This window comes from Mustela nivalis (genome assembly GCF_964662115.1).
Source record: "Mustela nivalis genome assembly, chromosome: 12".
NCBI classification, from domain to species: Eukaryota; Metazoa; Chordata; class Mammalia; order Carnivora; family Mustelidae; genus Mustela; species Mustela nivalis.
Window position 1 is genome coordinate 5029843 of NC_139031.1, and position 497448 is coordinate 5527290.

At 51.6% G+C, this 497448-nt stretch overlaps 5 protein-coding genes and 2 long non-coding RNA genes across 24 annotated transcripts; 5 read left to right on the plus strand and 2 right to left on the minus strand.

Annotated features, from left to right (window-relative positions):
- Positions 1–36926: 36926 nt before the first annotated feature.
- Positions 36927–37839, minus strand: LOC309845451. The gene is made up of 2 exons (XR_014301304.1): positions 37763–37839; positions 36927–37518 (listed from the first exon to the last, which is right to left on the minus strand). It is a non-coding gene; the product is annotated as an uncharacterized lncRNA (long non-coding RNA).
- Positions 37840–38578: 739 nt separating this feature from the next.
- PRKAG2 (protein kinase AMP-activated non-catalytic subunit gamma 2) lies at positions 38579–283817 on the plus strand. 11 transcript variants are annotated; one of them, XM_082693440.1, is made up of 16 exons: positions 38579–39509; positions 112785–112856; positions 118426–118731; positions 192700–192917; positions 229398–229467; positions 246002–246108; positions 258957–259038; positions 260125–260183; positions 267091–267136; positions 268692–268746; positions 269750–269876; positions 272963–273128; positions 273479–273516; positions 274431–274577; positions 277578–277671; positions 282691–283817. In XM_082693440.1, the coding sequence occupies exons 5-16, from the start codon at positions 229437–229439 to the stop codon at positions 282720–282722; spliced, it is 984 nt and encodes a 327-aa protein (XP_082549566.1). In that variant the 5' UTR covers positions 38579–39509; positions 112785–112856; positions 118426–118731; positions 192700–192917; positions 229398–229436; the 3' UTR covers positions 282723–283817. The 11 variants fall into 11 exon arrangements, with proteins under 11 accessions (XP_082549566.1, XP_082549560.1, XP_082549563.1 ...); XM_082693434.1 differs by having other exon boundaries at positions 38584–39509; positions 118426–118705; XM_082693437.1 differs by having other exon boundaries at positions 38584–39509; positions 118426–118705; positions 246005–246108.
- Positions 283818–324934: 41117 nt separating this feature from the next.
- On the plus strand, positions 324935–368993 carry RHEB (Ras homolog, mTORC1 binding). The gene is made up of 8 exons (XM_082693492.1): positions 324935–325376; positions 348869–348940; positions 354947–355014; positions 361714–361796; positions 362472–362528; positions 362644–362691; positions 363437–363518; positions 368474–368993. The coding sequence occupies exons 1-8, from the start codon at positions 325325–325327 to the stop codon at positions 368564–368566; spliced, it is 555 nt and encodes a 184-aa protein (XP_082549618.1). The 5' UTR covers positions 324935–325324; the 3' UTR covers positions 368567–368993.
- A 16161-nt stretch (positions 368994–385154) lies between these two features.
- On the plus strand, positions 385155–391907 carry CRYGN (crystallin gamma N). Its single transcript, XM_082693493.1, has 4 exons — positions 385155–385371; positions 387243–387491; positions 389192–389337; positions 391675–391907. Exons 1-4 carry the CDS (start codon positions 385351–385353, stop codon positions 391808–391810), a joined length of 552 nt encoding a protein of 183 aa, XP_082549619.1. The 5' UTR covers positions 385155–385350; the 3' UTR covers positions 391811–391907.
- A 12925-nt stretch (positions 391908–404832) lies between these two features.
- WDR86 (WD repeat domain 86) lies at positions 404833–432836 on the plus strand. 7 transcript variants are annotated; one of them, XM_082693476.1, is made up of 7 exons: positions 404833–404918; positions 405916–406180; positions 415098–415239; positions 416959–417373; positions 420204–420339; positions 423239–423342; positions 425980–427063. In XM_082693476.1, exons 2-7 carry the CDS (start codon positions 405958–405960, stop codon positions 426310–426312), a joined length of 1353 nt encoding a protein of 450 aa, XP_082549602.1. In that variant the 5' UTR covers positions 404833–404918; positions 405916–405957; the 3' UTR covers positions 426313–427063. The 7 variants fall into 7 exon arrangements, with proteins under 7 accessions (XP_082549602.1, XP_082549601.1, XP_082549604.1 ...); XM_082693475.1 differs by lacking the exon at positions 404833–404918 and adding an exon at positions 405514–405721; XM_082693478.1 differs by lacking the exons at positions 404833–404918; positions 425980–427063 and adding exons at positions 405527–405721; positions 423549–423667 and having other exon boundaries at positions 423239–423444.
- Positions 427232–455569, minus strand: NUB1 (negative regulator of ubiquitin like proteins 1). Of its 2 annotated transcripts, none has more exons than XM_082693464.1 (15): positions 455441–455569; positions 452112–452229; positions 449280–449447; positions 447078–447136; positions 446008–446078; positions 443156–443338; positions 442883–442974; positions 440400–440506; positions 434640–434826; positions 433832–433939; positions 432750–432902; positions 430688–430834; positions 429132–429227; positions 428316–428493; positions 427232–428144 (listed from the first exon to the last, which is right to left on the minus strand). In XM_082693464.1, exons 1-15 carry the CDS (start codon positions 455509–455511, stop codon positions 427966–427968), a joined length of 1917 nt encoding a protein of 638 aa, XP_082549590.1. In that variant the 5' UTR covers positions 455512–455569; the 3' UTR covers positions 427232–427965. The 2 variants fall into 2 exon arrangements, with proteins under 2 accessions (XP_082549590.1, XP_082549591.1); XM_082693465.1 differs by having other exon boundaries at positions 455249–455450.
- On the plus strand, positions 434833–439078 carry LOC309845469. Its single transcript, XR_014301307.1, has 2 exons — positions 434833–436581; positions 436796–439078. It is a non-coding gene; the product is annotated as an uncharacterized lncRNA (long non-coding RNA).
- Positions 455570–497448: the final 41879 nt, after the last annotated feature.

The window sequence follows — 497448 nt, forward strand, 5'->3', positions numbered from 1 at the left end:
GACGCAGACACCCCTGTTCTCTCCTCTCTCAGTCCAATGTCGGGACCCCAAAGTCCTATCCTCAGCAGCAGCCTTCTTGCCCATCTACACTCTTTTTTGAGGTAACTGCAGTGGGTAGAGTGGTGTTTCCACAGGTCTAGAACCAGGGACCCTGACCTTATTTGGAAATAGGGTCTTCGCAGATGCAATCATGTTAAGATGAAGTCATACGAAAGTAAGGTGGGCCCCAATCCAACATCTGGGGTCCACGGAAGGAGGGTGGACTGGGACACAGCCACGAGAAGAACGCCATCTGGTGGCAGTTGGAGATGACCAGTGGTAACGCAGCTGGCTGCAAGCCAAGGATGCCAGGGACACCGAAATTGGCCAGAAGCTGGAAGAGGCCAGGAAGGATTCTGCAGAGGCACTTTCGGAGGAAGCACAGCGCTGCTGACACCTCGAGTCAGACTTCTGGCCTGTGGAATGGTAAGGGAATAAGTTTCCATCGTCTGAACCTCTCCAGTTTGTGGTCATTTCGTTTCTGCAACTCTAGGAAACGAACACCGCAATCCTAGCCAGCCCCAGGGCTTCATCTACCATCTCTGCCCAAATGATTCTGAGCTACCCAACCTCAGTCCTAGCCTGACCGCTGAGTCCCACGCAGCACCATCCGACCATCCACCTGGAGTCACCTCTCGGATGTTAAAACGTGTCAAATGGAACACGGCTGAGAGAGGGCTACCGGATGCCCCCAGATGGGCTCCTCACAAGTCTTCTCCCTACTCAGTAAATGAAACCTATGCAGTTTTTCAGCCAGAACCTACCAAGTTCACGCATATCTTAGCTCTACCCCCTTTGATGCTAAAACTTGAATCCAGGTTTGCGATAATTATCCCTCACATGAACCGTCTCCTTCACGTTAACCATCGTCCTTTACCTGGACCGTTGGTCCTGACCTGGACCACCATCCTTCACCTGGAGCAATTCTGAGTCCCAGCTACTGCCCTTACCCTGCATCTAGAGGGCACCCACATATAGCTGCCGGGGTCATTGATTTACAGAATCTGTTCCTAATACTCTTAGGGTAAAAGGCAAACTCTTGATAAAGGATGTCAGGCTGCGTACGGCTGCTTCCTGCCTCCCCACTATCTCATGGTCTCTTGGCTGGACTCAGCTGGTTCCAACATCGTGCTGCTCTGAATGCTTCCCCGGGGTCGTTGCTGGATCCATCCTTCTCACTGGAGGCTCTACTTGAGGTCCGGGGCTGAAGCAGCCACTCTGCGCCGCATTGCTGTTTTGTCTTCCTCGTAGCCCCGGCTGCTCCTGAAATGCTCTTCTTTTCTTGTCTCCTTCCCTCACTCCCCCTCCCTCTCCTGGAATGACACTTCTTGAGGACAGACACTGAGCTTTGTTTCTGTGGCATCTTTGCTCCCTTGACCAGGGCCTGAGCTCTGTTAGCTGGAAGGTTCTCCACGTTACTGGTTCACTAAGGGACAAAGTCCGTTATGAACAGACACTATGGGACTGGACTTACTCTCTGAATATACAGTTCCATTTGAAGAACAAGAATGAAAAAAAGTCTACTTTTCCTGGACCTTGACCTTCAAAAAGAAGTGTTTCCTCTGAAAGCCTCCAACACCAACAAGATAAAATCTAGGCTCTGTATGCAGGCAAGGGCATGCCTGACACATCTGGTGGCCAGCTCTGGCCACAGCACGTCTAGCCCAACCCCTGCCCACAGAGTTAGGGACGGACATAGAATCCCTCCACAGGGTTAATTCTCACTTTGCGAATTGACTCTCTCCCCTGGTTTACGACCTAGATTTACAGGGTGCTTAATGTTTACACAGTGCTCTGTTCTATTTTACTGACGGTAGAGCAAACATACATGTGTAGATAAAAACATTGCATCAGGAAACCTTGGATTTATTCCCAGGTTTGTTTCTGGCTTATGTGATTTCTATAAAGGTCATCTGATTTTTCGACACACATAGGGTAAAACTTGCCCTTGCTTTACCAGTCAGGCAGGTCATAAAATCAGATGAGACCGTGAAATGTCTCAAGTACTCACAAACGACAGGAGGTGCTCTCGCTTCCCTGATCGTCTCACCAAAGATGTCAATATCACTAGACCACTTTATAGAAGACTGCGGCAACCATGATTTAATTTTAGCCTGGAATGCCCATGGGCACGTCATCTGGTATGTCTGGGCTTATCTTTTTTTTTTAATTTATTTTTTATTTATTTTCAGCATAACAGTATTCATTATTTTTGCACCACACCCAGTGCTCCATGCAATCCGTGCCCTCTCTAATACCCACCACCTGGTACCCCAACCTCCCGCCCACCCGCCCCTTCAAAACCCTCAAATTGTTTTTCAGAGTCCACAGTCTCTCATGGTTCACCTCCCCTTCCAATTTACCCCAACCCCCTTCTCCTCTCTAACTCCCCATGTCCTCCATGCTATTTGTTATGCTCCACAAATAAGTGAAACCATATGATAATTGACTCTCTCTGCTTGACTTATTTCACTCAGCATCATCTCTTCCAGTCCTGTCCATGTTGCTACAAAAGTTGGGTATTCGTCCTTTCTGATGGAGGCATCATACTCCATCGTGTATATCGACCACATCTTCCTTATCCATTCTTCTGTTGAAGGGCATCTTGGTTCTTTCCACAGTTTGGCAACCGAGGCCATTGCTGCTATAAACATTGGGGTACAGATGGCCCTTCTTTTCACCACATCTGTAACTTTGGGGTAAATACCCAGTAGTGCAATTGCAGGGTTGTAGGGAAGTTCTATTTTTAATTTCTTGAGGAATCTCCACACTGTTCTCCAAAGAGGCTGTATCAACTTGCATTCCCACCAACAGTGTAAGAGGGTTCCCCTTTCTCCACATCCCCTCCAACACATGCTGTTTCCTGTCTTGCTAATTTTGGCCATTCTAACTGGTGTAAGGTGGTATCTCAATGTGGTTTTAATTTGAAGCTCCCTGATGGATAGTGATGATGAAATTTTTTCATGTGTCTGATAGCCATTTGTATGTCTTCATTGGAGAAGTGTCTGTTCATATCTTCTGACCATTTTTGATATGTTTGCCTGTTTTGTGTGGGTTGAGTTTGAGGAGTTCTTTATAGATCCTGGATATCAACCTTTTGTCTGTACTGTCATTTGCAAATATCTTCTCCCATTCCGTGGGTTGCCTCTTTGTTTTCTTGACTGTTTCCTTTGCTGTGCAGAAGCTTTTGATTTTGATGAAGTTCTGGGCTTATCTTTGTGTTGATCAGCAAGGCTTGTGGGGATAAACAGGGCCTGGGGTGTCCTTAACTCTGGCAATGCATTGTCAGCTGCCCACACTCCAATACTGAGATCCTGCCTTGACACACCCCTCTTCCTAAACAAGTCCTGCTTGTTTGTTTTTCTGCACAAGTTTCCCTTCGTCCCTTCCTTTTCATTTCACACTACTATTCTCTTTGCTGCTACCTGGACCCCTGAGCTTGTCTCTTGAACACATCCCCTAACTGCCTTCTATACATTCTGCCTGTTACCAGATTAACATTCCTGAAACATCGCTTGGTGTGCCCCTCTCTTCTCCAAATCTTACTTTCTTTTTAAAATAAGTTCTTTTTAAAGATTTTATTTATTTTATGTGAGAGAGAGCACAAGAGGGGAGAAGGTCAGAGGGAGAAGCAGACTCCCCACGGAACAGGGAGCCCTATGTGGGACTTGATTCTGGGATTCTGGGATCATGACCTGAGCTGAAGGCAGTCGCTCAACCAACAGAGCCACCCAGGCGCCCTGCTCCAAAACTTTCTATGGCTCCCCATTGCTTAAAGAATGAAATCCAAACTGCTCAGGGAGGACCATAATCTGGAAATAAGATTGCCTTCCCTACTATATCATTTCTCATTTTCTCCCTTTGGACACCTTTCTACCTTTTACACACCTGTGCTCCCCACGTTACAGGATTCCTCTCCTCTCGATAGCGCTCGTCAGCTCCACCTGCACGACCCCGGTCCCATCTACACCTCAAGATCCAGCCAAAGATCAACCACCTCCAGTCTCAGTCCCTACAACTCCTTTCACATTCAGCCAGGCATGGCCTCCGGTTTTCTGTGCACACACGTGTGTATGTGGCTATGTGCGTGCAAGTGCGTGCACGTGTGTTTTCTTTCCACCAAGACTCCAGCTCCTGAAAAGGAGACACGGTGCCTCATGCATTATTTCATCAATCCTAAGACATGACTGTCTTGACACTGTAACCACTCTGAAGTTGTTGCTCTGTATCAGCGTTGGTCAGGGTGTTTCTTTCTTGGAAGTACATAAAATAATGGTGGGCCAGACAATCAGCTGGATCTTCAGTTCGACAAAAGGAGATGCTTCAGATTCCCTGCAGGTCCCAGCACAGGTTTTCGACATGGAAGGTGACTGTAGAAACTCTGAAGATTGTCCGATGAATGGGTGTGCCTCCAGAGGACCAGCACGAAGAAGGTTCTGGTTATATAAGAGCCCACACCATAGACACGGTTCTTTCCACTCTCTGCCATTCCTCCTAAAGCAAAAAGCAAAACGATTATCTGCTTAAATGAGAGAGAGGAAATGGGAAGGAAAGTGTTGCCGGTCAAATTGTGTCCCTCCTCTCCCCGTCCCCGGGAAAAAGATACGTTGGAGTCCCAATCCCTAGTGCTTCAAATGGTGACTTTATTTGGAAATAGGGTCACTGTAGAGGTAACCGGCTCAGATGAAGTTATCCTGGAGTGGGGGGGGGGCGGATCCCACCTGACTGGTGTCCTCATATAGGAAGATGGCCATAGGAAAACGGCCACACAAGGAGAACAGCACGTGAGCACAGAGGACTGGGGTAATGCATCTATGGACCAAAGGACGGCAAAGATGGTCAGCAGAGCACCGGGAGCTGGGAAGACGCAAAGAAGCATTCCTCTGTAGGATCCGAAAGAGCACAGCCCCGCTGATATGCTGAGTTTGGACCTCTAGGCCTCATAACTATGAAACAATGCATTTCCGTCATTTTTAGCCACCCAGTTCATGTGGCTTTGTTACGGACAGCAGCGCTAGGAAACATACATGGAGCTCTAGAAAAGCTTAGGTTAATGCCTTAAAATACCCTCCTCCACAAATCATGAATAAACAAATGGAAATGACTAGAGTTGCTGGTAACTGATTAGAAGGAGGACTTGATTCGGAGAGAGAAGGGATGAGTAAAAGAACAGTAATGGATCAGGGAGGGAATGGAGACAGCTTTGGGGGCAGAACAGGGGGGCATGATTTAGGAAGAGGTGGTGAGGCTGGGCAAGCAGGGTGGGGCTTGAATGCTGGGGCTCTTCAGACTGGTTGGTTTAGGTAATGGGAAACCATTAAGTCTTAAAGCTGCAAATTGTTACAGTAAGAAAGTGTTTAGACAAAATATAGTAGGGGGGGAAGAGATCTGAAATTTTAACTAGGCTCAAATGCTAGTTTTCCCACTTACTAGTTGTGTGAATTGAAGCAAATCAGTTAACCTCCCTGGGAATTCAGGCTTCTCCAGCCATAAAAAGCGGATAGTGGGAGAATTCTTAGGAGATTCACAGTAGGGGTCACAGCACCATTTCTGTATCCTCCCAATTCCCCCAAATAAAAAGAGATCAACTAGAGAGAAAAAACAAAAATTCGTGCACAACATGTACAAGAAAATCAGCTATGAGGGCATCTCCATTAACTCCAAAATAAAATCAGGGAGGACAAACCACTACAGCCACGAAACCCACATGGTACTAACATCTGTGTGGGAGAACTCGGGGGAATCACAGGGCATCTAACAGAACAACAGGTAGACCAGTTCACGGGCAATGACTGAGACAAGGAGAGCTTCGCTCATCTCAATAGAGAGAGCATATGAAGGTCTTGCAGGGAAACCTCAAAGGCTGGACCTGTCCAACCTTATAAATGCTCTGAAACTGGCCCAGCAAGGTTCCCTTCCTGGTTGAGGCCCCACACTATGGAGAAAGTACTTGGAGTAAAATCAAGATTGAGGAAAATGGGGATAACAGAAATGAAGAAAAGAGAACGTCCAGATAACTGAGAACCAAGCCAATAAATGTCATCAAGCAAGCTGCTGCATGAAAACAACAGAAGGATCTTTGTTAAGCTTGAAAAATAAAAAGCTATTAGAACCAAGCCTCCTTCTAAAAGTTCAGGAAACTAAGTTCATATAAAAATTAATAGCACAAAATATCAAGGTCAAATCTCATACAAAGTTACTATTTAGAAAAAGACTAAGAGAAGTAGAATGACATACAATCCACACAAACAATGAAAGCATCCTGGAAAGTCATGCTCATTGAACAGGGAGAAACTATAATGTACCATGTTCCTTTCCTATTGAGACATAATGAATTACAAACTTAGTAGCTTAAAAGGTATTTACTATCTTGCCGTTTCCATGGGCCAGGAGTTCAAGCACAGCTTAGCTAGGTACTCTGCTTGGAGTCTCATGAAGCTGAAATCAAGGGGTTAGCTGGGGCTGTGAGCTTACCTGAAGGTTGAGGTCCTTTTCCAAGCTCACTGGTGTTGGCCAGGTTCACTTCCTTGTGGTTGACAAACTCAGACCCTCAGCTTCTAGAGGCCATCTATTGTCCCCAGTGACCTGGCCCTTTCCAAAATAAGGCAGCTTTCATTTTCAAGGCCAATAGGAGAGTGTCTTTGCTGCTTCGAATTTCTCTGACTTTACTGTCTCTGATCTTTAGACTCTCATTTAAATAAGTCTCCTGCTTAGGTCAGGCCCACCCAGGATACTCTGGGTGTCATGCAAAAACAATGAATTCTGGGACACTGAAAATAAATAAATAAACAAAATCTTTAAATGTAGCCTAATCATGGGAATGATATCCTTTATAGTTACAGGTCCTTCCTACAATCAAGAGAAGGGGATTATGATGGATATATACTCGGTGGCTGGACTCTTGGAGGCTATCTTAGAAGGCACTTTAGAAAAAGCTAAGAGATATTAAGAAAATGACACAAGATGAAAAAGAACAATGTAAGTCAAAATCAGAAAAATCTCAGAGTTGGATTGACAGAAATAAAAAAGAACTAGAAACAGAAGGAACAAATCTTAAAAGTGAAGACTGAACTAGAAGGAACACAAGAATAAACACAACAGACAATGACAAAAGTAGAAGGGAAAGGGAAGGAAAATTTCCAGAATCCAGAAAAGATAAAGAAAACGGTAAATATATGTGAGACTATAAAAATATCGAAGATAGACAAAGAAGATCCAACACATGAGAACAGGAGTCCCAGAAGTAGAAAATCGAAAGGAAGGGATCAGACTAGTACTAACAACTATAACTCAAGAGAATATCTCCCAATCACAAAGATTTAAAACTACACGTTGAAAGAGAACACATTGTACTACCTTCTGGAATATTTATCCATGAAAATCAATGCCGAAGCACATTCTAGGAAATGTACAGGACTTTAGGGTAAAGGAGAAAATACAGCTTGAGTATCTTGATAAAAAAGGGAACGTGGCTTGTAAAGAATCTGGGGTTATCATCAGGCTTTTCAACAGCCATGCTTTATGCTACAAGAACAATGTATTTTGGGTCCTTGAGGAAAGATGGGAAGTGTGGATTTTAAAACAGTAAAATGCCTTTTGGTATAAAGTCCACACATTCTGGTGAGTGTGCAGAACTTAGGAAATAGTGTTTCCCTGAGCTCTTCCTAAGAAATCTAGTAGAGAATGAACTTCAGACAATGAAATGTCTGCAAATATCAGCACAAGGACAGCTGTTAAGCATTAAATATATAGTTACTCGTAAAACTAAGAGACGGTCTCAAAGCAGAGATTGTTGTATGTGATGACCATATGATCTAATGATATAAATCCTAACAAAATAAATTGACAAAATAAATCATAACAAAGGGAGAATGGGGATAGCATAGGCAGACTAAGTTATTAAATGTTTTCAATAATCATAATTAATGTGTTAGGACTGGTATTATTGCACTGAGACTGTAGTATGTGTAATGTGGGGCAAAGCAAATGAAAAGTTATGGGCTACTTTAATTCTATCCTTCCATGTGTCACTGAGAACTAAGAGTGTTGGTGTGAGAGAAAGAAGGTACAGATAGAATACAGAAGTGGTTAAATAAAAGTCTTGTTGTTCTCAACTTGAATTGAAAAATTCTCTATGAACTCAAGAAAGATAGGTAGATGGTGGATAGATAGATATCTCCATAAACAGACACACGATAAATATGTAAAGTTTCATACACACACACACACACACACACACACACACACACACATACATATGTACCTCATTTTGGTTGTGCTGTGATCATTTGGATGTGCTATGGATAATCATTGCATTCTGGTTGGTCATTACTTCTATATTTTTTTCTCTCTCTCTGTATATATTTTTTATACATAACCATAGCCGCTAGACTGTACTCTTAAAATATCATTCTCTATTGGGACGCCTGGGTGGCTCAGTCGGTTAATCATCCGACTCTTGATTTTAGCTCAGGTCATGATCTCAAGATTGTCAGCTTGAGCCCCATGTAAGATTCTCTCTCTCCTTCTCCCTCTGTCCCTCTGTCCCACCCTGCTCATGCTTTCACTCTTTTTTTTTTTTTAAAGATTTTATTTATTTATTTGACAGAGAGAGAGATCACAAGTAGGCAGAGAGGCAGGCAGAGAGGAGGAAGCAGGCTCCCTGCCGAGCAGAGAGCCGGGTGTAGGGCTCGATCCCAGGACCCTGGGATCATGACCTGAGCCGAAGGCAGAGGCTTTAACCCACTGAGCCACCCAGGCACCCCTCACGCTTTCACTCTTAGGAAAAAAAAAAATCATTCTTCATTAAAAAAAACCAGAGATTCTAGGGGAAATGGGTGATTTTTGGATTGGAGGCAGGAAATGTTCTAGAAGAGTCTGGAATATCTGGAGATACCAAATAGCGAAGAACTACCAAAGACTATTAAGGTCATGTCCAAATGACTCAAGAGTTCCCACTGGCTACAGGTAGGACAATTTGAGACTCAAAAAAGGAATTTCAGTGGATTAAAACATTGAATATGCTAAAGTCCATAAATTTATAATGATATTTATTTATTTATTTTTAAAGATTTTATTTATTTATTTGAGAGAGAGTGAGCATGTGTTGGGGGGGATGGAGGGAGGGGCAGAGGGAGAAGCAGACTGCACACTGTGCAAAGAACCCAATGTGGGGTTTGATCCCAGGACCCTGGGATCATGACCTGAGTTGAAGGTAGATGCTTAACTGACTGAGCCCCCCAGGCCCCCTATAATGATATTTAAATAAAAACTAACTGATCATCTTTTGAGGATGACAGGCAACCAATTCATTATCCTCAAAATTGAGTCAACAAAAGCAAAGGAAAAGCATTTACTGTCTTCCCTATATAACAATACCGCTGGACAACCAAATAGTAGACGAAGGATTGGATTGCCCTGTAAACTATTGTAGCTAATAAAAAATTTTAAACTGCAGAATTCAAATACCACCAGCTTGTAACTCCCAATGTATTGATTAATGGAGCTGAGACCTGAACATCATTTGCTGCTAAACTGAAATAGAACAAAAACCACACGCCTCCTGAAAAGAAAACCAGTCACATATAGTGTGTGCCAAAGGAATGGAATCTGAGCCTTTCCCAGCGACTCAATTCAGCTGCTGATTTGTGGCACATCCAGAAGACAGAGGTAAATGTTCAATTGTACCACTGGTACATAGTTAGCATAGTCATCCCTTAGGAAGCTTTACGGGTCAACAGGCCAGAGTTCAACAGATACATTGTAAGTAAAAGAAAGAATGGAGAATGTATTAGTCTCTGATTGCTGCTGTAACAACTTATGATAAATATAGTGGCTTAAAACAACAAGAGTTATTATCTAACGGTTCTGGAGGTTCAAAGTCTAAAATGAGTTTTGCGGGGCTAAAATCTAGATGTTGGCAGGGCTGCATGCGCTCTGGAAGCTCAAAGAGAGAATCTGTTTCCTTCTGTTCCCATCTTCTGGATCTTTCCCTGGCTCACAGTGCTTCGGTCTGCTAATGAGATGACTGGTGGCTGGGGGGTCCCTGGATGGCTTCAGGACAGGGATGGTCACCAGAAAGACCAAGGCATGAGGAGAGTGTTGGAACTTTCAGTGCCACTGCCCCCCCACCCCTCTCCTCTGGGAACAGGGAGCAGCTAGAGAGTAGATCGATCACCAACAGTCCAGGACTGACTCCATCAGGCCTATGTGATGAAAATACCATAAGAACTTTGAAGCAGGGTGATCTGGGGAGCTTCTGAGTTAGATAGTACATCGAGGGCACACCTGGAGAGGGCATGGGGGCTCCATGGCCCCCATCCCCTCATAGAGTTCGCCCTATGCACCTCTTTCATTTGCACCGATGTTGTGCCCTTACAACAAACTGCTCAGTGCATGTAGTGTGTTTTGCTGAATTCTGTGAGCTATTCTAGCAAATTCTTAAACGCAAGAAGGCGGTTTTGGGAACTTTATAGCAGGTTGGTCAGAAGAACTGAGGCAGACTGGGACTTGCGCTGGGTGTCTGAGATGGGACTGAGCCCTTGACCTGGGGGTCTGCACTAACTCTGGGCAGTTGGTGTCAGAATTGAAGTTTGAGTTGGAAGACACCCATCCGGTATCTGGGGAATTGGAGAATTGGTTGGTGTGGAAAGAACTGATACATCTGCTATCAAAAGTGTTCTGTGGGTAGAAACAGATCACGGTGTACACTTGGTTTGGAAGGCCTGACTTTTGGTCTGCAGGCCAAGCATTTGTTGCTAACATCAAGCCCCAGAATTAGGAGGATGTGGTTGTGCCCTCCCAGGCCATGCCGGACAACCATAGTCTCTCATGCAGGGTGCCTGCCCACTAGAACTTCTGGAACGAAGGCCCAGAGCAGGCAGAATGTTCCTTCTTGTCAGCGGGCTCCCACAGGGAAGGAGCCAAGCTCCTGGGTCAGGTAACCTAGCTCCTTTGTAGGAAGGAGAGGGCTAAGGCAAGAAGCCACTGTGCAGAAGGGGAATCCCTCCTCACAGAACCCAGAGGGCAGAAGTGAGCCTCACTAACGAATCACCCACATCCCAGGGCCCATGATGGTCAAATGAAAGAACATACTGAAAGTGCTTCCAATTACCTACAACAACCTTGGTGGCGATACATATTAGAAAATGTTATTTACCGAAAAAGTCTGGTGGCTCGAGGCAGAGCAGGCTTCTCTCCGCCCTGCTTCCCCTGTTCCGTCTCGTGAGCGAGGGAGGAAATGTGGGATTGGACAGGGTCTGCACAGGCACTGGCACCCTCGATTTCCTAGCATGTGGGAGACCCGAGCACCGCCCACCCTCCCATCGAGAACAGCACGAACGTCAGGCAGCTGGTGATGATACTGAGAACGAATCTTACCCTCACGGGCCTGGCTGAACTCCAAGGAACAGCACAAAATGAGCCTGTTCCCTTCTCCATTGGGTAGGTGCCCAAGCAAGAGGTAGTTCTCAGCCCTTCTCCTATCCACCACCCTGCTTTTTCTGAAGGGGTGAATTAACAATCAGACTTTTCAAAATGTGGGCTCTAAGCACTCTCGGTGGGCGGTGTTGCTAGGCAGCAGCCGCGATGCCCGGTGGCGCCGCACCTGCCCGGCTCCCTCCTCTTCCCTCCTTCGGACCCCTCTTCCTTCCACCCCGCTACAGGGAGTACTCGTAATCATCGCTAACAGTCTGAGTGTTTTCGGAGGTGGGCCCTGTTAGGACATCTGCTTCATAAATGAGACACCAGGAAACTTACCCACAGTCATGGGATTAGTTAAATGGTCGAGCTGAGATGCAAGTCCGAGCTCTGGAAGGTTTGGTTCCAAAACCTGTGCGTTTCACCACCGACTTCGGCTGCCTCTAGTGCTGGTTCGATCAAGATTCAGGGCTGGGTCTCGGAGAGGCAACACGGAGGGCTTCGTGGCCTACTTCCATCAGAAGTCTAAATAACAAGGACACGCGAATGCTTGCTGAGGTCCAGCCCAGCTAACAGAAACTCTCTGCACCTGAGTAGAGAACCGGCCAAGGTCACCATGGTAGAGCATTATTTTCCTTTATCTTGTCACTGTTCTTTGCAAGTGAATATTCCTGGGGAGTGGCTGGCCAGGGTCTGGTGCAGAACCGGCTCCCCGTGCCCTTGCCCTCACACCACCACTATATGTAACACAGACTGTCCTTTGGTATGTGGGGCCTCTGTCCGGTGCCCAGGGCTTTCTCCCTCAGGCTCAACAGCTTCTGTGCCTTCAGATACTTCGCCGTGAGGCAGCAGAGCCCCACCAGCCCAACCCAGAGCTCTGTGTAGCTGAAAGGCCAACCCTGCGGGCTCAGAAAGGTTCCTGCGTGACCTGCTCTGCTCTGGGCACCAGGCACGAGGCCTTCAGACGGCGCCTGCCTGTTTTAGGCCCCCAAGGCCTTGTCAACACAGGCTCAGCTCACAGGGGCCCAGAGCAGCCCTCAACAAGCAGTGAGTGCCATGAGGTTCTCTCTGCTTTCCAGAAGTTCCTGCAGAACCAGGTGTCCTTGCCAGTGACCTTGATAACACACCCTCAGGCCATTTTTCCTTCTCCTTCTGGGACTCCTTCCTGTTCTCTCGGGCCTGCTGTGAAAGATCAGACTCCAAATCACTCACTTGGTCATGAGTCCTTTGTCTCAAGCTCTGCTTCTGAAGGAAGCCAGAGATAGCTGGTGTCCCGACAGGCCCTCACCCTACACTTCTGCTCAGAAAGCTTCCCTACAAAATGCACTGCCTGTTCGTGGTGCAGAGAGTCAGGGCTGAGGAAGGCCTTGGCCTTGCGGGGAACAGGAGCAGCCAGTCTGGCTGGGTTAGGGGTCCTGGGGGCCTCTCACAGCCCGAATGTGGGGCTGAAAGCAAATGCCAGAAGCACCCGGAAGGAGGAGGCCTGGGCAGGTCTGCAGATGTGCCTGGCACTGGCCCTACACACGTACTGGGGGGGCTGGGTTGGGCGGGAGGGGCACCAACTTCCGCCCGAGGTTCCACCTGTCCTCCGGCCTGGATTTCGGAATTGCCGGCCCCAGCTCCACATGAGCCAGTTCTTCAAAGAAAAACCTGTATCAGTCGCTCTGGGAAACGCAGACCCACACAGGTGTGCTGATTTCTGTTAACCTACTTTCCCCTTACATGAATCTGGAGGAGAGGGTAAAGCGATTGGCACATGTGACCAGTCCGGGCCCTCCCTGGGATTTCCCTGGGACTGTTACTGGGGATTTGCGGGCCAATTCCGACAGGTCGCACTTGAATTCTTCCTCTTCAGAGCTCAGGTTTTGATACAGACTCGCCGATGTCATGACCGTGTGGTCCTTACTGGCGGAAGCTGAGATGGAAACTCGGCAGGTGGAGGCTGCCAGGAACTTGGTCCTTGGATGGCTCTGCCCTGCCTGGTCGCTGCTGCCTGGTGAACTTGCGTGATGATCCCGGGGGAGGCTGAGCTTGAAAAAACTAACACGACATCTTCACCCACCCACAGGGCTAAGGCCCAACTCCGGCGTTCGAATTCTTCTAAAGGTCTGGTTCTTGTTCCCACCGTTACTCATCATTTTACTGATGAAACGTGGTTCCTACATGGGGCCCAGCAGCTGGACAGGGACTCGCCAGCCGCCGGTCTTCCATCCATGGCTGAGGGACCAGTCACCGTGACGCTGGGGTCAGGAGGCACTCTGGCGGCACCGGGAAGGGCCAGGGACTGCGGACTGCTGGGCACAGTGACCTCGTGGTAACAAATCCTGGGAGGTGGGAGGCCAAAGTGGGGAAATGAGACACCCGTGGGGCTCCTATTTCATTTTTATTTTTACCATAATTGTACACAAATACCGCTTCAAGAGTCAAATCATTTAAAAAGGCAAATCATTCGAAGACTCAAAAATTGGACAGACTTATTAAAACAACAACAGCAACGAGGCTGTGTGCCTCCAACTTCCTCTAGAGGGCAACTACCGACATGGTTTTAAAGCGGCTTGTTGGGAGTCTGGGTCCAGATTGCACAGCCCTGTAGGCTTCTCTAGGTGAAGAGCCCCTCCGTTTTGCAACTGATTCGGTTTGTGAGGTGGGATGTTCAATGATGGTTGAAAGGCGATTATCCAAAGGATGACAGCTCGTTGCTTCAAGCTTCCGTAGTTTTCTGGAGCAGATCTGAAATGCCAAAGGCAATTTCCAGGAAATGTATTTTTTTAAGTTCTTCCTGAACATGTTGCCTCTTTGCAGACTTCTCTTGCTGCCTGTTGCAGTTTTTGTCCTGAGAGAGGGCCTATGGGATGGTCTTTGCCATCCTACAGCAACAGCAGGGTGCGTGGGGGCGGAGACCCTCCCTGCCAAGAGTTCAGTGCCCTTGAACACAGATGGCAGGTATAGGCTTGACCCTTTTAGGAGGCAGCCAGGCTGGTCTGGACTTCTGGGCTCCACCAGCTCCGAGGGGAGCAGTGATGGAGGACACAATTTGACTTATCGACTTGTTCAGGCTAGCACAGACTGGGTATTAGTACGGAGGTTTCTGCATGTCATAGATGGGCTCGTTGTCTACCACAAAGGCACAATCAGAGTGCTCCAGGGTGGCGTGGGTCGTGAGGACAGAGTCATAGGGCTCAGCTACAGCTGTGGAAACGTGGCAGGGGAGGGTAAATGGAGAGCTCCAGCTTGGACTTGTCGCCATAAGGGACAGAGAGACATTCCATCAGCAGGGACGTGAACCCGGACCTGGTTCCTCCTCCAAAGCTGAGGAAAACCAAGAAGCTCTGAAGACCTGAGCACTTGTCGCCCAGTTTCTGACTCGAGTCCCAGACAAGGTCAACGATCTCCTTGCCCGTGGCATGGTGCCCTTGGGCACGGTGACTGGCATCTTCCTTGCCTGTGATGAGCTGCTCAGGGTGGAAGGGCTGGTGGTGGGCACCGCTGTGAACTTCAGCAAGCGTGGGTTGTCAAGCATGTCACCCAGCACATGCTTGCCCGCACCTGTCTCACCGAAGACGGCGCTGAAGGAGTCATCTTCTCCCCCTGGGATCTTGTCATTTGGTGTCTGTCCATCATGTTGCCATGTTCCAGGCAACAGAGCTCCCAGCAGCCACGGCCGATCAGAACCCCAGCCTGGCCAGCATGGCTGCAAACACACGTGTGGTTGCTGCTCTGCGGCTGCCCAGCGGACGGCAGACAGGAAGGGGAGAGAGAGCTTGTCGCTTCTTCGACCATGACTCTTAGGCGGGTAGATGGAAGAGAACCTCTCTGGAGATGACTTACTTTTTTTTCCTTAAGATTATTTATTTATTTGACAGACAGAGATCACAAATAGGCAGAGAGGCAGGCAGAGAGAGAAGGGGAAGCAGGCGCCCTGCTGAGCAGAGAGCCACTTGCAGAGCTCGATCCCAGGACCCTGGGATCATGACCTGAGCTGAAGACAGAAGTTTTAACCCACTGAGCCACCCAGGAACAGCGACTTTTTTTTTTTTTTTAATTTAAACTCAGTGAGCCAACATATAGTACATCATTAATTTTTTATGTAGTTTTCAATGACTCATGAGTTGCTTATAACACCGAGAGCTTTTAATGGAAGACACGAGCATGGGTTCCTACCAGGACATCATTTCATCTTTCTGGGATCCAGAGGCTCCATGCTCTCTCCTTCCTTTGCCATCCTGTAGCCGGCTTCAGAAGGAACTGGAGAAGCCGCATTAGCCTGCGGAAGCAGTCACTAATAGCCGCCAGTGTAAGAGTGACTGCGTTATTATGTGAAATATGTAAATGATCATCCGTGATCCACTAGGCTTCCCTGACCCACGTGCCTCCTGTTGTCCCGCAACTACGTCTTTTTTAGGATTCCACTACATAATATGCACAATCAGCTGAAGAAATTCTCTCCTAACCACCCCCAACTATTAATACGTTTTCTTTTATATTTATTCTTCTGCAGGAGCTTTAAAAGTACACATCCCAAATTTTAAAACCCTGTGTGCGTGTGCGCGTGCGCGGTGGTGGTGATAGGATCTGATTCTGTTCGCTGGACATGGTATTCAGGAAGCAGGGCTGGTTCACTGCTCCGCGTCTCCCCTTCCAGGACCGTGGCCCCTCTCCCGTCGCCCCGTCGCCTTCCAGCCTCCCACCGAGGTCTGTCATGTCCCTTGTAAAGGAGCTGCATATTAATTTTTGTGAGCCACATCTTTCTTCCAATTTTCCAGCCGGCTATTGTTATTATATAAGGAAAGCATTACCCTTTGAATATTTATTTTCCAACCAGCCACTTTATAGAATTACTGTACTCATTCTAAGTGTTTTCCAGTCAAGTGTAATTTGTTTTCTAGGTTGGTGATTATATCATCAAACAAATTCTTGTTTCCTTCTCAATATTTATAATTCTTGGACCATTCAGAATTTAATGAGAATACCTCTGGTGTTCTAATAATTTTGTTAGATATTTTTCTATTATGTTAAGGAAATATAAATAACATCTGATTACTCTTTTATTATGGAATTTTAGTGTTTTTTTTTTTTTAATTCTGGGAAGAACGCTGGATTTTGCTCAGATAAAACTCTGGAGTCAGACTTTGGGGTCAGGTCCAACGGAGCAAGTGGAATGTGGGATGCTGTTGTCCGGAAGACAAATCTGATATCAGGGCAGCCCCATGTTTAAGTGTCCAGAAAGCCTCAGTAGTCACTGCGACAACAGGAATTAGATTATTCCACGTAACCCCAGACGGCTCCAGGTGGGATGCGCGGCCGGCCCCCTCCGCCGTCTCTTGCTCTACCATCTGTCCTTGACCTCCCTGATCTGGGAGGTCTACTCCGAGAGCTTTTAATGGAAGACACGAGCGTGAGTCCTGAGGGTCTACAGGACTCAGGCCCCCACAAACCCCCGTCTCTCTCCGGGCCCCACTACTGGAGTCGCTGGAAGAAAAGAAGTGGGGGAGATGAAGGCGGTCCAGAGTGTTTTCCTGCCTTCTGGGGTCTTCTTGGAAGAAGCTGCAACCCTGCCTTGGCTCCACTCCCACGACACGGCCCTCCTTTGATGGCCAAGTGACAGTCAGTTGACCCTGGTTTGGGGGTTTCTGGTAAAACCACCTCCAGCCACCTCTCCCCGGCTAAGGGCAGCAGCAGCAGCGGGGCTGGCTCCTCGGGCTTGCCAGCCCCTGGCCAGATGTGGTCTGTGCTGGGTTTGATGCTCCGTGTTAAATTCTTTCTGGCTGAGACACGTGCAGTGGACCCTGACTAACAGAGGGCCATCAGAATCACATGTGGCTACAAAGGACACTCTCGCCTTCCGGCCCGAGTCCTGATGTAGGCGTTGGGCTTTCTGGTGCACACCTCCCTGATGTGTGTGTGTGTGTGTGTGTGTGTCTGTCTGAACAGTCTTGAGTCCTAGTGCCAGGACCTCTCCTTCCCAGATCTGCCTGGAGGGTTGGAAATGGCTGCTGGGAACCTGTTCTTCCTCCTACCAGCTCTAAAAGGCCACGAGGTTGGCCCAGAGCACAGAGGGCTTTGTCAGGCCTTCCGCAAAGCACCAGGAGTAGGGGGTGAAGCCACAGGCTTTGGAGAGGGTCCATCCTTGGCCCATTCTTGCTCAAGAAGACGTGTTGATGGGCACGCCGATCACCTAAATTCTTTTCTCAGCAGCTGAACCACTACGTTGGGGGCAAAGCCAAGTCCAGCTTCTCTGTGGGTCTCAGTCAATTCTTCCACAGTCCATAACATGGCCTTACTCTCAAAGACCTTTCCTTTTCCTATTTGACCGGAGGAAGAATAAACACTGTGGTGGGTAAGAGCTTGGGTTTGAATCTGGCTCTGCCACCTACTAAGTGTGCAGTCTTGAGCCAGTTACTTAACCTCTCTGTGCCTTCGTTTTGTCATCCGTAAAATGGGATGACCAGCAGCACCAACCCTTCCACACCTTTAAATCTCTCCCTGACTCCTTGCGCCCCACCGGCCAAACTCCGAGTCTTCGGTGTGCAGCATGAGGACGCCTTCCCCGTCTGCCCACCTCTGCTGTGTTTGGAGCCGTCTGCTTCCGGGCTGGACGCGTGCACACAGCCAGCCTCGCTTAACCCTCAGCACTGATGTGCAAGGCGATCTTACTGAGCTGAGGAGAGCACAACCAGACAACGAGGGAACCTGCCCATCACCCAGGAATGGCAGAGCTGGGGTCCGTGCGGGGTCTGCGGCATGCCAGAGTCCTTCCTCCCTAACTGGCCCCTTACAGCCCCAAGTGCTTCCAGAACATTCCATGCTGTTTCATTCCTCTGTCTCCTTGCCCATACACTGTTCTCTTCCCCGGTGCATCTAGAAAATTATGAATAAGAGAATTTGGCCAAAGCAGGTGGTGCAGGTGTGAGGAAGGGAAGACAGAAAGCTGGGGGGTGCCACGGAGGGGCGCGGTGGGCAGTATTTCTGAGACTTTTGAGCAGGGGTGTGAATCCGCCCAGCACCCACCCTCCCTTTCCTGAAGGGGGAGCCGTGGCCTTCTCCGTGGGATCCCGACCCCAAACCCACGGCTTCCACATCTCAGGCCGAGATGGGAAAGTGCGCACAGCGTGTCTGCCGGGTACACCGAGGGAGACCGGCTCGGTCCTGACCCTGCAGCTGTCACGGCAACACGTAACTGTGGCAGCCACGTGCCTGGACATGGGAACCCGCGCCCGGTCACTGACCACGGACCTGCACGGCATTTGTTCCCGCGTCCACGAAGAATTTCCGCCAAGCCTGGTCCATCCCCGGGAAGCCACAGACGGGATTCCTGACCCCTCCGGGAAGTACTGCGTCGTCTTGCCGGGGTCCTGGAAGCTGCGGAGGACGCGTCGCGGTGGGGACCCGGACGGGGGTCTGGCAGCTCGCCGCGGCGCCCACACACTCCAGGAGACTGGGTTCCTGCCCCCAGGCTTGCTCTCACAGCCCACCTCCTCACCCCACCTCCGGCTGGGCTTCTCCAGGGCCGTCCCTCCCCTGAGAGCAGAGCTCCGAAGAAATCACTTCCTAGTATTTCCCGGGTCCTGTTGCTTACCCCACCTGTTATCAGTACCGTTAAAGACTGTCCTCCCTTTGAGGCTCAGCTCTAGTAAGCACCGCCAGCCTCCCAGCACCAAATGTTGGTGAGATCCCTGTGCAACCGGTCGAGGGCTTCTTCCTCCCTTCACCATCCCCCATAGCTCCTGGTCTGCATCACATTTGTCCATTCAGCAAACACTGCGGACTGTCGACCAACACAAGGCACCGTACTAGGTTACGGAGGCCTGAACAAAACAAACATCTCTGGCCTCATGGGACTTAAAACCTCCTGCGGGAGTGGACAATAAACACAACATGTAAATCAGCTATGCAGTAGGACGTATTAGGAGGTGACATGTGCCAAAGAGACAAATGAGCAAAGAAGGGACATGCCAGGAAAGAGGACTTCCGGGTTTTTTTTCAAGGGTGCTCTGGGGAGGACTCACTGAGAAGTGGCATTTGAGTGGGGAGCTGGAGGAGAGGAGAAAGTAGGCATCCAGATATCTAAAAAAAGAACGTTCCGGGCAGAGGGAGTAGCCCATGCAAAGGCCCTGAGGTAGGAGGGAATCTGGGAGGTTGGAGCAACAGCTCAGGGAGCAGCTAGCTGGCTGGAGCAGGGGTGAGGGAGGGACAAAAGGAGAGCCCATCATAAATGCCTTGTAGGTCATCGTGGGGACACGGGCTTTGACAAGAGTGAAAGGTAGAGCCTTCAGAGGGACTTTGCTAGAGGATCACTCTGTTGTTTTGAGCATGAACCAAGGGAAGTAGAAACCAGTTAGCAGGTGCGAGATGATCCAGTTGGGGCCAGACTGGCATGGAGGACGGGCGAGAAGCAAAGCTTCAGGATACACTGTCACAGGACCCCCCGGATTTGCTGACGGGATTGGAAGTAGGAAGGGGGCCAGCAATCCAAGACAACTCGGTGTTTGGCTTGAGTGACAGGAAGGTCGGCAAAGCTGTGGTGTGGAGGCTGGAAGGCAGGATCCCAGTCTGGGGTATGTCCAGGCCGAGACGTCAAAGAGACACCACGTGGAGGGTCAAGTGGGTGTCCGGATAAGTGAGTCCGGCGTGCAAGAAAACAGTCAGACCAGAGATGCAATCTCAGTGAACGATGACTCACAAAGCCTGCCGGCCGAGCGAGCGCGGGGAGGGGGTGAGTGCACCCGGGAAAGAGACTGGAACCCAGCACGGAGACCCGGGCCACCAACAGTCGATCAGGAGGAACCAGCAACAGCCAGCAAGGTGGACAGGGAGCCCCAGCGAGAGAGAGGTCAGGGAGTCAGGGAAGGAAGTGCTTCGTGGAACAGGGAGACACCAACTGCTCCGTGCTGCTGGACGGTGAGGAAGAGGGGGACTGAGGCCTGCCGGGGGTGGGGGGTGTCAGCAGCTGGAGGGGCGTGGGTGGGAGACAGCTGGCTCGTGGGCGTCCTGGGAAAGCTGGCTTTCGGCTGCGGAGGCTTGGCACGGTCGGCTTCATGTCTCCGGACGCCCGGGGAGAACTCCAGCTGCTCCGGTCGAAGTCTGCAGGAACGAGCCCCCCATTCTCTTTGTTTTAAAGCTCACGAGGTGCCTCCAAGAAGAAGAGCCGAGAAGATGAGCCACTGCAGGCACGAGAGAAACACTGGTGGAGCAGGAAAGAGGGAGCGAAGGCTCGGGGAGAGCAGGGAGGCGGGTCTAGTGAAGAGACTCAAGAGTCTGGGGGAGCCGCTGCTGGGAGGGGGCCCATGGGGGCGGGGGCCTGGCAGAAGTTCCCTTCTGAGTGTCCCTTTGCTGGAGAAGCAGGAGGAGAGGCTCCTGGCTGGGGTGAGGGGAGGGGAGAGTCTGACATGGCTGTGGAGGGGAGCCACAGAGGGAAGGTACCTCGGAGGTCTCCGGCGGCCCCAGGCAGCACAGAGGTCCCTGTGGCTCGTAGCCGGCAGCTCAGGGTGAGATCACGCGGCCTGGCCAACCCCCTTCCTGCAGCTCCGCATCTCTGGGCGTCTGCCTCTGGGGCCCCCCAGACCTGCTGGAAGTCCAGGCTGTCCAGTCCTGGTTGAAGCTCTCTGGCCCTTGCTGCTGCACCATCTTGACCAAGTTTAGTGTCCCGGGGGCTCCGTGTCTTCACCTCCTCCTTCACCGAGGGACAGGTGAGGGGTCACAGGTGGGCCAAGAGCACATAGTGCAAAGCTGCACCCTGTGGGCACGTAATAAATGTTAGCTCCTGTGACCCTTCCCCACTGGCGGGGACGGGCGACATTCCACCGAGAGGGCCCCTCTCATCGCTCTGTGCGGGGGACCTGCCCTTTCCCCCCTGTGTCCTCCAGGACGTGTGGTCCCTGCTGGCCATGTGGAAAGGACGTGGTCAGTAAATTTCTCTGGCTGAGCCATTAGCTACTTCCTGAGTGTTTGTCTGGTAGAAGCTACAAGGTCATCGAAACCAGGGAGGAGGCAAAAGCAAGGCGCCACCAGCAGCCTGTCTGCCCAGGATCTTTTCCTCCATGTTCCTTCCGCGGTTTACTAACTCCAACTCCGATTTTCACGGCAGAGCTATAAATACGACGGTGATCTGTACCTCTCCCACTTAGCAGAAAACCATCTGAGATCGTGTACAATAAAAGGCACAATGTAACAGAGCCACTAAAGTAAGGGTAAGAGACAGGACTGGACAACAAGTTGGCCAGGAGGGTGGGGAGGACCGGAGACCCTGGCACTGGAGAGAGCCGTGCGTCCTGATCTCTGGACTTCCTGGGCTTGAGGGCGGGAACCTGCCTTTCTGAAGACGGCACTGCTAAATTTACAGGTGTATGAACTGTGAAATTTTCCAACGTGTTTTGGAAAATGGCACACTTATTAGCTCTTTAAGACCCAGCTTCCGGGGCGCCTGGGTGGCTCAGTGGGTTAAGCCGCTGCCTTTGGCTCAGGTCATGATCTCAGGGTCCTGGGATCGAGTCCCGCATCAGGCTCTCTGCTCAGCAGGGAGCCTGCTTCCTCCTCTCTCTCTGCCTGCCTCTCTGCCTACTTGTCATCTCTCTCTGTCAAATAAATAAATAAAATCTTTAAAAAAAAAAAAAAAAAAGACCCAGCTTCCTCTGGACTGGGGGGAGGGGGACACTGGTTTCACCCCCTCCCCCCAAAGCCCACTAATGGTGAAAACGGCAAGGCATTTCGGTCTGTGGGCTAGTTTAAGAGTGTCCTCGTGGGAAAGGGACACCCAGCCACCCTACTACTGAAAGGCCAGAAGGTTGGGCTTTGGGGGCCTTGTCAGCAAACCTCCAGGATTACCTGGAGGGCTGTCCGTCGTGAGAAGCCTGACGACCCCGGTCTGTGTGAGGAGGCCACAGCACCGGACAGGGAGGGGATGGCCTGGAACCATTCGATCGGGGCTGTGACGTCACTGCAGAGTCTAATCAGAAGGGTCGCACGGGGCCCAGACACCCTGGAGCTGAGCCCCCTGTCTTGGTCCCATGCGGTCAGCTGCTCTGCTCCAGCTGGACGGCTCTTCTGCCTGCGGGTCTCTGAGATGCCCCTCCCAGCATGCACGACAAAGCAAAGGATGACAGTTCACAGGCCCGGGACCTACGGTGGGGACGGGCCTGCTCTGTTAGGGCTTCACGTCTTGCAAACTGTCGGTCCGCACGCCTGCTCCTTCATGCCGCAGAGTGAAGGGCCAGGTGAGGCGGACGCCGATTGTGTAGATGAGGAAACTGAGGTAAGCATGGCTGTCGGCGCTGGCATGGGATGGGGTGACAAATCCTTCCTCACTGAGGGGGAGACAGAGCAGGGGGCCTCAGAGGGTCCCGTGACCAGGTTATCGCTAGGCTCGGCTCCCACACTGCAGGTCAGAACGGGTCCTGGGGGAGGCAGTGCACAGCCGCCAGGTGCCACCAAGAACACAGCTGGTCTCCAGATGGCTGTCACGCCAAGGGCTCCCTGCAAAACCGCTCTGCGACGATGTGCCGGGTCCTGAGAATGCGCTAATTCTCTAGCCTTGATTGGAGACGAGCCACTCACTGCCTTAATTAAAATTGAAGCCTATGGGTGCTAAATGCGGTGTCGCTAAATGCGGATTTTCTTTGATTGACATTCAGAACGGGTCCTCCTGTCCCCTTTCTGCGCATTGACTTTCACGTGGCAGGAGCTGGATCTTTTATCTTTTTTCTTTTTCCTACTGAGAGCTATTAAAGGACTGCGGAGTCAGAAGCTTGGGAGGGTTCGGATATGGGGCTTGGCCCAAGTCCCCCACAGATTGCCTCTCTCGTAGTTTCTGCTGCGGTTCCCGTGCCACTAACACTGGGTAAGTCACAGAGAGTCAGAGTCTTGAAGACTGATCATAACAGAGCATCTGGAGTCCGATGCGGGGCATGGCTGACGCCTGATATCTGGGTTTTTAATGACGTCTGTATCCGTGCGAGCCAGTCCCCTCCCCCGCAGGCCCTAACCCCACGCAGGGACCCGTGTGCGCTCTCTCTCGGCTGAGGGCTGAGCTCAGACCCTACTTGGTTCCAAAACCAGTGAGGTCGGTCTTGAAAAGGACAACAGAAATTGCCTTTTAGCAAGCGACGGGAAGCAGCCGCTGCGGAAAACCCTTGTAGAGAGTGAGGTGAGAAATACAAACAAGTCACGCAGGAGGTTTGTCCTGAATGGCCAGGGTGCAGCGCTGCCCGGAGATCGGTCCAGAATGCAGCAGGGAGGGGGCCAGCGAGAGCCTGGGTGCTCCGTGGGAAACTGAGGTGCCCTGAAGGGGACAAAGGGAGCTGTGGTGAGTGGAGGAGAGGGGGAGGGGTGCTCCAGGCAGAGAGCACGCAGGGCAGAGGTCCAGAGGGGCAGCCGAGAGAGGCGTGTGCACTAGTGTCCACAGCGGCTGTCGCCAAGTGTCACGGACCGGGTGGCTTGTAACAGAAACGCATCCCGTTCCGTCCTGGGTGCTAGAAGTCAGAAATCAGGGTGTCGCTCGGGCCATCAGCAGAGACCGCGAGCCTCTTGGGGAGGACGGGCTCGGCGCCTGGCTCTCAGATTCCGGGGCTGCTGGCGATCCTTGGTGCCACACTCCGACCGGTCTCCACCCTCACGTGGCCCTCTCCGCGCGTGTGTGTCTTCACAGGGCGTTTCGCCACGTGACTGTGTCTGTGCCCCTTTCTTCTCATGAGGACCCGGTCATCTAGACTGGGCCACTTGAATGACCTTCCCCTCGTTAACTCGATGACATTGGCAATGACCCAATTTCCAGACAAGGTCATGTTCACAGGTGCCAGGTATATGGGTTTGGGGGATACAGTTCAACCCCCATAGCATGCTCGAGGCCTGCCCATCTCTTGGGGGAGATACCACTGGGTAGAACTGGGGTACAGGGCTGGGGAAGGGCTAAGGCAGGTGGGGCTGGTGGTCCGGGAGGGGGTCGATGAGCCCACGGTAGTGCTGGGGGTGTCCGCAGTGGGAGGAGATGCGGCGTGGAGGTCAAGTGCAGCTAGGGGAGAATCCCAACATGGGAACAACGGTCTGGAGCACGGCCATGCCCACTACAGCAGGGAGCTGTGCTCCTTTCAAGAAAGAGGCTCCTGGTCGAGGGGACATGACCTTGGAACACCAGCTATGCATGTACTTGAATGGTCCCCGGGGATCTAGAGCCTGTGGGATCCACCGAGTCACGAAGCTGAACGGAGGAGCAGCAGTCCATTATAAGAAGGAGTTGGAGACTCGGGTAGAGGCTGAGTGAGAAACAGGGCGTGAGAAGCTGCACGAGGGGCATCTCCGGCAGCTGCGCCCCTCAGCATGGTTCCACCAGCACCCCGTCTCCGGCCCCCTCCTCCGGCCATGTGGGGAGGGGCGTGTCCTGCATGACCCCTGTAAGCAGCAGATAAAAAATCCCCGCTTGATTGACAGATGGCCATCTTCGGGGAGGGGCTCTGAAAGTGCCTGGCAGCTGCATCCTGGGCATGCTCCAGGACAGCCCATGGTGACCCAGGAGACAGCTCTGCCCGGTGGGCACGAGCTCACCCATGTGGAAAGGCAAAAAGGCCAAGGCGCCTGGGCTGTGGCCAGTGGCCCAGCTAGCTGGTCAGGGGTCTGGAAGGAAAAGGGCTGGTGGGTCAGGGATGGAAAGGTGTGGGTAGAGGCAGGTACATGTACAAATGAGAGTGGGCACAAGGCGTACAGATGTTTGAACCCCAGGTTAGTGCCCCACCCCCCAGAGAGCACCCACCGTGCAAGAGGCACCAGACAGTCAAGTGTGCAAACGGACTCACTGGTGGATGGCAGCAGGCCTTCGTCACCAGTCACCCTGGGACCAGGGGATGGGTACGTGAACGGAGCAGCCAGTGTGGCAGAGAAGGAGTCTATGGGGCAGGGGGGCAGATGACCTCATGGACTCCCATTTATCAAGGACGATCCTGCAACTGCCCCCTCTGGGTTTCCAGCCCATCAGCCACTGAGACCCCTGACTACCCCAGCCGGGGCTATTCCTAGAGGAGACCACAGGCCCGGCAGCAAGGTGGCCACATTAAGCCCCTTCCATCTCGGAAGGGCCAGCGACTCATCTTACAAGGATAGATGCCCCTTCCAGGTGTGGATTGTGCCTTTCCTGCCCACAGAGCCTTGGCTAGCACCACTGTTTGGGGCTTACGGGACAGCTGGCCAGGCATGGACTCCACACAACAATGCGTCCCACGGAGGGCTAACTTTACAGCTAAGAAGGCATGGGGCGGGAGCGGGAGGGGGGTGTACGACCCACGACTGTGGGATGCCCTGGTCTACACAGCAGCCAGGCTCACAGAGAGCCAGGATAGTGGACTGACGGCGCCCCTGAAGCTTGGAGGGGATGCCACGCAGGCTTGGGAAGGACCACCTTGCAGATGCAGCATGTGCTTTCAATCAGAGACCTCCCCACGGCGCTGTGTGTCCCGTGAGAAGAACATGTGGACCATGGAGTCGCCCCAGTGACCTGCTGGGAGACTCTGCTTCCTGTCCCTGCAACCCCGTGCTCTAGAGAGCTAAAAGTCTGGGTCCCCAAAGGGGACACTCTCTTGCCAGGGGACACGGCCAGGGTCCTATTGAACTACAAGCTACAGCGGTCCCCAGGACACTTCTGGCTCTGCGTGGCCAGGGCCCAGTGGGTGAGGAAGGAAGTCACTCTCTTGGTTGGGTAAGTTGACCTCGATCAGAAGGAGGAGGTAGGGTGCTTTCATACAAGGGGGTGAAGGAGGAAGTCTCGTGGAAGCCAGGGACCCGTGTGGCTCCTCGCTCGTACAGCCCTGGCCCAAGGACAGTGCAATTCTAAGGGACTCTGAGCCCTCAGGGCAGGTCTGGGTGACACCCCCAGGTAGGCCATTTAGACTGGATACTGTGCAGGCTGGGGGGGGGAGTGGGTGCCCCAAGACCCCCCCGTAGCAATACTGCCTTGCAGCTAATCTCATCAGTCTTCTAAGTCTCCCCAAGGGTGGGGGGAGAGACCCAGGAAACCACAGGGAGCTGCTCCCTACATATGCACAGAGCCATGCGTCTGTGTGTTGTCGGGGATACGGTGGAGCCATGCCTTCCTCGGGCTGTCCCCAGGCAATGACACAACACGTGGGGTCCACAGTGTGTCCCTGACCTACCATTTGTGGGTGGTGACCCTCCCCCCAGGTCTAGCTGTAAACTGTGCTCAGAAAACTGTGCTGATCTGAGACTTTTTCTTCCCAGCCCCTTCTGCTGTCCTTCCACGGGTGACAGACCTGGGCTGGGGTCTGACACTCTCCCCACCTACCCCTGCATGCTCTACTCTGCACCCTGCGAACGCTGTGCCCCTGCCTTCAATCTCGTACGTATGTGCCTAATTCTGTCTTGGCCTCTACCCAGCTGACAGATATGCCAGCAAATGGGGGCCTCTGAGGTCACTGTATCTTCGTGCAATAAGGAACACAGAGAAGAACTGAGTAACCCCTGGGATCCTAGCAATTCAGCTGGAAACAGAAGTGAGTTTTCATTAATAAGGGTCACGGGGAGCAGCGTTCACTGGCTGGTGGGACGTGGATAGACACATGCCATAGGAATTTCATGACTGGGTTCTGTCTGTGCCTCATCTACACTGACGATTTGGCTAGAGGCTTACACAGTGTTCTATCAGAAGTCTATCGACATTGCTATTTTTGCCTTTTTGCTCCTCACAAGCTGGCCCCTAAATTTAAAGGTTTTTTTTTTTTCCAAAAGGAGTTCTGAAATATTTTGAGTAATCGGAAAATCATTAAAGCAAAGGCAGCTCTTCCCCACAGAAGAGGCTCTACTATGAGGCTCTCTTGTTTGTGTACCGTTCCCTTGCTCTCAACAAAAACAGAAGAGTGGCAGAACAGGGAGGCAAGGCGTGTGGCGATCTCATGTGGCCCTGTTTAGTCACTTGGTGAATCTGGATGTAAAAACACAAAGAGATACAAGGATTAAAAAAAAAAAAGAAAATGAGGATGTGGTAAGAGTAAAACAAAAGGAAGGTGGGCTGTTTTTCACTGGGTCTTGGTAATTCTCTGAACCAGAAATCTGAACATTTACATCAACCCCAAAACCCTTTCCTCCCGGCGCAGCCCGTCCTCCTCCCAGACTGGAGGTACCTGCTTACAGAGCCACGGGAGTTGAAGCAGAAATAAAAAGGGCTGAGTTCTGCCTGTCAAAGCAAATGGCCAATGTGAGCTTGACGACTGTGGGTCTTGGCTTCCATAGTCACTGTCATTTTTTTTTTTTTCTTGCTCAGGTAACTTGGAAAATTACCAATGGACCTTGTTAATCCCAGTCATTAGTAAACTTAAGCAGGCTTTCTTCAAGCACGGAGGGCAAAGATCTTTTCCTATGGGAGATTTGCGTGCTCCGATCCCATCAGGGAAACTGAGTCCTCAGAGCCACAAGAATGTTCAGTGTGTCTGGGGAGCCTCTGGAAACGGCCATAGGATCCCGCAGACACGGTGTGGAGACAGGAAGCTGCCCACACGGAGGACGCGTCTCAGGGCCTCGGACCCTTCCGTTCCCACCGACATCCAGAACAGGCTTGGGAATAAACAGCCCAGTCCTGCGGGCCCTCCAGGAGGCTGCTGGCCAGGAGGGCCAGGCTACCTGACCACAGCAAAGACCGTGGCCAAGGTGGGCGAGGGGCAGAGGGGTCAGGCTGGGACAGCCGGGTAATGGGCACTCCTGTCGGCTAGTCCTCCGCGCACACAGCCTTCCCTTTCTTCTTTGCTTCTCTCCTCCCTTCCCGCATCCCTTCGTTTCCTCCCTACCCTGTTCTAGAAAGAATAACAAAATTAAGTTAATTAAAAGTAAGACATTCGTTAGTTAAGACTCTTGTCTGGCAAGGGACAGAAATCCAACTCTATCTTAGGAAAAGATGGGAATGTTGTTGGCTCGCGGGGAAGAGGAGAGGAGGAAATGGTGTTGGGGTGATGGGAGCTAGGGCTTCCGTGTCCCCCTTCCCTTCTCTTTGTAAGAGCTATACTCTCGGGCTACTGTCCCTTGACGGGGGCAGCTGCAGGGGGAAGCCTTGCAGCCTTGAGGTGGGGAGGAAGGGGGCTTGGTCAGCTCCAGTTAGAATCCCAGGGAAGGGCTCTGATTGGCTCCCCCGGTGAAGGCGGCTGTGATTGGCTGAGCCAGTGGGCAGGGACCAGAACCCTGCCGGGAGGGGCAGCCCCTGCCAGCAGGGCAGGCAAGTTCCCCCAAAGAGGAGGATAAAGCAATGATGGACACCACATGCGTGGGTGGGTTCCAGCTTTCAGCGCTGATGCTCTGTGCTCTGGCCACCCGTGAGAAAGACACGAGGGTCCATTCCAGGGCCCATGAGGAACAAACGAACCAAGCATTCAGGAGAAAGAGGTCTGTGGTTGGTTTTAAGACCAAACAGGAATTTCTCTGGGAAGATCTTAACATATGTCTTCTTTATGTTCTAAACTATCACATCCCCATGTTGGCTACGCACATGGAGCCCAAGCCCTAAATAGAACTGAATCCTGTCTGTTGGGGTTTCAGACACGGCTCTCGTTGGAACGGTTCTAGGTAGAAACAGATTTCTCTGCTGGGTCTTGTGCCCTCCTTGGAACCCCACTCCCAAGTTACTCTATTGCCCTTCTCCCTGTGGAGTCCCAGGGCAAAGCCCACCACACTTGCTAAAATCCTATGGGATTCCTCTTAAAAATCCCTCTTTCTGCTTGGGCCTTATGTGGTAATCCATTTCCAGGCCTCTGACTCATTCCCGCTTGTAAAATGTTTGTAATGTAAGAGTCTCTAGAAAGACTTCTAAAATCAAAGACCCTACACTCACATTCGCATCCCATACAACATAATCTTTCATCAGGGGAGGTTCAGTGCAGACGACACGCCCATGACATGGGAGCGGAGGCACGTTGGCATCCGTCACATGTCCGCCCTGTTGGGACTCAGACAGACTTTCAGCTCACACAGCTGGGAGAGCTCCGGGAGAGCACAGCAGCCGGCTCCGTGGGAAGCAGCTGTGCTCTCCCGCCTGGTGACCCTGGGGGTCAGTCTCTTCTCAAGGGCACCCTCCCCAGCCACACACGCTCTGCTGGGTGACAGGCAGGCTCCGTGACTGCAACTCTCTTGGCTGGAAAGACAGAGCAAAGCGCGCAGCTGTTGTGTCTCTAGTTCCCAAAACACTTTCCAGGAGAAGGAACGGAGGAAGGGTCAGACCAGCAGGTCTCAAACTTCAAACCAGCAGGTGCACACGGCCTGCCCCAAACCGCTCCACCAGAGTGTCAGGAAGGAGCCAGCGCCCACAGGCCACTCTGCAAGAAAGGCTACTTCCACCTCCAAGGTGCCAGACTCTCAGATGCCCCAGGACTGATGGAAACCAGAACAGCCTTCTAGAACGTGAGCTCTCCTCTAGGGGTGAGTATCACCCCTGGTGGACTTCAGGGGGCCACAGGGCATAGGCCCAGGAAATTAGGGGCACTGGGATTTCCCAGAAGAATTCTGGAAAGCAAACAGCAAACATGCCATTTCCGTGTGCTCCGCTTTGGGGACTGACACTGAGGAAGAAAAATGCGTATCTCCCGAACGCAGGGGCTCACACACTCCCGGGCACGCCTGTCCTGTGTTTACCAAGTGGTTGTGCCACGTGCCTGCAGATTCACTCCTAGGGAGCGACAGAGGCAAATGTGAGTCCAGAGCCTGTGCCCAACCCACCGCCATAGAAACAAATCAATAACCCAAATGACATAAAAAGGGGGGGGAACCCTGTGTACAGAATAAAATAAGGCAAGATAAACCACGTCCAGAGACAAACAGGCCCGGAAGAAATGCTTGTGGTCCAGGGCACTGACAGGGCTAATTCTGTGAAGGTAAAAGAGGCCTTATAAGCAGGTGAGAGAAAGCGCTAGAAACAACAGGAGAAAGTGCCGAAGGCGCGGACAGACAAGTCCCAGAAAGGTGACTGAACAGGAAATACAGACCCACGAAAGCTGTTCTTCATTCCGAGCAAGAACACTGAATAGTCTAGGTACGAGATACCATTCTCACCGAAGGGATGGGCAAATATCAGGAAGTTAGACAAGCAGCTTGGCTGCCGGGCCTTGTGGGACAGGCTTGGGAGGGCAGGCCGTCCGTCGGAGCAGGACAGACGGCCTGTCCCTCGGGGTGCATGGCGTGCGAGCGTCTGAGCCCGTGTCCTTCACAACACTGCCGGCGTGTCCCCGCTTTCCAGCGTCGGGAGCAAGTGTGGGGCCCCGCAGGACGGGACCCCTTGAATAAACAAATGTGATCAATGAAATCACAACCAAGTAAGTCAGGCAGAGTTTCTACAATGAAATACGACGCGACTGTTCCCGGGAACAGGGCAGCTCTCGGCACACCGCTAGGCACACCCTCCTAGACACGCTGCTGGGTTAGCAGACGCACGCCAAGTTGTCCCCTCGGGCGGGGAAAGATCCCCATGCGTGCCCCCCCCCCCCGCTTTCCCGTCTGTCTCTCTCCTTCTCCATCACGGGGGTCACTGCTCCCTATTCCTGGCGAAACTAGAACCCCCCAGCTCCCTGCCGGGTCTCTGGGTGCCGCTCCCACCAGCCATGTGATGAGCCTCCTGTCACCCGATGGACTGTCCCCAACCCCACCCCCGGCTGGCAAACTTCACCCCTCTTGCCAACTTCTGCATTTTGTTCCTGCACTTTTCCTTTTCTGCATCACAGATTCCTTTCCTGAGCCATGACAGTGTCATGTCATTAGCACTCAAACATGCTGGAACATTCTACTCCTTAAAAACCGGCCTCTGCTGACCCACAGTCCACTCCCCACTGCCTACCTCTGCTCCTGGCAAAGCTCCCGGAACCAGCCATCAAGCAAGCGCCCCCTCCATGGTCCTGCCCCCACGAGCCCTCTCCACGAGGCCGCTGCTCCCACCCACCCGTGGCTCATCAAGGGGGCTGTGGCCAACCCCCATGGTCACCTCCAAGTGCTGGCACTCCTGGTGTGCCTTCCTGGACATGCTTCTGTCTCTTGGCCACCAGATCCGCGTTCTCCTGGTTCTCTTCAGAACGTGGAGGGTCATGGGGTGCAATCCTGACCTCTTCGCTGTCTACACTCACGCCCAAATCTCTTCCCACTTCTGGTCTGAAACGCCAGGGAGCCGATGTCTCCAGCCAGATGCCTCCCTGCTGCTCGGGTACTTCACTTAGGTCCCTACTGGCACCTCAAATGCACTCCCGCCAGAAGCAGACTCCCTGCCTCCCCAGCCTCTCCCTGAGCCTCCCCTCCTAGGAAAGAGGATCACTCCAGCTGCTCGGGCCAAGACCTTCAGAGCCATACGTCACCTGCTTCCTTCTCTCAGACCCCATGCCCAGTCTACCAGGAATTCTGGGAATTCTGTCCTCAGAATTCATCCGGAAGCAACTACTTCTCACCACCCTGGCTCTCCCTTCGAGATCTGAGCCACGGCGTCTCTTGCTTGGATGACGGGGATAGCGTCTACTTCCCAGAGCCGCCAGGCCAATCGGCGAGAACAGAAGCCAGATCATGCCATGCTGTTGTTCCCAACACCATCCCCACATGTTCTCCTGCCACCCCCAGCCACAGTGCCCTCCTCACCTGTCCTAGAATCCTCAGCTGCCCACCGGGTTCCCTCCTTCATGCCCCCCACCCCAGGTTTCCACTCAGATGTCCCCTGGGCTCTGGGGCCACAGTCAGGGCAGCCTGGCAGCCACCGAGGGAGGGCCTGGCTAGTGTGGCCGGAGCCGCAGAGGAAAAAAATGCTCCCCAAGGCAGAACAAGCCAAGATAACCCCCAGGCGCCCTCCTGCTCCCACACTCCACAGTCTCCCCCTCTATTCCCCACTCTGGTCAAACCCCGCCAGACACCAAGTGAGATTGGTTGGCTAAAGGTTCTGGGGTGGCAGTTCCGGGGGTGGGGTGGGAGGCGCGACACAGAGCAGGGAGGGACAGAGACTGGATTTAAGGGCAGAGGAAATGACCACCCCACCCCCTGCAAGAGAACAAATCTTGACAGGTTGAAAAACCAGTCTCTCAGGAGGGAGTGGTTACAATGACCCAGTTCCCTAGCTGTCTCTGCTCTTGGTGAACAAATTTTGTCAGTTTCTGAAGGCTGCAAAGACAATGAAAACCCTTGGACCCAATGACCCTACCAAGACGCAGACTCTGGTTGCAGCCCTGGCTGAAGCCGCTGCGCTCACAGCCCAGCCCCAAGACGGAATGGTTTGCTGGCCTCGGTGCTGACCGGCGTGAGCAGAGTCTCGTGAGTGCTCCGTGTTAGCAGCGAGCCCCACGCCAGAGCCTGTGCTCCCCACAAGGCCCTTCTGGTTGCCCTGAGAAACCCTGCAACCACTTCCACAAGATTCTCAGAACCCCTTGCATCGCTTTTGAATAAGCTACAAGGACAGGAAAATGTTCCTCCAGGCTGCTCGAAGAACAATGAACTCTGTCATTATGCTTCACTTTTTCACCTAGAGGGTAAAATGCTACAATGAGTAGGGATAGGGAGGAAGAACAATGAACTCTGTCATTATGCTTCACTTTTTCACCTAGAGGGTAAAATGCTACAATGAGTAGGGATAGGGAGAAAACCCCAAAAGCCAAGGTAAGTCCTTTTGCACAATGGCACACTGGGAGCTTGGGTTGCAATGATTTAAAATGAGCTTCTGCAAACCCACAGCAAGGAGTTTCTCTCTCCCCATTTTCTCCCAAGACCTCGTGCAACTCTATGCAGTTATATTTAGGAACATCTAATAAAATACCTTTTCGACCCACATGGCATGAGGAGGACTGTCAAAAAATCACCGTGTCCTTGACAGCCTCCCTGCACAGCCAGAGCCCTGGAACCGAGCCTCTCGTAGGTTCTGTCTCTGTACAAAACAGGCATTTATTGATTGCGATGTGAAGTGCTAAGGTTCAAGGACAGGGAGAGACACTGGCAAGTCTGTGCACAGGTTTTTAGCTCCAGGTGTGGCTGGGCCCTCTGGAAGGGACACCGTTTTCTCTGAGTCAGGATGGAAACTGCATCTGTGGCGAGGGTTGGATGTCAAGAGTTGAGTCTATAACACACCTGAAAATCCAGGACACACGTTGGAGCTCCGCTCTCCAAACACAGCCAGTCCTAAGGCACTGTAAATGTGCTTTTTCTGCAGTCTTGTTAAAAAAAAATGCAAGTTACATGAGCAAATGGTTAAGAGAGGTGTCGGTAAGCACCCTCTCATGCGAGTTCATGTTCACATTTGCACTGTAGTATGGCAACTTTGGGGCTAGTACAATTGCCAAAGAAATTTTCTTTGCTTGGGAAGTTGCTATCAGTAATTTGCATTATTTTATCATGCCCCAAATAGGTTGAGTGGGAGGTCAGAAATCAGCCCTGAGCCATATTCCGATAATAGTGGTATTCACAATTTCCCCCATTGGTCTGTATGCATATCGTGCATTCAACACTTGGGACTAACCAACATACACAGAACCTTTAGTCAAATTCTGCAGCCCAGGGAGTTCAAACCTGCTCCCTGGGTGAGAGGAAACATCGGTCACCAGAACAAAAGTCACATGGAACTCTGTAAAGCAGTTATGAAAGCAGCCATCGGCAGAACCCAAGACTTCATTCCCAGCTAATGCTGCTTACGTGACCACAACCCTTAGTCAAGGAAGGGGACATAATTGCTGGGATTACCTATTCTTTTATTTAGCAAACAGATGCCTCTCCGGTGCACAGTGCTGTGGGTCACACGTATCCTGCCTGCTGAATCTGTCATTCTTTAGAACTGCTGAGTGGGTGTTTCGGCACAGAGCCGGTCAAGGCACAGCTGCTCTCTAGAGAAATATGTGAACAGCAAGTCTGTCCTTTGGGAGAACATTGCCACAGAGCTTACCTTTATCTTAATTCGAAGTACTTGGGGGATTGCAGGAGCTGGACAACCCGTAGTTCACTGGCATTTTGGATGAAGTGTCATCTGTAACACAGAGAAAGGAGGCAGCTCATGTGGGTCCCCCGCAAAATCAAAAGGGACCCAGGAAAAGGTTGTCAAGAGATAGACTGCTCCAAAGCAGCCCTCCCCACTGGTCCTGGGTGCACCTATGGCTCTAACCTTGAACTGATATTAGTGGCCTCCTTTGCACCAGGGAGCAAAAGCTTTCCCAGTCTTACATAATCGGTGCCTGTGTTTAAAGGGAAATAAAATCTGAACGTGACCCTTAGCCCTGGTTTTCATGATGAGATGACAAGACCCACTTCTCTGATATCTAACACATTAGCAAAGCATTCGCAGAGTCCTCAGTTCAGACCCTGTTTCATTTTCCCAAGAGGAGCTTTCTGCACAGAACTGAGTGACCAGTTTCCTAATTATACAGACCTACTCAGCTAAGATGTTGGTGTCTCTCCAAGGTCACCCTGAAGGGATTTCCTAGATAGTATTGCTAGCCACGCCCAAAGCTTTTAAAAGCAAAGGGGGCCATGCTGTTTAGTTTCTTTCCAGAAAGCCCTGAGAATTAAAATCAACAGATAGAAGTTAAATAGACCGCAAAGCACGTTCTGACAGCTGGCCTCTGTTTCCCTCCTCTGTAAAAGTCTCTGAGAGTTCGAGGGAATTTTAATAGAAAAAATTTTGGAACAACAATTACACAAACACATGTGTGGTTTGAAATGCGGCGAAGAGCATCTCCTCCTGTAGAGGCACAAGCCTACAAACCACCCTAGCGTTGGCTCTTAGTAGGTGCTGTATATCAATAGCTTGCACAAGCGAGGCCCCGATGGAAGCATCTTCCACAAGCCTCCTTTCCCTGAGAGGCACTGTTTCGAGCCATCTGTGGTGAAGGACCAGGGGCCTTTTGTTTGCTGTTTTTAATTTTCAATTCATTGTGCAGGGGTACTTCTGAAAAGCTAAATAAAAAAGGGATTACCAGAGCAATTAAATTAACAAAGATGTACGATATATACAATGAAGAGAAAATACAAGCTCCCTGTTAAAGAGTCCTTAGAAATCTTCAGAAGATTCTCTTGCAGAAGGGAGAAAGAAGTGTGTTGCTCACAGCTCCAGAGCAGATCAATGGCAGCCCTGGGGTAGGACTCAAGTCACACTCTTGGAGCCTTCAAGGTGCTTCCCACAGCCCCCAGGGTCCTGGCCAGCCTCCACTTCTCATCCTTCCATCGGTCAAAAGGACAGGGCCACACCAGGGTGAGGCGGACGCCTCTGGGTAAAATTCTAAAGGGGGTGCCAAGAAACTCTATCATGATAAGTCATATCTCAATGTAATTATTTTTTATAGGTAAGGTGACACTGTGGTAACAAATAATTATCAGTGTCAGTGACTTTACCCACTTTGAACAAGTTGGAAGTAAGCTGCCTTCCCCTTTCTTACTGGACACCATTTGGAACATGTGGTCTCTACTGACGGCAGTGGAGGAAAAGTGAGGGAGGCATACGGACTCTGCCTAATGCAGAAATAATGCACATTAAATCTACTCACCATGTCATTGGCCAGAATTAATTACACATTCTCAGCCTAACCGCCAGGGCACTGGAAAATGGAGAGGACCACACAGATATTTGGTGACCCGAAACTTTACTCAGACCCCGCGTACTAGCTTCACTGCGTACATAGCCCGTGATACACTTACACATCATCTTCCTCTTTCATGTACAAAGTTTATGTAGATCACATATAAACCTTACAATATATAGTTATGTATATAAACTTGTTATATATATAATCTGTAGAGACTTTTATGTATACAAACTTTATGTTATGTCCCCCAAAGTCGGAATTTTTCTTAAACACAGGATCAGTAACACTGTTGTCCTGAGCAAAAGGCAAACTCAGTTAAGTTTTTCAAATTTAAAATTTTGATACTGTGTTCAGCATAGCTCGTGTTGCATTACTTTTGAGGGCCACACCAGGCAAGTTTCAGCGCCTTCAGAAACCATCAGGGGCAAGGGTCATCATAGGGACACAGTGGCTTGGCACGCCGCTGGCTGAGCTGTGTGCAGCGAGACGGGGGCGAAGATGGGGTTCAGAAGGCATCCCAAAGTAAAACCACCACAAAAACTCAATTCTAAGACTCCACTGATTAGAAGATATAGGATCAACTTATTAATATCTTTTCAGAAGGTTAAAAAAAAAGTCTGTAAGCTTCTTCTTTGGCAAGGCCTATAAAAAACACCCAGCTCTCAGAACTATTAACATATGTAACAACAACAAAAGGCTCTTAAAATGTAGGCAATACGGTAAAACTTTATTTTAAGATTTTACTTATTTATTTGATAGAGAAAGAGAGAGAGAGAGAGAGAGGACAAGCAGGCAGACTGGCAGAGGGAGAATGAAAATCAGGGAGCCCCATGGGGGTTCCATCCCATGGGATCATGACCTGAGCCCAAGGCAGACCCTTAAGCTTAACCGACTGAGCCACCCAGGCGCCCCTACAGTAAAACATTTTAATTTAGGCTCCCCAGGCACTGAAGTCTGCACTCCAGCAAAATAAACTCAGAGAACACATAAATTTTATTAATGAATGATTGGGTGCATTTACACAAAGCAACTGACAAAAGAACCTATTAGAATTTCTCACCACTGCCCATTAGCCAGGACAGGCCCCTGACAAAGCTTTTAGCCTGAGCATTAACCCAGGGCTTCCGGATTCTGAACCCACCCTCCTGGTTCTTGCTGACTTCCCTTCCTGTCTACTTGCTCCTTCCCAGCTCTCCCTCCTCCCTTCCCAAGTCAGTCCTCATCAGACGGGATGATTTCCATGCCCTGGAAAATTATTACTGTGCAGGGATTAAAATGCTGAGCTTAAAGAGATGAAATTTAAGGACAGCTGGGGAGTAATTTTGAGCAGGTAAGAGTGGGCTCCCTTGGTGGCAAGGTAAAGCCCCCCCCACCCAAGCAGTGTTTCCAGCATTTACGGGACTAATGAAGGCTCATGCCCCCTCCACCAGCCAGTCAGAAAAGGTCGAAGTGTTTAATTCCACACCTGTGGAACCAGAATGTTTACCTGGTTTTTGAACCCAGACTAGTCCCCTCCAGAGCATCTCTATCTTTGGTCAAGCAAGGAACTGCTCCCGGATTTCCCAGTCTGGCTCCATACTGGATTGGAGAGCAGGGGAGAAAGAGAAGGTCGATACACACCCCTAGGAACCAAGGCACCACCCAGACTGCAGGGGATTTCACACCAGACGACGAAGGAGGGTTGGAAGGAACCGGGAAAGATGGCTGAAACCCCTCGCTTCTGGCTGGGTGGGAGGCACCACCTAAGAGGTGTCCCCGAGGCCGGCTAATCCCTCCCTCCTGTGAGGAGGGGACTCCGCAAATCACCACACCTGGACAGGAGTTAAAGCCGGCCCGTCCCCTTCTTTCTCTGATTAGAGCGAGAGGCGGAGCTGACGTCAGCATTCAGGGCGCTCCAGGGACTTCTGGGGTCACTACGTCCTCAGGACCTAGAGCGGGAAAGGAGGCGGCTCCCGACCGAGCATTCACCCCACTTCCAGCCGGGAACCAAGGTCGCGCCATCCTGGGGCGCTCGGAAGGGGGACGCCACCCCCCCCCCCAAGTCCCCCGGGCCCGGGCTACGGCCGCGCCAGAGCGGCGACGCGGTGGCACGTGGAAGCCTCGCCGGGGGTTCCAGGGCTCTCCGCACCCCTTGCTTCCCGCAGTCCTCGGAACTCCGCGTCTTCTGCGGCGCGGGGCTGCGGACCCTGCGCCCGCACTTCCCGCTGCTCCGCTGCGCAGCCCCGGGGGAGCCCGGGGGGAGCCGGGCGTGGCGGCGGTTCGGGGCGGGCTGTGACGAGCCGCCGTCCCCCGCAGCAGCGACCGCGCTGGGGTCCGCTCGGCGCGCGGAGAGGGGCGGGGGCCGCGGCTTTCCCGGAAGCAGGCGCGGGTCAGCGCGCATCCCCACGCCAGCCGGGGCTTCCGCCGCTGCGGGGGCGGCGGGCCAGGGCGCGGGGGCGTGTTGCCGGGGGCCGGGCGTAGACGCAGACGCGGGAGCCACGAGACGCATCACAAATGGGCTCCCGGCGAGTCCCGCGTCGCCGCGGCCGCAGGGGAGGGAGGACCCCGCCCGCGGGGCAGGCGACCTCGTGCGGCGACCCGGGGCCGGCTCGGGGCGGCGTGGCGAGCGGGCGAGCGCCGTGCGCCGTGCACTTCCTGTTCAGCGCACGCGGCCTTCCACCGCCCCGCGCTCGCCGAGCCTGCGTCCCGGCCGCGCCGCCCCTCGCTGCCGGCTCCCTGGGCCCGGGACGCGGCGCGGCGGACGGACGCAGCGGGCGCGCCCTCGGGCTGGCCGGGCCCCGCGAGCCGAGCCGCCGCCGGGACTCGGGCGCGCAGCCGAGCGGGAGCCCAATTGCCTGGGCGTTCGCGTTTGCGCCTCCCCCTCCCGCCTCCCCTCTCCGGCCCGGCGGGGGGACGGGCCGGGCTCCAGACTCCGGGCCGGTTCATTCTGCGGCCGAGGATTATATTTACATACAAACTGTCTCGCTCTCGCCAGACGGCGCGCTTGGGCGCAGGCACGGAGGGTCGTTTCCCAGATCGCTGTCCTTCCGTGCACCTGCCTTGCGGATTGCCTCTGGGAACCCGTGCGAGGAGCTGAGAGGGTGGAAAATGCTGCTTCGCTTCGCAAAAGGAAGAAAACTTTGTCACCCGGCGGGGGACCTCTGCCACGCGTAAGCCGGAGAGACAGCAGAGCCTGTACGGCCTCTGGCTTTAATTTTGCATCGCTGAGCTCTACGGAGGAAGAGGACACGTGAACTCCGCGCCCACGCCGACCGCCATCCGTCGGCGGCGGCCCGAGGTACCTGCGCCACCTTCCCTCCCCGCGGAAGTCCCCACGCCGCGTCTTCGGGGGGGACGGAGGGGAATAAAGACTCGCGGCTGGAGGCCGGCAGCAGGGGCCGGGCGGGGAAGGAGAGGACCGAACTGCAGGGACGAGTCACCCGGAATTAACTTCTGGTGAAAGTTATGGGAAGCGCGGCCATGGACACCAAGAAGAAGAAAGACGTTTCCAGCCCCGGCGGGAGCGGCGGCAAAAAAATCCCCAGCCAGAAGAGGCGTTCGCTGCGAGTGCACATCCCGGTGAGTGCCCGCAGCGCGGTCCCCAGCTCCCCACCCTCGCTTCGGTCCCCAGCTTCCCCACCCGGCGCCGAAGCGGTTAACGCGGGACGCCCCGCGCGCGCCGTGCGTGCCCCTCCTGTCACTTCGGGCGCTCGGGGATGGGTGGCGGCGCAGGGTCGAGCTGGGCCGCCGCCGAGCGAGGCTCCATCTCTCTCCCCAGCGGCGCGCGGCCGGGACTAGGCGACCGACTGCGGCGGGGGCGCGGGAGGGGGCGCGGGGCGCGGCTGGCGGCGAGCTGGGCGTTGCCCCGGATCCCGCCCGGTGCGGGTGCTGGGGGCGGTGCGTAGTGTTGTTTTGTTGAAAAGGACGGTGTGGACTGCACTCGGGAGAGGTGGAGCCGCGCGGCTGCCGGGGACGCAGAGGAGGGGCGGTGGGCGGGGACAGCAGGCGGGTGTGTATGGGGGGGTGTGGGTGTGTATGGGGGGTGTGGGTGTGTGCGGCTGTCCCCCAGCCAAAGGACCTTCCTCCTCCCCGATTCCCCTCGGGGTGTGCCGGGGCCCGGTGCGGGGAGCTGCTCTGCAGCCGCTCCTTTTGCCTGCTCCCTCCCGCCACCCCTGGGGAGCACATTTCGGGCTACTGGGGACTCGGGATTCGCTAACACATGCGGAGCTGCTGCGAACTTCAGCCCCGGCCACGCCGGCAGCCGGCGTCCGAACTTTGGCGACATCGATCGGTCTGCGGCTCGACTTTGTCCATCCCGGGCAGGGAGCGCCGAGCGGGGTCTTGCGCCCACCCGAGGGGTTTGCCTACCCAGGTAGCCCTGGCCTTACCCAGCTCCCCTGTGGGCGAGTCAGGTAGCAGGACGTGCAGCGCGGCCCTTACCTGCACCCGAAAGAAGCCCCCAACTGAGTCACGCCCCTGGCCTCCACCAACCGAGTGGATGTTTGTGCAAGCACACGAACGCGCGGATGCACACGCCCAGACACTGCATACGCAAAGAGCAGACGGCTCCAGGAAGAACGTGATTTTGTTCTCCCTGTGGGGATGACTGGTCCTGGGCATAGGGAGGGAGCGCAGGGTTGAGTCCCACTCTGTTGAGTTCCACCCTCAGAGGCCTGCCGGGGACTGGGCAGGATTGGGGTGGGGCTGCTTGCCACTCACTTCCCTGGCAACCCCCTCGAGGCCCCTTCCTTATGCGTTTGTTGAAGGCAGCTCCTTTCCCTTGCCCACGCTCGGATGGAGAAGGTCTGTGGGTGGTGGAGGGAGCCAGCCCTGCCTCTGCTGCGGAAAGCTCACGGGGCAGGTAACCTGGTGCTCCGGGGCCAGCTGGGTGGTGACCCAAATATGCAGGAGTAAGCACCCCATTTTAGAATGGATTATTCTTGTTACATGGCTGACATGAGACTTTTTAGCTGTATTTGTAAATGAAAACTTAGACAAGGGTATTACCAGTCTCCCTCGAGCGCCCCTCCATCCATTCAGTGAGCCCTTTACCACTCGCTTTCTCCCATCTGTCAGAGATAATTTGCTTTGCCTACCTGAGAGCAATATTGAAATAAAATAAGTCATGGGAAAGCGCTTGCAAATTTAAAGTATTATAAACATGTATGGCTATTGTGTTGACATCAGAGCAACTGGTTTTAAAAGGAGAGGCATGGAGGGGCGTCTGGGGGTCTCAGTGGGTGAAGCCTCTGCCTTCGGCTTAGGTCATGATCTCAGGGTCCTGAGATCGAGCCCCAAGTCCGGCTCTCTGCTCAGAGGGGAGCCTGCTTCCCCCTCTCTCTGCCTGCCTCTCTGCCTGCTTGTGATCTCTGTCTGTCAAATAAATAAATAAAATATTTTTAAAAAGAGAGAGAGAGACATAGAGAAAAGAAAGGGACACTTGCCAGTGTCAGGTCGTATTGTACTGAGGCCGACTGTGTGCACGGTGTGTGCTCGGGGCCACTGGAGGGTTGCTGCTAGTGGTTTGTGTGGGCCAAAATCCAGAAGCCGGGAAAGAGCTAAGAGGCCACGCTGTGAGAGCAGAAGGGCCATGATGGAGCTGGAATATCTGACCCCCCTTCTTGCTCACTGGACATGATTTGTCTGGCATGTTACATCCCTTGCTGAAAGTGCTGTTCACTCACGTGTTCCACAGCATGCGTGTAGTGCTCTGGTTGATGGTGAGATCTAGGGGGGCAAGAGAGGGGCTCTGTCTCCCTCCTTATAGGACTTGCTTTTGCCGGTGGGTCCGGGGGTCTTGTCACTGACCACCTAGTAATGACCTGTTGATCTGTGTTGGTCTAGGTGAGAGCTGTGCTCTAGCTGGGAAAATAAGGTGTTCAGGCAAATGCTAGCACATGTCCCAAGGGCATCAGATGACCGCTGCTGGCGGCACCTGCTTTCAGAGGGGACAGCGGACTGACGTGTTCGCAGAGACATCAGACCCAGAGCCGGTAGGCAGGACAGAGACATATGTGAGAACCTGGGTCACTCCCGCCAGGGGACCAGCTTGAGCACCTCCGTGAGCTGGGGGTTGGATGACTGCTTTCAGGCACAGTGCGGAGCCCCTTCTCGGGGAGGAAAGGGTTTGAGAATCAGGGTTCTCAGAAACAGGCTGAGGCCCGATCAAAGAGGACTCTGAAGCAAGGTTGCCAGGTGTAGCAGATAAAAATACTGAACGGCCAGTTAAAGTAGGATTTTAGATAAACGATGGGTAACTTTTTGTGTGTGGATGTCCTGTGGACCCTTTGGGAAAGCGTACAGTAAAAAATCGCCCACTGTTAGCTGAGATCCCAATTGAACCAGGCGTCCTGCCTCTTACCTGGCAGGTCTACCCAGAAGGCAGCCTGAGGGAGTGAGGACTTCGTCCTAAAGGTGCCAGGAAGCTGCTGCAGACACAGCTGATGCCCTGCCCTTGCCCCTTTGGCTACCCAGTGTTCGTGGGGCCCTGCGGGACAGCTCCGCTCCACACCACCGCTGACCTCTGTGTTCTTGTCTTCAAGAGACCTCCTGGAGGGTGCCAGTTTGCTCAGCCCCAGTGCAGGCTGGCGGGAGTGTGGGATTGGGGTTATGCCCTAAGGGGCGACCCGCAACTGAGGAGGGACATGAGTGGGTGGTCCCCCTGCTTCCCCATTCCCTGGTGCCATGTGTTCCACAGGAAGCCCCAGAGGGTCCCAGCGGTGTCCAGGCAGGGCTGCCCACACTGGTGTCCATTCATTAATATGCCCTTAGTGGCTCATCTGGCTCTCCTGCCTAGGATAGACTGCTGGATCTTAAGTCATTGTCTTGCTCTCTTGGGGGGGATCCAAATTAAGAAGCAGTTAAACTTGGGGCACCCAGGTTGCTCTGTCGTGAAGTGTCTGCCTTCGGCTCAGGTCATGATCCCAGGGTCCTGGGATCAAGCCCCGCATCGGGCTTCCTGCTCAGTAGAGAACCTGCTTCTCCCTGTCTCCTCCCCCTGCTTGTGCTCTCTCTCTCTCTCTTTCTCTCTCTCTATGTCAAATAAATAAATAAAATGTTTTAAAAAGCAGTTAAATGTGATGAAAGCGACATCAGGAGAGTTAGCCTGGGAGCAGCACACGAGGGCTCGGGGGCCGGGGCCAGCTCAGTTGCCCTGGCAAATATCCAGAGATGAGGGTTTGAGGGGCTGAACGCAGGCCTGAGGGAGGAGGACGCGGACTGAGTTACCTCAGGGCTTCAGGGTGTGTGGTCTAAGGAAGCAGGGGAGAGGCGGGGAGTTCAGTCCCAGCCGAGCTGAGCCGAGCATGGCAGAGTCCTCAGCCCCAGGCCCAGCCGATCCCTGATGTCCTGAAAACATTATTTCCAAGGACATTTGGGATTCTGAGCAGTGGGTCCTGGGACACCGGCAGTCCCGTGAGTGGGCGACTTGGTGGCATTAAGTCCACTGGCAGGGAAGAGGCCTCATGAGGTCTCTAGTGTGTCCACACAGCTTGTCCATGCACTGAGCTGGATTGAGGCCCATTTGGACACGGATTGGCCTCTGTCTCTACCTCCATATCTGGTGCATTCACAGAACCATGACCTCGAGTGTTCGGGGTTGGAACCCCTGCAGACCTCCATCCCAGGCTCGGATCGTCTTAACCATCTTTACCCTCCTTGCTACCAAGAGCACCTATCGTGCCCTGAGACACCAGAAAAGAGGGGTCCATTTTAGGGGAGGCCCTTCGCCTGTGGGTTGTAACAGGTCTTGGGGACTCGGAATCACCCACTACATTAACTATGAATTGAATTTCGTTGAAGGGAGAATGGCCACTGGGCCTAACGGAGGATGAGGCCCGACTTGGTGTTAGCCTCTTTCTTAGGTAGATGGGATCACCTTTCTAGGAAAACACTCTAGAGTCTTGTCAGGGGAAAGGGAAGGTGGGAGTCAGGAGAGAAGTGGCAGGGTGAGTGTGGACTCCTTCGGGGTTGCACTGGGCCTTAAAAGGAACAGGAGTCGAGCCTTCTTTAGAACCCTGACAGCTTGGTGTCTCGTCTGCTTCTCCTCCCAGAGCCTTCATCCCGAATGTAAAGCAGGAATAACAATGAAGGTGGTGGGAATGGTTTTGGAAAAGAAGTCTGTAGAAGCCTCGCTGGGCGTGGCATTCTGCCAGAACTGGGCCAGAGGCACCCTTGTTCTTTCCCTTTTTCTTTCTCAGAAGAAATATCCTCCGTATTAATGCTGAAGTCCGTGCATTGCAGGCATGTGTTGCTTGATGACCGTCGGTTAGCATACTGTGGGTCTTTGGAACTGTTTACAAGCCAGTGATGGAGCAGGAGGCCACAGGGGAGTGGAGGGCTTCCAAGAAAGGGACCCTGCGGGAGCCTCTGGGGACACAGAGTCAGGTGCCAAGCAATGCCTCCATCTTACCACGGACAGAAGGCACTTTTCCCTGGGCCTCTCGGGAGAGGTGCTCCAGAAATCCTTCGCAGTCACTGTGGACAAACTAAAAATAGAGCCAGGAGAAGCTGGCTGGTCAGAGAAGGTTGTGGAGACACCACTTGGCTTGGACAGTCCTGTCGCCCGTGATGACTTTGACTGTGGAGTCCCCAGAGGGAAGCCTTGTGCTGCTTGAGGCCTGGACAGCCCCTCCCCCCACTGGAGGTGGGCCTGGACCAGCGTCCTCCATCACAGATCCACTCTGCGGAGAGACTCCAGAAGGGCGGGCACGGGCTGGCTGCAGGTGGGGGTGGGAGCTGTCCTGATGCCGCTTGGAGCTGGAGGACCGAATGCCGAGAGCGCTCACTACCTTTGGTCCCATCACCAAAACAGCCTGGACTGAGCCTCAGGGGAAGGAAAAAGGGGTGCCATGCAGGACAGTGTGGTATCAGTTTTGATCTTGGCCTTGACCTTGGTCGGTTTCTACCCCTTGAACAAGATTTTGCGGGGCGAGGGTTTCAAGCAGGGTCTTTCAAAGTGTGGGTCCTGGACCTGCTTAAGTCCAAGTACCCAGTGTGTGTTTGAGATCTGAAATTCCAAGTATCAGCCCAGACCTACTGAGTCAGAATCTCTGAAAGGTGGAGCCGTGGTTCCGCGTATCTGATAAGTTCCCCAGGGCATCTCACACCTACAGTGGTTTAAAAACATTTGGTTTCCAACTTCCTTGTTGTTAATGCTGCTCTGTTTCTTCTGCCCCGTGAGCTGTTCTTTCCACCTGGCTGTCTGTTTAGGTATCCATTCATCCATCTGTCCATCTGTCCACCTACTCGTGTATCTGCCTTTCTGTCTACCCATCTAGCATCACCTACCACGTGCACCGTTTGTCATTGAGAAGAGATGTCCTTGGCTACTGACCCTGAACAGACAGGATACTGCTGACTTCCAAATAAAGATGAGAGCCTGCCTCAGCCCCTGGCCCGGGCAGCCCCGTGTGGGCCAGCCTGTTAGGCCCCACTGTCACGTTTCTTGATTCAGCTCTCTGGTGCATCGTGGGTGCCCTGAGCAGGCTCGTGTAGAGCCCGGAGTATGATCTCGGGACCTTCGGGCTTCTGATGATGGAGGCCCCGGAGCTGTCCTGTGACGCCAGGGTTTATCAGTGAGGACTGGGTACATCTCGCCAGATGTGAGTACGGCGGACTAAGGAGCAGGCTTCCCAGAGTGTGGGCAGAGCACGTTGGCTGAGTGCCAGGAATGCGCAGTCCGGCCATCAGCCTCTGGAGGGAGCAGGTGGGGAGGGAATGGATTGAGAAGTCCTTTCCCTGCAGGCCGTCCCCTGCAGAGTGTGCGTGGACCTCCCCGGACCAGTTCTTGTGAAATGACCAGAGCGTGCACGAAACTCAGGGATTTGCTGAATCACTGTTCTGTGCCTCGGGGTGCCCACCTTAGCGCTGGGGTGTATCCTTCTCTTGTCCTCTTGTCCACTTTACCGTGGCCCCACTGAGAACAAGCACATGTCCCGTCCCACAGTGCGATGACGCGCCGGGAGCGAATGTGATCTTCGTTCCAGCCTGGCCCGTGCTGCCCGGGTCCCCTCTAGTACCCGTCGGGAGAGGGCTTCAAGACCTTTGCACAAAGCAGGCTCTGAATACTGCCTAGTGTCCTCAGGCCCACTACTGAGGCCGTGAACCATGATTTCTCCCAAAGGACATCTCTGGCAGTCAGGTGGCAAAGCCAGAAGCCGCCACCCGATAGAGCTCGTGTGTTCAACATTGCATCTTTCCACGTACCATGTGAGAATTCTCGTTGCAGGTTAAGTATCTCTGCCTTGCCTGGTGTTTTTTTTGGAGGGAGGGGTGCTGCCCTCCTCCGGTGAGCCCCAGCAAAGCTATACTCTACGGCTCATCTCCAGCCGGCGGTCGCACTTCTGAGTGTCCTACCACTTGCTGGACGGGAGGGGCACGGGGGCACTTGGTACTTGCAAGCACCTTTCTGCCCGCTCAGACTTCATCCCGTGACTTCTGAGTCACTCTGTACCCGCTAAAACCGTTCTGCAAACGCGTGTGCTTTTCGATGATGCGCACGGTGTTCAATGTTCCTTGACTATTTTCTTTCGCTTTTCCCGTTTTCCGTTTGGTTCAGCTCACAGCCAATGATGTTCTGTGTCTGGGCACCATTTCACTTTTACGGGGGCGACTCCGGCTACCGAGCTGGGCCGCGGACACTCTTCAGAGCTGGGCCGGGAACCCGCGCTCTTTCTTCCCGGTCTCCCCCAGCCGCCTGCCCTCGGACCCTGAACGGTGACCACGGTCCACACGAAGCACCACTCTCTCCTGCGTCTTTCAGGCCGGGGGACTGACCCGTCTTGAAATACCATGACAGCAACCAAATGTTAGATGTTATCAAGTCTCCTAAAATGTTTGACCAAGGCTGCTGAGATGCCAAGCAGGCAGGAGTTGAGGCGGAGCCCTTAATCTGCTTGGTTAGGTGACTGTGATCTTGCCCTGAGATGGACAGAGGGGCCACAAGAGTCAGGCTGTGTCCCTGAGGCTCGGCCACGGGAAACCCTTTGAGACCGCACTGCGCGGTGTGTGCATGGGAGCAGAGGAAGCTGCTGGATCTTCCCTGCTTGCCCTCTCGCCAGTGTGGCCCGCAGTGGAATGGCTAATTCCAGTCTCACTCTCTCTCTCCCACTGCCTACTTGGAAAATAATTTGATCTCTATTCTTTTCCTTCCTGTTGACAGGAAACTCCTCTCTGCCAGCTCACGGCTTGTCACAGACCAATCAGATATGATCCAGACTTTGGGGTTTCTGCCAAAGCCTTTGTGTTTTAATATACTCTGTCTGACCTGGCAGCGATGTTGCTGGTGAATGTACAAGAAAGACCAGTTTGCTCTTGGTAAACCCCTGGGGTCCAGGCCTTTTCCTATGAGGCCCAGGCTGTTGGGAGCCCTGCAGCTCTGTTACCCTCCTCCTGGGGAAGAGGGAGTCCCGAGGGGGCTGGGCCTGCTGCAGGGTGAAGCCCAGGGCAGCCCCAGAGTGGCCAGGGGTAAAGAGGTATGGGGCGGTGCACGCAGGGGAAGGGCGCAACCCGGCCAGGGGAGAATTTTAGAAAGTGGGACACCGGCTCCTCCGTTTTGAAAGAAAAGGAGGCCTGGGGAATTGCTGGGAATCATATTTTTAGTTAGGCAGGGTTAAAGCTGGCTCTGGGAAACCAGTCACCTCGTTGCGTCTGTTTTCCAAGTGAGGCTGTGACCCAAGGATACAAAGACGAACAGGGTTATGGGTTGAATTATGTCCCTTAAAAGATATGTTGAAGTCCATCGCCTGAAGTGGGAGCCTGTGAACGTGACCTTATTTGGAAATAGGGTCTACGTGCATGTAATTAGCCCAGTTAAGACGAGGCCATGAGGCTGGGCCCCGAGTCCAGGATGACTGGCGCCCTTCGAGGCAGAGGACTGTGTGGGCGCAGATGCGGAGGGAAGGCCCCGTGAGGACAGAGAGAGGGACCGGAGCAGGGCAGCCACCACCCTGGAGCCCCTGAAAACTGGAAGAGGCAAGAGCGGATCCTCCCTTAGAGGATTTGTGGGGAGCATGGCCCTGCAGACCCCTGCTCTCAGACTTCTGCCCTCCAGAAATGTGAGAGAATACAGCTCTGCTGTTTGAAGCCACCTTGCCTATGACACCGTGTTGTGGTGGCCTCAGGGACCGAACACAACAGGGTCTCTGCCTTCGAAGCATGCTGGGGCAGCAGACCCAGCACTGCCCCTCGTGTTGTGGTAATCACGCGAGCAGGCTCCTCGAGGGGCCAGGACACCCCAGCACGGCCCTGGGGTGGGTAGTCCAAGGCCCGCAAATATGTCTCACTCCCTGCTCTCCCCCTTCACTGGCTGTGTTTCCCCCAGATCCGGGTCTGCATCCTGTCCCCTCTGTGACTGCTCCCCTCTGCTGGAAAGCCTAGCAGGGTGCGTGGGGCTGGGCCGGGAACCCAGAAAACATGGGAGTAATGAGACCGGGGTGGCAGCTCCGGGATCCCGCTCGTCCAGAGCCCCTTCTCTCCGACCTAGAGTGGAGACAGCGGGAGAGGGAGCTGCTAGCCCAGCTCGGTCTCCTGCTCAGCTTCCAGAAGACTGGCCGCTCTCTGTCTGTTGGGCAGAGGGGAAGCCCTCCACCTAATTCCACACTGCCTTGCAGCACGGGCCGGGCACACAGCCTCTGGGTCACGGGCCTGAGGCCGTTGTCACCTGGCCCCATTCTGGTCTACACTCCGGCATGTGGTGTAACCAAACAGCCCAGAGGTTCCTCCTCCACATTCATTCGCTCCTCCGTGAGTGGTTTCCTTCAGAGCAGTTGACTGATCAATGTCACTGATTATCCAGTGCCATCGGGGATGGCATGGTTGTCATCAGATTTAGCTAATGATCACCGAGCACTTGCTCTGTGGCAGGCGTGTCCTTCATACAAGCCATCTTTCTGTCTCAAAAATAAGCCTGTGAAATAGCTTTACTCTTACTAGCAGTGTTCCTAGCCTCACCACAGAGAAGGAACGGAGGCTGTCCGTGGCCCACAACTGTTCCAGCTCAACTCACCTAGAAAACTCTCGGCTGTGTTTTAATTGGGTTTCTGATGTCTGTGCTTGGCTGCACCCCAGCCCTGGCTTCTGATGTCCCGTGTCCAGTCCAGGCAGTGTGAGGGCAGGAGGCAACCCACACAAAAGACAGAACCCCTGGTCTGGGCTGCTGCCTTTCAGCGGTTTGCCCTTGGGCTTGACTAGGTCTCTTCTCCTGACGTGGCTACCGCATTCTTTAATGAAGGTCATTGAAAGCAATTCTTTATCTTCTCATCTCAAAAATAAATAACTTGCCTTATATAATTTCATCGGTCTTATTCTTTAGTTCTTTCTCATTTACTCTTTAATTAACGGAATCTTAGTATGAGCACTAAACCAGGAATGGGGAAATCCTGTGCTGGGTCTTTGGCCACACAGCTGCAGAGGCTTTTCCTACAAAGTTAGCAGACCCTTCTCAAAGGCCTGCTGTGTGCCAGGCACTGTGCACGGCTCAGAGAGGACAGCTTGGACCCTCCCCTGACAAGGCTTGGAGTCTGCAGGGGAGCCTCAAACATCCGTCACCATTCAGTTCACCTTTGCTGTCAGTTACCAGAACACCCCAAAAACATAGTGACTTAAAACAATACACATTTACTCTTTCTCAAATACATACAATATGTATAATAATTGGTATTATATATAATGAATGTGTTGATTACATTGTTACATAAATATATATTAAAACTTAGGTATGGCACCTAGGTGGTCAGTGGGTTAAGCCTCTGCCTTCGGCTCGGGTCATGATCTCAGGGTCCAGTGATCGAACCCCTGCGTCTGGTTCTCTGTTCAGCAGGGAGCCTGCTTCCTCCCCTCTCTCTCTGCCTGCCACTCGGGCTACCTGTGATTTCTCTCTCTTTGTCAAATAAATGAATAAAATCTTTAAAAAAAACCATAGCTATAGATCAATGTAACCTCTAACACATTACTCAATTATAATGTGTAATAATTAATACAGTGACATCTTAAATAGGTTTATATGTGACATAGTAATGTTATTTAACGACTAATGTTATATAATTAATACATACCTATTTTGATATAACATCTAGAAATATATATAACATATACTGTATACACATAATTTTTATTTTAGAGAGAATGAGAGATGGAAAAAGATCTGGGTGCGAGGGGTGGGGAAGAGCCCAGGGAGAGGAACAAGCAGACTCCTCACTGAGCGTGGAGCCTGACACGGGGCTCGATCCCACGACCCTGAGATCATGACCTGAACCAAAACCAAGGGTCAGACGCTCAAATGACTGGACCACCCAGGGGACCCTGCCTAATTCTTATATTCTGAGATTACAGAAGACGGTCGCAGGCTGCATCTCCATGGGGCTCAGTCACCACGAGTGCAGGCAAGTGGTGCTTCCTGAGGGACGGGGGGCCTCGAGGGGCTGTGAACAAGGCAGGAGCCATGGAGCTGGGCTCCTTCCAACAGCGGGTGCTCGATGGTGCCACCCAGCCTTCTACTTCCTCACCGGGGATGGGCCAGCGTCAGAGATGCCATGTGCTCCTGGGGCGAGGCCAGCGCCAGGAGAACAGAAAAGCTCCTTTTCTTGTCACTTTTCTCTTCTTTGCTCGTTAAGTGTAGTTTGAGGTTCCGAAATGAGTGTGGGGCCCAGGTAATAGGATATTCTCAGCTCACAGAGAGGGGACGCTGGGCAGCAGTACCAAACCGGTCCAAGGGAATACTCTGCCGCGTGACTTCCCCGCCACATGCCAGAGAAGGTGGGGGCTCACTCGGGACCCCTCATCATGAGGAGGCAGCCTGGAGGGGCGAAGGGACTGGCCTAGGGTTACAGGGTTGGCCAGGGGCAAGGCAGGGAGGACAAGGGTTTTCTCCTGGAGGAACGCGGGGCAGGCAGCATCCACGGCTACAGGGGAGGGAAGGCTTCTGGGGAGCCCCGGTCCCATCTGCTCTCTGCCAGAGATGCCCACACCTCGCGTTAGAGCTGAAAACAAATCCAAAGCAGTTCTGTTCTCAGTGGCTCAAAACCAAGGCTGTGGGCGGCGGCGAGTGAGCATATAGTCCTTCCAGAGCGAGCTCCCTGGCTGCAGGCTTGCCGTCTGTCCGCTCTGCCTCCGGCTGCCTCCTGCTCTGGATGCACCAACACCCGCTTCCAGGAAAGGCTCAATGTGAAGCTCTCTAGGCTTGGCCTACTTACATAGAATTTACTACCGTAGCGAAGTAATAAACATAGTACAACTACTTCAGGTCAAATGGACCTGGTTGGTTATAGTCCTTGTTTAACGGTGGGCTCCCTCTCATGATCTTTGTCACCTTCCCCTAAAAATTAGGTCTCTGCGGATGCACTGGAACATTCTGGAACTGGGATGGCCCCTCAGCCTTGTCCCAGGTTGCAGCAAGGGTGGCTGGACTTCTGTCTCCTTCATGAGGCCGTGTGCTCCTGGAGGATAGGCTGCGTCTACACCTTTCATGTCCTTGCCCCGGGAAACCTTCCCACACACGGCGGATTCTGTTAATGATGGTGGTGAGGAAAGGCAAAAGCCCACCTCACTGGAGGAAGGAAGAAAATACAGATATTCTTTGAGAATCTAAATCCTTCGTTAACTCTGCGAACTAATTTTTTTTTTTTAAGAATTTATTTATTTATTTGACAGAGAGAGATCACAAGTAGGCAGAGAGGCAGGCAGAGAGAGAAAGGAGGAAGTAGGCTCCCCGCTGAGCAGAGAGCCCGATGCGGGACTCGATCCCAGGACCCCGGGATCATGACCCGAGCCGAAGGCAGTGGCTTAACCCACTGAGCCACCCAGGTGCCCCACTCTGCGAACTAATTTTGAAAAACCTGGATAAGCCCCCCATTGTCTACAAATCTTATGAAAAAATAATTTTCAGGCATACCATGTTTTGTTGGTTCAGTAAAAGAGCAAATTTAAGGAACATTATTATATTAGTGGTTTTTTCTTTTTTCCTGTCTCCTATGTAAGAAATTTACTTGGGCTTTTGCTTAGGCTAATGGACTAGTAGGACCATCATTAATGTGATGGGGTATTTTAGGCGGCACGATAATCGTTTGCTTAGAAACCGATCTAGCACCTTCACTGACCTCCGACATGGAGCGACAGTGGGGAGGAACAGGACGCCAGCCCCTGCAGCCATAGGAGGGGAGAGCACCCACCCACCCACCCAGAGCCGATGAGGACCCAGCTGCCATTTGTGTGAGCATCTCTAGAGCAGGGTCCCTCGCCAGAGCAGGAGGATGTGCTGGGTGTCCTGTGCTCTGCAGAAGAGTGGTCTGCTGCGGGGCTAAGTCTGGGCGTCACCGGCCAGCGTTGCTGTGTACTCGTGTCACTCTTGGCTCCGTGTCTCTGGGCAGTCTCCCGTGTTTGCTGAGCCTCAATCTCCTCACCTGTCGGAGGTGGGTAAGGATCCCCGCCGCACAGGGCTTGGGGGAGACGGAAATGAGATTGGGGGGAGCAGGAAGGTGGTGGCCTGGGAATGTTGGTTTCCACTCCCCTGTAAAGGGGCCCCTGGGAAAGATCTCCCTAAGAATGTAGCCTACCACCATCCCACTCTAGTTGAGATGATGTTGTTCTTTTCAAAGGTCGGGATTCTTAATTATAAATTAAGGTAAGAACTTTTATCCTATGCAGTGTTTTGGCTAAATACATTTACAGAACTGTTTTGCAGATTTCCTCATTTACAAGTAGATAGTCCTCAGGGCCTGAACCCAGGGCCAAAGCCATGTGAACCCCTTGTGAGTCCCGGGGCTGAGGACACAGTTAGACATGGCCTCTGGCGGGAACTGGAGGGCCGAGTCTGGGTGGGGCTGTGGAGAACCTGGGGGTGCCCCCTTCCCCCACAGCAGACCCAGGCAGGCTCCGCCTGGGAGCCAAACCCCGCACCTGCCTGCCTCTGCCTCTTTGTGCCCCAGAGCCAACAGGGCCCACAGAGTCACTCTGCACAGAGACAGGCCGGTGAGCTCTGGGGGTGTGAGCGCTCCGGTGGGTGCGGACAGTGGAGTCTCGAGGGCGATTGGTCTACTGGTGTACCTGGTGCTTGCCCTCGGCCCCGTGGGGCATTTACCATTCAGTAGGGCTTTCCTGGGGATTTTGCGTCTTGACTCCAGAGAGTGTTATGGAGCTTTTGGGGGGCACTGGGCCCCCCATGTCCTATCCCCTCTAGTCCTCGGGGGTGGGGGTGGACTGCGCTCTGCCTTGTGTCTTCCAGTCACCCCCCACCCCATGAGGGGAGACCAACACCTCCTGCCCCCCAACCCGTCCCGAGGCCCCAGGCACTGTGTGTGACTTTCGGGGACAGTCTCTGTGTTGCTTCTGTTTCTTATCTCCTGCTGGTATAGGAACAGCCCAGAACACACTCCGAGGAGCGAATGGAGGAGAGATGGTGGCAGAGCCGGGGCCGGGGTGAGAAGGCTGTGGGGAGGGAGGAACCTAGTGGACGTGCAGGCGGGGAGCCGAATGGGAGGGTCAGTGTGTGTAGCAAGCTCTGTTTATCTTTGTCACAAAGAACAAAGTCGGCAGGGCGGGGTGTGTGTGTGTGTGTGTGTGTGTGTGTGCTTGGCAACCTGTGTTTTTGCCCTCCTGGCTCCCCAAGCCTTTCTGCAAAGCTGCCGGGTGTGCGTCGCTGGGCCGGGGAGCCTCACGGCTGGTTCTTAAGGAGGAAGGATTTGATGGGGAGATAGAGCCTTGATAGGAACTGGAAGCGCCCCCCTGCCCAGGTCTAGCATTCCCCGATTTGTGATACCTGCCAAACTGCCTGCTGTGCCTCCCAGCCCGCAGCCCCAGGAGGCCGGGCCCAGGGCCACGGTGGAAGGAATGTCCGGCCACGTGGGGGAAGGAGGGTCCAACTCCAATCCCACATCCGTCTGCCGGCTCTGCTGACTTGTGCAAGTCCTGTACGTGGAGATACGGCCGATGACTTCTGTCTAAGGGGCACAGGGCTGTCATTCATCACCCATTTTGGTCCCTGACGGAGATGTGCATGAACCCCCTGGGGCGTTCGCAGATAGTTCTTGCCTGGAACAGGCGGGTCCAGTGGGGTCAGTTTGGGAGGCCGGGAGGATGCCTTCCTCCCACGGCCCCGAGCAGGCCGGCAGGGCAGACGGGAGGGGCCCCAGGGGATCCCACTGAATAAGCGAGGACGCCCTCTCCATGAGGGCTTCCAACCGGTGGGTGCCCGAGTGAGTGGGAGGGAGATGCGGGAGGGGTCACAAGCCCCTCGCCTCCGACAAAGCCAAGGGCAGCTCTGGGTGCTGGTGCCAACTACAGACCCGCTTCTGGGCGCAGAGCCTCAAGCGCGCGGGGATAGGAGGGTGACGTCCCAGCCTCCGGGCAGGTGACCCTGGAACGCCCTTCCCAGCAGCTCCGGCTGCAGGTCAAGCTTCTGTGAGCCGCGAGGGGGCCCTGCCTGTCCACCGAAGACCACGACCGGGTCCTGCCCCCGTGGCTCCTTTCTTTAGAGAATCACACATGTCTAAGGGGGCTTCTCTGTGTCACCCCCTTTTCCACACGCAGGGCTTCTGTTGAGAGCAAGGGAAGGCGGGGAGGACTGTGACTTGGTAGTGCTGCGGCCACCACCAGTCCCTGTGGGGGGCCGCTCAGGAACGGCCCGGCTGTCCCCGTCCCCCAAGTCCGTGGCCCTGGGCGGCTCAGTGACGCTGCCCACAGACCCGCTGTCCTCTCCCTGCAGAAGCCTCAGGGGCCCGCTTTTTCTGCATCTGTCCTGTGACGGATGGGAGAGGCCTGGCCTGCCTCCAGCCACTCGTCAGACGACTCTGCTACTCTCTGTGTCTGTGATCTGAGAGCTCTTGAAGATGCCCCTGGAGTGACGGAGGCCGGGGGCAGCCGGAGTCGTGCTGGGAGAGGGTGACTCTTCCCCTGCAGCTGGACGCATCAGTGGAACTAACGTTCCCTTGGTCTCTCTGGTCCCTCACGTGTCCTGGCTGGGCTCCGGGATGAGTGGACTCAGACATGGGGCTCAGCACGAAGGGAGGAGGGAGCAGATGCTTCAAAGTGGTGCAGAGTTAGTCATTCATCAGATCAGGGCTGCCCAGTGGCCTCCTCAGGCTGGACGCTCCTCACGAGGGGCAGGCAGCCGAGGGCCACCAGCCTGCGGGAACAAGCCCTTCGTTCCTGGCAGGGCCGTGGGAGGTGCATCCAGACACGGGACTGCCTCCGGGACAGCCGAAGGGCCAGACCAGCCAGCCTGTGTCTCCTCTGTCCCATTCCTTCGCATCCAGAGTGGAAGGAGCGGTCACGTCTGCCCTGTGCTGAGCCATCTGGGAGGCATTTGGCTCAAACGATTCTCACAGTCAGCCTCAGAGGAAGGAAGAGGAACAGTGGCTCAGAGAACTAGCTCGTCCTCTCTGAGCCCGCATCCCCGAGCACGCACGGGCCTCCGCTCACGTCAGCCAAGTGAGTCAGTGCTATTACTGTCCCCATTCTACAGGTGGGAAGGGAGGCACACGGAGGCCAGGCTCCAGGCCCCGGCTGGCACCTGAGCCCCACAGCCCCAGGGTCTGGGAGACAAAGTGTACCCTGTGGAGGGATGAGGGCGTTTACCTCCAACCACTGTTGTAGGCTGACTGGGTGAAGGAGTCTGAAGGCTTTCTTTAGGCCGCCGGTGGGACCCCCAGGGCACAGCTTCTCCACAGCAGGCGGCCCGCAGCGCCGAGCCCGTGTGCCTCAGTGGTCTGAAGCAGGGGGCCAGCCGCTGGCCGAGAAGACACGTCCTGAGTGCCACCTGGGCAAAGGAAGCGACCCGTCCTGTCCTCTTGTGTGCGGTGCTGTCCTTCGCCGGCCTCTCCTCTCCGCACAGGGTGGGCCCTGACTCCCCTTCGCGGCTCCGCCTCTGACCTCTCTTCGTCCTCAGCAAACACCCTTGACAGCAGTGACCACAGCCGTGACCGCTCCTTGGCTACTTGAGAATCGGCAGGTCGCAGGGTTTTCCCCAACGCTGCTTTCCACGAGTGACACAGGTTGTGTCTTGGATCCGTGCGAGGCTGCCCTTGTGAGCGCCGCTGCCGGCCCAGGCGGGCGCTCGGGCCTCGGGCTGCCCTCCGGTGGTTTCCCTTGTCGTGGGCTCCCCTCCCCCGGCTCTGCTCTATGTTCTCTCCTCCTTTGTGTTTCTTTTTCACTTTTTCATTTTCTTCCCTCTCCCGGCCCTGGATCTCTTCTCATCCTTGGTTTTGTTTCTTCGGAGCTGGGTTTCGCCAGGCTTGAAAAACCTGCCTTCTGACCCAATTCCCCTGCCTTGTGGACCACACCCGCCGAGAGGCACCGGGCAGCCAGGTTCCTGTGGGGACACGGGCCCTGGTGCCGGGGGTTTGTCTGCTAGTGCCTCTGACCGACAGGTCACCTTCGAATGAAAACGTGAGGTACGTGGTTATGCGGCTCTTTGACGGCCCCACCACGTATTTCATCACTTAACTCTTTGTCAGGTTCCTGTTACTGCCTCCACTTTCCCAACTGGGGAAGCTGAGGGTCAGAGAGACGCGATGATTCGTCCTTGAGACACAGCGGGTGAGAAACAAAGCCAGCATTTAAAGCAGGTGTGGTTACCTCCAAAATCTTTCCCTGTTGAGATTTCTTCTCAATGGGGGATGAGGGGAGGGACACAGAAGGTTCTAGAAATGCCTGCCCAGGAGCTGCAAAGATCACAGGATCAGTGTTGGCCTGTCACTTGCGCATTTTCCAAGGGCCCTTCCTTAGACTACAGGTCTTGGAAAGATCGCGATGAGGAGGAGATCTGGGGACCTGGGTTTCCCACCTGCTGTATCTCAACCTAGATGAGCCCCTTGGCACTGCTGTGTCTAAGTTGCTTCCTTTGTAAACCAGCAAGAAGAATGCCCCCCTGAGGGCTGTTTTGAGGATAAAATGACATCCCATGAATGCCTGGCAGGCAGCAAGCTTGAATCAATTATCATTATGAAAGTACCTTCTTCGTTTGTTGGTTGTGATGTTGGAGAGGCGCTGAGAGCAAATGTGTGGCTCGTATCTGCCCAGCCACGACTCACAGCTCTGAGCACGACATTGCCCAGACCTGCCCCACATGGTTGTGCTGCGGCTGCTGTAGTCCTGCTTATAAGACGCCGTGTCCTACTGCATTGCAGCATGCTTTTGGTAAGTGAAGACAGGCTATAAATAAGTATCATCGGGACTCGATAAATTTCTTTTTTCTTCTTCTTCTTTTTTTTTTTTTTGATAAATTCTAATTAAGCAAGCAAACAAACAAATCTCCATGGGGCCGTTTGCCAGGTGGGGGTGTGAGCTGGGCGCCGTCCCTGGTCCTTTTGATTTCTGCCTTCCCTCTTCTAACCACCTCCCTCCCTCCCTCCCCCTTGACGGCACATCCCACATGCACCGACCTTCCTGCTGCCTCTTTGGATGGTAGAGTGTTGACCCTGGGGTGTAGACAGTGGGGTGTGGATGGTGGGGTGCATGGACAGAGGGGGTGGGGGGTGAGGTATGTGCAGTCAGGTGGCTGGGATCCCTGTGCCCAGTCTCAGCCCAGGAAGAACAGGGCCCACAGCCACCTCTAGCTAGGCAGAAAGGCTGTCCCCTGCTGGAACTCTGTCCTTTCTTGCAGCATGCCCTGGCTTGTCCCCTGGTTCCTTGGGCTTCTGTGTGCTCATCTCTCCCTCAAGCCGGGGGACGCACACAGGTGCTCGGGAAGGGCTGCTCTCCAGACACGGGCTCTCCGGCCCCAAGCCTCACACAGCCCTGGAAGAGGTAGAGGCCCATGTCACCCTCAGCCTCGCAGCTGGCGACACGGCCACGGGCCCTTCCTGGGCACTAGACGGTTATGTGTATGCACGTGTGTGTGTGTTGTGTGTAGATAGTGGTCAAGGGAGTCATGTACATACAGACATAGGGACATAGATCAGGAGACAGAGAATGTGCAAGTTCAGTTTTCTGGAATCTGTAAGTTGAATCAAACTGCTTGGAGGTTCAGTTTATTTTATTTTATTATTTTAAGATTTTATTTATTAATTTGACAGAGACAGTGAGAGGGAGAGCACAAGCAGCAGGTAGAGGCAGAGGGAGAAGCAGGCTTCCCGCTGAGCAGGGAGCTCGATGCGGGCTCCATCCCAGAATGCTGGGATCATGACCTGAGCCGATGGCAGACGCTTAACTGACTGAGCCACCCAGGCTCCCATATTTTATTTATTTATTTATTTAAAGATTTTATTTATTTATTTGACAGAGAGAAATCACAAGTAGATGGAGAGTCAGGCAGAGAGAGAGAGAGAGGGAAGCAGGCTCCCTGCTGAGCAGAGAGCCCAATGCGGGACTCGATCCCAGGACCCTGAGATCATGACCCGAGCCGAAGGCAGCGGCTTAACCCACTGAGCCACCCAGGCGCCCCGGCTTCCATATTTTAAATATGACGTTTAGAGGAATAAATGACAGTGGCCAGAGGGACAGGAGGACTTTGTGACCGGACCTGGGCACGCATGGTGACATTGTACAAGGAAAAGGGAGCTGGGGTAAAAGAAGTGGATTTTGCCTTTGGGTTTGTGGCTGATTGTCGGCGTGTCCTCCGGTGGCTGGCTGGGCCTGGCCTCGAGGCTTCAGTTTCCGTGTCTGTGACATGAGGGGGCCTGGATTCTGTCATGGTTTTGGGGCCGGAAGGGATGCGATGGGTCCTCAGGAAGAGCCAGGACTGGGAGGGCAGTCTTGGTTTGAGTCATGTTCATCCCTTGTCGTCTTCGTGCCCCGTGTCCTCGGCAGTGAGAAGCCGTCGATTGTACGAGATTCATCCAAATTAAATATCCCATATTTGACCGTGGTTTTAACCTCAAAAATGATCATCTTCGAGTCGACCCTCATATCTGGCCCATCCATTGTATAAAATTGTTGAAACCAACATACAAAAAAGAATCTAAGAATCATTTTTAAATACAGCTAAGACTTGAAACTGCAAATTATTTTGTTGCCAACCCTGGCATTTTGCCCCCCCCCCTTTGCTTGCAACCGAGTGTTTCTCTTCCTTTTTCTGGGCTCCTGCCGCGGGGCTGAGCTGCATCCCTCCCCGCGCGTCCCCACACGGTCACATGCAGGCCTGCGAACGGGGAGCCACACGCGGCCAACCCCAACCACCTTGTCACAACCGTCACCGAATTTTTTAAAAAGTTGTCATGTCACATCTCCCGGAGGCGAGCTCTGAGAGGGATTCCCAGAACACTGACCTAGACCGGATTCCGGAGACTCGCGGGGTCGCTCAGGGCGCCGTCCCCTCTCTAGGGTGGAGTTAAGCGTGGTTCAGAGCTGGAGCGAGTGGTGTAGGCAGCCCGTGCCTTCCTGGGGTGCCGGCTGAGGGCGGGTGCCCCTCCTCCGGCTGGCGGATGCTGAGAGAAGAGGAAGAGCGAGCCCTGGCTTTCTGGGAGGGGCTGGGTGGGTGGGGGTCAAGATCTGAGTCACTTCTCTCCTGTTTCGGTGGGGGAGGGGCGCTCAAGGTGATGGCATTCCTGGGCTCTGGGATGGACCTGTCCTCTGGGGGGCAGAGCCCTTGGTCTCACAAGCTGGCCTCCAGGACCCTGATGCATCATGACAAGTGATGGACTGACCCCGAGCTCCACAGTGGGATGGTGACCGTGCAGGGTGGCAGGCTCCTGTTCTCGGCGGGGGGGCGGCGGGGCGGTGGGGAGTTTAACACCCCTAAGGCTGCACCCCCAGGGGCCAGTCCCCCACCAGTGTCTTTTTAGGCACTTACCAGTAGGCGGGCTTTGTGCGGGTGTCTGGGTTCTGAGGTACGTGTCCACTCGGGGTCAGTATTTTTGACCTTTTGCATTGAGGCAGGTATTCCAGAAACGGGGGAGGGGAGAGGCCAGGGGGTGGACAAGGCCTGACTTCCCGTCTTGGTCTTGCCCCACGTGGGGCTCACTGGAAGGCTTCTCTGTGCTGTGTCTGCAGCCCCTGGGCTTCCGCGGAGGGGAGTGGAGGGCAGCCCCTGCCCTGGGCCTCTTCACGTGTCCACCCGGGGAAGCCAAGGAGCCCGAGGAGCGAGAAAGTCTCCGAGGCGACAGGGATGAAGGTAGTTACAGAGTCAGACACTTGGACGCGAGGCATGGAGGAGGATCTGTGGAAAGTGAGGCTTTCGCGCTCCTTCCCAGAAGCACCCACCTCTGGCCACCCTGGGCCCCGAGACCTCCCAGCTTGGTCAGCAGCCCAGAGCCCCAGGAATGTGCCCCAGGCCATTTCCTTGAGGGTTCCGCGGGGTGTCAGGGGTTAATGGTTAATGGTTTGACAGTGATGATGAAACCAAAGCCTGTAATTTTTGCTGAACAGAGGAATACGGAAATTTCCACTTGTAGCCGACTCTGGAGAGAAACATCAACATCAGAAAAAAACAACTCGCCCACAACTCAACTGTTTATGATGCACGTCCCAGAGCCCGGCCAGCGACGGAGGCGGCCCCCCTCCCCAACACTGAATGGGGGAGCAGTTTCCAGAAAAGGGGAAGCCAGCTTTGGCAAAAGCAGAAGGGACTTGTTTGCAGAGGCCCCAAACTTGCCAGCCTCAAACGGGGAAAACTTGTTCTCAGCCAAGTGCCCAAGCGCATTATGTCAGCAGGAAGACACACTCCCGCTCCGGAAAGTTGTGGGTTTGGCCCTTTCACAACTGATTGTCATAACCAGGCTGAACTCTGGCCTTCGCTTTTGAGTTGGTGTGGGGTTTTTTTGTTTTTTTGTTTTGTTTTTTCCCCTTTGCTCAGTGTGTGTTTATTTTGATTTTTCCCTCTGAGGCCATTAAAAATCTGCTAGATGACGGTTGTCTTGGGACAAAGAGCGTAAGTCATTTGTTTCTTAGAATGAGGCATTCGGGCAGACAGAAGAGAATGCTTTCTGCAGGAGTCCTGGCCTTCCCTGTGGGGGAACTCGAGCCCCCGGTCTGCAGCCCCACCAAGTTCTTGGGGTGGAAGCAGGTGGGGGGGTCAATGGCCTTGGAGACTGAGAAACTGGCTCATCCAGGACTTCTGATCGGCTGTCGTCAGACGTGGCTTCCAGATTATTGTCAGCCTCTGTGGGAAGCGATGGGGGGCGGGGGGGGGGCGTCCTTTTTCTCTTGACACCGAGTGTCCTGCTGTGGTTCGCTGGCAGATAACCTGGCAAGGTGGGCAGGCAGGGGCAGGGACGGGCACTTGTCCTGGACACAGGACAGTGGCGGTGGGGGAGTGTGAAGGAGCTCGGGAAACCGGAAAAGTTTGGAATCGGAGCGCCTGCGTCCAGATCCAGGCTCGGATGCTTCCACGGGCTTGAGGCTGGGCTGGTGTATCCCAGGAGGATGATTGCTTCTCTGAGCCTCCCTTTCCCACCTCGGAAAGAGAGGGAATGGGCCGCATGTCAGGTTATTTGAGGCAGCGCATAGCACAAATCGCCTTACACCTGGTGTTCATTTCTTCCCTTTCTAAGTTGAAGTACTGGCGTGTTTTATCAGTTATTTTGCAATTTAAATAGACAAGCACATTGAATCTCTTCTTCCAGGAGTTTTCCTGCGGGCTGCCTTCCAGTTAAAGAGTCAAGAAACTCCCTAGGCAAGGGGACTGTCCCTGGTTTGTCCTGGACATGCCTGGTTTACCCCACTGGTCCAGGGTAGTTGTTCAAAGTGACGGGTGTAGACAGCAGCTTGTTTCTGTGGCATCCTCCTGCCTCATTCCGCAGCCACTGAGCCGCCTGCATGCAGGTCCCCTCGGTCTGCAACGCCAAGGGTCTCAGCTTCTCTGGCACTGCTTATGTCGGGCCTGTGGATTGCCCTCTGGGGCCCAGGGTCCCTGTGCTGGGCACCTCAGCCCGGCGGTGCCCCTTTTTGCGATCACTACACTGTTTTCTGTAAAGTGGCAGAACACTGGATTGTGACCATGGTGGGGTTCCCCAGACTGGCCACACCCAGCAGTAGCAGGTGCCGTGGGCCGAATTGCATCCCCACAAAAGATATGTCCAAGGACCTCAGATTGTGGCCTTATTTGGAACTGAGGTCATTGCGGATGGAACGGGTTGTGATGACGAGGTGGGCGCCTCACCCAGTAGGACTGTGTCCTTTTGAGAAGAGGAAACACGAACACAGAGAGGAGGGGGCAGAGACAGAGTGCTGGCCACCACCAGAGGCTGGAAGAGGCAAGGGAGGGTTGTTCCCTCCAGTTCCCAGAGGAGCTCTGCAGACCCCTGAGTTGGGCCTCTCAGCCTCCGGGACTGGGCGTGATTGCGTGTCTGTGGTTTGGAGCCCCCCTTCGCCCCCGTGTGGTCCTGGGTTGGCCGCCCAAGGACGTGGGTTCAGCACGGTTTGTGTCCCTCTTCACCCTCTATCTTTGGCTCTCCTGGCCCTCTAGGCAGAGGAGAAACTGAGGCAGGTCAAACTGCCTTGACCCTGAGCTTCCCCGGCCATCCTCTGGTGTCTGGAGATCCCTCGGACTCCAGCAGATGAGTTCCAGGAAAGCCGTGCGAGGTGGGAGAGCCCTCTGACCGCCAGAACTTTCTCCAGAGATGCTTTGTCAGGAAGTCCTTTCCCTAAGCAGCTCGCCTCTCAAGGCCCAAGAGCGCGCCAAGGCGGTGGCGTGCGCCTGTGCTCACGCCTCTCCCTTGATGCGGCTCAACTCTGCCGTTTCCATCAGGGATCACGGACAACTTCCTAAACAGTAATTAGTTCTTACTCAGGAGCAGACGCTGCTGGGAAGAGCGTCGTGGGAGCAGGCAGCCAGGCCCCGGGCCTGCCCGGGCCAGCCCCCTGCGGCCCCGCCAGCCGCCGCCCCTTCCTCACCCGAGAAGGGGTATGGAGGACACAGGACACGATGTGTGCTCACTGAGTGGGAGCTTCAAGTTGTTTATGGTGCTCAGTTTTGTTTTCACATTTTGCGATGATCCACACGCACAAGGTGTTTGTCCAGGGTTTCGTCTGGTCCGGGCTCCCAAGTCGTGTTGGGAAGCCTGGCCTTTGCAGCTTGGCTCTGCGGCCCCGGATGGCGGGGTAGGGTCCGCCCTCACAGCGTGGTCTGAGGGCCAGTGGGCTGCTGGTCAATGGTTAACACCTGGCTGAGAGGAGCCGTTGGATTTGGGGGGCTTGTTAGTGGCCTGCGGGAGTGTCACCTGCCCTAGCGGGTTCCTGCTAGTGTGACATCAGGGGGTGCACCGCCTTCTCTCCTGGCCTGCCACCGAGGGAGGAAGCCTTGTGTCTGGAAGGAAAGCTTCCTGAAAAGACTTCCCCTGTGGGGCAGGAGATGGGTCTGCTGGGGGTGGGGAGAGGGCCAGGCCAGCCCTCATGGGGCGTGCTGTTCGTCCTTTGCCATTCAGCTTAGCGGATGAGCTCCCTGTCACTTTGGAGGAGCTATGTCTTCAGAGGATGGCAGAGCCTCAGGACAGGGATGGAGTTGGCCAAGTCTGAGTCAAGGGGGTGCAGCTTGCTCAGGCTTCAAGAGCCTAAAAAAACTAGATCCTGCCCAGTGGGCAGGTGGGAGGCGCTAGGGGGCCACCGTCCCACGGTGACGATATGGCTTGAAAAAAGGAACAGAGCTGACAGTGGAGGCAAGGTCACCTCAGACCAGCTCACCTAACCCTCGTCTGCACCCTGGCGGCCCCCTGCCCCCGCCCCTACTGGCTAACCCCACCTGATCCTTGGCTGGGGGGAATCACCAGTGGCCCAGGGACTCCCCTTCCTTGCTTTGCCGAGAAGGGATATTCCTGCCTGTCCCCGGCTTCGCCGCCCAGCGCGACACCAGGGAGCCCGAGGCCCCAGCCGAGGGACCGTCTTCTGGCAAGGTCCCAGCGTTTTCCCTACGAGATTCCATAACCAGGCTTATTCCCTCACAGGCAGCCCCGCAGATCCAGGCTTGGCCCATGGGACCTCTGCCCAACGTTTTACCCCCATGCCCACTTCTGTCACCGGAGCCCTGGTGATTTTGCAAGAGAACAGTCTAGCAAGCAGGGAGGGACCCGGTATGTGTCACGGAGACACAAATTCCCTTGCAAAACAACAGGATCCCGTTCCCAGCTGCGGGCTCTGGTGGGCCTTCCCGGTCTATGATCGCATTTCACAGAACAGTCACGGAAACGTCCGCAGATCGAACTCTGGGAAAGTGCAGATATGGAAAATGCGCTAGAACATACTATTTCCTGAAACCTGTGGTGATTGCAAGAGTGGGATTCCTTTTACAAAGCTCACTGGAAGAAGGCTCACGGCTCCAGAGACACGCGTTTGTATCCACATGCACAACTACACGCACACGCAGCTGCACGTGTACACACACACGCACCAGTACAGACGGCTACGCAGACATCCACATAAATACGTGTACGCAAAGCTACACACGTCTGCTCACGGATAAACACACACACACGCTCTCCCGCCTGGGCTGTAAATACCATCTCCCTCCGGGGTCCTAAGTTCCTGACCCTGTAGGGAAACTGAGGCAGCATCGTGGGATAAGTTAGCCCCAAACTGTGGTGATTCACAGAACCTGCACAGTCTGTATCCTATCTAAGAACTACTTTTTAACTTCGATCTACTTTTCTTTTTCAAGGTTTGTTATTTGAGGGGGCGGGGCACGAGCGGGAGGGCAGAGAGAGGGAGAGAGAGGATGCGGAGTGAAGGGCCCCACCTCACGACCCTGAGATCGTGACCTCAGGCGAAACCAGGAGTCAGACCCTTGACTAACTGAGCCGCCCAGGCGCCCCTCTTAAATCTATTCTTACAAGAAACTCCCTAGAATGAGCAGAAATGGAGAGTCAGTGTGACTCCTGACAAACTGTGACGACACACCCGGGAGCGTTTGGGTAAACTGAGTCTGTCAGGGACCCGCCTAAAATCACCCCGGGGCCTCCCGGCTCCCTGCCCTCGGCTGGCCAGCCTCTCTCCAGAGACCCCTCCTGGCCCTCCGCTGGGATGACCTCCCGTCTTTGCTCTGCTGGCCGGGCCTCGGGCTCGTGGGAGAGAGCCCAGCCCCAGAAGGACGGCGGAGGGGCCCGGAGCAGCAGACGCCACCAGAGAACGGCTCCGCGTGGGGTTGAGCTTGGGAGTCCTGCCCCCGGGGGGCCGGAAGGACTCTGACCTCCTAGGTGGGTCCTTTGCCCCAACACACCGTTTTGGCAAATACCCACCCCCGGCCTCCAACTCTCGGTGTCCGGTGACCTGGCCGCCGCCTCCTTCTCCGGTGAGGCGGGTGGAGGTGGGCAAAAGCCCGAGGATGTCCCCCACCACCTTTCCTTTTACTTCTCTCTCACCTCCTGGGCACCCAACCTGCCTCGTCACGAAACGATACTGATTCATTCGTCCCAACACGTGTTTCTCGCCGTGTAGCTGGTGCCAGGCCCTGTTTGAGATGCCAGGGCTCTCAGGGAGCAGAACTGTCGGAAATCCCTCGTGCTCGGGGCCCGCAGTTTGGTGCGGGATAGACACGGGCGACAGACACACGCAAGTGTGCTTTCCCAGTGAGTTCTTGCTGTGGATTTGCTCAGACCGTGGCCTGCGGGGGAGATAAGCAGGAGACTGGCTTACACTTCCTTCGCGTGTGCTCCCGCCACTGGGATTGTCTCTACTCAGTTGTGTTTCATTTTTTAAAAGCTGGTAGGGGGTGGCCCACTTCAGAGACTTTTAGGATGTACTGGAGGGACCAGTGTTTGAAAAACACTGCTCGGGGAGGTAGCCTCGCCTGGTTGGGAAAGTCTTCCTGCCTCACCAGTCCTGCCCCCCTGTTAAGTGGTAGAGCTCTTCCCTTCTCCTCCAGGAAGCCCACTGACCTCACAGGACCACAGGACCCGAGAACTGGGCTGGGGTCAGAGATGGGAGACAGCCTAGTAGCATCTCTCCATTTTAAAGAAGAGTAAACTGAGGCCCAGAGGTCACCAGCAGACAGCAAACCTGAGTACTGGCCTCTGAGGGGAGCTGCCTTAACTGTCCCAGAGCCCCACCACACCCCTCGGCTTCCCCGTCCTACACGGTGTGGGACTGCTGGAAAGGAGCTGGGGAGGGCCAGGACGGATTTCTGCGCTTGCTTCCTGACTGACCTCCCTCCACCGGCACCCCCACCCTCCCAACCCTGACCAAGAGTGGAGGTTCAGGATGAGGCCTTGGAATCTGAAATGTCCAGAAGCTTCTCAGCCAGTCTGTCCAAGGCCGGATGTGGAGCCAGGGCCACAGATTGGAGTGCCCCTGGGGCCCATTGCCGCCCCCTTCGTGGCCTGCTCTCCATGGCCCCTGAGAGCCTCTGGAGACCAAGGCTTGTGTCTTCCTCTCAGGCTCCCCGGCCCTAGGCTAAGGGCGTCGGCACCTGAGGTCGCTGCTCCTCAGCGGATAGATGAGAATAGGGTAGATTTCCATCTACTCTTAACCAAAGAGGAGCAGCGGCACTGGTCCAGATGTCTGAATGGGGTCCAAGTCTTCCTGACCTCGAGGCTGCTGATTCCACAAATTTATCTTGTTAATTTGTTTCGTGCTAAGTGGTCTCACGCTCCAGTCGAAACTTCCTCGGGAGGCCTCACCCCACCGTGCCCGGAGACAGGCCGTGTGATCCCAGATCCCAGAACAAGAAGGACAAGCCCATTCATTCTCTTTGGAAGCACCCTAGCGAGATATCACTTTAACTTTGCTCCAGAATTTTTTTTGGAGGAGTGACATAATTTATTAAACTTTTGGGAAAACAGCAACAGGGCAACACATGTGAAAGCAACACGTGTTGCAACAGCCACAGCCGGGTCCTAGCCCAGCCTGACTTGGACGACTTGTCCTGCCTCAGTCCTTCCAAAGGGCAGGCCCGCGGGGCTGGGAAGCCATGTCTGACGCACACGAGCTTCGGAACTTAACAAAATAAAGCACAGCCCTGCTGCCCGCCCGATTCCCTTTGCTCCCAGGTGCCAGCGTCATGGTTTCTTAGAGGCTCCGGATGGGTGGCCCACCTGTTGTCCGTGGGCACGACCTGCGTGTGCATGGCCCTGCACCCAAAACACTTGGTGCCCTAGAGCACTGTGTACAGAAAATCGCATGCACATACGGAGGTGTCCATGCCTGTGTGTTTGCACACATGGGGAAGTATGTGCTCGTATGGACAGGCGTGATTTAGGCAGCTGGCCTGTGGGCTCCGAAGCCTGCACAGACCTAAGCAGACTGGTCGGTAGAGATAGAGCTGACTCCACGGCGTTGTCCGGAACTGGACGTTCAAGGGCATCCCACCGCTGACCTGCTCTCTGTCCTCTGGGTGCACCTGCCCCTGAATTCTTTTTTTTTTTTTTTCTGCCCCTGAATTCTAAGACTGATGACTCACTTAAGAAGGAACTTGGTATAGAGAGTGCTTAGAAGTGAGCTTGGGAATGTGTTCTTGGCCCTCATAGGCTGGATTTCCCCTTCTCTCCCAGCCCCCTTCGCTGCACTGTGCCCCAGGCATCGCCCCACACCCCCTGCCCTGGGGTCAGGACCCACACTCAGCTCGGACCCCAAATCTCCCAGTCCTACGTTCACTTGCATTTGTTAGACATTTTATGTTCTTTCACTTAATGTTCGCATTTGAGAGCTGAGGACCCTGAGGCTCAGAGAGGGTAGGCACCTGGCTTCCACGCGCCGTGCTGGGGGGACGTCAGGTCTCCCTCTCGTGCCCCCCTCCCCGCCCCATTTCCCAGGAGTCCTTGGGCAAGTGCCCTCGGCCTGCCCTGCCGCGTGTTCCTGGCCCCTACGGTGTCATGGGCTTGGTGCAGAGATCGCCCTGGGGTATGAGCCACTCTCCAGGCCCAGTGACATCGCAGGTGTGTGATAGACAGCTCGGGGTCCGGCACCTCGGGTCCGGACGGAGCTCTAGCCGGTCAAGCCGGGACCAGGTCTCCCATCGCCTTCCTCCCCAAGGGGGTGACCAGAGCCCCAGGCAGCGCTTCTTTCACAGCCTTATTCCCACGTCGAAGGGATAAATGGTGCAGGCGACGTGTGTGGCAAACCACAAAGCAGTGTCAGAGCATCAGACAGGAGCGAGGTGTCCCCCAGGCCTCTGGGATTGTAAACACTACTGTCCTTACACAGAATCGGCTCCAAAAATGACTTTGCTGAGTGAGAAAGAACAGAAGGAGCAGATTCATGGACCGTAATTGTCTAGGTCGGGGAAACTGAGGCCCAAAGGGCTGGGGCAGGGAGTGTGTGCACAGAGCTGCGGGCAGGGCCTTAACTGCAAACCCGGCGCGAATCCGGGTCTGATGGCTGCCTGTCCGTCGGTCGGCACTGATTTCTCCTTTCTTTGTGACTCCTCCTCCTTCCTCCTCCCTCCCTCCCTTTTTTCTGGTCAGTCTCTGTAATTGGCTCATGACTGAGAAAATTACTACTGTTTTGATTCTTGAAAAAACTGTTTTCCTATGTAGATTTTGGTCTGGGGAGCGCTGGGTGGCCGGGGGGTGGGGGCCTATGAGCAAGCACATCATGTTCCACTCCTAGACGATTAGGAAATGGCCTGGTTTGCATATCTGGCCGCTGCAAGTCTACGGACTTGGCACTGAAAGAACCCGCTCTTTTTTATGTGGACCTTGCCTCCAGTTAAGTCAAGCAGGGCATGTCCAGGAAACGTGTTTGCCCGAGACCAAGGTGACAGCCTGTGACTTCTCAGGGGACGGGCAGGGGACAGCCTGGCAGAGCTGGTGTTGCCCGGGACCAAGGGGACACCAGGCCCTCTGCAGGCTCTGGAACAGTGCCACATGATGGGACCATGCCCCGGCCCCCGCTGACCCCAGCCCGTTGTGCCCTAGAGCTCTGAGTTGGCCTCCAGGCTTCTAGAAATGGACGGGCCACCTGGAAGGGGCAGAAAGGTGGATTTCAGTTTGTAGGATTTCCTGCTCCTTACGCCCTCTTGGGTTGGCCCGTGCTCAGCCCTGGAGCCCCAAGCCTTCATGGACACTCTGATCCTGACTCTCACACCAGTCCTGCCCTCACCGAGGTCTCTTCTCCTGCCTGCTTTGCCCGGAGCAGCTGCCATTAGCACCCCACGGGGGTGCTGCAGGCGGGGCGGGGGAACACCAGGGTCCCTAACCCTAATCCTTCAGAGGGGCCTTCTGCCCAAGGAGCCGGAGGGAAGGACTAGGTCAAGGTCGTGGCTAGAAGGAGCACTTCATAGATCATTAGCACCTTAAAGGGAAGTGACCAATGTGCTAATGCTTAAAGCTCGCTGCTGGCCTAGAACCTTCTACCTCCTCTCCAACCTGTCTTGACTTCCGGATCACCCCCTTTCTCAGGACAGCTTCCAATCTCTAAAAAATATTTGTTTTAACTATTTCTATACACCTTAATTCTATATGGACTATTTCTGTATGATTATGAACCATTTTCTGCTTCTCTGGGGACACGCACTCACCTTTGGGATGGTGCCCGGGAGCACATGGTGCTGGGATGTCACCTTGTCGAGGCCACGGTCCCAGGACCCCGTTAGTTTCCTCCCAGTTGTCTTCCTGTCCACTTCTCCTGTCCCTCCCCATCACCTGTGGGCTGGGTCCAACCTGGAACTGACCACCATCCCCATCTTTGCCCCCTACTGTCCTGGGCCAGAGGAATTGTGTAACAATATGTCTTGTTAACATAGATCATGTAACGTAGGTCATAGCGATCATGTCTTCCCTGATAGAACCTTCCAGTGGCTCCCTGTTGTGTTCAGATGGGTATCGCTTCACTGTGTTTCTGACCCCACTGATTACCTCAACCCCATGGGCCACTGCTGTGTGGCGGATAGGCCTGCCTCCTCCTGCCTCCTCCTGCCTCCTCCTGCCTCTGGGCCTTTGCACTTGCACTTCTCCCTGCTGGAAACCGCTCCTGAAGGAATCCACCTGGTGAAGTACTGAGAAGACACAGTCTCTGACCTTAAGGAAAGGCAGAGCCTCTTGTGGCCTTTCCCATAATGTCAGCCCATCTTCCCAAACACCATCCCAACCCCTTCCTCCTTCAGGCTTGTCCTGGTTTCCTGTTTTTCCCTTGTTTTCTGCATGACCAAGGCTGGTCCCTGGTCCTGGTGGTCCATCTGGTCCCTCACAGCCCCCCTGGATTGGTATCCGTGACTCAGCCGAGCTAGTCTCGTGCCTGCCAGTGGCGGGTCTCCCGAGGATGCTGAGCCAAGCCCGCTGGGTGGTGTATGCCGGGGAAGGCGGGGCCTGGGCACATTCCGTGGCCCGGACGGAGACACGGATGCAGACAGGGTCCCGTGTGCTCATGTGCTCCCATGCACGCTCGTGCGCACCCATGACCTGTTGCCAGATTTCCCTGGGGGAGGGGCGTATCCATATGCATTTGCAGCAGCCACGTGTGAATGCGCCTGTGGCCTCTTCTCCCGCGGGCTGGCTGATAGAACGTTCTGTCCTGCGTCATCGTTCCCGCCGCTTGGGCCGGTGACACGCGGGTGTGAGGGTCCTTGCTGTGCCGCCGTTTTGGGGGTCTTCAACACCTTCTCTTTTTTTCAAACAGCCTTACTGAATGCAGTTGACAGAGCCACCAGGCACCCGTGTAAAGGGTCCGAATCAGTGGTTTTTTAGGCTATTCAGGATCTGTGCAGCCATCACCGTGTCCGCTCTAGAATACGTTCACCCTTTCCGAGGGAGCCCCCTGATGCCGAGGCCATCACCGACGGTTCCCTCGCCCGTCCCCACCCCCAAACAACCAGGGCAGGACTGTCTGCTGCCGCACATTTCCCTGTTCCGGGCGCCGGATAAACGGAGTCCTGTAGCGCGGTCCTCACCCCAGCTTCTTGGCTCACCATCTCTTTCCGTGCGTCACCGTGGTGCAGCCCCGGCAGCTGCCCTCCTCCTCTGGGGGCTTCGTTGGTCTGTTCATCCGTCACGGGACATCGGGGGTCGGTCCGCCTTTTCGCAGTGGGGACGAACGCTGCTGCGACCGTTCCCGTGTGGTGTCTGGGTGGACGTGTGCTCTCCTTTCCCTCGGGCTCATCCCCGGAGCAGGTGGAGTCCCTCCCTGCCCCACGTTCGCGGAGCTGCCTGACATGCCCCCAGCGGTGGCCGCGGCTCCTGGCTCCTGCCGGTCCTCACCCGTTGCCGTGTGTCTCTTCGCTGTGGCTGTCCTCGCAGGGGGGAAGGGGGTGCCTCAGGCTCTCGCTCGGCGTTTCCGTAGTGCCCAATGGAGTCGAGCAGCTTTCCCTGGCCTTTTTGGCCATTTGCAAATCTCCCTTGGAGAAATGTCTGCTCACCCCCCGTGCTTGTTTGGAATCGGGTTGTCTTTTCACTGTCGAGTTTGAGAATTCTCTAGGCATTCTGGACGCAAATCCCTTATCAGTTACATGGTTGGGGTGTGTTTTTATCCATTCTGGGGGTTGTCTTTTCCCTTTCTTTGGTGTCTGTTGAAGCATGCCACCCTTGAATTTTGATGAAGCCCAATTTCTCTCTTTTTTTGTCTTTTGTTACCTGCGCTTTTGCTGTTGTGGCCCAAACTGTGCACACCCCATCAGAGCACCTAGGAGCCCCCCAGGAGCGCACGTATTGGCGGTGTCCTGCCCATCGAGATCTCCATGAGGCTGAAGGCCCTGAAAGGGATAAGGGACATTTCCAAAACCTGCACAAATGCCTTTTTTTCTCTCACGTTTGCTTTTCCAGACTTTCTGTCCCTGTCGTCTTTGTGAGATGAGCTTTTCATCATTTGTTTCTTTTTTTCCTCCAGACATGACTCGTTCTGTCCCTCAACAAATATTTGCCGAGCACGTGCTGTTCATCGGGCCTTGCACGAGGCCCGGTGACTCCGGTGCCGGCCCTGCTCTCGAGGACAGCCGCGCCCCACCTGTGCGGTGCGTGCTGCTGTCCACCCCCACATCCTCCTCTCAGGACCACTAAAGGCCACCCTGACCCTCGGGTCCTGCCTCAAGGCTTCATGGGAAGGAGATGCAGCCGTTCCTCATGAGTGTGGACACCCACGGACAGGAATTGCACTCATTTCAGGGCTCCGGTGGGGGGGGCTGCCCCGGGCAGCAGGGCTCGTTATTCTAGAGTCCCGATCCTGTGCGAGTCACCCTCCTTCTGAGGAGCTCGGAACCCAGGCTCGTCTTGCCCTGCATCTCTCCCCTGGCCTTTTTCTGGACAGGATGAGCAGGGCGGGTAAGGTAGGGTGAGGCAGGGTTCACGGCCTCTGCTCGGGCTTCGAGGAGCATCGGGGAGAAGCAGCACAAGGCTAGGGGGCCCTGTGACACACCCCCCCCCCCGCAGGGCTGCTTTCAGGGACCTACGGGTCCTGGTGTCGGAAGCCATGCCAGGAAAGGCTACGGTAATCCAGGTTTTACTTAAAACCATCTCAAGAAATCTCTACAGAAACGTGTGTTGGGAAAAGCCCGAGCTTCTACCCAGGAACTGGTCTGTTCTCTCTTTGCGTAAGATGGGCACCTGTTTTGGTGCATCGTGGTTTTACTTTCCCTGGTCTTAACTGCCGTACATCTCAAACCTGGCTGCACATGGCGCTCACCTGAGGGGCATTTAAAACTCCCAAGTGCCCAGATGCTCCCCAGGGGAATGTAATTAGAAACTCTGATGTTGTTGTTTTTAATTCCCCAGATGATGCATGTCTGAGGCTGAGAACTAGTGGGAACCGGGCAGTTTGGAGCCAAATGTCTGAGCTGACTTGAGTGTTTTCTGCCCCTACTTCTCCTCCCCCGCTGCTTTCTCTGGCTCTCTGGCTTCCCATCCTAAGCTGTCTCTGATCCTCGTTTCTGTTGGCCGATGGGCAGTAAAGTGGTCTTCGGCTTAAACATGACCTTTCATGACTTTAGTCTCTGCCGTCATGTGGCTTTGCAGTGCTGGAAACACGCTCTGCTGGGTGAAGGGAGCCGTGAGTATAGGGATTTAAAAGCAAGAGGCAAAATGGAATTATAGTGATGTTTTGTTTATCTCTAAAGCTGCATTTTATGAAAAGCGAGCCTGTTTGGAAGAGGAAAAAGAGCTAAATAGACAACGTTACAGGAATTCCAAATCCTTCTAGACACCCTCGACATGACCAGGGACAGGAGGACACTGATACTTAGGTTTAATTTCACTTTAAAACTTTTGTTTTCGGTGACAGTAATTACTTTTTCCTGATGGACACAAGTCCCTGGCTCTCTTCTCATTCAATGACTAGGGCTAATTTTTACCAAATAAATGAAACCACGAGAGGAAGGGAAAGGTCGGGGGGGTGTTTCCTCCATTACCAAAGGGCTGAAAAGTGGCAGCGTTTGTGGAGCTGGAAGTCAGGAGAGACAGAAAGGAAGCGGGCATGGGTGTGGGAGGCCCGGCGGGTGGTGTGCACAGACGCACAGAGGTGCACACTGCCTCCTGGGAGGCGGGGGTCTGAGGGGGGCACAGGGTAACAGCCTCAGTCCCTTCTGTGGACCCGCTGTCTGGGTTCACCGGGGACTGAGGATTTCTTGGAATGTGAGACTTTCTGTTTTAAAATCTGATCAATCTTGGGCAAACCAAGAGTTAGCCGGTCACTGTCATTACTGGCCGAGGATATACTGGTTGCTCGGTTACTAATTTTTGTTTGGAGGCAATTGTGGGCAGGAAAGGGAAGGGAAGGAGTGCTGGGGTGGGGGCAGGAAGTGAGGCCTGGCTAGCAGTGGCGTGGATTTGAGGCTGCAGGGTCTCTACCCTGGGCAGACCTTCACCTAACCCATTTGTCCCAAGGAAAGGGTAATGTGCAGTGACTTCCTGAGTGAGGGCTGGGTCTGAGGAGAACCCCGAGAGAGACAGATGGCTGAGAAAATAGGCGTTTCGGCAAAAGCACCTGTCTCGAATGTCTTCTTTCCCCTGGAACTTGGACTTGCTTAAGGGGCTCAGACATGGACCATCATCTTTGTACCCCAGTCACCTGGCACACAGTGAGCGACTAGTATGCGTCTGTCGGATTAAACCCAGCCGAGAGAGAGCACGCGTGTCTGCCTTTGCTTTAAGGATTATGAGTATTTACAGAAAGATTGTCATACCACTGTCTTAAGACGTCACAGAGGACGCAAACCGTACAATGTATTAATAATCTGAGAGTAAGAGAGTAGATTTGTTGAATCGCCTTGTATCTGGGTTCAGGGCTGTCACTCAGAGGCCCCCGTGATCCAGACGTGACTCAAATGGTGTCGCGGAGGATGGGCCGGGAAAGGTGCATTTCCAACCCCAGTAAGTTTGCGAGCTGAGCTTCCGCAGGGAGAGGGAGTCTCTGAAGAAAGACAGGAGAGGCAGTGGCGGTGAGTGCCAGCTAGGGGACACAGGGCTAACCAGTGACCCCAGACCTCAGTGACCAGCAATGATGGAGGTTTGTTTCTCTTGCAGTCGGTGTGTCCTCTTGGTTCCAGGGACCCAAGCTGCAGAAGCCATCGTCCCTGAGTCCTCGAGGTCAGAGGGATGAGAGAGTGTTAGAACACAGGAGAGCTTCCAAATCTTCCCTTGGGAAGTGAGGTGCCTTCCTCCGGGGAAAAGCCAGCCATGCTGCCGGGCCTGACGTCGGGGCTGGGGGTGTGAAGCAGGGATGTCTGTCGGAGGGCGGGGCCACCCGGGCCACCGCGGTCTCAGGACAATTCAGAGAATGCGGTCTGCCCGCAGTTCCTGAGTGACCACTGTCTCCCCTGTCAGCCGTGGCCCCGGACTCCTTGCAGTCCTCTGCCACGCCCATACACGCCCGCGTGTTAGCACAGCCTGCACAAGCCCCACATCTCTCCCTTCTCCGAATTTGGATGTCAGGAGACAGGCAGAATGACACGGAGCAAAGTGCCGCCTGAACTGGGACCTTTGACCAGAGCCGGTTACGAAGGCTTCTGAGTCAGTCTACGCATTCCGGACCCAGAGCGACGGACTGCACTGCCCTTGAGAACCCAAAGTCCACACGATTGCTCTTTAGTTGGCTTTGATTCAAAACTGGATTCCTTCGGGAAGGGAAGGCTCCAGTTCCTGACTTCCTGTCTCCCTTCCCAAAGGCACCTTCCATTTTGAGGACAAATGATCGTGAACTGCCGCTTTATTTCCCTGCCTTCACCGTGAGGTGCTGGTTCTTAATTAGGGTGCATTTTGGCGCCCTGAACCACTGTTCTCAGCCCTGGAAATTCTGAGGCAGTAGCTCTACAGATGAATCTGGGTATCTAGTCTTTGATGAAACGGGGCCCCCGGGGCCTCTGATGGTCCCTCCAGGTTCAGAGCATGAGACGAAGGATTTCGCCAGGAGTGGACCTGACCTCCCTTCCAGCTCCCACCCGCTGGAGCGGCTCTGGGCCTGCCTCTGGGCCCAGCCCTGGTGGAGGACCCCAGGATCAGGCTGAGGAAGCTCGAGGAACAGACCAAGGGTGTCAATCTTGCCCCCTCCCCCACCAGCCTCTGACATGGTCGAGCTGTGAAGCTTCTGGGGCAGGGGAGGCGACCGATAGTCTGATGGTCCCAGACCCCATATCGTCCGGTTCCTGGCGGAGGGCCCTATGCTCAGCACCATGCCTGGTGCGTGGCGAGTGCTCACAGACCGAGGCCAGAGCCGCACCGGGACTCCCGCTACGGAGCGTTCCTGCAGCCGGCCTGGCTCTCCCGCCTGTCACTGCGGCTCCTGCACACCCCTCAGGTGTCCTGTGATGGCGCTCGGGCCCCCCAGGAGTTGCTCTCCTTCGCCTCATCAGCGGGGCCAGCAAGGCTGGAGGGAGGCGGTGAAGGTTCCCATCACAGAGCTTGTGGTTAGCGTCTCCCCCCACTAACTGGCAAGTGGGTGACGAGCTGGTCACAGTGCGTGGATGGCGGTCAGGCTCCTTCTGTGACAGGGTGGCAGATGAGACGTTTCCGGAAACAAGAATGTCTTTGGGGAGGCGCCTGGGGGGCTCCGTCAGGTGGGCACCTCTTGTCGACTCGGGTCATTGTCATGGGGTCCTGGGAACCCGCCCCGCGTCAGGCTCCCTGCTCAGTGGGAAATTCGCTTCTCCCTCTCCCTCCGCCTCTCCCCCTGCATGTGCACACACACTCTCTCTCTCTCTCTCAAATGAATACATAAAATCTAAAAACAAAACAAAAACAGAACACAAGACTATCTTGAGAAGCTCATAGTGGGGAGGGGACCGGAAGAATCAAGTTAAAACAGCAACGACCCACTGCGGGCAGCACCTAGCACTGGGCTACCTGGCAGAAAACTTTTTTTCATCAATTGTTAGGAAAGCTCCGCCATTTGCGGTATTCCGTGGAAGGGCCCCCGAGGCCCAACCTGCCCGGTATCCCAGTGCCGTCTCCGTCTCCGTGGTAAATGACAACTTTAAGGAAGTGGCAGTGAGTCTGCAAGACACGAGGAGGGGAGTGACACTGACAGTGGCTAGAACCAGCGCAGGCAGGCCGCATCCCCCAGCCCCGCAGCTGCAGCCCCCTGCCGATCCGGACAGGGGTGGGGGGTGGGGGGGGGCTCTGGGTCAGACAGGTGAAAAAACCCACTTAAGGGCATGGAGTGATTCAAACTCTGATCCTCAAGCTGACGGGTTTCCCCGTGAGGTGCTGACGTATGTTTGCACACCTAAGCTTATTCCGGTTAAGAAAGTTTGAGCCCACAGAGGACCCCACGGTGAATGATCCCATTTGTAGGAAACATCCAAAACGGACGAGTCCGCAGACGCAGAGAGGAGCCCAGTGGTTCGGGGAGTCGGGGAAGCACCCCGGGGAGTGGAGGTGACGGCCCACGGGCGTGGGGTTCCTTGCTGGGGTGACGAAAAAGTCTTAAAATGGGCTGTGGTGAGGGTCGCACGGCCCTGTGAATGTACTAAAAACCGTTTAGTCATGCACTTTAAATGGGTGAACTTAAAAAAATAAATAAATAAAAAACAAATGGATGAGCTTACCGTGAATATGTTTGTGAATTCTGTGTTAATAAAGTTGTTGGAACACAAAGCGGGGGGAAAAGCGCATGTGGTAGTTTCCAGGGGTGGTTGTACAGAATTTCACCCCGTGGGGGGCTCGGGGCAAGGGAAGCGGGGACGTCACAGCCTGGGGGTCGGGAGTCTGAAATGCAGGTGTGGGCAGGGCTGTGCTCCCTCCCATGGCCCTCAGGGGGCATCTGCTCCAGGCCTCTCTCCTGGGTTCCTGTCCCCAGTCGGCTGTCTTCCCCTGGCTCCTCCCCTTTCTGTGTGTCTGTGTCCTGATTTCCGCTTTCTCTGAGGCCACCAGTCCCATTGGACCAGGGCCACCCTGGTGCCCTCACTGTAACGCAATCCCCTCTGTAAAGACCTTCTTTGTAAATACGGTCACGTTCAGAGGTATCGGGTCATTAGGGTCAGGGCACAATCCGACCCACGACAGCAAGGAAGGGCGTAATGCATTCTGAGAACTTATTTTAAAACTGGGAACATGTTTAAGAAATTTTAGCCAGAGCTGTAGTGCTCATTCAGTTTTCAGAAAAGTTCACGAAGTGGAATTCCTTTGGCCGACAAACCCGGAGACGTGACCCGACCCGTTCTTCCATCTTTCCCGGGGAGGTCTGCGGGCAGGTGCTGTAGGACCACGTCTGGCCGCGTGGGGTTGGGGTGGGGGGGGACTGTCTGCACCCCCCCCCCCCGGGGACCCGGCTAAGGCCTTGGGCTCCTGCGCAGAAGTGGCGTGAGGTCAGGGAGCAGGCCGGGGGACTGAGGCACGTTCCTCCTGCTGTGTGTGTGGGAGGGGAGGGGAGACGGGAGCAGAGAACCAGGTTTCCCCGAGGTCCTCCGGACGCTTCGACGTCCACAGCGACGCCCCGTGCTTGGCAGAGGCTCGGCTTCCCCAAGGCTGATGCACGCGGGAAGGTTACTTTTCTGTTCTTGCTTTTTAAAATTTGGGCTGACATTTTTCTGTTGTGGATTCATTGTTCTCCCAGTCCCCAGTAGCTATTAATTTCTGAGAACAAAGGAAGCCTGGCTGTGTGGCTTGGTGGTTCTCCCTGTCCCCGGGGACCCCCCAGCACCGAAAGGGGCAGCGGGTCACGTCCTGCCAGCCCACTTCCTGGTTCCCGGCTCGGAGCCTTCAGCTCAAACGGACCTGTCATCCCTGAGCACACGGGACACATGTCCGTCGAGTCATCCCGTGAGCGTGTTCTGCGGCTCCATGCCTGGTTCCCACCTCAGGAATCAAAAGCTTCTCCAGGGCAGAGCCTGTGTCTGTGTCAGCAGGGGACGGCTCCTTGAACCCTGGACCATGGGTCCAGTCAAGGAGGTGGCGGGCATATCCAAGCCCGTCTCCAGGTCCTGCTGCCCCTTCCGTTGCCAGAGACTCCTGTTGGGCAACCCCAGTTCAGCTCCAGCCCCAGGCCCGCCCCAGAGGTGATCGCAGGCGTGTGTTTCTGGAACTTTCCCTTGATTACCTTTCACCACTTCCAACTTGGCCCTAACGTTCAGTCTCTGAGGCTCTGTCTCCAACGGCAATTGCTGTAGCATGAGATGCCAGGTCGGGCTCCTGTGACACCTGCGTCACACGTCATTAACATGGACCCTCCTGCCTCCCTGGCTGCTGGTTCCTGTCAGCTCCCGGGCCCTGTTCACCCCCCTCGAGACTCAGAGCCAGCACACCCTGAGCCCACGCTATGTGCCAAGCCGTGTCTCTGTATTTAGAAAACAAATGTGTGGACGCACCTACGTGTGTCTCTGTTTACCTACGTCACCTATGGCAACCCTGTGGGGCAGGTATGGTTATTATTTTTTTTTAAGATTTTATTTATTTATTTGACAGACAGAGATCACAAGTAGGCAGAGAGGCAGGCAGAGAGAGAGGAGGAAGCAGTCTCCCTGCCGAATAGAGAGCCCGATGCGGGGTTCCATCCTAGGACCCCAGGATCATGACCCAAGCCGAAGGCAGAGGCTTTAACCCACTGAGCCACCCAGGCGCCCCAGGTATGGTTATTTTAATCCCATTTTACAGAAGAGGAAATTGAGGCACAGAGAGGTTCTGAGCTTATCCAAGGTCACGGTGCTCGTCAATGGCCGAACCGGAAATGGAATCTACAGGCAAGTGGCATCTGCTTGGAAGGACGAGTGGAGACTCTTACCCTTCATGGTCCGCCCAGGAAGACGAGTCCGGCCGGAGAGAGGACACGCCTGGGGGCAAGGCTGTGGAGGGCAGTCTGGAGGAGAAAATTGCTTTATGCCCCAGTGTGATTTGTGTTGGTTCAATTAAATTGGGAAGACTGCTGCGTGCTCGGCTGCAGCCTGCCTGCTCCCACCTGGGCAGCCCAGAGCCTTCTGTCCTGTGGTGGCTTTGAGGTTGTTTTAGGTCACAGACGTTCAGAACTGGAGCACCTGCCAGACATGGCCGAGCTCAGCCCCTCGGCATTCAGCTGTGACTGCGCTGAGCCTGGCTTTGGGCTTAGAGAGACGCTCTGGTGGCCGGGAGTCTTCCATTGGCAGAGTGTCCAGGGACGGGAGAGAGAGCTTGTACTGGGGAGCCTTACAAGTGCGAGGACGCGTCCATGCCAGCTTTTCTTAACCTGCTCCTGCTTACCTCTCAAACCCTCAGCCTCAACCTTACTCTTTTCAGGAAGCTCTTCTTCCCCCCCCCCCCCACCAAAGATTTTATCTATTTATTTATTTGACAGAGAGAGAGAGAGGGAACACAAGCAGGGGGAGGGGGAGAAGCAGGTTCCCCGCCGAGCAGGCAGCCTGATGCGGGGCTCCATCCCAGGACCTTGGGATCATGACCTGAGCTGAAGGCAGACGCTTAACAACTGCGCCACCCAGGTGCCCCAGGAAGCACTTTTGCTTCCAAAGCTGTCACTGCTGGAAACTTCTACGGAGGCTGCTGTCTGTACAGTATCAACCCTAAACTTGCTTGTTCCTTGTCTCCCTGACTTTTCTCCCAGCCAGAACACAAGTCCCCGAGGTCAGGGCTCTCTGTCTTCTGTTTCTCTTGTGTTCTGTAGCTGGGGGCTCTATGAGTATTTCTCGGTAGAAGAGGGACCCCCAAGAGGTGTGGAGCAAGAGCCATGGAGGGCTGCGGGGACAGACCAAGGGAACATGGATGGGGTTAAGGGAGACGCCCATCCTATTCTTTTTGTTTTGTTTTTGTTTTTAAAGATTTTATTTATTTATTTGACAGAGATCACAAGTAGGCAGAGAGGCAGGCAGAGAGAGAGGAGGAAGCAGGCTCCCCGCTGAGCAGAGAGCCCGATGTGGGGCTTGATCCCAGAACCCTGGGATCATGACCCAAGCTTGAAGGCAGAAGCTTTAACCCACTGAACCCCCCAGGCTCCTCACGCCCATCCTGTTCTTAACGACAAAATGATAAAGGAAATCAGGCTTCCCAGGTGCCGAGGGGTTTCTGTGGAAGGCGAGGACACGGCATCTGGGTGCTGGACTCCCCCTTCTTGGATCTGAAGCGCGTTCTCCTTGGCCGGCCAGGGACCCTGGATGACACAGAGGCCGTGCAGTGTTCACACCAGTGTGTACTGCCCCAGAGCCACGGGGCGGGCCCGAGAAGCTACCGCGGTGGACGGTGGAGGAACCGGGACAGGAGACGTGGGGGAGTCTTTGTGGGGCTGGAGGTGGCCTCAGAGAAGAACCTGAGAGGAAGAGAGGTCCACACAGGCTTTGACAGGCAAATATGTTAGTGTGCGGATGTGCGTGCAAGTGTGCATGCGTGTGTCTTATTTACCTCCGGCCCACCCATGCGGCCTCCATGTGCATCACCGTTTTGGCCGCCGGCACCGATGGCCGGTCCTTCCCTGCCCACCGTCTGTTCTCCGGACCTTCCACACCTTGGACTCGTTCAGACTGAGTCTGGAGAGGTCACCATGGGGCCATGGGAACGAGCCTGGCGAGCTTTCGGGCAGGCAGGGCCAAGCCCTTCCTTGTCCATTCAGAGGTCAAGGTCCTGGCCCTCTTGGCACCCAGCTGCGTGGCCTGGGGCGCAGGTCACTTCCCAACAGGTCGCCTGGATGTAGAGCTCCTCTGCTCGCTGGCTTAGCTGGGAGCTAGGAGCTGCCCCACAACAGGCAGGTGGTGGACCCTAACGCACCCCGGTCTGCACACGGTGCTGGCTTCTGTGGGGAGGGGGCTCGGGGCCTGCCCCGCACTTAGGTCGGGGAGACGGAGGCCCGAGGGCAGATCTGCACGTGCGGCTCCATGAAGTCGTCTAAGTCTCCGCAGACCTTTGGGAGTCCAGAACTTGGCTGTGAAGGATGGAGACAGGGTTACCCTTAGGGGGACTGGGTTTGGTTCTGGTTCCTCTCCATGGAAACCAGGGCATGGGAGCACATGGGCTGCACGTGAGCTCACAGTCCAGGGGCTGCCGAGCTCCTCACCTGGTGAGGGGCGGCAGGGCACATGTGTCTGAGCCGACAGACATCCGGTGCCCTGGTGCACTGTGACGGCCTCCAGTGCTGGAGGCGAGTGAGGCCGTGTGTCCCCCTCCAGCCTTGGTACCAGGCGGTTTGTTACTATGAAAGGAAATCTCAGACCGGAGTTTGCCAAAGCGTGTGTCTTATTTACCTCCGGCCCGCCCATGCGGCCTCCATGTGCACAGATGATTTTGTTTTATTTGTTTATTTTAAAACTTATTTCTTGGGCGCCTGGGTGGCTCAGTGGGTTAAGCCGCTGCCTTCGGCTCAGGTCATGATCTCAGGGTCCTGGGATCGAGTCCCACATCGGGCTCTCTGCTCAGCAGGTAGTCTGCTTCCTCCTCTCTCTCTCTGCCTACTTGTGATTTCTCTCTGTCAAATAAATTAATTAAATCTTTAAAAAAAAATAAAACTTATTTCTTTTAATTTAAATTCAGTTAACATATAATGTATTGTTGGCTTCTGAGGTAGAGGTCAGTGATTCATCAATTGCAAGTGACACCGGTACTCATCACATCACGTGTCCCCCTCACTGCCATCCCCCAGTGACCCCCTCCCCCGACCCGCCTCCCCTCCAGCAACCCTCAGTTTGTTTCCTATGATTGAGAGTCTCTTGTGGTTTGTCTCCCTCTCTGATCCCACAGATGATTTTAGGCGGCAGGTACAACCTATTCCTGTAGCTCAAAGGAAGTCTTGCCGCCACCTTGGGTGGATTTTCTAGCTGGCTTACTCGGAGGTGCTGGTGCCCGTGCCGTCCGTACTGAGCCAGCCTGAGCTAGCATGACCTTAACCTTGAACACCACTCACCCCACCGAGAGAAAAGAGCTCTGACATTTCCTGAGCTGATACAGAAGTCTTCTGGTGTAGATTTCAGTAAGGATGTTGGATGTGCTGAGTCGTCCTCTTTGTCATCTTGATTCCTAGCTGGAATGTTCTAGGAGCTACCAGACTGCCCCCAACATACTGCAGAGCGCCAACAGATGCAGGAAGGCTGTAGGAATGGGATCCCAAAGTGACGTGCCCCACCCATCAGCATCCCTCCAGGACATCTGTTTCCAACAACGGCTAAGCCAACTCCGTGCTACCACCGTGCCATGCCCCCTCTTCCGGGCTGCCGAGCTCCCGGCTGAAATCCACATGCAGCTCGTGCAGCCAGGAGCTGGGCGCCGGGCCCGGGGAGCCCTGTGGGTTCGGTGTCCCTGGCTTCCCCACGCGTAGCTCCGGCAGCCCCAGGATTGAGCACAGGCCAGCACCCGCCACCTGCAAGAGGAAGGAGATAAGGCTTTGCTGAGCAGCTGCTGTCGGTCCGCCGGCTTCCGCGAGCAGCGTGACGCACGGACCCGGTGCCGTGGCCAGTGTGGACGTGGGGCTGGGAGTCCCTTTGCAGTTAGGGCTGGCTGCTTTCCTGCACTTGGTGCCTCATCACCGGACGAGGCTGGTGTGCGGCATTTGGCGTGTGGGCTCGCGGCTGAAGGTGGCCTGGGATCCGGCAAGGTCTGTGATGGATTCCTGGGGTTCTCAGAAGTCGAACCCAGGTCCGTTACCCATGACTGGGGCGGGCGGGGGCTGGGTGAGTGTTTCTAGCCTTCGGTGGCTCTTACACAGCTGAGGTCATGCAGGAACAATTTGGGGTTTTCCTGTCACATTTCCCATGTTACTTGTAGCCTTTGAAGGCACGGCCGTGATTCGCTGTCATTTCCTTACCCCGCGGCGCATGGCTTCATCAGAGCACACTCGACAGGAACTCCGCATCGCACATGGTGGGGGCGTCAGAGCCCTCCCCGCGGCTGCGTGCCCCACCGCTGTGCACGAACCTCCACTTGCATTTCGGATTTTCTTTGAGACAGACCCCTAAAAGGGAACTTTCCAACTTCAAGAATGAGCATATCCTCTTATTTTTATTTATTTATTTTTAAAGGTTTTATTTATTTATTTGAGAGAGAGACAGTGAGAGAGAGCATGAGAGGTGAGAAGGTCAGAGGAGAAGCAGACTCCCCGTGGAGCTGGGAGCCTGATGCGGGACTCGATCCCGGGACTCTGGGACCATGACCTGAGCCAAAGGCAGTCACTTAACCAACTGAGCCACCCAGGCGCCCCATATCCTCTTATTTTTAATCACGCGATAAATAAGCCTGTGCTGCAGATAGAAACCAGAAGATACAAATAAGCAAAAGAAATAAACACAAGGCGGTGGGGTGTGAGCCTAGTAAAACAGTGCAGAACCCAGCCTGGCTCTGGAGGGGATGCACCCGTGATTAAATCCTGGCGCTGTCCCTGCTGTGTCCTTAACCTTGGCAACTCAGCCTCTCTGAGTTACAAGTTCCTTGTTGATAATAAATAAATAAATAAATAAAATTATTACTTTACCCATTTACCTGTTGTGCAAGTTAAGAGAACCCAGCACTAGAGGACACTCTAGAAATCCGTTCTGGGAGAGATGCCGGGGAGTCACCTACGGGTGTTGGGGGGCAAAGCCCGTCAGGAGTAGAGAGGACCCACGAGGACTCTGGATGCGAAACTGTGGAATCGGTAGTGTGCGGGCGTGGGGGGCCGCGGGGCCCACGAGGACCCTGGGTGACAGGTTTGTGCAAGTGGAGCAGCTGGAAGGTGGGGTGGCCGCGGGCCAGGCCGTCGTGGGCCCGGTTTCCTTTACTGCAGAATGTGGCTTTGTTCGGCAGGCGGTGTGGAGCTAGTGTTCTGGGTTTTGCCTGAATATTGTTTTTTGCTTTGTCTTTCTGGGTCTGGTGAGGGTGCTGAGGGCAATGCTGAGAGAGCCGCGTTTAGGAAGATTCATGCGGGAGAGGTGAGTCAGAGGGGATGATGTCCCACGGGCAGGGACAGCCCCAAGACCAGAGATCGGTCGATGGAGATGGATGGTGGTCTTCAGCTGTACGAATGTCTTTGATGCCCCGGGCCTCTCCTTCAGGGGAGCATGGAGTTGGGAGTCAGTGGAAAAGCTCTGAGCCTGAGGAGGAAGCAGGGACACAGGGCACAGTGGAGATTTGGGGAGCAGGACCCATGCAGGTGAAAGCAATAAGCATTTTGGGGGTTGGAGGCTTGCAGGCTGGAGAGGGGCGGTTGATGCTCCTCAAGCTCTGATGCCAGGTGCCCGGCCCGTGGGATCGCTGGTGGTCAGAACCGCAGGAGGCCACTCACACCCCACCAGTCATCCGCAGGCACTTGTTGCCTAGTGTAGATGCCACCCAACGCTCTGCGTGGTGAAGCCCATTTCTCTGGCATCTGCAGCCATTCCAAGCAAAACTAATTAGGCTTTTTTCTCAGGCTTATTTGTATACTTTGGAATAAAGCACAAGATAAAACAAGCCTAGCTAACCCAGCAAGGAAAGTTCCAGAACCAGCGGGAGGAAATATTGTGGTTGGCTGGGTCTCTAGTGGACCACTAGTCCCAGAGCTGGGGCGGGGGGCCAAGGGGGCTCCACTCGTCACTAAGCAGCACCAGCTTTTTGCTAAGCCATGAGTTTACGCTAACTTGGCCCTCTGGTTCCAGAGTTACCCTGTACAGCCCGAGCTGCTGCTTATTTTTGTCCAGATGCTTGCTCGTCCGTTATCCCAGCAGCACCCCTGGGAGATGTGCAGGGTGAGTGTTCTCACTGAGATTATTTTCTCAGAGGAAGACCTGAGATTCAGGGAAATGGCCTGGATCTGAGCTATGGTCACAGAATGTCTGCATTTTGGTCCTTTAGGTGAGAATGTTGCTCATTCTACAGTCAGGAAAACAGTGTTCAGGTTTAGGTGACTTTCCCAGGTAGGTCCCAGGATTCCTAGTGCCCAGGAAGATCCTGGCCCCATGCCCAATGCCTCTGATCCCTCTTCAGACCTCAGAATGGACCACTGGGTTCCAGGGACCAGCCCGTACCCTCTGGGCAGAAAGGAACCTTGAGAAAGCCACAGACTTCCAACCCCGAAGTCCCAAACTCTTAGCTGTCTTTTCATGAGCCTTGGAAGCCGTGCAGCGTTCCTTTCTCCCCATGAAGCATCCTGGGTCACCCCAGAGGTCATTCACAGAGGTCACCCTTTCCTGAACCACATATCTGCCAGCTCAGATTCTTCCTGGGAGACATCACCTCGGCCTGTAGACCTGCGGCCCTGAGTTGCTCACTGTCTTTCGAAGCAATTTCTCCCCTGCTGAAAAGTCCAAGTCATTAGTGAGTTTAAAGGTGAACCTTGCTGACGTGAGGACCCTCATTTTCTCCTTTTTTTTTTTTTTAAGATTTTTAAATGTCTATAAGTAATCTCCACACCCAAAGTGGGTCTTGAACTCACAACTGTAAGATCAAGAGTCCTGCGCTCTTCCACATCAGCGTAGGAGCCAGGAGGTCCGCCCACCCCTGTTTTCTCCTAATCCATTTTCTTCCTAACCAGCTTGCGCACTCCCCAGGGACGTGTGTGACAGTGATGTAGGGAAGACGTTAGGGTTCAAAGCCGACCACAGAGAAAAAATCCTTGAGACATCTTTGGTGCAAAAAGGTGATTTTATTAAAGCACAGGGACAGGTCCCAGGGGCAGAAAGAGCGCCATGGGTCCTGAAGAGTGTCCCAATTATGTACTTTCAAGTTGGGAGGGGGTTAGGGATAGCATAATCTCTAAGGAATTTGGAAGCAAGCTTTCCAGGACCTGGAGGGGACTAGCTATGGTGGGGAAAGGTTTATTACTGTCCAGTCAAACCCGCGTTCTGACATTCTTTAGAAGGATGGTGGGTCATATGCTTGGGAGGTGATGGCCAAGACCTATCTTTGGGGGTTTAGGGATAAAGGAAATTTCCAAAGGAATTTTTATACTTTAAAGTAGATTTACAGGATCCTGGGGTTGGGCTAGGATTGCCTTTTGCCCTTAGCAAAGTATCAACCTTCGGCGGTTGAGTCCCTAGAGGAATGTCCCTCTGCCTGTTGCAAGGACTTGTCAGTGGGCTGTAGGTCGTCCGGAAATTTAATATAAATATCTCTCCTGCCTTTGTCTGCCACATCAAAGGCTACCCAGGATTCATTTTCATCAGGGACGGTAAGACACGCAGACACCCAGTGACTCTCATGAAGGAAGAACTTGACCATACTAGGTCCTAGAGACGGGGCTCCGCATGCCAGGCGGGACCAGGCAGAGAGGCACAGGTCTGGGCCAGGAGGTGTGAGGCGGGAGGGGTGGACAAGGCAGGGGCCTTTACTGTGGTCGCTGAGGTAAGGTGCGGGTGAGGCAGGGCCAGTGGGTTTGGGATTGACGGGTTTGAACCACCTGAGCCGGGAGGGAGGAGGTCAGGGTGTGTGCACTCCGGGTGATCTGGTTTGCGTCTGAAAGGCAGGCTCCTAGGTGAGCCATTCACTCTCTCCAGGGAGTGGCTGACCCAGGGCGGGCAGTCCTGCCTGGGTCAGCAAGGCGGAGGATGTCAAAGCCTCAGGATCATGGAAAACAAGCCGAGGCTGCTTGTACAGGGAGGGACCGTGTTGCCTTCCAGAAGCTGCAGGTTGTGAGGGCCGGGTGGAGGCCCGGTTTCCAAAGGGAAGTTCCCCAGCAGAGCCTGTGGGAAGGGCCTCCGCCGGGATCCTTGCCCCAGAGAAGGCTGCATTCTCCGTATTCCAAGCGCAGGACTCCCCAGGGAGTCGAGGCTGCTGCAGCCCTGGGCTGTGTCCCCTGAAGCTGTGTCATGGGGACCGAGCAGGGCCCCTGCTGCATCATCGGCCGGCCTGCCTTCATCTGTCCTGCTGCCTGTCTTTTTAAGAGCCGCGGCTCTGCCCTCCCTCCTGCTCACTTGCCTGTGTAGTAAGGAGTTGCCTCCCCAGCAGCCGCTGGCACAGGTGGTAATGACAGTTGGCTGCGGGCCCGTCACGGAGGGGATCTGCCCGCGCTCTGCCTGCGTGTTGAGCAGCCCAGCGGCTCCAGCCAACAAGACTGTCGCCTGCGCTGTCTCGGGCCAGCTCATGCTGTCTGCCGTCCGCGCGGTGTGCCGCTCGGGGGACTGGGAACACGCCCAGCCCCGGTCCCCATCTGTTGCAGACGTGCGGCGGTGGCGGCTCCGGGAGCAGCCGAGCCCTAGAACTCGGCTGTGCTGAGGGGGCTGGGAAACCCCTTCTCTCATGGGCCTCCGGAGCCGGAGCCGGCATCCGGAATTGTCGGATCCTGGAGCCCTGGGAGCGCTGGGTCTGCAGCACCGGAGTCCCGTGGGCCAGCGTCCTGCAGCCGGGCACCTGCCGTCCGCAGCCGCAGGCAGAGACCTCCAGGACCACTTGGGGCTGAGTAAGCGGACTCCCTCCCCGAGCCGATCCCCGAGTGCATGGTGACTGCGTTTCTGTGTGGATGCCTTTTCCCCCTTAGGATGCTTTTGTCTCCTCTCTTTGCCAGACCCACCCGAATTGTTGCTTTGTTCTGCGGGGGCCTCTTGTTAAATTGAACGCCCCCCGCCCCCGCCATGGAACTCAGCGTTCTTTCCCTACCTCGGAGCTGTACGTTTTCTCCTTACGTAACTTTTCCTCGGGATTTAAAGAGGCTCCTCGTGAAGGTGGTATGTGTGTGGGGGCGTGTTCGTGGCTCTTCCCTCCCTGTCTTCTGTCCCTTCCCACCCCCCCACCCCCCTACCCCCCCCTCCCCGCCCCTCCTGGGCCCGGCTCTCCGGCCACCTTGGCTTCCAGTTCCCGGCTGACATCTGAGCAGAGTTGACACCCCCGGCTTTCTGCTCCCACTGCCCCAGTCATCACTTGTTATATTCGTCCTGAACAGAAAAGATCTGTAATGATGGGGGAGCCTGGGGACACCCCCCGAGTTGTCCCTTGGAAGGCTCAGGACCACAGAGTCAACGGTCCCCTGCCTGGTGAGGGTGCGCTCTGGGAGGCATACTTGTTGCTTTTGAACTTAAGGAGAACACATGGAAGAAACAGAAGCTGGGAGGGAGTGGGGCGGGAAGGGAAGAGGGGAAGGTGGGAGAGGCGCTCGCCCAGGACTGAGCCGAGGCTTGTCCCTTCCCTGGGCGCGAGGAGAAGGGTGGGGGCTGAGAACCCGAGTTTCCAGGGGGTCGGCGCTGCAGCTGGAGAGGGCTGGATTCCGAAGCCACTGACAGGGGGCCATGCACTCCGAGCTGGCTGCTGAGTGTTTCGGTTCCCGCCGCCCCCAACACCCCCCCCCCCATAAACCAGGGCCTGAATTAGTCATCTGGGACCGAGCTTGAGCTCACAGTCTGTGGTTGGTACTTGAGTCCTGGTGATGGGGGGGTGGGTGTGGGCAGCGGGGGCAGGAAAATAGAAGAATGAGGCTTGATTCTGTGCTTCTGGACTTATAATCTAGTGGGGGCAAGAACAGAATATTAGATCAAGACTTGGGGAACAGTGGAGAGTCAAGCCTGGGATGGGGCAGACGCCAAGTGTCCAAGGCAGGGCCCGGTGGTCTGCGGGACAGCTGGGAGGGGGCAACATGGAGGGACTGGGGACAGCGGGACACAGGCTTATGTCTGAGTGCAGGGGAGACCCCAAAACATAAATGGAGGGCCTTCCCGGTGCTCTCAGGTGTGGCTAGGTAAGAGAAGTGTGGAGGCAGACGGGAGGGGTGCGAGCGGTCAGCCCAGGAAGCTTCCTAGGGAAGTGATGAACAGATTGCCTCGAGATTGGACCAGTGCCCGTGGGCCCGTCCACCTCTCAGCCAGGCTGACTCCGAGAACAGCCGGGCTCACTTCCGCTGAGAGGAGGGCAGTACAGCCTCTCAGCTCTCCTGCTTCTGTAGTTTGAGCAGGAGCTTCCAAGGGCTGGAAAACTCCAAGGTGGGGTGTTAGGTTTGTTTTTGGTTGTTTTAGCCCAAAGTGAGACCTAGGAGGCCGGGATTGACTCCTTTCTTATGCGAGAGGATGCTGAGTGTAAGATTCACTCCGCAGGGGTCTTTGAAAAATCCAGCCTTCTTGCCACACCTACAGCCACGTGGGCTGAACTGAGAAAGAAACTGGGTGGCCCAAGGCCCAGCCTGGTCTTCTCACCGTGGGGCGTGGGGAGGAGGGAGGTGAGCAGACTGTGGATGGCTGGGTAGATGTCCCCCCTTGTCATGGACTTGTGCATGGGTCCCCAGACCAGTATCCAAGTCACCCCTTTCATGGACACAAACTCTCGAGTGCCGCACGACTAGCAGGGTCCAGCCACGGTGAGCGTGATGCTTGGCCTTGTCAGTAGTACTGGCCAGCCGGGGTCCCTGAAAATGGACCTTTTAATTTTGCCTCCTGATCTCAGCTCAGCTCTTAGCTAATAGAATCCTTGGATTTTTCCAACCTCCTCACTGTTCTCTTTCAAACCATATACTTTCCTCTTCCTTTAAAAGTGTTGCAGTCTGGGGGCGCCTGGGTGGCTCAGTCATTAAGTATCTGCCTTCAGCTCAGGTCATGATCCCAGCGTTCTGGGATCGAGCCCCCATCCGGCTCCCTGCTCAGCGGGAAGCTGCTTCTCCCTCTCCTGCTCCCCCTGCTTGTGTTCCCTCTCATGCTGTGTCTCTCTCTGTCAAATAAGTAAATTTTTTTTTAAAACATCTTTAAAAAGTGTCGCCGTCTGTCCTCCCACAGGCCGCCCGCACGGACGAGTCTTGCCCTGTACCTTCTCAAAAACCCCCTTACTATTCCTTCATACACAGCCTGTGGGCTTAGATGGGCTCCTGCCTGTGCTTTTTCTGTGCTTTATTTTGTATTAAGTGGTGTTCAGTTCGTTCTAGTAGGTGGATTCATTCAATTGGTAATTCCCTATGGTCAGTTAAGGTTTTCATTTCTTACAGGGATTTGACTCTGTATCATTGCTATTAACGCTTTACGCTTTGGTAAATATTTATTGACCATGTATTAGGCACCAGGTGCCGCACATGGCATTTTCATGGGTATTAGTTATTTTCTTAGTTCTCATGATAATCCTGGGAGGTTTGCCTCATTTTATACAGGAGGAAATTGAGGCTCTGTGAACTTGAACCATTTGCCGAGATTACGTAGCTGGTGTATGACAGACTAGGGTTCAGATTCAGGTCCTCTGACTGCAAAGTAGCAGCCCCCATGCCCCCTCCCCCGCACTGCACTGTTTGAGCACATGGCAAACTTCCAACAGTGAAAACGTGTGTCTTAGCCGCCACCATGTCATGGCGACCAAGCAGGACCTCCGAGGCCCTACACTTTCCCAGCCCAAAGACCCCGAGGACTTGCTGTTCTGCCACCAGGGCTGACAGTGTGAATCCACGGGCTTTCTGTGTCTCTGGTAAACCTTTCCTCTCCCTGACAAACTTCTTTTCCATGAGCATGACTTAAGGCTAGAGCCCTAAAAGAGGTTAATGACGGAGTCCAGAGCTCTGACCTCAAGAACTAAAATTTGGGGTTTTGAGAAGGGTGTAATCATAAGCACCCGATGCTCAAGGACCTGGCAAAGCTGCCTCCTCAAACCCACAAACCCGTAGCATTGGACTTGGGAGTTGGTCTTGACCTTTAGCCTGTGTCGTGCTGGGGACCGTAGGCAAATCATTTCACCTTTCTGGGACTGTTCATTCTTCTGACACTGGAGATGGCCATACGAGCTCACAGGACTGGGGGAAACCCGCTGACAAGGGCTAGTTCCCCACCTGCAGCAGATAGATGCTCATGGTAGCCAGCCTCTTCCCACTGGGGAGCGGTCTGTTGCCCCGCACTGACCCCAGCGAAGTCCTCCCAAAGCAGGGCCTTGAAGCGATCGGTTTTCAGATAGAATTCTGCAGGTCTTATCCCTTCGGTTATTCACCAGGAAATCAAGGCCAGAGGGCTGTGGGTTCCGCCGCTTCAGGCAGGCGGCAGCCAACCTGTCCTTGGAGTTGGTCAGGCTCACCCCGTCCCTCCCGCCTCGCGCGCTGCATACGGACACAGCTGTCTGCCGGCTCAGTGTGGTTCCCTGCCGCCGCCGTCTCCTGAAGGTCACACTGGCATGTCTGCCCTGTCTTCCTCGGATCATACATTCCTTTCCTTTCTCAATCGCCTTTGGCATCTTTTTGCCCTAAGATAGAGCGATAGAGGGAAGTAGGGAGACAGTAGAAAACAAAACCAGACTCGGGTTCTTGTTTTGATTTTGCTTTGCGAGTGAGGTATGTGGTGGTATTTTATTGCTTCACGTCTGCTTTTACCGGAGTCTGCCATCTGCCTGGTAATAATGGCTTCATCTCCTTAGTCACTCGTGAGTTAGAGAGGCGCCGGCAGGTTCCAGAGAATAAGAGAACAGACACCCAGCACGTCGAAGCAGAGCCAGCCCTCCGCCCCACAGTTACCCCGCTGCTGTGTTGGGGGGCTCCCAGCATGATGAGGGACTCTAGGCGGCCCGAGGAGGGTAGAACGGAGGCTGTGGAGTCAGGGCTCCTCATTCTCTCCCAGGCTGCTCTACCTTTTCTTTTTGGTTCGGGCAGACTGCCGAGGTTTGAGAGCCCCGAGGACAGGGTTTTGCTGCTTCTTGCAGAGAGAACCAGATACAGAAACAGGAGCTGAGGAGAAGTAAGACAAAGCACCAAGAAAACTCTGTGGGGCTCTTCCTTTTCACATAACCCAAACAGCTCATGTATTTGACCTTAAATGCAGACCTTGTCCTTGCTTTGCGAGCTCCATTGGCTGAACCACATTCAGAGTCACACTTTGATGGCTGGACGTAAACTTGGGGCAGACACTTGGGGGCCTTTGGGGTTTTGGAGACTTCTAAGGTGGAAGGCTGAGCTGGAGTGGCCTGTGTTCAGGAAAAGGTCGTGAGGAGACAGGCAGAATGTTACCCTTGCATAGTGACAGGACAGCGTACGGCCTTCCCCTTAACCAGGGGCAACAGGCAGAATCTCCCATGAGCCGTATTGGGACTCCAGAAGGAAAAAAGAGGGCAGAACACAAGGTGTGAAAGGGCGCCTTCCTGGAGAGAGCATCAGGCCTGGGCCTTGCTGCCACCGTCCTGTCCTGGCCCTGCCCTTCCGTCTGGGGCTGCTGGAGGTAGAGGCCTGGCACTTCCCACAAACCGTGGCCATCTGGCTGTTAGACCCTGCCTACCTTGTGCTTCTTATCAAAGCTTTGAGATGTATGAGGACAGTTTTAGAAATATTTTCACCAGTAAGATCAGAAGGGTGGGGGCGTCTGGGTGGCTCAGTTGGTTGAACGTCCGACTCTTGATTTCAGCTTGGGTCATGCTCTCAGGGTCGTGGGATTGAACCCCACGTCAGGCTCCCGCTCAGCACAATCTGCTTGAGAGTCTCTCTCTCTCTCTCTCTCTCTCTCTGACCCTCCCCCTGCTTGTGCTTGCTCTCTCAAAATAAATAAATAAAATCTAAAAAAAAAAAAAAGATCAGAAGGGTGCTTTCTGCTCATCTGAAAAGTCAAATTAATGATAACTATGATTCTTCAAGCGCTATATTGCTGGTACCTGCTACTGCCCGATGCGGCTGTGACAGAAAGGTGAGTTTTCTGGATAACGGGACCTCCTCACCATAAGGCGTCTCTGCCAGGCCCTGAAGACAAAGGAGTCAAGACTGAGCCAGAAGGGCATCTGGGTGTGTCCTTGGAGGGGTGTCTGCATTTTAGTAGCGAGCAGGAATGCTGTGTTTTTAAGGCCTGGCAGACAAAGGAGACAGGGCAACTCCTAGCACCCAGACGCTGGGGGGAGGCCTGGCACGACACCCACATGGACCCCTCAAACACATGGGTTCTGACTTCCGACACAGGTGCCCAGGGCTTCTTGAAGACCCTGCTGCTGGTGCTGTGCTGAGCCGGGCTGGGTAGGAGGGGGCTGGACTAGGGAGTGATCCGTTTGAACAGATTTTCCGCTCAGAATCCAGAGCGCTCTATCCCCTGGTGGGATTCGCCCTTCACGTTAGGCCAAGACCCAAGCCAGGCGCTTACCCAGAACCAGCCAGGCCTGGCTCAGAGCTCACTGCAGGCATCTGTCACCACCCACTCGCTCTGAGTCATCCCACACTTATCTGCTGAAATCGCAGAGCCTGGAAATGCGCTTACCGGTTGGTCTTCCAACACAAACTCCGGGGGGACACTTGGGAAGAAGGTGGGTCTTGGTGGGGGAGGGGCGTGCTCCATCCCGGCCTGGGGTGGGCTGAGGGGCTCTGAGTGCCCCACTCAAGGACCTGGGGACCCCTCTCCTCCAGGCCCCTTGGGCCAGCGTCAGAATGTCCCTGTAGGCCTTGTTAGCGGCCACCTGGCAGCTCTCCCCAGAAGGACTTGTTCCTTCTTCTGGCTGCATAGAGGGGACATTGGGCCACGCCACCACGTACAGAATTTGTTTTTCCTCTTCTTCCCAGATCTCTACTTGGTAGATGAGAATAATCACTCACTTCCCCGCCCCGCCCCCCCCCTCCTGCCTCCCTGCTTCCACTGTCTTCTAAATGGGGAGGAAAAGCCTCTGTCCGTGGACCAGAGCGCCGAGTGTTTCTCAAAGGGTGGCTCTGGGGGCTCGTTACAGACTATGCCTTCCTGGGCCCCACCGCAGCCCACTGAATGGGGTCCTCAGGGCTTCTCAGTAGCATCTTACGTGCTCTGAGGACTGGCTTTACAGGAGACAGGAATCTGTACTTAGAGTGGATTGACTTGGACTCAGCGTTTCCCCTCCTGTTCGTCTATCTAAAAGGAAAATTCTGGGGACATCTGGGTGGTGCAGTCAGCTAAGCCTCTGCCTTCGGCTCCGGTCATGATCTCAGGATCCTGGGGTCCAGCCCTGTGTCAGGCTCTGCACTCAGCCAGAAGTCTGCTTGTTTCTCTGCCTCTCTCCCTGCTCACGTGTGCATGCGCACGCACTCTCTCTCTCAAATAAATAAAATATTTTTAAAAAAGAAGAAGAAAGAAAATTCTAGACCTTCTTGTCCAAGGTCCAACTAGACACTGAGTCTAACAGTCCCCCCCCTCCCCCACCATGCCCCAAGTCAGCTTTCTCTAGTTTCGTTCATGGAGATAGATAAGAGAGTATTGTGCAATTGCAAAAAAAAAAAAAAAAAAAAAAAAAAATCCAAAGAGTGTTTTTCAGTAATTCCAAATGCCTCAGGACTCTGGTTAATCCAAAGTTCTGCGACCTGCATCTATGTCTTGCTTGGAATGCTGTCAAAAAAGAGCTCTGTAAAATGCATTTACCAGTGAAACAAACCTGACATCACCCAGCTTCTGGTACTTTCGGGCCCTCGGTAATGGCACTTGGACAAAGTCTGGCGTGCCGGTGAGGACGGATGTCGGGTTGAGATAAACTGCCGGTGATCCACATTCTTCACCACATTTAAATATCCACCATGTTCTTGGTGCTCAGTGGTCCCTGCATTTCCTGCTTGGCTGGACAGACCGGGTAGTTAATAGAGAGGTGGTGGGGAATCGTGGCCTCAGCCCATGGGCACCTCTGGGTATCCCCCCCCCCCAAAGTGCCTCCCTAGGGTCCCCCCTCCAGTGCTCCCCAAACTGGCCTCATCCAAGAGCTGTTTCTGTCTGAACATCCCTACTGCACCTGAATTTCTCTTTTCATTCCTGGGCCGTCAGAGCCCTTTCTGAGATCAGCTAAACCGGTAATCCCCTAATTCAGAGCAGGGATTCGTGTCACGGGCTGTCTCTCATGGTCATCATTTAAATATTACCTTGATCCAAATAAAGGGCCTTGGGATAGGAAATTTAGGATTGTGACAGCTCACACTATTAGGGTTTTACCCTTGGGAGAAATTGGGTTTTTGGTGTCCAACACATCTCTCCTCCTAGATCTGTAGCCACTGTGCCTCTAGCTGGGTCCTGGAAGGTGAAGTGCAGACTTTCAGATCCCAGGAAGGGGAAGAAGGGACAACTGTGCCCCATCGGATAGGTGTAACCAGGTACTTCGTCACCAGGAGGGCGACTAAAACCAGAGCATTTTGCTGGAAATAGAGTATAGCTATCACCCACACTGCACAGCTGCTTCCTGAAAATTCTACTCCCACTGCATGAGAAAGCACATTCACTATTCCAGGATCAATAATGTAGACATCTTCCCTGTGTTCTGCAGATTGTACGTTTTTCTTTTTTCTCTCTTAAGGTATGGGGATGGGCGGTGGCTGGTGGGTCACTCTGGGCTCGGATTTATTGACCTATAGCTTACATACAGTGCCGTGCACCAAGTTGAAGTGTGCAGTTAGATTGTGATAAATGGGAGTGGGCACGCGACCACCACTCTCACGACAGAGCTCATCTCCATGACCCCGTGGGTCCCTCGGGCCCCTCTGCAGTCTCTCTCCTCCCCCAGCCCTATCCTGAGACTGGGGAGGAGCGTGGGGCTCCCCTGTGAATGCCCAGTTCCAGACACACAAGTTCCCTGACACGTGTTTCAATGAATAAAGACGTCAGTGGCTCTAACGTATTTTAAAAATTCTCCCAAGCCTCCTCTGGTTTCTCCCACTCATCCTACATTTCGGAAGACTGTCTGATAAACACTTGTTAATAAATAATTTCTGCATTTAGTCATTCCTGAGACCAGTCTCCCGATCGGCCTGAGACCATCAGCGTTACTGGAGCCCATGACATGAGAGCAGTGAAAGCAGGGGCTGGCCGTCCCATTGCCCGCGTGGTCACGGCGACATGTGCATTTCCTTCCCATCTCCTGAAAGACCGAGAAACCCGGCAGGAGCGTCCCTCCAAGACTGGAAGCCCCAGCCTACATCACCCCCCGCCTCTCTCAAAGATAACAGCATTCTGCCCCGACATAATGGCATCTTGCCTTTAAGAACCAGGGGACTAGCTCATGTTATGTATTTACATGTGTATGTATATTAACTCATGATCTGAGAGGAACTCCTATGATTCCCATTTTATGGATGAGGAAACTGAGGCACAGAGAAACTGACGTCCACAAGATCACGTAGCTTTCTGGTCATCTGTTGCTGTATCCCAAGCCACGCAGACCTTAGAAGTGTGGTTGGGGATCGTCGCAGTTCCGGGGGTTTTCTGGCTCGCGGTGGGCCCAGTTCCCATGTGATGTTCCACCAGTGTTCTTGGCCAGACAGCAGCTGAGGGCCGAGGGCTCTGAAGGTCTCTTCACCCCGTGTCAGGTGCCTGGGCTGGCAGACGGCTGCTGCAAGTGTCTCAGTGCAGCCTCTCCCCTTGGCTGGCAGGAGCTTCCCCGTGGCCGGGTGGTCTCCAGGCAGCGGGACTTTTAACAGCTGGTGTCCCCCGCGGGGCAGATTCCAGGAGATCCAGGGATAAGCCACCGGCTTCCTACCACGTGATCCTCCTGGGGCATTTCTGTTGATTATAGGGGCCCAGACTCGGGGAGGGGAGAGGAGGAGGGACTGTTCCTCTGCAGGAACGCCTGGCCTGTGCATTCAGGGACGGTGGCACTTGGTGCCTCAGACTAGCACGAAGCCCCTCCCCGGCAGCCCTCTGACTTGGACGTGAGCCCTGGCGAGGAGCTTCCCATCACCGCTGGCTTGATGGACACGCCATAAAACACACTTCTGGGGCATCATTTCTGTTCTGTTTTACTAACAAGAATGACAAAGCCGACTGGGTCTGCGCTCATGTCAGGACCCAGGTCATACCTGCAGGCGGAGAGGGACCGTCCCCCAGCTTGCTGACCCAAGGACTTGACTCTGTGCTGCACGGCACACCAGAGATGAAAGTAAACCGGTGAAACATAGGAGATACAGGTGCCGTTCCGCACCGATCCAGCAAAATCCTGAACTTCGACAGCACAGCCAGCCTGTGGGTGAGGCTCTAAGGGAAGCAGAGCCTCCTCCCCCGGAGTGAGGAGGGCAGAATGGCAGTGACGTAAGGAGGATGCGTGACAGTTTTGTCTGGAAATCACAAATTCACGGCCATTTGAGCCACAGTCATGCTTCTGGGGACATATCCTAGAAATAAGAAGAATGCACAAAGTTCTTTTGACGGCCTGGTCCTGATGGCCAAAGATTAGAGACGCAGACTGCCACAGGGGCTGGTACAACTAGAATGTTCCATCCAAAGGAGTGTGCGCTGGATACCGGAGAAATCTCTCTGTGCTGATAGTGAATGACATCCTGGATAAGCAAAGTGTGAGGCAGAAAAAGTATGAGACTAAGGGGTTCCGTATTAGCTAGGATGCTCGAGCATCAAGTCTAGTAGGACATGCAGCTGAAGATGGTTCCTTTGGGGGCACAGCATGGGTGGGGCCAAGGGTGGGACCCCAACTTTTCCATCCTACATCGTCTTGTTTTGACTTCCAGATCCCGTGAATTTAGCTCTTAACCCACATGCATGGACAGCAGAGCTGCTGCCCTCAAGAGTGCTCGCGGTCTCTGCGGAGATGAAATTTATCAATAAATCCCAGACAGAGCTTGAGGGATTTAAATTCTTAAAACTCTTTAACTCGAAACTCTTTAAATTCTTAAGCAAGTATCTGGAACTCTTGAACTGCATGAGGTTAGAGAAGGTCCCGGCTGGTCTCGTTAGGGAAAGGCGTCATGGGTCTTGAGATAGTTCTTGGGGGATGAGTAGGTCCTCTTACCTGTGCGTATGAGAAACGGGGTGGGGTGGCTAGTCCTAGCGGGGGGTGCTGTCAGCTCGCATGCCTCAGACCGATATGCAGGAGTCGTCGCGTGTCCAGCACAGATGACTGTGCTCTGGCTAGTTGAGGAAAGGTTGGAGTGAGAGCCCCAGCGTGGCCGAGGGGGACGGGTCAAGGCACCCTACACTGTGAGGAAACAACTTCCTGAATCAGAGTTTCTCAGCCCGTCTTTAGAAAGATGTGATTTCGCATTTTGCAACAGACTGTGTTTGCAGCATCCCGTGGCGCTAGACAATAGGAAAGAATTACAAAGGCTCTTCAGTTACCTGAACCTGACCTAGAAATTCCGTGACCGTTGAACAAGTGTCAAGCTCAAAATGAAATTGTAATGCATAAAAAAAAAATCTTCGTGTATCCTGACCTTTGCTGACGTGCAAGGTTCTGGCCACAGCAGGCAGGCCAGTCCCACATGGCCTGGCTGCACTGGGGTGTGGTGACTTCGTGCTCAGGCAGGAGGGACCCTAAGGTCTCGGCCAGCAGGTCTCCCATTCAGCCTGATCCTGTTCTCCAAGCTGGGCGCAGGCACAGACCAGAGAGAACTAGCCTACATGATCTTTTATTTCTGTCCTTTAACATGCAGATGGGGCCATGTGCACAGAAGGAGGGGCAGTGGGGAATGTCCCTGGCGGCTCTGGTTTCCCTCTCTGCCTCTGGGGTTTCCCTTTCTTCTCTGTGGACCTCCCCCAGATCATGCCCATCGTGGTTCTGGAAGGTCAGAGTCCATGCACTGAGCGCGCGAGGACTTGTGCTTTGCGTGCAGAGGGAGGTGTCCCCGGGGCCTCACAGATACAAAGGGTAGAGGGATGTGTGGTCCAGAGGCTTCCAGGACATACTGGTAGCGACCACAAGTGAAAATGAGGGGCTGGCCTGGCGAGGGGACAGACAGCTCCAAGGTCCTCTGTCTCTAGGAATATCCCCATAGGACCTGGTCCAGAATCCTCTGGGCGTCTTCAGCAAGAAATAAAGGTTCCAAACCACTCTAGCAAGGAGTAGATGAGACATGTGGAGGACAGGCTCAGGGACGTGTCTCATCCGAGGCCTGTCCTGGCCCACAGGAGACACGCATGGCCTGGGGACACAGGCTCCACACAGGAGACATCTCAGTGATCAGATCCTCTGAAGAGATGATGACTTTTAACCCGATTCTTAGGATGTTGGAAGCAGACATTTTTCCTCCCTTGAAAAAGCAAAGCCACAAACAAGCCCTGTGTTGTGTACCTGACTCCCTGCTGTGGCAGAGGCTGATCTAGAAGTTTCTGCTGTTCTGGTGACTTTGGCCTCATGTCCAGCATTTTTCTTCCCTCCCCTACTTACATAACAAGCCCCTCCAGAACAGAATGGGTTTGTTGGCAGCAAAACAACAACAACAACAACAACAAACAGAAAAACCTAGCAGATTTCTTGTTTGGATTCGCTAGCACTGTGGTTTGTGGCTTTGAGTACTTGACCGGGATCCGTGAGTTTCTCTCTGCCCACTCAGTCTCCAGCCTGGCGCTGGGATTTGTCCTCCCACGCCACACATCCTGAGACTGCCTGGTGACTCCGGCGAGCACCTGCTTCCATCTGGAGCATGAAGGCCCGAGCCCCACCAGTGGGTCCCCACTGGCTAGCTTGGCCTGAAAGAGGGGACCTGGGCTCTCAGAACTTCCTGGCCCTCACGCTGCCCAACCCCACTGGTCACCTTATCTCCTCACTTATCTTTTCTGCCTGGAGCCTTCGACAGGATCCCCTCTGCTCAGGACCCTGAGTCTGGGCATGTGCAGTGCACCTGCTCCTCTGTGTTCCGGAAGGCATCAGAGCCATGGACGTTGGGGGGGGAGGAGTGACCAAGCCCCAGCTCCTTCTTCAAACGGAGTGATGCATGGTTCTCTCAGAGGAGCTGCAGGCAGGCCCCTCAGCTAGACCCCAGGCTCCCTTTTGTCTCTGGATGGTAACGGCACAGGGTGGGTGCTGAGCCCTGTGGCACGGGTATTGGTTGGCCATCGGCCCTGAGGCCAGCTCTAGCCTTTTGTTGCTCTTGCCTTTTTCTTTCATTACTAGAGCAGTTCTAGATTTGCAGAACAACTGAACAGCCGTGCAGGAAAGTCCAGAGAGTTCCCACATACCGCCTCCCCTCCCCACCAGTACCTCTTGCATTCTGAGGTATGTTTGTTATAGTTGATGAACTTATACTAATACCTTATTATTATGTTAGCATATAATATATTATTTGTTTCAGGGGTACAGGTCTGTGATTTATCACTTACAATTCACAGCGCTCTCCATAACACACACCCTCCCCAGTGTCCCTCCCCTGGCCATTCCCTCCCTCCAACCCCCCCTCCCCTCCAGCAGCTCTCAGTTTGTTTCCTGAGATTAAGAGTCTCTGTGGCTTGTCTCCCTCTCTGTTTCATCTTGTTTCATTTTTCCCTCCCTTCCCCTTTGATCCTCTGTCTTGTTCTCAGATTCCTCAGATCAGTGAGATCATACAATGATTCTCTTTCTCGGATTGACTTATTCAGCTCAGCGTAATACCCTCTAGTTCCATCCACATTGTTGCAAATGGCAAGATTTCGGTTTTTGATGGCTGCGTAGTATTCCATTGTGTATTTATATACCACATCTTCTGGATCCGTTCATCTGTGGATGGACCGTTAATACCTTATTACTAACGAAAGCCTGGGGTTGACGTTGGGCTCACTCTTGGTGTGGTCCATTCTGTGGGTTTGGACACATGTACAGTGACACGTATTTACCATTTTGGTATCAGACAGCGTAGTGCGCCCTGAAAATGCCTGCTCCCCTGCCCCCATCCCGTGGTGGCTCTGCCTCACTGCTGTTTGTCCAGGTGCCTCTGGAGCCAGACCCCATGCCAGGTGGGTCAGCACAGACTCAGCCGTGTAGACAGGAGTCCTCTCGTCACAGGACTGGGGAGAGGGAGGGCCCGGAACAGAATGGGGCGGTTTGGAGGGCCTCTAGGACCTCCTACCTCAAGCAAGGGACATGAGGGCCAGACATGGGAAGTGGGTTTCCAATCGGCAGCGGTGGGTCAGGGCAGAAGTCTGTACCCAGGCCTATAGCAGCAGGGGCATAGGCCCAATTTAGCTGCCTTTTTAACCCTAGGAGCTAAATTAGGAAACAGGACCAAAAAGTGAATTTTAAAAAAGAACCAGTCATTTGGCCACTTTGAGAGTCATTAGTTTACCCTGGGGGCAACTTGGGCACAGGATGGGGTCCCTGGAAGCCTCCATGGTCACGAGCTCTGTGGGAGGGGGCTGCTTTTCTGAGAACTCTGGTTTCCCATGTGGAGCTGCCCAGTGTGAGCCTCACATGGCCCTCGGCAGGCCCAGCCCTGGAGGGAAGGGGACACGGGCAGATGCCGTCTCCTGGCCCACCGGTCTCCATGCACACCTGCTCGGGGCTCTGGCAGACAGCACCTGCGGCCCCTCTGGGGAGCGCACCCACCGGTCCTGTGGTTCCAGTAACTTCTTGGAGCAGCTGCTCACCCTGATCGCCACCACACGGATGTGGCGGATTCCGGGAATCACACATTCACACAAAGCTGGTGGTTCCAAAGAAGGGCCATTGGGAACCAGAGCTTTGTTGCTGGAGGAAGGATGTGGAAATGCCAAACTTGTATCAGAGGATGGCCTCGTGGACCGACCCCGATGGACGTTTACTGTGCGCCCAGGACAGCCAGGCCCATGTGAGGGGCTCGCATTGTGCTGTGACTGTGTAAGATCGTGGTGCTGTCCTCTTCTGCGGTAGAAACATAAGCTAGAAAGTCCACATCAGCTACAGAGAGCATCGTGTGACCGAGAGAGAACCTGGCTAGGAGTCACAATACCCGGATTTGGTTCGTGACTGTGTCGTGTGGCTTTGAGCCGCTCGGACTGATCTCTCCAGACAGCATTACTCCACCTGGCCCTGAAGGGGACTGATTGGTTTGGAAGATTTCTATTTTATTTTGTCTCATTTTATTTATTTGACAGAGAGAGCGAGAGAGAGAGAGAGAGAGAGCACGCCCAAGCACAGCAGTGGGGAGGGGCAGAGGGAAAAGCAGGCTTCCCACTGAGCAGGGAGCCTGATGCAGGGTTCGATCCCAGGACCCCAGGATCATGACCTGAGCTGAAAGCAGATGCTTAACGACTGAGCCACCCAGGTGCCCCAGATTCAGAAGATTTCTGAGACCTTTTACAACTGTCCTATATATACTGTGACTATGTTATTCCCCTAGGCTTAGGTGTCAGGAGATCCAGGGGTCTGCAGCAGGTGTGGGCCAGGTGGGCACAGGTGCTGACAGACACCACTCTGCAGGACTGGGCGGTTGCTCCAAGGGCAGATCCCAGGGCTGGCCAGGGCTGCTGGGGTTGGCGGAAGCCAGGCTGCCCCTGGTGGCTCGGGGCAGCCCTGCCCACTGCTCTCAGGGCCATGAGAGGGTAGCAGGGGGGACTCAGGGCCAGGACCAAAGGGGAGCAGGGAAGGACTTGCCCACCTCTCATGATAGTCAAGAGAGGTGGCTCTCTGTCTCTTTACTCCTTGCATATTTCTGGCCACAAAATCCAGGGAGAGGTCCGAGGGCTCCGGCACAGGACAGGAAAACAGATAGTTCTTATCTTTCTCCTCTCTCATGACATCTCGAGGGACCAAGGCTCAGCTCCTCTCTGAAATCTACCCGTACCTGCTTCCAAGCTTGCGGGGCCAACTATGGAGTCTCCTTTGTCCACAGCGCAGTAAGACGTGCATTGTCCTACGTCCGCCTGTGTGTGGGATCAAAAATACGGTGAAACAATGAAAGGCATCCTTCTTTTGTTCTCGTTCCCAGTATTTTGATGGTTGTGTGGGATCCACTAAATCGACGTGATGATCCATTGGTGGGTTTGGCCTGTTCGTTTGCAAACCGTGGCCAGATGTTTCTGGAGCAGGCAGTTCACGCAGGAAGAAACAAAGAAAACCACCTCTCTTCATCATGCGTAGTGCAGAAAGCCTTTGAATTCTTTCTGCGTCCTTGGTGTTTGCTGCTTACTCTGAACGTCTTGTACTTTTCAGCGTGTGACGTGCTGGCCCAGAGCAGGTGGGCGGCACGGCAAGAGGGGTTGGGGGAGGAATGCTCCTTTCCTGCCGAAAGTGGGACGAACCTTCTGATGCATGGTGTTACAAATAGGGACATTGGCTATTCTGGAAACCGTGAGCTGGAAAGCTTTGCGGCTATCAGCTCAGCTCCTGGGCCAAGCCCCAGAGCCGCACTGGGTAGGTGGCTGGGAGCAGAAATGCACAAGCGGAATTGCACAAGACCCTCCCGCAGAGGGGAGGGTGTGTCTCAGAACCGGCCAACAGCGCTGTGACCTTATAAAAATGTTCCCTGGGTGCCTAGTTGTACTCTAATTTGCGGTGTCCCTCCTGCAGTTTGCCTGCAAGCGTAGACCCAAATGGTCTGCTTTTCCCTGTGGGGCCAGCACTGCCTGCAGGGTGGGGGCGGGTGGGGGGCTCGGGGCTGATGCAGGGCCATTTGGATCTGTGGGACGGACCCAGCAACCCCACGGCTTTCCCTCGTGGCTGGTGTTTTTCCTTGTGAAGGGGACATTAAAGCAGGGGAGCCCCCACGGCCAGAGTCACCCAGCCAGGCAGCAGTATGTGGCCCACCTAAGGCTCCCACCGTCTTGGTTTAGTGGTTTGGTGTTTCATTTGCAAGTAAATAAACCCTGTCCAGAAACCCAGCCTTGGTCTTTTCAAGCTCTATCTTAAGATTTGTCTTAGCAAAATAGTGAAATGTCAAAGCTGAAAACAGCCCTAGAGATGAAGGGCTGTCCCTCCTCCCACAGATGGCGCGTCTGTTCAGTCTGTCCTTGCCTTCCGAAGGCTTGAGCCATCCCAGAGAGCCCTGGGCGGGCCATTCCCTGTCCTCAGATCTCGGTGAGTGCACACACCGGGCCACCGTCCGGCTCTGGCTCCTCGTTAGCACCTTCCCCAGCATCGGTTTTGTTTCACGGAAGGACAGACTCTCGTCTGAGTCCAGCCGCGAGCCTGGCACGGGGGAGGAACGAGTCGCTCAGGGGAAGGCAAGGTCCTTGCTGTGAGCCGGCTGCTGGTGTCGGAGGGGGAAGGGCTCTCGGACATAAAACAGCGTGAGCAGGTGCCCGGCGGAAACCCGTGCGTCACCCAGCCGGTGACAGAGGGGCGGCTGCTTTCCCCTCACCGCTGCGGCGTGAGGAGACGAGGCTGTCACGCAACCGTGGGCCTGTCCTACATCTGCCGCTCTCCCTTATGTGTGGCCAAGGTTCTTCCAGGACAGGAGAAACAGGCCTGCAGGGGCCAGCTCCTGCTTCGTCGCTCAGTTCCGCTGGGACAGCAGCCTTCCCTACCTGTCTGTGTCCCCTCCTCCAGGTCCTTCCCTCGGGGACTTCTTGTGGCTGTGGGCAAAGGCCCAGCTGAGGGGACAGAGGCCCCCTCCGAGCGATTGCGCCCACCCTCCTTCCCAGGGGCGCCCAAGAGCCTCTCCAGCGCTGACCCTGCTCCTCTCCCCGGGGAGGAACTGGGTTGGGAGAAGACAAGAACCGGGGTTGATTCTGGTTCCTAATCCTCAGTGGTTCACAGCGGCTGGACTCAGCCTGGTCTGGGGCACGTGCCTTTAAGGGGTTACCCCAGGGGCCTGAGCGAGGAGCGGGGTGGGGAGACCCGGCGCATGCGGACTGGGGGCCCTCAGGCCTTCCAGAGCCCCAGGCCCTGGAGGCTGTGGACAAGGCACCATCCCCTCTGTACAGCGACCTCAGCCCGTGGGGACCATCCGAGTTTCCATTGAGCTCCGGTCAAGCTGCCTACAAGGCGGGGCCAGGCCCAGCTACCTTTTCACAAGAGGCAAGCAGAGCAGCTGGCCCTTGGGCATCCCTCTTCACAAGTGCTCACCAAGTCCTCGGCCAACCTGTCCTTTGGCAAGGGGACGGGGTAAAGGCTGCTCTCTAATTATAAGGAGGAGCAGCCTAGGGTCTTTGTTTTTCGTTTTCTTTCAAAAGATTGTATTTATTTATTTATTTGAGAGAGCGCAGGAGTGGGGCCTGGGGGGAGAGAGAAGCAGGCTCCCCACTGCGCAGGGAGTCCAACACGGGGCTCGCATGACTAGAGCCGAAGGCAGAGGCTTAACCGACTGAGCCCCCAGGCGTCCCAGCAGATTTCAGACCTAGGTTGAGTCGGCCTGACAGACCACCGGGGCTTCCGAGGTGGACAGTTGACCCAGGACTCGGCGCCGTGTCCTGGTGACATCCTGTATCCTCTCCAGCCTTGGCTGGTGAGGCCGGCGTGTTCCTGGCCTTGGCCCTCACAGTCCCGACACTGCAGGATATCCGTGGTCCAGGCTGGCTTTACAGATTGAAGCCCTGAGTCTCGCGGAGGCTAAAATGATCTGCCACACCCGACAGCTGAGGGGGAGTGGAGGCCTCCTGGCCACCCCAGCCTCGGGGTTCTGTTGAGAAGAGACTCTACTGCGTGCTGCTGCCGTGGAGCTAGAGAAGCTGCTGGGTGGGAACTGGTGAGAGCAGTGGACCCAGACTTCCTCAAGGCCAGGACTGAGTACTTCCTGGGACACCAGGACCGAGTACTTTCTTGGGACCAGGACTGAGTACTTTCTTGGTGCCAGGACCAAGTACAACCTCAGCACCAGGACCAAGTACTTCCTGGAGCACCAGGTCCGAGTACTTCCTGGAGTGCTAGGACAGAGTTCTTTCTCAGTACCAGGACCGAGTACTTCTTGGAGTGCAAGGACCAAGTATAACATCAGCACCCAGGACCAAGTATTTCCCGAGAGCCAGGACCGAGTACTTCCGCGGCGCCAGGGCAGGCTCAGGCTGCTGTACTTTGACCTTTTCTGGGGTCCAGGGCTTCTTTCTTTGGAGAAGGTCCAGCCCAGCTCAGTGGCTGAAGTACTTTCCTTGGCACAAAGGCCGAGGGCAGTCGGTGGGGGAGCCCAAGCCAGCTGTGTCAATCAGTTGGGACCCCCAGGTGGAGGGCATGGGGCAGGCAGCGTAGCTGCAGGAGTGAAAAATAGGGGTTTTCTTTTCTTTTGTACATCAGGAAGTCTCGCAGACTGCAGTCTGAAACCACGATGTCCTCGGTGGAAAATAAAGAATTCTGGAACTTCTCCGAGAGTTAAGTTTAGGCTTTCCCTAATTTGGCCCCTGTCCCTCCCCTGTTGCCAAGTTCCAGCGACTTAGGGTTTGTTCCTTATTTTCCTGAGGGCAGTTATATAATGTGAGTGTTTTTCAAAGTCTGCAGTTGACCATGGCTCTGGTCACCACCCCCCACCTCGGTACCACGAACTGCGCGTTGGGCGGTTTTGAGGGATTGCGCAAACCTCGTCCATCTGGAGACGCCTCCCACAGGCCTCCCACCTGAGGGGCCTGCCAGGGCCCTCACCGCAAGAGGTGAACTTCAAGCCACAGGCCCACGGATCAGACACGGAGAAGGCTAGCCCACGTGAGCAGCCGTCCTGTGGCGTGATGGGGACTCGGAGAGCTGGGCGGACGGGCTGGGCAGGGGTGACCTCTGTGGGACCCGAGTGACTGGACACTCTTATTCTGAGGATGCTACTCCCGGCTTTCCTGGAATCGTGCCAAGCATCTGGGAGGACCCCACCTGGCATTTGAGCTGATGACCCAGGTGCATGACGGGGGGCCTTAGTACCCAACTGAGTAACCAGAAGGTTAGCACCTGGAAGCAGATGAAGGGACACATCAAGATAAACGTGTGGCTGGGTCCCCTCACCTCTGAGGTTCCGGCGGAGCACAGGACGTGCACCCAGCCCTCCAGGGGGCAGCCCATGTTCCCGCAGACTCTGCCCCCAAACCCTGAGCTTCGAAAGCCAGGGAGATTATTTGGTAGTCGGAGAGGAGAAGAAAATTATTTTTCTGAGTCATCATATGAGGTAAGAAGCGCATTTTAGTCTCAGTCCAGCGCTACTTCTCGAAAGTGCTCTCAGGATCCTGGGATGATGTTCAGTTCAGTGATGAAAACCAAGACCCAAAACTGTGGGAGCCAAAAGGCCTCTTTGGAATCTTCTAGTTAAACCCTCTCACCTGACAGATGAAAAACTGACTTCAGACACTCCCGAGACCCTCACCCCATAGTAAACAGCAGAGCTGGGGCTGGAACTCGGCCTCCTGGCTCCTTCCCTGTGCACGGGTCCTGTTCTCTCGGGCGGAGGGACGCGGGACCCGGCCGTGTCGTCCTTCCAAGTGCAGGCCGGGTCCTGATGTCCGCGGGGCTCTGTGTACTCAGGTCTGCTCGGCGGGAGCGGGAGAATGAAAACCATCCTCCATGTGTTCCTTCCCCAGTAGGAATCAACCTGTTGGCAATTGCGCTGGAATGTTCTGTCGTGACCCTGATGCAGACCACGGGCCCCTGACACTGGCAGCCTTTCTGTTTGTCCTGTATTTGTGCTTTGGTCAGGCCTCTGCCGGGGGGTGGCCCACAGCTGCGTCAACAAAGGCATTTTGCAGGACGAAGCGTCAGGAATACCGAAAGGCCAGACCGCATCTGACTGAGGCACGCTTACCTCGCACCTTCTCTCAAGGCCCAAACGTGGGTAAAACAGCCCCTGTCCGTTGGGAATCCACAAATCCATTTGGGATCCATGGGGAGTGGGGGAGCCGCCCACAAAACCCCAGACCCCACACACTGTAGACCCGCCAGCGTGCGGAGTGGTGGCATCCGGTGGTGGGACTCTGCTCTCGGCCACCGCGGCGGGAAGTACTTTTCATTAAGAGAAGGGCTTGAGAGAGACCGTCACCAGCCGCTCCGGGAGTGAGTCCCTGAGCCCCGCGGACCCGCACTCGTCCTTGTCTTCCCCTGAGGTCGCCCTGGGACAAGGCTCCTCATTAGGCAAGGAAGAGCCACTGATGCCGGCCGGTCTTCGCAGCCACTGATGCCGGCCGGTGTCTGCCGGTGGAGCGGACCCGCCGGAGGGAGGCTCTGAGCTGGGAGGGGCTGTCCTGGCTTCCACGGCCTGCGAGCTGCTGTCCGGCCGGCCGGGGCCGGGGGCTACGCCTCTCTGACTCGCAGCATCTCAGCTCTAGAGATGCTGTGGTTTTCCCCTTGTCCTTCCTACTTATATGGGCTGTTCTGAGGACCAAAGTAAGATCGAAGAAGGGCATGGTAATGGCACATCAGGACAGCTCTGTTGCTGACCCCTTTTCAGTGTTAGAATGTGGGCTTTTGCCAGAATTTCTGAAGGGGGTGGGCCTGGGGGCTTACATGGCCTGCTTTGAAGGTCAGCTCACATCTTGGGAATCTTCCCGAACTTGGGGCTTTTCTCTTTTATCCCTTTGCGTTCCTGACAGGTGACTTGAGCAGCAGCTCACATCCTGATAATTCCTTTTCCCCAAAGAGCCTGATACTCGTTTCCAGAGCCTGGAGTCAAGGTCTAAAATGGAGTGTGTGCAGCCAGCAACAAGCCCAGAGTCTCTCGGCCGCCACCAGCTCTTCCTGCATCTCCTGGTGCCTCCACGTTGCCCAGCAAAATGCCCCCCAGTGCCAGGACCGGCCTGCCTGGCTGGCAGACCCGAAGAGGAGGTTCAGGGATGGTGGGACGAAGATAAAGCTGTGAGGAAAGCACGAAGCTCTGCTGGGAGTTTAGTATTTAGAAATCACATGGCCAGGGCAGGCTCTGCGAGCCTGGGCCTTCTGGAAGGTCAGCTGAGCTAGGAGGCCAGGTCTTGATTATTCCACTGGCTTAGTCTTATGGTCACAGCTCCAGATTTCCCCATACCTGGCCTCCAAGGTGCGCACTGTTTCTCGGTGAGCCCTGAGAGATGGGAGCCGAGATTAGAATCCTGGAATGTGCGGCTGGGGCAGGGGTGGGGGGGTTGGGGGGGGGCTTCCGGCAAAGCCTGCCCCTCCCGCCCGCGGATGCTCCAGCGAGCAAGCCCAGGCCGGCAGGGGGTGCTGAGGGGGAGGCGGGCCTCCGGGGTGGGGGACACCGGAGGCTTTAAGGAGCTCGCGCGGGTCAGGAATAGCGGCGGGGACCTCGCTGGAGCCCTGCCTTCCAGAGGCCGCCCGTGAGGGGAGCCGGACCAGCATCCCGGCCTCTCCCCTTTCAAAGACTGGCTAACATGAGTCATTTCGCTGCTGGGGGCCTCGGGGCGAGAGCCTGATGGTGCTTTAAGGAACAAATAAGTATTTGTGAAAAGGCTTTCGTGTGTGGAAACTGTTGTACCGCACGAATGTTCGAGGGTAATGATTATTTGAAACCGGAGAGGAATGTACTCATTAAAATGGGAGATAAGCACCCACACCTGGCCCGTCCTTCCCAAGGAGCTGAACCGCGCAGGGCCTGCTCGCTGCTGGGCCGTCGGCTCAGACGGCGCTGCCCCGCCTCTGGCCGCCGCGGGGTCAGGGGGTGCGGGTTCAAACAGTGCGTGCCCACCGCGCGTCCCGCAGATGCGGGCAGGGAAGAGCCACGCAAACGGCCCGCCCTTGCCCCCGATGAGCTGGAAGTCTAGCCGGAGAAGCAGACTGATGAAGGAGCACAGTGTGGCCTGAGAAGTCCTGTCATCAGGGCTTGTCTTCAGTGGTGGGAACACAGAGAAGAGAAGAATTTGTTCTGCCTGAAGGCGGGTCCGCGCCGGAGATAATACGGGGACTGGGCCTTGCATGGTCTGTAGAAGTTCACCCCGTGTGACCCAGGACTGGCGGTTGGGGGTGAAGGTTAGGAAGAGCTGCGAAGCCCAGAGGCGGCCGCGAGCTTAGGGCAGGCGGAGAGCGGGGACCAGAGCTGGCCGTCCCCGCTCGGCCCTGGGCCAGGCTCTGTGCCGGAGGCCAGCCCTGTGCAGGAGGGACTCTCGCAAAGCAGGGTCTGTTCTCCCGGGATGGACAGTTGCCGGAGGGCGGCCTTGAACTGAGGTGTGCAAGGGACCGAGATGGCCTTCCCAGCGGAGTGTCCACGGATGCGCAGCCGGGCGCGGAAGAGCCGCAGCAGTTCATCCGCGCTTGCGGAAACGTGCCGGGGTGTGGAACACATCAGAAACAAGGCTGCAGAGGTTGGCAGATCCACGGGGCCTGCACTGGAGGCTGTGAGGCCTGGCCCAGAGTTCTTGACCGTGGCTCCTCCCAGCGGTCCCCTGGGAAGCCAGCTGCATGGTGGGGACGCCCGTACTGCACTGTAGGCTAACCAGCTCGCCTCTGTGGTGGGACCCGAGTCCCCAGTGTGTTCCCTTGGAACAGGTGTGGAAGCCATTGCCAAGTTCCCCAGGGCATGAGGGGAGGGGCCCATGTACTATAAGGCCCACTACTTCAGGGTTCGCTCTTGGAGCAGAGGTTTGAGATGGCCTGAAAGGGGCAAGGCTGAAAGTCTTGGAGAACAAGCCCGAGAGCTGGCGCCTTCTGGGGAAGAAATGGGGAAAAAAAATCTATCCTAAGTGGATTTGTATGGAAATACTCAAGGAACCCTGAGTAGCCAAAACAATTTTTGAAAATAATAATAATAAAAAAGAACAAAGTAAGATATTTCATAGTTCCTGATATCAAAACCTATTACAAGTTCATAGTAATTAAAACAGTGTGGTGCTGGCAGGAAGACAGACATAGAGACCAATGGAATAGAATAGAAACCCCCCAAGAAACCATCACATATGTGGCCAAATGATTTGTGAGTAGAGTGCCAAAATCATTCAGTGGGAGAAAGACAGTCTTTCCAGCGCATGGTGTTGGGGACATTATGGACCTGGAGAAGAGTGAGATTGGACCTACACCTTATACCATACAGGAAAACTAGCTGAGCACAGATCACAGACCTAAGCATGAGAGCTGAAACTAAAATAGGCTTGAAAGACAACAGAGGGGAAGAGCTCATGACATTGGATTTGGCCCTGAAGTCTTGATTATGACACCAAAAGCAGATGCAACAAAGTAAAAATAGATCAATGGGACCACCTCAAAATTAAGAACTGTGCCCCCAAAGGACACAATCCACAGAGAGAAAGACAACCTCCAGAATGGGAGAAAATATTTGCAAATCATGTATCTGATAGAAGGTTAGTGTCCAAAATACAGAAAGAACTCCTACCAACTCAATGACAAGCCACCTGGGTTAAAAAATGGTCAAAGGGCTTCTTGAACAGATATTTTTCCGAAAAAGCTGCACCAATGGCCAGAAGCTCCTGAAAAGAGGTCCCATATGAAAGATCCCATCAGAGGATCCAAACTCGGATCCAAACCATGATGAGGTACCAGCCAACACGCTTCAAGATGGCTCCTATAGAAACAAAACCAGACCCAGAAAGTAGCAAGCATTGGTGAGCATGTGGAGACGTTGGAACCTTGTGCCCTGTTGGTGGGAATGCGAAGCAGGGCCTCTGCTGTGGAGAACGGGCTGGCGGTTCCTCAAGAATATTAAAAATAGGATTCCCATGGGATCCAGAAATTCCACTTTGGGGTGTTTACCCAAAGAATTGAAAGCAGGATCTCAACGAAATATATGTATACGCATTCGTTTGCTAGAGCTGCTATGACAAAGTAGCACAGAGCTGGGTGACTTTCTGTCCTCACCATTCTGGGGGCTCGAAGTCCGAAAACAAGGAGTTGGAAGGGTTGGTGTCTTCTGAGGCCTCTTTCTGACTTGTAGATGGCCATCTTCTGTCTGTGTCTTTATATGGTCTTCCTTCTGTGTTGGTGTCCTAATAATCTCTTCCTCAAGGACAGTAGCCACACTGCATCAGGGCCCACCCGTATGACCTCATTTTAACTTAGTGGAGACCCTATCTCCAAAGACAGTCACATTCTGAGGATCTGGGAGTTACAACTTCAATCTATGACTTTGGGCGGTTATGGGGGAGACATAATTCAACACCTATCTTCACAGCAGCTCACCAGGGCTAAGAGGTCGAAGGGACCCAAGTGTCCACTGGTGGTTGAATGAGTAGGCAAGATGTGCATCGCTACAATGGAACCAAAAGGAAGGAAACTCTGACACAGGCTACGTCACAGAGGAACTCTGAAGACATTGTGCTTAAGTAGAATGAATATTCCAGTCACAAAAAAAGCCAGGGGTGCCTGGGTGGCTCAGTGGGTTAAAGCCTCTGCCTTCGGCTCAAGTCATGATTTCAGGGTTCTAGGATCGAGCCCCACATTGGGATCTCTGCTCAGTGGGGAACCTGCTTCCCGCACCATCCGCCCCCGCCTGCCTCTCTGCCTACTTGTGATCTCTGTCTGTCAAATAAATAAAATCTTAAAAAAAAAAAAAAAAAGCCAAATAGTGCATGATTCCATGTAATTGAGGCAGCACCTTGTCATGTTCATAGAGACAGAAAGCAGGATGGTGATTGCCGGGCTCTGGGCGAAGGGGATGGGGAGTTGTCTCATGGGGACAGAATTTCTGTTTTGCAAGATGAGAACATTCTGGAGGCAGATGGTGGTGATAACGGCATGGTGGGAACGTGCTTACCACTACTAAGCTGTGCACTTAACATGGTTAAGATGGAAAGCTTTATGTTACATGCATTTTACCACAATGAAAAGGGAAAAAAAGAAAGGTTAAGAACTCAGGCAAGTTCTCCTACACGCAGCTTCTTTTCAGGCTGTGCAGGAGGTCACCAGGTGAGACCAGGGGGAGGAGGAGCAGAGGGACGGGGGAAGTGACCCAAGCTGGACACACACCACTCCTCTTGGCCATGGTGTCACCCGACTTCACTGACCACTCCAGCCCAGCCACCAGCCCCGAGCTCCTCCCCACGTGGCCCTGTCATCTCTCCCGGGAAGACGCGCAGCCTGGACTGCTTCCTTGAGGCCCCACGTTCTGTGTCCTGAGATGGGGGCCTGTCCATGAGCCATTCCCAAGGCGCCGAGAAGCCTTTGCTGTCCACTCCTGCTTTCCTCCTGGGGCGCTTTCCTTCCTGCCTCCAGTCCCGACCTCTTCCCCTCGCTCCTACCTCGGTGATGGGGGGCGCAGTGTAGCCTCATGTTCTAGAAGGGATGCATGCTCAGGTTCTTTGAAGAAGCTAACATGTTGTCACCCCTCGTTTTACTCCCTTTGCATCCACACCCCTCCGTGGTGGTCGGTGCTCCTGGAGGACTCAGGAAGGGGACATGGCGCGTGCATAGAGCCAGTGCTGCCCCCGGGCAAGGCTGGATGGACACCTGAGGGCCATCCTGTTGACCATATGCTCTCTTTCCTTTCTAGGACCTGAGTTCCTTTGCCATGCCGCTCCTGGATGGAGACCTGGAGAGCTCAGAAAAGCATTCTTCTCGTAAGGTGAGGCCACATTTCTCACAGCTTCTCATGGCTCACCTGAGGTGCCACTGAGGCAAGACTCCCTCAGTGAGAGCCCAGGAAAAATGTCTACCTGCTCAGCCACCTGTGCTCTCACCTGTACATCTACCTGTGCTCCCACCTGCCCATGCACCTGTGCTCCCACCTGCCCATGCACCTGTGCTCCCACCTGCTCATCCACCTGTGCTCCCACCTGCTCATCCACCTGTGCTCCTACTTGCACTGCACCTGCTTACCAGTAGTGCACCCACCTCATGCGGCCATGCTCCTCCCACCTGCCAGCTGTCTAATCTGAGAGCCTGCCGGCCTTTGCTCCTTTCTCTTCTTCTCTGTCTGGGTTCAGCCATGGCCCCCTCAGACTCCCCAAAGAAGGCAGAGGTAACATGGAAAATCAACAATAAGCCAAGAGAAGAGGCTAAAAGGATCAGTAAATGGGCAATTTGGAGACAGCCCAAGGCTTTGGCTTGTCCCATCTTGGGCAGGAATCCCTTCCGCCTGCCACACCCCACACCCGTCCTGTACTAGGCCTTCCTTCCCTTCGGCGTCCACACCACTTTTCCTTGCCTCTCTGTAGCTCATTGCCTCCTCCCCCACTGGCCAGTCAGCCGCTCAACAAGGCTGGTGGCCATCCAGGGTCAGGCAGCCAAGAAGGAGTGTGTATCCCATGAGGGTCGTTGGACCTGGCGAGAAAGGGGAGGTCAAGGCAGCCTGCAGTCAGGACCGAGGGGGCACCCAGAGAGCTGGGTGGCAAGTCCTTCCTGGCCCCATTCCCCACGGCCCAGTGAGAGGTGGCGTGGCGAGGGGCCGGCCCCCGGGCTGCCATGAGCCTTGTCTGAGTGGAGATTCAGAACCCCACGATGCTTCAGCTCTGGGTACTGGCAGCCTGGGGCGGCGGCGAGAGCGCCCGTGCTGGGGAAGCTAGCCTGTTCCCTAAGCATTCGAATTGCCCACAATGAAGGCAACGTACTGGGTCAGGCGTGTGGGTTTCCACTGTTCCCAGCTCCCCGTCTGGGTTTCCACTGTTTCCAGCAACCCGTCCTGAGTGAGCAGGCGGCCCGATGAGCAGTCACTGTGGCCCAGCCCAAGACGGCACTCAGAGGATGCTCTCAGGAAGGAGAAGCAGACCTCCCCGCCCAGCAGGCCAGTCTGAGGCTGCAGGCCGACCTCTTTGTCCCCTCGGGCTGGCCGCGTCCAAGGGTTTGACTCTGAGATGCCCTCCTTCAAGTGAAACCTAAGGCAGGACTGGGCATGCAGTAAAGACCCACGGTGAGGACTGGGCCTCATCCAGCCCCACCAGCCCCCTTTTGGGGGCTCCCAGAGGGTTCCAGAGCCAAATCACTGTCACAAATGTGTGACTGCAGAGCGGAGAGGGACCTTGGGGGGTTTACTGTATCCTCTGAATGCTGCGGGACACTGGTGATGATGACGTGTGGGACACGGGCCTCCTGTGCCTGTGGCCTCGCAGGAGAGGAGGGCATGACCTCCCAAGAAGGCAGTGAATTGTTCCAGAGGGTCTGCGCGGTGGTGCAGGAGATGGAGGGACCTCCGTGCCCAGTCAGCTGGGAAGGCGCTTCTCCCCGACATAACTAGAGACAGGCCACTGGCTGCGAGTGGACAGGGCGCGGACGCTTGGGATTCCCACTGACCTGCTGCCCGTGGCCTTCCCGTGGCTTCCCCACGCGCACCTCTGCCCCATCCCCCTCCCTCCTCCTGACCCTTGAACCTTGGCGGTTCTCCAGTGAATCCCCGTGAGACTCCAGCGACCTGGCATTATATAGACGGAAAGCCGGCCTTTTTGAGAGGCAGAGTTTGGCCACTACCAAGAAGACTCTCCAGACCGCCTCGGGAGGGCCGCGCTCTTCCCCTGCCAGATTCCATCCTTCCTCTTCGCAACCCAGATCGCGGTGTGAACACCCCTCTGAAGGGGAACGTGGGTTAGATTCTCGGGCAGCCGGTCCTTTCTGCAGACGTGATGCGGCCGCCAAGAGGGTGGGAGGTGCCGCTAGGCTCCGCGGGCACAGATGTGTGGGAACAGGCGGGTGCTTGGCGGCCCCTCTGGGTCCCAGGAGCCCATATGAAGGGAGACAGAAGCACTCCTTCACAGGTGCTGCTGATGCCTGCAGGACACCTACCTGGCGTGCCATAATGTCTGTCCATGCGGTCCCCCAGGCCCCTCACTTCACCCCGTCTGTGCTGTCTTTCCCCCTCGAGACGGCAGCTCTTTGTCGCACACTGTGCGTCTGTGACGCGCTTCTGGTCCCCTTGACTCCACACAGCTGAAGCCTGTGGTTCCCAGGCCAGCCCCTCGGGGAAGCTCAATGCCAGGATTTCTAGATCTTTCCACACGACGGGCGTCACTCTGGGTCTGCCAGCATGGCGTGGCTTCTGGGCCGGTGGGGAGGGCGTTCTGAGCACCAGGCAGCCTGGCCTTCGCCTCAGCGGCCCTCCTGGCAGACGGCCCGACTGCCTGCCCCGCGTTTGCTCCTGCCCAGCAGCACACACCTGGGGGGTCTCTGGGCCCTTTTGTTCATCCAGACACAGGGACTCATCCAGTGACATTTACCGAAGTTCTGTTGGACAGCAGCTTGCTATAGGCACAAGCTGAGGCCCCGTCCCTGGCACCTTCCATTGATGCCCGGATCTGCATCACCCCCACCCAGTGGGCGGAGCAGACGGGGGCGTGCTGGCTCCCACTGCCCAGGAGCACGATTAGGCTCTCACGGTCCGCCCCCATGGGAGAAGGCGGAGCTGGCCATGTCTCCCATTATCTGGCCTTTTTTGGGGAAAGGTCTACTTTCCTGGGTTCCTCCTCAGTGCCTGACGCAGTTGGCCTGGAATTCTCAGTACAGAGTGGAATCCCAGGCAGGAGAACCCTAGGCTTCCCCCTGGTTTATCAAACGAGGTTCAGGCTGGCACGCAGAGCCGCCCCCCCCCCCCCATGGCAGGCTCCCCAGTGGTGTTTGGCGCCACCCATCCCTGGCGGCCCAAGAAAATGGCTGTTTGCGCTTCCCATTCTGTCTCCTCCTTCTCAGGCCCTGGGTGCTCTCCACCCATCAGCCTGTCCAAAGCCCATCAGCTTTCGGGTTTTCTCTGACTCCACCCCCTGACCCCCGTGGGACAGTGTTTCACCCTTTCTTCATGGGCCACGCCTTGCCTGCCATCCCCGTCTTGTCCCCCCGCGCCCAACCCCGAGGCCAGCACCGGCTCGGTGGTTCTGCCTTCTCCCTGCGGAGCTCCCAGCACGGTGCGGAGCGGAGCAAACACGGGGCTCCGCTGTGCGGTTGGCCTTGCAAGTAGCGCCTGAACCGGACTCCGGCCCCCGCCCTCAGACTTGACCTTGATGTCACCGCACGTCTACCAGGCTGCTCCGCCTCTCGGCTATTTCTGCCGCTCTCGGGACCGATAGGCCACGGGCCCTGAAGTCCCATGTCACCACTTAGCAGCTTTGTGACCTTCACCCTGCGTCCCACTGGCCCCTTCTCCTGGCTTCCGGCTAGTGGTGCTTGGCAAGTGACGGGGAGAGGCTAGCAGATGGTCCGCCCCGAGCAAATCTGACTGTGCCACTCCCTGGCTAAAAAGCCTCAGAGAAGAGTGAGGTTCTTAGGCCGCATGTGGTATCCTTCCATGATTCAGCCCGGCCTCCCTAACATTCCGCGCATATCAAGCAACTGTTCGTTCCTAATTCATGACGAGGCGTGTGGATCAAATATGCATAGACTTACCGTGTCCAGAAATTGTGCCAGGGCTTCCCTGTCGGCGGTCTCCTTAAGCACAGACCCAGTGAGTCGACCTAGTGTCCCCGCTGGACGGAGGAGGACCCTGAAGCTTAAGTCACTCGTCCAGGCTGCCGGATGCTGGGCCGGCTTCCAACTCCGGTTCCTGTGTCCACACTCCTTGCTTGTGCGCTGCAGGGTCGTTTCCCACGCTGTGTGCTCTTCCTCCCCCCTGCCCCCACCCCCCGTGTCGACAGCCACATCTGTTACCTGGAGAGCTTCTCCTTGGGGTTCAGAAAAACTCCAGAAAGCCTGAGTCCCGTGGGGAGGGGGAGAGTAGCAAGACCCAGAGCGCTAATGATAGGGTTGGAGGGTTAGATGTTTTCTGTATTAAATGGACAAAGAAAAACTTGGCCTCTCTAGGAGGAGAGGTGCTTGCGTGATGCATCTGTTGTGCCCGTCCTCTGGCTTGGAAACTCACCTGCCCAAGGGATTGGGAGCCAGCCGGTGCTTCCCCCACATGGCCACACGGGCCCTTGGGCATAGGGTGGAGAGTTGCAGGGAGAAGTGACTTGTGATTAAGGGTCACCGAAGGGGTCCGCACAAGGGCACAGCCTTCTGGAAGGAGCCACAAGCCCAGTTCGGGGTTCCCTCTGGTGGTGGGAGAGCTCACAGGGGCCCTGGGCCCCCCACTGGCCCCGTGTGGACAGAGCGGCCAGAGCTGCACAGAGGTTGCCTTTGGTCACATGGGCTCACCTGCCTTCATACATCTGTGGCTACCTGCCGAGTGGCCTCCCAGGGTCTCTGTGCTGGCTGCTTCCCTGCCTGGCCTGTGTGCCCCAGGAGCCGTGTGGACAAGCTGCTGTTCTTTCCTGCTGTGGGACCAGGAGGGCCCTGAGGTCCTTCCGGCTCCTTTGTCACAAGTTTGCCGAAGCCACGGCAGGAGCAGAACGTGCAGAGCCGGCTCCTGTGCTTCAGGGGTGGGCGCGACACCTGGTCTTAACAGATGAGGAAACAGGCACAGAGAGAGCCTAAGTGACTCAGGAGGGCCCAGTGAGGGGTGAGCTGGGGTCAGACCCTTCCCCTCGGGCTGCAAGTACCAGTCCCTGCGCCCCCCAGCAGGACACACCCGATGTGCCTCCAAGTCTGTGAGCTGTACGCTTGGGCTTGAAGTTACAGGAAGAGTCGGACATTTCCCAGACCGTCAAGGTTAAGTCACCCATGGAGTGCGCCCCCGAGGTATTCGGCCTTGTTCACTTGCTTCCTGAGCTGTCAGCAACCCCTGTCGTCCCATGCCACAGCAGCTCGGAGGGGACATCCATGCTTCCAGCGCCAGGTCACGTCGGACCCGAGCCCTGGGCTCACCGCGTTTCAGGTCGTAGAGATGCCTGTTTCCTCCTCCGACGAGGGCCAAGAGAACATCGCGTCGGTGTAGTCAGACCTCGAGAGGGACAGTGTCAGAGTGTCAGGAGTTGAGAAGTAAAGGCCGGAGGACAGACCCGCGGATGGGATGAAGGGGAAACCCAGGCCTCCAGCCTTTCCTGCCGCCTTTCCCGTCCCGGGAACTTCTTCCGGAGAGCTGGGGCGCAGTCAGTGGGCCTCTGGGTGGCGCGGACGAGCCCCCTTGGGTCCCGTGCTTTCCTCCAGACCATGGGGTGGCCCCCTGTGTTTGCACAAGAGCTCAGGGCTGTTTCTGGGGCTGGGGCCACGGAGGAGCAGCCTCGTGACAGAGAACGTCCAGAGGGGCAGGCACGGGAGGGACCGACTCAGTGCAGGGCTGAGGGCTGAGTGCCTGTGCTCGGAATGACCTGTCTGTCTGTCTGTCTGTCTCTCCCCAGGTGGACAGCCCCTGCAGCTCGGGCAGCCCCTCTAAAGGGTTCTTCTCCAGAGGCCCCCAACACCGGCCCTCCAGCCCCGTGTCCGCTCCCGTGAGACCCAAGACCAGCCCTGGCTCTCCCAAAACCGTGTTCCCGTTCTCCTATCAGGAGTCCCCACCCCGCTCCCCCCGCCGCATGAGCTTCAGCGGGATCTTCCGCTCCTCGTCCAAGGAGTCTTCTCCCAACTCCAACCCGTCTACCTCCCCCGGGGGCATCAGGTTCTTCTCCCGCTCCAGAAAAAGTAAGACATTGATGCTATTGATTCAGGTGGGTGCTGGGCTGCTGGGGACCTGACCTCCGAGGGCCGGTGGGGCACATGCCATTCGCAGGGGCACCCAGGCCAGCCGGGGGGGTGTCGGTGACTTGGTGCCGAGTGCATGCGTCTTGTCTGTCCCCCAAGGACAGCGCTTTCTCCAGAACACGGTTGGTTTCCACCTGCCATTTTCTGCCTACACAAAGCCGTCGGTACGGGGGCAGCGCAAACGTCCCAGTCCTCCCAGTGGGACTTGCAAGGACAGCTACATGAAACCTGGGCCCATAGGCTTCCCTGAAATCTGCACCCGCAGCAAGCTAAGCTTCGGCACATTCCCTGGGGCCAGAGGACCCAGACCTTGGTTTGCTCTGCCAGATGTGCTCCTCACTACCTGTGGCTTGGTTTTGTGGGGTTTGATTGGACCTGTTTCTGACAGATTGTGACTTTCTGTTTTGGGTGCTGGGCAGCTGGGGTTGATTTACTGGGGAAACAAGGGAAGGAAGAAAATGTGTGTTTAGGTGAGCACTCTTCACCCTCGTGAGTATCTGGGACTTAAGGACAAAATACTCCCAGTTGAGCACCGTTGATCATACCTAGGAGTGTAACGGACAAGCCGCAAAGTAGACAGAGCGGGTTTCCTCCTTCCCCGTGTCTTAGCACATCTCCCCACGCCCTCTGAGTCTCCATGATGATTAGACAGCTCCTGTTTGGGACGGCAGGAATTTGGGAACCAAACTCGCCCTTTGGTGTGCAGTCGGTCGGTCGCCTTCCTTTTTTTCCAGATCGCGTGTTACACTCAGGACCCGCAGGATAAAGCAATACTTGATTGGCACGACCAAGGCACAGAGCACAGATTCAGTGTCCGGGGCTCTCTCTTTCCTTTTCTGTGTGGTGTGGGGTATGGTTGCTGGTACCCCTGACCTCTTCCCCCTAACGACTGGCCCTAAGCGTCAATGCACAAAGGTCATGGGTCAGAGTGGCCCTCCAGCCACTGGGTGAGATGCCATTGGGAATTAAGTCCACAAACCCAGTAGGGAGAGGGGCGTGTCCAGGCACTGATGTCCTAACGCTCTCGAGAGAGTTGAGGCTTCCTTGACCGAGATCGTGAAACTCTCAAATATCCTCTAAGAGGAGGGGATGCTGGGTGGGTCGACGTCAGGACGCCTTGTTTCACTGGTGGCATCACGCCTGTGTTGGTTATAACGGAACTACCTTGTATTAGCCTCCTGGAGCTGCTGTAACAACCGAGTGGTTCGAGCAACAGAAATGTAGACTGTCACAGTTCTGGAGGCCGGAAGTCCAAATTCAAGATGCCACTCGAATGGCAGAGGTGCTTCTCCCTCTGAAGGGTCTCAGGGAGAATCTATTCCACGTCTTTCTCTTGGCTTCTGGTGGTGCCTGTAACCCGTGGTCCCCGTTGCCTTAGAGCAGCGTCACTCCAATCCCTGCCTTTCCCTCCATCTTCGAACGGCATCTTTCCTTCGTGTGTCTGTGCCGTGGGTCTCCGCTCCTCTTCTTGTGAGAGCTAAGTCTCGGATTAGCAGACCGTTCTGCTCTAGTATAGTCGCATCTTGTCTTAACGGATTACGTCTGCAGTGTTACCCATTCAAAAAGTTCACATTCTGAGGCTCCCGGAAAGGCATGAGTGGAGAGGACACTGTCTAGGCCAGTCCATGGGTCACATAGGAAAAGCCAAGATGTACGGTTCACGTCAAGGGCTGGGAATGGAGAGGATCTGTGGGTGGAGACGGGCCAGCCTGTGAAGGCCAGGGTCATTTCTGAAGGCGGAAGGGAGCCGCCAAGACACGGAGTGTGGGAGAGTGATGAGTTGGGTGGTGGTGCCGGGCTGGCCTTGCAGCTCCCTGGGAAGCAGAAGGCCATGCTGCCTTTTTCTGTTTGGCATTTTAAAGGGCTCTTCAATGTTCTTGGCCAGAAAATCCTGTTTCCAGGGTCTGTCTTCTAAGATGTTATGGAGTATCCATAACTTGTCAAGGCTCTTCTCTACCATCTGGCCAGGCAGCTGTAGACTGAGCTCGGGGAGGCTCTGGTTGGCTCCGGCCGCTCGTGAAGACAAGCATTGATCAGGTGGGGCTGGGCGCTTGGCTTCTGCACAGGAGCTCCCTGGGAGGGGAGGCTCAGACCAGAGTAGGCCGGTCCCAAGACCCATGCTCTTGACCCTGGACCACTGAGCCCAGGAACATGGGTATTCCCCAAGTGGAAGCCCATCCTGCCAGGCCCTGTCATTAATGAAGGTCGGTTTCCTGGCGGGAGGGGTGCCCTACTGGGCCGGGAGGAGGGTCACCTGGGCTCCCTGCTGCCTGGTCTGCAGATGTGCTCGCAGGGGGCGTGCTTGCAGAGTGTGCCGTCTGCTGCCTTCCCGCCTACTTGAACCAGTTCCTGGATCCAGGGCCCCAGACCGTGTGTTGCTCCCGCTGCCCCGGTACGGGTTTCACATGATGGAGCCTGAGAGTAATGCCTCTCATCAGTCTGCGTGGAGGGTCTTTATAAGAAACAGCCCGTGAGACCCACGGTGTCCCCTGGAAGAGCATCGCAAAGACGTCGTTCGTTCCCCAAGGCCCCTGGGAGACATTTCCTGTCCAGCCTTGGTGCTGAGAAGAGCTGAGCTTGCGAGCGATCGGGGTTTTTTGTCTGTGATGGACACTGACCGTGTAACAGCTCTGTTGCCTGCCGGACGTCTCAGAGCTGCCTTTGTACGAGGGGCGTAAAGCGGGCTTCTCTAGCCTCATTTCTGAATCGAATTTTGGTCCCCATCCTTCTTTCATACCACTTTTAAAAAAAAAAAAAAAAAAAAAACAAGGAAGACAACTCATTGGAAGGCTTTGGGGGTATTTATAGAATTCAAAGAAGAGCTGACTGCTGGGGGCTCGGGAAGGAAGGGGACCGGGCTGGCTGTGGGGGCCTTGGCAGCGAGAGTGCGCGGATCTTAACATGAGATCCAGAGACTTCATTGTCTCTGTGTCTCTCCTCTTGCCACGCGGAAGTCATTATAGGATACCTGATTAGCCCAGTTGGGGTCTCTGAACCGGCTGGTTGTGGGGGGAGGGGCAGATCCTGCAGCAAGACTAGAATGACCCATGACCCACCCCCCACCCCACCCCAGACATGGGCAGGAAGTTCCCAGAGAAGAGCCCAACAGGCAGCTCTCACGCTCCACTCTCCCAGTGCCCGGCATGCGGGCGTGTCCACAGCGTCCCTTTGGGGGCTCCATCCCGTCACTCTATGTACACTTGTAAGTGTGCACACCACTCCCTCCGTAGCGGCAACCCTGCGTTGTGTCCGACCAGCACAAGTAAGGATGTTTTCCAAGTCCTGCCTCTCGAGGCCAGGCCCATTTCTCCTGGAGTTCTGGCTGCAGCCTGTCTTTCTATCGGGTGACTTAGGCCCCACAGGGCGGACCTAGAATCTGAAGGTTCGGCAGCTCCCCGGGTGGCCCGGATGTGTAGTCGAGCTTGAGGAGCACCGTCATCAAGGATCGGGGCAAAGGAAGGAGGAGGAGAGAAGTCATGAGCGCGGCCCTCATCAAAGAGGACATAAAAAACGAAAAGGAGATAATTCAGTCTTCAGACGCTCTGAGAACAAGAAAGGGAATGCGGGTGGGAGCTTCGGATCCCGATGCCACACCTGGCCTTAGGACCAGCGATTCCCAGGTTGGCTGGTGTTTGTGGCCCAGGGAAGAGAACCAAATCTTGGTTCTAGAAGGATCCATCCCATGGAGGACCTGCTAGTGAGGCATGGCTGCTACCTCCCACTCGCTCTGCTCTGCTGATCCAGTGGCGTGTGGATTCGAGGCATGTCTTGGGGACTCGGGGTTTTTATCATACTCCCTCCAGCCCCACTGTAGCCCCAAACATAATTCTCATGATGGTCAAGGTCTAATCCTACCCAAAACAATCATCCACTCTTCTGCCCCGTCTTCTAATAACAGTGGTGGGCAAACCAGAGTCCGGGGACAAAATCTGACTGGCCACCTGTTGTTACAAATAAAGCTCTGTTGAAAACAGTCACGCCCGTTTGGCTCTTTGGACTGTGACTGCCGTCATGTTGCAGCCGTAGGATCTGGTCCGCAGAGTCTGAAGTGTTTGGACCGAGCTACCGTCTAGTAGTTCCAGAAGTCCAAAGCAGTCATGCGGCAGGAGAAGCTTCCAGAAGGGTGAAGCTTTATCTTCAAAGGGGTTTCTAGAACTGAATCTTGCCTTTGGAGACGAGTGAAAGAAATCCCGGTCAATATGTTCATGAACTCAAATAATAAGATTGAAGTTTTAAAAAATAATGAAATAATTTTGCACAGTCAGCAAGGACCTCAAGAGTGGCTTCGTGTCATGTCACTAAACTTCGCTTTCTAATTGTTGTCATTACAAATATTACGCCTAACAATCACAAATAACGACAAATGCTTTACCCTGTCTCCTGAGTGCGTCCTACCTGACAATTACTTTAGTCCTTGTGTAAGACTCTATAAAGTGACTTTTTACCATTTTTATCAAAATAAAAACTGAGCCACAGAGAGGGTACGTCATGGAGCGAAGGCCCACACAGCTGGTACGTGGTAGAACCAAGATTTGAACTCAGGTGGTCTGAGTTGAACTCCCCAATCTACTTTTAACCCAGAGGCGAAGACTCTGCTGGAAGAAGATTTTAGGAATCTCTAAGCCAATAGTCGGACAACAGCCAGCCATTTAGAAGAGAGGAAAAGAGAAGGGTTTCCTTGGAGATTCCTTACACCAAAATAATTTCCATCTGGAGCAAAACTTTATGTTATTCACATGTCCCCCAAAATGGAAAAATATAGTCTTGGGGTGTCAGGCCTTTCTTTTGTAAAGGGTGAAAAAATGGGTTTGTAAACGCGAGTAAACATCACACCTTTCTCACCATCGCTGGAAGTCGGTAGGTTGGATGCTCAGAGCATCCGGATGGTGGTCTGGGTAGAGAAGAGCTGGGGGGTCTGTCTGAGAGAAGGTAGGGCGCATTCAAGGGAGAAGTGCGTACGTCCGTGACGGGTGGTCCGATGAGTGAGGTCCAGGCTCCAGAAGGTGCGTCTGAGTCGGGCAGGACGTGGGAGTTCTGGTAGTGAGACCAGAGACTGCAGCCCAGTCACGGTGCTGGGTCGGACGGAAGAGAGGAAGGACACAGGTACAGGGGGTTCCCGTGTTCAGGGAAGACCACCGCACCCCCGGCTCCCACCTGCCTCTTCACGCCGCCTCTTCGGCAGGGCCTTCCTCTGGGGCCTGCACAAAATCAGCACATTCTGCACATTACATGCTTCTTCTCCACAGCGAGTGCTGTGAACGGACTGGTTCCCTTGGCTGCCTTTCCCAGAGGAATGTAAGCTCTCCGAGCGGAGGGGCTCTTCGGTCCTAGGCTCCTTTCTCAGCGTCTTGATCAGCGCCTGGCACTAGCGGGCGTCCAGCAACCCCAGTACCCTCCGTCCACCCCTGAGTCCACCCATGAGCTCAGCTCTCAGGCTCGGGCTCCTTCTGAATGTGGGGCATTGGCCGTGTTCACCGAGAAGTAAGCACGACTCTCTCGGCAACGATAAAGGACAGATAAGACGATGCACCGCGTCAGAATAAGCGCTTCAGAAACACAGACACGAACAGAAGCAGAAGCTCCCTCTCCACCAAAGGCAGGAGGTCTCCCTCTCACCTTCGCACAAAAGAGAGCTTGCCGCTAAAACCGAATTCCTGCTCCTGGCAGCCCACCAGCTGCTCCACAGGGTCGTGGACACCGACCCACCCATCGGGCCTCGCCCTCCGCCTCCCGGGAAGGTTGACATCGGATCCCAGCCCTGCCTCCGTGAGGGAGGAAGCCGCCGACCCACCAGCCTGCAGCTGCTTTCTCTGCTGCCGGTCCCGGCCAGCGGCTTCACAGAGGTGACCTTCCCACAGGCCCTGGTGAGCGGAACTTGCATCTGAAATTGCTGTTTATTAGAGTTCCTGGTGGTACGTGAATCTCCTACAGGCTCTGGACATGACCACCCGTGTTAGGAAGGCCCTGAATCCAGCAGCAAATCCACGGGCAGCAGCAGGCGTGCGGGCCAGAGAAATGGGGCTCATGTAGGAATTAAGGTCAAGTTACCAGGCAAGGGCTCGGTGGAGAATCAGATGAGATAAACCCTCTATTTTAGGTAGATTGCTAAAATAGAGGTAGATTTTTAAAATCTCTCTGTAGTGGGAGGATTATTAAAAAGTACCAGTTCATTTTAGTCCTTACAATAATTTCTGTGGGTTTATCTGTGTCCCCACAAAAGAGACAGTTTGAGGTCCTAACCCCCCCCCCCAAATCCCTGAATGTGACCTTATTGAAATAAAGCTGCTATGGATGTAACGAGTTAAGAAAAAGTCATCCTAGAGGTGGTGGGGGCCACGTCCGACATAATTCGTGTTTTGTAAGAAGAGGGGGACACGGTGGGAGGAAGGCCGAGATGGGGGAGATGTGTCTCGAGCCGAGGAGCCCCAGGGGTTGCCAGAGGCACCAGAAGCTGAAAAGCCAAGGAAAGATCCCCCCCAGGTTCAGAGGCCGTGGGGACCTGCCGGCCTTCATTTCAGACTCCTGACCCACACGCTATGATTTTCTGTGTCGCTGTGACCCTTCCAGGGGACAGCGATGCCAGTTCACAGATAGGAAACAGGTGTTCGTGTCACATTTGGCTCGTGATCTGTACATCACAGGAACACTTTTGTGTGTGTGGGGGGGGTGTTACCACAGGGCTCAGATGCCCTCTGGGGAGGAAGGAGGCCGGTCCTGAGGCCAGTTCCTTGTGGGTGATTGTCAGGAGAGCCGTTTCAGCAGCGGGGAAGGGAAGGAGAGCGTGTGACCTGGCCAAGGACCGAGTTGGAGATATCTTGTGAGTCCGAAGGGAAGGGGACATGTGAGCTGGAAGGGAAGGGGAGTGAAGGGTGGCCACGCCCGGTGCCCAGTCGTGGCGCGAGCTCCTCTGCTTCTCCCAACCCCTCCCTGAAGCTGGGTTGGGCCCACAGTGCTGGGGCCAGATCTAGGTCCTCGGTGGGGAGAGCAGCCCAGAGCCAGCTGCCTCCCCGTGGGGACTGGCGACCTGACCAAAAGAAACCTGTTTTATGTCGAACCACTGAGAACCTGGGGCTTATTTCTTGCCGTAGCCTTGCTGAGCCTATCCTGGCAAAGCAAGGTAGACTAGTAGAAATGGATGGATTGGGGCTCAAGGAAGTTTTGAGTTGGTCTGTTTACCTCAAGATAGGAGAGATGAACACATTCTCAGGCCGAGAAGCAAGCAGCTGATGGGAGGACTCCTAAACACACAGACGGGTCCTGAGGGGCGGGGACACGAGCCTGCGTCCATCTCTGGTGGTGGTTTCTGTTCTCCCTTAGACTGCTGGGTTTTTGCTCTGGGGACACCTGTTTGTCCTCATGGCCCCAACAAGGCTGCCTGCCCCGTCAGAGCTGCCATTACTCAGCGTCAGCCCTCTGGGCCTCTCTGGGTTGTTCCGGGCTTGGCACCACTAGTGTGTGGATGTCCCTTTGGCACCATGAAGGCCACACCATTCAGCAGCGCGCTTTTTGTGCAGACTCAAGTTCAGATCTACACGTGGAGCCTGCATGTGCCCCACGGCACCCCTGCAAGACAGTTGCTTATCCTGGATTCAGGGGCCCTGCACAGGGTTGCCAAGCTCAGGGGTGGCATTGGTGCATGTGAGCTGGTCGGCCCCGAACACGGTTGGGTGCTAAGCAAGGTTTGACCTGTCCCTTTCCTGAGGACACCTGGATTGTTCTCCTCAGAACCCATCAGCCCCTCTGACCTCACTGAGTTTAGTCTACCTCTCAGTGGTGGCTCCTTTGTGGGGCCCTGAGGAGCTGCCACAGTCTTCCCTCTGCCTATTTGGTCCTTAAACATACACATATATTTGAGAGCATCTGCACACATCTGTGTAAACACCGTCAGATAGCTAAGCCCCCTTCAGCCATTAGACACAGTCTTCGAAATGTTTTTCTGCCTATCGCTGAGATCATCTCCAGCTCTGGAGACACAGACAGGCGGCCATGATGCTCTTGGCTCCTGTGTGCAGCCCCTTTCTCATATATCTTTTCTGCCCACCCTCCCCACCAGTCCCTCAGTCCCTCTATCTCCTTACCAGGTGTTGGCGGACTCTGACAACCCATCTGACGAGTGCTCCCCCTTTCTTCATAACAGAGCCTGGTTTTATTCAGGATCCAGGCCAGGGCAGGACTTATCACTGGTCTAGTTCGGTTGGAATTAGCCCTTTCCCATTTGGGGAAATGTCTGGTTTCGGGATTACTGGCCTTGAGGTGAACCAGGGACCTATGTTTTGCCAACAAAATATAAGAAGAACTCTTCAAAGGATCAAAAAGTCATCTCCCCCAACAAAAAGAGATACATGAGGACTAACTCCTTGTCCTTACTTGGACTGTGGTGTGAGGATGTGGTTTCCAGAGCTATGGTGGCCATCTTGTGACCATGGCCCCCATGCAAGATGGCGGAACAGGAAGGTGGGCGTGGAATCCTCCCGGTGGTGTGCGTCACAGAGCTCAGTGTTCTAGGTAATAGACGTCCCTGTTGTTCAGTCTCTTTTAAGTTGTATTTTTCTGTTACATTTCATTAAAGGATCCCGGCTGATACACATTTCTTGACAGAGGTGAGATTCGTCCAGATTGGGCAACCAAAGGAAAGCTGGAGGGGCTAATCGGGAATATTCCAGATGGAGGGCTGGGGGAGGGAGGAGAACTGGAGCACAGACAGCCTTGGGTTTTCCTCCTGTGCTATGGAGAAAAACAGAGCAGGTTACAAGGGCCCACGGCGGGGTGGGGTGCTGTTTTGTGCAGGAAGGTGAGGGGAGAAGCAGTCCCGTAAGAGGACCGTGACGGCTTGAGACAGAGGGAAAACGCAGTGCGGACTAGCAAAAGCCTCACTATATGTGTCTGTTCCCAGCCTTTTTTCCTCCCAAAGTCGAAGTCGACGTCAGTAAGCAGGTGAGCGAGCTCATCAGGTAGACTTTAGGCAAGGTCTGATTTTTAGGTCTGAGTTCTGCCTTCTGTAAATTCATCTTCTCTGCGAGCCCCTCCTTCCACCGTTTCCTTTGAAAAGAAAAGTTTACTTTTGACAAGTTCCTCCATCACGAGGGATGCCTGCAGCGGCTCTGAAGGGCTGGCCTCCTCGCCCACAGCCCGAGTCCCAGGGCGGCTGGTCCGCCTGCCACCACAGCAGAGCAAAGTCTATCTGTATGAATCTCTCCCACATTCGAGACGAGATGGGCTTAATAGGTGCCCTCCTTTTGCCTCTGTATCCCGAATGCTCCTTTGAACCTGGTTTTCCAGAGAAAAATGTGGGGGCGGTTTCCCGGCTTTGTGGCCAAGTGACCACGAGGGGGCGATAGAGCCCCACGTGCTGAGCCTTCTGCCCCGGCAGGTGGGCCTGGAGCCAGCACTGTCGGGGCCTGGTTCTCCCGGTGGGGACGTCCACCTTCCAGTGCGCCTGATGTAACCGCGCAGACGGGTGGACCTCACACCTGACCAGCCCCGCCGGGGCTTCGAAAGTGTGGGGTGGGGGGGTCTTCTCACATTGACTTCATCTGTTCGGTCAGTGTTTAAAGACAATCTGCCGCACCCTGGGGACACAGGCAGGACGAGGGAGTTCCTGCCCTGGCGGGGGTTACCGTCTAGGGAGGAGAGAGCGGGAGCCGTATGTGTCGTGCGTCCAGCCATGTTGCATGGTACCGAGAATAACGGGGAGAGGGTGAGGGTTGGACGGTGCTGCTCTGGGCTAGACGGTGGAGGGGGGCTCTGAGCGGGTTTGGGACGGAGCCAGGTGATGAGGGGGGCGGCCGAGCCCAGCAGCGGGAGGAGCGGTGCGAATGTCCCCGGCAGGGGCAAGCGCTGTCTGGCTAGGACTGAGTGGGGAGGGAGAGGGCAGGGCGGTCAGAGAGGTGGGCGAGGCCTTGCAGGCCAGGCCCGGATCCCGGGTTTGCATGGGGTGATCCTTGCATGGGGTGATCCGCGAGCCCATCAGCACCTGTGGCTGAGGGTATGTCTTGCACTCGGGAGGACTGGGTCGGCGACTGGGCAGGGAGAGTGGGGGACCCGCTGGGGGCTGTTGGAATAGACCCGGAGATCAGTTCTGGGGACCTCCGGCCTCCCTGGAGACCTCCTGGAGCGCTGCCACCTCCAGAAAGCCTTCCCTGATTGTGCTTGCCACGAGCAGCTCCCAGAGCTCTGAAGTCTCAGTGTGGCTTTCCGTGTCTGCGCCGTCTGGGTTCCCTTGTGGTACGCGTCTGCTACCTTCTGTCTGTGGGGCGATCGTGTGTTTGATGTTTCTCGTGCTTGCCTCTTCCCCACGCGTTCCCGGCCCCCTCCCGGCTCCCATGCCACTTAGCGCCTTAAGCAACATGGCCCCTGAGGCCTCAGGTTGTCGCCCTCCCAGAGAAGAGCTCAGGCTTCTGGGCCGAGAGTGCTCCCCGGTGAGCGGGTGTGTCTGGGGAGATCATGAAGGCTGTGGCAACCTGCAGGGAAAGGGCTGCCCTCACCACTCCGTGAAGAGGCAAAGTCATCTGGGGGGACCTGGAGCTCCCTTTCCTGTCTTCTTCCTCTCGTGAGCTCCCGGCTCTGAGAGCTGCGACACCTTATCCTTTCCCCCACCCTCAGACCAAAACTAACTTTGGGAAGGGTCTGACAAAAGTGTTCAGACTAAGGTGTGCATGATAGGAGTTAAAGGTTACGTATTTCTCGGGTTGTTGACCCATTTAGCCTGTAACTGAGGGGGAATTTCTTGCACCAAAACCGGACTTTTTTGGAAGCAGTTGTCTTCCCAGAGCCCTAAGACTGTGCAGGGATGGCTCTCGGCGACTTGCATAGGGTGGCATTTTGCCAGCTGTACCCGCCTCCCCACCGAGCTAAGAAATGGTATCTTGTCCTACGTGGACAGCCGGTCACACCAAGTGACCACTACCGACAGAAGTCAGCCCTGCCAGGCACTGGAACATTATCTTGGTCCCGTTAGAAAAAAGCATTGAAAATCGCTGACCTGGACAGCCACCTACTCTGATTACACTGACGGCTACTCAAGGTCATGACCACAGTATCTGCAGGAAGGGCTAAGAGGAGAAGGTGGTGGACGGATCCTGGCACCCGGGGAGTTTGCATCAGCCTGGTGGGAGGAACTTACAGCTCGGGGACCACAACGAGGCCAGCAGCCTCATCACGGAGTGGTTTGGAATGTCTTTGACTGCAGACCCCAGCCAGAGACCCTTTTTATGCTATAACACAGCACACACGCACTTACGATAGAAAGCCGTTTCTCAGGAAACAGTACTGACCCTGGCCTGTGTGTTCTATTTCCAGGGCGAAGGCTCGGTTCTAAAAGCAAGCTCTCTCTGCCCCACACAGCTGGTCTCCTGGTGGGGCGGGGCTGCGGGGGGGCATTCTGGAAGACACCGCCGTAGATGGCCATAACCCGCAGGATGGTGCGGAATGCCTGTGCAGGGAGTCCGGCCAGGAACATTTAGGGCACGAGGATCAGTGGGGTGGAAGGAAGCGCGGGGGTTTGGCCAGAGGTGTGCAATGCTAGACGTTCGAACTTTCTGTTTCTAAGACCGGCTCACCACTGAGACCGAGGTCACAGGCACTTTGAACACCCAAAATAAATGTCGTGTTCTGTCCGTACGTAAACGCCGAAATCCCGCCACGGATGACTGTCCTGGAGCGGGTCATTTACAGCCCCCTGCTTCAGACCGGCCCCTCGTCCGCGGACCTGGATCAAAGGATGCCATGACAGCCGCTTGAAATTCACAGGAGCGTTCCAGAGAAGCTTGTTTAACTTGGAAACCTCCTGGCCCTTTCACACCATGTCTGTCTTGGATCACAGACAGCTCCTCCTTTCTCTCCCGGCAACTCGAGTTTATTTTTCAAATAAAAGTTTGTTTTCCGTAAAATGCCAGAGGTTTTGTACTGTGTGCAGAGAAATGAACTTTAATTTAGAGCCTCAAGTCTCTGATTCACATGCCAAGGGCTTCCCGGTGCCGAGAAGCTCCCTGCCCGGGCGTGCGTGCGGAGCCGGCCAGGCCCAGGCGGCCCTCCGGCCAGGCCCAGGCGGCCCTCCAGCCTGCGAGCGCCCGGGGTCTGCTGCGCCCGCACGGGGAGAGCGCCCAGACAGTGACTTGTGTCCCCCAGGCCGTGGGTCTGGACCTCGAGGTCGGTGTCTTTGCGGTACATTGGTGTCTGTTGGTGTCTGTGCTGAGCATTTTCAGGAATCTGTTGACATTACATGTCCCTCAGGGTCCCTGCGTATTTGCCATGGGGCCTTGCAGGGCTGTGTGGTTGTAAAGGTGAGTAGGAGAGGGGAGGGGAGGAGGGCAGCCCGGGGCGGGACGCGCAGGCATGACCTGTGGGAGCTGGGACTGGGGGCCCGGAGAGGATGCACCTACAGCCAGACCTGCCACCCAAGGCCCCTCCTGTGCCCTAGCTGGAAGCCAGCCAAGAGGGGACCTGGGGCCTCACGGCTGCAGGGGCAGCATGCTGTGTGCCCAGCAGATGGGGCCGGGGACCCACCAGGAGTGCGGGTGAGGACCCACAGCGAGGTGCCAGCGCTGAGGGACGGCCCGCTCTGCTGATGCATCCAGGCGCACCCCTGTAGCACTGGGGTGGTGCTATAGCAAGCTGAGAGGTTCTAAGGGGAAGCTCTGTGACGCCTCCACTGAAAGGAGTCAACTCTAGGATGCCCTTGATGTGTGGTCTAGCCGCCACTTCCCCGTGTGCAGATCCCCGAGTTTGCCGATTGCTTGCAGGGCATCCTTTGTGGGGCTGGTTTTGCACCTCGCTCTCAGAGCGGGTCCCGGGACCTGTGCGGCTGGTGTCCACGCCGCAGCAGCGAGAGGCCCAGGAGGCGGAGGGTGGCTCAGCCAGCCATCCGCACACAGCCTTTCCTAGACGCTGAGGGTACGCGGTGAGCAGGGAAATTTTGCCCTGCAACACGCTGGAAGGGGCTCTAAAACTCTCCCTTCCCAGCCACGCTCTCGGACAGACAGACACTGGCTTCTCCCCGCCCCGACCCCAACCAGACGGTTCTCACCTTTTTCACAGTCTCCCAGATTCCCGCTGCCCCTCTCACCCCTGTCTCTGGCTCCTGGGACCTGACTTCCTCTCCTTCCACACATTTTCTTCTCACACGGCAGCTCGTCCTTCAGACTCTCTGTCTGTGTGGCCCTCTTCCTGCCCGGGTTGGACGCAGGGAAGCTCCCAGAGGCCCAGGAGCACAGACAGGGCCCTCATCACGGGGTTAGGCAGGGCCCGTGTCAGGTGGAGTCTGGGCGGGCTCTTCCCGACACAGGTGGGAACACCAAGGACTGTCCCTCCGCTGCTCCAGGAACCCCCTCTGGCCCGGGAGGCCCCGACAGCCCAGGAACAACCCCTTGGCATATGGTGGGGGACATACACATATTACAATGGAAAAGGATACAAAGTGTTAAAGTTGCAGAACTGTTAAAGCGAGTGGTGTGAATGTGGGGGTGAGCCCTGGGCTGGACCTCGAGCGGCCTCGGACCCTGTGGGGGCCACCTGGCTGCTGGGGGGACGCTGGAAAGAGAGGGACTTCTCAAACTGGAGCCGGCGCATGTTTTCTGCACGAGGCCAGATGGCAAACGTTTCAGGCTTTGTGGGCACCTGGTGTGTCTTGCAGAAACTCAGCCCCAGACAGTGTAAATTGCATTCTGATAAATCTTTACTTATAAAAGCAGGTGGCCAGCAGGGTCGCGTCCCCCGTTTTTTAAAACATAAACCGGATTATCTCATCCCCTTTTCAACAGCCCCCCAACCCTCCCCACCACACTCACGTCGAAAGGTCCTCCACACCCCTGCCCTGGGCTGGCTCTGAGCCCATCTCCCTGCACATCCCCGGCCTCTGATGCTCGCGGTTTCAGTGACGGATGCCATGCTGTGCCTCCGGCTTCCCCTTCGGGAAGGAGGCACTCGGTCCCCGTGCTGCTGGCTTCGCCCACAACAGAGAGCCATCAGACACAGGGTCCGGCCCCTTCCTGAGCTGGCCCCGGGTCCCGCGATGAGAGAGGCCGTTTGAGTGAAAGAAGGCGGACGGGGAGTGGATGAACAAATGAATGGACCAGGAAAGCCAGAAGGACCGGTGGGCTCTGAGCCGGTGCCTGAGCCGGGAGAAGGCTGAGGGGGGCCGTGAGCCAGGGCCCGGCTCTCCCCGGGCTTGCTGTGCACAGACGTACCACACGCTGCCAGGATACGGAGCTCCACAGGCTTTACCCTGTGCCTGGCTGGGTGCGATCTCCCCCGGCCGCGCCCCGTCCCCAGACCTCCCCTGAGCCGCCCTGGCTCGCAGGCCGCTGCTGGAGCCTTCTGGATCGGGGCAGCTGCTGAGACTGAATCCTGGGGCCCTGCCGACTTCAGAAAAACGTGACTCATCTCGCCTACCCACAAAGAAAGGAAAAGTATGTGTGGCATCCAAGTTTCCTGAAAAGTTCAGCCAACACATTGCAGAGCTATGCGGCCGCCTGGCACGGGGTGCGGGTCCCCCGGGAGAGCGCCCTCTGCTGGCGATCATGCCGGCGTCCCCGAAAGGTGTCTTCGAGGGCGCCGGTGGGGCGGCAGGGTGTTCTCAGAACGGGCGGTGGTTATTATTTGGGAGAAGCCAAGGGGAGGTTTCCAGAAGACTCTCCTTTCCCTCAGAGAGCTGCAGAGCTCTCCCGTGCTCTAAGGGCCTGCTTGGGCGATCGTGGGACAGAGTGGAGGGAGATGCTAGTGAACTCTGCGTTCTTGCCCTGCTGCTTTATTTCTGAATTCCTTTTTAAAAATAGCCTCTCATTTTGGCAATTTCAAGCTCACAGAAATGTCGCAAAAAGAGTACAAAGAATGCTCATGTCCCCTTTGTCCCGATCCCCTGGCGTTACCATCTTCCCGAATTGGCTCCTACCCGCCCCCAAATACATAAATATGCGGGTGTTTATGTAAAATCTGAACCGTCAAGAATCAGTCGTAGCATAAGGTCCTTTTTACCCCTAAATCCTTCCACGTGTATTTCACAAAAACAAGCACGTCCTCCAAAGTCGAGTTTAATGACCAAACTCGGGAAATTAACATGAATTTGCTGAACTACAGGCTTTTCTCCCCATTCACAGATTATCTCAGTAGCATCATATTTGGGGAGAGGAAATGCCCAGTCAGGCATTGCCTGTGATTCTCGTTTCTCCCAACATGTCTTAATCCAGAGAAGCCCTCAGTCTTGTCTCTCATGAGCTCAGCATCTACCAAGACCACCCCGGACCCGTTACTGGGCAGACTTAGCCTCCTTCAGGGTTTGCCTGACGCATCCTTACAATTAGATCCGGGTTTGCTGGGTGGGCGCGACAGGGCCACACGTCTCGTGCCCCGGCTGGTGTCTCGGCGGGAAATGCGTGATGTCCCTCGGACCTACTGCCAGGGATGCCGACTGATCGCTGGGCGAAGGGAAGCCTCTGCCATGGCGAGATCCTAACAGAATTATTGTTTTCCCCTTTGGAAGCCACACTGCTTTGGGGTTCTGTAAGCATCTTCTTTCTCTTGAAATGTTCCCTTGCTAGTTCTGCAGACGCTGATTAGTCCCTGCCTCAGTTGTTGCTGTGGCCGTTGCCAGAAGGTGATTTTCCGATTTTATTGTGGATTCTATAGCGACTGGTTGGAATTCTACTAAGGAAGGAAATTTCCTTTCCTGTGAACGTATGTATGTAGGTGCTCCTGTTTTATTCAGTGGTTTGGTTTGTCGTGATCATATTTTGACATTCAGGTTGTCCTAGACTCGGCCAGCAGGAGCCCCCGGGCTGGTCCCTGTTTCCTGGGACTGTCCCTGTTGTTATGTCAGAAGCGGTGCCTTGCTTTCCGGTAAGACAGTCTTTCGGGGGTGTCCGGGGGCTCGGTCCCAGTGGATAACCTACTTCTCTCTCCCTCTGCCCCTCCTCACCTTCATGCTCTCTCGCTCATTCACTCTCGCTCTGTCTCAAATACATATATAAAATCTTCAAAAAAAAAAAAATCGAAGAACTCTTCCAGCCTCATCTTGCCCTTTCCCTGTCCTGGTCTGGAATTGGCCATTTATCCAAAGAGCCCTTGCTACTCTTAATGGCCAATAGTGTCTGGAAGTAGGATCCGGTGCTAAGTGTGCTCGTGGCTGCTGAGACATCACGGCGTTTCGGTCCTCCCAGCAGACGCGCTGGAGATACGCGTGCGTCTAGGAGAGCGGTTGGGTACAACAGAGAAGATATGTCCACACGGGAGTACCTCGCGGCTGTGACAAAATATAAAGATGGTATCTCTGAGCTAATATGGCAACAGACACCAATAGATGATTCTCAGGAAACAGAGATGGCCCCTGGACCGTAGATAAAAGCACTTAGACATCAAAAGAAAGCTTTTCCCTAAATCCAGATTGTAGAGGAATTCAGGTCTGTTTTCCTCTACTACCTGCCTGGTCTAATGTAACTCCTTTTCGTGTGGTAAAATACAACAGATCAGGGGTGCCCGGGTGGCTCAGTGGGTTAAGCCTCTGCCTTTGGCATGGGTCATGATCTCAGGGTCCTGGGATCGAGCCCAATATCGGGCTCTCTGCTCAGCAGGGAGCCTGCTTCCCTTCTCTCTCTCTGTCTGCCTCTCTGCCTACCTGTGATCTCTGACTGTCAAATGAATAAATTAAAAAATCTTAAAAAAAAAAGACTTGATAAAAAAAATACAACAGATCATTTACCATCTTAATTATTTTCTTTTATTTTGGAGGGGCAGAGGGAGAGGGATAAAGAATCCTAAGCACACCCCCTCATGAACGCAGAACCCAACATGGGGCTCCATCTCATGACCCTGAGATCATGACCTGAGCCAAAACCTAGTGTCAGAGGCTCACCAACTGAGGCCGCCTCCCCAGGGGCCCCATCTTGACCATTTTAAAGTGCACAGTCAGAGGCATTAAGTACGTTCCCATGGTGGTGCACCCTTCGTGGCCATCTGGTTTCAGAACGTTTTCATCGCCCCAAATGGAAACCTGACACCCAGCACTCCCCGTTCCCCTCCCCCCCAGCTCCTGGAGACACTGATGTATTTTCTGTGTCTTCAGAGTTGCCTCTTCTGGGCACTTCATATAAATAGAACCATACAAAGTGCAGCCTTCTGTGCCTGGCTTCTTTCACTCAGCATACTGTTTCCGGGTTCCTCCATGCTGTAACAGGTGTTAGCGTTGTGTTCCTTTTTATGGATGACTACTACTCCCTGTGTTCCGACACGCAGAGCAGGTGCCGCTTACCCACCCGTCTGCTGACAGACGTGTGGGTTGTTTCCACCCTTTGTCTGCTGTGAACAGTGCTGCTGGGAACGTCGACGTCAAGTCTATGTTTGAACACTTGTCTTCTGTTCTTTTGGGTAGATACCTAGGCGTGGAGTCTCTGGGTCTCGTGGTAATTCTGCGTTTCACTTGATGAGGAACAGCCAAGCTGTCTTCCCCAGTGGCTGCTCCATTTGGCATTGCCAGGTTTGCGTTCCAGTTCCTCCACGCCCGCTCCAACACCTGCCACTTCTCGCTTGTTTCCGTCGCCCTCCTAGGGGATGGCCAGGCGCTGGCTGTGGTTTCGACTAGCCGTTCCCTCAGGATGTCAGGCATCAGCCCATGCACTGATTGGCCATTTGTGTATCTTCTCTGGGCAAATGTCTATTCATTTTTCCATTGGGTTGTCTTTTTGTTGCTGAATTATGGAAGTTCTTGTTACATCCCAGATGCCGGGCTCTTACTAGATGTATGCATTGTGAATTTCTTCTCCCTTTCTGTGGACAGCTTTTTATCCCTCTTAATGATGTCCTTTGCAGAAAAAAAAAAAAAAAAAGAAACTTTTACTTTTCATGACAGCGGGTCTTGCTGACCAAAAATACCTTAACGTGTTGCTCCTTAGTCCTTGGCCAGTGTGGATGCTTGGAGTTGTTGAAATGAACAGGTGGGGGGTGCCAGTGACCGCAGCCCATGGACTCTGGAGATGCCAGGACAGGAGCCGAGGGATGAGGGGACTGCCTTATTGTCACCACATTGTGACGGGCCGGCTCAGGGTCCAACCATCCTCTTATAGCCCCCAGTGAGGGGAGAGCAAAGACCAGAGATTGTCTGGAGCATTGTTACTGAGTTTCATCCTTTGACCTTTTAGGAGCCCCTTGCCTGACTGCAGCAGGTCTGGTCTCTTCCCAGAGTTTCTTCTCCATGGGGAGATTGGAAGGACATGCCACGGTGGCTCTCGTGGCTCGTAAGGCTTTGGGAGGAGAACCTCTCACCTTCCTCCTCGCCCTCTGATCCTGCAGGGACCCTCTCTCCATCAGCCCCAAAGCTCCTGAAGGGCAGGAAGCCGGGCAATGCTGCTGAATTAGTGCATTCTCCTCCCTGGGGGAGGGTTGGATAACGTTCTGCTAATCTTCCAAATCTGGGCCAGAGATAAGAGATAAAAGCCGGAGATGGGCGAGATGGGAGGGCACGCCAGCTGCTGCTTTCTTTAGGCTCCGCTTTCAACAGTTTCCCAACATTTTTCTTTTCTTTTTTTTAGTCTTTGCTGAAGCAACATACTGCGAATGCACCTTGCTGAATTTTCCTGCTGTAGATACTGATCCCCATTGACGAGATTTTTTTTTTTGCTTGTGTTTTATTTTTTCTCTTCTTTACATTTTAGTTTTCGGTAAAGCAGTTCAGTTACATGATAGAAAAAAAACAAACAATTTGCCATGAGAGATATTGAAAGGCAAGAGTCCCTTACCCCACTCCACCAAAACCTAAAAGGAACTTTTTAAGATTGTGTACATAGTATTCAGCCGTTTTATGGCTTGTCAGTGATACAACGTGTACATTGTCTTATAGTCACTCCCTTACATCTTCAGTTTCTTACCTGCTTTCCTTTTTCAAATTAATCGGCTTTTTCGTCTTATCGCCCCGCCCCCCAAGAGCCTTCTTGGGCATTTGTTTCTAATCACCCCTTTGCAATTTTAGCAGGACAGATACGCCTTACATAATTTATGTGCTGTGGGTCTGTCTGCACTTTATATGTGAAAAGAGCCATCCCCCTCCCCAAGAGCCATTTTCACCCCGTTAGGTGCAGCATTGCCCCCCCCCCCGAATCCTAATGTAATTGGAAAGGAGGCGGAGGTGTGTGATATCCGTGACACAGGAACATCGGACTAGTGCGGGATAAGGTCGATATGAGTGAGCCAATGGTCTGGATTTTGGAATACCATTTTTGTATTTTGTCAACATCAAGAAGTGAACCAGCCACTCGGAAGTTAACTTCCGAGATGTTTGAAACTTCAACCATTAAGCACCAACACATGCATCTTATTTAAGTGTTCGATGCATCATACACTTTGAGGTTTTCTTCTTCAAAACGTATGAACTGTAACTTCCCATTTTACAGACGATTTAGGGTCCTTGCCGGATTTTCCTGTGATGCAGCCCAGCATATCCGGCCAGCCAGCCCTGAGATACAGGGACTAGGCTCTGCATGGCGAGGGCTTCTGACTCGCGTCCTCCCCGCCTCCCTGCTCGGGCCAGCTACGGGCTCTGCGTGCTCTGCGGCGGTGTTCTTGCCTGGTAGCACCCCCCACCGGTGTTCTTTGTTCGTGTGGTTAAAAAGAGTAAATTCTTAGTAGCAAAGTCCCTTGGTTCCTCACTGAAGAAATAAAATGCTTGGGCTGTGAGTGTTTTGGCTAATGAACAGCGTTTTGTCCGATGACTTCTGTCTTCTGGGTTGGGACTGAGAGCAGGGGTGGCCGGTGGGCTGCTCCTAGCTCAGGCCCTGGCGCCTGCCCGGCTGGCCAGGCTTAAGGATCCGACACTCTCCACCGAGATGCAGAGCCCAGGCAGCCAGCCCTGGGTCGGGGCCCGAGGAGGCGCCTCTCGGTAACCAAGGCTCTGCGGCGGCTTTCCCCTCCGTGTCCTTGAGGCGCTCGGAGTGCGAGCCCGGAAGGATCTTTCCGGGCTGCATTAAGGTTGACACGATGCTTTCCACCTACAACACTCTGCAGCTTTCAGGATATTTTTGCAGTTTTATCTCGCTTGATGATGCCCCACGGAAGACTTTGAGACCATCTAGGGAGTCATGCTTTTAGGCTTTGCCCTGGGGCACGCCAAAAATAATTACTGCCATCATTTCTCACTCTTCATAAACACTTCTGTGCTCTTAAAGATGATACCCCTGTTGTCACTGGGTTTAGATGTCCCTGGTGTGGGTTGAACTATTTAGGCTGAGGTGATTTGTCTTTGCCAAAAAAGTCACCCTCTTGTCACTCAGACTGGAGCCTCCAGACTCCAGCTCATGGGGACCTGGTGAGTAACCGTGACCGTGAGCGTGCGGCAGAGACGCGTGAGTGGGCACGGGGCCCTGAGTCAGGGTGGGGGTGCGTCCCTGTCCGGAGCCATGGCCGCATAAACAGCTCCGGGCAGGGACACGGAGGGCCCTGGTGAGGTGACACGGCGGTCTCACTCAGAGTCAAGTGCCACGGTGACCTTTAGAACTTTCCATGAAATATGACCCAGTCTTTTGCAACCAGCGGGAGAGCGCGAGCCGCTGTGTGCTACCCCACGCTGAGGCCGCCCGCTCCCCTCTTACACAACGGCATTCAGTTTGGCTCACAGGCTCTCGGGGCTCCGGGTGCTTTTCAGGTACTGTCACATGATCCTCAGAGGTTTTCAGAGTCGGCTTTCAGTCCAGATGTCTTTATTTACTCTCCCCACATCCCGACAGAGAAGAGGCAACCCGAGGTCCTAATGCCGCTGGAGGGGGGGCGCCGGCGACCCCAGGTCTGACCCCAGCCCTACCGCTGGCCTCCCCTGGCTGGGATCCTGGGCAAATCAGTTGGCTTCTCGGAAGCTCCATTTCTTTATATTAATTTAACAGAATCATAAGGGCTGGCCTCCTGCCTGCCTGCCTTCGTGGTGGGGGAACCCCAGGGAGACATCTGTATTGTCTGTTCCAGTGGGCGGCGTCCCTAACAGGGCAGGTCCCCTTGGCAGCTAGGCCCAGGCCTGCCGGCGGCTTCTGTGTGCACCTGTGCCTGCCTCATCTACAGCCCCCCAGAGGCAAGGGCGTGCTTGAGGGGTGCATGGGGCTGTGAGAACCCGTCCTCAGGGCAGGAAGTGCCTGAGTGAGGGTGGCCTGCCGGGTCTCTGATACGTGCCCTCACCCCGGCCCCGCGTGACCCTCCGGTGAACTGTTTGCATCTGCACCCGACAGGCTGCACAGGTGGCTTCCATGATCACGTTTGGGGCCTTGGAAAATTTTATTTTAATATAATTGGAAATCCAGAGTGAGGGTGGGCTTCGGGAGGGATGGCTCCCTGGACAGCCCCGCCCCACCTTCCGAGGGAGGAGGATGGGCTGGTCTGTGACCCGCGCGGCCCCGTGAGGACCCCCTCGGCGGTGGGCCCCCTGCTGCTGCACACCCGTGTGTACAGGGATGCGGTGACAAGGGGAGGTTGGCACCAACCGCGGGGGCTACCGCAGAGAGGGGACGAGTCCTGGTGGGAGCCACGGCCACGAGCCTGGAATGGGGACAAGTTTTGGGGACAACAGACGCCTTATGTCTTAGCGCTTGCCGGCGGGCTGTGGGAACAAGGCCTCCCGATCAGCAGCGTAGAACTTCCAATGACTGCCCTGGGTTGCGCGTGTTTTGGGGTCCCCGAGGTCGCCAGCGAGGTCTCACACATCAGAGCTCTATGAACGTGTAGACGCTCAGGGTGTGGAGAGGCCGCGGGCCGCACAGGGAGGGAGGCAGAGCTTTCCGTCTGCCGGCATCCTGAGGCAGGGGGAGGGAGTGCTGTCCCGCGGCCCTGTCTGCGGTCCCTGTGGTGTCCCCTCTCTTCCATATCTCCTCTCTCCAGCAATGCCACTGGCTAGACAGTCCCCGGCGCACTCTGGCTCCTTCGTGGTTTGCAGGGTTCACGTGGGCAGAGGGGCAGAGACCAGTCTGCTAGGGAAGATGCAAGCATCAGGGGAAGGGGACCCATTCCCCACAGTCATGGTGCCCCTGCCCTCAGCCCTACCCTGCGGCTGCTGCCTGAGGGTGACTGCAGACCTGCGGCGACCGAGGGCGGGGGGTGGGGGCCATCGCAAGAGCCTCGCTTAGCTCTCGGGCCTCCAGTAGAGGCAGCCGTGGGGGTCAGGTGACCTCCCCTAAGATGACTGGCAGGGCAGGGGGGCACAGAGCCCAACCTTCTCTTCCCTGGCCCACCTCCCAGCCCACTGGCTGCCCCGAAGGACTCATCATCAAGTGCTGATTCGGCTTCTCCGCTGGGGTAAGAGTCCCTGTGCCGGGAGCATGCAGCATCGCCGGGGGAGAAGCAGCCCACGGACATGCAGAACGATGGGGCGAGCTTGTGTGCGCCCCTCCTCCGCGGAGCACAGCTCTTCAGCACTCTTGTCTTGTTCTGGTTGTCAGTTGTCCGGTGTCGGCTCATAGTCGAAAGACGGGGACTCCAGTAACGACGAAAGCAAACAACATACTCTGTCCTTCCCCACACCTTGTCGAACCCCCGACGTGGCCATCAGGGAGGCTGGGTTCCCTCCGCCTGGGACAAGTGCAAGGACAGAAGGCATCTCCTGCCGCAGGGGCCTGGTCCTAGTCCAGGCTTCCAGCTATGACCCCAACAAGTGATTTGTAAAGTATGACCTAGAAAGGCCCAGACCCTTTAAAGACACATTTCAAATGACAGATCCAGCGGTGCCTGGGGGGCTCGGTCGGTGAAGCCTCTGCCTTCAGCTCAGGTCATGATCTTGGGGTCCTGGGATCGAGCCCCATATTGGGCTCCCTGCTTGGCAAGGAGCTTGCGTCTCCCTCTCCCTCTGCCCCCCCCCACCGCTGCGCTCTCTGCTTTCTCTTATGCTCTCTTTCACCCCAATACATATATAAAAATTTTTTTTAACTTAGATTTTTTTTTTTAAAAAAAAGGACAGTTCCATCTTGGGAGCCACTAGTTCCTTTTTTCCCCAATCCTTCTCTTAAAAAAGATCCCCAAGTACGGAAAGCCTTCCGTCGGAATGTCTTCCTGTGGGCTGAATCACAGCGGCGTAAAGGGCGTCTCGCCCTCTCGTCCCAGACCATCAGCTGATGGAAACAGGGAAGAAGGGAGCGAGTGATTCTCTCTCCCAGCCCCTTGGTCAACATGCTGAAGGCAGGCTCCTGGGAAGCTTCACCTGCTGTGTGAACGTGTCCCCTCCGCCAGTGCGTCAGTATTTGTCTCTAATTGTGGAACAAAAAACGTTGTCCCCATGTGAGGCACATGTGAGTCGAACAGGAAGACCCCAGTGGCAAGCGAGCCGATTGCTAAATTATCAGGAAGTTCGCAAGTCTTCCCAGGCCCCATTAGTGCCTTGAGATGGGCCAGTGCTGGAGCATTTACACCACGGAACATGGCCGAGCACGTCCAACCCCCTGCCCACTGCCTCCCAGAGATCTGCCCGTCAGCACTTTCCAGGACACCACTGCTCCTCCGTTTCTGAAATCATGTGTCGCCAACAGCCTTTTCCTCTGCTCTTGGGTAAAACCGACCATGGGAAGAACATTTCGAGGGAGGTCAAAAGTACAGGTTGGCGTAGGCGGGGTCTCTTTGGGAGTTTGTGACCATGCCAGGCTGAAAGCTGCACTTAACCTTCCATCTCAAGCTTTTGAGACTCCATCCTGCAGGACAGGGAACTATCATGGGCCAAAAGCTTTTTGCTGAATCAGACCAAGTTGACCATTTCTTTCCAGAATGTTCTATTCCCATCTCAGTAACAGAACAGTGGCGCTGAATGATCTGGGTAATACTTATCTTCTCTCTGTCCCTCTCCAAGGCCCCAGACACGCCTACTGAGTGAATTCAGACAGTGGGGAGCCCAGAGCCGAGCCACGCAGAGGGAACAACAGGGCTTCCTGAGTCTCTGTTCAGAGACCTGCACGCATCTGTAGGGGAGGTGAGCAGGTCGGCTCTGCGTTTCCAGAGCACAGCAAGTTCCTTGGCCGAGTCCGGTGGTGCAGACCCCCCACCTGCGGGCTGGACTTTCAAACGGGGTCCTTCTCTCTTTCTCCTGTCAGTCCACCAGCCTGAATATCAGAAAGGTCCAGTGAGAATAGAGACACTTCCCAAAGCACTCCAGGCCCCGCAGGCCTGTGCATCCTTTAAGATTCAGCTTTGGGCACTGCCCAGACTCTTGCCTTGCTTGTGGTGAATTTTCCTGTGCCCGTATCTGACAAATGTCGGTACTGTGTGAAGATGTCAATCTCAGAATCAGATAACGAGGGTTCAAGTCGGTGTCCTCCTAACATGTTAGCTGTGTGACCCTGGCCAAGCTACCTCTCTGATTCTGTTGTTCATCTTTTTTTTTTTTTTTAAGATTTTATTTATGAGAGAGAGAGAGAGCATGAGCAGGGGGCAGGGAGGGCCACACTCCCCGCTGAGCAGGGAGCCAGACTCAGGCTTGATCCCAGGACCCTGGGATTATGACCTGAGCTAAGGGAAGATGCTTAACCCGCTGAGCCACCTAGGCGCCCCTATTGTTCATATTTAAATAAAATGGCATTACTGATGCCTGCCCCACAGGACAGTGGGAAGATTATAGTAAGATAACTGTGGGGTGAGCAGCACTCCAATGGGCTTGGGGTAGGCACCCAACAAACAGGATTTATTATTTTACTAATTAAAGTATAGCTCTTACAAGACAAGAATGCCTTTGAATTATTCATAGCACTAATCTCCATCAGCCACCGTCCTGTACATTTGGTTTAATAACTACTTGATGAGTGAGTGACCACGGAACAAAGCACAGAAACGCCAGGCACACCAAAGTCACTGTTTATTTTCCACACAAATGTACACTCGCCCATGTTTGGCCGCCACGCTTTGAATTGTTATGTCCCGCTACCTTCTTTATCACATACAAAGAATAGTATATTGGCTTCAACAAAAACTTTTCATTTTCCTTCTAATCAAATATGCCCCTTTGTTACTGAAATATGTGTTTGGTGGCATTTTCATAAACAAGTTCTGCTTTGCTTTTATTTTTTCTAAGTGAATTTTTATTCATGATTCTCTTCTTAAGTAATCTCAGTGCCCAGTGCGGGGCTTGAACTCATGACCCTGAGATCAAGAGTCCCAGGCTCTACCGACTGATAGGCCAGGTGCTCCTGCTTTGTTTTCTTTTGTTTTTAAATCAGAAGAACATTCCAACTTCTGTTAGGACCTGAATTGGTAAGATATTAAAAAGAAAGAAAGAAAGGAAGGAAGGAAGGAAGGAAGGAAGGAAGAAAGGAAGGAAGAAAGAAAAAGAAAGAAAGAAAGAAAGAAAGAGGTGCCTGGGTGGCTCAGTGGGTTAAGCCGCTGCCTTCGCTCAGATCATGATCTCAGGGTCCTGGGATCGAGTCCCGCATCGGGCTCTCTGCTCGCCGGGGAGCCTGCTTCCCCCTCTCTCTCTCTGCCTGCCTCTCTGCCTACTTGTGGTCTCTCTCTGTCAAATAAATAAAAATCTTAAAAAAGAAAGAAAGAAAGAAATCTCAAGGGGAAAAACCTACTTATGCTGTCTTTTTCAGAGTTTAATCCTGGTAAGTGTGGGCTACCATATTTAACAACAGAGAGGATCCACTCATATTCTGGGGGACCCAGCTGGAGGTGGGTCTTGTGACTTGTTCTGGGGCCGCGCTGGCCTGGCCTGGCCTCTCTCCTTTCCTCCAGACCCTTCAACCCTCAAAGCCAGCTCAAGCGCTCCCTTCCAAGGGGGGCGGGGGACATACAATTGCCCTCTGTCCATGCGTGCTGATGCCAATCATTGCCCAGACTGGCCCCTTGCCGTTGACCCCATACAGCTTTTCTTAGGCTGTTAGTATTGCTTTACAGTTTATCCTTGTCATCTGCAAATTCCTTCAAAGCAGAACTGTTTTGTTTGTTCATTCATGCGTCCTGGCTACAAATATTTGATCACTGCTTCTGTCCATCAGTCCCAGCAGGAAAGAAAAGGCACACGAAACAGCCACTCGAAGTTCAGACTTCCGGAAGTCAACGAAATTCTAATGTGATCAAGTCTAGTCTTGATACACAGAGAGGAAACTGAGGCCCAGAAATGGGAAATAACTTTTCAGGCTCAGAAAGCCAGTCAGTAGCACATCCTGTAACGCCCCTTTAACCCAGTGAAGATATCAGAAAAAAAAAATTTTTTTTTAATTTAAAAGTTATTTTTCTATCTCATATTTTTAAACTTTGTTTTATTAGTTACAAAACATATATGAGGTTTTTGTTGTGTTTTATTAGGTCGGGGTTTGGCGTAGGAGTCAAGGAAATTAGAATTCGAGCCCTGGTTCTGCCATTAGCTACGGGACCTTGGGCAAGTCCCACCCCCTTTCTGAGCCTCAACTTCCCCATCTGTCATGGAAAGGGGTTGGACTAGATCCTTTCTAAAATCTCTGTCTAAAAGCTCTGTCATTCTAGGGGGCATCTCGGTGGCTCATTCGGTTAAGTGTCCGACTCGAGCTCGGCCCAGGCTTCATTTCAAGGTTGTGAGTTCAAGCCCCATGCTGGCCTTTCGGTGGGCATGGAGCCTAATACATAAATCAAATAATAAAATAAATAAATAAACAGAAGCAAGCAAGCTCTGGTATTCTGCAGTTCTTAAGCCCGGGGCCCAAGTCATGCATTTGCTGATGAACCTTCCAGGGAATGCCCCCCGATCCCCGTCTCATAGGTGGTCTCGCATCTTTCATCGCGAAGGAGCGTGAGCTGAAGTGGGTTCGGTGATCTCCAGCCCAGGGACCTGGGGCTCCTCCACCAAGAAGCAGCCGCAGCCTTCTGACCCCGTGGAACTCTGGAACACATGAATCAAAATAGTTGTGTGATGTCATGTCATAATGGGAATGTGCTCTGGCCCATTGGTGCCAAGAATTGTCTGTCCGGGGAGGTTTCCTTTTACAGTCTTTTTAAAGAGACATCTGCAGATCTGCACATGACCAGCGGGCCCGGGCTCCGCTTGCCTATTTAGTCTTCTCTGATTTTAAGGGGGAAAAGCCCTGGAGTGTCTGAGCGCGCAGCTGACCTCAGCTGCATAAACAAACCCACGGGCAGCTTCTGCCTGCGCTCGGGCCGCTCCTTGCCTACTTAAGGACAGCGGGGCTGCTCCCACGGCTGCGGCCGAGGTGTGGCGGGAGGACGGCCGAGCGCTCTCGCAGAGGAAAGGCTGCCGTGGGATTGCCCCCGAAAGTCCCAGGGCGTCGGCCGGCCCCGAGAGCGACCTGCCCTGTGTGGGGGTGAGGGCCCCCGGCCGGGACACCTGCACTCACGGGCCGGGTCTCTAAGCCCTTGGTGGCTGAGGCTGCCGCGTGCCCCACACCTGCGGCTGATGCTGCGCCTCTCCTGGTTCCCGGCCACCTGGTGCTGACACGGGTTCGACGGCTCTTGGTATGGTCACCTGTCGCTGCTCCTGTGGCCACGGCTCCTCATGAAGCGTTTCGGCAGCCTCAGGGGGAACAAGAAGCACAAGGACCCAAACCGGAGCACTGAGAGGCGCCAGTCGGAGCCCCACGGCCTTTTTGGTAGGACGCTGCCCCTGGCCCCGTTCTCTGCCGGTCAGTGCTGTCGGAGGGACACCCCGCGGCGTGCGTGCGTGCGTGGAGCCTCCCAGGCGGTCGCTGTGTGCACGTGTCGTTGCCAGGCAGGAGTCCAAGGACTAGGTCGGCAGGTGCCTCCTTATGGACGGCAGTGCTTATGGTGAAGCGCGCGACGCTGTTCTGACTGTCCCGTTTCACCCCACCTGGCTCAGTGAGGTTAGTGCTCAGTTGGGTAATCATTCATTTAGGCAAAACCCATGGTTTGGGAAAGAGAGAGAATGGGCTGGAGCTGTTCTTTTTGGCTGTTAAGGATGAAATGTGTGCGTGGAGAGAGAGCTAGTGTTGGGGGCCAAGGGGATGGACCCTTTGCCCCTCTGGCTAAGGAATTGGACAGATCAGGGGTTCATGTGGGAAGGAAAAGCACCTGCCTGATTGGAGTCCCCTGGGAGAGAAGTTTGCTTTGTGGTCTCCCTGGCTTCTGGGGCCTTCCACCGCCTCTCCACACACAGGGGTTGGGACCAGTGTGACCGGGACATGTGGGGAGCACTGCAATTCAGTATTTCCAGGGACCTCTGGATCGGGGGTGGGTCTCCCTCTGGCTGGCTGGTGTAGCAAAGCATTGCAAAGCATTCTCAGCCCCCCGGAGGCCTAAGTCCTGCCCACTCAAAATCAGATGCCAGACTTCTTCGTTTTAACTTCCTGGTGGCCACTGCTGTCTGACGTGACATGTTCCCTAGTACCCCGTTCTGAGTTGGAGCAAGGGGCCCCACACACGTCCCAGAGATCTCGGGGCGGGGGGAGCCAAGCAGTGCATTAAATTGTGTCCCTTGAGTGGCGTATGACGTGATATGTGGCACCAAAAAAAAAAAAAAAAGTCCTTGTGCATAGTAGGGAAATGACTTTGGCAAAACTTCTGGGCAGTACATGAGAATGAAAAGGTAGATCTAAAACTCGCTGACATGGCTTGCTAATCCAATCTAACCAGCTGCTTCCAGAAGGCCCCTGACAGCCCCATGGGAGGCTGGTGCCTCTGGAGAGGTGGCCAGAGGACACAGCAGCTCTGGAACCGGGGGGGGGGGGGTTCAACCTCGTGAAGAAACTAAGGAGGAGTATCTGATCGGATGCTCTGGGGAAATTAGGTAGGAGCCTGACGCCTGCTCCTTGCCCGAGGAAGGAATGACAGATGTCTTGGACTTGATTCATAGATGTGGTTTAAAAAGAAGGTGCTTTTTTAAATAATAAAGTAATAAACACTCGTTTACCTTAGAATTAAATCTGAACCCTGTATTGAACCGAAAGTCACATTTTGCTGACGGGGACAGAGAGGCCCGTTATTAAGAGTCTGTCATTTGCCGGACTGTGGTTTCTCCTCTTCATGTAAAACCTGGCTGTCGACATGCCTCCTACACTTCTGAGATCAAAAATAATATCTGCATGTCGACCAAGTTTTCTAAGGGCTCACATGCAAATACCAGGTCTGACCAGGGTCAGGAAGAGCTGGGCTTCCTCCAGAACCTTCCTCTGGGGTTCGGGAAGCAGGCTGAGGCCACTCAAGGTGGCCAGAGCCCAGGCATCCAGGCTTGTGGTATGTCCTGGTTTTCTTTTTGTTTAGAGTCTCTGTGTGCGAGGAGCCAAGAGCGAGGCCACGTGGCAGGTGTTGGGTGGGGAGACACCAACTGAAGAAAACAGTGTGTCCCCTGGGCTTTCCTCTCCCTCTGTGCCTCGCTAACCTTCACCCACCTCCCAGACTCAGCTTAGCCATCCCTCCCCTAAAGCCCAGTCACCTGTTCTGTGATCTCCTGGCTTCTTTGGGGCAGGGACGTGGCCCCAAGGGAGTGTTCTGTCCGCCGTTCTGACCGCATCACGTGCTCTCACTGCAGAACTACTGGTTATGAGATGCCTTGATCCTGGTTGTCAAGTAGGTATTGGTTCGGGATTCTTGTTTTCTGAACTCCACCCCTTCCTACGGTTATTCCTGTAGCAAAGAATTTTAGAAGGGGTCCCTTCTGCCCCCAAGAAGGCTTCTGTGCGGGTGGTGACAGTGTCAGTCCCGTACTTGTGCCCCATTTCCCCAACTCAAGCACGCTCAAGTAGTTGGCATGGGCTCCTCACGCCTTGGGGCTGTGCCCAGGGTCCCAGGAGCCATTCACCGTGTCCCTGCTCCAGTGGAGGGTGGAGGGTAGAGCTGAGCCTGTGGGATGGGGTGCACTTTGTCTCACGGGCTAGCATTTCTGCAGTTCCTCAGGCCAAGACATTTTCTTCATTGCGCACATGCACACACGTACAGGTGTGCACACACTTGTACCCGGCTGTCTCGGTAGCCTCCTGACCGGCCAGAGCGACCCGGAGAATCAGTCCACGGCCGATCAACGATCATGAAGCCCATTTGTATTTGCCTGGATGGCATTCTCCTTCGGAAGTGTGGGACTCTCATTGGGATTTTGAACCTTCAAGCCTTGTGCTAAAACACCCTTGAGGGTTCAGGGTCATGAAAAGCTCATCGCTTTTGGCCTTGGGGTCTTGCATCTACCCCTGCAAAGCTCCCCTGCAAAGCGAAGCAAGAGGCTCAGGTTTTCATTCTCTGTGTGATACACAAGCAATGATTTCGACTTTCCAGCCTCTCTGGTCCACAGACATCCAGACGACGTAGACAGAGAGCGGGCGGCGGTAATAGTAAGAAGGAACAAGGGCGATTAGGAAGGAGCGTGCCAGCCAGACGGACGAGAGGGCTGGCCGCAGGAACTTTTCCACCCTCTGCAGTTAGGGGGGAGCAGTTAAGAGGTGTGTGCACCTGAAGCCTTGAGAGGGCCCTTCTGAGGACCGTCCTGGAGATGGGAAGCCAAGGGGTGTGTCGGGAAGCTGGCGCTCTGTCCCCATGCCGCAGAGGTCTAAGCGACGCTGAAGACGAGAACCTCCGGTGGGTCTCTGCATCGCAGGGAGCCTCCCCTTCCTGTTAGCTGTCCTCGGGATGAACGTAAAACCACTTCTGGAACAGAACTCCAGAGTTCCTCGTGCGCCGATACATGCATCTCCCCCACACTGCCTGCCCCAGCTCTCCTATCCTCTGGGAATGCAAGCGGAGGCCACAGCCAGGCATGGTTTGGGGGTGGGGGCGTCCCCTGCTCTTTGCCTCGAGCAGCGGGCCAGGCTGGAAAGCATGTCTGTGGTCCTTCCTGCCTCGCCCAGATGTCCCTCCCTGCCTGCCTGTCCCTCACAGTCTGCTTGCGATCGGGGTTGCCTCGAAAAGTACCGGTGCTCGTTCAAATACAAGTCTTTACCTCTCTGTAGTGGACATTTTCAAATGCAGAGAGAAGCAGGGAGAACAGCCTCATGCACCCATTGTCCGGTTCAGCGACGCCCGGTGCTCTCCAGGCCCACCAGCGTCTGTGGCACCGCCGTGAGCACGACGCCCGCCGCCCTCGCGGAGGCTCACACCCGAGCTGGTGTCTGAAATCGTGGTAAAATAAGCTTTACCACCTTCCCCACTTCTAAGTGCGCAGCTGAGTGGCAATAAGAACGCTCACACTTTGTGCAGCTGTCATCATATCCATCTCTAGAACCTTCTGTCGTCCCCACCTGAAACTCCGCACCCATCAAACAACACCCCGCCAGGCGCCTGGCACCCACCTTTCAACTTCCCTTCTCTGAGTGGAGTCTCTAGGGACCTCATGCAAAAGACCGAGGGTTTGTCTTTTGTGTGTGGCCCGTTCAACAGACAGGCGAGCCTTCGTTTGTGATGCCAGGCAGTGGGGAGTGTCCTCCCCTGTGCAGCCGTCCCCAGCACTGCTCAGCGGAACCTGGACACGGGCCCCTGGCGGACAACAGGTGGATGACATGGCCCGGATGCGGGCTTCCTGGGAAAATCTCAGTTAAGCACTTCCGGATTCATGCTCTCTCTGCGGGCTCCCGGGATCGCTCGACGAGTCAGGTGGTCCGCACCCAGCAGGCGGGCGGGCAGGCGGCAGTAGGCTAGAGAGGAGCATCCTAGCAACAGGCTGAGTGACGACACAGACAGGGAAATGGGTGCTCATGGGCCCCGAGAGGTTAGGTGTGTGGTTCCACGAGTGTGGTTCAGCAGTGTGGTTCCAGGAGCTGCTGGCCTCTGGGGAGCCCTGTTCCAAACAGAGACACTTGACCCTGCACAGATGAGGCCGGCACTGTGGACATCTGAGGGAGGAGGACGAGACTGCCGCGCTGGGGGTGCGCCTAGAGAAATAAGGGAGACAGAATATTCCAGAAAGGGACTGGATTTAAACACAGCGACTCTGGACAGTGATGGACAAGCCTCTCGTAGCTCAGTGACGGCTCCGGGCTGGAATGCCTGTCTGGGACCTGTCTGGGAATGCCCTCTGGAAGGATCTGACCTGGGGTGGGTCTAAGGGCCCAGGGGCCTTGGCACCTGATGGCACTGTGTGGGCCTCCCGCTTCTGGACCAGATCCAGAGCTTGGTACATCGAAAGAGCAGAAATGAATTCTGTTCTCCAGTAGTAATTTGTCTTTAATGATTGAGAAGGAAAAAACATCCAGGGTCATGCTCTCAAGGACCAACCAGCGTGGATGTCCCTGAGGCCGTAGAAGGCTTCTGGGCCCACGGTGTCCCTTGGCACTGGTGCTGGTGCCGAGGGTAAGCCCCGTGGCGGGCGGGCGTCCCCTCCTAGTTAGGCCCCAGATCAGAGCTGTGCCCGGTCCCTGACTGTGAGAGTGGGTACACAGGTGCCCCATCTTGGGGCTCCTGCCCGAGAGCACTGCTGGGAAGGAAGGGGGAGAGGTTCAAGGTGGATTCAGAAGCCATTCTGAAATACTTAGCCGAGCCCCACGCCTGGCTGAAAGACACGACACAAATCAGCTAAGACCAGGGATTTCACCAACTCCTAGGGCCCAGCCTAACCTGTGTTCAGCCTCTCTATAGCTTTCTTTTTAAAAAGATTTTATTTATTTATTTTTATTTATCAGAGAGAGCACAAGCAGGCAGAAGCAGAGAAGCAGGATCCCCGCTGAGCAAGGAGTCCCATGCAGGACTCGATCCCAGGACCCTGGGATCATGACCTGAACCAAAGGCAGCAGCTTAACCGACTGAGCCACCCAGGCGTTCCTCTCTATAGCTTTCGTATCTATAAACCAAATCACGTGGAACCCCTTCCCCCTAGAAACTCAGCTGTGCTGGGAGGCAAGGCTGGACCGACCAGAAAACAGGACCCCTGAGTTCCCAACGTCCAGCTTGGCGCCAGTTGTCTTTCTCTGCGCGCAGTACCCTGGAGAGTGAAGACCTTGGGAAACCACTTTAGTTCGGTGCCCTTCATGGAGGGTTTCTGAGAAAGCCTCTGGTCGTTGGGCTGAATGCATGTTTCCCTGGAACGTTCCTGTTGATAGTTTCCAGTGCGCCTTGTGCATTGGGAAGCCTCGTGATCAATCTTCTGGTGCAGAGCAGAGAAGGGAGCAGGGAGATGCACAGATGATGGGGAGACGGTGTTTTATAGAGTTTTTATTACTATTCAGGTTCGCCGAGGCCGACAGACGGGTCGGGGGGCGCTGCTGTGGATGGGTGGTTCCCAGCGGGTCAGGAGGCAGAAGGTTGCCGGGGTGAGGGCAGAGGGTGGCCAGGCACCTTCATGGGGGTTTCCAGGGGTTTCCATTCCCTTCCAGGGGAAGGGCAAAGCCTGGCACGGTGGGCAGGTTTGGAATCGGCCCATTTGGGCAATTCCGGCAGACTGCGCAGTGACTGCACGGTGTCGAGCTCCTCTCGGGCTAGCTGGTCCCTGGCCCCAGGATGGTCCTTTAGGGCAGAAGGATGGTGCCTTCTGCGTGTAAGACCTGGGCAGGGGAGGGGGTTCAGAGTCTGGGCTCTGGGTTGGCTTGTTTGCATACAAAAGGCGCACTTTCTCTGAGAATTGGCTGACCTGGGAGGGGCAGTCTCTTCCCCATGGGTGAGGACCCAGATGCCAGAAAAGAAGAACATGGAGCTCATGTTAGATTTCATCCCCAGAAGTCTCAGTCTTCCTTACCTTTCAGTTCCGAGTGTTTTCAGCTTGGCGGGTGGCCCTCTGCCTTCCTTGAGAACTGAGCCTCCAGCGTGCAGGGTCGGGGTCGGGGGTGGGGGGTTGTGTCCCCACATCCAGACACCCTGGCTCCCCGGGCCTTCCATGGCTGGCTCCCCTGAGTTCCTTCCCTCTAGGGAGGTGTTTCTCCCTTTCACTGCAAGGAACCGTCTCTCATACCTGCGGACCAAGGCGAAGGATCTTCTGTCCCTGAGGGGTTATCTTCGGCCACAGAAAGTTCCATGTGAGCGTCTGTGGGCAAGTGTGGCGTGCGGCCTTCTCTCCTGTTGTTGGGGACGGGATTCCACAAAACATCCCCATGCCTCGTGGGAAATGACAAGGATGCTTTGTGTCCATTTGCTTGGCGTCTGGGCCTCGCCTGTCCGTGGCCCTAATTCCTGGAAGAAAGCGACAGGAAGGTTCTGACTCTGATGTGGGGGATGGGGAGAGGTAGGCTGCTCTGGGCAGAGATCACCGGAGATCACCAGCCGGGTCTGCTGGAGGGGGAAGGATCTGGCGGGGAGCAGAGAGAACTGGCGCCTCACAGGCCCTTGGGAGGGTTGCCCAGAGCTCAAGGGAGTGACACAGGCGTCTCAGCACCTGGGAGGTCATCCTCAGTGGCAGCCACCCCACACGGCGCCCCTCGCACACGTTCGACCCCGACCTCCTGCTCCTGGCGTTGCTGCTGAGATCAGGGTGGCCTCGCCAGAGTGGGTCCCCGGATCCACCCTAGAAAAGCAGGTTTTCTCCCAAACAAGAAGCCGTGGGTCTGCTGGGGGTTTGCACCGTGGGGCTCCGGCAGGCCCAGATCCACCCCCGCATTGTTTGGGTTGGTCCCGGGTGCTGACTGTCAGATCGCCATGGCCCCTGGGGAGTTTGCTGTCATTCCAGGCTGATCGAAAAGACAAGCAGGTCCCAAGAGCCGCTTCTCTGGGTCCCGTGGCTGACAGGGGTCCCTTCCGGCTCCGTGTTGTGTCAGAAGATAAGCTACAGAGAACGGGGCGGAGTGTATTTTTCCCCTCGCTGGATGCGCCTCCTCACCCTCCTCGTCGTCCTAGTCCAGACCCACTGCCCTCTTGGTACTTTCCCACGGTCTCTCCCAAGCGCCCCAGGACCCGCCACAATCCTGCTCCCATGGGCGCCGTGTTCGGTGGGTCTGGTTAGGCTGACTCGCCAAACTCCTCGGGTGTGGAGACTGTGTCTTGTCTCTCTGCCTGTGGCAGATCTCCAATTGTTGTCCATGTTCACGACCCACCTTCCTCAATAACAGGACCTCGGTTCTCATTCTGTGGCATGTACGGGGGCTGGGGAGGCCCTGTGACAAATTTACTCAGTGAGCTATGAAGGGGAGTGTTGTTTACACCTACGAGAGAGACTCATAGAAAATGGGAAGGGTGGGTCCCCATGGATCCTTCTTCCTTCCCCATACCTTGAATGCAGCTGTGATGACCGGAGCTCTAGCAGCCATCTTGGACCCTAAGGTGACTGCTGAGGATGAAGGCACACACTCAGGACAGTGGGATCTAGAGACAAGAGTCTGGGTTACCAGAGAGCTCTGGACTCCTTACCTGTCAGGCATCCTTTGTGTGAAAGCAGAATAAACCTCTCCCTTGCCGAAACGACTGTGATTTTGGATTTTTTTGTGGACTGAGAACAAACTGAATCCTCATGATACAGTTGAACATGGAACTTGATGCGCACAGGGCACCCCATAATGACCTGAGGACCACGCAGGGGATCTGTGAGCCTCTCCCCACGTGGCAGTGTGGCTCTTTTAGATCAAGGACACTGAGGTGCGGTGGATGGGGTGGCCCAGGCAGCAATGAGGGCCCTGTGTCTGAGGTCCAGCTGTTGACCTTGGTCCAGCTCTGTGTTCCCTAGAGCTGTGTGTGCACACTATGGCAGTAGACTCATTCTAGGAAAACTCCGATCATCTAAATTTACGTTAAAAAAATGAGACCTGTTAATGCCTTATAAAATCAGTCGTTTTCTTGAAATTACTGTATCCCTTTTTGTGGATTTAAAATAGGACTTAGTTTGGGAAGATTGCACCACAGGGAGAGATGGACTTGATGGTTCAACTGCAGGTGTGCTGGTCAATTGCAGACCAGGTGTCTTGGGCTGCACGGTGAGCCCGGAAGTAGGCTGCGTGGTCTGGACTCTGCACGAACCAGGTTTGGACACATTTCTTTTATGATGTGTTTCTGGCCACACATCACTAGAGAAGCCAGAAACCGCTAGTTAATCCGCCTGACGAATGTACGTATCACGTGTGTGTATTAGCCTGGTGCTGAAAATGCGGCGAGTGGGTGAGATGCGGCTCGTGGCTGCCTGGAGTCTGGCCGGGGGACCCCTGCCTGCAGAGGAAGCCTCCGGATAGGCTCTGGTGCCCTATGCTCTGGGCCTCGGGTGGATCTGGGCTCTGTCTGCACTGGACCCAGGAGGTGAGGCTGGACTGGCGGAGACATGGAGGTGGGTGGAGGGGCAGTCAAAGAAAAATCCAGAAAGAAAAAATGGGGCCGGGGTGCCCAGAACCAAAGATGCCAGGGTGGGGCTCTCGGAAGGGACGGGGCTAGGAGAGGGCCTGGGAGGAAGAGCCAGGGCTGGTCCTGCAGGAAGAGCTCCCTCCCTGGGCTTCCGCAGCAGCTTCCCTCAGCCTCGCCACCCTCCCCGCCACCCCATCCAAGGAGAAGGGCTGCAGGTGTTTCCAGCCCCGGGGCAGCCCCTGCCTTGCACCTCCTGCTACTTGCTTGTGGGCAGCCCTGTTGCCCGGCTCTACAGTGTTTTATGTTCAATGGCTCTGTTAAGGCCATTGGCGGCTGTGGTGCAGGGGTGTTCCCATTTTACAGATGGGAGAACCAGAGTCAGAGTGGCGAAGAGGTATGTCAGTCACATGCACAAATCTATCAAAGGAGATGAGTGTCTCCACCCTCCGCAGGCAGCCTCGACCCCAAGACCCTGGGCACCCTTTTTACAGGGCTTCCCTCTACTGAATGCCTGCGAGGTGGGCCACCGGTGCCCCTCCCCTCTACCGCAGTGACACACAAAGCCTCCCCTTTCTCTGCCACATTCTTCACCCACACTCCGGCTGCTACCCCAGGCGGTCCGTGAGTCATGGGGGATGTTGAGTCAGAAGTCCCCTGTCCTCCTTGTTGCTCAGTCCTGGGTGACTCAGCCTGGTCACTGTACAACCACAGCTGATCAGAGGAGAAACAGGAGTGGCTGTGGCCTTGGGATCACCTCTGAGCGGCGGTGGCCCTGCCTGAGCAGATGCCCAGAAGGCGCCCAGGAGCGAAGCGCTGTGTCTTCAGTCTCGCGCCTGTGGGCCGGGAACCCTCAAGGTGCACCCAGCCTGGGGGTGATGGCCGTTGCCTACCAAAGCCCATTCAAGGTCCCGCTTCCCAGGGGTCTGCTGTGACACAGCCTCCCTTCTCCCAGAGGGACCATGGCAGGGCTTCCATGCTGGTGGTAGGTCACCCAGAGTCACCCCGTCCTTATGCCTGGGTCTGGCACTTCTGCCCCTAGACTTGCTGGAACCACATGGGGCTTGGGTCCACTCATCCCGGAGGGTCCCAGCACCCATGAACAGACCTCCCTCGGGCATGACCTTGTTGAGACTGATAAACAACGCAATCGTAGCTTCTAAAACCTTGGTAATACAGATGTGACGAAAGTGGAAACAGACAGAAATAAGTACAAATCAGAGGCGGTAAATGTGCAGTTTGATCGCACGCGTGTGACCGACGAGCAGACCAAGGAACAGAGCGTCCCGAGAGCCCCCCAGAAGCCTCCCCCACACCCCTCCGGGCACTTCCCCCTTCCCCCATGATCAGCATGGTCTGCGCTGAACTTTCTATGCTGTGTCCACAAGAGATTTCTTTTCCACCCGGCCCCGTCGCCTCGCCCGGTGTGAGGTAGCGCCCCACTGAGGCTGTCGCTGCCATGTGCCCTCACCGGCTGCCGCGTCCCCTGCGTGCACCGCAGCTCCGTCCCCCTGCCCGCGTGGGCATGGCGGTGCCCGGCTGGGGCTCTGGCAGAGGGCTGCTGTGAATGTTCTCGCACGTTTGCCTGCTTCTGGTGGAGGCGGGCGACGGCTGCTGGTCGCGCCACCCCCCCACCCCCCACCCGGCCCCGCATACAGGGGCGGCCTTGGCCAATGGCTCGGCGTCAGCTGTGCCTGCAGCCCAACCCCTGGGCTGGTCTCTAAGCAGAGGCCGAGGCTGCGTTTTTCCACGCTTCCTCACCTGGTGCCCTGCCCGTCATCTGGCGCACACAGGGGTTTTTCCTCGCCTGGAGACTGAGGGGTAGCGTCAGCCCCCGGGGAGGCGGTGGAAGGCTGTGCCCAGCATCCCACGTCCCGGTCGGCTTCCCCACTGGCGAGGACTCAGGCTCAGCCTATTCACGGCAGCCGTGCGGCATAGCAGGCGGGGTCCCCGGGGGATCCGGGACGAGCTCCCGTGACTGAGGCTGCGCGCTGCCTGGGGCTCGGCACTGGGGATTTATTTATGACTGGGAACTGTAGCAGGACCTGGTCTGTAACCACCAGCGGTCGCTATGGCAACTTCTCACTTACAGCAGCCTCTACACTAAAAATAGATCACCTCATCCCTAGGATAGAAAAATCAAAGGAAATCAAAGTGGGGGAGGGCCAGGTCCCCTGTGCCGCAAGTCCCCAGACAGATTTCGAGGTGTGGCGATGCAGCTGTCCGGGCCTCTAAGCCGCCCACCTAAAAGCAGAAAGGCCTGGAGGGGGATGGCCAGTCGCCTGCAGACATTCTCGGGCTCCCAGAGGCACGGAAGCCTCCCCCTGCTTGGACCTCCTCTGTCTTCTCCTTTCCGGCCCCAACCACAGGAGTTAATACCGAATTATAAACAGTCATTCCAGGTGGGCCTTATTCCATTTCTTAATCTTAAACTGTAATTCTTCTATGGGCTTGTAAACGTTTTTCAAGGTCAGGGTCAATTTTCACCGTGATATGAGACCTGAAAATCCTGTCATATGAAAAGGAGTTGAAAGACTTGGAGATGTGGTTGGCCCAGACGGGACTGAGTATAAGGTGGGGTGAATGATTTGAAGGTGTGTCCTAACGAAGCGGGGTTACCTTGTTCTCATTCTGGAGGGAAATAGAACTCAACTTCATGGGAAAGAAATAGCCACCACTCCCACCGTGAAAATACATGTATTTTTTTTTTAAGATTTTATTTATTTGACAGAGACCACAAGTAGGCAGAGAGGCAGGCAGGGGGGGGGGGGGGAAGTAGGCTCCCCGTTGAGCAGAGAGCCCGATGCAGAGCTCGATCCCAGGACCCTGGGATCATGACCTGAGCCGAAGGCAGAAGCTTTAACCCACTGAGCCACCTAGGCACCCCTACAGGCACCCCTACATGTATTTTTTAAAGATTTTATTTATTTATTTGACAGACAGAGACCACAAGTAAGCAGAGAGTCAGGCAGAGAGGTGGGGGGAAGCAGGCTCCTGGCTGAGCGGAGAGCCCAATGTGGGACTCGATCCCAGGACCCTGAGACCACAACCCGAGCCGAAGACAGAGGCTTAACCCACTGAGCCACCCAGGCGCCTGACCTACGTATTTTTTTTAAAGTGCGGTTTTACTACATTTAAAAAATCTAAGACCTCAAATAAAACATCAAAGTGTTCAAAAGCCAGAAAAATTTCCCCACGATCCCAAGCCTCCACAGCACCCCAGTATCTCTGGGGGCCCCTAAGGAGGACAGCGTTCTGGGCGGCAGCCTCAGGAAGGGGAATGATCGCCCGGACGGGGTAGGGGTGGGGCTGGCGGCCCCCAGAGGGTGACCACCTGCCTGCACACAGTAGGCGCTCCGCAGTGTTCGTCGTCACAAGGGGTATTGCACCCAAGGGTGAGTTTTTAAACATCGGACGGGAGATTTTCCGAGACTTCTCAAGGTCCTGGCTCTGAGATTCAGGCAGAACAGAACATGGATGTGGGGAACGGTGAGAAGTAAGCTTGAAAGGGGGACTGGTTGGAGCCACAGGTCCCAGAAGTTAGCCCTCTGGGCCCAGACCAGGGGCATGGCCTGGGGGGCCCTGGGCTCCTTGGATTTGGACCTTCCCAGGAGTACCCTCTCCGCTCCCTCACTCCCCACGAGCCACCTGTGGCAGCTCTCTGTGACATGCCACTCCTTATTTTTGTTTTGTTTCATTTTGGCTTTTTTTTTTTTTTTTTTTTGCATTAGGATAAAAAACACGTAACCGTGAAATTGGCTATTTGTCTATTTTTAAGCGTACGTTTCTGTGGCCTTAATATGTTCACACTGTCATGCCAGCAGCAGGGCCGTCATCCCCAGGACTTTTCTGGGGACCCGTGAAACAGTAACGCGTCCATTCTCTGTCCCCTGTAGACCCCCCTTCTAGCTTCCTTGTCTGTGAATTTCACTATTGCGGTAACTCACGTAAGTGGAATCACACGGCCTTTGTCTCTCTGGGACAGGCGTATGTCCCTGAGCACGATGTCCCCCGAGTTATCGCTGGGGTATCGGGCCCCGTGGGAGCCCGAGGGGTGGTCACCTGCAGTGTGTTCCGAGGGACAGAGGGAACAGCCTCAGGTCCCCCACGTCCAACTTTGCAAAGGTGCAGCTGTCAGCTCGGGTGGCCTGCGTTTGGATCCTGGCCCCATCTGCTGTTCCACTACCCTTCCAACAGGCCTCTGTGTCTCTTGAAGCCCTTACAAACCACACCAATTAGCCAATCCCACAGAGCAAGGCACTGGGAATGGAAGAAGCATTGTGACTCTGGGTTGGGAGATGGGCAGGGGGCTTAGAAACTGGCCTGGTCTGGGGAGGTGGCCTGGGCCATGGGGGTCCTTAGGAAAAATGGGAGAGAAAGGCCCAGGAAGCCTGGGGGAGGGGTTTTTAGATGGGGGGGGGGTAGTGGGACATGAAAACAGGCCTGGCATTCATCCCAGGTGAGTGAGGACCAGCCCTGCCTTCTAAGGGTTCTTGCGAGATTTCCAGACCCAGGGGCCTCGGAGCAGAACAGTCCATGGGAGAGTCCCCTCTTTCCCTGGGCGTGTTGCCTGCAGGAGCAGGACTGAGCTGCCTCATCCAGGGGAGATTCTCGCTCCTGGGCTTGCCGAGAGGGTGCAGAAGGGTCCAGGGCCAGAGGGGGCTCTGCGGTTTGTTTGACTGAAACGTGGACCCAAGCGGGAGCCGACGCTATGGGATACGCTAGAGGAAGGGACCCGAACGCTTCGGGAACTCGTGGCTCCAGCCCAGAGCCTTTCCGGCTCCCCCTTGGGGGAGGGTGGGAGCCTCTCCTACCGCAGTCCCCAGCTTCCCCAGCTTCCCCAGCTTCCCCGTGCCTGCAGCAGAGACCCCAGGGAGGAGGGGAAGGGAGGCTGCGGGCTCGGACGTGGGGAGCTGCTCAGAGGACTCAGAGGCATTTGGGGAGGGAGGCGTATCCTTTAACACCACCTGTGGCGCCCGTGTCTTATCGGTTCGTGTGTGCCAGTGGCTCTGTCCATAATAAGAACATGCCGGGTGACAGGACAGCTCCCGAGCGGGGACTGGTGTTGATCTGTTGGTTGAGAGCAGGAAGGCTGGTTCCTGGCTGGTCCAGAAGCCCGTGGAGGCAGGGCTGCTGGCTCTGTGCGGCCCCCCAGAACCTCGCTGCTTTCGGGACAGAGGCGAGTCTGCTTTCTCCCTGCCGGTTAACGACTAGTGTTCCCTTATCACAGAAGAGCCCTCCTTGCCAATGGAGCATCTGGGAATACCCAGAGCCTCCTTGCCACCCTCCCCTTCTCCTGGGGAGGGAGAAGGTACAAAAGACTGAGAATAGGCTCTTTCCCCAGAGCAGGTTTTGATGCCCAAAGGAGAGGGCAGTGTGGCCTTGTGTCTAGGGGAGAAGGGTCTTCTATAGGACGTGGGACTCTGAGGCACCACTCCCCACTCACCCGGCCAGAACATTCTCAGAATCATGCTGACCCTTGGGCTCTTGGCGCCAGTCCTCCCTGCCCACCCCATGCCCGGGCTTCAGTCTGCGTCCAGCCCTGGGCTCTCCCCCCAGCCCCCCCCCTTCAGCCTGCCCCGGAAGCCAGTCTGCCTCCTGCCGCCCATCGAGCCTCCACTTGGTACCCGGGTTCTGCCAAAGAGATTCTGTCTCGTTCCCCGTACAGTCACTCTTGGGCCTGTGCACTGTTTCATCCCCACCCAGAAACTGGAGGCCTGCCCCCTACCCTGCACCTCGCTACTTCCCCTGGACGGCCTTCGCCTTTTCCTGCGACATGGCTGGGACCTTTGGGGTCACCCCGGTCAGTCTGTGTCTCGTTCTCGGAGTCTTCCCTGCTGGCTGGGCTTGCTTGCTCGCATCCACGGAAAGGCGACTCCTAGCCCAGTCCAGCTCCTGGGCTGGACTCCTGGGCACTTGCCCAAGGATGGCCGGCTTCTCTGGCAAATCGGGGTTCAGACAGACCTGGCAACCAGTCTAGGCCCAGGCCGAGCGCTGCTCACTGGAGCTGGGAGCTGCCAGTCCAAGGTGAGGGCCGTGTTCTTTCTTCTTTCCCTCTTCCAGGGACGCAGGCACAGACACGCCCCAGCTGCTGGCAGCCCTCTGTGACCAGGAGCGAAGGGAGCTGAAGTCCAGACAGACAGAGAAAACACACAGCCCCATGCTGAACTCCCTGTCCGGAGGCAAATGCTTTTGTTAAAGCCAGTTTGAATTCGATTTTGTGTCCTTAGAGCCCAAAAGCACCCTTCCCAGGAGATTCTAATATAGCGATACCATGAGAAGGAGGAGGGGGCTGGCCTACCCTCACACTGGTGAGCTAGAGCCTGTGACTCCGCTTAGGAAATTCAGAGAAGCCAACCTGGGACTCTGTGCAGAGCGGTCCTATGCGGCCTGGCATCAGAGTTCCAAATTAGCCCAGAAATTAGTTCTACCTAGTTCAAGTGGGTCCCCCCCAAAAATCATCAAAGGACACTGAGTAGCTCAGAGAATCCCCAGTGTGCAAAGAACCAAGCTGCGTGTCCCCAAGAAGTGCCCAAAGTCACTTCCAGAGCAGGAGCAGTGGGCTCCCATGCGGTACTGGGAGAGCCAGACCCCAGGCATGCCAACCCCTGTGAGCACAGTGCCCCCCAGTTCACGCAGCATCCCCTAGTTCATATGTTCAAGCCCTAACCTGCCATGTGACTGCATTCAGAAATAGGGCATTTAGGAGATAATTAAGGTCATTGAGGTCACAAGGGTGAGGACCCGCTCCGATAGGATCAGTGGCCTTATACAATGGGGAAGAGGGAGACTCTGTAGCGTGGGAGACACAGTGAGAAGGCAGCCGTCTGCAAGCCAGGAAGACAGACCTCACCAGAACTTGACCGCACTAGCACCTTGACATTGGTCTTCCCAGCCTGGAGAACTGCAGGAAAATTAATGTTCGCTCTTGAAGGCGCCCGGTGTGTACTGCTCAGTTACGGCAGCCTGAGCAGACTTCTCCAGCCAGTCGTCTCTGGAAACCAGGGGACCCTGCTTTGTACCTGCTTCCGAGAAGTTTGGCTTGGGATGTCCAGGGGTCAAGTCCGGGTCTCCTGGCGGCATGCCATTGCCACAGAAGGACCAGAAAAGTGAGTCTCAAGGGACTCCCCCCACTTCACATCCCTCTCCCCTGTCTAGAAGCCAAGCATAGGGAAGATTCAAAAGATGCTGAGGGGGCAAACACCCTTCTGACATAGGACGGTACATTCCAGGGAGGTCCCCAGCATGGTTGAGACAAGCTGCCAAGAGCCCTCTCCCACGTGGTGACATTTCTTGGTGGGTCACCAGGTCTCAGGATGGGTCATCCACTTTGTTGGCTCGAAAGCCCACTCCCTTCAGCACACCAAGAACCTACCTATTCCTCAGTTCCTAAAACCATCTGGATCTAGGAGATGGGCACATGTGGACCGGGGTGCGTGAGCGGGGTGCCACACCAGGACCCTCCTTGCCGAGAGACATGGGGAACCAGCCCGACTGCTGCTGAGGGAGCTCACGTGTGATGTAGGATGTTCTAGCAGCCGGCCACCCTTCCCTTGAACGGTGTGCGGAAAGGCATTTGGAACTTCCTGTTTCGTGCCCTTGGATAGCCATCCTTCCGCCGTTCTCTGGGCTTGGAGTTTCTCCAGAAAGTTTCTGCTTACTAAATTCGAGTAAAATATTATTTCTACCTCCCTACAGGTGACCCGGGCCACCTTGAGTGGAGTTATGGTGTTCCCGAATTCTTGTGCCATGTGATCACAGTGTCTGGGGTAACTCTCATCAGTGGCTAATTACATCTTCTTTTTATGTGCTTTTCAAATCTTAACTTTATCAGGGCAACCACTTTCCTTCCCTTGTTTCCCCAGATTCTTATGGGGCAAGTGGCTGCTCCTTTTCCTAAGAGCTTAATGTGTGAGGCCGTCCCTCCCCGCGCTCCTGCCCCCACCCCCCGCCCTGTAGATGTTTCAGTCTTCAAAAGGGTTGCCTGCCTCAGACCTCCATGCTTTCGGAAGAGCTCTGGGTTGTAGAAACTTTTCCTTAGAGGAATCCAAACCAGTAATTCCTAATTATTTTCTAAATGAATTTCTATGGAGCCATATAAAGCTTGAGTTTGTGTAAGCCTCGGTTTCCACAGTGACGTGATGGGAACCATGTCCTCCATCTGCCTTTGTGAGTCATTGTCATGGGCCTACTGTGCGCGGGGCGGGCTGAGCGCTGCGTGACAGAGACGGCAATAGGGTTTAGGACCGGACCCAGTAGAGTGGGTATAGCTCAGGGGTAGAGCATTTGACTGCAGGACCGGAGCCAGTCCTGGCTGGACGAGCGGAGTCTGCTCCGTCCAGCCCCTGCCCCTGCCAGGAATGCCCAGTCACGGAGGGGCTACGAGAACAGGCCTTATTGGTCCCACCTTCCTCGGGGGTGAACCCCACACTCCCCGTCCATGTGAATCCTCAGGGGGAATGTGTGGGGAAAGTACCAGTTCTTGGGCCCAGCCCCATAAGCTGACGAGTACTCAGTCTGGGAGGGGGCCCAGGGGTTTTTAACAAGACTTGTGGTTCCCCGGCGGGCATTGGAGGGACGTCGCTCACACAACTACGTTCGTGAATTTGTAGTTCCTGGAGCCGGGTGAGGGCAAGGTGGAGGTGCGGGATTCTGTTCTACCTTTATATGTGTTCATGTGTTTCTGTGCAAAAGCAAAAGAGCCTGCAGTACACACACGTGAAAGGTTCCAGACACCGAATCCGTGAAGAAACAGCCTGGCTGACGATCAGGGGCATGTCCACGGCCCCGGAATTAAAGAAGTCTGTCTCGGGGGCCACCGTGGGGTGGGGGTGGGGAGTGGGAGTCAGAGCGAAAGATAATCAACCCCCAATTCCCTCCATTCCCAGAATATAGTTTAGGGCATTCAGATCTACACACCAGCGGATCTGATTTCTGAGATGTCAGGCTCCAAATTCTCTTTTTTCCCTGACCCGCTGCGCTTCGGGGATTTTTGCCTTTGAGAGACGTCTTCCCTTCCGTGTGTCTGACATACTCTGTTATCCTGCCTTGATTTAATTATCCGGCCACAGAAAGGAGAAACTGGAAACTGCTTCACCTCCAAAAGGAGATGGGTGCACCAGGGCGAGGAGTGTTTGTGGACGGGGCCGAGGGAGCACCCCATCCGCTCGCGACCCCTCCTCCATGGCCTGGCCGCTCCCCCCGCACACCCCGGGCACCCCGTAAATAGGATTGGCTTTGGGTGCTGGGAGTCTGCTGAAAATATCTTGTACCCAAATGAGTGATGGAAAATGTAAATGCAACTGGGATGAATTTGCATGACTGGAACATTTTTTCTCCTCTGAATTGTCGAACTGTGCGTGAGCCTTGAGTAGGAGAAGGGCAGGATGGTCTCATCTTCCCTTGGGGAACCGGGCTGGGTGACGAAGCACGTGGCTCTTACCCAGCACTGACCCCCTTCAGTGGTAACAGGGCCCCCCTCCTACAGCAGCAGCCCCCCGCAGTGTCTCTGGGCAGGCCAGCGGGCAGCGCGTACCCCGGCCCCGAGGGGTTTGCGAGTGGACGTCAGCAACCAGAGCCGAGAAGGGTAGTTTGTCCCATCTCATCGGCGGGGGACAGGGACTCTCTCTCTCCCAGGAGACCAGAACAGAGGACCTTGTAGGGCTGTCCCTGTGGCTGCCATCTGCAGCTTTGGGGGACCTGAGAGGAGGCTCAGTTCCAAGGAGGGAGGAGGGAGACCCAACTGTGGCTGCCTCGTTTGATCCCTGCACAGAGGCCTGGGCTCGGGTGCGCGGGCCACCCCCACCCCCGCCCTTTCACGGCAGAGCTGGCAGCACGGTGGGAGGTGTGTGGGGGGGTGTGAGGGCAGAGGTCACACTCCACCTGGTCCTGTTACACCACGTGACAGGCAGGCTGTGGGAGGAGGGCTGGGTCCCAGGTGGCCGGTCACACCCTGACACTGGATCCTCCTGGCTCCTTGTCACCTGAGAGGTGGCCGCACCACGGGGGGGGGGGCAGGGGGAGGCATGTGCTGACTGCCACCCACGAAGCAGCCCCAAGGAGTCCCAAGAGGGCTGCCAGCCGGGGGCCCCCTCAGCGAATGGGGGGGCAGGGCCTCCAGGGGGGGTCACGCTCCCCTAAAACTTGGCCTGCATCCCACAGTCACTGGGTTACCGTGGGTCCAGGTGAGGAAGCGTCCTCAGGTCTGAGGGTTTCTGGAATACAGAAGAGAACCTGGGGTCTTGAATCCACAGACCAGCCGGTCACTCTCCTGAAAATCTCACCCCAGCCCCAGCAGCCTGTCAGCCTAACAAGCTGTCCTCAGCTTCTGTTTGCACGTTGCTGGAGATGGGTGACTTGTTCATTTATTCACTCAACAACGTTGATCAGACATCGGAGAGACACCTGCAACTGCCCACCCCTCCTGGGCTTCAGTGTGATGGTCCCTGTGATGGGAATGGTAGTGCCCACCCCAGAGGCTTTGCGAAGTTGGGGGGTGGGATGAATAGGCAGAGTGTTTAGACAGATTAACCCACTGAATCTGAATGCAAGTATTTCCTGAAGTGCGACACCAGTTGCCCCCGGGCCACCCTGCCCCGGCCCCTCAGAGACCCTGCTGTGCCCATCCCCCAGGGTGCAGAAAGCCGAGTCCCTGGCCCGGGGAGCCCATCGCCAGTGGGAGGAGGCCATGGGGGGTGACAGGGTAGCGTGTGTCTATTGGAGCGCTGAGTCAGGCCGCGGTCAGCGGAGTAAAGGAATCGAAGCGGGTGGCGGGAGTGTGTGCTGAGTGAGGGCCGCTGGGGGCCGGGCCCCATCCGTGACTCCCAGATTTCGTCCAGGTGCGATCGGGCCATCACAGAGCTTGAAGCCGAGGGCTGCCAGGAACTAGCCCCTGCTCTGAAAACTCGTGAGGCTTCCGTGTGAAGCAGGTGGACAGGGCACCTGGGTGGTGCCATGGGTTAAACATGGATTCTTGCTGCCGTCTCAGGTGGAGGTCTCAGGGTCCTGGGGTCGAGCCCGGTGTCCGGCTCCATGAGCAGCACAGGGTCTGCTTGTCCTTCTCCTTCTGCTCCTCCCCCCAACTCTTTCTTTCAAATAAATAAATAAGTAAAATTAAAAAAAAAAAAAAGAAAGAAAGAAAAACGGAGGGGACCTGCAGAGGCACGGGTGAGTGCCGGGAGCAAAGGAGGCTCCTGTGTGCGGGGCAGGGCCGGGAGCATGGAGAGGAGGGGTGCGGCTGGGAGGGAAAGCCCAGGCCGGGCTTGGGGGGTAGCAGGTATAGGACTAAGAGTCTTGATTTAGAATCTAGTTGGAGTTGCCTCTTGTCCTGACCCCACTTCCACAGTGGAGCTCGGGGAAGAGGCCCAGAGGCCTTGGATGGCTGCTCTCACCAGGAAATTGAGGTTAGAACATCATGTCATTTCCATTCCCCGGCCTTGGCTCAGCTTCTGGACTGCGCTTTGGGGCCCCAGTGGAAATGCTTGTTCTCCTGAAAGACCGTCTGAAACATGCGGTGGTCATAGAGTCCCCAGGATTGGGCATGTCTCTCCCACTGGGAGCCCCGTGACCCGCACCCACCGTGGGCAGCTCTCCTCTTGGGTGCTTGGTTGACTCGGAGTAGCCCAAGGCCACGGTGCCTGTCTGGGCGGCCACACTGAACCTGAATTATCTGCACGGCTGAGGGCTTCCTGTGGGTGTAGTTCTAAGCCGCCACCATCCTGAACTTGGCCGGTCACGTCTTTCGGCATTCTTGTGGTCATTGCTAGCATTTGCTGGGGCACAGTGCTGTAAAAAGAGGAAAATGCGTTCTGTGGGCCAAGGTTTTCTCACTAATGGGGGGTCTGCCGGAGCTGCTCTGGGCTGGGGCGTGCTGGCCGCTGTCACGGGCACCACACGCCCATGGCCTGGGTCATCACCTTGCTGGCTCAGGACGACGCTGACCTTGCAGACGCCCCACCTTGCCAAAACAAGAGAGGGTTGAAGAATTAACCACTTGTGCTCCTTAGAAGATGCCTACATTCTCCATTTTCTATTTCCTCCTTCCCTCGAGGGTGGGAAGGAGGATCATAGGAGGATGGAGAAGCCACAGAATGCCGCATTGAGCAGTTTTCGCTGAGGACGAGCCCCAACACGAATAGCTCCTAGAATTCTGTGCTCATTAATTCAGCCTCTCAGAGCCCAGTTAATAAAGGAGAAATAATAATAATAATACCCATAATACTTTTTCTCCATGGTATTGAGTGGGAGCTGACCACGGGGAGAGTTTCAGGACTGAAACAAGCCGGCTTTGCAGGCAGACAGTCCCGGGTTGGGGTCCAGCCTTGCGACAGGTGGTGGCCAGCATCACTACGATGGTGTATCTGGGGGACCTTGCCAGGGTCAGCGCTCTGGAGGCTGTCCCTACACACCCTTATCCCCCACCCTTTTGGGGTTTGGATGGGTTTTCTAGTAAGTGTCAACCCTGTTCCCTCCTGGGGCTCCCTGTGCCTTTGGACCAGCTCTGCCTTCAGGCACTGCTTTGCAAAGCCCCCGGTGTCCCCCTCTGTAGTTTTGTCGACCCGGGTCCGGCTCACTGACTGGCCCTATCGAACTTGGCTTTAGGTCAGGCACCGGATCCTTTGTGCATCCTGTTTTTGCCACCGCGGGGGAGCGGGGACCCCATCCGGGCCCCCCTCAGTCTCCTGTCCCAGCGCTGACCCACGGGGAGCAGGGGGGACCAGGGGCTGGCTTGCTGAGAGAACTGGATCCCCTTCTTGGCACCCCTGGCCCTCCCTCCCGGGAGAGATGGCTGCTGCCTGAGGACGGCCTTGGCCTTTGAACTCCCCTCCCCCCGCCCCTCCGAGACAGCAGCTTTAGAGACCCTGGGGCAGCTGATGAGCAGGCTTGGGGTGGGGTGAGTTGCCCAGAACAGTGCTCCATGTTTCCCTGGTTGGTGTGAGGGACCTCTGGACCTGGAGCAGCCTTGGCTATGACCCCTGCAGCCCCGCCACCCGCTGCGTGCTGTGCCCCCCAGGGGTTTGCCCCAGCAGGGTCTTCGGCTCATCGGTCAAGAGGTGACGTTCCCCTTCGTTCTCCTGCAGCAAGCAGCTGCGTAACCCAGACAGAGACACCCCGGGTTGGGGAAGCTTCTGAGAAGCTGGGGACAGCCCTTAGCGACATGACCTGGTTGTTACCCAGATGTGGAAGTTCGCCCTCTGACCAGCGGCTAAATGTTCTGGGATGAGTAGAGAACTTCTGGTCCCCCCCCCCAAGTCTCTCCCTCAGAAGCAGCAAGAATGCAGGGCTCGGTTGGATTGGGGCTCCCGGGACTCCCGGGAAGGGCGCCGCCCCATGTGCTTCGGCTGCTGAAGGCAGGCCCGGGAGGAGACGCCCTTGGGGGTGGATCGGAGCCCCGGCCAGCCTGGCTGTCTCCACCCCGGCTGGGGAGACTCGTGGAGGGGCACACTTGGAGAATCCTACTGGCCAGAGATCGGGCGGGCCGGGGCCTGACTTCCCAGTGAGTGAGGGGTGTGACTCTGGCCCCCCACTGCTAGCCAGTCACGTCCGTCTACACATGAAGCTCGGCTTGTCCGTTGGCACTGCAGGCCCAGAGACGGGCGCTGCTGGGGGCTGGGAGCCTGCACTCTGGGGCCAGACTGCAGGGGTGACTGCAGCTCTGACCCCCGCGGGCTATGCATCCCCGGGCAAGTCACATGATCTCCCTGGGCCTCCGTTTCCTCACCTGTCGTGGACCCCACAGCCTCCCTCCTGGGGTATCACATGTAATTTGTAAATCACCCCCAAATAATGCCTCGTACGGAAGAACCACTTCATAAGAGGGCTGGGGAACTCGCGTTCTCATCAGTGAGTCTTTGAAAGAACAGAAATTTACCCTTCAAGGATTCCATTCCAGTGGCATCTTTCTAGAATATTCCCCATGCACCCCTGCCTTCCCAGGCAACAAAAGACAGCACTGACTATAATTAGCCTTCTTTTATGACTTGGCACTGTCCCCGTGAATGGCTGGGCGTCCCGCAGACAGGCTCCCTCCGGTGTCCCCTGGGCCCCTCCGGATTTCTGCTTCTCATATGCTGTGGCTGAGGCTCTGGTTCCAGGAGCCCAGGTGGCAGTCTGTGGCCAGAGCAAATGTGCCACACGGTCCCCAAGGACTCCTACTGAGTCAGGCCCCCCCGTGGCTTCGTAAGCCTGCTGTTATAGCTGTGGTTACAGTAGGGACAGTGGCCTAGGGCTTGATTGCCAGAGAGACTAAGGAGTCACGGCCTGTCCCTGGCCGGCCCTGCTGGCAACCCGGGGAACTCACGGTGGTTTGTAGTCTCTGTTGGTCATGTCCCCAGGGTTGTCAAACAAGGGATCAGCACTGGGGAGGGCCTGATTCAGCTTCGAGAAATGGGGCCTCTGATAAGTCCTGGTGAGTTTGAAGCCAGTGCAAACCCCTTCAGGCTGGTTTTCCCCGGGATGAGGGTCTGCCGCTCTGGGTCAGACTGCAGCTGTACGAGCAGTCGGTATGTGACCTTTCACTCCAAGGAAGGATGCCTTCGCTTGCCGTCCCTGCCTTACACTACACGAGGCAGAGTGTCATTCTGCACCCTGAGAAGTGGGACCCAGGGATACGGGCCCCAGGCTTGAAGCCCTGCCCTCCACACCACCGCTCCTGGGGGCTGTGTGGTTATGTCAAGTCAAAAGGCAATAGGTAAAATGCCGTTGGCCAAGAAGGGCCACTTTGAGGCCAGTCCTGTCCCTGAGGCTCCCAAGGGCATGAAGCCAGCAGGAGAAAGGCAGATCCATGGCTCTTGCTTTAACTTTGGCTGGGGATCCTAGAGCCTGGGCCCTTAGGCAGAGGAATGGAAATGCACCAGGACTTTGGATGGTAAAGCCAGGAGCTTAGGGAGCTGATCTTTTGAACAAAGAGAATGATTTTCTCTCCAGGTCCTTGTGAACACTGACACCTCTTCTGTCTCAGAGATACGTCTCTGTTTCCCTTACTGGGACTCCGTTGGCCAGATATGGCCACATCCGCTGTGCCCTTACATAAGGGAACAAACATATCAGGAGCTGGCCTGACAGGGACATGTGGCTTCCAAGTCTGCCTTTCAGATCGACTGAGTGTAGCCTTCCCAGACACCTGTCCTCAAGTCCTTCCTGGGTCTAGTGACCCTGCCTCACCCAATGATAGCATGGCACAGAAAGCCACAGAACAATGTTGTGTGGTTCACAGAGTCTTATCAAGTAGCCGCGTGGGCAGACACATCCCCTCCTCTGCCTGTGTCCCCAAGGAGCATCTGTCACACGCTCCGCGCATCTGTGGCAGGAACCGTACCTGACGGTCCCAAGGCCAGCTTCGCGGGAGGGAAGGGTGTTGGCAGCCAGTTGCTGGCCCTGTGTTCAGCATCTGTGGCAGGAACCGTACCTGACGGTCCCAAGGCCAGCTTCGCGGGAGGGAAGGGTGTTGGCAGCCAGTTGCTGGCCCTGTGTTCAGCTGGCTGGGGTTTCCCTGTTTGGGGCTTAGTGGTCTCCAACCAACTCTCCCGGCAGGGTTCAATTCCAATTCGTGTGTGTGTGTATGTGTGTGTTACAGTCGGATTGAGAAAAGAGAACCCAGCCCCTAATCCTATATTCTCGGTGTTGCTCAAAAGGAAGTGGGCTTTTCTCTTATGGGCAGGAATGGCCAGGAAACTGACATCCTCAGCCAACACGGAGACCAGGGGTTTCCGAAGCAGCTGTTGGTGGCGCATTTGTCGTGCCCGTCCGATACGAGTGCCTCTGTTCGAGGCAAGGACCTTCAGACTGCATTTACCTTTTACTGAAACACTGAGAATTTCTCATGAGCCTGCTGTTCGTCAGTCATGGGGTTGGCACTTGGCCAGCACATCTAGGGACATGTCTGACAGGAGGTAGCACCTGATACTCCAGGAAACCTAGCTCAGCTCAGGTCTCTTGGTTTCCTGTGACCAAGCCTGCCAGGGTTGGGCTGTTGGATGCTAGCATTCTGGGACATGCTGTGTCCCCTAAATCACAGGTTTGGGGCTTGGGCAGAAGGGTCTAAACTCTGGTCCCCCAGCCTTCTTCCTGCTGTGCCTCCCTGAGCAGGAATGCGCGTGGCCCCTAAGCCTTGGTGGTTCCGGTGCAGCGCGGACGGGTTGGGGGCGTGGCTTCCATCAGATGAGGTTCCTTAGACCCAGCCCAGCATTGGGGCCGCCCCCTCCTCTCCTAAAACATACTTGCTCTGAATGACCAGCTCAAAGCAAAGCAAGCAGCACCCCCAAAGAAAGCGTGCGCACACCCTGGTGAGTGTGTGGACAGTACATTTGGTTGGCGGCGCCCGTCAGGATGGAGGAGCCACCCAGGGGCCAGGCAGCCAGAGATGGTAGACATACGCGGCCGTCGGTTCACACCACAGAATGTTCTGCGGTCATGTGAGTAAGCGGTCAGTGACGGGCAGCACATAGAATGAACCTCACAGACCATGGGAGCAGGAGAAGCCTGGTGTGGAGGCGTCCACACTGTCTGGTTCCATCTGTGGAACCTACGAGAACAGGCAAAACCAGACGTTAGAGTCATGCCCATGGCTGTCTCAGGAGGTGGTTAGAGGGCGGCGGAAGCAAGCTTGTCCTCCTGGCGTCGGAGAGCTGGTCACTCAGCCGCGTCCACTCTGTGCACGTTCATCAAGTGCCCACTCCTGCTCTGTGCACTTTTACGCAATGCTCCGATAAAACATTTTTGCAAACACAGGCCACCAGAAGGTGCAGGAGGAGACAAGCTGAGTTCCTCTCGTCAGTACTACAAACCCAAGAGCACCCCCAGAACTCAGGCGGAGATCAGAGAGGGCTGCCCCACTCCGCAGAACGTACGGCGGCTAGCGACACAGACTTATTCGTCCACTGGTAAAGTCAGCTGGAAACACACTAGGAGGACAGCCGGAGGAGGTCCGCAAGCAGATCTTCTGGCTTAGAGAACCTGCAGTCTCTTTGCAGAGCAGTATTCGTATGGCGGAGAGGGGCTGGTCTTAATTCTTTCGTCTTTGTCCCTGGCTCTCACTGATGAGAAAGACAAAGACCATCCGATGGCATGAAAGAGACATGAGCCATTTTCGGCAACAGACAGTGTGGGAGCCTGGGAGGAGGGCAGGGGCAGGTGGATGTCCTTCTGCCAGGCTTCCCTGTCCTCTGTGCGTGTGTGGTGTGTGTGCTGGGCTGAAGGGATTGGCCAAAGAGAGGAAATGGGTCCAGGGAGAGGCGAGTGGTGAGAGGATGTGTAGGAACAGCTAGAGGCACGTTGGCCGTTCCACGTCGGCCTTGTGGGCTTTCCTACTGTCATGGACTCGGGCGCCTCCCGGGACTCCGGTCCTCCCCGTCCTTCCCACCATCCAGCACCCCACCCCCTCCATCACCTTCGTTGTCCTGGGAGGCCTTCACGTGATGACCCATTCATGCTACCGTCTTATCGTTCAATAATTTGACCCTGTTCGCTCTCCTGAGAACATTTTCTCTTGGGATTCTTGGGCTTAAAAGGCCTCCATCCCAAGGAATAAATTATGAACACGTGAGTGTCGAACAGGCACGTCAAGCAGACGAGAGCAGACAAATCCACGTAAAAGATAAGGCGGGTAGGCCGATGGGAGCACCCCCAGCGAGCTTGCTGGACGGGCTTGTTCTGGGGCTTGGGTTCTCAGGCTCGGTGTGGCCATCCGCCCTCACCATCTGTGGTCAGCATCTAGGAAAAGTGGGCCTAAATGTCAATGTCTACTTTCTCATGTCAGGGAGGAGAGCCACTAAGAGCCCCTGGTTTCCCCCTTGACAATGACGGGCCCCCTCCCTCTGGAAGGACTGGGACAAAGGACGTGGACAATATGGAAGACGGGATTGGGCCGACCCAACAAACGTTGACTTTTTCTGAAAACCAAACTGTTCTCCTATGCTTCTTTCTCATAAAGGCGTGCCGTAAAACAACACTGTCCAACGGAACCTTCTGCAAAGATGGTTGTATCTCCTCCATCCGTGGTAGCTGCTGGTGTGGCTCTGGGGGGACAGCAGGAATAAGGACAGTGAACCCACATGAATTAGTCCCAGGCACTGGGGACAAAGCACCACAGTGGCAGACTGTGGAGAGAGAAGTAGGGTCATTCGGCATTTCTCTTTTCGTGCCACCCTTAGCCCAGTGACGGCTCCAAGCTGGTGTCACCTGCTTGGTCCTGTGAGGCTTCTCCAGGTGGCGGCCCCTGAGGCCTGGGAGGGAGGAGGGGACTCTGATGGGGCCTACATGCATTTTGTGACCTCACTGGCACAGTAAGGCTGCTCTAATCCTTCGTGGCTTTGTCAGCACAGAACACCAGGGGGACCCCGAAAGATCCTGCTCAGAGGTCCCAGGGAGGTGGTCTGGGTTCTGCAGAGGTGTTTCCTCTCCACATGGGCAGGACAGGAGCTAAGGACCATCTGAGGCTGTGGACAGAGCCAGACTTTCCCTGAATGGAGGGAACGGGTGTGGAGAGTAAGGAACCGTGGCCTGGCCATGCAGGGGAAGCTGCTGTCCTGTGTTCCCTGGGGGTGGAGCGTCCTCAGCTCCCCCAGAACCCAAGGAAGCCCTTGGAACACTAGGCTCTCAGAGCACCGGTGTCCAGCCAGCTCGCCACCCAGGAACTTAGGAACTTCTCAGAAATGTAGAGTCCCGGGGTCCACCCCAGCTACTGAACCCCAGGCTCTGGGGGTGGGGCCGGGGGGCTGTGGTCATGCCAGTCCGGCAAGGGACGATGCTCCTCGGTCAAGTCAAAACTTAACTGACTGGCACCAGCCCCTTTCCCTTCCGCCACCCTCTTCCTTTCCTAACCCTTTCTCCTCCAACTTCCTTGATTCGAATCATTCTCAAAGACCAGCCTCTTCCAAGATCAGCCCCCACCCCATGTCGACATCCCTTTGCCCTGCTGTGTACCAGGCCCTTATCTTAGCATACTTGGACGTGCTTATGAACTCCTCTTCCTTTCCCGGAGAGGACCGATGCACGCTCAGTCACATGCTTCCTTGCAGCTTAATGGGCTCGTACATTTCTTCCTGTCTCTGGGCCCGGTTCCATCGCCCCGAGCACAGGATCCGTGGCTCGTGCCTTCTTTGTACGCCTCCGCACGTGTCAGTCTGCCACGGGTGCCCAGGAAGCACCCATTGCTTCACTGATTAACTGATTTCTTCAAAGCAAAAATGCTCGGAAAGGCCCCGTCGCCATTTCTTAACCAAAAATAAACACCGGCAGCAGGACGGGGTCCTCCTTTATCTAAAGGTTGAAGAGAAGGGCTTCCCCCTCCCAGCCCCGGGGAGTCTGGGGTGCCGCTGGTCTCCCCAGCTCCTCTTCCCCAGCAGGGGCCCGAGACCTCCGGCCAGCAGGGCGGCATCTCCCTGAGGCCTCTTGGGACTCAGCCAGGAGCAGCCTCACCCCCCGGGGCGGGGAGGGTGGCCTTCGAAGGGGATCCTCAGGAGTCAGCAGCCAGGACCCCCCCCCGCAGAGTACTGATGGCTGCCGTGCGTTCAGTATAATTATTCATTTGGTTACTCAAGAGTCACTTGCTACGACATAGGTTAGCTTTCCCGACTGTGGCCAAGAGACAACGTGGTGTGCAGAGGGAGGCGGGTGGAGCCCAGAGATGGGGTGACCTGACACTTCCCCGGGGCATTAGGGACACTGCCCAGATTTTCTGGAAGGGCTGCTGACTCGCAGGTTATTTCCTTTGCTCGCTGAAACTCTGCCAGTTCAAGCTCAGCAACTGTGTACACAGGAGCGTGCCCGGACCTCCCGCGGGGGCTTCATGGGGACCCTCGCTGCGTCTCGACCTGCCTCGGCGGGCCGGAGGGCCATGCTCCGGGTGTCTGCAGGCACCCTTTTCTTCCCAGGCGTGCAAGCGGTTGAGGCCAGTGTTCATGGTGCCCATTCTCCTTCTGGGACTGTGGAATCCCTCCCAAGTGTCCTCAGAGACAAGAGCTCAGCAACAGACTGGTGTGGGTTTCTCTCAGCCTTCTCCATCCTGGTGCTCTCGAACCTCTGGGTCAAGAGGTGCAAATGTGGTGGGCGGGGCCACTTTCGTGGCTCCGTTTCTGACCCATCAGTTCTCTTCCCCGCACCTGCCCTGGCCCCGCCTACCCACCCCCCTCCACTGGGTCCGGTCCTCACTGGCCGTGTCGGCCTCAGCTCCTGCCCACCGTGGGCTCAGGTCACACTGTCCTTGGGGAGCACATCATGGCGGCACCATTGACCACCCAGCTGTCCCAGAAACCTGGGGCTTCCCTCCTCCCTTGACCCCGACGTCTGGCAGGGCCCTCCCTCCTGCATCCATCTTCTTGGATATGGGCTCCAGGGTCCTGGCGCTTCTCCACAGGTAGCCGAAGCAGCCCCTTTCAGAGGGGCTCCCTCGGCCCATTCTGTACTCTGCACTGGCGTGAAGCGTGATGGCGGGCCCTGGGCAACGGCCTTCCCGACTGCAGTCCTAGCTGTTGTCTTGGAGCAAAGCCACCTGAGGTCAAGGCCCTCCACAGGCCTACCTGGGCTTCCACAGCCAAACCCCCACTTTGTTCGGGCCCTGGAGTTCCCTATGTGCCCCTCTGGGCCCCCCCGGCTGCCATCCTCCCGCCGGGCTGTTCCCAGGCCTCCTTTGGCAATCAGCTCCGCCCGCCCACAGGCCGCACCTCCCATAGTGCCTGGACTCCCCGACCCAGACTGACCCCTGCCTCATGGCCTGTCTCCCGTCCAGCAGCTCCCTGAGGGCAGGGCCCATCTCTCTCTCTCTCTCTCTCAGAATCCGTGGCCAGGGAGCCAGAGGGAGGGGTTCAGCCTGCAGGTGGCCACCCCAGGCCCCGAGAGAAGCCTGGAGAAGAGAGAGCTGCGCGGCTCGGCGGCTCACGGCACCGCACAGAGCCTTCCAGAGCTCCGCGGAGGAACCGGCCGGCCCGAGCCCAGCCGTGGACTTGCTCCTCTGCCCGGCCCCTTCAGCTTCCCTTTCCCCCCCTGCCCTCCCGGCTGGCTTCATTCTGACCTGAAAGAACAGGGATGTTGGCCCCAGACCCACCCTCGCGGGGCTCTCAGAACTACTTTTCAGACTGGGCTGTTTAAAACCTAAGACTGCGTTTTTTGAAAGTTGATGGTGGACGGGAGGTTGAGGGGAGCCTCTGTAAGCGTCCATAACTGGGGTGATGGTTTCCCCGGGGCCGTTCGAGTCAAGGGAGGGATGACGGCGCTCGGGGCTGTGTGATGCGTGGCGGCAGGCCCGGGCCTGCAGAGCCGAAGGCCACAGCAGCCGAGGCCTGGCTTTGTACCCCGGAAGCCCCCCGCTTTCCCACTTGTCCCCGGTCATCAGAGCAGCTGCTTCGCCGCATCCATGATGAGGTCCCACGCCGGCCCGGAGCCCTATGCTGAGGCGGTCACGCGCGCCATGAGAAGGCCCCAGGGGGACGACGGTACCACTAGCCGCGGCCGTGGCAGGTCAGAGCCGCCCTCTGAAGGGTAGAGGGGAAGGGAGGGAGGAGGTATTTGGGGCCAAAATAGAAGGAAGGTCTGGGGCGTGAGGCCAAACCACCAGGAAACTCCAGCAGACCCCACTGGGCCCTGGTCCTGGCCCGGCACCCTCAGAGCCTGGAAAGGCTGGGTGGGACGTGCACAGAGGGGGTCTGCCTCCTGCTCAGATGGCCCCAGACTGTTCTCGCCGTCCCTAGTCTGGAAGATGCAGTGTCCATGGCTTCTCCCTGCAACTAAAACCCCCCGTGGGCCCTGTGGGAGGCTGTGCAGACCAGGGCTGCCCTTGACGACGGGCTAAGGGTGAAGCAGGCGCCCAGCCTGATGACGTCTCTGCAGACCACTGTGACGGGGACTGGCTTCTAACACACATTGGGGGCAGAGTTGCCTGGTGACCCAGCGGAGGTATCCCACTCGAGTTCATCTTTTTTTTTTTTTGAGAGAGAGAGTGGGGAGGAGCAGAGGGAGAGGGAGAATCTTAAGCACCGATGCGGAGCTTGATCTCACGACCCTGAGATGGTGCCCTGAACCGAAATCAGGACTGAGCTTCCCCGACTAAGTCGCCCAGCCGCCCCTCAGGAGTTCACTTTTCATTTGTCCATTTCACTGCAAGCGAAACTGAGGCCCAGGACGTACGGGGGTTGCTCTGGTTAGCGGTGGAGCTGGAGGCAGGGGCTGTGTTCCCTCACAGAACCTCTGCGGCCCCTGCGAGCCCCCCGTGAGCTCCGTGAGCCCACGGAATGACCCATCACAGGCACCCACGGGGAGGGGCTTGTCGTCCCCGGGGACCCGTCCCAGTAACCCACGCTGTGGCATTCGCGTCACCCTCCCAGGGAGACCATAGGGATTTTCTCGAACGGCTTGCTGGGGCAAAGGCAGCCGAAGAGAACCCTGGGCCGGGGTGACCGACGTTGTGAGAGGGTGGTCACGTGGGGTCAGCTGAGACGGGGGCAGTCAGGAGACTTGCTTTCATTTACACAACACCGAGTCATCGGACTGGGCCCAGCCGCCGGCTCCCTGCCCGGGGGACACACCCCCAACCCTCCCCCCTCAGGTTATGTCACAGCCGGCAGCCTCCCCAGGTGTCATGGAAATGTCACATTACCCTTGGCAGGGCTTCTCCGATAGCACATCGGAAACTTGGCTGCAGGAAGTTAAGGAATGGCTGACATCTCCCCGACTCCCTCCCACTGCGGGCCCAGTGACCCGCGCGGGGCCCCGTGACCGTGGCCCGGCATCCCCCACACACGCAGAGCCCGCAGGGAAGGGGCAGCCCAGCTAGACCGAGATTCTGACCAGGAGGGACGGTAGGGGCGTCTCCGGGGGATCTTTGGGAGCAGCGTGGGCATCGCACTCCTGACTCCTCGTTCGGGGCCTTTCGCAGCCCAGCTGAGGGGCCACCGGGTGTGGGAGCCACGGCAAGCCTGCCGCCGAAGGGGAGGGCAGTAGCACACCGGGAGGGTTTGCCGTCTCTCGAGAGAAATGAAGCAATAGCAAGACTGGAGGGAGCTTTAAAGGAAAGCACCGCGTGACGGGCGCCTGGGGGGCTGGTCGGTGAAGCTGCTGCCTCTCGGTTTTGGCTCAGGTCGTGATCTCAGGGTTGGGAGATCGAGCCCCATGTGGGGCTCCCTATTCGAGGGGAGCAGGGGAGTCTTCTTAAGATTCCCCCTCCCCCTCCTCTCTTTCTCTCTCTAAAAATAAATAAATCAATCTTAAAGAAAGAAAGAGAAGGGAGAGAGGAAGGAAGGAAGGAAAGAGAGAAAGAAAGAACTGTGTGCCTAGCCATACAATGGAGCAGTATTCAACCTTGAAAAGGAGTAAATCCTGACACGGGCTAGGACAGGGATGAACCTTGAGGACATTATGCTGAGTGAGGTAAGTTAGACACAGAAGCACGGATCCTCTGTGAGGCCCCGTGCACGAGTACCCCGGAGTGGTCAGATTCACAGACTCAGAAAGTAGAAGGGTGGGTGTGGGGTTGGGGGGGACAGGGACGGGGCACATGTTTAAAGGGGTCAGAGTTTCAGTTTGAGAAGATGAAAAGTTCTGGATGTGACGGTGCCGATGGCTGCACAACGGGGTGAATGTACTTTGTGCCCCTTAATTGTTCACTTAAGAATAACAAAGATGGGAAACGTTATGTTCTTTGCATTTTATGATTAAAAATTTTTTCCTAAGATGTTCTGACCAACAAATTAACTTATTCAGAAAGTTTTACTAACACATTTCTCAGCTATTCCTGGATTCCTGTACTTAGCCTATAGGTTTTTTAAAAATAAAGCAAAATCTTATTTATCGTACTGTTTTAAAATGGGGAAAGGTCCCTGCAGTGATGCAATTGGTGCAGAAAACTCCTAGGCCTGCATGGGGGGGCTCGCTCCCTGGGGACTTCCAGGGAGAGGGGTGAGTCTGGGAGGAAAGGAGAGCCCCATGCCCTCCCCATGCCCTCCCTGCCTCCTGAGTCTGTCCCACGGCCTTGACCTGCCAGGGCCTCACTTTGGCCTGCTTCTCTTGGCGCACTCTTCAGGGACTTTCTTCCCTTCCTCCAGCCTGACCTTTGAACGCTCCTCATCTGCTCCCCTTCCCAATGGCCTGAAGGGCACAGGCCAGCAAGCTCTGGGGCTCCTAGTGCCGAGAGCTCACTCTTTCCCCCTGCTTAGCAGTGGTCATAGTGTACTGTCTCCCAAAACAGTCTTCTGGTCAGAGGGAGGAGGGATTCTAGCTGCTGTATGTAACCGAGCAGGTCTTGGGTCACACACCAGGGCCCCACACACCAGGATGCATCCCAGCCCTACCTGTCTGTGCATCACGGCCCTACACCTGTGTGCATCCCAGCCTTACCCGCGTCTGCCTCCCAGACCCACCTGTGTCTGCATCATGACCCTACCTGTCTGTGCATCATGGCCTTCCCCATGTCTGGACCCCAGCCCTGCCTGTGTCTGCCTCCCAGCCCTACCCGCGTCTGTATTCCAGTTCCACCCAGGTCTACATGCAGCCCCTGTGAGTGTCTGCATCACTGCCCTACATGGGTCAGCATCCCAGCCCCACCCATGTCAGCATCCCAGCCCCGCCCATGTCAGCATCCCAGCCCCACCCATGTCAGCATCTTAGCCCCGCCCATGTCAGCATGCCAGCCCCGCCCATGTCAGCATGCCAGCCCCCCCATGTCTGCATCCCAGCCCCGCCCATGTCAGCATGCCAGCCCCATCTGTGTCTGCTTCACAGCCCTGCTCTACCAATCTCTCTTTCAGGACCCAGGGAAAATGATACCTGGCCCCCATTAGCCCAAGCTGCATAGACAGCTGCCCTCAAACTTGTATTAGAGGTGTCTTTTACTTTTACAGTCAGGTTTACTGACATAGAGCTTACATACAGTAAAATTCACATTTTCCAGTGTACAGTTCTGTGAGTTTTGACAAACATATGTAATTGTATAGTCACCACCACCATCGAGATATGGAACCCAAAAAATTCACTCATGCCCCTTTATAATTTTTATAACCTATAATTTTTCTGTTCCCTATAATTTTGGTTTTTCTCCCTATAATTTCTATTTAAATGGTAAAATCTAGTGTACAGTCTTCTTTTATTTAGCAAAATGCCTTTGAGATTCATCCATGATGCTGCATATCTCAATGGTCCGTTCCTTTTTGTAACTGTGGAATGTTCCGTTCTTCAGATGTACCAGCTTGTCTACTCATTCACCAGTTGAAGGACTTTGTGGGTTGTTTCCAACTCAGGGCGACTATGAATAAATCCACTGTAAACATTTGCATTCTGGTTTGTATGGATGTGAGTTTTTACTCCTTTCCTGGTGGTTTTGTGGGAATGTATTGTAAATATATGTTCAGCTGTCCAATGGTTTTCCAAACAGGCCACACCATTCTGAACATATGAGAGTTCCTGTTCCTCCATATCTCCACCAGCACTTTGTATTGTCAGTTTCAGAGAGAATTTTCGCAAGTCTCCTAGGGGTGTGATGATATCACATTCTTGTCGTGAGGTTCATAGCCCTCATGACTGATGATCAATGATGCGGGGCACCTTTCAGTGCACTTGTCATCTGTATGTGTTCTTGGCTGACCTATCTGTTTTAATCTTCTGTTCCCTTTCTTTATTGAACCATTTGTTCTCTTGTCATTGATTCCTGAGAGTTCTTTATATATTCTGGATACAAATCCTTTAACAGGTATGTTTTGCCAATATTTTCTCCCTGTCACTTATCTTTTCTCATTTTCCTAACAGTATCTTTTGAAGGGCTTAAGTTCTCTATTTTAATGAAACCCAGCTTACCCGTTTAGTTTTTCATGGTCTCTGCTGCTTGGGCATTCTTGTTGAACCCAGGTGTGCTCTGTAGGGCTTGTGTACGAGGCTAGGGCACAATGGTAAATAAAATTCACTACCAGTCATGCTTAGCAGAGGAGACAGGGTATGTAAAGGAGTAACTACAGCATACTATAATTTGTAATGTTGGAACATGCCATAAAAAGTAGAGATACGTTAACTCTAGAAGCCATTGATCTCAGGGTGCCTGGGTAGCTCAGTCAGTGAGGCATCCGACTCTTGTTTTTGGCCAGGTCATGATCTCAGGGTTGGGAGATCAAGACCCACATCAGGCTCCTCAGCAATGAGCAAGGAGCCTGCTTGAGATTCTCTCTCTCCCTCTCCCTTTGCTCCTCCCTCACTCGTACACACTCTCTCAAAAAAAAAAGAAAGAAAGAAAATACCAGTGATCTATAGAAGCCAGCTTTACAAAATGCGGGCTTAGCCAGCAAGTAGATACCGAAGCTGTGGAGTGAACGAGGAGGTAAAAGGGGGAAAATCTGCTCCCTGAAACACAGCGTTCTCATGTCATTTCTCCTGAGCCAATTCTAGAAACCCAGGGAGGGGAGCACCAGAGAGAACAGCGGACACAGCGTGTGCTAACTGGGTACAACCGAATCTGGAGCTCCTGTCCCTGTCCTTCCTCCCCTTACTTGCCTTCCCAGTGATGGCACCTCGTTGCTGCCATTTGTAGGGTAACTTTTTTTTTTTAAGATTTTATTTATTTATTTGACAGATCGCAAGTAGGCAGAGAGGCAGGCAGAGAGAGAGGAGGAAGCAGGCTTCCCACTGAGCAAAGAGCCCGATGCGGGGCTCAATCCCAGGACCCTGAGATCACGACCTGAGCCGAAGACAGAGGCCCCAACCCACTGAGCCACCCAGGCGCCCCTGTAGGGTAACTTTTATCCAGGCCAGCCTTCAGCAGCTTGGCCACGATGAACAGGAAATGCAATCCTTTAGGTAAAAACGTGGAGAAAGGGGCGGCTTGGTTACCAAAGAGACTGATGGAGTAGATGAGGTGTCTGGAAGGGGTCAAGGGACCTTCCAAACCCAGATGTCATGCGAAGAGGAGGCTGGCTTCTTCTACCCATAAAACGAGCTTGGATGATGGTGTTTAATGTAAGTCGGACACTGGAAGGTGAGGACATCTGGGCTCCCCAGAAGGCCAGTGCCTTCCCAGTTCCCTCTGGTTGGCTCATTACCACTCTACTGAAAGCACAAGGAGAAGTTCTTTGATCTTCAACTCCCAGACCTGCTGTAGGATTGCTGGATTGCTGTTGTCGTTGTCAAGGGCAGAGGCAAACCCGGGGCAGAAGGTTCTAGATCGCCTGTAAAAGGACACAGCCAGGAAATGTGTTTTTAGCATGAGCTGCTTGATTCCCTTCTGCCTGCTTGCTTCCCTTCTCCTTGCTCCCCTCTTCCTCCTTTTCGGGGAATCTACCCATTCTTCGCCAGGATCAGATAGCCAGTAGGGCCTACAGCCCCTTTCTTCGCGAGGTGAGTGAGGAGAGTGGAGAGCCCAGACCAGCACCATAGAAACCAGTGCTGTGGCAGAGGCGGCCTGGATGCCGGCCCGGCCTGAGGCCTTCCTGGCCTCACACACTCCCGTCCGGACTCACTGGCACCTCACACCCAGAGGGCCTGGTGTGCAGTGTCAGGTGATGTGTTGAGTCAACAGACCACAGGAGAGCCCTGGTCGGAGTCCCGTGGCAGCCAGCTGCAGCCGGCACCCCGAGAAGGGAATGCCCCCAGCTGGCTGCCAGCCACTGCCTGGCCTGCCTGGAGCCCCAGCGGGAGAGCGAGGGCCAGGCCCGAGCCACTCAGACTGTCTCCCCAGCGCCCAGCCTCTGGCGCCTCCTCCTGCTTTGCTGAACATGGCTTCCGGAGAAGAGGTTTGGAAACTTGTGCTCCCAGGGCGCACAGGCCCTCGTGCCTGGTAGAATCATGGGTCTTGCCCATCTGCAAATCACCCAAGACCTATCTCAGGGAGGGGAAAGTGGCTCTGAGCACCTCCTAGATCACCCACATCCCCTCGTCACTGGGATTGAGTCCAGAGGGCAGATAGAGGCGGGGGGCCTGGGGAGCACCGCCTAGGGTCAGGTTAAACAGCCCAGAAAACCTCAGGGTGGGGCATCAGACACAGCCGCAGGGTTACCCATCACTTGCAGTGGCTAGTACTGATGCAGCGGCTAATACTAGTGCAGTGGCTAATCATCAGGGGTACTGATTAGATTCAAGTAGCCCAAACTGCGGAAGGTGTAGGAAGTTCTCCCCTCGGGAACCTCCGTGGGCCAGCGTCCCGGTGAGGTGTGCTCACTTGCTTCTCTTGGTCTGGTTCTCAATACTGATGGTTTCCCTCCCCAGCTTTAGCCCCTGTGAGGGTCCCGCAGAGGGCACGCCGCTGCTGCTAGAAGTGGAAATGGTGGGGGCCTAGCCACCCTTTCAGAAGAGGAACTACGAAAATGTTGTGAGACCCCTTGGAATTCACATTCTTAAAACCAGGCCTTTGGGGAGTTAGAACCACCGTGAGGTTGTTTTGAAAAGAGAATAATTTGTGTATCTGTGCCTCCTTTATCAGCTTCCGCAGATTCTATATGGCCCCTGGGACCCACACACACTTTGGAACCCCTTCCCAGTGACTGGGGAAGTTCCCCCAGTAGCTAGAATAATAAGCGGATGGTGGCTGACTAGGGGTTCTGAGAGGGGCTGGAGACGGAGCACAGGGAGCAATGGTGTGTCCGTGTTCCCGGCACCGGGGGCAGGCCCGGTCAGAACGGGGGGTATTCCAAGCAGAAGCTCTCCCAGTGGAGACCTCTCACCAAGAGGCAAGCTTTTGGAGCCTGGGGGTGTTGACCCTCCCTGTGGTCCCATATCAGCCAAGTTGCTCACAGGCGCGCCCTCCAACCAGATCTGCTGTCTTCTATTGTGGTGATGCCTGCGTGTGCTAGGCACTGGCCTCGCCAGACTGGTTTGCCAAACGACACTGTTACAAGCAGGCATCTTGGAGAAATGAAGTTAGAAAGGTTTGTCTGAATGTCCACAGAAAGCTAGTCCTGACCTGGGAGCACATCCAAGCAGGGCAGGAGCACATCCAAGTGGGGGCAGGGGGCTCCTGCCCAGAAATCTTCCAGCCCCCACTGTGGCCAGTGCCAGACTGTCTGTCCCCTGCCCACTGGGTACCCGTTGGACTATGAAATTCCAGGGTCTCTTACTGAATCACTGTCCTTCCCTTATGGTCTCTCAGGAGATGGCGGTCGCCGTACTGACCCAGGAAGGAACCTAGAGTCCTCTCATTTCCTTCTCTCCCAAATGCAGTATGTGCTGGTCATGGCTTCCCACGACCCACTCCCTGCTGTGCAGCCCGCAGGAGCTCCGGGGGTGGCTGGCGGACCTTGGAGGGGGAGCCTGGGTCAGGCTGATGAGAGCCGAGTTCAGCAGTGTGGACCGCAGGGGTCACCTTGGTGTCCCGCCATCCCACCTCTGACACCAAGCTCCCACCGGCATCCTGTGTGAACACATGTGCCTTCCTCTCACCTGCACGGCTGGTCTCCTCCCGGACCCTCCGTGGTGGGGAAGCCAGTGTCTGGAATCTTTCTAGCACCAGACTCGGGATCTGAAGAGCCACGTCACTGCTGGGCGTGGCCCGGCCTCTGACCTAGTGTGGCCCGCAGACCTGACACTTCGCTCTGAGGGCCTGTACGTCGTCCGCTGTAAAATGAGGTCATGGGATGTTGATCTGCTAAGGCCACTCGCCGCCGCTGATTCCCCCCCACCCCCGGCTGTGATTCTTTGGTGGGGACTATCATGCTTCTGGCACATTCGGTTGAATTAGTCTATGCGGTATCAACTCCTGCTGCTTTTGTGATTCCACAAAGATCATCATCAGAAGGGACTGGCATCGCCATTTCCCCTTCTTTGGCAAATCCTCCACGAGGCGCTTTTCACAATCGTTTTGGACTGTTCTAGAATCTCTCCCTCTTACAAAGCAACCGAGGGTTTTGTTTTGTTTTTTTTTTTTTCTCCTCCTTTCCTTGAGGATTGCCCTTTAGCTTCAACATCAAAAGGCACATGTGCTCTCGTCAGGTGTCTAGGCTGACATTTTGGGTCCATGAAGCAGAACTCAGACCTTGGGGTGAGTGTGACGTGGGCACAGTTCTTCCAGAGGCTGGGGCAGACACCAGAGGCTGGGACCACCCTGTGGGGACTGATCTAGAATCAGCCCCTGCCAGATTCCCCTTTCCTTCTCTAATCCTGTCTTTGTTTCCTTTCCTTTTCCAGTTTACCACTGTAGATATCGATACGCTGAAGCCTGCGACCTAATAACTAGGTCCAGAATGCTATCCAGTATACAAATCCCTGTAAATCTTGTTTTTCCTGGACACCTTCTAGGAAAATAAGAACCTTCGAAAATGTCCTAAAAGAACTTTTGTGTTCTTTTAATAGAAAGAATTTTTCACCCACCGAATTACCATAATGCTTTGATTCCAAAATGACTCTAGATGGTCTCCAGCATGCTTTGAATCATTTCAACTGTTTAAGATTATGGAACAGATTCTTAGGATCTATAAGCAAAACTTGCAGCCTAAAATCTTACCTCAGACTGACATATAAACTGGGAGTATGCTCAAGTATGGCCAGAGCCAAAGCCATTGGTTGATAAAGATATCCAGGCCAATCCTGAGACAAGAGACCAGATACTTTACCCCTAGGAGAGGGGCCCTGCTAGGGTGGGGAGGGAAGGACCTCAGGAAAGGATCTTTTAGGAGATGAGTGATTTTGGAGCAAGGGCTCCAAGCAGCCAGCTGAGAAGGAGAAAGGCCCCAGAGAGAGCTGGCTGGTGGCTGCGTGAACACCTGGTGGCCAGGGATGAGGGCATGACCTGGGGGTCATCTGCGTGAGACTGTGGTCGACTACAAGAAGAGTGACTTCCTCAGAGACCCAGCTGGGGGCTTGGGACTCAGAAAGAAGGGAATTCACCTTCTCAGAGAAGGGAGCTATGAGAGAGAAGGCTGAGTCTTGGTTCTCCATGGCCACAATGTAGAATGGGACCTAGATTCCTTTAGAAGTTTCCTCTTTATAGAATGGAAAATCTGCATTCAGTTAATGGTTCAAAACCTGTCTGTCTGGCCACTGAACCACCTGGGGAACTTTAGCAAAACCAGATTCCCAGATTCCACCTCAGACCCACTCAACCAGAATATTTAAGACCTGGGAACATGTATTCTCCAAGCTCCCAGGTGATCCTTATGCCCAGCTGTGTTTGAGGACCTCAGTCCGGCAACATCTCAACTTGTGGCGCAGAAGCTGTTCTGAGTGTGTTGGGCTAATTCAGTAAAGCTGGAGATCAGGGACTGCCCAGACCAAAGGTTTTGAGCAAAACCTTCCCGTGGGCGATGAAGGCAGAAAGTTGTCCAAAGTGCAATAATAAAGATATGGGGATGCTTCAGGAATATTCTACACAGAGCCTTAAACCAGATCACTGGACTGGACACGTACCAGGGAAGGTCAGCCAAACCCTCCCCATTAGCAAATAAGAATGTTTGCTTATGTTTGTACACATTGCAGCCCCAGCCCACTGAGGCCAAAGAAGTCTAGTTTTACCCCACAGGTAGAGTTCATGCCCCCCAGAAAGTCCAGCTGCCACAAGACATGATTGGTTCCTTAAAACCAAGAAGAATCTGGAAGCCTACCATCAAGATTTAGACCTAGAGGCCAAGGATTCATGAGAGTCTCAGGTTTTGACCCACATATCCTGATAATGAACCTTCTTATTCCTTTAGACGCAGAGATACCACTGCCTTTGGTGTCTCCCAAGCTCCCCTAGGTTCCTCAGGGGTGGGGGGGAATGCAAGGAGAAGAGATGGGAAGGGATTTCCTGTCCTTCCTGAGGTCTCCTCCTCAGGTAGTTCTCACCTCAGGTAGTTCTCACCTCAGGTAGTTCTCACCTCGGGTAGTTCCCACCTTGGGTAGGACTCACTTCAGGTATGTGTCACCTTGGGTAGGTCTTACCTCTGGTAGTTCCCACCTCAGGTAGTTCTCACCTCGGGTAGTTTCCACCTTGGGTAGGTCTCACTTCAGGTAGGTCTCATCTTGGGTAGGTCTTACCTCAGGTAGTTCTCACCTCAGGTAGTTCCCACCTTGGGTAGGTCTCACCTCAGGTAGTTTCCACCTCGGGTAGTTCCCACCTCAGGTAGTTTCCACCTTGGGTAGTTCTCACCTCAGGTAGGTCTTACCTCAGGTAGTTCTCACCTTGGGTAAGTCCCACCTCAGGTAATTCAGAGCGAAAAATGAAGGGGGCCAGTGCAGGGAGGAGCAGAGTGTAACCAGGCCAGAGGGTAGGCCAAGAGGCAAAAGGTTAAAAATTGAAGCAGTGAATTTACTCGTGGAGAAAAGCCCTCCTAAGCAAGCGAGAAACTGACAGACTTTTTCTCATACCACACCGGACCCGATGTGTGTACACATCCATCGTGCTGCCCATATTGCTGGGGCTTACTGACCCTTTAAGTGCCCCTCTTTGTGGCACAGTTCCTGAGCAGCAGGGTCTCCTGCCTCTCCCTGCATGTGCCACTCTCCCCTCACGTCCATGACCCTCGTCACCATTCCTTCAAAGTTAGGAACAACAGCGATAAGTCCCCTCATCTTTGTAACGAGTCACTAGTTGTTTTTAAAACTGCATATAAGCAAACCTCCCACCCAGTGTAAACTGAGTATTTGCTCTTCTCATGAGACCGTGGTCAGCAAGGACGTTTAAGAGAAGGAACAGAATGAATTTCCTCCTTTTTCTTATTATTTCAGACTGTATGCATGTGCCGCCATAGGGCAGGGGGAGGGGGATCATGCGCACACCACACAGCCATCTGGTCTACCCGCTTTATTTTTATCAAGAAAGGGTTTGATTTGTTCAAGGGCCGGCCCATGGCCAGTTAGTGGTAAAACTCGGCTTAGAACTTGAGGCTTCTGAAATCCGGGCCTCCACTTTCCCACCACACTGCTGTCCTTCTGTGGGTGTGTGCTCGCTTCCTGCCAGGGCACCCCTGTGCTCCCCCCGCCCCCATCTCTCTAGATGTAGCTCATGCCAGGACGGCCTGGCCCTGTGAAGTCACCAGCTCGCGGCTCCCTGGTGTCTGGAGCCACTTGCCTGGTGTCCTGTGTGGCTGCCAGGAGCCGTTTCTGTTCACTCACTGTGCCTATTCACTTGTGCTGGCTGCTGCCCCGGGAGAATCAAAGGCATTGTTCACACTCAGAGGCCGACAGCGGCCCTAAACAAAGTCCTTAAGGAGCAGGAGGAGGAGGGAAAGCCTTCTCAGAAGAACAAAACGGGGGAACCTGTCTGCTCTGGGTACTATTGCCACAGCCCAGTCATATCTGGGCCCTTCGGAAAGTCGCCTTCACTGGGCGGTGGGGGAGGGGGGACAGATTTGTTTTGTTTTCCAAAGTGCAGGCCCAGCTCTTTCCCGATGTCTCTACCGAGGTTTCCTACCCCCTTCCCCGAGTTCCTCCTGCATTACTGTTCCGGGCATTTAATCCCCCATGCTCCCTGCATGGGCTGTGGGTGGTTTGGGTCTGGGTGTTGGTTTTGCCCCACTTTCCCCAACCAGACTGAAAGGTGGGATTCAGCGGCTCCGTCAAAACGTGCCCCCTCCTCCACGCCCGCGCCCGCTTGGCCCCTGGCAGCTGGCTGAGCGGGCCCTGGTCTTCCTGAAAGCTTTGCAGTTTGGCAGTTGGCCCCGTGATTAGGAAATAAATTGGTCTATTTCACAGTAATGGGGGATTGGGGCAGCACTGCCCCGTCCGCCTCTTTGTTTATGAATTGCAGCACCGATACTCAAAAGATGAAAAAGACTTAGGAACGTCATTCTTACCTGCCCTGCTTTTTCTCATAAGATATACCTCCTCTTCCCCAGTAAAACAGCATAAACGTGAGTAAAATTCTCCTCTGCATTGAGCACGTCTCTGCTCTTGCTGGCTGGCAAGGAAGCCCACCCCCTGGGACGAAGCCCAGCCCTGGGAGGAAGCCCACAGAGCCCCAAGCACACCCTCTCCTCCCGTCCCCTCCCCCCCCCCCACCCCTCACTTCCCTTCTGCACCCAGCGCTTTCTAAGCTCTCCCGCCCGCAGGCCTGTGAAACCCATTTTTGCACGCCCAAAATGTCATTTTAAGTCTTTATGATCTTTCTCTTGGCAAGCTCCCTGTTCGATCCTGGCCAAAGGGTTTAGGATTTGGAGTCAGAGCACAGGTTACAGGTGTGCCCTCTGCGATCATTTACTCACTAAAGGACCGGGATGAGCAGCTTCTCTGGTCCCTGGTTTCTCCCCCTACAAAGAGGGAAAGTAAAGCCACCCCCCCCCCGCCCCGGGGCATGGCTTCAGGGAGCGAATGGGGCAAGAGGTGTAGGAGCTCTTTGTGAACAGTGAGGCATTACGCAAAATACGATGTTGCTCTTCCAAGACTCTACCTCGTCTTAAAGATGGTTCAGGTATCAGTGAAAAGAGGGGGTATAATTTTGGTCCTAGGAAGGTTCTTCTCCTGTACTTTAAGCCACACATACTGCTAATCCTCTCCTCACTTTACCCGTTCCCTCCCCCATCATCCTGTTCGCCCCAGCGAGACCACCAACCCTGGGAAGGGCGCAGAGAGGAGGCAGGAAGGCCAGGTGGAAAGACAGAGGCATCTTCTGAACTTGGAAAGACTTCGCTGAGAAGAGATTTCCTGGAGGCATGGAGAACCATTCTGTTCTTCTAGAGGCCAGTTATCACACACACACACACCCCCACCAGACGGGAAGCCCACTCATCTTCTCCTCACCCCAGACAGCTCAGCAAGCTTGGGTCCAGGGCTGTGAGTGTCCTGCGCCAGCCTTCTTACGCTCCATATTGTGGGTCCGGACCATTCCAGGACTCAGGTGGGGACGGCCCACCGAGGATGAGCCGTTTGAGGGCAGCTGCTTAGTCATGTTCTCTTAAATTATTTACACTTGGGAAGGAACATTCTGTACCCAAAGAGCTTGTGCGGAGGTCCAGCTGTGAATGCCCCTTACACGATGGCAACAGGCATCATTCCTGATGAATGTCGTAAACGGGACAGCCTCTCAGAGAGAGAGACAGACAGACCAGGCCCTGCCCTGTCTTCCATCGAGAGAGACCTCGTCGAAGCTGGTGAGGGCCGCTGGGATCGGGCAAGAGGCAGGAGGTGGGTCTATACGGCATTAGCAAGCCTCCTGGCTCAGAAGCAGAACAGTGGCTGGAGGACGTGGTTTTCTGAGTCACTAAGACATCACACGCTGTGAAACCTATAAAATAGGAAAGGGCGGATGATGACAGTTGTCCCTGCCAGCTCTTCCCGTCTCCAGGCGCTGCTTCCACACCCTTCCGGAGACGCTGTCGGCACGTGCGGACAGACCCTTTTCTGACACCATGTGTGGGGTCGTTCAGTACAGGCGGCTCTGGGGTTTGCCTTTTCCCTTCCCGTGCAGTCTCAGAGGTAAGGAGAACGAGGCAGCCTGTTGTGCCCGTCAAGGAGCCATGACCGTCTGCGTGGATGCCCCGTCCCCGTGTTAGTCCCCCGTGTTAGTCCCTCCCCTGTCGGTGAGTGTCTGCATCTCCAGTCTCTGCTTTTAAAAGCACCAGGTAACGAACGACCCCACACACTCGCCCTTCAGCAGCGCCGCAGCTACATCTACGGGAGGAAACCCCAGAAGCAGGTCGCTGGGTCGGGGAGCACGTGCATCTGTAGTTTTGGTAGATGTTTCCAGAATGCCTCCACGGAAGCCCATACTTGTCCCGGCTTCTGAAAACAACTCTGGGGGTGTGTTTTGAGCCAGAGTCCGAGCTGGGTCTGGGAGTAGAGGAACAGGCAGGATGGAGGAGCCGGTTGGATTGTCCCCGTGTTTGGACAGTACGTCCGCCTTAACATGGAGAACCAAGACCCCCACAGGGACTTCGCCTGAGAGGCTCTCGCAGGTTGTCAGAACACAGTTGGTGGCCCAAACTTTGAGTCCAAATGCCCCTCACCCCGCTCTGTTTCACTGGTCTGATGAGTCTCCAGCTTTTACCCCCGGGAAGCACCCACGGGGCCTCTGTGTCCAGTGGCCGGGGCGAGCGTTGGGAGCACAGAACATGAAATTCTCTCTTCACCTATGACGTGAGAACTAGCTTGTTCTGGGCCACTCTGTGAGGAACCAGGCTAGCGGGCCAGCGGAGGACTCTCGCTGGGAGAACCGTGGAAGGATGGGCCCCCACCCCTGGGGACCTGAGGCCCACAGGGTGCCGGGCCCCACAAAAAAAGTAGGACAAGGGCTTCCCTCTTCTGCTCCACAGCAGAACCCTCTGAAAGGCCCAGCTATGCCCCCCTGAGCCTTGGTTGTCGTCCTCAGTCCTCACCGTTCTGTGGGCATCACTGGGGAGCACTGAAGCTGTGACACTGGGGAGCACTGAAGCCGTGACCCTGGGGACAGGCCCAGACGTGGGACAGGCAGCTCCTCTGTCACCTTGCCTGCCAGACGCACCCCCTCCCCCAGCAGCTGGAACCCACCAGATCTCCTGCTCTGGAGCCTCCCTCTCCTTCCTCCCCCACCCCCAAGCCCCATCTCAAAATGGGCTTTGCTTCTCAAGACTTTCGAGGGAAAACTTTTGTTTCTAAAAGAGTTGGGGGCTTTCCTGTTGGAGGCCGTTGCTATATTAAGTTCTGAGACCCACAAAACCATGGGTGATCGAGTGTTCTCTCTCCTGCTTTCACCTAGACCTGCCTCCTAGAGGTCAGCCCAGGGTTTCCCACTTGGGACGGCTTCGTGGAAAAGGGGGTTCCCTAGAGATGACCATCCTCCTCTCATTGGTTCCATCCCAAATTCCCACCAGGGGAATTCCCACCACCCCCCACACACTCTCGGGGCACAGGAGGGAGAGAAGATGCCAGTGGAGTCTGAGCCTCACACCCTTCTGGGCTCCCTTCTCTCACCTCGCCTGTTGGGTGTTGAGCATCTTCTAGGCACCTTCCACTCGCCAGGGCAGCACCGGCCACTGTGGGGACCCAAAAGGCCAACCAGAACCCCCGCCCCAAAGACAGATGGGGGATTTTGTGGGGGGGACAGGAGACTTACCAACTTCCGTATTTGGTTTTAGGGTTAAATAGCGTGTGGTGACCTCATGCAGTAGGGGTGGGATGTGCTCACGAGGGGTCACGGGGCTGGGAGTCAGGAGAAAGGGTTGGTGGAATCGACTCCCAAGGAGTAGGAGGTTCCTCTGGGGAGCGAAGTCGGGAGCAGAGAAGGGAGCACGGGGACTGCGGACTGCGGACTGTGGGGAGGGGGCTGGAATTCGGGACAGAGCAGCTCCGCTCTGCAGGCTGACGCGTCCTTGTCTGGGTCAGAGCAGCGAGTAGCAAGTAGGTAGCCCTTGGTACTGACATCTTTGCTTTGAGTCCCACGGTTTAAAATTGTTAAATACCAAATTTAAAACAAAAAGTTTACTTAGTTTTCCATAGATGTGAGACACCAGACCCAAATCCAGATTCTGCTTCTTTTCAAATCAATGTCCAATAGCTTGACTCGATGAGTTTTCTAGAGCTGCCACAACAAAGTACCTCACACCAGGTGGACTAAAACAAGGCAAGCTTGTTCTCTCCCATTTAAGAGGTTAGAGGTCTGAAGCCAAGGTGTCAGCCGGGCTGTCCTCCCTCTGAGACTCTGGAAAGTCCTTTCCTGCTGCTGGCTTCTGACTTTCTCCTTGGCCCATAGATACGTCGCTCTGTGTGACATGGCTTCTCCTCTGAGGATGGTCTAGGTGTCCATGTCTCCTCTTATAAGGACCCTGGTCTCACTGAGTTAGAGCCAGGCCGACTCCAGTGTGACTTCATTTTAACTCGATGATGTCTGCAAAGACCCTATTTCCAAATCCTCACGGGCGCTGGGTGTTAAGACTTCAACCCAGCTATTTGGGGGACGCAATGCAGGAACAGATAGAGATACAAACAGACTTGTCCCCGACATTCAGAATTTAATAACGCAGACCCTTGCCATTTGAGGAAGAGCGTTCTCGGCCTTCCTCGGCCTCGGCCAGACTTCTGACGGCGCTCTCCGCTCTCCTGCGCAGCTTCCGGCCTCTCGTCCTCTCCGTCGACGCCCACCCAGGTGGTCAAGCAGCACACCTTTCCTCTCGAGTCCTACAAGCAAGAGCCCGAGCGACTGGAAAATCGCATCTACGCCTCGTCTTCCCCTCCGGACACAGGCCAGAGGTACTGCCCGTCCTCCTTCCAGGGCACCACCAGGCCTCCAGCGGCCTCGCCGACACACCATGCCTCCCCCAGAACCGTAAGTCTGGCCTCATCCTGCGGCCCCGGGCCTCCAGGCGTCGGATGGGGGGGGGGGGACGCGGAAGACGACCCTGCAGCCCCCTGACGCGTTGGGTGTGTTTTGTCACAAGTCCCAGGCTGAGGAGGAGCCTCAGAGGGCGCCACAAGGCAAAGGGAAACCACACAGAAAGTGGTAGCGTCTGGAACCTGACCAGAAAGTGTGTCTTGCCTTGGCCTCTTTTAAGATGCCCGTCACTAAAAGCTTTATTTGCATTTTTCTGGATTGGGATCCAAGAGAACCGTGTCCCTGAAGCCCATCGATGTGGTTGGGACTGTGGGGTCCGGTGGCCGTGGTGGGTCCCTGGGGCTGCTGGAACGAGGTGGTGTGACCAGGGAGGCTTAAAAGACCCAGAAGCTACTGCCTCATAGCTCCGGAAGCTGGAGGTCTGAAGTCCTGCTTTGGGCAGGACCGAGCTCCCCGCGAAGTCTCTAGCGGGGACGATCCTTCCCTGGCTCTTCCGGCTTCTGGGAGCCCCGGTGATCCTTGGCTTGTAGCAGCCTCGCTCCGGTCTCTGCCTCTGTCCTCATGTGGTCGTGGGCCCGCGTCTGTGTGTCCACGATGTCCTCTTCTTACGAGGACAGCACTCGTGTCGGGTCAGGGCCCAGCCTGCTCCCAGGCGACCTCGTCTGCACTCGATCCCGTCCACAGACACCTTATTGCCAAACGAGATCTCGGTCACAGGCCTCAGAGGCTAAGACCTCACCATCGGACACTGTCCAACCACAGCGTTGTTATCTTTGGAGAGCGAGAAGGCGTGTTTGTCACGCAGGGGACACGTCAGCGCTGTCCTCTTTCCTTCAGCGATTCCCTTATGAGATGTGGGCTTCACAGAGTGTTGTCTGAGGTGCTGAGGGACCAGATGCAAGTGTCGCTCCTGCCTTCTGGGGCTTCCGTCTTCCTGGGAACACGGTGACACTCAGCTGGAAGAGTTAAGCCAAAGTTGGGAGGGGGCGGAGTCCGTGCTGGAGGCGTCGGGGAAGGGAAGCGCAGGGGTCCGGGGCGGGCGGTCCGGGGAGCTGGTCCTTGCGTCAGTGGTGGGGTTGGACTGAGGGGGAGGTGAAGGGAAAGGCTTCCAGAGAAGAGAAGTCGCCACGACTTGAGTGGGAATAAGAGAAGATCTAGAAAGGCTCTCCTGGGTGTTTCAAAAAGAGGCTTGGTTATACAGGTAATGGAACAAAAAAGAATCTAAAAAGGGGACAGTGAGGCGACCCAGATTGTCAAAAGCAGGAAGCGACTACTCCCCTAGGGCTGGAGGGGCCACGAGAGGTGGCGGGGTTTCCAGAGTCCGTCCGAGGGGAGTCGAACTCCATGCGTCTGCCCGGCAGGAGCTGAGGCTACAGAGGAGAAGCAGCCACTGGCCAGAGATGCCCTTTGAGGCAGATAAAAGTCCTGGTGTCTCCACCGCTTCCTCCCTCCAGCCTCGGGCCAGACCTACCCAGAAGCCTATGGACTAGGCCCTCTGGGACAGAAGGAGCCTGCGGGGGCTGGGAGCGGCGGGGACGACGGAAGAGGGAGGTGACCAGCACAGGGGCTTCCAAGGGCAAGGGAGATGTGAACGTCTCAGGATACCGGCTTCTTCTCATTGACGAGTGATACTTGGTAGGATAGGCCATTTAGGAAGAGATGCCACCTTGCGGCGAAAACCGTTCTTCGGGGTTTAGATCATGGGAAGTGATGGTGACATCAGTTGTCCGTGACGGCCGACGTTTGCTGCTGGCCTTTCCCGGTTTAAAGAACAGAGAATCCAGAGAGTGCTGTCTGTCCAAAGTCAGTTTTCCCTCTGACAACGACGACTGGGAAGTGGTGTTCTCAGCTGTTTAAACCTCCCACGACTCAGAAGCCTGAGTCCTTCCGGGATTTCTGAGGTGGTTCTGGGGCCAGAGTGCATGTGTCCTCAGCTGTGTCCCACACTCAGTGACGGACGTGCCATGGGCCCTGGTCAGGGCCTGCGATCCCACACACGCGGCCGACACTGATTGTGACATCTTGGTGACATTTCCGCGACTTTCAAGTGTCACTTTCAAGTGTCCTGAGGGAGGACCAAGGGGTGGTCATTCCATACATGGGCTCTTACTCGGGCTTAAAAAGGGAGGACATCCTGACACGTGCTGCAGTGTGGATGGCCCTTGGAGACAGTACATGGAGCGAAATAAGCCAGTCCTACAAGGCTGAATCCGGGTGATCCCATGTGTCCGAGGACCCCAGGGTGGTCAGATTCATAGACACAGAAAATAGAAGGGTGGGCGGCAGGGGCCAGACAGCATTGACTGGGGAGTCATCGTTCAGAGGGGGAAGGGTTTTGATTGGGGAAGATGAAAAAGTTCTGAAGATGTTGAGGGTGATGGCGTGAATATACCCAATATCACCGAATCGTACACTTAAAAACGGTTAAAATGGTAAATTTTATATTATGTATTTCTTTTACTATAATTTTTTTTAAAAAGTGATCCAGACAGGACTACAATGTTCATATAGTTCAGACTTCAAGAAATCAGGGTGAGAGGTGCCTGGGTGGCTCAGTGGGTTAAGCCTCTGCCTTCGGCTCAGGTCATGATCTCAGGGTCCTGGGATCAAACCCGGCATCGGGCTCTCTGCTCAGTGGGAAGCCTGCTTCCTCCTCTCTCTCTGCCTGCCTCTCTGCATACTTGTGATCTGTCAAAAAATAAATAAAATATTAAAAAAAAAATCAGGGTGAGGTTCCCCACTTACACTCTGCAGGGATACATTTCAAAATTGGAAGACAGTGTCCCCACGGGCTCCCCGACCTCAGACAGGCCTGACCCTACCAGTCAGCTTTATCACCCGAGGCGTCCCGGGGGCCCCTGTCATGGCCTCTGCAGCCATCGGGGGCTGGACTGTCCACTTTGCTGGAAGGCTGGTGGTCGTTTCAACTTCATACAAGGTGCACTTCTTTGTCATTAGACTATGCCGATCGTCTGTAAGCGATGTGCTAAGTTCCTCAAGAGCTTGGCTGATTTCATGAATTTGGCTACCAGCACAATCTTCACCAGAGAAATGTGATTCCTTGAAGACTAGAAATCGTTTCAGCTTGAAAATATTTAGATATAATTTTTCTCTGTCCTTTGGAACAAAAAGATGCTTTCTGTGAACATTGAGCCCAAAGTTCACTTTTATAAAATGTGTTCCCATGAGTCTTCTTCTAAAATCGGAATGGGAATAAGGGTAATTGGTTCATCTTTGGTCGAAAGTACTCATTTATTTACTCAGCAAAGATTCACCACTGCTATGTGTCAGAAACTGCTCAGAGAGGGTGAGCGGGTGACAACCGTGTGAGGAAGAGACAAGCTTGTCCTCGTCACTACTCTATTAATGGTGCGCGGTGCACGGGAGGGCTTAAAAAATAGCTAATGACCAGCTGAGCAGAGGGGAGGGGGTTTGTCTCTCTGGGGGAGGCAGGCAGGTTAATAACCACAACGGAGTTTGGTGAAACCTGGGTCGTTAGGATGTGAGAACACAGCCAGCCCAGTCTGGCTGAGCGAAGAGCCAGGCCCAGAGAAAGTGGACATTTTTTCCCGGTAGAGAGCGATAACCAGCTTTGCATTTTATGATGCTCTGTCTGGTTGGGTATGGAAACGAGACTGGATGTGAGTAGGGCCAGAGCTCAGACGAGACACGTGTGAAATTATCTGGGCCTGGTGGTAGCTGACGGTAGAACGGAGTAACCAGTGTAAACAAGTAAAGAGCATTTAAGAGGTTGAATTGAGAGGAATTTGGAATGCCGTGATTGATCGAGAAGAGTCAAGGCTGATTCCAGAAGTTTCGCCTCAGAAGCTATCAGGAAACTAGATGAATGGTAGTTGCATTTGCTGGGCTAGGGAATGGGGTCGAAGAAGAGCCAGTATGTGCATATATGGGTATGTGCGTGTGTGCATGTGAGCCCGTGTGGGGTGTGCGGGTGCACATAGGCACCCACACACGTCTGTGTTCAGGTGCTAGTGGTAGGTGCCTGTGGAACGTTCCAGAGGAGGTATCCAAAGCGTAGTTGGGTACGTGTGTCTGGAGCCACAAATTAAGATAGAAAATCATCAGGATATGAACAGTAATTTATGCCATGATCGTAGATGAAATCGTCCAGAAAAATATGTGTTAGTGTGAAGAGAGCCAGAAACACACGGACGTTTAGGGCACAAATGAAGGAAGAGGATTCTGGACTGCCTTGAGATTAGCTGGAAAACCAGGCAAACACAGTGGCACAGAAGCAAAAGGAACATGTTTCACGGTGTCTCGCGCATTCAGAGGGAGGGACCCGTGACGTCAGGTGCAGCAGGGTGGCCTGCAATGTAAGGACTGAGGTCGGCCCTGATAGCTTTGGCAGGAATACTATGGTCGAGTGCCGAAGCCATGGAACATGGGCTAGACGGTGGAGAGGAAAGAGGTGGGGATCTCTAGGGCAGATTGCTCGAGAACCCTGCCTTGGCAGGGAAAGGGATTGGGCTGTCGCTATTAGGTGGAGGTGATGGTTTCTTCCTATAGATGGGAACAGGTTTCAACCCTAATCAGGACAGGGTTAGTAAGAAGGAAGCAGGAAAAGACCGAAGAGAGAAGGCAAGCCTTGCATTCTGCTCTTGCCAAGGAAATGGGTAAGAGTCCTTGGGTGGTGGGAGATGTTAGTCCTAGACCAGGGGAAGAATCATCTTCTGTTGCACTCAAGACTCGACATGAAGGTGTCAGAGGGATCGGTACTTTTCCGGTTCGCTCTCCACAACAGTCATTCCCGTGCTTCTCCCCCTTCTCTTCTAGGAATTTCACTCTTGACCTACATCTTGGGTCAGAGACCTTAGAAGCAGGGTCTGGGGTGGGGTCTGGGCTGCACGTCTGTTGGCTGAGTACAGAGTGCTCCGAATAAGCCCGTGGGTGCAGGGGGAGGAAAGAAGGAAGGGGAGTGTGTGGTTTGGGATGAGATGTAGCCTCAGCCTGTGACGGGGGAGCTCTGGAGTGTAAACTGTGCCAGAGTTTGCCCTGCCTGGACGCAAGAAGGCTGGCCTTCCTCCCCTCACACCAAGCAGCCGTTAGTTTGGGGGTGCCCCAGGCTGAGGGAAATTCACCTCCCGCTGGGATGGCACCTGTCACCCAAGGACAATCCCAGAAGATGGCTGTGGGGTTGGGCCCCCAGCAGTGGCCCCATGGCTGTGGGGTTGGGTCCCCAGCAGTGGCCCCATGGCTGTGGGGTTGGGTCCCCAGCAGTGGCCCCATGGCTGTGGGGTTGGGCCCCCAGCAGTGGCCCCATGGCTGTGGGGTTGGGCCCCCAGCAGTGGCCCCATGGCTGTGGGGTTGGGCCCCCAGCAGTGGCCCCATGGCTGTGGGGTTGAGCCCCCAGCAATGGCCCCTGGGCAGGTGACAGGGAACCCAAGGCTCCGGCTGAGGCCCGGGGTCTCTCCTTCTCTGGCTTGGTCGGTTCCTATGTTGTAGCCGTGCCTCCATTGCTACATAACAAACTCCCCAAAACTTAAGAGCTTGCCATCCTGCAGGCCGTCCGCGCAGGCTGGCCGTTCTGGTCCTGGCCGTGCTCGCTCACACGTCTCTGCTCGCTTACCAGGTTACTTGGCGTCCGGTCGTCCCCGAGAGGCCTCAGCTGGAATGTCTCACCTCGGCTCCGTGTGGTCTCCCCTCCCCATGCAGAGGCCTGTCCCAGACTAGCTCTTATGACAGTGGCACCATTCCAGGAGGCACGGGGGCAAGTCTTCCTGAGGCCCAGGCTCAGAACCAGCGCCCTGACTCCTACCTGAGGTAGAATCTCTTTCCTCTCCCCTTGGAGCCGGACTGGGTTTTCTCCTTGCTTCGGCCAATGGGATGAAGCCGAAGTGACAAAGCCCCCTGCAGAGAGCCTCCTGCAGCCGAGGTGCCGGGCCTGGGCCAGTTCTGAGATCTACCACACGCCTTATCACTTGATTTCAACAGCGGGGCCTGCAGACGGACGCCACACACTGGAGTGGAGAGGTTCATTTACCCCTGCCTGAGGAGTCTTATTTAACTCTTTCGAGAATATTTCCCTGAAAAGGTGGCTGCTACAGTGTGTGTTCCCCGAGAAGCAGACTCCAGACAGAAATGAACGTGCAGGGTGTTCATTAGGAAGCCTTCTGAGGGTCAGGCCTGAGGGAGAAAGGGAGGCACATCTGAGGGAGAAGCCACCAGGCAGAGCTGTCTCGACCAAGTCCTCGGCCAACCCCCAGGGAGCACTAAAACTGGGGAGGCTCCCCAGACTTGTCCCAAGTTGGGGCGAAGGAGCCAGGCCCTTCTACCCTGGCATCAACCAGTCGTTAAGATGGCAGCTCTCCTGGAAGGGCGTTCACCGTGGCCAAGCCAGCTCTCCTCAGCCAAAGGCAGTGCTGGCTAATAGTAGAGTCCATCACTTGGCAGAGGCCCAAGAGCTGGGTGGTTGTGGGGGGGAGGAATCCTTCAGTTCTGAAAGGGGATCTGAGTGGCGCATCACAGCCTCTAACCACAGACCTGTTTACAGTCTCTTCTTTATTCTTTCAATTTACAATCCCCAAATTCTGACAGGTGAAAATAAGGGGTATCATATTCCTTCTTATGATGTACTTAAAATATAACTAAACTGAAGAAAAGAGTTCAGGAGGGCTGGTTGGGGACGCATGAAAAAGGTTTCATCAGGCCCAGGGCGAGAGAAACAAAGGCCCCGGCCAACACTGTCACCAGTCCCCAGCAGTGGGAGGGAGCCAGCACGAGCTGAATCCCAGCCCCAGCCTCGTCTTCGGATGCGACTGTAGCCCCAGCCAATACCAGAGACCCAGGAGCACCCCCTGAACGGCCCATGAATTCCTGACCCACAGAAGCCATAAGAAATAATGTATTGTTCTGCTGCAGCTACTCTAACAAAATGTCACAGACCAGGGGTCTTAACAGAAATTCATTTCTCAGAGCCCTGGGTGGCTCAGTCGATTAAGCGTCTGTCTTCGGCTCAGGTCATGATCTTGGGGTCCTGGGATCAGCCCCACATGGGGCTCCCGGCTCAGTGAGGAGTCTGCTTCTCTAATTGCCTCTACGGCACTTCCTGCTTGTGCTTGGATGCTCTCTCATAAATGAATATGAAAACATATTTATAAAAAAAAAAGAAAGAAACTTATTTCTTATAGTTCTGGGAGCCAGAAGTCCAGGATCAGGGTGTTGGCAGGATCCAGAGGCCTCCTTAGCTACAGAGGCCACCTTCCCACTGTGTCCTCATGTGGCCTTTCCTCTGTGCACACACATCCCTGGGTCTCTTCCTCCTCTTCTAAGGACACCAGTCCTATTGGATTAGGGCCCCACCCTATGACCTCACATAACCTTAGTCACTTCCTTAAAGGTCGTGTCCCCAAACACAGTCACACTGTGGGTCAAGGGCTTCAGCCTATGAATTTGGAGGTGGGGTGGTGGGGCGGGAGGACACAGTTCAGTGCATCACAGATAATAAATTACCATTACTCTCTTAAGCCACTGAGTTTTAGGGTTGTCTGTTACATCTCCAAAGATAACTAGTACCTGTTTTGTCATGTATTTGGGGAGATAATAAACTCAGAAGTTTGGGGTTCTTTTTAAAAATTGACTGTCCTGGGGGGTGGTTCAGTGGGTTAAAGCTCTGCCTTTGGCTCAGGTCATGGTCTCAGGGTCCTGGGATCGAGCCCCGCATCAGACTCTCTGCTCAGTGGGGAACCTGCTTCCCCCTCTCTCTCTGCCTCTCTGCCTACTTATGATCTCTCTGTCAAATAAGTAAATATAATATTTTAAAAAATAAATAAAAATTGACTGTCTTGTCACTGAATCAGTCCCCAAGATCCCTGCTTTTTCTAGTGTGAATATTTGGAAGGAAGTCACCAACAAGCCTTACAAGAAGGCTAGTTATTTGGAATAACTATTATTTGGAATAATTTCCAAATTATTTACTTGGAATAATTACCTTTTTTATTTTTTAAGATAGGAAAGCACTCTAAAAATCTAAAAATATTTCAAATCACTTGACATTAAAGAATAGGTAAGATTTTATAGGCACTATTTGGTTTCTTGTATTCCCGTTTGCCATTTGAAATATCAAATTACAACCTAATAAGGTCTTGGTGTTAAGGCCATCTGCCCAGAAACGGCAAACTAACAGTTCCACAGTCCATTACTCACAGCAGATTAGATACTGTAAAAATAGTTTGGGAAAAATTCACATAGGGTCGAGGAGTAGGAGCGCCAGCGAGAATTGATTCATAAGGGGATTGGTTATCACGAGACTTGTTGCTTACACAAGTGTTGCCAGTGTGTTGAAGAGGCAGTGTGTTGAAGAGGCAGGCAGGGAATAGCTACCCTCCCATCTGTCAAAAGAAGGTATTATAATTGGCATCCTTCCTGGGTCCCCACACTGGCAGGATCGTGACTCCACGAGCAGAGAGAAGGCAGAGCCCGAATAAGAGAGATGTACTTGGCTGAGCACTTGGTCTGGGTCTGTGGCATTCTTATTGATTCTGTTCCCCAGGGTAGCTGAGCTCCAGGAGAGGATGTTGAATCTTTTTACCTTGATTTTTCTTTAATTGGACAAGTGCCCTATGTCTGTCACCTCCCCCACGACCCATGAGGGAAGTGACTCATTCAATGGTTGTTTCCTAAGATGCCATCATGTGCCAGGCAGTGGGCTAGGCACTGAGTGCTTGGGGACATTTGAGAGCATTTCTGCATCAAGAGTCACAGCAAGGGCAGGTCTCATGGAGGCAGGACCCCCAGAGCTAAAGCAGCTGGCGGGGGGTGGAGGGGACCCTCCACCTCTTCCCTCATGGGCCACAGGCTAACAGATGGGGGTTATGCACTCGGCATCATTGTGATGGCGGGCGAACATGTAAATTTCCCGGAGTGAGTTATTTCGCCATCTTGGTTGATAGAGCCAAGTCTATTGGTGAAATGTGCCGTCGTGACAGGAACCGCTTGAAGATTCACTTTGAACTTGTCCACCCAAAATGAGCAACCCTGGACAAAGCAGTGGTTGAAATATTGGTGTCCCATGGAGTTGGGAGGGTCACTGGAGTTTCTCAGGGTCGTCTACAGATAGCGCCTCTGCTGGAGGAGGAATACATCGCAATTAGCTTTTCCCTTCCTGGGGCCGGTGTTGTCAAGGACACTGCCTGACCGTGCAGTGGGCCTGGACTAGGTGTATGTCTTGTGGAAGAAATCATCTTGATCACGGCTGTCTGTAAGCTCAGGGCAGAAGCCAGCCTTTCAGGGACCACAAGGTGACTGCGTGGTGACGAAGGGTAGACAGAGGCAGCTTTGTCAAGAAGTTTGGAGTGAAGAGGAGCCATGAGTAAGGGCCAGGGCTGGCAGGGAGCCAGAGGGCATTTCTCTCAAAGATGGGTGTGGCCTGATCGAGGGAGGTACACGTTTTGGAAACTTCCACCCTCTCTACCCACCCCTCCATCCTCCAAAGATGCAGGCTTTAGGTGAGGACCAACAGAGAGCATGCGTGTAAGGTTCTCAAAGCTCCATTGCTAGCAAACCCTGAAATTGAGTCTTGAACCAAGGAAATGGGGCTCCAAAGCCCGTGTCCCTGGTGTGATTTCCTACGGCCTCTGGAGAAGTCCGGGCTTCTCAGCCCACCCATGGCACGCTGACGCAGCGTCTTAGCGCACATATGCCTCATTCAAGGGCCGGCCCAGGGCCAAGCCTGGCCCATCATCTCTTTCTGTAATTCACCTTTTACGAATACACAGCCACCCACTTTCGCTTCTGCATCGTCACCTCATCAGCCGCAGAGGTGAGGCGTTGCGACAGAGACCAGATGGCCCGCAAAACGCACAGTATTTATCATCTGGCCTTTTTTCAGGAAAAAAACTTGCCAGCTCCTGACTAATCTTTGCCAGAGCCTCCTTTTCCTGCATCTCATTAATTCATAGGATGTCCCATTCAAAGCGCCAGGGTGAGCCCAGTCCCCAGGAAGGCAAGGAGGCCAGTGGGAGAGCCCCGCCCCACCAAGGGCGCAGCCCCGGTCCCACCGGAGAGCACGAGAAGTGGGTCATCAGGCGTGCCCCACCCCTCGCCCCGGCCCTGCAGGGCAGCTGCCCCTCAGGCTGGCAAACTGGCAGGCAGTCCTGGAGAGCTGAGACTGAGGCAGTCTGCCTCCTCCTTACCGTCCGAGCACTGTGACGTCATGCGGTCGGCTTTTGGATGGGATGGAGGAGATTGGGGCTCGTGTGAGTTTCAGGTGAAGGCCCTTCGTTGGGCCCGTTGTTCTCCTAGAGTGAGGAAAGGGTGCAGATTTGAGTTAAGAGCAAAGGGGCCTCGTGTGAAGTCTTCACTGCCTACCTGGGCAGCGGTTTCGAGGAATGAGTTGGTCAGCCGTGCTATTTTCCCCCCAAGGATTTTATTTATTTATTTATTTGTTTATTTGAGACAGAGAGAGAGAGAGAGAATGAGAGCGTGAGCGCACAAGCTGGGAGAGCGGTTGAGAGGGAGGGAGACAGAGAGAGAGACTCTCAGGCAGCCTCTGCACTGAGCGGGGATCCCGACACGGGGCTCGATCTCCTGACCCTCAGGTGGGGTCCTGAGCTGAAACCAAGAGCCGGACGCTTCACCAACGGAGCCACCCAGGTGCCCCACAGCCATGCGTGTTAATAGAAGGGTCACTCCAAGGACAGGCGAGAGGCCAGAGGAAGTCTCCAGAAGACCAAGGAGGCAGAGCCGTAAAGAAAGGACAACAATAGTCCAGGGAGACACAACAAAGAGCTAAATTAAGGCCACAGGAGTGAAGACTTAGGGGAAGAGGTTCGTTACAAAGCCATGCGGTGGATAAAGTCGGCTGGCCCGGGTGAGACCCAGGGACATGGCCCGTGGGAGGAGGCTCTGGCAACATCGGTTTCTGGCACGAAACGTTGACTGCAGTGTCCTTAAACTGGGAGAGGAAGTAGATCTTGGGATGAAAGTTAACTCTGTTTGCACCACACTTTCTTTGATTCTTTTGGGACATCAGATAGAGGCATCCAGGGGCCTGGATATGTAAGTCTGGAGCAGAGAAGGAGAGGTTTGGAAAATGATTCTCCTTGTCCCTTTTATGTGCCGTGCATTAAATCAAAAGAAATCGAGACTCCATACACCTCTACCTCTACCGCAGCTGGTTGCAGCGAAGAAAGCAAACCGAATTCCATCGACGGACGCTTCTTACCAGTAGAGCGGCATGAGAATGCATGGTGGGGGGGGGCGCTGAACATTAGAGGGGGAAGAATTACTGTATCTGCTCCTGCATTCTAGACAGGCTTGTCTTGATTTGCATTTAGATGAGAATTCCTTCAGCTTGGAACCAGGGTTGTGTTCTAACCCACAGCACTCGGGAAAGCATTCACTGTGGCTGGAGAAGTGTTGTTGGTAAACCGGTGACACAGACCCTAACACCGGTATTAAGAGGGTTGCTTAATGACTCTGTCGAAATTAGCTGCTGGAATGGTGGAAAAGTTTAGGACAGGCCTCCCCGCGGCAGGTGCCTGTGACTGTGAAACCTATTAATGAGTGACTACCCAGACGCCCTCCGGTGCTCGACCCGCTTCAGGAGGCCGTGTGTGGTCTTTGCTGCCGAGCGCAGAACCCTAGTCGTGTGGAGTCCTGAGTACAAAGACATCTGCTCATCATGGGCACGAGTAGAGGGGGTTCAGTAACAAGCCTCTAGGGCACGACAGAGAAAGTTCCAGCATGATCTTTACGCCTCAGCCAATATCAAAAGCAGATTAAAAGCCCATTGCTTATCTTGTGTTCATCCACAAATTGGTAAGGCTATTCAATTATCTTGGGTTAGTCTGATTATGCCAGTCCACTGGCCGTCTTTGCGTTTTATTTTTAAAATTAGGTACATCTGGAGAAGTCTTTGATTATCTCCTTTAAGAATAGCATCCCTCTGGGATGAAGGGAGTCCTAGAGACTGGTGGCAGGACAATCGTGTGCGTGTCCTGAACGCGACTGACCCATGCACTTAAAAACGATCAAGAAGGCAAATTTTGTGCTGCTTTACCACAATTTGAAAATTTTTCAATAATAACATTCCTCTGACTATAGACAGAAAAGCATAAAGGGAATAAAAACTTCACATAATTCTGCCGTCCCAAGACAGTTCAACGGTGCTGGGCCTATCTTGCTTGGCCTTTGCTGTGCCCTCATATGCAGCCGTAGCCATGGACGTGCAACAGACCTAGGCCTGAGCTCTCCGCTGATGTGATCATCAGGCCCCTGTCTTCAGTTTACAGAGTTCTCCTGTCAGGAAGATGCCGTCTTTAAAGGTCTTATTTCCATAAAATTTGGTGGTCACACAATATACTCTTCAAATTATGGTCTAAGCCAGTGAGCGATAAATAATTACCGGTAGCCTACAGAACACGTTTTACATCCCCAAGGCCCTTCGTACGCCCGGAGGGCTCAGTCAGTTAGACGTTTGCCTTTAGCCCAGGTCATGGTCCCAGAGTCCAGGGATTGAGCCCTGCATCGGGCTCCCTGCTGAACAGGGAGTCTGCTTCTCCCTCTCTCTCTGCCTGCCACTCCCCCTGCTTGTTCGATCTCTCTCTCTCTCTCTCTGTTAAATAAATGAATAAAATAAAATCTTAAAAAAGAAAAGAAAAAAGAAAGTTTCAAAAAAACATAAGCAAACAGACCCAAAGCTGTCAGACTGAGATCGTAGTGCTATCTGGATAAAACATAGTACAATTTCATGAGACTTGATCACTAGCAGTCCGATTCTTTTAAGAAACCAAGTACATAGCACTGGAGTACCGGCAGGCCTGGAAGGTTCCAGAGCCATTTGCCTGCTGGACGGGGACTCAGCTGCCACTTTGAGGAGTCAGGTGAGCAGGTGAATTGTCACGTTTCCCCATTCTTAAGATCTGTCCCTCTTCCTGGACTTGATTCTGGCTTTTCGCTTTTATCATGGCTGGCAACTGACAGTTGGTTTGGGGGGAGGGTCCCCAGATACAAATTTATGTGCTCGGTACCCATGTTTGAAGATATTAGAATTGGGCTGTAATATCAGCATAGTTTATTTTTTTCCAGAATGTGAGAATGATTACAGAAATAATTTTCCACTAGTGGAAAAAATACACTTATTTATTCAGGATTTCTCCTAGTGTGCCCCCCAGGAGGCTGTGTATAGCACTGCATGCTGAAAGAAGGAAAGAATTTCTCTTCAAAAATAGAGACCTGGTGTTAGTGGCTCAAGAAGGAGTCTGTAACCCCTCCTGCTCTCGGGACACATGTCTGTAGATGGGGCTGTGTTGTCGCTCTGCCTACCCACTTACCCAATCTGATAAATGGGAAGTTAAAGAAAACATCTGTTGCCCACTGGGCATAAACTGTAGATGGCATTTAATTTATGCACTAGATTCGCAGCCCCTGGGCAAGGGCCCCTCATATTACGGTATCTGTGTGATATGAGAGGAAAAGCCCTAAAGTCAACATAGAAACTCATCTATTGCCCGTTTATAAGAAGGTAAAAGCAAGTACAAAGGGCCCTCAGAGCCAGTAGCTCCAAGGACTTAGAGCGTTGCCAGCACGGAGCTCGTTGGCCTGACTTCCCTGGAAGGGGGTGTCCACACTCCCCTCCACAAAGCAAAGTCATTTTTTATTTTTTCTGAGAACTAGGAGGCAGAAATGGAAGCAGAGCATGGGATACGTTGCTTAGATAACACAAACACAAGTAATAAAAGAAGGTCCATTTCAAACAAAAATATAAAGAGACTGCTTTTTAAGTAAGGCACCGAGACCAAATGTGAGCAGATCGAGTTGTATTGACAAATCTGTTTTGTTGACTAGTTGAGTGCGTAGAGGAAGGTCAAATTTTATTTCCGTTCCAACAGCCCTGCCACAGGTTGGTTTGCATCGTGGCTGATCGCTGATCCCCCCCAACGCTTAGAGAGTCAAGGAGGACCTTCACGCAGCTCAGTCTGGCACCAGAAATGCTGTGACCGTCGGTAGCCCCTCGTTCTCTTCTCCAGATCAGGTTCCATTCTGAATTGACTGGAGGCCCTCCCATCCTGGGCCTTTTGGTCCTTAACACGAATGCACAGCAGGTAAAGTAATATAAACCAGCCCTTTAGTCATCTGCGCCAGAAATAACCTTGATGGAATGATGATGACACACTCTTCTAGATGCTTCGTGATACTGGTCCTAGGTTAGATAGAATCATCTTAGAACACGTTCCTCATGCGTGGGTTTGGAGTCATCCTATTTCGTAGTATTTCTGCATGTGTTCTCAGCTCATGTTCAATGAGATAAGGCACATTTGGTGGCAAATAATTTATGAAAGTGTCGTTTTCAGGGATGCCTGGGTGGCTCAGTCGGTTAAGTGTCTGCCTTCAGCTGAGGTCATGATCCCAGGGTCCTGGGATCGAGTTCTGTATCATAGGGCTCCTTGTTCAATGGGGAACCTGCTTCTCCTCCGCCTGCCACTCTGTCTGCTTGTGATCTCTCTCTCACAAATAAATACATAAATAAAATTTTTAAAGTGTTATCGTTCAGTCTTAAAAACGATCTTCAGTGGATTTGGAGAATGCATAGGACAATAAGAGGTGCTCTGGGGTCTGTCGGACAAATTTACCCACCATTCTTTGAATATAATAGTTTATTATTGCTTCTTTAAAATAATAAGCATTTGGCGCATTGATTTCTTACCGCAAATGCAGGTTCTTTGACTTCCTGTCCTCACGACACCTTACAGTCACTCTCTCCTGCCTGGTTTGCAGATTACGAAATTAGGGATGCAGTCACAACCCACTTGTTCATGCCCATTACGAGCCAGGCTTGCTGTCCCCGGCCGGGGCTCTGCCAACTCAGCAAAGGAGCTGGTATCGTCTCTCGTGTGCAGGTTAAGAATCAGGTCATGGAAACATTAAGTGATCCACTCGAGACTTGGCGACCCATAAGTAGTAGAGACACGGTGTCCCTGGAGACCTACCTTCGACGGAGCAGCAGCTCCCACATGAAGAGCGGCCGTCACTCATTGGCAACCTGCCGGAGGGGAGAAGCCCACACCGGCACGAGCCTCGGAGAGGGATGTTCTGGGCACACAGAACTTGTACCGAGGACCGCCACAGACCGAGAAGGGCGTGCGCTTTGAGGTCAAATCCACCTTCTTGCCATCCACACAACAGGCTTCTTCAGTTTTTTCCTGTTTGGGGCACCTGTTTTGACTTTGACATCAGTCTTAGAACTCTTACCCAAGAGGAGTAACATCTGATGAATAATACGCTCTGGTCACCTTTGCCCGTACGTGGTTTCTGAATTCCGCGATGTTACTTGCATCAGAGCACTTGGCCCCATATCACCAGATCACCTCCCCTTCCTTTCTTTTTTTTTTTTAATTTTTTTAAGCGGTTTCAAGCCCAGCGTGGGGCTTGAACTCATGACCCTGAGCTCAAGAGTCACCTGCTCTACCCACTGAGCCAGCCGGACACCCCCATCCCCTCCCCTTCCTAAGGCAGGAAATGACAATGAAAGAGAAGGTGGGTGCCCGCTTGATTCACACATGTTTTGCGAGACATGGCGTCCCCTCCCTCAGACCCTAAGTCACGGATCCTAGCTTTCCAGAGACTCATGCTTGGCCCAGTATGTTGCTGGACTAAGATCATCGCCTGTGGACCAAGCTGTGTCTTCTTACACGGTCGGGAGGCAGATCTGGTAGGGTCATCTGTTTTAAACTTTGAGTTATTTCCAGTTTCTCTCTTTTTTTTTTTTTTTTAATTTAATTTTTTTTTAAAGATTTTATTTATTTATTTGACAGACAGAAATCACAAGTAGGCAGAGAAGCAGGCAGAGAGAGAGAAGGGGAAACAGGCTCCTGCTGAGCAGAGAGCCCCATGCGGGGCTCGATCCCAGGATCCTGAGACCATGACCTGAGCCGAAGGCAGAGACTTAATTCACTGAGCCACCCAGGCGCCCCTCCAGTTTCTCTTGACTCATCAGACAACGTGTGTATTTCTCCATGGCCACGATAAATAAGGATGTGCTTAGTGGGTTTTTTTTAGCTTATCCACAAAAGCGAGGCCCAATATGGTGCTACTCGGGCTTCCGGGTAAGCCTGGGTTTTTGGTCATCGGACTTTATTCCCTGATAAAAGTCCCAGGGTTGAAAAAGCATAGCACCCTCCGCCAGATTGCTGTTAATCAGATTTATAAAACTGGGTTTGTCTGTCTGTCACCATAATCACAGAGAACCAGCTGGCTGGGTTTTCGCCAGATTTGGAGAGTACGTTCAAGATGGTGTGACTTAAAGTCGAGGCTCTGTGGGCGTGTGATAATAATGTCTTGAGCTCTGGCTGAATGCTGCTGTAAGTGCTTTGTAGCTCACATATCCCTCACAGCCCTATGAGGTAGGTCCTGTGTGACCCCCATTGTTCAGGTGGGGACACCGAGGCAGCCAGCTCCATGGGCGTGTGACCTCTGCAATTGCCCTGTGCTTACAAGGACCCCCTCTTGCTTTAAAGCTCTATCTATTGTCATCCTGAAATTCTTCATTTTTGAGCAAGGGGCCCTGTGTTTTCCTTTTGTTCTGGGCAAAAGGCTGGGCAGGGCACCCGGTGCTAGAGAGCCGTACCACGTCTGAGTGAGAGAGCCAGGATTAGGCCCAGGCACTCCACTCCGGAGCCCACACTCCGTCCCCGTGCTGACCTGCCGCTCAGAGAGTAAGTTCTGGGCCAAGAGGGGCCGCTCTGCTGTGAGGCCTGTGGACTTCTCCCCCAGAGAGCTGTTTTGCACACATTCTGTTCAAGGTGACTCGTGTTTAGGTGCAGCTGTGGGGAGAGTTCTCTGACAACGGCTCATGGCTCATAGGTCCTAGGAAGCATCAGCGAGGCACTAATGGGTCCTTTTTCAGAAGAAGCCAGGGAGAGCGATGCCTGGTGGTGTGCTCGTGGGCCTGGTGCTCTCCCAAACGGTGGTGTGAGGCTGCCCGGAGACCCGCACTCTAATTTCTCTTACTTGGGCCCCTTTATGAGTATAAGACTGGTCTTGCTGTTCTTTCCTGAAGACTGTCCATGGAGACAACCCAGAAGGAGAAAAATAAAAACATAACCACCAGTTCACGTATTTTTTGAGTAATATTGATAATTCAAGTGACTCTCCTCAGGTGAAATTTGGGAATAATTTCATTTTCACTAGTGAATTCACAACAACAGGACCAGACCTGGAGCTTCTTGATGCTTCTCTTCCTCCTCCCCTGCCTGTCTGCATTTCCTGCCTCCCGTATGCTCACTCGCAAACATCAGACCCAGGATGAAGTTTGGGAGAAAAATGGCAAGTCTCGGCAACCTGCCCCTTCACACTCCAGACACCGCAAGTGGCTGGCCTTCCTGCAGCTCTGGATAATTGTTCTGCTTTGAAAATCTGAACTGCCACATGCTGCCTGAGCCTCCTTGCCGCCCTGCTCTCCTGGCCGCTCCCGAGCCTGGGTGGCCTCATGTGCAAGGAGCCCTCACTACCGACCCAACAGCAGGCCCCGGGACTCCGTGACTGGTTGCTGCTGTAGGTTCCAGGAGGAATAGGAGAGGGAAGGCCCCGAGTTGCTGGGGATCACAAAGCTTTTTTAAAATAAATCTTGTAATTGATTGCTTAACAACAACAACAACAACGAAACTCTGAACGCTATTTAGGGCCATTCGAAGAAAACAATGCACATTTTCTAGTTGCATGCCCTTTCGGAGAGTTCTAAAACTGCAGAGAATACTGTGACTAAGCCACAGGTTTTAAAAGCCAGACAATAAAAATGTGCCAGCTAAGGCCTTCGATATACAAGCAGGTAACCTCAAGACGTTTTGGATATTTATAGCCACACAGTGCGGCTCTTGTGATCCTGTCGACAGTCCTTTACTGGCTTTCTTTTGCTTCCATAAAGACTTCATTGCTATATTTAAAGGCTTCTTTTGATGAATGCCTCTATTTTTAATTATTGCTCCTCTTGAAAAACTCACTTTCAAATGAAATGGGAGCGTGGGGACTCTGGCTCGAAGGCACTGGTTGTCTCTGAAGACGAGGCTGCCAGTTTGTTTGAAAGTTAATATACAGAAATCCCAGATGCTTGCCCTCACAAGAAGACTTGCTCATGGAAGATCGGTTCCAAAAATAGAGATTAAGTAAAAGCCCCTACTTGGACTAATGAGCCTCCCTGAATCCCTGCTTGGCTTCCAGAATACTCTTAGCTAGCTTTTCTCACGAGCACCCAGCCATGCAGGGAAGGAGGATTTCTCTTTAGAGAAAGGATCTGCAGACCCTGAAACCTTCAGCTTCCCACTTCCATGTCACCGCGGCGAAGCCCACCTGTCTTCGACTCCCATCTGCACGTGTAGACCTCCTAACCTAGCTTCTAAGGGCCTGCCTTTAAATAGGCAGCCAAAGAAAACCAGGCGTAGAGGAGACTCTATTAGGAAAGACAGAGATGCAAACTGAAAAAAAGAACATCCGAGAAAGCAAAAAAAGGAGGAGGGGTCTCTAAAAACTGAAAAGGGGTACTCAAAGAGCAAGGATTCTGAGAAAGTAAAACCATGCAAACGGGTACACATATATACACAAATGCACTGGACGATACAATTGAGCCCGTCTCCTGGAAAGTAAACCCAAAGGCAAAGAGGAAAATTGATGTAAGGAAGGAGGGGAGAGGAGGGAGGGGAGGGGAAGGAAGAAAAGGAAAAAAGGAAGGGCACGTGGGCATCAGTCCAGGGGGCTCAGCCTCTAGATGCTACTGAGTCCAGAGCAGAACAAGGAAGACAGAAGAAGACTTAGAGGAGAGCAGGTGAGGGGCAGGAGTTTCCAGACGCAAAACAGAACGATGGGCAGCACAGGACAAAGAGAGCAGGGTGAGGGGCAAGGAAGAGAAAAAAGACCTACACCAAGACACAGCATCATGACACTTCAAAGCATCAGGGATAAGGAAGAGAGTTCAAGGAGGCAGAAACCGTTTACTGAGAAGGAGGGAGAGACTGGGAATCAGAACGGAGCAGCCTTCAGAACAGCGGAGGCTAAAAGGCCGCGCACGGAGCAGAGCTTTCGAAATGGAGGGCAGATGATTTCGAAGTTGGGACGTCGGCAGGATGTGAAATTGAGAGCCCTTCTCAGACCTGCGAGTTCTCAAATACGGCACGCCCCTCCCTGTTCCTTTCCTGGGGACGTTCCTGGAGCATCTGGTCCCTCGCCATAAGGGTGGAAGTTAAGACCCAGGCATCGGGAAAGACGCCCAGACGGATGCGGGAGGGAGAGGCCGTGGGACCACCACGTGGCGGGTCCAGATGGCCTGTCCAGCCTCGAAAGCCTGGGACAGTGTCTCCAAGCAAAGGACAAAACCTGCAGATCACCTTCTGTGTCACATCACACTGAGGGAAGAGTTCTGGCTTCGGCTGAGTTTGGCAATGATTTCGTGATAGACACTTTGAAAATTTAACCCCCAGAAAGCAGTAAATCACACGTCAAGGAAGGTGGACATAGCACAGGACGCAGCTTGGCTCCGAGGGGCACAGTGTTTGCAGTCGTGACAGTGGGAAACCCTGAATGTTGACACAACATGACAGGCGGATGGCTGCGTGTGGACGGTTGGGGCGGGTGCAGCAGGGGGGGGCGGGGGGGCGCGGCACTGAGTGGTCACCTTGACCTGCGGCACAGGAGGCAGAGCTGATGACGCGCGAGCAGGGTCCACACCACAGCCGCTGAGCACGCCTCGCCCTGTAAACTACGGACAGTGAAAAGCATTTAGGCCGAAAGCTAATGTCTTCTATTTTTTCAACAAGCCAACTTCATAGTCGTTTGAAAAATAATCACGCGTGATGTGAGTGGGATGGAAAGGATGGGGCTCGGGGGTTCGTAGACGGGGCCGCGACTTTGCACAGTGGCCGTGCTGGGCGCTCCGGTGGTGACGGGTCAATAATCAGAGTCAGCGTCTCAGTAAAAACAGAAGGAAATGCTGCCTAACAAGCGAAGGCCTCTAACTCCCGAGAAGACGATGAAACGGGTATTATGGGCAGGGGTTATGTCTGAGCCCTAGGCTGGGCTGCCCGGGGTCAGTCTGCTGTTCTCGAACATGTGGCTGTCAAGACCCTTTCCCACGGATGAGTAGTGAGGACCCACGGGGATTTTATTTGTGTGGGTCTCATCGATTAACTTTTACCATATTAAAAATTAAAACTGAGGACGCTGGGTGGCTCAGGGTCTGCCTTCGGCTCAGGTCAGGATCCTGAGGTCCTGGAATCGAGTCCCACATGGGGCTTCCTGCTCACCCTGGAGTCTGCTTGTCCCTCTGCCTCTGCCCCTTCCCCAACTCGTGCACACTCTCTCTCAGATAAATAGATAAAATCTTTTAAAAAAAATTAAAACTGAGAAATTTGAAAATATGTATTAGTTGATCTAAAATATCAATATTAAACTCGTGACATATTACCGAGGATATATTTCATCCAAAACAAAAAACAAAAACAAAAAAACTGGAAGGCTGGCATTGCTTTACGTGATTGCAAATCTTTTTGAGGCCTGGGAGAAAGCAGAGTGGGGCTCTCCTGTAGGCTTCTGCACTCATTCTGTTGCTGTATATAGATATTGTTTGGGATGAAGTATGTGACAAAATTTCAGCCTCAAACAGCTACATGGTTGGAAAAGAGAGGAGTATTTTATTTTATTTTTTAAATAATTTTTATTTACTTATTTGAGAGAGAGCACATATAAGCAGGGGGAGGGGCAGAGGGAGAAGCAGACTCCCTGCTGAGCTGGGAGCCCAATGCAGGGCTCGATCCAGGGCCTCCAAGATCATGACCTGAGCCGAAGGCAGACGCCCAGCCGACTGAGCCACCCGGGCATACCAAGAGATGTGTATTTTAATAATAGCCTCTTCAGAAAACTGTGGATTGTCTTCTGGACAAGTAGTAGTTTCTTAAAAGGTTAGTTGCAGTGTGGAATCTGGAGCCTTGTTAATGAAGCTTCCCAGCCTCCATAACAGAATCTCTTCTATTACATTAAGATCCACCAACCTCTCCTGCACTGAGAGTGGATGTTTACTTCATGCATGATTCTGTAATATCCTCAACTGGTCCTTTGGAAAATACTGGGTCGCTGACTCATGCAGATCTTCCAAATGTCGACACATTTCGTTGCACAGTATTCAAAAAACAAAATCACCTTTATTAATAACACCACCAATCTCCTTCTGAGAAGTCTTTAAGGATTGGGAAGCTGTCAAGCTCATTATGACAGACACGGCTTTTCCAAAATTCTGGCTTTTGCTTGAAAACATTGCATTGTTGGCAACAAATATGGTCAGTTGTTTGCCTCGAAGTGACAGGCTCCCTTTGTTCATTTTGGAAAAAATGTCTGCCAAACACCCCAGTCTGAGAAACCACAGTTTATCCATTTTTCAATGTCTCATTTAAAAGGCAGCTCAGCCCCACACATACTTTTCCTCAAGAAAACCATCATTTTGCAGCTTGTAACAGGAGTACTGTAGATATGCCTGCTTGTTTCTTCACACAGGATATTAAAAGGACACGTGTTGAAGGGTTGAGATTCCATAAAATGAGTAAGAACTTTGGTTGAAGACGTGGAGAGAGGTAGGGTGGGGAGAGGCACAGAGAGAGGGAGAGAGAGAATCTGAAGCAGGCTCCGTGCCCAGCACAGGGCCCACTCGATCTCAGCACGCTGAGATCATGACCTGAGCCAGAACCAAGAGTGGGACGCTTAACTGACTGAGCCACCCTGGTCCCCCTAAAATAAATAAATTTTACTGCGCCCTCAAGGATGCTCTGAAGTGAAACTGGCTTATTTTCCCCACAGTGGAAGGTGAATGCCATTTGCCAGAGGCTCAGTGTGGGATGAGGTTCTGGAGTTTTCCAGGGCACAGACATCAATGGGGCCCAGGCAGTGTGGGGGGAACCAGCAGATAATTGCCTTCGTGTTATCGTGAGAGGTTTTGACCTTGTAGACTCCCTGGAAAGGTTGCAGGGACAACCCCGCCCCCAAGGGGTCCCCTGACCACGCCTTGGAAACCACCAGTATACCTCAGAGGCTGTTAAAAGGCATTGCTGCAGCCCCTCGGTCGCTCAGAATAGCACTGACGGAGACCAGGACTGAGGAGCCTCATGGGATTTAGGACCATATCCTTGTCCCCTGTTTGGTCCTAATCTCAACACGCAAGCCACTCCCTGGAGGGAAAGTGTTCTTAACTACCCGTGTTTCATAAGCCATTACCATTCGTCCTTAAAATTTTTCATGTTTGAAAAAAAGTAGAAATGCTGTTGCCTATATTCTTTGCCACTCCCATATGTGTGTGTGTGTGTGTGTGTGTGTGTGCACATGCGTACATGTTTCCTCTCAGATGTGTAGACTATATTGATAGGCAAGGTGCCTTTAAAATGTATATATTTTATATATATATTATGTATTATAATAATATAACATATATTTATATATATGTTTTTATATATATTATATATTATATATATATATATATATATATATGGTAAAGGTACCTTTAAAAAGGTTTTTTACCTTTAAATTTCCCTTTACCTTTAAAATTTACCTTTAGATACACCTTGAAAAAGTGCCAACTGACATGTCCAAAGAGTTTGGTTAGACTCATTTTTCACACTCATGTGCCTTAAAAATGAATGATTGGAAATCATTTTTCCCTCAGGCTGAACATAGTCCTTGTAGACACTGGCTACTCTGTGGGGAGGGGAAATTTGATCGTGTTTAGTGACAAACAACACTTCCTGTGACTCGTGTCTCACACATATGACTAAATCTTCAACCCAGGTTCATTAGGAGTTATACACCATCTTCCTTTATTATCTACTTTATGACCAAAAATTACAATAAGAAGAAATCTTCACCCACTACCCTCATGCATACCCTCGGCTTTCTTGAAACAATGATCCCCCTCAATGCCAATTGATATGTCTATAGTAGCTCCTTTATTTTTTTTAAAGATTTAATTCATTGTTTGTCAGAGGGAGAGAGTGTGTGTGCACAAACGGGGGAGCAGCAGGCAGAGGAGAAACAGACTCCCCGCTGAGCAGGGAGTCCAATGCCAGACTTGATCCCAAGACCCCAGGATCATGACCTGAGCTAGACACAGACACTTAACCAACTGAGCCATCCAGGCATCCCAATGATGCTTCGTTTTAAACCAAGCTACTCCTGACCCATTAAACTATATTCATTACCCAGGAGTGGGTCACACTCTGGTTTTTGTACCACTGGTTTAGACTAGGTTCCTTACAGGCTGGTTTCCAATATTCCATTTATAGTAGATGTGCTCGTGCTGAGTGACAAGGGGCCATCTCTTTTCAAATGCAAGTGCTCTTCTCTTTGGGTCTCTTCACTTGTCTTCTTGCTTCCTTGAGAGGACTCTGTCTCCTCATTGAAAGTCCCCCACTTTGCCCATGTGGATGCCACCCCTGGAATTCTGGCCCTCGGTGCTGACTTCTCTTGTTCTCCTAGAACAGTTTTCCCAAAGGGTAGGATGACTACCACTAGGGTACGCAAGATGATTTTAGGTGATAGAAGGAAGAACATTTTAATAGCTATATATTTGTGTATCTGGAAAAAATATATATTTAGAACACCCAAACTGACGATTTCCTGGTATTGTTGCCTAAAGATTAATTTTTTTAAATCAATTTTGAGTAAACTGTACGGGTTGCGTCGTAGTATGACAAAATGGCACCTGACTGGAATTTGGGAAGTAAAGCTGAAGAACCCAGACCTTGCTGCTCTCACCCAACATGGCACCCACTGCCCACTCCATTCATACTCACGGCGACCCTAGTAACCTACCAAAGGTACTTCATGGATGCCTGATCGACATCGGAAATTCGCTGGTTTACCCCAGCATTTCTCCTTTCTTCTTACCTCGAACTGGCTCATCCTGTCAATTTTCTCCAACATCCTAGTCTCTTCTATTTACCTCCTGACCCACGGAAATATCAAGTCCAAACTCGTCTTAAATCTCTGCGATACTTCTCTGCGTAGCTTGCTTGATTTTTACTTTCATTGTAAACACATCGTAAACATTCTTGGTTCCAGGTGCTCCCCTATCTATCCCTTGCCACTCGACGTGGGTATTAAGATCTTTTGATATTGTCCGAACAGTCAGGGAAGATTACATTCGCCCCTAGAATCCTACCACATGAAATCTAATTCCATCGTCTTAGCTCCCAGGCGTCTCCGCGGATCTGTCCTTAATTTCTCTGCAAGAACACTCCGCTCTCCGAAAAAGCCATTCCCGGCTGTGTCCTGCAAGTGTCTTTGCCTTTAGAGCTTTTCCTCTGCTGTGGCCACCACCTGAAGTGGAGTCCCCTCGCTTCCTTCCAGTGTGCCTTGGTGCGTCTCCTAAGAGAAGTCTAGCCTCTCCAAACGTTCCTTAGCATTTGCATACACTGTGTTGTTGCTAGAGTTGGTTGTTTTTTGTATGGTTTTCTTTTTTACTTAAACTGCTTGGTAATTTTTTTAAAGATTTATTTATTTTAGAGAGAGAGTGTGTGTGCACACGTACGAGCTGGGGGAGGGGCAGAAGGAGAGAGAGAATGTCAAGCAGACTCCCCACTGAGTGTGGAGTCCCACGAGGGGCTCCATCTCACCACCCTGAGATCGTGACCTGAGCTGAAATTAAGGGTCGGACGCTTAATGAACTGAGTCATCCAGGCACCCCTGCTTTGTAATTTTTGACAGAAATACAGTTTTCACAATTGGGCTAAAACCTCCACCCAATTAGCCTATTACCCCCTGAGGGCAGGGCTAGATGTGATGTAATTCCCAAGTATCATGTAGGATGTTTTGGGCTGTAAAGTACCAGAAAACTCCAAGTCAGAGCAGCTAGAATGACATCTGCTGCCTCGTGCTACAGCTGCAGAAGTAGGAAAGGCCCCAGGCAGGGTGAGATACAGGCCTGCTCGGTGATGTCACCGGGACCCAAGCTCTTTCTCGGCTGTGGCTTCAGCTGAGGGCTGGTCCTCCCTCGTAGTCAGGGCCACGTGCCGCAGTGGCAAGAATGGGGTGGGGCGGGGTCATGCGTGCCAGGTGGGGGGGCCACTCTCTTCAGCCGGAAGCCCTTCTCTTTACCCTGGGACAGGAAGAAGGATCATCACCATTGAGACTCATGTAAGGAAAGCGTGTGTACTGTGGTGAAATTCGGGGCTTATTCTAGGAAAGAAGGTGGTAAGAGAATGCATGCAGTCAGGCAGCCAGCAGTGTCCCGCACAGCACGGAACAATCTGCCACACTCGGAGGGTGCGCTGTGCTAATAGGGGTACGCAGCTGAGGGTAAAGTGGGGACTACTAGCGTATCTATTCATGCCCATATACACACGTGTACTCTTACTTATGTAATCCATAATTACATAACATTCATACATAATTCATAGTCACATATATAACGTCCTGTAGAGTATGAGAAATACTATGTCTTCTGAATCAAGGAATAAATAAAATGACACATTTAGCTAAGAATCAGAGTGGACATGTAAGACATTAAACATAGAAGAAAAGGTTGAGACTTAGGGGCACCTGGGTGGCTCAGTCAGTTAAGCGTCTGCCTTCAGCTCAGAGCATGACCCTGTCCTGGGATCGAGTTCCGCATCGGGGTCCCTGCTCGGCGGGGAGCCTGCTTCTCCTTCTTAAACTCCCCTTGCTTGTGTTCCCCCCCCCATCAGATAAATAAATAAACTCTTTAAAAAATAAAAAAAGAATAGGTAGAATTAGACCGTATCACAGAAGTACAACATAAAGAACTAAAGGTAAGAGGCACTAGATGACATGACTGCTTTGGTGGAAAATCCCAAGTGAATCAACAAAACAGCCACTAGAACTTACAAGTAAGTTTATCAATGTCCCAGAGTACAAAGGTAATATGCACATATCAATGATATCTTTATATGCTAGCAGAAAATTAGGAAATTTGAAAAACGATTTCATTTCCAAAAGCATTAGAAAAATCCCATAAGATACTAAGGAATAAATTTAGTAAAAGATAGGTAGGACCTCTATGCTGAAACCCACAGAAGATGACTTAGAGAGATTAAAGACACAAAGGAAGGGAAAGACTCACATGGTCCTGAACTGGAAGGCCTGGCCTTGTGAGGAGGTGAATTCTTCCCAAATTGACTAATAGATCAAAAGCGATCCCAACCAAAATTCCAGGAGGCTTCCTGTTGTTCTGAAGTGTATGTGGAAATACAGAGGGCTTAGAAGAGCCAATGCAGTTTTTTTAAATGAAGAACAAAGTAGGAAAATGATTCAAGACTTAACCACAAAGCTACAATAATCAAGAAAGGGCGATCACAACGGAAGTATAGATACAGATCATTGAACAGAATGGAGAGGCCAGAGTTAGATGCCGAGTGTGTAGTAGGTTGATTTTATCTTTGTTTTTTTAAAAGATTTCTTATTTATTTATTGTCAGAGAGAGAGCACGAGTAGGCAGAGTCACAGGCAGAGGCAGAGAGGGAAGCAGGCTCCCCGCTGGACAAGGAGCGCAATGCGGGACTCGATCCTAGGACCCCAGGATCGTGACCTGAGCCGAAGGCAGCGGCTTAACTGACTGAGCCACCCAGGCGTCCCAGTAGGTTGATTTTAGATAAAGATGCTGAAGCAATTTTATTTTCATTGGGGAACATAAAGGCTTCTCAATGAACAGTGTGGAATTAGTGATATCAGCATGGGGGGAAATGAACCTCACTCTTAGCACGTATCATAACAAAAAAAATTAAACCAAAACAGATCAGAGCCCGAATATAAAAGTCAAGATATAAGAATTCTGGAAGGAAATATTGAAGAAAATCTTCACAATCTTGGGCGGGGACAGGGCAAAGATTTCTTAGGACACAGAATGGATGAATCATAAAAGGATAGATTGGATCTTATCAAAATTTTAAAATTTTCCTCTCTGAAAGACACAGTTAGAAATGTGAAGAAGCATTGCGCAGAATGGGATAAAATGTTCACAACACGTGTATCAGACAAAGGGTCAGATCTGGAGGCTCCGCTAGGCTAGGATCCATCCAAACTCATGTGGTTGATGGCAAGACTCAGTTCCTTGAAGAGAAGACCCCAGTGACTTGCCACATGGGCCTTTCCAACGCGGTAGTCTGCTTCACCCGAGCCAGCAAGGGACCGAGTCTCTAATAGTAAGACAGAAGTCCTAGTCTCCCGTCGCCTAATCATGGAAGCTGATATCCCATCACCTTTGCTTTTTCTGTTGACTGGAAGCAAGTCTTTAGGTCCAGCTTACACTCAGGGAGCGGGAATCGCACAAGAACATGAGGCCCAGGACATATAGGAATCATCAGGGGCCATCCTGGGGTCTCCTGCCACATTCATAGAACTCAATTTGGGCAAAAGAAATCCAATCAGAAAGGGGGTAAAAGATGTGTATACTCACTTCACTAAAGAAGATACATGAATGGCCAATAAACACATAAAAAGGTATCACTAGGCCTCAAGGAAATGTAAATTAAAACCACCAGCAGAAAAAATTATGCACTCACTAGAATAACTAAAAAAAAAAAAAAAGTAAAAGAAAGAAAAACAAAAGGACCATACCAAGTTTTGATGAGGATGTGCAACGAACAAAGTTAATCACACGGGGAAAGGTAAAACACAGCCCATAAGCAAAACTGGCTGTTTGTCATGTTAAACATATACCTCCCGTATGACCCAGTCATTCTACTTTTTGCTGTTTACCCAAGAGGAATGGAGTGGGGTCCATGCAATGATCTGACCATGTTGGTTCATAGCAGCTTTGTTCACCATGGTCAAAAATGCATCCCCAAGGGAATGCAGACTTTGGCGTAACCATGCAAGGGGCACTAGTCAGCCGCAAGCCGAACAGAGGACAGTCATGCTCAACTGGGTGACTGAATCTCAAATTCCTGATGCCGAGTGACATAATCCGGGGGCAAACAAGTGTTTACCGAATGTTTTCATCCATATGAAATTCTGAAAAATATCTATGGCCACAACACCAAGACCACCGATGGCCTTGAGATGGCAGAAGGAAGGAGGAATGAACCACACAGGGCAAGAGGAAACATCTGGGGCGATAAAAATACTTTGTATCTCGATTCTAGTGGTGATTTTATGTTGGCTTATCATACTGTGCACTTGAAATGGACCCAGTTCCTGTAAGTAAATTATATCAATAGAAAAAGAGACACTGTCTTTCTTAAAGGATTTAGTTTGCCTTCAGCAGGCCCTGCAACTACACTCAGTTGGTCTGCTCTGTGTCCCCTGTTCACATCAGTCCTCCTAATTTAGCGATGTAACACCCTAAATAACGGTGAATAAAGATCGCCAAATTCTGCAGAGCCAAGGGCAGAAGAGGCAACAGAAGGGTGAAGAGGCCCCTTTGATTTCAACTTGACGACTGCACTTTCTTCTGAGCACTTTACGTAGAACAGAGCAGAAAAAAATGGAAGTAGTCTGTTAATCAGTCCTGGGATCGAGCCCTGCATTGGGCTCTCTGCTCCGCAGGAAGCCTGCTTCTCCCTCTTCCACTCCCTCTGCTTGTGTTGCCTCTCTCACTATGTCTTATTTAAATTTATTTCTTTAAAAATAAAATCTTAAAAAAAAAAAAGACTGAAAAACTATTATCAGTGGTCTGCTCTGGAAAGGCCTAATGAGTAGGCCAATTGTAAGGGAAAGAGTGGAGAACCATCAAAAAGCCTTCCTGTGACTTTAGATCTTTTTTTTTTTTTTAAGATTTTATTTTTAAGTAATCTCTGTCCCATGTGGGACTTGAACTCACAACACGGAGATCAAGAGTTGCACACTCCACCGACTGAGCCAGCCAGGAGCCCCCTTTTGTTTTGCTTTGTAATAGAAACCCAGCACAAAATTTACAGCTTGATGCATTAAAAATTGAAAGGATGATTGAACTTATTGAGCAATACTTTTTTTTTATTTGCAAAGTATTATGGGATGACAAGAATTATCAAGAGAATAGAATATATTTAGCGGTCAGTAAGTCCTGTCAAACACAAACCTAATAAAATATTTGGGCTAGCAAAAAATAAAAACAAATTTGGGTTTACTTGTCTAAAAGCAAGAGAAAAACATATTTCAGACCCTGACTCTTGGGTCCACAGAAGTGGAACTTGGGGCGTTACAGACTAACCCTATGTATGTGTAGGGTTCCTTCTGCTTATCTTTGATGTGAATTTCTAACCCTCCCAGATATTTTAGTGGCCCGCCTATCATGGTGCCGGGCATGCGACAGATACTAAATATTTGTTCAATGTCCGTCTTCAAAATCTTAACATTGTCTACTTTTGGGAACTTAGATGACAATTTAACGGTAAGAATCCAGGCAAAAGGGACTTTTTGGGCTTAGTTCATTTTCTTCATCTCTTATTTGATCGTCTGAACCAGGTTTTCGGCTGACTTTAACAGTAGAGATCAGTTACCACTCTGAAAAAATACTGTGGAAAGATGCTCTTTAAAGCCAATCGTATGTAAATGTTAGGGAGGAACTACGTTTATATGGTAGCATCTGACATTATTATTTGGAAAAGTATCAAGATGAACAAAACCTTTTCCCCAAATACACTGATTGAAATCAATCAGAAGAATTAATAGTTATACTGTCAAATACGTTAAGTTTTTGAGTTTTTACCAAAATCTCTACACCACTTTTAAGAAATCAATTGTTGGGGTGCCTGGGTGGCTCACTGGGTTAAAGCCTCTGCCTTCGGCTCAGGTCATGATATCAGGGTCCTGGGATCGAGCCCCGCATCGGGATCTCTGCTTCCGCAGGGAGACTGCTTCCTCCTCTCTCTCTCTGCCTGCCTCTCTGCCTACTTGTGATCTCTGTCAAATAAATAAACAAAATCTTTAAAAAAATAAAAATCAATTGTCTTCACTTAACAGAAATTAAAGCTGTCGGGTGGGGACCAGAGCTGGCAGAGGTTCCCACCGATTTCCAAACCAGGACATGAAGTGCTGTGGCCGAGGCTCATCCTCGGACGGAATCTATTAAAATAAAAATATTTGCTGCAACCGCCTGTTAGCAAAGGCGCTTTGTTTTTTCTTCTAAATGTCAGTTCCATTGCTCAAGGGAAAGCGACTGTAGTCATTGGTAAATAGGAATGAGGTCCAGAAGAAACATGAGTAAATGGAAAGAAATCATCTGCGAACCCATTCATCCTAACAAAATCAATTGTTTACCTGCCGTGTTTTCGAACTGCTGGGCTAAGAGTGATAGTTCACTTCACTCAGGGATTTTTGGAACAGCCACTGTGTGCCTGGCACAGGTGCTACGAAGATGATCGGTCTTCAGAGATGACGGGATTGGGGGAAACAGCAAAATAAATCCCAATCTTGTGTTAAGGGCCTCGCAGAAAGAAATAGGTGGGGTAAGAGAAGCAGGTAACCAGGTGAGCTGTACAAGAGGTCAAGAATCAGGAAAGGCTTCCTGGTGAAGGCTGAGCCTTCTTCTTTAGGACTCATTCTTAAAGGAGTGGGGGGAACTAGCCAAGTGTCAGGAGTACGGGGAAAGGCCAGAATGGTCAAACCCTCAGTGCTCTGAGTAGGAACCGTGCCTGAGCATGGCGGATGCAGAGAAAACGGGAAAGAGAAGACGAAGAAACGAAAGGACCCAAGCCCTGCTCTGAGCTGAGGCACTCACAGGGCATTCCTAGAGGTCCCCAGAGCCACTGAATGGTTCCAAATGGTGGTGGGGGGGACCTAACAGGAACAAAGCTGTGTGTGTATTTTTTTTTTTAAGATTTTATTTGACAGAGAGAGATACAGGGAGAGAGGGAACACAATGGGAGTGAGAGGAAGAAGAGGGCTTCCTGCTGAGTGGGGAGCCTGATGCAGGGATTAATCCCAGGACTGGGATCAGGACCCAAGCTGAAGGCAGACACTTAATGACTGAGCCACCCAGGCGCCCCAAGGCTGTGTGTTTAAACACTCTGCCTCCCGCATAGAGATGAGACAAGATAGAAGAAGCCCAGCTGAGCATCACAGCAGAGATGGAGACTGGGTCCGGAGGTGGGGGGGGGCGCCAAGGACAGGAAGACAGGTGGAGAGGACTCAGGGCTACCTGCGAGAGATGAGTTTGAATTGTCGAAATTAAATTCCAGGACAACGCTAGGAAGCAGTCCCGAGCTCAGGCTCGTTGGGAGCTTGTGACTGAGGCTTGGAAGTGGTCCGCGCGGAGGAGGGGTCAAAGCTGGTCTCAGAGCTGAGCGAGTCGCAGAACAGGCAGCTCCTGTCCTGGCACTGGTGGGCTCCCCTTCCTACCTCCTCTTCCACACAGAGGACGCCTTTGTTCCAAGAAGACAGCGGGGGTGGAGGGTGGGGGGGCGGGAACGCCAGAGCTGCAGGTTTCCACATGCTAAATTATTCAGGAGCTACTTACCCAGTATTTAAGGTTGATTTATTTCTTGCAGAAGCTATTTAAGATAAAATAAAAGGTAGAGTGAACTCACATCTGACCTCAGCGCATCAAGGAAAGCTTTTTTGGCAGTCATTTCCTGAATAGGTTTTCCTGTCCGATGGCGTCCAGAATACACCTAGGCACAGTTATGTAAGACAAACCTTAATAATTTAGCATTTCTCACCAACAGGCAAGTCACACTGGTAATGGCTCCCTGGTTGTCAGGCATTCGGTCCATAAAGTTCAACTCCAGCCTCTTGCTCCCTCCCATTACAGCAGAGGACGGCTGCCCGGGCCGGCTGCAGAGCCTACAGAATCCGGGTAGAAATACTGTGATCTGCACGAGGCCCAGCTAGGAAACCCTGGGTCCTCTCTACCGTGATCTGGCAGTTTCATTCTCGAGAGAGAGGAGATGGCATCACGCGGGCAAACCCCTTCTCGGCATCCAGAGCGTTGCCCCAACTCTTCCCTCTCCTGGCTCCCTCACCTCCCTGAAACAGCTCCCGTGGAGCCTGGCGTATAAGGCGTTGAGATTTTAAGAAAACCTCACCTAAAATGTCACCGCGAAAAGGCACTGACGGCCACCAACTTTCGACTGTGTGCTAACCATCTGTGGCGCGTTCGACCCTGTCGCTGCGTCTGTGCGAGCCCGAGACTGGCCGCAGACCCTCGGATGCCTGAAACGGGCCTGGCGTGTTATGACCGAGAGCGGCTCCATCCCTGAGAGGGCTCACGAAGTGGAAGCAAGCTACGGAAGGGAGCTCTGCCTCGCTAACCTGGAATACAGGGACGCTTTTATTTCCATCTCCCGGGACAACCCGGGTGGCTCCGTTGTCTGCCTGCGGCTCAGGTCATGATTCTGGAGTCCAGGGATCAAGTCCCGCATCAGGCTCCCTGCTCGGCGGGACGTCTGCTTCTCCCTCTGCCTCTCCCCTCTCTCACTCTCTCTCTCTCTCTCAATCTCTCTCCCTCTCCCAAAGAAATAAATAAAATCTTTATTTCCGTCTTCGCCTGCACACCCACGATCAAGTGGATTGAAGCCTGAAAAACTCACAGTAATTTGTTTTAATTTCCGTTCTCTCCCAACTTCAACAGCAACAGGTACAGGACTTTTTAGTCTGAGAAGCCATTTGCACACTCACTGCCTCCAGACACACATACTTCCATTTATGGCCCATTTTGACCTGTCCCCCCCCCAAAAAAACAACTCATCCAGATTACAGGTGAAATTGATTGTGCACCCAATAAACACCAATTAGGGATTTGTTTGTATCGTTATACTGGAATTACTGCAAGAAACTAAACATCGATTTTTCAAAAATGAGGATGATTGACACTTCTACTATGTACCCCCGTGTTGTTGTTTTTTTTTTTTTAATTTTTTTATTTTGAGCTCACTGTAGATTCACATACAGTTTGTTGTAAGAGATGAGTGCCCTCTACCTAGTTTCTCCCAATGGTAACATCTTGCAAAACTAGAGTGCGGGAGACAGTGAAACCCTCACACATAGCTAGTGAAAATGTAAAAAGGTGCAGCCCCTGTGGAAAACAGTTTGGCAGTTTCTCAAAATGTTAAATATAGAGTTACCATATGACCCAGAAATTCCATTCCTGGGTCTATACCCGAGAGGAATGAAAACATCTGTCCGCACAGATCCTTGTCCTTGAATGTTTATAGAGCAGCATTCACAATCGTCCAGAAGGGAAGAACCGCTGTATATCCATCATCCGATGAATGGAAAAGCCGCATGTGGTGTATGCATACAATGGTATATTATTCAGCAAAAAAAAAAAAAAAAAAAAAAGAAAATGCTGCTGCACGTTACAACGCGCTGAACCTTGAAAACAGTACGCTGAGTGAAAGGAGCGAGAGCTAAAAGACCGCGTATTCTGAGAGTCCCTTTCTATGAAATGTCCAGAACAGGCACATCTACAGAGAGAGCAGACAGAGCAAAGGGTTGCCTAGGGCTGGGAATAGGGCTCAAGGGAGTGACAGGAAGTGACTACTAGTGGGTGCTCTCTCTTTGGCATGATGACTTCCCATCCCCACAGTGATGCAGAAAGGATCCGGTTTCTTGTCATCCTTGCCAGCATTTGGTGTTGTCACTGTTTTTTTATTTTGTCCGTTCTAAAGGTGTGTGGCCACCGTATACTGTGGTTTTAATCTGTAACTTCCCTAATGGCTGCTGTTGTTGAACATCTTTTCATGCGCTTACTGCCACTCCTCTTTCTCGGTGAGCTGTCTCTTCATATCTTTTGCCCTATTCTGAATTCTAATTTTTATTTTTCTGTTATTGAGTTGTTGTTGTTTTTTTAAGATTTTTATTTATTTGACAGACAGAGATCACAAGTAGGCAGAGAAGCAGGCAGAGAGAGAGGAGGAAGCAGGCTCCCCTCCGAGCAGAGAGCCTGGTGCGGGACTCCATCCCAGGACCCTGAGATCGCGACCCAAGCTGAAGGCAGAGGCTTTAACCCACTGAGCCACCCAGACGCCCCAAGTTTTGGAAGCTCTTTACGTGCATTGATGCATTTGTCAGCTGTGTGGTTTCACAAGTATTTTCTCCCACTCTGTCTCTTCTTCTTTCATCCTTTTTCCAGGGTCTGCCACAGAGCAGACATTTCTAATTTTAATGAGGTTCCATTTGTTCATTTTACCTTTTATGGATCATATTCTTGATATCAAGTTGTACCCTTTGCCTAGGAGATCCAAAGATGTTTTTTTTTTTTTCTGAAAGTTGTTAGTTTTATATTTCATTTTATAAGTCCATGACCCAATTTGAGCTCATTTTTGTATAAGATGTGAGGCTTATGTGGAGGTTTATTTTTTTGCCTACCAGCTTCTGCTCCAATGCCACTGTGTCTGCACCTTCCTCAAACATCAGTTTGACATATTTTTGTGGGTCTATTTCTAGGTTTCCTATTTGTTTCTATTGACTTTTGTGTCTGTGCCCCTACCAGTACCACAAAGTCTGGATTACTTCTTCATTCTTCCTTTTCAAGATTGCTTTAGCTGTTCTCCAGCCTGTGCCTTTCTGTATAAAATTTCAGAATTAGCTCATCTTCTCTACAGAAAATCTTGTTAGGATTTTGGTAGGGATTGCATTAAATGCAGAGATCAGTCTGGGGGAGAACTGACATCTTTACTAATCTGGGTCTTCCAAGACATAAACATGGGGTGTCTCTCCATTTATTTCGGTCTTCTTTCATTTCATCCACATACTGTAATTTTCCACATACAGATCTTGTACATGGTTTAAGTGTGTACCTGCACATTTAATTTCCTTTGCAGTGATTATAAATTATGCATCATTTTGAATATCACTTTGCACAGGTTCATTGCTAGGATATGGAAATGCAACGAATTTTTGTGTGTTGATCTTGTAGCCTATGACTTTGCTGAACTCGCTCATTCTAGTTGGGGTTTTTTTGGTTCTGTTTTGTTTTTCAGTAGATTTCCTCCGAACTTTCTATGAAGACAACCATTTCATCTGCACATAGAGATGGTTTAATTTCTTCCTTTGCAACGTGTATGCCTTTTCTTTCTTGCCTTAATGCAGTGGCTGGAACTTCCGTACTATGTTGACTAAGAAGAGTGTGCAAAGAGGTCTAGAACCTTGTTCCTGAACTTAGAGCGAAAGCATTCAAGCTCTTGCTGTTAAGGAAGACACAGCTCTAGGCTTCTGTTTTGTTTTTGTTTTTCCTTACCTCCCCCCACCCCACCCCTTTTTAAGCAGAAGCTTAAGACAGGGATTGGCCCAACTGAGATGACAGAGCAAAAAGGAAATGCAAAGGAGACTTCGGTACTTCCTCTTCCAGGCCAGGCTTGCAAGAGTGATAAAACTAGCTTCCTTTTAAGGGGTGGGTGTGTTGGGGGGGGGGGGTGCTTTACAGCCCTAATCAGCGCTAGAGAGCTGATCGCCCTTGGGGCCCCTGCAGTCCGCCATGAGCAAAGGGCGCCCTGGATGGGGCAGAAATTGGCTGTCACGCCGGAGGGCCTCAGGGAGCCGGGCGCCCGTCTCCCCTCCCGCTGCCCTGCTCTCCGGGCGGCCCTGGCAGCCTCCCTGACCGCCAACCTGAGCTGCCGATAGGAGAGTCTCAGATACCCAAGATCCAGGGTGACCGGAGTGGCCAGGCCAGACCGAGATTTGTGTGGGCTCCGGGCCGGGGCTCCCCCGAAGAAGAGCCGGCTGTGAAGAAAGCGAGCGCACGAAGGCTGGGTCACACGGGGAGCTGCCAAGTGCATCCACGACACGTTTTCCTTTTTTAAATAGGGGACGAGGATGGGCAGTTGGCTCTAAAATCCAAAAAAGGAAAGCAGTGCCCCCACCCCCACCCCAGCCCAGCCCAGCCCAGCCCGGCGTGCGGGGCCTTCTCCCCTCCGCGGCCCCCGGCCCCTCTCGCCGCCGCGTCGCCCCGCCCACCGGCGGCGCGCCCCTCTCGCCCCACCCCCGCCGGCCGAGACCACACCTGCGCAGGTGAAGCCCGCGGGGACGCGCCGGCCGGGGGCGGCGGGCACGGGGCGCGGCCGCGCGCGGCGGGGCGGGAGGGCCGGGCAGGATGGGAAAGCCGGCCTCCGCTAATGGCCGCCCGGCCGCCGCGGCGGGAAGCAGGGCCGCGGCCGGAGGGGGGCGCCCCGGCCGCCGTCGCGCGAGCCGGCCGCGGGCTCCTCGGGGTCCTCTTCCCACGCTTCCTCCCCGCCGGTCCGTACCAAGGCCGCCGGGGGCTGGGGGGGGCGGGCCGTTCCACTCGGGAGGGGCGGCAGGTCAGGCCGCGGCGCGCGCCACCTGCGGCCCCCGGGGCGGGGGCGGGCCGGGGCCGGGCCGCCCGCTCGGGGCCGCGGGGTTCCCTCTCCGCCCGGGCCCCACGCCGCCCGGGCCCCGCCGCCCCGCAGCCCGCCCGGAGGCCCCTCCCCGCGGCGGCCCGCGCGTCCCCGCCCGCACCCGGCGCCCGCACCCCCGCGCGCCCCCGCGCGCCCCCGCCCGCGTCCCCGCCCCGCACCCCCGCGCCCCCGCCCTCGCGGCCGGGACGAGCGCCGCCGAGCGCATGCTGATCCCTGTCCTCCTCCTCCTCCTCAGGCGGCGCTGGCGGCGGCCCCGGGACCCGCGGAAGCCGGCATGCTGGAGAAATTCGAGTTGGAAGAAGAAGGTGAGTGTCCCCCGCCGGAACGCGCTCCGCGTCGTGGCCGAGGGGCCGGGGCGCGGGGACCGCGGGGTGCACGCCCCGGAGGCCGTGCGGCCCCGGGCTGCCTGCGGAGCGCGGCCGGGGATGCCGACGCCGAGCCGGCCCGGGGGACGTCCGCAGTGGCCCGCGGGCGCCGGTCCGGCCGGAACCCTCGCCGGGCTCGGGAGGCAGCGGCGCCGGCCGGCCCTCCGCACCGAAGGGCGGCCCTTTTGTCCTTACCGGCCCAACTCGAAGGAGAGCAAGGTGTCACGCCGCGAAATTGTTCGTACTGCCACCGCGCGCCAGAGGCAGCCCCCAACCCTGCGGACGGCCCCTCCCTTTAAATAACACGCTCGGGTTCCCTTATCCGTGCCTCCGAGAATACCACCAGCAGGGTGTGTCTGCTGGTTCCTAGGGAAAGTTGAATAGCAACACCAGCGGCGGCTTAGTGCGCTGGTCTGGAGTTCAGGTGACCCTGTCACTTCCATCATTTCTGCCGCCTCTGCTCTCGCTCGGCTGCTCTTCGCCGCCCCGGTCTCCTCTTACTGCGCTGGGTCTCGTCGCGAAGCTGTGAAAATGTGAAGGGGGCGAGTTTGTTCTCGGGCAAAATTAGCATCTTAAAAGCGAATACCATGAGCCTTCACCTGGATCTTATTCTGAAACTGTTATAATTGGAAGGGGATAAGCTGGTCTTTGGGCAAAATTGGGGCATTTGAAATGGGATAGGATGGGCTCAAAGTCCAGAAAGAACTTCGCACAAGATGCCTGACAATTTGAGGCATTTATTTTAAAAGAACTCCGCACTGCCTGGCATACTTGCGTTATTTACTTGGTGACTTCTCTTTTTGCCCCGAGTATGGATAGAATAAAGCTCCTGGAACAAAGAATGTGCCATGTGGGTGCTGTCCCCTGTGCCAGCCTTACTCTAATACTTGTGTCATTTAGTCAGGGGATCACTTAAATAAGCATACACAGCCGCGACGACAATGTTAAGCAGACACTGTTAGGCCGGTACCTGCATGGACTTTATGTTTTACATTTCCTGCAGCATTTCACAAACATGTCAGCTGGGAGCTAATGCATGCGTAGTGATCGTCGTTAAAAGTCTGCATCCGTATTTATTATTAACCAGCAGTTACACAATACATTTCAGAATCTTACTGGGACTTAATTTGCATTTTATCCTACTGAAAAAATAACCCAGTATCTTAAATCGAATCCACTCCATTACTCATCAGTTCCGTGTCCAGTTTTGACCACTGTCCACAGAGGGGTATGGTGTGCTTCCCTGTCCACTGAGACTTTGTCTAAATCATGGGGATTTTCTTTGTCCCCCAGACCAGTAACGATGAAGAGTCCATTACATTTAAACTTTCTGCAGACTCATGTGGGGGCAAGAGGAGAGTGGAGAGCAGATCCCTTAGCGAATCTCCTACAGTTGTGGTTGAGAACGGCCGTCCCAGCTTCACAGCTTAGCTCCATTGTTCCGCTCTGTGACTTCGGAGAAGTTACTAAACTCCTCCGAGCCTTACTTTCCCTGTTTATGAGATGGAGCTGATACCGGGTGTGTCGAGGATTAACTGAGATCATCTGCGGAGTGGTAGTACAGTGTCAGTGCTCTGGAAATGTTGTCACTATTATTTTTAAAGTCCCATTAACCACTTTACCAAATTCGTGGACTTTTTAAGGCTTTTATTAATGAATCTTAACATAGAGATTTATTAATGAATCTTAACATAGAGATTGTTCTCAATGTGGAGTCGATGGGGGGGGGGGTTTTCTCACTTGAGATGTATTGATTGAATTATGTTGCATGTTCTCAAAGCTGATACACACAAGCCTTGTTTTCTTTTGCATTGTTTCTGCCAACATTATTAAACGTCATTAACATATTAAACCTAAGCATCTGAGAAAGGGGATTTCCTATTTTCTCCTATCTATTTTTATCTATATTGCTGTCATGACTTTAAAGCATGCTGAATCCCACAAATAACCCTGTCAAACTTTTCTATCCAGTTTTTAAGGAGGCAGAATGTTAAGCACTCGCTTGGAAGCTGTTAGCAGAGCTGGAAGAAGAAATAGTGTTGGCGTGGTTGTCTAAAGTGCTGCTTTGTTTCTTTTGAACTTTATATTGCTTATTCATCCATGGTATGGAAAAGCTGAGTATCAGGCAGAATCTTACATTTATTTGTGCGGGGAGGGACTCCAAACAGTTTGAGCTGTTACACCTTTAAATATCCTGTGAACTGATGTGTTAGCAGGCTCTGTGATAGATAGCTATTGAATAGGTCCTCATTAAATCTTTAAATTCCCTTCCTATCCAGTTCATGTCGTAATGCATGGCTTGCACTCTGGACACACTGCTTAGATGGAGAGACATTTGCTATGCACAGAAACACACGACGATGAGTATTTTTGTTATCAAGTATTTTTCGATTTCCTAAGACATTATAACTGATCCTCTGTCTGTGAGAAACAGTTTGGGGGCCCTGGTGAAGTCGGAGTCATCTCTTAAAACGTCTTTGCTTCTGGGAAGGAGGAAGAAGCTGTACCACCATCCACTGGGCCTGGTCGGGGTCATCTTTTGCCTGGGTTCTGACACCTGCCCACTGTCGGCTGCCACCACTTCCTCCCGTTACACTCTGACGGAGGGACCGCTCCTCTACGGGAAAGTCTTTACCCCCGGCTCCGATCTATATATAGGATAAGTGCGTGCTTCTCCTCATGTGCAGTCTCCCGCCTCCTCCCAGCCCCACACGCCAATGATCAGAAGGCGCTCTGTGTCAGAAATCACCAGACATCTTTTTAAGAGGCAGATACTAATTCTGCGGGTCTGGGGGGTTGGCGGGGGGTGCTGAGAGTCTGCATTTCTGCAACACTTCCCGGTGCTGCTGCTTCATAGATCCCTCTGTGAAGAACAAGGCCCTAGAACAGGCCTCAGTCAACTTCTGCAAAGGGCCAGATGGTCTCTGCCTCTGTCACGACTACCCAGCTCGCCGGGCTACGATTAGGGAGAAAGCTGCGAAGACCAAACTCAATCCAACAGGCCACGCTCCAGTGAAACTTTACTTAAAAAGCAGGGTAGGGACGCCTGGGTGGCCCAGTTGGTTAAGCGGCTGCCCTCAGCTCAGGTCATGATCCTAGTGGCGTGGGATCGTGTCCCACATCGGGCTCCTTGCTCGGCGGGGAGCCTGTTTCTCCCTCTGCCTCTGCTGCCTCTCTGCCCGTGCTCACTCGCTCTCCCTCTCTCTCTCTCTCTGACAAATGGATAAATAAAATCTTTAAAAAAAAAAAAAAAGGCAGGGCAGTGGGGTTCCTGGAGGGGAGCTCAGTTAGTCAAGCGGCCGCCTTCGGCTCAGGTCATAATCTCAGGGTCCTGGGATCAAGCCCCACTTTGGGCTCCTTGCTCAGCGGGGAGCCTGCTTCTCTCTCTCTGCCTGCCATTCCCTCTGCTTGTGTGTTCTCTTTCTCTGTCAAGGAAATAAATAAAATCTTTTAAATAAATAAAATAGAAAACGGGCTGGATTGGGCTCCCGGGTGTAGTTAGCCAGCCCCCTGCTCTGCGTGCCTGTCGTGGTGTCTGCGCGTTAGGGTGTCACATCAGACTGCGTGCAGGGCTTCCTGTTCGTCTGTCCCCCTCCTCCTCCCAGTCTTACTGATGCATCGTGGCTCTGCCCAGATCTCACCCTCTTTTCGAGGCTGTCCCCCTAAATCCCTTCTGTGCCTCTCTCACAATTCATCTTGCTGTTCCCTGTGCCTGGGATGGCTGGGGCACCACAGGCGCTCGGAGGTGTCGGGATCCCAGCGAGGACGGCATCTCTGTAAATGTTACCTTATGGGAGCGTGGAGAGGCCGCTGATTCTGTGTGTGCAGAGCGATGCGAACCGTGCCTCACCCACAACAGTGACCGGATGTGTTTGCTCTTCCAATTTCTGATTCAAATGTGAGTCATATTGATGTTTGTTTTGTCACAATTCATTGTCTCGGACTTATTTAATGGCAGGACCAAGCACAAGTACTTCATAGGGACCTAAACACAACCCAAGAATGCTTTCCGAAGTAGATAAGTGCCAGCCATTCATTCGTGATTAGTAAAGCTGTAATTCTGGCAGCGCTTCAAGAATTTAACGGCCCCTCGGAGCTATCTCTCTTATCTCCCAGCTTCTCTCTTGCCCCTTTAGCTGTCACAGACTCTGCACGTATTTCAGGGCTTCGGTAACTTGCTGTGGCCGTCTCGTCCCACCTAACGGGCCCTCCAGCTGGCTTCTCCCCTCTTCCCTCGCCGGCGGACTCCTCCCTGATCCCAGACCATCCTGGCTGTCCTGGCGGTCCTTCACCCTCACAGCATTTTCCAGAGCATACTCTTTCCAGAATTCACCTGCAACTCATTTTTCTAGCAAGGCTGGTCAGCCAAGTCTACACGGATCAAAAGTACGCAAGAAACAGGGCCGCCTTTTTAGAAGGGAAGGCATCTTTCAGTGAAGGGTCTCGCAGTTTTGGGCCCAGTTTGGTAATGAATTAGCTGCGTCCACAGATAATCCAGAGCCCCTTGGGGCTTTGCTGGCTTGTTTTGTTGTTAGGGTCATTGTGAGTTTTCTGTCTAAAACAAGGCGTGGCACTTGGTGAACTTGAACTTTTCCTTCTAATTCAAAAATACAGCCTCAGGCAACCAGCAGCCACTCTATAAACAGAACCAAACTTTGGTGCCCACTGAAACTCATTCATTCCAAACTGGGGGAGCAAAGTGGGCAAAGATCGAGTCTTGTCAGGGCACCAAGGACCTGAGATGTTGCCATGGTTCGTGGCTCTCCGAAGGGCCACAGGACGTAGACGGATGTACAGTGTATCTGCAGTATTCAAGTTTCTTGGGGGTGGGACAGTTCGGAGGGAAAATGTGTAAGAAGTTTCAGATGGGGATTGGATAGTGAAAAAAGTTTGAGAAACACTGCTCTGACTTCTGGAAGAATTGTCTGTGTTCCCATGACCTGCCGGAGCACCCCCTTAGCACCAGCTTTAGAGCCTCTGCTCTGTGAGGCTCAGCAGAGCCCACTAGGTCAGCCGCTGGCCCTCGTGTGAGGAGTGCTGACCTCTGGTGGCGGAGCTGCCCCAGTGACAGGCTCGTCCTCACCCTGTGGCCGCCCCTCCGCAATGATGATTATTATAGACTATTAGAAGGCTCTGATAATCTGTCGTCCAAACTCTCCTTCCCTTCTGAGTTTACATACTCGACTTAGACAAGAGATTCTCTCTTAGTTATAAAAGCACTTGCACTTTTATGAAACATTTACAATTAAAATCTTTTTTCTCCAGCTGGCCCCATATTTAAAGCTTGCCACATGTCATAGATTTCATGTCTCTGGAATTAGGCTGTAGCTTGACATTTGATGGTGTCTTGGATTTGATGAGATAGCGTGGTCGGGGGAGACGGGGGAGGCTTTGTTACCTGAAATGGAAAGATCCTGACTGCTTGAAATCAGGAGGAGAGTGCGGCAGGCTGGGGGGCATTCGAAAGAGCCCCTGTCTCCGGGCTGCACCAGGCACTGAGAAGTCCTCAGGAGCCGAGGCGGCATCCTGGCCCTCTCCGTGGCGGCTGGATTTCCATGTCCTTCCCTCTCGAGACGGACCCTGCCTGCTCCGGGGGACACTCCGCTCGGACCCCAGGAGCACAGGCCGCAGTCCAGACCCAATTCGCGTGGCAGGGCAGTGGCCGGAGACAGTCCCATCCTGCGCGGGGGGCACAGTCCCTGAAAGACGTTATACCGGCATCTCTGTGACTTCAGTTTCACCCGTGGGTTTTAAAGTGGAGAAACTTGATACTACAGAGCATTTGGAGTTTGCTTGAAAGAAATGGAAAGTTTTGGGGAACGCTTTTTTGTGGTTCTCAGAACCGGCACACATGAAGCTTGTCGAGCGCGGCGGGGAGAGTTCATGTGCATCGGAGCCCACGGAACAGCCTTGAGAGTCGGTATTTTTATCATCTCTGTTTTAGAGAGGAAGAACCCAAGAAAATAAGAGAAGAAATAAATGACCTCGGGGCCGTGTCTGGGAAGAGGGTGCCCCGAGCCGCGTGCGTAACCGGCGCGGAAGCGTCCCTCACCGGGACATCTGTTTTCCCACCTGCCGTGACCCGCCGGCCCGCTTCCGGCTGAGCTGCCCAGGCACTTGCCAGTGTCTGCGGGCCCGCCGCGCCGCTTCTTGCTTTGAACCCTTGGTGACAGTCCGCAGAGCCGTCCTCTGCCCTGCGCCCCCCGCGGCACCGTGCGACCCCCACGCACAGCCGGCGGGTCATTGTCGCTCCCCAGAGGTCCTTGCTCGTCTTTCTCGAGCGCTGGCCATTGACTCACGGGCCTGCACAGGGCCTGCTCGCCTTCAGGTCCCACGGCCTTGCTCGCTGCTGTCACCTCGGTGACCCGGTGTCTGGATCCCGTGTCCGTAATCACCTCGCTGCATGGTGACCAGCGATGCCCAAATGACGGCCTGGCCACATCTCTCCGGAGGCCCCAGCTGTCTGCTCGTTGCTTCCACTGACCCGCACCCCGGCCTCCAGGCTGTTGCTGGGACTCGCTCCCCCTCCCACGTCCAGGTGATGAAGCCCGGTCACTCCTGCTGGTGCGTGAGGCCAGGCCCGGGCAGCGCTGCTGCGGGCATCGTCTGTGCCCTCCGGTCGGGAGGCCCTGCAGCCCTGGATGGTTCATAAAAGCACCGGCGGACCGGAGCTCCCGACTGCGTTAACTCCCCTGCTCTCTGCCAACCTGGGTGCCCCCTCTGCGCCTCTGTGTCCTATCGCCCCCCCCGCCCGGCTTCGGCCCCTCACCTTGCTCCCTGGCCTTCCTGTCCCCTTGGCCCCCTGCTGGTTTTCCTCACTTCGGCGCCAGCATCACTTCCCTGGTGGGGGCCCCTCCCTGAGCCCCAGGTGGGACTCCATCTCTTGATCCCTCCAGCCTGGCAGGGGCCACGAAGCAGAAGCAGTTCCCCATGGTTCTGTCACCAACCTGTACGCTCCGTGAGGCTGGGGACTGCCGACCCACCGCCCTCTGGGATTCAGAGGCACCGAGACGCGTGAGACTCCGTTGTCAGTAAGCAGTTCCGTGCGTGAACATGTGTGCACACGCGCGTACATGTACAGCATTGTAAAGGTTTTAGCTTTTACTCCGGCGCAGGGGCTCAGGGTGCTTCCCGTTCTTCCCGCCACACGCCCCCTGCCAGAACCCGGACTGCCCGGAGTTCGCATGGGAGAAGACCGGCCTGCCGCCTGCCAAGCCTGAGGAAAGCCCCAGAAGCCTGGGAGCCTGTAGAGGCATCTTCTGTTAGTACCTTTCTCTGCGAGTGCTGTGCCGTGTGGGAGGTTGCCAGGGGGTCTGTGCCGAAGGCTCCGTCCTGTTGCCAAAACCGAAGATGCACCTGCTTTTAGGGACCGACGTCCACTCTCTGGCAAAGTGCAGTGGGCCGTGTGAGTTGGAGTAGCGTTCTGTTCGAATCCCAGACTGCGGCACACCGGTGTGGGACCCTGGTGACACAGACCTCAGTTCACCTGAAGGAATCGACTGAATTGGGCCGCCACACTTGTGACGCAAGCTGATTTGCTGAATATACTCACGGATCTCTTTTCCCTCCTAAAATCCTACTGAAATGGCAGCAATCAATAAAACAGAATACAAAACTTAAGTCTTTTTTTTTAAGGTTTTATTTATTTATTTGACAGAGATCACAAGGAGGCAGAGAGAGAGGAGGAAGCAGGCTCCCTGCAGAGCAGAGAGCCCGACGAGGGACTTGATCCCAGGACCCTGAGATCATGACCTGAGCCAAAGGCAGAGGCTTTCACCCACTGAGCCACCCAGGTGCCCAAAACTTAGTGTTGCTCAACAAAACCAAAAGCTTAGTTCTCGGAAGGGACCAAAAAGTAGGCAGAATCTGTTCAGGAAGGTAGTGAGTGAGAAGACAAAGCTTCAGAAATCAGGGGGGCGGGGGGCTCTTAATTAAAAATGCAAAGATTTAGAGAATACCATTAAATGAAACCTGAGTATACCAAACTATAGCGATAAATTTAAAGCTCTTTCGGTGACCATAAAAGAACTTTAAAATTAGTTGACTTGTACACTTTAAATAAGTGAACGGTATGGATGTGAAATACTGTCTCCACAAAGCTGTTTTTTAAGAAAAGTAACGAAAAGTTCTCAGCATTCCTCTGACCCTGCCATAGAGTCCCAGAGTCCAGCCTGTCGATGGACGTGTTCTGGAAGGCCTTCACGGAGCAGTTAACGTGAAGGCTATTTACATTATTTGATGGCGTAGAGAAAGATGGCGGCTTCCCGGCTCGTTCTTTGAGCTAGCTGGATCCTGACATCCAAACCAGCTGATGGCACCCAAAAAGGAAAACAGGTGACGAACCTGGCCTTGAGAATATGGGCAGAGCCCCCGCATAGACGGCAGCGGGAGGAGCCCCAGGCTGCTCGGTGACCAAGCAGGGTGGTGTCCCGGAAACGCAAGAAGAGCAAAGTTTATTAAGAAATCACCGAGGAATTAACAGCCACCGGTTAAAGGAGAAGAGCTTCCGGTCATCTCGGTAGACACCAGAACAGCAGTTGAGCAAGGTCAGCATATGTTCCTTTAACAAGATCCTTAATAAGCGAGAGGGAGAAGGAAGCGTCTTGCAGTTGCTGGAAGCAGACTGGACAGAAGGCTCCAGCAGCCGAGGCGGTTCCTGGCACTGTCCGTGTTCCGGGCGGCCCCACCCGGCCGGCCCTTCGGGTGCTCGGGACTTGGTCCTCGCCGTGGCTTCAGCTGAGCTCATAGGTCTGTCCCAGGAACAAGGGAACGTCGGCTGGGGTGCACGTTTCAGTCGTGCGGCTCCCAGAATTCAGCATGAAACCATTTTAAAAAGAACAGGAATCACATGTAATTTCAAGGTCACGGATGTGGCTGAGGCATCCCTCAGGCATTCACTGCAGCCGGTTTTGAGCTACCTGGGGAGACGCTCTGCCTTCACCTACCCGCTTCTTTCCTACCGAGTCTTTACTGCCCTTCCTGGAAGAGCCCCCGCACCTCCCCCGCCAGCGGGGACTCGCCGGCCGCACGCGTGAAACCAAAAAGCATGGAAAGAAAAGATCTAATGCACCTTATTTATTTTTCTTCCTCTTAAGAAAAACAAGATCCTAGTTCTTGGAGAAGACCAATTGGGGGTAAACCTTATTACCTGTAAAATTACATTTAAGCATTGACTTTGTTAACATTTGTGTTTCTAAGCACTTTAGGAAAAACTACACGAGTCTGGGTTTTCCCATATACTTTAAGTTCTATGTTCCCCATTTTCACTTATTTCTTGCTCAACTATTTTAAATGGTTTTCTTAAAAAATCTACCATATGTGTATTTTAGTTTACTGTTTAGTTTACTAGTAAACTTGTGTTTCAAAATGTAGAATGAAGAATAAAATACATTTTTTTTAATTTTTTAATTTTTTTTAAAGATTTTATTTATTTATTTGACAGAGAGAAATCACAAGTAGTCGGAGAGGCAGGCAGAGAGAGAGAGGGGGAAGCAGGCTCCCCACTGAGCAGAGAGCCCGATGCGGGACTCGATCCCAGGACCCTGAGATCACGACCCGAGCCAAAGGCAGCGGCTTAACCCACTGAGCCACCCAGGTGCCCCTAAAATACATTTTTTAAAAACAGTGATCATTTGGGGAATCACAGTGACGTGTCTATACATTAAGATAACATTACGGGGATTGGAAATAAGGGGTTGGGACTTTTGGTTTTCAGGGGGATTTTAAGTGAAGTTTGGGGTGATATGTGAATTTTGTTTTAAAATGCCTTCATTGGGGTACCTGGGTGGCTCAGTTGGTTAAGTGTGAGGCTTCGTCGTGATCTCCAGGTCCGGGGATTGAGCCCTGTGTTGGGCTTTCTGCTCTGCTGGGAGTCTGCTTCTCCCTCTCTTTCTGCCTCTCCCCCCCTCCCCCCGCTTGTGCTCTCTTTCTCTTTCTCTTAAACAAATAAATAAAAATCTTTTTAAAAAAATAGTAAAATAATAAAATGCCTTCATCCTGGGGCGCCTTTGTGGCTTAGTCAACTAAGCATCCAATTCTTGGTTTTGGCTCAGGCCATGATCTTGGGGTCATGAGATCGAGCCCCAAGTCAGGCTCTGTGCTCCGCAGGGAGTCTGTTTACGGGTCTCTCCCTCTCCATCTGCCCCTCCCCCTTGTGCACACTCATCTCTTTGAGACGTGGTTTGGATCTGTTGCTCTGATCACTGATGACTTCAAGAGCAGTGTTGAGTCTTGGTAAATGAAGGAGACGCGACGTGGCTTGGAGTCAGGTGTGTGTTGCAGCTGTGGCCAAGCAGAGCCTCTTCTGTGTGGTGGCTGGACAGTAGCTTGGAAAGCCAGCCCCCAAGGAGAGACCGCCAGTCCCTCTGAGGGTCACACACTTGTGTCAGTCCTGTAAGCCCAGGCCTCATAGCTCTGTTAATAGACTGGCCGCTGGGAAGGATGCCCACGGCTGATTGAGTTAGGACAGCACCCCAATACGAGCAGTCACAGTCCCCCTCTCCTGTACGGGCTTAATTTACGTCCTCTAACTCGGATTCTGCCGAAAGGTTTGCTGGGACATGGCCCAGAGCAGGCAGAATGAACCCAGCTGCTGCGGGTGTGGTCACGTGCTTAGGGAATCTCAGGTCACTGGAACCAGCCCCTGTGCTTTTCTCTCCCATCCACAAGGAGAGCCATCTGCGAGCCACTCCCAGCCAGCCTTCTAGCACCTTCCACCTGCCACCTCATCTTGCCTTTTTTAGACTAATTATCAGTGGCAGTCTGTCTTCTTTGTTTTCCTGTAGTTAAGGCTAGAAATACCAAAGAATCACATCATCTTAGAATTCATTTTTTACAAATTCATTCTAAGTTAAAAGTCTATGTGAATAGGTTTTATAAAAAGTAATTTAGGACTCTAGTGATTATCTCTGAAATATGAATTCATCAAGTTGTCTTGCTGTATTTTCAAGTTTTTAAAATATATTCTACAACCATGTGAACATTTTCATGCCTCTGCAGTTGTATTCAATTCAGTTACATTTTTTTGTCCCAGAGAATTAGAAAATAGCCTCAGTATAAAATATGTTTGCAAACACTTTTAGAGCTTTAAAGTAATGCTGTTCTGCTTTAAAAAGAAAATTGCTTGGGACACGATCATAGATGCATTATTTCTATGACAAGAAACCTCCCTTTTCAATCCTTTAGTCTTAGAAAGGTATTAAAGTTTCTTTACTGATCGTTAAATCTAGATTCACCAGTATCCCTTTAAACTGGGGTCCTGTGTTAGGATTTCTCTCTCGAAGGAGAGATGTGCTGTACAGAAGCTTGGACTCATACTCAGTCCTCTGCGTTTGACCCACAAGCAGGCATGAGCTTGTCCCGGGACCTGCTGGGAACTGGCTGGGCCGGGTGCCTTTCCGGCGCCTCGGGAAGCCCCAGGGTAAGAGGAAGGAGCCCCGTAACTTCAGTACAAGGCGCATGACACTCAGAAGTGAATTACTCGCAAAGCACTAAGGGGTTGTCAAAACAAGCCATTACTTCTCACTTGAGGTCCTCCAAGGAAGGTGTTCCGGGCCCTTGAACTCCACGGGGAAGCTGCATGGGTTTCCCGAGCCACCGCCGCAGACTGCCACAGACGAGAACTCCGGACGGGAGAGCTTGATCCAGGGGATGGCGGCGTGGGTCCCCGCCGGCGGCCCTGCGACAGTGTCCATGCCCGGCCTTGCTCTCCGCTTCCGGGAGTTGCCTGCGGCCCTAAGCGTCCCCCGCGCCGGCGCCTCTCTTCTCTCTGCGTCTCGGCGTCTCGGTTTGATGAGCTCCGTGGTCTCTGGATTTAGGGCCCAGCCTAATCCAGGCTCATCTCACCTCAGGGTCCTTCCTGTCATTACATCTGCAAAGACCTTTGTTCCAAATACAGTCTCGTCCTGATGTCCCAGCTGGGCTTCGGGGGAAGGCAGCAGGATTTCGGGAGGCCGTCGGGGGCGGGGGGGTGCGTTCTCAGGAGAGAGATCAGCGTGAGCGGAGCCGAGGCAGAAACCCAGCGAGCACGTTCCCCAAGTTGAACTTCCCAGACTTCAAAAAAGCCTTTGAAAAGGACGGATAGATGGGGTCGGAGAGTGGACGATTGGGGGGGTGCGGGGGGGGCAGGAGAGGAGGCCGGGAGGGTGGGGGGGGTGAGGTGGCAGGAAAGTTCGGCTGATGGATGTGCGGTGCCTGGTGCCCTAGCGAGGGCTGGGGGCGTGGAGGGGGTGCCGTCAGGTCTGCTCCGAGGGGATGCCTGCTTCCACGCCGTTCTGCCCGACCCGCATGACTGTGGCACTTAAACTGCGACGCTGCATTCTCAGATCGTCCCGTCAACCTTCAGAAACTCAACACCCCGACATACACTCTGCTCCCCAGTAGCTCTCGGTAGCGGTCGCCTGGTCCGCGGTGGGGTAGCGTGTGGCTGGAGGGCCAGTGGGTTTTGAGATCACCCCCAGCGGGTCCCTCTCCTACCAGGGATGCCAGTGCCCACGTAATGCTCCGTGATCCTGCTTCTGGCCAGTGACACACAACAGGAGCAAGAATACAACCCCAATAATATCTTAACCCCAGTTACCCTTGAAGCGGGGGGGGGGTGGAACTTCTTGTGTTCTCAGGAATCTTAATGATGCATCCCAAACAACCCGGTGGTGTTGAATGGTTGGGGTTTTTGGTGTTTGTTCGTTTTTTCTTTTTAGTTTAATTCCTCCTTTCCATTTCATCACATTTCTTTCTTCAGTTGTAATTTGAGACTTGATCGTAGTGAAAATAAGACAGATGGTGCCACGTATAATCAGAAAGTTTACAATCAATGTAGTGAAGCCGTGACATTTTATAATAGCTCACCTTATTTCCCTAAGTTAAAATACTAATACGTTTGTTCTCAATATGATTTTGTTACAACAGTAATAACCTCTATCTTTATTCCAGACCAAAGTAAATTTGATATGATTTGTTTTACGTATCTAACATCTTGCTTTCTTTGGTTGGGCTTCGTACATTTTTTTAAAAAATGTCATAGGTCCTCCTCCAAACCCATCCTAACTGTGAGGAGGTCAGACTTCCAGCTCCCTGCCCAGCGCCTCCTGGGATTCCTCAAGACCATCAGAATGAGGAAGGTTCTGGAAACTGCCTCAGCCAACAGCAGCCTAAGGAGCCATGGCTGAATGTCACATGCTATCCTGGAGGAATCAGAACTGAGGAATTCTGAGTAACGCATGGACTTCTGTTAACAGTTTGATCGTCACTCTTTTTCTGGTTTGGGAACTGTAACAAGCACCAGCTGATAATGTCAGACACGTGACGGACAAAGCACGTGCCCCCCCATCGTGGGGGCTGGGGTGCGCGGACAAGGAGCAAGGGAGCACCCCTCGCAGCACCTTCGCCGACTGAGGCAACCCTCACAGGGTGGATCCCAGTGAGCCCAGCTCTCCACAGACTCCTGGCCGACGTGGAGTTCGTGTGTCCAGCAGGGAAGTCCCGGGGGGACCTGCAGGAAGCCCGAGCAGGGCAGAAGCCTGTCCCAACTCGGAGCGTGGTTGCCCCGGGTGCTTCCTGACCCATTCTCCCTTCTTGACCCAAAGTGTGAAATGAGTATTATAAATCCATCTAATACAGACAGCCAGACAATTCTGTACAGAAGAATTCCAAATAATGTGCGGCGGAGCGCTGCGCCCGGTGTGGAGCCTGACTCCTGACCTCTCCGTATGGGCCACACGTGGTGTGACTGTCTCGCAGAGGCCACAGAAGGAGGGAGAGTAGCCAGCGCAGAAACCTGACGGAGACAACGTGAGCAGGCAGGCCAGGTGCTGAGTCCTGGGGACGGCAGGTGACCTTGCTAGGTGGGCTGTGATGGCCTCTGACCTTGTCATCTCCCTCCCAAAACACATCACCCCAGGACTGAGATCCTGCAAGAAGGTCATGCAAATCCAAACTGACCGGCTTTGCTAGAACCCACACAGAGACCGTAGGCAACAAGTAGTCATTAACTGAGTTCATCAGTGGAGTGTGGGTGAGCAAAGGCCTCGCCACTCAGAGGAGTGATCGGCCCAGAAGGAGAAGAGTGAGAGCCGCAGGGACCACTGTGTGGGACATGGGGACCGCCGACGACAAGTTCAGGTCGAGGTCCGCACGTCTTCAGGAGGTCATTGGACTTCCTTGCCTTCCTGACCCGCGACTGGTTGTCTGCCCGAGTCCTCTCTCCTGGTCCAGGGCTTCTCCTGCCACGTGGCGTACATCCGGGTACCCTCATTCTCCACCAGCCCGTGGGCTTGGAGGGCAGACACTGCCTGTTGTGCTTCCCTTCACGTCTCCACACCAGGGACAGCGTGTTCCGCAGCGCAGCACTCCGCAGCCTCCCTCCGACGTGTGTGCGTGTGCCATCGAAGCGGCAGAGCTCTTGGGAAGTGTGGGGGTCCTGGACGTAGATCGGCATCCCGCTTTGGTTACTCCCTGAGCGCCCGACTCGAGGCCGGCTCCCCAGCTTCTCCTCCCTCCGTTTGCTCTACGTAAAGTGAAGAAGCTAAGGCAGATGCCTCAGTGTTCTGTAACTGAAACGGATACGGTACGAAAATGTTTGGCCCATGGTGGACGTTGAAATGTTCACTTTTTTGTGGATGATACAACCTCTGGGGTTGTGTTGACATTGGACAAGAAAGCCTAGAGAAGGGTGTTTACGTTAAAGCAGAATGAGCAAATACAAGAAAGGGAGATTCAGTGCAGTAGGAAACTTCGCAGACGGCCGTTTGCCTCGACGTGGGAACAGGAGGTGGAGAAACGAGGTTCGTGGACGCTGGACCGAGACGTCCTGACTCTTCCGCGAGCAGGCGGGGAGATGACTGAGCGGGGAACCGGCCGGGGCGGGGTGGGGGGCGGTGACCGGAACGGTGGGATGATGAATTCCAGCACCTGGGAAAGCAGCCGGGCTCAGAGATAGAGGCTCAGCAGCGGTCGCGTAGTTTGTCGTGAAACTGGCAAACCCCGCAGCACGTGTGGAGTGTTTACTGTAGGACCCACGAGGGGTCACGCGCCTCTTCTACGCCTCAGGGACTTGCTAGTGTCACGCTTTTCAACACTTACTAAATACAGTAAAGTAGTTACTAAATACAGTAAAGTGATCTTTGTCTTCCTAGGTATTTCCCAGGTAATCTCTGTCTTCTGAAACTGCAGATCGGTGTGGGCTGAGTGGTTGCGAGGAAGCCCCTCGCAGGTAGTACACTTGGCGCACCACCGTGACGACGGGCCAGGAGTCGGGCTGCTGCAGGCAGGGGCAGTGGGCGAGCGTCCGGCTGTGAATGCACCTTTGGAATCAAGAGGCATCCAGGCTTAAGTTCTGGTTCCACAACTTCTCAGTCCTGTCCTTGAGCTACAGTAGAGTGCGGGAGGATTTAACAGAGCCAAGAAGAGCCGGACGAAACGTTGAAGACGGAGGAGACCGTAGTTGAAGGCCCTGTGGAGGAAGGGAGCTTAGCGTTTAGGAGGGACTAAGAGCAAACATGGTAGCTGGAGGCACACCAGGGCATGGGCCGGTGACCCACGAGGCTGGGGCATCACGAGAGGGGCCACACCGTCTCATAGGCAGCACCAGGGGTTCTGTCTCTTTCAAAAGCCATTGAAGTGTTCTCAGTGGGGGAGTGACATGATCTCATTTGCATCTGCAAAACCATTCTGGATGCAGTGTGGATAGCTGGTGAGAACGGGGTGAACGCAGAAAGACCAGTTAGGAAGTGAGGGCATTTATCAGACCCAGCCCAGTGGCCATGGAGGAGGGGAGAAGTGGACGGAGTCAAGAGAGACTTGTGGTCAACTCTGCGGGCCTCGCGGGAAACCGGGGAGGCTGGGGGAGGCGGCATGATGAGGAGGAAACCCAGGTTTGTGCAGGATGGGCGCACGGGGGTGGTGCGCTGTTGGCTCGTGACGATGCTGGACCCCCACAAGTCCTCGCCATCCTGTTGCCAACTGTCCGCTACTGTTACAGAGATTTAAAGAATCTGTGCATTTGTTCACAGACTTACCGTTTTGGGTGCTTTATCTCCTTGAGTAGATTCATATTTTCATTTCACATTCGGGTAGATGAAGCGTTTCTTTGTAAGTTATGTGTTTCTTTGTTTTTAGTAATGCTGCATTCTGTGACCTTGCTCAACTCAATTCTCACACCTGGGAGCTTTTTGTCGATTCTTTGGTATCTTCTATGTAAAAAATCATCTATGTCTGCCAATAGAAAAAGTTCTGCTTCCTTCTTTCCAGTCTGTTTTGAGAGAACCTTTGTTCCTCTCCTTGCCGTGCTCTCCGGGCGAGGCTCTCCGGCTCGGTGGTGGATGGGGTCCGCACGCACGAACACAGTGCCTTCTCGCTCTTACGGGGAAAGCCTGTCACCGTGTCCATAGGCTGTCGGCCATGGGTTTTCATACGCGCTCACCAGCTGATAGCAGGTCCTTCATTGTTTCTGATATTTGCCTTTTTTCTTTCCTTTTAGCAGAAGACTCAGAAAGTGGTGTTTACACGCGCTTCATGAGGTCACACAAGTGTTACGACATCGTTCCCACCAGTTCAAAGCTTGTGGTCTTTGATACTACGTTACAAGTAAGTGTGCAGTTTTCACAGACTGCTGTCACGCTGTCACCTGACTCTTCTTAGGGGAGTTTATGTCCCACAAACCAGCGGACGCGCCAGGTGTCACTCTGAGCTTTTTGTCTGTATTCCCCATCCCCATGGCAGCCGTGGAAGGAACATCTGTCACCGTCCACGTTCTCCAGATAAGGAAACTGGTTCTAGAGTCAGGGAGCTTAAGTCACAAAGTTCAGTCCACAGATTGAAGAATTTAGTAACTTATTCCACAGAGGGTCTGTCCTATGTGTCAGAGCCTGAGTCATTAGCCGTGAACCCACACCACCTCCGCCAGGGTATCCTGATATTTTTCTCTTATTTATTTAGTAGAATATGTAATAAATTAATTTGAAATAGTACTGGTTAAAAAGAAAAAAAATTACTGAGATAGAGGAGCTCTTGAGAAGGAACTTTGTTGATCTCTTTTAGCGGAAGAAATTGAACCTTATCATTTTAGTATGAAAAATGTGCTTATTACAGCTAATTTTATGCCCCCATGATGTACAGTCCTATATGGAAAGTCCTAAACGATGTATTCACTGCAAAGACCAGGTTCCGCCCAGCGTAGTAAGTATACACACATGTGCAGGTGTCTAGTGTCCGTAGCTGTGCGTGAGTCATCACGAAGCAGGAGCCTCAGTTGTGCTCCCAGAGCAGCCGCTGAGCCAGGAGTCATGGGCCGTCGGTGCTTTATTAAGGTGTGCTCCCAAGGGACCCCCTGCAGGACTTGGGGGCGACCCATAGAGGCCGGAGCCCTGCCAGGGTGGCCTCAGCTGGCCCCTCAGAAGCGCGTGGCAGGTCAGGGTACCTTTGTGAGCTCACCCTAGCTTCTCCCTTCGTCCAGGCCTGTCCTGGGAGAGAGGTGCCAACACTCGGCCAGCTCTGCCCCTCCCTCTGGGGCCTGTCCCCTTCCCTGCCCCAGCCTGGTCTGTGGTCCCCCCAGCTGCTTGCCCCTGGGGCTCTGCAGAGGACACCTGGGCTCTCAGGGCCATGTTGCCTGTATCTCGTGCAGGCCACACGGGACGCTCAGGATGGGGAAACAGCTTTGTTCTGGTTTCATTTCATTGGCCAACTTTTTTTGGTCATCGTACAGAAATACGACTGATTTTTGTAAATTGACCTTATATCCTGTGACTTAGTTAAACTCACGTCAGGCCAGGTAAGCTTCCAGGTTTCTTCTAAACCCCTAAGAGTCTGATTCTTTGACACCACGAGGATAGGAAAACATCCAATAGACTGCTCTGTAGGGAATGTGACCGACAGTAACTTCGGGAAAGCCGGTCTTTACAACCGTAACCCTAGATTTCAATAGTAAAAGAGCTAGAAAATCTCACTTCCCAAAGTACAGAACTACCTGAACAGCCCACTGCACCTTTGTTCCAAAAGGCTTGTTACTTGTTCTCCTGATCGCAGGTTTCCCACCAACAGAAAGGTCAGAGACGGCTAGTAAGACCTGCATCTTCTTTTACTCCTACTCAGCTTTTCTTTTGCCCTAAATTTAAAATTTAGCTCAAGCGGGTGATACATGAGAAATGCGCTATTTTTGTGGGTGGTCAGAGGTCACCGATCCAGTAATGTCACTTCCCGAGTTAATAAGCTGTGTGCGCCTCCCCGCCTGGTGGTCACAGTTCCTGGGAGGCTCTCGGCATCGAAGGAGCCAAACCTTGTCACCAGGGAAATAGGGGGCGGGGGTGTGTCGTGGGTAGAGCAGAGTTAAACATGCATTCGAAAGGTGTGAGTAGAGTATTTTCTAGATGCAGGCTGCAGTAGTAGCCGTTGCTACATCTCGAGGGCAGAGAAAGCGTAGAGAACACCACAAAGGGATGGCAGGCGACCAGAAGCAGCCCACACATCCAGGGAGACTGGTTCAGTAAATCCTGGTGTAGCATCTCCCGGAATAATACCATGTCGCCATGAAGAGGAACGGAAGAAGTGTTTGTCAAGAATAGGTTTTTAAGTAAAAAAGCAAAAGTCGCAGAAGAAGACAAGTACATGAGCACGTTGCTGTGAGGGCACAGAGCGCCGGAGCCCTAAGTCCTAGATGCGCCCAGACCTGGGAGACGAGCACAGACGCGAGAAGAGTGGGGTGAACGGCTCCCCCAGACGAGGGAAAAGAAGAGTTTCAGACCCGTTCAGCCTCCAGCTTCTGGCTCTGAGAGGCCAGCTCGACTCTCCGTGGTTGGGTTCGGCAAAATGCCCGTTTCATACTGGAATTCGCTGCGGACCAGCATCCATCTCCAGCCCGACGGTGTGGAAGCCAGACGCACTGCCTGTGGTCCTGCCCACGGGCGGCGCTGCCCACGTGGGGTCCTGGGGCCGCTCCACGTGGAGCAGGAGGGGCGCAGCTGTGCCACCACCTGGGGCCGGCCGGTCTGTAAGGCCAGCCAGGTTTTCCCTCGACAGCAGCGGTCCGTGGGGTGCCCCCCCCACAGCCCATGGTCGAGGAATGAGCAAGAGGAGGCAGCTCCGTCCCTGACACGCCGCCGCCACTTGCTGACCGCCGCTAACCCTGCTGCTTGACGGTCAGAGGAGCCCGTTCTCCGTGGGAGTGCAGGACGCACGGCTGCACAGCCACTCACGGTCCATCGTTCCGTCTGTCCCAGGCCCGGGAACAAGCCGGGAGCTGCTTCTCAGAGGGACGGGAACTGTCCACACAAGAAGGCGTGGTTTCCTGCTGCTCTTCTCAGCCCCGAACGTGTGCCCTCGGGGTCTCCTGCTGGCGTCTGATGGGGCTTCGTACGGATCCCTCGTGTGGACGAGGAGCCTGGACTGGTTACCAGGCCTTCCCTTGCTCTGGTCACCCTGAGAACAGCATTAATGGGCCACTCAGTGAATGTGTCAACGTAGCCACTTCTTGGTGCCTGTTGCTTCCAAAAGACCTCTCCCTGCGATGTGTGCCCGGCGGGTGTGTGCAGAGCAACAACCTGAATGTCCCTTGCAGGGGCTGCGAGTGCCCCAGCGTCCCCTCACCCGGGGAACTCACCCTCTGATTTCCTTACGGCCCACGGGAGCATCGTCTGGAGTGTTGCTTCTTCTTGCCCGTTGGTCCACTCAGCACCACGTCCTCGGCGCAGTGGACCCGGGCAGCACGCAGACTCCAAAAGGATGCACGTCCCTGCAGATGCTTGAAGGCAGAGGGCCGGCGGGCAGCATAGCCTCCAGGCACGTGGGGGGGCCGTGCCAGGTCCAAGCAGACTGCCGCTGGGGGTCCTCCTGGAATGCTGTGGCGAGAAAGTATGCGTCCGGGTAGCCGTGGCAGGTCCCCCAGGATGCCACGTCAGGAAGAATCACCACAATTAGTCTCCATGCGATTGAGTTGACGGTAATCCAAGGCTGGTCCAGAGACAGTCACAGGCCAGACCTTTCTGCTCTGGAGCCGAGAGACAACAGCTTCTTACGTGGCCCAGGGGAGAAGGAGGACATGTCCCAGCTCTTCCAGAGAAGCCTGGTCGTTCACAGAAAGATAGGATTTGATGCTCTCAGATTCTAAATGGTGACACCCCAGGAGTGATGAGAGGCTCAGAAATAAATAAAACTTCCCAAGATTGAGGTGCGGGGGGAGCATTAAGAATTCCCTCACAACGGCAATATGACTTTTTAGCAATACTCTACCAACAGTTAAAATTTCTAATAGAATGTTTATTCGAGAGTAGTTTTAGATTTGTAGAAAAGCTGTGCAGTGTGTCTGGACTTCCCGAGTACCCCAGCCACGGCTCCCTCCTCCCTGCCATCTCCCATCAGGGTGGCAGACGCTTGTCACAGTTCGCAAACCAGCACTGATCCATGATTGTCCCCTAAAGCCCAAGTTCGTTCAGATTTACCTGATGTCATTTTCCTGTCCGAGGATCCCCCCTGGGCTCTCCCATGACATCGGGTCAGCGCGTCTCCTTGGGCTCCTCTGGGCCGTGGTGGTGTTTCGGGGTTCCCTTGCTCCTGTGGCCTTACCGGCTCTAGGGAGCACTGGGCAGGTGTTCTGCAGGAGACCCCGCTGTTGGGATTTGCCTGCTGTTTTTCTCACCCTAAGTCTGGGATTCTGGGTTTTAGAAGGGAGGCCACAAGATGGGGTGCCCTTTCATCCTGTCCCACCAAGGGTGCTTACACTTAGCAAGTCTCAGCTCTGTGCACCGTAACACGGGTCACCTGGTGGCCACGGTCATCTTCAGGTTTCTCCACGTCTGTGCTGTCGTCCTCGAAGTCACTGGACACATGATGTGTGCGGGGCTGTGGCCCGGCCCGAGAGCACGCTCGCTCGGGGGGGTTGGGGGGGCGCCTCTGCAGGGACGCGGTCCCTTGCCTCCCACTGTGTGTTCCTTCGTGTCAGCACAGACGTGTGAACACATGTGTGCTCTTCCGTTATGACCTGTCACTACTGTATTTTGCCGCTCAGCTATTTCAGTCAGTGTAACTATTAATAAAATGTGAGAGCAAATGGAGGGAAAATGGCCAGCAGCCGAGTAAGTGGCTGTGTGGTAAGCCTGAGTTCTTAGAAGACGCAGAAAATAAGAGCACAGCATTAAAGCAAGCTGGGGGGGTGGGGCATGAGCAGGGGGGCCGCCCAGGGTGGGCGTAACCTGGGACTCGAATTGAGGTCCACAAGTGGAGAGGGTGCATGGCTTGCTTATTTTAAAAGCAAGGGGGGCGGTGTGCCTGGGTGGCTCCATGGGTTAAGTGACCGACCTTTGATTTCCATTCTAGCCATGAGATCGAGCCCTGCGTCGGGCTCTGCGCGTTTAACCTGCTGAGATTCTCTCTGTCCCTTCCCTGTGCCCCTCCCCCCACCCTCAGAAAAGTAAGTAAAAATAAATAAAAGCAACAGGAAGGAGAGGGACCCATGCTGCAGGTGCAAAGAAAGAAAAATAAAGAAAAAACGCCTCAACTTTTCTTGTACTTCCTTCCCGATCAAGGAAAATGGTGGAAGTGGAAAAAGTACAGTAGATGGTGAGTAGAGGAAACTGAGCTGGGTGTAGAGATTCTGGGAGGGCGCCACTGAACCGGTTTGCTTTCTGACCCAGATGAATCACATTCCAGTGTAATAAAGGGCCTTGGAAAGCAGATCGCCAAGCTGCTGGTGATATCACGGGAATTGTGAAAAGTGTTCTGGGGCCCAGGCTAGAGATGAAAGAAAACAGATTCAAAAAAGAAAAAAAAAATCCTGTGGGTGTGGAATGTGGTGCCCGTCCCAGGTAAGATATGTGAATGAATGATTAGTGAAAGTCAAAGAAGTCATTTCTGGGAACCTACCATGAATTGACAAAGTCACAGAAGTCGAGCCCGATTTCCTTTCTGGATAGTTCCGCAGCTGAGGTAAAACAGGACAGGCATGTCTCAGTTTCAGCTAGACAGCTGACGGAGCCGGCGCGGGAGTGCGGGCTGTCTGCTCAGTGAACGAGTTCATAGCTCGGTCTGGGCCTCAGAAGGACGTTGATGACATCTCAGCGCAGAGCACCGTATCCACTGCGTCCTTTTAAAATCCACTTACGTCACCTGTGACTCCGGCCACCTCTCTAGTCACACAGGTACCATGGGGTGGCACCTCAGCCCAGGCCTGCCAGCATACCCCCAGTCTCCTTACCAGTGGGGCACAGACACCAGGGGAGAGACGCCTCTGCCTTCCACCGTCAGAGTGACAGTCCCCAGAAGACGCCAGCAAGACTGAGTCCGTCTGCCTGTGCTTGTGGCCATGTCAGCCGCCCATCGGCACACGGGCTCATCCACTAGCCCGTTTCACGCCCATCCTGCACACCTGCTCCTCGGGTCACGTTCCCAGTAAAGGATGTGCAGGCCAGGCTCTGCCTGCTGGGGAACCCAAGCTAAGAAACAGGACTCTTGTACCCTCGGCTCATCAGTATCTGGGACGGTGACTTCAGTAGTACTGACTTGGATGGCATCATCGACTTCACAGAGGACATGAAACCGGAGATAGCCAAGAATAAGATACAGAAAGATTCCTAACAAGCTAACCTGTTTTGGGACCAGTGAGTAAGCAGACGGTATGCAGAACGAGGACATGTTAGCATATGAGTGTTCCAGAAAAGAACAAAACTGGGGGCCGAGCACTATGTGAAGAGTGGGGCCGTGAAGACGCCGTGGCCCTGCCCTCCGCACGCCTGCGCTAACTGGGGAGCGCGCGGGCTGACCCCCACAGGAGCACACTGGGGACCTGTGTGTGGGTTTTCAAAGAAGGAGATAGAAGCAGTTCTGCGCATCAAGCAGTATGAAACGCTTACAGTCAAACAGAGCGGCCTCTGTCCCTGTTGTCACATCCTTGTCATGCTGCCCAGAAGCAACCAGTTCAGCGACGCAGTCTAGACTGGACAGCCACATTACATCGCTTCCCTGACTTGAGACGTGTTTTACTTCCAGGCCGGGTGGATGGGGGGGTCCTGCCCCTTGTGTGGCCTCCTCCCTGCCCTCATCTTCCCAGCATCGCCAGGTCTCGAGGGGCGGTGAATTCCTTCCTGGCGAGATGTCATTGTTTGGACTGGGTCCGTTTTATCCAGTCCGCGGAGCCCAGCGGAGACTAATCACGCTCCCGTCTCCTTCGTCCTACCGTTCAGTATTCAGTGTTATTCCGGACTTGCGAGCACTCCCCTTCTTAGTTGGACCATCTACGCCTTTCCACACCTTCTGACTTCTTGATGGGACTTTCTGTGTGGTCAGACCTGTCGGACGTGTCTTCAGCTCCCCCTGGAGCCACTCCCTCTGGGTCCTGGGTCTTCCTGCTCCGGCTGTCACTCCCCGTCCTGCTCACCCCTGTCTCCCGAGGCCGGGAAACACCTCATCCTCATCTTCCTCCTTCATTGCAACACCTGACTTTTGAACACATGCTTTCTGCTTCTTTGGTCTATTCCCTTTCGCAGGGTGGAGCACATTCTTCCGTAGCTACTGTCTTAGCCCACTTGGGCTGCGGTCACACACCAGCACAGCGGGGGCTCCGGCCGCAGGGCCCGACCGCTCGCAGCTGGGGAGGCTGTAAGTCCGCGATGGAGATGGTGGTCAGTGAAGTTCCCCAGGAGGGCTCCCTTCCGGCTGGCAGACTGCTGCCTTCTCCCCATCCTCACAGGGCAGAGCCCTGCCACTAAGCCCATCGTGGGGTCCCCACCCGCGTGACCTCATCTCAACTCACCTCCGAAAGGCCCTACCTCCTGATACCGTCAGTCCTGGGAGTGAGGGCTCCCACAGACGAATGCTGCGGGGTCACACTTCGCCCCAGCGCTTCCCACGGACAGATGCACGGAGGTCATCATGTGAAATATTAAGTATTTGTTTATCTTTCAGACTCACCGTATAGACTGCTGGGTATAGCATTCCTTAATGAAAATCATCTTTATTTAGAAATTTGAAAGCGTCCTTCCGCTGCTTTTGGACGCAAGGATTGAAGAGCAATGGGTTGTGTCCTCTTTATATGAGTTTTCGCCTCTAAAAGTATTGGGATTTTCCCTTTCTCTCTGGTGCTCCACAATTCCAGACCAGCGGGCCTCCTTATGGTCTTTGTGTTCCTCGTGCTGGCCCACGGTGCGCCCCCGGAGCCTGGAGCGCTTGTCTTCGGTGATTTTCTTCCTACCGTTTTTCCTCTGAGACTTCAGCTTGCAGGTCTTGGGCTCCCTGAAGTCATCCTTTAATATTCTTGTCCTGCCTCTTTCTCTCTCTGCCTTTGATTCTACCCCTGGGAAGTTTTGATTCCATTTCCCTCTGGGGAAGATGTGCCCACAATGGGAGCGTCTGTGGCTTTGCGCTCCAGGTCTCCTCAAGCGGCTGAGTCTAGGCTGCCTGTTGGGACCGAAGGGCGGGCAGCAGGGACATGCATGGGTGGGGGGGACGGTTCTTGCCCAGCATCACTGGTCGGTTTCACCGGCAGCTCCCAGTGCTCATATCTGTGCGTCATATTTGCAGGGCCGCTTCTCCAGAAAATGATCCTCGGTGGTGATAGGGCGTGGCGGGTGGCTATGGCCATTCCCCGATCTACACCAGGCTTCCTGTTCCCCTCTGGCCCCGTCCCCACCCCCACCAGGGCCTCCAGTCTTGGGTCTTCCGTGTGCAGGGAGAGGTTGGTCTGCTTCTCTCCCCTCCCTACCCCTCCCCAGCAAGGCTCTGTCACTCATTAACCTTCCTCCACCTGCTTCTGCCCCGCAAACCTCCTGGTTCATCCCATTTCCTGCTTCTATTCCCTGAAGTTTCAAGAGAGCTTTTCAGGAGGAAAACGTGTTGCAAGTGTGTTTGCTCTGCCATTTTTAAGCCTAAGGAGACACAGGGAGACTGCAGAAGTCCCCGAAAGGGGCTGAATGAGGCACAGAGGGAGGAGGGAAGGAGTGCCGACCTTGACGGGACTGATGGGGCAGCTTAGGTTGTGGAGTTAGAAGGTAAAGGCTAACCAGGTTGTCATAGGTAGAGTTGAAGGTAGGTGCGCTTGAGGTAGAAGGAACTTTGGGGCATAGAAGTGCCAAAAAAAAAAAAGCGCAGACCAGTTCAGTGTCCACTGGGCTGGAGCCAGGAGGTGTGGGCTCCCTCGCCCACGAGGCCGGCCCCCTCCTCGCGCAGCTCCGGGAGAGCCAGCAGACACGAGAGAGAGGCCTCCGGGGTGTTTAAGCCACCGGGCAAGTTCTGAGGTAAACAGTAAGAAACCAAATTAGATAGTTTTCCAGAGCTTTAGCTGTTCATCAGTGTTGATTTTAAAAGCCCCACAATCAGCTTAATTACTGAAAATCGGGGTGAAACTGTACGGAGAACAGTGAAGCGGCCAAGGAACCACATTTCCGTTGTTTGGAGCATAGATGTTCCACTTGCCCGGAGACGGCAGAATCTCTTAGGGCTTACTGTTTTAAAAAAATCATTTCTATATTTAAAGTTTATTTTTCATCTTTCCTTATCTAATTATCACATTCAGTTGTTTGAAAATCCTATTAAAAGGTACATTTTAGAGGCGCCTGGATGGCTCAGTGGGTTAAGCCTCTGCCTTCGGCTCAGGTCATGATCTCAGGGTCCTGGGATCAAGCCCCACATCAGGCTCTCTGCTCAGCGGGGAGCCTGCTTCCCCCACCCCCCTGCCTGCCTCTCTGCCTACTTGTGACCTCTGTGTGCCAAATAAATAAAATCTTTAAAAAAAAAAAAAAAGTAAATTTTAAAGCTGATAAACACTTTGAGCAAATCGCGTATCAGTTGAAAAGTTTTCAGAGGTAAGCAAGACCCCTGAGAGCTTTTTCCTGCAGATCGCTACCAGATTGGGCCTGCCGTCCTTTGGCCTGTTCATTGGTCACTGGGAACACCCTGCGTCTTCTGTCATTGGGAGGAATTTTCCAAGTAGAGTTTTCAGTTGCTCAACTCCATGCATGTGGCATGGAGAAAGCCGAGTTGTAGAGCCAGGGAGGTGCGGCCGGACCAGAAGCCGCAGGGGGGCCACTCGGCACAGGGCCCTGGGACCCCTCCGTCTGCTTCTCATCTCCGGGGCTGGGTCTCACCCACTCCCCAGTGTCGTCTTGAGTCTTGGGAGGGCGGAACTGTGCCTCCCTCCGTGAGGTATGGACGTGTCAGCGTTGCATGTGGGTGAGATTAAAACAGTCCGTCTCTGTGTGCTTCTGGCTGGGTCCGTCTGCGCTGGGAAATGAAAGCGTTGACTCCTTTGGGCTCTCTGTGCCGACCCCGGCGCGCATCTTGCCATCAGGCCCACTCAGCCCGCACGGTCCCCTGTGACAGCATTACCTGTTGTCCCATTCTGTGACTCACAGCGCAGAGGCGCGCAGAGAGCCAAGGACCTGAGCGCACAGAAGCTTCTAGGGTCCAGTGATTCTCCCCTCGCAAGGACGCAGGTGGTATTTGACTTCCAAGGGTTTTCCTTTAGTGTTTGCTGCTTTGCCTTCTCTTGCGGCCACGACGGTGCTTTTTCACGTTAAGTTCTCGCCATTCTCTTGCTCCTCGGACTGCTGCCTCGGCAGCGGTTTTCCCACTGTCCACCCTGCCCGGCTGCGGCACAGTTCACAGAAGCCGTGCGCCATGTCAGCGTCTGGTGTCCTTGTCACGGCCTGGGTGTCCCCCGGGCGGACCTGCCATGCATCCGTCTTAGGTCTGTCTGCACCGGCCATTAGACTCAAATACTCGCTTCGCAGCCAATAGAGATTTTCGGGTGCAGACTTGTAGGGACGGAGCCCTGGGAAGCACGGTGTTCTGTGCGTTTCCGAAGAACCGTCATCGTGCTGGACAGTTGAAACGGACACCTGCTGGGCTGTCGGTGGACTGTTGCTGCTTTGAACACGAACGTGTGTCTTTTTCGCTCGCCGATTTTCTCTTGGCCTTGGACTCTTAGCATCTTGTCTGCAACGTGTGCTTAGCTGTGATTTTGTCGCTTTAACCTGCCTGGGGTGGATTTGATTCCTTTTGATAGACTCCAACTTTCTGTTGAGATTCACCTTTTTGAAACGATCTTGAAAATCCCCACAGAAAAGTTCCGAAATGACTGTGGCAATCGAGTCACATGCTGCTCTTCTCTGGGGAACAGCAGCTTCTCGAACCTTCTCACTCGGCGTCCGCCGGGCTCTCGGTGACCTGCAGGTTTTGTCGGGCGTCTGCAGTCACGTCATCGGGGGCAGACCCGCAGCCCTCTGGGATGGGTTTTCAACAGCTGCGGTCACTTAGGGTGTCATGGATGATCTTGATAAACTATTTTAAAATTGGTTTTCTCCACTAAATCCATTTTTTGGGAGAAGACCGTAGGTAATCTGCAGTTACAAGGTCCCCCCCCACCGTCCCTAGCTGCTCCAGCCAGTTTAGAAAAACAAGCTCAGCTCATATTTAATGTGTCCTAAAATATGTTTTTCTGTGACTTCTCCACATATTCTTTTATAATATTTTCTGGGACCACAGTCAGGGGTTCCCAGAGCACCACCCAGGGAAAGATAGCAAACCTGACAAATCGGCCCGCCATCCCTGGGTGCCAGTTAGTCACACGAGCACGACTGTTTTCAGGATTCTCGATACACTCTGTGGCTCAAAGAGTATTTGACCCGTTTCTGGATGCCGTGGAGTTGCTATTTCTCTCTCACGTCACCCGTGATTGGGCCCAGAGGGGTGAGTGGCTCTACACCTCTTCCCGGTCCTGAGCCGTTCATTCAGCAGACAGGCGGGGTCCCCATGGGCTTGTACTTCGCAGGACACAGTGCTGGGCTGGGCTGGGCCACGTGTAACAATGAGATTTCCTCGCCCACCTGGACTCACGTAGGGGAACCGAGCTCCTATGTAACTCCTGCCAAGCAGAGGCAAAGTGTATCATAACAGACGTATAAACCGATGCTGAATTGGTTGGGAGCCTGAGCCTGATGGGAAGCTCTGGGCTCCTGTCATTCTCTTATTAAGTTAGCTGGGGTGTGGCATACAGTGGGAGAGAGAAGAACCTGCTTCCGTAGAAAAGGCCACATTGACATTTTTTCAAAGAAACACACTGTCACTGTCCCAGCTCCTTAATATCACTTAATTTTTTGCTTATTTCTCTTTGATGTTTTTCATTTAAACACATATTTTACATAATTATAATGTACAATTTTTGAGTCTATGTTTTCACTGCCATAAACCTTCTTTATAATGTTTTACTTCAGCATGGTCTTTCTAATTCTACCATTTGATATTTTTTCCCCACTGGCAATCCAGTATTTAATACATTTTCTTTTGTTGGGGGAAGATACTTTTCCAGTTTGAATATTAGAAGTAATGCCACACTGACCATCTTTGATTCCTGCTCCTAATCCTCAGGATGACTACATAATCCAACAGAGAGAACGAGTGTGCAAACAGCACGAATGTTTAGGATTCCCAATATACGTACACTGTGGCTCAGGCATTTTTCTACTGGTTTATGGTACCACCTGGTTTCATGGCAGCACTTGAGGTAGCTGCTGTGACCGAATGACGTTGGCCTCTAGCAGCTCTGGGTAATACTTCCAACTTGCTTTGATCTTCATCTCTGTGGTTTTTTTTTTTTTTTTTAAATAAAGATTTTTTTGTAAGGTTTTTTTTTTTTTTTTGACAGAGATCACAAGTAGGCAGAGAGGTGGGCAGAGAGGAGGAAGCAGGCTCCCCGCTGAGCAGAGAGCCTGATGTGGGGCTCGATCCCAGGATCCTGGGATGTCTCTGCGGTTCTTAATGAAGGGGAACCACGTCCCTGCGTGTATTTGTTCTGGGCGTGTGGGGGGTCATCTTCAGCACTGAGTTGGGGCCGCTCACACATACACACGCCCCCAGCCCCGGTGCCTGCTGTGCCTGGTGCAGTCCCCAGACGGGCTGTGCCGCGGGGTCCCGGGGACACCATCTGTGTGCACCTGAAACAGGGCCAGGCGCATGCTGGATGTTTGTCTCTAGACGATGTGAGAGTGCAAGGCTCTACTCTCCCTCACGCGTCTTCTCAGCCTCCGGGAAGTGAGAAAGAATGCTTGTGTGCTCTGTTACTGAATGTATGACAGATTTTCATTTCAGGTCATTTGGTATAACTTCAGCATTTCGAAATGAACTAATAGCCACATATAGGAGAAATTAAACTGAAGCTAAATTCTTTTATACAGTTTTAATTGTATAAAGTCTCTGTGTGTACTAGGTTCTTAGATACAATGAAAAAAATTTTTGAAGTGAATTACATTGTTTCCACTGCAGAAAGTCTCCAGGCTTTAAGTAGAATACAAAAGCATTTTTGCCAGTGTGGATAAGTTCAACTTTTTAGCCTCTCAAACTTACAGAACTAACGTTGAAGATAACCAGTAAAATCTGGCTGGATATTAGGGTTGAGGTATTTCCCCCCTGGTGTTTGGACTTTAAAGTGTGTTTTTGTTTCTCTTGTTTGTCTTTAGGTGAAAAAGGCCTTCTTTGCGTTAGTAGCCAATGGTGTTCGAGCAGCGCCGCTGTGGGAGAGTAAGAAACAAAGTTTCGTAGGTAAGCAGTGTGGGCCTGGGAGCCTAAGAGCAGAGAGCCCAAGGTATCCTAACAGATGCTGCTCTGAAATTCAGTCTCGAAAACTCTGCCAAGCTGAAGGACTCTGGGCTTTTATGTCCAGGGAAGGTGGGGCCACTAGCAAATTCAAAACCCCTGCGTGCCCCCACTGAGTCTCGCTGCCATCTTTATTTATTTATCGAGTTTCTTTTGACTCATTACCTCCCTGGCTCCCCGAAGGAGCTTCTGTGCCTTTGCCGATGGCTCTGAAGGCAGGGAACAGGGGACGCTGTGCTCAGACTCCTGACCTGGGCCGCCTTTACACATGTGTACGTGACAGTGGGCAGTCCCCGCTCCTGTGGCTGACCCCTTGTGGAGCGTGCGAATGAAGTGACGGAGTCAGGATCGACGCCTGTGCTAAATCATCGCTATCCTATCGGGAAGGTCCTGTAACTCGGGGTCTGGGCTGGAGCATTTCCCGCCGTGCAGGTCATGGTAGACAGCAGATGTCATCTCTGCTAGCGTGCGTCTGGTTTAATATCATCAGCGTGTCTGCCTCCCACTCTCGGGGACAATCCCCTCAAAGAACAGTTTCTTGCTTCTTCATCTTTGTAGTCTTGGCATCTGGCACACAGTAGGCACTTAATAACTGGGCACTAAATCAGTACTTAAAGAACCATCATTTGGAGAATGCTTCTCAGGAAACAATCCACGTGCCCTGGAAGTGTCCTGTGTCTAAAGCTTTTGGAATACCTTACCTTATCTTACCTTACCTTAAAGTATTTTAAAATATTTACATGTCACTGCAAGTCTCCTGTGAGGTTTTGTATTGATCAGTTCCCCACCACTGAATTGCCAAATACCGTGGCTGAGTCTGTTGTACTTACTGTCAGGTTTGATTTCAGCTAAATTTATCTCCATTTGTTGTAGATAATTAACAGACTAAGAGTCCTAAAGAATAGAATATATTAAACTGTGCTTGATATGTTTAAAGTGTGTTTTAGGAGCTTTTCTAGAAAAGATTCCAGGCTTGCTTATCCTATGAAATTTTTCATTGTTTTATATTTAACATATCATTCTTTGTTCCAGGAATGCTAACAATTACAGATTTCATAAATATACTACATAGATACTATAAGTCACCCATGGTAAGTGCCAGAAATCCTACATGGGTCATTGGAGCGGTATATTTCTGTGTATTGGGGGGTGGGGGGGTGCTGGGAGTTGATTTGTACAAATATGTAATATATACCACGCAGGGCACATCAGCGTACATCAGTCACTGAATTTATGATCTTTGATGCCCTGTGGGCGTGCCGCGGTGTTGTGACTGCTGGACCCGCAGACAAAGGCGACCCCGCCCCACACCACTCTGGGGCCCCAGAGCTTATCTTCCCAGGCCTGTCCGTGGGACTGCGGCCTCATGCAGTTACCCCCTGAACTGTTTCACAAGAACTGTATGTACTCTGTGGTTTTAAAGAAGTAAAACTTAAAATTAGAGAAATTCAGTTTTGATATTTTTCTGCCAATTATGAAAAGATGCCGCTGGCTAATTTCAGTGGGAGAACTCCCTGATCCCCGGTTCCTTGTCCAGCTGTTTGCTAAGAGCATAGTTTGAGAACCACATAAGGCCTTTTATCGAACACTGTGATTTTTGTGATTCTACCAGCTTGTTTGGGTTTTGGCTTTGGTTTTTGTGGGGGGAGGGGGGAGTGTTTTTGACAAGGGTAGGTAAGGACAGAACTGCATAATTTTTTTCTTTTATGCTCTTTTGGGTATCTGAAAGGTAAAAGACAATCTAATACTCATTTTATATGTAATAGCTAATATTGCCCAATAACTAATTTCCTATGTAAAATGAGGAAAGTAAAAACATAAGAGATACTCTCAGAATTAACTTGAACCAACGATTTTGTAAGTATCCCATATTTATTTCACATGAGGAATCTGATTTCTTAAATACCACCCATGCAGGTAAATACTGGTTTTCTTTATAAGGGTCATATGTCTGCTTTTGAACTAGCAAAATCACACATGACTATTAACTGAATATATTTTGATAAAATACAGCTAAACCTGTGTTAAAGATCTCAGCAAGGGGTGCCTGGGTGGCTCAGTCAGTTAAGTGCCATGATCTCAGGGTTGTGGGGTTCCACCCACGTGGGGCTCTGCGTTCCCTGGGGAGCCTGCGTGGGACCCTCACCCTGGCAAACACGCTCGCTCTCTCTAAAACAAGTCTTTAAAAAAATAAAACTCTTAGCAGTAGCTAATTAAATCAAAATTTCTATAAAAGCAGTTGTCTAAATATGCAGCCCAAAGTTTTTTTATTTATAAATGACATACAGGATTATAGTAGTTTCAGGTGTGCAACACAGTGAATCCCTGTTTACGTACATTACGAACTGATGAGCACAGTCGGTCTAGTTCCCTTCTGTCCCCTTACAAAGCTAGTTAGTTTCATTGACTATATCCCCGTGACTTGTTTATTCTGTAACTAGGAGTCTGGACCTCTCGGTCCTCTTACTGATTCTCTTCTCTCCTCACTCCCTTACCCTCTGGTGAGCACCAGTTTGTTCTCTATACCTATGAGTATATTTGTTACTCGTTTGCTTTTTAGATTCTGTATGAAGTGAAACCATATAGTATTTGTCTTTGTCTGATTCCCTCTAGGTCCCTCCGCGTTGCCACATTTAAATGGCAGGATTCCATTCCATTTTATGACTGATACTCACGCGCGTGTGTGTACAGTCGTTCATCTATCAGTGGACACTTGGGCTGCTTCCTTATCTTGGCTATTGTGAGCCCTGCTGCAGCGAGCATAGGGGTACATATATCTTTTCAAATTAGTATTTGCAGGGCTTTTTTCCCAGGAAAATACCCAGAGTGGGTGCCTGGGTGACTCAGTTGGTTAAGCAACTGCCTTCGACTCAGGTCATGATCCTGGAGTCCCAGGATCGAGTCCTACATCGGGCTCCCCGCTCGGTGGGGAGGCTGCTCCCTCTGGCCCTCCCACCTCTCGTGTTCATGCTCTCTCTCTCTCTCAGATAAATAAAATCTTAAGAAAACACACACACACACACACAGTGAAATTACTGGCTCCTATGGTAGCTCTAGTTTTCATGTTTTGAGGAAAGTCCATGCTGTTTTCCATGGTGCAGACACCAGCTTGCCTTCTCACGACGGTCCACAAGGGTCCCCTTTGCTGCACATCCTCGCCAGCACTTACTGTCTCTTGTCTTTTCGACGCCAGCTCTTCTGACAGGTGTGCGGTGCATCCCACTGTGGTTCCGATTCGCATTTCCCCCATGATGATGATGCTCCTCTTTCCAAACGCTTCTATGGGGGGCGGGTTTAAGCTTCGTCAGAGTGTTCGTCTTTGACTGGTTCTGTCCCGTTACTTCTGGGAGCTCCCTGGGATTCCCTGGTGGTTCAGCGAGGACCTTCCATTCCACAGGACACAGTGGCTTCCGTGGTGGGTCTTGGCCTGGCCTGGTGTGCTTTCACCGTGGGTACGCCCCGCTTCGTTTCCAGTCAGAAACTCTAGGAGGGGGCACCTCGGTGGCTCAGTTGGTTTAGCATCTGCCTTCGGCTCAGGTCATGATCCTGGAGTCCTGGGATCGAGCCCCACATCAGGCTCTCTGCTCAGCAGGGAGTCTGCTTCACCTTCTCCCTCTGCCTGCCACTCCCTTTGCTTATGCTCTCTTAATTTCTGTCAAATAAATAAATAAGATCTTAAAAAACAAAACAAAACAAAAACAACTCTAGGAGATCCCAGCTCCGCCTTCTCTTCTTGTCCTGGACAGCTCCTCCCGTTTGGGTTTCTGGCTGCAGATTCCCCTGGCCCCGTCTGCCCCAGACTTTGGTTTCTATCTCCCTAACTCAGCGGGAGTGTGGCGCCCTGGCCGGGTCACATCTAGAGAGAGCTGTGAGCATGGGGCTCGCTGTGTTTGCAGGCCTTCTCCCAGAGGTGCCAATAGCCCAGTGTCGGAGAACCGTTCCTGCACACGTTTTTCCCATTGTCTAGTTGTCTGCAGCCGGGAACTAGTGCGGCCCTGTCCCCCCGCCGGGCTCACGGGACCCTGCCATTGCATGTGTGCTGTGAATTCCAGCGCTTGCGGTCACTGAACGCAATCTATTATCTACATAATATAGTGCCATTTAATCTGCCCTTATTTTTGGTTTCAACAAAATACAGAGGAAAAGGATGCAGCATCTATAGTTTCTGTGCCAAGGCGCCGGCAGCCTGTGTGCACCCCCGTCCCCATTACGCCGTCGGTTCTGTTGTGACACTGTGGTTCGTGTCACAGTGTCCTGAGGTCATCCTTGTGCTCAGAGAACACTTCCCCTGTTTTACGGAAGTGGAATTGACAGTTGTTGTTTTTAACACATTGAAGATGTCATTTCATGGTCTTTTGGCCTCCCGGGGCTTGGGGTCAGAAGTCAGCAGAAACGTTTACCTTCTGTCCTCTGGGGAGTCCGCGTTTCCTTCTGGTTCCAAGCTGTCTCGTCCCTCTGGTGTCAGCACTGGCGGCCCCGCGCCTGTGTCTGCTTTTCCTTGTGTGGCTCCTGCGCCAGCTAGGCTGCGTTCCCATGATCCTCTAGGTTGGTTTTTCAATTTGGGAAGTTTTTGATTGCTGTTTCTTTAGGTATTTTTTTCTGTCTCATCCTTCCTCCCAGGACTTCAGTCGCGTGTGTATAGGCCACTGGACACGGTCCCACAGGTCTCTGCCCCTGCGTTCGTCTTTCTGGCTTCAGTGCCGTGATCTTATGTGTGCTTGCTCTTCCCTGGGTGATCGCCAGTCCTACTTTCAAACCTTATTCCCATGGAATTTTCACTGAGATGGGGAGCTTACCCTTGAAAGATTTTGTAGGGTCTTTATAAAATTTTCTGTGGTTGATTTTCCACAAAATGGAAATGGAACTTTTTTTTTTTATTCCCTAAGCTCAATTTCATTTACATATATTGTGTTACTGTTCAGGGGTAGAAGTCAGTGACTCGTCAGGTGCAGATCACACCCCGTGCTGGTTCCCTCATGTGCCCTCAAGGCTTCGTGCCCGTCACCCCGTCCTGCCCCACCACCTCCCCTCCAGCAGCCCTCGGTTTGTTCTAGAGTTAAGGGTGGTTTGCCTCCCTGTCTTTATCTTCTTTTATCCTTCCTTCCCGTCCCCTGTGTTCATCTATTTTGTTTCTGAAATTCTGCGTGAGTGAAATCATATGGTATTTGTCTTTCTCGGACTTACTTTGCTTAGCAGAATACCCTCTAATTCCATCCACATCATTGCAAACAGCAAGATTTAACTCTTTTTAGTTGCTGAGTAATACTCCACTGTGTTTATGTATTCCATGTCTGTGTGAGTGTACACACATACTACATCTTCTTTATCCATTCGTCTGTCGATGGACATCTCGGCTCTTTCCACAGTTTGGCTATTGTGGACATCTTTGCTCTAACACTGGGGGGCACGTGCCCCTTTGGAGCACTACGTTCGTATCCTTTGGGTAAATACCCAGTAGTGCAATTGCTGGGTCGTAGGGTAGCTCTATTTTTAACTTTTTGGGGAACCTCCATGCTGTTTTCCAGACTGGCTGCACCAGCTTGCATTCCCACCAACAGCGTAAGAAGGTTCCCCTTTCTCTGCATCCTCGCCAACCTCTGTTGTTTCCTGACTTGTTAATTTTAGCCATTCTGACTGGTGTGAGGTGGTTTTTATTTTTGTTTTTGTATTTCCCTGATGCCAAGTGATATTGAGCACTTTTTCATGTGTCTGTTGGCCATTTGTATGTCTTCTGACCATTTCTTGGCTAAATTATTTTGTTTTCTGGGTGTTGAGTTTGATAAGTTCTTTATAGATTTTGGATACTAGCCCTTTATCTGATAAGGCATTTGCAAATATCTTCTTCTGCTTCTGCTTCTTCTGCTTCTTTTAGTTTTGTTGACTGTTTTCCTTTGCTTTGCAAGAGCTTTTGGTCTTGAAGTCCCAATAGTTTATTCTCGCTTTTGTTTCCCTTGTCTTTGGAGATGTGTCTAGCAAGAAGTTGCTGCAGCCGAGGTCACAGAAGTTGCTGCCTGTGTTCTCCTCTTTGACTTTGATGGATTCCTCTCTCATATTAAGGTCTTTCATCCATTTTATTTTCGTGTGTAGTGTAAGGAAATGGTCCAGTTTCATTCTTCTGCATGTGACTGTCCAGTTTTCCGACCATCACTTGTTGAAGAGACTTTTTTCCGTTGGGTATTCTTTCCTCCTTTGTCAAAGATTAGTTGACTGTAGAGTTGAGGGTCCATTTCTGGGCTCTCCGTTCTGTTCCACTGATCTATGTGTCTGTTTTTGTGCCAGAACCATGCTGTCTTGATGATGACAGCTTTGTAATAGAGCTTAAAGCCTGGAATTGTGATGCCTCCAGTTCTAGGTGAGTTTTTGGTGTGTGAGTTTTTGTTTTTTTTCCTGGTTTTTTTTCCCCCAGTGTTCCTTTAGCTATTTGGGGTCTTTTGTGGTTCCATACAAATTTTAGGGCTGTTTGTTCCAGCTCTGTGAAAAATGCTGATGGTACTCTGACAGGGATTGCACTGGATGTGCACACTGCTTCGGGTAGCACAGACATTTTAACAGTCGTTGTTCTTCCAGTCCATGAGCATGGAACGTTTTTCCATTTCTATATGTCTTCCTCAATTTCTTTCGTAAGTATTCTGTTTTTCACACAGAGCCTTTACCTCTCTGATTAGGTTTTCCCAGGCATCTTCTGGTTTTTGGAGCAGTTGTAAATGGGATCAGTTCCTTGATTTCTCTTGCTGCTGCTTCGTTGTTAGTGTAGACATGCAGCTGACTTCGGTGCATTGATTTTATATCCTGCAACTCTGCTGAATTCCTTTATCAGTTCTAGCAGTTTTTTGTCCGAGTCTTTTGGGTTTTCTACATAGAGTATCATATATCTGAGAAGAGTAAAAGTTTGATTTCTTCTTTGCCAATTTAGATGCCTTTTATTTCTTTCTGTTGTCTGATTGCTGAGGCGAGGACTTCTAGTGGAGACTTCTAGTGAGAGGATCAACGGTTCTCATCCTTCCTTTATTAATGTGGTGTATCACATTGATCGATTTGCAGATGTTGAACCAACCTTGCAGCTTAGGAATAAATCCCACCTGGTCGTGGTGAATAATCCTTTTAATGTACTGTTGGATCCTGTTGGCTAGCATCTTAGTAAGAATTTTTGCATCCGTGTTCATTAGGGATATTAGACTGTGACTCTCCTTTTTAGTGGGGTCTTTGGTTTTGGGATCAAGGTAATGCTGGCCTCATAGAATGAGTTTGGAAGGTTCCCTTCCATTTCTGTTTTTTGAAACAGTTTCAGAAGAACAGGTGTTAATGCTTCTTTAAATGAATTCCCCTGGGAAGCCATCTGACCCTGGACTCTTACTTGTTGGAAGGTTTTCGATTACGGATTCAATTTCATTGCTGGTTATGGGGCTCTGCAGGTTTTCTCTTTCTTCCTGTTTCAGTTTTGGTAGTTGATGTTTCTAGGAATATATCCATTTCTTCCAGATTGTCTGATTTGTTGGCATATAATTGTTCATCGTTTTCTCTTATAATTGTTTGTATTTCTGGTGTTGGTTGTGATCTCTCCTTAGCACAATTTTCCATTTGTCCTTTTTAAACTAGAGTTGCTAAAAATTTCCTGTATCCTTAAAAAAAAAGGAATGGGTATATATGTCCATATATGTTTAAAAATGTAAGTGTATCAGAAATTTTCATGTTAAATTAATGAAAACTAGTTTATTTTTTAAGTAATCTCTACACCCATTGTGGGGCTCAGACTCACAACCCTGAGCTTGAGTCACACGCTCCTTTGAGCCAGCCAGACACCCCTATTACGTTTTAAATTTTGAAGGCACTTACCTTCAAAGAAATGCAGAGCATTTTATGTTTGTTGTATATCTAATATTTTGAATTATCTTGATTGTTTCCACCTGTTGAATTATGGGACTCTGCATTGGTTATGAAGTAACTTTTCTTGTCTTATATATGTTAATATTTGTAAATAAGAAGTTTTCTTATTTGCAGGTACAGATTTATGAATTAGAAGAACATAAGATTGAAACATGGAGGGGTAAGCACAATTGGGTGATAATCTTTTAATATCAGGAAAAAATGTTCTGCTTAGTGTGTAAAATATGTTTTAACTTAATGGATCTTTCTTCTCTGTTTAATGAACTACATCATTAAAACATGTCTGTTTTAATCTCAGTGGTGAACCATACCATTATAAATACGATCCATTCTGTTGAGTGGACATTTGTGGAGAACCCACAGCGAGTCTGTATACTAAGGCTGGGACACAAGGACGAATGAGCTTACTCAGGCCCCAGCCACTGCCCCCAGCAGAGTCACCACTCACTTCTGAGTGTGGCCATCCTTGCCCGCAGACTTATCTCTATCTAGAAAATGCACCAGGGGAGTGCCTCCTACCACTAACAAAAGCAAAGATCTGTTCTTACATTTAATAATTATTTTTCTACAAATTATGAAGAAACATAGAACAAATGAACCTTGAACTGGAAGATTTTGGTAAATCATATGAAAAAATAACCCTTTAAAATCACAATATCTTGTTTTAATTCTCATTCTATGACTATGTGATTGTTCTTAGACCCATCCTGCTGGATTGGATGAGTGGGGATGACTGAGGAAGGCTGTCTGACCAATACTGAGGAGGGGCTTTATAGGGGGTCCCAGAGAAAAAGCCTGGATAGAAACGGAGGGACCTATAGACAGAAAAATGTTAATTAAAAATGAAAAATCTGCTTGGAATGATAAGTAACCTTTGTGAGTAGCAGCTACAGAATCTGAGGGTCCATTGGAATCTCTTGAGGGCCAGGGGCTCTTCTAACTCTCTCTGACCTGTAAGTTTTATTGAACAAGATATTTGATTTGTAATGGCTTTATCAAGTCAAACCAAACAAACTCAGTCAACATGAAATCTTAACGCACTGCCTATTATGAATATGTACCTTAACGCCAAGAGAGATACTTCCTCTTAAATTCCACTATACAAGTAATGTTAGACCAAGATTTAAGTATATTTGCAATTTGATATTATGTGGTATTTGGTGGTAATAATGGTAATGTCAGGTTACTCTTGAATGCTTTCTGTAGAGAAATCTCAGCAAGACAAATTAGTTACAGTGGATCTTTAGAAAGAATTTCTACAGACTACAAAGATCCCCCAAGATACAGATTCTGAGCGTTAGCTTGGTAAAATAAAACTTAATGGTTAAAGAACAAAGTTTGTTAAAACCTACAAAAATTAGTTAAAGGATTTCTTGAGCGCTTGTCTCTGGAGGGTGATAATTTGGTAGCATTCTAGTGACCTCTGCTGGTTCTGCTTTCTACATCCAATTGCTTGACTTTTCTTCTTATAACATTTATTGTAATACTGTTTTTAAATATTTAATTTTTCCACAATGGCAACATCCTAAAACGGTTTATAAGTTGTTTAAAGTAGTCCTAACTATAATTTATACAGTAGTGTTCTGTACATTAGATTTATTTGATTTTGGTTTTTAATCCTTCTAATTGTTATCTATAAACTGAAGAGTAATTTACATAATAATTGCAAATACCAAATGTGTTACTAATTGCATATTTTCTTTCTATAAAAACAGAGCTTTATTTACAAGAAACATTTAAGCCTTTAGTGAATATATCTCCAGACGCAAGGTAAACCTGTAAAGTTTTTTCTCCTTTGAAAACATTTATTCAGATTCTTGTTTCCGTGATTGATAGATTTTCTTTTTTAATCTAGATAGGGGACAGCCTCCTTTATTTCAGATACTCAATTTAATAAATCTAGAGACAGTGGGAATCAGCCATTGTTTGTTCAAAGGATTGATAAGGGGCCGGGAAAATGGTCAAACTAAGCAGTTTTAAAATCCTGGTCACCTGCCACATGAACCGTCTGGGGAGCTTGTTAAAACTGCTCGTCTCTGGGCTCTGCCTCGGACCTGCTCCATGGCCTCTGGAGGGTCGTGGGTCGTGCCCAGGAACGTGCACTACAGCAGCTGCCCCCGGGGGCTCTCATGCGCCCTGACGCTGCAGGGCCACCTCCGTTAGACACTGGTCCGGGGGTGCTTGGAAGAACACGCGGTCCCTCTGAGGCGCTCTGGCACAGACGTCGTGACCCGGGCCTTCCGGGACGGCTCGGACACATTTCCACATCCATGAAAATACTCTTCTACCTCTAGGCACTAGAGAGAAAAAGTAGATACCGATTTTTATTAGTTGATTTCCAAGTCCTAAACATACAGCTAAACGTCCAGTCTCCTGATTGGCAGCCACAGGAGGGGCCAGGGCAGCCCAGAAGCGGGGTGCACCGAGTCAGCTCTGGTGCGGGGCGCGGGGCCACAGCTCCCCGTCGCTGCTGGTGGCCGTGCGCGGTCCCCAGGTTCTCCGCCACGTGTCGCACAGCCGCCGCCGCAAACGCACCAGAAACGGCTCTGCTGGAGCCCCGCGGCCCGCACTTGTACCCACGATCGACACAGGCCGCAAAGACAGAACATGTGCTGAGATCCCCAGTTTAGAACTTTCCCAAAACTGCTTCAGGTCAGGTCAGCCTTTTGTGGCTGTGATGTAGAAACACTGAAAATGCTTCTAAAGCAGGGCAGGTCCAGAGCGTTTCACCTCCTTTAAAGCCTCCTAACAACTTTGATGGCTTTTCCCGCAGCCTCTTCGACGCCGTGTACTCGTTGATCAAAAATAAAATCCACAGACTGCCGGTTATCGACCCCGTCAGTGGGAACGCACTTTATATTCTCACCCACAAGAGAATCCTCAAGTTCCTCCAGCTCTTTGTAAGTAGTCCTGGTGTTTCTCAAGACGCGGCTGCCCCCGCTTTACCTGGTTTACTTCACGTAAATTGGCTCCTGTCACCTCAGGAGATGACGTCAATTCTGGAGTTGGGATTGTTAGGAGGTCTCCATTCCTCAGCAGCGGTTTCTCAACTTACTCGTGTTTAAATTGTACGTTCTTCAGGCTGATTCCAATTAAAAAGCAATCGCCTTTCGGGGCAAGTATCAAAATAATAAAAACACTTGGAATTCTCTATTTAAATTAGAATATTTTATCACCTAAAATATGAGGCAGTAAAGTAATTTGCAAGCCCATCTAATTAAGAAAGTGCTATTATGTAAGATAAATTGAGCCGGTATTTATAGCAAATTGCCTTGTGATGCTTTATTGGTATCATGGTTTTGGAAACATTCAAAAAACACTGTCCCCAGGATTATCTTATTATAAATTGCTGCAATAGAAAAACACAAGTAAATAAAAATTTCGTCACGAGAGTACCATGTTGGTCCAAATTCAGGCTTTGTTTTCTGTAGGTTTTCTCAACTGCATTTGGAGTGAGAGGTCAATATCATGACCAAAGTTTTAAAAGAGTCTCATAAGGACCAGAGTTCTTATAAGAGGACTTGAATTTGTTTCCTTTGTATTATATGCACTGAGTTTGAGGTTAAAAGTAGTTGGTCAGGGGCGCCTGGGTGGCTCTGTCGGTTAAGTGTCTGCCTTTGGCTCAGACCATGATCTCAGGGTCCTGGGATCGAGCCCCACATCGGGCTCTCTGCTCAGTGGGGAGTCTGATTCTCCCTCTGCCTCCGTCTCTCTCTCTCCCACTCTCACTCTCACAAACAAATCTTTAAAAAAAAAAAAAAAATGTTAAAAAAGTAGTAGTTGGCCCGCTGTGACCAGTAAGCCTCATTCCTATTTCAGAAGAGATCCCATGAATTCATTTTTTGTTTAAGAGTTTATTTGTTGTAGAGACAGAGGGAGAAAGGAGAAAGTCCTGAGCAGGCTCCGTGCTGCGCACAGAGCCCGACGCTGGGCCCCATCTCACACCCTTGAGATCGGGACCTGAGCCAGAATCCCAGGGTAGATACTTAACCAACTGAGCCGCCCAGGGGCCCCGTGAAATCATTTTTCAAAAGAATTTAATAGACTTTGAAAATCTACATCACATTAGCTTTCCCATCCCCATCCACACAGCTGCAATTAAGGAAACTCGAATTCTGGGTGACACCAAGCAGCCACTGCCCTTCCTCCCAGAGTTCGGCCTCAGTTTTGCAGACAGAAGCACGTGTCGGGGGTCGGGGGGGTTAGTAATTGGGAGAAATACCCCGTCCATCAAGCCAGTCCTGCATTTTAGCAGTTTACCTATAAAACCAACACTCTCCGTGGTTACATAAATGCTAAGAAGGTAGGAGGTTTACTGAAAGGCACACAGTTGAGTGGAGAGACCATGGGGGGGGGGACAGTTAGGGATGTCCGGAGCTGGCTGGACAGACGTCACCTGTGTCGTCCGCTGCTCAGGCGGCCTCCTCAGCGTCTAGGCCGAAGGGGACCGAGGCTGGCGCCGTGTATTCAGGGCCTGCAGGCTTTTAGCCCCTCGGAGAGTCAGCCTCGTACAGTAGCGGTAGTCGCCCGAGCTGTGTACTCTGACGTATGTGTGACGCGTCCGCTACTGTCCTAAGCACACCACGAGACACAGCCAGTCCTCGTCTCCGCTCCCAGGTAGGTATTTTGATTAACCCCATTTTAGAGGTGGTGCAGCTGTGGAGTGACTTGGCAGGTTCCCGCGGGGCCGGCGGCCTCCCTCCCTCTAGCCCTGTGGGCAAGCCCTGGGGTAGCTCCTCGGCTCAGAGGCGCCCGGCTCGGAGGGTTAAAGCCGCCCCAGGTCTCCCAGAGGTTATGAGGTCGAGTCCAGCCCATTTTGACAGCCGCGCTCCTGCGGACATGAGGAGGAACAGCTGGAGGCGGGCCTTGGTCTTCTGTCTTCCACGAAGAGTAGAGGAGGTTGCCTCCGCCAGTACTGCCTTGCATTTGGGCCAATATGGTAATTAAGTCATGCTCTTAGAATATTCAACTAGAGGTTTTCAGATTAAAATACAGAATTTCAAATAAATTTCAGACCCTGATTTTTACTGAATTGAGATCATTTTCTGAGAAAAGGTGGCCTTACCCTTGGAGATATGTGACCGTTAGCCTAAGTGTACAATATGGAACAGGGGTTTTCCTGCATCGAGATGGGCTAGATGACCTAATAGGTCTTTCTTTTTTTTCTCCAAATTTCTAGGATTCTCATGATTTGAATATTGATGAACTCTTTGACTTGAACATTTTGTTTCTTCTAATTGTTCATCTTTTCCTGATAATTATAAGGTACACCAGGAGGACGGAATCAACTGTGCCCTTTACACAAGGTGGATTTTTGAAACCGTAGACCTTATTTTGTTTTAGTCCAACATGACCCTAGACTTCTCTCTTCTGCCTTCTCCCTCCTCCTCTCAAACAGCCCATGAAAAGAAAAGTGAACTTTTAAAGGTTCTTTTATTCTGCTCAGTTGGCTTGTTCTTTGCTCCCAGTAATCACGAGTCGGAGTCCTCCGCGGGCGAGTTCAGGATGTGGGGTGGGACAGGGTGAGGGCGAGCCGAGCCGCAGCTCAGATGCTCCCATCAGACGCTCTGGGTTTGCACATGTGTGGGTTCTTCATACGTAATACTTAATGCTGATGGCGGGACCAGGAACTGAACCTAACTCAGAATAAAGGATTCTCGGGTGGCTGTGGGTCTTGATTTCCAAAGAGACTTCTTGTTCCCGCTTCCATCCACGTTTTCAGTGAGTGAGGGGAAAGGGAACATTACAATCTATGTTTTCTGCAGTATTTTACTAAGTAGTTAAATGTAAGCTTAGAATAGAAACCGACTGAACAGAAACTACAATTCTTATACGTAATACTTCATGGTAATTCAGAGAGCCAGGTAGATTGGTAGAGAACACTAACTTTAATTTGTTATACATAGTTTTCGTCCAAGTGTGGACATGTGAACATTAAAAAGGTCTGTTTGGGCTCTAGACCGTCTGTATCTATCTTCCTGTTTAGATGTCTGATATGCCAAAGCCTGCCTTCATGAAGCAGAACCTGGATGCCCTTGGAATTGGGACCTACCACAACATCGCCTTCATCCACCCCGACACTCCCATCATCAAAGCCTTGAACGTCTTTGTAGAAAGACGAGTGTCGGCCTTGCCTGTGGTAGATGAGTCAGGTCTGTGGGTTTGGTCATACCAGGGCCTGAAAGACCACGCTCTGTCCCCTGGGGGCAAACTGACAGTTAAATGGTCAGTGGATCAGATTCGGTGGGTGGCAGCCAGGGCTTGGAGCTAAAAATTTAGATACGGCGGATCAAGTCAGCACCAAGGAGCACTCAGCTTAATGAGAGTTCCAACTGGCTTATTTTCACATTTTCCATTAAGATGTGGTTTCATGCTCATTTAAGAGTAGACAAGTTTGTTATTTAGCAATATTTAATTGCTAGTAATCACCTGGTTAAGATGGATTTTAAATGTCATCTTTTTGTTTCTAAGACATTTTTCTAACATCTGTTTTCATTTTTAGGAAAAGTTGTGGATATTTATTCCAAATTTGATGTAATTGTAAGTATTTTTAGTTTTGTCACACCTGTCATCTAGAATGCATTTAAAACCTATTCACTAATCTGTTTGCATTTTTCCCTAATGTAATAGCTTTTGTGGCTGTGCGGATCGGAGGATTCCGTAGACCAACAGTCATTGTACCTGACACTCCGTGGCTTAGCAGTGAATAACATATTAGCATTTTAGAGATTATTTTTTCGGTCCGTGGATAGCTTCTCTGGCACTACAGCATTTGTGAATATTTTAAATGGCCCTATTTCCATGCACGAGCCATCATTCATTCTGCCAGGAGGCCAGTGCTTCGTGTACACAGGAACGTGTGGTGGGAACATCCCGTTGTTCGCTGGTGGGAACAAAAAGACAGCAAAAGCATTCAGGAGATTATTTAAAGTCCTGTTTTCAATCCCTGGTATAAATCTATTAGAGGTAGTGCCACATCTTCCCACAGTCTGCTTTCTTTTCCCTATTCATTTTAAATGCACTTCCTTAGGGTTTTAGGGTATTTTTTAAGAAAGGGAGCTGAAACTTCCAAAAACAGGCCGGTTGGAGTTTGGTTGCGTAGGACTGTCTAAGGCTAAAGCCACGTGGGTCTGTCGGGCCTGTCTGGCCTGCTCTTCCCCCGTGACTGCTTGATCCCCCTGATGCCCTCAGCGCCCTCCTAGTGGGTGCCCTGGGGCACTTCTCACCCTTTACAAAGGGCAGTCCATGTCTCCAAAGACTTTGTTCACTCAGGCTCTAGAGCCTTACACAGTAGGAGCGGGGGAATCCTCTCTGGGAAAGGCCGTCACTATTTCGCAAGGTTGCCGCAGGTAACGGAACAGGAATGTTTCTGAAAATCACATCACTTGACACGGACTTTGGTCACAAATGTGAATCGAAATGAAAGGATATAATTCATCGTTACTTCATTACAGAACCTTGCTGCTGAGAAAACCTACAATAACCTAGATATCACGGTGACCCAGGCCCTTCAGCACCGCTCTCAGTATTTCGAGGGAGTCGTGAAGTGCAGTAAGCTGGAAATCCTGGAGACCATCGTGGACAGAATCGTGCGGGCTGAGGTGAGTCAGCGAGGCCGCGCTCCTCCCACTCTCTCGCCCTCCCCACCCCTGCCCCAGCTTTGCTGCCCCAAGTACTCACTGGCCAGGGGCCATGGGGCTCGGGGATCGTGAACCACAGGAACGCCCGGAGACGCAGACAGGGTTAAGCGGGTATCCTGCTTTCCCTCTCCAGAACCTCGCGTGTTGCCCGCCGCGTAGGTCATCTGGAAATGTTCATTGAATTGTTAAGTCCTGATATCATAGTTGAATCAAACCAGTAAGAGACTTTCATGGTTTAAAAAAATACATAATTAGGAAAACAAATGTCCCAAGAGCTTTGAGTTCCATTAGAGTATTTATGAAGTTGAAGTTAAAAATGTGTGATTATATAGTTTCAACAAAGTAAAGTAGAAATCAGAATTATCTTTCGAATTTTTAAATTTTCTCTTTCCAATTTGGGTGGTAGTAGACGGTCCAGTAACGTCACTTCCTGCCCCTCCGCACTCATACGCCCTCCTGCTTGATGGCGCGTAGGATTTTGGACGTACTCAGTTCAAGATGAGCAACGAATGACACATCTAATTCCATATACCCGCTCCCCAAATCCTTTCTTTCCTTTCTTATTAGACAAGGATAGGAATGTTCTCCTGTGTATCACTCTCTAGGACTGAAGGAAGCAGCAGTGTTCTTTCTGGAACAATCTCTGAGTCGGCAGAATTCATTTATAATGATACGTCTGCTCTGGTACTTTTTATTATAACTATGAGAATGCAGTCCAAGAGGGAAAGTCCCCAATAATTTTTCAGGCTAACAGGCAATCTTAACATTACATTTGAAGTAAGGGTAGCACGAGAACACAACCTACTTTGCCGGAGCCATCAGAAACACAGACCTGTTTTTATCATTGTGTGCTGCAGACTTCCACCTTGCCCTGTGCTCACCTGTGGGGAGACCCCTACCCCCCGGTTACCACAGCTGTGGCTTCTGAAATGTATTTCACTAGCATCTCAATATGAACTTTATTTCTATTTGAATCTTAATATCCATCACTCTTGTTTTCCAAAGAGTTTTCATTGACTTAGGAATACATCTTAACTTTTAATAAGGTCCTTAGAATTATGCGCCTTTCGAAGATCATAGGTAGTGATCCTAAGTATTTATAAGGACAATGGACATCCACATGAGAGAATCCCTCATAACAGTGAAAAATGTCCTTGAAGAGTATTTGGTTGATATGAAAAAGACATAGTAATGTATTGCTAAGAGAAAAAGCCAGTTACTGGCTTTTGATTCTATTCATTTATATGCACATATATGTGTAGAAGAGAGGCTAGAAGGCCCCACAGCACAGCACTGACTGGCTGTTTCTGGGTGGTGGAGATCCGGTAAACACGGAGAGCACGGAGAGCACGGAGAGCGCAGTGCTCCTCCGCTCTGAGCTCTCTTGTTCGAGCATGTATTACTCTCAGGTAAAAGAAGAAAGGTAATGGGCTTTTCCTCTCAGGTCATCTGGCGAGCAACAGATATTTCTTCGTAATAGGAAATGGGTCACTGAGGAAAATAAAGATGTTATTCAATACTTTTCTCATTATGCATCTTGACTTTTTACCCCACTGAAATCATTCTTTCACCCAAGGACTCCTAACTGGGGAACTAAGGCCAATCTTAGCTTAAATACAGTTGTTGGAGAAAGGGCATTCAGTATCAGCAATGGTTTGGTGTATTTATAGGACATAAATACCGCACTAGCTTTCTGACACCCAGGAGTATTCACTGGTTTAGACTCAGCAACAAATGACAAGATAATGTTTTTGATGGTCATTTCTGCCTGGTAGAATTAATTCTCTGGGTGAGATGGCCACCTTCAGCAGTTGACCTTCAGCAGTTCAAAAGAGAGTTATTTAATTAACATTATTGAATGTTAACAATAAAATGTGTCTCGCAAAGACTGTAAAGCATTCTTTGATCCTAGGCACAAGCCATTAGTTTAATTTATAAGTAACCACATTGTATCACAGGATTATTGAAGGCCCTAAGCTTTTTTTAGAGAAATTTTTGAAGTTTAAGTAATCTCTACTCTCAAATGGGGCTCTAACTCAGGACCCTGAGATTAAGAGTCGCACACACTTCTGAGCCAGCCAGACTCCCTTAGAGAAACTTTTAAAAGTCATGAGAACAAAGTGATTATTTTTTAAATCCAAAGCAAGTGAAGATGTTGAAAGCATCCCCAACACAGTATCAGAGACAAATCTAAAAAAAGAATTTCCTCCCCTTTCCATCTCCTTCCTGTGCCCCCCACGGTGTGCGGTGGGGTGGGGGACGCTCTGTAGGGAGAAGAGCATCGTCTCCAAGGAAACCAGCAGGCTCCCGGCTGCCTCAGGCCTAGGAAGTCAGAGCCGCTCCAGGAAGCGCGATGCCTGCTCACTCCTTTCCTGTGTTCAGGAGAATTTGTTAGAACGACCCCTCACAACCGGGGCCACTTGCTTAGAAAAGACCCGAGTAGAACATGGGGTGTGAATACAGTCTGTTTCACGTTATTAGAGTTCCTCTATCCTCTGAGCTATGTGAACATACTCACACATGAACTTCCTGGAGAAAAGACCATAGACCATGAGCCACTCATGACCTCGTCCGTCCGGCGCGCGCTTGGACATCTGTCCCGTGTAAGTCAGTAGCAGCTAGTTCTTAGAGACTGAAATACTACTTTAAAAATGTAAAAACTTACTTTAGGAGAGTATTATGGCTACACTGTACTTCACGTTTCGGGCTGTATCGTACGTATATTAATGCTCCAGAATTTGAGCACAGTGGGATGCAGCTAGCGAATTTTTCCTCCAAGTCATTGAAGTCAGCATTGATCTTAGCTTGAGAGCCTACGACCTTTTGTGGTTCTTGACATGGTTTCTGTCTCTTACTTCTGCGATGTCCCCCTTGTTTAGTACATGAAAGACGTTATTTGCTAATAGCCGTCGTAGAACCTTCTGTGAACTCTGACACGGGAGCTGCTTGTCCCGTTGGCAGGTGCATCGGCTGGTGGTGGTGAACGAAGCAGACAGCATCGTGGGCATCATCTCGCTGTCAGACATTCTGCAGGCCTTGATCCTCACGCCCGCAGGTACGTGCGCCGGCCGCGGGCCCTTCCCTCTGCGCGGGCCGACCTGGGAGCGGCTGCTTCTCTGGCACCCGGGCCTCGGTAACCCGTGGTCACTTGTTGTGTGGTTTTCCTTTGTAGTTTCACTGCTCCAGTTGGGTGAAAGAGAATAGCTTCTAGAAAGTATTCTTAGGAGCATCCTGTCCACGACCATAGCACCTGAATAACTGAGCATTCATTGCCAGATTCATCTCCTTTTTCATTAAAAAGCTAAGATCTCTTCAGTTTTGCTTTATTTTTAGGACTATTTCCTAGAAAACCTAGGAAGGGAAATGCATTGGGTTCTAACTATTGAGACTTATATCTACCCTTAAAAAAAAAACTTACTAGTGTTTTGAGTATATAAAACAGAAGACCTGAACACAAACTCTTCCATTAGTAGTGTATTGGAAATTACATTAACTATCAAACAACACTGGTGGCTAACCTCATTTTCTGCCAGGTCAACTCTGAGCAAGCCCGCAGGCCAGTGTCAGCAAGCAGGCAGGGAGAGGAGAGGAAGGTTGTCTCCTGTGTGCCATGTTTAATAGTGACAGGTGCCTGAAAGGTCCTCAAACCGCCGGCCCGCTCTTTCTCCTCTCTGCCCCTCCCCTCCCCGCCCTGGAAGTTCAAGCGGCCCTCCGTGGGCCGGACTCAGCTGTACCAGGACAGGCTGAGACCGCAGAGGGAGTCACCTCTGAGTTTGAAGTGTACATCAAACCTCAAAGTGTGCACATACCAGAGTACTGATTTCTCCTGAGTTCAGAAATCCAACTAGCTGAGACAAGGTTTCAGTCGGCCTGTAACCTAAAGATGCCCGTCTTAAAGGGATCCCTGGCACCAGTGAGACAGACTTCTGGTCCACAGCATGAGAGCAAGGACGCAATGCCGACAGAGCAGCAGTGCCTGGAGGCTGTCGCCGAATCTGAAACACTCTAGCATTGGGGCCAAGGACACTCATTTCCAGTGTCAGCTGTTAGGGAATCTAAAATTCACGAGAGTCTTCATAATCATGAAATAGTGATAAGACGACTCCGTGAATATGAGACTGTTGACAGCATCATTTATAATAACCCCAGACCGGAAATAACGCTGACACGCGGCCCAGCACCAGGCTGCATGGCGTGCGTTCTGCAGAGTGCCCCACAGCACTGACCGTGACTGCACATTGCTGTGTTTAATCTCACACATGTGACCTCAAGCAGAGGAGCCAGGCTGTCCCTGGAGCGCGATGCCGCTCGCCTGCAGCTTCCTCGGCTCCCTCGTGCGCAGCAGCAGAAGGCCGCCTCAAGAGCAGATTCGTCCTTGCAGGCACGTAACTCGGCACCTTCAGAAAGAGGCAGCCCTCTTCCAGACAGCAGCCCTGGGCCGAGGCACACGCGCCCGGCAGCGTCAGGGTGAATCTCTGTCCTGTGGCCAAGATTCCCCAGGCCTTGCAAAATCAAGAGCAGACAAGCCAAGATCTCCGTCTCTTCATGCCTAGTGTCTCAGGCCGTAGGAGTGAGAATGTGGGCTGGGGTGCCTGGCTGGCTCAGTCAGTGGAGCATCTGACTCCTGATCTCAGGGTTGTGAGTTCAAGCCCCACATCGGTGTAGAGATTACTTTAAAATAAATTTTTTTAAGGTTTTTAAATTAAATTGAGATTGTTGGGCTGGATGAGTTTACATTTCCACCCATGTTTGATATTTTAAAATTTTTAAGTCCCTAATAGGGTTCTGTGGGGAGGATCCCTGTTCCACAGCCAGAATTTGAAATGTATGTTACCATAGAAATAATGTTCTAAAGATAGTAGTCGAATTAGCATTCTCTACAATGTAGTATGTAGAACACTATTTAGGAAAATGCTTCGTGTTCCTAATAACTGGATTACGGTGAACATTTGGAGAACTCTCCTGGAGCACGGGACTGGCCCAGTTCAGATCAGCAGCCCTTGAGATGCTCAGACACGTGAGGGCCGGCGGCGTCGTGTAAGCTTCAGAGGAGTCCAGCCCCATTGGCCTGGTGCCCCTCAGGCCCTCGGAGCTGCCTGAGTGGGCGCAGCAGCTCAGCTCAGTTAGCTTCTGTCCAGCCAGTTATAGAGCAAGGAGGTGAACAACAGGCCCTCCATCCTCCAAGGACACTCTGAGTTGAAACCAAAACATGCACGGAGCCACTTGTGCACGACAAGGTGCATCGTACCCAGGAGCCACGCTGCTGTGTGGGTGTCCACGGACTAGAAAGTAAGAGGCACTTTCAGAAAGTGTCCACTGTAAACATGAATAAAAGGTACCAGAGGTTTTATATTTCAACAGCTGATGTCCCCCATGAAGGATACCAATTCGTTGTCCTAAGTTTCTTCAGCAGCAGCTCCTTGTGAAACTCAAGACTGTCCGAAGAGTGAGTGCCAGATCTGAGAGCAGGAGCGACAGCTTGTTAGCTCCTTGTTCTCATGGACGGTGAATCTCTTTCAAAAGTCGTCTCGTGCCTGAAGCTGAAACAGGAGCTGCTGAGACAAGAGGGGTAGCGCTCCTGCCACCCACTTGGAAATATGCCAGCCAGACCGTAGCTGTTACGGCAAATATCCGTAAGCACAGCACTGTTTTAAAACATTTCCATGAGTACGTACAGGCACACTTCAGAGACTGTGGGTTCGGTTCCAGACCACTGCAGTAAAGCAAAGCAGGTCCAGAATTTTAAAACAACAATGTACATGCCATCACTGAAAAAGACTTTATTGCTAAAACGTGTGACCCGCCATCTGAGCTCTCAGAGGGTTGGTCTTTCTGCGGGTGGCGGGTCTCGGCGGTGCTGCCGGCTGCTGACCCGTCGGGGTGCTGGGCGCTGGAGGCCCGCGGGGCCCTGCGGTTTGTCGCACCGATGGCTCTTCTGTCCCGAACGGTTGCTCGGCGGCAGGCGGTGCTGCCCGATGGCGTTTTTCCCACAGAACTGCCTTCAGAGCTGGAGTCCGCCCCCTCGAGCCCTGCCGCTGCTTCATCCGCGCGGCTCCGTCGTGTTCTGATCCGTCCGTCGTGGCTCCCAGCGGCAGCTCAGGGAGCCCCTCGCTCTGCTCCTCCCGAGGAAGCCCCCACGTGCGGTCCCGCCTGACCCTGAGCTTGCCCCAGCTGCGTCCCCTCCTCGGGCTCCGCTCCTGCTTCTGGTCTCCTGCGGTTTCCCTGTTGTGGCATCTCCAGAGCCCAGGCAGAGCCGACTTGGCCTGGTTCTTAAGCGCCGCGGGGTCTCAGAGGGTCACGGAGCACTGGCTTCGGCTCCAGGTCACCGGCCGCGTTAGCCCCTCGCGAGAGGGTCGCCTGCTGTGAAGCTCTGAAGCTGGGCGCTGCCTTCTCCTCTCGGGCTGTGAGAGCCCCAGCTGGCATCTTTTCCCAAGAGAAGGCTGTTCCGGCTGCGCTGAAATCCTGTGGTTTAGGGCGGCCCCCTCACCGGTGGTCGCAGCTACATCGTCTGGAAACCTGGCCGCTTCCCCTTGCACTTGGGTGCTGCGGAGATGCCTTGCGTCCTGGGGCCTCCTGAACCCGCCCCGGCCCGCTGCAGATGGTTCTTCTGCAGGTCCTCACCTCCCCGCGGTCCCAGCCCGGGAGAGAGTGCGGGCCTTGCTCTGGATTAGGCTTTGGCTTAAAGGAATGGGTGGCTGGTGTGGTCTCCTGTGCAGACCACTGCCACTGTCTCCAGGCCAACAGCAAGGCTGTTTCGCTTTCCTATCATTCATGTGTTCACTGGAGTAGCACTTTTTTTTTTAAGTTTATTTATTTGAGTAATCTACACCCAACTTGGGGGTCCAGCTAACGGCCCCAAGACCAAGGTCACATGCCCTTCTGACTGAGCCAGCCAGGTACCCCTGGAGTAACACTTTCAATTTTCTTCAAGAATTTTTCCTTTGCCTTGACAGTTTGGCTCACTGTTTGGTTAAAGAAGCCTGGCTTTCGACATGCCTTTCTCACACTAAGCTTAATCGTTTCTAGCTTTTGATATAAAGTGAAAGATACATGATTGACTGACTGTTCCGTTCACTTGAACACTAAGGACAATTGTAGGGTTGTTAATTGGCCTGATGTCAGTATTGTTGTGTGTCAGGGACAAGGGAGGCTCTAGGAGAGGGAGGGAGAGATCTGGGAATGGCTGGTCAGTGGAGCAGTCAGAACACACGCATTTATTAAGCTACTTTCTTATGCGTGTGTGGTTCCTGAGGCCAGCAGTTACAGTAGTGACGTCAGATATCACAGAGGGGCATCTGGGTGGCTCAGTTGGCTAGGCTCGGGTCATGATCTCGTGGGTCATGGGATCAGGTCCCACACTGGGCTCCATGGTCAGCGGGGAGTTTGCTTCATAGATTTTCTTCATCTGCCCCTCCCCTCTTTCAACCACCTCTTTCTCTCAAAATAAATAAATCTTAAAAAAAAAAAAATCACTGATCACAGATCACTGTAACAGGTAAAATAATAAGAAACTTTGAAACACAGAATTACAAGAATGTGACAGGGACGCAGAACAAATTCTGTTCAGCCAGCAGCACCAGTAGACTGGCCTGATGGAGGGTTGCCGCAGACCTTCAACGGCAAGAACAAATTCATGGGCAGAGAGCAGGGAAGCGAAGCACGAGGGGGCGGTGTACGCCTGCGGGGCAGCAGTACTGTGCGGCACCCTCACTAAAACACGTGTTCCTTCTTGTAAAAATTCTAGCAGTTCTACTGCTAGCACCCACTTCTCTTTTTTTCAAACTAAGTCTTGCATACTTAGGCTTCTGACATGTAACACAGATTCGAAGTGGGCTGCTGTGGCGGCAGGTGGTCTGGGAGGCGCTTGGAGCCACCTGCTCATCTGCCACCTGCTCATCTCCTGTCCCTGGCTCCCAACTTCTGGAACATTCTTCTAAGGCACTGCAGAATATGGGTGAAGACCACCAAGCCGGAGGTCAGGGGGGCGGGACCACTGCTCTTGTGTGTAAGACAGGCCCAGCTGCGACATACCTTTCCTTTCCTTTGAGACTGTCATTTCTCCATCTACCAACAGGTGCCAAACAGAAGGAGGCGGAAGCAGAATGACCACTGTGAGTGGAGAAGCCCTTAGAGGAGAACCTGAACAGAGATTTTGGGTCACGCTTTGCCTCATGAACACTGACCGTGACAGAAGACAGTCAAATGGCTGAGAATGTATATCAGGGTTTAGTGATGGGTATTTTTTCCAGTGATATTGAAACTGAGCTTAAGAAACAGAGTTTATGTGTTTGAAGATTCAGGCTTGCATTAAAAGACTGTTTTCAGACCTCTGTCTGAACAATTTCAAGTGCTGTATGTTATTAAAGTGCACTGTGTCCTGAAATTTTTCTTACTTTTCATTTCAAAGAATTCACTGGTCTGTAACAGGTAATATGACATAAGGCGAGTGCATGGCCTTTTCAGACCTAGTGCCTTATGTCAGAACACGCGTATGTCATCACTGCGGCCCATGGCGGCTGGAGCCACACGGTGCTGGGGCGTGAAAGTCTTTGGACCTTTACCAAATCAGTTTGTTTTCATTAGATTTGTCGAACAGTTGTAATTTGGATAGAAATACTTTATAAAACTTTAATGACAGTTTTACGTTGAAGTGTCTGTTCTGAACTATAATGTAAACAAAACTGCTTTACAACAGCTTTATTTATTTCTACTTTCATGCGATTTTTTACACCTCGTGGTGGGGAAGCTTCACTGTACCCATTAAGAAACCATTGGTTGTTATTTTCAAATAGCAGATTTCTCATTTCGGTTTGGATCTGGAGAAGATAGGACTTCAGAAAGAGCCACGGCTAGGTTTTAAAAGCTGAAGTGTCTGAAAGCACGTGTGGAGACCTGCTCTGCTAGACTGGAAACAGGCAGCGGTTGGAGGAAACAAAAGTGCCGGGAAGATGTCTATTTTTTTCTTGTGTATTGAAATGTAAAATCATGATGTTTGTATGACTGCTGATGCGATTGTTTTTGTAAATTTTATTGTGGCATATACAGTATTGTCATATGGTCAAAAAGAAACACAGCGTTTCCTAATGTAAGTGCTCTGAAAATGTCGACACTGTATATATATATGAGTATAGTTTGATTTTTTTGTTTTGGGGTTTTTTTTTTTTTGGCAGATTGAAAAATTAAAATAAATCTTATTATCGACTGCTTTGTTAAAGAAGTTCTTTAAAATGCCATGTCTTTCAGCACATAAGAAAAATCTGCTCACAGTTTTCCCCTTAGCTCTCTCTCCCCAAATGAAGAACATGAATTCTCAAAGATCATCAGAAAGAAAAGACCCTCATGACTTGATTCACAAACACTACCTCTCCATTTTTAAGCACAATATATTTAAGGAGAAACTGACGGGGAGATTCCATGTGCCGAGCCGTCACTTTGTTCATCTCCTCAGAGGCCAAATACGAGAGCATACATCTCTGTTTCCCTGTGGAAACAACTGTGGTCGTGACTTAGGTCAATGGTAATATTTGGGAGAAAGGGGGAAAAGGCACAAAGCTCCTACGACATAGTTTTGGAAGCCAAAACCTCTGTTTTCAGTCCACCCCCGGTCTGCGGGTGCACAGGCTGCACCACGCGTGGATGTGTGACGCATATATATTCAGCTTCGGAACATAGTTCAGGACCCTTCACAGAGACGTGTTAATGCTGTCTCCTCCCACAGGTGCACCCCATCCAGCAGCCTCTGGCCGAAGGGGAGGGCATGGGGCTGTACCGACGTCCCTGGCCCCGCACGAGAGCTCGGGATACACCTGCAAGGGTCAGCTCCGCGCTTCAGCCGGAGAGGCACAGCCACCTACCCACGGAGGGCTGTTGTCTTGGAGTTGTTTCCAGTAAGTGATAAAAGATCAGGTTCTGCTAAGTGGCCTCTCTGTGCCCTTCTAGAAAGAAGGAAGAGTGGCACTTGAGCCAGGTGAAAGAAGGATTCTAAGGGAAGAGCCTAGCTGACCTGAGAGAAAGCACCTGGCACCAGTTGCTGGATAAGCTGCCTCTTCCTGGGGAGGCTCACTGGCACCGGCTGGGTCCGCCCCCAACCCCCACATAGCCGTGCGCCAGCGCACCCCACGGGGGAGCCCACAGCCCCCAAAGGCTTGTGAACAAATGAGATGACTATGAAAGAGCGGATCAACACTAACCACATCTGTTCCAGAAAAGGAGGCCATCCGTCCTGTTTTATGTTCTAATCTCTGTGAAAAACTTAACAGATTTATTGAACCAATGACACTCCTTAGATCCTCCTACAGAAACACTTGCGTGAGCAGACAATCCTCTTAAACCACGAGTTCTCAGCCAGGAGAGATGCTGGAGCCTAGGGGACATGTGGCAAAACACAGACATTTTTGGTTGTCACCACAGCAGGGGGGTGGGGGTGGGGGTGCTGGCATCTGGGGGGCAGAGACCACAGATGCTACATAGGACGGCCCCCCGACACAGGTATCCAGCCCAAGATGCCAGGAAGGAAAGAGCCTAGACACAGCCCAAAACTCGTATAATGCGCCGCATATCCTACTTCCTTACCGAGTCTGTCCGTATTGGGGGAGGGAAAACTCGGCAGGCAGCCTTCCTGGGAAGGTAGACATCAAAATACTCCACAGGTGGATTCCAGAGGATTTATTTCCAAAGCTCTTTCACCAAAAAGAGAATTTTGCTTCACATCCTAGCACCCTTGGGAGAAGATCCCAACCCGTAGGGAGATACTGGCAAAGTGAGTTTCACTTACAGACACGTGGCCTGATTTTATTTCTCAGACTTAACATGCTGTACACAATTGCCCTTAGACATTGACCGAAGTGAGGGCACAGGAGGTATGAGCACCACCTGGCTCTCAGAGGTATTGAAGATCCTGCCTACAGGGAAGTCGGAGAAAAGCCAGGTACCTAGCTCCTTCTAGAACTTTCCATGCTTGAATACTGCTGACCTCCACCTCCAGAGAACCTCACAGACGGGAATCTGAAGACTCGATGGAACGCTGCTCTGACTTCAGGTATGGGATTCCCCCTGGAAAGCCCGCATCGCAATCACCTGCCGATGGTAGGTTGGAGATGCAGGACAGGCCTCACAGCTGCCCCCACCTGCCGATGTCAGGAGCTTCTGGCCCTCTCCCTCCTGCTCTGGCAACCAGTCACCCCCCACAACAGTCCCAGAATGCAGGTAAACGCCGCCACGTGTCCCTAGTGCTCCTTTGCCAGCCACCCCTCCTCCCGGGCCCGGGGAGAAGTGCGTCCACCCTCCTCCAGGTGCAGAGTCACTCCCTCCCAGCCCAGCGCGTGTGCCTGGGAACAGGTCCCTGCCCTTCCTTCCTGCCTCTTCCAAACTGTGCTGCGGAGGCCTGGGAGAAACAAGAAATGGCCCGAAGCTACGCCCCAGGCTGCTTATGGCCACAGCCTCAGGTGTAAAGACCAAGGGCCCCTCAAACTGCTCCCCACCAGGCCTGACAACTTCCTGGCCAGCACAGACCCGAGGGGGGGAGCAACACCCTCCCCCACCCCAGACCACCTGCAGCAGGTGCACAGCCGGTGCCCTCCTTTCTTTGGCTTCCTGAGCTGCGGTGTCACCTCCCTTCAGGCCGGAAGACCTCCCCACGGCCGGCCAGGGGAACAGGGAGAGGGTCACCCTCAGGAAACCTCCATCTTTATCGACAGCCCCTGCCCCCAAACTCCTGCCCAGCCAACGCCTCCACTAAAAGTCCCCCACAGGCGCCTCACGTGGGACTCGTCTTCGCACAGGAAGGGGCGATGCTGGCAACCTCTGCGAGCTTTTTCACCCTCCTCCTCTCCTTCCTGCCCCTTGAACAAACACCATATAGTGGCAGCGTTTCTGATGGCCCCCGTGCACTCAGGCTGCTCAGCCCAACAAGCTGACCCTCCTAATTTACATTCATCATGGCCGTTAAGTTGCATTTTTAAAACCAAAACCCTCATCGTCTCAGGCGTCTAGGTGGCTCAGTGGTTAAGCGTCTGCCTTCGGCTCAGGTCAGAATCCCAGGGTTCTGGGATCGAGCCCCACATCGGGCTCTCTGCTCAGCTGGGAGTCTGCTTCTCCCTTTCACTCTCCCTCTGCCCTGACCCCCAGCTCCTGCTCTCTCTCTCTCTATTAAATGAATAAAATCTTAAAAAAAAAAAAAAAAAAAAAAAAAAAACACAACCTCTCATACTCATTTCACTGCTCAGAAGCCACCACGGGCCCCACAGCAATGAAGACCAGGCCCCCCGCCGCCCTCTCCCGCTGAGCCTCGCACCCACATGCTCCCTGCTCTTCTCAAAGCACCAGGCCTTCCGCACCTGCCCACCAGCCTGAGCTGGTCCCATGTCCCTTGCCACCTGCAGACATTAAACTGCTCTCTCAAGGGCCAAATCAAAAGCTAGCTGCACCGTGAAGGCTCCCAGGACTCTCCCCAGCTCACAGACAGATGCCTCCCTCCTCCGACTACCACGAGCCACACTTCTGTTGGCCTGGTCCACCTGCCTCCTTTCTAGACAGCGGAGCGTGGGATGGAGGCCCCCTGGCACCTGGGGACAAAGACGAGCTGCTCAGCCCTGCCCTGGACACCAGGAAACTGTTGTAAAATCCCTCCCCTGTCCTGGCCTGGCTTTTCCCTCTGTACAGCTATTGAGATGGACAAGGATGTGTGTGCGTGCATACTGTCACGGACAGTAAGGGCACTCCCTGAACGCGGGAGGACCCGCCAATGTTAGTAGCAGCCGTTGTCCTTGCTGGTGGTCACCCAAGTTCCTCAAGGAAGGGAAGGGTCACCCACTCATCCCCATGCTCTAACAATGGCTCATCTCTGGGCCTGACGGGTGCTTCATGAATGTCCGTCCAACGTTTGAGATGTGGTGGTAAAGGCCAGTACATCCACTAGCACGGGGGGCGGTAGAGCTGATGACATGCTCTAGGCACGTGAAATTGTTCCCCTAAATTGCCCAGTTACTTGATAAAGGCAGAGAGCTCCTCTCTACATTCCCAGGCAGCCCACTTCTCTGCCTTACACCTTAACATTTGAGTTCCGACACAGGGATTGCAGAAGAGGATGCTGGAGGCAGGCTCCTGAGGGCATGCGCCCTGCTCCCTTTCTAACACAAAGGGCACTTCCTTCTTGGAGAAGGGGCGGTGGAGGTTGGCAGACCCCCACAGCGCCTGCTGTCACAGGGGAGGGCTGCCTGGAGTGGCCGGGATGGCACAGCACGGAACAGCACAAGGGCCAAGCTCCCTTCCCCTGGGAGAAGAATGGAGAAAGGGACAGCCACGCCTGCTCAGAGACAAAGATGAAGCTGGCTTCAGGAGCTGGGAGCGGAAAAGCCCAGAGAGACGGGTGCACGGGGACAGCCCCTCATACCTCCAGCGATGCAGAGGACTGAATAAGCTCGCTCCTGACCCTCTTAAAATCCAGAAGCAGCCATTCATGATATCTGGAGAATTCCCATGCTCTTTCTTTGCACCTTCTCTTCTTTTTAACAGCTGAAACAATTACCAGAAACTTCCAAAAAAAAAAAAAAATGCTGTGAGTGACCGGTGGGGAAGGAGTTGGCAGGTGGGAGGCGGCGGGGTGGGGGGGGCAGGTGGTCTCTGGTTGGGGGGTTTCCAGTAAATCAGCCTGGAATGACATCATCCCTGTTACTTTCCAGAACCACATCAAAGACAACAGTGGTTTAGTACTGATCAACTGGAATTCAAGGGCCACACCTGTGAACACGATAGATCTCAGCCCTCGGGAGCTTCCTCTGGCTCACAGGGCGAACATTTTAAAGGCAGAGCCGCGCTAAGGTTTTCGCTCCAGCTGTTCTCTCTCCCTGGAACAGCCACCCCGGCCCCTGGCCCAGATTTCTGCCCAGCCACCTCCCTCACCGCTTTCAAGCCTTGCTGCGATCTCGCCTTCTGGATGAGGCCTGTTTTGACCACATTCTATTAATAACTGCCAGCGCCACAAATAACAACAATGCAAAGGAAAGGAAGGGGGAGGAGAAGCTACAAGCTACTGAGCCAGCTTCCTGCCAGGCGCTCTCCGGGCCGGCGCCCAGGCTCTGGGATCTGAGGCGGCCTACGAGCACCGACGCGGTAACCTGGCCAGGCTGGGACCGCTGGGAATTCGCGGACTTTGGGACTTGATACAGGCCTCATTCCAAAGCCCACGCTCTTCATCCCAGTTCTAAACAGCTACTGCAGGTTGAATGTGTCCCCCCAAAAGATTTACTGATATCTTCACCCCCAAAACCTGGGAACGTGGCCTTGCTTGGAAAGAGGGTCGTTGCGGATGTGATCAAGCTCAGCGAGGTCACATTAGACTAGGGCAGACCCTAACGCAGTGACTGAATGTCAGGTGACGACAGGGACAGACTGATGGGTGGGACAGAACTGGGCACGAAGGAGGTGACTGAAATGTTCCACAATAAAAAGTGGTTTTCAAAACTTGACAAAAAACGTTTACAAAAGTATGCCATTTGCTTTCTTTTTAAAAGTAAGTTTCTCTTCGCCTAGACATATTAAAATGAAAACACACAAAAGAAAAGCTGTAACAGAATAAAAAAGCAGACCCATGGTTTCTCAGATGGCAACGGAGGTTCATTTTCTGAGGTTCATTTTCTGATACCGTGAAACCATTTGTTAGAAATAGGGCACACTCCTATTCTTAGCACACTGAGAGGAAAGTTGTCTTCAAAAGTTACCATATTATAGGTTTCAGACATCTTAACACAACACTTGGGGATGAATAATTAAGATTTGTTCATTATACTTGTGCACCTGATGGTTCTATTTATTATACTATAAATTAGTTGACCTAAATGTTATTTTTTGAAATAAGCTTTTTTAAGAACTGTAAACAGTTTTTAAAAGAGAGCAGCATGTACTTCTATTCTTTGCAAATTGCGTAGAGGAAGAATGCTCCCCACCTCTGTTGGTGAAACTAAGATGACAGTGAGAGCCAGCGGGTAGCAGAGCCTGCAGGGCAGAGAAGTGACAGAGAAGTGACAGACCGGCCTCCCCACTATCCCCCAAGCCTCCCCCTAGAAGCTTCTTCTGGGACTTTGAACCTTCTTGCAGACCCACTGCCATTTTCAGGTGGCCGTCACTGAGTCAAAGAACACTGACCTGGGGACAGCCCTGTTCCTCCAGCCACCGTCAGCTCCCCATGGTCTCTTGCTCAAGTCCCCAGCAGTCCCTCACTGTCTGCCACCCTGGGCCACCCTGCCTCCTCATCCAGCCTGAGTTCACTATCCATACCAGACACTGCCAATGCCCGCCCCTGTCCTCCTAAGAAAGGCCCGGCCCAGCTGACTGCACAGGGCCCTGACCAACCCCTACTCTGCCCCCCACACACACCCTGCATGGCCCTGGTCCAACCCCGCCCGCCCCGCCGCCCCTCCCACTAGGGCCCCGCTGGCCCTCGGCTGTCAAGTCTTCATGTGCCTCGTTTTCCATCATCCACCATTAATCCACCTCCAAACGCTCTGCAAAAAGCACTAGTCTCCTCACCCTGAGTTCAAAAACGTGAGGTGACCCATCTGTCCCCTTTTCCGCAGACATCACTCATGGGCCTTGCCATCCTTCTGTGTCCATCTGGGCCAATGACTTTTCTAGATCTGCTGCCCAGCCAGATGCTCATCAGTTTCATTCTTTCCTAACACCAGCATTTTACTTTGTTAATAATATTTAATTCTGGAGACGCCCGGGTGGCTCAGTTGGTTAAGTGTCTGCCTTCGGCTGGGGTCATGATCTGGCTGGGCTCGAGCCCCTTGGCCAGAGCAGGCAGCCTGCGTCTCCCTTTTCCTATGCCACTCCCCCTGCTTTTGCTCTGTCAAATAGATAAATAAAATCTTTAAAAAAAAAATACTTCTGTTTTCTTTATCTTTCACTTCAGCTCTTTATTTTTCCATCCTTCTGCTTTCCTTAAGTTTATTATATTCATCTAACTTCTTAAATGGGTCACTAAGCTAAGTAATGTTCAGCCTTTTTTTGTTGTTTTAATGTAAGCATTTAAGCTTAACTTTTTCCCTTGTATGGCATCCCATATGCTTTTATTTGTAGCATTTTTATTATCAGTTTAAATGGTTTCTAATGTCCTTTATGATTTCTTTTGACTCATGAATTATGCAGAAGTATATCTCCTACTTTCCAAATGGATGAGGTTCTCTATATGTTGTTATTGATTTCTAGCTTGATTGCATTGTGATCAGAGAATGTGGTCGACAGAAGTTCTTGGAAATATGTTGAGGCCTGCTTTATGACCCTCTCTGCATGGCCAGTTTTCATAAGTGGGTTATACATGTCTGCACAGAAGGCACATTTCTTTTCATTTGTTGAGAGCCATGTTGTACAGGTGGTCACAGAAGAACTTTGTTAATTCTGCCGTTCAAATCTTTTTGTCCTTACTGATTGTTAAGAACAACTTCACCTATCAACTACTAAAAGGTATTAAAATGTCCTACAGGATTTCATTTTCTCCTTGCAATTCTGCCAAGTTTTGTTTCATATATTTTGCATAAACAGAATGTTATTGCCTATATAAAAGTTTAGAACTGTAACATGGTCCCAGTGAACAAAACCTTTCATCATTATTTAAAGACTTTCTGACCACAGTAACAGTTCTTTTTTTTTTTAAGATTTTATTTATTTATTTATTTATTTATTTATTTATTTATTTATTTGACACAGAGAGAGGGATCACAAGTAGGCAGAGAGGCAAGGCAGAGGGAGAGGGAGAAACAGGCTCCCTGCTAAGCAGGGAGCCCTACGTGGGGCTCGACCCAGGACCCTGAGGCAATGACCTGAGCTGAAGGCAGAGACTTAACCCTCTGAGCCACCCAGGTGCCACCGGTTCTGCTTTAAACCCTATTTTACTTTATATCAGTGCAGCTTCACGGGGTTTCTTCTGTCTGATACTTGGTTTCTCCTTTTCCCAATTTTATTTTCAATTTTTCCATATAATTTCATGAGTTCTTACATAAACCAGGGGGACTTAAAACCTTGCATATTAAAAATCAGCAGGCTCGGCTCTAAGCCAGGAGGGCAAGAGGAAAGGGAGTGCCCACCCTTAAAGAGAGAGCACCACTAACAACTCAGGAGATACCCCAGGAGGCAGCCTTTGGGAAAAATGCCTGCGGCACACCAGAGGGAGCATTGGTCGGGATCACTGGGGGATCCAGGAACAGAGGAGCTGGCTGGCACCACTTCCCTCCCCCACACCCCCAACACAAACACAGGACCACCTACGGGAACAAGCATGGCACTAACACTTGCTACCTTACTTGCTGATAGCACAGCCCAGACCACCCCCAACCCCCATCTTCCACCCCCCCCACCTCCATGCTGTGGCAGATCTGCCCCCTTCAGCCAGGACTGCCTCAGTCCTGGTGCTCTGGGTCCCCTCCCCCAGAAGACCAGCGGCTGGCAAACCTTGATAACAGTGCACCTCCCCCACCTCCACTTGCTTTGCTGGGCCATCCCCTCCAAGCCAGCTGGCCTCCGTTCTGCTGGTGACAGGTCCCCTCTTGCAGAGAGCCTACATGCAAACCTCGCAGACACTGTGCATCTCACCCTGTGAACATTGCAGATCCACCCCCTCGAATATGCTCTGGGCCAGAGCCCCTCCAAAGCAGTACCACAAGACTGGCAGTAAGCAGCTCTGACAGAGGACAGCACCACTCCAAAGGACCCCTGCCCTAGGGAGAGAGAAAGATAACCACACACACACCATTCAGACTGCAGGGCCCCAGCAGTGGCCTGGGGGCAGATAGCTGGTCTGACTACAGGGCCCAAACACCAAGGAAAGCTTCTGAGGGGACAACACAGGAAAAGCATCCTTCATTTTGGTGCTACTGTATCTTGCAATCAACTGGTATGACTCAACTCAAACCTCAGGCGGGCCCCAGAGTGGCCCATTTACACCGCATGGACGAAACACTGCCCACAACAGGCAAAGTGAGCCATTGCAGATGACTAGACTAAGGGAAAAAGCAGCTCAGTCACAAAAGCAGGGTACACACAACACATACTGGAGACACCCCTGAAGAACCAGGTTCTGGTGAACAGGAGAAACTACACTACAGGACACAACAGAACTTCTTCAGAAAACTACGGCTTTCAAGTACAAAAGACATAGCTGATATAAACATTCACAGAGTTAGATAAAATGAGGAGACAGAGGAATATGTCCCAAATGAAAGAACAGGACAAAATCACAGCAAGAAATCTAAGTGAAATGGAAATAAGAAATATGTCTGATAGAGAATTTAAAATAATGATCTTAAAGACTTGACTTGAAAAAAAAGAGTGGAGGACCTCAGTAAGGCCCTCACAAAAAGAACCAATCAGAGATGAAGAACACAAGAAATAAATTAAAAATACACTAGATGGAATAAATAGGAGACTAGAGGAAGCAAAAGAAAAAATCAGTGACCTGAAGGACAGAGTAATGGAAAGCAATCTGAGCAGGTGAGAGAGAAAAAAGTTATGCAAAATGAGAATAAACTTAGGGAACTCAGCAGCACCATCAGGCATAACAACATTCACATTATGGATATCCCAGAGGAGAAAAGAGAGGTAAGAGGGAAGAAATTTTATTTGAGGAAATAATAGCTGAAAACTCAAATCTGAGGAAGGAAACAGTAATCTATATCCAAGAGGCAAAGAGATCCCCCAGAGAAATCAACCCAAGCTGGTCCACACCAAGACACACAGAAATTAAAATGGCAAAAAGTACTGATAAAGAGAAATGTTTAAAAGCACCAAGAGAAAAGAAAGCAGTTATACACAAGGGAAACCCCATAAGGCTATCAGCTGATTTTTCAGCAGAAACTTTTCAGGCCAGAAAAAAGTGAGATGCTATATTCAACATAATGAAAGAAAAAATCTCCAGCCAAGAATATTTTATTCCAGCAAAGTTGGAAGACAGATAAAAAAGGAATAGAAGGAGAGATAAGGAGTTTCCCTGACAAAAGTTAAAAATATTCAGGACTACTGTATCAGCCCTATAAGAACTGTTAGAGGAAATTCTCTGAGTGGAAAGACCATAACTAAAAGTAAAGAAAGCAGGAAGTACAAAAGCAGTAAAAATAAGTATATCTGTAAAAATCAGTCAAGGGACTCACCAAATAAAAGGATGTAAACTATGACACCATAAACCTAAAATGTGGGAGGACAGGAGTAAGAATGCATTCATGCCTGAAAAACTATCAGCTTAATACACACGGCTATATGCAGAAAATATTATATACATACCTAATGATAACACAAACCAAAAAGTAGCAATAAATATGCAAAAAAAAAACAAAAACAAAAAGAAAGAATCCAAGTATATTATTCAAGAAAGCCAACTAATCATGAGAGAAAAGAGCAAGGAAAAAAAGGAACAGAGAACTACTGAAATAACCATAAGACAAACAAAAAACAAAACAAAAACCCCAAACAGAAAACCTACAACCATAAGACAAGTACCAAAATGGCAATAAATGCATACCTATCAGTAATTACTTTGAATGTAACTGTACTAACGCTCTAACCAAAAGACATAAGGTGACAAAATAGATTTAGAGAAAAAAACAAAAAACAAAACACAAGACCCATCTACATGTTGCCTCCAAAAGACTCATTTCAAACCTAAAGATACCTGCAAATTGAAAATGAGGGGATGGAGAAACATTTATCATGCACAGAGATGTGAAAAAGAAAGCCAGGATAGCAATACTTATATTAAAATAAAATTTTAAACGAAGACTGAAACAAAAGACAAAGGATACTATATAATCATAAAGAAAACAATCAACAAAATGCTAGAACAGTCATAAATATTTATATACCTAACATGGGAGAACCAAATATATAAATCAGTTACTAACAAACATAAGAAAGTAATCAATAGTAATACAATAATAACAGAGGATTTTAACTCCTCACTTACATCAACAAATTACCAAAATGGAAGATCAACAAGGAAAGAGTCGCTTTAAATGACACATTGAACCAGATGGATTTAGCAGACATATTCAGAGCATTGCATCCTAAAACAACAGAACACACATTCTTTTCAAGTGCACCATGGAACATTCTCCAGAACACACCACATACTGGGTCACAAAACAAGTCCCAAGAAATTCAGAAAGACTGAAGTCACCATGCATCTTCTCTGACCACAATGCTATTGAACTAGAAATCAACCACAAGAAAAAAATCTAGAAAGAGCACAAATACACGGAGATTAATTAACATGCTACTAAACAATAAATGGATCAACCAAGAAATCAGAGGAAATAAAAAAAATATATATGAAGGCATGAAGACATAACAGCCCAAAATCTTTGGGATGCAGTAAAATTTTATAGCAACGGGCCCTACCTCAAGAAGAAAAATCTCAAATGAACAACCTAATCTTATACCTAAATAAGCTAGAAAAAGAAGAAAAATAAAACCCAAAACCAATAAGAGGAAGGAAACAATAAAGATGGGATCAGAAATAAACAAAATAGAAACTAAAAAACAATAAAACAGATCAATGAAACCAGAAACTGGCTTCTGAAAAAATCAACAACACTGATAAATCTTTAGCCAGGAGAAGAGGAGGAGGAATAGGAGGAGGAGGAGAAGATGATGGCGATGATGACAATGATGAGAAAGACAAGAGAACTCAAACAAAATCAGAAATGAAAGAGGAGAAATAACAACCAACACCTGAGAAATATAAAAGATTATAAGAGAATATTATGAAAAGTTATATGCTAACAAATTGGACAACCTAGAACAAACGGAAAAATTCCTAGAAACATATGACCTCCCAAAATTGAATCAAGAAGAAACAGAAAATTTCAACAGGTCAGCAATGAACTTGAATCAGTAATCTAAAAACTCCCAAAAAAGAAAAGAAAAGAAAAGAAAATCCAGCACCAGACTGCTTAACAGGTGAATTCTACCAAATACTTTTTTAAAATATTTTATTTATTTATTTGACAAAGAGCAAGAGATCACAAGTAGGCAGAGATAGAGAGGGAAGCAGGCTCCCCGTTGAGCAGAGAGCCTGATGCAGGGCTTGATCCCAGGACCCTGAAATCATGACCTGAGCTGAAGGCAGAGGCTTAACCCACTGAGCCACCCAGGGGCCCTGAATTCTACCGGAATATTTAAAGAAGAATTAATACCTATTCTTCTCAAAGTATTCCAAAAAATAGAAGATGAAGAAAAACTTCCAAATTCCTTCTGTAGGCCAGTATCACTCTGATATCAAAATCAGATAACGACACTATCAAAAAAAGAGAACTACAAGCCAATATCTCTGATGAACATACATGCAAAAATCTTCAACAAAATAATAGCAAATCAAATCCAATAATACATTTAAAAAAATCATTCACCACAATCAAGTGGACTTTATTCCCAAGATAGAAGGGTGGCTCAATATTTGCAAATTAATCAATGTGATACATCACGTCAATGAGAGAAAGGATAAAAACCACATGGTTGTTTCAATAGGTGCAGGAAAAGAGCTTGACAAAGTACAACATCCAGTCATGATAAAAACCCTCAACAAAGTAGGTTTAGAGGGAAAATACCTCAACATAATAAAAGCTACCTATGAAAAACACATAGCTAACATCATATTAATGGTGAAAAACTGAAAGCTTTCCCCCTAAGGTCAAGAACAAGACAAGCATGTCCCCTCCCACCACTTTTATCCAACACAGTACCCGAAGTCCTAGCCACACCTATCAGACAAGAAAAAGGACTAAAAGGCACCCAAACTGGTAAGGAAGAAGTAAAAATTTCACTATTTGCAGATGACATGATACTATATATAGAAAACCCTAAAGACCTCAGAAAACCTACCAGAACTGATTAATGAATTCAGTAAGATCACAGGATACAGAAATCTGTTGCATTTCTATATGTTAATAATGAAGTAGAAGAAAAAGAAATTAAGAAAATGATCCCATTTACAATTGTACCCAAAAAATTAATAATAAAATATTTAGGAATCAACTTAAAGGATGTGAAGCTCTGAACTACAATCTACTCTGAAAACTATCAAATACTGATGAAAGATACTAAGGACAACACAAATGAAAAGATATTCTACAGTCATGAATCAGAAGAACAAACATTGTTAAAATTCCATACTACCCAAAGCAATCTACAAATTTGATGCAATCCTTATCAAAATACCAACAGCATTTTTCACAAGCAATCCTAAAATGTGTATGGAAACACAAGACTCCAAATAGCCAAAGCAATCTTGAAAAAGAAAAACAAATCTGGAGGTATCCCAATTCCAGCTTTCAAGTTATAATGCAAAGCTGTAGTGATCAAAACAACATGGTTCTGGCAAAAAAAAAAAAAAAAAAGACATAGATCAATGGACGAACAGAAAACTCAGAAATTAACCCACAAGAGAAAAGTGACCACCTATGGAAGATAGAACGTGTGGAGAAGTGAATCCAAGGCATCACACAGGAAGGGAGACCGCAGGGGGAGGGGCTGGCTCCCAGCCAGCAGCGGAGCAGCAGAGCACAGAATGGGAACTTACAGAAGTCCACTCCACTGACAGATGTCGCTCCAGAGGCTAAGCAGGGACAGTGTGGTCTCAGGGCCTGTGGGGTCACAGAAAGACCAGGAATATCTGAGTGTGGCAGAGCCCCCAGGTATTGGAGCAGGGAAGCCGACTACAGACACAGAGCCAAGGAGTGAGCTCTCAGCTCGGGGCTACCGTAAACCGTGATCCAAGGCACGGTGGGGCCACTGCTCTTCCGCAGGGACCCACAAGTGGCAGATCCGGGGAGACTCACCTTCCTGCTCTGGGAGGAGCGGTGCGGGAGTGGGCAGAAGGAATCTTCTGGGTGTGGAGACTCCAAACGGGGCCGTGCGGCAGAGATAGAAACGCTCTGCCACAGGCCAGGAGAGCCTGGAGTGTGGCTGGAGATCAGAGACAAGAGGGACTGAATGCTTCTCTCTGAGGGTGCATTAAGGAGAGGAGCCCTGAGATCTAGTTTCCTATGATGCCAGAGCCTGGGAGGCCGCCATCTTCATTCCCGTCATCCAAAGCGGTACGGAAAGCACTCAGGGAACAAAAGCTCCGGAGAGCAAACCAGAGCAGATTGCTCAGCTGGGACCCTGGCAAGGCGGTGCAGTTCCGCCTCAGGCAAAGACATTTGAGAATCAGTGCAACAGTCCCCTCCTCAAGGAAATGAACAAAGGGGCACCTGGGTGGCTCAGTGGGTTAAGCCTCTATCTTTGGCTCAGGTCATGATCTCAGGGTCTTGGGATCGAGCCCCACATCAGGCTCTCTGCTAAGTAGGGAGCCTGCTTCCCCCTCTCTCTCTGCCTGCCTCTCTTCCCACTTGTGACCTCTCTCTCTGTCAAATAAATAAATAAAACCTTAAAAAAAAAAAAAAAGGAGATGAACAAGAACATCCAGCCAAGACCAAGTTCACCTATCAATGAGAACTGAAAACATCAGAACTATGGGAATAGAGGGCATGGAATTCATGGGCTTTTTCCTGTGATTCTTTAGCCTTCAAAGTTAAATTTTTTTAATTTTATTTTTTTCTCATTCTATTTTTTTTCAATTTTCCTCTTTCTTATTTTAATGTTTTTTAACTATTTTATCTTATCAATATCTTCTTAAAAATCTTTTTAAATTTTCATTGTTATAGCCCCTTCATTGTACTGAGCCCTATTTTTTGTATACATATAGGTTTTACTTTCCTTAAAATGTTGGGATACTTCTAACAGATCAATATATACCCTAAATCTAGCACACGACTTTGTTCTAGTGTCCAGCCTGATCACATGCTTCCCTTTTTTTTCTTCTTCAATCAACTTCTCATCAATTACCTTTTTATTTTTTTAAGCTTTTATTTATTTATTTGTCAGAGAGAGAGAGCACACAAGCAGGCAGAGAGGCAGGCAGAGGCAGAGAGAGAAGCAGGATCTCCCCCAAGCAAGGAGCATGATGTGGGACTTGATCCCAGGCCCCTGGGATCATGACCTGAGCCGAAGGCAGCAGCCTAACCCACTAAGCCACCCAGGCATCCTATTCCTTTTTTTTTTTTTAAGATCAATTCCTTTTTTAGAATCTTCTTTAATTTTCATCATTACAGTCATATTCCATCCCTGCATCACGTTTAACCTTATTTTGTATACATATATAAGTTTTTCTTTCTTTAGAAATTTTGGGAGGCAGTTTCTTCTAACAGACCAAAATACACCCAAAATCAAGTGTATGGCACTATTCTATTCACCACTCTAATATATATACGTGTGTGTGTGTACACACACACGTATATATATACATATACATACACATGTGTGTATACACATACACATATACATACATTCACATATACATACACATATTTTTTTTTCCTCTTCTCCCCCCCCCATCCCAATTTCAGGTCTCTTCTGATTTGGTTAGTCTATATTTTCCTAGGGTTGTTGCTACTCTTTTAGTATTTTGTTCTCTCATTCATCTATTCTTATCTGGGTAAAACGACAAGGTGGAAAAACTCAACTCAAAAAAAAGAACAAGAGGCAGTACCAATAGCTAGGAACCTAATCAATGAGGACGTCAGTAAGATGTCAGACATAGAATTCAGAATGATGATTATCAAGGTTCTAGATGGGCTCAAAAAAAAGCATGGAAGCTATAGAGAATCCCTTTCCATAGAAATAAAATCCTTTTCTGGAGAAATAAAAGAACTAAAATCTAACCAAATTGAAATTTAAAAAGCTACTAATGAGGTGTAATAAAAAATGGAGGCTCCTTCTGCTAGGATAAATGAGGCAGAAGAGAGAATTAGTGACATAGAAGACCAAATGATGGAGAATAAAGAACCTGACAAAAAGAGAGTTAAACAACTACTGGCCCATGAGGGGAGAATTCGAGAGATAAGTGATACCATAAGATGAAATAATATTAAAATAATTGGGAACCCAGAAGAAGAAAGAGAGGGGCAGAAAGCATATTGGAGCAAATTATAGCAGAAAATTTCTCTAATTTGGTGAAGGGAACAAGCACCAAAATCCAGGAGGCACAGAGAACCCCCTCAAAATCAATAAAAATAGGTCAACACCTGGTCATCTAATAGTAAAACTTACAAGTCTCAGTGATAAAGAGAAAATCCTGAAAACAGCTCAGGACAAGAGGTCTGTAACACACAACAATAGAAATAATAGACTGGCAGCAGACCCATCCACAGAGACCTGGCAGGCAAGAAAGGAAAGCATGATATATTCAGAGCACTGAATGAGAAAAATATGCAGACAAGAATACTATATCCAGGTGGCTGTCATTGAAAATAGAAGGAGAGAGGGGCACCTGGGTGGCTCAGTGGGTTAAAGTCTCTGCCTTCGGCTCAGGTCGTGATCTCAGGGTCCTGGGATGGAGACCCACAGCAGATTCTCTGCTCTGCGGGGAGTCTTCTTCTCCCTCTCTCTGCCTACTTGTGATCTCTGTCTGTCAAATAAATAAATAAAATCTTAAAAAAAAAAAAGGTAAAAAGAAATGGGTTAAATATATTGAAAAAAAAAAAAAGAAAAAAGAAAAGAAAAGAAAATAGAAGGAGAGATAAAAAGCTTCCAGGACAAAAACTAAAAGAATTTGCAAGCACCAAACCAGCCCTACAGAAAATATTGAAAGGGGTCCTCTAAGCAAAAAGAGAGCCTAAAAGTAACAAACCAGAAAGAACAGAGACAATATACAGTAACAGTCGCCTTCAGGCAATACAATGACACTAAATTCATATATTTCAATAGTTACCCTGAATATAAATGGACTAAATGCCCCAATCAAAAGACACAGGGTATCAGAATGGATTTAAGAAAAAAAAAAAAAAGACCACCAATATGCTGTCTATAAGAAACTCATTTTAGACCCAAAGACACCTCCAGATTTAAAGTGAGGGAGTGGAAAACAATTTACCATACTAATGGGCATGAAAAGAAAGCTGGGGTGGCAATCCTTATATCAGATAAATTAGATTTTAAGCCAAAAACTATAATGAGAGATGAGGAAGGAGACTATATCATACTTAAAGGGTCTGTCCAGCAAAACGTTTTAACAATTTTAAATATCTATGCCCCTGGTCTCAGGGTCCTGGGATTGAGGCCCGTATAGGGCTCTCTGCTCTGCAGGAAGGCTGCTTCCACATCTTTCCCTGCCTGCCTCTCTCCCTACTTGTGATTTCTCTCTCTCTGTCAAATAAATAAATAAATCTTTTTTAAAAAATAAAATAAATTTTTTTAAATTAAAATATTTTAAATAAAAATATTTTTAAATAAATATTTAAAATAAATAAATAAATGGATGGCTCAGTGGGATAAAGCCTCTGCCTTCAGCTCAGGTCATAATCCCAGGCTCCTGGGATTAAGCCCCACATCGGGCTTTCTGCTCCGTGGGGAGTCTGCTTTCTCCTCTCTCTCTCTGCCTGCCTCTCTGCCTAGTTGTGATCTCTGTCTGTCAAATAAATAAATAAAATCTTTTTCAAAATTTTTAAAAAATAAATAAATATGCCCCTACCATGGGAGCAGCCAATTATATAAGCCAATTAACAAAATCAAAGAAACACATCAACAATAATACAATAATAGTAGGGGACTTTAACACTCCCCCTCACTGAAATGGACAGATCATCTAAGCAAAAGATCAACAAGAAAATAAGGCTCTAATGACATATTGGTCCAGATGGGCATCACCAATATATTCAGAACATTTCATCCCAAAGCAACAGAATAAACATTCTTCTCTAGTGCACATGAAAAATTCTCCAGAGTAGATCACATCCTGGGTCACAAATCAGGTCTCAACTGGTACCAAAAGATTGGGATCATTCCCTGCATATTTTCAGACCACAATGCTTTGAAGCTAGAACTCAGCCACAAGAAGAAAGTTGGAAAGAACTCAAATACAGGGAGGTCAAAGAGCATCAACTAAAGAATGAATGGGTCAACCAGGAAATTAAAGAAGAATTTTTAAAAATTCATGGAGACAAATGAAAATGAAATCACAACTGTTAAAAATCTTTGGAACACAGAAAAGGTGGTCCTGAGAGGAAACTATATAGCAATACAAGCCTTTCTCAAGAAACAAGAAAGGTCTCAAGCACACAACTGAACCCTACACCTAAAGGAGCTGGAGAAAGAACAGCAATGAAAGCCTAAACCCAGCAGGAGAAGAGAAACAATAAATATCAGAGCAGAAATCAATGAAACAGAAACCAAAAGAACAGTAGAATAAATCAAGGAAACTAGGAGCTGGTTCTTTGAAAGAATTCATAAGATTGATAAACCCCTAGCCAGACTTATCAAAGAGAAAAGAGAAAGGACCCAAATTAATAAAATCATGACTAAAAGAGGAGAGATCACAACCAACACCAAAGAAATACAATTATAAGAACATACTATGAGCAACTATACACCAGCAAACTTGACAATCTGGAATAAATGGATGCATTCCTAGAGATGTATAAACTACCAAAACTGAACCAGGAAGAAATAGAAAACCTGAAGAGACCCATAATCAGAAAGGAGATTGAAGCAGTCATCAAAAATCTCCCAACAAACAAGACCCCAGGGCCAGATGGCTTTCCAGGAAGTTCCACAAAATATTTAAAGAATTAATACCTATTCTCCTGAAACTGTTCCAAAAAATAGAAATGGAAGGAAAACCTCCAAACACATTTTATGAGGTGAGCCTTACCTTGATCCCAAAACCAGACAAAGACCCTATCAAAAAGGAGAATTACAGACCAATATCCTTGATGAACATGGATGTGAAAATTCTCTCCAAGATACTAGCCAATAGGATCCAACAGTATATTAAAAGGATTATTCACCACGACCAAGTAGGATTTATGCCTGGGCTGCAAGGTTGGTTCAAAATCTGCAAATCAATCAATCAATGTGATACAATACATTAATAAAAGAAAGAACAAGAACCATATGATACTCTCAATAGATGCTGAAAAAGCATTTGACAAAGTACAGCATCCTTTCCTGATCAAAACTCTTCAGTGCTGGGATAGAGGGCACATAACTCCATATCATAAAAGCCATCTGTGAAAAATCCACAGTGAAAATCATTCTCAATGGGGAAAAACTGAGAGCTTTCCCCCTAAGGTCAGGAAAATGGCAGGGCTGTCCACTATCACCACTGCCATTCAACATAGTCCTAGAAGTCCTAGCCTCAGCAATCAGAAAACAAAAAGAAATAAAAGGCATCTGAATTGGCAAAGAAGAAATCAAACTCTCAGTCTTTGTAGATGATATGACACTTTATGTGGAAAACCCAGAACACTCTACTCCAAAACTGCTAGAACTCATAAAGGAATTTAGTAAAGTGTCAGGATATAAAATCAATGCACAGATATCAGTTGCATTTCTATACACCAACAGCAAGACAGAAGAAAGAGAAATTAAGGAGTTGATCCCATTTACAATTGCACCCGAAACCATAAGATACCTAGGAATAAACCTAGCCAAAGAGGCAAAGAATCTGTGTTCAGAAAACTATAAAGTACTTATGAAAGAAATTGGGGAAGGCGTAAAGAAATGGAAAAATGTCCCATGCTCATGGATCAGAAGAATATTGTGAAAATATCTATGCTACCTAAAGCAATCTATATATTTAATGCAATCAAAATACCATCATTTTTTTTTCAAAGAAAGAGAACAAATAATTCTAAAATTTATATGGAACCAGAAAAGACCCCATGTAGCCAGAGGAATGTTGAAAAAGAAAACCAAAGTTGGTGGCATCACAATTCCAGACTTCAAACTCTATTACAAAGTTGTAATCATCAAGGCAGTATGGTACTGGCACAAAAACACACAGATCAATGGAACAGAATAGACAGCCCAGAAATGGACCCTCAACTCTATGGTCAGCTACTATTCAACAAAGAAGGAAAGAATGTCAGTGGAAAAAAGATAGTCTCTTCAACAAATGGTGTTGGGAAAATTGGACAGCCACATGCAGAAGAATGAAACTGGACCACTTCCTTACACCACACACAAAAATAGACTTTAAATGGATGAAAGACCTCAATATGAGACAGGAATCCATCAAAATCCTTGAGGAGAACACAGGCAGCAACTTCTCTGACCACAGCTGCAGCAACTTCTTCCTAGGGACATCACCAAAGGCAAGGGAAACAAGGATAAAAATGAACTATTGGAACTTCATCAAGATCAAAAGATTTTGCACAGCAAAGGAAACAGTCAACAAAACCAAAAGACAACTGACAGAATGGGAGAAGATATTCACAAATGACATATCAGATAAAGGGCTAGTATCCAAAATCTATAAAGAACTTCTCAAACTGGGGGCGCCTGGGTGGCTCAGTGGGTTAAGCCGCTGCCTTCGGCTCAGGTCATGATCTCAGGGTCCTGGGATCGAGTCCCGCATCGGGCTCTCTGCTCAGCGGGGAGCCTGCTTCCCTCTCTTTCTCTCTGCCTGCCTCTCTCCATCTACTTGTGATTTCTCTCTGTCAAATAAATAAATAAAATCTTTAAAGAAAAAAAAAAAAAAGAACCTCTCAAACTCAACAGCCCCCCCCCCAAAAACAAATAATCCTATCAAGAAATGGGCAAAAGACATGAATAGACATTTTTGCAAAGAAGACATCCAAATGGCCAAGAGACACATGAAAAAGTGCTCAACATCACTCAGCATCATGGAAATACAAATAAAAACCACAGTGAGATACCACCTCACACCAGTCAGAATAACTAAAATTAGCAAGTCAGAAAATGACAGATGTTGGCAAGGGTGAGGAGAAAGGGGAACCCTCCTACACTGTTGGTGAAAATGCAAGCTTGTGCAGCCACTCTGGAAAAACAATATGGTGGTTCCTCAGAAAGTTGAAAATAGAGCTACCCTAAGACCCAGCAATTGCACTACTGGGTATTTACCCCAAAGATACAAATGTAGTGATCCAAAGGGACACATGCACCCAAATGCTTACAGCACCAATGTCCACAATAGATAAACTACGGAAAGAACCTAGATGTCCATCAATAGATGAATGGATAAAGAAGATGTGATATATATATATATTCACAACCACATACAAACACACACATATATATGTATTTTATATCTATCTATATATATAGATATATATATCTACACATACTTATATATATAGATACATATATATTATATGTAGTTATATATGTATGTATGTGTATGTATATACATACACACACATATATACAATGGAATACTATGCAGCCATCAAAAACACGAAATCTTCCCATTTGCATCGATGTGGATGGAACTAGAGGGTATTACACTAAGCAAAATAAGTCAATCAGAGAAAGACAATAATCATAAGATCTCTCCAATAGGAGGAATTTGAGAAGCAGGGCAGGGGGTCATGAGGGGTAGGGGAAAATGAAACAAGATGAGATTGGGAGAGAGACAAAGCATAAGAGACTCTTAATCTCAGGAAACAAACTGAGGGTTGCTGGGGGGTGGGAGAGAGGGATAGGGTGGCTGAGTTATGGACACTGGGGAGGGTATGTGCTATGGTGAGTGCTGTGAAATGTGTAAGCCTGATGATTCACAGACCTGTACCCCTGAAGCAAACAACACACTATATGTTAATTTAAAAAAAAAAAAAAAGAAACCCACAATTATATTTTCAAATAATCTTCAACCAAGGGGGAAAGAATATGCAACAGAAAAAAGACAGTTTCTTCAATAAATAATGTTAGGAGAATTGGACAGCTATATTCAAAAGAATGAAACTAGACCATTTTCTTACACCATACACAAAAATAAACTCAAAAGGTGTTAAAGACCTAAATGTGAGACCTGAAACCATAAAAATCCTAGAAGACAGTGCAGGGAGTAATTTCTCTGATATCAGCCATAGCAGCATCTTTCTAGATATGTCCCTGAAGCAAGGGAAGCAAAAGCAAAAACAAACTATTGGACTATATCAAAATAAAAAGCTTCTGCACAGCAAAGGAAAGAATCAACAAAACTAAAAGACAACCTACTGAAGGGGAGAAGGTATTTGTAAATGATGATCTAATATAGGGTTAGTATCTGAAATATATGAAGAACATATACAACTAAATAGGAAAACAATGAATAACCCTTTTTTTAAAAAAAGATTTTATTTATTTATTTGACAGACAGAGATCACAAGCAGGCAAAGAGGATGGTGGAGAGAGAGGAAGGGAAGCAGGCTCCGTCCCGGGCAGAGAGCCCGATGTGGGGCTCGATCTCAGGAGCTTGGGATCATGACCTGAGCCGAAGGCAGAGGCTTCAACCCACTGAGTCACCCAGGCACCCCTAAATAACACCTTTTAAAAACCAGCAGAAGACATGAACAGGAATTTCTCCAAAGAAGACACCCAGATGACCAACAGACACATGAACAGATACTCAACATCACTCATCATCAAGGAAATGCAAATCAAAACTACAATGAGCTATCACCTCACAGCTGTTGGAATGGCTAAAATCAAAAACACAAAAAACAAGTGTTGGCGAGGATGTGGAGAAAAAGAAACACCCATGCCCTATTGGTGGGAATGCAAACTGGCATAGCCACTGTGGAAAACAGTATGGAGATTTCTCAAAAAGTTAAAAATAGAACTACTATATGATCCAGTAATCAGACTACTGGGTATTTGCCCAAAGAGTACAAAAACACTAAATCAAAAAGATATATATACCCCTATGTTTATTGCAACATTACTTACAATAGCCAAATTATGGAAGCAGCATGTGTCCAGATGTAGTATTATTTATATATATATATATTTTTTTTTTTAATGGAATATTAGTTAGCTATAAAAAGAATGAAGTCTTAGGGTGCCTTGGTGGCTCAGAGGGTTAAGCCTCTGCTTTCAGCGCAGGTCATGATCTCAGGGTTCTGGGATCAAGCCCCACATCGGGCTCTCTGCTCAGTAAGAGTCTGCTTCTTCCTCTCTCTCTCTCTGCCTGCCTCTCTGCCTACTTGTGATCTCTATCAAATAAATAAATAAATAAAATCTTTAAAAAAAAAAAAAGAATGAAGTCTTGACATTTACAGCAACATAGCTGAAGCTAGAGCACATGATGTTAAGTGAAATAAATCAGAGAAAGACGAATACTCAATGAGTTCACTCATGTGTGGCATGCAAGAAACAAATGAACAAAGAGACAAAGGAGACAAAATGAAAAAAAGAGACTAACCAAAAAACAGACCCTTACCTATAGAAAATAAACTGCTGTTTACCAAATGGGAGGGAGGAGGGGGTGGACAAAATCGGAGGAGGGGATTAAGAGTACACTAATCATGGGCACCTGAGTGGCTCAGTTCATTGAACTCTGGACTCTTAATTTTGACTCAGGTCATGATCTCAGGGTTGTGAAATTGAGCCCCATGTCGCGCTCCATGCTGGCCATGGAGCCTGTTTAAGATTCTCTCTCTCCCTCTCCCTCTGCCTCTCCCCACCGTCTGTATGTATGTTCTTTTTTTTAAAAAAAAAAGTACACTTACATTGATGAGCATTGAGTACTCTATAGAATTGTTGGATTACTATATTTTACACCTGAAACTAATTTAACACTGCCTATTAACTATACTGGGATTAAAAGTGTTCAAATTAAATAAAAGAATATGACTACATAACACTAGCACTAATTGGTCCAGCAGCTAGCATGTAATTCTATTTTTTGCTCTTTGGAAGTAGGACATTTTAAACATTTTAAAAGACGAAATTAAAATGGCTAAGTACCTATAAATATTTCATGATGATTTGATAAAAGGGGTTTTTAACATTTTTGAACAATGCATACCAACCCTGAAAGAAATATAAAAGTTTTATCCTTGGTTTCTATCCAATGTATATTGAGAATTTTGGTGGTTTAAGAAATTCTTCAGTGACCTTTAATGGAATCAGCTTAATTATCATACTGCTCTGGCTGTTTCAGATTCTTTTCTTCCTAGTTAATGAAACAACTGAGAGATGAATATTGAGAGAAATTGAAAAGAATTATGTTCTGAAAAGTTTGGGTTTTTTCCCAAAACTTGGTTTTGGGGGGATTTATTATTGATGTTCTCATTGCTTTGCTCTCATAAAAATCTCCCTCAGAACTGATATATGTTAGCCACAATCCAGGGACTGGAAGAGGAAATAAATGAAAATTGTTGTTCTTACTGCCCTTCCCCATATTATTTCTGAACATTGCAACTCAGGCCCAAATACCTCACTTACAACACCAGGCTTCAATCTTAACATGAACATGTATGAATATATAAAGAATATATATATAGAGAGAGAGAAAATATATATATATATATATATATATATATATATATATATATATATATATATAAAGTTCTAAGGGTCTGTGATGCTTCCATTAATCACTAAAGGAGTTTTTCCCTTGATCTGGTGCTCCAATATTTTGTATGCATGGGACAGTGCGACCTGGTAAGATTTAGGACTGGTGAAGGGGCTACCTGACTTCTGTAGAGTGGGAAAAGAACGACAATGAACTCGGGCATATTCCAAAGCAGACCCATCTAGGAAACAGGATACATTTAAGTTGAAAATCTGGAATTTGACCCTCTTTAAGTCTCTTGGAAACCTTTTGCACCCTTCTGGGGTTACCTATGCTCTTGTTTGAACACTTGGAATTGGACTGATCCCTCCCGGGGAGAAGAATCAATTTGCTCCCCTTCTAAGTACATTTCCTAGATTTCTACCAGCTGATGTAACACATTCAGAAGCCTCAATGAGAGTGCCCTTAGAGCATCATCTTAGGAAATCTGGATTAAACTGGCCATTTCTCAGAGATAATCTGAATCAAATTGGAACATATCTGCCATCTCATTTAGCATCGCAATCGAACAATGTGGGGGGTCCATTTTGCCAGTCCAGGAATGCACCCTGCTTCCAGGAAGCATTGAATTGGGTTCAGGTTACACCTAGCTAGCAGTTGCTAGAAATAACTTTTGGAAGGGGAGGTGCTGTGCTCTTCTGCAAGGGGGAGTGACCATTTTCCGACTAGGGAAAGGGGCAGACTGGGTCTTACGCAGCACTCATAGTATGACTTTGGGGCATGGGGGAAGGTGTAGGGGATGAGGTGTCATAGAGGCCCTAGAAGATGGTCTGGGGAGGAAAGGCACTGTGTCCTCATCTCGCAGGTGGCACTGCCCCTTGAGGCTAAGCCTGGAGAGGAAGAGACACTGCCAGGAGCTGAGAACTCAGCCAGGGGCCTCTGTGAAGCAGAGCAGCCTTAGAACCATGTGGTGTCCCAGATCCGGGAAGGTTTGACTACAGGAGGGGAGTGGAGAGAATGGACACAGCAATCTCACCAAGAAGAGGATTGGCGTAAACTCTAACTTGAGTTTATTAAGTGTGAAAGCATGAAATATGATTGGTTTTACTTTAAAAATGTGTTCTATGAAATTTACTGTTTATCAGATTTAATAAACTGTATTTGTACCAAAATAGTCATTGGCATATGTCTTCCTGAAAACCACCAAAGTGCCCAAAGGGAGAAAGCACAAAAGCACAGAAGCTAGAAGTATGGGTGCTAGAGTCAGACTCCTGGCATTCCAGCCTGCCCTTGACGGACATGCAGCCTACTAGGCTGACAGCCCTAAGCCTCGGGTTTCTGTTTGTCAAGTGAGGAAACCAAATCATACCTATCCTCACAAAGCTGGCATGTGGATGAATGAGTTGAAAAAATGCATATAACGCAGTTGGAACCCAGTAAATCTCCATAAATTGCTAATGTTGTAGATCATGATATAGTCAGTCATACCACAGACTACTACAAAGAGGTATGCTGGAGATGGGTGCGTATTTGCCAAAGAAAGATGCATACATAGTATGGAAAGTATTTCGTGTTTTAGGCTGTAAATAGATCGACACGTGATTAGAAGTAAGCCTAGAAATGCATTATGCCAAAGCACTAATAGTGGTTGTCTATAGATAATGCATTTTCAAGAGTATTATTTACTTGTTTAGAGAGAGAGAATGCACGCACAGTGGGAAGGGGCAGAGGGAGAGAAGAGAATCCTAAGCAGGCTCCCTGCCCAGCACAGAACCTGACATGAGACTCGATCTCACAACCCTGAGATCATGACCTGAGCCAAAAATCAAGAGCCAGAGGCTTGACCAACAGAGCCACCCAGATACCCCAAAGAGTTTTGTTCTTTCTTCTTCCATGTGAGCACACAGTAAGAATTGTGCAACCCAGAAGAGGGTCCTCACCCAACCATGCTGATACCCTCATCTGAGACTTCCAGTCTCCCATACTAAGAGATATAAATCAATTTTTGCAAGCCCTCCCATCTACAGCACTTTGTTATAACATCCCAAGCAGACTAAGAAACAGTGCCTTAAGAAACCTGAATCAAAGGTTAAGCCTTCAGTTGTGTGGACCTACTTAGTAATGGTGGGTAATCCTTTCTTTTTTTTTAATAGTTGCCACACAAAGTTGCATTTGCTTCTGGTTTCTGGTGTACTAGTGATTTGACAAGTTTACACATCCTATTATGTTCACCAAAAGGATAGTTACCGTCTGTCCTATTACATTGCTATTACAGTATCATTGACCATCTTTTCCTTATGCTGTGTCTTTTATTCCAATGACTTACCCATTCCATAACTGGAGCCTGTGTCTCCCTCTCCCCTGCATCCATTTTGCCTGACCTATTCCCCCCCTCCCCATCCCTGCTCCAGCAACCATCAATTTGTTCTCGGTATCTATCGGTCTGATTCTGTTTTAGTTTGTTTCTGTCTTTAGATTCCACTTATGAGTGGAATTATATGGTATTTGTCTTTCTCAGTTTGACTTATTCCACTTTGTGTAATACCTTCTACCCATAGTCATTGGCATATGCCTTCCATTGGCATGGTCTACCCATGTTGTCTTAAATGGCACTATCTCATCCTTTGCTATTGTAAATAACGGGGCAATAAACATAGGGATACATATCTCTTTGGCAAATACCCAATAATGGAATGATTAGATCCTATGATATTTCTATATTTAAGTTTTTGAGGAAATTCCATTATTGTTTTCCACAGTGGCTGTACCAATTTACATTCCAATGGTGAGTAAGCTTGACTGCCTCTGCTCTTTACCCCATTTGCAGCAAAATTACTTAAATGGGGAAAGAGGCTCATGAGTGAAAAAACTAAAATTATGTCATCATCAACTCTTCTTCAGTGGAAATCTACTTACACAATCCAAAGTTTGAAAAGTAATGAACGGTCATAAATTCTAAGACGTATCCTCCAATTTTACAGATTTTTAGTTACCCCACCCCCTAATATTTTTCTTGCCTGTAGTACTCACTGGTGCTCCCATCTCTCCCTCTGTACATATTCTGACTAAATACAGACAACACTGATGGCCAACACTGAACCAAGCTCACCCAGTGATATCAGGAGCCACCACAGGTGATATAATTATCTTCTTTCATTGTGCTTCCCTTTGTGGTGTTCACAATATTGATTTTTGGTTTTGTTTTTTTACAAATTAAAGGTTTGTGGCAACCCCGCATGAAACAAGTCTAGTAGCACGATTTTTTCAAAAGCATTTGCTTCCTTTGTGTCTCTGGGTCACCTTCTAATAATTCTCACAGTATTTCAAATATTTCATTACTATATTCGCTATGGTGATCCGTGATCTTTGATGTTACTACTGTAATCGTATGTGGGTGCCACAAATAACACCCACATAAGATGGCAAGTTTAATAAATGTTGTGTGTGTTCTGACTGCTTCACGGACTGGCCATTTCCCCCATCCTTCCCTCTCGTTAGGTCTCCCTAGTCCCTGAGACACAACAATATTGAAAATAGGCCAACTAATCACCTTATGATGGCCTCTATGTGTTCAAATAAAAGGAAGAAACACATGTCTCTCACTTTAAATCAAAAGTTAGAAATGGGGCGCCTGGGTGGCTCAGTGGGTTAAGCCTCTGCCTTCGGCTCAGGTCATGGTCTCAGGGTCCTGGGATCAAGTCCCACATCGGGCTCTCTGCTTAGATCGATCTCTTGTGATCTCTGTCTCTGTCAAATAAATAAATAAAATTTTAAAAAATTAATAAATTAAAATAAAAAGTTAGGAATGATGAAGCTCGGTGAGGAAGGCATATCAAAAGCCAAAGTAAGCCAAAAGTTAGACCTTCTCTGCCAAAGAGTAAGCCAGGTTGTGAATGCAAAAGAAAAGTTCTTAAAGGAAATTAAAAGTGCTACTTCGGTGAGCACACAAAACGAGAAGGCAAGAGAGCCTTGCTGTTGGCCTAGAGACAGTGGCAGTGGTCTGCACAGGAGACCACACCAGCCACCCATTCCCTTATGCCAAAGCCTAATCCAGAGCAAGGCCCGGACTCTCTCCCGGGCTGGGACCGCGGGGAGGTGAGGACCTGCAGAAGGACCGTCTGCAGCGGGCCGGGGCGGGTTCAGGGGCCCCAGGACGCAAGGCATCTCCGCAGCACCCAAGTGCAAGGGGAAGCGGCCAGGTTTCCAGACGATGTAGCTGCGACCACCGGTGACGGGGCCGCCCTAAACCACTGGATTTCAGCGCAGCCGGAACAGCCTTCTCTTGGGAGAAGATGCCAGCTGGGGCTCTCACAGCCCGAGAGGAGAAGGCAGCGCCCGGCTTCAGAGCTTCACAGCAGGCGACCCTCTCGCGAGGGGCTAACGCGGCCGGTGACCTGGAGCCGAAGCCAGTGCTCCGTGACCCTCTGAGACCCCGCGGCGCTTAAGAACCAGGCCAAGTCGGCTCTGCCTGGGCTCTGGAGATGCCACAACAGGGAAACCGCAGGAGACCAGAAGCAGGAGCGGAGCCCGAGGAGGGGACGCAGCTGGGGCAAGCTCAGGGTCAGGCGGGACCGCACGTGGGGGGCTTCCTCGGGAGGAGCAGAGCGAGGGGCTCCCTGAGCTGCCGCTGGGAGCCACGACGGACGGATCAGAACACGACGGAGCCGCGCGGATGAAGCCGCGGCAGGGCTCGAGGGGGCGGACTCCAGCTCTGAAGGCAGTTCTGTGGGCTAATCGCCATCGGGCGGCACCGCCTGCCACCGAGCAACCGTTCCGGACAGAAGAGCCATCGGTGCGACAAAACACAGGGCCGCGCGGGCCTCCAGCGCCCAGCACCCCGACGGGTCAGCAGCCGGCAGCACCGCCGAGACCCGCCACCTGTAGAAAGTCCAACCCTCTGAGAGCTCAGATGGCGGGTCGCATGTTTTAGCAATAAAGTCTTTTTCAGTGACGGCATGTACGTTGTCGTTTTAGACACAGTGCTGTTGCACAGTTCACAGACTGCAGCAGGGTGTGCACAGAACATCTGTGCCCTGGGAAACCAAGCCTTCCTTGGACCCGCTTTATGGCAATATCAGCTTTACTGCAGTGGTCTGGATCCCAGCCTGCAGTACCTCCCAGGTGTTCCTGTACCAACAACAGGTCAGTTAAATAAGCTAAGCCTTTGTTTGGTGTCCTGGATCTTGTGAAAAAGCCATAGGTCCGTGCCCTGGGGACATTATGTTGAAGGGTGAAGCAGAGAGAAACCTCAGCCTGGCACGGTTGGCATCTCAAAGCATGGCTCTCCCACTCTGGTCCAGCTGTCATCCCAGGAACAGCGGCAGCACCCACTGTTTCTATCTTGTGCCTTTCTCTGCTTTATGCCTTCTGCTGCTCATGGCTTCCATCTCCCTGTGGGTCTTTTGGCTTCTACTGCTTCTAACGGCCCACTTTTCACGGTTTACATTCAAACTCCAAAAGGATCAGACTGACTAAGCCAATCACCATGCAATACAGATGACCCTTTCGAGAGGAACTTAGAGCCGGCCACAGATGGACGTATAAATCGGCTCTCCTTGAGTCAGGTGACCATCCTGACCCAGCCAGCAGTGGGCCAGAATTACAAAGTCACATTGCACAGACCATGCCAACCCATGCAGGAAGAAACCCCCAGAAGAGTGCTATGGGCATGAATAACCTTCCAAGATCTCCCCAGAAAACAACTGTATAATTAACCAGGGAACTCCTGCCCTAATCTGCTCAGTTGAGTGGGAAATAAAACTGTCCATACAGACACAATGTACTAATACAGTGACCTTTATCTAATATTAGCTGGCAAGTTACTGATAAGCTTCTATGTCTCAGCAAACACTGAGATAAAGTTATACTCTGAATCAGAATGGGATATTTCAGTTTAGAATTCATGTATTGCTAAGCTAAGTTCTATAAGGTAATCCACTGTCGAACCAGGGCACACAGCTTATTCCCTAAATTATCTGGTTTAAATATTTTTACCATTCAGTGTATGATATACTGAATGACAAATTTTCTTGAACCACTGACAGTTGACTAATTTTATGCTTGCATTAATCTTAAAAAATTTTAATCCCCATGGAAGGAAATTAACAGCCAAATTTTCTTATGCACAATAAATTCAAGCTGGCTTCTTTCTTGTAGTTTATCGGGGCACATAGCCAGTTTTTTTTTTTTTTTTTTTAAACATCTAACCCCTATTGTAAGTTTCCTGTTTGACCCTGACCTTGGTCATGCTCACATCCGACTAACAAAGGAGACTTATGAACCAAGCCTGGCTTTGCCCAGTTCAGGGAAGACCTGTGCTCTACACACTGAGATCAGACTGCTTTCTTCCCCCAGCCAAGAGCTGCCTCCAAGGCTGGTTGGTTCCTCTCCAGCTGGCTGTTCCTCTCTTCTCTTAACTAAGGCAGTTGATTTTCTTTTTTTCTGGGCTACCTCCTTCAAGGTCAAGCAGTGAGAGCCCTCCCAGCTTTATTGGTTCTGGGACGGGTACCCTTCTAGTTCAGGGAAGCATTTGATACTCCTTTCATGTTTGTGTTTTGGTTGAGTTGCTTTAATTTCAAAAGATTTATCCAGTTAATCTTCCCTCCATTAAAACCAAAGGAAAATTGGCTTCTCCTTAGAAATGAAATCTTTAACCAAAACCACATATTAAGAACAAGTAACAAGAAATAAACTACTATTATGAAATAATTCAGGGAGAAGTCAATATCACAGAATAACTGGAAAACAAGATTAAGAGGAAACTTCATATTCAATGTCCTATCATACACTGTATGTCACACTGAGGACAGAATCAAGCATTTAATCCAATCCCAGCAAAGAGGGAAGGTGAGGGGAAGGGACAAGATAACACGCCAAGCCGTCCCCCACAGTTAGATCACTGCAGGTCTGGGAGGCACGAGAAGGTAAGGTAGTTTACCCAAGGCTATGCACACTTCAGGAGGCAGAGCAGGAATTCAAACCCAGGGCACTCATTCGAAACTGAAGTCCTTCCCTTGGTGCTCAGCATTTCTCGAGAAATGGCATACCAGACAACATTTCTCTTTTTTTGTAATGATTTTAAGACGTAGCAATCTCTTGCTGAAGTCTGAGAATCTAATCCAAATGGATCTTATCAAATAAACACCACACTTATTGGTGAAATTTGGGCTGCGTACCCCCTAAATCAAAGACAAGATAAGGATATCCATTCTCACCCCTTCTATTCAACATTATAGTGTAACAAGGCAAGAAAATTATATTGAAAGCACACAAAATGACATGTTACAAGTAAAAACTACCTTATCACCCCTGCAGAAAAACCAATAAACTCTATGAAAAATCTACTGAAACTAATAAGTTTAGCAGTTTTAGGATAAGAGATCAATAATCAGAAATCATTGTATTTCTGTGTACTAGCAAGAAGCAATCAAAAATTGAAAATGTTTTGGGGCACCTGGGTGGCTCAGTGGGTAAAGCCTCTCCCTTCGGCTCAGGTCATGGTCTCAGGGTCTTGGGATTGAGCCCCACATCGGGCTCTCTGCTCAGCAGGGAGCCTGCTTTCTCTCCCTCTCTGCCTGCCTCTCTGCCTACTTGTGATCTCTCTCTCTGTCAAATAAATAAATAAAATCATTTTTTTAAAAATTGAAAATGTTTTAATCCCATTTATAACAGTATCAAAATACAAAATACTTATACTTTATAATAGATATTTATAGCCTGTACAGTGAAATATACTAAATATTGCTAGGAAATTAATGGAGACCTAAATAGAGTGAGGTCCCTTACTGTAATGGAAAAACTCAGATCTTCCTTTCTGAGTAGAGGAAAATCCAGTTCTCTACTGTGTTTCTCTCTTGTGAGTTTCCTTTACTGTTCATATAGGACACTTCTGATACTTCTGGTCACCAAAATGTGTGATGTTTCTCCCCCAAAACCAGCAAACCATTCTTGGTGGTGAGTCCAAGAAGCCAATTCAATTCTGATGCTATCTGCCCGGAGAGAGCACCAGGCTAAGGGCTCGATCCCACAGGACTGCCCCACCCTCACCCAGATGCCAACTGTAGGTCCATGTTGTGACCTGTGCTTCTGACTCAGCGGCTATAAATCAGATATTCCCACAACCATCTCTTTGGGTTCAATTAGTTTGCTAGAACAGCTCACAGAACTCAAGGAAATGCATTTACCAGTTTATTAAAGGACACTTAAAGGACGCAGATTAACAACCCAATAGAAAAGGTGCATAGGACAAGGTATGAGGGAAGGGGTGTCACTCTCCCAGCACCTCCACAGGTTCACCAATCCAGAAGCTCTCTGACCCAGTACTACTGGATTTTACAGAGGCCTCCCTACATAGGCATGATCAATTATTAACTCCATTTCCAGTGCCTCTCCCCTTCTGAAGAAGATGGGTGGGGAGGGCTGAAAATTCCAAGCTTCTGATCATGGATTGGTCTTTCTAGGGCCCACGCAGAGTCTCCTCATTAGAACAAAAGGTACTCTTCTCACCTTAGAAATTTATGAGGGTTTTAGGAACCCTGTGTCAGGGATGGAGTCAAAGACAAATATTAGGACAAGAAATGCTCCTCCTAATTCTTTAAGATTTTGTTTATTTATTTGACAGAGAAAGACACAGTGACAGAGAAAGACACAAGCAGGGGGAGTGGGAGAGAGTGAAGCAGGCTTCCCGCAGAGCAGGGAGCCCGATACGGGGCTTGATCCCAGTACTCTGGGATCATAATCTGAACCAAAGGCAGACACTTATTGACTGAGCAGGTCCTAATGTTTTTACTTAGTAAGTTAAAAGTATTTTACGAGTTCTGTGCCAGGAACCAAAGCATGCATGCATATATATATATATTTTTTTTCTATTATCTCATGCTTGTGCATGGGTCAGAAGACTCAATGTTACTAAAATGTGATTCCTCCCCAAACTGATTTATAGATTCAAAACCATGCCAATCAAAATCCCAGCAGGACTTTTTGTAGAAAGTGACAAGTGGATTCTAAAATTCATATGAAAATGCAAAGGACTAGATTAAACCACTTTGAAAAGGAAGAACAAGTTTGGAGGGATAAAATGACCAGATTTCAAGATTATAAAGCTACAATAATCAAGACAGAAAATTGATGTAAAGACAGAAAAATACATCAATGGAACAAAAGAGTGTCCAGAAATAGCCTCACACATATATCCGCAACTGAATTTTGACAAAGATACAAAGACAATTCAGTGGAGAAAGGAAGTCTTTTCAACAGTTGGTGCTGGAACAATTGGATATTCATGTGAGAAAAAAAAAAAGAACTTTGCTCCATACATTTTGCCATATACAAGTATTAAAATAAAGCTCATTCTCAGAATCCAGAATTTTTACATCATCCATAATGTCCACTACAAAAAGTATTAGATGTGAGAACAAAACAACCTATAATCAAGAGAAAAGTCACTCAATAAAAGCAGACCTGTGAATGCTCCAGATGCTACAGTTAGCAGATTTAAAAATAATAATAAGTTTGTTAACCTAGAGAAAATAAGGGTATATGGGGTAGAGAGAAGAGAATTTCAGGAGAAAAGAGAAACTACAAAAGAGAATAAAAGGCAAATCGTAAAAAAGAAAAATGTTACCCAATTTTTTAAAAATCACTAAATTAGGAAGGGGGGTGAAATACAGAAAAAAAACAGAGGCTCAATGACTGGCAGAAAGCTATCAAAGCATCTAAGATGTGTGAAACTGGAGTCTCAAAGTAAAAGGACAGAGTATGGGACAGAAAAACTATTTAAAGAAATATTGACTGGGAAGTTTTCTAAATCAGATCAAAAATAGTTCAGTAAATTTTACACAGCACAAAGGCAAAGAAAACTACACACAAACACATCATAAACTCTGAACACCAAAAATAAAGAGAAATATAAAATTTTGTAGTCTTAGGGTGCCTGGATGGCTCATTTGGTTAAGCATCTTTCTTCAGGTCAGGTCATGATCCCAGGGTCCTGTGACTGAGCCCCGTGTTGGGCTCTCTGCTGAGCTGGGAGGCCCCTTCTGCCTCTCCCTCTGCCCCTCTCCCCTGCCCATGCTCACTCTCAAATTAAAAAAGTCTTTAAAAAGAAATAAACAAAATTTTAGCCTTAAAAGCAGGTATTACATTGAGGAAATAACAAAATAATCACTGATTTCTCACTAGAGAAAATTGGAAGGCAGAAGAAAATAGAACAACTTTAAAGTACTAAAACACACACATACACAAAACACATACTGTCCACCTAAAATTTTAAATTCAGCAAAAAAGTGTTCAAAAAATGAAAGGAAGTAAAAGGATAAATGAGAAGACCTCTACAGTGATGGGACAGCTCTGTATTTTGACTGTTGTTTTGGTTACACAAATCTACACATGTAATAAAGTTAAATAGAACTACACACACACAAGTGCTTGTTAAACTGGTAAAAATCGGAATAAGGTCTATGGAGTCTATCAATTTCAATTTCTTGGTTTTGATATTATAGTAGGTTTATGTAAGATATTACTACTGTAAGACATTACTATTGATACACTGCCCTGTACTATTTTTAAAACTACAAGTTAATCTATATTTCATTTTTTTAAAGATTTTATTTTATTTGTCAGAGAGAGAGAAAGCTCAAGCAGGGGGGGCAGCAGGGAGAGGGAGACGCAGACTCCCCACTAAGCAGGGAGCCTGACATGGGGCTAGATCCCAGGACCATGACCTGAGCTGAAGGCTGACAGTTAACCAACTGAGCCATCCAGCATCATCCCATCTATCATTATCTCAAAGAAAAAGTTAAAGAAATGAAATAAAGAGGAGCGCCTGGGTGCCTCAGTGGGTCAAAGCCTCTGCCTTTGGCTCAGGTCATGATCCCAGGGTCCTGGGATCAAGCCCCGCATCGGGCTCTCTGCTCAGCAGGGAGCCTGATTCCTCCTCTCTCTGCCTGCCTCTCTGCCTACTTGTGATCTCTGTCTGTCAAATAAATAAAATATTTTTTTTAATGAAATAAAGACAATTTTCTGATAAATAAATGTTGAGTTTGTTGCCAGGAAACTCCAGGAAATGCCAAAGGAAATTCTCCAAGTAGAAGAAAACTAGGGTAAAGCCTAACTTCCCAGTTTGTGAGGGCTGTACACAGTAATTTCCTTTCAAAGAAGGCAGGGTGTAGGGGAGGAAAAAAAGGTATAAAAATCTGACAAGAGCTACCTCAGCCAGGAGATCAAGGTCAATATCAACAGTGATTAAGCCCTGTTGATAGCATATACCCTTGACGGGATGTGATGGAAATGGCGTTTCACCTCTGTGGTCTTCCTCCCAAACCCAAATTTCCAGTCTAAACCTGAGAAAAATATCAGACAAATATCAATCTACAAAACATCTGGGCAGCACTCCTCAAAACTGTCAAGGTCATCAACAAACAAGAAAAGTCTGAGAAAACGATCACACCCAGAAGGAGCCTAAGGAGACGTGATGAGTAAACGTTAGTGAGAAGGTGAAACAGAAGGACATTCAGAGAAAACTGAAGAAATCTGAATAAAGTACGGACTTTAGTTACTTATAAAGTAGCAATACTGGTTAATTCTAACATACCACACTGACGTATGATGTTAAGAATGAGGAAACTGGGCCCGACGCGTAGGAGAACTCTCTATACTGTCTTTGCAGAGTTCTCCCATATGTCTAAAACAGTTCTCAAAAATAAAGTTTATTTTTTAAAAACTTGAGACATATAGCAACAAACTGCGTGACATAGGCTTTTTTTATTTGAATTTCAATAAACGGTTAAAATTATGAATCCTTCATAGACATTGAATAGTCTGGGTATCTAATGGTATTAACAAGGCCTTAACTGGTTTGGATTTAGGTGTAAAAATGGCGTGTTTTATTTTCTAAAGAGTCATCTTTCAAGGAAAATACTGGCCTATTTGTGAATAAAATGGTATGGTGTCTAGGATTTGCTTCAAAATGATCCACAGGTGGCTGGGAGAAGCAGGTGTTGTATAGATGAAACAGGCTTGTCCATGATTCAGTAAATACTGACTAGGAAATAGGCTGGGGCTCATTATACCAATCTCTCTAGTTTTACATACCTGCTTGAAATTTTACAAGAAAAAAAAAAAAGGCAGAAACACTTTATAAAGTCAGCCATAGTGTTTTGGATGCTTGGTTTTCAGACATCTTGCTGTTTGTTAAGGAATACTCACCATATATCATTAGCTAACATCAAGGAGTAATCATACTTAGTCATCCTTAATGATGTCGATGGGAATCTGTATTTTAAAATGCTCCTCTTGTCAATTTTGACTTCGGTTATCAGGTTTACCTGCAGTGGAGCTGGCAGAGAGCTCCCACCAGGAGCAGGTGTCAGCTCTGCCATTCTGCTGAGTGTTTACTTATGTTGCACTTTTATTCTCATCACTAATTCATGGTTTCTTTGAAGGAAATCTCTTTGGATCCATGACCAATTTTGTGAGATTTAGTTTAGCAGAATTTAGCAAATGTATTCCGTAATTCCTCAAACCAGACCCCTGAAGAGCACCACATGACCATATGCGGCACACTCCCCGCACCGCCCCCCCCCCCCGGGGCGCAACCCCTACCTGCTGTGGGCGTCCCACTAGGTTACCTCTCATACCTGTCACAACACGGCGCCAACCGTCATACAGGCCACGAGGGAGCCCTGGTCCACCCATGTATTACATAGCAGCAAATCGCTATTATTTTTATTTTTTAAAATGTTAAAAAAAAAAAAAAAAAGGGCACCTGATTGGCTAAGCTGGCTAAGCAAGAGCCTTCGGCTTGGGTCATGATCCCAGAGTCCTGGAATTGAGCCCTGCATCGGGCTCCCTGCTCGGTGGGGAATCTGCTTCTCCCTCTGACCTTCCAACTCTCATGTTCTCTCGTTCCCTCTCATTCTCTCTCTCTCAAATAAATAAATAAAATCTTAAGTAAAATAAAATAAAATGTTAACAAAAAGAGAAATCTTCTTTTTTTTCCTGCACACCAGTGAAACTCCCCGGATCCCAACATGCTAGGAAAAACCCCACACTTGCGATGTCTTCCCATAGGAGGCAGAAGCAACAGCAAACACGTTCCTCAAACAGTAATTACAACTTTGCGTAGCTTGTGAACACCGTGAGTAAATTCCACATCTAAAACGCAGTTGAAGAGCTTATGTAATCCAAGCCTTACTGGCGCAAGCCATCACCTGTTTTATTGTCTGGAATTAGCCTCCTGGCTTGCCTCCAGCAACCCCCAGGTGCTGTCACACAGGCTCTGAGGAACAGGTGTTCTGCTCCAGCCATCTTGCCTGGCCACCACCAGGGACCCTTGGGAAACCGGCTCTGCTGGGCACAGCAGCCCATGGCTGGCAAAAGCTCCTACTAGGTGCACTCTGGTGGCTTCGGAGGCTAAGGAGAAGGCCAAGTTCATTCACAGCCCAGCAGAAACCAGATTCAAACTTTTAATGAAACTTTACTGATCTAAGAATAATCAACAGATTTGTTTTCTTTTTTGGATTTTTTCCTTTTAATTTGTTTTCCAAGGCTGCCATGACCAAATGCCAAAGGCTGGGCTTAAAATCGCATAAATGTGCTCTCTTCCGGCTTCTGGGAGCCCCGGGTACTCCTTGGCTTGTAGCAGCATCACATCACTCTCTGCCTCTGTCCTCACGTGGCCGTGGGCCCGCATCTGTGCAAGGGTCTCTTTTTCCCCTCTTGGGACACCAGTCATAAGAGAATGCCGCCCACAGTACTCCAGTCCAACCTCAGCTTAAACCACACCTCCGACTGCCCTGTTTCCAAGTAAGATCCCATTCTGAGAGTGTTGGGACTGTGGCACACCTTTTTGAAGGACATGTTCCACCTCTAACAGCTGCGAACCATTTACAACTACTGCATAGACCTAAACCTGTCCCCAGAGCTCCTTGCTGAGCCAACTTCCTCCCAGACTCCTGGCCTACCTCCATGGACCTGAGAAGTCTACTCCACTTCCCGCTTCTGGGGGCAAGCCATGCAACTCCATACCTCAGGGTTTGAGCCAGGCTGATCCCAGGCATCAGAGAGAAACTAATCTTTTCCATCCCAGTGCAGGTCAGGGACTTGCTTTCCCTAGGACTACCTCCCGCTAGGACGCTGAGGACAGGCCTATCAAGATCCTGGTGAGAAAAACCACTCTCTCATCCACAAGACCACACAATGCAATGACCTTGGCGTGTTTCCCCAGATCTGCCCTGTTTGATTTGAATAATACCCTATATGAGACATAACAGATCAGCCTGACAATGGCTTATGCCGTGATTAAGAGTAGCTCTTTTCCAGTCTTCCTTCATCAAATGTATAAAAGCAAAACACCACCACCACCAAAACGCGGTCCTGTCCACTTACACTTAGAGTCACCCTCTCATATGTAAAAAAGTAAAATCATTTCACAAATGTCCTTTTTGCAAAAGCAAGCCCAGCCCCTTTACTCTTTGTCTAAACTAATGGTAGGTAAAAATAAGTTTTATATATTACTACAGGGAATTTTTTTTTTTAATGTTGAAGCTAGAAATAAAGTCATTGAACTCAAAAATGCTCACCGAATGTTGTAATTTTCCCACAATAAAGACAAGTTCACGCTTCAAATAATGGCAATTGCCATACCCAGCAATGCTGGCAGTTTAGGCCAGCGGAGGCTTTCCTGGCAAATCTACAGGCTTGGCCTGAGCTCCTCGCTCAAGGGATAGTGGTAATTAGCGGAACCAATCATGCCTGCGCTCTGGAATTTAAATGGGAGAGACAGAACTCTTAGATCCCGGGGAAATGGAATCTAGTGGAAGGACACAGAGGGAAGGCCGCATGCGGAGACCACCGGACAGAGCGGGTCCGAGACCACAATGGAGGTATTGACTGGTGGCAGAAGTTCCAACTACTTAAACCGGTAACAAGTGATCTCAATCAGTAGAACCAAAATTCAGAAGCAAGGACGTTTCTCCTCACCATGCTCCTATAAGGTCTGGCTGCAAGTCGGTCACATCGACGTGAATTCAGACCGTCAATCCCAAGTAATTTTAGGGAACCGGAGTAATTTCTTAAACCAAACCAATTCTCCCCATTCTGGAATAACGAACTCTGCAGAATTCCTGGATCTGACCTCCACGACTTGAAGACAGTTGGAACGTTTCTTTAAGGACTCTGTACTTTACAACAGCTTCTCAGTCTGGACTCCTGATAGTCCCAGGCTAGGGCAACACTTTCAAACTCTGAGGCAACTCACAGTTAGAAATACGTTTTACAATGGAACTCAGTAGCCAAAACACCTATCACACACTTAAAAATACACACACACACACACACACACACACACACAACAGAAGTATCATGAAACACTGCAAAACAATACTTACCAATCTGAGCAATCTATTTTCTACTGCGTTCTTCTACTGAAGGGAATAAAAGGTAACATCTACAAGTCTGATTTCACAACCAACCGAGTCTAGTAGCCGTTCAAAATACTGGGGAAAGAGGCATCCCAGTTCACGGGATAAAAACGATACATTTTCCTGGAGACTCCCATTTTAAGACCGGAAGTTTTTAAATATTTCAACTAAACACAGAGTCGAATGCAAAGACGATGAAGACAAAACGGAATTTCACCGACGTTTCTTAGTTCCAGCTGGCTATCTGGGACTTCAGCGGGTCCAGCCCCTAGGATGTGAACACACAGTCTCCCTCTCTTAGGAGCACTTCAGCAAGACGGTGGAAGGCTTCTGCCCTAACGCCAGTTTCTAACTCAACCAGGCATATTGGTGGGACAGTCACACCTCTAAGTCTTCACCCCCGGGAAACCAATCCTGCCACTCCTCTGTGCTTCCTGGGAAAGGCAAAAGGCTGTGACCAGCAGGTGATTGTCCCAACACCATCAAACAGCCCGAGGACAGTAGGGAACAGTCGTAGCAAGAGTGTCTGCTTCTTTGGCCACCAGCAGGGCAAGAAGGTCGAGCGTAATGCAAGTGTCCCTGGCTGGAAAGGTCCCAACCGCATCCTCCATTCCTCAGGCCTGGCTTCCGCCTTCATTTTCCCTGCCCGAGGACTCGAGCGCCGGCATCCCTTCCTCGACTCCAACACCGGTGCCCTTCGCCGGCACCAGCGGAAATAAAGGGTTGCCCGTGTGCTTTGTGTGACTGTGACCTTCCCGAGAGGTCAGCCCACACCGGCGGGCAAGCCCGGCTGCCGTGACTGCCCCCTGCGAGGACGGCTCTGGAGCCTTCTGGGCCAGCAGCGTCTGGGGTTCGAGGTGGCCTACTCAACTAGCCACGCAGGTGTCGACAGGTAAAGCGGGGTCGACCCGCGCTCGGTATTTCCCGGGAGCTGTGCCGGGTTCGCCTGCGGCAGGGCCGGGACCAGAACCGGGGAGGCGCACACATTTGTAGAGAAAAGTGCAACATTTGGAATTCACGCATATTCCATGCTTCCCAGGGCCTTTCATCCAAGGACGACGCCCAGCAGCCACCTACAACCTCAGTCCTAGACTTACTAACCCTAAAAGAATGAAGGGGTTAAAAATTAAAAAAAAAAAAAAAAAAAACCACCAACGAGGAAGCAACCACCCCATAATCTAGCCTGCAATTGCGACGTGCCTCGCGCCTTTTAAGGGCTCTGTGGGCGCCAGTCCACCAAGCGCTCAACGTTCCGCCAATCACCGCACTCCCCACAGTTTTCCCCGCCCCTCGCCCTGTTCTAACCAATCACTGCGGAGTCGGCTTCTCTCCGCCCCTCCCGCCCGCCCCCAACGCTTTGGAGGTTAGAATCCTTCAAATTTCACTCGCGCTCAACCGCCGGGTCTCAGCCGGAATTTATTTTTAGCTCCGGGCGAGCAGCCCCGCCCTCGGCTCCGCCTCCTAGCCGCCCCCAATCGGAGATGGAGTTTCCGCTGCGTCATCGCGCGGGCGGGCGGGGGCTATCCAATCAGCGCCCGGGAAGAACTGGCGTAACTAAACAGCGGCGGAAGAGGGTGGGAGGGTCATGACGCAGCGAGTTTCAGTCGTGACTTTTCCGGGGGCATCTTGGCGTCCCCTCTATTTCCCCTTAAAGTAAAACGTCGCCCGACGCACCCCCGTGCGTTTCCAGGGCGGGGGTGGCCGCCGCGGCGGGGAGGGCGGTGCTGACGCGAGCCGCGGCGGGGCCGGCGGCGGGGGTCACGTGGGCGTGTTTGGGGGCGGGGCCGCGCGGCGGTTCCGGGCGGTTGGGCGCGCGAGCGAGGAGCCCAGGCAGCCGCGCCTGCCCGCGCCCGCCCGCCCCGCCCCTGGATGCCGCTCTGCCCCGGCGCGGCCGCCGCCGATCGCAGCACAGGAGCCGCCGCCGCCGCCGCGGTTGATGTGGTTGGCCCGGGGCTGAGGAGGCCGCCAAGATGCCGCAGTCCAAGTCCCGGAAGATCGCGATCCTGGGCTACCGGTCTGTGGGTGAGTGGCGGGCGCCGCGCGGCCTCCGCGCCCGGGCCCGGCCTCGCCTGGGCGCCGGGACGCGGCGGCCCGGCCAAGTTTGGGGTCGGCGCGGCCATGTGGCGGCCGCGCGTTTCGTAACCAGCCGCCCGCGGCCGCCACCTCCATTTTGAGCCGAGGCGGCGAGGCCGGGCCCCGCGGGGCGGCGGCGGCGGGGGGCGGCCGGGGCTCGGGAGGACGTGCCTGGGGAGGCCGCGGGCGGACGGGGCGGTGCGGGGTGGCGGGGGCCGCCGAGCCGGCGGACGGGTGCGCTCCCGCCGGCACCGCCGCGGGGACCCACCGCACCTGTCTCCTCTCCGCCTTTTCGCCGCGGCCTTTCCGCCCCGAATTAGATAAAGTCCGGGCGATTTTAACAAAGGAACCAGCACCCTGGGTTTTTTCGGTCCGTGGCGAAGTTCGGCGTTTTAAGGAAAACCGGGGACCTAAAGGACGTTTGGGTCCCGAGGGCAAGTTTCCTGCCGGAGGACCCGAAGGAGCCGTCTTCGGAAGCCCCAAGTGGGACGGCGGAGAAGACGAGATTTCCGATCTCTCGGTGTCCTATTTTCCTTCGGGAAAAATTAAGGTCAGGTACTTGGAACCGGGCTGTTGAAGTCATTCAGAAGTTTGCTGGGCTTTCCCACCCACCCCCGAAGGAGGACACCGACCCGAAACTGTTGGTGGCGGTCGCCTTTCCGCCGAGCGGGGCGGGGGGGGGGGGGGCGGCGGGGTCGCGGGCGGACGGGCTGCCGGAGGACGAGGGAGAAAACCGAACCGTTGAACTTACCCGTGCTTCGGGGCGAGGCTTTATTGTCTTTGACAACCGGCAGCCGGGAGGAATCACGCTGATGCCTTCGCGTTGTGTTGAAGAAGTAACTGTCCAAGGAAAATGTGCACTTGGTCCTGGGCGGGGGGTGGGGGTGAAAGCCAAGGTTTGGCGTCGACGGCGAGGGCAGGAGGAGGCGACAATCACCGCCATAGGCGAGCTGGTGACTGCCTGCCACCCATCGGATGAGCTCCCCGACGCCGCTTTCTGGTCTGCTTCCGCACCCCCATTTTCCACGGCCGGCGCCAGGGTCTGTGCTCTTTGACCGAGATCAGCTACAGCGTGCTTACTCATCCTCTTGTCGTCTCCCTCGTCCAAGTGCGGGGGGCGAGGGGTGGAGGGATCATTAGAATGGGGGGCAGTCAGAGGCTGAGAGATGCTCGTGCAGATAGGGGGTGCCAGGAGTCAGAGGGACAACTCTAGGATGATGCAGTGCCGAAGGATGGGTCTCTATGTGGGGGAAGAATGGGAGAGGGCCTTAGCAGCCGCAGCTCCGAAGGAACCATGCATCACACTGAGGCTTTTAAAAATCACTAGCAGTCCACTCCCCAAATGCCCATGTGGAATGGAACCTTTATTGGCAGCCTGAGTCACCCAGCCCTTGCTTCTCCGTTCTCGGTATTTCCCCGGCTTTTTGAAGAGTGGGATGGGGACATACCCTGCCTCTTGAATAAGTTCTGATCAGATACATAGATCCACAGTGCCCATTCGTTGAGGACAGCAGTCTGAAAAATTTACAGGTGACCTCAACCTGTGCTGCCTATTTTCAACCTGAGAGAATGTCCTAAAGATACTGACTTACTCCTTGAAATTCTCCAGATGGTAATTCTGGTCTTCAGTAATAAGCAAGTGTAGTGTTTATTGTGGTTTTGCTAAAGCAGTTCCTCATGTCCAGTTGAAATCCATTCTGTTTGGTCTCCCCATCTAATTCTCATCTCCCTGAAGACCTGGGTGTGACAGGTCAACCCAAAGCCTTCTGATCACAAACATGTGTTTTAAAGTGCTTTTGAAATACTGTGCTTAACTGGCCTTCAGTGAGATACAGACTAAGTTCTGGTCCCTGTCTCTGTGCCTTCCATATGTCATATTACCATATCCTACTTCAGGTAGTGATGATTAAAGTAAAAGGTATTTTGGAGATTCCCAGCCTTTGCCTTTAATTTTAAAGTTGTTTACCTTTGTTAGGAACCAAGACACTTTGTGGTTTGTGGGTCTTTTGTTTCACCGGCATCAAAAAAGGAAGTATTTCCCTGATGCTATGTATTAGCCACTCTTGAGAGAATTATTCTGTATTCAGACTTAAAAGAGTTTACAGACATGTTTGCTTCCATGTGATGCTGTACTAGGGAAGTTTAAGTATATGTGTTTATAGGTGGTGTTATTTTGTGACGTGGAGCTGTTGGGTCATACTAACTGTTGGTAAAGAGTGGTAGAAAAGGGGAGCCTGGCTGACTCTAGAGTGTGCGACTCTTGATCTCAAGAGTTGTGAGTTCCAGGCCCTTGTTGGGTGGAGAGATTACTTAAAAGTAGAATCTTTTTGAAAAAGGTTCAGCTAGGGGCGCCTGGGTGGCTCAGTGGGTTAAAGCCTCTGCCTTTGGCTCAGGTCATGATCCTAGGGTTCTGGGATCAAGCCCCGCATCGGGCTCTCTGCTCAGCAGGGCGCCTGCTTCCCCCTCTCTCTCTGCCTCTCTGCCTACTTGTGATCTGTGTCTGTCAAATAAATAAATAAAATCTTTGAAAAAAAAAAAAAAGAAAAGAAAAGAAAAAGGTTCAGCTAGAAACCACACTTTTCTTAGAATGTTCTCTTGATTAAGTATCTTAATGCCAGTTTGACTAGTAGGGTACTTGTCATTGTGACTTTGTCATCTCACAAACTTTATTGTTAAAAGTTTGCTTTCAGCTAAAACTATTTAATGCTATGATTGTTTTACTTCGCTTTCAAATTTTGCATTTTTTAAAAAAATATTGATAAAATTACCACTGAGGAATGTATGATTCTCGGGCAATTTAATACAATCCTTTTTCCTGAAGTACATTTCCTGTTATTTACAATGTTAAGCTTCTAAGGACACGTCACCTACAACGCAGACTGGCTTTCTGGGAGTGCTTTGTATTGTTTTGGTGGTGGCAAATGTTCCGCACTCCCTTACGTCCATTGTTTCTAGTACAAACAAGTAGTCCTATGATAGGAGGTAACTAAACTTAAGTTTGAAATGTAGTATCCGGTAACAATCCTTAAGTAAAATCTGGTACCCCCTTCGCTGGAATCTTCTGCAGAGAGCTTTGATAATCTACTTTCCCATCAGACTCTAATCAGAACATTTTTTGTCCCGTAAGAGTCTCTGAGTTTAACAAAAGGGACAGGATCACAGGAAGGTGAAAGATCATAAAAGAGAAAATGAAACAGTGCTGTGGTTTGGTAAAAGACAATTCAGAAGTAACTCAAATTATGACCTTGTCAAAATGTTTTAGGTAGAAAAGAAGGTGCACCTTTCAGTTGGATACTTCATAGGGAGAAATATTAAATTTGTTCCCGATAAAATACAATCCGGTTTTATTCTGATTTACTGTCTTTTTAAATTACCCTATCCTTTCCTGACACATTTCATTGAGAATGCTGAAGGTAGAACATTCTTTGCCATATATGAAATCCTCTAGCACATGAAGTTGTGTGTTCAAGCCCTCTTTAATACTTTGGCTGTGCACCTGTGGGCAGGGTAGTCCCATAGTGGCCACCTTGTACTGAAGCTTGAAATGAACTCTCTTTGGGGGGCGTTCATTTGTTCTGTACGAGAGGACAGTCAGAGCTTGCATTTGTGATTATGATATTTCAGTGTGGAATGTTATTTTGATGTCGATATGGGTTATATCTATCCGTAATAACCTTCATCTATGTGGGTTATATCTATCCGTAATAACCTTCATCACCCCGAAAAGAAACTCTGTACCTGTTGACTGCCCCACTCACCCCTAACCCTGGCATCCATTAGCCTGCATTCTCTTTCTATGAATTTTCCTATTTTGATTATTTCATATAAATGACGTAAATGGTCTTTTGTGACGAGCCTTTTTAATTTAACATGAGTATTTTCAAGGTTCATCCATATTCTGCATATACCAGTAATTCTCTTTTGTTGCCAAGCAATTCTCTGTTATTTGAATATGTCGCATTTGTCAGGTGATGGACATGTGGTTGTTTCTAAATCTTGGCTATTATGAATAATGGTGTATGATCATTCCTGTATAAATTTTTGTGTAGACATATGTTTCCATTTCTCTTGGGTATATTCCTCGGAGTGGAATTGCTGGGTCATATTTTTTTTTAATATTTTATTCATTTGAGAGAGAGAGAGAGAGAGTGTGCGCACAAGTTGGGGGGGGGGGTCAGTGGAAGGGGGAGAAGGAGAAGCAGACTGCCCACTGAGTAGGGAGCCCAGCGTGGAGCTCTATCCCAGGACCCCAAGATCATGACCCAAGGTGAAGTCAGACACTTAACTAAGTGAGCCACCGGGTGCCCTTGTGTGTAACGTTTTGAGGAGCTGCTAAAACTGTTCACAGCAGCCGCACCGTTTTACATTCCCGCCAATTGAACGTTGGTTTCAGTTTCTTTACATCCTCATCAACACTTGTAGTTGTCTTTATTTTTTATTTTAGTCGTGCTTCTGGGTGTGAAGTGGTAGCACATGAGATTTGCATATGATTTCTCCCATTCTGTGGGGCTGTCTTTTCACTTCCCTGTTGATGTGCTTTGAAGCCAAAGTTTTCAATTTTGACAAAGTCTGGTTATTTTTTCTTTGGTGACTTGTGCTTTTGGTGTCATGTCTAAAAAACCATTGCCTCACCAAGGCCATGGAGATTTACTACTATGTTTTTTTCTAAGTGTTTTTATCATTTTAACTTGGACATATTTGATCTGTGATCCCCTCAGAGTTAATTTTTGTATAAGGTAGGAGATGGGGGTATGACTTTATTCTTTTACGTGGGGATGTCATGTTGTCCCGGCACCTTTTATTTTTTTTTTTTAAAGATTTTATTTATTTATTTGAACAGACAGAGATCACAAGTAGGCAAAGAGGCAGGCAGAGAGAGAGGAGGAAGCAGGTTCCCTGCTAAGCAGAGAGCCCGATGCGGGACTCGATCCCAGGACCCTGAGATCATGACCTGAGCCGAAGGCAGAGTCCTTAACCCACTGAGCCACCCAGGCACCCCCGGCACCTTTTATTAAAGACTTATTGAATTATCTTGACATCTGTGTCAAAAATAAGGGACCATAAATGTTAGAGTTTATTTTTGGATTCTGTTCCTTTGACCTGTATGTCTGTCCTTATGCAAGTATCACACTGTCTTGATTCCTGTGGTTTGGTAGGAAACTTCAAGATAGGGACATGCCAGTCTCTATACTTTAGTCTTTTTCAAGATTGTTTTGGCTGTTATGAATCCCTTGCATTTCCGTATGAGTACTTAGGTCTAGATTGTCAACTTCTGCCAAACACACACACACACACACACACACACACAGACAAACCCACTAGGATTTTGACAGGATGTTTTATAGTTTTGTAATTATCTTTAAATGTTTGATTTTGAAACCAGCAGAATCCTCATATCTGCTTCTAAATTCGTTCCACTGCAACATGTTATTGTAATGCAGTATGTGAGAGAACATCTATATCTCATAGATATCTAATAGGGAAAGAGAGGAGAATTTTTTCTTTTTTTTAAGATTTTATTTATTAGAGGGGTGCCTGGGTGGCTCAGTGGGTTAAGCCTTAAGCTCAGGTCATGATCCCAGGGTCCTGGGATCGAGCCCCTCAGCACGGAGCCTGCTTCCCCCTCTTTCTCTCTCTGCCTCTCTGCCTACTTGTGATCTCTCTATCTCTGTGTCAAATAAATAAATAAAATCCTTTTTTCTTTTTTCTTTTTTTTAAGATTTTATTTATTAGAGCTCGCGAGCAAGGGGAGGGTCAAAGGGAGAGGGAGAAGCAGACTCCCCACTGAGTGCGGACCCTGATGTGGGGCTCAATCCCGTGACCCCGAGATCACCACCCAAGGGAAGTCAGGTGCTTACCTAACTGAGCTATGCAGGTGCCCCAGGAGTATTTTAACACCTTTTTCAGATAATTGTTTATATTCTTTGCTGCTCACCAGAACTCCGTAGGTGTTGGTAGTAGTGTCCCCACCATAGGTGGTCAGTTGCAGTAGCCGCCTGAAATCATGTGGAAGAATTCTCTATTGTTACATTGAATTCCATCGCTTATTTTGCACTTTGCATGGATCATCTACCCATGACTTTGATTTTGTAAGGTCATATATGGTTATTTCGAAAAGAATGGTTTACTATTACACAGATCCTTCCACATTTTGATACATTTCACATACAAACTTTTTTTTTTTAAGATTTTATTTATTTGAAAGAAAGAGCATGTGCGAGTGAACCAAGGGAGGTTCAGTGGGAGAGAGAGACTCTCAAGCAGACACCCCATGAGCAGAGCCTGACCCTACTGGGGACTCAATCCCACCACCCCAAGATCGTGACCTGAGCCGAAACCAGGAGTCGGGTGCTTCACTAACTGAGCCACCCAGGCGCCCCAACATACAAACTTTTTAATCACATTTTTTTTTAAAGATTTTATTTATTCATTTGACAGACGGAGATCACAAGTAGGCAGAAAGGCAGGCAGAGAGAGAGGAGGAAGCAGGCTCCTCACAGAGCGGAGAGCCCGATGTGGGGCTCGATTCCAGGACCCTGAGATCATGACCTGAGCTGAAGGCAGAGGCTTTAACCCACTGAGCCACCCAGGTGCCCCTTAATCACATTTTTTAATACCACCATCAATCTCCTTAGGGAAAAAATGTAAATATTGGGAAGCTTTAAGCTCACCATAAGTGATGCAGATTCTCCAAAGTTCGAATTTCCTCCTGAGGGTTTGAATGGGATCATTGGCAAAGTGCTGCCACTTGTATTTGAAGTGACAGTCTCCTTTCTTTCATTTCAAGAAGACGCCTGCCGAATGCAAACTATTTGAAATAATGATCGTTTATTGGCCATTTTTGCAAATAAAAGTGATGGTCTGTGATAAAAGTGGCTGTTTTCAGATCACTTCACAAATATGGCACACGTGCTTTGCTTCGAGACGACTGTCACGCTCCGGTATGCGGCAGCGCCCTATGTGTGCATCCTGTTTGGTCACACGGTATTGAAAAGGCGTGCTTAAGGGTCAAGACAAAATTAATTGTTTTTACTGCCTCCTCAAGGACACTGTTAAATGAAGACAGTTTGGTGTTTTCATGGCAGGTGCATGGTCGTGGAGAGAACAGTGCTTTCCCACAACCGTGCACAGCCACGGTCTGGATTCGTGCGGAGGGCCCTTGTACCACGTGGACGTGGTGGCAAAGGCTAATATCATCTTGGTAAGGCAGTGGAAATAGTTTGGACCTCATGAGCCCCCTGGAAAGGGCTCAAGGGACCCCCAGAGTGTCTCTGGCTCCACTTGGAGACTCACTGAACCACGGGACGCAGAACCTGGCCAGACCGCTCGCTGTGCCTGTGCAGAATTGAGTCAAGAGTGGCTGCATCACAGATGCTGCCCAAGGAGTGTGGTCACCACGGGCTTAGACGACCCTTCTAGAAGAAGCCCTGTCACCTGGTAGGAGAGAGAGATGGTGAGGCAGAAAAGAACGTGCATGCTTGGGAACTGAAGGAGGAAGGGGAGCTAGCGGAGAATGTTGGGGAACCAGGAAATGAAGTTGGAGGTGGTCAGGGGCCGTGGGTGAGGCAGGGCCTTGCAGAAAGTTCAAGAGGCGGTTCCTTCGGAGCATAAGCAGTGGGTTACTAGAGTATGGGGTACTAGACTTGGGGTACCTGAAGCCAGTGGACGTGGCCTCCGATTGTGGTGCAGTTTGGGGTGAGTGTTGTTTTTTGATCTGGTAATGACGAGGCTCCCAGAGATTAATAAAAACTTGGCACGGATGGCAGCATATCAGGACCTATCTGTGAGTAATGCGGTTTTCCCATACAAGCACGAGAATTGGGGTGTGCGGTGGGAATCTGAGTACCAACAAGATTATCACAAAATCAGAAACGGCCGTTTCTACCTGTGATTATGAAGTTGGTAATACCCAACACTTTTCTTACTTGAGGGTCTAAAATAAGGCATTGACAACTTCAGTATTGCCCATGGGTAAATTGTACTTGGTTATTAGAGTAAGTCAGAACTGAACTTGGACATGATTGTGCAGGTTAAACCATTTTCAGGTCTTGAGTGATCACCCTTGGGAGAACCTTTATTCTTAGTTCTAGAACTATTTATCATGAAGTACCAAAGTAATAAGCCTGGAGTGATATAGTGCAAACTCATGAGGGCCTTCATCATTAATTACTTGCTGGATTTAGAAATATAATTTAATATCAAACACAGAGGTCCTGGAATACTGTTTTAGTATTTCAGTATTTTTTTTTTAAGATTTTATTTATTTATTGACAGAGAGCAATCACAAGTAGGCAGAGAGGCAGGCAGAGAGGGGGAAGCAGGCTCCTTGCTGAGCAGGGAGCTAGATGCAAGGATCAATCCAAGGATCCTGAGATCATGTCCTGAGCTGAATGAAGGCAGAGGCTTAACCCACTGAGCCACCCAGGCACCCCCAGTATTTCAATATTCTTAAGTGTATATTGGGCCTCTGATTAAAAAAGAGTTCCATATAGGACATTGGAATTTGAAGACTAAATTGAGATTAATTTAGAACAGAAGCACTAGAAGCAGAAATCTGGCACTTTGAGGGCAAGGGAAGGCAGGGCAGTTTGAAGACCCTAATAAAAGCATGTCCTTTTTTGGTAGGTGTCCCTCTTACCTCCCTGTCCCCTCTCCCTCATTTCTCTTTTTGTTGTGCTTATTCGTTTGCAGAAAGACTCCTCAGGGACTTTTGAAACGGAAATTGGTGTTTTAACAAGATATGTGATCCTACTTCTGGCAAGATCAAAAGTTGATTGTTAACTCTGCAGTCAGGGTAAATAATTTGTGCACGTGGAGATGAAATACCAGCTCTTACAGTTAATATAGTTTGATGAAATGAAAATGCTTTTCTAGGACTTCTATTAGATATAAATGCATCCAGCTGACATTTTGCTGGTTTTCAAATCTGGTTTTCAAATCTAAATCACATTCAGAATTTATTTTAAAGAGAATATTTTTAAATATAGGTTCTTCTTCTTCTTCTTCTTTTTTTTTTTTTTTTTTAAGATTTTACTGATCTAGGGAGTCTGGGTGGCTCAGTTGGTCAAGCAACTGCTTTGGCTCAGATCATGATCCTGGAGTCCCAGGATCCAGTCCCATATGGGGCTCCCTGCTCGGCGGGAAGTGTGCTTCTCCCTCTGACCTCTCCCCTGTTGCGCTTTCTCTCTCTCTAATAAATAAAATCTTTAAAAAAAAAAAATTTATTGGTATATGGGGGGGCAGTTTGAGCAAGAGTTTAAGAACAGAAGGAGGGAAAAGCAGACTCCCTGCTGAGCGGGGCGGCTGGATGTGGGACGTCATCCCAGGATTCTGGGATCATGACCTGAGCAGACGGCAGCTGCTTAACCACCTGAGCCACCCAGGTGCCCTGGTTCTTTTTATTCTTGTTCATGACTTGTATAGGTGCCTGAGTAAAAAACTAAGTGGCAAAATTCAACCACGGTGGCTAACCTCAAGGGGAGGAAGGCTTAAGATGACCTTGGCACACTGGACTCACCAAGGTCAAATGTGACTCTTTGTGGCTGGAGGGTAAGTGGGAAAACACTGGAATCTCTGGTCCCCATGCTAGACAGGAGTTATACGTGGTAGGGTGACTCTCTGGCCAGGCTTATGTGGCCTTGAGTACCCCGGCAGGGGTGGGCCGGGCGGACGCCGGACTCTGGAGACCTGAGTGCTCTGTGAACGAAGTTTGGACTGGAATGTTACTGAGACGGCTACAGGAGGAAAGGACAACCTGAAATGTCAAGTCATGAGGCGCCTGAGCTCTGTGGTCGGTTGAGCGGCCAACTCTTGGTGGCGGCTCAGGTCATGATGCCGGGGTCCTGGGTTTGAGCCCCACATCCGGCTCTGCACTCATTATGGAGTCTGCTTCAGGATTTTCTCTCTCTCTCTCTCACTCTCCCTCATCTCAGCCCCCATCCCAGCTCATGTACACATACTCTCTCAAATCTTTAAAAGAAAGAAGTCTAAAGTCTTATGTTTGTGTTTCAGAAAAGGTCCCCTGAGTACCCGCAGGTTGAGGACCCGGGTCCATTTTCCCAGCATGTTAGTTACCCAGCATGTTAGTTACCCAGCACTCCTTCAGACCGGCCAGTAGAGCGGTCTCTTCAGTCCTGGGTGTCACGTGTTGGGGAGCAGTGCCAGCTTAGAGGAGTGCTTCTTGGAGGTCCTGAGCTTTCCCTGAAATCACAGGCATATTTTCTGGGGAAGGAGTTGGCGTCTGTCAGCTACCCAAAGGGCTTCATTCCCCCAAAAGATTGAGTTGCTAGAATGACGGGTTTGAGGGGACACTGTGGATTCAGTGTTATGTTACTTAGGTGATCATTAGATGTTCAAATCAGTCCCTACCGTGTGCCAGACACAGTGTACTTAGCCACAGAGGCAGAGACAGTCCTGCTTCCTGCCCTCAGGGAGCTTCGTCTGGGGAGGGAGGCCCGGGAGACAGTACTGCTACTACTACTAATAGTTTTTAAAGCATTAGTGGTATGGGGCACCCTTAAACACTGTGAGGTGCGTACTATTAGGATGGTGAAGATGATGCCTGTTTTGCAGATGAGGAGATGAACGACAAAATGGATTTGCCCAAGGTCAACAGTGAAGTAGCTGAGCCAGGATCTGAATTTCAGCCCTAGTCCAGAGCCAGCACTCTCTTTGGGCTGCTACCCAGATGATTGGGCTAAATGCTTCGAGAGAAATCCTCCAGGGGAGAAATCCTGCACAGGGGTGGAGAAAGGTCCCTAAAGAACTGTCATGAGAGCTGGAGTTAGCCAGGCAGAGGTGCGGGATCAGTGGGGTAGGAAGGACAGAGCCTTACCGTCCAAAGGAGCAGCATATGCCAAGGATGAGTGGATTTCGGCTCAGTGTGGCTGGACCTGGGAATGGTGACCGAGGCTCGAGGAATAGGATGTGATTGGGCAGGGAGGGGTTATCCGTGTGCCCGCTGCCTACCAAGAACAGCCTAGAGGGCCTTATTGTGCAAGTTTTAGACTTTGCCCTAGAAATGGAGGAAAGTCACGGATGGGTTTTAAGCAACAGATAAGATGATCGTCTACACCAGGATGGACAAACTTCTGTACAGAAATTGTAAATTATGTATTATATACTGTACTGTTGCAGTAAAGTGATCTAGAGAAAAGAAAACGTCACTGGGAAGAGCACAAGGAAGAGGAAATACATGTATAGTGCTGCAGTGTCATTTATCGGAAAACCTGCATATCCGTGGACCTGCACAGTTCGCACCCATGTTGTCCTGGAGTCCATCTGCTGCCGCCTCCCCTCGGAGCAAGCAAGCGCTGTAGACAGTACATCAGTGAGTGTGGCCGTGTGCCGTGCAACCGTATTTACAGACACTGACATTTGAGTTTCATCCAATTTGTACATCGTGAAATATTACTGATTTTTTTTTCAGCCAGTTGAAAACGTAAAAACCACTTGTAGATCCTGGGTTGTAGTTTGCTGATCTTCCTGGTGTGTATCCTCAAGGAGACCCGTCCCTCTGGCGGCAGTCAGGGAACGGAAGTGCCAGGACCAGCCGCGTACTGAAGTTCATGGGCCAAGGTGTCAGACACAGGTGCAGTATGGGCAGGACGCTGAGGTGGAGCTGAGAAGTGACAAGGGGGGAGTCGCCAAGACGAGATGTTAAGGAAAACTTACAGGTCGTTCGCATGAGGCCCTGAGTGAACAACTGTGCCCTGGGCTAAAGGGAGAAGGGGTACACCGGGATTTGGGGGGGGGACCACATTCATTTGTGTACCTGCTAGATCTACCCACTCACCTTGCTTTCTGGCTGTAGAGGGCCTAGCAGCGACCCACACAGTTCCCATGGTCCTAGAGTAGGTGGCTGTGCCTGCATTTTGGCTGCCGGAGGGTGTGCTGCCCCTGGGTGGTCGTGTCACCTGTGGCTGTGCCCAGACATACCTTCCTGCTGCGGCGTTGTCTCCCTGCTGCCTTGGAAACAGGAGGTCGCAAGACCCGTGGGACCCTGCGCACTGACCCTGCTCGCTCCGCCAGGCAGGGGTGCTAAGGACTCGTGTCTGTCTCCAAGGACGTTCCTTGCTTTGGGGAGACAGGGAATCGGGCTTCATCTCTAGACTACTTCTTTCCTATTTTTCTGGGTTTTTTCTTAAGTAGGCTTCACACCCATTGTGGAGCCCAAGGCAGGGCTTGAACTCATGATCCTGAGGTCAAGACCTGAGCCTAGATCAAGAGTCAGACTCTTGGGGTACCTGGGTGGCTCAGTCCGTTACGCCTCTGCCTTCGGCTCAGGTCGTGATCTCAGGGTTCTGGGATTGAGCCCTGCATCGGGCTCTCTGCTCGGCGGAGAGCCTGCTTCCTCCTCTCTCTGCTTGCCTCTGCCTACTTGTGATCTCTGTCTGTCAAATAAATAAATAAAATCTTTTAAAAAAGAGAGAGAGAGACTCTTAACTGACTAAGCCACCCAGGTACCTCTAGACTTTTGTTTTTTTCTTTCTTTTTTTTTTTAATATTTTATTTATTTATTTGACAGAGAGAGATCACAAGTAGGCAGAGAGGCAGGCAGAAAGAGGAAGGGAAGCAGGCTCCCTGCTGAGCAGAGAGCCCGATGCAGGGCTCGATCCCAGGACCCTAGGATCATGACCTGAGCCGAAGGCAGAGGCTTAACCCACTGAGCCACCCAGGCGTCCCTAGACTTTTTCATTGTACATAATTGCTACCAAAATATGTGAAGTGTGTTTTTATAAAAGAAATTGTTTTCTTAATCCAGCCATGTTTCTGGATGACTATTATCCTAAAGTATTGGACTACACACAAAATGGACATAGCTTCCATTTCTTAAACTGTGGAAGTCTTTTTGGTAGGCAGCTAAGTCTATACAAGTAGGATGTTCCCTGAACCCTTAAAACCATGGCGTAGAGTGGCACTGTCCATCAGAAATACAATGCAAGGCATCTAGGGAATTTAAAATTTTCCAATAACCACATAAAGCAATAAGAAGGAATAGTTGAAATAATTTAAGTATATGTTTAATTTAGCCCAGTAAGTCCAAAATATTATTTCAGTGTATGTTGACTATTTTTTATATTGTCACTTTTTTTAATGCAAAGCTTTGATATCTTTTTTTTTTTTTTTTTTTTTAAAGCTTTGATATCTTATATGTTCTACATTATGTATGATGCGTCTCAGGACCAGCCACGTTTCAAGTGTCCACTGCCCACTGGCTCCCCACCGTGGGACAGCACGGAAGTAGGGAGAAGGGAATTGGTGGTCATAAATGGGTCATTGTAGAGTCTTAAAGAACTTTTGAAGAAATAATTTTTATAAGTAACCATTTGTGCTGATAACTATCTCTTTTCATTTTCCTGATTTCTTATTACTCATTTTGATGAGTCTTAAACTATGTGCTTTTTAATAAATTAAAGATTGTGTTGTAATTTGAGAATTTATCTCATTAGCTTTTTCCCTAGCCCTTTTCCTCCCTGGACCTGGGGCTTCTCTCCACTTTTGGCCACATGTGTAGCAAAATTCTTTCTTCATTGTTGCTGAACACTGAATTTCCTGCAGTTTATCATGTCTGTCCCTGCCTTCCGGCTCGGCTGTGTCTTTGAATCATCCCAGGGAAGTGGATCTCCTGTTTTAAAACTCTTCAGGGAGATAGTTTCATAGCCTTTCTTGGCAGAATTTTGTTTTTCTTTTAGTTTAATAACTCTGACAGTTAATAAAATTCTTCCATTTATGTAACTCAAATCTTTATGTTTTATTATAAACTTACCTCTTGTATTCTCCGTGGCGTACGTTTGGTAGATCATGCTTGACAGTAGTGGGCACCCGGGAAGTATTTGAATGAGGAATAACTATGAACCAGCTTTGCTCGGTCATTCTGTCTTATGTTTGTTGTAATAATAATTACACCTTCATTTTTTTCTCACCTAGCATCTATTTTTAAAAGTCAGGAAGGGGGTGTGAGAAAGAATGAGATGATGTCAGCTCTGGTTAACTCATAGGAACAAATGAGATAATTCATAGGAAAATGTACAAACTCTTAAAACGGTATCTGGCTCATAGGTCCTGGTGAGCAATTGAATTTTGGATTCTCTGCATTACATGCCTTCATCTGACTCTGATGGAGATGTTGTAGGGATGGGTTCACGTATCAAGATCATGGCTAACACGGAACATACAAGGATTCTTCATGCGCCACCTTATTAAATTAGAATGGTGAGGTCAATGTATTTTTTACAGGAGGCTTCCTTGGTGACCCTGATGTATATGCCTGTCCCCTCACCCCCTCAATAAAGCAACAGCCTGCCGTTAACAGAACCACTCATCTTTCCCTGAAGTGGGTGCGGTTCTTGAGTAAGCATCTAATTGGCATTGCGTTTCGTGTAGAGAACACATTGGTGAACCTTCATACAGTTCATTGTTATTCTAGCCTTTTCTCTGACGATCTGTTCAGGTTGCTTTCCCTTTATAACTGCACCTTCTGCTGTTTGCAGACTGGGTTGCTCTGTCGATGTCCTTCCTCTTGGTGGTTCCCAAAGACCTTCCTGGAATTCACGCCGTGTCCCTATGACACTCTTGAATCCACAGAATGCCACAGAGATGACAGTGGGCCGGTGCCAGGCCTTACTCCTTCAGAGATCAGCAGCTTCTGCTTTTGTGTTCTGTGGAGCTACAAGGAACACGTGGGCGTGCTAGGCGAGGAGGACGTGTGGGCGATGGAAGGCCCAGCCAGCCCAGCTGAGGCTCGCTACCCCCCCAGTGCCACCAGGGAGGGGATGACTGCCAGACCAGCAGAGGGCCCAGCTGAGCCCCGCCTCGGTTGTAGAATTCGAGAACAGAGGACGTGGCTGTGGCTGTCCGTATTAGCCACTGAGTTTTGGGGTGGTTTGTTACATAGCAGTGGATGACAGAGCAGTTGGTAGTTCACTGCTGGCGAGTGGGATATTTTTATACTTCCTGCCTTTTTTTTTTTTTTTTTAAGTAATCTCTACACCCAGCTTGGGGTTCGAACTCAAAATCCTGAGATCAAGAGTCATACATACTCTCCACCAACCGAGCCAGCCACGTGCCCCTGTCACGTTATTTTGAGGTTTGAGCTGAAGTACTTGTTAGTATCTTTCATTTTCTTAGATTACAGATTAATTTATTAGCTGTAATTATTGAATGCCTTTGTCTCCCAAGCTGATTATTTTAGTCTTAAGAGCAGTTAATAGTATTACTACAAATAGGGACATTCAGCAAGAACTTACGATGTACCAGCTTTTCCACACGTATTTTTTTCATTGAAACCTCACAGCAATCTGGAAGGTAGGGACTGGTATTATCTCCAGTTTACAAACAAGGAAACAGACTCAGGAAAACTGCCTGCGGTGACATAGCTAATCACCATACTGTTCCGCTTAGTGAAAAATAGTAAGTGTCTTCCTCTTTTTTATACTTTCCTAAATCAACTTTTATTGATGTATAATCTACATATAATAAAGTATGCATTTCAAGTGTAAAGTTACATGAGTTTTGATAGATTTATTCACCTGTGCAACCATTACGCCAGAATACAAAATATTTCTATCACGCCAGAACATTCCCTGGTAGCCCACCCCCACTCCCAGGCAAGCATCAATCTGCTTCCTGTCACTGTGGATTGGCTTCCCTTGTTGTACCGTTTCATATAGATGGAATCATACAGTGAATACTCTGTTTGGCTGCTTTCAAAAAACGTGATAGTTTTTAGGTTGATCCGGTTGTCACATGCCTAAGTGGTTTCTTTTTAATCGCTGAGTAGTAGTCCCTCGTATGGCTACACCATGGTCTGTTTCTCCTGTCACCTGTGAATCTTTGTTTCCAGTATTTAACTACTAAGAGCAAAGCTGTGAGAACCATTTTTTTTTTTTTTTTTTTTTATTGGACAGAGAGACACACAGCAAGAGAGGGAACACAAGCAGGGGCAGAGGGAGAGGGAGAAGCAGACACCCCGCTGAGCAAGGAGCCCGACACAGGGCTCGATCCCAGACCCCAGGATCATGACCTGAGCCAAAGGCAGATGCTTAACAACTGAGCCACCCAGGTGCCCCGTGGAAACCATTTCTTACCCTTTGTGGACACGCAGTCATTTGTCTTTGGTAAATACCTCGGACTAGTGTCGCACAGGCCACATGTATGTAAGTGTATAATTTTGTTGGAAACTGCCAAACTGTTTCCCAATAGATCTGTACCATTGTACACTCCCACCAGCAACAGACGAGAGTTCCAGCCTCCCTGATGCTCCGTATCCTCGAACGCTTTAACCTCAGCCGTGCTAATGCTATGGTGGTGGTTTTGTTTGAATTGTCCAGTGAGTGACTAGGGAGGGGAGCAACTTTTCCTTTACCTGTTGGTAATTTTTAGAACTTTGTGAGGTGTCTGTTCGAGTCTTCTTGCCTCTTTTATTGGGTTCCTTTTGAGTTATTTTGAATAGCAGACTCAGAAAGGTGCTCAGTGGTTGCGGGGGGCTGGGGAGTGCCCAGGGGAATGGAGGGGAAGGCCGACAGGTATGGGGTTCCTTTCTGGAGTGATGAAAATGTTTCAAAATTGGTTGTGGTGAGGACGGCACAGCCCTGTTGATATACTAAAAAGTTAATTGTGCTCTTTAAGTGGTTACATTATATAGTATCTGAATTCCATCATCATGAAGTTGTTTAAAATAGAAAGGCAAAACAAGTGTCTTCGTCTCCTGGGGTGGCAGCGAAGGGCCCCGCAGATGGCAGGCTGTGACAGGCCTTCATCATCTCACAGCTCTGGGCTCAGAAGCATGAAGTCGAGGTGTGGGCCGGGCCCTGCCCCCTTGCAAGGTGCACGGGAGGGTCTGTTCCAGGCCTCTCTCCTTGGCTTGGATATATTTAAATGTTTCAGAGGCACCGTTCATCAACCGCACGGAATGGAGTAAAGCAATAGAAACCATGAATGTGTTCTCGGCTATTTCAGGGGGAGGATTTAGAGGAGAGCTGGGGAGAAATGGGCTTCAAAACACGAGGAGCCAGAAGAGCAACCAGAAGAGCATTTGCGGGAATAAGAGGTGGCACAGCAGGTGATCTCTGAGGTTAGGCACGGCCTCGGAAGCACAGCTGCGCTCCAGTGCCTGGCTCTTCTTAAAAATTCTTTAAATACTTAGGACTTGAGCTGCTGGCAGGAACTAGAGGCTGTGGGGACATCCTGGAGGCTGGAAGAGAAAAGTGACCTAGGGTGATCTGTTAAATTTGAATTTTGTTTCCTGAGGACAGCGCTTCTTAAGTTTTAGGGTGCAGTGGAAAGGGGCGGTGCGGGGGTAGAGCTTGTTAATACTCCCAGAGGGTTTGGTTGGGACCCGAGGATTTGCATTTGTAGTAGGTCACCCTGGGCTGCTGCTGGTGGAACCACATTTTCACTGCTCCTCTCTGGAGAGGCTTCCTAAAGCCTTGGGACGGTGGGGGTGAAGGGTGGGGGGGCCTGGAGAGACCAGAGATTGAGAATAGCTGTTAACCGACAGGACTGCAGGGTTTGTCTGCGGCAGAGCTCAACAGGCTCCCCAAAGGCAAATGATTAGATTGAGATCAGAGGATGTTTTCAAGGAGCCCAGAGAAAGGAAATTGGAGGATAGACCAGATAGTAGTGAACAGTGATTTATCTCGGGGCAAGGAAGTGAAAGGTGGTGGAGATTGGAGAGTCAGGATATGATCGTTGAGAGTCGTGTATTTCTGACCTTTGTGACTGCCGCCTTATAACTTGATTATTTGAAGTCTGCTCTGGTGTTCTTTCTTTAAGAACAGTGTTGCTGTCTGGGCGGCTCAGTGAAGCGGCTGCCTTCTACTCAGGTCATGGTCTCCGGGCCCTGGGATCGAGCCCCACGAGCCCCACATCGGGCTCTCTGCTCAGCGGGGAGTCTACTTCTCCCTCTGTATGCGCGCTTCCCCCCGCCCCCAAATAAGTAAAATCTTTATTTAAAAAAATAAAAACCGTGCTGATCATGGCTCAGTATATTAATTTCATGACCTGGTGGGTTACAGCCCCTGGTTTGACAGTGTTGCTTCCAGAGATGTCCTGGAGAGGAGTCAGAAAGTAAGGGTGCTGGGAGAATGTGCCGTCCTGCTTGGGATTGGTGCGAGGGAGGTTGCGAACGACGGGGAGTCTTCTGGGAGGGGCAACCGGCCGGTGTTTCATGGTATGCGCACGAGCTGGCATGGAGGGAATTATCGGTGGCAATTCCGGTGACGCTTTGAAGCTAAACCATCTTATATATGTGGACGGCAGGGTCCCGTAAGGTGATGTGGAGAATTTGAGGTGAAAAGGAACGCAGTCCTCGGAATGGATTGTGTCCACATCACACTGTTCCCAGTGGACCCTTGCGCCAAATGATTTGACAGACTAGTTGGTAGATTGAAACCTACTCCTCCCCATTATGTCCCAGTGAACAAGGAACGTGTCAGCTGTTCCATAGAGTGCTGGTTGGGGGAGGGGAGGGAGAGGTAATACATGAAAATAGTGTGGGTTTTTAGAAGAATAATCATGGGGCACCTGGGTGGCTCAGTGGGTTAAGCATCTGCCTTCTGCTCGGGTCATGATCTCAGGGTCCTGGGATCAAGCCCCACATTAGGCTCTCTGCTCAGCAGGGAGCCTGCTTCCTCCTCTCTCTCTCTCTCTCTGCATGCTGCTCTGCCTACTTGTGATCTCTGTCAAATAAATAAGTAAAATCTTCAAAGAAAATAATCATGACAACTAGTTTAGAATTAATCTGAAAGCTCTTAAAATGTTATCTGTACAGTGCCTGTTTTGCAGCAGTCACGAGTGTGAGCGGTTCGATCAACAGCCTTGCAGGTGTGTCTTGCGAAGTGAAAATACCAGGTGAACAAACTTACTGGCCATATTATCCTTGGCAAGAAATACGTAAATGCTGTGTTTACCTGGTAGATGTTTAGAAGAAACTTACTAAAAATGATCTGTAGGATTTTTTTAAAGTTAAGGTGGTTTTTAGTCTGGCGGAAGAATATTTGTGGGCTGCTGGGATATATTGTTTCCATGCCTTTTTGGTAATGTTAGCCTAAAAGGAGTGATCCGTGCCTCTCTCTGCAGTGATAACAGGCATTGGGTAAGTGCTGCCTTTCGGTTTGTTTCAGATCACTCCTGTATTGTCTTCAGCATTTCTTCAGAGAGTTGATCTGGAATTTGAAATCCCCTCAGGTTATACTAATTTATGAGCCTACTGAGAGAGAGGATGAAACACCTTCAGGAAATAACTAGTCTTCCAGAATCTGAATCTGATGAATGCAAAGGCCACAGTAAACGTGTGAGATTATAATGGGGGAGGGGCTTGTTAACTGTGATCAAGTACAGAACATCCTTGGCACCCTCGTCATCGGTACATCGGTGCACTTGTCACTAACGCGAGCAGTGCACTAACAGTGGCCCTCGCAGCTGCAGGTGAACGGCACAAAAGCCTGACCTAAGAGCCAAGCTGCTGCTTTAGAGGACGATGGTATCCCCAAAAGCCAGAAATGGTTGGAACCAGGACTGGGAACATGAGGAACAGTGGGATTTGTGGACTAAGAGTAATATGAAAATTTCAGCACTGGTTGTTTAATAGTTCTGCTTTTTAATGGAAACAGCCAAATACCCCGCTGTGTCATGTCAGCAAATGTAGTCTTCCTGTCCCTTCTTAATTTAAATAATTAATGATCTCCCCTTAGGGGAGAGACCCAGGGGAGGCCCAGGCTTCTGCGCAGTCCTGCCTCCCCTAATGGATGGTCCCTTTCTCCTAGGACCAAGCTGATTGAAAAAGCCAGTTTTCTCCCTAAAGACGGGGCTTTTTTTTTTTTTAAAGATTTTATTTATTTATTTGACAGACAGAGGTCACGAGTAGGCAGAGAGGCAGGCAGAGAGCAAGAGGAGAAAGCAGGCTCCCTGCGGAGCAGAGAGCCCGACGCGGGGCTCGATCCCAGAACCCTGAGATCATGACCTGAGCTGAAGGCAGGGGCTTTAACCCACTGAGCCACCCAGGTGCCCCAAGACGAGGCTTTTAAATTCAGGCGTCCCAGTTATGCGTGAAGACGAGAGTTTGCTGTCACCCCGCTTTGTGATTTGGGTGGGGCCACGCTGTCTGCTTGTGCCGGAAGGATTCTTGGTGTTTTTCAAGTCAAATGTCAACTGAGCCTATCAGAAAATTTCTGCCCTTCATGGTGCAAACAAGGAGCTCTTTGATATGTACCAATAATTGTATTTTTAAAACTTCATCCACTTCTTTATCTAAAACTCCATTGTTGCACTTAATCTCATGCGATCTTATTTAATGTAACTTTCTTCAGTTTTTTGTGACAAGGGCAGAGATTCTTGTCCCCATCCCTTGAGTCCTGCCGCAAGGCCCGTCCTTGACAGCTATTGTGTCCTGTCCTCCTCTTGGGCTTACCGAGTACACCATACTTAACTCCTTTCTTTCACTATTTTTTTTTTAAGATTTTATTTATTTGAGAGAGAGACAGTGAGGGAGAACATGAGCGAGGAGAAGGTCAGAGGGAGAAGCAGACTCCCCATGGAGCTGGGAGCCCGATGTGGGACTCGATCCCAGGACTCTGGGATCATGACCTGAGCCGAAGGCAGTCGTCCAACCAACTGAGCCACCCAGGCGCCCCCTCTTTCACTATTTTTAATCCAGTTCTACTTTGGAAAAGGTGTAAACAATCGTTTTAATCCCTTGTTAACTCTTGCCCATTTATCTCGAGAAAAAATTACCTCCTGCTTTCTTCCTTCCCTCTGCCCATTTACAAGCCAGCAGAGCCCCGGTAGCCTGCAGAAGTGCACCAGAGTGCCTGGAAGTTCTCTTCAGAAGCCTCAAGTCTCTTTTCTCTTTTGTCTAATCTCTTTGGCTTCAAACCATAGCATTCCGTGTAAATTAAGAATTTTCTTATTCCTTTGAATTTTTCAGTTTTGCTAACAACTTAATAGAAGTTTTTCCCTTGCTATTTCCTTGCATAAAATACTTGTGCTATATTTGAAGCCAGATGCTGTGTATGAGCTAGCCTAGGTAACGTGCTGTCTTTGCAACACGATCCTTTCGCAGTGTGTGAGCCCCTGCATGACCCCTGCCTCCTGTAGGGCACGGGCAGGACAATGAAAGGCAACCAAGAAAATAGGACAGAACCTTTCCTTTATCCTGTTGAACAGTGTTTCCTGGGCATGTGTGTATATAGGATTGAGATCTTGGGTAGTATCTGGAACTTATGAGCATGCCCTGAGGGCACGTACGTTTTCATTTCATTCATTTGTTCTGGGAAGAGAGCGTCTGCAGTGCTTCGGCCACCAGACTGGTCTCGGTGGGCCAGTGAGTTGGAGAGAATGTGGGATAACGTCAGGCACTAGAAAGAAACAAAGCAGGATGGCTGTGACAGATGCCCTGGAGGGGGGCGCGCCGCCGCACGGCCGTCGCGTGGTCTTAGCGGAGGTGTCTTTGAGGAAGGGACTGATCCCAGACCAGAATAATGACAAAGTGAGTCGTATGTGCGGAGCCCTGCGGAGGTGGCCGGGGCAGAGGGACAGGGATGTGAGTGGAGCCCGGGAGGGTCTGGGCGGAGGAGTGGTGGCCGCAGAGACGCTGGGGCCGTGGGCAGAGCGGGGCCCGGGCACAGAGGGCCTGGGGTTGTGGGCCTGGCTAGGAGTCGGGGATTTATTCTAATCGCACTGAGGATTTTAAGAGGGGAGGTGACGAGTAACTGTCAGAAGCTCTCGGAGGCTGCTTTGTAGACAACAAGTTCAGGTTTTAATAATTCCAGAAATACTTCGAACTGTGTGTTTCACTGCTCATGAGGAGTAAAACGGGCCTGCCTACTTAGGGGTTTTCTAGTTGTCTCCCCACAGCTTCCGCTCTTAAACCGGCTTATTAATTCATTAATTTCTACGTGTGCGGGGCCTGCCTTCGTCGTGAAAATGTGCCACCTGCCAGCTGCCCTCTCGCGGGCCAGAGGAAGGCAGCCGCAGCCTAAACCCCGGGGCAGAAGGTTCCTGGTACAAACCTCACTCCCTGAGGATCTTTTGGGGTGGTGGTGTTGTCGTTGTTGTTTTTAAAGATTTTATTTATTTGACAGACACAGTGAGAGAGGGAACACAAGCAGGAGGAGAGGGAGGAGAAACAGGCTTCCCGCTGAGTAAGCCCGACGGAGGGCTCGATCCCAGGACCCTGGCACCGTGACCTGAGCCGAAGGCAGATGCTTAATGACTGAGCCACGCAGGTGCCCCTATCCTGAAGATCTTGGGAGCTGGCAGTTCAGTGAGACGCAGCAAGCGTGTGGAGCTTGTGTTTAAAATTCACTGTGCTCTGAGGGGCCGCCCGACCGGCTCAGTCAGAAAAGCGAGCGACTCTTGATCTTGGGGAGTAGATTCAAGCCCCACTCTGGTGTAGAAATTACTTAGAGATAAAATGGTGAGGCACCTTGGGTGGTGCAGTTAAGCCTCAGCTCAGGTCACGATCTCAAAGCCATGAGATCGAGCCCCGTGTCGGGGTCCACGCTCAGCTGGGAGTCTGCTTGAGACTCTCTCTCCCTGTCTCTGCCCTTCCCCTCCACCCCCCGCCCCGTGCTCGCTCACACATGCGCACACGCTCTCGCTCTCTCAGATAAATAACTCTTTTAAAAACATAACACCTTTGAAAATTGTGCTCTGAGAATGCATAAGAAAAGAAAGGGACCGGGGTGAGATATGGGAGGACCACTCCCGTCATTTCTCAGACTGTTCTTGTGCTGTCTGTATGGAGTGCCCTAGTCCCTACCGTCCTTGAGTAGGAAAATCAGGTAACAAAGAGGTGAGAACTTAGGGCTCCAGCTCTTGGTTTCTTAGCATACGGGCTCAATGATGAGCAGTGATTTTGTGAAGTCCACATTTCTTAATTGTCTTCTTTGTGCCAGACATCACGAGGCCTTTGATACTGAATTTTGAGACAGGATCTCTGCCTTCAAGGAGTTTTTTAAATGAAGACTGCTGTTCCATATTCTCAGGTTCCCCCTTAAAAAGCTGTACCTGGTTACATTTCTAACAGCCATATATGAAAGAGCCCAAAGAAAACCCGTTTTACTATTTTCTGTATTAGAATTGATATCCACATTTCAGGGATGCCAGAGCAAATTAGCTTCACTTAGCCCTAATTTGGATTGTGTTTCCTTTTAACAGAATATACAATGCGCTTATTGGTCAGTAATATTTGTCAGTGGGACAAAAGCATTTAATTCGTAGTAGCTTAATTTCTTAAATTCCTCTCATATAAAGCAAATTCATGAAATTTATTTCCTTTTTGAAATTGCCCAGAAGTTAATTAAAGGAGTGTGTTCCGATCGAGTACTCTCCGTCTCCTCATCTTGTTAGGGGGGGGGGGGGGTTGGTAAAATAGTAGCATTAAATTTTTTGTTCCGTTTTTATGCCGATACATACTGAGCTTTTGCTCTCTCTTACAGGGAAATCCTCATTGACGATTCAGTTTGTTGAAGGCCAATTTGTTGACTCCTACGACCCAACCATAGAAAACAGTAAGTATTGTTTTGAAGGGTTTATAAACTGAGAAGCCCGCATTCTTCACACAAACAGCCATTGTGTGTTCCTGGAGGCTTCGATGGCAGGGCTTACTGGGGTAAACCTTACAGATCTCCAACTGGGGTCCAAAAAAGCTTCCAAAAGTTTGATCCACTTCACACTAAATGGGTTTTTATTCACTGTCCGGATCCCGCCATCTAGAAATTGTTATTCCGCTCCGTAGGAATCCAGTCCTACAGTGAACTTCGTATCCCAGACTCCTGCTTCAGGAAAACAAGAATAGAGAGCACAATCTTTTTTTCTCCCCTCCTTCTCAACAGTAGCTCTTTTTAAGGATTCCAAGCTTGAAAAGAAAGGATGAAAAAACTCCAGATCCTTTGTACCTTACTCTTAGGGAATCATGAGCCCTTCCCCCACCCCGCACCCCTAACCCCTTCTAGCCCTGACGACTTGAAAGAAGGCTGTGGAGAAGTGAGCTCTTCTGGGATGGAGAGAGCAGTTGGGGCATGAAACAGAGGTGGCTCCGAAGTCTGTTGACATTTCAGGCCCTACGCAGAAGAAAAGCACCAGAGAACAGAACCAGCCACAGCCTTTACCTTGTCCACTTCCAATCCGTGGTTCTGAAATCTTGCCTAAGGATCCTAGGACTGTGAGAGTCTTGATTCTAGGACCATTAAGCATTTCATCCAAGAACCTGGTTTGTTGGAAGCTGGTCTTATTTCAGGTGATCATAAAACCCTAAGTAGACCCAAGAACCAGTCGTCTCAGATTCTTGATGCCTGGACTTAACCCAGGATTTGTCACCAGGAACATGACACATTTGAACACAGGATTCTTCCAAACCTGATGCACGTATTAGACACAAAGCAGCTTAACAGTAGGTTTCATAAACTTCAACAGCTAGATTTGCAAGAGAGACTTCAAAAGAGGCTCACAACAGGGTGTGGAGCAACTACAGCCTGTAGGCCAGAAAAACACACTGTCTTTCTGCGCAGCGCACGCGCAAAGAATGGTTTTTATTTTTATTTTTATTTTTTTTGAATAATTGAAAAAGTCAAAAGAAGGATATCTGTGACCTGTGAAAGTTACATGAAGTTCACATTTCTGCGCCCGTAAGTAAAGCCTTATTGGAACACAGCCGCGAGTTCATTCACCGTGTCTGTGGCTCCTTCCGCTCTGCAACAGCAGAGTTGTTGAGTACTTGCGACACAGGCTTTTTGACCTTTACGGGAAGCGTTTGCCCTCCTCTGACTTGAGAATTGCAGCTCTCCGGCCATGTCCCGGTACGCTGGTGGCAAGGAAGGACGCACGGCGGTTGCTGACCCGACTCTGGGGAGACCAGGGTTTGAAAGTGAGCTCTGCCGGAATCTGGAGAGGAAGAGTCCCGGCGCCATACAGTCCTGTGTTGATTCGCTGAGGACCGTCCCCTGGAGAAGAGTACGTGTGCCGGCGGAGGCGCGGGCTGATTGGAGCACTGCGTGAACCAGTTTGGTTACCTCCGTTGCAATAGAACACAAGAAAATTGGAGTCATGGCCTTAAGCTCTGCAGTCATGGCCTTAAGTAACTATTTGGAATTGCGTCCCCTAAAAGGGGTAAGGCTCGTTTGGTCCTTTGGTTCATACAATAATAGAATGCAGCTTTCTTGGTAAGCCATGCTCACACACGTGGTTATTGTAATTGTGTGTCCTTGTGCTACTTTGGGTTGAGGTGTTGAGGTGGAGGGAGAGTCATGGTGCTGTGCAGAGATTTCCTTTGTATGTAACTAATCGGTCCAGTGAGCATCCGGCTTGCTCAACTTTGATATTATCTTAGAAATTGAATGAGGTGACCCTACTTGGAAGGCTGTCAACACCATCTTTTTTTTTTTTTTTTTTATTTAACAGAGATCACAAGTAGGCAGAGAGGCAGACAGAGGGTGGGGGAAGCAGGCTCCCTGCTGAGCAGAGAGCCCGATGTGGGGCTCCATCCCAGGACCCTGGGATCATGACCTGAGCCAAAGGCAGAGGCTTAACCCACTGAGCCACGCAGTTGCCCCTGTCAACGTCATCTTTAATTGTGTGTTTAATGCTTTCTACACAATACTTGGTGTTCAGTAACAAAGACATTTTCAGCTCAAAAATGGATTAAGAATATTTATTAAATTCTTTAGGCAGGAGCAAAAATGAATATCAGAATGTATGAATCGCTTAAAAGCTCATGAGGCATATGCAGGCCCGTTTCTGTTTACCGTGCTTCTGACCATTTAACCCAGGCAGAAACCCTCCGCTCTCTCCTCCGCGGTTGGGTCAAAAACACTGTTCAGCGATTACAGGGAATGAGAAATGGAACGGTTCTCGTAAGCCTGTTGCTAACAAATGACTGGACGGTTTTAAGGTTTTAAAAAGCTCCACGCACTGTAAATCTGGAAATAATCCGGTCATTATTTTACACTTAACGTTATAACTTAGAATAAATGGTTCATAGCGGACATGGAGTGGGGACACAGCTCTAAACGCATCACCACGAAAACAAAACTTCTGGAACTGTGTCATCTTTGAGAATGGGATACAAGAGAATAACATCCGTAAAACCACGAATTTTCTAGTTTGGGGAAATTTTTATACCAAAAATACAGTGTATGCCAGTGCGATATTCTGTGTCATTAATCTGACAACTCAGTACAAACCAAATTGCTGTGGTGAAATTTAGTAGCAGTAGTTTATAAATTAAGGACAAATAGCAATTTACAGCTTCTGCCATCTCAAAGGTGGTACTGTTGATGCACTAATAAGCCTTCTCAGAAAATTGGAAAATTCTAATTAGGAGCTTTGCGGCATTATCAAGCATTGCATGGTGGGTGGGCTTCTCGGTAGGATATGAATTAGGAGTCCGGATACACTTTAGTGACACAAATCTCACTTTATGAATTCCAGATTCTAGAAATCTATTACCTTGCTTATTTTTAGCAGGCTTTACCAGTAAGTAGCTATTAGGCTGCTTAGGGCAATTTCAGGATTTTCGGTTGGAAATTGGATTAATTTCTCTAGTGATTGAGAAAGGGAGGAGGAGGGTGAGCGGGTCCAGGAAAATGAAGCGAGGAGAGAGCCGGCTTCCCGCTGCGGCGAGAGCCTGGACTTGGAGCGCACAGAAGAATTGGTTCCTGGTTTATGGAACTGACAGATCTCTTATTACACGTCCCTTTCTTTCTATAGTAATAAGAAGAGGCAGTTTTCCATGACAGATGGAAGGACCTCGCTTTCATTTTACTGCTGTGCGTTGGAGGATTTACATCCTTTTTATGGGCAAGAATATACTAAAACATTGATTAACAATTTTATTTCTTATGTCCTTTGTACAATTACATGCCCTCCCTGTTGTACGCTGCGCTCATGGCCAGCATTTCTCACATCTCCTTGGCTGAATCTTCATCTTCCGGACCTGGCAGCGCAGGGCGCCCGTGGGCTCTGGCGTCAGGCTCGGGCTTTCTCTGCGCTTGGCCATCAGCGATCTGCCCGGCTCTCCAGCACCCCCTGCCCCGAGCTCTTCTTTATTTCGCTGCCCTCGCTTCCTCTTCGGTTCAGGCTTCTTCGTGCCCGTTCTCCCTCATCCCCAGTGCTCCTCCCACAGGCTTTCCTGACTTGGTAAATACCAATTCAGGCATCTCCTTGCTCAGGCCGAAAACCTCGGAGTTGTCCCGCCTCTCCCGTTTTCACACCCTGCTTCCAGCCAGTCACAGATCCTTCTGGGCTCTACCTTTGAACTACATCCAAAATTCCACCCTGGCTCTCCTCTCCTCTCCTCTCCTCTCCTCTCCTCTCTGCCCCGCCGATCCAGACCACCATGGTCATATCCAGATCCAGTCTATACAGGCGCTGTATTATGGGTTCCCGCCAGTGGCCTTGCGCACTCTTGCCTGTTTCCATCATCCGCAGCCTGGCTGGAGCGATCGCTTTAATTTAAAATAGAAATCAGACCAGTTTACTTGCCGCCTCAGAGCCCTCGCTTTCCCATACAGTGACAGTAAAACTCTTGCAGTCCTTACCATCTCCTGTAAGGTCTTCTGCCTCCTCCCAACCCGGTCACCAACACACTCTCAGCCTCCGCTGCGCCGACCTCCCTGCTCTTCCTCGCTGCACGTGGTCACTTGCTGGTCGACCTCCGCCTGGGTGCTCCTCTCCCACAGAGGATGCCTGACGGCATCTGGGTCCACCGTCTGTCCCCGGGGCTGGAAGCTCACTGAGGTCAGTCGCAGCATTTCCAGAACACCCAGAGCCGTTCTCCCCGGGGCGGGGCGGGGTGGGGCGGGGGGTGGGGGAGGTAGGTACTCAAGAAATAGCTCTTGCGCCTTGCGCGAATGAATGTTTTCACAGCAGTTACGTCCTGCTTCGTAACCACGGTTCCTTAGTTCTGTTGCTCACTGTGGTTACTTCCCTAATTTTCGCCAAGACTAAACTGCGCATTTTGGGCTTACCTCACTGAGGTGTCAGGGGCAAGTTTGAGCACGGGAATGTCGTGACTGCCCCCTGGCGGACAGTGATGGAAAGCGCGGCCAATCCATCTCCTGTGGGGGGGGCGGGGATACAACACAATTTTTTCTTAGAATTGACGAAAACATAATATATTGGGTACTCCCTGTCTTGAAATACTTGGGTTCAGTTTTCATCTGATTTAATTATTCCTAAAGTTGGCGTCCCCATCAGGGGCACAAGAATGTGAAAAAGTGGGCGCCTGGGTGGCTCAGTGGGTTAAGCCGCTGCCTTCGGCTCAGGTCATGATCTCAGGGTCCTGGGATCGAGTCCCGCATGGGGCTCTCTGTTCAGCAGGGGCCTGCTTCCTTCCCTTCCCCTCTCTCTGCCTGCCTCTCTGCCTGCTGTGATCTCTCTCTGTCAAATAAATAAATAAAAATTAAAAAAAAAAAAAAGAATGTGAAAAAGTGTGGCAGCCCCCTTGGGTGGCCTGGTCCGGGTTTTTGCTCACCTGCTTCCCGCACCCCTGCTTGCAGTTAGAGGTGACGGTGCCAGCAGGAGCTTCCCGTTCTCTCCCTGTGCAACTCAGCATTCAGATTAGCTCTCCCTCCGTCCCCCTCATCACTTCAGGTTTTCTCTCGTAATATTTCTGTGTCTGTTTCTGCTTTCCCTTTTGGCTGTGGGAGTCTGTGGGCAGCAGTGGGTCCACTCCCAGCTGTGCAAGGGGTAGATTCTGCTGCCCAGTTCTGGTCGAGTCGAGTGGGCAGCCAGAGATTGGAGGACTCACGTGTCTGAGACAAATGGCGATGCAGAAGACATCCGTTCCGTTCATTGTCAGGGTTCCAGATGGTTACACTTTGTAATATTCTGTTACTATTAATAGTTCTTTCCTCTTTTGTCTACATTTGTTTGAAGTCTGTCTCCTCAGAATTCTGAATTGACTTTTCCGGAAGTTATTTAAGTCTGGTGGTTTTTTTTCCCCGCTTGGTAAGGAAAAGAAGTCGTCACAAAATTGCTTCGATCCTTAAGCTCAGTGGAATGATGGCTTCACACAGAACTGTTCCGTTGCTGTTTTATCTGTCAATAGAATTGTTAATTGTTTTAATGTACTGAAAGTTCTTAACACTGCAGTTAATATTAGCTCTTTGTGCTCTGACACCAGACTTGTTGTAAATTAATGAAAAGTTTTGTGCTTGGGGTCCATTCTGGACCTCAGACTTCATGTCCTGTGTTTTACTTTTTCACAAGAGGAAGGCATAGCCACAGATCGTGCACTCGGGTGACTTTTATAGGAGACGCGTTGTCGCCTAATTGCAATTCCTTCAAAAAAGTTGAAAGCGTACTGAACCTTGATTTTCATCAGTCAGCCAGTATTCTTAGTTAAATAATGGAAGTGGGGAGGAATCTGTAAACTCGGGCCGATCTGTTCCATTGTGTTTTACGGGATCTCTTTGTGAACTTACTAGGGACTCTGCATAGTTGGTCGTCAGTGTTCAAGCTTTAGGTGATCTAAAATCAACTTAAACTAATATTTCATTCCTTTTCTCCTCCTGTAGCTTTCACAAAATTGATCACAGTCAATGGACAAGAATATCATCTTCAACTCGTTGACACAGCTGGGCAGGTAAGTGTCTCCGGTGTCTCCGAATCTGCTTGTGGTCCTTCTCTCTGGCAGTCCTTGCCCTGCCGTCAGCGCTTCAACACAGCAGCAATGTCAAGGAAACCCTTCGTGGCATATGTTTGACTGAACCTTTACAGGCTCTCTCCTCTAACACGTTATGGTGGTTTTTCCAAATTATTCACTTGCTCTTCTACTTTAGACTTGTGTGAAATACACTCATAGCATTGGGAAGGTCTGCATTTACCGTAGGATGGTGTATTTCCATTTTCTAAACTTGCATTCTGTATCAGAATCCTATTAGAGCTTTTTCTTCCTTTCTAATATGTATTCTACATCAAGACAAAAATACATTTAGGGACTCATGGGTGGCTGGGTGGCTCATGGGTTAACCATCTGGTCATGATTCCGGTGGGATCCAGTGGGATCAAGCCCCGTTTCGGGCTCCCTGCTCAGCAGGGATCCTGCTTCTCCCTCTCCCTCTGCTGCTCCCCCTGCTTGGGCTTCCATACTTGTGCGCTCTTTTTCTTTCTCTCTCTCTCTCTCTCACTATCTCACTCTGTCAAATAAATAAAAAGACAAAAGTACGTCTTTTCGGGGAAAGACAAGAGAAAAGTATAGGGCAGAAAGGAGGCGGTTGGTAGATGGGTCACGTGATTACTAGATTAGGGAGTGTTGATTTGATTTGTAGACAGTAGGTGATTGCCAAAGATTAAGTAGCCCCCTCCCCCAAAAAAAACCCCAACACCGTATTCACAGGTTAAGGTAGTAGGGATTTGAAGAATGAAAGACTAGGGGAATTCACTAGAAGCAGCGGGTGAAAGTTCAGAGAACTTGAAGAGTACAAAGAAACCCTTAACCCTGATGGCTGAACTTCCCCCTGCCAAGTCCAGCCTTTACTAGAAACCTCTGTTGGACAGAACATGTTACACAGTTGCTAGAGTGTGGGGATGTTGGTCTCTGAGTCCTTCCTTGCATCTTCAAGTTGACAAAGGATCAGACTAGCAGGAGGGGCTGTGTAGTGTAATCTGCTCTGCCGTGTCAAATGGAGGCTTTTCTTCTGGAGCCTGGGGAGATTGAGGTAGACATGGAGTGGTGTGGCCTGTCTTGGTTTAGAATGGACGCCCTCTGCTTGATGTTTCCAAGTGAACATAGAAGCCAAGCGTAGCCCCCAGGTGAAGCAAGAACATAGCCATAAGAAGTGGTATGAGCCCAGAAGAAACCCTGGAGTTTCAATTCTGGAGGCTTCAAAGAAAATAGATGGGATGTGGGTATCACAGAGATCTACCCCGGATCCCCTTCGTTCCCCGTACAAAGGCCCCCTAGTGGCGGGTGTAATGGACCTTGGAGGTCAGGCCTCATGATGTTTGTCTTAGACCTGAGCCGTCCCAGGCTATTACTCCGCAGGGTACCTGTCCACTGACAGAAAGGGGGTCTGGAGCTGAAAGGAACAAGGGGAGCAGTAGAAGTCCCCGTCGGGGAGTGAGGATGCGGAGGACACGGCTTATTTTAGAAGTTACTGTAGAAGAGCTTCTGGGATAAGACATTGTATTGGAGTCTCCGAATTTGTATCTTTTATGGTTAAGATGACTGTGTAATTGATTGCCTAAAACAAGACACTTCTAAGAGTGAAGGGAGCCTGGGAATAGGACAGTGGGTGTTAACTGATGGTGTCCTGGGCGAAGAAACACGGCCATGTCGTTCATAGTGGGCCTCTGACATTATCAAGATTGGTATTTGCTTTTTATATCTTCATTTTGAATTTTCATTAAGCTTCTGGAAAGTGGGGATGAGGATGTAAATTGGCAAATCACCTTCATGTGATGTTACTATAGAAATACATTTTGTCGGGGCGCCTGGGTGGCTCAGTGGGTTAAAACCTCTGCCTTCGGCTCAGGTCATGGTCCCAGGGTTCTGGGATCAAGCCCCCTGTCGGGCTCTCTGCTCAGTGGGGAGCCTGCTTCCTCCTCTCTCTGCCTGCCTCTCTGCCTACTTGTAATCCCTGCCTGTGAAATAAATAAATAAATAAAATCTTTAAAAAAAAAAAAAAGAAAAGAAAAGAAAGAAAGAAAGAAATGCATTTTGTTGGAGGCCAGAAGCAGGACGGGCATTTCAGAGTTGTGGGAACGTGGGCTCTGCAGTCACGCTGCCGGGGCTTATATCCTGACGTTTTTACTAACCGGGTGACCTTCAGAAAGTTACGAAGCTCTCTGTGCCTCAGATTCATCTGTAAACTGGTGACGCAGCGCCTGCCTTTGTAGGACTGGCGCTCGGTTTAGAGTGGATGCAGAGCTTCACAGGGTTTGGTCCTTATCTGTAGATCTTTGATGCTCCTAAGACCAGAGCAGGGCCTAGCATGGCAAGTTGATGTTGCTGTTAACAAGACACTGACTGGAACAGTGCAGGTGTCGCTTATACTTGGGAGTAGAGCCATCCTTGAAAAACGTTTTTCCGGGGATGCCTGGGGGACTTAATCAGTTAAGCGTCTGTTTCAACTCAGGTCATGATCCCAGGGTTTTGGGATCGAGTCCCGCATCAGGCTCCTTACTTCAGTGGGGACTCTGCCTCTCGCTCTGCCCTCTGCCTGCTGCTCTCTCTACTTAGGCTTGCTCTCTCTCTGTCGAATAAATAAAAATCTTTAAAAAACAAAAAAACATTTTTCTGGAGAGAAAATTCCTTTATGTTGCCTCCTATCAAAACAGAAGATATGTTCCTCTAGGGTTCTAAAGCCTAAGTGTACACTGGAGCATCACGTGCCTTTAACTGCTCTGATGACAGTCACAAAGGATGCCCCCCGCGCACACAAAGAAGCAGGGATCTCGGAGTGAGTGCGTAGTGTGAGGGACGGCAGGGTCAGTGACGAGCTCTGCCTGTCTTGCTCCTGTGGCTTCTCTTACTGCCAGATAAGAATAGTTAGAGAATTTTTGCACAGAATATTTCCAAATTTAGCCGCCTTGAATAATTTGTTCTCCTTGCAGCTAGTAGTGTTCTTCGAGGCCGCATCCATCTGGGAGACTGTGGAATGGAAGGTTGTGTTCGTGTTTGTGATCTGTCCTTACGCGACATGCGCATTACCTTGTGCCGTGTGGTTCCGTAGAACCACCTAGAAGGAGCAGCTGGATGAGATGTCGCATTTTTAGCTGCTCCGAGAGCTGTTTTTAAAATTGGATTCCTGTGGGCTGGGGCTGAGGCCACCAGTGGCAGGGGGAGATGATGAAGTAAGGACAGATCCTGTCACTGCCATCTAGAGCGCATTCGGTCACTGGTGTACTCGTTTTAGGGGTAACTGTAGCAGCATGTAACAGCAAGTCCTGTTTACCTACTAGTTTATATCGTAGCTGGTTTCATTGCCCGGCAAGGGATGGTGATGAACATAGTTAAAGACAAGTCGATTATTTTTAGTTTGCATGAGAGATTTTGTTTGGACCTAATTTAAGTAGACTCAGTGACAAGTGACTCAGTGGGAGTCGTGTTTATAATGTCAGATCCCCCTTTTTAAAAAAAGGGTATTAAGTACAGTTTTTTAAAAATAGTACTAAATGCGCGTGCTACAGAAATAAAATAGCACAAAATGGTAAATAGTAAAGCTTCAGTCTTTCCTACTCTGGTGGCATTAGCTCCACCCCTCTAAGACTAGCCCCATCACCATTTCTAGGATGTGCTTCCCAGATGTTCTCTATGTGAACATACAAATGGAATTGGTGTTTTTGTTTTCACCTGAGAAGTAATGGATCACCGAATCTCCACCTCAGAGGTGATTCTGCAGTCTTACGTACACCCCCGGTTTGCCTCCCCACGACTACGTAATATGCCGTCATTCGGCTAGAGCGTACTTTGATGATGGATCGACACGCAGGGGGTTTCCAGTCCTGCTGCCACCACCAGTGACAGCAGCGATCAGTGTCTCATGTCGATTTCGACGGTGCGTGCCTGCGTCCAGGAGCACGATCTGGTGGCGGGACGGCTGCGTCCTCCGCCGGCCGCTCTGTTCTCACTCGCTCATCTGCGCGCCCGTGGGCACAGCGTATTAGCAGATCTCTTGTTATGTGCCAGTCCACTGGGTGAAAGAGAGTCTCCTGGTTACTAAGTGTCTTTCTTCTTATGAAGGCATTTGAGCATGTGTTCCTGTTTGAGGGCATTTGTGTTTCCTTCTCTGGGAGTTACCCTGTCCCTGTGCTCTGCCCCTTCTCCCTGGGGAGGACTGTCTTTGCTTACTGGTTTGAAAGACCCCTTGATACCGTGCAGAAAATAGCATTTTATGTGATGTAAGCTGTAAGGTTTTGGTTTGTTTTCGGTCTATGGTTTTGTTTGAAAGTCAAGAAGAACTTTCTCGTTTTCGTATAGTCGAATTTATTAATCTCTTTTCAACTGATGCTGTTCATTTTTTTCTGAGAGAGAAAGAGAACTAAAGAGTGGGGAGAGGGAGAGGCAGACTGACTCCCTGCTGAGCAGGGAGCCAGATGCGGGGCTCGATCCCAGGACCTGAGCCGGCAGACGCTTTCCCCATCAACTGATACTGTTCTTAAAAATCCTCCCATTGACTTAGGCGTATGGTTTCCATTTTTAATCTTTAAATCCTCTAGAATATATTTTTGCTCAAGTGTGAGTTAGAGATCAGCTTAGCTGCTCATTTACCCCCCAGATGCTTTTGTTTCCACACAGTTTCGGTGAGTGTTACCTCTTACCCTCACTGAGCTTAACTGCCGGTACTAGCATTTACCTAATTCTGTCTGTCTAGGTCTTCATAGGTTATTCAGTCTGCTGTACTTACAAACTAGTAAGTGCTCATTTTAGTTAAATAAGTAGCTTTGTGGTTTCATCCAGCTCCTTCTACAATTGCTGTTTCTCCGAAAAATACACTTTTTATCAGGGTTCAGTTACACTTATATGTTAATTTAGGATCGAGCAATGGATACCTCGATGACCTACGTATTCTTGCTGAGGACCATGGCACACTCTTCCATTTACGCACATTTGTTATGTGTTGGGTTATTTTATGATTTTCTTCAGATGGATTGTACACTTAATTCTTAAGTTTATTCCTAGGAATTTTGTCCTTTTTGGTTGCTGTTACAGCTGGAGGTGCTTTTCCCTGTGATACTTTCTAACTGACGATTGTTTGTACCACGCCTCTGAAGTATGACTAATTTCTTTATTTCCACATCTTCTCTTCAGGGAAAAGGTGATTTGAACTCTGGGTGTACTGCTGTAGCTCAGCTGGTGACTAAAATGATTTGGAATTTTGTTTTTAATCCGGGTTAGAAAGACCTGTCATTCCATTCACAAAAATGCATTCTCAAAATTTAACACTAAAATGAACTCCATTTAATGAAACTAATATGAAACTGACCATGAAAACAAAGGTTTTGTTTTGCATATGTGGTAAGCCCTGAGATGTAGAAGTGCTGTCTTCTGACGAAAGATCGATGACACTATTGATGATATCAAAGAACTGAGAATAAAACTCAGTTTTCCTTTGGTTTTTATTTTTTAAAGATACTTTATTACAATGGTAAATAGTAAGGATTTGGGGCAGTAATTTAGAGCCATCATGAACATTCGTTGTAACCGTACTGTAGAATTGCAAAGTTAACAGAGACTTGATACGATACTTGATATGATGGTTTGACCTGATTTTCTATAATAGTGCTTGGGGAATACGTGGCATGTTGATAATTGTATTTCAACAGAGAATAAAATGTTTTATACCAGTCAGTGGCGTGTACTAAGGCAAACTGCAGTGACATTACTAGATTCTCAGTATGCCTTACTATTCTAAAGCCGAGTTTTAAGTTTCCTAAACTGCTTTATGGAAACTGGGTACTGACACATGGTTACATAATGTATACCTTTGTTTTTAATTCCTAAACTTGCTCAATAAATAACTCATTTGATCCTCAAAAGTCTGGGTACAGTGGGTCTGGCATTTTGATTTTCTCCTCTTTCCTTTCCCTCTCAGGTGTTGGGGACAGCCCACTAATGACCAGCAAATTGGCACTCAGGCCATTGTGACTCACACGCAGAGAATAGGTTTAGTGAGGACATAACAGTTTTAGATAGGAAAGTACAGATTGATGGAATAAACCAGAAGCACTCATGAATTTCCCATGAGATCTAAGGTTCTGGCCTTTTTCTCCATAAAAGAACTGTTAGTGCTTTCGCCTCCTGTAAGATCACAGGACCTGTTGTCTTGTCATTCCTTCCATCTTCTTTCCCTGGGAACTGCAAAAGTTACTAGCCTTCTCCCCAAAAGTCCTAGAAGAGCCAGAGTCGCTTTTCGAATGTTGGCATAAAGCAGTTATCAGCCCCAAACTGATCTTAAATAAGTCCTGAGTGCATAGGCTGTTTTTCTAGAAGAATATTTTATTTTTACTTTTTTTAAGATTTTATTTATTTATTCAGCAGAGAGAGAGAGATCACAAGTAGGCAGAGAAGCAGGTAGAGAGAGAAAGGGAAGTAGGCTTCCTGCTGAGCAGAGAGCCCGATGTGGGGCTCGATCCCAGGACCCTGAGATCATGACCTGAGCCAAAGGCAGTGGCTTAACCCACTGAGCCACCCAGGCGCCCCTCTAGAAGAACATTTTAATCCACTTTTTGTTTCCTTCGATTTCTTTGGCCAGGTCATGTGCAAGAAACTCTGGGTACAGATTTGCTTGTTATGCTGCATGAAGCCTCTACTCACATGGAATTCTTTTTTCTCCCACAGGATGAATACTCCATCTTTCCTCAGACGTACTCCATAGATATTAATGGCTATATTCTTGTGTATTCTGTGACATCAATCAAAAGGTAGAATTCCCTCCTGCTGCTTCCGTTTGTTTGCTCTGGCTCGATGGCATTTATCGTTTTAAAGGATCGTGATGGAATCAGTTATAGTAACAATCAGACTTACCAGGCTAAATGTTTTTCAGTGATTGTCTTGTGAAGCAAACAGGTTGTTAGGGGGGAAAAAAAATCCCAGTAGATGTTCTCTTAACACTGATAGAATAAAAACTCCGTATGTCTTCCCTCCAGCTGCCTAGATAAATAGTGATTGCACATGATCTGAGGGCTTCTGCTAATGGAAATTGGAACTACTACATAAATTGATTTAGTTTTTGTGTGTTTTCACCATATTAATGTGGAAGCCGGGCTGACGGCTAGGGCCTCTAGCTGAAGAACATCCCACAGATGTCATTCAGAGATTAAAATTTGTGTTTATGTGATTTGTCAGCTACGTGTTAGACTTTGCCATTTAAATAGCTCACCTATTTCATGTTGCATATTCTCAGTAAGGGTTACTCAGTGTCAAATACATGCACACGTGAAAAAAGGTTTGTAGGAAAGAAGGAATTCCTTGTGTTCGGGTTATTTTATATTAAAATGGTGAGTCAATGACAGTATTTTTCCACAATAAACCTTATATAATATTTTTAAACACCAACACTAAAATGGATGTCTGATTTCATGCTTCTGTTTTTACAGTTTTGAAGTGATTAAAGTTATTCATGGCAAATTGTTGGATATGGTGGGGAAAGTGCAGTAAGTAGCAATAGTTTCTCTCTTTTGTGAGCTGAACTCATTCGAGTTCTGTCTTCTGAACAGTAAGATCTGGCACTGACTAATTTCCTGTGGCTTTTTTGTCTCCCATTACCAGAATACCTATTATGTTGGTTGGGAATAAGAAAGACCTCCATATGGAAAGGTATGTAACTTCTGAATAATTACTTATTTATAAAATCAAGTCTGAGATGAGGTATGCACTGAAGCACCTTTCATAATTACTGTTCTCATGGTGAGAATAGTCTTCGGTGTGTAGCCTGTCGGGGTTCAGAAATAAGGCAGTGAGTGCACCCAAGCAGGAGCAAAACCAGTATCAAACTTCACCCATCCTGACCAGTGTTTTCTCTAGAAAAGAGGAAGCAGATGTGGTAGGAAATTAGCTTGGGGTACTAAGTTTGTGCCAGTGGACTCCAAGGAGACCACAGAAGCTTTCATTCATTCAAGAGATGGTTTCCGAGTCCCGCAGTCAGGATCAGGTCAGCGAACAGGGCCACAGAGCCTGCTGGGGTCGGGGAGGCCGGACGCCCGCGGCCTGCGCAGCGGGGTTGAGCCGCGGGACCCCCGACGGCTGCCCCGTCCTCGGGCGCTCACAGCGCAGCTCACCGTGAAAACTGCCCGCGTCCCGGGTTACTGGAAAACACAAGTCACGTTCTCTGAACCGCCAGGACTTGCTGGCGCATGGGGGACCCCGTAAGGCCACGTCTGTCCCGTTCCCCGGCTCGGGCCTCCTCCGCGGCCCACACGGCGGATGGTCAGGCCGAGCGGAGCGCGTTCTTCCGCGATACGGGGGAACCGGCCGATCGGCGGGGAGCCCGGTTCGCTGGTGATGCAGGTGTTTTCTGAATAAAGAGCACAGCGCGCTCATTCGAATTTTCCTGTTCCTCTAGGGTGATCAGTTATGAAGAAGGGAAGGCCTTAGCAGAGTCTTGGAACGCAGCTTTTTTGGAATCTTCTGCTAAAGAAAACCAGGTACCGATTTTGTAGAGCTTCCGTAACGCAGCCGGCCGTCCCGGGCCTGTGTCCCCTCGGCGGCCGGACACCGCCACCACCAGCCCGCTGCCCCCCGCCGCCACCCCTGCTTCTCCTGCCCGGGGCGGCCTCTGGTCGCTGTCGGGATTCTGCTTGCGAGGGGCGCAGTGAAACAGCGGGCCAGAGGGAAGGGAAGCCCGCTTTGTGGAGGTCGGTTACTGTTTTTGTTTTATGTGAACGGCTGGTACAGAAATAACAGAGAAACGCGAATGACCTTTAGTCACCTTGGCAGTAACGCGGGGCCCCGAGCCCCCGTCTCTGTAGGCCGGAGCGGGGAGTGCGGGGACGGATTGTTTGTCGCGAGGAAACGGTTCAGAACCGTCTTCCCCTAACCCTGTCCGCGGGGAGGCCGCAGCCCGTCCCCGAAAAGCCCTCGGGCGGCCGCCGGTGTATCTGCGGAGGCTCCCCGCAGCCTCCGGCTCCGTCTCCTCCCAAGGCCTCGCCGGAGCCCCGGCCCGCCTCCTGCCTCCATTTTCCCTCCAGTGTTTCCGCACAGTCACGGACTTCCTCAGGCCGCACGTCAGACCGTGTCACCCTCTGCCCGAAGACCTGTCACTGGGTTGCCCGTTGTCTAGAAAACAGACTCTGAGCCCTCAGACGGGGGGCGGGGCGGGACCGGGCTGTCCCCGTTCCTCTTGCTGGTCCCCGTCCTTCCCTGTCCTCGGGCACGACGGCGCGCCCGCCACCTTCCCCACGCAGGCACACGCCCCGTGCTGTCCCCTTCCCCTGTGCTGTCTGTCCTCGGACCGCAGCTGTCCTTTCTCGAATTCATCACTTACATCCAGATAGTGCTTTGCACTGTTCAAAGTCTTTTTAACTTGTTCTCTGGTTTGACCCTCAAGTAAGAGTCAGTGGCTGCTGACTGTGTCTGTGCGAGGCTGTCCGGGAAGCGTGACTGGCGCGCTGGGGCCCTGGTGCCTGATTTCCCCACCTCTGCCACTTGTCCCCTGACCCAGGGTTCTTTCCCCTTATGCCCCTTAATTCATTCCGAAATCCGAGACGTGTCATTTATCTTTGTATTCTCCCTAACATCCAACACAGTGGACGCCATTGGCACACCTGTCTGGTAGGTGCACGGTCGACCCAGGAACCCCCGTGACAGTCAGATCCCTTTGTCCCAGGGTTCAGATACTGAGGGAGATTAAATCTGTGTGATTGGTTCCCAAGTGCAGGTCACAAGGGATTCGTGTGACTCTGCTCTGCTTCTGAGTGCAGACAGTAAGAATTCAGATACCAGGAGATACTTTCACTTCCTAAAGGAATCAGATCAAACATCTATTGGGTGTCTGATCTGTCCTTAAGACCATTTAGTTGCACTGTCTCATTTTGGAAGTGAGCGTAAGATCCAGAGAGGTCAGGGAGTCTTCTCCGATCACTCTGTATGGCGTAAGAACTAGGACTGAAGTTCAATCTAACCTCAGTTTGGTCGGCTCCTCTATACCAGGCTTTCCGGTGGATGGGAAGAGAGGGCTTCGTGCGTGACCAGAGCATAATTCAGATTAAAGTATTCTTGGGGAGGGATACAGGCTATCTGCATTACAGAGTTTGTGCATCAACTGTGATTGGAATCTGGTTCTAAAAACGTGTAAAAGAGATTTTTGGTCTACTTGGAGAGATTGTATTATGTTCTGTATGTATTAGGGGAATATTGTTAATTTCCATAGCTGTAGTGATAGTATTGGAATTCTGAAGAGAATATCCACATTCTTAGGAAATGCAAACCAAAACATATAGGGGCCAAGTTTCATAATATCTGCGACTTACTTTCAAATCGGGTGGATGGGTGAATGGACCGTGGGAGGGCAAGCAGATACAGCGAAGACATTAACATTTGCTGAATCTAGAATAGTGGGGCTAGGTGATGATCATACAGTCCTTTCATTTTCCTGTGTGCTTGGAATTTTGCATAATAAAGATTTGAAGGTGGTCAGAGGATAAGAACTTTCGCTTGGCAGATCAGTGAGTCTGGGACGTACTCCTACAGTCTAGTGACTACAGTTAACGGTACTGTGTTTCTCTTCATTTTTGAAAGTTGCAGAGAGAGTAGATCATAAAATTTCTCACCACAAGGAAAAAGAATCGTGACTTGTGGCAGTGGACATGAACTGGACTTGCCATGGGGCTCGCTTCTCAGTACATAGAAACACTGAGTCATCATGTCACACACGGCCAAGCAGCAGTGTTCTGTGTCAGTTACACGTCATCTAAAAAGTGTTCTTCAAGAGGGAGGGGTGCAGTTGAATGGCCCCAGCTGTCTTGGTTCCCTTTGCTAACGTCCCTCTTTCTGGTGAAGGCCCAGGGGTCCTTGCACGGTCATTCCATCAACACGGTCCTTAAATAGACAGCAGCCGCAGGGTTGTGTCACTGCTCGTGTGGCCACTGATGTGTGTGCGACAGCCACGTGCATTTCTGCCAACAGCCCCGGATGTGTGGGTAGCTGGGGGGCCCTCCTCCAGCGTGATTGGGGGCATTGCCTAGAAGGGCCCACCGTCTCGGGTTAATGTCTTCCTGACAATGACCTGTGAAGGTTTGCCGGGGCTACATTGTGACGCTACTGCGGGCTTTTGGGGTGCCGGCCTCCGCCGTCCGTCGGATGCCGTGCTTCACTGAGGCTTCCGGTTCTGAACACCCACATGAAACGTGAACCAGCTGAAGGCTCAGAGCTAAAGAGAAAGGATTCCAGCTACGGCAGTTCTTTTCAATTTTGGTACATTTAGCCGACTGATCTGATATTAGCCAAACGTGTCGAGGAAGGCAAGGTCCTGTGTGGCTGCCTCACAGCCCCAGCCAGGGCAGCTCAAAGATGGGGCGGTGCACCCTCCGCCGCCTGTTCTGCTCTCGCACGGCCCTCAGGTCAGCAAGTTCCTCGTTAGAAAATGAATCCTTTAAGGTGAAAAGATCCTTGTACTCAAATCAGGTAAATACAGCGGTGACACGCAGTTCTTGGGACACTGATGGCCTGGGCAGTCCTCTCAAAGGCGTGTCTAGAGATGTCTCTGCTCTCTGTCACACGTCTCGTGACCTGGTCTTGGAGTTGTGCAGAAGGGAGTCAGGAGACCCCAAGCCTGGCGAGTCTCTTCCCACCCAAAGAGGGGGAAACCAAGTCATTCTAACCCCTTATGTCAGAGGCATGTAAGGGAGTCTAACCCACACACGCGCCCGAGCACTTGCTGCTGTTCGTACAGAGCAGGGAATTTGTGTAGTAAAGACACGTGCACGCGCGCACAGGACACCAGTGGTCACGTGATCAGTGCTCGGTGGTGAGGGTCCTGCACTCTGAGCTGTGGGATGTGCCTGCGGGTCCGGCTTGCTCTGCGGAGGCCTGCAGCTGTGTCTTAGCGGGAGACCAAGGAGAGCAGACTTGGGTGGAGCCAAACCACACAGATAATCAAGGAGAATTCTGAGAGTTATCCAGAAAGCCAGATTCCAGGCACACGGTTTTCTTGGTGAGGGCTTGGCATGTGTTTTCCCGAACATTTCTCTGTGTACAGTGAAATAAACAACTTGTTTTTCTGATCATGTGAGAGGAGGAAACCTTGCTGAAGCCAGGGACCTTGATTAGACAAGACAGGTGGGATGTGGGGCTGGCTTTGGCTAAATTAGGGGTGCCTTGTCCCTGGCAGCAGGGAAGGAGCCGATGAGCCCAGATTCAACGGGTGGTCATTTTGGTGGACGGAGGATACGGAGTTCTCTTACAAATGCTGCGTGTTTTCCCAGAGAATTGGAAAACCCAGTTACCAGCAGAGTGTGAGAATGGGGGAGAGGCGTTAGAAATTCTGGGAGAAAGGCAAGGCATGAAAGCTTCATCCGGGCAGTGACTAGCCCAGGGAAAGGCAGCTGGGTGGTGCCGAGAGTCCCCTTTGGAGTCCCAGTCCCGGAGGTAGAGCGAGCCAGGCCGCTGTGGTTGTAGGGGCCGAGCAGGCGGACAGCAGGCGGAGAAGGGAGCTGAGAGTGACTGCCGGTGGGCTGTGGGGTCACTGCTGGCCCGGGAGGACAGTGAGGATGAGAAGTGGTTAAAGGACAGAGAAGTGTCCTCGGACAAAGGAAGCTGTTGCCTGCGGGGCTGAGAAGTGTGGAGCTTGGGTTATTGCGATGGGGAGGGACGAGAGAGAAGGAAGATGGGTGTGGCGGGTCCTTGACATTGGGTGATGGAGGGCTCGCCGTTAGTATTGACGAGATCTAGGTGCTGCCCCTCGAGGGACATTTTTTGATTATCACCAGGGACAGGTGTTCAGCCTAAGAGGGGATTCCCTGCCCAAAATACCAGTGACTCCTCACGAAGGGCTCATGGGGCTGCCCACGGGGCTGAGAGGCTGCAGTCGAGAAAGACCGGTCACGGGGCTGAGAGCGGTGTTGGAGATGGTGCCACTGCTCCAGAGGGAAGAGGGGAAGTGACTCGGGGTTTGTATGTGGCTCGAAGGTAGATGCTAAGAGTTGAAGCCGAGAGTTTGGAGGAAGTGGGAGGCACAGGTCTGGGGAGCAGGGAGAGCGCCTGTCCTGCTGTCGGTCCCGTGGCTCAGGGCTGTGACGGGGGGACCCCCCCAACCCGGGGAAAGGGGTGCAGCGAAAGCAGCGTTCTGATGGGAATGAGGCCCGACAGGTGAGGGGGTGCTCATGGCAGACCCCGAAACTACAGAGGCACTGTCTTGGGCTGGGAGGGGGCTCCTTGGGCTGCCTACAGTGTGACGTGAAAATGGGTCAGAAGCGTGTGATGTGAGGTTAGTTCTCAAGTCAGGTGGTGTCGGGGGTGAGGTGGGGGGCAGAGAGGGAGTCCTGGGCCCCCCACACCAGCCCCTCCACCTGCCGGGGGTGCGGCGGGCCGCCTTCAGTAGAAGTGTTCGCCAGGGTTCCTCTTTTAAAGACTAATGCGGTCTAGTTTTCTCTTTGATTTGCAGACGGCCGTTGACGTTTTTAGAAGGATAATTTTGGAGGCAGAGAAAATTGATGGGGCCGCTTCACAAGGAAAGTCGTCCTGCTCGGTGATGTAATCGCGCCGCGGAAGCAGAGGACACTGGGAGTCGATCCTGCGGGGAGAAGCCGACTGCCCGTTCTCCTTTAAGATAAACTCAGCTTCTTTTTCCTTCTGTTAACCTGAAAGATTTCATTTGGGTCAGAGCTTTTTCCTGCCCCACACCCCTTTCAGATTATGTTAAACTCTGACTCTGTCCAAATGAGTTCACTTCCATTTTCAAATTTTAAGCAATCATATTTTCAATTTATATATTGTATTTCTTAATAATATTATGACCAAGAATTTTATCGGCATTAATTTTTCAGTGTAGTTTGTTGTTTAAAATAATGTAATCATCAAAATGATACATATTGTTACACTACTATTAACTAGGCTTCCATATATCAGTGTTTATTTCATTGTGTTAAATGTATACTTGTAAATAAAATAGCTGCAAACCTTAACCCCTGGAGCTACTCAGTGTGGCCTTTAAAGAAGAAAACAGGGTCCCTTGGAGGGACTCTTGCCCCGCCTCAGGGAGGGTGTGGCCGCAGGCAGCAGGGCTGGGGACAGCTGGCAAGAGTGCCAGAACCGGGCCAGCTGTCCGTGGACCCTGGCTGAGCGGCCGTGGAGGGTCTATGAGGGGCATTAGTCCCCAGTAGTGACTGTTCCCTGCACCCTCAAAGCCCCACCTTGAGTGGGGGGCTTCATGCTATGGGGACACGGAGCAGAGCGTTCTCCTTACCATGCGGCTCGCCCATCGGCCACTTGAAGACAAGGGGAAGTTACGAGTCACTTCCTGTTTCTCCTCGGGCCTGGCCTGATGTCCCCGCAGACAGGATCTGATTCAGATCCCACAACACCGATGGGGACAGGGAATGTTGCCAGTAAGCGTTGTGGCAGGGGTGGGGGGAGGTTCGAGAACCTCCTTCAGACCCCGACCGCACCCGTCCCGCTCCCCAGGGACCAGCGAGCGGGAGGGGGGAGGGTTTCCTTTGCCCAGTGACGGTGCCCAGAGCCAGTTCCAACTGCGAAGCCAACGTTATCATTGACTTAATTAATCAGTTTTTGAAATACTCAGAACAGTTTATCTTCGGCAGCACAGTATTGTTACTCGTTAACGGGGTTCAGTGTTAGGCCTCGTGTTCTGCATGGGTCCCTTGTGTGGGACTGTGTCAAATCCGGTCAGGTGGCCTTTTTCACCTGAAGGGAATCTGTGTCCGTGGGAACTTGGAGCAGCGTGTTTGTGCTGGAAGCAAGCGCAGCTCTCACCAAGCGATCCTGGAAGGACCGGCCCTGTCTGGAGGTGGCCTGGGGTTCCTTTACGTGGTGCAGCTCACCCAGCGCTCCGATGGTTACTGGGGTTTTCCCCCCAGTTTTTATTTAAATGTCAGTTAACGTACAGTGAGACTGTTGTGTGTCATGAACCCAGCAAGGAAACCTGCCCCCAGCCTCGAGCCTTGGAGATGCACGGGGCGGGGCCGGGGCTGCTCCCCGGTGCGTTGATCACCTCCGCGTACAAGTTGATTGACTTACTGAGCGTGTTGTGTGTTCCAGACCTGGTGCTGCGGCTCCAGACTTCAGCAATGAGATCGCGACAGAAGGTGGGTGGTGGTACCTGGGGGCGGAGCTCATGTTAGGATTTGCTTCCCAGCCACCCTCTGTACAGGTGAGAGGACCATCTTAAAGGCATCAGCAGTTGGCAAATGTCAGTGACCAAATCCATTTTGTGTCCTCGCTGCTAATGGGATATGTGAGCTTTTGGGGAAATTCTGACTTAACATTGTTTGTTACTTAATACTGTGTTCAATCACTCAATTCTTGGCCTTCTTTCTTGTGTTTTAACATTTCTGAAATCCAAAGTGAGTCTCATGATCAATGGAAACGCATCATGTTCAGAGAGACAGTGTTTTTTCTTCTTAGTGGTACATAATGTCTTAGACTCATTGAAGTACAGTATGTACAAATGTAGAACTAGGTATGTAGTCCGAACTGTTCTGTAGGGGCCCCCGGGTGGCTCAGTCAGTTAAGTGTCCTATTCTTGGCTTGGGTTCAGGTCATGATCTCGGGGTCAGGAGATCGAGCCCCGAGTCAGGCTCCACAGTCAGTGCAGAGTCTCCTTGAGATTCTTTCCGACTCTGTTCCTCCCCTGACTTGCACTCTCTCTCAAATAAATAAATAAAATCTTTATTGAAATAAACTCTTTTGCAGCTCACATAAATAAAAATTACAAAATCACATTACAAATTTAAATTACTCTGATGGAATTTTGCTCAAGCTAGATTGGCCAGCCCCTTACCCCTCTCTGGACCACCATGTCCCCACCATGTCCCCACCATGCCGCTGACAGCCCGGTGCCTTTGCCCCAACTGCTCATCACCTTGCCACACACCCAGTGGGTTCTCCTGGTTGGTTGCTTGGCGTTTCAGCAGCATCGCACACGGCTGGTGATGGCAAGCCTTCTCCCTGCTTCCACGAAACCATGTTCGCGGGGTCTCCCCCAGCGCGCTGTGGTGTGAGTCTCCTTTGCTGTTTCTTTCTCTGCCAGACCTCAGTGGGCCCTTGTCCGGCCTGCACCCTGGTCCCTGGTTTCCCGAGTCACAGCTTTTACTACCACCTTTCCCGAAGGCTTCAAAGCTCACACCTCCCCCCCCCCCAACCCTGACTTCTGTGGGCTTTTCTTCGATGTTTCTAAGACCTCTCAGATGTGTTACGTCAAAATTGCATACTTGATTTTCCTCAGCAACCTGGGCCTCCCCTAGACCCCAATTCAGGAAATGACACCATTGTCCACTAGGTACTGGAGCTAGGAAGGGGGGCCATCCTCTCTCCCCGGCCCGCAGCCCACCTCCGGTGCATCCCGGTGCGCTCCAAACCCATCAGGCCACGGACCGAGTCAACTTGCTTAAAACAAATTGTTTTATGTCCCTCCCCAAAATTATCTAATAATAATCGTGTGAAAATCCAAACTTCCAGCGCTTGCAACCTTGCATGATCGTACTGGTGCTTAATCTCTTCTGCCTCCATGCTCTGGTCCCTCTGGCCTCAGTGGTTCCCAGACAGCTCCCCTCCTTTGAGACCTCTGTGCTCGTCTTCCCTCGGCCCAGAACGCCCTTCCCCAGCCCCCACCTCCACGTGGGGCTCTCCTCCACGAGTCTGTCCCAAGCCCTCTGGCTTTATCACACAGTACAGCACCTGTCGCCATCCATCCCTGTGGCGTCCTGTGTGCACCGCACGTTGGCTGGCAGACTAGATCCACTCACAGGGGACACAGTGATCGATCTGTCCCCGGCACCTTGACTCCCCAGTGCCCCCGAGCACGGGGTCCGCTGAAAACGATTGCCTGGTGCACTGGTTTACTTTGCCATGTCTGTCACAACATGTATTCTCTTTGTGGTTTTCTTAGTGGTTGTCCTAGGAATTATAATGAACATCCTTAATTCATAACTATCTAGTTTGGATCAGTGCCAGTTTCAGTAGTGGACAAAAACTTGGCTCCTACATCCAGCTCATGCCCACCTCCCCATTTGGGGTATTGACCTATGGATTCCACTTTTATATGTTGTATAACACGAACAGATTGGTTACTGCTTTATGATGTCATCTTTTAAATCAAATAGAAAGAAATTACAAGAAATACATTTATCCTGTCTTGTGTACTTGCCTGTGTGGAGAACTTTCCCGCTGCTCTGTAGTTATCCGCTGACCTTGAAACTCTGTACCCCTGACCTTGTTTCCAGCCGAGACTCCCTCCCATTTCTCACAAGCAGGTTTTTCAGGCCTGAGTTCTCTGGGGGGTTTGTTGCTCTTCATCTTTGCAGGAAGGCTTTGTTGGAAGGAGGGTTCTGGGTGGAGCGAGTTTCTCCTTTGGTCCTTTGCCGCCCTGTCTGGTTGAGATTTTTCATGAGCAGGTGCAGCCGGGTGTGTGCCCTGTTTTAGGCTCCCAGGAACATGCTGCCTGCCAACATTTTTTTTCTTTCTTTCTTTTTTTTTTTTTTCTTAATCAGCTTGCTCTTTGCCCCAGTGTCCAGTAATGGCTGCAGCCTGTTTTTGATAGACATCCTGGGAAACAGCGGTCAGGTCAAACAAGGCTGAGACTTGCAGAGGGGGTTTTCCAGGGAACCTCTTTGGATGTGACAAATGAGCGGAGTTTTCTGAATGGCGCCTTTGAAAGAGCTCCAACCCTCCAACCCCATCTTGACTCTTCTGGGGCTGCCCTAGTGCTGGTTTTTCCCAATTGCGGCTGCTGCTTTGCAAGGCACCTCGGAGCTGGGGTTCGGGGGCTGGCAAGAGGGCAAGTGAGGATGCCCCAAGCCTCACATGTGCTGAGAAACGGTTGCTTTTCTTAAATAAACACCCCCTGGTTGCTGCAAGCCCTTAGGTCATGTTCCGAGTTCTGAAGGAGTCGATTTTGGGGGCAGGGGACAATTTTTACCCATGTTCTCCCTGGGTTCTCAGAGGTCCTTAGGGCAGTGTTCCCAAGGATGTCCCTGCAGGGCCTGTGCAGCAGAATGGTTGATTGGGTGAGCCCTTCTGGGGGGCTGCCTTCTAGACCGGTTCCTTTGAATTTGGCCCACGTCCATTGCGGTGTGATTGAAACTCCCCACCATTCACACAGGACACTGGGATAGCCTCCAATACCTCTTGAGCCTCTGCGTTATGGGCTCCTAACAAGGAGGGCTGGCGCCATCCGCCAGGGTCAGTGCAAATGGCCTGGGGCTCTGACGGCGGCAATACCTGGTCCTCAGGAAGTCATTTGGGTGACCCAGAATATGCCAGTGGCCTTTTCACTTATTGAGGATGGGGAAGCACAGGGGCACGGTTCTTGGAGAGCCCTGGGCTCCAGGAAGGCCTCTCTGGCTCCGTGGGTCATGGTGGCCCGAGCAGAGCTCATCAGCCCTGCCTGTGGCATTTCCAGAGCTCGTGCCTGCCCGATGCCTCTGGCCCAAGAATCTGGCCACCCTGGTGACACCAGGGTCCCAAGACCTCGGTGCTTATCAGTAGGGACTTCCGGGAGGGCTGGACAGTGGGAAACCAGGATGCCTTCCAAAACATTCCTTTGGAGATTCCAGAACCATTTCCTATCTCCTCCCCCTTTCCCAAGAGGACAAGCTTCTGCATTACCCATCCTGATCTGTCTGGGCCGTTGATGATGTCCAGCGTGGCGGGCCGTCTGCTGCGAAGTTAACAGGAAAGTCGAGTGGACTCACACCCTTATTTCCAGAGGCGGGACCCGAGGCCTGGAGATCGCTCCCAACCCTTAGTCCATTTGTTTGCGCTATACCCCAAAACCCACCGGGAACCCCACATAAATGGAGCCTCAGACTCAGAACAAAGCTGTTCTGGTCCCAGCTCTGCAGCTAATGCGTGTCCAGGCAACTCCCCCACCTCTGGTCTTGATTCCTTTATCTAAAAAACTTCCCTTGGCCAGGGACTGTCGTCATGCCACAAATAGGAAAACCTTGGCTGTCCCCAAAGCCCTAATGGATGTGGTGTCACAGTCTTGAGGATCCCGCGCCTCCCCCATGCCAGCTCGAGACCTATACCCACTGCCTGGGTCCCGCTGTTTCGAGAAGTTCTGCGAGCTTCCACCCCATGTGGCCAGCTGCACTGGGTATCGTGGGGGACTCCGGGATTCCCGTAGGCCTGTACACCCAGAAAGACACAGAGGATCACCAGCAACCTCACAGGCATGTTTACCAAATCTGATAAAAAGATTTCAACCCAGTCCAGCCCCAGGTGGCTAGAACACCTGGGTCTCCTGCCGTGCGCGTGAGGGAAGGGCAGGCCCGCCACTGAAGGCCCCTGTCCGGACCCACGGAGCTCAGCCTCCGTCAGATCCCGTCGCGGCACCGTGGACAGGGCCCTGGACTGCAGGCAGGCCGCTCCCGCCGGGCCAGGACCTCCGTTCACCCTCCAAGCAGAAGGCTGCGCGCGCAGGACACGGGCTCCAAAGGCCCCTCCAGCTCCCACATTCTCTTACAGCCCAGGAGGCGGCCTTGGCTTAGATCTCTAAGGCATAAGTGTCTCCGGAAATAGCAAGATTCTGGAATTACTATGGCCTCAGCAATCAAGGCCTTTCACCCAGTTCTTCCTGCCGCCCAAGATGGGCCCAGGCCTCTCCGCATAGAACAAGAACAAAACAGCCCGCTCGGCCCCTGCTCCCAGGCGAGTGTGTCCTGCCGGACTCGCTGGCTTCCTCGGGTTCAGGTCTACCCTGTATTCACCCTTCCAGCCCCCATCCCTGTAGGGGAGCAGAGCAGCCGAGTAAATCAACACCGTAATCCCTGGTGCTTCCACGTGGCCCAGCTGTGGGTTGTGCTGTCCAGAACTTGGCCCTAAAAGGCCGACGAAGAGGACAGGCCGGGGTGGACAGCTGGAGCGGCTCCAAAGGTTCCATTCCTCAGCTCTGACCTGGGCAGCTTTAGGATCCCATAACCGAAATCATCCCGAGGCACAACCTTTTCTGTGCTTGGAACTGGGGCATTTACGTGAGGTTGTAAAGTGCTCAGAACAGTTTGAAGTTGGGGGGGGCGGTGCAGAGGCAGTTCTCCAACGCGGGCCCACCCCGGTGTCATCTGAAGGGCCGGCTGAATCGGGGGCCTCACCCCAGAGCTGCTCATTCTGGGGGGGGGGGGGTCCAAGCTGGAGCCCGAGACATCCTCATTTCTACCCAGTACCCAGGGCCCCTGCTGCTGCTGGTTCAGGAACTGACTTAGGCCATGATACCTACATAAAGGGTTGGGGGGGCAGGAGTCCCGTGTCTGCAGGATCTCGGGGGGTGGGGGGTGACCAATGCCCAGTCTGCCAGGGACTATGGAACTGTGTCCTCTGAAAAGCTATATTGGAGTCTGGTGCCCGGGTACCTGTGAACATGGCCTTATTCAGAAATAATGTCTTTGCAGATGTCATCAAGTTAAATGAGGTCTTATCAGACGAAGGTGGGTCCCAGAGCAGGGGCTGCTCTCCTTCTAAGGAGAAACTTGGACCCAGAGAGCCAGGTCACGCGGGGAAGAAGGCCGTGCGGTGACAGAGGCGGGGGGGCGGGGGGGGCGCTGAGACACACCGGAAAGCAGAAGCATGGAACAGACTCGCCCTCAGAGCCCAAAAAGGAACCAAGGCTGTCCACACCTGGATTTTGGACTTCTGCCCTCCAGGACAGGAGAGGACAAATGTCTGTTATTTTAAGCACCGCCCGCCCTCCTCCCCCCAGCGCCGCGACCGTGGCATTGTGCAGGGGCTGCCCGAGGAAGCGCGTGCACGTCTGGCAGCGAGCCAGTTGGCCATCCCAAACGACACGGGGCCAGAGCTCTCCCACTGACAAGGGAGGAAAGTCAAGGCCAGAGCTGTGGCCTGCTGTCTAGTCTGTTGGGGCCACACGACAGAACGCCACAGCCGAGCGGGATTGGAGCAAGATGTTATTCCTCATGCCCGCAGGCCGGACATCCAAGATCAAGGCACAGGCAGATTCGGTGTCCGGTGAGAGGGCTTCCTGGTCCGCAGACAGCCGTCTTCTTGCTGCTGCATCCTCTCCCCGCGGGGAGAGCCTGGGAGCTCTTTCCTCAGGGCGCTCTGGTCCCATTCCTCGAAGCTCTGCCCTCATGAGCCCAGCACCTCCCAACACCGGCGCCTGGTAGATCAGCGCTCAGCACAGGATTGGAGGGGGACACGTCCGTTCAGTGCACCGCGCCTGATGGGGTCACCTAGCAAATTCCTGAGACCCAAACCTAGAACCCATTTTCTCAGAGCTGACCATGATCCCCAGGTGGTTTCTGTACACACGAATGCATGACACATAGCCCCATGTGGGGACGCATGGACGGCCGTCCCGCCAGGCCATCCGCGCTGGGGGCAGGCCTGCCCGCCCTCGTGGGCGCTACCGTCAGGGTAGAGCTCTAACAAGTGCAAAGTCATGCTGCCACCCTTGAGCCGGAGGCCGCACTGGCTGGGTTAGACTCCCCCTCAGGAGGGTGCAGCCCCTGGGATGCAGATCTCGCACCGCTGGCCTGGGGACGAGGCCCCACGTCCTCCCCTTGCTCTGCCACCAGGGGGACAGTCCACATTCCCGGATCTACCTCTCTTTTCCCATCTGCAAAATGAAGAAGCATTTGAACCGAATTGGTTGTTCCCAATTACGCGCGGTTCTTGAGCTGGGTTAAGATGTTCTGCGGCAAGAATCTAAATTTCCCAACTTGAAGACAAGAAAAATTTTGTTTTCATTGTTAAGGCATTCCCCCCTACAATTTTTCTTTAACAGGTAGCAGGTGCAGCCACTTGCCAATATGACCGAACCTCGGATTACCCGGATTGTACGTGCTGTGTCCGTGGGTCAGGTGCTCGCTGGGCTTGGTAACAGCTGCAGGAAGGTGAGCTGCAGGGGGAGCCACGGTCCGCCCGCCAGGTGTGCACTGTCGCCCCGTGGGTCAAATAAAGGCACAGATCTCTGTGCTGGTTTCTTCCTCCACAATTCCTGACCCTCGGGGGCTCCTGCAGTGGATGGGTCCTGAGGCCAGCGCCCCACCCACTGGGTGTGTCAACCATGCAGGCCACTCGCGGGTGCTGGCTCTGACGGTGCTCGCAGGCCTGGTGCCAGTGACCGAAGAGGCTTTCGAGGTCTTCTCCCCTCAGTTTCCAAGGTCCCTTCTCAGGGTTTTCTGGGGTCAGTGTGGAGTGAGATCTGGAAGCAGGTCTGCCCAGGAAAGGGGGAGAGGCTGACACCACTGGGTGCCTCTCTGCCCTGGGCTCTGCGTGTCGGCCCCGTGTCAAGGGAGGAGGGAGGGACCGAGATGGCATAGTGTGCCCTGGCCACCCAGGTGTCCTGGCCCCCAAGCCCAGCATGCACATCCCACACTCTCAGAAGGGGGAGCTCCGTGGGATTTGAGTCCCCGATGTAGGGAGTCCCTTTCTCTGTTTCCACAGACGCCACCTTGAGTGGGGCTGGGGGCTGTGTCCTTCAGGCTTCCCAGACCCTCTGGCCACCCCCGAGAGAGAGTCCGCAGCCCTCCTGGATTTGAACAGGAAGACCTAGCGCCCCTCGTCAGCTTTCCCCCACCCTGGGGTAGGGCTCCTGTGGCAGATAGTTTTGACCCAAAAGCAAAACCCCTTTCCCAGTGTGAACTCCACAGACTCCCCATCCTAACCGTGACGCTGCTGTGGCAATCGTGACCCCCACTGTGCCTTCATAACCCACCCCCTCCCTCCTGTCCTGCTTCTGCCCCCAAGTGACCAGCTCACCCTCCCCAGTTCTCAGCCGCCATCAAGAATCATGCCATGTGGGGGCACCTGGATGGCTCAGTCAGTAAGTGTCTGCCTTCGGCTCAGGTCATGATCCTGGGGTAACCCCACGGCAGGCGCTCTGCTCAGCAGGGAGTCTGCTTCTCCCTCTCCCTGCAGCTCCCCCTGCTTGCACTCTCTCTCTGTCTGTCAAATAAATAAATAAAATCGGGGGGGGGGGGGAGAAAGAGAGACTCAGACCAGGTGAAAGGAGCACAGGCCTGAAGCCAGGACGCAGGCCTCTGCCCCTCGCTGCTCTTCACACCACCCAGCACCCCTCCCCCAGCCCATAGCTGTGTTTGTGGTTTATGCCCTGGGACCTGCTGGAGGGGGCCGGGACCTCACTGGGCCCCACGCGAACCGGACTGGGTCCCTTTGTTCAGGAGTTGGGTTGGAAACACTGAAGAAGCCAGTCCGCTGGCCCTGGGCGGCCAGGGGGTGGACGGGCCCCACTACAGTTGCGGTGAAGGAGAGTGAGCGGGAATCCTCGGCCCGCGAGCGTGAGGAAGCTCCCGGGCTGAGGATTCAAACCATCACTGACCCGTGCCTGGGCCCCCCAAGCTTGGTGCCATGGCACTGATTTCAGGGGTCTCAGATTATATGTAGACGGGGGCCCTAAGACTGGGTCTGGGACTCCACTTGCTCAGCTGTGAAGTGGAGTAACTACAGAACTAGCGGGCATGTAGGTGTGTCAGGAGTGGCCCTGAATGAACAGTGAGAATGCACTGAATATCAAAGGAAAAAGGAAAGAAACAAATCACAGTCGTGGTCTCCCCCCCTCCCTCAACGCACTGCTCACTCTGACCTGCCTACTTCTCTGCAGGAGGGACTTGATTTGCCTCTTTCCCAGATTAGGCGACTGAGGCTCAGGCCCAGCGGCCAATCCAACGGCTACGTGGCTCGGTGGGGCTGTCCGTTATGGGTCCCTGCAGGCTGGAGCTTGTGGAATCTCAGGACACCTGAGGTCCTGTCCTGGGGGACGGGGAGGGTGACACCAGTCTTCTCTCTTCAAAGATCTCCCCTTTGCTGTGCTATCTCAGAGCTCTGCCACAAGGTGTCCAGATGTGCTTGCTGGTTATTTCTACGTATCTGGCTCAGAACTCAGTCTTCCCGGCGCGCTCTCAGAACCCAGGACCCCAGGACCGCCTTCAAGGCTTGAGAGTGCAGAGACCCACCACCTCCTCAAGTAGGGCTTCGCTGCTGCTCTTTTGTTTTCTAAAGATGTGTTTGTTTGAGAGAAAGGTGCAGGGGAAGGGTGGGCATGGGCAGAGGGAGGGAGAGAATCCCAAGCCGATTCCAAGCCGAGCCGGGAGCCGGACGCAGAGCTCGATCACATCACTCTGAGATCTTCACCTGAGCCGAAACCAGTTTCAAGATTTTATTTATTTACTTATTTGATACAGAGAGAGCAGGGGGAGCAGGAGGGAGAGTGAGAACCGGACTCCCGTTGAGCAGGGAGCAGGATGCAGGACTCGATCGCAGGGCACTGAGATCATTACCTGAACCGAAGGCAGGCGCTGAACCAACTGCTGCTCTTGCTGGCTCTTTTCTGGAATGTGTTTTAGTATACGTTGGAATTCTCAGCTTTCCATTCATGTCACTTAAATGTGTTTTCATAATTCTTTATTTCCTCTCCATTGATTGCTTGGGTGGATTTCTCCAAGTGGGCATATTTTCAGCGTTTGAGTCAGGAGATGAGGAAATGCTGAGGACCTGGGTGAAGGAGGGAGCTGGAGGAGGACGCCTGACTCAAGGACGGGAACAGACACACTAGACTGTAAAACGGCAACATGCGAGGAGAATGTACGAACTGGAATGTCTTTAGGGGTAAAAGCACGGATTTTGCCTTAAAATCGCAGCGCACGAGGTCTAAGACCTCGGGCCAGTTACTTACCCTGTGCCTCACTTCCCGCATCTACAAAGTGGGGGTGATCACAACACCTGCCTCTGAAGACTGCCGAGGGAATTAAAGGGCGGGATGCAGGTTGTGTCAGCGGGTCTCCGGCTGCGTAAACGCGGAGCTTACGGTCCCTGCGGTTGGCGGTCCTGCAATCCCAAGCCCCGCCCCCCACGCCGCTGCCCCGCCCCCACGCACCGCTGCCCCGCCCCCAGCAACTGCGCTGTAGTTATTGTCAGCACCACTAGGGGTCAGGCTTCGGCGCCTCTCACTTAGGCGAGCGCGCTTGTGCTCGGGGAGGGAGATGGGGCCAAGGCGATGCCTCCCAGTCCCCAAACGCTCAGCTTTGGCACTCCCACCCTCTCCTTCCCTACCCTAATCCGATTCGCGCTTCCTGCACTGGAGACCTCCGGCCCCGTCTTCCAGGAAAGAGTCGTGTTCTCTCTCCTAGAAGTACACCTGAAACAGGGCAGAGCCGGGACCCCAGGGGGTGGGGCTTGGCACCCAGGAAACCCCAGGAAGTTTTCCCCCCTCCTCCCAAGGAGGTTCAGGGCCCCCCGCCCCCGCTGGTTCACAGACAGCAACGCTACCCCCCCCCCCCTTAGAAGGGCGCAGATTCTGGCTAAGGGAGCTCCCTCCCGTGTCCACCAGAGGCCAGTGCGTCCAGAGGACCGAGGCTGTCCCCAAGCTGCCCAGTGCACTTTCTGGGCACACACTGACCCAGGCCGAGCCAAACCTCCTGATGGCTTACACTGCGCCCTTCGTGTGCTTGCCCTCATTCGCTCATGGATTCGCGCAGCCTCGCCTCCATCCAGGGGCGGTGAGCTCACGTTTCACTGCGCAATTTCACACACAGGTATGGCCCCCAAAGGTGGTGGGCTTGGCCCCTGAAGGCATTTGGACATCTGAGGGGGTTTCCATTTGTCACAATGATAGAGGAGGGACAGGCCTTTGGGCTCCCAGTATCTTGCAGCAAGATATCTTGCAACAAGATACTGATACCTTGCAACAAGCCATGAGAAACGGGTCACACAATTTCATCCAAATACATTGTACTCTTTGTTTGCTTTTAATAGACACTGAATTTTCCCGGCATGCATTGTACTAGATCAATAGATGGAAGATTTTACTTAGTTTTCTGAGGAAATTACTAAGAGTTGTCCATTCACTATTTCAGGAACTGGGATCCCAAACAAGAAGGTAACAGTTGCAGAAGGGGGCTCCTGGGTGGCTCAGATAGTTAAGCGTCTGTCTTTGGCTCCAGTCTGCCTTCTGCTCAGGTCATGATCACAAGGTCCTGGGATTGAGCCCCACATTGGGCTCCCAGCTCCTCGGGGAGCCTGCTTCTCCCTCTCCTTCTGTAGCCCCCCACCCTCTGCTGTGCTCTCTTGCTCTGTTGAATAAATAAAATCTTTTTTTTTTAATTGCAGAAGGATACCTGTACAATGTTAGTCCACTGTAAAATGTATGTTATTTCCACGTACACAAATAGTAAAGGTGTGAAAACATTCAAAGAAATAATAAACACAAAAATGAGTATAGTGGTCATTTCTGGAGAAGGAAGGCTTTTGATGACTTCTTTTTTTTTTTCCCCCTTAAGATTTACTTATTTATTTTAGGGAGACAGAGAATGAGGAGGGGCAGAGAGAGAGGGAGAGAGAAACTTCGTCAGACTCCTCACTGAGCCCGGAGTCTGCCGTGATCCGCCCCACCCCACCCTCAAGATCAAGACCAAAGCTTAAACCAAGACTCAAAACTCTGGCTTACCCAACTGCACCACCCAGGGGCCCCTGACGACTTTCTTCTTTAAAGACAAAAAACTCAACCTGACATAAAAATGCCAAAATGTTAAGATTTAACAAAGCTGGGTAATGGGTGTGTTCTTAGTCCTTCCATTTAGACTCCTCTATGCTTTAACTTACCCAAAAAGGGAAGAGTCTCGACAAAAACTCAAGCGGGCAGGTGGGTGCTGGACAGGCCATGCTTTAGCCACTTTCCACGCTGAGCAGCTGCTCACAGCTTTTAAGATCACACGTTGTTGGGATTTTCTTAAAATCGAGACAGCACCCTGAGCCCTGCTCCCTCCACTGTCATCGTTTTACTCTGAGCCATTCCCCTAGCATTTTGTCACCAGCTAGCAGTCATAGTTCTTTTAACAGTGCGCTATCGAAGATCGCTCACGGAGAAGTTTTGCCAGCCTGGGGTTTGCGCCGGGAGATGGCTGCTCAGGGCAGGGATTCCTCTTGGGCACAAATACATCACTCCAGGGCGCCTGGGTGGCTCAGTGGGTTAAGCTGCTGCCTTCGGCTCGGGTCATGATCTCAGGGTCCTGGGATCGAGCCATCGCATCGGGCTTTCTGCTCAGCAGGGAGCCTGCTTCCTCCTCTCTCTTTCTCTGCCTGCCTCTCTGCCTACTTGTGATCTCTCTCTGTCAAATAAATAAATAAAATCTTTAAAAAAAAAAAATACATCACTCGAACAACGGCAGACCTGACCTCCTTATAATGAAGATCCTGGGTAAGAACTGCGACATGGCCCTGGGACAGGGGAATAGAGGTGAAGGTTGAAGAAACCCCATCCACGTGTTCATTTTTACCAGTTCTTTCCGTGAGGCTGTAGCTTATTGTTGTTTTCATGTAGACTCTGCCGAAAACACCTGAAATCTCTGCTTGTGTTTTCAATCTCCCCACATCACCTGGGCGCTTTGTCTCTGGGCTCTGGCCCTGGTGCTAAAAGGGCAAATACAAGTTAAACTGTGGACTTCAGGTGATCATGATGTGCCAGTGTTTATTCGTAGTTGTAACAAATACGCCACGGAGGCCGGGGTAGGGGGTTGCTGATGGTGGGGGGCTGCGGTGGGCAGGGTTATATGGGAATTTTCTGTACTTGGAGCTCAATCTTGCTATGAACCTAAAATTGCTCTAGAGAATAAAGCTTATATTTAAAAAAAAAAAAAAAAAAGAGGCTGAATTTTCCTAGTTGAAAATAAGGGAAGAGGGGGCACCTGGGTTAAGCCTCTGCCTTTGGCTCAGGTCATGATCCCAGGGTCCTGGGATCCAGCCCAGCATCAGGCTCTCTGCTTGGCAGGGAGCCTGCTTCCCCCTCTATCTCTGCCTGTTTCTCTGCCTACTTGTGATCTCTCTGTGTGTCAAATAAAAAATAAATAAATAAAAATAAAAAATATCTTAAAAAAAATAAATAAGGGAAGAGACATCCTGTCCCTCTTTTTTCTTCTAGAATTTCTTTCTTGGTTTTCCTTTTTTTTTTTAAGATTTTATTTATTTATTTGACACTGAGAGAGACCACAAGCAGGGGGAGCAGGAGAGGGGAAAAGCAGATTTTCCGCTGAGCAGGGAGCCTGCTGTGGGGCTCGACTTGGAATTCCGGGATCATGACCTGAGCCAAAGGCAGATGCTTGACCCACTGGGTCACCCAGTCCCCACTTTCTTGGTTCTTCCTACATGAGTGCTCATCTTTTTTTTTTTTTTTTTTTTAAAGATTTTATTTATTTATCAGAGAGAGAATGGGGAGAGAGCAAGCACAGGCAGACAGAATGGCAGGCAGAGGCAGAGGGAGAAGCAGGCTTCCCGCCGAGCAAGGAGCCTGATGTGGGACTCGATCCCAGGACGCTGGGATCATGACCTGAGCCGAAGGCAGCTGCTTAACCAACTGAGCCACCTAGGCATCCCGAGTGCTCATCTTTTAACAGCTAAACAAGCTGCTTGCCAGTCTGAACACTCAGCAGCATTTCCTCCAGGAGCTGGGAGCCACCCTTTTGAAAGGGAATCATCAAGGAACACATCTCCCCACTCCCTCATCCCTAACCCCCCACCCCAGTTTCCTGGGAGGAATGGCCTGGCTTAGCTCCAGCTATCACTTACTTTGAATTGCAAAATCTATCTCCACCAGAAAGAGACAAAAAAATCGGCAATTTCTCCCTCTCCCTCTCTCTCTCTCTCTCTTTCATATTTTTTCTCTCTACTACTACCTTTCATTGAAGACACCTTTTTTTTTTTTTCAGAGTTTCCCCCTGGGCCCCTTTTAAGCAAGTGCTGCAGGATTTTTGCATCGTGAATGCCCGCAGTTCTCGGTCACCTGCTCCAAAGACTGAAGAGGTAGACCTGATAAAGAGGTGGGCCGCTAAGTGGTTCAGTAAGCCATAGTAGGAAGCTCCCGAAGAGGGAGTCACACCTGCCTATCTAGATAAAAAGGCTAGATTTCCTTGTCTTCGAAATCCCTTTGGAGGATGGCCTGCGATGCACATCACTTTCAGGCTTAATGCTTTTTTATTCGATAATACAACTGTTTTCTTCCTCTTCTACCTTTAGGGACAGGCTTTTGGGGAGATTTTGTCTTTAATTCTATTTCCCCGGCAAGGCCTGAGTCAGGAGGCAAATGTTGGAATGCGTGGCTTGGCCCGTGTGGATGCCTGTGGGGGCAACAGCTCGGCCAGGCCCACTGAGCGGGCTAACCTTGGATAGTCTCTGAGAACAGGGGCAAGTTCAGCCCTGTGCCCCCGGAACTGCACGACCTCCCCTTCTGAGTCTGCAGCGTCTCATCTGTGAAATGGCACTCAAAATTCTTTCCTGAGAGTGGAGAAACAATTCAGCCTGTTTCCCACAGCATCCCCCCTCTGCCCTCATGAAGCCCCCTGGGGTCACCCCGGGCAGATGAGCTCTCTCTCCTGAACTCAGAGCTGGCCCCCAGCCCCAGTTAACCACCACAGTCATAGTTTTATAGATATACATCTTATCCCTCCAGCCTAATCTGGGGGTTGCACATCTTGTGCGCTTAGTGTTGACTCTGCTCACAATCTTGGAGCCTTTGTTGAGTGCCAAGAACTTCTGTGCCTCGAGAAAGCCTCACTCTACAATGGGTCTGCCTGTTTCCGTAAACCCATCCTTGTCCAGTGGGGGGGGGGGGTGTCTGGCTATGGGGGCAGGGCAGGTCCCACGGAAAGGGACAGAGAATGAGCACTGATTGGGGGTGGGGGACAGCACTCAGGGACCAAGAACGCAGGAAGGGAAAAGGAAGGGGAGGCCAACCTGGGATAAGAGATGCAGGGGCGGGTGGGCACCCACCGCTGTGTGCTTTGGTGAGCAGATTGTCAGGTGGGCCTGGGAGCTCAGAGCAGAGCAGCAGGCACCGTGGGTGGGAGGGGGCAGTCCAGGAGCTGGGGTCCACCCTTGGTCCAGAGAAAAACGTCAGTAACTTCTCTTACTGGGCGGGAGGTCCGGGATGGCTTGGTGCCCAAGGAGGGTAGGGGGAGGCACTGCTGGAGAACCCCCGAGGCAGAGGGGAGGCAGCGGGGCCCAGCGTGTGCGTGTGCGCGCGCACGTGTGTGCGTGTGTGTGCCCCTGACTCAGCAGGGACGGCGGGCGGGCCGGGGTCAGAGACAGATGGGGCGGTGGTGGGGCCGGCGAGGGGCTCGCGGGGCCGCCGTGACCCCGCAGGCACCCGGCTGACCCCGGGCAGGGCTCGCGGCGCCGGGGGTTCGGTGCTGCGGCCGGGGCGGGGCGGCCCCTTGCGGGCTTAGGGCGCCGGACCAGCACTAACGCGCCCGCCAGCAAATCTTTTGTCCCGGGCGGCGCTGAGCCAGCAGGGCTGCCGCCGGCTATATAGGGGCTGGCCGCCGGCGGGGCGGGCACACCATGGCGCAGCGCTCGGGAAAGGTGAGTGGGGCCCTCCCGGCCGGCCGGACGGTAACGGACGCCGCCCGCGCGCGGCCCGACACCCGCCGCCTGGCGCTGCCCGGGGCCTCGGGAGGCAGGGGCCGGACTGTTACTGGAGGCCCCTGTGCCTCTGACAGACCCCAGCAGAACTGGCAAAACTGCCTGCCCACCCCGGGCGGCCTGGCCTCTGTGGCGTGGGGGTGGCACGGTCCCCGTCTCCACCGCCTCCAGCACTGGCTCCGGGCGGCCTGAGGGATCTTGGAATCCCGGGGCGACCCGTTCCCCCTGAATTTCTCTGGGTCATCGCCCAGGAGTGGTGCGGGAAGGTGGCAAATTCAGACCTCTGCCCCCCATTCTCTGCTCCCTCTCCTAGCAGATTTGTTGCAACCTTTGGTGGCCAGGGGCCAAGTTCAGGGTCGGTGGGGAAAGCATTACTCAGTCTGCACTGGCTTGGTCGGGCTTCAGTAACCAACAACCCCAAGAGGCCATCATGCCCCTGTGCACCCTCCCCGTGGGACCCAGAGGGACCCTGGGAGCTGGGAAGTCATGTCCTGGCTCTCAGAGCTTCTGGGGGGCGGGAGGGTGAGGATGTAGAAGGGTAGTCATCCAAGATGGTGACCGTGACCTGGACTGTGAGGGTGACCTGGCCAGCGATGGCAGCAGTTACCAGCCACCAGGCACCGTTATTTGTACTTTGCCAGGGCCCTTCTAGGAGGAATTCTAGAAACCCCAAGAGTTATTGTGTGGTTGAATTTCACACTCCGTGGCAGAAAGTGAACTTCGGGGCCCGGGAGGTCGTGTTGTGTAGTTTAGGGACAAGGGGAACCTGTCAGCGCCGTACTGCCCTAGGACACTGGACCGAACACTGAGCTGGCGATGCTCCAGCTGTGACGCAAGCCTGACACGGGGGGGAGGAGCCCAGCCAACAACAGGATGAGTTACGTTGAAAATGCCCCCGTGTAGCCATGAAGCCCTGCACCGCGCCCTGACTTGTCTCTGTTGCGCTCGCTCAGACTTTCCCACTAAGGGGCCCCGTCCCTGGAACCTTTCTGAAAATTCAGTGTTTGGTTATGATGGTGGGGTTGTGGGTGAAATGCTTTCTTCTAAAAACACTTCCTTGGATGTTATGATTTAACAAAGAACAAAGACTAAGTTGAAAAAATGCAGTGGGGGAGGTGCCTGGGGGCCTCAGTCCGTGAAGTGTCTGCCTCCGGCTCAGGTCATGATCCCGGGGGGCCTGGGCTCAAGCCCTCCACATCAGACTCCCTGCTCAGGTGGGAACCTGCTTCTCCCTCTGCCCCTCCCCCTGCTCCTGCATTCTCTCTCTCTCTCTTTCAAATAAATAAATCTCTTTTTAAAAAATACAGTTGGGGGGGCGCCTGGGTGGCTCAGTGGATGGAGCCTCTGCCTTCATTCAACTCAGGGTCCTGCAATTGAGCCCCGTATCGGGCTTTCTGCTCAGCAGGGAGCCTGCTTCCCCTCTCTCTCTGCCCTCTCTCTGCCTACTTGTGATCTCTGTCTGTCAAATAAATAAATAAAATCTTTTTTAAAAAATGCAGTGGGCGTTTGAAAAAAGCCTGTTTTCACATGGCCCCAGGGACGAAGGGGAGTCCCTACCCCCAGATAGCCACTGAAATTTATCTGCTCAACCATGACCCCCCCCTCCCGGAGTGGGGAGGGCCAGGTCCTGAGTCTGACGTCAACCCGCCTTCCCTTCATTCCTTCACCCTGCTAACGGGGTTGAGCACCTGCCGTCCTTGGCGAGCCTGGGAATCAGGGTTTAGTTGAGGGTGTTGGACGCCAGGTGTTTGCTCCCAAGCCTGAAAGGACAGAACGCTCTGACCTCGAGCCCTCTAACCTGGCCTTTCTAGATCATCCTCTATGAGGGCAAGCACTTCACCGGGAGGAAGCTGGAGGTCTACGGGGACTGTGACAACTTCCAGGACCGAGGCTTTATGAACCGGGTGAACTCCATCCGGGTGGAGAGCGGCGCCTGGGTCTGCTTCGATCACCCCGACTTCCGGGGCCAGCAGTTCATCCTGGAGCACGGGGACTACCCCGACTTCCTCCGCTGGAACGGCCACAACGACCACATGGGCTCCTGCCGCCCCATCGGGATGGTGAGTCGGTCTCCGGCCAGGGGCTTCCTGCCGGAGGGACTGAAGGTCTGTGCTGCTCAGACGTGGGACAAAAAAATCTGGGAGCGCGGCCTTCCCAACTTTAAGATCTGACGAGGCCATTGGATGTTTAAGATGGAGAGATGCCCCCATGCAGACCCGCCTCCCCCCCACACACACCCGAGTGTGGGAAGGCCTGGAACGGAACCATATTAGAAGTTTGGATTTACAACCAGATGGGGAGAATTTAGCTAAAGCCAGGCTGATCCGGGCCCGTTATCTACTCGTGCGGGTCATCCTGGAGCACTTTCTAAGAGACTTGGACGTGAGGGGTGTCCCTACCCGTGGTGAAGGAGTGTTCGTGTCTAGCTGCCCTTACGGGGCGGGGTGGGGGGTAAGGTTCGAGGACCCAGCATTCCCATTCTTTTGGATTCTCCCAAGTTACAAGTGCCTGCTGAGCCGCTGGGAGGCCCACATGATCAGGGAGATGGCTGCTTCCCGAACCAGACTCTCGGCGTCTCAGCCGTGTGTCTGGGGAAAGATCTTTCCCTGGACGTAGGGGCCAGGCGGTGCCAGTGAACATCCCAGGAAGCCCCGGGAGGGTGCCTCATGGGCGTGGGGGGAGGGGTTGCTCTTCTACCGAGTTATAAAACCAGCTGGGCTTTGGCATCTCAAATTGTTAAGAATGCTTTCTTAGTATTTCCACCAGGCTGTAGACATTTGGAAACAGGAATTAACAGGGCTGGCTCTGGGTCTTGCAGAATGCGATTTCTATGAAAACTATCCTGCGTATTTTTCGAATGCTCTTCTAAGAGCTATCCTTGGGGCCAGCTGTGATGTGGCTCCATCCCCGGCCGCACCCAGAGCTGGTTGGGAGCTGGCCCTCCTCTGACTTTTGGAAATGCAAAGAATCTTCTAGGGCCCTATATACCGTCATCACAGTGAGCCCGCAGGGATTTCAGCAAATGAGATTTCTGTTATTTGTTTTAGATTTTTGGCTTCATGTTTTAATAAAAGGTTCTATTACAGTTTGTAAAATATTATCATTTAAAGGCTTGCCCCTGGGGGCGCTTGGGTGGCTCACTGGGTTCAAGCATCTGCCTTCGGCTCAGGTTGTGATCCCAGGGTCCTGGGATTGAGCCCCACATCGGGCTCTCTGCTCAGCGGGGAGCCTGCTTCCTCCTCTCTCTCTGCCTGCCTCTCTGCCTACTTGTGATCTCTCTCTGTCAAATAAATAAATAAAATCTTAAAAAAAAAAAAAAAACAAAAAAATAAAGGCTTGCCCCTGGCCTGCAGCCCCAGGGTGGAAAGGAAGGGCAGAGGGATGCGTTGGGGCAGCTGGGGCAGGGGTTCCCCAGTGCCAGCACCAGAAGGAAACCCAGTGGTCTGGGTCCTGGTCAGAGCACGGCCGCATCTCCCAGGCATCCATCTGGCCTCCTCTAACCCTTGGATTCTTGAGTTGACTTAAGAGGAACTTGGACTGGTTCAGGGGCTTGGAAAAGTTTGTAAAGTAATAGACCCTTTTCATCCACGCACCAGAAAAAGCGGAGTGCCTTGTTGACGCTGGTGCCGGGGTGGCGGGCTCTCACTGCCCGCCCCGGCCCAGGGCTTCTTGGGTCCCTGGCCGCGTGGGTGTCCGCGTAGGGAGGGAGACTCAGTGCCTTTTGCCTTCTTTCCTCCCTCCGCTCCCGCGGGGCCCACAGCATGGGGAGAACTTCCGCCTGGAAATCTTCGAAGGCTGCAACTTCACCGGCCAGTGCCTGGAGTTCCAGGAAGACTGCCCCTTCCTGCAGAGCCAGGGCTGGTCCAAGAACTGCGTCAACGCCATCAAGGTGTACGGGGACGGAGCGTGAGTACAGGCTGGCGGGGCCCTGCACAAGCCGAGTGTGGGCAGCGCCCCCCACCCCCCAGGCCCATTCCCTCCCTCAGCTGCCTCCTCTACCCCAGGCGAGCACAGAGGGCAGAGCCCCACCCCGCAGGCCTCCCAGGGAGATGGACATCATGGTGGCACTCACTCCTGGTGGACAGACTGTGGCCAGGAGGTGGGGGAGGCTTGGCCCAGGCATAGAGGAAGGTCATCTTGTCTGCCCTCCTGCAGGAAGGTCATCAAAACCCCGGGCTAGCCTGGCTTCTGTTGGCCCCTGCTCGCTTGCTTCCTTCCATCAGCTGGGCGTGGGCGGCCTGTGTACCCACCGTGCTCAGCCATGCCGGGCCCCGAGCTGAGGCTAGAGGGTGACCTTGCCCCGCTTGTGAGTGGCGCGGCTGGGACTGCAGCCAGGCGTTTGGCTTCAGGTTGGTGCCCCTGGTCTAGAGCAGAGAGGCCCCGAGACCTCAGCCCCATCCCGTCTGCGGAAGAGCCCCGCTCAGCCCCCAGGATCACGGCCCCCAGGATCACGGCTCCAAGAGGGTCTTGGCAGCTTAGGGATCCAGCTGCTGCCTGTGTGTCTGAGGTTAGGGTCAGGGAAGGCCACAACAGGTTCAAGAGGGTGGTCACGGGAGGGGCTGAATGAAGAGAGTGGCTGAGCCCGAGGAAGAACCGGACCCCCTGTCCCTGGGGCAGCCTGACCCAGAGCCCCGGGCGGCCCTGCTCCTCTCCTACCGTCTCTGTCATTCTGGTTCCATCAGGATTCATTCCGTCACGTCTGCCTTTCTCTGCCTCTCGGAAACCCCGTTTGCCCTAAGTTGACAGTAGTTGGGGATCTGGGGGGTCGAATTCCAGAACCACCATTTGCCTGGAAAACTGCCGGCCAGCTTGTGTCTCAGGAGGCCAAAATCCACCTTTGCATCCTGAGACCGTCGCTGTCACCCTGCACCCACCGGGGAACCCTCGGGGCCTCTTGAGAAAAAACAGTGGGAAGGCAGGAGCTAAGAGTTACAACCGCAGGGGCCCGGGGTCTCCTACAGGCCTCGATTTGCCCAAAAGGAGATGGAGCCTCACCGGCTGCATGTGCCCAGCCCTTCGTTCGGACCCAGGCTCTGCTCTTCTCCGCCTTTGCCTCCCGTGACTTTAACTAGTTAGAGAGAGAGAGAGAGAGAGAGAGAGAGAAAAGAGTAAGCCTTTGGCAAGGAGGAACTGCCTGAAGGTCTGGATGTGACCTCCTCCAGGGCCTTCCTAGGGTGTGATGGGGCTCTCCGGGCGGTGTCCCTACTGCCTCGCAGACTCAGGAGTTCCCTCTGCTCGGTTCCGGAGTCAGCCCAGGATTGACCTGTCCCCACACACAGAGGGTCCCAGAGGGTCCCAGAGGGTACTTCCTGCCGGCTAAGGGCACAGTCCCTGCGCCGTGGGTGGGCTTTGCCCCCTCCTCCCCCCACCCCCACCCCACGCCTCCCTTCCTCCTCCTGCCCATTCCTGCCCCAAAGTCACAGAAGGAAGGCCGGGGGGAGAAGCTTATTGAGGAGGCCCAGCCCGTGCGTGTGGGGAGATTGGGGGCACGGGAGGGGGGCAGTTGGGGTCCAGTGGAGGTCAGGGCGCAGGGAGGCCAGGGGGTGTGGGAAGGCCAGGATAAACCAGGTCGGCCCTGAAGGACCCTGGAGCTCACACACCCGGGCCTCTCCTGCCCTCCCTGACTCCTGACCCTCGTGTAGACGCACCAGGCACCGGAGGTGGAGTCCGGATGGAAAAGACGGCCCCACGGTGACAGGAGAGGGGGTGCCAGCAGAGGGGATTGCTGGGCAAGCTGTCCCAAGCAGACCACTCACTCACTCACTCACTCACTCACTCACTCACTCAGGGGGCTGTGTGGCCTCGGGCCGGATGCGCTGTAATTTCTGAGCGTGTCTCAGTGGAGAGAAAGTTCCATCAACCGCAGAGAACTTTGGGGTGGGAGGGGAAGAACTCTCAGGGCCACGGTAGGGGTTAGCTGCTAAGTCAGAGCACCCCACGGCCTGGGCCCCGAGGGACCCCAGCAGCCAGATCCGAGGCCTGTAGCCCCGCTTTGCTTCCCACGGTGGAGAGACAGAAAGGGAGCCTCAGAAGTGAGGAGGAGAGGCCTGGCTGAGGAAAGGCGGGTGTGACAAGTGGGCTGGGAGTCCCTGGGGGGGGGGGCAGCTGGGATCCGCTGCCTGCCCCCCTCTGCACCTCTCTGGCGCCAGACCCTGGGGGCGGGCAGGTCTCCTCTCCGGGCCAGGAAGGGAGGGATCCTGCGCTCAGCCGGCCCCGCGGTCAGCGGCCTCCCTCTGACACCAGGTGGGTCCTGTACGAGGAGCCCAACTACCGGGGCCGCATGTACCTAGTGGAGCGGGGGGACTTCCGCAGCTGCTCCGACTGGGAGGCCCACAACGCCCGCATCCAGTCCCTCCGCAGAGTGGTCAACTACTTCTAACTACTTCCAGCCCGCAGGCCCCGGGCGTGCCTGGGCGCAGCCCCTTCCAGCCCCCCTGGGGCTCAGACCCTAGGGAATAAAAATCAGAGAAACCAGAGCTGAGCTGGCCTGAGTGATTTCCCGCCCCTCCCTGCCACCGGGCAGCCGATGGGCCCCCCCCCCAGGCCCTGGGCAGGAGACGACCACAACACAGCGTGGGGGGCCTGGGGGGCCCAGAAGGACAGCAGCCGGGTGGGGGGCGCTGTGAGGCACCCCCTGGGGAACGTGAGAGCTGGAGTCGAACACTTTCCTTTCACTGTGAAAAGCCCATGCTCTGAATGGGGAAGGGGGAGCCTGTGGTCCCCAAGCAAGCTTCAGGGGGTCCTCTGGCCCGGAGCCTGGACCAGCCAGGGTGAAGGGGAGAGAAATGGGGGGGGTGGGGGAAGGGCCCGCCACTCCCTCCTGGCTCTGCCTCTCCCTGACTCAGCAACTCGGGGCTGCCAGGCCATGTGGTCTTCTCCGCAGCCAAGAGCCTGACCCAGGGTTCACGAGTCTGCCTCTCTGGCTGATCTTGGCTTAGGGGTTTCCTGGGTAGGCCCCTCTGGAAGGATGGGCCGGACCTGAGAGGCACATTGCCCTTTGCGTCCTGTACCGGGGGCTTGGAAGAAGCTCGAACACGTGGACTCGGAACGGAATGGAGGAGGAGACGTGGAAGGAGCCGGAATGTGGAGCATCACTCCAGTGCCCAGCCTGCTCCCGGGGCTGGGCAGACCCAGGGGCTGGGCTCCTTTCTCCCCTCTGGGTGAATCCATGGAAACACTTTGTGGCCTGGGCCCTCTCCAGGACACTGGGTCCATCCTGTTGGGGAGTGAGTTCAATGGAAGGGAGCACTGCCCCGGAGGGGGGGTCAGGGAGGAGCCTGTCCTGGAAGGTAGGGGGGTTTCCAGGAACAAGAGGGTCCTTACTCAAGACACTTCCCCACCCACACTTCAGTGTCCGGTCTCCCCTCCCCCATGAGAGGATGGGAACCTGCTGGACCCTAGAAGTGGGACAGGTAACTCTTTCCCCCTTCCTGCAGCCCCCACCCCCGCCGCCCCACCTGCACACCAGAATGGTGTGCAGCCTGGACTGACTCTGGCTGTTCAAATGGAGATGGAGATGCTCCTTCCACATGGGTCCTCTCCTGTGGCCTGGGCTTCTGGGGACTCAGGGCCACTGGGCTCGTGGACACTTTTATGGAGATGGGTCCCAAAGACGCCTGTCTATTCCCCACGGCACCTGGACCGAGGCCCCTGACTGGAGGAGGGATCGGGGACCGCAGCAGTATGAATTGTTCCCAAGAATTCTGACCATTGGCTCAAGCCCCCGGTCCTGCTTTCCAAACCCCCCACACTCTGTGATCCTGGGGTCCCCTGCCCACCCCCAGTTTGCCTCTTGACCGGCCACGCAGGCTCCCATCCCCTCCTTACCACACATCTTGCGTGTCCTTTTCCCAGTAGAGGAAAGGGGTCCCCACCAGGAAGGGCCCCTTCAGGCTGGCCACTTCCTCAGGATTCCTGTGGAAGAGAACTTGAACCCCACAGTCCAGGTGGACTGTGCGGGTGGAGTTGCTCCGTTTGCCATGCCCCGCCCCGAGCCCCAGGTCCCCCGCTGAGACCAGTGGAGAAGGTGAGTCATCGAGAGCTCCCGCTATTCACCCTGGGTAACACCTGCCAAGATCTGGTGGCAAAGGCGTAGGGACCCCACGAGTCTGCTGTGGGGTCTGAGCAGAGTTTATACTGTGGGCAACCGCGCACCTGCCCACGATGGGGCGGAGGCCGTCATCCTGCCATTTGTACTGGGGTCTACGGAGAGTGCGCTCTGCACCCCACATGCCCCAGTCCACCTCCTGCAGCCCGGAGTGGAACCCGAGTCCCGGGCACTGTGGAACCGAGGTAGACCACGTGCAGACCCTCCATCCACACCCTCCCTCCTGAAAAGGCTCAGATCATGAATTTGAAGAAACCACCGCAAACTGACAGCAAACCAATTCCCCTATTCAAGCCCCGAACGAATGAACATTTAAACACACAGTCACCAGGTCTGAGCCGGGAGGAGCCTTTGTAGGAAATGATGCTCTTGTTGTTTTCATTTCTCCGCCAGTTTGTTCTGGGAGGTAGAACTTTTCTGTGTGAAGTCTGCCACACTGGTCTCTGCCCACGGCTAGGACCCCATCCCTGATCAGCCGGTCCCTCAAACCTGCCCCCAGGTCTGGGACAGGAGGGTCTAGGGTTCCAGCTGGCCCCAGGCTTCTAGGGTCCCACACCCCTCTACCTGCTGATGGTGATGATGGCCAGTGAGCGTTCGTCGTGCTCTGCAAGGTGCAAGGTTCCTCATTACGAACACTGATCCCAGGATGATAAAAGTCCTGTCATCACCGCTGCGAGCAGGGGGACAGACTAAGCAACGTTCCCGAGGTCACAGACCGGATTCAAATCCAGAGCTGGCTGACCTCCCTGTCCCCAGCCAGCCTGTTACCCCGCTCCACAGGTTTGCGGGTTGAGGCCGGGTTTACCATCCTTAAAGTAAGCGTCACCCGACCCAGTGGCAATCACATGCTCCAAGCACAGTCCTCTGCTCTCAACCACACTCCCTGTGACGGGGAGGAGGGGAAGCGGGCATCCTCACCCTGGAGCGGGGCATGTGGGGTGAGGCAGGACCGGCCTTCTGCCCCCGTGGCGTGAACTGGGAGTGAAGTGGCCCAGCGGCTCGGGCTGCCCTCACGAACACCACCGCTGCAGGCTCCTCACCGTCCAGAGGCTGGAAGTCCACAGTCAAGGGGCCATGGGGAGGATTTCTCCGGAGGCCTGTCTCCTTGGCCATCTTCCCCGCGTATCTTCACAGGGCCCTCCCTCTGCGTGCTGCTGTGCATGGGGACACTAGACATTTTGGATTCGGTGCACCTGAACTACCTCATTTTAACTTAATTACACCAAATAGTCACCTTCTGAGGTTCTGACAGTCAGGACCTAGGAATCTGGGGGGCACACATTTGAGCCCATAACGCAAACCAAGCAGCCTCAGGCCTTGGTGTCCTGCCCTGTGAAGTGAGTGCAAACCTATCGGTTGTTCCAACTGTATACAGTTGTAAAAACCAAGCAAGTAAGCCATGAGAAGGCGCTGTATGAATACGGGTCCTTGGAAGTAAGCCTCGTGTGCAAGGTCACCCAGTACACTGGGACGCAGGGAGAAGGAGCTCCATCGTGGGGGAACCCTAAGAGCCGGTACTCCCTATGATGTGACCCCAGACAGGTCACTGCCCCATGCCTCAGTTTCCCCTGCTGTGCAATGGGGATGGCCACAGCACCGCTTTCCCAGGGATTACGTGAGAACTGATTGAGGAAGCCCTCCCACGGGTCCAGTCCTCCAGAAGCCTGGGGTGGGGGAGGGGCAGGCCTAGCAGCCCTTCCAGGCCTTCCTTCCAGAGGTTTCCTGAGCTTTTCCCCTCTCCCCAACACTGAGGAATATCGGCACCTCATTAACGGGTGATTTAACGCTTCACCCCAAGGGCTTGTGCTCCTGGGTGACCTCCCCTCACCCCAGCCCCCTGCTCCCTAATCTGTCAGCAAATCTGCTTTCTGTAGGAAAGAGGAAAAACAAGATTCCCACCAAAGTGCTTGTGGGCAGGCCTGTAATTTGTCTGAAGTCGGTCCAGGGGGCTGGTAGATGGAGGCCCGCTGCCTTCTGAGGAGAGTCACACATGCCTCACATACCTCTGTCCCCACGCTGCGGTTTGGGGGGCAGGGACTTTCTCCGAGGCCCTCCGCCCCGCAGCCCGGGCCGCCCCCGCCCCCCACGGGACCGCTGTTCAACAGGCCCAGTCAGACCACAGGAGAAAAGCTTTCCCTTTGAAGATGCAGATGTTCCCAGCCTGCAGGGACCTGCCCAGGGGTGTTCTCTGGGCCCCATTCCCCCACCCCCTGCAGGTGGCCCGGCTGTCCCCTGCATCCTTGGGGACTCACCGGAGGGACACGGTCTCTGCTGAAGGCCTCCCGTCTCTGTCCTTGCTCCAACAACATACATACGTTGGATCCCCCCCCACCAAGAAACCCTATGGGGTTTCCATGAAAACCTGCGGAATGAGAGACTTTTCCAAACTCGGTCCGGAGCTCCAGTTTGGGAAGATGGGAATGTTCCGGGGAGGATGGCCCCGTGAACGCACTCCGAGCCTCGGAACCAAACACGGAGAAGTGGTTTGGATGGAAAGTCTTGGGTTCTCTATGTTTTGCCACAACAAACACAAAGGTCTAGCTCCTCGTCCCTGGGGTGGTGGTGGTTTGGATAGGAAAGACCCTCCCCGGATTCTAGAGCACCCTGGGGTGCTCCCTGCCCCCACCGCCCCCACCTGGAGAGTTGTCCTCTTGTTCTCCATCACCTTTGGTTCCCGAATGCTGAGGGACTGGAAAGTGCACGAGGCGACATTCCTTCCGACACAGGAGGGAGGGACTTGCACTGCAGTCTGTGAACCCTGGACATGGAAAGTGAGCATTTCTGTAAACAGGCTCTTGGCTCCCCTGATGCCTGAGGCTTAAGCCCCTCTTTGGAATCAGTGATTGAAAACGCCCCAAGAGTCCTTGGCAGCGGCTCCATGGGGGGCCGGGGTCCCTAGAAACTGAGACCAGCCCCTTGCTCAGGGTGGGAGGGGGGAGCAGGCTGAGCTGTCAGGGCTGAGCACCCTGGCCTCCGTCCATGTGAGCCCCAACATCCCCCAGGACCACCTGGCCACTCTGGGTGGAGCAGAGGGCAGGGACCCGGAACACGGAGCCATCAACTGGGAAAGAGGGTCCCAGTTCAACCAGATTGGGTTTGGCCTTTGTGTAGGACTGCTCTCTTTGGGGATCAGAGTTCGCTCGGCAGGAAAACACACCCACACCCACTCTTCACCCATCTGGTCGGGCCCCCAACATTCAGAGCAGGGAGCCCAACCACTTGGGGCTGAGAAAGTTGTCTCCAGTGTCCATTTCCCATAGAAGATTTGGGAGGCTGCCCTGGGTTCCAGACATGGGGAGCATGGGGGTCACAGCTGGGCCCAGTCCGCCCAGGACCCTGGAGATTCCTGAGCCTCATGGACAGAAAGGGCAGCAGGAAGAGGCACCCCCGCCCCCCCCCAGCAAAAGGGGTTGCTGGGCGGAAATTCTTTCCCGAGGCTGGTCACCGTGAGGGCCACCTCCAGAGAGAGCAGCCCTCCTCCCCCAACCGAGCGAGCATGCAAATGCCTCTTTCCACATGAGGGGGCTGCACACCAAAGCCAGGGGGTATCCGACCTATTCAAAAAATAAGACAGAAAAAGTCTGTGAAGACATCTTTGGGATTTTGAAAAAGGTAGAAGAAAAAAATGTGAGGCCAGGATAACGTTAGCATCCACAATGTGACGTGGGGTACATGGTCCTAATTCTCTGCTAGGGCAGGCCTCCCAACTGGGCCCCAAGCAAGCAGGGAACAGTGTCGGTGCCATGATGCAGGGTCCAAAAGATAAAAAGAAACCACTTTCCCAGGAGGAGCCCAGCCGTTCCTGGGACTTGGGCCAAGGGGAAATTTCTTCCATGGGTCCTCAGGACCTTTGCTGCAACCCACAAGCAGCATGCTCCACACATCCCCCTTGCAAAGAAAACAAGTTCCCTAGGACTTCGGCTAATAATGCCCCATAGGGCTGGGCTGATGGGATCAAGCCAAAGTAAACTTTCTGTGGGGGCGAATGTTTTCGCATCACTTGTTTACAGAGGGACCTTTGGCTCATTCTCAGTGAATCTAGTTGGGCCGTTAAAGCGGGACCCAGCCATCCTTCATTGTCAGTATCCACGAATCGCACAACGCAGCTAATATTTATTGAGCAATTACTATTTATTTATTTGTTGAGCAACTACTAAATATTATTGAGCAATTACTATGCCCCAAACACTGTGCTAAACCATGTGTACATGTGATGAGCTGGGTATGTTATTCTCGCTCTTTTATAGTTGAAGAAATAGATTTTAAAAACTATGGGACGCCTGGGTGGCTCAGTTTGTTAAGCGGCTGCCTTCGGCTCAGGTCATGATCCCAGCGTCCTGGGATCGAGTCCCGCATCGGGCTCCTTGCTCGGCAGGGAGCCTGCTTCTCACTCTGCCTCTGCCTGCCTCTCTGTCTGCCTGTGCTCACTCGCTCGCTCTCCCTCTATGCCTGACAAATAAATAAATAAAATCTTTAAAAAAAAAAAAAACTATCATAACTTCCCAAAGTTGCACCATGGTCGCAAAGGATGCGAAGTGCCCCCAACCGTGTGATCCCAGAGCACGCTCCTGACTCCTGCCTCTGGCCCAACCACAGTGACCTTCCCGTCTTTCCGATGAAACCTGTATGTGGGTCATTATATACAACTGAAATGGCTGTGTGGAGCTGAATGTCAATATTTTCTTTTAAAACAGTGCTGGTCAGAGACCCATATGACCCCAATGGGTCATATTTCTCTAGTTTGAAAAACATGAGTCCGCAAAGACCTAAGGAGATGTGACAGACAATGTAGACTAGCTAACAGTCCCTGTCCGCTCCCCTGGCCTGTTCTCACTAACGCATCTGGGAAAGCCAGCTACTCTTTCCCCTGACTCCGTTCCACAGACACAGCCCCAGGACACAGCCATGGGAAAAAGCTCTGGGCAAAGAGATGAAAGTCAAAGACTGTTAAAATGACTTCCAAAAAGCTTTTTGCTGCCTTGATAAAATGTCTCTTTTCCCTGGCTTCCTGTCTGGAATGAAGATGTGATGCCAGGAGCTCAGGCAGCCTTCTTGTAATCATGAGAGCAAAGTAGAGAGACTCTGGTTCCAACCTCATTAAGCTGCTAAGCAAGGTTAGAGAAATTAAGCCCTATTTATTTTGCCAGGATTAATTTTACCTTTCTTTCTTTTTTTTTTAAAGATTTTATTTATTTATTTGACAGACAGAGATTACAAATAAGCAGAGAGGCAGTCAGAGAGAGGAGGAAGCAGGATCCCTGCTGAGCAGAGAGCCCGATGTGGGGCTCGATCCCAGGACCCTGGGATCATGACCTGAGCTGAAGGCAGAGGCTTTAACCCACTGAGCCACCCGGGCGCCCCTTGCCTTTCTTTCTTTCTTTCTTTCTTTCTTTCTTTCTTTCTTTCTTTCTTTCTTTCTTCCTTCCTTCCTTCCTTCAAGATTTTTTAAAAGATTTTATTTATTTATTTAGAGAAAGCACAAGCAGAGGGAGGGGCAAAGGGAGAGGGAGAGAGAGAATCTCCCTGCTGAGCAGGGAGCCCGACACAGGACTCCATCCCAGGACCCTGGGATCCTGACCTGAGCCATAGGCAGATGCTTAACTGACTGAGCCACCCAGGCGCCCCAGGGTTCTATAAATCTTGAGAATATCTTCTCTGCCCTGCAGCCAGTGGGCTAATAGTGTGATATCTGTATTCAGAGGAGGGAAAATACGTGACTTAGTATGTATCTGTGGCCTCCTCGCCTTGTTGGTTGCTCTCCAATCTGCTAACCTTCCTGTCGTCTAAGCCACTGAGTTTGGGGTACTTCCTGATGGCAGCCACAGGCAACAGATCCTGGAGGAAAAAGCCGCCCGTGGTAGAGAGTGGGAAAACGGTCAAGTTCCAGCCATGGCCAACGGGAATGAGGTGTCCACTGCGGTGGAGTCTTGAAGGACTGTACCGTCGCTGTCATAAACAATTTTAAAGTGATGCAGAATGCAAATGTCACTGGAGCGAGTTGTTTCTAGAGCATTGGGCATTTGGATACACACCAAGATTAAATCTCAACGTGCTTGGTGGAACCCAGGACTTTCTGTGAACAGACTAAAGATCTCACTGGAAACAAAGTTTAGAGACCGATTTTGTCGATTGCTACATGAAAACATCAGTTGAATCCACAAATGGTCCAGGTCTTTCATGTGAAATTTCAAGTGTATTTCAAGTACTAATGAGAAAAGAATGAGAGCACGAGACCCCAAACTCTTGGGATGCATAAGGTTGGGGGATTTGGAGGACTTGGAAAACCCCCAAATCCATCGAATCTTTAGAAACCCTCCCTACTCACCTGAGAAAAATGTTTTTCCCTTGGAGCGCCTGGGTGGCTCAGTCAGTTAAGCGTCTGCCTTCAGCTCAGGTCATGATCCCAGCGTTCTGGAATCAAGCCTCACATCAGGCTCCCTGCTCAGCAGGGAGTCTGTTTCTCCCTCTGCCCCTCCCTCATGCCCCTTCATGCTCTTTCTCTGTCTCTGAAATAAAGAAAATCTTAAAAAAAAAAAAAAAAGAAGAAGAAGAAGAAGGTGCTTTTTCCTTGAAGGAGAAGTGAACAGTGTTCTTGCTGAACCCCTCACGGCTGCCTGCCCAGTGATGGGGTTTCAGCTCGCATGCCTCGGACTAGAGGCAGAGATGCAGAAACAAAGCAAGGAGAGAGACACCAGAGAAATTGCAGGATTTCACAAATTTCCATCATCAGAAGTCTGGAGAAGGTGGGAATGGATTTTGAGGATGCTTGACCAAGAAGGAGGAACACAATTGAGGGTACAGAGAAGATCCAATTGAGGGTACAGAGAAGACGATCCTGTGTTTCACACACTGACTTGGGGACTGTGTCTGTGCTCTAACAGCTTAGTGGACTGGTTGATGCCAACTGACGGCAATGGCATGACCCAGAAAGGCTGGCTAGGAGCCCTTGCATTAACACAGAGAACAGGGTTCTAAGACTGTGGGAGATAGGAATGCTGAGTTGCACCCACCCCCCCCACCCACCCCTCACAGGCACCCTGAGGGCACCCATTTGACTCCAACCACCCCATCTTGCCACAAGGAATAAACTGGTGACAGATGTTCCAGAATTGAAAAGGCTGTCTCTATGGGCTGCTGGGGAATGCTAATAGGAGGCGCTGTGATGGAATGGTCTGGTTTCTGGAGGGGTGGAGGAGCATCTGCTGGGAGCTACGGTGGGTAGGTCGGTGGGTAGGTCGGTGGGTAGGTCATTTCTCAGAGTGTAAGGCAGGTGTGGAGGAGCTTGGTCCTCTGGGAGCCCCGTCACCTTCCAAGATCTCAGGCTCAGGGTCATTAACAGGGATCTCCTGGCGTTACATCCGTAAGCAATCCTCTGAAGTTGCCCTTGATCTGCAGGGTCAGGAAGGTGAAGAGATGCCTGTTTGCGGCCAGCATGTGAGAGAATCGCACAATTCCCAGACCTGGTACTTTGTGGAGTGGGAGGACCACTCACCTGGAGGAAGACGCCTGCCACAACTTCTTGCTAGTTTTTTAAAAGTTGGACCTTCGATCATTTCCTCAGATAAAAATGCAGGGGGAAGGTAAATAAATAAACTTCTTTTTTTTTTTTTTTTAAGATTTTATTTATTTATTTGACAGGCAGAGATCACAAGTAGGCAGAGAGGCAGGCAGAGAGAGAGGAGGAAGCAGGCTCCCTGCTGAGCCAAGAGCCCGATGCAGGGCTCAATCCCAGGACCCTGAGATCATGACCTGAGCCGAAGGCAGAGGCTTCAACCCATTGAGCCACCCAAGCACCCCTAAACTTCTTTTAAAAAAAGATTTTATTTATTTGAGAGAGACAGACAGCAGGAGCTGGGGGAGGGGCAGAGGGAGAAGCAGACTCCCTGCTGAGCAGGGGACCTGAGCCCAAAGAAGACACTTAACCAACAGAGGCCTGGGCTCCAGTCCAGCCTCTGCTCTGCTAGCTGGGGGAGCCTGGGAGAGTTTCCTAACGTCTCTGTGTCTCCACTTGTCTGTGATAAGAGGGAATGTAAATAGGACGTCTTCAAGAGGTTATTAGGAAGGGGCGCCTGACTGGCTTATTGGTAGAACCTGCAACTCTTGAGCTCAAAGTTGTGAGTTCAAACCCTACTTAAAAAAAAAAAAAGTTGGGGCACCTGGGTGGTTCAGTGGGTTAGAGCCTCTACCTTCGGCTCAGGTCATGATCCCAGGGTCCTGGGATCGAGCCCCGCATCGGGCTCTCTGCTCAGCAGGGGGCCTGTTTCCTCCTCTCTCTCTGCCTGCCTCTCTGATTCCTTGTGATCTCTGTCTGTCAAATAAATAAATAAAATCTTTAAAAAAAAAAAAAAGTTATTCTGAGGATAATGAAATAAGACCTATAAAGCACTTGTAACATGTTCCAGCATATTCTAAGTGCTCAGTATATATTACTTATTGGGAATAAAGTTTAGGGTGTCCACAATCTCACCTGGCAGAGATAGGACCCAGAAACTAGGGGACCAGCAATGAGTCACGGGGACAGATGACACATGTGTCAGTTCTAGAAACAAGAATGGCAGCCTCTGTCCTTTCTTTTTGCTTGCTGGGTCACATACTTCTTTAAAACGTTCTTCTGTTTATAGATGCTATAGGCTTTGGTGTTTGATTTTATTTCGTCCACAGGTTGGAGGATATTAAGACAGTATGTGGTTGAGACGTGAATGTACTCAGAGTTCTTGGACTCAGAGACCGGCCACCCTATCATGTCACTTCAGAGCCGGGTGCATTGTCCCGCGTCGGAAATGGGGCAGTGCGTGCGTGGTTCACATGGGGCGGTCATTGGAAAGCAGGGTGTTTGGGGACCGTGACCGTGGAAAGAAGGGTGTTTGTGTGTGAGCGCTGGGCAGCCAAAAGGAAGACTGCGGTGACCTGAGGAGCCATGGCTAGTGCGGCTGAGGCAGAGGTCAAGGGGCGCTGCTCACAGCGGAATTAAGCTCAATGTAGGCACTTAACTTTTCTCTCCTTGAAAGTGAAATCTGGTGCTAAATCACACCGGAAAAAAAGCTGGAGCCAAGGTCAACTCGTAACAGCATCCCACGGACCCATTCCATGAGTTCCAGCTGCTGAGAGCCCTGCATGTCCCTGGTTCTTTCCTCTAATCTGGATACTCATCTCTTCCTTCGCTTGAGACCCCTCTGATAAATCCCCTTCTCCTGCAAGTTTGCGGACTTCAGTTTCTTGTGCCATGAAGAATCCCGACTGACACCGGCTTGCTCCCCGTCTCCGCTCCCAGCAAAAGAAAGGCGCGCAGACAGTCAGCGGCACAGCCGGCCCTGGCTTTCACTCCGAAACACACAAAATTCATGTACAATACCCATAGTAGGATTAACAACTCCAGTACGAATTAAACTTGGCTTCAGAACCCTTGCAGAGGACAAGCAAATGCATCATTTTGTGGGCAGCTAGAAATCTTCTGGAATGAGTGAAAGCAGATGCTGCTAAACCAGCCTCCCTGGTTGTCCCTCCTAGTCTCTCTCTCTCTCTCTCACACACACACACACACACACACTCTTGCACACACTCCAACCAGGATGCCTTGTTGGGTCCGATGAGAATAAAAGTCACTGGCGAGAGGGTGCCCACAAGCCAGCATGTCTGAGATCTCTGTAGGGAGCAAGAGACGGGGTGCCGGCTCGCTCGTCTCCATCCACAGAGAAATGCACTTAGCAAGGTCCCACAGATCATCATGACATTCAGGGAAAAGCCCTCTTGCGAGACCTTTGCCTGAGATTCCTTTCCAGGAAAATTTAGTGGGATTAGAGGGAAAGAAACTGCCACAAGCCTTCTGTGTCTTAGGTGCAGAGGGATGGCCCCTGCTCCTCTCAAGCTACTTATTTGCTTGCATTTGTGCAGACGGATCATTTAGACCTGAATGTCCCACACACTGAGCGACTGTCTACTTACCCTCCCTAGGCCTCATTGTCCTCCTCAGCAAGATCAAAAAGAGAGTATTTAATATGAGAAGTTGCCGTGGAATTTAAATGTTATTACACAATGTGTAATTGTGCCTGTCTTATCGCTGTCCCTGGATTATAGTGAAATAACATAAAGATTCCGATAGCGTAGGATTTCTTGTTTAGTATTTGGGGAGGAGAAAATATGTAGGAAAGATTTCTGCCAGCCCTGTAAGTCGTTGCTTTCTGTTAGGACAGGGCTGGCGGAAACAGAGACCAGGTTTTACCTCTTCATTATCGGATGCAGGCAAGAAGCTGGGGAGCAGTGGGCATGGGTGGGTTAGTTTCAGGGAGTGATTTGCCGAGAGCTGTTAGCAGAGCTGGCCCGAAACCACAAGCCGGACAGGGTTGTTGCCTGCACAATGAAAGGGCCGGAGGCTTGGGAAGGTCTCTTGGTTCCAAACAGTCCTCCGTATGCCTTGTAAAGGCTGAAACCTGGAATGGAGGGAAAACACGTTTCCCTTTCTTTTTTTCAACAGCAAATGGTAGCTCAGAAATTCCCCTTCATGAATTGCGTGGACTTCCTGTGTCAGGTCTGGATGGACCCCGTCCTGGGGGCGGAGAGGGTAAAAGGGATCAGACCAGGACCCCGAGGGAAGGAGCCACCAGACACCCCTGGAGCAAGGGTCTTCTGTCTCCTTTGGATTTTCTTCGGAGCACCTGTATGGCCCAACTGCCCATGGGTCTCATACCTAGATGTTGCCATGGCACCTTCAAGTTCGCAGGTCCTAAAAAGAACTCAGGATCAGCCTGTAGGTGCATCTCTGGACACATGTCACCAGCCTCCCTCTACTCTGTCTTAGCATAGTGCAGACTCCCAGAGTCCATTCCTGCCCGCACGCTCCCAGTTTCCGAAGAGAACACCTCTAGAATACTTCACCAGTTTCCGACTTCCTCTCTCCGGCATGATCACACCCGCCTCCTGCCTCCTCTCAGGCCACCTCCACAATCCAAATCCCACTGCATCAGGGCCCCCTTCCTTCCACCCTTCACCGGGTGCCTTCTTCAACTTAACTGCAAGCTGATTCCCAGGATTAGGGAAAGGGTGCATTTCTCTGGTTTAGACCCTGGGAGAATAAATTGTCCCATGTACTTTGGGACCCCATTATGGGGTTTTCTTTGCGAGTCTGGACATAGCCACTGGGAGAGGGTCTGTTGTGGCGATGAGGGCTGGCTTTCCAAAGCGACCTTGTTCCCTGGCCTCCCCTCCACCCCGCCCCTCGGGAAACCCTGCTCCCTTTAGGACCTGGAGGAACCAGTGTGGGGGGTGTTACCCCTCCCCGCCCCCCGCGAAGCAGGCACCGGAACAGCTCTAATGGGAACCAGCAGACGTTCCGGGAGGGCTCACAACCCGGGGTGTGGGATTCCTGTAGAGACCTCAGTGGACCGTGAGAGGCGCTGGGATGCGATGGGGGTGGGAGAGGTTGTCGAAAGACGGATCAGTGGGTGGGGGCCCCAAACCCCCCGCACGAGGAAGCGGGAGCGGGTCGCCTAGGACCCCGCGGCCGCTCACAACGCTGAACCTGACCTCTCCGGGAAGCCCCATCGCGCCGCTCTTCCCTCGCTCGCCCGCCGCCACCCCACTTGCGAATCGGGGCGTATGTGTAATTTCCCAGCGAGAGCGGACTAGGAGCGCTCTGCAACAAGGGGGCCGCCCCAAAGTCCCCCGAGAACCTCTCCGGCAGCGTCCTTAGGGCTGGGAGCCTGGAGCGGCACAGACTCGCCGGGTCGAGGCGCGCAGCCGCCAGCCCGAGTCAGCTCCGGGGCGCGCGCGTCTCGCCCCACCGGACCCTGCGTCCACCTCCCCCGCCTCGTCCCGGCCTTCGGTCGCCGCACGGGGCAGCGGGGACAGCCGCACGTGCGCGGGTTCCCGGCGTCCCCGGGGAGGGCGCTGTGCCCGCGCGCCGAGGAGGGTCCGGAGCGCCGGGTGCCGGGGTGGGGCAGCGGGGTGGGGGCTGGGGCGCCGGCCGGAGAAGTGGGAGGGGACAGGTTGGGGGGTGGTCTCTGAGGAGGAGCCAGGCTGGCTGTATTGTTCCACACTCGCCGCCCCCAGCGCGCGGCGCCCGGCCGCAGGGCGCTCTGCTTGCCGGGGTCCCCCCGCCGCCGGACCCCGCGACGAGGCCCGAGCCTTCCAGCGCGCGGGGAGACGCCTCTGCCCGGGGGTCCCGGCTCCGAGCACGGGCCCGCTCAGGTGGGGCGTGGGGAAGGGAGGAAGCCGGCGGCGACGGGCCGGGTCTCCTCCACTGCGGGAGCGGGAGGTCCCCGCGGGCCGCCCCCCGCAGCGCCTCCCCCGACCCCCCGCTCGGTCCGCGGGTCCGGAGGCGGTGCGGGCGGCGCGGGAGCGAGGGCCCCCGCCTCACCTCCGCCGCACCCCGTGCCCCGCAGGGTCATGGCCGCGGGACGCCGCCGCCGAGAGCCGCCGCGCGGATGCCGGGGCGCCCCTCCGTAGCGGGGCGCAGCCTCCTCGTCTCCCGCCCGGCCGGCCGCATGGGGGGCGGAGGGTCGGCCCTGAGGGTCTGCGCCGACCACCGCGGGGGCATCAACTGGCTCAGCCTGAGCCCGGACGGGCAGCGCCTGCTGACGGGCAGCGAGGACGGCACGGCCCGGCTCTGGAGCACCGCGGACGGCCAGTGCTGCGCGCTCCTGCAAGGTACCCCCTCCCGCCGTCCCCGCGGTCCGCTCAGCCGCCGCACACCTCAGCCCTGCGGCCCGCCGACCCCTGCCGTAGAGCCCAACCCCGCCCACGGCGGGGCCCTCGTGGGGGAGCGCTCGTGGGGGCCCAGCGTGCGAGCGGCCGAGCGCGCGCGGGGTGGGGTGCGGAGCCCGCGGGGCCGGAGTGCCCCGGCTGCAGGGGTCTCCCCTCACCTGTCCGCCCAGTGCAGGAAATCACTGCAGTCACAGCGGCCTTAAGACTCCCCCGGAACCGCACCTCCGCGCACTCCCCGCACTAGGCAGCGCCTTCCCCCGTCTCTCGCTGCCCGAGTGGCCTTTGGCCGGACATTTCCTCCAGGAGCCATTGTCACCACCGGCGCTTGCGAGGTGCGGGCGGCACCGAGCACGGCCGGCCGTGCCCAGTCTTCACACTGCTGTTAGCCCAGTCGTGCAGACAGGGAAACTGAGGCAGGAAGTAAGTTGTCACACAGCCTGTGGGGGGTTGAGTTGAAATCTGAACGCCCCCTTCCCCATTAAAAAGCAGAGCCTTTCTGCTCTGCTCTCTCGTGCCTGCCTGTTTCTTCTGCTGGAAAATGAAGGGGCTGGGGGGGTGTGGATCAAAGTTTCTCAAAAAGGGGTTGTTAAACCGATTTAGCATATCTGGAAACAATGCATGGCAGGAGGCACACACAGTAGGAGTACATACTGTTTGGGCTTTGTTTGTTTGTTTGTTTGTTTGTTTTAGATTTTATTTATTTATTTGATAGACAGCCAGAGAGGGAACACAAGCAGGGGGAGCGGGAGAGGGAGAAGCAGGCTTCCCAGCCAAGCAGGGAGCCGGATGTGGGGCTCCGTCCCAGGACTCTGGGATCATGACCTGAGCTAAAGGCAGGCTGAACCACCCAGGCCATCCGAAATACATACCGTTTTATGAAAGTTTCACAAGTGCCTACATACGGGTTTATATTTGTGTATCGTCACTGGAGGTGGAGGGCTTTCATACCCTGGGCCCCTGTCACATGTCTGCAGGCCAGGGCTGTGAGTCCCTGCTCCAGCTCAACCCCTGGTGTCCCCTGAGCAGCGGGTACAGCCCCTTGGAGCACAAGGTTCTGCACATGGTTATTTATCACCGCCTGGTTTTTTTCCACCACAATCAGCAAATCCTGGGTGGCCTCCCCAGGCCTTCCAAGTCCTGTAGGCACAGGGAGTACAAGTCAGCTTCACTATTGGCTGATACGGACTCGATTGGTTTTGTTTTTTATTTTTTTAAAATATTTTATTTACTTATTTGACAGAAAGAGAGCACAAGCAAGGGGAGGAGAAGAGAAGCAGGCTCCCCACTGAGCAGGGAGTGTGGGATTATGACCTGGGCCAAGGCAGACACTGGAGCCACCAGGCACCCCGACCCTACTGCTTTTAAATAAAAGCAGTTATGGTGGATATCTCACAGCCCAGAGATGAATTTGGATTGGCCGTTACTTGCAGCCGGGGGTGATAAAGGAGAGTCAGTTACAAACTAACACATATTCCTCTGGCCACCTCCAAAGTCACCCCCAAAGTCACACAGATTGACAGGCACTCAAGTGAGGCTGGGAGATCTAAGATCTGCCCAAAACTTATAATCCAGTTGTAGTGCTTTTCCAAACATAAGACTCATCTGGCGGGCTTTCAGAAACATAAATTCCCAGGTCCCAGTTCCAGTGAGGGCCCTGGTGTACGACTCCAGAATTCGCGTTTCTAACAAGCTTTTGGCTGGATCTGATGCACCCTGACCCCAGGGAGCTCCCGGGCCTGGTGTCCAGTGTGGGAGCCTAGTTCGAAGGTGGGTGACCCCCCCAGTCAAGCTCCCCGCTCTTCCAGGGTGGTTCCAGGTGGGCATGGGGCTCTGTACCCAGGGTCTCTCCAGAGCCCACCCTCCTGTCCAGCCCTGCTCCGCCGTCACCTCCCAGCTCATGCCTGGCAACTCCCCCTCCCACCCATTTTGGTGGCCCTCACAGTGGCTTGTCCCCTCAGGACACCAACCCCCATGTCCTGGTGAGGTGGTGCCTGCCCCTCTGGTGGCCTGCTTGAGAGCCATCCGGCTCCAAGGAAAACTATCAGATGAATCCCTGCCGCTCGTGTCTGTCAGAATTGCTTCTGCGGCTGTAAGGGTTGACAGGAGTTACCTTTCCTTATCCGGAAATCGCACTATTACACTCAACTTGAAAAAGAGTCTTTTGGGGCACGAGATACTCCTTGCGTGGCCCCCAAGGAAAGCAAGGTCTTGCCAGCTCTGCCCCCAATAAGATTTGTTCGTATTAGTGAAATAATAACCAGTGTCTTAGCATTTGTTTAATATCCTGTATTTTATTAATATCCCTCAATACACTTACTTCTTTATCCATTATAATTAATGCTCAAAACTGTGATGTGGGTAGAGCCGACACGGGTCTATAGACGGGACTAGGCAGGCACAGATCTCTTTACTGGCACACGGAGTGTTCGAAGTGTTTTCTAGATAACCTGGCCTGTGAGGTAGGTTCTGTTGTCTGCACGCCCTGAGATGGGAGCTGTTATGGGACTTGGCTGAGGTCACACTGAGGGATTGCATGGACAGCTTTGCCCCCTCTGTGTGGCTCCGGCTTGCATCAGGACAACCTACAGATCTGTGGGGCTCTCCTGACCCCCCACTCCAGGCTCTTTCTACTCCTGTTGTGGAAACTGCCATATTGGGGTGAGTGCCAGCGCCTGCTGCAGCTCTGGGCCCCTAAGAAGGTTCTGGAGAAGAGCCTGTTGGCAGGGGGCCAAGCCTGGATTTCTGGGGCAGCGTGGCCGGTGTGCGCAGCTCCTGCCGGGCATTCTCCTTCTGCCCTGGAGCTTCTTGCTCTGCTCAGCTCCCCCAGAGGGCCAGAGGCAGTTAGGGGGACCCAAGGCTTTTCTGTGAATCTTGCAGCATTTTGAAAGTTGATGTGCAGTAAAGGAAGAATAGGACAGCCCTTTGTGGGTGGGGTCTCGGTGGCCAAGTTGTCACCCTTGGTCCTGGGGAGCAGGCTGAGTCACCAGGGCCCCGCAGCTTCCCTCCCTCGGGGGCTTTCTTTTTTCAGTCTGCTGGTGCCTGTCCGCCCCGATGACCCCTGACCCCTACCCGCCACGGGGAGGGGGCAGGGAGGCAGGACAGGCCGTTACTAGTCGTGAGCCCGGGCTCTGGAGCTGGGCGGCTTGGGCTCAAATCTCATTACTTAACTTCTCATGCCTTAGTTTCTTTATCTGTGAATTGGGATGATAAAATAGTCATCCAGTCTTACGAGGTTATGAGGGGGTGGGAAAACCGGTCAGTAAAGAGCTCCTGGCTCCTGTGAGTGACCTTGTCCTCCAGGCTCACATCCACAAGCCCAGCCTGAGTCAGAGCATCTCCTTGACGCGGCGCCCGGCCAGCCCCAAACTCTTCATCCTTTGCTCCTGAGGCCCGATTCCACCATTCAAGGCTGGGAAGGGCTAACGAGTCCTCCCGTGTTTCCGCAGGCAGAGAGGCTCTGGAGGCTCTGAGCTCCTCCCTCTTGCTCCAGGACGATATTAACTCTAATAGAAAACATGTAGCATCCAATTGGCCATCTTAACCAGTTTTTTAAGTGTACCGTTTGAAGACAGTAAACATTGATTGACCTTCTGCCATTACCAGGACCCATCTCTAGAACTTGTCCATCCCGGAAAACTGAGACGGTGTCCACTTCGAACAATAACCCCCTTTCTCCCACCCCAGGCCTTGGCGCCCACCATCCTGCGTTCTGCCTCTGAATCTGACCGCTCTGGGAACCTCGTACAGGCTCACGTCACTTAGCAGGATGTCGTCCAGGTTCATCCCAGCTGTCGTGGCTGTCAGGATTTCCTTCCTTGGGAAGGCCGCTTACTGGTCTGCTATCTGCCTCTTTTTGCGCATTCATCTGTCCGCAGATACTTGGGTTTCTTCCACATGATGTGCTGAGAAGTGCCACCATGAGCTTGGGTGTGCAAATACCTCTTCCAGGCCCTGTTTTCCGTTTCTTTTGTAGAGACACAGAAGTGGGCTTGCTGAGTCATCTCCTACGTTTTTTGTTTTTTTTTTTTTTTTCAAAGATTTTATTTATTTATTTGAGAGAGAGAGAAAATGCACATACGCCAGGGGAGAGACAGGGAAAGAAAGGGGCAAGCGGATTTCCTGATTAACAGGGAGCCTGACATGGGACTCGATCCCAGGATCCTGGAATCATGACCTGAGCCAAAGGCAATCGCTTAACCGCCTGAGCCCCCTAGGCACTCCAAAATGCAGTTTGTTGTAAGCATGGATGTGGCTGACGGAAGCACAGGTCAGTAATTCATTCTTCAGCTCTCCAGCGGCCAGCATCCGCAGGTAGTGAGCTCCCCGTGGGTGCCCACTGAGGAGGTCCCAGAAGGAGGCCGGAGAGCTGCCTGGTGGAGGGTGTGGGCTGAGAGGAGCGGGACTGGAAAGACAGGCCCTGCGGTGGCACCAGCCACAGGAGCACCAGCCTGTCCTGGCTGAGTCTCCCATGGCTTTGTCAGACACAATTTCAGCCACACCTTCCACGCCAGGGACAGGTAGCCTTCGCTGCTGTGGCTTGCTGACGTCACACACCCAGATGCACTTGCATCAGGCAGGAAACAAAAATGGCACCTCAACACAGTAGCTAAAGGCCAGTTTGATTAAAAAAAAAAAAAAAAGACCCTTTCCAAAGGTGGGCACGGTGTAGGGGATCCCCCGGATCCGTGGCTGGTACCCACAGGGCTCTCGGGGCTCCCAGACCTGGAGGAGCCGGGCCTGGAGCCTTCCCGGCAGCCCGGAAATGGCTGTGGAGAGGCCTCCCTCCAGGGAAGTGTGACCGAGGTTTGCGGTTTTAATGGCTGTGGGCCAGCAGATCCTGACCCAGGTCTCCTGCGGGGCTCCCAGCTGTCTGAACCCTGCAGGCGGGGTGGGGGGGTGTCAGGGAGCCCCCAGGGAGTGGGGGCGCCGCAGGGAGCCGGCCGGAGGAGAGGAGAGGGGCAGCAGCGGGAGAGGAGGCCCCGCTCTTCATGCCAAGGTAGTGGAACGAGTGTTCCAGCGTGGCCAGTGCCCACGGCAGCCCCCCTCTGCGGCCGCAGACCCCAGGAGGCCCGTGGCCCAGTGGCTCCTCCGGCACGTGGAGGGGCACTTCGACCCCCAGCTTCTAGCGAGTCCCAGGGTGTGCGGCCGGGGAGGCGGGGAGGGCCGACTTGGCAGAAAACCTTGAGCCTCAGCATGTCCTTTTGAACATAGTAACTGCATCTTATCTGCATTCTTTCTCCCTTCAAAAATGTTTATTTTTAGTTGGGCTTTTTTGCTTATTCTACCCAATTCCGACAGCTCATGGTGGTGGTGCTGTGGTCCCTGGAGATGGGATAGGCCCCCCCTTGTCCCCAGCCTCCCTTATCCGTCCCTCCCCAGGGGACCCTGTCGGCTGTGTGCAGTGGACCCTGTCGCACGGTCTGCGGACTGCGGTCAGGGACACGCTCTGCAGCCTCTGCCGGCTGGGCTCTGAGCTGGGGCTCATTCAGCGTGGGTTTTCAGACGCGGAGTCACTGCCCGGCATGCAGAGGAAGGGGCCTGTCCCTGGGAGGCCCTTGACCGCTGCACAGAATCTCAACGAGCTCCGAGCTGGCCCCCGAGGGGCAGAGGGTCAGCCTGGCCCAGCTTCAGAGATGGGTTTTTTTTTCTTTTTACATTTAAAAAATTCTTTTCATTATTGACTCTTCACGTCTTTGTTTATAGGTATTTATATACATGTCTCTCAGTATGTATATATATTTAAAGTTTTATTTATTTTAGAGAGGGGTGGGGGAGGGGCGGGGGAGAGAGAATCCCAAGCAGACTCCATGCTCAGCACCGAGCCTGACGTGAGGCTCGATCCCTCGACCCTGAAATCACAACGTGAGCTGAAACCGAGACACCCCCTTAACCCACTGCGCCCCCCCGGTGCCCCTACAGGTATTTATATTTGTATCGTATACATCGTCCCCCTACTTGCATGGGTCATGCAGTTGGTCCACATCCCTGGGCTAGTGGCTGTGGCTTCGCTGAGGACGAGTGCCACGGCTTACTGGCCACTCGGCTTTCCAGCACTTTTCTTGGCCTTATATACGCACACGGCAGGTCGCCTTCCCGCTGTCGGACTGTCAAGACGGGACAGAATCAGCCAGGAGGCGGCCCATGCCCTTGCGGATGCCTCTCCTGGCTTGGCTGACCCCTGACGGTGCAGCCCCGCCCCCGGAGGATGACTGCAGGGTGGGGGGCGGTCTGTGGGCAGGGCCGGCTCTGCTGCACCCCACTGCCCTCGGGGTGCTGGGCCACCTTCCAACCCTGGAAGCCAGGGGCCTCCTCAGACGCCGCTGGGCACCCCTATGGCAGCTCTGGTTTCAGGGTAGTTTGTTGACAATCTTAAAATATTTCATAAACATTTGGGAATTGGCAAAAAGCTGGGCTGTGTTTTGCCAAACATTTTGCCCTCGACTTTTCAACTGACGTGTATTTTAAGGAAACCTGATCTGCATCATCTCCCAGTGTTTACTTACTTCGCACAAACTTTGTTTTCTTAGAGGCCTGGTACATGCTCTCCAAGAAGACTGGAAAACATGTCTTCCTTCCTTCCTTTTTAAAAAAAATTCTCTTTCTTAGAACACAGGGAGTTGGGTTCTTCCAAGAGTAACTGAGCTAAAACCCCAGGGCCAAAAAGTGCCCATCAGCCGGAAACTGCCCAGAAAATTCTAAATCCCTGTCTGGGGGTGCCTGAGTGGCTCAGCCACTTAAGCGTCTGCTTTCAGCTCTTCGTGATCCTGGGGTCCTTGGATCGAGCCCCACATCGGGCTCCCTGCTTGGTTGGGGACCCTGCTTCCCCCTCTCCCTCTGCTGCCTACTCTGCTTATGCACTCTTTCCCTCTGTTAAATAAATAAATAAAAGCTTTCAAAAAAAAAAAAAATCCTTGTCTGATACCAGACATCTAGACAGAATTTTAAAATTCAGTCGCAATCTTTAACGTAATTAATATATCCCACACATGTAGATATTTGAATTAATCAATTTCTTCATCTGTGAAATGGATCTTACGTATAACATTCCTTTGATTCTATTGATTTTCTGGTTGCTGGATCCTTTTTTTTTTTTTTTTTTTAAAGATTTTATTTATTTGAGAGAGAGAGCATGAGAGGAGAGAAGGTCAGAGGGAGAAGCAGACCTGCTGTGGAGCTGGGAGCCCGATGCAGGACTCCCTGGGATCCTGGGACTCCAGCACCATGACCAGAGCCGAAGGCAGTTGCTTAACCGACTGAGCCTCCTAGGCACCCCTGGTTTCTGGATTCTTTTCAAATATACTCAGCTTCAGTTTGCTATCAGGACTCGTTATCAGGGGGAATAAAAGGTTGTTATCGGGGTGTCTGGATGGCTCAGTCAGTTAACCGTCTGCCTTCAGCTCAGGTCATTATCCTAAGGTCCCAGGATTGAGTCCTGCAGTAGACTCCCTGCTCAGTGGAAGCTTACTTCCCCCGTCTCTCTGCCTGCCTCTCTGCTTGTGCTCTCTCTATCTCTCTCTGTCAAATGAATAAAATTAAAAAAAAAAAAGAGTTGGGGCGCCGGGTGGCTCAGTGGGTTAAAGCCTCTGCCTTCGGCTCAGGTCATGATCCCAGGGTTCTGGGATCAAGCCTCGCATTGGGCTCTGCTCAGCAGGGAGCCTGCTTCCTCCTCTCTCTCTGCCTGCCTCTCTGCCTAACTGTGATCTCTGTCTGTCAAATAAATAAATAAAATCTTTAAAAAAAAAAAAAAGCTATCTGAGGTGGAAACATGTTTTTTTAACATACATAGGCGTTCGTGCAGGTATAGAACTAGTGCAGGCATAGAGAGAATCTTTGCATATATGGGCCTGTCTGACCCATAAATGCTGATTTTATATTCTAAACAGATTGAGATTTTATCATGCAGGACTTTAAGGGATTTTGTTGTTGTTTTTTAAGTAGACTCTATAGCCAACATGGGGCTCCAGCTCACAACCCCAAGATCAAAGTCACAGGCTCCGCTGAGCGGGCCAGCCGGCCGGCCCTGAGACAGAGCCGGGTGCACGAGGACAGGCCCTGCTCTGACTGGGAGCTGAGTCCTTCCGGGGCTGCTTTATAAGCCAGGCCGGAAGTCAAACCACCCATCATCGCCCCGACAAGGTGGGCGAGCAGGTGCCTTTGGCCGAGCCGCGGCTCCGTGTGGCCCTCAGTCTGTCCCTAGACCTCCACCCTCCCTCTGCCTGAGCCTTCTCCACCGTTTCAGCCAAACACCTGAATTCCGGCCTGCGGGGCCCTCTCCTGCTTTGGCGTGGGCGGTCTTCTCCCCCGGCTTTTCTCCCCTCCCCTCCCCTCCCCTCACAGGCCCCGCTTGGACCCTGCATCACTGGGCCGCAAACAGCCACCGTCCGGCATTCACCCAATCTGCGCGCCGGCCCCACGAGGCGGGGACCAGGAGATGGGGGTGTGCAGAGGTGACTCAGTGGCAGCACCAAGACCTAGGCCGGGCCTCTGGCCCCGAAGGCCAAGGCCCTGGGCCTCTATACTTCTTGCCTCGGCGACAGTGACAGTGGCTTTGTTCAACCACTGAGTGAATACAAACAGCGGGAGTCTGGAGACAGACTGCTGAAGAAGGGCGAAGGAGGAAGAGGAAGGAGAGAGAGTAGGAAAAGAGAGAACAAAAGGATCTGGGGGGGCAGAGAGAGGGGCCCCCTGAATTTCTCCCGGCAGCCCGCAGCTCCTGAGCTTCCCAGACCAAGTCACCCCTCCAAAGGGCTGGTGATCCTGAGCTCGTCTCAAACATGCCCCAGCCCTGCTTTCTTCGCAGAAGGGAGACAAAAGCTGCCGTGCCCTGCGCTCACGTGTCCCCCCCCCACCCCGTTCACAGGGCACGAGAGCTACGTGACCTTCTGCCAGTTGGAGGACGAGGCTGCCTTCACATGCAGCGCTGACCGCACCATCAGACAGTGGGACGTGCGCACCGGGCAGTGTCTGCAGGTCTTCCGAGGACACACGTCCATCGTGAACAGGTCAGTGTGGCGGGGGGAGGTGCTCCGGGGACAGAGAGGGAGGCCGTGTGGCCCCTGCCGCTGGAGGAACTTAGGTTCCCCACGTGCAGACGCGTCTGAGGTCATCAGGAGCACAGAGGGTGGGGGTCCCCGGACGCTTGTGTTTCAGGCATGACATGGGCTGCATGTGGGGGGTCTGCAGGCAGAGGTTGGGGAAGGGAGGCCCCACCAACACATTGATTGTGCCTGGACGCCCCCCTTGGGGACCCGGGCAGCGCACTGCCCACTGCGAGGCCCAGGGAAAAGCGACGGAGGCCACAGCTCCTACTGATGGGAACAGATTCCAGAGGAAGTGGCCTAATTAGTACCTGACGGTCAACCAGAGGGGGTTGTTGTGGAGACGGAGTGCAGGGTATCTTTAAACCTCCCCTTTCCATGTTGTCATTGAAATTTCCCACCCCCTCCTTCTCAAAAACGTTTGAATTTTTCCTTTCCTTATTGAATTTGGGTCTGAGCTGAGCCATGAAAATTCCTTTGCTAATCAGATCAATTTGACACCATTTATGTAACTTGCGGTGGCCGTCTTAGACTCCCGAGGGAGTGTCCGGTATGACCAGGGGTCTGGGCGCCTGCCCACCTGCAGTCAGAGCTGTGCACCCACAGGGCAGGAGCGAGGTACCGACCCTCCGCAGAGACGCAAGTGTTGTGCTGGCTCGGGACGCTTGTGAGGGGACAAGTCACCTTCCCACAGCCGAGATTTCCCCGGCCTCCTTAGCTGGAGCCCGCAGGGTCCCACCCGCCACCAGGGGTGAGCCCGCGAGGTGGTGCAGGACGTCCCACCTCCTGCTGGTCGCTTCCCGACACCCTTCCTTGACAAAGCGTGGGACTGGGGGAAGGTGTGGGTATGTGGGAGTCTCGTGCCATGAGACAGGGCCGCGGGGAGAGGCCACATCTCAGGGGACAGGCGTGCGTCCAGCTTGTAACCGGAAACTCTCAGCTGCTCCTCAAAAGCAAACCTGGGTAATTGAGGCCAGAAATTATGCTCCGCGGGGTTGCGACTCTCCTGGGCACACACGCCCCATACACACACGTCCACGCGCCCCATGTCTGAGGGGTCAGGGTCCCAAATGGACCATGCTGGGTAGACACTAAGTCTTGCTTAGCCGCTGGATTGCGTTACTGAGTAGCCTGTGCCCAGGGAATCAACTGCTCTGTCCCCACACTTGTGACACATGCCCGGTGCAGCTGTCCCGCCCCTTTGTGGGCTCCAGGGGGTGCGGCGGGCGGGGGGCTCAGGGCTTCTTAACACGGGTGTGTGAACAGAGTCTTTGATGTTAAGCAAAGTTCTATAGTGAAGACAAACGTGTATTTCCTGGGAAGAAGTTCTTAGTGTTCACCGAAGTGAGACTGAAAGTCCTGAGTATTTGCTGCCCCGGGAGCCTCTCCTCTCTCCATGGGTGCGAACAGAGCTCCGCTCCACCCACACGAGGTTCTCCCGGCTCACTGAACACAGAGGACACCAGACAAAGGGCCCTCCTGACGGCCTGTTAGGCACCCCTGTGTGGTCTGACCCCTGCCCTAGCCCTACGAAGTTTGACCCCTGCCCCTTAGCCCTGCATCCTCTGACCCCTGCCCCTTAGCCCCGCATGCTCTGATCTCTGCCCCTTAGCCCTGCATGCTCTGACCGCTGCCCCTTAGCCCTGCATGCTCTGACCTCTGCCCTCTCCCTCTTCCCACCAGGATCCTGGTCGCCAACAACCAGCTCTTCAGCAGCTCCTACGACCGCACAGCTCGAGCCTGGAGCGTGGACAAGGGACAGGTGGCTCAGGAGTTCCGAGGCCACCGCAACTGCGTGCTGACCCTAGCCTACTCCGCGCCCTGGGACCTGCCCGGGGCTCCCTGCGCCGAGGAGGTTGGGGGGCTCCTGGTGACGGGCAGCACGGATGGCACGGCCAAGGTGTGGCAGGTGGCCAGCGGCTGCTGCCACCAGACGCTGCGGGGCCACACGGGAGCCGTGCTCTGCCTTGTGCTGGACACGCCCAGTCACACCGCCTTCACCGGCAGCACCGACGCCACAATCCGCGCCTGGGACATCCTGAGCGGGGAGCAGCTGAGGGTGTTCAGGGAGCACCAGGGCTCTGTCATCTGTCTGGAGGTGAGATCCGCCTGGCCCTCGCCTGTCTTATGAGGGAGGCGCCCGGGTGGCCTTCTGAGCCACCACCCTCCCCCGAGTCCTAGTTAGCTTGGGCCGAGGAACAGAGTACTGCAGTCAGGGACAGTGGACATGACCGAGACAGATGGTCTCACCGCTCTGGGGCTGCAAGCCTGAGACCCGGGGGTCGGCGTGTAGCTGGGCGTCTTCTCAGGGCGCCGTCCCTGCCCACCCTCCGCATCCAGGTGTCCTCTTCCCATAAGGACTCCAGTCCTATGGATTAGGTCCCACCTCTGTGACCTCATTTTAACTTAACTACGTCCTTAAAGACCCTGTCTCCAAACACACCCGCCCTCACGGATACGAGGGTCACAGCTATTGTCAACATAGGAATTCTGGTTTTTTTTACATGTTAAGGGAAGGTTATGTCTACCCAGAAACGCTGGTCCCTCATTCCTCCATCCAAAAGTTCTACAACATGAAATTGGGTTTTTTTTAAAGGCTTGGCACAAAAACGTCCTTGGCGGCGAAGCCTGGCCCGCACAGATAGGAAGCTCGCTGGAGCTCACTTGATCCCATTTCCTGGGACTAGGCATTCCTTTGCTGTAGAAACACGAGGGTGTTGCTCAAATCCCCAAACTCCTGAAATACATCTGGCTCCAGGGTTTTGGATCAGGGATTCTGAGCGTGAAATCGGGCCCACCCCTGGTGGTTGTGAGGGCTCCACGGACTAGCAGTGGGTGTGACCCAGACGTGAGCCCCTCGGGTGCCTGGTAGCTTGCGCTGTGGTTGGCCATCCAGCCGATGCTGCCTGTGCTTATAGGTGCTCATTGTACACGTGAGAGGCTCAGAGGGGGTGAGCAACTTGTCCACGGCCTCACAGCTGCTGAGGGGCAGCATAGAAAGGTGTGATGGGGCCTGCACCCTGCTGGGCTGGGGGAACCCCCTCCCGCAGTCTCTCCCCTGAGGCGGGATGTCTGGAGCCCACCTGTGCTCGGCAGCCTGGCCCGGCAGCTTCATCCCCTGCCCCGAGAGCATCCGCGGCCGGGAGCTGAGCAGGGAGAGGCCCGCGCCCCAGGGGCCTCCACAGCAGAGGCCCAGGCCTGCTTGGATGGATTGCACAGCAGGGAGATGGCCCCTGAGCCCCGGCCCCCCAGAGCTGTCTAGGCTGAGGAAGTCTTGCAGGTCCTGTCCTCTGTGACATGCCCCCGTCAGGGTCTGTGTGCTTTCTCATGTGCCTCGGACCTCCTCTGGCCTCCCCAAGCTGCCCGGCTGTTCCCCGTGGACGTCCTCACAGGAAAGCAGCCAAAGAGAACAGTGAGGTCTGAGGCAGCCAAGGACAACATGCTTGGAGCTTATCCTGGGCCTCTGGACTCGTGATTTGTACTTTGAAATGGAGCTTCTTGGTCACTTGTAAACACAGTGCGACAGGCCCCGCGTTCTTGGGACGCATTGTGTGGTGAGCAGGAGGCATCGTCCCGTTGCCACAGCCGCCACGGAAGCTTAGGGCCCCCCTTACGGGGACTCAGTGGCACAGAGAGGCCCAGGGGCCCACGGGGACCTCCAGCCCACAGGCCACACTCACCAGCTCCCTTAATTTCAGGTCTGTGAGTCTCAGTGGGAAGTTGGGGAAGCGTGGTCCCTGGAGGCTTTGAGGCTGCCTCTAAAGTGATGGTTGTTGGGGACGGTCGGGACACACGGGGCCAGGAGTGAATGGCCTAAAGCCAAGTCTGACCTGGGCTGTGGCTGGGGTGGAAATATAATCTGGACTGGTCAGAGCCCTGTCCTCCAGGAACTCATAGGGGAAAACTGGGGCAGCCGCGGGCCCTGGAGTGCAAAGGGGCCCAGAGTGTGGCTGTCGTTGGGCGGGTGTGTGCTCCAGGTAGGAAGGCGGGGGCTATGGTAAGGATGCCGGGGGCCAGTCTGTGCTGGCTCCAGGCCTGCTGCCTGGTGCCCCAGCTGAAGGGCCTCCTCTTTCCTAAGGCTTCAGGGGTCGCTGGGCCCCAGCACCGGCACAAATGGCTCTCCAGGGCTCCCAGCCGCCCTCCGTGCCCGGCTTCCAGTTCTCCTCTGCTTCGCTGCTAACCAGAGGGGCTGGGTGGGGACTCTCTTGGCTGCCGGGATTTGGTCTAGATGAACCTGCAGAATTATTTTAGTAGTCTTTGCCCTTCCCTTGGGCTCGGACTGGTCTGCCTCGGCCAGGGGAGCTCCTGCAAAGGGCCTCCGACACCGCATCCCTTCTCTCCCAGACCCTTGCCTTCTCTCCTGTGACACCCAGCAGGGGTGCGAAAGCCACTCTGGTCAGCTGGGGCAGGCAGGACGTGGGGGAGCCGGTCTCCAGGGCTCCTCCCTCCCCACCAGGGCAGCCCCGGGAGCCCTGTCCTCCGCAGGGATGATGGAGGGAACCGCTGGTGCAGCCCGGCCATAGCTACAGGCGGATTCCCAGGAAACTTTCAGGCACGGACGGTTCTTCCCCAGCAGCTGCGGACAAGAGACGCTGCCGACAGTAACGACACGCAGGAACATTCTGTGGCGCTTGCTCCTAGCGCGCCGAGCGCCCCCAGGCCTTCCCCCGCCGGCCACGGGAAGGCTCTGACACGATGCTTCTCTCTCGGTGCGGGGGAGCCGTCGGGGCCGTGGCCGAGGGCAAAGCGGCAGGATTCTCGGGTGGGCCGTTGGGTGGGTTCCCCCGGCAGGGTCTTCCCCGCTCGTCCACGGTTCCCAGTGACGGGCACGCGCCCCTCCCCCACCACACGGAGTGGTCTGGGGGATCCGAGTCACCTGCTGCGGCAGCAGCCTGGGCCCAGCGCCGCCCTGCCTCCTCCTCCCCCAGCTCGTGAACCGGCACGTGTACTCGGGCAGCGCCGACAGGACGGTCAAGTGCTGGCTGGCAGACACCGGGGAGTGCGTGCGCACGTTTGCGGCGCACCGGCACAGCGTGAGCGCCCTCAGATACCACGCGGGCACCTGTAAGTGACTCCCGCCCGGCCCCACGCTGCTCCCACCCGCCTGCGCTGCCTCCGCCCTTCACGCCTCGCCCCCACCAGATCCTCCCGCCCTCGGGGCCCTCGGGGCTTCTGCGCCCTACTTCTTACTTCTTCCCTCCTGAGCCTCAGCGGCCCTTTGGGATGGTCAGCATCGAGAGAGCACAAGCAGGGGAAGCAGCAGGGGAAGAGGGAGAAGCAGGCGCCCCTGAGCAGAGAGGACCCTGGGATCCTGACCTGAGTCAAGGACAGACGCTTAACCGACCCCGCCCCAGGGTTATTAACAAATTACAGCCCAAATGCTTAGGAGCCCCAGGGATAAGCGCATCTCAGGGACACATTCTCCTTATTCAAATGAGACCCTGAGGCCACCTAACTCCCGCCAGACTGAAGAGCCACGTGGGTTTGGCTTCACCTGGCATTACTTTTGGCTACAGATAGCAGAAAGCCCAGATAACAGTGCCTTGAATGAAACAGTGGTTTATTTTTCTCAGAATTTCTGAGGCTGGCGGTGCAGGCAGGAATGGATGGTTCCACAAAGTTACCAGGGCACCCAGTTTCCTTTGATCACTTTGCTTTATAGCTCTTAGTATACGTCTTCTATCTTTTAGGGGGCCTCATAGTTTAATGTAGCTGCTGAAGCTCCAGCCATCATATCACGTTTTAGGCAGACAGGAAGAAGAAGGAAAGGTAAAACGATGTGTCTCTTAGTTGAGTGGGTCTCTTTAAAGATCTTTCTTGGAAGCTCTACCCAAAGACTTGGCATACATCTCTTTGCTGCCTGAAAGAGAGACTGAATAATAAAATCTCTTATCTGGGGATATTGCTGCCAACTTTAATCAGGTTATTTTGGAAAGAAAGAAGGGCAGAATAGCATATTGGATAGGCAACAAGCTCTTTGTCCCACAGTTCTCAAACTGACACACCTGAGCTTTGCTGGCTGTTCCCTGAGGCCTGGCTCATGTGCACACCCCAGACACACCCAGAAGACAGACACTGCTCCAGGAAGCACTCCCCCCACCCCCACACACCTCACCATACCTACATGAGAGTGGGGCTTCCAGGTTCCTGAACATCTCTTTCCCAAAACAATGCCCAGCATTACGTTTTGCTATTGCCCCCCGTCCCTGCTCTGTTCTCTCTCTCTCTCTCTCTCTCTCTCTCTCTCTCTCACACACACACACACACACACACTCACACTGAAGGAGCAGATGGGTGTGGGGGAGATGCAGCACAAAATTCAAGTTGACTTCACAGCACGGGTGTTAAATGAAGATAGAATGTGGATCTCTGAAAATAGAGCTTGAGATACCCTCGGATTTAGGTGTCTGACACGGGAAAATTATTTTTTCCTTCTTCCTGGGTCCAAGCCTGTTAATGTTAAGTGTGATTCTGGCTCTGCTCCCAAGTCAGGACCTCTGGTTTAAAAAGATTAAAGTGGCCCAGAGCGCCACCCCTTGGCAGCAGCTGGGATGGACCCCACCTGCTGCCCACTATAAAGGAAACTGGTCCTGGCCATTGCCAACAGGCTGTGGGGGTGATAGGACTTAATTCCTGACCCTCTTCCCCTCCACTGGACACCCAGAAGCCACACTGGGTTGGGGTAGGGGAAGCAGGAAAGGAACAGAAGAGACCCAGGAAGGAAACTCCCCCTCTAGAGACATATTCACCAGTAGCTTCAGCAGCAAGGCTGGGAATAGGCAGGTGAAGCAGTAATCCGGGTAAAGAAGACATCCCTGAGGCTAGGGATCCCCCATAGCTTGCTCAGGCTGCTGGGTGGGTGCGGCAGTTGCTGTGGGGACCACACCAGGGGCGCTTCTCTCTGCCGCCCCTCAGGTTCTCTGCCCTAGAGTGTTTTCCTGTGAGGAGCAGGTTGGAGGAGCTGACACCCCAAAGAGAGGCCCTCAACCAATGACCTGCCCCCCTCTCCCAGGGCTCCGGCTCTGAGACGTGGTCTGCACTTTCTCCGAGGGGTCCCCCTGCAGTCAGCTGCTCACTAATTCGCCTGTATGGACGTCCTTCCTGTTTCTCTCCCCACTTGGTGGAATGCTAGGCCAGATGAAGTACTTGAACTCCAATCCTAGCGTCAGGGTCATTTCTGGGAGAGCGCAGGCTGGGACCAGAAGTAGACACCGGAGTTCTTGTGGTCAGCACTCAGTGTGGTCCCTGACCCGCAGAATCAGCGGCAGCTGGAACTGGTTAGGCAAGGAGGCTCGCAGGCCCCGCCCCAGACCTCCTAAGACAGAAACTCAGGTGGGCTCAGCAATCTGCCTTAACTGCCATCCAGGTGACTCAGGTGCTCACGGAGTCTGAGAACTCTTGAACTAAGCTCTAACGTAGGAAAAGGCGCAAGGAAGGCCAAATCCTGGCCCTTGCTGGGGAGAGGTTGGGCAGGGGCGCTCTAGCGAACGCCAGAGGGTCTAGGCTCTGTTTGGAGGGCCAAGTTCATTACTGAGGAGAGGAAGGAACAAATTTCTAGTTGGTCCTTGTTCCAGTAGGCAACTCAGATGTTGGGGGGAGGGTAGATGACTTCCCCCCCACCCCGACCCCACCCCAAGGTAGTGGCTTTAGAGCAGGGAAGTAGGCCTCACCAAAGGCTTCCACCAAACAGTCTGAGCGAGGGCACCTGGGCGGAGGTGGTACTCAGGAGGGACAGGAGCCCGGGCGGGAGAGGGCAGCCGCGGTCCTGCAGAGCACGGGGAGGTGGGTGATCCCCTGAGTTCCCAGGCCGGTAGCAGCAGAATGAAGGTGCCGCCTCCTTCCTTGCAAGGGGCTCCCGCTAGTTCCCGTTTGAACCTTATGACCTCGCGGTGAGGCGAGCGGAGGGGCCCAGGCCCGACCCGCCGCACCCCTGCCCAGGCCCAGCGGCGCCCTGTGTTCACAGTGTTCACGGGCAGCGGGGACGCCCGCGCGCGCGCCTTCGACGCCCAGTCCGGAGCGCTGCAGAGGGTGTTCCGCGGCCACGCCTTCGTCATCAACTGCATCCAGGTAGGCGCTCGCGCCGCCCCCGGGCTCTGCCTCGGCGGGGAGGGAAGGCCGCCCGCCGCACCCCGAGGCCCCCGGCGGAGAGGCCGCCGGCCCTCGGCTTAGGTAGGTGCCGTTCGCGCCCGCGAGCGAAGCTGCGGGCCCTGCGGAGGGGAGGGCGGCCCGGGCGCCCCCGCAGCGCCGCCCCACGCGCCGCCCCGCGCCCGCAGGTGCACGAACAGGTGCTGTACACGGCGTCGCACGACGGCGCGCTGCGCCTCTGGGATGTGCGCGGCCTCCCGTGCGCGCCGCCGCCGCGCCCCGCCGCCCCCGCGCGCAGCCGCTCCCGCCTCTTCAGCAACAAGGTGGGCTGCGCCGCCGCGCCCCTGCAGCCCGCCTGAGCGCCCCGACTCTGCCCCGCCTCGGTGTCCGTGGATTCTGAAGCCCCGTCCCGTCCCGTGGACGGCGACCGTGCTCGCCCTCGGGGACCACGCCTCCGTCCCCGCCGCCCCCAGACCGGGCCTCACCCCCAGCAGAGCGGCCCCGCTCTCGGGTCTGCACCTGGCCCAGCGGGACCCTCCCGACCCAGGGTCTGCGGCCCCACAGCCCCCAGGGCCTGAGGTCCCCAGAAGCTAAACCCATCCTGGGGGGAAACGGGACTTCTTCAAAGAGCCCAGCGGCAGCTGTCATTAAGTTTGGCAGATTGTCCTGAGGACGCTGGTGAAGAACCGAAATACACGTCCTTCCACGCGCTCTGGAATATGTCTTTTGTTCTGCAAACTCAGCGGCCCGTCGGAGGGAGGAGGGGTTCCCGGAACCGGGGCTTCGCACACCCGCCCGGGCCTGCCTCTCCTCGAGGGGGCACTGAGGGGCTGCGGCCCGATGACCCTTGGTGTCACTCGTATGGGGAGCGGCCATGGGAGAGGCGCTTCGTCCTGTGACAGTGACATCGGGGAGCCGTCACCCCTGCTCTGAAGCCCCCAAGTCGGCCGGAACCGAGGAGGGCTTCCCGCCGCCCCGTCTGGGTCTGGAGTTCAAAGGCCCCGGCAGTCGCCTGCCGGTCGCGTGCGCAGCGCGGGCGCCCGAGGCGGGACGCGGGGAAGGGGTGGGCCATCCCTCAGCGGAGAAGCTGGAGGGGCTTCCGGGGGAGGTGGGGCCGGGGCTCCGGAGAGGCCCCGAGGGGAGCCGCCCCCAGCTGCCCCCTCGTCACCTGAAGGGGGCGCGCTGCCAGCCCTCGGCTGGGGCGGGAGGAGAAGCCGCGGGGCGGTGTCTGCGGTCGAGGGCTCGGCATCTGGCCGAGGCCGGGAGCCTCTGGTGCGGAGGAGCGGACCGTGCACTGCGCTCACCGAGAGCTAGTGCGTCCGCGTCGCGCTCTGGGGGTGGGGGGGGTGCAGGTCCAGGCCTGACGGGTCGGGCCCTCCCCATCAGGCCCGAATAGGTACGGGATGGGCACCTGGGGCGGTAGGAAGGGACGCCTACCTTCGTGACTGCGCGCTAGGCCACACCCCGGGAACGCGGGGGCCTCGCCAGGAAGGGAGGCTGGCGGGGGAGAAGCAGGCGCGGCAGCGTCCTGGGGCTGGGCCTCGCGCGGGTCTGCGGCGCCCACAGCTGCGGCTGCAGGGCCATGGCCACCGGCGGGGCTGCCCGGGAGCCGAGGGCAGCCCAGGGAGCGCCGACACCGGGACCACCTCGAGTACTGGTGCCCGGATTTGCGCTGAGCCCGCAGAGGGGCGGCTGGAGTAACCAGCCGCTCCCGGACGCGCGCAGGCGCTGAGCTTTCCTGCCTCTCCTGTCACCCTCCGCCACCTCTGATACCCCGTCCCCTCCAAGCGTACTAGAGACAGACACAGGGGCTCGGACACACCCGGGAAAGAGCCCCGGGGCGGATCGGGACACAGGAGCTGCTAGATAATCTGTTCTCCCGCCTGCCTCCCCTGGACAGAGTAGGAAATGGAAACCTGGTGAGATTTTGTTTTTGTTTTTTAAAGATTTTATTTGACAGAGATCACAAGTAGGCAGAGAGGCAGGCAGAGAGAGGGGAGGAAGCAGGCTCCCCGCTGAGCAGAGAGCCTGATGGGGTACTGGATCCCAGGACCCTGAGATCATGACCTGAGCGGAAGGCAGAGGCTTTAACCTATTGAGCCACCCAGGCGCCCCTGGGGGTTGGGGTTGGGTTTTTTGTTTATTTGTCTTTTGGGTAGTTATATAGCAGAGTGCATTTGGGTAATATTTATTTCTCCAGCACACAAGGCTCTGTTAGATGTTGATGATGTTAAGACCAGATGACCAGGTATTCTTTGCCTTTGATAAATAGGGCCGGATTGAGGTGGGGTGGGGAGGGAGGACATATGGGCAGGGACAGGCAGCAGAGGGTCACCAAAGCCCAGAGCTCCCGGAATTTCATGAGAGGGATCGACATGGGATGTGAAGAGACGCCAGCGTCTCACTCCTGCTCGGAGTCCTGTGAGGGCCTGCGTGTCCGGCCACTGCAGTCCAGACCCCTGCCTGCCTTTCAGGGCGCTCTGCAGTTGGACTGGCGGTCCTTCCTGCCTCATCCTCTGCCCCACCCCACCGTCTGGTGGGCCTAGAACAGCCCTGACCTCATGGATACAGCACACTCGGCCTGTCCTATACCAACTATTACATCCTCATTGGTCCCAGGTCTGGAATGTTCTCCTTTCTTCTCGGACTCTCCAAGGAGAGCCCCTCCAAGGCCCATGTCCTCTGGGACTCCTCCAGCCTCAGCACGGTCCCGTTTACATGGGGACATTTTCATCACGAATGCCCTCTGCTGCTTCTCCTGCCCTCCGGAGCCGGGAATGGCACTCTGTCACTGCCCACTTTCACACAGCAGCTGGAGGCAAAGCCAGGACCAGAACCTGCCTCCCGACGTGGGACGGGCAGCCCTCCTTACCTGAGAGCTGGCCTCTCGGTGTTTCTTCGGGTGCCCACGAAGCGAGGTCAGAGCCCTGCTGGGGAGCTTCTGCATTCTAGCCTTTCCAGGATCACTAAGAACGCATCTGGGAGCTCGAAGCCATGCCTGGCCCAAGGCCAGGACAGTAACTGCTTAGCCAGAAGCTGCGATTCAGGCCTGAAATCCGAGGATGACACAGTCCGGGAGAGACCCCCTCATCACCTCAATCATCAGCCACTTCAACACCAAGGGCGCAAAACCCCATCCCCTCCTGCGCGGGCTCCTTCCCCACCACCAGCTCCAGCTCTGCTTTCCACATTCATCTTTCATGAGAGCCAGCTGTGATTTCTTCGCAGAACCCCGTGCAGCAAACACCTTGGATCTCAACAAGGCTCGAGACGGCCCCGGCGTGCTCCCTACTTAGAACACTTGAGGAGTGTGAGCAACTTACTGCAAAGTCAGGCTGATGATTTTTGAGTATGTTTTCCACCTTTCATTTCCACGTGGATCCTTCATTGTAAACGTCAACAGAAAAGATTCTCACCCATTGAAACTGGGCTGCCTGTTAAGGCTTTATGAAAAGGAATAGTGGAAAAGTCACAGCATTTCAGCTGGCCCTTGGCCCTGGCAACGGGGCCACCTACCCTCCATTGCAGGAGCTTCCCGCGACCTCTGGAGGACAGGAGGAGGATCAGGGACATATCTGGCACCTGATCCAGCACACTGCTGCTGCCAGCTGTGTCCTGGGGCTGGACCCGGCTCTCATGTCACTCCCATCTCCAGAGTGACGTTTGGCGCAGTTGGAGTGCTTACTTGGGCCATTAAGAGGCTAACTACATCTTCAGAAATTAGTAATGTGACACAGGTATACCCAAAACCCCCCACAAACCTGGAGAAAATAGATCTTAATCTCAGATAGCTGTGTCAGTGAGCAGTGAGCTTCATATGACAGTACAGCGTCTGGAAATGCTGATTAAAAATTAATTGCTTTGGTTAGCATTTAAGATTTCCCCATTTAATGAAAGATTTTATTTTTGTAAAGAATTTTGAAAAGATATAAATTCTTCACTTCAACCTTGAATTTCAAGTACACGTCACTAAACTAAGCGTGTAGAGCATGGACATCCAATCTGCCACTGTCTGGTACAGCTACTGTAGCTGATCCCTCATCCTCGGCCCTCAGAGAGCTTGGAATGGTTGAAGATTGAAAGGACATGTCAGGGAGGGGCCGGCGAGGCCAAAGCAGGCAGGCAGAGCTGCAGCGCAGGAGGCAGGGAAGCCAGCAGTGAGCTCGGCGGGGCAGGAGCGCCGGCAAAGTGAAGAGATGGATGGGTGCTCCCCCCCCATTAGCTCCTCCCGGAGACCCTCCCCAGGGGCCACCTACACTCCAGAAGTAACTGCCCTTCCCATTCCTTGGTCAAAAGAAGCCAAAGACCAAGCAGAGAAAACCCGGTTAGGGCTGCAGCATCTGAAGGCCAGAAGGCTGCCGGGAGGAGGAGGACCAGGCCAGAGGCAGCGACTTCCCCAGGCTCAGCATTAGGAACGCGCACCTGTCCCTCCCCGGCCCGCCTCACCCTCACAGCAGCCCCTGCTCCCCGCTGCCCCTCCTACACCCAGGGAGGAAGCATCCCTGCAGCAAAATCAGATACAAGAAGGAAAAAAAGACCTGCGTTCGACTTTTCACAATGATAGACTTTATAAGCAGAAACTCAGTACGTATTTCTGCTCATTATTCAGTTTTTCCTTGTTGCCGACTTTATGTTTTCTACATAGGATAAGTACTCTGCAATAATTATTTCTTCGTCTTCCAGAGTTGAGTCAAGGTAATCTTCTTCGTGTTCCGGAATATCTTCCAATATTTCATTGACGGCTTCTGTCTCCATATCTTCATCTGTTGAGGCACTAGAGGTACCTGCAACGCAGTAGTGTGGTCACAGCTGACGGGGGAGAACAGAGGGAGGACATGCCACAGAACAACGGAGCTGACCCCCGTCCCCAGGGCCCTGGCCACACCTGTGGCCCCCCCCCCCCCCCCGCTTAGCATGCGGCCTGCCAATCTCCCAGCTCTGAGAGCCAGACCTACCTGCGGAGTCGGAAGGGGACGTGGACGGCGTGGAGGAAGCGTCTTCGGCCGCGAGCTGCAGGTCCGGAGGAAGACTCCCCCCGTTGTGGGCCAGGGTCTGGGCCGCCAGCTGCACGTTCCCCCTGAACACTCTCAGGGCAGCGTCAGCCGCCACCGCATCGAAGCCCATGTACACCAGCTAGGGGAGAACACGGGCTGGGCTACACCGCGCCGACCCCCGTCCAGCGCTCCTGCCCAACCCCTGGCCACGGAGAACAGCCTTCCAGGGAATATGCGTCTAACCCCCGGCGTGCGCACGGCACCGGCCTCCTGCCCCACCGCCCTGCAGCACAGTGTGTGCCCGCGCCGCCCGGGAGGTGTCGAGGAAGCCTGTGCCCAAAACGCCCGAGCCTGGTCCTCGCAGAAAGGCAGCGGGCTTGTGGGCCGGTGGGACATGCTCCACCCGGTGACCGGGGCCTTCAGAGAGGTGGTCCCTACACACTTGGTGCGCTGGTCAGGGAGGGAAGTGGGGACAGAGCGCCACGGTGACATCCTTTGAGGTCACTGGCAGGGACGCGCGCTGAAAGCAGCAGCAGTCGTGTCACGTCCCGGGGCACACGAGAGGAGGCAAGTCTACAGAGAACTTCCAGCGGCTCTATCTCCTGCTCTTGAAGGGGAGCCTGCCCGCTCTCCTCCCGTCCATCACCACGGCTGCGAGCCTGGCTGGCCTGTAGGAGGGCCTGAGTCGCTCCTGGAGCCCCGTCCTGCCGCCAGCCTTGTCACCCTGGCCACCCCGCCGCAAGCTGCGGTGGAGGCCGCAGGTACATCCTCGCTTACCTGCTCGATGTTTTCCTGGGAAGGACTTTCTTGATGGCTGCTGGTTTCAGGATCTGAATCATTTAACCACCACATCTGAGGATTACTGAGAAGAATCTAGAAACACACAGGAATTTACTCATCGCTCCCACCTGCTCACCGACTCCGTGCTGGGCGGACACGGCCACAGACACACCAGCAAGTCGAGGGCAGGACACTGTGGGGCACCAGGCAAAGGGCCAAAGGGCGCAAAGGAAGCAGAGAAAAGGGACCCCCGAGCCCAGGCGGCAGGGGGCTGCCGGCGTTCGAAGAAGGCTTCCTGCGAAGAGAGCAGCTGAGTTGAGGTCTGGGGAGGAACAAGACGACCAGGAAAAACGTCCCTTCGAGGAGGCAGGAAGGGACCAGAGCCGGTGGGGGGCGATGGGGGAAGGCCACCAAGAAAACAGCCCTTGTGTCAGAGCTCAGCCCCTGGGCCGACAGGTCGCGCAGGGCGATGAAGGTTTCTCGGACCCTGCAGGGCTGACCCGTGTCGTTTCTCTTTGGAGAGGGTCACGAGCTAGACTTAAAATGTCGAGGACAGCAGAGCTTTTTGACCGCGGATTTTCATACCACACAACACCTACTCTCAACCTTACAAGCCCTCTGGAGAACGTCCCTTTAAATACTTCTAGACTGGTGGCATGTGTCACAGTGCGACTCGTGTAGTCAAGCCTAGGGCACAGCCGCATCAGCCCCACCCCCAGTCAGAACTTCCTGCCTTTATATTGTTCCAACACAGGAGGCCACACTAGATACTCAAATCTAATTATAAATTATACATTTATATGTAATGTGTGTGCTTATATACACACAAATACATAAACATAAACATATTTACTTGTGGAAAGTTCTGAGGAATGGACCGGCGGTCTTGAGAATAAAAGGCCAAGGCAGGGCAGGCTCCTCGCTGCAGGCAGGGTCCACAGCAAACTCCTCAGCAGGGCAGACAAGGGCACCCCTGCCCGCCTGGCCCCAGCCCTAGCAGGCACAGCCCCGGCGGCTCCCCCCAGCTCCCAGCTTCCTTGCGCCAACCGCCCCCCACACTGCCCGGAGAGGCACCCCGTTTGCCCGGCCCGCGCGTGTCCTCCTCCACAGCTCCGCGTCCCCTCTGCCGCCACGTGCCGACCCCACGGTGGTCTGTCCTGCTCTGCATTCTGTCTCCCAGTACTGTGTGTGCTCCCTGAGGCCAGCATGTGCAGAATGAACCAATAAATAAAGCGATATTCAAACAGAACATTAATTAAAAGAAAACCATCCTACAACTTTCCTCACTATTCTCCACATCACTGCTAAACTCTCGGTGTTGCAAACGGAAACCTTACACACAGTTCTGCCCCCTGGCCTCCGCCACTCTGGCTCTGTCACTGGGTTCGAGAACGGGAGCCTGACCCTTAGATCCAAACCGGGACAGAGCAGAAAGGCCCGGGAAGCGGGACTGCACGCACCACGGAAGGACACTGGAGAGGAGTGTAAGCGGAGGAGGGACCCCCCGACCCGCAAGCAGGGGCGCTCAGGGCAGGCCAGGGCTGGGGGGCTACCTTCAGGGCTTCATCCAGGTTCCCGGCGGCCTGATACAGGGCCTGCTTGGCCGCGTGCGTGGAGTAGCCCATTCCTTTCAAAGAGTTGATACTCTCCAGCCGGCGTCTTTTCTTCTCTTTTTCCTCTTTCCTTATTTGGGCCAATTCCTTTAGGAAAACAGCAAAGTCACGGAACTGGAAACTGAGACTTTGTAAGAGGCCTGCTCGATCCACACTCAGTAGGATTCTGGGGGTTGCCAGGCAAAGTGGAAAACAAAAGAAGGGGCTGAACTTCCCTCCGCACGGCTCCCCGAATCACCAACAAGAGGGTTGCGAGGGCAGGGGGCCCGGCACTGCTCTCGGGGCAGGCCAGTGCGAGCAGGAGACCACCATCCCGGCTGGAGGGGAGCGCCTCCCGGTTGCCACCACCCAGCACCACAGCAGGCCGCTGAGAACAGGGAGCTCATCGCTGCCGGGCCCTCTTCCAGGGGGGTGCAGAAGAGCTTCCTGCATGGCTGGGAGGGCTTCTTGGCCCCTGGTTAATTCCCAGGGATCTTGTTAACATGTGGAGTCCGGATGGGGGTTGGGCGATGGGGGGGGCAGCGTCCTGGGTGATACCAAACACGGAGATCTACCCACGCCACTCCTCGTACTTCCGAGGCCCTGTGAGACCATTTAAAACCTCCAGAATGCTCAGTGTCAGGAAACAAAGGTTATCGAAGTCCACAGTTCTTGACCCGGAGCTCAGAAGTGCCTTCTGTTGCTGCAAGAGCCTGAGAAGGGCTACAGAGAGTTCTAGCCGCTTCTCTCCCATCCCAACCCCAATCAGGAGAGTGCAGAATTTAAGAACAAATCTCATTTAAAAAAACAGATTTGGGGGGTGCCTGGTGGCTCAGTCACTTAAGTGACTCGAGTCATGGTCTCAGGGTCCCAATGCCGCGGCCCCACGTCCCCACCCTGCCACTGCCGTGCACACTCCACAGCGACAGGCCAGCAAGGTGACTCCACAGCGCCTGCATTTTGACTTGGGAGTCGCACCCACTGCCGCGTAAGCTGCCTTTCCCCTGCCCCACCCTCTGCTTCCGATTTCAGTTCTTCCACTTATAGTCTGGAAGAATCGTGCAGAACATTCACACACGCAGAAAGGTGCTGCCGGCCAGCAGCCACAGGACTCCGGCTTCATCTCACCCAGATCTGACATGAAGTTGGAGCCTCAGAGCCCTGTGCCTTCAAGTGCAGATGCCTAGCTCGTCCTCCTTGTAATCACGTAGAGACAAGGGAGGAACATTTTTGTGATGTTTCCCTTTACGCTAGAAACTGGGCGAAAGAACCAGACGGGGCAGAGGCCAGGGGTGGCACACTGGGTATGCAGCCACGGCGGCGGCAGCCACCTCCACGACTGGCGTTTACAGCTAGAAGGGACCTGGGAGAAAATCCGCCCCGACTCCTCAGAGAACAACAGTGGCCCCACTTCGCCGTACCCCATCATTCGCTCTGTCTGGAACTCAGCTCTTCTACTGTAAAATTAGCAATATTAGATATGGTACCATGCCCTCCCACTCCACAATCTCAAGTGTTTTTAATCTACTCATCTGTACTTGTTTCGTAGGATTGTGGTTTTGTACCTTTGCTTTCGTACTGTTAATCGTTCCTGTGACCTGACTCACGTTTCTGGCTAAGGATGCCATCCCACACTGTAACCGTGGCTCCACAGGCAAACCAAGCCCCCCCGAACATGACCTCCAGAAACCTACCATGGTGAGGGGAGAGAGAGGAGAGGCATAGACAGGCCGCCTGGATCATGTACATGGGAGCTACGGCCACCACCACAGCGAATAAAACTAAGGAAACTGCACTGCCTGGAAAGTAATGCAATTAAAAAGGACAAGTTTCTCCTGCTTCTTCCCAGTCTGAATAGAGAAGTATAAAGCGCTCCCTGTGATTAGAACTACCACAGAACAATCTCTTTCTCTTCCTTCATACCCAAGAGCTATAGCATTTTGCAAATAGGCTTACTATCGCCTCAAGTTTCACACCTATGCCAAGGCTGGGACCCAGGGTCGCCGAGAACGCACTGAGATACCTCTCTGCGGCTGCTGATGTGGGCGGCCGCGTGGTCCACGTTCCCGTCACAGGCCCTGAGGCCAAGCCGGGCTTCCTGGGCAGTAAACCCCAACTGCAACAGATTGTGAACTTTCGATGGATCGATATATAGCTCTTTAAAGAGCTGGCGTGCCTACAGACAAGAGAAAAACACAAGAACCCTGTAACTTTAACAACATTAGAGCTTAACACAAAGCTAAAACCCAGAAAGAATAAGCTTGTACCTGATATGAATTAAGGTATGTCAGATTTCATTTTATTTTTTAATTTGACACAGAGAGAGGGAGAGCAAGGAACACAAGTAGAGGGAGAGGGAGAAGCAGGTTCCCCACTGAGCAGGGAGCCCGATCCCAGGGAGCCCCACTGAGCAGGGCTCGACCCCAGGACCCCAGGATCATGACCTGAATCCAAGGCAGACACTTAAAAAACACCCAGGCGCCCCCGGTGTGTCAGATTTTAGGTAAACACTCTGAACTCTGCTTATTATCAACTAGCTAAAAAAGAATACAGACATCACTCTGCCCATGTGGTATATAGTAACATAACAGAAGGAAACAGGCTAAGTAGCTGCGATCTTTTCTGTTTTTGTAACAAAATCCCCTGAATGGGAGCTGTTCACGGGGCATTTCTCGCTGTCTCCTGCAAGTGGGTATAGCTAGGTGGTTAAGTCTAGGCCAGCGGCCTGTAGCAGGAGTGACAGCCCCAACTTCCGGTCCTTCCAGAGGGGGGCCAGCACTCGCTCTCTTGCCCCCTCTGCTGGCTGGAAGAGGACTGACAGGAGGGGCGGGGTTGGCTGCACACAGGCTGGCGTGCCACCAGGTGAGGCACGGACACCGGCAGCCAGTTAAAGCCCCCTCTTTCTGAGGTTTCCTCATGACAGCATCTCACCCGCACCCTAACAGATGCAAGTATGGTGCCGGCGTGTGTGAGGCAGAGGGCACGGGGGCCAGATGTGTGTTCTCACTAGTCACGAACTACTGAGTTGATGAAATACTGGATATTTGGGGAAGGAAACAAACGCAGGTGACAATGGCTACAACTCTGGAGTGTTCATTTTCTTACCTTGTTGAGATAGTCACGAGCCTCTTCGCCATTTCCACTGTGATAATTTCGGATACCTTGAAGCAAGTAAAGTCTTAAAAACAATACCTTCTCTTTCCCACAGTTCCCCTAAAATTATTGGGGGGAAAAAGGATAAAACTGTCTTATTTCTAAGTACAGATCTGTAACATTCACACTTGTAAATCCCTTCATCTTTACAGGGGCAAAAGTGCACGCCTAAAACGTTTCTATCTTCACGTACCACTAAGGGCAAAAGTAAAGATCCCAGAGGACGAGGACATCCCCCGTCCCATCAGGGAAGAAATGGCGCCAGGACTCCTGGGTGCCTGGTCCTTCCGGTCAGTAAGGAAGTAGACCAAAGCCCAAACCGGGGATGCTTCACACTGCTCTGAGATTTCCAAGCCGAATTCTGATGACTTGTGGAAATCCCCTTAGAAAAATCCTTATTCGAATCACAGCTCTTGAGCTCTGACTCACTCGTGTCAACGGCTACCATTCAAAATGTCTTTTTCTGCATTTAAATCTTCCATGAAACTCTACTGAACACAGTCACCAGCTCTCTCGGCCGGGGTGATCATCGACGGGGTTCTAGGGCTGGACAACTTGGGCTTCCAGCTCCACCCGGCCCAGACCGAAGTTACAGCCCAACTTGCAACACGTTCCGCAATCCCGTGAGAGGACAGCTGGACGAGTGCCGCGCACGCTGCTATCGCATCACCATTGGCAGCAGTCAGCATTTGTTATCAGGAATAAACTCAAATGGTAGAAACGGGCTCAATAATACACAAAAGAAATCAGAGTAACATACTTTTATGTGGACCAGTCTCTGGTGGTTTTCTCCGTAACAATTCTTAAAGCATTTCTGAGCCAAGTTTAATTTCTTTTCCGCGTCGTCAAGGCATTCCAGCTGCTCCAGGCGGAAGTAGCACCACACGATGTCCAGCTGCAGCACGGCGTAGTTGTCCACGGTGTCCAGCAGCTCCCTGCAACACTCGCTGCGGGAGCGAGAGGAAAGGATGGCCCAGAGGAGGAGCGTTAGAAACCTTTTTGTGGATCGCTGCAAGTCTTCCCCAGGCTCTGCTGTTATTCCCAAAGACCGACTGCTCCAGAGCACAGACCCCAGTGTCTACGAAGGGAGCCGTATTCATCATCGGAATTCTCCCAATGGGTAAAAGGCAGTTAGGGCTCAGGAATAATGGTTTAACACACACCCACCCCCTTGCTACGCTGGGAGCGAGGTTCAGCAGGGAGTGGAAAACTGACGTCACTGCATCAGCAAACACGAGGTCAGCAAACTTGAGGCGGCCGTGGCTTAAAGCAAAGGTTTCCAGCCCTGACTGTGAATCAGAATGAGCTGCGAGTGAGGAATTTTCTTCTTTCTTTGGTCCCCACTGGTGCTGGGACCCCATCTACATCAAACTGTAACAGAAGCCTCTGGAGACAGCGCCTGGATGTTTTGTTCTGGAAATCTCCCCAGGTGACTCTAAGGTACAGCCAAAGTGGGGAACCAGTGCTTTAAAGACCCCCCCCTCCAAATCACCACTTGCTGTGAATGCCTCCCCTGATGAAAACAAGACATTCATGTGCAACCACAGTCAAGCGGGGAAGGAAACACGACTGAGAAAATGCCAGGCTCTAAATGCTTAGCTGAGCTGGGGGCTGGGTACAGACTGGATGCTACTCCGTGGCTGTCCCCAGCCCCAGAGAAAGGGGACGACAAGACAAAGGAATGTTGGCAAAGATGGACAGCAAGCTTTTAAAAGGTGCTTTTTAGAAATTCATAATGCATCCCTAGACCTCAAGTTGGAACTTTGTCAACAAAAAAGGAAAACCTTCGGTACAAACTTGAAAGGCCTCGCCTGTTTGTTTTCGTGGGTTTTCTCTTAAAGGGAAGATGGCTCTTGTACAAACTGCAGAATCCACGTGCCCTCAAGCTTCCCACCTTATCTATCAAAATCCACATGGAAGAAACAAGGGAAAACCAAAGAAATGTGATGGAGTCGTGTACACTGTGAAGTGGGAGCCTCCTGAGTGCAGGAGAAATACACCAGAGTGGGCTTTTCGGTCATCTGTCGCATCCTTCAGTCATAGTGTCTGCTCTCTACGAAGGTCATGTAAGGGGCCCACTGTGTTTTATAAACGTGCACACACAAGCCCCTGCCTGGGCAGGGGACACTGTCTCTGAAACACCTGCTCAGCCTGAGAACTTGCCTTTGAGGACGAGGAAAAACTCTGTGGACTGTGGTGTGATCTCACATTCTAGACTCATTTTCTAGGAGAGAAGACGATCCTGCCGTCCCTAAGAAAGCAGGGGACATTTTGTCACAGTTTTCAAGCCCTACCTGTGCATGTGGGCTCATTCACGTTTAATATGCATGCTGAGCAAGGCAGAAACTGCCTCATTTCAGGTAAAAATAGAACCACGTGTGCAAGCTCAGCTCAGAAGGGACTACCAGGCAGCATAAACAACACGCACAGGTCTCAGACTAGCGAAGGACATGTCGTTCTTTTCGTTTCAAAAACACTTTCTCTTCAGGTAGAGCCCTATATAAAAGGGATCATGAAATCAACACTTCAGAAATTATTAGGGCTGTATTTGAACCTGATCATGTCACTCAGAAAAAAACGTTAAAGCCCTGTATAAAACTGTACCTTAGAGAATAATTCTATTACTACTACCTTGGCCTATGGTTTTAATAGCTTTCACATTCAAGGATCAGTAAGTTTTCATGTTAAAAACATTAACTAGGGTGCCTGGGTGGCTCAGTGGGTTAAGCCACTGCCTTCGGCTCAGGTCATGATCTCAGAGTCCTGGGATCGAGTCCCGCATCGGGCTCTCTGCTCAGCAGGGAGCCTGCTTCCTCCTCTCTCTCTCTCTGCCTGCCTCTCTGCCTACTTGTGATCTCTCTCTGTCAAATAAATAAATAAAATCTTTAAAAAAAAAAAAAAAAAACATTAACTAAGGGGCGCCTGGGTGGCTCAGTGGGGTAAGCCGCTGCCTTTGGCTCAGGTCATGATCTCAGGGTCCTGGGATCAAACCCCGTACTGGGCTCTCTGCTCAGCAGGGAGCCTGCTTCCTCCTCTCTCTCTGCCTGCCTCTCTGCCTGCTTGTCATCTCTCTCTGTCAAATAAATAAATGAAATCTTTAAAAAAAATTAATTAAAATAAATAAGCAACATTAATTTAAGTAAAGCCTATTGAGTCTAGCTTTAGAAAAATTAAATCCCACTTGAGCTGAAGTCAATTAACAAAATGTATCCTATTTGCCTTATGATTTTAAAATTTTTATGTAAAATAAAGGTATCAGTTTCAGGAAAGGCAAACTAAGCTTATATATCTCCATTCTTTTTTCAGGAAAGGTTGACTAAAGTCATTTTCAATCACTGGCCTGAAGGAGTTGGATCACAGTCCACCTCGGTGATGCTTTTCCTATTTCTGGTCCTGGGGGCTCACTGCGGTTCTTTTATCTGGGGGTTTACAGTTTTTAAACAACTGGGGAAAATTCTGGCTATTATTTCTTAAGATTCTGCGGGGGAGCCCAGCTGCCTCCTTTTTCAGGGACTACAGTGATCCACGTATCGGGTCACCTGAAACCGCCTTACCACCTCGGGACGTTGTGTCCGTCTGTCTTTGCTCAGTTTCCTGCTGGAGCACTTCTACTGCCCTGTCTTCGCACGGACCCATCTTTTCTTCAGTGCCGTCCAGTCGGCACCAAAGCCCACCCAGTGGGCTGCGCTTCGCGTGTCCACAGTGCCCGTGCAGTTCTCTGGTGGGCGTTGCACGTCTATCTAACATGACCCGTCCTTCCTCTACCTTCCAGAACGTACGGAATTCGGTTACAGCAACCGTTTCAATGCCCCAGCGGACGGATTCTATCTTCCATCGTCCGTGTCACTTCCGGTCTGTTTCCATTCTTGACTACGGGTTGTATTCCCTGCACCTTTGCATGACCGTTAACTTCTCACCGGAGCCTGCTTCTGTGTTGTGATAAATACTACTTTGGGATGCAGATGATCCTTTTAAGGCTTGTTTTTAAGCTTTGTCGGGTGGGACCACAGCAGCCTTCAGAGATAATCCTGCCCTACTGTGGAGGCAAGACCCTTCTGAAATCTCCCGGTGATGTCCCCGGATCAATCAAAAAGTTTGTCGCTGTGGTTCTGGCTCTGATCGTCGCCATTATTCTTGGCCTTCTGAGCGCTAAAGATTGCTCTCTGCACCTCTTGGGTGCTGACCTCCCCTGCCTGGGGTGGTTTCCTCACACGCAAGTGTGGATCGTTACTCAACAGAATACTCCAAGGAGACCTGTTGAAGCTCTGGGACCTGCCGCCCCAGGCTGCTCTCCCCTCCCCCTCCCGCTGCGGCCCCCTGGATCCCCAGCTCCATTTCTGCAACTCCAGGGAGAGCAGGAGGCCCCGCCTGGCTTTCTTGTCCCTGCACTGCAGTCGACCGCTCCCGAGGCAGCCCCAGGAAACAGTCCCAGGGCTCCCCTCGCTTATTCCGCCGCCTTAGGGATCGCTGTCCTATACTGCCAGAAAACTGAGGCGTTTGCACACTTTGCCCAAATTTTCAGTTGTCTGAGGCAAGAGGATATGTGGTCCCTCTTGATCCCTCTTGGCCAGAGCAGAACTCCCACTTTACACTGTGAACAGGGGAAGAAAGGACGCTTGCTCATATCCTACACACCATTCCCAAGATGCAGAACGAAGTCCTGTGAGACCTGCCAGCTTACCTGGAGGTGGGAAAGGAAAGAGAACCGCAGTCTCCTCCACCCTCGTCCCTGACCTGCGCCCGCGCCGATTGCCTCCACGGAGAGGACGCGCTCTCACTGAAATGATGCTAATAAGTCAGCCTGACTAACGAGAGCTACAGGGGAAAAGTGTCATTCTCTACGGAGGCACTGACAACCGTGACTGGGTTATAGTATCTACGACTTACTGAACATGGTAACGTCGTACTGTGAACGGAAGATATAGTTATTTTTATTCAGGGCTTCCTGGAGACCTGAAAATTATTTTGAGGATTTGTCTGGGATAAGAAGCTTGACAAAGGCTCACAGAGACAAACCAAAACCAACCATGTCTCAGGAACTGCTGAAGGAGGGACACCTCAACGGCTCAGTCAGGTCAGTGCTCAGGGCATGATCTCAGGGTCCCAGGATCGAGCCCAGCATCGGGCTCCCTACTCTCTGCTGCACCCCTGCTTGTGTGCTCACTCTCTGTGTCAAATAAATAAAATCTTTAAAAAATGCATAGGCATTCACTATACCTGTCTTTATTTTTATATATGTTTGAATTTTTCCATAATAAAAAATTACAATTATGGAAGGAAATGAAAAATGCATCTGCATTTGACGGACCTAACTTTGAGCCTGCACCGTGTTCAGCTGAACAGAATGAAGGCAGCACAGAGGCAGGGACAAAGAAGTGGAGTAAGAAAACCCGAGAGGAACCAAGCCCTTGTTCTAATTTCAGATTTGCCACCTCCTTGCCAAATATCCTTTTTTTTTTTTGCTTAAGTTAGTTTAAATTGGGGTTTGTTCACTTAAAACCCAAGGGTGCTTGCTGCTAATATGCTTGGCAAACTATAAACATTTATATTTATCCGCTTCAGGTGTACAGTAGATCTTGGGGTTTCATCAAAATGGAAAAGAAAATAATCCTAAAGTTGTTAACTTTTGACCATTTTTAAATACAAGGCTACTTTTCAAGTTCCTCTGCCAGATTATAGTCTCTTGGCACCATTTCTCTCAAGAGGAATCAGGAGCCTCTGGGAACTGCTGACTCCTGGTCTGGGGCAAGAAATGTGCAGGATGAGTCTAGAACACCTTTGGACACCAGCCACCACTGGGATCGGGTCCAAAAGATGCAGCACAGGACCCACGTGTTGGGCACAAATGGTCAATTTAAGTACGGAGGTCTGAAAAATGTCAAGTGTGTTAAAATCTGAGTTCATATTGATAATTTAAAAAAAAGAAAAGAAAAAAAAAGAAGGAAAGAAAAACCTCACTGGTGATATCCTCTTCAGGGAATTCAAGGGAAGCACCTCATTTATTCTGAAAACGGGAAAATAAGAAAGAACCAAGCATTTTATTCCTCCTTTACAAATTGTACCTCATTGTAACCAAAGACCAGTGAGGAAAAATACTTCCTTTCAGAAGAATCCCAACAATAAATGCAGAAGGAAAAATAAGGTGTCACTGTTTGCAGCCCCTAATGAAGCAATGGACTTGGGAATGATCATGAACACCCACATCGAAGCCGCCCGGGGAACCAGCTGGTGGAGACTGCAGGACGGACCGCGCAAGCTGCCAACTCGGCACAGACCGAGCTGCTACGGGCAGGCTATCCAAACAGAACAAGTGTGTGTTTATGAAATTCCTTACAGGGAAGAGATGAGCAATCTGAAGAGATAAAATAATTCACAAACTGGTCTACACTGCAACTACTCTCTTTACATACACGACTGTCTTGGGCGGAAAGCTGAAGCCTGGCGCGCGCGGGCAGAGGACAGCGCTAGAGCCTGGACTATCTTCCTTAAGGCGGGTACCACCAAGTACGAAAGTGCCTACCAGAAATACTTGTCAGCATCCAACAGACACGGCAAGGCTATTCCATATTCTTTTCTTTTCAGGAAAGCTCTGCCCTTCTCATGATATCCCATAGCTAACATAAGGGCCTAGAAAAAAATAAATTAAAAAAAAAAAAACATTACTTCAAACTGTAATAAAACAGATTATATGAAAAGCATATCAAGTCTAGAGAAGTCAAATAAAGATTTTTTAAAAACCCAAGATCACAACTCAATCCAAAATTAAGAAAAACATAATCAAAGCTTCATTTCATTTCAATCCTGAGATCAAGCACTCAATTTAACGTGGCTGACAGGGTCATAACCCGCACCTGTCTGTCTGTTTCCATCAGTTTATTCCAGTATCTGCTGATTTAGATCTATTTCTAGTATTCAGTAAGACTGAACAAATAAACAAGCAGCCAGTAATGCTTGTATCCCTTTGAAAAAAAGCATTCATGAGGCACCTGGGGGGCTCAGTCAGTTAAGCACCTAACTCCTGGTTTCAGCTCAGGTCTTGATCTCAGGATCATAAAACCGAGCACTGAACTCCACAATGGAGTCTGCTTGGGATTCTCTCTCTCTCTCGCTCGCTCGCTCGCTCTGCCCTTTCCCCTGCTCATGCGCTCTTAATTTTTTTTTATTTTTTAAAAAGATTATTTATTTATTTATTTGACAGGGAGAGATCACAAGTAGGCAGAGAAGCAGGCAGAGAGAGAGGAGGAAGCAGGCTCCCTGCCGAGCAGAGAGCCCAATGCGGGGCTCGATCCCAGGACCCCGGGATCATGACCTGAGCCGAAGGCAGAGGCTTTAACCCACTGAGCCACCCAGGCGCCCCTCATGCGCTCTTAAAAAAAAAAAAAAAAAGCATTCATTTCACTTTCTAGTTTTTGGGTTTTAAATAAAGATTTGAGAGAGAGGGAGAAAGAGCGCGCATGCGCACACCAGCAGGGGAAGGTCAGAGGGAGAGGGAGAAGCAGGCTCCTCACTGAGGCGGGGGACATGAACGAACACACACACACACACACACACACACACACAAAAACATGGCTCAATCCTAGGACCCTGGGATCATGACCTGAACCAAAGGGAGATGTTTAACCGACAGAGGCACCCAGCCGCCCCTCGCTTCCTAATTTTAATCAAGTTTTTTTCTGTCAACTCCAGTATTCCTAGAACAATTTTTTTTTTTTAATATTTTATTTATTTATTGATAGGCAGAGATCACAAGTAGGCAGAAAGGCAGGCAGAGAGAGAGGAGGAAGCAGGCTCCTCGCTGAGCAGAGAGCCCGATGTGGGGCTCGATCCCAGAACCCTGGGATCATGACCTGAGCCGAAGGCAGAGGCTTTAACCCACTGAGCCACCCAGGCGCCCCTAGAACAATTTTTCTTAAAAGGCAATCCACAGGTGCCTGGCTGGCTCAGTCAGTAGCGGGTGCTGTTCTCCATTTTGTGGCTCTGAGTTCAAGCCCCACATTGGGCACAGAGCTTACTTGAAAAAAAGAAAGGGCAATCCAAAAATGTTTTTAAGTTCATTAATACTTAAATTTGAATTTTCATATAATTCAGTTTTGTAAAGGTTTTCCAAGAAGTCTGGATATCATTTTTTGTTTTTTTTTTTTTAAGATTTTTAAAAATTAAATCACACCCAACATGGGGCTCAAACTTACAACCGTGAGATCGAGTCACACACTCCACAGCCCGGTGCCCCTGGATATCATCACTTAATATAAGAGAGTTGTGGGCAAGTAACTACCAACATTTTAAAAATAAAATAGCATCAGTCCACTGATAGCTACCAAGTTCTTATTAAAACTTAACTTTAATCCTTCATTTTCAACCATATAAGTCATGGAGTGAAGCCTACTCTAACTTGTCCTTTAAAGACAGAACAATTAAAATGGACTTGACCCACAGTCATTATAGCTCTTTATTATCGGAAGCTACTGGACCAGCTCAGAGACTGATCTCTGGGTCCCAGCTGTAGAATGCTCCTGCAAAGACCCCCTGCGATGTGTTCAAAGATAAAACCACCTCCTACCTATTCCAAATTACTGGAAAGGCAGGGGAGAGATGGCAGAATCACCTGTCTGGCTTTTCCCCAAATTACACGCCCCTCCTCCTGCCCCCAGCTCCCTATTCTAATCTATCCCTTAGAGGACATGCCCTCTGGTAAAAAACAAAAACACACCCAAACCAGCACTGCCACGGGGAGCTGCCTATGCGGAAGGCAGTGGATCACGTCACCTGGGAAGGTCACCCCTGCTGCGGGACATGCCACCAAGCCATTCTGTTCTACAGCACTGAACGTCGCAGGCTGAGTTGGGGGACGCAGGTGCATGTCACAGGCTTCCATCCTGATTAGAAGCTCCCGTAGAAAACGGTTTCTAGTCCTTTATGACAGTCCAAGACAAAACAGCTAGAAAACCACTTCTGTTCTGACAGCAAATCAAAGCTTCAGCTGTAAACTTCTGAAGTACTTACCTTTCTTTCTGACGGAGGAATTCTGATCGATCTGCCTGTCTGGTTGGCTATGTCTAAGTACGGTGTGGTTTCGGGATCCACCACCGTCTCAGCTGCAACCGAACCGAAAGGGAGTCTGTTAACCCCACAGCAGAACGCAGTGACGGGACATGACGAGTATGAGACTGCGGGGAAGGAAAGTCCCTGCGACCTGTGACCACGGCGCCCCCCGCCTCCCCGCCCACCAGCCCCTTCCAGCCCAGAGGGAAAGAGGGCAGCCAGCGCTCTGCGCACCTCTCTCCGCCAGTATCTCCAGGCCTCTCTTGGTCCTCTGGATCCTTTTTTCCTTGAGCTCGGCTTCATTTTGCTCTTCCTCCTCAACCTGGAAGTGTTTCCTCACATCCTCTTCAGACTGTTTGAGTTCAAGCACCATGGCTTTCACGTTGTGCGTCACGCCTTGTTCCTCAAGGGTTTTCCCTGTAAAAGTCAGAAATGCCTCTCACGAAAAGAGCCAAAAATACACTGTGTACTGGTGACGGTCCGTTCTGTTCAATGGAAGTCTTAAAGCCGCGCGAGTACTCGTGAGCCACCACGCCCCAGGCTCGGTGAGCACACACCGATGTCTGGCTGCAGAATTGTGTCACTGGGAAGCGGAGGGTAATATCCATATCCTCCAACTGGAGAAAGAATACCCCCCGTTCCCAGCAACAGGGGAGAAGGCACAGTGCAGTGGGGAACTGTGAGGGGGAGCGCACTGTGGTAGCTAAAAGCAAACCTCTTTGGTTCTTCTGAACGTTGTGGTCCTGGGTAAAGCACTTAACACCCAGGGCCTTACACATAAAATGGGAATAAAGACTGTGTCAGACAGTGATGAAACAGAATGAAAGTATATTCACCAAATCAAAAGTTGGTTCTTTGAAAAATTAATAGAATACACAAACCCAACAAAAATTAAGTCAAAGATGCAAATAAACCACTAAAATGAAGAATAAACACAGATGCATATAGATTTTAAAATAATGAAATAGGGGTGCCTGGGGGGCTCAGTGGGTTAAGCCTCTGCCTTCGGCTCAAGTCATGGCCTCAGGGTCCTGGGATCGAGTCCCACATCGGGCTCTCTGCTCAGTGGGGAGCCTGCTTCTCCCTCTCTCTCTGCCTGCTTCTCTGCCTACTTGTGATCTCTGTCTGTCAAATAAATAAATAAAAATCTTTTTAAAAATGAGATACTATAAACTATAAGTATATAAATTGGAATATTTTTCTGGAAAACTCCATTAAATTTTTTTTCCTTGAGAAACTTGACAAACATTCTAACATTTATGAAGAAAAATAAAGATACACCAATGGCCAAGTCACCTCAATAAAGAAGGGCCAAGAACAGGACTCATCTTACTAGATTTTAAAACTACAACAAAACCACAATCATAAAAAAAACTCTATAGGTAAAGGTGGTCAAAAAACAGAAACTTCCAGTTACAAAATAAGTCCGTCCTAGAATGTAACACACAGCACATGACTGCAGTTAATAATACTGTACTGTATATTTTAACATAGCTAGGAAGTAAAATCTTAAAAGTTCTCATCACAAGAAAAAAAAAGTTTCACTATATGAGCTGACATTATTGTGCGCCCTCCACAATATATACAAACACTGAATCATTATGTTGTGCATCTCAAATTAATATAATGTTATCTGTCCATGATACCCCAATAAAAAAACCCTTTAGGGTTCTGGTCTAGGAATAAACCTACAGGTAAATGGAAAGGATGGGAAGTGCAGAAAAAGACTTCTAACAAAGGAGGCACCACAGGTCAGTGTGGCAAAGGCAAGTCTAGCAGGGGATGTTAGAGAAGCTGCATCCTTCGCCTTTACTCCTATATAAAGGGGGCTGTGGACAGACTGCAGACCTCAGGCAGGTTAGGCTAATTAATACACGAAAACGTAGAAGACCGTGAGGCCCTGGGCTTGGGGAAAGCCCTTACTTAAACACAAAGGATATAAGGTGGAAATTGACAGCTCTGATAAAAATGAAATCAAGGGTTTCCATCCAGTGAAGAAATACCAGGAACAGAAGTGTCACAGAGATGAGTGGACAGTGAAAAGCTATCCATGACGTCGGAAACAGACAATGGGGAATGGCTGGCAGAGAAGGCAGGCTAGGGCCGTGTGCAGGCTGCGTTCCACCAAGCTAGGATGTGAGCCTGACTCTCTAAGCCCTACGAGCCTCCTGGAAACCGGCTGTAATGCCTGCCTGAGTGGCTGCAACAGCTAGCTGGTCTCCCAAGTCCGTTCATGCCTCCTGCAAGTCCATTCCCCTCCTGCACCCACAGGAATGTTTAAAACCAAAATGTTTCAGGTCACCCCCCCAGCATCTGTGGCTTCCAGCCTCTCTTGGGAGGAACCTTCTATTACTGCACGAGTTCACAGAGCCCAGGTTTTCTACACAACAGCACTACGGCCATCGTGGGCCAAGTGAGTCTCTGTCGTGGGAGCTGCCCTGGGTGATGGTCCAGCAGCATCCCTGGTCTTGCCTCCCTGAGTGACAAGAGCATAAGCCTCCATCCCCACCCCACAGCCCAGTCATGATAACCGAAAAGGTCTCTACATCTTGCCAAAGGTCCCCGGTGGCAAAACTGCCCCTGGTTGAGAACCACTGCCGTAACTTTTTCACTGTGGCCTGTGTGTGGCCCTCCATCCTGAAAGAGCACTGCCCTCCCCCCAACTTCCTACACTCAGCCTTACCAAATCTTTTTCAACTGCTCAAATTCACATCAGGGGGCCCCAGATATGAGGCTCTCTCAATCGGAACACACCCCACTGCCTTCACTCAGCTTCAGCCCCTCTGCCTTGGAGAGAACTTACTGGAACCCCCATTTCACTCTGAGCACACGTACACTCCCGTTCTGTAAATTTCCTCAGAAATGCAACGAGCATCTTTTCTCCACTAGCACAGAACACACAGTAAATACCGATTAGAAGGGTTGTTTTCAGCTTTATGTTTCTATTTTAATCAGCTCTACAGTAACCTGTTTTAGAGTATACATGCAGTAAAGCCACCAGAAATTTGTGAATAGATAAACAGTGAGAAAAAAGATGCAGTCATTGTACTAACGCGACAGAAAATCTGCACTTTGCCATGACATACCGAGTTGAAGCTGTTTCTTGTTTATGACAATTTTGATGTAATTTTCTTGAAATCCAAAGGTTTCAGCAATTCTGTAAAATAAACCAGTACAGGCTACAGGTAATCAATTTATTATTATCTGAGAAATGGAGTTTAATCACGACCACTATTTTATACATTTCCCTTAGGAACGCCCAGTATTTCAATGTACCGTCTCCCAAACACCACTTCACGATAAAGCCAGCTTTCTAGACTGTTACTCGAAACTGTGTAAGAAACAATGTTCTTTCTTCAACTATCTGCTTTACTACTTGTTTCCTCATCAAGTGGAAACCACGCGCGGGGAATGTGCATCTCAAGAGGACGGCCCTCGCCGCGTGTCCAGAGAAAATCCATTCTCTAGGCTCCTGCAGCCTCCTAGGAGAAGCCCGTAACAGAGACTTGTTCCAGACAATCTGCTCCTGTGCGCTGAATGAATGATGATTCCTGAATCCGTCCCTAACAACCCTCAGGTAGACCAAAGAAAACAAGAAAATCAGCTTCAGAACCAGAGCTTCAGAACCAGAGCCGGCTGGCACTGGAGGTACTCAAAACACTTGCCGTTTAAAAATACAGACGTGGATGACATAACCAAACGGGTCTCAAGAGTAAGACTGTCACCAGTATGTGACAGGTATGTTTTCTTTTACAGATGGGCCAACAGCCTGAATGTGGCTAAAACACTTTGCTGAATGTCACAGCAAGTGATGAACGTGCTAAGAAATGAAATCAAAACTAATGATCTGATGATTGTCTCTATTTCTATCATTCACTCACTATTCAAGCACATTATCTGTACCTGTTAGGTGGGAGGCAGAGCTCCCGCCGGTCTCAAGTTATGCCAGGAAAGGAAGGCAAATGGTGCCAGTCTGGAGTTCCTGCTCTGGCCTAAACTGCCAGTGTGAGCCTGATCGCGTTCTGCAGTGGCCACGCCTCAATTTTCCTTTCCACTAAGTGAGGAGAATGGTCCCCGCCCAGCTGTCTAACAGAACTGTCAAAGGACCCCACGAGCAGCCGCAGCTGCTCTCGGCTCCGGGCAGCCAGATACTTACTTCGACCTCAGTTCTCTGCCAGTGATGTGCAGCCGGGTCTCCAGCAGGTTTTTCCTATCCTATTTTTTAAAAAGGCAAATAAAAGAAACTGTACAGAAGGAACTCTATGGAAGAAACTGTTTGCTATGCAAACTACGCCAGTCAGGGAAAGACAAATACAGGATGATTTTGCTCATATGTGGAATTTAAGAAACAAAACAGAAGATCTTAGGGGAAGGGAAGGGAAAATATAACATGATAAAAACAGAGAGGGGGGCGAACCCTAAGAGACTCTTAACTCCAGGAAAAAACAGGGTTTCTGGAGGGGAGGTGGGTCGGGGGAAGGGGTAACTACTGGGGGATGGGCACGAAGGGGGCACGTGATGTGATGAGCACGGGGTGTTACATGCAACTGATGAACCACGAAATTCTACCCCTGAAACTAATAATACACTATATGTTAACTAAACTGAATTTAAATTAAATATTTTTTAAGAAGAAAGAAAATGTACTTCGGCATGACACTTTGTGGTGCTATTACTCCATTTAGAAAATCAGGAAAGTTGGTATCAATGTTAGGGACTGAAATGAGGCACGCGGGGCGGAAAAGCTACCGCACACGACCTGGCACGTGCTGACCCTGTGACCTAGCAGCCCTCAGCGGGGTAGAAGTGTGCACCCCAGGAAGGGCATCAGCCTCTGGGGGGAAGCAAGATGCTCAGAGGGGTTTGTGATGTGCCTTCACTCACGGACAGCTGGCCTACATGACACAAGGGCCCAGCCCACCACCTCGGCACCACAGCCACCCTCAGGGAATCCAGCCGTGCCCACTGAGCAGGGAGTGGACAGAGACGCCACCTAGGAACCTCTTCATTCCCCGCTGGCTGGGCTCGGGAGGAAAAAGCGGCACCACTACGAAAGCCCAGGAGACCATGCAAACCTGCTCAGATTCCACACTCGCCAGCCAGCTTTCTGACTGGTGGTCTGGCTTCCCAGGTGCTGCATACTAGCAAAGAGGCCTATATTTGTATATTACCCTTTGAATTCATGAATGGGCATCCTGAGGTAGACACATATGTAATTTTCTCTTTCTCATACAGGTCTATATTTTTCTTAGACATCGTTTCAAGTTTTAAGGAGATAAAATTTACATTTCATAAAGCTCACCTGTTTAAAATATGAGTCAGTGGTTTCCATTATTATAAAGTGACACAACCATGATCAAATTTCAGAACTTTTTCAAGTTCTGAACTTGAAACAACTCTCCAAGAAATACCATATTTTATGCCCCCTAGTCTCTCCCTTTATCCCCCAAGCCCCAGGCAACCATTAATCTCATCTCGGTCTCCATGGATTTACTCATTCTAGACGTTTCGTATGAATGGAACTATACAGCACGTGGCGCTGGTGTCTGGCTTCCTTCATAACGTTTCTGCGGTTCCGCCACATCGACGCTGTGTCTGCACTCCACTTCTCTTCATGGCTGAAGGATGTTCCAGCGTGTGGCCACAGTGCATTTATCTGCTCAACCACTGACGGACACTTGAGCTGTGTCCACCTTCTGGCTAGGAAGAGCTAGACAGAGCTCTTTTGTGAACAGAGCTGCTATAAGAATTCATGAGCAAAGCATCTGCACAGACAGTTTTCATTTCTCTTAGAGTGAAACTGCTGGGTCCTGTGGGAGCTCTGACACACATATTTATATATTTTCACATCTTCTGAAAATGATTAACACTGAATAGTGCTCAGAGGCCAGCAATCTTTGGGTACCCTGCCCCAATGCCACTTCTGGACTTGAACTACTGAGGACATGGCCCTGACAGGAGGTGGCCCTGCTTGAGCACTCAGCTGACTACCCTGTAGCCTCCACCAGCAGAGAAAAAAGGGAGACATCCTTGCTGATGTGTCCTACTGTGCACGGTCTGGGAAAACCGGAAGTACTCTTTATTCCCAATATTCTAAATGCTCATTCAAACTCTAGAAAAGGTAAGCATTTGACGTGTAGCTTTGTGAAGTTTGGGAGGCCTAAGAGGGACAAAACTACCCTGTAAATGTTCCAGTTTAAAAATCCCAAAATTAACTCGGAAGCTGATAAACATTCAGCATGCGAAGTTACTTAAAAGAACTTTTCACTTTGGATTGTAGCTTTAAAAAAAAAAAATCACAATTTATCACTAAGTCAACAAAGCATTGCTACATGTACTCCTTTGGAAAAACACTCACTTTTCTTAGCCGTGGAGGTAAAAAGACCTCAATTGTAGCAATTCCTGTTGTTTTGTAATTTTCATTTCCTGTGCCACGATCGATTGCTTTGCAACGTATTTCTTCGATTATCTTTTCTACTTCATTTTCACAACATTCTAGCCTGTCAGAGTACTTCTTAGCAAGGTCCTGTGAAGCAAAATCAGAATTCTGAGATCAATGTAGTGCCAACTCAAAAAAGGGGCACGGTACAGAACAGCTTATGAAGGACTCTAAGGAAATGGGGTGCCTGGGTGGCTCAGTGGGTTAAAGACTCTGCCTTCGGCTCAGGTCATGATCTCAGGGTCCTGGGATCAAGCCCCACATCGGGCTCCCTGCTCAGCGGGGAACATGCTTCCCCCTCTCTGTCTGCCTCTCTGCCTACTTGTGATCTCTCTCTCTGTTAAATAAATAAATAAATAAAATCTTCAAAAAGAAAAGAAAAGAAACTGCTGACTGGTGGTCAGCCCATCGGAGGGAAATCCAGATGGGCTTGGCATCTAGAGAGATACAGAGGCTAGAAAGGATCCAGGGAAAAATAAAAACAAAGAATAGGAAAACAGACAAAACAGAAGATGTGAAAATAACTAGGATTGTTCTAGGGGTAAAGGAAAAGTGGGCCATGACTTATGTCACTGTAATGCATTATAAATTACTTTAAGGAACCATGGAGTGATCAACTCCATGGGAGGAGACCAAAAGGAAAAAAAACAACACAAAGAAGACATTCTCATTTTTCTAACTTGTGAGAACAAGTCAAATTAGACTTAAATAACTTTCTTTCTTTCTTTGACAGGGAAAGACACAGCAAGAGAGTGAACATAAGCAGGGCGAGTGGGAGAGGAAGAAGCAGGCTTCCTGCTGAGCAGGCAGCCCGATGATCCCAGGACACAGATGAAAATCTAGGTGAAGAGGCACACAGGTGGGTCTGGGAGGGTCCTGAGTGCAGGAGCTTCTATGCCTGAGGGTCAGGGCGTGCCACCCTCTCAGCACTTGGGTTTGTCTGCCAGTTTGGAAGCTCCCTGAAACCCATAATTTAAGGGCTTTTAAGAGCTCCATTACAGTGGGCATGATTGATTACATCAATGGCCTCCGGTGATTAACTCAATTGCTAGCCTCTCCTCTCCCCAAGATTGAAAAGTAGGCTGAGAATCTAATCTTTTTTCTCCTTTTTTTCCAAGATTCTCTTTACTTATTTGAGAGAGAGTGTGCAGAGCATGAATGGGGGAGGGGCAGAGGGAGAGGCAGACTCTGCACTGAGCAGGGAGCTCAAGGCAAGGCTCCATCCTAGGACCCTAAGGTCATGACCTGAGCTGAAGGCGGACGCTTAACCAATTGAGCCACCCAGGCCCCCTAAAATTCTCATCTTCTAATTGAAGTTTGGTCTCTTTGGCCACCAGCCCCATCCTGAAGGCACTACCAAGAGTTGCCTCATTAGAACAAAAGGTGCTCCTATCCCCTTTACCACTGGGAATATTCCAAGGGTTTTAGGAGCTCCATGTCAGGTACTGGGGACGAAGACCAAATAGCTCTCTTATTGTGCCATAGGTAGCTTCGGAGCCAAGGGACTACTACAAGTAAATTCAGAAAAAAGGTCACAAGATGGGTTGCAAAAAATAAAAAGTGAGGCCTGTCAGGAATGGGAAAGACAGGAAGGAAACCTCTTCCCTCCCAAGCACATCACTGTGTCACTGCACTGGATAATGTGATGCCCTCGTGACCATCTTTAGTTCCTGATAAACAATCCATCATTTATCTCAGGATACTTGGACAGAGAAAGCAAAGAAGTACATGCTATACTCCAATATAAAAGATTTCTGTCAAAAATTATTAACGTTTTTTTGGGCGCCTGGGTGGCTCAGTGGGTTAAGCTGCTGCCTTCGGCTCAGGTCATGATCTCAGGGTCCTGGGATCGAGTCCCACATCGGGCACTCTGCTCAGCAGGGAGCCTGCTTCCCTCTCTCTCTCTCTGCCTGCCTCTCCATCTACTTGTGATTTCTGTCAATAAATAAATTTTTAAAAAAAATTAAAAAAAAAAAAAGATTAACGTTTTTGCCTGAAAAAGCAGGCAAACTTCAATTTCTAGAAACCTCACTCCATGTAAAACAATGCCATTTCTGATGTTGCCATAAAGAATTGAGATGGAAGGGCGCCTGGGTGGCTCAGTTGTTTAAGCAACTGTCTTCGGCTCAGGTCATGATCCTGGAGTCCTGGGATCGAGCCCCGCATCAGGCTTCCAGCTCCATGGGGTGTCTGCTTCTCTCGCTGACCTCTCTCCTCTCATGCTCTCTCTCTCTCATTCTCTCTCTCTCTCTCAAATAAATAAATAAAATCTTTAAAAAAAAATTGAGATGGAAGTATTAGAAAAGTGTATTTTGGACAAATGAACAGATAGCCATAGTATAAAAAAAGCTGGGGATGGGAGCAATTGTTTTAGAGCAAACCACAATAGCAAGGAGAACAGAGAACCAGCCAGCTCTTCCCCATGAACACAAAATACATGCCTTTAGTCCATTAGTACTGCGCACCAGTAGGGTAAAATCAGTTCCCAAGTTATTAATTTCATGTAACACTGTGAAGGTATTAAAAATAGTATGTGCCTAGGAAATTAGAGACCATTCTCATATGAATAGAATCTTACTAAACAAAAAATTAAGTCTGTCAATTCTAAAGTGGGTACCTGCTTATCACTCATACTTTTGGTTATGCCAAAAATTTACACAGTTAAACGTGGAAATTTCTGGGGACTTCAGAATCTTATTTACCAAGGAGATTTACAACACTGCTATTTATTTATGTCTTGAAAGAAAATACCTTCAATGCCAAACTGCCTTCTTTATTTTCATCTGTATATGGAGGTTTCCAAAGTTGAATTCTGTCTTCCCTTAAGAACTGGGTCAATTTTGCTTGGAGATATTTCTTTTGCGCCATTCTTGAAAGCAAAACAGTACATAAGCAAAACTCCACACTACATTTCAAAGCATTTCATAACTTACCAAACATGCTGATGCATTCAGTGTGGTTAAGAAGAGCTCCCCTCCACACCTCCCTCTCCTGTTTAATCTAAATCACTTTTTCTTTTTAAATATTTTATTTATTTGACAGAGAGAGAGTGCACAAGCAAGGGAACAGCAAGCAGAGGGAGAGGGAGAAGCAGGATCCCTGCTGAGCAGGGAGCTCAACGTGGGGCTTGAACCCCAAGACCCTGGAATCATGACCTGAGTCGAAGGGAGACGCTTAACTGACTGAGCTACCCAGACACCCCTCTAAATTACTTTTAGATTAGGGTTTTAACTAGCTCTAAATGTCTCTAAAATATACACATTCTATACATATGCTAAAATACACTATATATAGTTACACATTACATGTTACATAAAATATGTCTTTCAAAGTTGCTAAAATGTAGCAAGGTTTATTATACTTTTCTGTTTCTTAAACTATTATTCTCTGCCCTAAGAGAAAAGATCAAATGAGAGAAAGATGAGTCCTTAAAGCTGTTACTTTCATAAACAATTCAACATACATACATAAACTCTCTTATATTTGTATTTTGGTGAGTTTAGCACAAAGATCAACCACTTTGGTAGAGTAAACATAAAAGCTGGCTGGAACCATGAATTATCAATATTCTCTACATCTGAATTTTTAAAATTAAAAGATTTTGCTAGAAAAGTTTTATATATTTTGCAATAAGCACACAACAGCAGATCTATGTACTATTCAAATCTAACACTAGTTGGATCATCACTTTACAGCTGAAAACACCCAGGTCCCCGAGCTGTAAAATGACTCAGCCAAAGTCACAAAGTTAGGCAGTGCCATACCTAGCGCAGGGATTCCCGCCTACAACACAGGACTTTGCATTTTGTCCCACAATCCTTTGCTGCTTGTCTGCCCTGTGTATGTAACTAGTCTCTCCCAAAGAATCCCCTGGCAGCAAAGGAGTTGTCTACTCATCTCTCACTAGCATTGCAATTCAAAGAGGTAGGGAAGGCTGCTGGAGATGTCAAACAGCCAAATCAGAGGAGTTAGAAAAGTAAAAGGGTAATTAGCTTCTAAATGATGAAGACAAGTTCTACAGAGTAAAAAATAGATCTAAGGGTTAACATAACCTTATAAGTAACTTTCTCTTTTTCTATATAGAGCCTGCAGTATTCCACACCCCCAAAACCCAGTTCACCTAATTTCAAAATCAAGTTTGTTAACTTCAGTGTATTCCATAAGTGAGTATTTTATTTTATTTAAGCGATTTTATTTATTTGACAGACAGAGATCACAAGTAGGCAGAGAGGCAAGCAGACAGAGAGAGGAGGAAGCAGGCTTCCTGCCGAGCAGAGAGCCGGATGCAGGACTCGATCCCAGAACCCTGAGATCATGGCCCGAGCCGAAGGCAGAGGCTTAACCCACTGAGCCACCCAGGCACCCCCATAAATGACTATTTCAAAAGAAAGTTCAGGGTTCTGGGATGGAGTCCCGCATCGGGCTCTCTGCTCGGCAGGGAGCCTGCTTCCTCCTCTCTCTCTCTGCTTGCCGCTCTGCCTACTTGTGATCTCTGTCTGTCAAATAGATAAAATCTTTAAAAAAAAAAAAACAGAAAGAAAGTTCGAATCTATTTCATATTGGTCTGGGGGGAGAAAGAGGGTTATTAGTGCAGGGAGGAGGAAAGGGTGTAAGAAAGAAACACGTCAAGAGGAGGCTGCTGTGCACCCAGGTGAGCCATGAGAAAACACCCTAGATCTTCAACCACTAACAAACTGCTGCTCACGTAGAAAAGCAGGAAACACAAATAACTCACACAACCACTATACATAGTTCCCTACTCACAAATCTTCATGAATTCTGGATAAAATACCAATGGGGAGCGATGATCATTTCATGGGCTTCTTATGCATGGACTCAAGCTCTTTGTAAAGTCTAAAGGCCCAAAGGGTTTCACAAGCGCAGTGTGCACCCCACACTCTACCCACTGACCAAATCAACTGAACAGATGCAGGTCCAAAGGCACGAGACTTAATGTTTAAAAAAGATTAATCTGGGATGCCTGGGTGGTTCAGTGGGTTAAAGCCTCTGCCTTCAGCTCAGGTCATGATCTCAGGGTCCTGGGATGGAGTCCCACATCGGGCTCTCTGCTCAGCAGGGAGCCTGCTTCCTCCTCTCTCTCTCTCTCTCTCTCTCTGCCTACTTGTGATCTCTGTCTGTCAAATAAATTTAAAAAAGAATTTAAAAAAAAGATTAATCTGCTGTTTTGAAATTTACAAAAATGTCGGTTATAAGCAAAATAAAAAGAGGATACATACTTGAAATCAAATCAAAAGCAGAAAGTTTAATAAACCAGTTTCCAGTTTTAACTGGAGAACTGAAAGTTTCATTATGCATGCCATACAATGTTTCATATTACAGCCAAAAAAGCAGAGATGTATGTCAATTATTTCTCAATAAAACGGGGGTGGGGTGGGGAACGGGAGGCGGGAGGAAGCCCGGAAATTCATTAATGTTACTGCTCCAAACTGAAAGTAAAACGTTATCAACTACTCCTTTAAAATTTTCGCTTTCACTTCTGTAATGAATCGATCTATGGGGACCCTTACCCAGAGCTTTTCAAATATACATATATACACACGCATATTCACAACACACTGTCTTTTCTCTTAAGCGGAGAAGTAAAAGATTCTCGTATTAAAAAATAAGAGTAAGGGAAGGAGATGACAAATGCGGAACCAGACCATCAGAGAAACGCAGAATCAACCACATTCTCTCATTAAATAGCAAAGAAAATCTAGCTCTGACTGCAAATGTGAATCCCAAATGACATATGTGGAATAGCAGTGTCAGCACTCAAGCTTTTTGTCTCGCTCCCGAGGTTTACTTAGCGAGTGCGTCTGTTCCCCGGCCTCCCCCAGGACAACTCCACAGAGCCCCCCACTCCCCGGGCCCAGCCCAGCGCAGACCTAGGGCCGCGCGAACCGTCGGCGCGTCCCCAAGCCCCAGGCAGCCTCCGCGCTCGCCGCCCACCGCCCGCCGCCGTGGCCGCGCCCCGCCCCGGGAAGGGGAGGCGTCGGGGTCGTGCCGGGAACGGGGGCGCCACGCAGCGCCGGTGAGGCCCGGGCCGGGGACCGGACGCTCCGCCGCCGCCTCCTTACCTGCGCCACCACCGCGCCCGCCGCGACCCGCCGAGTGCCCGGATGCGGCAGCGGCCGCCGTTTATTTTCATTCCGGGTGAGGCTGGCCCCGCCCCCGCCGCTGCGGCCGCCGCACCTCCCTCGCGCGGCCAGTTAGTGGGCGGGGTTAGAGGGCGGGTCGGAGGAACATGTTGTGGGCGGGGCTAACATGGGGCGGGGGTTGATGACGGGGAAGGGAGGAGCCAAGTGGAGGGCGAGTGGGCAGGGCCTACGGGAAGCCTCCAGCCCGGGATTCGGCCGCGGCGGGGGAGATTCCCCGGCCGCCCCTGCGGGGCGGGACGGGGCGGGACGGGGCGGAACCTCAGACCCGGCCCAGTGTGCTCGACTTCCGAGGAAATTTTCCCCGGCTTCATTTCTCCAAAAGCTTTGAGAAAAGCCCGCGGACGTTCTAGGAAGAACCCTTTCCCCCGCAGGGCGGGTCGTCCCCTGAATGCCCGGGTCTTCCTCCCGCTCTCCATCGGGCCCCCCCCTCACGGTGAAATTAGGTTCCTTCCCCTGAACGGCCCGGCTCCCCGCCCGGCCCCGCTGGCCCCGCCGGCCGCACGGTCTGTGCAGAGCCTGCTGCTCCCGAGCGCTCCGCCCGGGCTGTGTGCGTGCCGGGGCGGCCGTGCCCGGGCTCTGCCGTGTGTCTGCGTGAGAAAGTGACGCGCGTGCGCGCAAAAATTCCGGGCGACTCGTGCAACGCTCTGGGAGCCTGGGCAGAGCCCGGAGAGCTCTGAGAGGTGCGGACGGGCAGATGGGAGCTGGAAGACGTCCATGCCAGACCTCAGCAAGTCGGCTCGGATGAGGCTGTTGGCCCTTCCTTCCCGAATCCCGCAACGTTGCTCCTGGACGAGGCTTCTAAGCTTACTTAGGTCCCGCGAGCACACAGCCCCCTCCAACAAGCGCCTGGGGGTGCCTGGGCAAGCTACAAAGCTCTGTATCAGCGCAGGATAATGACAACACTGTCCACCTGGCCACCGTGGCTAAAATAAATCTTGTGCGAGGATCTGTCTGCCCCTCTCACCAGGATGTGGGAAACAAAGGCAGAGGGAATGTGAATAGAATTAATCTCCATATAACCTGCAGCCCATCGGCAAATACTTGAGATAGGCAGACCTCCAGGATCCTGACAGTCTTCTTTAACATACGAAAAGTCCTTTAAGATCTTCCCTTAAATTTACTTCTCCCAACCCCAAGGTATCAAATCTCTTGCTCGTAATCCTGGGGCAGCAGGTCTTTCTGTCCTTGGGTCTTGTCCCGGGGACATAATGCATCTAAGACATCTCAAGAATTCTTTCTTGACCCAACCCTCAGGACTCGGTTAGCCCCAGCTGTGCATTTCCAAAAATGATGTACCGGAGCTAGAATAACACCAGGGGGCCCTGGCACAGACCATGTGAAGGGGGCTCTGCACACCCTTGGACACCCCCTATCAGGAGAGGGGAGGCAGGACTCCTCCTCCTAGAGCCCTTCCATTCTCTGATGGGAAGCCTTAGGTGGAATGTGCGCCTAAATCCATCTTGAGGATGGATTTGTGAGGAGAAATGTGTTCCCAAGGGTGCTGTGTCTGCCCGTGTTCCTGCCCATCATGGAGAGGACATCGCACATACAGAGCAGTTTTATTTTTATTTATTTATTTATTTGACAGAGAGATCACAAGGAGGCAGAGAGGCAGGCAGAGAGAGAGAGAGGAGGAAGCAGGCTCCTGGCTGAGCAGAGAGCCCGATGTGGGGCTCGATCCCAGGACCCTGAGACCATGACCTGAGCTGAAGGCAGAGGCTTTAACCCACTGAGCCACGCAGGTGCCCCTACAGAGCAGTTTTAGTCCCCTTTTTCTCATCTCTTGGCTGGGAATCATTGACCATAGGCCCACCAGTGCACACCAAACTGGCAGCTTTCTGTGTCTGTCCAAATAGGAGTCTTCTATCTCAATAGCCTCCTTGGGGCACATAAATACTTAGAAAACCTTTGGGATTAAAGTACCCAAATGCAGAGGCCTAAGTCACCACCTTCAGCTCAGGTCATCATCTCAGGGTCTTGGGATCAAACCAGGCATTGGGCTCTCTGCTCAGCAGGGAGCCTGCTTCCGCCCCCACCTCCGCCTGCTTCTGTCTACTTGTGATCTCTCTCTCTCTCTCTCTTTTTAAAGATTTTATTTATTTATTTGACAGACAGAGATCACAAGTAGACAGAGAGGCAGGCATAGAGAGAGGAGAAAGCAGGCTCCCCTCGGAGCAGAGAACCCGATGAGGGTTCTCAATCCCAGGACTCTGGGATCATGACCTGAGCCGAAGGCAGAGGCTTTAACCCTCTGAGCCACCCAGGTGCCCCTCTGTCAAATAAATAAATAAAACCTTAAAAAAAATTTTTAGGGGCACCTGAGTGGCTCAGTGGGCTAAAGCCTCTGCCTTCAGCTCCCCACATCCGCATCCGCTGTCTGCTCGGCAGGGAGCCTACTTCCTCCTCTCTCTCTCTCTGCCTGCCTCTCTGCCTACTTGTGATCTCTGTCAAACAGATAAATAAAATCTTTAAAAAAATTTTTTTAATCAAATTATAAAAATAAATAAAGAAATAAAGTTCTTTACGTTGAGCCAAAACAACTGCTTAGTCAAAAGACAAATGGCAACATGGCGGGGTGGGAAATACTGGCAAATCACATCAAAGACAAATCTCTTTGGTATATAAAGAGCTCTTACAATTCAATAGGAAAAGGACCAAAATAGAAAACTGGGCAAAGGCTCTGAAAATAATGGTTCCCTGAAGAGGAAATACAAATGGTTTATAAACATATGACAGATTACTTAACCTCACTCCAAATCAGATACATATAAATTAAAACTGTAGATGGGGCCCCTGGGTGGCTCAGACAGTTAAGCATCTCACTCGATTTTGGCTCAAGTCATGATCTCAGGGTTGTGAGATCGAGCCTCCCATCAGGTTCCGTGCTGGGCATGAGCCTGCTTAAGAATCTTTCACTCTGTCTGTCTGTCTGTCTCTCTCTCTCGCCCTGCCTAAAAACAAAAACAAACTACAAAGAGATACCACCTTGTGCCTATTGGAAAAAAGTGTGACACCCAGTGAAGGCAAGGCTGTATGGATATAGATGCCCTCCTGAGTTAATCCAGGAAGGTGAAATTGGCATGTCTCCTACAAGGGCAATATGGAAGTAACTATCAAAATCAAAATGCATATTGTCCTTGCCCCAGTAATGCAACTTTTATCATTCTTGCTGTATTTTATTAACCTGCCTCCTTTCTGTTATCACTAACACTGACATTTAGTGGTTTGACTGCAATTTCTTAAGATGAAGAATTCTTCCTGATTTGTCTTTTTGTTTTTGTTGCTATGGGTTTCGTAGTAACAAGGAATCAAGCAACTTCTGCTGGAGTCGAATTAGAAAATCCTTAAACATCCTTTACGTGAAAGTGAAATTTCATGCTGAATGTTATCAGCTCTTGCTGGAAAAGTAACAGGAAGTTTCAGCAATTCAGCTTTATTTAGAATTGCTTCGATCAGAACAATAAACATGTGTTGGGTGAAGTTGTGCAGTAAGCTAATTTTTTAGAGACGAGGAAGTGGATTTAAAAAGAAAACCAGCTCATTCTTGATTTTTCTATTTATAAATGGAAATTTGGGGGAAGTGGTTACAAACTGGAGTTTTCAGAGAATTTGAATCATGACTCACACTTTCAGTCTGGTAGGTTTTCAATCACTGATAACCTTATTTGGAGACGTGGTCATTTTATTTAGCATCTTTGCTGGTTTAGAAAAACATGGAAGGACAGAGTAACCAAGCAGGTGATGAGGAAGATTTGTTGCCCCCGACTGGGAATACTTAATCTCATTCCCCCTGGAAGATGAAAGTTGAAAGAAAGTTTGAAAATATCAGATATGAGAGTTTCTCTGATTCCCAGGAAACATGGGCTGGGAGATTGGGTTGTGGGGTTGAGCCCTGCATTCAAGTTGGGCTTTGAGCTCAGTCAGGAATAAGCTTCAGCATTTTCTCTCTCCTTCTGCCCCTAGGGCTCAGCTGCTCACCTGACTCAGGTAGAATCCCTGTGAAAGCACGCGGTCCTCAAGTTTTGCGTCCTGGTTTCAAATCTGCAGCGTGTTCTGCTCCCAGATGTTTAACCCAAGTACCTCTGTTCATCTGTCTCCCAAGAGGTGTGTTGGTGATGTTCCTACGCTAAAAAGAAAAGAAATAAGGGTAGAGGTAGTAAAGTAAATCAAATCATGGTATCTATACTATGAAACTAAGTTCAGAATAATCTGTGTTTTATCATTTGACCTATTTTTTTAAAGATTTTATATATTTATTTGACAGACAGAGATCACAAGTAGGCAGAGAGGCAGACAGAGAGAGAGGAGGAAGCAGGTTCTCCACTGAGCAGAGAGCCTGATGAGGGGATGGATCCCAGGACCCTGAGACCATGACCTAAGCTAAAGGCAAAGGCTTTAACCCACTGAGCCACCAGGCACCCCATTTCACCTATTTTTAATGTTAAAAATAATTTGGGGGCACCTGCTGACTCAGTTGTTAAACATCTGCCTTTAGCTCAGGTCATGAACCCAGGGTCCTGGGATCGAGTCCTGCATCAGGCTCCCTGCTCTGTGGGGAGCCTGCTTCTCCCTCTCCCACTCCCCCTGCTAGTGTTCCCTCTCTCACTGTGTCTCTCTCTGTCATATAAATAAATAAAATCTTTTAAAAAAAGAATTTGATGTACAATATTAGTTTTGTGATTTTAAGTCCAAGAGTGAATGAAAACTAAGGTGGATACTGTGGCAAGAAAGTAGCTAGGCATTGCCATAGGCTTATGGTTCCAGAACCATCTGTGGAATGCTAAACTACTTTACCTTGTTTCTTTTCTTGATTCCAGAAAACAATGACAAGTCACATAGTATGCATGACAGTTAAAAGCATAAAATCGGGCGCCTGGGTGGCTCAGTGGGTTAAGCCGCTGCCTTGGGCTCAGGTCATGATCTCAGGGTCCTGGGATCGAGTCCCGCATCGGGCTCTCTGCTCGGCAGGGAGCCTGCTTCCCTCTCTCTCTCTCTCTCTGCCTACTTGTAATCTCTCTCTGTCAAATAAATAAATAAAATCTTTTAAAAAAAATAAAAAAATAAAAGCATAAAATCGTCAGCTCAGGTCATGATCTCAGGGTGGGGGAGATGGAGCCCTACGTTGGGCTCCGCACTCATTGGAGAGTCTTTTTGAGATTCTTTCTTTCCCTCTGCCCCTCCCCCTGCTTATGCACTCTGACCCTCTCTAAAATAAAACTTAAAAAAAAAACAAAAACAAAAACGGGAAAATCTGAAATTTCCACCATCTCTGCTTTTTTTTTTTTTTTAAAGATTTTATTTATTTATTTGACAGAGATCACAAGTTGGCAGAGCAGCAGCCAGAGAGAGAGGGGGAAGCAGTCTCACGGCTGAGCAGAGAGCCCAGTGCTCGAGAGGGCTCGATCCCAGGACCCTGAGACCATGACCTTAGCCGAAGGCAGAGGCTTAACCCACTGAGCCACCCAGGTGCCCCCCATCTCTGCTTTCTAAAAAAACAACAACAACAAAAAAAAAACTATTGCCTAAAACTTCACAGAATGTCTAATTCAACAGTTGTATTTTCTTAAAAAAAAAAAAAAGACATTTATTTTGAGAGACAGCAAGCACACAGAGGTAGGGAGGGCAGGGGAAGAGAAAGAATCCTGAAGCAAACTCTCCACTGAGCCCCGAGCCAGGCATGGATCCCGGCTCAATCCCATGACCCTGAGATCATGACCTGGGCCAAAATCAAGAGTTGGTCGCTTAACTGACTGAGCCACCCAGGCGCCCCTTCTTTCCTCTTCCTGCTGGTTATCACAGATGCTTTGTTCCCTCATTAGTTCGAATAAAATTTTTAACACACATTCTTTTTTTTTTTTTTTTTTAGATTTTATTTATTTGACAGAGAGAGTGAGAGACAGCGAGAGAGGGAACACAAGCAGGGGAAGTGGGAGAAGCAGGCTCCCCACTGAGCAGAAAGCCGGACTCAGGGATAGAACCCAGGACCCTGAGATCATGACCTGAGCCAGCAGAGCCACCCAGGTGCCCCTACACATGTCCATTTTTATATCTGAATAGGAGTCATGATTTTACTTTTGTTCTAAGACTTTGAAGAAGAGGGTAGGGCAAAGAATGAAAAGCACAGGTCAGCTAAGTCTGTCCATTTCTATTAGGAAAACAAGAGCTTAGGGCGCCTGGGGGGCTCAGTTGGTTAAGCAACTGCTTTCAGCTCAGGTTAGGATCCTGGAGTCCTGGGATCGAGTCCCACACTGGGCTCCCTGCTCAGTGGGGAGTCTGCTTCTCCCTCTGACCCTCCCTCTTCTCATGCTCTCTCTCTCTCTCTCTCTCTCTCTCAAATAAATAAATAAAAGCTTAAAGAAAAGAAAAGAAAAAGAAAACAAGAGCTTACCCAGAAGCCCTATCCCTTAAACTTCCAACCTGAGGAGAAAAAAATGTCACTAGAAAGTCAACAAATTGGAAAAAAAAAAAACAAAACAAAACAAACAGCCAGTACTATTTGTGTGTCACCTTGGAGAATCATTGCTTACCCCTTAAAAAGAACTGGTAATCTATTAGGAAGGAAGGAAGGAGCGCACGTTGAGTGGCCAGCAGCAGCTGGCTCCACAAGAAGTTGTTTAGGCGAAGCTTCGGGTGGATGATACCTCCTTCTCGGTCCCAACTTCGCTTTTCTTCACCCTCCAGCCCCGACACCCCCACCCGTGCCCACTTCTCATAAGTACTAATGACCTAACTGTGCCAGCCTACTGAGGGAGTCATCCTAGCGCTACTTAGTGTGTTACCCCAAATGGGGATTAAGTAGCAGCTACAGAACTTAATAAAGAAAAGCAGGTTGGTAATGGAATTGCTGTAATCCGGGATAGTCTTGCAAGGGAGCCTGTGGGGGGAGCCAGGCCAGGAGAAGGGAGCACTTCCCCTGCATCCCTACTCTGCTGGTTGATGCCTACATCACCTGCACAAGAGGCAACCAATCCCGAGAGAAGATTTGCTGAATAATTAGGAATACTACTTTTTAAAAAGATTTTATTTATTTATTTGACAGAAAGAGACACAGAGAGAGAGGGAACACAAGCAGGGGGAGTGGGGGAGGGAGAAGCAGGCTCCCTACAGAGCAGGGAGCCGGATGCAGGACTCGATCCCAGGACCCTGGGTTCATGACCTGAGCCGAAGGCTGAGGCTTTAACCCACTGAGCCACCCAGGCACCCCAAGACCTTACATTCTTAATGACTAATGCTTACTCATTGTTTTTATTGCTTCATTGTTCCTATGTTTGTTTTTATTGTTTGCAGAATACACGGATGAGTTTGCACCATTTTGGGTAGAGCGTAACTCTAATAAGGAAAAATTAAAACTAAACCAAAAGTTCATCATTAGAGGGCAAGGTGCAATAAATGAGACGATGTTCTTACTTTGGAACACGATAGCAGCCGTCGGAAAGGACAGAGTAGATTTTCATGCATGTGGGACAGGGGAAGGTACAAAATCGTAAGAAGCAAGTTGTAGAACGGTGTGCCTATGATAGTTCTATTAAAAATACTGTGGGGGCGCCTGGGTGGCTCAGTGGGTTGAGCCACTGCCTTCAGCTCAGGTCATGATCTCAGGGTCCTGGGATCGAGTCCCACGTCGGGCTCTCTGCTCAGCAGGGAGCCTGCTTCCCTCTATCTCTCTCTCTCTGCCTGCCTCTCCATCTACTTGTGATCTCTCTTTGTCAAATAAGTAAATAAAATCTTTAAAAAAAATACTGTGTAAGCGTGTATGTGCGCTTACAAACACACGGATGTTTATCTCGAAGACCATTGACTCTGGAAGGGTGTTCACCAAGAAGGATTGAGAAGGGGGAGAATAGGGACTTTCATTTTTACTCCGTGTACTCCAAAACTCTTCATTTTGACAAGTATGTACTACTTCTAGTTTTAAAAATGAAAAAGGGAAAACATAGCAAAATAATTTATAACATGATAAGAGGTTCATTTCGCATTTGATTCTATATGATCGTTTTAAGGATTTTATTTATTTGGGAGAGAGAGATGGAGCATGAGAGGTGGGGAGGGACAAACGGAGGGGGAGAGAGAATCTCAAGCAGACTCCCTGCTGAGCACAGAGCCCTGCTCGATCCCACAGTCCTGAGATCACCACCGGAACCGAAATCAAGAGTTGGATGCTTGTGGTGCCTTGGTGGCTCAATGGGTTAAGCCTCTGCCTTCAGCTCAGGTCATGATCCCAGGGTCATGGGATTGAGCCCCACATCAGGCTCTCTGCTCAGCGGGGAGCCTGCTTCCTCCACTCTCTCTCTCTGCCTGCCTCTCTGCCTACTTGTGATCTCTCTCTGTCAAATAAATAAATAAAAGAGTTGGATGCTCAACCAACTGAGCCACCCACGCGTCCCTTGAGTCTATATAATTTTATTTGCTCTCTTAATGTGTAGAATTCTTGTCTCCCCAAGAAAATTATCAGCTCTATGAGGGAAGATAGTGTCTTAAATTTCTATTTCTTCTGCCACTGCCTCGCTCAGTGATGAACACAGCAGATGCTTAGTTAACATTATTAATACAGAACAATTCCCTAGGAACGCTTACTTGAAATTTCTATCCTCTGATTGCTCCATAAACTTCAAGATGAATCTATTTCTGGCTATCACGTGAGTGCAGAAGTATGTACTGTCTCTGCTAGAAACCGCATGTGCCCTTCCCATGATATGAAGACAGTGGCAGACCAGAAGGGACCATCTCTCCTGGAGAGGACCTCACCAAAAGGGACGGCCCATTGGTTCAAAGAAACTGCAACACAGGAGGTAAGCGAGGCGGGAGAGGCCCACCGGACTGCCAGAGGATGCTGGGTGAGAATAGGTCCAGCGCTGCTCTGCTCAAGAGGACAGGGAGGGACATCCCAGGGAACACTGAGTAGTGGCCATAGAAGACTCGACTTCAGATTCTAGGAGATTAGAAAGTTTGTTTTGTTTGCAAAAGAATATCAGGGTAGAGAACCTGATAACCACGTGCAGGAAGAACTGTAGCGGGGTCTGGACATCACTGTGATGGTTCAGGTAGAAAGAGATACAGACCCGGCTGAAGTGGGTAACGGAGGGGCCCCTGGGTGGCTCAGTCAGTTACATGGCCCGCTCTTGATTTTTCGGCTCAGGTCATGATCTCAGGGTGGAGAGATGGAGCCCGGCATGGCGCTACCCGCTCAACAGGGAGTCTGCTTGAAGATTCTCTCTGCCCCTCCTCCCTAACCTCCTACCCCCATCCTCGGCTTGTGCATGCGTGCTCTCTCTTAAAAAAACAAAAAACAAAAAAAGGTAGCTAATGAAGAGAAAGAAATGGATGCAAATGCTTTTAAGGGAAAGTAATTTACAGTGGCTGATGACTACCTAGATGCGGGAGGAAGGAGCAGGGCCAGTTTCACCTACCTGGAAATTTTGGTGTCATGTGCTTTTAGGCATAGACAATAATCAAATTCATGCCTTCAGGGGACATAGCTTAGAGGCTTTTATCTGGGCTTTTTTTTTTCTTTTCTTTTTTTAAGATTTTATTTATTTATTTGACAGACAGAGATCACAAGAAGGCAGAGAGGCAGGCAGAGGTGGAGGGGGGAAGCAGGCTCCCCGCTGAGCAGAGAGCCCAATGCGGGGCTCGATCCCAGGACCCCGGGATCATGACCCGAGCTGAAGGCAGAGGCTTTAACCCACTGAGCCACCCAGGAGCCCCTGGGCTTTAATCAGCATCTCTACGTTGATCACTCTCATGCAGGTGTTCTTAGCGGTAGAGCCCAAAATCCATTCTGAGCAGTGGACACAGAAGTGTGTTTGGTCAGAAATGTGTCTTACTCCAGAAGATTAGGAAAATAAAAAAAACCTCATTCACCTCATTAAGGGAGGCATTTTCAATGAAAATTGCCTTTTTATGTTTAATAGTTATCAAAATTTGCAACATATTTCTGTTGATTTAATGAGATATATGTTTACTAATCATGGCAATGATAACCCTAACCAGAAGAAACTTTTTGGTACTTGGAGACTCATGATCAGAGGATACAACATTTCCTCAAATTTTAATTCATATTTTTTTGCTGAGAAGTGTGATAGGGACAATCCCTAAAAGACTTCCAAAAATAATATGTATTCAACTAGGATACAATTAGATGAGGGAAGTGAATGGAAAGATAAGTTTATGAGGAAAAAGGACGTTAAAAGAGAACTTCATGTATCTTTAAATGGTGGGTATCGAATTGTATGGTATTTAGATATGACTGAATGTAGAGCCGAGAGTCACATAATAGTTTTGTTTTAAAAAATATAATGACACCAGATGGGGAGTTGCATCTCTTGTAGCCATTTAAACCTGCGAGGAAAGATTTTAGGTGGCAAACTATAAATTTGTAGGGGAAATGGTAAAGATGTCACATGACTGAACTTCAGAATCATTTTTAGCTTAGGGCTCCCTCTCGTGAGGAGATTCAGAATTTGTATTGGCTCAGAGCTCAAGAGAAGTATCTCTTTTTTGCTTTCCTCAAGACAAGTTATCTAGAAGGATCTAAGAGTGCAGGGTTCTACAAGCAACCCCCTTCTGGTGTATTTTCTAGAACCATCTCTACAAAACTTTGAGCTGAATAGGATTAGGACCCCTGTTCGTATTGACCCATAGTGTCCTATTTCCCCTGGACTCCCTTCCCCACAAAAGCAGGGAGGGAAAGAGCAGGACAGAATTGTCCCTGCACTCCTCACCACACACGATCCCTGATGATCGTTCATTGATCTGACACGTTTATTGAGTACCTACTACGTGCAAGCATGATACTCCATGATCTAGTGGTAGGCTGCCATCCACTAGTAAAATCTGCCCTCTACTTCTCTCTTTTTAAAGAGGGGCGCCTGGGTGGCTCAGTCTGTCGGGCAGCCGACTCTTGACTCGGCTCAGGTCAGGATCTCAGAGTTGTGAGATGGAGCCCTGAGATGGGCTCTGCCCTCAGTGCAGAGTCAGCTTACGACCCTTTCTCCCTCTCTTTTTGCGCCTCCCCCCACCTTCTAAAATAAAAATAAAGAAATCTTTAAAAAAAGAAGAAGAAATTCCTTTTTTTATTTTTTAAGAAGAAACTCTTAAACCGCTTAAACAAAAAAAGAATCCTGTGTTAAAAAGATAAGAAGGGGCACCTGGGTGGCTCAGTCGGTTAATTGTCTGCCTTCAGTTCAGGTCATGATCCCAGGGTCCTGGGATCAAGTCCCACATCAGGCTCCCAGGGAGCCTGCTTCTCCCTCTCCCCCTGCTTGTGCTCTCTCTCTCTCTCTGTCAAATAAATAAATGAAATCTTCTAAAAATAAATAAATTAAAAAGGAAAAAGAAGAAGGGAACCATAGGCCCAAAATGAGGTCACGTAGGTTAAGGCCCCAAGGTGATAAACCAAGACTTAAAACCTAACCCAGCTGTACTTTCAACCTCCAGAAATGTGACCTTTAACCAGTCAACATGGGAATTTCCTGGTCAGCACTAGGATAGACCCCCCTTCTCGCCTCCACCTTGCCTAAAACAATGGATCCTTTGCCAACAATTTTATTTTCTCTACTCCCTCTCTGCCTTTGAAGACCTGCCTTTTTTTGTAGTCCTTTGGTACTCTTGTTTACTTGCTGGACAGGATGCTGCCCAGTTGGTGAATTGCTTAATAAAACCAACTAGGTCTTTAAAATTTACTCCATTGAATTTTTGTTATTAAACATCAGCAATGGGGCGCCTGGGTGGCTCAGTCGGTTAAGCATCTGCCTTTGGCTCAGGTCATGGTCTCAGGGTCCTGGGATCGAGCCCCGCATCGGGCTCTCTGCTCAGCAGGGAGCCTGCTTCCTTCTCTCTCTCTCTGCCTGCCTCTCCACCTACTTGTGATTTCTCTCTGTCAAATAAATAAATAAAATCTTTAAAAAAACCAACCAACCAACAAACAAAAACATCAGCAATAACAAACAACCATAGGATTTTACCCCCCAAATTAAAATAACCCACATTTATTTATTTTTAAAATTTAATTCAATTTTATTTAAATTTGATTAATTAGCATATTATTAGTTTCAGAGGTAGAGTTCAGTGATTCATCAGTCTTTTTTATTTTTAAGATTTATTTATTTATTTCTATATTTGACAGAGAAAGAGCACAACTAGGCAGAGAGGCAGGCAGAGAGAGAGGGGGAAGCAGGCTCCCTGCTGAGCACAGAGCCTGATGCCAATGCCGGGCTTGATCCCAGGACCCTGAGATCATGACCTGAGCCGAAAGCAGAGGCTTAACCCATGAGCCCCACAGGCGCCCCTCATCAGTCTTACATAACACCCATTGCTCATTCCATCATGTGCCCTCCTTAATGCCCATCACCCAGTTACCCCATTCCCCCATCCATCTCCTCTCCAACAGCCCTCGGTTTGTCCCATAGAGTTAAGAGTCTTCTTTTGGGTGCCTGCCGCTCCCCTTGCTTGTGCTCTTTCTCTGGCAAATAAATAAATAAATAAATAATTTTTAAAGAGTCTCCTTTTATTTTTTAAAGAGTTTCTTTATTTGAAAGAGAGCATGAGAGAGAGAGAGCCCGTGCACAAACATCGGGGAGGGGCAGAGGAAGAGGGCGAAGCAGACCCGCTGCTGAGCAGGCAGCCTGACGTGGGATTCGAACCCAAGACCCTGGGATCATGACCTTGGCTGAAGGCTGACGCTTAACAGACTGAGGCACTGGGGCACCCTAGTTAAGAGTCTTTTACTGTTTGTTTCTCTCTCTGAGTTCGTCTTATTCTATTTTTCCCTCCTTCCCCATAATCCTCTGTTTTGTTTCTTAAATTCCACATATGAGTGAAATCATATGATAACTGGCTTTCTCTGACTTAGTTCACTTCGTGTAATACCTTCTAGTTCCACCCACGTCATTGGCAAGATTTCATTCATTTTGACGGCTGCGTACTATTCCGTCACACACGTACCACATCTTCTTTATCCATTCATCTGCCAATGGACATCTAGGTTCCTTCCATAGTTTGGCTATTGTGGACATTGCTGCTACAAATATTGGGGTGCAGGTGTCCCTTCAGATCACTACATTTATATCTTTGGGATAAATACCCAGTAGTGCAATTGCTGGGTCGTGGGGTAGCTCTATTTTCAACTTTTTGAGGAACCTCCACACTGTTTTCCAGAGTGGCTGCACCAGCTTGCATTCCCACCAACAGTGTAGGAGGGTTCCCTTCTCTTCACATCCTCGCCAACATCTGTCATTTCCTGACTTGTTAATTTTAGCCATTCTGACTGGTGTGAGGTGGTATCTCATTGTAGTGGTTTTTTTTAAAGATTTTATTTATTCATTTGACAGACAGAGATCACAAGCAGGCAGAGAGGCAGGCAGAGAGAGAGAGAAGGGAAGCAGATTTTCCTGCTGAGCAGAGAGCCCGATGTGGGGCTTGATCCCAGGACCCTGGGATCATGACCTGAGCGGAAGGCAGAGGCTTTAACCCACTGAGCCACCAGGTGTCCCTCATTGTAGTTTTTTCAATTTGTATTTCCTTGGTGCCAAGTGATGTTCAGCATTTTTCCATGTGTCTGTTGACCATATGTATGTCTTCTTGATCCATAAACATTTAAGATGTTCAACCCCTCCAGTAGTTAAAGAAACACAAATTAACCACAAGGAGAAATAATTTGGTCGCTATTATACTGGCATAGGTTTGAAAATATCCAAGGTTGGGGCGCCTGGGTGGCTCAGTGGGTTAAGCCTCTGCTTTCGGCTCAGGTCATGATCTCAGGATCCTGCCCTCGCATTGGGCTCTCTGCTCAGCAGGGAACCTGCTCCCCACTGCCCCATCGCCTGCCTCTCTGCCTTCTTGTGATCTCTCTCTCTGTCAAATAAATAAATAAAATCTTAAAAAAGAAAGAAAGAAAGAAAGAAAATATCCAAGGTTGACAATGTAGGGGCATCAGAGAAATACACATTGTCCTACTTTGTTAATGAGACTATACGCTGGTACAACAGTTTGAGGGAAAATGAAGACTCTGAAGTTTTTTTTAAGTTTATACTTCTTGACCCATTAATTCCCCCTTTTAGACTATCACTAGGACCTAGGCCTCAGCCTGCTGCTGAGATTGTCAGGAATTGTGGAAGACTTTGATCACATGGCCCCAACACTCTCATCTTTATTTTTCATTTTCATTTTGGAAAAAATTCTATTTTTTTTTTTTAAAGATTTTATTTATTTATCTATCAGAGAGAGAGAGGGAGAGAGAGCGAGCACAGGCAGACAGAATGGCAGGCAGAGGCAGAGGGAGAAGCAGGCTCCCAGCCCAGCAAGGAGCCCGATGTGGGACTCGATCCCAGGATGCCGGGATCATGACCTGAGCCGAAGGCAGCTGCTCAACCAACTGAGCCACCCAGGCGTCCCTTTAATTTTTTTTCTTTCTTTTTTTTTTGTTTTTTTTTATTTATTTGTCAGAAAGAGAGAGGGAGCGAGAGCGAGCACAGGCAGACAGAGTGGCAGGCAGAGACAGAGGGAGAAGCAGGCTCCCTGCTGAGCAAGGAGCCCGATGTGGGACTCGATCCCAGGACGCTGGGATCATGACCTGAGCCGAAGGCAGCTGCTTAACCAACTGAGCCACCCAGGCAAAAATTCTATTTTTTTAAAGTAATATCTATACCCAACATGAGGCTCAAACTCCCAACCCTGAGATGAAGTGTCCCATGCACCATCAACTGAGCCCGCCAGAGTCTCCCACTCCCATTTTTAAAGAACAGGCTCTTGGAGTTCTGTTCCCGCCACGCTTACCTGTGCCAAGAACGGAGAGAAGATCAGATGCCTGTCTCAGCCACCGGTGCACAGGGCTCAGGCTCTGCTTCTCACTCCATTTCTGTCCTCCTACTCCATCACACACACAGACACATGAAAGGGAGAAAGAGCACTGAACTTGAAGGTGACACCTGTGTGGCCCCTTAGGCTCTTGAGGACATGCCCCATTACAGGCCTCATATCCCCTCTGTTCCCAGGGGTCAGATTAGATGACTTCCCTGAGCTCCCTCAACTTTAACCCTAGCTCTGCCCTCAAGGATCTTATAATCTAGTAGAGGAGACAGGAGATCTATCTTAATTCATGCAATTGACATTTATTGAATGCTGCTAGGTGTTCAAGTGCAACTACATAAGTAACACGACCTCTTTCCTCTAGAAGTTTACAATCCAAACAATGGTCCAAAGTAGGAGGTGACCATTGCTGTGAAGAAGGTAGAGAATTCTCTGCAAATTCCAGGAAAAGAAGACACATTTATGTGAAGCTAGGAAGAAATTTTAGTTAAACAAAAATAGACAGTGGCGTAGGCTAGGTGCCCAATGAACACAGAGATTAAAAAAAAAATGCCTTTGGGCGCCTGGGTGGCTCAGTGGGTTAAGCCGCTGCCTTCAGCTCAGGTCATGATCTCAGGGTCCTGGGATCGAGTCCCACATCTGGCTCTCTGCTCAGCAGGGAGCCTGCTTCCCTCTCTCTCTCTGCCTGCCTCTCAGCCTACTTGTGATCTCTCTCTGTCAAATAAATAAATAAAATCTTAAAAAAAAAATGCCTTTGACATAATGAGCAATATATATTTGGTCTCTGTCCCACTTCCTGGTATGTGACTTCCAAAACCTTAGAATCTCTGCAGTGACAAGTGTCTTTGTAGATGTGAAGGAGATGGCTGGGGGCTCCAGAATAACCCTCCCGATGGAGGCTGGTTGTCAGGGGAACCAACTTCCCAATGCCACCCTCCAAGATGGAGGAGAGAAGGGTTGGAAGTTGGGTTAATCAGTAGTGGCCAATAATTTCATTCATTGAGCCTAGGACATGAGGCTTCCATTAAAAAAAAAAAGTCAGCAGGGTGCCTGGGTGGCTCAGTCCATTAAGTGTCGGCTCAGGTCATGATCTCAAGGTCCTGGGATCAAGTCCCACGTTGGGCTCCTCGCTCAGCGGGGAGTCAGCTTCTCCCTCTCCCTCTGCCTGCTGCTCTGCCTACTTGTGCTCGCTGTCTCTCTAATAAATAAATAAAATCTTAAGAAAAAATAAGCAAGCCCTAATTAAAGGGGTTCAGAGAGCCTCTGGGTTGCTGACCCTGTGGGGATGTCAGGGTGGGGGTGGGGAGGGCATGGAAGCTCAGCACCCTTTCCCTGAGGCTGGCCCCACCCATCTTGTTAATCTGGCTGTTCTGACTTGTATCCCTTTTGAGCCAACTGTTAATTTTTTAAAATATTTTATTTATTTATTTATTTGAGAGAGAGAGAGAGCGAGGGGGCGGGTAGCCCGATGTGAGGCTCGATCCTAGGACTCTGGGACCATGATCTGAGCCAAAGGCAGGTGCCCAAGTGACCAAGCCACTCAGGCATCCCATAAACTGGTAATCTAGTAAATATTCTCTTTCCCCAAGTTCTCTGACTCGTTCCACCAAATTAGGCAACCCGAGGAAGGGATGATGGGAGCCTCTGATGGAAAGCGAGTGGGTCAGGAGCACAGATGACAGCGTGCACTTGTGATCGGCGTCTACAACGTGATGGGAGCAGTGGTGCGGGACCCAGCCCTTCACCGGTGGGTCGTGATGCTCCGTCCAGGACTGGATTGAATTGCAGGACGCCCAGCGGGGATCACAGAGAACTGGAGAATTGCTTGGTGAGGAAAACCCACACACCTGGCTTCAGAAGGGCCACGTGTGGAGTAGTCTCCCCTTTTGGCCCACAGCCAGCCTACGAAGAGGCCATGGATTTGCATGGCCTGAAGTATTCAAAGAAGTTTCACACAGAAACTGAGACCGGAGAGCTTCTGGAGGGCCAGCATTTATAAGAAGCTTGAAGGGGGGGGGGCGCCTGGGTGGCTCAGTGGGTTAAAGCCTCTGCTTTCAGCTCAGGTCATGGTCTCAGGGTCCTGGGATTGGGTCCTGGGATCAGGGCCCACATCCGGCTCTCTGCTCAGCGGGGAGCCTGCTTCCCCTTCTCTCTCTGCCTGCCTCTCTGCCTACTTTGATCTCTGTCTGTCAAATAAATAAGTAAAATTTTAAAAAGAAGAAGCTTGAAGGGAAGCTCTCCCATGGGCAAGGGCAGATCCATTTTGGGGGGCCCTGAAACTAATAGAATCTGGGAAGTCCCTTTATGAAAAAGAATACAATGATTACAAATACGATATTAGGGCTGAAAGTAAATATCGGCTTAGAACGAGAAAAATAATGTTACCGACTTTTCAGAGTTGAAACATACCGCAAAACATAAAATCCCGAAAAATCAAAAATCAAATATCCTCATTAAGTCTCTGCTTTGAGATTTTTTTCTTACAGTTTTTGGCTGTAAGTCGTTTGACTAGCTCTTCCCTGACAAAATCTGATCAGAGAACTTGGGAAGATAGTCTTTCCTCTAGCACGGTCAATACAAATTTAGCGATTTATTAATTTAGAACAGTTTCCAGCAGCTTCGGTGCCACTTACCAAGGGACTGCGCCCAGCTCCTCATTTTCCCCAGCTGCCCGCTGTCTGGGTCTTGCGGACCTGGAAATACCGACTGCCGGCCGGCCGCCCGCTGCGCGCAGCGCTGTCAGCAGAGGGCGCTGGAGGGCTGCCGGACGGGGAGGCTTCCGTGTCCCGGTTTGGGGGCGCGTTGCTTCTGGCAAGATCCTCCAGCACCTGGTCCAGCGAGAGAGCGTTAGGGCAAGTTCTGAGGCATGACACCACCCTATGGGTGGTCCTCTGGCATCCCAGGCCGCAGGTTTCCAGCAAGTGCGGCCGACCTGGCACCTTGGGGACTTCTCTGCCATGCACTGAGCCACGCTCTCTCGGATCAGGTCTAGATCTCAGCCCTGTAGAGGCACCGCTTCATGGATGCTCCGCCCCCCCCCCCAACCGCGATGGCCGCTGGCAGGGTCTTCTGAGCCCGTGTTCTTGAAGAATCCTCTTTACTTCTTCCTAGCCCATCCCTTATTACTCCTATGCCCTGTTCAAATTAATTCCTTATGTGAAACCTTCCTTGTTCAAATGGCTAGGGGGTTTCCATCTCCTGGCTGGACCCGCAGCAAGACGTCTTTACAAAGCATTGCTGGGGATTATTATCATAAATGTTAAGGATTTTTTTTTTTTCCACATTTGAGGAAATCTCTATCAGGTTTCACGTATGAGTTCGAAGGTTGCACTGCATTTCAAGTTATTTTTTGCTCTGGGCTAATCTTGAAGCCCTTTAAATTAATGACTCACTAATCAAGGTGTTAGGGACAGCCTCCTTGAAGGAGTGCGTAGGAGTTTTATCTTTCTTTGTCAATGTCTCCGTTTCTTGTCAAAATTAGCAAGGAAGTTACATCCTCTGGCAGTGTGTTCATACGACTCATTAACTGGATTATCAAACAATCCCCCGACCTATTCATAGCTTCTATTCAAACTTTATCCCTCCTCCTAAGTTAATTAGTGCTTTTTATGCAATCTGAAAGTTTTTTGTCACAATTTGCTTCTCAGTGTCAGAATCATTTATATTGGTTTTATCTCCTTTTTATCCCTTTGGTTTCAGGTCTCACTAATTTTAAGCTGAATTTAAAGATGGTAAGAGAAGGTATCCTTTATATACATACAAAATCTAGAGTCTATAAGTTCTCACTCTTTGTATTAAAATGTTCCACAACAATTTTTTGAAATTACAGTTAAAAGGCCATGTTCCTGTGTCACCAAAGACACCATTCCCAGCAAGAAAGGGGAGACATGTTCATTGCATGTCGTTGTATACTCTGCTCCAGGAGTGTAGGGAGGACACATCCTAACATCGTTTGCTACAGACAAGTCAGAACTTAAAGTTCTGTCTGGGCTGAGGGACCGAAGCTCTCGTGGACACGGTAATTCCCCCGCATCAAAAGTTCTTCATCTGTCTTAATAAGTCTCTCTTCACAGATCAAGGGAAATCCTTTTTTTTTTTTTTTTTTTTTTTTTTTTTTTTTTATTTTTTTATTTATTTTTTTTTTTTAAAGATTTTATTTTTTATTTATTTATTTGACAGAGAGAAATCACAAGTAGTCGGAGAGGCAGGCAGAGAGAGAGAGAGAAGCAGGCTCCCTGCCGAGCAGAGAGCCCGATGCGGGACTCGATCCCATGACCGTGAGATCATGACCTGAGCCAAAGGCAGCGGCCCAACCCACTGAGCCACCCAGGCGCCCCAAGGGAAATCCTTTTATCGGGCAGAAATCCCTCCTACTCTAGAAACAGAAAATGCCAGACACTCACTGTGGCAGCCACAGGCAGGCTCAGAGAAAAATCTTCCTTGGGTTAGCCACACCCTCCTGGGCCTCCGTGGGAAGCAGGTGGCTGAAGGCGGTAAAGGCTGTGTGCCCCTGACATTCAGCCACCTCCCCTTTCCAGAGGTAGCTGTAGGAGTGGTTCTGCCGGCCCCAAATGATAGAATATGGTGGAGGGAACCTTATGTGACATGCAAGGCAAGATCATACAAGTTTCGTGGACTTCTATGCTCTCCTGGGACGCCAGCCCAAGCCAGCCTGTGCAGAGCGACCAGATGAAGAGGCCATGTGTAGGAGTTCTGGCTGACGGCCAGTCTCAGCTGTTAGACCTTATGTGATCGAGGAAGCCTCCAGATGATTCCAGCCCTGGCTGCCAAGTCCCCCAGCCTTCCAGTCTTCCTGGCTGAGAAGCAAAGACTACTTGCCGGTCTTTGCCTTGTCTGAGTTCCCAGCCCCCCAGAACCCAGGAGAATCTGTCTATCTATCCATCTAGCTAGCTATCAGGGTAGGCTCCATGCCCAAAGTGGGTCTTCAACTCACAACCTTGAAACTGAGAGTCTCATACTCTACTGACTGAGCCAGCCAAGAGCCCCGAGAGGAAAATCTTGTGAGGGAGCCCAGGGAGCTAGAGGTGGAGGAGGGGACTTCCTGAAGGGACAATGATCCTGAGTGCCCAGGCGAGTCCCCTGGGCACTCAGGATCATTGTTGGGGGGACAGCCTTCAGAGCCAGCCCCTGAGTCACAGAGCAGGACCAGAAAGGACAGAGGATGAATCCAGGGGTGCGGCAGGGACGCTAAGGGAGAAACCCACCCCACGGGGTGTGGAGTTGAGACCATGACCCACGTGAAATCCCCCACGGAGGGCCGAGAGCAGGGATAGCAGGTGCCTCCCCAGCAGGCTTTACTGGTGCACGCCGCGTGGCACCATTGTGGGCAATCCTGGGGAAAGGCCCACGGAGTGCAGAGCTCAGTGAGAACCCCTTTGTCCCCCTCTCTTCTCTCAGAGCCTGGGCACAGCACTCATGGCAGATCTGTCAAGCTGCAGCCTCCAGACAGGAGGTTCGAGGGCTTTCTGGCTGCTCTGATGGCGGCTGCACCCACACATCTCAGAAGGAGGCGCGTGGAATACTAAAAAATTTAAGTACTGCAATCAGGACTCCGAAAGTAATGGAGCTGGAATTATTGAGGGAAATTTACAAGTTAAATAACCTAAAAGGCTGCAAATGCAAATGACACTAAATTAGCAGGAACTTGGGGGGCACAAGAATGACTCGTCCTTTCTCAAAAAAGAAAGTGGTCAGAGATGCAGTCACAAACCAGGAAGGACGGGGGCCAAGCCCCGTTGTTCCCCACGTGGCATCTGTGCGTAACAGGGTGCCTAGCACTCTGTGCTCCTTGGTTCTCATAACAACCAAAGATACCCCCTGCACACGGGCGTGCCCTCAGCACATGCGGCTGGGAAGCATGAGGACTGCGTTCCCCCGGTGGAAGCGTGAGCAGCGACAGCTCTTCCCATCGCAGCCCCCTGACGACTGGATGGACGGCCGAGCTTTCCACACTTTGGGCCCGAGGCCTCTCCCACTCACTGCAGCCTCACCAGCCAGTGGTTGGTGTCGGGACTCAGTTGATCCAGTCCCTCTGTACCTCTCCCGATGCCCTTGTCCTGGCCCGATGCCCTTGTCCTGGGGGCCCCGCTGGGGCTGAGGCTGGACAAGGGCTTCAGTCCCACGTGCTCAGGCCTGAGACCCCAGTCTTGCTGCTGCTGCCCTCTGCTGGCTGGGCCGGGACACAGCCATGGCAGGCCCGCGGGCAGGCAGGCCAGCCTGGCAGGCGGAGAGCGGAAACCAGCTGATGCTTTGGGCCTTGCCACAGTTTCCTGGGGCCATGTTCATGAGAGCCCTGAACTTGAGCGGCCTAAACAGCAGAGAGATATTGTCTTCCACTTCTGGAGGCCCAAAGTCTGAGCTCCAGGGGTCCACCGAGCTTCCTTTCTCTAAAGCTGCCAGGGAGGGGTGGGTTCCAGGGCATTCGGCGGTCCCTGGGGCTCATGGCCCCAAAGCTCCTGTTTTCACGTGGTGGTCTTCCTGTGTGTCTGTCTTTCCCCCTTTCTCTAAGGTCACCTGTCGTTGGACTGGGGCCCACCCTGATGACATCATGCTAATTAATCATCTGCAAAACCCCTTTGTCAAATCAGGTCACATTCGCAAGGACTGGGGATGAGGACTTCAGGGTCTTTGGGGGACCCAATTCGACCCATAACAGACGGCAAGTCTGCACAAAGGTTCTAGGTAAGCGCTACCAGCCAGGGAAGAGAGGCAGCCACTGCCTTCCAGGAGCCAGCCCTAGCCTCAGGGGGTAAGCGCCGCCAGGGCTTTAGGCAAACTGAGTGCCCGAGTCATTTCTCATGGGAATTAATATTTTATTTGGCTCCAGTTCTTCTGGGATCCAGCCGCCTGCCAGGGGCTGTGTCGGAGCTCTCCCGCAGGGAGGCGTCCTGAGGACCCTGACCCGGGAAATGCGGGTAACCAACATGGAGAGCACTGGGATATTGAACGGACACGCAGAGCGGACAGAATTGCTTTTGGCACTTACGTTCTCAAAGTGAGCCTAAATGCCGATCCTAAATCAGCAAGCCGTCTGCTCTGGCCCCTCCTCCACCCCCCAGCTAGACACCCCATGAGCCCCCCCGACCCCGGGGGGTGCTGGAGAGCTGAGTGTAGGCAAACTTCAGAGGAAAGGCTGCCTCTCCTGCTGTGAGCACAGGCAAGCAAGCAGGAAAGAGTCCTGGGTGGGGGTCCAGAAATCTGGGTTCTAAACCCAGTTCTGTCACCAAAGAGCCGCTTGACCTTGGGCAGATCCTGAACCCCACCTGACCTGTGCTCAGTGGCCAGGTGGTTCTAAGGTCCCTGCCAGTGTCATGATTCCAACTCCACGAGGAGGGCAGGAAGGTGGTGGGGAATGCTCACAAGGTGACTTCAGTTCCCGAGAGGAACCTTTACCTGCTTATCGGGCCTCAGCTGCCCAGGGCCTCTTCGATGTGATTGGGCTCAGGCTGAACACAGCGAACGCATTGTTTTCCCTGTGGGAAGTTTCAGATAACGAGCCGGGGCTCCACTACAGCCAGGTCAGGTCTGGGCTCCACAATTGGGTCCCACCTCACCTTATCTTGATATTGCAGCCAGCCTGGCCTCCTGACCAGGGTACAGATGTGACATTTATATGCAGCTTCAGGGACGTCTGAGTGGCTCAGTTGGTTAAGGGTCTGCCTTCAACTCAAGTCATGATCCCAACTTCCTGGGATCCAGCCCCGCATTGGGCTCCCTCTGCCTCTGCAGAGCCCCCCCCACTTCTCCCCCTGCTTGTGCACTCCCGCGCTCTCTCTCACTCTCCCTCTCCCTTCCCTTCTCTCTGACAAATAAATAAATAAAATCTTTAAAAATAAATAAATAAATGCAGCTTCAAACATATACACCAAGAGATAGCAGCAGCTTGTGCCTGGCCCTGTGTCTCTAGTCACTCATCAGTTTGAGGACCCCCAGAACTTGTTAATCTATAGGCTTACCATATACAGTTCTGGGAAATTTCTGCATGTTTTTGCAAACTAACTTCCTTCGTATTATATTCTTTGTTCCTTATTTCCAAAACTTCAATTTGGACATCCTGGATTTATTTTCTAATTTTCTCTCTTAAATTCTAAGAATTTGAAGTCATGAAACACAAAGCAAAAGGGTATTTCAAATCTTTCTACAGTATAAAATTAGACCCACTCAAAAGGACATCATCATGAGTTTTCACCATACTAAGAACAAAGAGAAGACTAAACGCTTCAAAGGTGGGGGGGATACATTTAATGGGATGAACCCTAGATCGGAATGGCCTCAGACGTCTGGTCAGTAACTGAATGGTCACTAGATGGTAGGCGTGCCTTCAGAACTCCGATGGAAAGCGATCCTTAAGCAACAGTTAGGTACCCAGCTAAGTCACTAAGCATTAGGGTAAAACAGACATGTTTAAACACTCAAGGTCTCCATTGTTCACCTCTCAAGCATCTTTGCTCAGGAAGCTGCTGGACAATATACTTAGTCAAAATGGGCGAACAAAGCAAGAAACGAGAAGAAAAGAGATCCAGGAAATGGGCTGCCACCCCAGAGAGAGGTGGAGGGGTCTCCAGGATGCCTACGCCCCCAGGCCCTGGGGTGCCAGCAGCTTTCAGCCCCTTTACGTGGAAGCAGCCCAGAAGGCCCTGGGAAAGAGCTCTGCAGATGCCCAAATTAATAGGATACCTAATATATTTGAGTAAAGCGGGAAGATTTCGGTGTAAGACAGTTATGCGAGGGAAATGCAAAACAATCATTAAATCCAGAGTAAACGAAAAGTTATGGAAGAAGGAAAAAATAATTATGGCTCATCTGTGAATAGTAGTTAAGTACTCTGTTGCCATAAACTCTGAAAATTGATCTAACCACAAATAAGCTACAGCTGGGAGTAGATGGCGGCGGAAAGAGTAAGGCAAAAAGGGTGAAGGGGACCGGAAGTGCAGGGGTGAAAGGTGAAGGAGACCGGAAGAACAAATGAGTGGAAGGTGAAGGGTGAAGGAGACCGGAAGTATGGGGTGAAAGGTGAAGGAGACCGGAAGTAAAGGGGGTGGAAGGTGAGGGGGTGAAGGAGAGCGGAAGTGTAGGGGTGTGAGGTGAAAAGTGAAGAGAAGGTGGATTGTCTTCGTCTGTTCTCAGCCGGAAACACCTGAAATGGAAAAGCTAAAACCGTAAGTCTGTTCTTGAGCGATGTGGGGGTAAAGAGTGACAGAATGGGCTGGAAGTTGAGGGCCTCCACTGTGGAGAACAGGCGGTGGGGAGGCGGGAAATGCTCTATGCCTTCAAACTGCGACATTCTGGTAAAATTACGGAAAGCGAGACCCTGACGGGATGACCGGATGTGCCGAGTGGGGGGGCCCGGCCCACCCGCCACCCTCAGGAGAGCGTGGAGCTCGGAACCCCACGGTCGCCGGCCCAGGCCGTCATCCGCACCCCACGACGCCTGGCGCCAAGCGGCCCTGTCGCGGGGTGCGGAGTCAGGGGCAGAGGTGGGCCCCGGGAGGGCAAGGTTGGCCCGGGTTGCCGAAGGACCTTCCGGAGGCCAAGGCAGCCGCGGTGGGCCGGCGCGTTCCGTGTCGGGGGATCGCGCTCGGTTCCGAGAGCCGGGCTTGCGGGGCGGGCGCTCCGAGGGCCCGGGGAGCGTCCGAGGCGGTCGGCTCCGCGGCGGCCGCCAGGGGGCGCCAGAGCCCGCGCCAGCTCGCAGCCTCCTCGCCGCCGCTTCCCCCCACCCCCAATCCCCGGACGCCCAGGTCGAACCGCGCGGGAGGGTCGGGACTCCAGGTGTGTGTCTCCGGCCCCCAGCTCGGCTCCTCCAGGGGAAGTTGTCTCTCTGTGGCAGATTTCAAGGTACAAAAGCAGGCCGGACGGTGTTCCGTGTGTCCTGCCCCTCCACCCTGTTTGTTTCTAAAGCAGATCTCAGCCCATCGTTTCCTCTGCACGTCTCAGTTGGGAACTCTATAAAATACGACTCAAAACAGATCGCAGTCGCTGTGTCGTTCCGACTAAGGTTGAGCAAGTCCTGGGTCAGGAATGCCAGGAATGGGGAGGGGGCCAGGCGCTCCAGACACCACTGGGGATGGTTTCCTTTGGGGGAGGAAGCGCCGCCCTCCCCTGTGCCCACAGTGGGGTCCTGCAGAGATGGGCCCAGTGGACACTTGGAGGAGCGGCTGCCGAGTCCTGGTTCTGCTCACACCTCCCCACCCAGGACCCACTGTCTTCTGCCTCCAAACGTTTCAGTTCAGCTGGCCAGTGAGGGGAACATGACGGGTAACTAGTCCCTTCTGGGCTGTTCTGTCTCATCACATAAAGTTCGGTGCTGTTCTTACAGCTTAAATTCTGGGCAAGTTTCTCTACCCAGCTGGTCCAGTGTAGCTGAAGAACTGACCAGCCCACCTCTCCTACCACCCCCTCCGGAAGCCGACCCCCCCCACACACACAGTGACTCAAGCCCGGGACCACGCCCACTCTGCTCCTTGCTTGTGTCCTTTTACATCTCCTCGTTGTGTGGCCAGTCACTCCAAGGACACAGGTGGGGGTGACAGTAAACACAGGCAGTTGTCAAGCGTTGCATTTCTTCCCGGTCTCCCCCAGAACACGGCATGGAGCTGTCAGGCAGCGCCAGGGCTCATGGACCTCAGGCTGATGCCTGGCTTTGCCGGACAAGCTGGCTGACCTTGAGCAGGCCACTTCACCTTTCCTGGGTGCAAGGCGGAGACAGTGGCACCAGGGGTAGCTTTCAAGCTTCAGGGGAAGTCCTAAATGCTGAACTCAATGCCTGGCCTCTCCCGGAACCCCCTCTCTGACTGGTCACTCACTCCGGGCATCTTTCGGCTCACTCCTTCGTCCCTCTGCACAAACGTGTGTTGACCACCTGCTGCATGTTAGGTGCTGGGAACGCCGAAGTGAGCAAAACAGCTGATGCCCATGCTCGCCCAGCTGGGTTTGAGAAGACGCGCTCCACTGAGGGCCGAGTGAGTTGCGAGCGAGCAGAGAAAGATGTCCCAGCCTTCAGGAGGAGCGGGGCTTTCCCGGGTGAGATGGGCTGGCGGGTGGCCCCGAGGCCAGCTCCCCAGACCCGTTCAAGGCCAGCCAGGGGCACCCATGGGATTTCTCCTAACCCGCCACACCCCATCTCCGGGGACAGGGTATCCCCGCTTGTTCCCTGCCCCTCTGCCCCGCTCTCCCCTTGGTCTCATGCTGCGCTCTTCCTCCAGCTCAGGTGGTAGAAAACAGGGTCCTGGTCCTGGGGGCTTGAGGCGGCTCTTTGCAAGCCAGCGAGCTGGGGAGACACGGAGCCCATCAGAGCTCCCACCCGCCTCCCCAGCCAGTCAGCTGTGGCCAGCTGAGGTCAGCTGTACTAGAGGCCACAGGCCGGACCCCCAGCCGTGAGGATGCAGAGAGAAGGTGAGTGCAGCAGGCCCGGCTCTTCTCGAAACCTCCCAGCCCACCCGGGGGCCCATACAAAACACAGATGTGGAAACCAAGGCACAGGGAGCGTGGATCCGTGTCTCGCGGCTGCTGTAACACATCACCGCAAACATAGCACAACAGAAATGTTTTCTCTCTGGAGTCTGCCCTTGGGGAGGCAGAGCCATACTCCCTCCGGAGCTGCGGTGGAGAAGCTGTTCCATGTGCCTCTCCCAGCTTCTGGTGGCCGTCCTTGGTGGGTGGCCACATCACTTCAGTCTTTAAGGCTGGCACCTTCAAATCTCTCTGAGCTCTGCCTTCATGGTACCTTCTCCCCTGGGGCACATCAGGCTTCTCTGCCCCTCTCTTACAGGACATCTATGCTTGTGTTTAGGGCCGGCCAGATACCCAGGATAGACTCTGGATTGTCAAAATCTCCCATTTAATCACATCAGCAAAGACTCTTTTTCAAATAAAATAACATTTACAGTTTACACTCATTAGGACCTGGTATCTTTGGGAGCCATTATCAGTCCACCGTGGGGAGATAAGTAACTTGCTCAATGTCATGCAGCTGATTAGGTGGTAAAGCTGATATCTAAACCCTAGGCCGCCAGACTGAAAACACCCATGCTCTTAACACGTTCTTATTCCCTGGTGCTTTGGAAGTTTCTATATAGGCGCCACCATCAAAAAGGCATGCTGGTCCTCAGTTCTGGTCACCAGCTGGTCACATGAGTTGAGGGATGCTGAGAAAGCTTCCCTGCCATAAGGCACTTCCTCTCCTGGCCTGTTGCAGCCCAAGTTAGTAATCCTGCTGAGAGCCCAGGGCACCTGGGGGACAATCTGCAGAGCAGCGGAGGCCATTAGCTCATTCAGTCACTTATTCCTTCACTCTATAGGGGTGTATCATTATAGATCTGGAGGGCCAGGGTCAGGAAACATCCCAAATGACTCATGGGGACTGGTCTGGGGAAAACACAGTGGAATTTTGGCAGAGAGGAGCGTGAAGACACGGAGGACCCTGTCTCCTCTTCTCTTGTATCTCGAACCCCAGAACCAGAAAGGGGGAGCAATGTAGGATCAAGCTGAATAGTGAATCTATCATTGATCATCCGCATCTGTTAATATCAGCAGAAGAGGTAACCAGACTGTGTGTGTCGTCTGATGGAAGAACACAGCCCTGCCTCACTGTGGTGCAAACAACAGGTTGTCTCCCTGGCTGGGAGACCCTTATGGGGCAAGTGACCCAGTTCCTTCATAAGCATGCACACACACACAGTCAGCCTGTGGGGTAGAAAAGACTTAACAGACGAAGCAATTTTAACACGTGAACTTTATTTGAATCCTGATTCAAACGAGCAAAGTATTTTATTTTTTAAAAGATTTTATTTATTTGAGGGCACCTGGGTGGCTCAGTGGGTTAAAGCCTCTGCCTTTGGCTCGGGTATCGATCCCAGGACCCTGAGACCATGACCTGAGCCCAAGGCAGAGGCTTAACCCACTGAACCACCCAGGTGCCCCAACCTGAGTATTTTTTAAGTGACATTTGTGAGACAGGCATTTAAGCACTGGGCGTTTGATAAAATTAAGAAAGTATTGTTAATTTTTTGGGTGTGATGATGGTATTAAGGTTTCATATTTTAAAAACTTATATTTTTATATTTATATGTTATTTATATTTAGATAATAAATTTGTATTTATATTTCTTCCCCCCCCCCCTTTAAGAAGTAGACTCCCTGGGTGCCTGGGTGGCTCAGTTGGTTGGGCAACTGTCTTTGGCTCAGGTCATGACCCTGGAGTCCAGGGATCGAGTCCCGCATCAGGCTCCCAGCTCCACGGAGAGTCTGCTTCTCCCTCTGACCTTCTTCCCTCTCATGCTCGCTTTCACTGTCTCCCTCTCAAATAAATAAATGGAATCTTTAAAAAAAAAAAAGTTTAAAAAAAGAAACAGATGCTCCACTGGGCAAGGAGCCCAATGTTGGACTTGATCCCAGGAACTCGGAACCATGACCTGAGCCGAAGGCAGACGCCCAACCGACTGAGCCACACAGGTGCCCCATGTATTTATATTTCTTATGCATTAAGTACATATATACATGTCTGTATTTCATGTTTTGTTATTTTTATATTACTGTATTTAAAATATTTTGTATTTTGGGGGCACCTGGGTGGTTCAGTGGGTTAAGCCTCTGCCTTCGGCTCAGGTCATGGTCCCAGGGTCCTGGGACCGAGCCCCGCATCACACTCTCTGCTCGGCGGGGAGCCTGCTTCCTCCCCTCTCTCTGCCTGCTTGTGATCTCTCTCTCTGTCAAATAAATTAATTTTTTTAAAAAATAAAAAATTATAAAATATTTTGTATTTTTATCATTTAAATTTTTTAATTTGTAATATTTTATAAATAGATGTTTAATGTTTACCAGTAAAATATCCTATATTTAATTTAAAAATTTTTTTATAAAAACAAACTTTTATAGAGATACACACTGAAATATCTACAAGTGAAATAATATGAAGGCCAGGGGTTGTCTTTAAGTGAATACAAAGAGGGGCCCCTGGCTGGGTCATTTGATAGAGTGTGCAACTCTGGATCTTGGGTTATGATTTCGAGCCCCATGTAGGATAGAGTGTTTACTTGCAAGAAAATACAAGGAAGGGGCAGTGGGTAAGAGCTGTGAGTTGAAGCTGAGTGATGGCTACACAGGTTCATTAGAGGAGCCAATCTACTTGTATATGTGCTTAATTTTTTTTTTTTATACAAAAAAGGTAAAGGTTTAAAAAAATTAAAAGCATCAGGGGCATTCCAGGGCCGCTTAGAGATGTTTCTTTTTCAGTTCTTTTCTTCAAACATTCCTGCTCCTGCCCCTTCCCACAATGGAGGGCATGGTCCTGTTCCCCCTGGGGCCACTAGGAGGTGCTCTCGGAGGCCCACCAGCTGGGTTGGGGTCTGGAGAGGCCTGCTCTAGACCGGGAAGGTAGGGAGGGCAGTGAGGGTGATAAAGTCCCTCCTCACTCTCCCGCCCCACCCCCCAGCACATTCCATCCTATCCCTTTGCAGCTTCTCCTTCCCAGGCACCTTCCTGGGAGGATTCTTTCTATCGGAAGAGCAAGGAACACCCTGATAGAGGCAGGACTTGCATTTCACACCTCTTGTGGCCAGAGAGATCCCAGTGGGGTCCAGCCCCCCTCCACAGGTGCCTTAGAAGCTAGAAGAGGGAGCTGCTTCCACACACCAGAAGTCTCCTAAAATTTTAGACCGTCTAGGTTCAGGAGGAAGGGTGGTGATGCGTTTGGAGCTAATGGGTCCCTGGCTTGTGGCCACACCCACAAGTCTCCTTGGGCTTCTGGAACAAGAGAAATTAAACAGAAATCATCTGTCTGGAAGCTTGAAAGCCCTATTCATTCATTTCAGAAGTCAGCGTGTGGAGGATACACAGCAGAGGGTTCCATGCCTGTCCCGCAGAGAGCATGGAGAACGCCCCAGGCTTAGGGTGGAAGGTGCAGAAGGCCTGGGCTGACCTCTGCTGCAGGAGTTGCCACACACCAAACACAGGGCAGCCTGTTCGAAGCCAGAAGCCCATCCTTGGCTGCACCAGGAGGATATGCCTATATTCTATCTGGCTGCCAGCAGAAAACTGAAACAAAAAGTCCACAGCCTCTTTTGCAAATACAATGTCCAAAACTCAATAAAAATTTCCGGACACACACACACAAAAAAAGAAGGCAAAAGATGGGAACAAACACCTGACCAAAGATCTACAGATGGCAAATAAGCACATGCAAAGGGTGCTCACCCTCAGGAGTCACTAAGAAAAATAAATGTCAATTAAAATGCAGTATCACTACACACCCACTGAAATGACTACAGCAGAAACCCTGATGGTATTAAGTGTTGGCAAACATGCAGAGCCACTGGAACTCACGCACTGCTGGTGACATAACCACTTCGGAATACAGCCTGGTATCCTTTTTTTTTTTAAGATTTTATTTATTTATTTGACAGAGACCACAAGTAGGCAGAGAGGCAGGCAACAGGCAGAGAGAGGGTGAAGCAGGCTCCATGCCGAGTGGAGAGCCCGATGCAGGGATCAATCCCAGGACCCTGGGATCGTGACCCAAGCTGAAGGCAGAGGCTTTAATCCACTGAGCCACCCAGGTGCCCCTAGCCCCTGTTTATTTAAGAGGGAAATGTGTGGCCCAGCCACTCCTCATTTAGGTATTTACCCAAGAGAAATGAAAACATGTCCACAAAAAGACTTACACGAGAATGTTCATATCAGTTTTTGTTTTTGTTTTCTTAGAGCCCCAAAGTGGAATAACTCAAATGTCCATCAACAAGTGTATCTCCTGGGATACTGCTGGGCAATACAAAGGAACAAGCTATTGATAACAACTATTACCAGGTGAATCTGGGAATAACTACGCTGAGTGAAAGATGCTGGACCAGAGGAGAGTGCATAGCATAGAATTTGATTTATGTAAAATTCTAGAAAATGAAAACTGATCTAAAGTGATCTGTAGTGATCACTATCTGTAGTGATAGTGGTTGCCTGGGGATGGGAGAAGGAATAGAGGGATGTATTACCAAAGGACACAAGGGAACTTAGGGGAGTGTATTCAAGTCCTCCAGAAAAACAACAAATAAATATAGAATATAATATAGAATATATATAATAATATATAAATATATATAATATATAAATATATATAAATATAGAATACTTGTAAGTCTGACTCAGGAATGGTCCTGAAAGACGGTGGTGAAGGAAAAGCCTCTCAGTAGATACATTTTGGCCAATCTGATAGTGTGCTTTGGAGGTCTACACTACCTAATGAGTTACAGGTAATAGATTCACAGGCTAGTCAGAAAACCTGGATGGTCAAGACCAGGAGGCTTGGGACCAGAAAACTCTGGGAAAGAGGTACATGGTTGGAAGCCCCAGGATGAACATCATGTGAAGATCCCAAGGCATCATGGATGTTCCCATCTGGGGCACCACTGCAGAGCCCCCCAAGCAGAGGTGCTTGATAATCAAGCTGTTGAAATGGTCAGTCTACCTGTGAATGTCACTCAACCCGTTTCCTCTGTCACCCCTGTGCATCCTCAGTAAGTACCCTTCACTAGGGCTAACAGAGATACCATCTCCATTGAGTTCCCAAATGGCTAACTACTAGCAAAGACCATCACCAAATCATCTATATTGGCACCTTCCACTGGGGGGTCAGGCCTACCACTTATATTACTCCTTCACGGAGAGAACCAGCAGTCTGCTGTCTTAGGAAGGGAGTCCTGCTCCGATACAGACTTGCTCTCTCCACTTGGCAATACTTCTGCCAGCACCACCCCTTGAAGGTTTTCAGAAAGCCCTATTCATTGTCATGGTAACCCACACAACATCTCCAACCAGGGAGCACATTATATAGCAGAAGGCTTGGGGAGCTGAGTTCATGCCCGTGGAATTCACTGGTGTGTGCATAGTTACTGAGATACTCGGGCAACTGTTCGAATGGACTGGGGAGTGGCCTGCTGAGGGCTCAGTTATGGCACCAACTGGAGCTACCTTCTTCAGGAGATCACCACATCAGTGTGGTGCTGTTTCTCCCATAGCCAGATTACACAGGTTCTCTTCTTTGACAGGGTATCCCTAGAGACGCAAATCAGTCTGGAGTGTAGCCTGGGGCAGAAGTGTTCGAGATTTGAAGACAGAGAAGATGTGACATGATCACTTAGGTTTGTGGACATATACAAGGACTGGGGTGGAGTTGGAAGTGATCTCTCACGATTTCACCAAACAACCCTCTTACAGAACATGTTTCCCCCGTAACGTTGGACTCTAGGTTTGGAGATCCTAGTGCACATGAAGGAACATTCCCTCGAGGACACAGTCTTGAACCCATTAAACTGCAAGCTCAGGTTTATGACTGGCCACTTTCGGGCTTCTCATGCTGCTGACCCAGCAAGCATTGAGTGGGGTTCGCTGTACTGGTCGGGTAGGACAAAATGGGGGCTAGGAAGCCCGCATCTGAGCCAGAGGATTTTCCACAAAGTCTAACCCGTAATCAGTACCTGATGAGACTTGCTGTCTCCTCTGGGTAGAGGCCACAGATTTTTTTCCTCTAAATAAAGGGCAAAAGCTCTCTGATTAATTTTCCATCCCTCCCTTGCCTACTTTGTGCCCAGGAGGCTGACCACTAAAGACTGCATCATCCCGGCTTTCTTATCTTCCTGCTTCCAGTTGTATTTGACCAAACGGCACCCAAGCAGGAGATTGTAGGTTTGGAGGAAATGTAGGCGAGGGGATTTATCACGATTCTGACTGGTTGCTTGCCCCTACTGCTCCTGCTGGGCTGACTCTTCCACAGGGTTATGATAGCACCATTCGTCTGTCGCTTTGGTCTCCTTTTGGTGCTAGTGTCGGTGTCTTACTATTTTCCCTTAGCTGTCCCCATGTCTCATAAAGAGGCCCTTCATTAACTTTCTTCAATTAAACCTTCTTTCTGTGCTATATACTTCCTGCTGGTGGCCTCACTGATCCTGGGACCTTTAGTTAATTCACCTTCACTGAAACATAAAGTTCATGGTGAGAGGAAATGGTAAGAAAGGAAGTTGTACAGGAAGGGTGATCAATTATGACAAGCATTGTATACTGGGGTAATGTAAGCTTCATGTGGCACTGAGCAAACGAACCTCTTTGTGCCTCTGTTTTATCACCTATAGAATAAGGATAATGACAGGACACATCTTTTGGATGACTGTAAAACATTTAAAACAGTGACACAGAAAGTGATTAACATAGTTAAGGACAGTGAATCCCTGCAAGGTTTTAAGCAAGCAAGTAACCAGGTCAGATTTGGTTATTCAAAAAGGTGTTCTGGAGGAAATGTGGAGAAGACAGAGCCTTTGTCAGTCATCAAGCCGAATGGAATAAGACTAGAGGCAGGAATACCAGTAAGGAGACTACTGCAATAGTCTTAGCAAAATAAGTGTGTGTGTGTGTATATATGTGTATATATATATACATGATATATATATGAACACATACACACACATGGAGCCTGGGTGGCTCATTTGGTTGGGCTTCCAACTCTTGGTTTTGGCTCCGGTCATGATCTCTAGGATCATGGGATTGGGCCCTACGTTGGGCTTCACACTCAGTGGGGAGTCTCCTTGTCCCTCTCCCTCTGCCCCTCCCTTACCTCTCAATTAATTAGAGCTTTTATAAAAATAATATATACATACAGATTTTTAAAAAATAAATATGTACATACATAATAAAACTAGGATGTACCATCCAAACAATTAAACTAAGGAGGAAAAATTACATAAGATGCAAGAAATAGGACTTACCACACAATACTAGCTAGGGACCTTTAGGTAATTCAGGTTTGCTGAAACATAACGTTGCAAGGTGAGGGTCATGGTAGAGATGTTCCCACTCCAGCTGCACACCTACACTGACTGAGGTCAAGAGAGAATCCTCCTAGCTTGCTGTCACTCTTCCACCACCACTCCCATCTTAATTCCTGATGACTTGAATATCCATATACAGGATACTTCCAAGTATGCTGACCTCGGTTGCTTCAACTCCTCTCCTAAAATGACTCCTCCACCCCACCCCGCCCCAGACCATTTTCATGGTCTCACCCCTAGACCTTATTACCTTCCCATGCCTGAGTCACCATATCTTCTCCTCGCCCCCCCCCCCCAGGATCTCCTCCTTCATGCTCAAGATTAGCTGATGAGCATGCCCCTCATTTCACTGAGGAAATAGCAGCAGTCAGCAGGGAGCTCCCATAAGTTCCTTCAACTGTCCCCATGCTTTTCCCTGCGGTTCTCTGCCAGCTCACCCCAGAGATCCCAGCATAATCTGCTTGTTGCAGCCTAGGCATGGGGGTCTTGAAATGTTTCCTGGATGATGTTTACATACATCCAACATGGAGAGCTGCTACTGTGGATGGGTGGCCCGTGCTTTCCCCCTTTACCTATTCCAGGAGAGTGTTCCTGAAGTCCTTCCCCTCCCAGCATCATTGATTTTTTTACCCTCTCCTGGCTACAAACATGCTGTTAACTTCCCCAATTTTTTTTAAAAGATATTATTTATTCATTTGACAGACAGAGATCACAAGTAGGCAGAGAGGCAGAGAGCCTGATGTGGGACTCGATCCCGGGACCCCAAGATCATGACCCGAGCCGAAGGCAGTGGCTCAACCCACTGAGCCACCCAGGCGCCCTAACTTCCCCAATTTAAGGAAAACTTTTCAACCCCATTTCTTCCTCCAACTACTGCCCCACTTTTCTCTCTCTGTTAGAGCAAAAATTCTCTAAAGCGTTGTCCATACCTGTGTCTGTAATTCCTTTTCTCCCATTTTCTTTCCAGATTTTGCCCCACAGACCTGCCAAAGCTGTTGTCCTCAAGTTCACCAATGGCTTCTTCATTGCTATTGTCGATGGCCAATGACCAGTCTTCAACTTTAGTGGCTATCAGCAATATTTAACACAACTCACTCCTCTCTCCCCTAGAATCCTTTCTTGACTTGGGTTCTAGGATACCACATTCTTCCTGTCTTCCTCCTAATTCGAGATGGATACATCTCAGCATCTTTTCCTGGCTTCTCATTATACCCAAGCTCTTAACACTGAACCCACCCAAGGCTCAGGATTTGGACTTCCTCATCCTCTTAGGGCACTTGTCTCATGGCATTAATGCTCCCTAAATGGTGACTCCTAAATGTCTATTTCCAGCCTAAACTCCAGAATCCTACGTCTAAATGCTACCTTGACATCTCTCTTGAATGCGTAATCTGTCATGTCCAAAATGGGGTTCCCTGTCTTTTCCTCCAACACTCCTCCCAGCCTTTCCCAGCCTTCCAGCCAGGCTCAGGCCGATCCTTGTACCCATCATGACTCCTTTCTTCCTTCCTACCCATGATCATTCTGAGAACAAATGCCCTGGACTCTGCTTTCAAAATATACTCAGAATGCAACCTTTCCTCACCATCTTGATTACTACTTTGTGTTCAAACCTGCCATGGCCCATCACCTGAATGACTCAGATAGCCTCCTAGCTGGTCCCCCTGCTTTTGGCTCTCCCCATACAGTGGTTGCTCAGCATGGCAGTCATATTGGTCCATTGTGTCCGTCTTTGCTCAGATCCTCCAGTGGTTTCCCATCTCATTCAGAGTAAAACACAAAGTCCCCAAAATAGCCTCCAAGGCTCTTTATGCCTCCCCACCCCCCGCCCATACACACAAATGCCATTACCTCTGTGACCTCAGAGCCTCCCGCTACAGTGCAGCTCCTCTAACTCACCAGGCCCATAAATCCAGGGACTAAGGGGGGCCTTGGCCCCCCTGCTCCCCATGGCAAACTTCTCATCTCGCTTCTCGGCTGCTGGGTTGTTCTTTTTTTTTTTAGATTTTCTTTATTTTCTTATTTTTTTAAAAGATTTTATTTATTTATTCGACAGAGAGAAATCACAAGTAGATGGAGAGGCAGGCAGAGAGAGAGAGAGGGAAGCAGGCTTCCTGCTGAGCAAAGAGCCCCATGTGGGACTCGATCCTAGGACCCTGAGATCATGACCTGAGCCGAAGGCAGGGGCTTAACCCACTGAGCCACCCAGGCGCCCCTATTTTCTTATTTTTAAAAGATTTTATTTATTTGACAGCACAAGAGAGGAAATACAAACAGGGCAAGTGGGAGAGGGAGAAGCAGGCTTCCCGCTGGGCAGGGAGCCCCATGAGGGGCTCAGTCTGGGACTCCAGGATCATGACCTGAGGCGAAGGCAGCACTTAACTGACTGAGCCACCCAGGCGCCCCAAGCTGTTGGTTGCTTCTTTCAATGAAAAAAAAAATTTTTTTTAAAGTAAGCTCTGTGCCCAGCATGAGCCACGAACTCACCACCCCAAGATCAAGAGTCTCCTGTTCTTCCAACTAGGCCAGTCAGAAACCCCTAAACATTTTATCTGGGGATAATTCTGCATTCACATGAAGTGGTAAGCCGTTATACAGGGGGCCCTGTGTGTCCCTTATCCAGGTTTCCCCGGTGGTAACATTTCGCAAAACTATAATACAATATCGCAACTAGGACATCGTTGTAGGGGTGTATTAGGTACCTGCAGGTACTATGACAATCATCACCAACTGGGTGGCTTTCAACAATAGTAACTTATTCTCCCACATGTCTGGAGGCCAGAATTTCTAAATCCAGGCATAGGCAGAGTCCTACTCTCTTCAGAGGCTCTAGGGGAGAATTCGTTCCTTGCTTTTTCCAGCTTGCAATGTCTGGTGGGCGCCATCTTTCTCTGCTCCGCCTTCACATCACCTTCTGTGTATGCGTGTGCAACATCTGGCCTCTCTCTTACAAGGCCACTTGGGATGGCATTTAGAGCCCACAGGGATAATCCGGGATAATCTCCTCATCTCAAGATCCTTAATCTAATTGCCTCCGCAAAGATGTTTTTTCCAAATAAGGTAACACAGGTTCCGGGCATTAGGATGTAGACATATCCTTGGGAACCACCAAGGTGTGGCACCTTTGCATCATCCTGGAACTCCTCAGATTGCCTTTTCGCTGCTGAATTTTCTGGGAGGCTTTTTCTGCATCAGTGATGTGATTGTGTGATTTTTCTTCTGTAAGAGCTTCTTGATATGGTAGATTACATTAATCGAATATTGGACCAGCCTTCGAGGGCTGGGATGAACATCCCACATATTTTTCTTACCTGTTGCTTGTCCTTCCCATTTGAAGGTAAGTTCCAAACCTTTGTTTTGTGGTGTTCTTTGCTGTATCCCAGTACCTAAAACAAGGGCGGGCAGTAAGCGCTCAGTACCTGTCTGATGAGGGGATTACAGAACAGTAGAGGGGGAGGGGAATTCCCAAGATTGTATTGAAAGGAAATTCCAGGATAAGACTGTGGGCGACTGGTCCAGACTGAAATAGGTCAGAAGGCTCCAGGAGAGCCTATAGAATCTGAATGCCTTGAGGGGACTTAGATAGTCCCTCGGCAGAGACTTGGGGTTGATTTTATAAGTATGTAGAAAACTAAGGAAACAATTTTTCAAAAAGAGATAATTGTTAGTGTTACAATGCCATAGTCTATTATATATATATTTTTTAAAGATTTTGTTTATGTATTTGACAGAGACACAGCGAGAGAAGGATCACAAGTACGGGGAGCAGCAGAGGGAGAGGGAAAAGCAGGCTTCCCACTGAGCAGGGAGTCTGATGCTGGGCTGGATCCCAGGACCCTGGGATCATGACCTGAGCCGAAGGCAGAGCAGCCACTTAACGACCTAGCCACCCAGGTGCCCCATTGCCATATTATTCTAAAAAGAAAGGAGCTATCAAGCCACAAGAAGAATACAAATGGAGGAAGCTTACATGCATATTACTTCCAGAAAGAAGCCACTCTGAAGGGTACATACTGTATGCTTCCAACTATGTGGGAGTCTGGAAAAGACAAAACTGGAGATCAGGGGTTGTGGGGAGGGGGGGAGGAATAGAGCATAGAAGCTTGTTAGGGCAGTGGAATTATTCTGTATGATACCGTGGTAGTGGATACGTCATTATACATTTGTCCAAATCCGTGGAATGAACAAGGAAAGTGAACTCCAATGTCAACTGTGAACTTTGGGTGATAACGATGTGTCAGTGTGGGTTCCCTGGTTGGAACAAATGTCCCATTCTGGTGGTGTGCCATTTCTGTAATGGGGCGGGGAGGGGCAGGGGTATATGGGAACTCTCTGTACTCTCCACTCAGTTTTGCTATGAAACTAACATTGCTCTAAAAAATCATTTATTTTAAAAAGGCTAATCCTGAACTTTAGGGAAAACAAAAGTTGTCCGAGAAAGGAAGAGCACTCCCAGTTCAGGACCGGGCTCAGCCAGGACCAGACCGAGGTCTGGTGGAGCCCAAAGCTTAAACAGGATATCTTGAGGTGGGCAGGGCAGGAGGACTCTTGAAGAGAAGAAAAACACCAAATCAGAAATAAATCTGACTAAATCTCAGAGCAGTTTTTGGAATCTTTGCACTTTCCCTGTCCTCATGGGAGGAGGGTAGGGAGCGGTCTAGTTAATGATCACCTCCATTGTTACCAATTTCTTTTTTCTTGAAATGAGAGCCTTTAAGATCAACTCTCTTAACGACTTTCAAATATGAGATACAGTATTGTTAACTGTAGTCAATGTCTTAAACATGATAACCCCTATTTTTACGTGCTTTAATTGTAGTGAAAAACACACCACCTAAAATGTACCATCTTAGCCATGTGTAAGTGTGCGGCATTAAATACATTCACACTGTTGTGCAACCATCTCCACCACCCGTCTCCAGAACTCTCTTCTTGCCAAACAGAAACTCTGTCCCCATGAAGCACTAATCACCGCCCCCCGCTGCCCCAGCTCCATTCCACGTTCTGTCCCCTCCAGCATTGGGACTGGCCTCTGTGATTGTACTCCAGCCCTTCTCCCTGGCATGGTGAGTGGTTTCCATGCATCAATCCCCCATCCAGTCAAGAAGTGTCTTATTCATCCCTGTCCACAGAGCCTAGTCCAGTGCTGGACACACCGTAAGACAAGCTGGGGGCAGAAATGCAAAACAAGTAAGAGAAGGTTGGCTTGCCTGGGAGGCTCAGATGGTTAAGCATCTGCCTTTGGCTCAGGCCATGACCTTGGGGTCCTGGGATTGAGCCCTTTGGGGGGGGTCCATGCTCAGCGGGGCGTCTGCTTCTCCATCTCCTTCTGCCTCTCCCCACTGCTTGTGTGCATGCGCCATCTCTCCGTCTCTCAAACGAATGAATAAAATCTTTTTTTTTTTAAAGATTTTATTTATTTATTTGACAGAGAGAAATCACAAGTAGATAGAGAGGCAGGCAGAGAGACAGAGGAAGGGAAGCAGGCTCCCTGCTGAGCAGAGAGCCCGATGCGGGACTCGATCCCAGGACCCTGAGATTATGACCTGAGCGGAAGGCAGCGGCTTAACCCACTGAGCCACCCAGGCGCCCCACAAATGAATAAAATCTTAAAAAGAAAAAAAAAAATGAACTGATGAAGAGTCCCATATGGGTTCATGATCAAAGGCACATAGATCTGTGGCCTGATCTTACATAGTGGGTGCTCAGTGTAATATGAAAGTATAAATGATGATATGGGTGATTTCTGTAAACTTTTACTTCTAAATTAAAAAGGTAAAAAGGAATACACAGTGGAAAGCAAGCCTCACTCTACCCATCCCACACTCCAGATCCTCACCAGAGGCCCTCCTTTCGTACCCTTCTAGAGGACTATGTGTTCATATACATACGAACACACCAACACCAACACACACACACACACACACACACACACACACACGAGCCTGCTTTACACAGTTCCGCAGGTCTCACTTTTTTCCGCTTTCCTTATCTTCGAGATCCTGCTCTGTCAGTATGTAGAGAGCTTCCGCATTGTTTGATAGCATTCACTGAAGGATGTATTTATCTTGTCACCTGTTTATCCTGTCTCTTATCACCTGTTTACACCTGTCACACAATTTATTTAATCTGTCACCAATTGGCAAACATTTAGGTATTTCCAAGTTCTTCCTCTATGAGCAGTGCTGCAGGCAACAGCGCAGGTCTCACGAATGGCTGAATTTTGCCCCTCATTTCCGGCCCTGTCCCACCCCACCTCTGGCTCAGCCTCTCCCCTGGCCTCCTAGGCCTCCACTGCCAGCCCTCCTGTGGCCAGAGCCGCCTCCAAACATTTACTAGACCTTCCTCTGCACCGGGCTTGTGCTAGCCCGACAACCCCGAGTCCCACTCTCCTGGAGATCCCAGTCCAGAAGGAAAGATGGACAAGGTATCAGTGACCTACAAACAAGGTACTAATACTGAGATAGAAACATGAAGCCCCACCTACCCGGGAAGTCGTAAAGAACAGCCAGGGGCTTAACCTTTGATAACTTTGTCCCTGATGGACAGACCGTGAGTAGGAGGAGGAAAAAGGGGGGCACGCACGGTGTGGGCACAGGTAAGAAGAGGTAGGACTGCCCAGCTGGCCACCTGCATTGTCCCCTCTGGCCAGGCCTAGGCCAACACTCAGCCTGCGCACTTGAGGCTGCCTCTCCCTGTGTCCTGCCTGCCTGTTCTCCCTCTGGGGGCCTCCTCTGATGACCAGCCCCCCAACACACACACCCTCGTGTAGGAACCCGGTCACGTTGCCTCACTTTCAGAACGAACTACTTGTCTCATAGAAGGGCTTGTTGTGCCAAGTTAATAACTGGTGGTGGGAGGGGAGAGAGCTTTTGGGGTGTTTGGGGGGGTGGAGACAGGAGGGCGTGTACCACCTCTGAACAGACTCCTCTGCCCACAGGAGTGAAGGTTCCAGCACTAACCTCAACACCAAGGTCTGGGTCATGGGAGGTCTTTCAAGCCCCTTCAGACCCCATTATCCACATGGCTTTCCATGTTCCCTGCCCCCGAGGTCACTGAGCAAATCCTTCCCCGCCTCAAAATATCCACTGCTCCTGTCCTTTCCCTGCATCTCCAAGAGTCCCTTGTTAGGAGATAAATGTTCCTAGGAAAGATGCATGGAACTGTTAGCAGGGACCCCGGGGTCCCTTCACTAGAAAGAACACACAAATACATTTGATCTAGCACATTACATAAGCAAATGTGGGTAGAAAGGCCACAGTGGGTCTGCTGAGTAGCCAAAGGTCTGCTGTCCTCTGGGGAAGGGACCTGAAAATAGGATGACAGGTGCTGAGAGGGGCTGGGAGGCGAGTATGTCTTCCCAGGCTGCGCGGGAGTTTCTGTCTGGTTCAATGGCAACCTGTTTTAAAGGGGGTGTAAGCAACATTACCCATGGAGAAACGAAATGTGGTTGACACCCATCCATAGGTTGCACCCATCCACGCAACGGAAGCTCGCTCCACCTGAAGAGGAAGGCAGTGCTGACACCGGGGACGGTGTGCACGAACCTAGAGGACGTGCTGTCCGGTGAAATAAACCAGTCACAAAAGGGCAAATGTGTATGAATATATTCATATGAGGTACCAAGAGTAATCAAAGTCATAGAAACAGAAAGTAAAACGACAGTGCCCAAGGTCTGGGGGGAGAGAAGATTTGTTTAATGGGCAGAATTTCAGGTTTCCAAGATGAAAGAGTTCTGGCGATGGTTTGCACAGCAAGGTAAATACACTTCACAGCGTTGACCGGTATACTGAAAAGTGGCGAAGATGGTGAATTTTGTGTTCTGTGTAGTTTAACACAATTAGAAAAAAACAAAAAAACAAAAAAAAATGGCAGAGGTGGAAAAACCTCCAAGTCAGCTCATGTCAGGGGCAGTAGAGGCCCAGGCAGCGCTTGGAGCCCAGAAACACCAAATGCCTCCAGTGCAAGGAGTGGCCCAGATGGGGCCGGGCTAGGCATCCAGGGCAGAGGTGGAATCTGAGGGGGCAGGACCCCACCGACCCGGGTCTCTATCACAGCTCCACCTCAGGGCTGCCAGGACTCTGCCCCCAAAGTCCTCACCTGCTGGCTCCTGCCTACGGGGGCTCCCACCAGCTCTGGACCTTGCCTAAGTCTCATCCTTTTTAGCAGGTCAGAGCTGAACCCCTACCAAATGCCAGGCGCTGTGCTAGCTGCTAATGGTGCTTCGACAGTGACTCCTGGGATACCCCATGGGGTGACCAGGGTTGGCTCCTGTGACTGCATGTGGGGCAAGGG

Coding starts and splice junctions, on each gene's coding strand:
- WDR86 (XM_082693476.1), top strand. CDS start 405,958: ATGCCGGGGCGCCCCTCCGTAGCGGGGCGCAGCCTCCTCGTCTCCCGC. Junction 415,240..416,958: donor CACACGTCCATCGTGAACAG/GTCAGTGTGGCG, acceptor TCTTCCCACCAG/GATCCTGGTCGCCAACAACC. Junction 420,340..423,238: donor CAGATACCACGCGGGCACCT/GTAAGTGACTCC, acceptor CTGTGTTCACAG/TGTTCACGGGCAGCGGGGAC.
- NUB1 (XM_082693464.1), bottom strand. CDS start 455,511: ATGAAAATAAACGGCGGCCGCTGCCGCATCCGGGCACTCGGCGGGTCG. Junction 452,230..455,440: donor CGGGCGCGGTGGTGGCGCAG/GTAAGGAGGCGG, acceptor TTTGCTTTCAAG/AATGGCGCAAAAGAAATATC. Junction 429,228..430,687: donor ACCTGGATGAAGCCCTGAAG/GTAGCCCCCCAG, acceptor GTGTGTTTCTAG/ATTCTTCTCAGTAATCCTCA.
- RHEB (XM_082693492.1), top strand. CDS start 325,325: ATGCCGCAGTCCAAGTCCCGGAAGATCGCGATCCTGGGCTACCGGTCT. Junction 325,377..348,868: donor CCTGGGCTACCGGTCTGTGG/GTGAGTGGCGGG, acceptor TCTCTCTTACAG/GGAAATCCTCATTGACGATT. Junction 362,529..362,643: donor GATATGGTGGGGAAAGTGCA/GTAAGTAGCAAT, acceptor TCCCATTACCAG/AATACCTATTATGTTGGTTG.
- PRKAG2 (XM_082693434.1), top strand. CDS start 39,396: ATGGGAAGCGCGGCCATGGACACCAAGAAGAAGAAAGACGTTTCCAGC. Junction 268,747..269,749: donor AATATATCTCCAGACGCAAG/GTAAACCTGTAA, acceptor CTTTTCCCGCAG/CCTCTTCGACGCCGTGTACT. Junction 277,672..282,690: donor CTTGATCCTCACGCCCGCAG/GTACGTGCGCCG, acceptor ATCTACCAACAG/GTGCCAAACAGAAGGAGGCG.
- CRYGN (XM_082693493.1), top strand. CDS start 385,351: ATGGCGCAGCGCTCGGGAAAG. Junction 387,492..389,191: donor CCTGCCGCCCCATCGGGATG/GTGAGTCGGTCT, acceptor CGGGGCCCACAG/CATGGGGAGAACTTCCGCCT. Junction 389,338..391,674: donor AAGGTGTACGGGGACGGAGC/GTGAGTACAGGC, acceptor CTCTGACACCAG/GTGGGTCCTGTACGAGGAGC.